The 562,447-nt window shown below is 47.0% G+C and overlaps 6 protein-coding genes and 1 long non-coding RNA gene across 25 annotated transcripts in view; 4 read left to right on the top strand and 3 right to left on the bottom strand.

The window, feature by feature from the left end:
- Positions 1-41,834: 41,834 nt before the first annotated feature.
- LOC120373543 lies at positions 41,835-60,081 on the bottom strand. Of its 2 annotated transcripts, none has more exons than XM_039492121.1 (6): positions 59,879-60,081; positions 49,957-50,169; positions 48,247-49,408; positions 47,747-47,925; positions 46,473-46,607; positions 41,835-43,421 (listed from the first exon to the last, which is right to left on the bottom strand). In XM_039492121.1, exons 3-6 carry the CDS (start codon positions 48,761-48,763, stop codon positions 43,041-43,043), a joined length of 1,212 nt encoding a protein of 403 aa, XP_039348055.1. In that variant the 5' UTR covers positions 48,764-49,408; positions 49,957-50,169; positions 59,879-60,081; the 3' UTR covers positions 41,835-43,040. The 2 variants fall into 2 exon arrangements, with proteins under 2 accessions (XP_039348055.1, XP_039348054.1); XM_039492120.1 differs by having other exon boundaries at positions 59,908-60,081.
- A 1,179-nt stretch (positions 60,082-61,260) lies between these two features.
- Positions 61,261-80,259, top strand: RNPS1 (RNA binding protein with serine rich domain 1). Of its 4 annotated transcripts, none has more exons than XM_039492125.1 (9): positions 61,342-61,393; positions 64,154-64,255; positions 64,399-64,590; positions 64,888-65,043; positions 65,362-65,553; positions 70,497-70,599; positions 71,569-71,722; positions 72,320-72,461; positions 78,628-80,259. In XM_039492125.1, exons 3-9 carry the CDS (start codon positions 64,520-64,522, stop codon positions 78,731-78,733), a joined length of 924 nt encoding a protein of 307 aa, XP_039348059.1. In that variant the 5' UTR covers positions 61,342-61,393; positions 64,154-64,255; positions 64,399-64,519; the 3' UTR covers positions 78,734-80,259. The 4 variants fall into 4 exon arrangements, with proteins under 4 accessions (XP_039348057.1, XP_039348059.1, XP_039348056.1 ...); XM_039492124.1 differs by lacking the exon at positions 61,342-61,393 and adding an exon at positions 61,394-61,512; XM_039492123.1 differs by lacking the exon at positions 64,154-64,255 and having other exon boundaries at positions 61,261-61,393.
- Positions 80,260-81,289: 1,030 nt separating this feature from the next.
- Positions 81,290-137,674, top strand: TELO2 (telomere maintenance 2). 3 transcript variants are annotated; one of them, XM_039492022.1, is made up of 21 exons: positions 81,290-81,407; positions 82,566-82,918; positions 83,847-84,124; positions 84,265-84,333; positions 86,191-86,338; positions 87,937-88,039; positions 89,048-89,116; positions 96,387-96,528; positions 98,802-98,938; positions 99,838-99,926; positions 101,058-101,165; positions 111,960-112,048; positions 119,288-119,379; positions 121,635-121,751; positions 122,474-122,545; positions 123,219-123,389; positions 129,135-129,226; positions 133,090-133,189; positions 133,686-133,750; positions 134,623-134,738; positions 137,512-137,674. In XM_039492022.1, exons 2-21 carry the CDS (start codon positions 82,587-82,589, stop codon positions 137,613-137,615), a joined length of 2,493 nt encoding a protein of 830 aa, XP_039347956.1. In that variant the 5' UTR covers positions 81,290-81,407; positions 82,566-82,586; the 3' UTR covers positions 137,616-137,674. The 3 variants fall into 3 exon arrangements, with proteins under 3 accessions (XP_039347956.1, XP_039347954.1, XP_039347957.1); XM_039492020.1 differs by having other exon boundaries at positions 101,055-101,165; XM_039492023.1 differs by lacking the exon at positions 134,623-134,738 and having other exon boundaries at positions 101,055-101,165.
- A 2,615-nt stretch (positions 137,675-140,289) lies between these two features.
- On the bottom strand, positions 140,290-402,252 carry IFT140 (intraflagellar transport 140). Of its 7 annotated transcripts, none has more exons than XM_039490901.1 (30): positions 402,145-402,252; positions 393,528-393,707; positions 388,846-389,067; positions 371,063-371,184; positions 369,100-369,242; positions 355,643-355,821; positions 334,745-334,836; positions 332,275-332,381; positions 331,590-331,738; positions 314,802-315,005; positions 314,205-314,277; positions 304,629-304,720; positions 260,975-261,102; positions 251,462-251,579; positions 244,839-244,969; positions 234,106-234,262; positions 231,611-231,742; positions 228,331-228,530; positions 154,428-154,605; positions 150,359-150,549; positions 148,796-148,891; positions 148,174-148,306; positions 147,939-148,082; positions 147,266-147,394; positions 145,351-145,533; positions 144,661-144,867; positions 143,963-144,175; positions 143,716-143,882; positions 143,178-143,319; positions 140,290-141,062 (listed from the first exon to the last, which is right to left on the bottom strand). In XM_039490901.1, exons 2-30 carry the CDS (start codon positions 393,672-393,674, stop codon positions 140,856-140,858), a joined length of 4,386 nt encoding a protein of 1,461 aa, XP_039346835.1. In that variant the 5' UTR covers positions 393,675-393,707; positions 402,145-402,252; the 3' UTR covers positions 140,290-140,855. The 7 variants fall into 7 exon arrangements, with proteins under 7 accessions (XP_039346835.1, XP_039346834.1, XP_039346837.1 ...); XM_039490900.1 differs by lacking the exon at positions 402,145-402,252 and adding an exon at positions 401,064-401,302 and having other exon boundaries at positions 140,291-141,062; XM_039490903.1 differs by lacking the exons at positions 393,528-393,707; positions 402,145-402,252 and adding an exon at positions 401,064-401,300 and having other exon boundaries at positions 140,293-141,062.
- Positions 177,678-225,421, top strand: TMEM204 (transmembrane protein 204). The gene is made up of 3 exons (XM_039490908.1): positions 177,678-178,604; positions 199,743-199,898; positions 223,150-225,421. The coding sequence occupies exons 1-3, from the start codon at positions 178,325-178,327 to the stop codon at positions 223,392-223,394; spliced, it is 681 nt and encodes a 226-aa protein (XP_039346842.1). The 5' UTR covers positions 177,678-178,324; the 3' UTR covers positions 223,395-225,421.
- A 47,458-nt stretch (positions 402,253-449,710) lies between the features above and the next one.
- Positions 449,711-562,447, top strand: part of CRAMP1 (cramped chromatin regulator homolog 1) — a 117,702-nt gene continuing 4,965 nt past the window's right edge. For 2 of the 7 annotated variants that reach the window (XR_005585658.1, XM_039492483.1), the window contains exons 1-21: positions 449,711-450,191; positions 452,242-452,313; positions 452,778-453,124; positions 469,089-469,282; positions 470,303-470,456; positions 477,247-477,330; positions 490,595-490,643; positions 508,287-508,372; positions 509,578-509,701; positions 511,270-511,351; positions 515,343-516,605; positions 520,803-520,977; positions 534,650-534,831; positions 539,087-539,161; positions 550,924-551,005; positions 551,837-551,941; positions 553,192-553,370; positions 554,081-554,161; positions 556,358-556,595; positions 559,200-559,364; positions 562,193-562,338. Coding sequence is in view for 6 of the 7 variants with exons in the window: in XM_039492483.1 (XP_039348417.1) it covers positions 452,264-452,313; positions 452,778-453,124; positions 469,089-469,282; positions 470,303-470,456; positions 477,247-477,330; positions 490,595-490,643; positions 508,287-508,372; positions 509,578-509,701; positions 511,270-511,351; positions 515,343-516,605; positions 520,803-520,977; positions 534,650-534,831; positions 539,087-539,161; positions 550,924-551,005; positions 551,837-551,941; positions 553,192-553,370; positions 554,081-554,161; positions 556,358-556,595; positions 559,200-559,364; positions 562,193-562,338 (3,861 nt within the window). In the remaining variant the exon portion in view is untranslated. Of the gene's footprint in view, positions 450,192-452,241; positions 452,314-452,777; positions 453,125-469,088; positions 469,283-470,302; positions 470,457-477,246; positions 477,331-490,594; positions 490,644-508,286; positions 508,373-509,577; positions 509,702-511,269; positions 511,352-515,342; positions 516,606-520,802; positions 520,978-534,649; positions 534,832-539,086; positions 539,162-550,923; positions 551,006-551,836; positions 551,942-553,191; positions 553,371-554,080; positions 554,162-556,357; positions 556,596-558,524; positions 559,163-559,199; positions 559,365-562,192; positions 562,339-562,447 lie in introns of those variants that run through there. The other 5 variants (XM_039492485.1, XM_039492486.1, XM_039492489.1 and 2 more) reach the window with 5 other exon arrangements.
- Positions 547,454-547,907, bottom strand: LOC120373709. The gene is made up of 3 exons (XR_005585659.1): positions 547,820-547,907; positions 547,559-547,734; positions 547,454-547,479 (listed from the first exon to the last, which is right to left on the bottom strand). It is a non-coding gene; the product is annotated as an uncharacterized LOC120373709 (long non-coding RNA).

Genomic DNA, 562,447 nt, shown 5'->3' with positions numbered 1-562,447 from the left:
AGTCACATGAGCAAGTTCACATGTCCATGCATGACTCAGTTTGCAGGTCCACACCATTGTTTACATGTTAGTTTGAACATTCCCAGGAAAGCTCAGATGTGGATTGGTGTCTCCCAAAGTCCATTGTCAGTTAAATGTTTCTTGATTGGGCACTTACTGAGGATAGTCCCCGAATAGAAGCTGACCAAATGCTTCACTGAGGCTACTTGGAATCAAATACATTTAAGATACAAGTACATAGCTCATATTCATAACTTCAAATACAAAAATGATACACACATACAGCTAGCATAATTATAACCAGCAAATCATAATTGTTTCATAGAAACCTCACATGACAACCGTTGTACAATATTTTCTGCAAATATATAACAGTGCGGCAACAATAATCTATATTGTTCATATAAATAACGTCACAGCCCTGTGCCACAGTCCCACTCCACCCCACGGTACGTACTCACCCAGCCCTGTGCCACAGTCCCGCTCCACCCGGTGGTACGTACCCAACGAGCCCCATGCCATAGTGCCGCTCCACCCATTACGTACCCCACAGGCATAGGCGGCAGGTTTGTATAACTTTTGGTGGGGCACAAAATGGTGGTGCCCCCCCCCCCCCCCCGCCCTGTAAGCTGATATAAAATGAAGCTACAACGCGTCAGTGCCACAAGATTACAAGGGTCAATTAAAAGTGGAAAGTCAGAAGCAGCACTTGCCTACTTCAATATACAGTATTATATTTTGTTGCACCTGTTGTGATGAAGTGGGAATGTTCTTAATATTTTCTCTGAATACTGTGTGGGTGCCTCAGTTTCCCCTGCAAGATGCTACCTGAAGGTGTTGGGGACAAAGAGATCAGGTGGCCTCCTTGTCCGGAAGAGACACAGAGGCCAGCGGAGGGAGTGTCAGTTTGGAGCTGGCTGGGGAAATGGGGAGAGACCCAGAACTTGGTTCTGGGCTCCCACCCTGCAAGATGGACCTGACAGAGGGGTTCTGTTTTCTGTACCAACACACTCTGTTTAAACTGTGTTCCCGTCATCTAATAAACCTTCTGTTTTACAGTCTGGCTGAGAGTCACATCTGATTGTGGAGTTGGGGTGCAGGGACCTCTGGCTGCCCCAGGACCCCGCCTGGGTGGACTCACTGTGGAAAGTGCATGGTGTGGAAGGGCATGCTGAATGCTCTGAGGTCAGACCCAGGAAGGTGTAAGCGTCTTGCCCTGGAGAGAGTCTGCTCAGAGAGGAGGCTCCCCCAGAGTCCTGACTGGCTTTGAAGGAGTGGTTCCAGAGCATCCCAGCATCCCCTTCCACCCCGTGCACTTCCCAGAAGTCCGCACAGGCCCTAACACTCCCTCCTCTGGCCTTTGTCAAGAAGGCTAACAGCATTTTGGGCTGTATAAGTAGGGGCATTGCCAGCAGATCGAGGTACATGATCATTCTCCTCTATTCAACATTGGTGAGGCCTCATCTAGAGTACTACGTGCAGTTTTGGGCCCCACATTGCAAGAAGGATGTGGAAAAATTGGAAAATCCAGTAGAGGGCAACAAAAATGATTAGGGGGCTGGAGCACATGACTTCTGAGGAGAGGCTGAGGGAACTGGGATGGTTTAGTCTGCAGAAGAGAAGAATGAGGGAGGATTTGATAGCTGCTTTCAACTACCTGATAGGGGGTTACAAAGAGGATGGATCTAGACTGTTCTCAGTGGTAGCAGAGGACAGAACAAGGAGTAATGGTCTCAAGTTGCAGTGGGGGAGGTTTAGGTTGGATATTAAGAAAAACTTTTTCACTAGGAGGGTGGTGAAACACTGGAATGGGTTACCTAGGGAGGTGGTGGAATCTCCTTCCTTAGAGGTTTTTAAGGCCCAGCTTGACAAAGCCCTGTCTGGGATGATTTAGTTGGGAATTGGTCCTGCTTTGAGCATGAGGTTGGACGAGATGACCTCCTGAGGCCCCTTCCAACCCTGATATTCTATGATACTCTAAACTGACCACCAAATTTAAGTTGCGTGTTTTACCTGTCAGGTGAGGACTCTGGGGCAGGGCTGGGGATAAGGAACTTGGGGTGCAGACAGGCTGCCCCAGGGCTAGGGCTAAAGAGGACTCCCCTCCACCCTCCCTGGCAGCAGCAACCTCCAGGAGAGGGACCCCTCCTCTCCCCCGCAGTTCACTGCACATGCTCCTAGGATCCCTCTCAGGTCCAGAAAGCCCACTCGCCTCCCCTATGGTGGGTACCGAGGGGGGAGGTTGCCAACACGTGTGGCCTCCCCTGCTGCTACCCCTCACCATAGCCTCACTGGGGATGGGGCTGCCCCTTGCCCAGCATGGTACAGGAGTGGGGACTGCAGGGTGGTAGCTGGGGAGGGGCAGAGTATCACAAAATTCACCCAAGCCCCAGCTGCACAGGTCTAGGAAGCTCCCCTCCCCAGTGGTGTAGCCAGGTTCTAACATCAGGGGGAGCAAACACGTAAAAAAAGATGCCAGCCAACATATCCAATTACTAATCAGGTAGTTCTATAACAGGCTGCCCTGGACCCCATCACCCCCTGAAGCACAAGGTAGGGGTAGGCACCACCATGTTGTGCAACAAACACTTGACAAAATTACTGGACTTAGTGATGGACAATGCGGGCAGATGGGTATTATGTCATTCAATCATTCAACCCATAAAATTGCACACATTTTGCCTCAGTGAAATTAAATATCCAGAGAATTACTGGGCCTGTGATGATGATGACCAGGGCTTGCTCACCTGTGGCTCCCCCTTCCTGTGCTGTGGAGGCACAGCCAGGCAGGTCTGCATCTGCAAGCAGGCACCCTGCCTCAGGTGCAGCTCCCATGGGCCCTGCTAGCCAATAGACTGGGAGCCTCCTGGCCAATGGAATGGGCTGGGCTGGGGGGCGGAAGGCAAAGGGGGAGATTGTAGGGAGCTTTGGAGGAGGGGAGGGGAGTGGTCTGGCACAAAGGGGAGGGCTCTCTGGAAAGCAGTGACAGGGACACAGGGGTCATTGGGAGTCTCTCGAGGGGGCAGAGGCTTGTGTGGGTCTCTGTGGGGCAGGGGGCTGTGATGGGCGGAGCCAGCTGCAACCTGGGTCTGCTCTGCAGGGGGTGTTGCTCTAGTCCCCTCAGGAAGCCCCCCCCCCACCCGTCCTGCGTATTTTATACCAGCCCCGGGGTGCCCATTGCTGCTCCTTTCCCCGCCCACGGCTCCATCTGTCTGTCCCCACAACCCCCCAGCTGTGTCCTGGTGTGTGTCTGTCCCACAACCCCCGGCTGTGTCCGTGTGTCTGGCTGCCCCCACCACCCCCGGCTGTGTCTGTCTGTCCCACAACCCCCCGGCTGTGTCCTTGTGTCTGTCTGTCCCACAAGCCCCGGCTGTGTCTGTGTGTCTGTCCCCACCAACCCCTGGTTGTGTCCTTGTGTCTGTCTGTCCCACAACCCCCAGCTGTGTCCGTGTGTCTGGCTGCCCCCACCACCCCCAGCTGTGTGTGTCTGTCCCCTCCCCCCGCTGTGTGTGTCTGTCCCACAACCCCTGGCTGTGTCTGGCTGGCTGCCCCCACCACCCCAGGCTGTGTCTGTCTGTCCCACAACCCTCAGCTGTGTCTGTTTGTCCCCACCAACCCCCCCCCTCCCCAGCTGTGTCTCTGTGTCTGGCTGCCCCCACAGCTCACCGGCTGAGTCTGTCTGACAGGCACAGACCCTGCTGCTCGCTCTGCCCAGGGCTCAGCCGCTGCCTGTGGCTCCCTCCCCCTCCCTGCTGTGGAGGCACGGCCAGGCAGCTCCGGCACCACCCCCGGCAGCTCCCATTGGCTGGGGTTCCTGGCCAATGGGCTGTGAGCCGAGTCGGGGCTGGGGCCTCTCCCGGGAGCTGCCGCTGAGGTGAGAGCGCCTGGCATTGCGACGCGGGGACCCCCAAAGCACAGGGCCTGGGGCCCAAACATTGGTGGAGCTGGGCCCAGCTTCAGGATTATTGGTGGAGCCTGGGCCCCACGGGCCCATAGAACTCGCCGCCTATGCCCACAGGACCCGTGTGACAGTCCTGCTCCACCCCATGTTACATACCATCCCAGCCCCCTGAGGCAGTCCCACTCCAGGCAGCATTGGGTCCCCACCAAACCCCATCCGACAGATCCAATCCACCCCACATTACGTACTTGGCGGGCCCCATCCGACAGACCTGCTCCACACATTACGTACCCGACAAGCCCCATGCGACAGACCCACTCTGTGATGGGTTGGGTTACAGAAACCCCCTTGGGAACTGCCACCTGATATGCTGAGACTACCTCTGAGCCTGTTTTCCCTGCCAGCTTCAGTACCTTGCTTGTTTAAGCCAGATACACTTGCCTGCTGCAAACACAGATCCAAGTCTGAACCACGTCCTCCACAAGCTGTAGGCTGAACTGAAAATAGCTTAAGAAGTGCTCCTGTCTCCAGCACCCAGATACCCAATGGGGTCCAAACCCCAAATAAATCCATTTTACTCTGTATAAAGCTTATACAGGGTAAACTCATAAACTGTTCGTCCTCTATAACACTGATAGAGAGATATGCACAGCTGTTTGCTCCACCCTCCCCCACAGGTACTAATACTTACTCTGGGTTAATTAATAAGTAAAAAGTGATTTTATTAAATACAAAATGTAGGATTTCAGTGGTTCCAAGTAATCACAGACAAAACAAAGTAAATTACCAAGCAAAATAAAACAAAAACACGCAAGTCTAAGCCTAATACAGTAGGAAACTAAATGCAGGTAAATCTCACCCTCAGAGATGTTCCAATAAGCTTGTTTGACAGACTAGCCTCTTTCTAGTCTGAGTCCAGCAATCACTCATACCCCTGTAGTTACTGTCCTTCGTTCCAGTTTCTTTCAGGCATCCTTTGGGGTGGAGAGGCTCTCTCTTGAGCCAGCTGAAGACCCAAGGGAGGGGTTTCCAGGGGCTTAAATAGACTCTGTCTTGTGGGTGGAAACCCCTTCTCTCCCCTGTGTAGAATTACAGCTCAAGATGGAGTTTTGGAGTCACATGGGCAAGTCACATGTCCATGCACGACTCAGTTCTCTACAGGCCAACAACATGTTAACCTAAACCTTCCCAGGAAAGCTCGGATGTGGATTGGCATCCATCAAGACTCCAAATTACTTGAATAACCCCTTCACACTATGTTGACCAAATCTGTTTTAGGTGCTTTCTACAGCAAACACTTTAAATACAAGCATAGAGCCAATGCTCATAACTTCAGATATAAAAATGATACATGCATACGAACCTTTATAAAGATATGTTACATGGCATATCTAGCATAAAACATATTCCAGTTATGTCATATTTACACTCATAAGCATATTTCTATAAAGCTTTATGGGATGTTATGTCACACACGCCATCCCGTGTTACATTCTCGCCCAGCCCCATGCCACAGTCCCGCTCCACCCTCATTACGTACCTGCCCAGCCCTGTACCACAGACCCTTTCCACCCCCCATTACATACTCACCCAGTCCCATCTGACAGACCCGCTCTACCCCTTATTACATACCCGATGAGCCCCAAGCCACAAACCCGCTCCACCCTGTTGCCAGCTCAAAGGGCCCGAGGAGGAGCAACAGCGGGGGTCCGTTGCCCGGTGTGCGTCGCACTAATTAACACACCAGGGTGGAGAAGCAAACCAAGTTTATTTGAGCCCAAATAAGGTGCCAGGGAGAAAAAGCATTCTCAAATCCTGCACACCGCACGCAGGCGGGGTCCCAGCATTTATACCCCTCTTGTTTTTCCCCCTTCCTCCCTCCCCCTTGCAACAGTTACACTTAACACTATAATGTAGCTTGTTAGAACTGTTCTCATTTGCATATTTATCTATGGCCTTCACAGCACAGACGCAGGCAGATTTTCCTCCCCCTTCTCCCCCTCCTCCCCGCCGCTTTTTGCTGTTTCAAACTGTCCTGCAGCTGCAAGCTGAGACAGCTGACAGTTACACATTTTGCTTGCTGTTTGTTAGCATCTTAGGCTGGTTAAAGTTCACAGCATGGAAGAACTTTGGTTCACTCAGGCCTACAGTCACAACTTTGGTTTATTTAGGCCTAGGGACACCGAAAATTCCCTCATTTGAGAATACTCAACAAACTTTTGGCGAGTTTTCTCAAACTTTAAAGACAAAAAGCAATGAAGCTCTACAGAAATATTTACAACTGCTCTTTTGAGCTTAGTCACCCCCAACCCAGGAATGAATGCATGGACAAAAGAGTGGAATGTTCATTTAACAACTAAGGGATCGGGGCACTGACTATAAATCAGGTAGGTATACCAAGTGGTTTAATTTCCCAGATGTCTCGGTGAATAATTCAGTCCCATATGCATCCTCCCCATGGACCCAGCAGGATTCGGTATGTGGGAGCCACACCCACCCTAACCGGTCCATATGCTTGGAAGGAGCACTATGAATGTCCACACTTTCATCCAGAAAGTGTCCAAGTATGTCTTCATGACCACAGATCAGATGGTACTCCTGATGCATCTGTAAGGGCAGTGGGCCAAGTCTGGTGCTCAAGATCACTCGGAATGGCCATCAGCTGGTCATTCAGGAAATCCTGAATTTCTAAACATACTAGATCCCACTGCAATGCCTTTCCAGCCTCAGTGATATTCAACATCATCTCTGTCAGTAACTTCTGGGTCATAGAACTAAGGGTGGAAATGACATGTAACTCACCAACTCCAGCCTGTACTTAAGATAGCTGAGCTTTAAAATAAGGCTAGTGGCCTCTTCTAGTTGGCCCAATTTCTTATCACATTCTTGGCTTTTAAGAATATTCCAAATGGCTGCTGCACTATTGGCCCTAGCCCACAGGGATCTGGTCAATTCTCTTTCTTTCCAGAGGAAATAACCCAGGCTTTTTGTTGTGCTAATCTAATGGCAGCCCCTTGTGAGCAATCTGGGTATGTAGAAGTGCTCTGAAAACCTGATAAGGGCAATGTTATTTAAAGTCCAATTAGGGAGGGCAATACATACTGAAGGATTTATCCAAAACACAGGGCGCAGCCTGTAGAATAAACCCCAAAATCCAATTAATACCACATTCCCAAGCATGGGTCCCACAAATTTCTTCCTGCCAGTGTACAATTCTTTGTTTCTTCACCAGGGTCAGTTCTCAATGTCCTTTTTAGTCAGGAATTCCTGGACTTCGGCAATGTCAGTGGAGTGAGTGTTCTATCTTCTTTCCCGAAACAGTCGTCGTTCAGCATCCTACAGGGGAGATTACCAGGACATCACCCTGTAATGGTTTTGCTTCTTCTAGAAAAGTTTAAAGGCACAGTAGATTTGTCAGTGGACAAGGGAGAGGTTGCTAGCACGTCACCTTGTCCTTTTTCCCTGCTGTCCAGAAAGCACAGTGGAGCTAGAAGGAGAAATAGGCTAATCATCAGTAGGAGAATTCTCCTGAGGTGGAGGGGTCTTTTTGCAGTGAGAATCATGGGTCCAAGCAGTCAGTCTCTGGCACTTCACAGCGGTGTTGGTAGTCAACAGGACTTGGAAAGGGCCTTTCCAGCGTGGAGCCAAGGCAGTCTTTCGTTGATGGATCTTTACATTGATCCAGTCTCCTGGTTCCAAGGAGTGGCAGGGCTGCTAGGATCTTTGGGTAACACTTCTTTACCTGTGAGAAAAGAAATCTAACACATTTCATTAGTGCTTGGCAGATCTCATAGCTGCATGGGCAAATTTAAGTCCCCCCCTTTTCTTGGTTATCAGCCAAGTTTTAACTGTGAGCAGTGTCCTTGAATGGGGCCAGCACCTTATCCTTAGACTGAGCATGTTAACTATTTTTTTCTTTCAGTTAACTCGTTTTTTCTTTTTCCATTTTGGCTTCTTTAACCTATAAAGGAAACTTTTACTTATACACCTTTTGTTAACAATAAACACGTACACATTGCTGTTATACAGTACATTAGTCTTATTATTTAATGTATGCCACATATGCCCTTTCACTAAAATAACCTTATTACAGAGCTTTGGAACAACAAACCAAGACAAGCACACCCACTTTGATGAGTTCATTCAATACAACCTCTAGTCCAATAGCTTTCCACCATCCCCAGCCCTCTGGCTAGAAGTCTGAGGTAGCCAGAAGGATCCCATGTACAATATGGGGAGTGGGTTAACTTTTCATGTCCTTGCTTCCCAAGACTGTTGGTATGCAAATTTTAATAACAATTGTCAATTAAAAGTATTGGCCAATGTAGTTTTTTCTTTTACTTAAGAAAATGTATAAGACTTTAGTATATCACATTTTTCTGATGTATCCAAACACTTTGTATTCTAAGTTGAATAAAACAAGTATCTGCATTTCAATCCAACACTGCTGCTTGATTTCAAACCAGACCTTCCCATGAAAATATTAAACACATCAATTCTGGCCACAAGACAGAACATAGAACACAAAACATAATTTTTACTCTGCCAGTAAATCATGGTACGTTGAATGCTGTTCAGCTGGCATTAGTTTTCTTTGATTATCTGAAAGACAAAAACAGAGGTCTACCCCTTCTGGGCAGTCAATTATTGCTTAAAATATACAAATACTCTTGTTGATTTTAGGCAAAACAGGGGAATTACCCCATATTTTCTTGTATGTGTTTTATAGGCAGCCCAGGTTTCAGTGGCTTCTACCTTATCAGTTAGATAATTTGCATTAATACAGATGCTTTCTGGCTTGCTTTTTGCTTTTAAACACTAAAAGAAAACATCACCACTTACAGTGCCCTTAGAGCCTAATACAATTTCAATTACATAGCACTGTATACATTCTTCAACTAATTCAACAAAATTGTTCATAGCCAAATGATGGCAATCTAATAATTTCTTTGCCTGAATTTATTTACAAACATTTTAAAGACACCAAAAACTTTTCTCTTTAGCATTTTTACAAAGTTCAACTGCTGTTCCCTCCAGCAACTACAGAGTTAACCCTTCACCTTCCCTTAAAAATCACTTGCTTTTCCCTTAAATCACTTGATTGCCTTTCAACAGCCACTTACCAATTCAAATCACCATTCCAAATATCCTCCTGGGTATTTGAAATCCTCATGCTTATACTCACTTACTCCTTCCATTCACTACACCCTCAAAAGTTTCCAACCTGTTCTCCAATCTCTCTGTCTGTTGCCTGCCTGCCTGGGCCCAATCCTGCTTTTCTCGCTGAACCGTCCCTTCCATGGGCACCAACTTGTTCCACTACCAGTTTAGCTAGGAGGGTGGGCTTCTCAACTAGCCCCCACTCTTCTGGTCTTTTCCCTAAAACATTTTTACTCACAAGACTACCCGAGTCCTCCCTTGTGAGGCTTGCCACCTGGGCAAAAATACATGGCCATTGCGTAAAGGCCATTTACTTAACACATAATCCAAACCTCTTTAGGGGGTTTACCCAGAGACCCACCCATTTGTCTGCTGACACTTAAACAGAAAAGAAAATTACACAGAGAGCAGAGGGAATTACAGTCTAAGCCAGATTTTTCTACTTCTATTACATTGTCCGTTACAGGGGGCGGGACAGAAGGATCTCAATACAACCTCAGAGCTTCATCGCACACATGGCTTCCACCCTGAGGAATTACGAACGAGAAGTTCAGTTCCGCTCACACACCTAATGCCCAAATGAACAGAGCAGAAAAACAACAGTAACCGGTTAAACAGAACAGAACCAGAACTAGATAGTGCACCAAAACCAGATAGTGTTTCCTTATTCTATTAGGGCTCACCTTTAATCATACAATTCTTAACACCAACAGTACCAAACAAAGCAAACATAAAATAACAAGGGTAAAACAGATAGATGGTGTAAATTCTGCAGGGCTCCCCCATTCTTAATTGCTCACCAAACTGTGACAAATTTCTGTTACCAATTTATCCCTCATGTCAGGTGATCAGACTGACACTGCAGGACGACGTAGGGGGAGGATAGAGAAAACACACCATATAACCAAATTTTAAAGCTTCATTTAAAATAATAAAACAACAATGGAGAGTGTTGGGAACGCTCCCACATCACTCAGGAAAAATATGAATGCTCCAAGCCTTAAGCCACTTTAATACTCACACATGTCCAGACTGGCCACGTCTGTGTATAACGGTCAGAGAAGGGGGAATAGGTGGACGGGAGATTATCCTGTATACAGCTTGTTCAGAATTTCCAACATACTTCTGCTCTTGGGATGGCTGTTCTTTTACACCCTGGAATCTCCTGCGGTGTCTCTTTCAGAGATTCCAGTTCAGGTCAACTGCCTGTGGCTTTTCCAGTGTCACCAAGCCACACCAGCTACAGGGTCGCAGAAGCACACTGTTGGATCTCACTGGAAAGTTAAGCTTTGCAAATGTAATTTCAATTCTGTAACTTGTATTGCCTTTGGTTTGCCTGTCTCTATTTTCCACAGCCAGCTGGGGCTGAAAGCAGTTTTCTTTGCACTTAGCATAGTCTGCGCTGATTCTTGACCTTGAGCACAAAGCAACTTTCCCTTTATCTCTGGGCCAAGCTAAATTTCAAATTAACCCATTCCTAGACAAATTGCTCACACTGTGTCAGAGGCTCTTCTTTGGTGATTAAAAGCTCCTCTGAGATATATGATCTTATCTAGATTGAAGGTACCTTCTAATGGGCATTGTTTAGATGGATCTTCACGTGTTTGAAGATTCCAATTATCTAAATACCTGCAGGTTTTAGGACCATAATGTACGTACATGTAATATGCTGGGGTACCCTTAGGGGGTGAGGTGGAATGTTTAGACTGTCCCTTACCCATTTTTCACTTACACACACAGAGAGGGTGCCCTGGCCGTGCTAGCGGCTCATAAACTAAGGATCTCTCCCTACAGGGCACTCACACAGGAGAGACTAACGAGGATGACCATGACTCTCCTACACCTCCCTTCAGCAAAGAGCGTCGGCTAGTCTCTGGGAGATGGCGCCGCTTACTCTGATTGCATCCAGTGAGATGATCAGACTGTCAGTAGCCCACACAGAAAGGAAGGGGGGGGAAGATGGGTTCACACGCTCCTAGACCCAGGTAGCTTCCTCGACGGACGATGCCAGGCCGAGTCAGCCCACCGTGGGTCGGATCTCCTAAAGATCCACTAGTTACTGGGCTTGCGTTAGAGTAGTCCTGATCACAAGCTTTCGCTTCACAGGGTACTCTGGGCGTCTTCCGGTAACAGTCACTCACACTGGTGTATACACACACACACACACACACACACACACCAAGACCATTATTTCCTATTACCACGAGCATCTTATCTTGCTGCACAGTCAATAAGTTCAGATGGCATGAGTCCAACAGAGACAGACGTCCCCGCGGACAGTCCTCCTCCCAGTGCAACTCTGGGGCATATGATAGGGGATTTTTTATAAGAGCTCTCCATACAAACAGCTTCAGAAGCTACCCATTCACTGACAAAACAGAAGTAATTGAAGGATCATGTTGTAATTAAGTGATTCTTCTGGTGGCCATCTTTCCTGGCTATCTAGCTGATACTGAGGCCAGTCTACTGTACAGAATCTTTTCAGTTTGCTTTTAGTCAATGGATCTGATTCAAACACTTTCCAATTCGCCAGAATGCATTCTAAGGGTGTACACCGTGCCCTACCTATACTCTGTCCCTGCCCCATACCACGGGCTTGCCCTTGACCCACTATAGGACGCTCTATCGTCTAGTGGGAATTACAACGGCTGGGCATCCCCAGCCTCAGGCAAAAGTCCACACCACTGGACTGTTCCTACCTTATCCACAGGACCGGTTCCTCACCATCACCTGCAACAGCTTCTCCACTATCTGAGTGTGTTGCACCGTTGTGTCCTTCAAGGTCGGCCTGATGCGTCTCTGCCGAGGCCCCCGGTAAAGGCACCGGTGCGCGCTGGGCGTCGGCTGTGACCATCATCCACCGGCCATTGGAGGAGTCCGGGCAAGGCACAACTTTGCCTCGGGCCCACCCAGGGACGCCAAAACTGTTGCCGGCTCAAAGGGCCCGAGGAGGAGCAACAGCGGGGGTTCGTTGCCCGGTGTGCGTCGCACTAATTAACACACCAGAGTGGAGAAGCAAACCAAGTTTATTTGAGCCCAAATAAGGTGCCAGGGAGAAAAAGCATTCTCAAATCCTGCACACCGCACACAGGCGGGGTCCCAGCATTTATACCCCCCTTGTTTTTCCCCCTTCCTCCCTCCCCCTTGCAACAGTTACACTTAACACTATAATGTAGCTTGTTAGAACTGTTCTGATTTGCATATTTATCTATGGCCTTCACAGCACAGACGCAGGCAGATTTTCCTCCCCCTTCTCCCCCTCCTCCCCGCCGCTTTTTGCTGTTTCAAACTATCCTGCAGCTGCAAGCTGAGACAGCTGACAGTTACACATTTTGCTTGCTGTTTGTTAGCATCTTAGGCTGGTTAAAGTTCACAGCATGGAAGAACTTTGGTTCACTCAGGCCTACAGTCACAACTTTGGTTTATTTAGGCCTAGGGACACCAACAACCCCATGTTATGTACCCACGCAGCTCTGTGAAACAGTCCCGCTCCACCCCATGTTACGTATCCACCCCACGTTACGTACCTGACAAGCCCCGTGCCACAGTCCCGGTGCACCCCATGGTACATATCCACCAAGCCCCATGAAACATTCCTTCACCCCTCATTATGTACCAGCCAAGCCCCATCCTACAGACTCACTCCACCCCACATTACATACCCAATGAGCCCCGTGCCACAGACCCGCTCCAAGCGCATTGTGTCCCCACCCAGCCCCATGCGAGAGACCTGCTCCACCCCATATGACATACCCAATGGGCCTCGTGCCACAGTCCCACTCCACCGGTTACATACCCGCCCAGCCCCATCTGACAGACCCACTCCACTCCATGTCACATACCCGATGGGCCCCGTGCCACACTCCCACTCACCCCGCATTACATACCCGCCCAGCTGCGTGCCACAGTTCCGCTCCACCCTACGTTACATACCCGCCCAGTGCCATCAGACTGACCCACTCCAGGTGGCATCGCATCCACACTGACCCCCTGTGATGGAGCGATTCTGGCGGGACACAACTGAGAGTGCCAAATCAGGACCAATTGCTCAAACAGGGCAGTCACAGCCCTAGGCTGGGGTTTTTCCACCTCTAAGGCAAACCAAACCAGCCAGACAAAAAGGACTTTGGTCTCACCCCACTGGCTAACCACAAGTCACACAAGCAATTTCCTGAGACACTCCAGTCTCCCAGCATCACCACCAGTGCACTCGTCCTGGGGATGAATGGTTATGAAAACCAACACCCCAATAAAAGAAAAAGGTTCCCTCGATCCCAAAGGACCAAGCCCCAGACCCAGGTCAATATACACATCAGATCTTACCCACAAATCACGCTGTTGCCAATCCTTTAGAATCTAAAATCTAAAGGTTTATTTACAAAGGGAAAAAGATAGAGATGAGAGGTAAAATTGGTTAAATGGAATCAATTACATACAGTAATGGCAAAGTTCTTAGTTCAGGCTTGCAGTAGTGCTGGAGTAAACTGCAGGTTCAGATTAAGTCTCTGGAATACATCCCCCACTGGGATGGGTCGTTCAGTCCCTTGTGTAAAGCTTCAGTTTGTAGCAAAGTCCCTCCAGAGGTCAGAAGCAGGATTGAAGACAAAATGGAGATGATGCATCAGCCTTATATAGACTTTTCCAGGTGTAAGAATCCCTTTGTCCTCACTGTGGAAAATTACAGCAAAAATGGAGTCTGCAGTCACAAGGACAAGTCTCTGCATACTTCGCTGAGTCACAAGGCGTGTCTGCCTTCTCTCCATGGTTCAATTGTGTAGCTGATGGTCCTTAATGGGCCATCAAGCCAGCTATGCAGGGCTAACATCAGCTTGTCTGGGACACTTCCCAGAGGCAGAGCATAATACAAAATACAGACAGTACAAAGCGAATACTTATAACTTCAACTACAAAATGATATACAGACATACAGACAGCATAATCATAACCAGCAACCCAGAACCTGGTCTTAGACACCTTATATGACCCCCTTTACTTAGGATTTGGTGCCACTACAGGACCTTGGTTGCAACCCATGTTCTATATGGTTCCCATTTATATCAATAACGTCACACCCCCAACGCAAAATTGATGCAGGAAGGGATGACAAAACATCGCTGACTGCATCCCAAGAGCCCCCTTTTCTTGGGTCTGTCTCACTACAGCTAGTGTTGGGCTAGAGGCCGTACCAGTGTATAACCGAAATGGTTTATCAAAGTCATGTTCAATAACATGAATGAATCTCTTTACAAACTTAAGGTATAACTTGGTTAGCTTTTGCAGCATGGTTCCTGTATGTTTCATGTGATCTTGCCAAGAGCTAAAGAAAACAGCTACTTTATCCATACCAGCTTTGGCCAATGTTTTGAACCCAATTAACATTAAACCAATGTAGATATTGATGTTGTTCACAGTACAGGACTCTTGGCATTTAGCCATGAAAGCAATATGGTAGTGTGCCTCAGTTTCCCCTTTCATACAGCACATCAGGTCTGGAATGTATTTTCCCCTGTGAAAAGTTCCAACACTGTTTACAGGCATAAACTGTGAAACATCAGTATAGCAAGGCCCTTTAACATAAAGTGTGTTTTCATGTATTCCTTTCAACATGTTTAAGGGACTTTCCAAAAGATTAGGCACATTGTACATTGTTACAGTTCTTGGCAATAGCAACACATTAGTTACAAAATTTAGCATTAGCAATAACAACAAATTGATTGCAAGTGTCCATCTACAAACATGTTTGTCATGCCACACCCTTGGCTCAATACCATTGGAGTTTGGGCCTTTTAGGGTTAATCTGTAGCTTCCCTTTGCAAAAATCAGTTCTCTCTTTCCTCCTTGTCCTGCAGGATTAAACCCTGATTTCTTTTGCTTAACAGAATTCACTGGCTGATGGGGTGGGCCCTCTGTGCTAACAGCTATTAGCAAGTCTTTCCTCTCCCTGCCAGCCAAGTAATTCGCATCAACACAGACACTAGCTTTTAACTTCTTAGCTGCCATGGATTCTAAGGCTGGACTTTGTCTTACAGAGATACCACACCAATTCAAAGCATCTGAGGGTAAGAGCTGGCTCGCTCTCCCCTGCCTCCTCAAGCATTCAGCCATAAAACTGTTCTGCTTTGAAACACCAGTAACCGAATCTGTCCTCAGATCCTGAAGCACAAACTGCTCACTTACAGATTCAGCATGGAGACATTCCTGTCCCAACACCATTGTCTCCCCAACAAGCTGGCCACACACAGCCAGGTGGTTATAGGGCTGCTCAACTTCCTTATCAGCTTCTACTCCACCTGAGACCTTTTCAAAGCTGCCAACACTGGATCTCTCAAAAGGAAAGTCAGTGGATCCATTCACAACCGAAAATTTCTGGCTGTTAGGAACTGAAACTTTCTTGATTAAATCACTTTTACACCCTTCAGTTGCAGTAAACTGCTTGCACAGGCTACCATGAGGATTCCTTTCCCTAGGAGCTTCTTCAAGCAGCAATTCACCCCTCTCAGAAATTCTGCCCTCACCCTCTCCACCTAGGGCTTGCTCTACAGGAACACTTCCCTGAGCAACCACAGACGCTTTCTGTGTCTCACTTACATTTAGAATCACTTCAGGCCCAACAGGCGGATTTCTACACAATCCCCTTTTAGGCACACCTACAGACTTTCTAGATAACAGGTTAGAAGCAGTCTCCTTCCCTTGGCCATGAACAAGTTCAGGAATCTTTTCCTTCTTGCTACAAGTTGTCAAACTGTCAGTAGGTAACACCATTAAATCACCTTCATGCTCTCCTTGTGCCCTGGCTAGGGTATCACCCTGATCAGACAGAGTTGCTACACCCCTTTCCAACCACACATTAGCAACTGGCCAACTACAAGCACCAGAATTGTCTGTTCTCTGAGATTTTGCTAAGACACTAACTGGATGCAACCTAGTCACAGTGCCATTCTCCCCAGCAGACACAAACTCAGGACCATTCCCTTCCTGGGCTTTAGCTGTATTTACAACCGACTCCGAGACAACTGAATCACCCTCAACCATCATAGGCTGGAAGGCCCCTTCTGTCTGCTCCACAGACACAGAAGAGCCGGAGACACATCCTCCTTCACCAGACACACAGCTTGGGATTTCACTTCCCTTGTCCCAGCACACAGGGCTGTTCACAGACAACTGCTTGGAGACCGAGGTAGCTCCCTTCATAGGCAAGTCAATACCCCTGACCGACATGGGCACATTCCCTCCACTGTCACATTTCTCCACACAGGACACAGGTAAGGGATAGGGACACTCCTCTTCCACTATCCCTGTCTTCCCAAACTGCTGATTAGACAAAGCCATCAGCTCACAAGGCTGCCTAGGCTCCTCCAAACTTTCCCTACCAGGCACATTGCCTCTCCCAACAGATAAGCTGCTGCTTTTTTCACTACACTGAGCTACTTTTAGCAAATCACAGTTACCCATTTCAGGTTTACTTCTACAAGCTGCACTAGCCACCAATCCATTACCCATTACAAATTTACCCTCTCCTTCCTCAGTTAGGGATTTAACCTGACCATCTACTTTAATCTGCTCCTGAGAAACATTTTCCTCCCCAATGAGATCTTTCTGCTCTTGATCTAACTCCAGATTTCCTTCTGAGACATCAGACCGACATTCAGAAACTTCATTCCCAGACACACTGCTTATTTGCACAGACAAACAGCTATTTCCCACCAGGTTAGAATCCCCCTCTCCATAGCCATAGCAAAACGGGTTAAACACAGAGAAATGCCCAGAGTAATACCACATATCAACACAGTTATAAACTGGATTTTCCAGAGGATACAGTCTCTGCCGTTCTTCCACTGCTTTTTTGACTTGGAGCTGGAGTCTAGCAGTTTCTTGTTGCATCTTGTGAGTCTCCCTCTGCATCTTGTGAGTCTCCTCCTCAGCAGCCAGCAGCTCCAGACGTCCCTTACGAGCTTTTTCTTCTCTCTTAGCAGCCTCTTTCTCTCTCTCAGCTGCCTCTCTCTTTCTCTCCGCTGCCTCTTTCTCTCTCTCAGCTGCCTCTCTCTTTCTCTCCGCTGCCTCTTTCTCTCTCTCAGCCGCCTCTTTCTCCAGCTGGGCCAAGACTTGCTTCTCTTCCATTCGAATTTCTGCCAGTTTTTGCTCATATTTAAACCGCAGGCTGTCTCTCAAGGCTTGCAGTTTCCTTGCTTTTCCTGATGCTTTCTGTCTCATGGTCACTGATCTTTAACCAACCAAACTCTCAATCCCAAAGTTAAAATTTGGATAGCGTGGGGTTCTGACCCAAAGCTTAATTGACCTGGTTCTGTGGATCCAAGCATGACTACGCCACTGTGACGGAGCAATTCTGGCGGGACCCAACTGAGAGTGCCAAATCAGGACCAATTGCTCAAACAGGGCAGTCACAGCCCTAGGCTGGGGTTTTTCCACCTCTAAGGCAAACCAAACCAGCCAGACAAAAAGGACTTTGGTCTCACCCCACTGGCTAACCACAAGTCACACAAGCAATTTCCTGAGACACTCCAGTCTCCCAGCATCACCACCAGTGCACTCGTCCTGGGGATGAATGGTTATGAAAACCAACACCCCAGTAAAAGAAAAAGGTTCCCTCGATCCCAAAGGACCAAGCCCCAGACCCAGGTCAATATACACATCAGATCTTACCCACAAATCACGCTGTTGCCAATCCTTTAGAATCTAAAATCTAAAGGTTTATTTACAAAGGGAAAAAGGTAGAGATGAGAGGTAAAATTGGTTAAATGGAATCAATTACATACAGTAATGGCAAAGTTCTTAGTTCAGGCTTGCAGCAGTGCTGGAGTAAACTGCAGGTTCAGATTAAGTCTCTGGAATACATCCCCCACTGGGATGGGTCGTTCAGTCCCTTGTGTAAAGCTTCAGTTTGTAGCAAAGTCCCTCCAGAGGTCAGAAGCAGGATTGAAGACAAAATGGAGATGATGCATCAGCCTTATATAGACTTTTCCAGGTGTAAGAATCCCTTTGTCCTCACTGTGGAAAATTACAGCAAAAATGGAGTCTGCAGTCACAAGGACAAGTCTCTGCATACTTCGCTGAGTCACAAGGCGTGTCTGCCTTCTCTCCATGGGTCAATTGTGTAGCTGATGGTCCTTAATGGGCCATCAAGCCAGCTATGCAGGGCTAACATCAGCTTGTCTGGGACACTTCCCAGAGGCAGAGCATAATACAAAATACAGACAGTACAGAGCGAATACTTATAACTTCAACTACAAAATGATATACAGACATACAGACAGCATAATCATAACCAGCAACCCAGAACCTGGTCTTAGACACCTTATATGACCCCCTTTACTTAGGATTTGGTGCCACTACAGGACCTTGGTTGCAACCCATGTTCTATATGGTTCCCATTTATATCAATAACGTCACACCCCCGTGCGACAGACCTGCTCCACGCAGCATTGCGTCCCCGCCCAGCCCCATGAGACATACTCACTCCACCCCACGTTACGTACCTGCCCAGCCACATCAGACAGACCCGCTCCACCCCTGGTTACATACCTGACGGGCCCCATGCCACAGTCCTGATCCACCCCGCATCAAAAGGTGGAAAAAATGTTGATATTCCCCAAAATATTTCTAGGGTAGGAAAAAGACTCAAAATTAGACGAAGGTTTCTAACCATCAGAGGAGTGAAGTTCTGGAACAGCTTTCCAAGGAGAGCAGTGGGGGCAAAAGACATATCTGACTTTAAGACTAAGCTTGATAAGTTTATGGAAGGCGTGGTATGATGGGATAACCTGATTTTGGCAATTAATTCGTCTTTGACTACTGGCGGTAAATATGCCAATGGTCTGTGATGGGATGTTAGATGGGGTGGGATCTGAGTTACTACAGAGAATTCTTTCCTAGGTGCTGGCTGGTGAGTCTTGCCCACATGCTCAGGGTTTAGCTGATCACCATATTTGGGGTCAGGAAGGAATTTTCCTCCAGGGCAGATTGGCAGAGGCCCTGGAGGTTTTCACCTTCCTCTGCAGCCTTGGGCACGGGTCACTTGCTGGAGGATTCTCTGCACCTTGAGGTATTTAAACCATGATTTGAGGACTTCAGTAACTCAGACATGGGTGAGGGGTTTGTCACAGGAGTGGGTGGGTGAGATTGTGTGGCCTGCATTGTGCAGGAGGTCAGACTAGATGATCATAATGGTCCCTTCTGACCTTAAATTCTATGATTCTATATACCTGACGCACCCCGTCCAACAGACCCGCTTTGTAGGGGAAAAACTTTGGTGCTTAACGTCTTAGGTTCGCCATCTTGAAATGCTCAAATAACTGGGAATCCATCTTGGCTGCCCTTCTTCCCCCCTCCTCAGGTGTAGTTTCCCACCCTTTCTACCGAAAGGCGGGAAACCAAGCAAACCATGTGACCTATGATCTGCCCAGTAACAGCAGGGCATATTAGGGCCTGCACAGCCGAGGGAAGGGGTTGCCTTTCTAAGTGGCAGTCTGGAGGTGCTGCTGCTGCAACTGTTGGGAAGCACATCAGACATCTCAGCTCTCTAGATTGCCTGAAAGGAGTACACTGAGCCGCTGGCAGCCCAGAGCCCTTTCAATCCCCGCCGTGGAAGTCGATGCGGTCCAGCACAGCGTACTGGCTCTTGCTGGTACGCCGGACCGGACTGGTTTACTTTCGCCTCTGGAGCAGCAGAAATACTGTCTCCCCTGTCCCCCCACCCCGCAAAAGAGCACCGGCGCCCTCCCCATGGGATAGTAATACATACTGTATGTGTATGAATGTGTCACAAACAATGCAGCTGCAGCCTGCCACCAACCAGCAGCGACCCCAGCAACCAGCCCCTGCGGGCTGCTGCCTGCAGAGAGCCAGCAGGTGCCGCTGGGCTGGGTCTGCCAAGGAGTAAGTAACCAAGGCAAAAACCACAGCCAGCCAGCCAGGGAGGGAGCTGGGGGGGGAGGGGAGGGGAGAGTCAGGGGTGAATGAAGGACAACTGGAATAGCCTTCATGAAATATACAAGATATTTAGAGAAAGTTTTGTCAATTTCAGCCTCTGCACTCTGCAGGCAGGACAAAACAAAAAGAGATCTGAGATTGCACCCAATGTCCTAAGGACATTTCAGGTGTTTAAATCAATATATAAAGAGGATAGATTGGAATGAAAACTACTATTTCTTTCAAAGGAGTCACAATAATTTCCCTGATACTAAACTACTCAAGATGATACTAAACTGCTCAAGATAGTTAAGACCAAAGCAGATTGTGAAGAACTTCAAAAAGATCTCACAAAACTAAGTGATTGGGCAACAAAATGGCAAATGAAATTTAATGTGGATAAATGTAAAGTAATGCACATTGGAAAAAATAACCCCAGCTATACATACAACATGATGGGGGCTAATTTAGCTACAACGAGTCAGGAAAAAGATCTTGGCGTCATCGTGGATAGTTCTCTGAAGATGTCCACACAGTGTGCAGAGGCGGTCAAAAAAGCAAACAGGATGTTAGGAATCATTAAAAAGGACATAGAGAATAGGACTGAGAATATATTATTGCCCTTATATAAATCCATGGTATGCCCACATCTCGAATACTGTGTACAGATGTGGTCTCCTCACCTCAAAAAAGATATTCTAGCACTAGAAAAGGTTCAGAAAAGGGCAACTAAAATGATTAAGGGTTTAGAGAGGGTCCCATACGAGGAAAGATTAAAGAGGCTAGAACTCTTCAGCTTGGAAAAGAGAAGACTAAGGGGGGACATGATAGAGGTATATAAAATCATGAGTGATGTTGAGAAAGTGGATAAGGAAAAGTTATTTACTTATTCCCATAATACAAGAACTAGGGGTCACCAAATGAAATTAATAGGCAGCAGGTTTAAAACAAATAAAAGGAAGTTCTTCTTCACGCAGCGCACAGTCAACTTGTGGAACTCCTTACCTGAGGAGGTTGTGAAGGCTAGGACTATAACAATGTTTAAAAGGGGACTGGATAAATTCATGGTGGCTAAGTCCATAAATGGCTATTAGCCAGGATGGGTAAGAATGGTGTCCCTAGCCTCTGTTCATCAGAGGATGGAGATGGATGGCAGGAGAGAGATCACTTGATCATTGCCTGTTAGGTTCACTCTCTCTGGGGCACCTGGCATTGGCCACTGTCGGTAGACAGATACTGGGCTAGATGGACCTTTGGTCTGACCCGGTACGGCCTTTCTTATGTATGTTCTTAATATTCAGTTTTCCCCTCCAATCCCTTTGTGGTTTTGTCTATGGGGGCTATTTGCTTTCCCTGTGAATCTTTAGTTGCTTTAGCAAAATTGCTTTGCCCAAAATAAACCCTAATCATCATGACATCTTTCCACCATGTTCTCCGTGTTTTTTGTGTTTTTTTTTTTAAACAGTAACATTTCAAAGAGGATCTGCAAGCAGTTTGGACATCACAACCATGATCCTCTGCCAGGGAGGGAATGGGATAGATTTGAACTTGGAAATGGTTCCTGATTTTGATTGTGTTTAGGAGATCCCCTCATCCCGGGGGCAGAAAAGAACTGCCCCTGCCATGGTCACACACACCCAACAACAACTGGGAGTGAAATTAACAAGGATGCCAGAAACGGCTCCTAACTCTGGGCACTGAACTGCACAGGGAACAGCTGAGTTTAAACTGTTCTTTTGCAGGCAGCAGCAGGCATCTCAGCCAGTCTCCCTACTGCAAGCTAGAGCCTAGAGGAAAACCCCTGCTTGGTGGGGGGAGGGAGGAATGCAGAGCCTTGTCTGCAGCCTGGCTGGAGGAGGGGGAGGGAGGAGACGAGAAACCAATGTGACAGTGAATTTTCCCCTTCCACCTGCTTTTATTAGCTCTGGATTTAAGCTGTGCAGCCAAATGCTTGTATTTATTGTGTATATTAGTATTGGAGAGATCCTCTCATCCCAGGGGCAGAAAAGGACGGCCCCTGCCATGGTCAAACACACCCTCCCCTTGACCCCCTCCCCCCAGCTACTGTGAGTGAAATTAACAAGGATGCCAGAAACCTAGCCCTGGGGGCTGAACCATCAGGGAACAGCTGAGTTTAAACTATTCTTATGCAGGGAGCAGGCTTCTCTCTCCCTCCCTCAGTCAGTCTCTTTTTCTTACCGGTCCTCCGTACTGGCCCATACCAGCTTACTTTCACCTCTGGTTTATTCTGCCAAGACCAGGCAGTAGACGAACAGCTTGAAAGGCTGAGGCTCATGGAACAAGGACTATTCCTGTTGCCACAATGAGTGTGTGGGCCTACGGAAGAAGCAGTTGGATACAGGCACATAATAAAGATTCTTTAGTGTCTTGTGTTCACCTTTTTGGGAAGGGTAAAAATCCCTGGGCTCATGATTTGTTCCAGGGTGCAGAGGCATTAGTAGAGCTTTCTTGCAGCTGGGAAGCCCTTATGGGGAAAAACCTAAGCCCTCTAAAAGGTTGAAGAAGCATGTCTTGGTCTTTCCCCATCACAATCTGATTGGGAGATACTATTCAGAGCAGCAGCATCTGGGGGAATGTCCAGAACACTACTTAAACAGAAAGAAACTTCTGTTTTGGTTGGCAGGGGCACTCTCCTGCGACATGCCGGAGTTTGTTGAGGCAGCCGTGTAGGATTTAAATCCTACTTTAAGGATTGCCCTGGGAATGGTCAACAATTACCTCCCTGAAAGACCTAGACCACTTTCGGATAGCCCATGAGCTGCAACGAAAGGCCTTTTCATTGGCTTCTGAGAAAAGGGGCTCACTGGTGACCAAGTCCAGCAAGCAGGAATATGCCAGGCAGCATCCATCTAGCAACCAGAACAGCCCCCGCAATAGCCCCAAAAGCCCGTGACCTTCCAAAGGCCCACTTCCCACCAAAAGTCCTGCCCTTCCCCACAAGACATCTGGATTGGCAAGCAGCAACTTGGCTAAGGAGGCCAAGTCTTTTCACAACATGATCTGGAAGCAGCTGTGCAAGTTCGAAAAGAAAGAGGACATTGACGGGTTATTGACCGAGGAGCTGTGCAGCACCTGGCTCAAAAGAAAAAGAAAGAGCAGCCTGCAGCAACATCTGTGCCAGTTGTCACCCGACCTGACATGATGGGGCCAAGAATCCCCGCAGCCCCAGAGGAAGGCACCCATCCACCTGGATGCCTGGGGCAGGCCCACGACACTGGCGATCACCAAGGGGAAGTTCGGACAAGTCAGCCTGTCAGGAAAGAGTTAAAATTCAGTGAGCAGAAAAGACAGAAACTGCTGAGAAGCAAGGACATAGTTTCTGTCAATACACGATAACTTAGTTCAGCTTATCGATAAGAAGGAACAAAGCTTGTGCCCATGGAAAGCAAGCGTTTAGTGAGGAAAGTAGGATCAGGCCCAGACAAGCAAGCAGGAATATTTCAGTAGCACAAACGGCACTGACAATTGTAAACAATTGATACGCTTATATGGTTAATGCCAACCCAGTAACTTAGTTCTTAGAACAGAATAAACCCTCCCTTCACAGCCCACCGGATATCTGTAAGCACTCATCCCTACCCCCACTCCCACCCCACCTCCTTTTCCTGCAAGATAGTCATAGATGTCTGATGTAATTAGGATGACCTCTATATGTACTGTGGCAAAGTTCCTCCTCTCCTCTAGTAGGTCCTGCGCTTATTGGCGGATTTCTTCCCCTCAGTGGTTTTCCCCTTGGATGAAACCCATAGTCTGGATCAACTACTCCTATGTCTGATTAGGAGTAGCGGGGCTGGGGGGAACCCAGGCCCGCCCTCTACTCCGGGTTCCAGCCCAGGGCCCTGTGAATTGCAGCAGTCTCTTATAGTGCTACTTGTAACCGCTGCTTGACCGCTACAGCTCCCTGGGCTACTTCCCCATAACCTCCTTCAAACACCTTCTTTATCCTCACCACAGGCTCCTCCTGGTGTCTGATGCTGCTTGATTGTATGGTGTTTTCCTCAATCCTCCAGTAGTACCCCCTCCATCATCAGCCCCCTCCCGTTGGGCTGCAAGGACCCCGCCCTCCGTCACATCCTCTCGTTCCGCCGGCAAGTGCAGCTTCAACTGCCACCGGCAGCGTGTGACGGAGAGGCACTCGAGGGGTCCTTTGTGGTCCCCTACCAGGGAGCCCGCTACCAGGTGCATTATTCAACGGGGGGGGGGGCCCAGTGCTACCTCTGCCGGGCGATGGGGCACGTCCGGAGGGACTGCCCCTTGGCCCAGCACGGAGGAGCGTCCGGGACCCCGGAGCCCCGGCAAAGCGCCAGCCTTGTCACCGCCAGTGCCCCTGGCTGCCCGGCACCTGGAGCTGCCCCTCCTCCTTCTCAGTCCACCGCTGTGGAAGAGGGTGCGGCGGAGATAACGCCGGGCGTGGGAGAGGGCCTGCCCCAGGGAGACGCCTCCCTTGTTCCTGTTGCCCCTCCATTGCTTCCCCGAGTCTCTGAGCCATCGCCCTTGCCCCCAGACCTGACCCCTGTTGGCCAGCCCCCGGATGATGCCATGGAGGGCTGGTCCTTAGTACAGGGGAAGCGGGGCAAGCGGAAGGCTCAGGCCCCGTTACGTTCTTCGGATTCAGAGACCCCCCGGAAGAGCAGGAAGGGGGACACCGATGACGAGCCTTCCGCCTTGCCCCCTGACGACACCCGTTTTGTGGTGCCGGCTGGGGACGACGTGGCAGCACCGGATGGTGACGCTGCCCCTCCTCCGGGGTCCCTTCCCGAGGGAGCCCCCAAGGAAGCCCCTCTTGCCCCCTTGCCATCCGAAGCCCCCGTGAGCGCTGAGGTGGGCGTCGCTTCGGGTGTTGGCGGGAAGAGCCCCGGGGTGGCGGACGGTGATCTCCCCTCCATCTATGAGGAGATCGAGGCCCTGGGTCTGACCCCAGTTACGCAGGGGGAGGACGACCCTTTGCTAGCGGGCCTCGATCTGAGCAACCTCACCTCGGTCCCCCTGTCCCCGGGTTCCCTACCCCTGACTGATGCTTCTGCTCCCGCCTCCGAGAGTCCCCTGGGGTCTTCCATCAGCCCGGCTGCAGGTGGCACCTCACTGATGGCCGCCAAGCCCATTGAGGCGCCGGCCGATGCCCCGCTACCCGGACCCGATTCCCAGGGGGTGTCCCTCTTGGGTGTGGGCCAACTGGCCCCTGGCCCCACCCTTGTCCCCTCCACCTCCTGTGATGCCATTGCCACCCCTGGGGATATTCCCCAGGGCGCGGCCTTAGTTGTTTTTCCCTGCCCTGACCCATCAGGGGCTGCTGTTCTCCTTCCGCCGCCCCCTGTTGAACTGGGGAGCGAGGCGGGCCGCATGGCGTCAGCCCATCGGACGCCACGTCGAGGGTCTGCCCCCTGCCTGCCCGCCTCGGTGGGCCACAGGGCTGTGACGGGGGCCCCGCTGGGGGACGGTCATCGATCCATTACCCCGCCCCCCCATGCACTGAGGGAGGAGCTGCGGGAGTTCCTTGAGGACGTCCGTGGCTCCCGTAACAAAGTCCAACTTGCACTCCAGCGGTGGGGGGATTTCCATCTGATCCTCCGGGCCGCGAGGGCCCTCATGGGGGAGGGTAAGGGGACCGGGAAGCAGGCCGCCGCGGCCTACCGGCAGGTCTGCCTCTTCCGTGACTCTCTACTCACCTACGGGTTTGGTCACGGATTGCTGCGCGGCCCGATGGAGGCCGTGTGCGTGTCTGCCGGCGAGGATCCCCCCCAGCACTCCTCATGGCGCCGATCATCTTTGCCACTTTGAACGCCCGGGGCTGTAGGATGGGTCTCCGCAGGAGCCAGGTGCTCTCCTTCCTTCAGGTCGGGGGGTACTCTGTGGTTTTCCTGCAGGAGACCCATACGGATCCGGCTGCTGAAGCTAGCTGGCAGCTGGAGTGGGGGGACAGGGTCTACTTTAGCCACCTCTCGGTTCGCTCGGCGGGAGTGGCGACCCTGTTCTCCCCCGACCTATGGCCCGAGGTGCTGGGGGTCACTGAGGCTGTGCCGGGCCGCCTGCTGCACCTCCGGGTCCGCATGGAGGGGCTTGTGGTTAATCTCGTCAACGTCTACGCCCCGACATCGGGCCTAGAGAGGTTGCGTTTTTTTCAGCAGGCGTCCGCCTTCCTCGGCTCCCTGGATCCTCGTGAGTGCCTGGTCCTGGGCGGGGACTTTAACACCACCCTCAAGGAACGGGACCGCTCAGGGACCGAGCAGTGCCCGGCCACCGCGGACGTCCTCCAGGAGATCATCGAACGGCACTTCCTGGTGGACGTCTGGCGCGACCACCCCCGGACGACGTCTCGACGTTCACCTTCGTCCGGGTGGAGGCCCATCGGTCGCGCCACTCCCGGCTGGACCGCATTTACCTGTCACGTTTCCACCTTTCACGAGCTCACTCCTCCAGCGTTCGGCCGGCCCCCTTTTCGGATCACCACCTTGCCACCGTGACGGCCTCTCTCTGCGCGGAGAGGCCGGGGCCGGCCTATTGGCACTTTAATAATAGTTTGCTGGAGGATGTGGGCTTCGTAGCGTCCTTCCGGGAGTTCTGGCTGGCCTGGCGAGGGCAGAGGTGCGCCTTTCCCTCGGCGCGGCAGTGGTGGGACCTGGGGAAGGTGCGCGCCCGGCTCTTCTGCCGCGACTACACCCGGGGCGCCAGCCGACGGAGGGATGCGGCGATAGAGCAGTTGGAACGGGAGTCTTGGAGCTGGAGAGGCGTCTGGCCGCCAGCCCCAAGGATCCATCCCTCTGCGGAGCGTGCCAGGAGAAGCGGGAGGAGCTCCGGGCCCTCGAGGATCATCGAGCCCGGGGTGCCTTTGTTCGATCCCACATCCGCCTCCTTCGGGAGATGGATCGCAGCTCCCGCTTCTTCTACACCCTGGAGAAAAGGAGGGGGGCCAAAAAGCACGTCACCTGCCTCCTGGCGGAGGACGGCACCCCCCTCACGGATCCGGTGGAGATATGTGGGAGGGCCAGGGCCTTCTACGCGGCTCTTTTCTCCCCGGATCCGACGGATCCTGACGCTTGCAAAGTGCTCTGGGACGGACTCTCGACGGTCCGCGCGGGCGACCGGGACTGGCTAGAGCTGCCTCTCTCTCTGGCCGAGTTCTCGGAAGCCCTCCGTCGCATGCCCACCAATAAGTCTCCGGGCATGGACGGGCTGACCGTGGAGTTCTACCGCGTGTTCTGGGACGTCCTCGGCCCAGACCTAGTCACTGTCTGGGCCGAGTCTTTGCGGGGCGGGGTCCTCCCTCTCTTGTGCAGGCGAGCCGTGCTCGCCTTATTGCCGAAGAGGGGGGACCTCCGCGATTTACGAAACTGGCGTCCCATCTCGCTCCTCAGCACGGACTACAAAATCATTGCGAAGGCCATCTTGATGCGGCTAGGGTCCGTGCTGGTGGACGTGGTCCACCCAGACCAGACCTACACCGTCCCGGGCCGCACGATCTTTGATAACGTGTATCTGGTCCGGGACCTTCTGGAATTAGGGTGTAGGGATGGTCTGTCGTTCGCCCTCTTGTCCCTGGATCAGGAGAAGGCGTTCGACAGGGTGGATCACGGGTATCTCCTGGGCACTCTGCAAGCGTTTGGCTTCGGACCCCAGTTTGTGGGTTTTCTCCAGGTACTGTACGCTTTCGCGGAGTGTCTGGTCAGGCTCAACTGGACCCTGACGGAGCCGGTCAGCTTCGGGCAAGGAGTACGGCAGGGGTGTCCCCTCTTGGGTCAGCTGTACACTCTGGCGATCGAGCCCTTCCTGTCTCCTCCGTTGGAGGCTGACGGGGTTGGTGCTCTGGGAGACGGAGCTGCGGCTGGTCCTGTCGGCGTACGCCGATGATGTGCTTCTCGTGGTCCAGGACCCGGGCAACTTGGCGCGAGTGGAGGCTTGCCAGGCCATTTATTCGGCGGCCTCCTCTGCCCGGGTCAACTGGGTCAAGAGCTCTGGCCTGGTGGTCGGGGACGGGTGGCAGGCGAGCTCCCTCCCACCCGCGCTTCAGGCCATCCGGTGGAGCGCGGGTCCGCTGCTCTATCTCAGCGTTTACCTTTTTGCCTCGCATCCGTTTCCGCCGGAGAACAGGCATGGTTTAGAGGGCGGGGTGAGGGCGCGGCTCCGGAAATGGACAGGACTACCCCGGTGCCTCTCTCTCCGAGGGAGGGCGCTAGTGCTGAATCAATTAGTCCTGTCCATGCTCTGGTACCGGCTCAACACCCTGGTCCCGGCCCCGGATTTCCTGGCCAACCTCCGGACGGCGGTTCTGGAGTTCTTCGGGCCAGGAACGCACTGGGTCTCTGCAGGGGTCCTCCACCTGCCCCTGGAGGGGGGGCAGGGCCTGAAGTGCCTGCGCACTCAGGCCCACGTCTTCCACCTCCAGGCCCTGCAGAGGTTCCTGTATGGTGCGGGTAGTCCGGCGTGGAGCGTATTGGCGCACGCCTTCCTCCGCCGCTTCTGAGGGCTCCGATACGACCGGCAGCTCTTTTATCTCCATCCAAGAGGTCTTCCGCGAGACCTCTCCGAGCTGCCGGTCTTCTACCAAGACCTCCTCCGGACCTGGAAGCTCTTTTCGACGACCAGGTCCGTGGTGGCCACTGTGGGGGTTGATCTCCTCGCGGAGCCCCTGCTACACAACCCCCAGGTCCGTGTGCAGGTGGCGGAGTCCCGCGCGGTGCGCCAGAGGCTGGTCTTGGCAGGAGTCACCAGGGTCGGAGACCTCCTGGACTACGACCAGGGAGACTGGTTGGATCCCCTGACACTCACTCAGTGCATGGGGCTCTCCAGCCCTTGTACTCCCCAGCGCGTACTTCAGGAGGTGAAGGCCGCTTTCCTGCCCGCTGCTCGGGCCTACCTCGACCGGGTCCTGCAAGGGCACGCCCCGCCCACCTTCCACCCTGGGCCCCGTGGACCTTTTTATCGGGCCCCTGCCCCGTGGACCCAATCAACCCCCTCGCCCTTTCACTGCGAGCCGGCTGCCCGATCTGCAGCCGGTTCTGTTCCAGACCGCGCCAAGGAAACATCTGTACACGCTCGTGCTCCACACACTTCACTACCTCACCCTCGCATCCCGCCCTGATACGAAATGGCGGGACCTCCTGCCACCTATCGAGGGTGAGGAGCCCCAGTGGGCCAGCCTGTATTCTGCCCTAGTCCCGAGGCCCGCCGGGGATGTCAGTTGGCGGCTCCTTCACGGGGCCGTGAGCACGGGCATGTACTTGGCGCTGTTTACCCCTGTCCCCAACACCTGCCCCTTTTGCGGTGTGAAGGAGACCCTGGCGCACGTCTATTTAGAGTGCGCCAGGTTGCAGCCCCTGTTCCGGCTCCTCTTGGCTCTCCTCTTGCGTTTTTGGTTGCACTTTTCCCCTCACCTGTTTATCTATGCACTCCCCATCCGTGGCCCCACAAAGTCGCGGGATCTCCTTGTCAACCTCCTCTTGGCCCTGGCCAAACTTGCCATCTATAAAACCAGGGAGAGGAGGTTGGCTGACGGGATTTCCTGCGACTGTGGAGCCTATTTCTACTCCTCCGTCCGTTCACACATCCAGGCAGAGTTCCTCTGGGCGGCGTCCACTGGCTCCCTTGATGCCTTCGAGGAGCAGTGGGCGTTGTCTGGGGTTCTCTGCTCGGTGTCCCCATCAGGTTCCCTTCGTTTAGCCCTATGACCTCACTCCCGATCCTGTTTTTTATATTGGTTGTCCCATGTACTTAGTTAGTATCCCAGACCTGTGGATCCTCCCCTTAGGCTGGGGGGAGGTCCTTTAGCAGTGGGCTTCGCCCGCCCACTTCCTGGATACTAATAGGACCAGACTCCTGTACCCCACTGGCCTGGGTCTGTCACACCACCTATACGTTACATCCCAGGGATCTTTATATCTTAACAAAAAGCTAAATGCCCCGATCTATCATGGGCCAAGATCCCTACAGAAGGACACCGAAATGGGGTTTGGGCATCTGTTAAATTTGAATCTGAAAATGGTATGACCCTTACTTGCCCTGAGTTTAAGGAGGCTGTCCAAGAAGCCTTGGGAAACAGAGATGGAAATTGGGGACTGATCATGGGCTGCGTACAAGGCAAGGGTGAGCCGGCCTCTCAGTATTGTGAGAGAAAGTGGGAAATGTATTCCAGCAATGCAGGCATTGCAGACCCAAAGAAAACGGATCAGACATTTTTAAAGATGTTAAAGGAAAGTTTTAACTCCCACCTGCAAACAGCTCTTAATTTGGGAGTGAAGCCAGGCTCTGATTATGAATCCATCTGTATGTGGGCCTCTGAATGCGAAGCCAGACAAGCTAAAGAAATAAGGAGCAAAGCTACTCGCATTGCTGTGGTAACAGCAAAAGATAATGTAGCCTGCTATAATTGTGGGTGTCTCAGGCATATCCGAAAAAATGGCAGGCGCAAAACCCAAAAGCCTAGTCAGGGACAAAATCACGGCCAGTTGAATCCCTGCAGTACTTCACTGCCCTTTCAACCTGCTCCTGGTCCTGCCCCTACTGCAGGGGCGGCTCTAGACCCCAGCGCGCCAAGCAGGCGCGTGGGGCGGCCCTTTCCCGGGGGGGGCGGCATTTGGCTCCGGTTGAGCTCCCGCCGGCATGCCTGCGGCAGATCCGGTCGTACCGGGCTCCGGTGGACCTGCCGCAGGCATGCCGGCGGGAGCTCAACCGGAGCCGCGGTAAGAGGGGACCCGCCGCGGGACGGGGGAAGGGCGGCGCAGCGCACCGCGCTGCTTGGGGCAGCCTACTTTCTAGAGCCGCCCCTGCCCTACTGCCTCCCCTACCTCCAGCCTTTTGTGTGCGGAGAGACCGGACATTGGGCAGCTGGGTGTCCAAGCCGAATAACCCTGGGTAACCAACAACAGCCCCACCCAGTGTCTCAACCAACTGCCAACCCTTACTCACACCTGAGTAAAGAGGAAGTGGCCAGGCTTTTAAATTCTATGAGCCGCTAGGTATAAATCCAAGCATGGATAAGGGACCAGCCATGCACAATTCTCATGGACACGGAAGCGTCTGTTTCCATTACTGACCTCCCCCTCCCCACTACTAAACAGTATATTACTATTTCAGGAGTAGGAGGTGCACAACTCACGGCTTACAAAAGCTATCCTGTTCTTGTAGAATCTAATCTATTCTTTTGGACCCATTCCCTTTATGTAGCTCCAAATGCAGAGGGGACTATTCTGGGCATGGACATCCTTTGCGACCTTGCAGCAACTCTCAATCTTGCTCAGAGTACAGTTACTGATAAACTTATGCATACTCATACCATCCCCCTCTACAATGATACATTTCTCTCTTCTTTTGCAATGCCAAATCTGTGGCTTTTCCTTGGGATACATCTAACCCCTTTTTCAAGAATTATGTTCCAGGTTCCCCTCTGTTTGGGCAGAAAATAAGCTGTCTTGCAGTTCGATGCCTGCTTATCTTTGCCCACCCATCCAGGTTACCAGTCAATTTCCTCCACCTACTAAGCAATACCCCCTCAAATCTGAGGCCATGGACATGGTAGGTAATATTATTTACTCTTTACTTCAGCAAGGCATACTGGTTCCTTGTAGCAGTGCACCCTTTTAAGCCAGACCCCCTCTTGGGCGAATGTACAGGGGGGAAATCAGGTCATGGTATTGGCCCCTACAAATACCTCTGTGAACATGCAAGAAATTCCAACATGGGTTCATAAAACCAGAATTAAAATATATAAATAAATTCATTTTGTTTATATTGTATCCTTTTAGGTAACAAATGTGACTCCCCACGTTAATCCTCCTGGCAAACATACCTGATGCAGCCTCCTGGGATCTGCTCTTGGTACATGTTACCCAAGATACCTGTTTCAAAGCTGGCCAGTATGTGCAACTCCCTACAGGAGGCAGCGGTGAATGGGTAAAGAAACCAGACACTTGGCTTGCCCCCAGACCAGACCGCCTGGGACCTATCATGGTTACAGCTTGCCTCCAAAAACATCCAGGCTCCAAGGTCTCAATTCAGCTACCACAGCCTGCATTTCACTAGATCTGGACTGTAACTGGGTATTTAGCTTCAGGGGATGTGGGCACACACATACAGTACCCCCAATTTCGGAATGCAAGATCACAGAATGTTGGGTCAAAGGCCAAACCACCCAAGCCCTTAGACATACTAACACTGGGTTATCTTATGCTCTGACTGCAATTGATGTAGCCATAGAGGATTTTTCAAAATCATTAAGAAAACCTCAGATGCTATAGTCAACTTGTCCAAGTCTCAAGCTAAAGGTCGTGCTTGTGATATGCTGGCTCGTAATCTAACATTGCAAAAGAAGATATGCTAGATGTATGCCTGGGTTTTCCCCCCCATCCCATACCCTTTCCTCCCCCACCCTTGCCCACACTGCAAGCATCTCTACACAACTAATAGTAGCCTCTCTACTTCCTCCAGACTCACCCTCCTCCTTCAATTTCCTTCTTGTGTATCCTTCTGTCGTTTCTACTCATGTGTTTCCTTCTTCTTTCCATTTAAAGTCTATTGAATATGTGGCTAATAATATGGTGTATGAAGTAGGGCTGCCTGGATACCTGCCTGGACACCATCCCCTGACAATGCTACTCTGTGACAACCTCAGACTGTTGCACAAAACCAGACAATTACAACGTGTACTCCTGTTCTACCCTTCGCCCTATGACCTCGTCCTCTTCTGTTGTTGTGGATCTCCTTCCTCTTGCAGATGGTGAAGTTGCTGTACAAGTATGCGCTACCCAGTGGTGTTTCATCACCGCTGCATCTTATTACATGTACGGACCATTACAGTTCCAGGCAAACGCTTCCATGTGCCTGCAGATTACTGACTCATTTACCCTAGGTGATGTGCACCTCCCCAGCCACGTGTTCACTAAAATGACAGCAGCCGCTCGGTGGTATAACAACCTGTACCTAGACAACACACCTGTTCAACTGGCCAAGGAGCTACTACTCAAAGTGGTCCTGGCTGCTGCATCTGCATTTACCACCATTCATAACCACATCACCAAAGGTCGCATTCAAGTCCAGCTCTCCAATCAAACCATCACCCAACTGAAAGATCCTGTTCATAATGCATCTTACAGCCCCATCTCCTGGTGGACAATTGTCCAAATAACAGCTATTGTCCTTCTATATTTGTGTTACTAACCTCTCTTGTCATGTGTGGGTACTTTATACACATGCTTAAAAATCTTACTATGTTTCCTACCTTTACCCACTTCCCCCAATTCCCCTCTCCCTCCCTGCTCCCACCTTCCTCGGGCAACCCTAAAACAGATCATGTATATCAAAGTATTTAAAGTATTGACTTTATCTCACTTAAAAGTTCAATTTGTCAAAAGAAGGGAATTGTCAAGAAGGAGTTAAAATTCAGCCAGCAGAAAAGACAGAAACTGCTGAGAAGCAAGGACATAGTTTCTGTCAATACACGATAACTTAGTTCAGCTTATCGATAAGAAGAAACAAAGCTTGTGCCCATGGAAAGCAAGCGTTTATTGAGGAAAGCAGGATCGGGCCCAAACAAGCAAGCAGGAATATTTCAGTAGCACAAATGGCACCGACAATTGTAAACAATTGATAAGCTTATATGGTTAATGCCCGCTGTAACGGTGCCCTCCTGGCTCCTCCACAAAACTCAGCCATAGACCACCTCAAGTGTTTGCACCAGTGCTCTTTTATTCTTTCATGCTAGTTCCCACCACCAGCTATATACACTTTCTTCTGGCCAACACTCTGGGGGACTGCTAGCTTTCCCTACTAAGCAGGGACCTAGAGCCATACGCTCCTCCCCTTCCGGTGGTGGTGGTGGTGCCGCCACCCTCCCCTTAGTTTCCCCCCGCCAGCTTTATATGGCAGGCTGGCTGATTAGGCCCGCAGGTGACGATGCTCAAGTAATCAGGGCATAATCTCCCCTGCCAGCCCCAACTAATCCCTGTAATTGGAGAGGGGCTAACAGGGACCTGGCCAGGCTCTTCTGGCCAGCACCCTGTTACACTGCCCAGTAACTTAGTTCTTAGAACAGAATAAACCCTCCCTTCACAGCCCATTGGATATCTGTAAGCACTCATCCCTACCCCCAACCCTGCCTCCTTCCCCTGCAAGGTAGTCATAGATGTTTGATGTTATTAGGATGACCTCTATATGTATGTACTGTTCTTATCTTTATCTTTGTTCAGGATTCTTTCTCAACTTGGAACAATGTCTGTCTCTGTATATACAGATAAATGCAAATGAATTGACAAGAAAATGTATATAACTGACCACTACAGCACCATATTTTTGAAGCTGCTTGTCAGTCTTTCTGGTACTGCAAATAACCCCCCTTCAGTATTGTCTGTGCTTGCCTGATTCTTGGGGGAAAGTATCTTTTTGCCTAACAAGCCAAAGGCTGTTAGTGGACACTGGTGCCTTGGTCTCTCTCCTTTGTTCGGAGAGAGACCCTATTGTAAATAGAATCCCCATTCAAGACACTAAGGTATTGGAAGGGTATGCATGGGGCAACAATACTGTCTCCTTTACCATTCCAGTCACCTGCAAGATTAAGGACTCTGTCACTGATATCACCTTTGGTATCCAAAGTTTGGGTGGCCAAGGGATCTTAGGGATCAATCTAATGCGACAACTAAGGGTCATCATGGATCTTCCCAACGGTCAACTCTTCCAAGCAGCAGACTGCGATCAATATGGGGTAATTGAATTGTCTCACCGAGTGGCAGCCCTCAAAGCACCTGAGGATATTGAGAAGCCCCAGTGGGAAGCTGATGTGTCTGCTATAGCTCAGAAGTACTCTGGAGCATTTGCCAGCAACAAGCTCCAGTGCCGCAGGATCAGCGCCGAGGTCCGGGTGGATGGCCCAGATCCAAGGTCATTGAAACAATATCAATACCCTGCTGCAGCTGCAGAAGGCCTGAAGCGAACCTTTGAGGCCCTTTTGCTGCAAGGGGTGCTCATAGAATCGGAGAGTCCGTGCAATTCTCTGATTTGGCCTGTTCTGAAGGCAGACCTGAAGACTTGGTGCTTGACTGTTGACTATTGGGAGTTCAACCGAGTTACACCCATGTTGGCCCTGGTAGTGGCAAAATCCAATGAGATTATGGCAGCGATCTCAGCAGGCGCCAAGTGCTTCTCAGTCCTGGATTTATCCAATGTCTTCTTTAGCATCCCTCTACACCGGTCATCAATGCACAAGTTTGCCTTCATGTATGAAGGCAGACAACTAATTTTTACCAGGGTTCCTCAGGGGCTACTCAACGCTCCTTCCATCGTTTTGTATTGACCATGTGGAAGTCCCTGAGGAAACAGTGTAGCACTCTGAGCTATGTGGACAACATACTGATCGCCACCCCAACCAGGGAAGAGAATCTGGACGCATTGGAAGAGGTCCTGGGGAAGATCCAGGAGATGTGCTTTATTGTAAACCCAGCAAAAGCCCAGATGGCTCCGGACACTATCACTTACCTGGGAATTCATCTAGGTCCAAAGGGACGGAGGCCGGATCAACAGTGCGTGGAGCTGATCCGTAAGCTCTCGGCCCCATGTGATGTATCAGCCCTCCGGTCCTTCCTAGGGCTCACTGGTTTTTCCAGGGAGTTTATTGACAAGTACACAGAGAAAGCTAAGCCACTCTAGCAGTTCCCTTGGAACGGGCAGGAATGGCAATGGGAGGAAAGCCATCATCAGGCTTTTACCATGCTGAAGCAGGCTCTGGCCAAAGCCTTAGCCTACCCTAAACCTGACTGTCCCTACTATTTGCCACTAGGAACATCTGATAGTGGCATCAGCACAGTCCTCTTGCAGGATCAGGGGACTGGGCTGCAGCCGTTGGCTTATGGCTCCAGAGTCATGAGTGAAGTCGAGAGACAGTTCAGTGCCTGCGAGCGGGAGGTACTTGCTTTAGTTTGGGCACTCGGCCACTGGGAGTACCTGGTGGGGATGTCCCCTGTCATCCTCAGGACTTCCCACACCCCAGTAAGGTACGTCCTCTCGGGTCGGATGAACGAGGCAGGGTGTCATCCCCTCGTTTGGACAACTGGACCCTTAACCTCCTGAATAGAGACATCACAGTGCAGAGATCACCCCAGCTGAGCATACTACTGTATGCATTGCTGACTGAAGGTCAGGAACATGAGTGCCCACTTCCAGCACTGGACCCAGTCATTGTGTCACCATTGAACCCAGCTTCAGTAAAGCAAAGGAGCAAGGTTTAACCATCTGGTCCGTGGATGGAAGTAGCTATTACCAGGATGGCCACCCAAGGACTGGGTATGCTGCTTTTCAGCCCTCTTCCCAGCAAGTGCTGCAAGGAACTGTCAAGCCCCATTTGACACAAGCTGTGAAAGTGGTGGCAATAGTAGCAGTACTATATGAGGAGGACAGGAGCAAGCACTTGTGCATCTGTTCCGACTCAGAATGGGTTGCGCAAGCACTTACATCCTGGATGCCCATCTGGATGCAATGGAGCATGAGATCTGCCGACAGAAAGCCAAATAAGTACACAGTGTACTTGAGACATGCATGAGAGCTGGCTACCAACTGCGAGGGAGAGACAGTCCTGTGTAAAATAAAGGCTCACTGTAAAGACTCCACCAAAGCCTCTAGGTTGAACCATCAGGCTGACACTCTGGCTAAAGAAGCGGCACTCCTGGGGGAAGAGCATCTGTGGACCCTAACACTGTCCTTGCCTGTGATGAAAATACAGCAGCCAGGCGTTGATCTAAATGCACAGATAGACATCAAGGAGTTGCAACATGCAGGATCTGGATGCGAAAAGCCTTCTGCAGAAGGAGAACTATAAAGGCTACTCTATATTTAAGGACAGACATCGTCTGATCATGGCCTTAAGCAAGAACTCCGAAGAGGCCCTCCTGGTCTTGGTTCTTCCATTGTGCCTCTGTAAGGAGATGGTGACCCTTGCACGCAACAGGGTCATTTTGGTGCAGACAAGACCGCGGACAGGATCGTCCGTGTGGCCTTAAATAGAGATGTGGCTATGCACATCCAGTCCTGCCTAAGTTGTGCTGAGAACAATGTGGATAGCCGCGTTGTAAAAGGCCCACTACAGCATTACCTGGCCCAGGGCACATGGTGCCAGTTGCAGATAGACTTCATTGGACCTCTTCCTCGCATCGGTCGTGGGAATCGGTACTGTCTAGTGGCTATAGATGTCTTTACTAAATGGGTTGAGGCCTATCCTACCTGGAATTGCACTGCTGCCACCACTGCCAAGGTCCTCTTAAATGAGACCTTCGCCCAGTTCGGTCTCCTTGTAGTCAACTCAGACCAGGGACCATGCTTTGTAGGTGAGATGACCAAGGTTCTTTGCCAGGCTCTTGGGATCAGGCAGAGGTTCCACATAGCCGGTCATCCTCAGAGCTTGGGATCATTGAATACATTAATTGAACCCTTAAGACCGCTCTGAGAAAAAACATTGACCATCAAGGCAAAGAATGGGACATTAAGCTCCCCTTGATCCTCATGGCAGTGAGATCAATGGTAACAAGTCATGGTTTCACACCACATGAAGCCATGACCAGCAGAGCAATGAGGATTCCGGAACTCTGGTGGGTAGGAGGCCAACCCCCAGATGAGTAGCAATCCAGATCAACTCTAGACAAGTATATGAAAAAGATTTTGATAGACATATGCGCTATACAACACCAGGTAGCCATGTGACTAAAATCTAATGCACATGGGATGGATAAGCGGGTAGAGCACATAAAGCTAATAGAGTAGGAGGTTGGGGACTGAGTTATGTATGAATACTACTCAAACCAAGGCCATGCTCTTAGTCCACAGTGGGTGGGTCCGGACCTTACCATCAGTAAGACTAGCCCTTGCGTGTACCAGCTGGAAATGAGGAAAGAAAACTAAATGGTTTCATTCTAGCCAGCTGAAATCCTGGAAAGGTACTGCCAAATCTGATAGACATAATTAGGATGTTGTTTCTCTGTGTTTGTGCATAGGAATCCCACCATCAACATCTCTTCTATCGGCATGCACTTATACTTCTTGTAACCATTGTAAATAATATACAGGGGGTGTTTTTCATTAAAATGGGGGATCACTTTTATTGTGACTAGGGGATGGCATTCTAAATCGGAAAGTCAAAAGTTTATAAGAATTTTCATGGCCATCGTCAGGCTAAGGAGGTGAAGCCACTAAATTGTTTTTGGTTATGTGGACGGCCCCAAAAGCGTTTTGCTGAGGGTCTTGGAGACAGAAGATTTCTACGATTCTATTGTTGGGCAAGCCCCAGGGTCTTATCTTACATCTGTTCAGGATGCAGGGCCATTGGGACAAGTAAATCAGATCCCAAAGGTATGTGTCTGGGAGGTTACCAATCCCTTAGTCAGATGCTCTGGCGGGCCTTTTACCACCAGCCCAGCAAAGTGCATTTTTTTTTCCCTACTAACTTGTCATCCAGCAACCAGGAGGGGCTCCTTACTATTGGTATCTCCTTGAGCGCTCAGTTTGCGCTTCCTAAGTTACAGTTCAGGATGCACACTCCGCTCCATTCATGTAATAGTATTATGGTTAATTGTAGTGGCAGTTTGCCACATTTTTGTAATAACACAAACAATGTTAATGGGTTCTGCTCTGCACGGACCCAAAACGAATTTATAAGCAAGTGCTATGGAAACATCTCAATTACTACCGATTCCACTGAGTCTGGTACTTGGCACATAGTGGGACCTTATGGGGCTGTTCAGACACTCAAGGTGACCATCATACCTCACCCACGGGTCAGTTACATCGGACCCGTAGTGATAAACGAGAATTTAAGACATCTCATCTTCTCAGATCTTCGGTATTCCATTAAAAGAGTCAGTGTTAATCTGCTGGTATTAGGCAGTAGCATAGAACTTAAATGCTTGCCTTTTGTGAGATCTGCAGTGCTAGGCAAGGAAGCGTAGGTGTGAGGTGCAGAGCCCAGGTACTGGGGTCATGGGAGGTGAGACCTTGCCACTAAGGTCATGGGAGGAGTCGGAGCTGGACTTGGGCTCGTAAGCTCCATAGAAAGGGGGTCCCTAGCACTTAGGGTTAGCAATTTAGGTTGGGAAGTGGCCACATTAAACCACCCACTTTCTGAGGCCCTTAATAAGGTTGGTGACCTTGGGTATGACTTGTCCACTGTCATTAAGGACTGGTACCGTGCCCAAAAGCAGGACTCCGCCAAGATGCTGCAGGGTGTCAAAGGTCTGCAGGGTAACCGCTCTTGGGCCCTTGCTTGTACACAGGTACAAGGATGGATACAAACTGTATCCAGCAGTATCCTTAGGGCAGGGGTTCGAGGAACTAAGGAACATCATGTGTAAGGATGTCCCTCCATTCAAGGTTCATCATGCCTGGTGGAAGCTCCTTGACTTTATGTATAACCCGCACACAGAGGTGGCCACAGCTTGAGTCTTAACAATTATGAATGGCACTGTCCAGTGGGCATATCAGCTGCTCCCTCTTGGTATCATAGCAAATGGTACCATTATGATGCCTACAGATCTTCCCCACTGGGTAATCCGAGAAGGGACAGACTATCATGTGATAGATATCTTCCCATAAGCATGAGCTGACAATCAGGGGTACCTGTGCCCATCAGAAGTATTCCTAGGGCAACACATCTGTCTAAGCACAGATGAAGGTAGGTGTCATTACAAGCTGCATCCCAAGACATCAGAACATTCTCAGGTGGTGGTAATCAATGACAATTGTGTGTGTCTTTGCAGTTCCTGCAAGTCTCTAGTGGTAAAACACATTTTATGTCACCAATAATAATGTGTATCCAAATTTGTGCTTATGCTATGTGTTAACAATTAAGGGATGTGATATTGATTTTCAATCAGAGCAAATTACATCCAGAAACATGAGGACTTAATTTTACATGTATGATCATGTTGAACCTGTCACTTTGGGCCTCTATACTTCGTTTATTAGTCAACTAATGGAGCCTCCTGAGCTGATTAAGCATATGGATGAAGTGATGGAACAGGGTAGCTCTATCTTAATCACCATCCACCACTTGTCCAATCAAATAGAAGCAGTCCTAAAAGGATTAAGAAGTTTGCCGCAATCAGTAATTGGTGGAGATCTTTAGTCTCCGATCCAGCAAAATGGCAGATACCTGGCATTTGCTTGCACATCCCTTGTCTGTTTTGTTTGTGTTGCAATGCAGGTGGTCACAACATGAGTTTGGTAAACAGAGGCACAAGTCTAGGTGTGCCAATGTGCCCCATGTAATCCTGTGCCAGCATCGGAAATCCCAATATAGGGTTCCTCGCTGGCAAGGAGGGAAATGTAGGGTAAAATCTTTGGTGCACCATCTTGAATGCCCAAATAACTGGGAATCCATCTTGGTGCCCTTCTTCCCCCCTCAGGTGTAGTTTCCCACCCTTTCTACTGAAAGGCGGGAAACCAAGCAAACCATGTGACCTATGATCTGCCCAGTAACAGCAGGGCATGTAAGGGCCTGCACAGCAGAAGGAAGAGACTTACCCTTCTGAGTGGGAGAGTCTGGAGGTGCTGCTGCAGCCATTGGAAAGCACAGCAGACATATCTCAGCTCTCCAGATTGCCTCAGAGGAGTATGCTGAGTACCGCACTCTTTCATCTGGTTGCAGGAGGCTAATTCTCACTTGCATGCAGAGAATGAGACTGTGACACCAGCTGCCACTCTTTCACTGAGGACAAATACAAACCCACGACATCGCAGGGGGATTACAAGCCAAGTCATCACTGGGGCAGAGCTGTCATTGCCTGCTCCTGAGGTCCACTCCTTACCTGTGGGTTCCATCTACCTGGATGGAGTCCAGAGCTGTCCTGTCATGAGGGTCCTCAAAGCTGCAAGACAGAGTAGTGGTCCACTGATCCTCCATCCTCTTACCCAGGTCCTGTCCTAGGGAGGGAACTTACCCTCAGTCACAGTCAGCATACTGTCAGTCCTTTACTTACCTTATATCACCTGTTGTGGGGGTCCTTGCTTTACATGTGTTCCTATTCATTTGGTTTACCTCTGGTTTACCTTGTTTAGAACTGTTGATGGTTTAATAAATACCTTGGTTATTTTCACCCACACATCCTAGCTGGTTATTTTTTTTAAGGGGCTAACAAACCCCGATGATAGATGTGGCTATAGGGACATTCCTCTAGATTGGTTCAACAGCTCCACCCCGCATTATGTACCCACCAAGCCCCATCCTACAGACCCGCTCCATCCTGTGTTACGTACCTGCCAAGCCCCATCCTACAGACCTGCTCCACTCCACGTCACGTAGCCGACGGGTCCCAGTCCACTGTCCCGGTCCACCCCGTGTTATGTACCAGCCCAGCCATGTCCAACAGACCCACTCCACTCTGTGTTATATACCCACCAAGCCCCATCCAACAGACCCTCTCTACCCCATGTTATGTACCCACCAAGCCCCAAGCCACAGTCCCGCTCCACCCCGTTACGTACCTGATGGACCCTGTACCACAGTCCTGCTCCAGCCCGCATTACGTACCTGTCCAGCCCCATGCGACAGTCCCGCTCCAGGTGGCACTGCATCCTCACTGAGTCCCATGCAACAGACCCGCTCCACCCCGCATTACGTACCCACCCAGCCCCGTCTGACAGACCTGCTCCACCTCCCCACCCCCCCGTTACGTACCTGACAGGCCCCGTGCCACAGTCCCACTCCACCCTGTGTCACGTACCCAACAGGCCCCATGCCACATTCCCAGTCCACCCCGCCTTACGTACCCCTCCCACCCCGTCCAACAGACCTACTCCACCCGGCGTTACGTACCCACCAAGCCCCATGCCACACTCCTGCTCCACTCCGCATTAAGTACTCGCCGAGCCCCATCTGACAGACCCACTCCACCCCGCGTTATGTACCCGATGAGCCCCGTGCCACAGTCCCAGTCCACCCCATATTATGTACCCTGTGTTGTATTCAGATGTTTTTTATTGTACAGCAACCCAAATGCAGCAATGGAAGAATGGGGCTGTTTAAGTTGTGGTCAACTGCCACAGCTATCCTTGGTTTCTCTGGGATCAAGGGGCAGGGAGAGGACTTACTAGCACTTGGCCTCAAGTGCAATGAAGTGAGCAGTTCCTACCTCTGCTCCTTATTCCATAAATTTTGGTCATTGCAGGAGAATCCTCCACCCTCCATCAATCCTGGAGCATGAGTGCAGCTGGTGTAGGGGTACAAGCTTGCCTGGAACACTGGCTCATTATCCCTGCAGCTAGCCTACCCTGCAGCATGCACTGCCCTGGCTTCACTGTTCCAGTACTTTAGCTGTAGATAGGTGTGATTGCAGCTGGTCTCTCATTACCGTGGAGTCACTCTCTTATAGGGAGGTTGGTGTATGAAAAACAACCAGCATGCCACACAGAGTCCAGTCTGTTTCTAGAGCAGTGGGTGTACAGACTTTACTGAGATTATTTTACTCTCCATATACCACTCTGAAAGAAAGGGCAAAAAAACATCCAAAACCCAAGCTCCTGGACATTCTAATGCTCACGCTCCCTTCCCTGTGTAAACATTAAATGCTTGCCCTGCCAAAGAGAGAGTGATGCCTGCCACCATGTTTTCCTTCCAATGTAGCATGGTGCTTGGCTGTAGACAGCCTCTCTAAGCTGCTGGAGTTCCATATCCTTTGGGCCTGGGCCTTGGGAGCTAAACCAGTATTTCATTTGCTGTATATAGTGGCTAGAATTAAGGCTTTCCTTTGGCATGTTTCAGCTTCCCATTGGTACATGCCTCTTCCTGGGGACAGCAGGGCTGGATTAACTAGGCCAAAGCAGACTGAGTCTAGGTGTTATTGGTGGCCTTCCTCCTCCCAGTCTTCTGTTCTTGCAGTAGCAGGGCCTTAGCCAGGCTCTTAGAGCTGCAGTTTATGAAGTGTTAATGCCTGCTTCTCTTCACTCAGCTGCAGCTGCCTGCTTGAGATCCCTTTATATTTCAGCTAGGGTGGCCCATGCCAGCTGCTTTGTCCAGAGCTAGCTCCAGGCCACTCTTATGCCCAGGCCCATGAATGCTGGCATCAGCCTTTCATCAGATTAGCTCCATCCTGAATTGGCTGAAGTTTGGCACAGGGGGCGAAGGATCAGCCATGCTGCTGAAGGGGACACAGGGCTCGTTTCCTGGCACTGTCCCATGGCTCACGGTGGAGCTGAGCTGCTGAAGCGCCATCAGCACCTCTTGCTGGAAACGCTGCTGCTGCTCCTGCTGGCGCTCCATGCGGCACTGCCTCTCTAGCACCGCGTGCACTGCATGTGTCAGTTTCTGCACCTGATTGTGTACAGCATCCAGCTTCTCGGCAATGGCATGGGAGGTGGGTGAGGGGGCCAGCATCTGCCCACCCAACACAGGGATCTGATTGCCTGAAGAACATGCAGAGTTAAGCAAGGCTGTTTGGGTGCTGGCATCTTTGACCTGGAAGAAAGATCAGAAATGCAGTGACAGGCCATTTCCTACAGAACCAACCAGCTTGGCACAGACCTCTGTATTCTGCATTCAGGAGTTAGCAGGTATGCATGTGAGATGAGGCCAGCTAGCATCAGACAGCTGCATCCCTCTGATCTGATCTGACCTCCAATCCTATCTACCATTGTACGTTGTCACTGCTACTCTAGCCCTGCCCACCACCCAGCTGTGCCAGTGCACCTTCAGCTTGGCCCCTCTGTAGTAGTCTTGCAGTGTTCAAAACCAGCTTCTAACGGGACACACTGGAATAGGGCTCATTAGCATAGCCACATGCTCCTCTTTCCCCAATCAGCAGTGTTCACTTCTGAAAGCAAGCCTCCTGGGCAGGGCACAGAGTGGGCTGGCCATCTGAGGGTACGACTATACTACTCGCTGGATCATAGAATCTCAGGGTTGGAAGGGACCTCAGGAGGTCATCTAGTCCAACCCCCTGCTCAAAGCAGGACCAATTCCCAACTAAATCATCCCAGCCAGGGCTTTGTCAAGCCTGACCTTAAAAACCTCTAAGGAAGGAGATTCCACCACCTCCCTAGGTAACCCATTCCAGTTCTTCACCACCCTACTAGTGAAAAAGTTTTTCCTAATGTCCAACCTAAACCTCCCACTCTGCAACTTGAGACCATTACTCCTTGTTCTGTCATCTTCTACCACTGAGAACAGTCTAGATCCATCCTCTTTGGAACCCCCTTTCAGGTAGTTGAAAGCAGCTATCAAATCCCCTCTCATTCTTCTCTTCTGCAAGCTAAACAATCTCAGTTCCCTCAGCCTCTCCTCGTAAGTCATGTGCTCCAGCCCCCTAATCATTTTTGTTGCCCTCTGCTGGACTCTCTCCAATTTAGCCACATCCTTCTTGTAGTGTGGGGCCCAAAACTGGACACAGTACTCCAAATGAGGCCTCACCAGGCCTGAATAGAGGGGAATGATCACATCCCTCGATCTGCTGGAAATGCCCCTACTTATACAACCCAAAATGCCATTAGCCTTCTTGGCAACAAGGGCACACTGTTGACTCATATTCAGCTTTTCGTCCACCGTAACCCCTAGGTCCTTTTCTGCAGAACTGCTGCCCAGCCATTCGGTCCCTAGTCCGTAGCAGTGCATGGGATTCTTCCGTCCTAAGTGCAGGACTCTGCACTTCTCCTTGTTGAACCTCATCATATTTCTTTTGGCCCAATCCTCTAGTTTGTCTAGGTCCCTCTGTATCCTATCCCTACCCTCCAGCGTATCAACCACTCCTCCCAGTTTAGTGTCATCTGCAAACTTGCTAAGGGTGCAGTCCACACCATCCTCCAGATTGTTAATGAAGATATTGAACAAAACTGGCCCCAGCACCGACCCTTGGGGCACTCCACTTGATACTGGCTGCCAACTAGACATGGAACCATTGATCACTACCCGTTGAGCCCGACCATCTAGCCAGTTTTCTATTCACCTTACCGTCCATTCATCCAGCCCATATTTCTTTAACTTGCTGGCAAGAATACTGTGGGAGACTGTATCAAAGGCTTTGCTAAAGTCCAGAAATAGCACATCCACTGCTTTCCCCTCATCCACAGAGCCGATTATCTCATCATAGAAGGCAATTAGGTTAGTCAGGCATGATTTGCCCTTGGTGAATCCATGCTGACTGTTCCTGAACACTTTCCCCCCCTCTAAGTGGTTCAGAATTGATTCCTTGAGGACCTGTTCCATGATTTTTCCAGGGACTGAGGTGAGACTGACTGGCCTGTAGTTCCCTGGATCTTCCTTCTTCCCTTTTTTAAAGATGGGCACTACATTAGCTTTTTTCCAGTCATCGGGGACCTCCCCCGATCGCCATGATTTTTCAAAGATAATGGCCAACGGCTCTGCAGTCTCATCGGCCAACTCCTTTAGCACCCTCGGATGCTGCGCATCCGGCCCCATGGACTTGTGCTTGTCCAGCTTTTCTAAATAGTCCCAAACTACTTCTTTCTCCACAGAGAGCTGGTCACCTCCCTCCCCATACCGTGCTGCAGAGTGCAGCTGTCTGGGAGCTGACCTTGTCTGTGAAGACAGAGGCAAAAAAAGCATTGAGTATACTAGCTTTCTCCACATCCTCTGTCACTAGGTTTCCTCCCTCATTCAGCAAGGGGCCCACACTTTCCTTGACTTTCTTCTTGTTGCTAACATACCTGAAAAAACCCTTCTTGTTACTCCTAACATCTCCGGCTAGCTGCAACTCCAAGTGTGATTTGGCCTTCCTAATTTCACTCCTGCATGCCTGAACAATATTTTTATACTCCTCCCTGGTTATTTGTCCAATCTTCCACTTCTTGTAAGCTGTTTTTTTGTGTTTAAGACGAGCAAGGATCGGCGGGTAGTGTTCGATGTATCGGGGATCGATTTATCGCGTCTCGTCTGGATGTGATAAATCGATCCGCTAATTGACGCCCATACTCCACCTCAGCAGGAGGAGTAAGCGCAGTCGACAGGGGTGCCGCGGCAGTCGATTCGCTGCCGTGAGGATGGCCAGGTAAGTCGAACTAAGATACTTCGACTTCAGCTACGCAAAATAGCATAGCTGAAGTTGCGTATCTTAGTTTGAACACCCCCACCCCCCAGTGTAGACCAGTCCTGAGCAACAGCAGAACGGGGTGGGCCTAGCAGTGGAGCAGATACAGAACACCAGGCTCCTCTCAGATCCAGCTTTGCCTCTGCCTGGCTGTTATTCATAATTCTGCTACTTACCCCAGAAATGCTGCCATCAGGACAGTAAATGTTAAATCAATCTGCCCCCTCAGCCTTGTACGTTTTCCCCATGCTATCTCTGCATCCTGACATTTGAGTCCTGGCAGAGATCAGCGTCCACTCAGAGTCATTAAGAGCAGATGGCCATGCCCTTACAGCTTTGTCCCAAGGAAGCATGACAAGCCAGCCAGAATGCGTAGTGGTGATCCATCCTGGTGGCCATGGCAACTGGATGGTTCATTCACTCGATGGGCTAGTGCCTACAGACTGTGCGCATCTTAGGTTACTTACATGTGCACTGCGGCTCATAGAGGCTGCCACGACAGATGGGTTTGCCCTGGGATGCTGGTTGGCCGGCTGCACTCCCACCAAGAAGGGCAGGACAGTTGTCGAATCAGATGGACTATGCCCGTTATGAATGGCTGCCTGGTCAATGTCGGAGAATTACAAGCATCAGCTATGTACAGGATTCAGTATACCTTATAACACTGCAAGTGAGCCTAGAGCTCACGAGCACCTGTTAGAGCCTCAGTCATGCAGATTAGTGTCCAAGTGTGGCTCAGTCCTGACCTGCAGCTTTGTTCTTGGGTTCTCCCTTCCCCTAAGCTCTGCCAATGCATCTCACTGGCACCCTGCAGGACCTCCTGCAATCCTTGTGTCTCGCCTCCCTGCTCAGCTCTGCTGCTGCCCCTCAGTCCTCCCCTTTCCTCTCGAGCACAGACCTCAGAATGAACAGAAGCTACCGCCTGGGCCAGGGGACCAAACCTGGAGCAATTGGGGATCAAACCTGTTCTTTAGAAGTCCACAGAGGTCTCTGGTCCGGCTGGCAGTGCTCAGCCCAAAAACTCATTTCTCTCCTGCTCTCCTTTTCTAGATGAGGCACAGGTGTTGCCAGTTGCAGTGTAGGATGGGTCTGGGGCCACCAGTAACACAAAGTTCTTGTCACGGTGTCCACAGTGGGGGGAGTGCAGCTGCGGAAGCTTCCACCCACGCTGTGGAAGGGTACCGGTGGAGCCTGCGGGTCGGAGACTACCTAGGACACCTCTTGACAGAAGCCCTCAAAGGACTTTCCCCCGCATGGGGGAGGGCAGCCTTTCCCCCTTTGCTAAGCAGGGATAACTTAGGCACAGAGAAGGGAAATGATTTGTCCAAGGCCACACAGAGCCACAAACAGACCTCAAGGATCCTGAGTGGGCAAAAATCCAACCTGCTGAGGCAAAGGGGGAGGGGAGCCTTGGGCCCGAATCACCAAGTCCATCAGACTGCATGAAGACAGCTGCATTCCCCACAAGCTGACCTCACGTCCCCCCACCTAACTCCACAGAGCAGGACACTTGAGAGGGCACCTCATAGAAGCCCAGGATCTCCTTGTCCCTTCTGCGCACTGGAGCCTGGGTTCCCACAGAGCCTTCTCCAGTTGAGGATGCAGGGAGTGTTACCAGCCCTTTTACGCCAATTTAACTGTAACCTGATGGATCGCTGCCTGAGCGTATCCCCCGTCTTGCTGGGCTGGAGAAGGGGTTTCTAGCCACAGGATGGCCAGTCTGCCTCTTCCAGCCCTGTACCTTTTTCTGGAGGTGGATGGCCCTGTCCACAATCTTCTTCTTCACAATTAAGGCTGGATTCCTGGCAGGCAACAAGAACATCCTGCCCCTGGTGTTCAGCTGCTGCTGCGCCATAGCTGGTGGGAGCGGAGCCGGGTGGTTACCCAAAGCTGAAGTCAGAGTCCCAGAGCAGTCGTCACCTGGATGGATTGACAGAGTAACCAGAAAGAGAAGCACCTTCAAATGAGACCCTTGAACTGAGTGCCAGCCTTTCCCCAGCCCCACAGGGAAGTGAGACCCCTCCATCTATAGGGACTAAGTCCTTCCAGCTCCACCACACACCTTCCCCCCACCTCAGCTATGCTCCAGGGCCTAAGAGTCCTGTCCAGCCTGCCTGGGTTTGGAAAACAGGGATGTGAGCAGAGACCCTTGGTACTGCTTGGCAACTCACCAGGCTGCTTAGAGAAGTGGAGAGGCCTATCCAAGACTAATGGACAACGAATGAGAAAGCCAGGCCTTACTGTTAATAGGGGATAGCTGTGCTGCTGGAGATGGGCCCATGGGCACTGTAGGCACCTTCCCAAACGGCCCACTATCCTTCCACAGTGAGGTCACGCTGACTATTTTGATGCCATCCTTGCAGTCTTGGTTGTCATTGAGGTGTGGCTCCTTGCAGCTCACGGTGGCTCTTCCGGGGAGTGCTGGGGTCCTGGGACCTGGCTGCCTGCTGCCTCTGGGCTCTGCCTGCTTGTTCTGATCAGTCTCATTTTCCTGCAGCAAGTTCCAGAGCTGCTCATCCTCCCAACCAGCCCGGCTGATGGCCATTCTCCTGCTCCCCCGGCCTCCAGCTGGTTGGAAATGGGAGGCTCCTGGAGGCTGTGCTGGCTCCACATTCTTACGCTTGAGGAACAGGTAGACAGCTTGCGGGGTCACCCGGATATTGTCCAGCTCTAGGACTTTCTTGATTTTGCGGAAGCTCAGCCCGGCTTTGCGCAGCTCCACTATCCGCTTCTTGGCATGGTCGTCCAAGCGGCCCATCGCTCACTTGGCAGGACAAAGGGCATGGATCAAAGCCCCTCCCGATTTGCTTTTTTGTGCTAGTGTTCTGTAGCTACATCCTTAGTTGGGACTCCTGCTAGCGCAGCCAGCTGGGCCATGTTCCTCCCACAAGGACCATAGTGACATTACTCCTGTCCCAGAAGCCAGTTAAGGAGACAAGGCACTTGGTGGGTAGTAACAGAGGTAGTATCCGTGGCACAAGAGGGCATGCCGTGCAAGCGAAGAGGTTAAGCCTCTGCTAGTTTTGTGTCCCAGGGCTGCCTATAGTTGCCATGGCCCTTTCTGGAGTCACCACAGCTCCAGACCAATAGTGGCTGCAGGATGCTGTCCTGGTCATCAGAGACATAGAAGGATCCACTCTTTTCAGGCTTGCAGCTCTTTGTGGGAGAGGAACAGGAAGGAAATGGCACAGCAATGGAGTGTCTCCCTTGTCAAAGTGGAAAGAGATTCAACTTCCAGCCTGTTGGAATGAGAGTGGCAGCCCATACATCCTGGGCCGGTCACGCTGAGGGGGTAAGTGGCAGGCTAAATCCAACTTGCTAGTGTCCCAACTGGGGGGTTGGCATATGTCTCACATACCAAACTGTGGATCAACTCTCTTGGGCTCAGCTAGCTGTCTTCAGCCTATATGCAAAAGAAAAAAGGGGTGGAGTGAAGTCAGAACCCTTGTACAGCCTCTTCTTTACAAATAGGAAGGAATGTTTCCCATCTACTAGGAAGCCCTGGTGCTATTTACCAGGTGTCACGTCACTGTTAAAAATTGTTTGTGCTATCCCAGGACCTTAACAAACTCAATTAGCCTGGGCAGCCCGGCCCTATCATATCAGATGGGATTCGGTCACTCTGTTTGGTATTGAGTATGTGAATGCCCTTTTTTGGGGCCAGGGGAGAGAAGACAGTGGGAGACCCCACTAACTGTCAGGATGCCAGCCAGGAGCTGTCATGGCAGAGTTCAGATTTTGGTTCTTGAGTGCACGTGGTACCCTACTTGCTGGAACTGGCCAGTTCAGAAGTCAGTTGAGTTCCAGCCCAACAGCTGTGGCTCAAACCCTAATCAATGTTTTTGCAGCTGCTTACATTAATCACTGGCATGGAACTGCCCTGGCTCAGATGAGCACAGTCAGCAGAACCCCTAGCACCCACTTGCCTGGCTCTCCTCTCATCAGACTCACCAGTAAATCTCAGTACTAGCACTGCCAGCTGACAGGATTCCATATGGAAGGTATGGCAGGGTCATTCAGGCAGGTCACAGCAGGGAGGCAGAGTCACAATGGAGCTCTGTAACCCTTTTCCTTTAAGCCACAAGACACCTTCAGTGAGCAAATCATCACTGTGTGCTGCTTCAGAGCCCTCCCTTTAGGTTACCAAGCTGTTCAGTTCTTCACCTTTGAAAACAAACATACAATTAACTAATTATTGACTGTAGCAGAGAGGATCTCAGATGCATATAAGTTCAAAGGCAAGTGTAGATCTTCCATATACCCATCATAACAGTCTCAGGCAGGGACTCTAGGGGTACTACCTAAAACAGCAGAATAAACCATGACATATGAATGGGAAGAGGAAATACTCTAGCAAGGGGCTCACCTACACAGGCAGTGTGAGGTGAGATTGGGTGCAGAGGAATCCCCAAGTCACCAGTATTGGGTGCCCTCAAATTAAGAGTGCAAGGCTTGGATTTTTATCTGAGCAGGCGTTGATTAAGACTACACTGGACCAATGCACCCCCAAGCTTTGTATGCCCCACCTCAAGCACATCAAGAAAGATACCCCACAATTAAATTGCACTGCCCTACCACCAAGGTAGCCATACAACTCCAGACGCTGCCTATCTCCCCTGCACACCCCTCCTCCAGCTCCCACCTTGGCGAGACCCAGGGTTGTTGTAAGAAGCTCCCTACACCCAGCTTCTCCTCTCAGAATGATTCAAAAGTCCACTATCCTCAATGGACATATTTCTGCTGACTTCAGTGGGCTTTGGCTCAGGCACAGGGTGCTGCTGGGACAGGGGCCAGTTGCACAACATGCTGCTCACTGCTCCGAGAGTCCTCCTCAGATCACAGGGCCCAGATCCTATGAATCTGAGGCTCCCACCTGAATCCTCATCTCCCACACATAGGCCACAAAACCAGACTGCTGAGGCTATGAGGTCAGATGCGCTGGCAGCGGGAAGGGGAGAAAAGGAATGAGGGCGTGCATGCACTCACATGTGCACTGCTATCACAATTAATAGCAGTAGCAGGCACACAGCTTTGCCTTCCCTGCGACCTGGCTATTCTGCCAGTGTTATCTGGGCCCGCTTGTTACCTGCAGGGAATTCTGATAAGATCAACTGCTGTTATTTTGTTTAAAAAGTGTTGTTCTGTAATTTAGCTGCCTGAATGATGGAGAACCCAGGCTCATTATGACAGCCTGGCATCCAGAGCAGGTTGGACACGTGGGAGCAAAGCAAGAAGTGGAGGGGAGAGGGGCAAGGATGGATAAGACCCAGAATTAATGTATTGACACTTTGTTGTTAGCAACACCTAGGGTTGTTTTTTTTTAAGCATTGGTTTCAGAGTCATTTCCATCATCCCTCTTCCCCCCAGCATTTCTGTAGCACTACTCAGCTTAGAGAGCATTCCTGGTTTTCTCCTAGCAAGAGATATTAGCAAGCTACTCCATTATCATGGACATTTCTAAGGCAACCACTTCAAGTGGCAGCCACAAAGCGAACATCAGCTCTTTTCATGAGCTGTTGCCAGACTGGCATGTGTGTTTATTAATGCAGTTCCTTTTGTCTGCCAAGAAGGCACAGTGATTATTGCAAATTATCCAGGGAAAGCCACAGGGAGAAATGGAGTCTCCTTGAATCTAATTTCAGAGCAGTCACCATGTCCCTCTGAGTTTTACTCCCTCCTTTGTGAGACCGAGAGGAATAAACTAGATTCAAGAGATGTAGAATATATTCTGATCCTGAATTGTTTGCAACTAAAAACCATCCATACATTGTTGTGTGCACTAGGTCCTGTTCACTGGAAAGCTGAGGGAGACCAAACGCACCTCTGGGTACAAGGACTTGTTTACATGCTGTTATTAGCTTCAGACCAGAGTCAGCTTTTGCCATACCACAATCCCTCCCCAGTAACTCAGACCGCTCTGCCCTTTAGCAATATGTGAAGAGCAGAATGGCTGCAACCCCCTAACACCAGTTCACACCCCACGGTCAAGAGCCCCTGCTCTAGATGGAGGAACATTTGCTTTGTTCAAGTATCTTCTAACCAACAAGACCTGAACTTCAGTCGCAGAAGTATGCTCTAGCACCATCTAGTTAACTCCCCTTGTTACCGGGCTCACACCTCTTACACTGGCAGATGCCTCTGGACTCCAGTTAATCAGCAAGAGCTCCTCACAGCAGGATAACTCTCAGTCTTGACTAAGCCACTAACAACTCATGCATTGGATTTATCCAGACTCCCTGCATGAACAGGAACAGGGTACAATGAGGAGGGACAGTAGAGTTGGTAATTCCACAGCTTCCTAATTCCTTGGAGAAGCTTCCCACTTTGTACCATCCCTCTCAGGGGCCCATCTCTCCTGTCATTAGTGCATGAGAGCTGCCTTCCTTTACCATTAGTTCCACTCCTATTCAGCCAAATGAACCTGAGTAGGACTCTCTCTCCCTCCCAACACATTATGGAGAATTTACTCTGGGGCTAACTCAAGATGGTTCAGGCATCCATTCTTTGGAGACACCTTTGGACCACTCTTGTTTTACCAACACCTGTAATAAGTAATTACGTCAGCATTTAGATTTCCCATTGACCAGGAATATTCAAGGTCATGATTAGTTGGTTGTAGTTTCAAGTGACTTTCTGCTTGTGAAAGCTGCCAACATGACATGGACACTGGAGTCCTCTCCAGAAAGAGTGCAGCACAGACAACAGCAGTGCAAGCTCTTTCCATACTGCCCTATCAATATTCTTCAGGGATAAGGTGAGTATGCTTCTAAGGATGAGAGGCTATGGCATTCTCCATGGTCCATTTAGACCTTAGCCTTTGTACAAAGATTAACAGAACTACAGTAATTGGTTCTGTGATGGTGGTTTATGAATGTGGGCTCTTGTGCACTAGATACTGGAACGAGCCCCACAGATTCATGTCACAAAAGCCACTGCAAAGCTGTCAGATAGTAACATTTTTTGGTTCCTTACCAAACTGGGCTAAATTCAGACCAACAAACTGGAGGTGAATGGTTGTAGATCCCATTCTATTCTGGCTAATTTTAGATGCCCTATACAAATTGCACAGCAAGACTCTGGCTATTTTACTGCTCCTGCTCAGGAGACGAAAACAGGCTTGCCCAGGAGAGCAACAGGTTCTCTTTCCTGACTAGATAATCATAGAGTCACAGAACTGGAAGGGTCCTCGAGAGGTCATCTAGTCCAGTCCCCTACACTTATGGCAGGACTAAGTATTACCTGGACCATTCCTGACAGATGTTCGTCCAACCTGCTCTCAAAAATCTCCAATGATGGAAATTCCACAACCTCCCTAGGCAATTTATTCTAGTGCTCAACCACCCTGACAGTTAGGAATTTTTTCCTAATGTCCAACCTAAACCTCCCTGGCTGCAATTTAAGCTCATTGCTTCTCGTCCTATCCACACAGGTTAAGAACAAATTTTCTCTCTCCTCCTTTTATGTACTTGAAAACAGTTATGTCCCCTCTCAGTCTTCTCTTTTCTGGACTAAACAAACCCAATTTTTTCAATCTTAGAATTATAGAATATTAGTGTTGGAAGAGACCTCAGGAGGTCATCTAGTCCAATCCCCTGCTCAAAGCAGGACCAACACCAACTAAATCATCCCAGCCAGGGCTTTGTCAAGCCGGGCCTTAAAAACCTCTAAGGCTGGAGGTTCCACCACCTCCCTAGGTAACCCATTCCAGTGCTAGGTATCTCTGGTCTGCACTTTAACAGCTAGGTATTTCCAGCAGCTAATAACCTAGGTATTTCCAGTCTGTACTTTTACAGCTCTGATCTGCCTTGTTTTCTGTTTAGCCTTTGTTTATATTGATCCCTCTGCATGCTTCCAGCTTTCCTTTACCAAACAAGCTACACATTTGTAAGGGCTGAGTTCTCCACATCGTTTTTGCTGACAGAGCTGCAGCTGCTCAGAGCACAAAGGTTATGTAACATAACTGACTGAGTTACACATTTATTAAAGAGACCTTTACATTCCTCCACCATGACCCTTCCAGAGGTTCATTAACTTCTTAGCTTTTCTCTTTTTGGAACAGAGAAAAATCAACTTTTTAAAAAGAAGGTAGCTTCCCTGACCTGCAGTTTTGAATTTGCAGGAGTTTCCATTAGAAATCTCTCCCCAGTTTGGTTTTGTGGCCCCACTATTAGAGACAATGCCACTTATTCATGGAGGCTGGGGAAGCATCGACTGACTAGTGATTGCATTTACTGTTAAATGTAGGACCCCTTGTCTGATGTTAAGCCATGTTTGCATTTGAGTGTTCCGACTCCCCTTGACATCTGAAACTCATGATGGCCAATGACATACACTGTAAGCCAGAAATCAAATATGTTGCTGGAAAACAGGTTAGTATCATATAGAAATATACATGATATTCCCTGAAATGGCAGCTCAGCCCACTCCCTGACCACCACCACACACAAAGAGCAGGGCTGACACAGCTCTCGTTTCCAGAGTAGAACTCCATGCAGTTTACACGGCATGGGTCTTTCAAATCCTACAAAGCAGAGGTCTTGTCTACTTTGCATGGATATTAAAGGTCCCACTGCCCTTTTTAACAGCAGTTTTGGCACAGTGTATTTGACCAAAATACCCCTCTCTTTCACCTACCTGGCTATGTTCCACAGAGTTGAATTTCAGTTGTAAATAGATAAGGCCTGATCATGCAATCAGGCATGTGCAGGCAAAACCCTGTACCCATGCAGAGCCATGTTAACAGGCTTTTATGTGGGAAGTAAGGATCCCCACCACGCACATCCATCTGCAGGACTGGGAGCCATAAGGGCAAATAGAAGGGTGAAAAAAAAAAACTTAAAAAATGAAATATTACCATCAATTTCTAAGTAACTACACACCTGGGAAAGCCTCTTACTAATGGAGGTGAGTGGACTGGTCATGCTTGCATAGAAATGCACCTCAGGACAGCAACTCAGTCTTTGGTAGCACTGGGCAACATTTACAATTATGCCTTTTGGGTTACTTGGTGCTCTGTCCCTATTTCAGAGTCTGCTGGACATAGTCTTTAAGGGGCATTGGGATTTCCTAGCAGCTTACCTGGATGATGTTTTTGTCTACAGTACTGACTGTAGATGAAAGAGTACTGACTGACTGGAAAACATTAAGTACTGTATCTGGAGAAAGAAATCAAAAGGCTCCCGCAAGCTGGGTAGATGGTGTTTCGGGGAAAGGTGCACTGGCTCAGGAAAAGATAAAATATCAGTCTGTTACACTGTCTAAAGTGGCTCACAACTGAGTGCCAATCTCAGGTCAGAGGGTCAGAAAACAGGACAGACACCCCAAACTGGTGGTATATTCTATTAGCAGATTTCACCAAGCCGGTAACAAATGTGCACTCCTGGATCACAATACTGGTCTTACCACGGAGTCACAGTCAGTCCCCTTAGGCACTCCAACCTATCCTGACACCCAGACAAACTGGCCTTAGTGATAATGGTCACATAAACCGAAAATCACATAAGAACAGCCATACTGGGTCAGACCAAAGGTCCATCTAGTCCAGTATCCTGTCTTCCGACAGTGGCCAACAACAAATCAGGTTACTCCCAATCCCAAAGTATCAGTCACTTACCCAGATCAATTGGTACTTTGGATCTCAGACCAAAGATAATGCTGGCAGCCAATTCTCTAGTAAATTAACTAAATATTTATTAGCTAAGAAAAAGAAATGAGAGAGTTAGAGGTTAAAGCAGGTAAAATACTTTACCAGGTGAGTCTAAGTTTGTAAGTCTATTATATCAACTGCTATCATTTAAACTCAGTTTCCCAAAAATCTTTTCAGGGAACCCAGCTGTTTCATGGGATCTCCACTTTGCATTTGGTATCTTCCCTGTAAGAGTCCAAATAGAGATGAACGAGCATTTCTTTGCATCAGTATTTATATCTTATTTCCGCAGATAATCTGACAAGTGTTTTTACTTACTACCTGGCTCTTTGCTTTGAAATTAGCATTTCCTGGTACAGCCATTAAGTCCTTCATTAACATTTCACAAGATTTTTTTGAAGAGTAATTTTAGTTACAGAATTATACATAACTGCAAATGTTTTTAATAGCAAACAATAATCCTTCATTAGTTTTCATGACGTTTATACATCAAATACCTTCTGATGTTCACTAACACACACTTTGATCTAGGATTATCTAATTACAGGATATACCTAGTGTAATTGTAATATGATAGCAAACAACAGGATATAGATAGGCGAAAATAATACAATTAACATCTCCTTTGATCTCAATTAACGTGAGTGAATTAGTCTATACATATTATTACACTTGCATAGTGTCACAATGTCCTAAACCAAATCTTGGTGAAACTATAGATGAAAACAGTCCAAGCTAGTCAAGAACATTTGCAAGTACAGACTCTATAGAACAGACATGAAGTCCTTTCTGGGTTTGGTAGTGTGGCCCTGGCAATTCTTTAGCACAGTTCTCCACTTTGCTGTGCTTTTAGTCAAGTTATACTGTGGAGACAAAGAGCTAACAAAATGGAAACCATCCAAGCCTAAAGAGAAGTCTGTGCAAACATTCTGTGTTACAGAGTCCTGATTTTCTCTGCAAAATTAGTTATTCAGGTAGCTGCTTTAGGAAAAGGCCTAGGAGCAGGTTTGTTACAAGAGAGAAATTGGTTATCACAAGAGCAGTTGGCTGGTTGAATGAAGATGGTGCCGTTATCTGAGCCATGCTGATTCACTCTCTGCTAAAGGAGAGCATCATAACAAACAATATCACTTTTCTGTCAGTCTTCAGTATGTCAGAGGAAGAAGAGACTTCTGGCTAAGACACAATACTTGGAAGAAAGATAGGTTCCATTCCTGACTCTGCCACAGTATCTCTCTCTCTCTCTCTCTAGCCTTTGACAAGTTGTTAGGATTCCCTCCACAATCTTTTCCACTTGGCTTACCCAGAAAGTCACCCAGTTCTGGGAGAATGCTCCGTCCAGTTCTCTGGGATCCAAACACTCAGCTCATCTCCAGATCATCGCTAAGGTAGTAACCTTATTAGGCACGCAACAGCTCTATTCCCTTGCTGAGCAGGGTTAGGTACAGGGTGATGCCACAAATCCAAATTAGACCTCACACTACACAGTTTCTATATGTTTTTCCTAGCTACTAACATCTATACTTTTTAAATCTAATTGGTTTGACATTGTATGGATCATGTAAAGACCAATCACTTTGCACATCATGTAAGGACCAATAACTTATGTTTTTACCTTATTTACATTTCATGTTTATCAATTCACACTGTTCCTACTTATCTCAATTAGCCTGAAAACAATCTCCAGCACACAGCCTGTCACACCCTTATTTACAATCTTGCACTCAGATCAAGCTATATGCAAGTTTACTCGTGCCCAGCAAGATCTATGTCTGCACAAGTCAATCTCTCCGTGCTTCATTTGCACAGTCTGTACAATGGAGGATAGTACTTCCCTATTTCACAGAAGTTTGGCCAAAATGGTTTGGTTTTGAAGCACTAAGATCCTTAAACAGAAGGTGAGAAACATCTTGAGACTACAGAAAAAAGGTGTGTTATGTATTTTTAAGTGTTATGATCTTTACCTTGTATGCTTTTACACAAGTGTGAAAAAAGTTGTTTGTTCAGTAAGAACCACTGATCTTAAAGTTAGGCCATCTAACATCACAGGCCAGAAAGAAAGCAAAATTCCTGCCAAAAGAAGTTGATTTCCTGAGACACAAGAGGTTATAGGCCAAAAGGCCCAGCGATCCAGCATATCCACCATTTCTGTCTGACCAAGGCATACCCAAAAAGTGCCCATGGGGAATTACTACCTACTACTGACCTAGCTTAAAAATGCTACTGTAGCTTTAAGCCTCCTAATTTCCCCCACCTGCATGTGATTCTGAAGCAGCTTGGAGAATTTAAAAACAACACCCCCCCCACACACACACACACCCCTCTGACTTATTGTGTGTCCTGCAAATGTCTAAAGAAAATGTAATTCTTGTTCCTTGTGTTGGGATCAGGAGGTTTAATATTCAGCAAGCGTATTCACAGAGGCCGGGCATGCTTTATAAATGTCACTGAAAAAGCATGCATCGCTGCACATTTTTAAGCCCCCAGATCCTACACACACACAAACTGGTGCTGATGCACTCTCACCCATGTACAGTACTAGAAGTTACAGGTTTGTTTGTTTTTGAACTAGCAGCAAGACTGTGTTGCAAGGATCAGTTTTAAACCATGATGGTGTAGGTGGATCAAAATCCAGAGGATCAGAGTCTACTGTTAAAAATATGCTACAACTTCTAGGTAAATTCTGATTTTTCAACAAGTTGACGTGTCCATGTTATTTTTGGAAGGGTATAATGAAGGGAGAGGGAAACCAAGAAAAAAAACTCTTGTCTACAGTTTCAAACCTATGTGTTTAATGCCCAGATGTGCAGTCATTGCAAATGTCATCTCAATTCCCCCTAGTGACAATTTGGTCTCATTATTACACATGCAATTAAGATGAAAGGTTTCCAGCTTCCAGTGCACATAGGTAAAATCCTTCCCACCTTGCAGTTTGTTTACTGCCAACATGACAGGCGATCACATCCCATAAAGCCAAATGCTCATCTCATCAGCACATGTGGAGAGAGTCACACACCTCTGATCTTAATTTAAACAAAAACAGAGCCTAAAGTGCCCACAATGAATGGAAACCATCAGCAATGAGATGTTGTATGATGAGATGGCACCAGGATGCAATCTTTGTGCAACAGGCATGGTGCTGCATGGTCAAATAGAACAATGCCATGTACTAGGTAAGTGCATCTTTCCACCATCCACTTCGTAATAAAATAAACAACAATCAAACTTGAGTGTTTCAGCATCCTGTGCAATTGAAGCACTAGCTAACTGATCATCTAGGTACTTTATAGTTTTAGGAGACACTTCTCTATAAGCATCTCCATGCCACAGTGATGTGGTACCCTCTAACTAAAAAGACAGACATAGAAACAGAGTTCCTGGTCACATGGCACAGTCATAGTTCACACTTCTATGGCACTCTACAAACATTAAGAACATAAGAACCGCCACACTGGGTCAGATCACTGGTCCATCTAGCCCAGTATCCTGTCTTCTGACAGTGGCCAATACCAGATGCGTCAAAGGGAATGAAGAGAACAGGGCAACTGTCAAGTGACCCATGACAGATGCAGGGAATGGATGGGGGGACACTCAGAGCATAGGGTAGCATCCCTCACTATCTTAGCTAATAGTCATTGATGGACCTATCCTCCATGAACGTATCTAATTCTTTTTTGAATCCAGTTATAGTTTATGCCTTCAGAGCATCCACTGGCAAGGAGTTCCACAGGTTGACTGTGCACTGACAAATCTTAACAGCTCTGTCCACCTCTATGAAGAAGGTAACAGTCAGTATTATGGCTAGGACAAGCAAGCCAGAGAGATGAAGTGATGGGCATGAGCCACAGAAGCCGAATTAGCAAACAGCACCTCCCGCTCCCTCAATCCTCCACACTGCCCCCTCTGAGTTCTCGCCCCGCGGTGACACTGACTCGCTACGTGAATCTGGACAAGTCACGGCTCGCAGAGACCTGACCCTCAGATACCTACAACCAGGGCAGCAACAGGAACCCCCACGTATAGCCACCTAACCGCACTCAGGAGACACCCGGGGCTACAGGGAACGGAGCCAGAGGTCCCAACCAGCGCGCAGGAATACCGCCGTCACATGGCTCAGCCCCAGGCGCGGGCCAGCAAGGCAGGCAGCTCCCTGGCCAGTGCCCGTGACTTGGAGACGCCCCCTCCTTACCCCAGGCGCGCCCCGTTCGACCAGGGAAGCACACGCACCATGAGTCCAACCCCCCGTGTCTACGTACGGCGAGTGGGAACGAGCCAGGCCACGTTGAGCCGCTGCCAGCCCGGCTGGGCTCCACTAGCGAGGCCCCCGCCGGCCCCTCTCCGGTACCCAATTCGGCGTGAGGCTGCAGCAATTTGAAAGCCCCTGCTCTCTTTGTTTGGCTGGGGGAGAGCCAGCAAAGGCTGCTGGGAAGGTCCCCGGAGAGGGTTGTACTGCGAGAGGAGGAGCGCAGCTTTAACGCTTTGAGTGACAGCGCCTCTCCAGGGCTCTTCCACCGTTCCCACGCCAGAAACGCGGGGCTCGTCAGACTGGCTCGGTCCCGAGGGCTCGCTAACCCAGCCGCTGGCCTGTCGCCAGTGCCACATGCAGCAGAGGGAAGTGCAAGAAGCCCTTCAGTGGGCAGCTCTGGGGTAATCTACCCCCGCCCCCATCCTGGTCTCTCATAGTGAGAGATGGGCGTAAAGCACACCTTTCCTTCTGCAGCGCCTGGGGCTTGCTGTCTAATTTGGGGGTAAGTGCTGGGGCGTAGGGCAGGCAACGATACCTTGCCCTTACACAACACCTTCCACCACCTGATGATCTCAGAGCACAGCACTTTACAAGCACCGGCCAGTTCTGACAGCATGCTATTATTACCCCGTTTTGCAGATGTGGAAGCTGAGACCTTAAGCATCTTGCTCCAGGTCATAAAGTGAGTCAGTGGCAGAGAACTAGAACCCAGGAGCCTTGACTACCAGTTTCCCCATCCCACTTTCTTCCAACCTCTAGACAACATTGCTTACCATTGGTTCTGCTAAAAACAACATTCCCTCATCAGTGGACTTAGGACCCTACACCATCAAGAACATAGCTACAAAAGTGAAATGTATAATACACACACTAATTGATGCCACTGTGCCCATGGTATCTCCCATGGCACCCAATCTGATCAGAGTCCCCACCCAGGTAAAAATGAGTGAGTAAGTGAGGGTGGGGGAGAGCGAGCGATAGAGGGAGGGGGGAAGATGAGGTAGGCCAGTCGGGGCCTCAGAGAAGGGGACAGGACAAGGATGTTTGGTTTTGTTCCCTCAGAAAGTTGGCATGGGGTTACGGCAGATGGCAGTTAGATTGCGGAGGGAGCAGACATGGTGTGTGTGTATACACGGGGACAACACACCAGGTGAACTGTGGGAGCCCTGCGGGGAGCTTTTGGGAGAGTGGGGCCGGGAGGCTGTTCTCCACGCAGGACGGCACAGTCGGTGGCGGCTGTGACTTCAGCCCCCATCAGACCTAGGGGGCGGCGACCAGTCTTAACCCTGCCACAGCCCACACTGCCAGCAGCAGCGAGCGACACAGACCAATCTGCCCTTGTCTCTTTAAATGCCTTCCCCGTCTCCCTACCCCTTTGGCGGATGACGCCATCAGCGTGCGCCGTCCGCAGCGCTTCCCGCTCGGCGCGGAGGCGCGTCTATTGAGCGCGACGCGGTCGGGGCTCGGGAGCGGTGGCAGTGGCGGGCGCCGAGGATGTAAGTAGGGGGAGGCCGGGGATCTGGCGCCATCCGGCCTGGGTGAGGCGTCGAGGGGCCCGCTATCGTCTCCTGACCCCGAGAGGAGGGGCCTGGAGCTGCGGAGCAGGATATGGCAGGTGGGGATGGGAAGGCCGGGACCTAACCCGCCCCGGAGGACGGAGCCCTGGGGGAGGGGCCTTTGGAAAGCCTGCCTGGAAGTTTAGGGGTGGGCCGCAGAGGCATCTCTTTCTCCTTCTGCTTTTGGGGATCGCTCTGCACTTGGGCCGGGCCGCCCCGCTGGAGTTTTGTAGCGGGGATGGTGAAGCTGCGTTCCTATGTAGCTGGGGGTCGGGGTGGGCCGCTCTGGAACAGGGCGCAGGCTCCAGTACTGCTCTCCCTCCACATCTCCTGTTTTGCTGCACCTGCTAACCGCTGGGGCAGTTCTGGGGGAAGATCCGCCTCTGTATCGATCCTGTTCGGGGCTGTGTTTTTTCTATCCCTGTTTCTCAGCCGTTATCGTGGCCACGTTCATAGTAAGGCCGCACTTGTTCTGTGGTCACTAACAAACCCATAGTACATCTGGCACTGCAAATTGCAGTACATGTCCCCCCCAAAACGTTGTGCAAACTGAGATACAGACTGAACACAAGCATTTATTTATCTGGGTAATTCTGTGGTCTTTATCGCTGTAATAGCTAAGTGCTCCTTGTATGCAGGGGCGGCTCTACACATTTGGCCGCCCCAAGCAATCATGCCCGGGAGGCGCCCCCGAGCCGCGGGAGCAGCGGAACTGCCGCGGGCATGACTGCGGAGGGTCCGCTGGTCACGCGGCTCAGCTGGACCTCCCGCGGCTGCGGACGGTTCGCAACTGGACATTACTTGCATTTTTAAAAGTGACTGTGCACTGCCAGACTCAAAAAACAGGATACAGAATGCTACTAATGAAAATGAAGCTGGATATTTAGGCACATTACATAAATTAGAGTTAGAAACATTTGGTAATAAGAATAAACTCCATGTAGTTTTCTGGATTTCATATTGTTTTGTCCTTTGACTCTGCAATTCCCTTATACTGATTTTCTGGGGCAGGGCAATTTACCCATTGTCTCCCTTTCCCCCCATGGAAATACATGTACCCCCACTTAATAGAACAAACTCTGTTTTGCTTATTTACAATCAACAAATTCTGATGAGAAAGAACTGAAATCTCAGTGAATGAGACAAGACTATATGACTTTCACCCAGTTAGTGTATTCAGGCTGAGCCTTTGAGGGCAGGGGACTGGACTCGATGACCTCTCAAGGTTCCTTCCAGCCCTAATATCCCAAGCAAACACTCACTGAAAAATAATTCCATCAGGAACAAGTTATGTATATATCTACAGACAAACGTGTACATGCATGGATGGCATTTGCAAGAATATGCTTTTTTCCTACTTATTACCAAGAAAACCTCTCCACTAACACATTCGTTTTTCTGCAACACCGAATATCTAAATGAAAAACAAACACAAGTCATACAGGATGTGTTGGTTTGATACTTCACTCTCTCACTTTTCTTCTCTAAGGAGTTGTGCACTGCAGCTCTGCTCTCATAAAGTCACATTACAGTGATGGGTGAGGCAAACTCAGCTCTGCCAAAGACTCCCTATATGATCTTAGCTATTAAGGCAAGTTATTTAGTCTCAGTCTTTATGTGCTCCAGGTCCCCATTTGGAAAATGGTGATAACCTTGTAACACTTCTATAAGGAAATGTATCCTGTTTTATGGGTCTGGCAGTGCATAGTCACTTTTAAAAATGCAAGTAATGTCCAGTTGCTTTCCAAATGTTTAATGAATTGTCTAGGATAATAGAGGTACTGTATACAGCTTACATTCACCGTAAGGGTGACTGCTAAGTTGGCTTTGTAGCAAGGAGCAACCTACCAATTGCTGTTAATGGCTATTACAGTGGTTCTCAAACTTTTGTACTGGTGACCCCTTTCACATAGCAAGCCTCTGAGTGCGACCCCCCCCCCCTATAAATTAAAAACACTTTTTTAATATATATTTAACACCATTATAAATGTTGGAGGCAAAGCAGGGTTTGGGGTGGAGGCTGACAGCTCCTGACCCCCCACAATAACCTTGTGACCCCTTGAGGGGTCCCGACCCCCAGTTTGAGACCCCCTGGACTATTAGGTCATATACCTCTGGCACTTTTATTAAATGGTAAGCAATCCACCAATTTAGTTAAAACGTGAAGATATATTGGGATACCATATTACATATGGAATAAAAAGACCTCTTATGGATTGCAGCTAAGGTTCCGTTCATGACTAGTATTTTAATATGAATTAATGGTGTTGATTTGTGTCCTTTATTTGTATCAAGAGTACAAAGATATCTGTAGGGGTGGATGAAATCTGAGCCCCATGTAGGCCTTCCACCAAGAGAGATTCAACAGTGCATCAGACTGGTTCCTCAGCTCAGTCCCTTGCTTCCAAGGCTGGCAGAGCAATGGAGGCAGCTTGCTTCCGCTGAAAGTAGGGAGACAGAGTGCCTTATGCAGCTTTTGGGAAACATCCCTTTGCTAACCAACATATGTTGTGGCAGCAATTGGCTCTAGAGGAAGCAGTGCTTAGTCGACTCGCTGAAGGGCGGATGGCTGTAACAAGGCAGGTTAGGCAACACACGTACACCTGGCAGAGGAAAACTCGTGGAAAATCCATGTTTTCCCTGTCTGCCATACATCTCAGCTTGCTAATTTGTACCCTTTGTACTCTTATGAAATGCCAGCTGACACCTTGAGGCATCCATATCAAGTCTTCAGCAAGACGGAAAGTGTGTATCTCTGTGTGAGCAGGCACAGGTGTTTGGCTCTAATAGCAATGTAACAATGTGAGTAACTATTGTGTGTACAACATATTGTCAATATCTCATTAGCTGACCCCCACCTTCTGCTGCCTTTATTGAAAAGTAGGTTTGTTGTTTTTGCCAATACGTTAATTTCTTGTTTCTAAACCCTTTTATCTTGTCACTAGGCCGCTCTTTGGAGTTTATTGCACTCGATTAGGGATCGTTTCTCAGAATCAAGGAGTTAGAAGTGAGATTTGAGATAAGTGAGGCCCATCCAGTGCTGCTTGGGACGCCTCAGAAGGGAAAATGGAATTTTCAGGAATGAAAAAGAAGAGTTTGCTAGGATTCAAAGAAAATAATAAAAAATCCAGCACTAGGTAATAATTCTGTCTGAATTTTCTAGGCTTATCCCCACTGGGGACATGTAGGCTACTAGGGTGTTTCCAGTGAGGATGTGGAATTGGAAATATCTCTCTTCTCACAATGAGAATTTTCTTAAATTACAACTTGACTTTCTTCTTTAAAGTTTCTCTGTAGCATGAACTTTTGTGATCTGTTTTTAAAAAAAAATAAAAATCCTAGTGTTCTGGCTCTGCAATAATGGTTATTCTAAGTTGGCTTTAAAGTTCAGTGTTTTGTTTAAAGTGAAATAATTTCTTTTGACCTTCTTAAAGGGCTCCCTCTCCAACCAAGCGCAAAGATCGGACTGAAGACAAATCCAAGGACAGATCCAAGGACAAAGTGTCCACCAAGGAATCAAGTGAAAAAGATCGTGGTCGGGACAAAACGCGCAAAAGGCGCAGTGCTTCCAGTGGTAGCACCAGTACCAGGTAACCAGAGTTTCTCTGCATCCCAGTGATAGCCCAAATAGTAGTGAGTTGTGCTCCTGTTCAAATGCTACAAATGTGCTTTGTGGTTCCCCATATTAGAAGACTCCTTGGGGGATTATGTTGCTAAAAAGTGACCCTCTTGCTTTATAAATGAGCATGCTTTGCATAGAGTTCAGTCTCTCCCTTGGCCGAAATAATGTTAGCTGTGAGGTTGAGCTCTCATCACTTTAACCACCAATTCTTGTCTTGTATTTACCTGGAGATGATATTCAGCTATCCTTTCCCCTGTGTATTCTGCACTGATTTTTTTCGCAAAAGGTCCCGCTCCAGCTCCACTTCCAGTTCAGGGTCCAGCTCCAGCACTGGTTCCAGCAGTGGGTCCAGTTCCTCCTCTGCATCAAGCCGCTCTGGGAGCTCCAGCACCTCTCGTAGCTCCAGTTCCAGCAGTTCCTCTGGATCCCCAAGCCCATCTCGACGTAGACATGACAACAGGAGACGTTCCCGCTCCAAGTGAGTTTGATTCATCCAATTAAAATTATCAGGTGGTTGGGAAGTTGCCATGGAGTGTGTAGGTTTGTGAACAGAGACGTAATTTATCTGTTTAAAAATAAATTGTCTGCTTTATTCATATCCCAGAGATATAATTTAGCTATTGCTTGAGCATGGATGTAACCTAACTACATGTTCTTCAGGAAGGAGTTTAAAGATCTTATTAATTCATAACTGACTCTCACATATACCACACACACACACACAATCACGTATCTAAAATGTATCCATGCCTGATTATTTGTGATCTATAAGACTGTTTATCTGCATAATCTGGGATTTGTAGCAGATTGAAACTGGTGGAAAAATTGCAAGGAATCATGTTTTTCTTTAAGGTAGAAATTGAACTGAGTAGAATCTGCTTCTTTGTTTCTCTAGAATTCTTCACTTTGGGTATAACATGAAACTGGTGCTGTGAATATAATCACAAAATCATAAGTTGTCTAATCTAGTTCCTTCTGAGTACAGGACTGTTCTCCCCCAAAAAAGAAGTGTCTGTACTGGACAGTTTGGAAACAGTTTGATTTTTTTCCCCCACAAAGGTGCTATACAGGCACAATGTTTCATTTACAATCATAGATGTGGAGGTTAGGAAGGGCTGGAAACAAATCTTAAAAGTATGAAAGTTTGTGGTCTGTAACAAAGGCCTTGTGTATGTCAGGTACTCTACTTCTCCCACTCAGTCTATTGTATTTGGTGCAGTATGCTTTTTGGTGGTTTATTGATGTTTTCCTTAGGCCACGGTCAGAGTTTATTATTTGTATTGCATCCGAGGAAGTGGGTATTCACTCACGAAAGCTCATGCTCCAATACGTCTGTAAGGTGCCACTGGACTCTTTGCTGCTATTATTTGTATTGTTATAGTACAAAAGGCTCCAAACAGGGATTAGAGTCCCATTGTGTTAGACACTGTATGTGCATGTATCAAAAGTTATGGTTCCTGCTTAACATGCTTACAGTCTATGGCTTTGATCCTGCAAATGGTAGTAATTACAATAGTTAAGTTAATCACGTGTGTAAGTGTGTGTTTTGCAGAATTGGGATGTAAGTAATTTTCAGCATGTTTCAGATATTTATAGTGACAGTGAGTAATTGTAGATGTGGAAATAACTGGCTTTCCATATCAACAGGTTAGGGGGATGAGGCTTGGCTTTTGATGCCAAGAAAGGCTGGGGGAGGTGTTCTGAGTTTGATATCCAGGATGCAGTTGAGGCTTTTGCTGGTAGACAGGGAGTGCATCTTTTTCCCTAGTCTCTTCACTTTAAATTCTGGGGGTGGGATGAGATTTGACTTGATAGCAAGTAGGTGCCGGCTACACCCTGCCAGTACCTCTAAAAATGATAGATTTATTAGCCTGATATTTCACTACTGAGCATTTTAGCAGAAATAGCTAGTGTTGATATTTTTAATTTGTCAGACTTCAGAGCCAACATTCCAATGAAATAATTGAACTCTTATCTTCAAGCTTCCCCGCCCCCCCTTAAGATTTAGGCACACATTTCTACAGCATCAATTTACCCTTCACAATGTGAAGTGAATGTATTTTAGCAACTATGAAGATTATAGAATTAACTGTTTCAAATTAAAGCTTTGATTTTTTTTTATTTTTTTTAGTACAATTATGTGCCAATTAAAAAAAATTCCACAAATACACAGCAATTTAAGTGGTTGCATAATCACATGGCACCAGAGTCCCTGTCTAGAGAGCAGGAATCAGAGAGCTCTGAATTGCTAGATCTATAATTTGCCTGTTTACTGTGCCCATGTCACCTCCTGCATCCCTCACTGTTCTTTGACTTCAAAGGGGTAAAGAAATACCGGTAATAGCCTGCTGTCTCTTAGGCTCTGTCTATGCTAGGGAAATTTAGGAGAATTTCTCCCATCAACTAAAGTGATGTTAGCAATGCTAGGAACCATAGTATCATTGGGATTTCAATTGCAGACATAATTTTCAGTACTGTCCTCTAACTCTGCTGGAAGTTACTCTGACCAATATGGTGTCAGCAGCCATAGAATCATAGAATACCAGGGTTGGAAGGTCATCTAGTCCAACCCCCTGCTCAAAGCATGACCAATCCCCAACTAAATAATCCCAGCCAGGGTTTTGTCAAGCCTGACCTTAAAAACCTCTAAGGAAGGAGATTTCAACACCTCCCTAGGTAACCCTAGGGGGGCTTCACCACCCTCCTAGTGAAAATGTTTTTCCTGATATCCAACGTAAACCTCCCCCACTATTAGCAGCCACTAATTTGAGCAGTTTGAGTTAATAAAACTTAGTACTTGCATACAACTTTACCACTTCAAAGCACTGTAAACAGTCTTCACCAATGTGGCCTTGTGAGGTAATATCCCCATTTAACAGATGGGAAAACAGATAAGACCCATTGGTTGATATCTGAAAGCTTGAAAACTCAGTTTTCAAATGGTATGTCTGTATTAACCTAAACCTGTCTGAGGTAGCTGCTAAAATTATATGGAAATGACTGTTGTGAAGGGGTTTCATTGGCAGACCAATATAAATGCCCCTTTTCTCCCTTCTCCCCCAATATAATTGGCTTTGTGCCTGTAACGGGGGTGCAGCTGAGCCTCTCTGGCTTCTGCCCCTGCTGCACCCACAGACCAGCCAGAGACCTCTGCGTTGGTGCAATCACCCATACTCTTTATTTACAGTTTACTTTCCCACCACCTTTTAGCTACAAACAGTTTCAGTATCACAGCTCCAGGAACTGCTAACACCTGCAGCCATCAGAGAAGAGCTCCCGCTCCCTCTAACTCTCTGGCTCCTCCCTTTCCTTCTCCTACTTCAGCTTCCTTCCTGCCAGCCTTTATGGAGCCCCGAAGGCCCCGTCTGCCACTCAGGCCTGGGCTTACTCAGCTAGCTCCAATTCTTCTTTTTTGATCGGAGCTGGTGTGACAGAGGCCTGGCTCAGGGTTCCTGAGCCAGCACCCTGTTACAGTGCCCCTTCATTTATTTGTGATGTATGTAGAGCAGAGGTGGGCAAACTATGGCCCGCGGGACCCTCCTGCCCAGCCTGTGAGCTCCTGTCCCGGGAGGCTAGCCCCTGGCCCCTCCCCCACAGCCTCAGCTCGCTGTGCCGCTGGTGCAATGCTCTGGGCTGCGGGGCTGTGAGCTGCTGGGGCAGCGCAGCTGCAGAGCCCGTCCTGCCCCGGTGCTCTGTGCTGTGCAGTGACGCGCTCCAGGCAGCGCGGTAAGGGAGCAGGGAGCAGGAGGGGTTGGATAGAGGGCAGGGGAGTTCAGAGTGGTGGTCAGGGGGTGGGGGTGTGGATAGGGGTCAGGGTGGTCAGAGGGCGGGGAACAGGGGGGTTGAATGGGGGTAGGAGTCAAGAATGAGGGGGGGGTTGGATGGGGCAGTGGGGGACAGTCGGGGTAGGGGTTCCAGGGGAAGTCAGGGAACAGGGGGGGTTGGATGGGGCAGGAGTCCCGGGGGGCTGTTGGGGCAAGAATCAGGAGGGGTTGGATGGGGTTAGGGCCGGGCCACGCCTGGCTGTTTGGGGAGGCACAGCCTCCGCTAACCGGCCCTCCATACAATTTTGGAAACCCAGTGCAGCCCTCAAGTCAAAAAGTTTGCCTGCCCCTGTTATAGAAGGTCTGAAATATTGTTTCCAAAGTTTATCTGCCTTTTTTTTTTTTTAAGACAAAAATTTAGATCTTATCTACCCTGGCAGACTTTGACTAATGAATCTAGTGCCTTTGGGATAATGAGTCAGAAACTGAAAGCTGAGCAATAGCAAAACATTTTATTTATTGATTTTTTTAAAGTATTTTAAACGCATCTGTTTTTGTGAACACACATGTAACTCCAGTGGCTAATAAACACTTGAGAGAAAGGAAATCTGTTCAATGCTGAACACTTCATCATCATGGCAGATCTCAAAGGGGGGAGGGATAGCTCAGTGGTTTGAGCATTGGCCTGCTAAACCCAGGGTTGTGAGTTCAGCCCTTGAGGGGGCCACCTAGGGATCTGGGGCAAAAATTGGTCCTGCTAGTGAAGGCAGGGGGCTGGACTCGATGACCTTTCAAGGTCCCTTCCAGTTCTAGGAGATTGGTATATCTCCAATTATAAAAAAATATAAAAAGGGATATAGCCTTCTTGCGGATTGAGCACTGCTTGGATCAATTTCTAGCTAGGTCTTTAAGGTGGTCTGCCTGGATATTCGGTTTGTGTCCATTACCGACAATCTTATCTTAAGCTTTTGGCAACAACATGGTTGTGCTATGTAGGAACATTCCTTGGTAAGCTTGCTTCATAATTCATTGGTCTTCCATCCTAATATGTCCATAGCCAGAAAGCTGCCAAAACCCAAACCTGTGCTGATGGAAGTGGTTGCTAGATTTGGCTATGAACCCAGCAAGACCATAGCCCCTCTTCAGTTAATGTATGAGAACTCACAGTACAGATGCTCTAGATCCCAAGAGTTCCTCCAGCAAAATCAGAGAAAAACAGATTTGACATTCAGGATATTTCTTAATTAAAAAGCAAGTAAAAACCTTTTAAACTCTCCACTCCTGCAGATTTTCAGACCCTTATTTATTATAAAGACGCAAAACAAGATACAAGTCAATTTAAAAAAAGATTCTTTGCAAGTCACCTTTGTGTTATGGGTAAGGCTGCGAGACCATCACAGAAGTCACGGATTTGCAAAGCACCAGCAGGGGGCCCGGGCTGTGTGCACGGCGCCCCCCAGAGCACCTGCATCTCCCCCCCCACCCCCACCAAGTTTTAGTTAGGGGTATATAGTAAAAGTCATGGACAGGTCACGGGGTGTGAATTTTTGTTTACTGCCTGTGACCTGTTCATGACTTGACTAAAATGTAGCCTTAGTTATGGGGATTGGCTTGTATGTTACCAGGAGATTTGATAGTTCGGTGATATTCAACTCAGGTCTAAGCCACCCAAGAGAGATGAAAAGGAGCGGAAGAGACGGAGTCCATCGCCCAGACCTACCAAAGTTCATGTTGGGAGACTCACCAGAAATGTGACCAAGGTAATGGCCTGCCCCTCTTTATCCTTGAATTTTCACATCTTTGGGAGAGTTATTTGAGTTTTTAAAATAGTATCTTCAGAAACAGTTTATTACTAGATTGCAATCAGGTGTCACTGTGTTGGAAGTTCTTACATTATCCATACGCAAAGTTGAGGTGCATTGGCAGACGTCTCTGTGGGGAAACTTGCATGGCACCTGATCATATCATACTTGGCTCAAGCCAAGAGCAATTAATCCGTGGCAGGGTATGGTTCTCAGAAGACCTGTATGCCATGTCCCAGATCTAGTGCCCTGTGTTATCAAGCAGGGGACTTGGATTTAAACCCTGTACTTGGTTTCCTGGTTCTCTTGCAGGATGTTGTGTAACTTACATTTGCCTTGGTTGGAAGATGAAGAGTAGCTGACCCCTTTGTTGAAAAATTTACAACTGAAGGCCAGCTGAGAATGTCGGAGGTTGATATACAGGAGTGGTGCTCAGTTCAGTCCTCCTTGCCAGATAATTGTTCTGGTGAGGTGTGAGGCCTTCGTAGAGGGAACATGTAACTATATGATGCTATATAAATGATCCCAAATGTTAAAGAGAGAAAATACATCTGTCGCCTTGAGCATTTGACCTCAGACAGCCCCTCTCCTTGCCATTTCTCACATAAACTTCATGATTTCATTCATTCTTTCACTCCTGAAAAGTTTACCACAGCCTAGATCCTCTGGCTTTTTTTTTTGAGGAGGGTAGTCAGTAGACATTTGTCTAGGGTTTGGGAATTCAGAGGAAGAAACTGAGTAGGCAGCAATAGAGGGCTGGTGGGAATTCAAACTATCCATATCCAGTTAATAAGATTGGTCTACCTTGATGTTGGTATTGGTTTTTGATCTTGTATTGGGTATGCCTCCAATTTAGCTTTCTCTGTCAATAGCACATGATAAAGTGGGAATTGGCACTGTCCTTAATAATAACTATTTTTTATCTAGGATCACATCATGGAAATATTTTCCACTTATGGGAAGATTAAAATGATTGACATGCCAGTTGACCGGTTAAATCCACATCTCTCCAAGGGTTATGCTTATGTGGAGTTTGAGAATCCAGATGATGCCGAAAAGGCGCTGAAGCATATGGATGGAGGTAGGTACCAGATGTACAAAGAGACCAGCAGGACAAATTGAAATCCATGGAGGATATGAGGGTTGATACAAATGAGTTAAAAGGATTACTGGCCCTGAGTTGTCCTACCAACTTTTGTGTTTTTACAATCCCACTTTCTTAATTTTTCCCCCCATGTCTTTCTCTGCTCTATTGCTGGATGACAGACTCTCACAAGCAGCAAAACCGACCATACAGGGGAAACAGCTAAACTGACCTTACATAAAGCACTGTCTCACAAAGTCAGATGATCCAAAAAACCCGAACTCTGTCATCTGAACTGTTGCTTGTCAGAATAGTAGGTTCTAAACGTTTCATAGGTTTTATGCAGAAGTGATTTTTAAGTTGACTGTCTAAATGATTTGCTGAGGGCGGGTCCGTGAGTCAGTGGTAAAGTTGGGGAGAGAGACTAGGCCTCTTGATTTCTTGCTGTAACCACTAGATCACGAATGCTCCAAACGTACCAAAGCAGCAACCTTGTGAGGATGGAAGTCTGTAGCAGAGGTGCAATAATGCTGTGTGTAGCACACTGGTGCTGGAAATTTTTAGCTTATTCTTTGTCTTTTTAACTGTAAACAGGACAGATTGATGGTCAGGAGATCACTGCTACAGCTGTACTGGCACCTCGGCCTAGGCCACCTCCCAGGCGCTTTAGCCCACCAAGGAGGATGCTGCCGCCACCACCAATGTGGCGTAGGTCGCCACCTCGCATGAGGAGAAGGTGAGCCATATTTTATGAAGTTCCGTAGAAGTGTGTAAGCTAAACAGAAGTGTGGTAATGTTTAATTCTTGGCACCAAGCATCTTGTCTGTGGCACAGATTTCATCATTGGTAACTTCACCTCCCTGGGCTTGATTTCAACAAACCTGGAGACTCATCATCTTCGCTCCTGGTTTAATAAACACAGACTCTAAAGATCTGTTAGAAGCTGCTGTAACCACTATGGGACATGATTGGTGATCTTTACTGGGCCCTGCTCAGAACAGCTTCTGAAGTTTTTGAGACACCTATTTCTTTACATACTAGGGCCTAAAACTTAGATTGACCTAGCTATATCACTCAGGGCTGTGAAAAATGTCATGCCCTGTGTGATGTAGCTATGTCGACCTAACTCCCAGTGCAGACACAGCTAGGCTGACAGAAGAACTCTTCTGTCAACCTAGCTACCACTTCTCAGAGAAGTGGTCTACCTACATTGCTGGAAAAACCTCTTGTGTCTACCCTGAAGTGCGTGGTAGCTATGCAGCTGTGTTGTAGACATACCCTAATAGCTGAAACAATGAGGAGTCCTTGTGGCACCTTATGCCCAAATAAATTTGTTAGTCTCTGAGCTTTTGTGGGCTAGAACCCACTTCATGCATGTGCTCCTGTATTTTTCACTTCATGGATCCAATGAAGTGGGTTCTAGCCCACGAAAGCTTATGCCCAAATAAATTTTTTAGTCTCTAAAGTGCCACGAGGACACCTCGTTGTTTTTGCTGATACAGACTAACCCGGCTACCAGTCTGAAACCTAATAGCTGAGTTGACGTGATGTAAGATCTACAGTATATCCAACCACCACCAAACTCTGCTTATTAACATCCCTCAGATGTTAGCTCTTGTATTTTCCCTCCTTCATTTAATCTCTGTCCTTCCTTAATTTTTGTACAGTAGAACCTCAGTTATGATCACCAGAATTACAAACTGACCAGTCAACCCCACACCTCATTTGGAACTTTTGTGTACTTCCAAGTACACAATCAGGCAACAGCAGAGATTGGGGGGTGGGGGGAAGCGCCAGTACAGTACTGTTAAAAGTAAACTACCAAAACAAATAAAGGGAAAGCAGCATTTTTCTTCTTCATAGTGAAGTTTTAAAGCTGTTGTATTAAGTTCATTTTGTAAACTTTTGAAAGAACCATAATGTTTTGTTCAGAGTTACGAACAACCTCCATTCCCGAGGTGTTCATAACTCCTGAGGTTCTACAGTACCAGGTTAGTTCATCTGATTTTTATAACTCTCTTGGGCCCTGTTAAAACTACATTGATAATATGGTTTCAACCCATGTTCTGTTTAAACATGGTGTGGCTACTACACTTAGGACTACAGTGTTCACCAAACTTAGTGTGTGACTATCAGTTTCTTTAGAGGTGGGATTCCTAGAGTGATGTTCTGCAAACCCTTTCCCTGCATTTAAAAACCAGCTTTCTGTTTGTCTTGGCTGTGGGAGCAAAGACCTACTTGGCAGAATAAGGAGAATCTGATGTATGATTAATTTGAGAAGCCCCTTAGTGCACTTAGGATATAAAGTTAGACACTAACTTTCTTCTCTAAATGGTCCCTCACTGTATATATCCTTATATCCGCTGTATATAACAAGAAGGACTGGAGCTCTATAGGAAGTGGTGTACATAACATGATGTTTAAGGGGTGGATAAGAGATGCCAGCTGGGATGTGCAGTCATTCTGCGCTCCAAGCACAGTTGCATTTTGGAATGTCTGATTATTCACTTACCAACAATTAGGATTTTTATCCTTAGGATTCACTAAAAACTTTCTTCTTCTTCTTTGAGTGCTTGCTCATGTTCAGTTCATGTCAGATGTGCATATGCCGTATACATAATTGCTGGAGATTTTTCTCCCAGTGGTAGCCATAGAGTTGGCTCTAGCACCCCCTGGAGGCCCATGCTCATGCACTAGTATAAGGAGTGGCACCGATCCTGTGCCCTTTTGAGTTCCTACTTACCACCAGTGACAGTTGCTGGAACAGTATTCTCCCTTGCTTTGGCATGCCCCCTTCCCTGTCCTTCTTCAAGGATCCTTCTCATGAGCAACTTCTTGTCCAGGAGGTGCAAGCCCTACAAGTAGGAGCTGTGGAGGTAGTTACTATAGAACTGAGAGGGAAAGGATTCTACTCCTGCTATCTCTAGATTCCCAATGCGAAAAGGGGTCTGAGGCCTATCCTAGACCTGCATTGCCTCAACAAGTATCTCAAGAAACTGAGGTTCTGCATGGTTTTCTGGCCTCCATCATTTCCCTCACTAGATCCAGGGGACTGATACACCACCCTCGATTTGAAGGACACATACTTCTGTGTCCCCAAAAGATGGCGATATGGGTGCTTCCTCAGATTCATGGTGGGCCACGGACATTACCAGTTTACAGCACTTGCCTTTGGCTTCTTGGCAGCCCTGCAAGTCTTCACAAAGCGTATGGCAGTAGTCACGGGCCACCTCCAGGTGCCAAGGCATACAAATCTACCCATACCTTGACGACTAGCTGATAAAAGGGTTCTCAAAGAGTTAAGTCCAACACAGCATCTCGGTACGAGCGACTTGCAGAGTGCTGAGCCTCCTAACAAATGAGCAGAAATCAACATTGGACCCAGTGCAAAGATCAGAATTTATAGGAGCTGTACTTGACATGTCTCAGGCCAGGGCCTTCCTGCTGAGGCCAGGTTCAAAGCCATGTCAGACTTCATCACCTGAGTGTCGGTGTGCCTGCTGACGACTGCCCGGTGTTCCTATGTTTACTAGGCCACATGGAGGCATGTAACTACGTTGTGTGGCATGCTCGACTGTACCTCAGACAGCTACAGATGTGGCTCATGCTGGTCTACTTACTGAGCAGGCACCATCTTGACTCTATTCTCACCATGCCTGTGTCAGTCCTCGCTTCCCTGACGTGGTGCTTAGATCGGTTCTATCTGGAATACCCTTAGAGTCCCCATGGCCTCAGTTCCCTCTAAGTTGTGCAGCCACGCAGCAGGGGCTCATGGCTGTGGTGGGGAGAGGCGCCTCTCCCCCAGCACAGAACTGCCGTGGCTGGGAGAGGCGCCTCTTCCCTCCCACCCCCGCTCCAGCCCAGGTGCTGCTGCAGAGCACTGCAGGGGGAGGGGGAAAGGTCCTTTCTCCCTGCTGTAGCCTCTGGGCAGCCTGCACCCCAAACACCTCATCCCTGGCTCCATCACAGAGCTTGCACCCAGAGCAGGAGCCCTCACCCCCTGCACCCCAATCCTGTGCCCCAGCCCTGAGGCCCCCTCCCACACTCCAAATTCCTCGGTCCCACCCCCACCACATGAATTTTGTTATCTGCACCAATATGTTACACATTACCTCCATTTTGGTGCACATAACATTCATGGGAAAAATTAGAGGGAACACTGCCCATGGCCCTCAGTCATGCTGGTATCAGATGCGTCGTACCTGGGAGGTGAGGTCCACCTCGGCAGCCTCAGGATCCAAGGTCTCTGTTCAAGGGATGAGCTGTCATTACACATAAATGTGAAGAAACTCAGGGAAATATGCCTGGCCTGGCCTCAGGCAGAGAAGTGCAAGTACTGATGAAAAAGTGTCAATGTTTTATATCAACACACAGGGAGGGGGACACTCCAAGGTCCTCTGTCAGAAAGCCCTCAGGCTCTGGGATTTCTGTGTGAAGCACTCCATTCACCTGGTGGTGTCACATTTCCTCTTATCACGAGTGATCTCTCCACTCGCAGGTCATCAGCATCATCTCCCAGAGGTGGAGGACTCCTCAGGTGGACCTGTTTGTTTCTGCACAGAACAAGAAATGTTACCACTTTTGCTCTAGGCTTAATCAAAGCAAAGGATCTCTCTCAGATTCCTTCTTACGGTCATGGTCGGACAGCCTAGGTTCTTCTGAAGATCAAAAGGAAGAAGACGACAAAGGTCATCCTGATCACCCTAGCATAGCCTCGCTAGGATTAGTTCAGCATGCTCGTAGATTTCACAGTTGCAGCCCTCTGGACTTCCTCTCAGACTGGACTTGCTTTCGTAGGACCACAGGCGACTGCTTCATCCGAATCTAGTAGGCCTGCACTTGACAGTGTGACTGCTGCTGTGACAGTGGACAAGAGAGCATGCTTGGAGCAGGTCCAGCGAATTTTGCTAGGAAGCAGAAAGCCCTCTACTAGGGCAATCTACCTGGCCAAGTGGAAATATTTCACTTGCTGGGCAGCCGAGCAGAACCTGTGCCCATCACAGATATCCTTGTAGTCCATCTTGGAATATCTCCTTCACCTGAAGCAGCAAGGCCTTTCACTGTCTTCAATTGTGGTCCATCTGGACATCTCGGCGTTCCATCCCCCGATCTGAGGCAGATTGGTCTTCAGCCAGAAGATGACAAGCAGATCCATTAAAGGGTTGGAGAGGCTCTACCCACAGGTCCGTGACCCTATTCCACTTTGGGACTTAAACCTGGTCCTCTTTAGGCTCACAAGGCCTCCATTCGAGTCCTTGGCATCCTGCTTCTTGCTGCTCCTCTCGTGGAAGGTCACTTTCCTGGTGGCAATCACTTTGGCCAGGAGAGTTTCAGAGCTTCAGGCCTTAACCTCGGGGCCTCCTTACACTGTGTATTCTTTAAAGATAAGGTCCAGCTGTGTCTCCACCTAGCCTTTCTACCCAAGCCTTTCTATTGCAGTTCCACGTCAACTAAGTCATTTTTCTGCTGGTCATCTTCCCAAAACTGCATAAGTCAGAGGAAGAAAGATGCCTACACTCTCTGGGTATGAGAAGGGCCTTAGTCTTCTATGTTGACCAGATGAGCCCCTTCTGCAGATCGACACAGCCGTTTGTCGCAGTTGTGGATAGAATGAAAAGTCTCCTGGTGTCCTCCCAATGGATCTTGTCCCAGATTACAGTCTGTATCTGGGTATGCAATGAGCAAGTGAAAGTCCTGCCTCTGGCCATTGTGAAGGCCCATTCTACCAAGAGCACAAGCGTCTTCAGCGGTCTTCCTGGGGCAAATACTGATCCAGGACATCTGAAGGGCTGCAACATGGTCACTGATCCACACGTTCACATCCCATTACACAATCACCCAATAGGCCAGAGACGACTCCAGTTTTGGGAGAGCTGTGTTGCTATTGGCACGCCTGTGAACTCCCAGCCCACCTCCAAGGACGCTACTTGTGATTCACCTGACATGGAATGGACATGAGCAAGCACTCAAAGAAAAAATGGTTGCCTACCTTTTGTAACTGTTCTTCGAGATGTTGTTCATGTCCATTCCATGACTAGCCCACCTACCCTGCCGTCGGAGTTGACAGCAAGAAGGAACTGGAAGGGCGGAGGGCCGATGGCGCCCCTTATACTGGCACATGAGCGTAGGCCTCCAGGGTGTGCTAGAACTGGCCATACTGGTATCATTGGGGGGAAAAATCTCCATTCATGTGTGCGTGCGCACACATCTGCTATGGAATGGACATGAGCAACACATCTCAACAACAGTTATGAAAGGCAGGTAACCATTTTTTCTTGGCTTTAGGTTCATGATATCTTATTTTTGCTTCCCATTAGATGCATATATAGATCCTACAGAGCCTGTTAAGATTATTGGCTTCTGTTTGTAGTCCCCTTTTCTGTCTCTGTCCCCTTTTCTGTTTAAGGGAGAAACTCTCTGAAGTTGCAGTATGCTAACAGTTCTGCAGTATGATAAAGAAAAGCAACACGAGTTTAATGCTCTGAGCCAGAGGGGCTGTACTGCTGGTGGTAGTACTGGCATTGAAGTACCTAGTCTCCCTGGATTCACAGGTTAAATATCAGTAAGATCAACGTAGCTCTTTGTTTTTCTGTGAAGTATAAATAGAGTAGTGCTCTTTACTTGGGTGGTGCAAGGTCTTTCAGGTGAGAATTTAAAAGCCCAAGGTCCAGTTTGTTCTCTGGTGGCTTGCCATAGTATCCTTGGTCAAAATATTCCCTCTTGCTAAGTTGTGTGCTGTTGAGCTGCCTCCTTCCACCCCAGAGATGGCTGCATTTCACTAGAGCTCTTTGTATAAAATGTTTTGGGATCCTTCTGGATAAAAGGTGCTAGATCTGGGTAAAATAATTTAAACCCGTTGTCCTTGTCTCCTAATGAAGCTTTTCTCCTCCTTTCTCTGACAGGTCCAGATCTCCAAGACGCAGGTCCCCTGTTCGCCGACGGTCAAGATCCAGATCTCCAGGCCGAAGACGTCATCGCAGCCGCTCCAGCTCAAACTCTTCACGATAAAGCGAAAAAGACTGGACAGCTTTTTATTTTTTAACTTAAATCCCACCAGACTAAATATTGTACCTTTTTTATAATGGGCCCGGGGAAGGGGAAGTGAGAGAAATTGAAACCTGGCAGTGAAGGCAAACTAAGAGGAGGGGGTTTCCTGGCCAGTAGACAATCTGTGTCTTGCAGCTTCTAGATTCCAGGCATTGAACCTAAATGCTTTAAATATGGCTTTGGGTTGAAGGCTGCAAATGTGGTATATTGTTTTCCACACAAGCTACCAGTAGGAAAGATGATGTAGCCTCTGCTCCTCTAATCAGCAGGCTCCTGCTTCATGATTTCCGAAGGCTTAGCATGCCATGCAGAAAAAACTAAGTACTGACCTATTTTGGGAATCCTAAGGCTGGCTACTACTAAGAGAAGGGGGGTGGTGGTGGCGGCTATATCCATCTCAAGGCACCAGTGCAGACCTACAGAAGGGGTGGTACCCAAACACAGAAATCTGCCTCAAACTTAAATATTCAGTTGTCATTCTGCTCCTATGCCCTGAATAGTGAGAGCATAAATTTTTGTTTGCACAAAGAGGCAGGGTGCTGCAGACTTGCATAACATTAAAGATGATGTTTTTTAGCCAGTCCCACTGTATGTCATCTACTGCATGTTAGAGATAGGCCAGGAATTGAAGGACTGTTTTGTAACTGCCCTCTTTAGTAACTTGCACTTCCTGAAGGGTTTTGGTATAGATTTCACACACAATCCTCTACCAATTGGTGTAAATGTTTCCACCTTTAGAAAACACAATACAAACTGGCAACAACATATCAAAACCCCACTTTACTGTAATGAAAAGGGGGAGGTTTGAGACTGTTTGGATTAATTTGGGTAATCTTGCAAAAGGCAAGTAATTTACCATCTATTGTACAGTCAATCTGCAACGTTTGCTTTTTTTTTTTAACTTTGTAGCATCTTAGGTCAGGTTGTGTTTGTGTAGAATGACCATATTGAATAAACCCATAGGGTTAAGATTAAAGAATATTAATTAGTTCATTCCTGTAGACTATTGGCCTCACCTGTACATTGTGTATAGAGGAAGCAACTCTGACAGCTCCTTTTATTTTAAATGTTAAGATAAAATCTTTCCATTTAATCCTGGAAAGGGTGAGCTTCATGTTACTGGCACTGGCAGCTGGCTGATCAAGAGGAACAGTAATGGAATTAATTTGAGCTAGAGAACAGTGATTGTGTCATGAAGCCAGTGCATTCACACAGTAAAAATAAAGCAAGTGCAGCTTGAACTGCATTTTTCTTCCCTTCTACTCCCCTGCTGCTTCAGCTACAGTCTCGAAGGCTTGATCGGAGATTCCTCCCAGCATAGTTGTACTAGAGAGCATGTCACACTAGTTTCAAAAGAGGCTGATGCTACTCCTGAATTTCTGCTACTATGGGTCAGAGTCTGTAGTGAGACCCATACTCTTCCCTTTGCGTCCTGCCGAGACAGCCAGCGGGGCAGTATGGGAGGGCTTTTTGTGGCTAAAGATCAATTGAGCTGACAAGCCAGTGCCATTCAGTAAAAACCTAAATTTGCAAAAAATAAGCAAAAAAAAAAAAGTATGGTGGACAGTCCCATTCTGTATGTTGTCACATCCCACTAGGCAAATGTGGGAGGGCATCAAATACACCTGATGCTGGGTGACAACCTGCTCCAAGGTGTTGTATTAAGAGGCACGGTGGTGTGGGACAGGAGCCCAGGAAGAAGAGCAGTGTAAAGGGGCAGGAACAGGCAACACAATATCTCCTTTGCAGCTAGGAGATGGAAATCTAAGAACTCCCTGCAGCCCTGACCAAGTGACAACAGGTGTAAGCATGCAGCTGCTGATCCAGATCACATGATACACATGGTGTAGCCCAGCTAATACAACCAATCCACATAAGGCATATACACATATGGGTACTGACCCCTGCAGCAGAGTTGCTAGGAATAAAGAAATCCCAGGGGCCCATTCTGGGCTAGTCTGTATGTTGCTTATTACACCTTCGTCTTCTCCAGTCCTGGGGCCATGATCAGCCTCCTCCCCTCCCGGCCGGGTGCTGTGACATGCCTTGAACAAGCTTCCTAGTAGCGCCGCTGTAAGCTGGGGGGGGGGGGGGCTGGGCAGGAGTGGTGGTGTGCAGGCATTTGTGGGAGGGCCTTGGGGTGGCACTAGGCATAGTGGAGGGGGGTGGGCTCTGGCCATAGGGAATTGGAGGGCTGTTCTGGTGTTAGGTCGGGGCCGGCTCTGTGGCGTGGCATAGGCCTACCCCCGAGGGGAAGGGACATGCTGGCAGCACAGAGCTGGGCAGGACATTGTATGTCAGGTAATGGCTGGTTTGTAAATCGTGCCCTTGCAGCGCGCTGGGCAGAGTGGGGCCGCTCACTCCCCGTGGGGGCCCATCAATGTTTGGCGCTGGGCCCACAAAAGGTTAATCCAGCCCTGCGTGGAGTGGGAACACCTGCAGCCCGGGCGCTGGGAGGAGCAGACGTTCCCTCGTCACGTGTTACTGTCTCTTTAAGACGGGGCATTTCAACCATCGCCTGCGGCGCTGGCTCAGTAGATTCGACAGGCCGAGAGCGGAGGTGGGGTGTGTGGCGAATCTTAGCTGGGTGACAGAGCGAGACGGTGTCGGCGGGAAGAGCGCGCGGGCCGGAAGGGTGAGTCTGTAAAGGGGTTCTGGGAGGGGGAGACACATCGCGGCGCCCTGCCCCCACTCGAGCCTCGCGCTGGGCCTGGGGTTCTGCTGGCCCCGTTCCTGCCTCTGCCCTCCGCGGACCCCGGCCGGCGCCACTGGAGAGCGGGGTAGGCGGGCTGCGAGCGCCTGGGACCGGGACCGGGACCGCCCCTCACGGTGTGCGCGCGCCTGTGCGCATGCAGTACCTAGCGCTGTGGGCCCAGTGTGTGCAGCGCTTAACGCCGGTTCCCCTCCGCCACCCACTCCCGTGTATGTGCGCGCGCGCGCACAGCACCTAGCGCCGCAGGCCCCGTGTCCATGTGTGTGCCCTGTGTATGTGCAGCATATAGTGCCATGGGCCTTGTGTGCGTGCAGTACCGTGGGCCCCAGTGTATGTGTGCAGTCGTGGGCCTGTATGTATGCGTGTGCAATGACACAGGCCCTGTGTGCACACGTGCACAGCATCTGCACCCTTAGGATGTGGGTTGGGGGCAGGAAAAGAGGGGTTCCTTGTGCTTTGAGGTCGTGTGTGTGTATAAAGGCCTAGCACATTGGGGCCCAGATCTCGGTCAGCCCCTGTGTGTGTGCACAGCACCTAGCACCCTGAGACCATGTATGTGCGTGCACTGTGTCTGATGTCCTCAGGCCCTGTGTGTTTGTGTACAGCACCTAGCTCCACAGGACCCTGATCTCAGCTCCTGTGCAAACAACACGTAACATCCTGAGGCTCCATATGTGTGTACAACACCTAGTGCCATGGGGCTCTGATCTCAGTCAAATCATGAGCCCTGGTACATGACAGGGGATCTTAAGTAGAGCCCTGTGCGGATACATGTGCATCCGATCCGCATAAATGGTTTGCGGATATTGAATTTGCAAGGCTCTTCTCTGAAGTGCTACTGCAATACAAATAAATTATAATAATTAACTAATAATCCTCCAGTGCTGAGTAGAGGCCTGCAGGCCTGCCAATTTATGTGGAAGTTTTGTGATGTGGGGAAACACCTACTAGTGGCTCGGCTGAGACTACCAGACTCATCTCGTCTGCAGGCTAAACAGAGTGCCCTTTCAGAGGGATCGCGGTAGCCAGGTGTCGGGGGCACCATCATTCTCTGCTTCATTTTCCCCTTTGTTTGATCAGTTCCAGACGTGACTTTACTGAATGGATCCCGAGCCCTTTGAAGTCGGACATGCGGTCCGAGAAGCTATCAACATCCTTTCCTCTTCCAGGAATGGAGTCCAGATCTCAGAGGTGCTTGGCACAATTAAGTGCTACCTAGGTGGAACTGAAAACCAAGCCCCTCTGAAGGAGAGGGAAGAATTTACCCGTGTGCATTTTTCTGCCTTTCTGCGAGGTCTTGTCAGTAACCTGAGTCCAGATTGGATAGAACTTCTTACCTCTGATCAGCAGAAGGAATTATGGGATAGCTTTTTCTTGGAAGGGCCAGCTGACCAAGTCTTTCTGGTTCTGCTGGACTCCATCATTTCTACGGGGTAAGCCTGGCTTCAGCCCCATATTTTTTAGCACTTAAAGCATGTAAACATGTAATGGCCCCTTCACACTACAATTCCAACCTAGTCTGATGATCTGGTAAACATGGCTTCAGTTTAGTGCAGAAAAGACCTATTTGTAGCCTCGTCCATGCTAACTCTATGGTCATTTTTCATGCTTTAATCTGGGTGTTGAGTATGGGCACTGGCCTGCCTATACTACACATTGCAATAGTTGTAATGATGTGAAAGAATGAGTGATTGTAATCAAATCCCCAGGCTCAGCTGTGAGCATAGAGAGGTCTTTTCACATCAAATCATAAAAGGGGAATGTTTAAGATGGTCCTGATTCCTGGCTTTGGCATCCTGGCCACGATTCAGGGAGCAAGGGTAGAAGGCATATAACTACATTGATAGAAAGATTATAATGTGGTTAAAACACAGGGGAGCCAGGAGACCTGACATCTGTTCCCAGCTCTGCCATTGACTTACTGTGTTGCCTTGAGATGGACATTTCAGCTCTCAGTGCTTCATTTTTCCCTGTTTTTCAAATGGGGAAATTATGCTTCTTCCACACTTCCCATGGGGGTAGTGAGGCTGAATTCGTTAATGCGTGTAAAGTGCAGTGAGAGTCACAGGCAGAAGGAGCTGTAGGGATAGAGTGTTATTTCACTGCTAATCTTAAATTACATTCTGGTGCATTGTGGCACTGTGTGTGATTGATGGGATCACAGCAGAAAGTGGCATGATTGCCACTCCATCATTGGAGATTTTTAAGAGCAGAAATGGTCTAGATAATTTAGTTCTGCCATGAGTGCAGGGGACTGGAGTAGATGACTTCTCAAGGTCCCTTCCAGTTCTATAATTCTCATTTGTGTGTCTTCTTCCTCATTAATTAAAAGGGGGAGGGGGCATTCTTATTTCTTTCCAGTCCCAGCTTTCGCCTGGTGAAGGTCATTAGCATCCTGGAACAGTTTCTGCAGACGGGAGGCATGTCGGCTCTGATGTGGGAGGTCTGTCATCAGCAGGCACAGGCTGGTTTACCCATGTTTCAAGAGACCCTCCTCAACAAGGTTGTGTGTCTGCCTGACCACTTGTGCAACAAGCTCCAGGGGAATAACCTGCCTATATTCTTCCCACAAAACTATTTCCCTCTGCTGGCTACTGAAATCATCCAAGTGTTGCAGAGGATCTCTGACTCATTGAGAGGTGAGATTGCAGACCAACTACTGCTGCACTGAGAGAGTGAAACCGTACAAGGGGAGGTATCCTGATAATCCGCCTCTAGGAAGATGTCAATGGCTGGCAATCTAAGTGTTTCATTAAACATGTGTCTCATTATACCACAGGTGGCTTGGACTGTTCTATCTCCTTCGTGTCTCAAGTGCTGGGGAAGGTATGCGTGCATGGGAGACGAGGTGAGTGCCTTGTAACATGGTTTTGGGCTAAAGGATATGATAGAATTACATCAACAAGGAACCGTGATTGTAATAGGGTGGTCACTAAAAGAGGGAGGTTGAGGGTACATTCATTCGTGGCCTGGGATGTTTCCTACAGTTTGTAGACATGGCCTTCTCTCCTTTCTGAGGTATCCCAGCTGTGTGTCTGTTACCTCTCTTTCTCTCTCTCTCTCTTTCTGTGGCTGATCTGAGTGTGTTCCATTCTCCTTCTCCCAAGAGTCAACGAGAACGCTAGTCTTCCAGGAGCCCTGCTGTCCTGGGCATTATACTTCCCTAGTACCTTCCATCTGAGTTTCTGAAAATGTATTGTAAACACCAATGAGTTAAAAATCGCAGCCCCTAGATAACAGGCTGTGAATGTAATAATCCTTCATTTTGGTTTCACTTAACATTTTGGAGCAGGTGAAGGCTGCTCCTCATGTGCAGTAGCATGTAACAGATGGGGAAGCTAAGGAAGGCATTCCAATCTCCTACTTCAACAAGGGATTCCTGGAAGCTACTGTCAAGCTGTCCTGCAATGGCTCAAGAGTGTGTGGGTACCAACCTCAGGGCAGACTGTTAAGAAGCAGAGTACAAACCCCAAATTAGTTGTGAGTTCTACTTAGATTTCACCAGCCAATTATCAAGTGTAAACTCCTCCAGCACTATAACAGCCTTAACATGGAGCCACAGATAGTCCTCTTGGGTACTGTGATCTATCTTGTCACCCAGGAAAGCCTTCCTTTGTGATAGATGGTTCCTTACACCAAAAATCACAATAATATTCAGGTTACTCCCAGTCCCAAAGATTTCTCCTTAGGTCTCACACCAAAGACAACTCTTAGTTTATTAGAGGATTGACGATATCTAAAAATTAACTAGAAAAAGGAAATAAGAGAGTTTTATTTACAAGGTTTAAAAGAGGTAAATGTATATACATACAAATGAGTTCCAATCTCAAGTTTCAAAAAGTAATAGAAGCTTCTGTCATAAGCAAGATCTATATGTCCTTTTGGGGCTAACCCCAGCCAAGCCCTGGGGATCTTTTGCTTATGCTTAGTAATCCTTGCCCCTCAAAACCCAAGCAGCATAAAAGATACAATTCCTCCTTGTTAGGGCTTTTTATTCCTTCCCCTCCCTTCTGCTTCAAGTTGCAAATTCAGCTGTTGGGAGCAATTCACTTACATGTCTCCTCTTCATGAGGGGTTGGGCAGGGGAGCAATCAACAAAGTATTTTGTCCTCTGATGTTCCACAATAGTTTGTCTGGTGTTGGGAAGAAGATAACATTTCCTGTGGGGAAACTAGTATTTCTCGCTTCTTAATGCTTTTCTTCTGTCTTGTGATTTACAGTTACAGAGCAAACACTTTTACCTTATAATATGGCACATAGATATTATAATATGAGATTAATGCATGCAGCAACTTACAAGCATTTCATAGTCTAAACACTAAACACATTTTTATAATTCTAATACCTATTTGAACAATACTAACACACAGGTGAACCAGACTGGTTCCAGCTATGTATTTATCAGTGTTCAGTGGAGACCTATGTGCCTTGGTATGAGCTGACACCTGGTCTGCCAGTGTCACAGCTACTAGGGCTACAAGTGAAAGCTCAGGTGAACCTGCAGGTAGGGCATACCTGTGAGAAGAATTGTGTGTTGTAGGTGCTGAATCATTGGGCGCAAACTTGTGTTGGAAAAGGCATTGTCTTCATGTTTATCTCTCTATAAGCAGCTTGATTTTGCAAACTATCCACATGGACTATGCAGTGGGCTATTGCCCCAGCTCCCTGTAATCAATGAGCTTCCTTTTGTTCTCTCTCAATATAGAAGAAATTCTGAATGTGTTGGTGCCACGCCTAATGGATCTCACCAAGGTGGACTGCATCTGGCAGAGGATGTGCTGGCGACTGGTTGAGTGTGTGCCAGATCGTTGGATAGAAGCAGTGGTTTGCGGCTTTATTCAGAAAGCACCAGGGTAAGAAATCAAGATTTGGGAGAGAAGGAAGTAGTTGTTCTAGCTACACCTTACTCCTGGGGGAATTCTGTGGGACTGCGTGCCCGCAGAAAACAGCCTCCCTGCAGATTTCCTGCTTTTCCCTGCAGAAACAGCAGGGAAGCAAAAGGAAGCAGGTGATCATGTATGCAGGTTTTTTGTGGGGGGGGATTGCTCCCCAAACAAAGGTGAGGCATGGGGGGCACATGGGGTTACATGCCAGGACACATGGGGTTACATGGCACTGTCCCCACCCCCATTTCTGCAAATGCAGAGCTACCCAGCTCAGCTGCGTCTGGGGCTCCGCTGACTCTGCCGCGGAACACAGCCTGCTGGGTCCTAGTGCCAGTTGTGCTCCCCTTCTGTGTGCTCGGAGCCTTCCTATTTTCTGTGGAACAGTGAGTGCCCACAGTGGGGCTGGGTAAGGGGGGTGGTGGGAAGAGGCAGTGGGGAAGGAAGGGGGGTGGAATAGGGGAGGGGGATGTGGGAGTGAGGAGGGGGATGGAGAAGGGTATAGGGGAAGCACGGGGGGAAGCAGGAGCCTGGCATGTGGTGTCCCCAAGGCAGCAGCTAATGATCCCCCATTAAGCAGGCCCATCGAACCCTCACCCTGACAAGCCCTACCTCCCTACACCTGGACCCGTCCAATAAGCCCCCACCCCACTGAGCCCCCAACCATTTGCACCTGGAAGCCCCCTCCCCAGCACCTGGACATCCCCACTGAGCCCTCACCCCTGCCAGGCCCCATTTTGCCACACCCAGACCACGCCACTGAGCCCAACCACCATCACGTGGATCCCCTGCAGAGTCCTATTGCCCCTGCACCCCCCAGCGAGCCCCAGTGCATCCAGATCTCCCACTGAGCTACCCACACCCAGATTACCCCACACAAAAACCTCTCACCACACACCTGGATCCCTCCACACTTAGATCCTGCTGGGCTGAGCCTGCCCAGCCATACCTGGTGCGCCTGGCACAGAGGGGCAGGGCCCCGAGGTGTTTCTGGGGCAGGCCCAGCACTTGCACTGTGTCAGGGTCAAGTGCAGCCTCACTGCCGAGTGCCTGTACTGGAAGAGGTGGGGGCTTCAGGGTGATCTCCCATCTCAGTGCAGCCAGTGGCCTGTGCTCCCCACTGCCATTCTGGAGCCACATTTAGTTATTGACAAAATTTGCAGAATTGTGCACAATATTTTAAAATTCTGCAAATAATTTTTATTTTTTTTGGCACAGAATTCCCTCAGGTGTATAAACACCAGTACATTATTTCTTGAAGGATCTTGGCCTGTGCACCATCATTTCACCTGGTGCCACTTCCTGGGAAAGGTTGGGACTGGAATAGCTGGGGATTCCTTCACTGGTAATCCTTCAACACCATTTCAAACAGCACTAGATCTTTTTGCTACATTAATCACTTTTGTAGTTGTGTGGTAGCACTGCATGGAAGCTGTTTGAGTGATCTACGACTTTTGATTATATTGCAATTGGGCAGCCACTTACAAAATCGTGATCTGATTGAAATCAGCCTGAAGCAGTTCAGATAAATGGATCTCTGATAGTTTGCTGCTGACCTGTCTTGCTAGGGCGGATGTCTTGTCACGATTACTGGGGAATCTGGTTGTGAAAAACAAGAAAGCTCAGTTTGTGGTGACCCAGAAACTACTACTCCTGCAGTACAGCTATGTGGTAAGGGCTCTGCTGTGTCAATATGGGGAATGTAAGCCCTCCTAGTTGTTAGGAAGGCCAGTGTTTTTCAAAGAGCTGAATTCTTGCCTAGGTAAGCTCCAGGTCTCTGGTCGTGGGCTTTATTCTGAAGCCTTTCCCCAGATTCCATACTCCTCACATATACTTGTGCCTCAGCTGAAGATTGCTATAACTTCTCCCTGTCCAGTAAGGCAGACCAGGTGGTTCCTTTCAAGACACTAGGCTTGTATTCTGCCTTGTAGGTCAATCTGTGGTGATCAGCAGTGTTGTCACCTTTTTCTCCTGAGAACGCCAAGGGAGGATTTGCATATGACATTGGCAGTCTGGGGAGCTAGAGGCTCTGATCCCATCTAGAATCCACGGGGAGAGGCTGGGAGCAAGTGTGACCTTCCCCCAAGAGGACAGGGAGGAGAAGTGCACTGGAGCAGCTCCGAGTTTGATTTGGAATTATCTGTGCTCTCAGAGGTTGGAGAGAAATGATGTGGAAGTGAAACAGGGCAGTGAGTGAGCACTAGAGCCCATGAGAGTGTAGAATGTGAAGATTGTGTTCTGGAGCATCTTGAGCATTAATTAGATTGTGTGTGGGAGAGAGGCACAAGACTTCAGCGAAGGGAAGGACAAGGTTCCCTGACTTCACGTTCCTTTTATTTAATAGTAGGAACAATATTTTAAATAAGACTTGCTGTGCATGGGTTGGTTCAGTGGGGTTTTTACTAGAAGGAACCCTCTCTTGGGTGCCATAGATATCACTGAAACTGTGTGATGTGAAATAATTTGGGCACTGAAATACCCAGGCACAACATGCTCTAACTAATTTTCCTAGGAGCGCTGTGGGTTTGCATAAACTCTGCACAGTCTTTCCCTGAACATTCTGATCAAATCACCCGGAATGGGGGGTGGGATGGAAGGGGAGAGAATGTGAGTGTGTATAGTCCTTGCTGATTGATAACTTTCTGCTCAGTATAAGTAATCCTATTCTTTTCATTGTAGACTGCAGTGCTGCAGAACCTCCTTGGATACCTGGCCCTAGACAGCCTTCGACGTTCCTTATTGATCAAAGTAAGTTGGGTACCTTCAGTGATACATATTTAGGTTTGAATTTTTACTCCTGAACCCTCATTTTGTCTCAGTATCTGTGATGCTTCAGGCTGTTTGATGAAGCTGATAATGAGGGTCACCTGTGTGAATGGGGTGATAAAGAATGCCCCATGGTGGTCCTGGACAGAGCTGCATCGCCTCATTCAAAGTGTAGCAGAGAAGTCCTCCTGTCTCATCTCTAGAAAAGTAGTAAGATGGCCACCAGGGAACACTGAGAGGGTAGGGAGAATAGAAAAGGAAGGAAATGTGGCTCAAAATGAAGGAAGAGTTGCCACGGTCCTCTGAGAGCTTCTAATGATATATTGTACTTCTGTAGCATCTCACATCTGTGGATCCCCAAGCCTCACAACTCCCCTGTGAGGTAGGTTAGTTTTATCAATCCCATTTTATAGATTGGGGGTGGGGGGGAGAAGTGATTTGAAGTGACTTATCCAAAGAGAGCGAGTCAATTACAGTTGGAAGTAGAACCCAGGAGTCCTCAGACCCAGCCCTAGGCTCTAACTGTAAGATCATCCTCATATTTTCCAGGGCACAACAGCAGAGAACTCACTCTGGGGTCTGATTGGGAAGCCACCAAATGAAAGGCTAAAAATAATTTTCTTAGCGTTTCTAATAAGCCCTTCTTATACTAAACTCCTTTTAGCTCTTCTTTTTAGTTCATGTATTAGCAGGAGTATTGTAAGCAAGACATGAGAAGTAATTCTTCTGCTCTACTTCGCATTGATTAGGCCACAGCTGGAGTATTGTGTCTAGTTCTGGGCGCCACATTTCAGAAAAGAAGTGGACAAATTGGAGAAAGTCCAGAGAAGATCAACAAAAATGATTAAAGGTCTAGAAAACATGACCTATGAGGGAAGATTGAAAAAACTGGGTTTGTTTAGTCTGGAGAAGAGAAGACTGAGAGGGGACATACGTTTTCAAGTACATAAAAGGTTGTTTCAAGGAGGAGGGAGAAAAATTGTTCTTAACCTTTGAGGATAGGACAAGAAGCAATGGGCTTAAATTGCAGCAAGGACGGTTTAGGTTGGACATTAGGAAAAACTTCGTAACTGTCAGAGTGGTTAAGCACTGGAATGAATTGCCTAGGGAGGTTATGGAATTTCCATCATTGGGAATTTTTAAGAGCAGGTTGGACAAACACCTGTGTCGGAGAAAAACTCAGTTCTCGCTTTTTGTTTGGGTGCAGCAAAATCAAATACTTTATTATTTCTCCAGTAATTACAATGGAGGGAGAGAGTGCCATAGGACACAGGGTCGCCCCAGTCCCGGACAGGTCTCTCAACTGGTAAACAATTACATCAAGCCTTTATACCTTTGTTACAGACAATTTCTAGCAATCATGGAGACAGTAAAAAGCAACAAATACATTTTGTTTATACATAAGCTTTTCTGCTATCTTATTTGTCTCACTACTAGAAAAAAGCAAGACTGCATATTGCAAGGTCGTAATAACTTTCACACAGTTCACTCTGTCTTACATTATCTTGCTTCTACAAATCTCACGTCATTAGGCTAGCTGTGACCCTAACTCATGCTAACTAACTAACATTCATTAAGATCTCTTCAAATCCTTGTTAATTGCCTTCCACACTCCCCCCTTTTGTACTTCTAGTACAACAAATATTTCAAATCTCAATTTGCATTAAACCATGGATTTCAGATTCTACAGCAGATATGTCAACCTTAGGGGTTTTCATGGGATGTAATGACAATGCATCATTAGCATGAACATGAAAGGTATTATTACTATCATTACGTTTTTTACAACAATAATCCTAAACTAACAACACTACAAACAATAACATTCCCATAGGAGTAAAATAATGGGGTTGTTGTACAGTTTTGGTTACAAAGCACAATACATCATACTTAGTACATAAAGTAGACACTCTATACGCTGTATGAAAGGCATTCTGTTCAGCACGATATATATATTCCGAAGCATATGAATTTGCCCTTGCAATTCAGAGATTCTTCAAACCTCTGGTAACAATGAAAGCAAATTTTGAAACCGATCAGGCACTACTCTAATCCAATTAAAATATACCAGAAATCCAAAAGCTACGTGCAACATTCTATCTGCAGGCCAGTAAATGATATGATTGCCTGCAGCAGCGGTAAGATTAATATGTATATTTTGTAAAGTGGTGGCATCAACGTACACATAGCTATCATTAGCTTGAAAAAGTGGGTGTCCTGTCAGGGTAGTTCCTTGACCTCTACCCTCCCAGCAAATATTGGCATAAACAGTGACAACTTCCCCTGGCTTCAGTTTCTGTACACACAAGCTGTGGTGGTTCTAATGGCCAAAATGTCCATAGATTCCCTAACCCCATCCAAATATCAGCTGTAATCCCAGGAGCACTAACTAAAAATCGATTAGGAGATTCAGGCGGTCTCACTTCCCAGATATCTCGGTGAATCACCCAATCCCACATGCATCCACCCCATGGACCCGGCAGGATTCGGTATTCTGGCCACGAGACAAACACCACAAGACAGAACATAGAACACACAACATAATTTTTTTTTTTTACTGTGCAAGTAAATCATGGTACGTTGAATGCTGTGCAGCTGGCATTAGTTTTCTTTGATTATCTGAAAGACAAAAACAGAGGTTCACCCCTTCTGGGCAGTTAAATACTTAAAATAGACAAATACTCCTATTGATTCTAGGCAAAACAGAGGAATTACCCCATATTTTCTCGTATGTGTTTCATAGGCAGCCCAGGTTTCAGTGGACCCCTTCTACCTTATCAATTAGATAATGTGTATTAACACAGATGCTTTCTGGCTTGCTTTTGCTTGACTTTTAACTCCTGCTTTTAAACACTGAAAGAAAACATCACCACTTATAGTGCCTTTAGAGCCTAATAAAATTTTCATTACATAGCACTGTATACATTCTTCAACTGATTTAACAAAATTGTTCATAGCCAAACGATTGCAATCTAATAATTTCTTTGCCTGAATTTATTTACAAACATTTCAAAGACACCAAAAACTTTTCTCTTTAGCATTTTTACAAAGTTCAACTGCTGTTCCCTCCAGCAACTACAGAGTCAACTTTTCACTTTCGTTAAAAATCACCTGCTTGCCTCCCAACAGTCACTTTTATCAATGCAAATCACCATTCCAAATACTCCCCTGAGTATTTGAAATCCTCATGCTTATATTCACTTACTCCTTCTTTCCACTACACCCTCAAAAGTTTCCAACCTGTTTTCCAATCTCTTTATCTGTTGCCTGCCCGCCTGGGCCCAATCCTTCTTTTCTCGCTGAGCCATCCCTTCCATTGGCACCAATTTTACCAATTCTACTCACAAGACTACCCGAGTCCTCCCTAGTAAGGCTTGCCACCTGGGCAAAAATACATGGCCATTGCGTAAAGGCCAATCCAAACCCCGTTAGGGGGTCTACCCAGAGACCCACCCATTTGTCTGCTGACACTTAAACAGAAAAGAAAATTACACAGAAAGCAGAGAGAATTACAGTCTAAGCCAGAGTTTTCTACTTCTATTACATTGTCCGTTACAGGGGGCGGGACAGAAAGATCTCAATACAACCTCAGAGCTTCATCGCACACATGGCTTCCACTCTGAGGAATTACGAACGAGAAGTTCAGTTCCGCTCACACACCCAACGCCCAAATGAACAGAGCAGAAAAACAACAGTAACCGGTTAAACAGAACAGAACCAAAACTAAATAGTGTTTCCTTATTCTATTAGGGCTCACCTATAATCATGCAATCCTTATCATATAACACCAACAATACCAAACAAAGCAAACATAAAATAACAAGGGTAAAACAGATAGATGGTGTAAATTCTGCAGGGCTCCCCCATTCTTAATTGCTCACCAAACTGTGACAAATTTCTGTTACCAATTTATCCCTCATGTCAGGTGATCAGACAGACTGATACTGCAGAAGGTTGAGGGAAGAAAACACACCATATAACCAAATTTTAAAGCTTCATTAAAAATAATAAAATAACAATGGAGAGTGTTGGGAATGCTCCCACCTCACTCAGGAAAAATATGAATGCCCCAAGCCTTAAGCCACTTTAATACTCACACATGTCTCACTGGAAAGTTAAGTTTTGCAAATATAATTCCAATTCTGTAACTTGTACTGCCTTTGGTTTGCCTCTGTCTCTATTTTCCACAAGCAGCTGGGGCTGAAAGCAGTTTTTCTTTGCACATAGCATAGTCCGCACTGATTCTCGACCTTGAACACAAACTAACTTCTCCTTTATCTCTGGGCTAAGCTGAATTTCAAATTAACCCGTTCCTAGACAAATTGCTCACACTGTGTCAGAGGCTTTTCTTTGGTGATTAAAGCTCCTCTGAGATATATGATCTTATCTAGATTGAAGATACCTTTTAATGGGCACTGATTAGATGGATTTTCACGCGTGTGAAGATTCCAATTCGCTAAATACCTGCAGGTTTTAGGACCATAATGTACGTACATGTAATATGCTGGGGTACCCTTAGGGGGTGAGGTGGAATGTTTAGACTGTCCCTTACCCATTTTCCACTTACACACACAGAGAGGGTGCCCTGTCCGCGCTAGCGGCTCAAAAACTAAGGATCTTTCCCTACAGGGCACTCACACAGGAGAGACTCACAAGGAAGACTACGACTCTCCTACACCTCCCTTCAGCAAAGAGCGTCGGCTAGTCTCTGGGAGACGGCGCCGCTTACTCTAATTGCATCCAGTGAGATGATCAGATTGTCAGTAGCCCACACAGAAGGGAAAGGGGAGGGAAGATGGGTTCACACACTCCTAGACCCAGGCAGTTTCCTCGCCGGACTAAGCCAGGCTGAGTCAGCCCACCGTGGGTCGGATCTCCTAAAGATCCACTAGTTACCGGGCTTGCGTTAGAGCAGTCCTGATCATTAGCTTCCGCTTCACAGGGTACTCTGGGCGTCTTCCGATAACGATCACTCACACTGGTGTACGTACACACACACACACACACACACACACCAAGGCCTCTTTTTTTTTCCTTTTTAACCTTTTTTTTTTCTTTACCTTTTTCTCTACCTTTTTTTTTTTTTTTTAACCACGATGCATCTTTACCTGGTCCGGACCAATACCATGAGGCGGTATGACAACCCCTCTTGAGGCGGTAAAACCCCCTCAGCACCGGTGCATTCTAAAGCATTTACCTATGCATTACCTTATGCATTACCTTATGCATATACCTTGTTGGCCAACTCAGCAGTTCCCTATACTGCTATAAACTAACCTTATTGGGGCCTTTCCCCAATACCACTCTGCATCTGATCTTGCTGCACAGTCAATAAGTTCAGATGGCGTGAGCCCAACAGAGACAGACGTCCTCACGGACAGTCCTCCTCCGATACCCCAATAGAGATTTCAAAAGGTCACATACCTCTCATGTGGCGCCATGGGGTTCGAAGGGGAATGATCCGTAGTAGCCGTCTGTGGGTCCGTGGGCGTTGCCATCCCGGACGAGCCCCCAAATTGTCGGAGAAAAACTCAGTTCTCGCTTTTTGTTTGGGTGCAGCAAAATCAAATACTTATTATTTCTCCAGTAATTACAATGGAGGGAGAGAGTGCCATAGGACACAGGGTCGCCCCAGTCCCGGACAGGTCTCTAAACTGGTAAACAATTACATCAAGCCTTTATACCTTTGTTACAGACAATTTCTAGCAATCATGGAGACAGTAAAAAGCAACAAATACATTTTGTTTATACATAAGCTTTTCTGCTATCTTAACTAGGAGCGGTCTGGGAGAGTGGGTTGTTTGTTTGGGCATCTGTGGCGTGATTTGAATCAGACCTGTCATTCCCTTGGCTTCAGGGCTTTGTTGCAATGCATGTGCATTGCGAGCCTGTTCTGAAAGGTGCTAAGCACCCTGAGATCCCACTGGTCTCAGTGAGAGGAGAAGGCATCTCAGCTCCACACAAAGGAAGTTATAACAGAGAGATGACCCAAGGGGAAGGGGGCGGAATTCAACACCTGTGTCCCAGCCCCTTGCTGTTCTGGGCTGTGACCTGAGGCTGAAAGGTGCTGCCAGCTGCCTTCTGTGAGGTTCAGCGCATGCTCACGGCCAATGTCTCTTAGCCCATCAGTCCCTATGACTTTTGTATTGTATGAAAAAGTTTCAGTGATGTGGCCCTCAGTACTAGTCCTCATGTGGCCCTCATGGTGATTTGAGTTTGAGATCCCTGGTCTAGATAATACTTAGTCCTGTGTTGAGTGCAGGGGACTGGACTAGATGACCTCTTGAGGTCCCTTCCAGTTCTATGATTTAAGTGTTTTTAAAATGTTTTCCTTCAGACGGTAGCAAATCCATTAAAACAATTTTAGCCAACTCAGGCAGTGAGCTACAATTCTGTGGTGAAGGAGTACTCCTTACTGCTTTAAAACATTCTTGATCACCACATGAAGCACTGGTGAATGGTTCCGAAGGGAGCGATGTCTGGTTATTCTCATCCAGAGAGATTCTGCTGTGATGTGGGGGAATTGGTTTTCCCCTCTTGTAACTGCTGTTATCTCTTAGACTGTTTTGTTCCACTTCCTTCTTTTCACTGAGTTGCATAACTGTGATTTTGGTCAGTTAATATATAGCAATGTCCATGACAGCCTGACCTCCATTGGGCTGTGACTGGAATGTTCAGAGGTTGGGCATCAGAGATCAGTCCTGTGTTTTTGATGGAGAATGCGGATAGCAGAGAGGCTGCTGGTTACTAGTTTAGGGAACTAGGTGTTAAAGTTCCTTTCCCTACCAAAAGATTTGTCGCCTCTGCCCTGTACACAAAGGGGAGGGGACGCTTCGCCTCCATACTGCTCAAGTCTCGGCACATTGGAAGTTTTTTTGGGGCAAGCATAAAATAAATAGAATGTAATGTAAAAATCAATAACCCCAGGATTTCTGCACTGACTGCTTTAGTCATTGTCCTATTGAATTTAAAACCACCATTATTTAATTTACCCAGAGCTGACATGGAATTTCCAGCCAGTGGCACCAGTATGTCATGGAATTCAGGACCCTTGCCACAGAAATTCTCTCAGTGAAGAGATGGAGCCCTGCAGCCAGGCAAGAGGCCACCACACTTTACAGGGACTGATTATGCTGAGTGCAGGGTAGAGTAGTCCTTAGGCCACCTGGTTGGTTGAGGGTGTGGCGTGTGTTTGTGAGAGATGTAGCACAGACCCACTCCATCTAGCTAATGCTGTAAACTTATGAACCAGGTGCTGAAAGAACTCCTGGAGACCTGGGGCAGCAGCAGTGCTGTGAAACACTCTCCAGTTGAGCAACAACTGTATGTTAGCAAGGCCATCCTGATCTGCCTCTCCCACCTGAAGGAGCCTGAAATAGAGAGCAACGGACAAGGTGAGGGAGGAGGGAAGGAGCAGAGAGAACAAAGAGGTCTTCTTCCCTCCATTGGATTCTAACTTTTCCCATCTTTAGCCCTCTGTCTTTGAAGCCCCTAATCATAACCATTGGCTCCACATCCCTGCAGGCCTGATCCTACAAACACATACCCAAGCTCTCTGGTCATTTGAGTAGTCCCACTGAATTCAGTGAGGCTGTTCATGTGAGTGACGCTGCTTATGTGTGTAAGTGTCTAGAGGATCAATCCTAAACAATTTCTTCTCCATGCATTTTTCACTTTGGAACCTTATCTTAAACTCCCAGTATCTGAAAGCCACAAATTCTGAAGTCTGGAAAATCATGAGGTGACCTATTCCTGCTGCAATGTGAGTATTTATAGTGCAAAATGATTTTGAAACAAAGCTTTGGATTTGGACTCTGTGGAGGCTAGGAAGTCTGCCTTGCTGAAAACATGAGATGAATTTGTTAACACCAGTATGAAAGTTCAGTGTCAGAGATACTGACTAGCAATAGGAACATCTGTAGCACTTTCTTTTGAAGACCTCATAGTATTTTGAATAATTAATTTTCAGAACATTTCTGCGATGAGGTAGGGTGCATAGATTTTGAGAAGGAGCAGTTGGGCGCGTCAGATCCTCCCTGTCTCTCAAGGTCCTGGAGAGAGGATCTGCGGCAGAGTAGGAAATGGAACTCAGGTCTTTGGACGCCCATTCTTGAGTCTTAGCCAGGACTGTTGTTCTTCTCCTAAACCATAATCTAGTCTAGTTTAATTCAGATATGGGTTATGGGGGTGTGGAAATATAGAACATTATCATAGCATAATATCATAATAGCAAGACAAAAGAGAGCTGTTCTGTTTTAGAGTGGGAAACCTTGATTGTGTGATTCTACTCATTGTGTGATGACTCATGTTCTGTTAAACCCAGTGACTAATGTAGATTAACTCATTCAGCCCGTTAGATGTATGTGTGGCAGAGAAAGAGCTCTTCATTGTGCTGCTCTTCAGCATGCTATGTTCTGTCTGGCTTAGGATAAGGAGTGCTACCTAGTGGTTAGAGCAGACACTGGAGGTTCAGAACCAGGTGCCGAAAGAACTTCTGGGGACCTGTTGGAGCAGTAGTGCTGTCAAACACTCCTGGATTCTGTTCCCAGCCCTTACACTTACTATGTGACTTTGGATAAGTCCTCTCTGATCCCTCTTTGTAAATTACATTAATATTTGTTAAATAAGAAAATTACAATAGACAGTTACTGACAACGGTCAGGCTGCTGGTGTGCTGAGACCACTGCCTATCATGCTGACTGGTCTCTCTCATTGTTTGCTTGTGCACCCTGGCTGTCCGTCTGTCCTTTATCAACCTGTTACATTTTTTCACTCTGTGTCTGAACAGCGCCCAGCACAATGGGGTCTGGGTTCAGGACTGCTACCACAGTACAAATAATAAATGATGATTCACCTACACCCAGGTGGCTCTTGAGAGGGTGAATTAACTTTCATGCAGTGCTTTGAAAACATAAGTGCTATTTATTATTATTTATTAGAAAACAAGTTTATTTCATCCCAGCCAACTCAAGATTCTTCTGTTAAAGCCTGGCCTTGTATAGATACAAACTATGGTGTGTTAATGAATGATCAAATTTCTCACTGGCTGACGTTAGAGAGATGTAAGCTTTTATTAGTGAATAATGGTCAACCTGTCAGCAGTCAGAATCTATTTGGGGAGATGAAAGACAGCTGCCACTCTGAACAATGGGTTCAGAAATGCCACTGGTAATTACCTGTCACAGCTCAGGCACATGGTGAGAAGTATTCCTCCCTGTGTGAGTTCCAGGTTGTTGCACTGAGCAAAATGGATGCAATTTCCATAATAACACAGTCAGCCCATTTCATCTGTCATAGCAGTTTTGAAGCCATTGGATTTATGCCTGGGATTAATTTGGCCTAACACACTTTTTTGGTATTTTGGTAAACTCTTTTATTAAAACAAATGTTCTAGGATGTATGATGTGTTTGTACCATTGTGTTTGGCTTCAAAACCTAGCCCTGTTGCATATCTTCCTGACATGATGGGGAAAGAAAACAGCTCTGCAGAAAGAGAATTGCTGTATAGAATCTGTGTCAGCCTCCACCCCCAGGCCTTTGTCTGTCTTTCTGCCTGTAGTTGGAGTGTGTAGCTAAAGATTTGGGCTCTCAGCTGAGTGTGCTATCTGGGAGCTGCCATAGCCAGGGATGCTGTGCTCACTCTGCCATGTGCTGCTTATCCTTTCAGAGCTTCTCACCAGCATGATGGGAGGGATGAAATGCCACCTGGACAGCAACTTGCCACGGGTTCGGCGTCTGGGAATGATAGTGGCAGAAAGCATCAGTTCCAGAATAACTACAGATGGGCCCTGCCTGAAATTCCAGGCGAGATTACAGTGATGCCTGACTCTGCTGTGCAGGGATGGGGAGAAATGTCCCCTTTAAAGCAGATGGTTGTGTTGCTGCTGTCATTGCTGATCCCTACTCTCTGGAAGGGAAGAGGGGCACCAGTACCCCTCAGAATGAGGGGATATCAATTTGCAAAATGGAATTGCATTGAAAAGATGCAAAAGCAGCATAGAGGATGTGGGCAAGGGCAAGGTGAAGGGTGCATGGGAGGGTGTGGTGAGAGAGCGAGCATATGCCTCAGGAGGACTTGGTCACAGCCAGGCAGAGTCAAGGAGAACTCTGATATGACAACAGGGTGTATGATGGCCAGCTCCAAAATTAAAACTACTGCTCGATTTCTATATCATGCAGCACCTGATCAATGGGAGGTGTCCCACTGAAATCTCCTTCAGCGGGAGTTGATTAGAGTCCTAAAACTGGGGTGAACACCCAGAAGGAGGGTGTGTAAAGTCACTGGTGGTTGTGATTTTCAAGACTGAGTAGGGGATTTAGCCACACAATCACCATTCATTTCAATGGGAATTAAACCCCACAGCTCCTTATTTGCCTTTGAGAACCTTAAGTGTTGTTTGCACAGCATCAGTTGTGCTGCATTGTGACTTCAGACCTGTTAAATGCTTTAAAGATTATAAATAACACTGAGACCAAATCTGACCAAGCAATAACTTGTATATCATGAGCCCAGTGTGAAAGGTGCATATGGCTGAGATTGCAAATCTCCACATGCATTTATCATTAGTTTTTAAAACAGTGAAGGATCAAAGGCCTAATTCTGAGAGGTGCTGAGCTCTCATAACCTTCAACTGCAGATTTATTGTATTTAATCGACGTAAAAGCCTCCTCAGCATACAGTAACTTCTATTTTGCATGTCTAGTATGAAGATGATGATGAGACTAGAGAGCTAAAGTCTCTCCAGCAGACAGCCCGACTACAGCTCCCTGTCACCGACCTGCCAAATGCTGGGTGAGATTGCCACTCATAGCCATATATCTGCCTAGAGCACAGATACCAGGCAAATCATTCTTAGTAAAGGCTATGAAGACAAGGCCTACCTCTGACTATAATCCTTCCACTTTGGTGGATGGTAAACTCCAGACAGACAATCCTAACTCTGAAGGCAGGAAGTCTGTATTTGTTAGAATCCGCTAAGATGTAAATTGCAGTAATCTTCACTGTGCTCTGCATTACAGTTGGCTGTCTCTCTGCAGCCAGCATGTTTTTAGTTCAAAGGTCAAATGGAAGCATGTTTGGAATTGTGTGTCTGATGGCTGCATTTCCTTGGGATTCTTGTAACTCTACGTGCCCCTGAAGTGATCCAAATGGGCTGGGGAATCTTTGGGTATCTCAGGGTAAACCGGAAGCTGTGTGTCCACAGCCTATCCATTGCTAACTGAAATACAGTATTAACTTCTGTCCAAAAGCATTAACTTCTGGCTATACTCTGACTTTCCATGGGATTTGCTGTCTGAAGATCTCAGAGCACTTTACAGAGGTTAGTGAGTGAAGCCTCCCAATGCTACTATGAGATAGAAATAGTGACTGAGAAGTGGAGAGGTGAAAGTGACGTGCCCAAGGCTACATGGCAAATTGCTGTCAGAGCTGTGTGGAGAGATCAGATCTCCTGACTCTGTCTTGTACGTTAACCACTATTGAATGGTGCCTCCTGATTTGTTCATGGTTTTCATAGCTCTGAAGACTACACAGGCCAACACTTCCTTTGCCCTGAGATGACTGTGTGTCTGCTCTTACCCAAAGTGTTTTGGGTTCTCTCCATTAGCACAGTCTTAATCTTTGTTAGGAACTAAAACAAGCTCAGTTGGCAGTCCAGGGAACTAGCTCATGCTGTCTGCCATCTCCACTCTTCCTCCATCATGAGGTCTCCCCACACCTGTACAGCTACTCTAGCTTTTTCTCCTCATAGCTGGACCATTCTAGGTGAACCCACACTGAAATGAGATTCCAGTGCCTACTGTAGATAGAGGGTGTGGATTGGGGGTTTTACCTTGGGAAAAATCTAGTCTCCTGCTTGTGATCATGGATTTTTATGATCCTTGTTACTTTATGCCTTTGACATTTTCTCATTGCCAACAGCAGGAATGACAGTCCATCTGCTACACCAAAAGCTGTGTCAAAACGAAGTGGGAACCCACACCCAGCAGCCTCTGCAGTTCCAGAGGAGGAATCTGACTTGGAACTTGACAGGTACATGCAAGAACTAAACTACTAAGCAAAAAGCTGATTTGAAATAAAAAGTAAATGACAGATCCTTGAAAGCTGACTGTGTGTGAGAGGCTGTACTGCTCAATCTGAACTGGGGAGCAAATCAGGCTGTGTGTAAAGAGTAATTGCAGATACAAGTATGCTCATGCCTAATTTTTATACCCAAATTGGACCCAAGCCCAAGGAGGCCAAGTTGTTTTCCAGCCCAGCCAAACCCAACCCTTCTCCCCAAACCTGTAAGGTTGCCCAAGTGGGAGCTGTGTGCAACAGCTCCATGCAGTGCCATAATGGGCATGTCAGTGACCATGGTGCCCACTCCACGGGCCAGTGAAGGAGAGCTGACCCGAGCCTGAGTGGGCCCGGTTGTTTTCTGACCTGGACCTGACACTTCTAGATGCTCTAGAGCGCTAAGTGCAGATCAACATTCCAGACTTACTTTGTAGTTTTACTGCCTGTGTTGTTGATTTTGCTATTTGTGTTTATTTCACTTAAATTGTTTAGACACCTATTGCCCTGCAGAATGTCCCGATTCCACTGCATCCTTCAGACTTTATATGTTTGTTTATCAGGCTGCCCATTTTATTATTGGACATGCTCTAGTCTTTCATATATGGTGGTAATATATTTGCTACTTGAGTCTCGTAGATTCTTGGGTCAGGGGAGTTGCTCTCTAGCTGAAGCACTTGCATGTTTTGGCTAGTTGAGATCTGTAGCCATTTGCCCTTCTGGCTGTCTCTGTCTAATGGGGCTTGTCTACTTCACAAGGGTGTTGTGAGAGTCAATGACTGTATCTTTGTAATGTGCTTGAGAACCTTCCACGGAAGTGGCTATATTGGTGCTGTATATTTATTATTTTGGCCAGTTCATAATAAGCTGAGGAGCTGAATGGGAGTCTAGAACCTTACTGGATAAAATTGTTCTGACAGTCCCCCCTGAATCAGGGTGCATATGCTTGGTAAGCTTCTATTCAAGTCTCCTCTAAAGGATACACCTTCATTTCCTTTTACTAAGAAGGGGAGGGGGGAATAGTGAGGTGTTGTAACAGGCATGGAATTGGCTCCATTCTGAGTGAGGAGAGTCCATGAACTGCTCTAAGAGGAGGGTCCTGTTAAATTGTGGGCATCAAAGAGGGACTTAATTTCACAGTGACCTCATGCTCCTTAGCCTCTTACTGTAACCATCTCTGCTGCCTGTAGCGCAAGAGTGTGAAAGCCTAGCTCATTGGGGCTTCCAAGTGCCTCTTTTAACCAATCTTATCAAAGCCTTCCCTGAAAAGGCTTCACAGGGGTGTTTAAAAAGGTTTTTTCAGTGAGAAACATTCTCCTGAATGTGATGAGCATAATGCTGGTCTCTGTCACTCAGGGGAACTGGTTTGAGAGCGAGGGGGAAGAGGGGGATCTGAAAGCATGCTATAAATATTAAACAAATTAAACCTCCCAAACACTTGTCTGACATGGGTGACTATTACTATCCCCATTTTATAAATTGGGGGAACTGGTATGTCATTCCCTCAAATTGTGCCTCACAGACTGTGGTCATGCTGCATATAGAATCTTCCCGTATTTGACCGCTAGATCAGGCTTCAGAGTTGGTCTGTCGGATTAGTTGCTTTACTCTGCTACAGAAAAACACCCTCTGTAACATCTGTGTCCAAGAAATAAATCCTGAAATTTTTTTCTAGTTTTGTTTTTCTTAATGGAAAGCACTTCATGTGGGAAATGAAGTTAGAGCCCTGCCTCTTAACAATTCCGACATGCTGCTCGCTCATCACATGAGGCACAGGGTGAGTGCATGCAGTCCAAAGCCCTGTGCATCTCATTCCCTTGTGGGAAAATTCTGTAAGCTGAAGAACACTGTTGTCCTGATCTGTACATTGTGTGAAAAGAGCCTCCATCAGCAGCTTGGGTAGTGGGAGGATAAGGTGTCAACAGCTCTGTTGGTGAGGCATGTCAGTGTCTGATCTGAAACTGGATCAGCAGAGGAAGCATCCTGACTCTCAAAAATATGGAAAGACCACATAGAACATAAAAACATAAAAACGGCCCTACTGGGTCAGACCAAAGGTCCATCTAGCCCAGTATCCTATCCTCCATGAAGTTATCTAGCTCTTTTTTGAATCCTGTTATGGTCTTGGCCTTCACAACATCCTCTGGCAAAGAATTCCACAGGTTGACTGCGTTGTGTGAAGAAATACTTCCTTTTATTTGTTTTAAACCTGCTGCCTATTAATTTCATTTGGTGACCCCTAGTTCCTGTGTTATGAGAAGTAGTAAACAACTACTTTCTCTACACCAGTCATGATTTTATAGATCTCAGTCATATCTCCCCTTAGCCGTCTCTTTTCCAAGCTGAAAAGTCTCAGTCTTATTAATCTCTCCTCATACAGAAGCCGTTCCATACCCCTAATCATTTTTGTTGCCCTTTTCCAATTCCAATATATATTTTTTGAGATAGGGTGACCACATCTGCACACAGTATTCAAGATGTGGGCGTACCATGGATTTATATAGAGACAACATGATATTTTCTGTCCTATTATCTATCCCTTTCTTAATTATTCCCAGCATTCTGTTCACTTTTTTGACTGCCGCTGCACATTGAGTGGATGTTTTCAGAGAACTATCCACAATGACTCCAAGATCTCTTTCTTGAGTGGTAACAGCTAATTTAGACCCCATCAATTTATATGTATAGTTGGGATTATGCTTTCCAATGTGCATTACTTGGCATTTATCAACATTACATTTCATGTGCCATTTTGTTGCCCAGTCACCCAGAAAGATAGAAAGAAGTCTGAGTCCAAGATTGTGATTTGGAAAGACTTTGGGAATTGCACAGCTGGGCTAGACAGTTGTTAGGGAATTACACAGTAGTGTCTGTAACTTGAAAATGTGCCTTTTAAACATGGGAAAATGTGGCGCTGCATGGATCGGAGATAACTTCAGTCTTAAATGGGTATTGAAATTAGCTACTGCCTACGTCAGAGGAGGGAATGTTTTATCAAATAAATTTTAGTCTCTAAAGTGCCACAAGGACTCCTCCTTGTTTTTGCTGATACAGACTAACATGGCTACCACTCTGAAAAAAGTCTTTGGTCCAAAACTGAATCCAGGCTTAAAATCAGATTTCTTTATCCAATAGGCTATATTTTGTGGCTGTGAATGCAATCTCATCCCATTAGCCTGGATGTGAGCACGCTAATGTCATGGGACAAAAAATTGGTCTGAAATAATAATGGTTCTCTGCACAGTAATTTTTATCCATTAAATTACTCTGTATTTAATTCCCCCTCAAGTAATTGTCTGAAATACCTAAAAGGCACCAAGCCCACATTATAGATTGAGCCTCCAAATGTCCAGCTTAATAAAGAATGTTTTTATGGTAACAAAACCAAAGGCACATTATGTGATTTGCACATGCTGTCTCCTGAATTCCGTGGTTAAACACTCCCACATCTCTGGAGCCCTGCGTGGATACAAAAATGTGGATGTGGATCTGCATCTGCCAGGATAAACCCGCGATCCACTAGCAGGTTTTTACCTCTATCTTCAATCCGCACCCACAGCAGCAAGCCGTCTCACAAGGGCTAGGGAGAGGGGGCAGGGAGGGAGCAGAGATGAGCAAGTGGGAGGGGGGAGGGATAGCTCAGTAGTTTGAGCATTGGCCTGCTAAAACCAGGGTTGTGAGGTCAATCCTTGAGGGATTTAGGGATCTGGGGTAAAAAAAAAATAGCTGGGGATTTGTCCTGCTTTGAGCAGGGAGTTGGACTAGATGACCTCCTGAGGTCCCTTCCAACCCTGATATTCTAAGTGAGGGAGCAGGGTCTTGCAGAGAAGAGGCAGTGTGAGGGCAGGGACTGGGGGTAAGGGTGGTGTGGAGGCTGGGCTTTGAGGAGAAGGGGCAGCGCAGGGGGTAGGTGCGGGGGGGGAAAGGGGTGTCACATCACATGCTACTCCCGGGGGCAAGCGAGCAACAGCACCTGGAAGCAGCAGCGTGGGATGGAGGGGTGGGGTGCTGGGGCCAGTGCTGCCTGGCCGGGCCATGGTGGGGATGCTGGCCCTGTCCACAGGGCCTGAGCCACTGGATGGGAAGCGGCATGAGAAATGGGTGCTGGTCAACCCCAACTCTGGCCTGCTGCCCAAGCTGGACACCGCAGGTCAGGCTCCGCTGGACACAGAGGCAGGGCTTCTTCCTGACCAGTTTCTCCCTTGTTACAGTAACATAGTTTCTTCTTCGAGTGATTGCTCCTATGCATTCCAGTTAGGTGTGCGTGCACGGCTCTCCGGAACATTTTTACCCTAGCAACTCCGGCGGGCCGCCTGGGCGCCCCCTGGAGTGGCGCCGCTATGGCGCCTGTTATATACCCTAGCTGGCCTGTCCGCTCCTCAGTTCCTTCTTACCGCCCGTGACGGCCAGTTGGAACAGTGGAGTGCTCTCTCACCTCCACAGCCCTAGCGTTTCTCCGTATCTTTAGTGTATATAGTTGTTTCACTTAGTTTAATAGTTAAGATTAGTTGAATAAGTTAGTTGTTATAGTTGTATATAGTTGTGATAGTAGGGAATTAGAGGGGTTAGCCCCTCTTCTTCCACAACCGGTGCGGGCTCATGCCCAAGGCACCGGGCTTTAAGCCCTGTGCGGCTTGTCAGCAGCCTATGCCCATCGGCGACGCGCACGATTCCTGCCTGCGCTGCCTCGGAGAATCGCACAGGACTGATAAGTGCCCGATTTGCACGGCATTCAAGCCGCGCACAAGAAAGGAGCGGGACTCGCGACTTAAACAGCTCCTTACGGAGGCGGCACTTCAGCCCCCTGCTCCGTCCCCGGCACCACCGAAACCATCCTCGGCGCGCAGCGCACCAGCGGCACCGAGCCATCCCGGTACCGAGGCTCCTAAAGGCACGCAGACGGCACCGAAGTCCCGGCACCGTTCCCTCTCCCCCCAGAGGAAGCGGAAGACGGCGCACCCGGCTCCTAAACCTGCAGCTTCGGGACAGCTTACCCAGCCACCTCCGGCACCGGCTGTGGTAGTGCACAAGCCGTGCACGGTTCCGTTGACTCCGGCACCTCAAGAGCTGTCGAGTCCGGTACCTCCCTGCTCCCCGGCGCCGGCCGCGGTAGAGCTGCATCTCCCGTCCACCCCTGAAACGTTTGTGACGGCGAGAGAGCTTATTCAGCTCGTACAGGCACCGAGCCTCCGGCCCCCGGCACCGCCGGTGTGGGCTGTCAAATCGTTGGGCAAGCCTGCAATGATGCGGCCCCAGACCCCTGACGGAACAGAGGGGCGACGCTCCAAGCCTCGGACCCGGTCCCGGTCCAGGCAACGGTCGCCGTCACGCCGGTCCCGATCCCGGCACCGATCACAGTCTCGGTACCGCACCCCGTCCCGGCACCGGTCGCAGTCCTGGTACCGCTCAGTCTCGCGGTACCGGTCGCACTCCCAGCACCGCTCACGGTCCTGGTCACCGGACCGACGGTACCGTTGGAGATCCAGTTCCCGGTACCGATCTCGACGCCGCGACTCCCGCAGCCGCTCTCGCCACCGCCGATCAAGGTCGCGCTCTGGCTCCCGGTACCGAAGTCACCGACGGTCCAGATCACCGTCCTGGCACCATGACGGCCGGCACCGCTCCTCGGCACCGTCCGGAGATAAGCTGCCTCATTCAGCGGCGCACTCCATCAGCGCCTCGGCACCCCCGTGGCCTTCGCGTCAGCCATCGGTCATCTCCCAGGCGGACAGCGAGACAGATCTCCGGGCTCCCACCCAGAGCCAACATCTTGGACACTAGCAGTGGGGTTTCTGGGTCCCCTGGGCCGGCTATGAGTCCCAAGGGCTCCCCTTGTCCCAGCGCCCAGTGGGTGCTGTACGCAGCATACCAGAGGCCACGGTGAGCCGCCCTCCCCCAAACACCACTGGGGGAGACACTTCCGTCGTCGGACCCCGCAGGGCTTCCGTCAACCTCACAAGCCCCTGAGCAGCCTCCGGCAGAGGAGGTGGTACAGACTCTGTCTTCATCCTCCTCTCCGGATGAGGCAGTGGCGGGCGCCGCTACGGTGGACCCTCCCCCGATCGACCTGCGGGCCCACCAGGACCTGCTCCGCAGGGTGGCAAAGGCCATTGACCTTCCGGTGGCGGAGGTCCTGGAAGATGAAGACCCGGTGACCAACGTCATCGGCGCGGAGGCCCCGACGCGGGTGGCCCTGCCTTTTATTAAAACGATCCAGAAAAATGCCACGACCATCTGGCAGTCGCCGGCGTCCGTCCCCCCTACGGCAAGGGGCGTGGAATGTAAATACTCGGTCCCCCCCGCGGGATACGAATATCTCTACACTCATCCCGCTCCGGACTCACTGGTCGTCCAGTCCGTTAACGACCGTGAGCGGCATGGACAGCCAGCCCCAGCACCCAAGTCAAAGGACGCCAGGCGCATGGACTTGTTGGGCCGCAAGGTGTATTCGGCGGGGGGTCTTCAGCTGCGCATTGCAAACCAGCTGGCCCTCTTAGCCCGGTACGCCTTCGATATTTTCGTGTCCCTCACGAAATACACGGAACTGATCGGCCAGTTCCCGACGAGAGTTTTCGGCTCTGGTCGAAGAGGGCAGGACAGCCTCCCGCTCTTCCATCCAGGCTGCTCTGGATTCGGCGGACTCAGGGGCCAGAACCCTGGCCTCTGGCGTAACTATGCGACGCATATCCTGGCTGAAGTCCTCCACCTTGCCGCCAGAGGTGCAGTATACCCTCCAGGACCTGCCCTTTGAGACTCACGGCCTGTTCTCAGAGAAAACAGACTCGAGGATACAGACCCTGAAGGACGGTCGTGTAGCTATCCGCACTCTGGGTATGCACACGCCAGCTACCCAGAGGCGCTCCTTCCACCAACAGCAGCCCTTCCGGCCTTTTACCCAGGCCAGGTCAAGGCCTTATAACAGTCGGCGCAACGGCCTCAACCGCCGTCGACCTTCAGGCAGCAGGCGCAACCAGGCCCAGGCATCGTCCAAGGCCCCGCAAGGGCCCAAACAGCAATTTTGATGGGACGCCCGAGGACGGCTCATCAGTCTATTCCCAGGATCCAGCCCCTTTATTTTGCAACCGCCTTTCCCACTTCCTCCCGGCGTGGTCCCAAATCACATCGGACAGCTGGGTACTCCGTACTATCCAGTATGGTTACCACCTTCAGTTTATTTCGCCCCCTCCTTCCCACCCACCTTCCCCGTCCCTCTTCAGGGACCCCTCTCACGAGCAGTGCCTCTTGCAAGAGGTCGAGACTCTGTTGAGGTTGGGTGCCATAGAGGAGGTGCCGCAAGACAGGCGGGGCAGGGGATTCTATTCCCGTTATTTTCTCATCCCCAAGGCGAAAGGAGGCCTCAGACCCATACTGGACCTCCGGGAGCTCAACAAGTACATGATCAAGCTCAAATTTCGCATGGTGACCTTGGGGACCATCATTCCCTCCCTGGATCCGGGAGACTGGTTTGCCGCCCTCGACATGAAGGACGCATACTTCCATATTGCTATTTACCCCCACCCCCATCGACGCTACCTGCGTTTTGTGGTCAACGGCGTGCACTACCAGTTTGCGGTGCTACCCTTCGGCCTATCCACCGCTCCGAGGGTCTTCACCAAATGCATGGCAGTGGTGGCTGCAGACCTCCGCCGTCGTCGAGTTCATGTCTACCCTTATCTCGACGACTGGCTGGTTCGCGGGCCATCCCGCCAACTGGTAACAGACCAAGTTGCCGAGATACTCTCCCTATTTTGGGCACTGGGCCTTCTCGTCAATGTGGAGAAGTCCTCACTGACTCCATCTCAGAGGGTGGAGTTTATTGGAGCGGTCCTCGACTCCACGGTGGCCAGGGCCTGTCTCCCTCGCGCCCGGCACCAGACGATGGTCTCCATCATCCGAGACCTGCATGATTTTCCCACTACGATGGTTCGGTCCTGCCTACACCTCCTGGGCCACATGGCGTCGTGCACATTCGTCACCGCCTATGCGAGACTGCACCTTCGCCCATTTCAATCTTGGCTGGCATCGGCGTACCGCCCACACCGCGACTCGATGGACAGAGTAGTCACGGTCACGAAGCCTACCCTCGCTTCGCTCAGTTGGTGGCTGAACCCAGAGGTCGTATGTGCAGGAGTCCCGTTCCGCTCTCCTCATCCGTCCGTGACACTGACGACAGATGCCTCGGCGTTGGGATGGGGAGCACACCTGGGCGACCTACACACCCAGGGCCTCTGGTCGCCCCAGGAGCTCTCCCTCCACATCAACGTCAAGGAGCTGCGCGCAATTCGCTTGGCGTGTCACGCCTTCCACACCCGTCTGCGAGGCCAGTGCGTAGCGGTGTTCACGGACAACACGACAGCGATGTTTTATGTGAACAAACAAGGCGGAGCCCGCTCCTCCCCGCTCTGCAAGGAAGCAATGCTCCTGTGGGACTTCTGCGTGACCCACTCAATTCACCTGGAAGCATCCTTCCGGGAGTGCAGAACACGCTGGCCGACCGTCTCAGCAGGTCGTTCCTCTCCCACGAGTGGTCCCTCCATCCAGATGTCGTCTACACAATCTTCCGGAGGTGGGGGTTTCCCCAGATAGACCTATTCGCCTCCAGAGAGAACAGGAAGTGCCACCTGTTTTGCTCGTTCCAGGGTCGCTCGCCAGGCTCCCTGTCGGACGCCTTCCTTTACCCCTGGACGGATCGTCTCCTCTACGCCTTCCCTCTGTTCCCGCTAGTGCACCGAGTGCTGCTGAAGCTTCGGAGGGACAGAGCCCGCGTCATACTCGTAGCTCTGGCCTGGCCAAGGCAGCATTGATACACCCTGCTGCTCGAGCTCTCCGTTCGGGATCCCATCCCCCTTCCGTTGTGGCCGGACCTCATCACCCAGGACTTCGGCAGACTCCGCCACCCGAACCTGCAGTCCCTCCATCTTACAGCTTGGTACCTGAGTGGTTGACCCACGCAGAGAGGGACTGTTCGGCGGCAGTACAGCAAGTCCTGTTAGAGAGCAGAAAGCCTTCCACTCGTTCCACTTACCTTGCGAAATGGAAGCGATTCGCACTTTGGTGTGATCAACGAGGGCTCAATCCATTCGTAGTCCCGGTCCCTACCATCCTCGACTACCTTTGGTACCTTAAGGAGCAAGGTCTTGTGGTCTCCTCCTTGAGAGTACACCTGGCAGCAGTATCCGCCTTTCGTCCATGTATGGGAGGTCAGTCCATCTTCTCTAACCCGATGGTTTCCCGCTTCCTTAAGGGCCTCAACCGGTTGTACCCGCCGGTACGGCGTCCTGCCCCGACCTGGGATTTGAACCTCGTTCTGGCCAAGCTTATGGGACCGCCCTTCGAGCCTCTAGCCACGTGCTCTCTCCTCTACCTCTCCTGGAAGACGGCCTTCCTCGTCGCAATTACATCAGCGAGACGAGTCTCTGAGCTCCATGCTCTAACGGTTGGACCACCATATACCGTCTTCCACGGGGACAAGGTGCAGCTTCGACCACACCCGGCCTTCCCAAGGTGGTGTCGGCCTTCCACCTCAACCAGGAGATCTTCCTCCCGGTCTTCTTCCCGAAGCCGCACGCCTCCCCTCGGGAACGACAGCTTCACACCCTGGACGTCCGCAGGGCCCTTGCCTTTTACATCGAGCGGACAAAGCCCTTCCGGCGTTCGACCCAGCTGTTTGTGGCAGTCGCCGACCGCATGAAGGGTGAGCCGGTCTCCTCCCAGTGGATTTCCTCCTGGGTAACGGCATGTATTCGGACATGCTACGAGCTTGCTCGCGTGCCACCATGCCGCCTCACTGCCCACTCAACGAGAGCGCACGCCTCGTCGGCCGCCTTCCTGGCCCATGTTCCCATCCAGGACATCTGTAGAGCGGCCACCTGGTCTTCGGTCCACACCTTCGCCTCCCATTACGCGTTGGTGCAGCAATCAAGAGACGATGCAGCCTTCGGCTCCGCAGTCTTACACTCTGCCACGTCTCACTCCGACCCCACCGCCTAGGTAAGGCTTGGGAATCACCTAACTGGAATGCATAGGAGCAATCACTCGAAGAAGAAAAGACGGTTACTCACCGTAGTAACTGTTGTTCTTCGAGATGTGTTGCTCCTATCCATTCCAGACCCGCCCTCCTTCCCCACTGTCGGAGTAGCCGGCAAGAAGGAACTGAGGAGCGGATGGGCCGGCTGGGGTATATAACAGGCGCCATAGCGGCGCCACTCCAGGGGGCGCCCAGCCGGCCCGCTGGAGTTGCTAGGGTAAAAATGTTCCGGAGAGCCGTGCACGCGCGGCGCGCACACCTAACTGGAATGCATAGGAGCAACACATCTCGAAGAACAACAGTTACTACGGTGAGTAACCGTCTTTTCCGCTTTCCATTGGCCTCTGAGCTCCACTCGTTGATGTCTTTAGGGAACTGCAGGAAAGGGTTTATCTATTTTATATGCCTCCCTGTTCATCAGCAGAGCAGTTAAGGAGTAGCAGGTCTTTAGAGCCCTGCATGGTTGTATCCGCATCCACTCCACTATCCACAGTAATGGTCCATGGATATTCATGGATTTGCAGAGCTCTACCCATCTCACCATCCTCAACGCTTGATGACCAATGCTTCCTTTGCCTGCTGGATCCTTGTAGGTTGGGGTACCGAGCAACCTCTGTTTGGTGTAAGGATGGAAAGGTGAGGAGGGGGGAGAATGTGCCCTGTCTGTCCGTTTAGCATAAAGGAGGAGAAGGTGACATGGTCAAATCCACATAGACTAATTCATGCCTACGCTTCTTTCACAGTGATGATGACCTCATTCCTTATGACATGTCAGAGGATAAAGAGCTGAAGAAAATGAAAGCTCCTGTCTATATCCGAGACTGCATTGAAGGTAGGAGATTCTGGGTAGAATCTATAGAGCATTTCCAAGTGAAGATTCATCTCCTACTCTGTTCTGGGGTGGTTCCTGGTACAGGCTAGTTTTTGTTAGTTGACTCAAAGTTGTGGTACTTCGGAAATTGGTGTTCCAGTTTTGAATTGTTAGTTCCTAATGGCATGTCTACACTACAAACTTTTGCTGATGCAAGTTATGTCAGCATAAAGCCACCACACTTGTGCACGTGCATACTTGGCTCCTTGCATCCACGCTGGGCATACTCACCTGGGGTGTTTGTTTCAATGTGCAGTGCACCATGGGAAGGTATGCCACGGTCCAGTGCTCTGTCTTTTGGGAAGTTTTGGCAGTGCACAGTGGGGCAGAAACAAATTGCGCAAGGGTGACTGCTACTGCAGGATCAAGTTCCCATCATGCAACTTTCTCCACCCCATAATGCCATCTCTATCCTATCATTTTCATGCCTATTTTGAAAATCCAAAGAACGTGCCTGGGGCCTGTTGCTGTCCACTATCTCCGACCAAAGCATGTAGCATGCATTATTGTCATAAGCATTGCAAGCACAATATTCATGATACTCGGGTATTTGCAGTCACAAGAAGAGCTCCGAGGAACATGATGATTTGCTGAAGAGCAGATTGCTGTGGGACATAGTGAGAACCATATTCAAGGTTGTTCGTGGCATTCACGGAGCAGGTGCAAATGGTGGAGTGCTGCTTCTGGGTCTGAGATACGAGCACTGACTGGCAGGATCACATCATAATGCAGGCTTGGGATGACAAGCAGTGGCTGCAGAACTTTCAGATGTGCAAAGCCACATTCCTCAATCTGTGTGCCAAGCTTGCCGCAGCCATCCAATGGAGTGACACCAGAACGAGAGCTGCACTGACAGCGGAGAAGTGAGTGGTGATTGCAGTGTGGAAACTGGTCAATGGGAGATCTTTGCAGTTGGAAAATCCACTGTGGTGGCCATTGTCATGCACAAGTGCAGGGCCATTAATCGTCTCCTGCTATGCAGGACTGTTAGACTTAGCAATGTGCAGGATATAATGGTTGGATTTCCAGCAGTGGGGTTCCCGAACTGCGGTGGAGCGATAGGGATGCGTGTGCATCATCTATTTTGGCACCAAACCACCTTGCCACAGAGTAAATCAACAGAAAGGGCTGTTTTTCTAGGGTTATGCATGTGCTGGTGGGTCACCAGGGACACTTCACCGACATTTGGCTTGCCAGGTAAGGTTCATGACGCATGCATCTTTAAGAACACAGGACTGTTTGGAAAGCTACAAGCAAGCACTTTCTTTCCTGACTGGCGGATTACCACTGGTGATCATGAAATGCCAGTGATCCTGGGGGACCCAGCCTATCACTTACTCATAAAGCCGTACACCAGCCACCTCGACAGCACCAAAGAAAGAGTCAACTGATGGCACAGCAGGTGCAGCATGGCAGTTAGGTGTGCTTTTGGAAGATTGAAGGGGTGCTGGCAGAAGAATGGATCTCAGCGAGAAAAATATCCCAATGGATGTAGCTGCCTGCTGTGTCCTGCATAAAATCTGTGAAGCAAAGGGTGTGACGTTACTGCCAGGATGGAGGTGGAGCTTCTGTCTTCTGAATTTGAACAGCCAGACACAAAGTCTATGAGAAGAGCTTAGTGCAGAGCTATATGGTTCATGAAAGCTTTGCAAGAGCACTTTAACAGCGAGCCACAGTAATTCGTTCTGATGTCCTATGCTTTACTTGGCCCTGCTGATTGGGGAGATGTGCTTGGTGTACATCTGTGTACATAACACTGGCAATGAACCTATTAATTTTGTGCTGCTTGCTGTGCATTTATGATGATTACTCTGTGCCACTGATCCTATGAGTTTTGTGCATTGTCACACAATAACTTCTAAGTAGTGCTTTTACTGCTGCCAGGCATTATGTAGCATAGGTTGGGAACTAATAAAGATGGATTATTTTCCAAACAATAGAGTTTTATTGAGTAATTAAAACACTTCAAAAACAATTATGTGCAAGTTAAAAACAAATGCATTAAAACCTTAATTTATGAAACAAAGCCTAAAGAAGGGGAAGGAACATTCATATCTATTTTAGCTACATGTATGTCAACCTTGGTCCTCTCCAGGTCAGTGTACGTGAGGCTCTGGTTGTCTCTAAAGTTCTCTGGCGTGGAGAGGTAGGGATAGGGATGTGGCCCCTGATGCCCTGTGGAATGTTGAGGGGGCATGTAGGGAGGTGCTATACTGGAGTTCTCTATGGACTGCAAAGGGAGTCCAGCCTGGGATTGTTGAACCTGTAGGTCTTCAGGAGTCTGCGGCACCTGTGTTTTGCAGCCAGAGAAATCCCATTATGTCCTGATGCATCTCCCTCTCCTGGGCCTTTCTTCTGTCTGCTCTTTCCTTCTCCATACAGTCTGCAATATTAATCCTCCAGGCCCTGTGCTCACTGTCCAATGCAGCAGTGGCTTGAAGGATCTCGCTGAACATATGATCCCAAGTCCTCTTCTTTCTCCTCCTTGGCTCAGGCGTTCTGCGAGTTTGGAGGGGGAACTCCTCAAAGTTGCAATGGCAGTAGCTACAGATAAAACACACAGAGGTACCATTGTCCATATAGTCACAACAGAAAGTGAAAGTTAAGGTTCAGAATTCCCTTCCATTTCTCCCCTAGAGTTTTAAACAAGACTTGCTTATTGACACTTCTGCTTGGGAGTGCTTGTGCACAGCACCACTCTCAGCACCAGCCATGGTGAGTATGGCATGCCAGGGGTGAGGAAAATGAGGAGGGAATTTCTCGGTTGCATGAAACTGAATCTAGGGCAGTGGCGCTGAATATGGGTGTGAGGGGTTGTCACCCCTGGGGTGCAGTGTGGAAGCTGTGGGAACTGCTGCATCTCTCTAAGACACACAACTAGGTTGGGGACAGCTAGCCTCACGCAGGCCCTGTTATCACCCAACATGACAGCAAATAGCGCCACTCACCCAGACTGGACTGAGTGCAAACAGCAGACCCCAGCCAGTTTCCCCATCTCCTGAGCGCCCCCCCCCCCCCCCCGTAGTATAAACCCAAAATTATGTTGTCTTGTACTGTACAGGGATCTGCACAGTTTAAGCTCATTAATATGTCCTCCCCTCCCTCAATGTGGAGAGGAATATGCACATTTGTGGTAACCAAGCTGAGATTTTTCCCCAGACCCGTCACTTAAAGGCACACTGGTTTAGGTTAAAATATAAACAAGTTTATTAACTACCAAAAGAAAGATTTTAAGGGATAACAAACAGATCAAAGCAGATTATCTAGTAAATAAATAAACTGAAAACTAAGCCTAAAATACTAGGAAGGATATGAATTAGCAAATTCTAACCCTGGCTTATGATACAAGCAGGCTTGCAGATTCTTAAGGGATAAGCTGCATTTGTTCTGCAGCCTGGGATCCCCTCCCCCATTCCAAGTCTTTTTCTTTAGGTGCTTCTCTCAAGTGTTCAGTTGTGGGTAAGTGAAGAACAATAGATGATGTCACTTCCTGCCTTATATAGCCATAGAACATGGTGGGAACCCTTTGTTTCAAAAACAGTTCCCAGCCCAGTTTGTGGAAAAATACATACCCCCAAAATGGAGTCCAAAGTCATGTGGGCTGGTCACATGCCCCTTGCAGAGTCAGAGCAGCCATTACTCACATAGCAGCCATTACTCACATTGTTCAACAAAAAAATCTTCAAAAACAGACTTCAAAGAGAAACTGCAGAGCTACAATTCATTTGCAGATTTAACACCATTAATTTGGACTTGAGTAGGAACTAGGAGTGGCTGGCTCACTACAAAAGCAATTTTCACTCTCTTGGTATTGACACCTCCTCATCAATTATTGGGAGTGGACCACATCCACCCTGACCGAATTGGCCTTGTCTACACTGGTTCTCCACTTTTAAGGTAACTCCCTTCTCTTCATGTGTCAGTATATTTATGCCTGCATCTGTAATTTTCACTTGATGCATCAGAAGAAGTGGGGGTTTTATCCACAAAAGCTTATGCCCAAATAAATCATAGAATCATAGAATTCAAGATCAGAAGGGACCATTATGATCATCTAGTCTGACCTCCTGCAAGATGCAGGCCACATAAGCCGATCCACCCACTCCTTAGCAAGTGACCCCTGCCCCATGCTTCGGAGGAAGGCGAAAAACCTCCAGGGCCATTGCCAATCTTCCCTGGAGGAAAATTCCTTCCCGACCCCAAATATGGCGGTCAGCTGAACCCCGAGCATGCGGGCAAGACTCTCCAGCCAAACCCTCTGGAAAAGGTTACATCATACCAGGCACATAATTGACCTATTGACTAAGCCCGTTATCCTATCATACCATCCCCTCCATAAACTTATCTAGCTTAATCTTAAAATCATGGAGGTCCTTCGCCCCCACTGTTTCCCTCGGTAGACTGTTCCAGTATTGCACTCCCCTGATGGTTAGAAACCTTTGTCTAATTTCAAGCCTGAATTTCCTGACTGACAGTTTATATCCGTTCGTCCTTGTGTCCACATTAGCACTGAGCTGAAATAATTCTTCTCCTTCCCTGGTATTTATCCCTCTGATATATTTAAATCTGTTAGGGCTAGTCTACATGGGCAATGCTAAAGCGCTGCTGTGGTAGCACTTTAATGTGCCTTGTGTGGTCGCTCTTAAAAAATCCCACCTCAGCAAGGGCGTGGCTCCCAGCGCTGGGGTACTGTTTACACTGGTGCTTTACAAAGCTGCAATTTGCTGTGCTCAGGGGGGTGTTTTTTCACACCCCTGACTGAGAAAGTTGCAGCGCTGTTAATTGCCAGTGTAGACGAGCCCTTAGTCTTTAAGGTGCCACCGGACTCCTCGTTGTTTTTGTGGATACAGATTAACATGGCTACCTTTTTGATACTTAATCACAGATTCAGCAGCGGGGAGTTGGAAATAAGAAATTTACAATTCACCTGAAAGACAGTTTGCAGCTCACTTATGCCATGGAACTGCCTGACCCCATAACCCAGCAAAGGCTTTTCCAGTACATAGGGTCAGATTTATAAGGGGGAAAAATGCCTCTAGATACCTCTCTTCCCTCTTGAAAGACCAAAGGACATCTGCTTGAAAGACAAAAGGACATCATTGAACTGGGGGGAGTGGTACTGGCCTGGAGGTTTTCCAGCCAGTACAGACTGTTGTAAACTTTTGGGTGAGAGAAACCTTCTTGCTTTTAAACATACTAGCCTTGTTAAAGCTTAGGTATTAGCTTGCATGTTTATCTTTTTTTTTTTTTCCTTTTGTAACCAATTCTGACTATTATCCCTTATCACTTGTAAATCACGTAATCTATCTTTCTCAAGTTAATGAACTTGTTTTACTCTTTTATCTAATCCGGTGTGTTTGAAGTGTTTGGGAAATCTTAGCTTGGGTCAGCAGGGCTGGTGCATGTTCATTATCCTTTGTTGGAGTGCTAGACTAATTTATGAGCTTGTACCCTCCAGTTGGCTGGTGAACAGTACATTTCTGGGGGGCAAGGCTGGGACTGAGGGATATGTGGGTGTCGCCTTGTATCTATTCATGGATGGCAGGGCATATCATTTATGTATTCAGCTGGGAGTGACTTCGCATGCTGGTGGCTGGGAGTGAACAGAGCCTGTAGGGAGTTGTTGTTTATTAGCAAAGCAATGTAAAAGGCATCCCAGGCTAGAGAGCTAAGAGGACACAACAGTTCAGGTTACACCCTGCGGAATGTCACAGCGTCACAGCTGTGATCCTGATAAGTTGGGGGTGCCATCATTGAAATGGGAAATTAATTTACACACTTACTTGAGGTTCCTTTCCCTGCATCGGGCTTGCGTGTGCTTGACTGCTGGGACTGACTGGACTGTGGTGCAATCTCAAACAGATCCTGGCTCTCAGCATAGCTGGACCACCCCAGTTGCATGTCCCTTTCCTCTCAATGTCCCTTCCAGTCCTATGATGGGGGGGAGGATAGCTCAGTGGTTTGAGCATTGGCCTGCTAAACCCAGGGTTGTGAGTTCAATCCTTGAGGGGGCTATTTAGGGATCTGGAGCAAAATAATCTTGTCAGGGACGGTACTTGGTCCTGCTGTGAAGGCAGGGGACTTGACTCGATGACCTTTCAAGGTCCCTTGCAGTTCTACATTTCTATGATTCTCCTCCTCCTCCTCCTCTCACGCAGTGGCCTATGACTTAGGCTCCTTAGAGGTATCCCCGATGCTGTGCGGGATGGCAGTGGGGTCTTTGCCAAGTATATCATGCAGCTCTTTGTAAAAGCGTCGTGTCTGTGGCTCAGTACCAGATTAACTGACTGACTGGCCTCCCAAGGTTTCTGATATGCCTGCTGCAGTTCCTTCACTTTCATGCAGTGCTGCCGCTGATCCCTGGCGTACCCCTTGTCCTGCATCCCCCGTGCAATGTGTTGATAGATATCCATGTTTCTCTGGCTGGTCCATAGCTGTGATTGCATAGCCTCTTCTCCCCACAGGCCCAGGAGATCCACTCCAGGCCATAGTGCATCTGGAACATATAACCAGCAGGGCAGTTGCACACAACAGTGGAGAGCTGCTAGGTGTGCTCACCAAGATGGACAGTCAGGAAAAGGCATTTCAAAAGTTGCAGGGATTTTAAAGGGTTATGGGACTTCTGGACTCTGTCACCTCTAGGGCAATGGAGTTCACAATTGTGACTGGAGTGGTCAGTGTTGAATATTCTGGGACAACTGCTGGAGGACTGTTAGGGTCATCATAGGTGTCTACATTCATCCTGTGTTGACCTCAGTACACCGACCATGGCTCAACGCCACTTGGAGAGGTGGAGTCACTATGTCGGCATAATGGAGAGCTTACTTTGGTGGGAGACAAATTTTAAGCATAGACACATGCACAACTAAGTGTACACAAGGCAGCTTACGGTGACTTAACGTTGTAGTGTAGACCAGGCCTAAGTAACCTCAGCTTAGTTCCTAGTGTCTGATCTTTCTGCTGAGTTGGTGTTTTCTTCCTGATGGAAGAGACCAATTCTAATGCCCCTGAGTTTCCCCTGCTCTATCTCCCTGTCTATCCAGGTTCTTACACTATATGCTGAATTTCTACATCTGGCCTTGGTTGCAGCTTTCTTTTGAAGTGCAGGAAGGGAGGGGATATCTTTGGGATTCTTGCTAGTAGAAACATTCTCTCAGCTGATCAGCAGAGCTGAAGTGGTTGGTTTTTGTTTATCTTTAGTCCTAACTGGATCTGAAGACATGGACAAGTGGGAAGCTACAATGAAGGTTTTGGAGAGTCTGATTCGAAGGAATTCAGCTACTACAAGAGAGGTAAGGTCACATGGGCTTTAGTCAGAGGGTTGCCATCTTGGCCTCAGAAGGAAGCTAGGCATAACACAGTGCAAAACGGTAACATATAAAGAGCGACAGACCAGGCTGACTTGTCCTGGAGTTGGGACAGACCATGGTGATTGCAGCTGGCTCTTCTTGTCTCTTTTGGACTCCTTTTGCAGTGGGAATGGAGACCAGGAGACAAGTAGAGCCTTCCAGTGAGCTTAGGGTTGAGGAGGGTATTGTAAGCGGCACACTTTGTCCAGGGTGAGCAGAGCTGCCTGTGGAGCAGTTTTGAAGCCTAAGCAGGTGCAGCAATGCAAATCAGAAGACAACAATATGTCTTTATGCTTTTGTCAGACCCATTGTGTTCCACTCTTTCTGGCTCCTCATCAAGAGATGTTTTGGGCAGACTAGTCAAGATGCAGAGCCTGGGAGGGCAGAGAGAAATTAGGACAAGGGGTTGTTGATGCAATGGCTCTTCACCATGGGTCATCTAGAGGGACTGAACTTCTTGCACCTTTTCAGTCGCAAAAGCATGGGCCTCTACCAACTGAACAAGAGATGTAACTGGTAGCAGTTTTAGGCTCTTATTCTGTTCTGTGGGCTGGCCAAGGGCGGCAGGTTTGTAGAAATTTTGGTGGTGCCCAGAATGCTCAGAGCCCAAACTCCGCCTTCCACCTGCCTAAGGCTCTGCAAGGGAATTTGGGTGGGGGGAGGAGGTCTTGGGTGCAGGCCCTGGGTTGGGGCAGGGAATTGGGGTGTAGGACGGTTGAGAGGTTGGGGTCTGGGGTGCAGGCTCTGGGAGGAAGTTTGGGGATGGGAGAGGCTGCGGAGGGAGGAGGGTGCAGGCTCTTGAATGGAGTTTGGTTATAGGTTCTGGGCTGGGGAAAGGGGTGCAGGCTCTGGGAGGGAGTTTGGGTGAAGGAGGGGGGGTGTGGGAAGAGGGTGGGGTGCAGGCTCTGGGATGGAGTTTGGGTGCTGGGTGCAGGCTCTGGGCTAGGGCAGGGCCTAGGGTTGCAGGAGGGGGGTGAGGGGTGCAGGCTCTGGGCAGGAGTTTGGGTGCAGGCTCTGGGACAGAGTTTGGGTGTAGGAGGGGATGTGTGGGAAGGGGGTGGGAGTGCAGGTTCTAGAATGGAGTTTGGGTGCTGGGTGCAGGCTCCGGGCTGGGGCACTGGGTGGGGTGCAGGCTCTGGGATGGAGTGTGAATGGTTGGGTGCAGGCTCTGGGATGGAGTTTGGGTGCTGGGTGCAGACTCTGGGCAGGGACTGGGGGTGTAGGAGGGGGTGAGGGGTGCAGGCTCTAGGCTGGGGGTGCAGATTCTGGGAGGGAGTTTGGATACCAGAGAGGGGGTGTGGGCTCTGGGAGGGGGTGGTGGGTGCTGTGAGGGAGGGGACTGCCATCACATGTGGCTTCCTTCCTCCCTTGCTGCCCCTTGCCATAGCCTCACTGGGAGTGGGGGATGGGGCTTCCCCTTGCCCAGTGTTTGCAGGAGTGGTGGCTGCGGGGGAGAGGGGGCTGGATCACAGGGTCAAACACTCACTGAAGCCTGAGCAACTGCTCAGGTGAGTCACGGAGGTCTGATCCAGATGTCTCCCGCCGGAAGCCTCCTCGGCGTCTGGTGTTGGGGGAGGGGAGGGCTGTCAAGCAGGTGTGTGCCTCCTCCCCTTCCCCCTCCCCCTCCCGAGGTGCAGCAGCAGCTGCCTCAGCCTGCTGCCGGTGTTGCTCTTGTGCTGCGCTGTAGCTTCTGGCAGCGGAGGCCAGGGAGAACCGTGCCACTTTCACTCAGGCGGTGCTCTAGGGGCCGGGGCCAGGGGAGAGACCCAGCTCCAAACGTTTGTGGAGCAGGGCCCCCAGCCCTGAATATTGCTGGAGCCCGAGCACCACAAGAGACTATAACTCGCCGCCCCTTCTGGCCACTAGAGGGATCACTTACTGCACACATGCATGGTAGGTTTTACTGAGGTGTCTTCTCCGTTCCTTGCCACTAAGGTTCTTCCAAAAGCCATGTTTAAAAGGGGCATGGACATCAACCAAGTGGTTAGTCACTGCTTTGAGCAGCCCCATCTCAGTGGCACCCTGGCTTGTCATGTCCTCTGCCGTGTCTAATACTCAGGCCCTTCCTCTTCATGTCCAGTCCTCTCACAGAGGCAGCCAAAATGAAGTTTGTTTTTGCATCTTCCTTTGTAAACCCTCAGGGGAGGGAAGAGCGTGCAGCCCAGCAGGTGGCCTCTCTGCTTTTATATTTTGTGCAGGTGAGCATGGAGCTGGCTAAAGTACTGCTGCACCTGGAGGAAAAGACCTACATAGAAGGCTTTATGGAGCTCCGTAAGAGAGCCCTAGTGGCTGTCACCATCACAGATCCAGTGCCAGTGAGTCTCTGTGCTTCTTCCTCGTAATAAGCACAGGCTTAAGGATTTGAGCAATTGCAGCTGGTGTCTCTTGCTGGCATGGCAGAAGCAGTTTCCATGATGGCAGGCTGGATGACCCTTTAGGGAGCAGGCTGAGTTTGTGTGAAGAGCTGTCCTGCCTCCTCACCAGCTGGGCCATGAACTGGAATGAGTATCTGCATTAGGATGATTGTAGCTAAGGTGTTAGAGGGTTAGTGTCTGAGAGGGAAACTCTGGGTTAGAGATTTAGACAATTGAAATGATTGGATAGGAAGTGTCTAGAGGTGATGGAGAAATGTGAGTGTTTCTCTGGGCAAATTAGCTAGCCTTGGGCAAGTCCCATAGCCTCATTGTGCCTCAGTTTCCGCATCCGTGAAAGGAAACTTCTTTGCTTCTGAGACGAGCTAAGGTTGGATTAGTTACTGATTGCAGAGCACTTGGAGACCCCGGGTGGAAGGTGCTATAGAATGGCAGAGTCATGTTGGTTGGTATTGGCATCCTCTTGGGAGGGTGTGGCAGTGCAAGTCCCCGAATTTCCCCTGCTCGGATGGTGGTTCTCCCCCCATTTGTGGATTTTCCTGGTTTATTACTAACAGGAGTTAGGATTTTCCTCTTTAGAACTCCAGCCCTTGGGGAGGAGTTGGGGGGAGCAGGTTTCTTACCCAATTATTGGTTCATGCTCCTTATTCCCTGGCTTGGTGCAGGTGGTGCAGTATCTGACCTCCCAGTTCTATTCCCTGAACTACAGTCTCTGTCAGCGCATGGACATTCTGGATGTAAGTGACTCACCTCTTCTTTCCTCTTTGTTCTCTAGCTCCTCCCCTTTCTTTTACCTTCCCATCCATGAGTCCCCCTGTTGCACCAGACCTGTCTTTGGGAAATGAGCTGAGGTAATCCCTTGACTCCTGATTAAAAAGGACAATGGGGCGAAGCAGGAGCAGCCTGGGGAAAGCTGTTACATTAACATCAGTTACCACCCTTCACTTCCTGCCCTCAAAGGTTAATGCACTGTACAGTTGTGATGGGAACCAAGGAGGGAAGAGATAGCAATGGAGAGGCCAGGATGGTGACCACTTGTCTGGAAGCAGACAGTGTTTTTTAGGGAGTCTACTAAAATGTCCTGGTGCTTTTTCAGTCTGCTGCCTGATTAACTTCTTAACCAGGCACCCTCCCCATGCTGCCACCTCACTTCACTTACTGTACCTAGAGGAGACACTGTCTGCTTTCCAGGCTGGACAGGAAAGCTCCTCCGCACATCTCGGAGGCACTCGGTTGTCTCAAACTTGTGGGGTCAGCCCTTCCACCCTCACTTGAGCTCTTTTGTGCCTGCCCCTCTCCTCATTCCTGCCCTGCTCCCACAAGCTCAGTGCAGGTGACTGTTGCTCTTAGTATCTTTGTTAGGGAGAAGGAATTATCGTCTTCTAATGGAACCTCTTTCCATTTATCTAGGTCCTAGCTTTGGCTGCTCAGGAACTCTCTCAGCCCCAGGCCTCTGGGAAAAATAAGCCCCGCAGCACCCAGAGTCCCTGCACCCTGACTGTCCCTTGCAGTGACAGCTCCCAGAACTGGAGAAGGATTGTGGATGAGAGGATCAAAAGCAAGACGCGCCGTTTGGCGAAGGTGAGGCCAGGTTGCTCAACAGTGGAAATACAGGAGCACCTCATACCACAAAGCAGAGAGAGCTGCAGTAGGACTAACTATGAGAATTGCCACAATCCTATCCAGGCCAGGGACCATTGCAGCATCATGAAAGGCTGGGGAACTTTGTTTTAAAAAAAGAATTCCAGAGTCTTCTGTGTATGATTACCTGCCCTGTGGGCGGGTGGCGTATGTGTGCAGTCGGTGCAAGGAGCTCCTGGCCCTCAGAGACCATGTACAGACTTTAGAGGCCAGGGTGGCGGAACTGGAGGAGCTAAGAGAGGCAGAGAGGTATGTTGATGAGGCTTTCCGGGACACTGTAGAATTGTCCCACCTCCGCTCAGACAGCTCCTGTGCTGTTGAGGAGGAAGAAAGGCCCAGGGAAGCAGAGCAGTCAATGGGAGCAGAGGGAAACCTTCCCATAGTTGGGACCCTCCTTCCAGATGGTGCTGGGGTTGCCTCTCGCACTGAGGTTGCCTCTCCGGGGGAGGGAACTCCAGTTTCTAGGAAAAGGCAGGTGTTAGTAATGGGAGATTCGATTATTAGAAATGTAGATAGCTGGGTCTGTGATGACCGGGAGAACCGTATGGTGACTTGCCAGCCTGGTGCAAAGGTTGCGGATCTCTCGAGGCATCTAGATAGACTTATGTGTAGTGCTGGGGAGGAGCCGGTGGTCGTGGTACATGTAGGTACTGTGGCAAAGTTCCTCCTCTCCTCTAGTAGGTCCTGCGCTTATTGGCGGATTTCTTCCCCTTAGTGGTTTTCCCCTTGGATGAAACCCATAGTCTGTATCAACTACTCCTATGTCTGATTAGGAGTAGCGGGGCTAGGGGGGAACCCGGGCCCACCCTCTACTCCGGGTTCCAGCCCAGAGCCCTGTGAATTGCAGCAGTCTCTATAGTGCTACGTGTAACCGCTGCTTGACCGCTACAGCTCCCTGGGCTACTTCCCCATAGCCTTCTTCAAACACCTTCTTTATCCTCACCACCGGATCCTCCTGGTGTCTGATGCTGCTTGATTGTATGGTGTTTTCCTCAATCCTCCAGTAGTACCCCCTCTCAGTTCTTAGTTCCTTGTGTCTCTTGCTCCCAGCTCCTCATGCGCACTTCTTTCCTCTGGCTCCTCCTCCCTAGACTGGCGTGAGCTCCCCTTTTTATACCAGGTGCCTTGATTAGCCTGTTCTGATTGGCTGCAGGTGCTCCAATCAATGTAGCTCTCTCCGGTGCCTTCTAGAAAGTTCTTAATTGGCCCCAGGTGCCTTGATTAGCCTGGAGCAACTGCCATTTTGGTTCCCATGGTACTAGGGATTTGCTTAGCCTGGAACTAACATACCTGCTCCTCAGTACTTTCCTGTAGCCATCCGGCCTTGCTCCATCACAGTACCAATGACATAGGGAAGGGTAGGAGAGATGTCCTGGAAGCCAAATTTAGGCTGCTAGGGAAGAGACTGAAGTCCTGGAAGCCAAATTTAGGCTGCTAGGGAAGAGACTGAAATCCAGGACCTCTATGGTGGCATTTTCAGAAATGCTCCCAGTTCCACGCGCAGGGCCAGGTAGGCAGGCAGAGCTTCAGAGTCTCAATGCGTGGATGAGACGATGGTGTAGAGAGGAGGGGTTCACGTTCATTAGGAACTGGGGAAACTTCTGGGATGGGAGGAGCCTATACAAGAGAGATGGGCTCCACCTAAACCAAGGTGGAACCAGACTGCTGGCACTAAACATTAAAAAGGTTGTAGAGCAGTTTTTAAACTAGGAGATGGGGGAAAGCCGACTGCTGCAGAGGAGCGTGTGGATCGGACACAGACTTCTCTTAGGGGAGAGTCTGATGATAGAGAATCTCCAGGTTATAGTCAGGAGCAGAGGACTGAAAAGTATAATGTAAGGGCCGGATCAGATGATAAACAGTCACATAAAAAAGAATCTGGCACATCAGAAAAAGGCAGGCTAATAAACAGGGACAAGTTTTTAAAGTGCTTGTACACAAATGCCAGAAGTCTAAATAATAAGATGGGTGAACTAGAGTGCCTTGTGATAAAGGAGGATATAGATATAATAGGCATCACAGAAACTGGTGGACTGAGAGCAACCAATGGGACACAATCATTCCGGGGTACAAAATATATCGGAAGGACAGAACAGGTCGTGCAGGGGGAGGAGTGGCACTATATGTGAAAGAAAGTGTAGATTCAAATGAAGTAAAAATCGTAAGCGAATCCACATGTTCCATAGAGTCTCTGTGGATAGAAATTTCATGCTCTAGTAAAAATATAACATTAGGGATCTATTATCGACCACCTGACCAGGACAGTAATAGTGATGATGAAATGCTAAGGAAAATTAGAGAGGCTATCAAAATTAAGAACCCAATAATAGTGGGGGATTTCAATTATCCCCATATTGACTGGGAACATATCACTTCAGGACGAAATGCAGAGATAAAATTTCTCGATACTTTAAATGACTGCTTCATGGAGCAGCTGGTACGGGAACCCACAAGGGGAGAGGCAACTCTAGATTTAATCCTGAGTGGAGCGCAGGAGCTGGTCCAAGAGGTAACTATAGCAGGACCGCTTGGAAATAGTGACCATAATACAATAGCATTCAACATCCCTGTGGTGGGAAGAACACAACTGCCCAACACTGTGGCATTTAATTTCAAAAGGGGGAACTATACAAAAATGAGGGGGTTAGTTAGACAAAAGTTAAAAGGTACAGTGACTAAAGTGAAATCCTTGCAAGTTGCATGGGCCCTTTTTAAAGACACCATAATAGAGGCCCAACTTCAATGTATACCCCAAATTAAGAAAAACAGTAAAAGAACTAAAAAAGAGCCACTGTGGCTTAACAACCATGTAAAAGAAGCAGTGAGAGATAAAAAGACTTCCTTTAAAAAGTGGAAGTCAAATCCTAGTGAGGCAAATAGAAAGGAGCACAAACACTGCCAAATTATGTGCAAGAGTGTAATAAGAAAAGCCAAAGAGGAGTTTGAAGAACGGCTAGCCACAAACTCCAAAGGTAATAACAAAATGTTTTTTAAGTACATCAGAAGCAGGAAGCCTGCTAAACAACCAGTGGGGCCCCTTGATGATCAAAATACAAAAGGAGCGCTTAAAGACGATAAAGTCATTGCGGAGAAACTAAATGGATTCTTTGCTTCAGTCTTCACGGCTGAGGATGTTAGGGAGATTCCCAAACCTGAGCTGGCTTTTGTAGGTGACAAATCTGAGGAACTGTCACAGATTGAAGTGTCACTAGAGGAGGTTTTGGAATTAATTGATAAACTCAACATTAACAAGTCACCGGGACCAGATGGCATTCACCCAAGAGTTCTGAAAGAACTCAAATGTGAAGTTGCGGAACTATTAACTAAGGTTTGTAACCTGTCCTTTAAATCGGCTTCGGTACCCAATGACTGGAAGTTAGCTAATGTAACGCCAATATTTAAAAAGGGCTCTAGGGGTGATCCCGGCAATTACAGACCGGTAAGTCTAACGTCGGTACCGGGCAAATTAGTTGAAACAATAGTAAAGAATAAAATTGTCAGACACATAGAAAAACATAAACTCTTGAGCAATAGTCAACATGGTTTCTGTAAAGGGAAATCGTGTCTTACTAATCTATTAGAATTCTTTGAAGGGGTCAACAAACATGTGGACAAGGGGGATCCGGTGGACATAGTGTACTTGGATTTCCAGAAAGCCTTTGACAAGGTCCCTCACCAAAGGCTCTTACGTAAATTAAGCTGTCATGGGATAAAAGGGAAGGTCCTTTCATGGATTGAGAACTGGTTAAAGGACAGGGAACAAAGGGTAGGAATTAATGGTAAATTCTCAGAATGGAGAGGGGTAACTAGTGGTGTTCCCCAAGGGTCAGTCCTCGGACCAATCCTATTCAATTTATTCATAAATGATCTGGAGAAAGGGGTAAACAGTGAGGTGGCCAAGTTTGCAGATGATACTAAACTTCTCAAGATAGTTAAGACCAAAGCAGATTGTGAAGAACTTCAAAAAGATCTCACAAAACTAAGTGATTGGGCAACAAAATGGCAAATGAAATTTAATGTGGATAAATGTAAAGTAATGCACATTGGAAAAAATAACCCCAACTATACATACAACATGATGGGGGCTAATTTAGCTACAACGAGTCAGGAAAAAGATCTTGGCGTCATCGTGGATAGTTCTCTGAAGATGTCCACGCAGTGTGCAGAGGCGGTCAAAAAGGCAAACAGGATGTTAGGAATCATTAAAAAGGGGATAGAGAATAAGACTGAGAATATATTATTGCCCTTATATAAATCCATGGTACGCCCACATCTCGAATACTGTGTACAGATGTGGTCTCCTCACCTCAAAAAGATATTCTAGCACTAGAAAGGTTCAGAAAAGGGCAACTAAAATGATTAGGGGTTTAGAGAGGGTCCCATACGAGGAAAGATTAAAGAGGCTAGGACTCTTCAGCTTGGAAAAGAGAAGACTAAGGGGGGACATGATAGAGGTATATAAAATCATGAGTGATGTTGAGAAAGTGGATAAGGAAAAGTTATTTACTTATTCCCATAATACAAGAACTAGGGGTCACCAAATGAAATTAATAGGCAGCAGGTTTAAAACAAATAAAAGGAAGTTCTTCTTCACGCAGCGCACAGTCAACTTGTGGAACTCCTTACCTGAGGAGGTTGTGAAGGCTAGGACTATAACAATGTTTAAAAGGGGACTGGATAAATTCATGGTGGCTAAGACCATAAATGGCTATTAGCCAGGATGGGTAAGAATGGTGTCCCTAGCCTCTGTTCGTCAGAGGATGGAGATGGATGGCAGGAGAGAGATCACTTGATCATTGCCTGTTAGGTTCACTCTCTCTGGGGCACCTGGCATTGGCCACTGTCGGTAGACAGATACTGGGCTAGATGGACCTTTGGTCTGACCCGGTACGGCCTTTCTTATGTTCTTATGCCTCCTTGGCAGGGGGCTGTATCCAGCTCCTTGAAGCACTCACACCCCTATCTCCACCCCTGCCCCATGTTGGGAGGGAACTGTCTCTATATCTTGAACTCCCTGCCTCACATTGGGAGCTCCCAATCTCCACTCTGTGCTTCCAGTCCACAGAGCTGCCCTCTGCCTACCCCCATGAGGGGGCTGTAGCTCCACCACTCATTTCTCAGCCCCTTCCTCCAGTCCCATCCTGGGAGCCAACCACCTCCATTTTGTATCTCTAACCCCCAGAGCTTCCCTCTGTCTTGCATTGATAGAAGTTGTTGATTAACTCCCAGAGCTCCTTTACCTTCTGTGCTGGGAGGTAAGCCTCATTTCTGAGCCTCACTTATCTTGTGCATGTTGCTTTGCTTCCTCTCAAGTTTCCCCCTCCCATACCACAGGACTGGACCCAGACTGTGTAGAACTCCTCAGAGATGGGGATGAGGAGGAATTGGAAATGGGGAAGCCAAGTCTGGGGAATTTGACTCAAGCATGCAGTGTTGAACCAGTGTAGGCCCAGCTGGGAAATGCCAGTCAGAGGTAATGTCAGGAGCGTAGGAGAGCAGCAGTGGTAGGTCAGGACACTGCAAGTACAAAAGACGCTTCAGTGCTAAAAAAAATGCTACTACAGTGCTTTTCCCTCTCTGCTGCAGCTAGGTCTGACAGCACTGAGGAGTGAGGTCATGTAACCCCTTCAGAGGCACTTACTGCACCTATGTTTCCTCTCTAAACCTCTTTTCTCTTTTGGACAGAGTCCGTCTCTAGTGGAACCGGCTTGTGGCCCAAACAAATTCAGTTCTTTAGCTGGACATTTCTTCTTCCCCCTGATTCAGAACTTTGACAGGTGAGATGGCGAGTGCCTTGGGATCCTAACTTACCAAGGGACTATGGCAATACATGACTGCGAGGGTGAACCTTGACCTTGCTCTGTTAATGTCATCAGTGACTGAACTGAGAGACAGAGAGGTGGTGTGACTTTCTCAAGGCCCCAAAGGGAGTTGGTGCCTGAGTCAGGAATAGAACTCCTGGAGAGCCACATACCAGTCCACAGCTCAAATTCCTAGGCTGTCTCTCTTCCCAAAGTGACCATAATAAAGCAGTGAATTGGGACGAGGGCTTGTGTTTTCAGAAGTAACTAGGGATTTGGGAGCCCAATTGAGACAACTTAAAGGGGCGTCATTTTCAGAAAATGCTGAGAACTTGCCCTCTGAAAACCAGGATGCTCTAAGGTGTCTCAAGTTGGGCATCCTGAAAAGGAGGCACCTAAACAACTGGTCACTCTTGGAAATGTATGCCTAGTTGAGCAAAGAGCTTTGCAGCAAGAAAATGTATGCTAACAAGCAGGGCTAATGGAAATAGCCTTCTTTGCAAGCCTAAGTGTAGTGTTAGTGCTGTTAGCCAACCCTTCCGGAGCTGGATTAGAGCAGACCAGACCTTGCATGAATTACAGGTCCTGTTATCCCATGTTTGGAGTCAGTGAAATTGGATCGTGAGCTATTCCTGGTCTGCTTATTGGAGGATGATAAAATGGAGGCTGGATGCTTGCTAGTCTGCACACACACTGGTGGTTTCTTCCCTCTTCTTAGAGATTTATAGTAGCAGCACTGCTCTGCTGTAATGGTTCATATCAAGGCAGCTTCCTTCCCTTTTAACTACAGTACATTCAGAAATATCATAAATAATACTAGAGTTGTCAGAGTAACTGGACAAGCTTACTTGACTATAATACCCCTGCTTTGTTCATAGTTTCCCTGCTGACTAGTGAATTAGTCAGTGATGTGCAGTAGTTTTCAGGGCCTTATCCTCAGCCCATTGAATTCAGTGGAAAGATTTCTACTGACTTCAGTAGACTATGGATCAGCCTCTGAAGAAGTTCTGCTGGAACAGTTTTCAAAGTCCGTCTGATTATTTTCCTCCAATAAATGTATCAGTGCCCTTAAAAAGGGCCTGTTATACTTAGTGGCTATGCAAAGACAAAGGAGTGTGTGTGCACCGGTGGGGAGAGAAAATGGTAGAGAATCCTACTTCCGTTACAGATTTGAGCAGTGAGCAATTATTAAAATAGGAAATCACTTTGCCGGGGTTTTCTTTAAGTTGCTCTGCAGTCAGGGCCGGCTCCAGGCACCAGCCTACCAAGCAGGTGCTTGGGGCGGCGCCTTGGGAGGGGGCGGCGGCGGGCGGGCCGCGCTGCATGGGAGGGGCTCGGGCCGGGCCGCTCGGGAGGGACGGGGGCTCGGGCCGGGTCGGCCGCGCCGCTCGGGAGGGTGGGGTTAGGGTGGCGCTCCGCGGTTAGGGCGCGCCGCTCGGGAGGGGGTGGGGTTAGCGAGCCCGCTGGTTAGCCGCGCCGCCGGGAGGGTGGGGTTAGGCGGCGCCCGCGGGTTAGGGCCGCGCCGCTCGGGAGGGGGGTGGGGGTTCGGGCGGCGCTCCACGGGTTAGGGCCGCTCGGGGGGGAGGGGTCTCGGGCCGCTCGGGAGGGGGGCGGGGGCTAGGGCGGTGCTCCGCGGGTTAGGGCCGCTGGGACGGGGACGGGGACGGGGTCTCGGGCCGCTCGGGAGGGGGGCGGGGGCTAAGGCGGCTCTGGCCGGGCCGCTCGGGAGGGGGGCGGGGGCTAAGGCAGCTCGGGTCGGGCCGCGCCACTCCGGAGGTGGGGGCTCGGGCCGCAGGCCGGGGCTCGGGGCTCAGGCCGCGCCGCGGGGGGGGGCGGGGGCTCGGGCCGCTGGGCTAGGGCCGCGCTGCTCGGGAGGGGGGCAGGGGCTAGGGCGCCGCTCCGCGCCGCTGGGGGGGGGCGGCGCTTTTCTTTTCTGCCTGGGGTGGCAGAAATCCTAGAGCCGGCCCTGTCTGCAGTGTACTGAGCACAACCAAGCCATGCCGTGGCTGTACTGGGGCTAGGGAACGAACCCAAGATTCAGGAGGCTGAATTTCAGCAGAATCTCCTGTTTTTCTTGGTTTCTATCTGTGGGTAATACTGAAGCCTCATTTATCCCTGGGGAATATGGAGCTCCCAGCATCATAGGGCTGATCTTTTTTAAAAAAAAAAAAAAAAAAAGAAGAAAGAACTCTTCAGATTATGTTCACCTTCTATAACTGACCAGAGAACAGAAGCACTAGACTGTGTTCAGTACTAGTCAGCCCATCTCTAGCAGTGAGGAAGCTCTGGGAGTGTCAATGAAAATGGCTAGCAACCCCTCCCAAATTGGTGTCATTTGCATATTTTATAATCATATACTCCTCTCCAATATCCAAGTCAGTAACAAAAATATTAAATAGTACCAGGCCCAGGAAAGACCCCTGCAGCATCACACTAGATACACCCTCCCAGTTTGGCAGCAAACCATTGATAACTACTTTTAGTACAGCCTTTCAAAAGCTATGCACCCGCATTATAGTAAATTCATGTAGACCACATTTCCCTGATTTGCTTATGAAAATGTCATGTGGGACAAAAGCCTTCCTAAAATCAAGATACATCATGTCTGCACCTTGCGCCCCATCAACTAGCCAGGAACTCTGACAAAAGAAATGTAGGTTGGTTTGGCATGATTTGTTCTTGGCAAATCCATGTTAACTATTACTTATAACCCCTCTGTCCTCTAGGTGCTTATAAATTGAGAATTTAAAACTTTGTTCCAGTTTCTTTACAGGTATTGAAGTTAGGCTGACCAGTCCATAATTCTCTGAGATCCTCTTCCCCCCTCTCCCTCCCTTTTAAAGACAGGTACTATGTTTGCCCTTCTCCAGTCCTCTGGAAAACTCTGATCTACTTTACTTGGGGGGTGTTGAGGATGAATTAACATCTGTAAAGTATTTTGAGATCCTCTTTAAATACACTCAACTGATTGAAACTACAGTAATAAAAATAAGCTGTCAGCAGGACTGTGTAGGCAGGAGGTACAATGGGGGATGCCCGAGAAGCATTTGGATGGCTCTAGAAGCCTACTCCAGGAGTCTGATGGACAGGGCTCTATGTCTGGAAAAGAGGTGGAGCACGGAAAGTGATGCTTTGCTTTTGGAGGATGCTAAGCAGTAGTTCCTTTGAATGGCCACAAGGGGGCTCTGGCACACTAACAGTCCAGACAGTTCATTCAGTAACGGAAGGACATTTATGACTGAAGTTTTGGTGCTATGCTTGGTTATCAGGCAACATTCCTACAAGCTATTACATCTCAACTGTAAGGAGCTGCAGTCTATCGCCCTGGATAGCCCCCACGGCCACAGTGTTGCTTCCTCCACCTTGCCAGGTGCTTGGATTCATAGTTGTCCAAATCTAGGCAGCAGTTTAATGTTAGTCAGGTAAGGATGCTCTAAGGTAATTAAGGGCCTGGGCAAAGTCCTTAGGGAGGCATGTTACAGACAGCATTAATGTGGTCTCAGTTCTGATTGTTTACAACAAGAAAACAGGACCTGGCATTTGCATGCATTACTTCCTAGTTCAGCCAGACTTCACCAGCAAGCCAAGTCAAAAGTTCCCCTGGCCAGACAGTGAGGAGTGTTGTTCTCAGCACACTTTTGGGGGCACATGGGAGCCAGTAGATGTGGTGAGAGGCATTCTCCATTTTACTTTGGTAGCCACTGTCTCCAGGACAGAGATTGCCAGTGACCAGCTGGGCACAGTGTTTCCTGCTGACCTTCTAAGTCATGCTCTGGTAGGTCTGAATAGGCAATAAGAAAACTTGCCAACCCAAATGAACTGTGTCTCTTGCATTGCAGGCCTCTGGTGACCTTTGACCTTTTGGGAGATGATCACCTTGTGCTAGGAAGGCTGGCGCACACTCTTGCAATCTTGATGTACTTTGCCATCCATACTGTGGTAAGGAAGTTGAGGCCCATAATGCAGCACGTGCTGACTGCAGTGGGGGTGAGCCCCGAGATGGCCTCTGAAGTGGCATTGGAGCATGGCGCCTGCTGCACTCCTTGGGGAGTGACCCCAATGTGTAGGGGGATGCCATACCAGTGAGCAGCTGGCAGATGCTGGGGGATGGGCCAGAGAACAGGGCTGGGAGCTAGGAATCCTGCATTCTGCTCCCTGCGTGTACTTGGGCATGTATCTTTACTGCCTGTTTTCCCCATCTGCAAAATGGGGTTAAGAGTTACCTTCCTGCTTCCCAAGAGGTGCCTGAATGGAGGGAAAAGAACCCAATATGTGCTGACTGCTATAAGAGGCATTGAGTTCCCCAGAGACCCATCTGGGTGACTTTTTCCCATTGCATGTGGGACTTTTTCCCATTGCACAAGTCAATATCCCTTGTGGGTCAGTGTGTAAGAAGCTGCCTATTCACTGTGTTCCCCTCAATCCTGTCCTGCAGGCAGCTGCTGCCATGGGAAAGTCACTGCTGGAGTTTGTCTGGGCCCTGCGCTTCCACACAGATTCGTGAGTTGTGTTTCTATGGTTATTTTGGTGATGGGAAGATGATCAGCTCGAGGGCCAGGTGCTCTTACTGGGACTTTTCAATCTCAGGCAGAGAGAGTATTGCCTGATGCCTATGTGGTTAATTTAATGCACCATTCTCTTTGCTCACCTCTGCCCCCTTCCCCACCCTGCTCCATATTAGAGCAAAGCCTGCAGTGCCTCATGCAGGCAGAAGAGATTGATGTAGACAGGAGATGGGGCTGTCCTTGGGAGCCCCATCAGCACTAAACACTCCTTTAATCCTAGTATCACAGCAGCCATGATAGTTTTGGCTAAGGTGGAGCTTTCATTGCCAACTCCTATGTCCTGCCACCTTGCTCACCTTTTGGTCTGAAACCTCTTGCACTGACTGCAGCTCTGGACAGAGAAGACATTCAAGTAGGAAGCATGGCAGAAACCTTTTGGACCCTGAGGTGGCTTCACCATGTAAGATATTTCCCAAGTGCTTTTTTTCTGCAGGAGCTCAGAGTAACTGAATGATTTGGATTTACACCATCACAGCTGGAAGGGTATTGAGCAGATCTAGTAGCCTTTCTGCTCACCCCCAGTCCAGGCTTCCACAGTCTCCCAGCCTCTTCTGGTCCAGGGAGCAAGAGACTGGCCCCAGCTCCGCTGAGTGGCAGCATAGAGCTGAGCAAGGGGACCAGGCCTGCCAATTCTGACTAAATCCCTGCTCACTAGGAGTCTGGCTGTGCTGGCAGTAGCCATCTGTGAGAAACTTGAGGGCACTGCAGTAAAACACACTGTGTGGAGAAGAGCAGCTAATACAGTGTGTAGGTGAAAGGAAGAGAGAGAAGCTGCAGCCTCTCACTGGGTCATTGCTTCTCCATTAGGTATGTGCGTCAGGGCCTCCTGTCCGCAGTCTCCTCCATCCTCCTCAGTATCCCTAGTGAGCGGCTGCTGGAGGACATGACAGATGAGTTCCTGGAGACACAGTCCTGGCTGGCAGGTGAGGGAGATGGTGGTAGTAACAGGGCGTAGTGTCCGTAGGACCGGAAGGCATAAGGGATGTTTTGCTACTTTCTTTATGCTGCTGAATAGAGCCTCATGTTGACATGCATGTCATTTGTATTAAGAAGGGGCCAAATTATCAATCCAGTACAGTCCTTGCTGCAAGAGAGGGTGTGCTGCAGAAGCATCCAAAGTGCAAAGGGTTGGGCCAAATATGGCATATAGTATTCTAACATAGTCACCCTCACCTTCCATAGGGAAATACAGCCTGTGGAGACTACAGGTCCCAAAATGCAGTGCACTTACGCCAAGCACTGTGCCCCTCATATTCCATGGACTTGTAGGCTGGACCTTCATGTTTTAAATTACTTGCAGACCTTGAACTTTTGATAAGCAACCAGTGTCTCCTGGGTTGGTAGAATTTGTACAGCCTGGGTGCACTGGGTGCATGGAGAATGGGGAGCATCCTCATACCAGTTTTCATGGTTGCAAAGGATGAGAGCAGGCGGGCATGGACCTTTCTTCCAAATTTCCTAGTGCTGAGAGAATGAACATCTGGTCTACAAAACAGAGTGAGTGACTCAGCCAGCTTGCACTACAGGAGCGTGGCCTGTAGCACATGGCAGCACGTATCACACAGCACTGCATTTGAGATGACATGCTGGAAACTTGCAAGAGGAAATGGCACTGTATGCTCTCAGCCTCTGGCTAGGTTTGGATACACTTCTGTGTGCTAACTGGTCCCTTTACTATTCTGCCCTCTGTTGGTTTCCTTCACCGTCATGACATTTAGAAAACTGGCTTCCCATGGGGGCTGGGCCGGAATTGACACTGACACAGCCAGTCTCTGATCCCTGCAGGTTATATAGCTCTGTGCCCTTAAAGGGAAAGAGCAGCCACGGGGGCCAGAAACTCCACGTTTCCCATGACATGGTGTGCACTGAAGAATCTGCCTCCCTCTACTGTAATGTTCCTGAGGGCAAGGGGAGTCTTTCCAGGAATGTTGTAAATGTCTGAGGAATTCAGTACAAGGAGCACTGTGGTCTATCTGTCTTTAACTAGCAGATAGTTGTAGCTGTACTTGGCAGGGAGAGGGGCAGGACTGGTATAACAGCACCTCCTTTCTGTGTCTGAAACTAGTCTTGTGGATGCCTCTTCTGGTGCTAGGAAGATAGTGATGCTTGTACAGACACAGTGAGCACAGTTGAGTTCAGGTAGCATGGTGATGAGTGCAGGATAAGAGCATAATAATTGCAGCACAAGCCTGCACAGCCCCCTCATACACACAAGCCTCGGTTCCTGCCCCAAGAACTTTACTTTCTAATTCCATCCCAGATAGAACCAGTCTGACACATGCAGTGCCCTGGATGCCATTAGAAAGTCAGTTGTTTCCATCAGGTACTACAGAATTCCTCTGCACTTGCAATGGGAAACAACTGGGCTGTCTGTCTCTCCCACTGCTGGGGAGCAAATGCTGGCAAATGCTGACTTGATGGCCATCCCTGAATGGGAGAAGCTTCCGTGAGTTGGAGAAGGCATATCATTCTTGCATTGGTCACTTCTGATAAGCTTCAGCTGCAGAGCATTTTGAGGACGAGAGTTCTAAGCAGCATTTAATTTGTCACTTTCCTTGTTCTGCCTCATCACTTTGGGTAGGTTATGCTAGGCCCTGCCCCTAAAAATTCAGTTACTCCATCATCTTGAAAAGACATGATCTCTTCTTTGGCTCAGCTGCAGAGGTCCTTGGAGGGAATCCCCTTCACCCCACATGAGGCCTGGAGCAGTTTGCAGGGAGTGTGTCTTCTCATGTCAGAACTTCACTGAGGTGCAGGGTCATTCCCCTTCCTTTCTCCCTACCCCACCTTTGCAGCATAGTTAGCTCAAGCTCCATGCTCTGGCATCCTCTCCAGTTGCATATCACACACTCTGAGCTAAGAAACTGGGGCTGTACATGCTCATGTGGCTGCTTCCCCCACCTTGAGTATGGAAACACCAGCCTGAAGCTCTCCCTGAGTTTATAAATAACCCTACTCCATCCGTGTGAGTCATATGCTTAGGCTGACACAGTGCTGGGCTCTGAGCACACCCCTTGTGCGTACAGGATATCCTCACACAGACTCTCTGCTCTTCCAGACTCCCTCCTGCTCTGACATCCTGAGTGCATCCTGAGTTTTTACTTTGAGCACATTATGGGCCCTTGAAACAACAGTTTCAGGGATGTTCTGCAAATGCCTTTAATTTACATGGTGCTCACAGCTCCAGGTCTGTGTGAAGGTACCATGATGGCTTGGGCTTACACTTCCATCAGCTGACTGCTAGTGATACTTAAGGGCTATTCTTATTCTTCACTACACCCATTTGTGCACATGGTTATGTGATCTGTTGGTGATTGTGTACAAACAGAATATGTACACACGAGTTAGAAGCTGCCTTAAAAACCTGACCCTTCTTTCCCTGATGTCAGGTTCCTACGCCACCTACATTACCTGCCCCCATGCCAGTCATTTTGGAATTGACAATCTAAGCGTTAGTGTGCACCTGGGTGAGTGAGCATGCAACACAGGCTAAAACTAGTGTTTGGTCTAAGCAATCTGAGTGTAGATATCTCGCTGGAGATAAGTTGAGTATCTTCTGGGCCTAAATCTGGGTAGTGTGAGAAGTAGGTTAGTTTCCTTTCACTGTTATTGGATTTCAGCAGTTCAGGAAAGGACTGTAAAGAGCATCCTTGTTTTCCTCCCAGTGTCAAATAATGGCATTGTCCTCTTTTGCAGATGTAGCAGAGAAGGACCCAGATGGGGACTGCAGGAGGCTGGCCTGGCAGAACCTGCTGCTAATGGAGAACTTGCTAAAAAAACTCAGAAGTGTCCCTTCCTAGTTGTGGGGGGGAATTGAAAACAGAGGTGACCTCCACCTAACACACTTGCCAGCTGGCTGTTCATAGGCACTGCTGGGCTCCTTCACCAATCACCAGGCTGGAGAAGAAAAGGGGCAGGGTGTACAGCTAAAGCCAGGGAGCCCGACTTGACACCTGGACTTTGTAGTGGGGGCCAACTTAGTGAGCTATTTGCTATCCGGTACGGAGCGTACAGATGCAGGAAAATGGACTAGTGTTGCCATCCTCTTTACACCTCCCCCTCTCCAACACACACTGCACCAGCTATTTATAGCCTTGGCAGAGTTGAATGTTCAGCTAAAAATATAATGAAGACCTCACAGCAGACTTCTCTTCAGGAAAACAGGAGGAGTGGATGTGGCCACTTACCTCACGGGGCCAGCTCCATGGTATCCCTGTAGTGAAGGGTTAAGGATCTCCCAGCAGTCAGCCTTTGGCAGACAAGTTACCAGCCTCCTGGTAGGGATCATAGATGAGGGTTGGAAGAGACCTCAGGAGGTCATCTAGTCCAACCCCCTGCTCAAAGCAGGACCAACTCCAACTAAATCATCCCAGCCAGGGTTTTGTCAAGCTGGGCCTTAAAAACCTCTAAGGATGGAGATTCCACCACCTCCCTAGGTAACCCATTCCAGTGCTTCACCACCCTCCTAGAGAAATAGTGTTTCCTAATATCCGTCCTAGACCTCCCCCATTGCAACTTGAAACTATTCTGTCATCTGCCACCACTGAGAACAGCCTAGCTCCATCCTCTTTGGAACCTGCCCCTCCCCCTTCATATAGCTGAAGGCTGCTATCAAATCCCACCCCCTCACTCTTCTGCAGACAAGCCCAGTTCCCTCAGCCTCTCCACGTAAGTCATGTGCCCCAGCCCCCTGATCATTTTTGTTTTTGTTGCCCACCGCTGGACATTTGTCCACATCCTTTCTGTAGTAGGGGGCCCAAAACTGGATGCAGTACTCCATATGTGGCCTCACCAGTACTGAATAGAGGGGAATAATCACTTCCCTCAACCTGCTGACAGTGCTTCTACTAATGTAGCCCAGTATGCCTTTAGCCTTTTTGGCAACAAGGGCACATTGCTGACTCCTATCCAGCTTCTCATCCACTGTAATCTCCAGGTCATTTTCTGCAGAACTGCTGCTTAGCCAGTCGGTTCCCAGCCTATAGCAGTGCATGGGATTCTTCCATCCTACATGCAGGACTCTGCACTTGTCTTTGTTGAACCTCATCAGATTTCTTTTGGCCCAATCCTCCACTTTGTCTAGGTCGCTCTGGACCCTATCCCTACCCTCCAGCATATCTACCCCTCCTCCCCGTTCAGTGTAATCTGCGAACTTGTCATCATTAATAAAGATGTTTGAACAAAACTCCACTTGATACCGGCCGCCAACTAGATATTGAGCTGTTGACCACTACCTGTTGAGCCCAGCAATCTAGCCAGCTTTCTATCCACCTTATAGTCCATTCATCCAATCCATACTTTTTTTTTAACTTGGTAGCAAGAATACTGTGGATTGAGTGGTTCTTTGTAGAGGATGATTCTGGTCAACAGTTGCACATTGTGAACAGCTCCAGTGGACTCCTGCCTACTGAAAATGTGCATAACCTTGGAGCAGAGACACTGTCCATCAGAGATGGTGTGGGGGAGGAAGGGCGCTCTAGTTTCTAGTTACAAGGTGTATTTTTTCCTCAGGTGTGAATAGTCTTAATATGGTTGGAAGCTCTGCAAGCAGAGGAAGGAGACTGAGCACTTCACATGCTGAAGTCTATACTATCATTCTATTAAAGAGAACCTGTTGTTAAAAGCTGGAGTGTCTTGTTCTTAAAGTGGGACTGAAACGAGTTATGCCTTAACACCAAACTGCTCAATATTTGTGAAATCTGACAAAGGAAACCAGCCACTCCAACCCTCCTGTTTATCATGAGGTAGTATGGAATGTGTTTAGGTGGCTGCTGAAAACACATTTGTTTCTCTTACAGATCTCTTGCCAGGGATAACAGCAGGGACTAAGGCCATGCCTATGCTAGCATCCCCTAAATTTTGCCGGCATAAGCGCTTGACAAGCTGGTTTTATTATGTGGCTGGGAGACCTCTCCCGGCAGCATAATGCAACTACATGAGCACTTAGTGGTACAGCTGTGCTTCTGTAAGCTTTTAGTAGCCATTGCTAAGGTGAGATTGAGGGGGAGAGACTGACAGGTCTGATCCTGCCTCCAAGTTTAACCTAGATATTCAGTCATGAGGTAGGGGGGGCTTGTCTTCTCCTTTTAGAACAAAGCCCAGTGAGAATGGTCCTGACATTTCCCTAGGAATATTTTCCCAATTAAAATCAAGCAAAGTGTTTTGAACTTTAGCCACTTTAAATCTAGGGTTTGGTTTAGGAAACAGGCTTCATGTTAAGAAAACTGTGCAGGATAAATTACTCAAACTCCAACCTACACAGGAGTGGAGGAGGTAAAATTTCTTCTTCCATAACTGCAAGTTCTATTCCAAGTGAACCTTTGCTAAATTAAATGCAAGATCTAGAGGACTAGTTAACAAGGAAGAAGTCTCCTACTTCTGCAGAAGGTACTGATTTGAATTTTGATAAGGCTCTGCATGACTCAGGCACTGCTGGACCCATTCTCATAAAATGGAGAAAAAAAAAAAGGGCCTTGCTTCCCTCGAGTTTTGACTCTCAGGGAACAGCTCACTGTGGTGTCCTAGGGGTTGGTCCTTTAACAGACCAGAGCTATCTACTATTTGAGGCCTTCTCATGTCATTGCAAAGTGTGTCTTAACTAAACTGTTTTCTGTATGCATAGACAGAGCTAGACATGCTCAGTTCAGCACTCACTTTACTGCTGCTCCTGTACTCATGGGATTAGGATTAGCTGATGCCTTAATTATGATTGGACATTCATTCTTTTTCCTTAAAAATTTATTGAAGTATTAAAAATCTCTCTAAATTTGGACATTAAAAAAGTAAGATTAATAATAGCTGCCTGAGGCCCAACCTGTCCCTCTGCACTGACTTGGTGCTTGAGCTTTAACAGTTTTGCTTATACATAACAAATGAATCATCTTGGTATGACCCAAGCAGACTACAACAGCAGGCTGTCCATTACTGAAGTATTTGACTTTCTGCCCTTAACAAGCCTAGATCAGGTAGCTGGCTGCTGTAGCAATGGCCAGGCTTCCTCACAGCTATATGTGAATGTTGCCAGTTTACATAGTAAGCCATCAGGGATCCTCGACTTCATCAGCTACATCCTCTTCCACCTCCTTATTGTCTTCCATGCTGTTGTGGCGAATTCGTTCTGGGGCAGGGTTCCGGTTCCAGGGGATGCCCAGCCCTCTGTGAACTGCCTCAATGGTCCGTTCATTCACATAGTAGGTCAGGTTTACACATGGAATTCTTTTCCGCATCTCTTCCAAGTATTTATAGGCCTAGGGGTAATAGATGGTAGGGTATCAGGCATGGGCTGTGTTCTTGTTATTCACATATCACAGCAGCATGGCATAAAGCATCTAGATATGTTGCATTCAGATACAGTTTGCTAGGCTCAGACCTCCCAGCCTATTCAAACTGAGTTACCAGTGCAGGGCTGGCTTACCAGCTCCCTTCAGCTACCTGTGGGGTTTGTCCAATATTGGTATTAGCACAGAGGGTGCTGCAGTCTCAGTTCAGGCATCACACTAAACTGTTCAGTGTTGTTGGGGATTCCTAGGAGGCCTGTGAGATGACCCTCTAGAAGGACTAGAGCCTTCCAGGTTAGATGAGTGATGGATACTCACCAGCTCTTTCCAAGATTAAAAAAAAAATCAAGGAACCAGGGCCTTCACTAACCCCTAAACTTTTAGTAAGCCCTGGAACTTTTGCTTGTTTTTGCAGGAGAGCAATAACATAGAAACCAATCACTAGAATGATGAGTGTTTTGAATAAAAGCTGTGATTAGCACTGAAAACCAAAGGAAGGGATGACACGGATTTTCCAATCCCAGCCCTCTGTCCAATGCCTTGATACCTGAAGCACTGTCAAGGCTACAGATGTCACACTTTGGTTTCAGTTCTTGTGAGGGTACCCAAATTTGTCAGACCCACTTTTTAAAAAAAAATAATAGTGAAATAGAGCATTCCTGAAACAAAATATGTAAAATTGACAAGAATGTCAATTTCATTGCTCCATGGCTGAGCCTGCCAGCCCCAGAGCTCTGGCTGGAAGCAAGGTTCTTGGGGCTGCTAGGGTCCAGGGCAGCCCTGCCATTCAGATTAGTCCAGGGTCAAGGACTTTCAGGCTGCCCTACTTTCGAGCTGGGTGCCAGCTGGCTCCAGGAGGTTGGAAGCCCTAGGATGTCTGGCCCTGGAACAGTCTGCATCATAGAGCTGCCCCAGACTCTGGGAGCCAGTCTTAGGACTTACAGGTTCCAGCTACAGTCAGGGCTGTCAGACTCTCTGCTGCAGAGCTGTCAATTCCAGAACACTAGCAGGTTTCCAGTGGATGGATGTGTAACATTACACATTCCATTACACACAGAAACCTGTTACTGGTTCAGGAGAAGTTTGATCAAATCTGTACTAGACTTGGCAAAATGTTTTGCCCAGCGACTCATCATTTTTCAGCTAAGAACATAAGAATGGCCATACTGGGTCAGACCAAAGGTCAATCTAGCCCAGTATCCTTTCTACCGACTGGCCAGTGCCAGGTGCGCAAGAGGGAATGAACAGACCAGGTAATCATCAAGTGATCCATCCCCTGTCACCCATTTCCAGCTTCTGGCTAAGCTTCATCAGAAAATTTCTGAGTGGCTCTAGTCAAGACAGCTTGTAATAAACAGCATCTGACGAAAGCTCATGCTCCAATACATCTGTTAGTCTATAAGGTGCCACAGGACTCTTTGCTGCTTTTACAGATCCAGACTAACACGGCTACCCCTCTGATACCTGTAATAAAGGGAGAGCATGATGCTCAGCACCTGGCTGGTCCAGAACAGCAGGTTACTTTTAGCCCAAGGCTTGTAATCCTGTGCCATTCTGCATTCTGCTGTTTGGCACTTCCTGCTCTGAACAAATGACTCATCACTTCCCAGATGGCTACAAGTTAATGATTTCCCATTTTTTCTGGGCCAGCCAGGTGGCTGTTGGAGGTGCAGTGGAATTGACCAGAAATGACCTACTGCTCCTCCCTCTCTATTAATGGGAATGGTTACAAGTATCCCAGGAGCCACCTCTGTATATGTTACTCTCCAAGTCTGTAAAGTAAATTTCTCCCACCACAGATTAAAAATGGATTCAGTCTTGCTGTTCCTTCGGCATACCCTACACTGGGATCAAAACTGCAAGCACCACACAGTGATATTTCAGCTATCTTACAGGGCAAAGGTCAACATAAATACTCCAAGGGTAACTATCTACTTTGGCACCTCTACACTTGCAAAGGTTGAGAGTGTACAACAGTGAGCTGCATTCCCTAGGGATGAAAACAGATTGTACGCTCCTTAGGGCTTCCTTTGGCTTCCTCTATACAGTGCCAGGAACATGAATGATGCCCAAATAATAACTTACCATCTGGAATTCCTCGACCTGTAAGTAATGTTCAACCAGAAAGCCCAAGACATCACCTAGGCGGATGGTACTGTCAAGGTCTGGCTCATCTAGGAGAAGCTCACACTGCCTGATTGCCTCTTTGGGGTCCTCAGAGTAAACTCTAGTGAAAGAACAGGTTGAAACTGTAAATATCCCATGGGGGGAGGAGACAGCTTCTCCTTTATTGCATCTGGCTCTCAGCTGAACCACAGTTTGAGACCTGTGTATGCCCCATAGCCTCCCTTCTGTAAGATAGACATCCTCATAGTATCTTAGTTCCAACTGGGGGGGTAGGCAGAGGCTTCATAAATCATCAGATGGGGCACTCGCCTCAAGGCTACCTTTACCTTTTACTCAAAAGTCAACCCTACACCCATATGGTTCCCTGAGGCCAAAAGTCTCATGAGTGCTTTCAGAAGTAAGTCTCCTGCATGGGACTGTGTTGCTGCTAAAGCAGAGAACTTTCCTCGGATACAGATTTTCATATACATTGTGTGCTCTGAGCAATGCAAATTACCTTCGAGCTTGGATGAATCGCTTCACCAAAGCCATCTTGCTTTGAAAAAGTGCCAGTTTGCTCTCCTGCTCTACAGGGCTTCTCGTCTTTGCCTTTGACAGGCACTTGAATGCCTCAGTCAGTGCTCCCTGTGCTTTCTCATAGTTCTGGTATTCGTCGATCTCCACCTACAGAGAGAAAAATAAGAGAAGTGTCCTGTTCCCAGCTGTCACAAACCAAACTCCTCTGAGAATGGACAGGGCCATACCTGAGCACAGGCATCATAAAAGCCAGCTAAGAGGTCAAGGGCCTTTCCCTTGGTATAGAAGCTAATGATGTTCTTCATAATCTCTGGGTCTCTTCGCCAATCCAGTGACTGTAGGTAGTTGGCTGCCATGATATAAATCTCCCTCTGTCTGGAGACTCCAGCAAAAAACACTATTTTCTCCGTGTCGCCAGACTTCAGCAGTGCTCTCATTGCCTGCAAACAGAGGGGAGAACAATCATTACTGTTAGCAATGTAGAAACATGAGGAAGCAAGCAACCAGGCAGAGATGGATAGAAACTCCTTCTGGATACCCTCTCTACAAACTAAGGTACAATTCTGCTGCTTCTACCAAAACACTCTCCCACAGCAGAATCCCAAGGGCGGATGCCAGTCTTCTGAGCACTTATGTCCCTACCTTGGAGAGTGAACAGGGAGATCTCATGCTGACAGCAAACCCTGTGGAAGAGAGGGGACCTGCAGGGTTTGAGCTCTGAGAACAGGCAACTCCGGGTGGGCTGGCAAGTATTATTTAACATGAGTATTTTTGTCTTAAATCAACTCGTGGTATCCCTGACATTAGTCCCTCAAATCAATCATTTTACCTGCAGATTAGAAGTGTATTTTGGAGCTCCACACCTGCCAATGCCAAGGGGTTCAAACGTTAGTACTGTAGTTTCTCCCCACCTATGTAGACTCACCTTCAGCTTGTTTCCTGCTTGAGTGTATTTCTTGGTTGCCATGTGGTAATTGCCTTGCCGCATGCAGCAATCAGCAACCTGTTCCAGCAGTTCTTTCCTAGACTCTTCAGAGAGCTCCTTTGAGTCCTTAGAGACAGTCATCTTCTCAGCCATCTCCTCTGTGATGGTCAGGTTCTGATTCAAGCAAAGCTCCAGGGCTTCATGGTACTGGTGAAGAGTGAGAGAGCAATGAACTGCTGCTAACTAAATGTTCTGCACCAGAAGGACCTCAACCACATTTAGCCGGCTAGAATTCAAGTCTCTGAGCATGCTACAACTTTTTAGCCTTTTCCAACTGTGCGAATGGGTGCATCTGAACTCTGCAAAGGCCAGATGATTAGGACTCAGACAAGCTGTGCTGCAGAATCTTAACTTCAGAGATGGCCCTGAACCAAAACCCTGCAGCTGAAGAGCCTGATCTTTGAGGTGACTCTGAATCTGAAAGACTAGGCTAGGCCATAGCTTTATCAGGGGCTGAGCCAAAACCCTGCATCAGGGAACTCTGAGAATTCAAAATCCAGATAGAAATTCTGCAACTAGGGATTTGTTGCAGTGTGGGGAGAGCCCACAATGCAACCCAGCTCACTCCTGAGCTCTGCTCTTCTACAGTCACATACTGTAGAGTTCCCAGGAACACTGCAAAGGCTTTACCTTTTTGGCTGCTAACAGCAACTCCACGGCCTTCTCGTGCTGGGCATGTTCAATGAAGAAGTCAGAGCAGCGTGCCAGCAGGGCTGGGTCTGACTTCTCATCCAGGTCCTCGGCAATCAGCTGCAGGGCACCAAACTGCTGTGTGGCAAAAGCCAGCTCTAGTGCTTTGGAAAAGTGTCCTGCCTGCAAAACCAGAGACAGCCATTTTAGTTTTTCCCTCTCTTGTACTGATTGCATACAGGTCCCAAGGCAACAAGCCATTAGGAAAGAGACGCCAGATTTCTGCAGCAGAGCTCTGGCAAAATCAGCAGCTGCTGTGCCTCCAGTCCTTTCCTTCTTGATCAGCAGGCTCTGTATGAAGGTCTCCATTAGTTACTAAGACCAATGAACCCAACCTGAGGTGCAGAGAAACAAACAGTAGCCCTTCCCAGCTCCCGTGACCTACGTGCCTGACATTCTGCTGCAGAGCTACCACACTATAAATTCAGAGAGTGGGGACCTACTGGATGTCCAGAGACTCAGAGGATTGTCTGTATTCTGCCTCTAGTACAGCACTTGGTGCAGAACTTGTCTGCTCAATTTCAGCAGGCAGACAGAGGAAAGGAGGCTTGCACAGCTAAGTAGCAACCCCTATTAGTTGATATATAAAATGCCCTGGTTGCCTGTGCTGGGAGTCTCCTGCAGTGATGCAGCGCCTTCCCTACCAATACTGTCTTGTAGTGAATGCGGGCTGATGTATTGGCATTGGACAAATGCAGCTGGAGGCTACAAAGTACAAGAGTGAGTTCATCTCCCAGACATCATCTGAAATGTGATGTATGTCACAACTGAAGTGAAATAGGTGGACTCAATCAAGTCCCCTGGGAACACATATTGATATTACCAAAGCCATCACTCAGTTTGATACTGATTAAAGATTAAATATGATGAAATTTAATAAGGACAAATGCAAAGTACTCCACGTAGGAAGGAACAATCAGTTGCACAATACAAAATGACTACCTAGGAAGGAGTACTGTAGAAATGGATCTGGGGGTCATAGAGGATCACAAGCTAAATATGAGTCAACAATGTAACACCGTTGCCCCTCCATCCCCCCGAAAAAAGCAAACATAATTTTGGCATGTATTAGCAGGAGTGTTGTAAGCAAGACACTGGAAGTCATTCTTCCACTCTACTCCACTCTGATAGGGCCTCAACTGGAGTATTGTGTCCAGTTCTGGGTGCCACATTTCAGGAAAGGTGGACAAATTGGAAAAAGTCAACAGCAACAAAAATGATTAAAGGTCAATAAAGCATAACCTATGAAGGAAGATTGAAAAAACTGGGTTTGTTTAGGATGGAGAAAAGAAGACTGAGGGGGGGCATGATAACAGCTTTCAAGTATATAAAAGGTTGTTACAAGGACGAGGGTGAAAAATTGTTCTTGTTAACCTCTGACGATAGGACAAGAATTAATGGGCTTAAATTGCAACAAGGGAGGTTTAGGGTGGACATTAGGAAAAACTGCCTATGGGGTAGTTAGGCACTGGAATAAATTGTCTAGGGAGGTTGTGAATTTCCATCACTGGAGGTTTTTAAGAAGAGGTTAGACAAACACCTGTCAGGGATGGTCTAGTAAGTTATTAGGTAGTCCTGCCTTGATTGCAGGGGACTGGACTAGATGACCTCTTAAGATCCCTTTCCATCCTACACTTTTATGATTCTATTATTAGAACAGCAAGTACTGCTGCAGGTCAGTTTGAGAGGCACTGGCAGAGCTGTAGAGGGGCCCCAGGAATGGATTAACAAGGGGTGCTGCACATCAGGATTGGATTGACCGGAATGGATACAGATAATCAGCTGATTTGGTAGCTGTCCACTGTAGTGTCTTGGTCTCAACTGAAAGCTTTATACTTTGCTGAGTCAGAGTTACCTTGTGGTACAACATGACTGCTCTGTCCATTTGTTCCCCCTTCTCTTCATAATAGCAGGCTGCCTCTATCATGTCTTCTGGGGAACTCAGCAGAGCCAGATTCATCAGCTGGTCATCCAGATTGTTCTCCTACTCAAAAGTAAAGATCCATCTTCAAGCAAATACTCTATCTATGATTACTTCCAGCACAGCAGACTTCATAGTGTCATTAATTACCTACCCTACAGTTTTATATTGCCACCCATCACCACTGTATCGGACCACCTTCCATATAAAATCTATAGCAACAGCAAAGTCCCTAGTGAACTTCATGGAGTTTCTGGTCTTCCCTGTTGTGGGGTCAAAACTCTGCTTAGGGTAGGATTTTTGGTTTGTTTGTTGTTGATTTGTTTATTTCAGGAGAGGTTTTTTTTGGGGGGGAAGGGGGGTACTTGGGCTTTAAAGGGATGTCAGTATTGTGAGTGTCGCATTACAGACCCCTTCTCTCCTAGAAGGTGTGGGTAGAAACCAATATCATCAACTACACGGTTATATAAGCAAGCTGTATGTCATACTTTACATAAGGAGAAGGCCCACGGTAATCTCACAGGTTGGCTACATTTCCTGATGTACATGGCCTGAGAGATGCCATTGGTAGTGAGCTCTTTGCACTCAGGTGTACATGCTGTCATACCTTACACAAGCGGATGGCATTGTTAAATGCCTGGGCCCTAGTGTAGAAGTGCACAGCCTGCTTGATTTCGTCCTGGCTCTCATACTGGCGGGCCAGGTGATAGGATGCTGCCCAGTTTCCTGTTTCATTCGCTATTTCAGCAGCCTGAAAAGAGAGCCAGACCCTTCACATCATGCCCAGATTAAACACAAGAACGTGGACTCTTCTGGGAGCAGTGGGAAGTAGGCTGTCTTACCTTCTGGATGTTGCCCTGAAAGCAGTAAACACGGACCAGGGAGAAATAATCCTGAGCTAACTCATAGTATCTTAGTGCAGATTCCATATCTGACTGGCTCTCCAGATACTGTGCCCACCATTTCCACAAGCTCCTAGAAAAGAAACAAAATAAGTGATGATGATGGTAATTAATCATTGGAACACACTACCAGGGGAAGTGGTGGATTTTCTCTCTCTTGAAGTCTTCAAATCAAGACTGGCTACCATTCAAGAAGATGTGCAAAGTCAAACACAAGTCATGGAGCTCAATACAGGGGAAACTGGATGAAAGTCTCTGGCCTGTGTTACTCAGCTCTCTCAGTCACAACTCTAGCAGCACTAGCTCGCCAACACAATACAGTGGGGCCCCTTCTAATGAACAAGATTCCTGACCAAAGCAGACAAATGAACAAACTTCCAGCACTGCATGGTATAATGCATTAGCAAAAGTGTTCCCTACTAGCATGTTTCCTCGCTATTGAATTAACCTGGAACGCCTGGCAGGAAAGTGTTAAAACAAATACTTTCAAACCTGAAACTCCCCCTCAGGATACCACTCCTTCACACACTTCAGGTAAGGAAGGATGTAACATGGCACTAACTTATCTTTCATCTTGTTGACATAGATCTCCAAGGCTTGTAAATCTTCAGAGAGCATCCTGGGCACCTCAAACCTATGTGTGTCCGATTTCTCATAGCTGTGTAGAAAAAGGGCACATTAGATGGTGGATATCTGTGCTTTGTGGCAAACCGCTCAACTGCTATGTTAATCCATTTTATTTTAGTTCTTTAGTCTCTAGAATTAACAACAATACTAATAATACTCTGTCCTAATAGAGTACTTTTCATGAACTGCAGGAACAGTGCTGGCCTCCGAGTACGCCAAAGTGCGGCTGAGATACAGGGGCGGCTCCAGGCCCCAGCACGCCAAGCGCGTGCTTGGGGCGGCATGCCACGGGGGGCGCTCTGCCGGTCGCCGGGAGGGCGGCAGGCGGCTCCGGTGGACCTCCCGCAGGCATGCCTGTGGAGGGTCCGCTGGTCCCGCGGCTTCGTTGGAGCATCCGCAGGCGTGCCTGCGGGAGGTCCACCGGAGGCGTGGGACCAGCGGACCCTCCGCAGGCACGTCTGCAGGAGGTCCATCAGAGCCACGGGACTGGCGACCGGCAGAGCGCCCCCTGCGGCGTGCCGCCGTGCTTGGGGCGGCGAAATGGCTAGAGCCACCCCTGCTGAGATAAGACCAAGGTGTGGAGATCACTGAGATAAAAATGGGTGCAGAAAAATAAAAAATCTTATTTGGGCCAAAGAGCCAACATGCACATCGAAGCACCCAAAATACCTATCACAGCTGTACCAGGAATGATTGGGAGGCTGGGTAAGAGATGGTAAAGGATATTCAATACAGATCTTGTCTCCTCACCTCTCCTCACCTCATACACAAGTCTTCATATTGCCTGCTCATCTCCACTGCAATCTCCTCTCTCTAACCCACAGTTGGAAAGTTGCTCCTTTAACTATACTAACCTTTCTCCCCTCCTTCTTCCCCATTAATTGAATCACATCTTCTGCTCACATCGCCTCACACACAAAACTCTTCTTTACTCCTGAGCTAGAGCATGTCGTGACCTTACACAATAAGGGAACCATGCATAAAATAAAATTTAAACCAGTATGATGCATTCTAAAAACAACAACTTCCCCAGGACCTCAGCAGCCACTGAAAATAATTCTAGGTGCCACATAAGCATCAGGTTCATAACTCATGAGAAAATGTATCCCTGGGGTGCCAGGTAGGTAAAGAACTCTCCAACACAAGGGCTTATGCATACAACAAGGTGCAAAAGGGAAGGCTGGTCTAGTGGTTAAAAGCATAGGATTTGGAGACAGGAAATCCAAGTTCTAGTCTTGACTTCACTGTTGACAAGTCAGTTAACCTCTCTGTGTCTCAGTTTCCCCCACTGCCAGGTTTATTTCAATAATAGTTTGAGATCCTCAGATGAAAGGTGGCAGAAAAGGGGAAAAACTGGTTATCTGCCAGTAGCAGGCACCCTCCAGACAGCCCTACCAATTTTGCCTCTGCTGTCCAAAGCAGCGTGCTAAAACTCGGGATTTCTTGTGTTCAGAACTAAGCTCTAGGTGCTCGGCCTTTTCTGCAGGAAGCTGCTTACTAGTTGAGTGCAAGATTGCACTCTGCAGTGGCCTCCAGGTGTTTGGCATAGTTGTAGTATGTGGTGCGCAGGTGAACCCGATCATGAGCCTCAGCTACTTCCATAGCTTTCTGCCACTGGTCAGAAGCCTGGTAGAACATGTTCAGGAGGTCGTAGCGCTTGCAATTCTTGTACAGCCGCTCTGCATCTTCCTGAAAGGAGAGCGAACAAACAGTGAAAAGTTATCTGGATTTGATGAGTACTTTACAGGGATTATAGCTAAGCAGTAATGAGTGATAGCTTTCTGATTGCCTTCTATGATGAGATATCTGGCTCTGTGGATATGGGGAAAGCAGGGGATGTCTTGACTTTAGCAAAGCTTTTGATACGGTCTCCCACAGTATTCTTGCCAGCAAGTTTAAAAAGTATGGATTGGAAGAATCATAGAATATCAGGGTTGGAAGGGATCTCAGGAGGTCATCCAGTCCAACCCCCTGCTCAAAGCAGGACTAATCCCTAACTAAATGGACTATAAGGTGGATAGAAAGCTGGCTAGATCATTGGGCTCAACGGATAGTGATCAACAGCTCAATGTCAAGTTGGCAGCCCCAGGGGTCGGTCCTGGGACCGGTTTTGTTCAACATCTTCATTAATGATCTGAATGATGGGATGGATATCACCTTCAGCAAGTTCACGGATGACACTATGCTGGGGGGGAGAGGTGGATAGGGTCCAGAGTGACCTAGACAAATTGGAGGATTGGGCCAAAAGAAATCTGATGAGGTTAAACAAGGACAAGTGCAGAGTCCTGCACTTAGGATGGAAGAATCCCAGGCACTTCTACAGACTGGGGACTGACTGGCTAAGCAGCAGTTCCACAGAAAAGGACCTGGGGATTATAGTGGATGAGAAGCTGGATATGAGTCAACAGTGAGCTCTTGTTGCCAAGAAGGCTAACGACATACTGGGCTGCATTAGTAGGAGCATTGTCAGCAAATCGAGGGAAGTGATTATTCCCCTCTATTTGGCACTGGAGAGGCCACATCTGGAGCATTTCGTCCAGTTTTGGGCCCCCCATTACAAAAAGGATGTGGACAAATTGGAGAGTCCAACAGAGGGCAACAAAATGATTAGGGGGCTGGGGCACAGGAATTGCAAGGAGAGGCTGAGGCAACTGGGCTTATTTAGTCTGCAGAAGAGAAAAGTGAGGGGGGGATTTGATAGCAGCCTTCAACTACCTGGAGGGAGGTTCCAAAGAGGATGGAGCTAGGCTGTTCTCAGTGGTGGCAGATGACAGAACAAGAAGGAATAGTCTCAAGTTGCAATGGAGGAGGTCTCGGTTGCATATTAGGAAACACTATTTCACTAGGAGGGTGGTGAAGCACTGGAATGGGTTACCTAGGGAGGTGGTGGAATTTCCATCCTTAGAGGTTTTAAAGGCCCAGCTTGACAAAGCCCTGACTGGGATGATTTAGTTGGTGTTGGTCCTGCTTTGAGCAGGGGGTTGGCCTAGATGACCTCCTGAGGTCCCTTCCAACCCTAATATTCTATGATTCTATGATAGGTAGTGCACTTCTGAGCAGTTAATTACTCCAGACCACGGATTGCATTCCATAGTAAAAAGGATTAAGACAGAGGGATTTGGACCTACTAAATATACGTAGCCTGGAATATCAGCATTGTGATTGAGAAACTGGATGTTTATGTGAAAATAAAGAAAGCACTCAGATCACAGCATTTACTGGGTGATATTAACCAGGGGTGGGAGAGTCATAAAACTCTGGTGACACAACACTAATCCATTTGATAATGGAGGTTATCAAATGGCTCATATTGGAGTAACTTGCTGGCATAACCATTCTGGGCTGTGGTAGGAAAGACCCATTACCCCAGTTAAGGAGTTTGGGAGAGCTTTGCTAACTTTGTAGCTGTTTTCTCACCAACAAGGATTCAGCACTTAGAGATCCCTCTCACTCCACATTAGGTCCCTGAGACATGGATTATGTTCTTAGATTATTAATGCAGACCAAAACCTGATGACTCTAATTATGCCAAACTTCCATTTAGAGTTAGAGCCTTAAGATTTGGCCCATAGTGACACAAGCAATAAACAAATTTAAAACTGCTATTTTTAATCTTTGAGATGGACTCCTGTGACAAGGACTTTTCCTGCCCCACCCAACTGCTTTCCAGCTGAGCTCTGTGTACAATAATGGAGATACACTGTGGCAGGACAGAAGGAGAAATTTCTGTTTCCTCCTGATTCCCATTTCTTTTCAGAGAAGAATAAACCCTAGACATGGAAGAGGCCTGTTAGGTCCTACTCTAGACCCTCTCCTTGCTAATGTAGGATTGTTTTCTACAGAACATTTGCTAGTGTTTTTTCCTCCAGACTAATTTTAAATGTCCAAGCAAAGGGGCTTTCCCCACTTCCATTGAGCCTAATAAATCTCACTGTCATGAAGCTTTTTACAAATATCCAGCCTGAATTTTCCTAGTTACGCCTTTATACCACCCAGAACAATTCCTCCACCATTCATACCCTTCAAATATTTGTAGGTTGTTAGCACATTCTGATCTTAGCCAAATTCTATATATTCAACTCTTTCCTCTTGTATATGAATCCATTTCAGGATCCTAACAATTTGAGTTTCTTTTCTCTGAACTTCCTCCTATTAATTCATATTTTTTTGGCAATGAGATGCTTAAATTTGAAAGCAATATTCCAGCTGCAGTTGCACCATGATGTGTAGGCAGACCATGAAATCAAAGCTCCAAGATGTGGTGCCTCTGAAAACCGCGCCCCAAATTGCAATTTCTTATCTAATTTGTGGTCTCCTATGAACCTTGGGTTGTGTTAGCTGTGCTGCTTTCCAGCTTTCTACTCCCCACTGAGTATGATTTTCCTAGATGTATTAACTTGTATTTTTCCAAGATATATCTTCTTTTCATTTTCTACCCATGTTTTTAACCTCTTGGACCCTTTATTATTTCTGCCCTCCCAGGTATTTGCAATGCTTCTCAATTTAGTATCATCTGTGAATTTTGTTAAAACGCTGTTTAGTCCTTCTTATACAGATTGTTAAGGGAGACATTAAATAAGAGCTAACCTGGTACCAGAACATGGCTGCTTATCATTACCCTTACTTTACAGTCCTCCAGCTAGTTTTCAGTCCACATGACAATGTGACTCTCAAAGCCAGTTTAGGTCCCAATTTTACTGGTGGAGTAAAGATACTATTCAAAGGGCTTGTCTAAACTCTCATAAAAGGTGTCCAAAGGGCAAGTTGTATTTTAACATGCCTTAGCTGATGGAGGGTGAACTGTTGGCTACTTGCTAGGTTTCTCCTCTACCACCTAACACATGTTAAAATACAACTTACCTTTTCTACACTCCAGTTTGAAAACATGAGTTAAAATGTTTTAGCTAATCCATTTTAAGAAGACACCATTTATTTTAGCCTAGACAAGTCCAGAGTGATTAAGGACAGCAGAATCAAGCCCTAAAGTTTGTGAGACAGCATATCAAATGTTCCACAACAGTCCAAATATACATTACCTAAATAATATTTTCCTCATCTGGTATTTTTAATGCTATATATGTTTTTTTAAAACAATCATGTTTGCCTGGGAAGATTCATTTGTTATAAACCTATGCTGTTTATGTCTCATTATTCTGTAATCTCTAGAGGTCTAATTCAGCCATTCTCACTCATACTGAGTAGTGCCCATAATGCTGACTGTAGAACAAGGTCCTACTCAAGGTGAGTAAGTGGCAGAACTGGGCCCTATATGTTTAGAAGGTGAACTCCACCCCCATTATGATTTGTTTCAGTATTTCAATAGCGGTAGAAGATTGACTTCCAAGAAAATAACTGTCAGAATTGCCCCTCTTTACTTTTTAGAAAATTAGTATTGCATTTACTTTTCTCCAAGATTTTTGCACCCTGCCCAGGCTTTGCAAAAATACTTGTCATTAGTTACATTGTCTTCACACGCGAGGACACATGCATATCTCCCTCAGATTGCTGACTGAGTCTGGACTTTGCTTATTACTAGAAAATGGGCAAGTTGCCACAGTAAGCCCTACCAGCATGCCCAGCTGAATCGCCAACATGGCCACTCTGGCTTCCACCTCTGGTTCTTGTTCCGCCTCCCTTAATGCCTTAGCTCCTCTGGCATGACCCATGTTTCCGAGGCAAACTTTGGCAACATCCAGCCTCTGCGTCTTCACACACATGCGAGCCATATTCTCCCAGACTGCCTTGCTACAAGAAATGAGAAGGCAAAGGGGATTTGTTATCCTGAAGAACCTCCCCACACGATAGAAACAGGGATGGGATTCGCTGGAGAAAAGCTTTCTCCAGTACAAGGACAGTCCTCAATGTACGCAGAGAATTTGAAAGAGGCAGTGCAGTGAGAGGGGAAAGAAGCAGTCTGTTAGAACTTTTATACTTACTGTATATAGGCAAACAGATACACTATAAGAAGAGCTTGCACACACTTGCTGTGTGGGGACTAAGAGAAATAAAGATGGGCTTCAGACACAAAGATCAGTGCAAGAGCTGAGCTTTCACCAAGTTAAGGGGGGACTGAGAACTAGGATTTTGTTTCAGACTCATCTCTAAACAGAAGCAATTATATTTATACAGACATTTATTATGCAGCCTCTGGGTGGATTTGCATCATTTAAAATGTGAAAATTAATGATAATGGCTACAACTGGTAGCAATAGTCTCCATCCAGGTACTGCCTATCATTTAAAAACAATCTACACAAAAAGGACAGTTACCTGTTCCTTGAGATGTGTTGCTCAGGTGTATTCCACAGTAGGTGTGCGTGCTCACTATGTCACCGGTGCCAGAAGTTTTTCCCTTAGCAGTACCCGTAGTGGGGGGGGGGAGCACCGCTGCGACCCCTAGAGTGGCGCCTCTATATCACTTTATAAGGGGAGCTGCGCACTCCCCCCACCCTCAGTTCCTTCTTGCCAGACAACGCCGACAGAGGGGAAGGAGGGCAGGATGTGGAATACACCTGAGCAACACATCTCGAAGAATGCCAGTTACGGAACAGGTAATTGTCCTTTCTTCTTCGAGTGATTGCTCATGTGTATTCCACAGTAGGTGACTCCAAGCTATATCTGATGGAGGTGGGTAAGAGTTTAAGGGTTTCCAGGACGGAGTACCACCCTACCAAACCCGGCATCATCTCGCATTTGGGAGACGATCGCATAGTGCGAGGAAAAGGTGTGGACAGAGGACCATGTGGCAGCTCTACAAATGTCCTGAATGGGGACGTGAGTTACATAGGCAGCCAACAAGGCCTGAGCTCTCGTAGAATGTGCCTTAACGATAGGCAGCGGGGGAATCCCTGCCAGGTTGTAACATGTGCGTATGCACGAGGTGATCCAGCGGGAAATTCACTGGGTAGAAACCGGTTGCTCCCTCATGCGTTTGGCAGATGCAATGAAAAGTTGCGGGGATTTCTGGAATGGCCTGGTTTGGTCTAGGTAAAAGGCCAGTGCCCTATGTGCATCTAGCGTGTGCAGGTGTCGTTCCTCATTAGAGGAATGGGGCTTGGGATAGAGTATCAGAAGGAAAATGTCCTGATCGATATGAAAAGCCAAGACCACTTTCGGCAAAAAATCCATGTGTGGGCAAAGCTGGACCTTATCCCTGTGGAAGACCAGGATAAGGTGATCGCCACCAGGGCTGAGGTGATCGCCACCAGGTACACTACCGTCCATGATAAGTGGGACCAGGAACACGTGGCCAAGGGTTCAAAAGGGGGAACCATGAGATGGGAGAGCATAGAGGGACCGGAGGCCTGGCATAAGGGAATGTCCGATCCAGTCCTTTCAAAAACCGGGATGTCATGTGATGGGAAAAAAAACGAGTGACCATGCACCGGAGGGTGGAAAGCCGAAATGGCAGCTAAGTGTACCCTGACCGAGGCGGAAGCTAGCCCCGGGGTCCTAAGGGACAAGAGGTAATCTAGAATAAGTTGGAGCGATGTGGATGATGGGGAAGTACCCCTTTCTCTCGCCCACCTAGAGAACCTAGACCATTTGGCCAGGTAGGTCCGTCGTGTGGCCGGCTTTCTGCTTTCCAGCAGAACTTGCCTGACAACCTCTGAACACTTCCCTTCCTCCTCCTCTAACCATGGAGCAGCTAGGCTGTCAGATGAAGCGCAGCCAGGTTGGGATGAAGGAGGCATCCCCACTCCTGGGAGAGAGATACAGCCGAAGCGGCAGCCTGTGGGGGGGGGCCACTAGAAGCTGCAGGAGGGTTCCGTACCAATATTGCCGGGCCCGATCTGGGGCTGAGGATAACCCTCGACTTGTCTGCCTTCACTTTCTGAAGGCCTCGCCTATCAGGGGAAAAGGCAGAAAGGCATAAAACAGGTGGCCTGACCACCGAATCAGGAACACGGAGATCGCCCTGCTGCCCACCCTGGCCCTGGAGCAGAACTGGGGGCAGAGAGGATTCTGGGCGGTAGCAAAGAGATCTACCTGGGGAGCTCCCCACTCTCGGAAGAGCTGCCAGGTGACCTCCCAGTGGAGTGACCACTCGTACTGGTGGGAGAAAACCCTGCTGAGGTGATCGGCTCACGTATTGCGAGTGCTGGGTAGGTGAAAAGCCATAGGTCTAGGGCTTCCTGGCACAAGGCCAAGGAGCACGTGCCCCCCTGCCTGTTGATGTAATACATTGTGGCTGTATTGTCCGTGAGGACTCTGACCATCTTTCCCTGTAGGTGCGGCCTGAAAGCTATGCACGCCAGGTTCCCTGACGTTTATGTGCAGGGACAATTCCGAGGTCTACCATCTGCCCTGGGTTTGGAAGCTCCCCGTATGTGCCAGGGCCAATGCCAACTCCATTAGCAGGGCCTGGAGTCAGATATCTCTTTCACGCTTCGTTCGAGGTTTGAACGATCTGCCGATTTTGCAACGCTCACGTGAGTCTCGCTCAGACAGCGAAGACACTGCAGATTTTGCAGCGCTCACTTACGTGAGTCTCACTCAGACAGCAAAGACACAGAAGACGCTCCTGGGCATAGAACTGCGACAGGAGTCGCACGACTTGAAGCCCGGGGCTCGGGCCATGCCCCAAGCCAGGCAACTAACTAGAAAAGCAATCTACGAAGAAGAGTTGTACTACTAAGGCTAGAAGCACTACAGTAGAGCTGGAGCACGAAGTTCCAACTTCACTGGCGGCAAGAAGGAACTGAGGGTTCGGGGAGTGCACAGCTCCCCTTATAGCGCGATATAGAGGTGCCACTCTAGGGGTTGCAGCGGTGCTCCCCCACTACGGGTACTGCTAAGGGAAAAACTTCCGGCACCGCTGCACGTGGCGAGCACACACACTTACTGTGGAATACACATGAGCAATCACTCGAAGAAGAACTCAAGAAAACTCTTGGGTATGCAGCTAAGCCTTGCCCTGTGCTGTGAAGCTCAGTGAGCTGGGACTCTGGGGAACTGAATGCAGTTCTTGTGCTGAGGTCTTTGCACTGAAAATGCTTAGCTGCCAGTCTTCCACAGTTCAAGCCAGTAGTCGCATATCAGTAGTCGCATCCTCAATAGTCAGGATGATGCATAGGAAATATCTGACCAACTATTGTGTCTTAATTTAAAACTCAGCCAGAAATCCCAAAAATGCACTAACAGCCAGCTCTGGAATGTTTTTCTTTCTTTTGATCCTGTAGTGCATACAGTGAAAATTTCCCAATGCTAACACACTGATCTGAAAAGAGCCATTAGCACTATGAAATCTCTATGAAGCTATAGAAATGACAGTTTTTGCTAGATGCTATCCTCACATCCAGCATTGAAATTAAGGAATAAATACCAGGACACAAACATTTCATGGTAGATCTCATATTACACCTGAGGGTGTTTAAAAAAAAAATCCCAGAGACAAAATTGACTTTTGTTCAGTCTGTACAGCACCTAGCACAATGGGATCCTGGTCAATGAGGGTTGCACCCTACAGCAATACTCTCTGTAAATACATCCAGGGGGAAAACACCAGTGTTAGCCAAAAGGAGGCGCCAGAGCTATTTAAGCTAAAGGACAAAGCTGGCACAAGAACAACTGGATATAAACTGGTCATGAACAAATTCAGGATGAAAATTAGAAGAAGGTGTCTAACCATCTGAAGGGTGAGGTTCAAGAACAGCTTCCCAATAGGAGTTGTGGGGGCAAACAACTTACTAGCTTTAAGAGAGAACTAGACAAATTCATGAGTCTAGTTGTATGGCAGGGTTGGTTGTGATGGTGGGGATGAGGTCCCTTCCAATTTATATTTTATGTTCCTAAAGCTCAAGCTTCAGGGCTTCAGCTGGTCACCAGAAGGGGTCAAAAAAGGATCTCCCCCACAGTGCATTCTGGGTTTTTTAATCATCTTCCTCTGAAGGTCAGTGATGACCATGGTTGGAGATGGGACACAGGACAGAGTGGTCCAGAGCTCTGAGGTGGAACCAAGTAGTCTCTCTCTCATGCTTAGCTGGCTGGTTTTGGCTTACATGCTCAGGGTCAAACTGATCACTATCTGTGGGGTCAAGAAGGAATTCCCCCCAGGTCAGACTGGCAGTGACTTGGTGTTTTTTAACCTTCCTCTGCAGCGTTTGGGTGCACATCACTTGCGGGATTATTTGGGTGTATCTCATTTAATCAATTCCCTGATATTGCAGGGGCCTTGGGCACTAGTGCACCTTAGTCCTTCCTGTTCTCTGCCTGTGGCACAGAACAGTCTAGTCTCCTGCAAACTGTAATACTTTGATCTTGTTTTGGTTGTTGGGTTTAGTGTGTGGGTGCTGGGTGGTGTTGGTGGACCATGGTATGCAGGAAGTTAGACTAGATGATCTGGTGGCCCCTTCTGGCCGTAAACTCTATAACTAATAACAGCAACAACTTAAAGTATAATCAATTTAAAAAAGATGAATTAAATGCAGGATCAAGTCCTGCACCTGCACCTCAGTCTCCTTTGCAGGTTTTGTGATTTTACAATCACATTTTTCTATTTAAAAAAAATGTTTTTCTTTTCCCTCTTGCTGTGGGAAAGACACACACAAACAGGAGGAAATGGCTAAACAGGAAACAGCAAAACAGACTAGAAACAACCTACCCTCAGACACACATAGTGGGAAAAAAAACACAGAAAAATGTTTTTCCCCTAATTTTTCCAATGGGAAGATTGTGTGTTACTTGTAACAACAACAACAGGTACAAAATTTCCAGGCTGATGTCCTTTTAAATACAGAAGATACCTTTAAATCAGGCCTAGGATTTTACAGAGAAAATTAAACAGAAAGAGATCAGAAATAATAAGTCACAGGCGAATTTTCCATGGTTCAGAGGTTTGGTTCAGTTAAAGTGCTAAAATGTTTAGATGCTTATACAAATTTCTTGCACCTGCATTGCCAGGATTGGACATGATGCAAAAACAGCCGCCTCTTCCATTACATTGACATGTCCAGTCCCTGCCAGAAAGCAAAAGGTGCATGAAAAAAAAGAAAATTAATTGGGAGTGGGGGAAGGGGGAGAGAGACGAGTGAAAAGTCTTATAAAAGTTTCAGGGCCAGATCCTCAGTTACTGTAACTCAGAGTATCTCCACTGATTACAGCTATGCTGATTTACATCAGCTGAAGATCTGGCCCTCAATCAAGTTTTGGGAGATTATTTGGGTATTTTACCTGAATGACTGTCAGCAAAAAAAACTAAAACTTGCAACAGCTGAAGAAAATACTTTAAAAAACTAGGCTGCATTTGGGTATCATCTTTGTAACTCATTTGGATAAACAAAAAGAACAAAGCACATAATCAATAAAAAGTAAGCTATCAACACAGGAACTAAACACATGTGCATGAGTGTATTTCATTAAAGGAGAAATATACAAGTTCATGAGATTCATTTTATGAAGGCTGTAGGATGCTAACAGAAGCTGCCAATTGCTGCCTTAATCTGTCTAGTGGAACAGGACTACATGTTGGGGTTTGTCAGTCTGAAGACAGCATCTATCTTTGAAAGGGAATAAAGATATTAAGAGTCTGACTTGTCCATGTCCCACAATGTACTTATATAGTCACTGAATTCAAAAAACAGGAGAGTATTCAAGCAATCCTATTTAGAATCACAGATAGATCATGTTTCTGATTAACTCAGTCACTGCCATACTAACACCCTCCCACCCCTCCACTCCTTCATTTTCAGACCATTTCAAGAATAAATGGATAGACTCCCTAGCAGTATGTCATTAAAGTGACATTAAGTAAGTAAAGTGATATTAAGGAATAGTGACAATAAGGAAAACACCACACTAACTCATGGTTTATATGAAGATATCCAGGATGCCATACATCATCAGGTAATCAGGGGAACCCTTCAGGATCTCCTAAATACTCCCTCCCCCAGCATTGGACAGCTTATCAGGAGGTGGATTGCACACACCAACTTCAGCACTGAAGTCAAATTTGGCTGGACATATCTGACCTTTGGAAATGTGTATTTTGGTTAAGGGGCATTCGGGTAATTGAAGATTGATTCTACTGACACAAGGAAATATTAACACCATTTGGGAAATTCATAACATTGCAATGGAGTGGGCCACAAACACGAGTCTGGATCTGTCTATGGACATAATGCCTACCCCCTTTGATCACAGTGCTCCCTACCCCCCACCCCTCAGAATGACTGAGAGAATGTTTTGTCTAACTTATCTGAACCTCATCCATAAAAAGGAGTTCACATTTTCCTGGCAGAACTAAGACCTCTTTGTATGAACTGGGGTTTAGATTCCATAGCGAAACCCTCTTCCAGCCCTATCCTGGAGTTGCAGCAGAGACTGCTTCTTTCCTGACGGCACCTACCTCTCAACAAGAGCACTCTTCATGCCTGTGCGCCTTCATGCTTCCTTGCTACAGCACTTTGTGGAAAATCAGCTTGCATTTTTATTTCCAGCAGCTAAATTCTGCACTCCATGCACTACACTCTGCCACAGGCCATGAAAACTGCAACTAAGTCCTCACCCTGACATGTTTGTGGGCATCATGTTTTTGGCATATAAGAAAATAAAAGGTTTTACTAACTTCTCTTGTATTTCACAGTTAACATCATCCCACATTTTAACCAGTTATGTTTGCCTAGAGGAACTGATCAACCAAAATACATCCACTCCCAATGCAGGCGATGCACTTGTTTTTTGTTGTTGTTTATTAATGACAAAAGATGGATTTTAAGTGATAGCAAACAGACCAAAGCAGATTATCATGCAAATAAACAAAAACCCAAACTAAGCTTAATATACTAAATAGATTGGTTATGACTAGCAGAGTCTCACCCTAACTCAGGAGTCGGCAACCTTTCAGAAGTGATGTGCCGAGTCTTCATTTATTCACTCTAATTTAAGGTTTCACGTGCCGGTAATACATTTTAATGTTTTTAGAAGGTCTCTGTCTGTAAGTCTATAAACTATGTTGTATGTAAAGTAAACAAGTTTTTTAAAATGTTTAAGAAGCTTCATTTAAAATTAAATTAAAATGCAGCTCTTATCAGTTTAGTGCAGTGGTTCTTAACCTGGGGTGCAAGCACCCCCTGGGGCATGGCCGGTGCAAGGATATTTTGCGCCCTAGGTGAAACTTCCACCTTGCGCCCCCCCTCCCCTTGCACATCAGTTCATTGAGGGGCAAATTCCAACAAGCCTTTATAGACCCCAGGGGCCAGCCTGCCCAGGGGCCAGCCGTGCCCAGGGGCTGTTCCTCAGACCAGGTTTCCCCCCCCCCACCCCCTGAACTGCCCTGGAGGCAGCACAGCCCCCGCCCGCAAGCCCTCCCCACCCTGGTAGCCCCCGCCCTGAGTCCACTCACTGGCTTTGCTGGGCTTGGGCCGCTGTAGCAGCTCTGCAGGGAGGAGCCGCCATCCAGAGGCACCGGAGAGCCAGAACGTCCCACTTCCGGCAGCAGCGAGCCCCAGTCATGGAGGAGCTGGCGTGGTGCAGGGGGGCAGCAGCCCTGCAAAGGCGCCGGTGCTGCTAGCATGGAGCAGCTGCATCCCCCCCGCCCCTCTTGCCCAGGCTGCGGCCCGGCGCCCCCCCTGGGGGCTCCTGCAGGCTGCAGTGGATGTATGTGGGCGCCAGCCCCCATGCGCCCCCCTCCCAGCTCCTCCCTTGCCTAGGGTTACCATATTTCAACAATCAAAAAAGAGGGGAGAGCCCTGCCCTAGCCCCACCTCCATCCACTCCCTCCCACTTCCCACCCCAACTGCCTCCATCAGAACCCCCAACCCCCCCACGCTCCTTGTTCCCTGATTGCCCCCTCCTGGGACCCCTGCCCCTAACTGCCCCCCCCAGAACCCCACCCCCTACCTAATCCTCCCTGCTCCTTGTCACCTGACTACCCCCTCCTGAGACCCCCCCACCCTAACTGCCCCCCAGGACCCTACCCTTATCCCCTGACTGTCCCGACCCTTATCCACACCCTCGCCCCCAGACAGATCTCTGGGACCCCCACGACCCATCCAACCACTCCCCACCCCCTGACAGGACCCCCAGAACTCCCAACCCATCCAACCCTCCCCCTGCTCCCTGACTGGCCCCCGGGACTCCCCTTACAATGCCCATGCCGGTCAGACGCTGGGCTCCATGTGGAGGCAAAACATGCTGCCAGGCAGCTGCGTGCACAGCCCCTCCCCCGCAGAGTGCTGAGGCAGCGGGATGGGGGGAGCTGTGGGAGGGGCAGTGGTGATTCACACTTCCAGGAGCCGCAGAACCCAAGCGTGGTGAGGGGGAAGCCGGAGAGCGTGGTGAGAGGGGAGCCGGGGGGGGGGGGGACAGCACTGGGCCACAGCCCGAGCAGACGCGCCCCCCTCCCCGGGGGGCTTCTGCAGCAGATGCATGCGGGTGGTGGTCCTCATGCACCCCCGGCTCCCCCCTCGCTGCGCTCAGGCTCTGCGGCTCCTGGGAGTGTAAGCCACCGCCACCCCTCCCACAGCAGGCTCAGGGCCCTGCGCCCTGGCAGCTCACCCTGCTGGGAACCCGAGCACGGTGACGGGGGAGCTGGGGGTGCACCCGCGTTGGTCTTGGGCCCCGGCCGCCGGCCCCGCTCAGCCTCCTGCCGGCCTGGGGTTCCATTTACTCAGCCAGCAGCGGGCTGAGCGGGGATGGTGGCTGGGACCCCGGCTGGCAGCCGCATGCCAGGCAAAATTGGCTTGCGTGCCACCTTTGGCACGTGTGCCGTAGGTTGCTGACACCTGCCCTAACTGATGGTATAGTCAGACTGGTAGATTCTTGAGGCACCAGCTACACTTGCTTTGCAGCCTGGAATCCACAGGTGTTTCACACGCAGGCTAGAAATCCCTTTAGCCTGGGTCCAGCATTTCCCCCAGTTCAGTCTTTGTTCCTCAGATGTTTCCAGGTGTCTTCTTGTGTGGGGAATGAAGAACGACAGATGATGTTACTCCCTGCCTTATATAGCTTTTGTATATGGCGGGAACCCTTTGTTCCAAAGCTTGGTTCCCAGACCAGTTTGTGGAAAAATACTGACATCCCATGATAGGATCTTGTGGTCATATGCCCTTGTAGATTCATAGCAGCCATCACTCACAGGGTGTCTGTAGTGTTCTCAGTAAGGCTCTCCGGGTGGGGGATAAGCTTCTCCTATTGTTTTTTCTAATGGCCAGTTACTTTGAATAGGCCCTTCACCACTTACTATCTAGACTGAAAGCATCTTCTCTAGTGGGCATTACACAGGTGTAACTACATTTGAAGTACAGATACATAGGCCTTGTCTACACTACCAAATGTTGTCACCAAAACTGCCCTTTGTCGACCAAAACAGTGAGTGCGTACACAATGTGAGGCAACTTTTGCTGGGAAAAATGCCTGGTTTTGGCATTAAAATACATCCACCCTCAAGAGAAATTTACGTCTTTTTCCTCTCCATTTTTGTCGACAAAGTGCCAATGTAGACACCATGCTTCACTTCATCACTTTAACTGGCCTCCGGGAGGTGTCCCACGATGCCCATCCTGACTGCTCTGGCCAGCAGTTTGAACTCCACTGCCCAGCAGCCAGGTAAACAACCATTCACCTCTCCCCCTTAGAAGCCCTGGGAATTTTTGAAATTCCATTTCCTGCTGGCTCATCGCATCTTCCCAGGTGACCATGGCGGGTTATTGCAGCAAACGCTCTCCCACTTAGACCATTGCAGAGCTGTTGGATCTGCTCAGTATATGGGGAGAGGAGGCTGTGCAGTCGCAGCTGCGCATGAGCCATAGGAATTGGGATATCTATGGGCAGATTTCTCAAGGCTTGTGCAAAAAGGGCTATGATCAGGACATGCTGCAGTGCAGAGTGAAGATAAAGGAGCTGAGGCAGGTGTACCATAAGGCGAGGGAGGCATACCATCACTCAGGTACATCATCTAAGACCTGCTGGTTCTATAAGGAGCTGCATGCTATCCTCTGTGGTGACCCCACCTTCATCGCCAAGAGCCTTGTGGATACTTTGGAGGGCACAGAGGCAGTGGAAAGAGGACCTAACCCAGAGGATGAAGTTACTGATGAAGAGGTGGAGTTATATGAGGATGTGCAGCTCCCAGCGGGGTTGCCCGGTGGGGCAGACAGCCAGGAACTGTTCTCCACTCCAAAGGTGTCTAACCAATCTCAGCAGTTGCTCTCCAGGGAGGAAGAAGTAGGAGATGAGATGCCTGGTAAGTGGCTGTGGCTTGTGTAGTGCGGAGGTGGGTTCAGGGCACAGAAATGTGGGAGGCTGTCTGTGTTTCTGTGAGCTGGACATTTCCCTGTGTACTTAATCGGTACAGTGGAACAGGGTGTTGATGCACACCGACATCTCATGGGAATCTTCCAGAGAGATCTCCAGGAAAGTTTCCTGGAGGTACTCAGTAATCCTCTGCCAAGGTTCCATGGCAGAGCTACTTTGTTCCTTCCCCCATTGTAGGGAACTTTCCTCGCCATTCGGCAATCACTTGTGCAGGGACCAAAGCAGCACATACGCGAGCAGCATAGGGAGCAGGGTGGAAGCCACAATCATGGAGTAGATGTACCCTCATTTCCCTGCTTACCCTTAGCAGTGAGAAGTCTTCTAAAATGACCCTCACCTGTGGAAAAGTGTAGGAGAATTTTAGAATTTGTTCCCTAGAATGCTGCACCAAGACCCTTAGAAAGAGTGTGTGCTCTTTTCCCCATGTGGAGCATTCCTCGTCCACCCCCCACCATGCTTTGGGTGTTCGCAGAGATGTGTGCCTGGCTAGGGTCAGTGACAAAGTGATGACAATGTTGTAAAAGGTGTATTTAATTGAAATGTTTCAATGCTGTGCATGAATTTAACAATCCTGCTTCTGTGCATTGTCCCCTGTGCTTCACCCGCGTGTCTCTGTCGGATAAGAAAGTGCCCAAGATGCAGCAGACATGTTCAGGGAGGTCCTGAAGTGTTCCAGAGCAGAAAAAAGGGAATGCAAGGAGTACTGGGAAGCTGAACAGCAGCACAGAAAACAGAATTCCGCATTTGTTAAGGATGCAACTGAGCAGATGATTAAAGTAATGGAGGAGCAAACATAGATGCTGAAGTCCTTAATAATGCTGCAGACTGAGCAGATCAGTGCTCGACCTCCACTGCAGCACATTCAGAACTCTTTTCCATGCCCCCAAAACTCCGCTTGCACATTCCTTTCCACTTCCTGGGATTTTTTGGTTTCCCCTTCACTCCACCCTCCTGAACAACTTTCACAATGATGGCTGGACCTACACACAGTTGTGAAAGTCTGCCCTTTCCTGGTTCCTCCTTTCCCGCCAAGCATCTGTGTGTTTGTGTGTGCTGTTTCTTGTGCAATAAAAGCAAAGTTTTATAATGGTAAATCATCTTTATTTTTTTTCTACAAGGTGAGATTTCAGGCTGTACCAATATATGAACAGGCATATAACTTACTGGAATATAAGGCCCCAAATGTCACCATTGCCCCCTAGGAAAACTACAGGTAATGTAACACTGAAACACTTCTGACAGAGATATGTTACTGGTGCTCTGGGCTCCTCTGACAGCCCTGGTATCTGGCTGCTCAAAATCAGTGGCCAAGCAATCTGCCTCTGCACTCCACCCCTTTCACTCTTAGCATCACAGGGATTATGCAATTTACAGCACATGGCTATGACCATGGGAATAGTATCCTCAGTGAGGTCTAACCTGCCATAAAGGCATCGCCAGCATGCCTTTAATCTGCCAAAGGTACATTCAGCTGTCATCCAGCACTTACTGAGCCTGTTGAACCGCTCCTTACTGCTGTCCAGGTGTCCCATGTAAGGTTTCATGAGCTACGGATGTAAGGGGTACACAGAGCCCCCCAGGATCACTATGGGCATTTCAACATCCCCCACTGTAATCTTCTGGTTAGAAAAGAAAGTCCCTGCTAGCAGCTTTCTGTACAGGCTTCTGTTCCTGAAGATGCGTGCGCCATGCACCTTCCCAGATCACCCCGCGTTGATGTCAGTGAAACGCCCACATGATCCACAAGTGCCTGCAACATCATGGAGAAGTACCCCTTCCTATTGATGTACTCTGTTGCAAGGTAAGCTGGTGTCAAAATGGGAATGTGTGTGCCATCTATTGCCCCTCCAGCGTTAGGGAAACCCATTTCTGCAAAGTTGTCCATTATTTCACGCACATTTCCCAGAGTCACGGTCCTTCGTTGCAGGATGCAATTTATTGCCCTGCACACTTGCATTAATGCAGCCCCAACAGTCGACTTCCCCACTTCAAATTAATTTGTGACTGACCGGTAGCAGTCTGATATCACCAGCTTCCACACAGCAATTGCCACATGCTTCTCTACCAAGAGGACAGCTTTCATTCTGGTGTCCTTGTGCCACAGGTCGAGCGAGCTCTGCACACAGTTCCAGGAAGGTGGCTTTCCGCATCCGAACATTCTGTAGCCACTGCTCATCATCCCACACCTGCATGACGATACGATCCCACCATTCAGTGCTTGTTTCCCAAGCCCAAAAGTGAGGGTCTACTCTATGCACTTGCTCTGTGAATGCCAAAAGCAATCTAAAGTTGCTCCTATCCATATCATGCAGAATGTCGGGTGCCTGCAAGTCTTCCTCAGTTAGAAACTTCAGGATTAACTGCACTGCCATCTGTGAAGTCTTTGTGACAGTTAACAGAGCACAGGAGAGCAGGGCGGGATCCATCCCCTCTCCCAAAAATGCCAAGGTGCACAGAAAAGAAGGGCCATTGCAAACATGTTGTGAAAGAAAGCCGGAAGACTATGGAGTGCTGGGACAGAAAGCAATGCATCACGAGACATTTAGCCCTGTCCCAAGGGACATTTAGCCCTATCTGCTCTGCTGTCCCACAACACCTAGTGACAGAAGGTGGAGTGAGGGAGCGAGTGTGAACATTAAATTGCGATTTTTATTATGTTGACTTTTGGGTGTCAACATCACTTTTGTCTAGACAAATTGTTAGTGTAGACATGGCCTTTGTCAGTATTTATAACTTCAGATACAAAAATGATACATGCATACAAATAGGATAATCCTCTTCAGCAAATCATAACCTTTTCAATGACACCTTACATGACCCATCTTACATAAAATGCATCAAAATTATGCCATAATCATATCATAATAATATGACTGTGAAGAATATGGGGTGCAGTGTCTCAGCCAGGACCTTAGTTTTACCTCTCATCAGAAAGAGGGTACCTCCAGCAGCAAAATGCTCCTACACCATGGTGACTGAGAGAGAACAGTGACTGAGAGAGAACAGTGAATAACCAATACCATTTCTGACAGCACCAAGCTCTTCATTAAGGTCTCCCTTGCAAGTACTGATTATCTGCTCAGCTTGTGAGGTCTGGTAGGCTCACAGCAAAAGCTGGTATGGCTGCAGGCATATATCAACTAACCATTTTGGATAACACACAATGATCTATAAACTATCAGCAGAAGCACTTCTATGTCTCTCTGCTTTTCAGGGAAATCACTCTGGTCCTAAGAGTGGCAGAATCTCTTGCTTCACTCTTATGAATAAGTAGTGAGAAACTTCCAAGAAGCACAGATACAGATGTCCAGCCATCAATATATAAAACTGTAGCACAAGATGGATGAAGGTAATAAAAGGGAAAGTCTCTGGATAGAATGCACACAATACATCCTCTCAATTCAGTCCAAAGCACAGACACATGCTGTTAATCTCTTGACAAGTATTACTGCAGCATAAAAGACATGAATCTGTCATTAAGGTCTATAAACAGTAGTGACATTTCCAATTCAGTCTTGTGCTTGGTGTCACACACAGAAAATTCCAAGTAATAATCAACCCTTCCCCCATCTTGTATTCTGAGAATTTCCTGTTCCCTGAGTTTTTCTTTGGAAAGCTAACTCACATCTGTAGTTCATCAACCAGAGCTGGGAAACTAATGAAGACCAGATGCAGTGAGAGAGTGATCAGAGCCATAAGAATGTGCTCTCTTCTTTCATTTCAAGGGACACATGCTTATCCATGAAACACATTAATAAATCAGAGATGATCTGTCTCTGTGCTACAGACTGGCCCCAAGACTCAGACCATCTAAACAGTGTATGGATTGTTTAATGACTTTAATCCCCCCTCCCCATGTTACTGGGTACAAGTTTTACTACCCAATTATTGTTTCAATTTTTCTCTTACATACTTGATCCTTTCAGAAGCTATTTTTCAACAGTGCTGTGGTTATGACAGGTTCGTATTAAATTAATGTCATGACATTAATCCTTTTGCTGCTATATATATTTCAACAGCCACTTTATACGAAAGCCCAAATCAAATAAAATGCCAACCGGGAAGTTCTAGAGATGCATATTTGTTAAAATGTACCTCACCACAAAAATCTCTCTGATATCAGGGAACACATCTCTCTGTAATACATGAGAACACAACATTTTTGTTCTTACCACTAATTTCTTTGCCAGCAGAAAATTGACATTTCCCTTCACCTTAGGTCCCTGCATTGGGTCAAATAGGCTACTGAGCATTTTACTTTCAAAGACTCCTTCGTGATCCTAAAGGGGGAGTCCCCTGTCAAGATCACTTGAAGTCTGTAGAACAGCTACACTCCATTTCAGTGATACACACAAATCCAACAAAGGTTCTTCTCTTTATCCCTATCCTGCTCCCACTGAAGTCAACTGCAACCTCCTGTTGACTTCAGGTGCAGGATCATATGTCCTTAATTAACTAACATTTTTAGCTAGGACAGACAACTACCCCAGGCTGGATTTCAGCAATCTTCTGAAGCAGATTCTAGATCATTTTTAAACTGAGACGTTCTCTTTTGACTGGTAGGCAAGCAGAAGAACTTTAGTTGACTTGGAGTGGAGGCAGGGAAGCATCCTTCATGAAGGTGTGACAAAGCAGCTGTGAAAAGCAGTCAAGCTGTGTGATTCTTCTGTAACTAACTGTGACACGATGGAAATTATTCTTAAAACTGCAGCTGAATGAAGACTGGACATATCAGAGAGGACAGATTCTACTTCCACTTGGGGAAGATGACCTCCCTGATAGCACGCCACATTACAGTGTATGAGAGTGGTTGCAGCGGACATTAAAGACACGTGTACCAGTTAAATGTGGAAGTCTAAGGGTATGTCTACACTACGAAATTAGGTCAATTTTATAGAAGTAGAGTTTTAGAAATCGATTTTATACAGTCGATTGCATATGTCCACACTAAGCGCATTAAGTCGGCGAAATGTGTCCTCACTACCATGGCTAGCATCAACCTATGGAGCGGTGCACTGTGGATAGCTATCCCAGAGTTCCCACAGTCTCTGCTGCCCATTGGAATTCTGGGTTAAGCTCCCAATGCCTGATGAGGCAAAAACATTGTTGCAGGTGATTTTGGGTACATGTCGTCAGTCGCCCCTCCCTCCATGAAAGCAACGTCAGACAATCGTTTCGCACCAGACACCAGGGTGATTAGAAGAGCACAGCAAGGCACGCTGCACATTAGAGAGGCTTTGAAAACCATTTTCATGACTGGCCAGGCTTCGGTGTGACAGCTGTGTGTGTTTCTCCTTGATGCAAACCTGCCCCCTTTGTTGATTTTAATTCCCTGTAAGCCAACCACCCTCCCTCCTTCGAAATAAAGTAACATTGTTTTTAAACCATGCATTCTTTCTTTATTAATTAAAAAAAAAAAGAGAGAGATAATGGACAAGGTAGCCCAGGTGGGGTGGGATAGGAGGGAAGGCAAGGCCACATTGCTTATTGTAGCCACACTAAAAATCAAACTGTTTGAATGACAGCCTTCTGTTGCTTGGGCCATCCTCTGGAGTGGAGTGGCTGGGTGCCCGGAGCCTCCCCACCATGCTCTTGGGCGCCTGGGTGAGGCGGCTATGGAACATGGGGAGGAGGGTAGGTGGTTATACAGTGGATGCAGTGGGTCTGTGCTCTTGACTTTCCTGCAGCTCCAGCAGAGGCTTCATCATGTCCGTTTGCTCCCCCAACAGATGCTTCATCGTGTCTGTTTGCTCTCCCATTAGCCTCAGCAGCACGTCCTGCCGCCTCTCTTCACACTCACTTAATTCTTTCCTGGCCTCTGCCTCTGAATGCCTCCATCATTAAGCTGTGCCCTATCAGTGTGGGAGGACTGCATGAGCTCAGAAAACATGTCATTGCAAGTGCGTTTTTTTCACCTCCTAATCTGCGATAACCTGAGGGATGGAGATGATAGGGGGAGCGTAGAAACATTCTACACTCTATGATTCTAGGGGGACTGCATGGTCACCTGTGCTGCTGAGTTCACCAGCAGGGCTTTTTCTGTGTACCTGGCTAGGGCATTGGAGTTCAAAGTGCTGTCCAGAGCGGTCACAATGGAGCACTCTGGGACAGCTCCCGGAGGCCAATACCATCGATTTGCGTCCGCACTACCCCAAATTCGACCCAGCAAAGTCGATTTTAGCGCTACTCTCCTCGCCGGGGAGGAGTACAGAAGTTGATTTTAAGAGCCTTAAATTTGATCTAACCCTGTAGTGTAGACCAGGCCTAGGGAAAGTCAGTTTCATTTATAAACTCGGGAACTAAAAACTCTGAATGAAGGCAATGATTATGCATTCAGTTCCTTTATACCATCTATTCAGGTTCTTATCGGTTCATAACTGTCTAAATCAGCCAGTTGGGAATAGAGTGGATGTACAGTTCTTGTGTTGAAGTGTTTACTATCAAGCTTACCACACTGTAAACAGTGTCTGGGCTTGCTTATACAAACACTGTAAGACACTGAAGCCTCACCCTTTCCTTAAACTCCACCCATTGCCTACGTGCTGCTTTGGGGTGTTTTCATGAAAAGGAAAAGGATGGGATGAAGCAGGTGCTGTTTCCTAAGGAAAATTAAGAACATCTACTGCTATTTTTCAAATGTTAGTTACGTGTGTTTGCCTGGAATTACAGTATTTTAAAACCACACCAAAAAATCAAGCAATGTTAGAATAACATCAATGCTGTGGCTTTAACCCACAGCAGCAGGAAACTCTGATTGGAAGCTGAAATCCATTCTTAATTCTGACTCTCATCTGATAGGGTATGCAAAATCGGCCACTGGACCAAGGATCCCTTTAGGGGCCCAAATCAGCTGCAGTACTTAGACATGACATGCTGAGACAGAGTGAACATTTCAACCTTAAAGTTATGACTCCTATGGATTTAATGCTGATCCTTAAGAGTGATATGTAAATCTTTAAAAAAATGTTAAAAAGTACATTAATATTACCCCCTGTTGTGCAATATTATGGCACAGTCGGTGAGTTTCAGCTGGAAGCGAAGTTAGTCACAACCTTTATATTTTGTGCTTCTTACACCACTCACTACTAGTATAATAGACTTGAAAAATGACACTTATGGGTTTTAAAAAAAGCTCTTTTTAGATTAACTCTGTACAGTAGGACTAAAATGCAACAAGAACCCCAATCCCATAATGTACTTTGAGCATGTGAATAGCCACACTCACTTCAGGGTGACTATTCATGTTTAAAGTTACGTATGTGCTTAAGTGCTTTGCTAGCCTGGAGCCATAGGTACTAGCTTGACAGGAGAAAGCATATGAAAACAGTGCCAATGAAAATGTTTAAAACTCTCTAAATTATTCCTAGAATAGTTTTTCTGTGACAGATACAGACTGTATGGTGGAGTGGTGTACTAATGATCCTATTGGCACGTTTAGGATGACCTGCATAATTCACTCATGGCTCTGCAACTCTTGAAGAATATGTCCATCTCAAACTCATACAAATTAAATCCTTATGCCATACCATCATATATTTCATACTAGAATACATGATATGCAATAAAACTTTCATGTGTTGAGCTGTTGGTATAACAAGTTCTGCAACAGGCAATGGAAACAGTTCGCTCCTGGATTCATACTGGACTCCCCACTCATCCACCCAACCCCTTTAGAGTGGGGTTCCATGTTTGAAGATCTGCTACAGTGTTCTGCCATTGTCCAAGATGCTTCCTATTTCAATCCAAGTTTCAGTTTCTATATAATCTTTCTTATTTGTGGTTCTCATTGCTTCCCACTCTTAAAGGAACTGGCTGGAAGGATCAGGAAAGGCTCTGGCAGTTGGAACACACCTTCCACACATCTACAAAAACTCTAAAGGATCAAAATTCTTAGGAGCTAGGGGGATTCCTGCATGGCCTTGCCCTGTGGAAGCATAAGAGCCACAAGGGCAAATCTTGTGTATATGGAATCTTTCAAGGAGGAATGTTGGTGTGCCAGCAACAGCCAGTTATTATTGCTATTATTTATACACAGTCATAGGTGTTACATACCCTGAGCTACTTTGGTCTGCAAATGCCTAGCAGAACTGAGTGTCTGTGCAAAACTGTTATTTTGCTTCTATGAATGTGCTTGTTTTTTTAATTTTACTAATTTACAGATTTGGATGTTGTGATTATGTGAACAGAACAATCAAAGCACTGACCGCCAAAACCAAATCTTTTAACAGGATTACACTCTAGCTAAATAAATGTAATAGGCTGGTAAGTAATATATTCTGACTGTCCCCAAATTAAGAGGGAGGGGAATTCAGCACATTAATAACTTAGGCTATGTCTACACTACAGCTTATGTTGGTATAATTTATGTTGTTCAGGTGGATGAATACATAAAGCTTAAATTAGAGAGCTTGCAGTGGCTCTGAAAATAAGATTAATATACTAACTTACATTTTCATATTGCTTTCCGTTCAGAAGGATCCCAAAATACTGTATAAACTCAAAGTGATATGCAAACTATAAACAGGGATCATTTAACTCACCTCTGAACTTAAATTATCTCTGGGTAGAACACAACAGCTGTTTGACTGCAGACAGGAACACCACACAACAATTTATGACGGGAAGCGAGGAAATCTTATCTAATTGAAATGCCATGATTAGTGCAAGTTATTAATGTGCTGAATTGCTCCTCATACTGTTATTTGGGGAATATTAGTTGAGTGGTGTGGTGAAACTTACAGTGCTACTGCACTATCCAATCTATGGTTAAATACATATAAATGTATGTCTCCCATCACCATGGTATCTGAATGCCTTACACTCATTTATGAATGTATTCCCATAACCCCTGTGAAGTCAGCTAGTATTATCATTTCTGTTCTGCAGATGGGGAACTGATGCACCACGAGACTAAGTGATTTGACCAAAGTCATACAGGAAACTTGAGGCAAAGCTGAGAACTGAACACAGATCTTGAGTCACAATCTAGTGCCTTAGCTTCAAGATCGTCACCTCTCCTTGGGGACACGCCAAATTCTAGCACCTTTAATGAGCAATGTTCAGTTTTTTAAAACTGTTTTTAATTTAGGAGAGTGATGGGATGTTCTGAAACTAAATAATTTGAGTGAAGAAGAGAAGAAGTGGAGGGATTTAAAATGGTTGGACTGGTTGTTTTCAGCTATTTATAATTAAATGCATTGCTAATATGAGACATGGCTGACAGAGAGCACATTATATACATTCAAATTATAAACTCCTGGAAATATGAGTCTATAAAAACCTGGCTGATCACTTTGGGTATGTCTACATTGCAATGAAAGGCCCATGGCATGGCTGCAGCTGGCCTGGGTCAGCTTACTCAGGCTTGGGGGGATGGGGAGAGGCTCGGGCTGTGGGGCTACAAATTGCAGCATAGCTGTTTGGGCCAGAGCTGAAGCTAGGGCTCTAAGACCCTGCAAGGAGGGAGTCTCCAAGCCCAAACACTGACATTGCAAATTTTGGCCCCACAGCATGAGCCCATGAGCTCAACTTAATTGCAGGCTCTGAGACTCAGTGCCACAAGTTTTTTATTGCAGTGTAGACATACCATTTAAGTCTGATAGACCATGCTTTTTAAAATGTCAGTGGACTCCACTATCAAAGTCAGCCATGAACATACTGCTAACACCTTTAGCTCATTCGTCTTAATCAATCAAGCATTTTTAAGTACCTGTAGCTTGAATTGATAAGCCTTATTTCCTTCTTTCTTAGATATTTATAGGCTCTCAATCACTGTGTATTTAAGGGACAAGTATTTTCATCCTTTCCAAACTTTTTGGCCCGAGGGCCACATCTGAGTATGGAAATTGTATGGTGAGCCATGAATGCTCACAAAATTGGGAGTTGGGGTGGAGGAGAGGGTGAGAGCTCTGGCTGGGGATACGGGCTCCGGGGTGAGGCTGAGAGCTGCGGGGGAGGCACTTGGGGTGGGAGCAGTGTGCAGAGTCCCCTGGCTGCCTGTACGCATAGGAGCCGGAGGAGGGACATGCTGCTGCTTCCAGGAGCCACGCGGAGTGGGGCAAGCCCCGGACCCTGCTCCCCAGCGGGAGCTTGAGGGCCGGACTAAAACATCTGGAGGGCCAGATGCGGCCCCCGGGCCATAGTTTGCCCATCCCTATGCTAGACTGAAGAGCCCTCTATTATCAAATTTCTGTTCCTCATGTAGGTACTTCTAGACAGCGGTCAAAACACCCTTGAACCTTTTCATTGATAAGATAAATAGATTGAGCTCCTTCCTCACATCTTTCACTATAAGGTATCAAGTATCAGAGGGGTAGCCGTGTTAGTCTGGATCTGTAAAAGCAGCTAAGAGTCTTGTGGCACCTTATAGACTAACAGACGTTTTGGAGCACGAGCTTTCGTGGGTGAATACCCACTTCGTCGGATGCATCCGACGAAGTGGGTATTCACCCACGAAAGCTCGTGCTCCAAAACATCTGTTAGTCTATAAGATGCCACAAGACTCTTTGCTACTATAAGGTATGTTTCCCAATAATTAATAATTCTTATGGCTATTCTCTGAATTCTCTCCAATTTTTCTCTCCACTCTGAAACCTCCAATTTTTTGACATCCTTCTTGAAATGTGGACACCAGAACTAGACACGGTATTTCAGTAGCAGTCACACCAGTGCCAAATACAGAAATAATATGAACCGCCCTACTTCTACTTAACATTCCTGTTTATAAATCCAAAGATTACAATAGCCCCTTTAGCTACAGCATTACACTGGAAGCTCACATTCAGCAGATTATCCTCCCAGTCTTTTCAGAATCACTGCTTCCAAGTACTGAGTCCCCCAGCCTCAAAATATGGCCTGCATTCTTGGTTCCAAGATGTAGGACTTTACATTTGGCCGTACTGAAACACATATTGTTTGCTTGCACCCAACTTATCAAGTTATCCAGATTGCTTACTATCAATGACCTATCCTCTTCCTTATTTACCACTGCACCAATTTTTGTGTTATCTGCCAACCTGTTCAGTAATGATTTGTTTTTTTACAGGTTATTGATAAAAAATGTTAAATAGCATAGGGTAAAGAACTTATTGCGGTGGGATCCCACTAGAAACATACCCAACTCAATGATGTTTCTGTTTGCAATTGTGTTTTAAGACCTATCTGTCAACCAGCTTTTAATCCATTTAATTCAGATAGCTCTCCTCAATGCTCACATAGTCCCAAGGCTAGTGTGCACACTTTGCTTGCTATGCTGCAGTTAGTTCTACATTTGTATGTGAAAACTGTCACAACACTAAGGCTATGTCTACACTAGAGGCCTTACAGCAGCACAGCTGTACTGATGCAGCTGCACTGCTGTACAATCTCTCTTGTTGCCGCTCTATGCCAACAGGAGAGCTCTCGCCCATCAACATAATTAAACTACCCCCCAGTGAGCAGCAGTAGCTATGTCAGTGGGAGAAGTGTTCCTGCTGACACAGAGTTGTGCACACTACCACTTATGCCGGAGAAATTCATGTCACTCAGGGATGTGTTTTTTCAGACCCCTGAGCAACATACGTTTTGCTGACATAAGTGGCAGTGTAGTCATGGCCATAACTTCCACAGAGTGAAGTGAGCTGCTTTCCCAGTCTGAAAGGGGTTCACCAGATTTCCCAGCAGAGCTGCAGAGCCACAAGGGGGCAAAGCAAGTCAGGACTGGGGTGTCAGTCCTGCACAGGCAGAATGCATTAGAGCAGTGGTTCTCAACCAGTTCCATACTGCAACATCCCCCGCTTTTTCCTTTCAGAACCATCTCAGAACACCCCTCCTATCTGTCCATGATCTCCCTCTCTTCCACAACAGAGCAAGGGCTGAGTGGTCTCTAACCAACACTTTTTGAGACCCCAGGTGAAGAATCCGGTCTTAGAGTCCTTTTACTCATCTGCTGCATCTCCCCTTAGAATTCCATACAGGAACAAGGCAACATTTGAGCCGTAATATTTTCATGCTATGCAACTGTCACAGCTACCCTGCATACATTTTGCATGTACAATTGTGATACAGTCTGCTTTCAATATAGAACATTAAGAAAGCCCTCAGTGCTCCCCTACATTTGCCTCTGCAGAGTTGACATTGTGGTTGAATTTATGGGTTTGGTTTTCGTTTGGGGTGGTGCTCACAGATTTGTTTCTTGTGATCCCTTCAGATGCACAAATTGATCCAAATCCCTTCTGTCCCGCAGCATCATGCTTCCCTGGCTGACTGGTTGATTGGTTACTATTCTTTCTGTGAGGGAAAGAAAATGAGAAGGAGGGGGGACATTGGAAGGAGGTGAGAGAAGTAGGGGGGACTAGGATTTTAGAAGTCTCCATAACGTTTTCCTTTCAGGAAACACATCCTGGTAACGTCTGACTGCGGTGGCAGTGGCTCTGTTTGTTGCAGTCGGCTACGCCCTGAGGCTCACCAAAAACAGCCACAAAAACAACCATTTCCTTTCTGTTGAGAGACAGAGGGGGAGGGAAAAAAACCCACTTCCTCACAGCAGAGTTTCTCCTCTCCAGTCTCTTTCACTTGCTGCTCTGACAGTGTAAGAGGAACTGGAGAGGAGCAGATTCCTCAGAGCACCTTTGGGATGAAGGCATTCATTTCAAATTTGGCTTGGATTTTAGAATGAAGTTTCCTTCTGTTTGTAGGATGTTCTGATTTTTGTGGCTGAAAAGGCTTTCAGAGGTGGTGCTTCATGACTCGTATGTGAGTCTCTTTCTCCTCTTGCAGCTGCATTCTGAAGAGCTGAGGCATTGTGTCTGCAAGCATTTCAGTCTGTTTTCCCAGGAACAACTCAGGTTTTCCCAATTCAAGACTGGATACTCTCTGGCTTTGCCTTGTCCCACAAGGAATGGACCTCCCTGTTCTTCAGTTCATCACCAGACTGGCTTTGCTCATCCAGGTGCAGGAAGGTGGATAAGGCACAGCTTGGAAGGACAGAGACCTGCAAGCTCTTCTTTGTGCTTGTATTTTATGGAATTCTTCTACCTACCTGACTGTGTTCTTATCTGCTTGGTCAGAAACACCTTAGGAGTTGACTTTGAGAATGAACGGTGATGTTCTCTAGCCCCCCATAACATCATACTGCAGCTGCCTCCTATATCAAGTCCTACTTCAATGTGCTGCAGCTCATCAGGACCTTGGATCTTCTGCAAATAGAGACTGGCAGCAGTCAACAGTCAGATATGACTGTCCAGAAACTGGTAGCCACAGCTGTGTTGGTAGCCCTGGTCTCACTTATTCTTAACAATGCAGCTGCCTTTACTCCCAATTGGGTATACCAGACCCTGGAGGATGGGCGTAAGCGCAGTGTGGGGCTGTGGAAGATGTGCTGGCTGGCAGAGAAGGGAAGAGGAGGTGCAGGCACGGGCACCAGACATGGGCAAGGGGAGGAGCGAGAGTGTGAATCCCTGGGCTGGGGTTCAGAGTCAGCCGGGTTCCAGGAATCTCGTAGCACTGTCAAACGTAAGTCCCATGTTTTGTCTTCTGTGCTTACTTTGGATTATGATTTCTATAGCACCACTGGTGTGGATGGCACTTTTTCCATCAAAGTCCCTGCCGGAGCTTACAGTCTAATGGACTGAAACTGAGAGGTGCTGAGCACCTGCTGAAGTCAATGGGAGTTGTGGGGTTCTCAGCTCATTTCAAGATCAGGCCCCAAATAAACAAGAATAAGGCCAGTTATAAACAAGTCAATAAAAAGTGATGGGTTCTAGAATAAGTATAACATATCTCAAAATCTAACTTATATGAAACTGGGAAAAAAGGCTGTCAAAATGTGCACTAGAAATAATACATCTGGGAACCACAAGTCTAGACCCTTGAGACATCGCCAGTAGCTTCTTTAGTGCTTCTCCCTGTGCCATAACTACTCAACTATAAGGCTCTGCTGCAAGCTCAAACCTTCCTTCTAAAGACAGCAAAACCTTGACCAGGTAGTGGTGGGTTGTTTTTGTTTTAAGTATTTAACTAATAAGAATTCAAAAAGAACTATGCAAAGTCTCCAGACACAGACAATGAATAATACCAGTTTCCATCCTCACTTGTTTTCTGCTGAGGAGAAAAAAAAAGGTCATAAGATCCTGGGTGGATAAAAAAATATAAAATGGAGAAGGGTCATGGTGAAGGAAATATTTATTGTTCTTGATGGAAAAACAGACAGTTAATACTCTGCAAGTGGAACATCCAAATAACTAAATACCACATTTTTGTAAATTCATAGACTCTCCATGGGATGGATTGAATATGTATGGGTTAAACTGTGGTGGGAGCTATTTAAAAGTTTTGGCTAAGACAGAATTTATAAGCCAACTTGCAGAACAGAAACAGCATTATCTGACTAATCAAAAGTGCAGGTCATTAATCATATTTACAACATTAAGATCCTGCTCTCACTTAAGACATAAAAGTAGGACTGGGCTCAATCATCAACATTCAACTCTGCTACAATTAAGCTGCTGACAGAGCTTCACTGCAAACTTCTGTTTTCAGCAGTTCATTTGGCCAGATCATAGAATATCAGGGTTGGAAGGGACCTCAGGAGGTCATCTAGGCCAACCCCCTGCTCAGAGCAGGGCCAATCCCCAGACAGATTTTTGCCCCACATCCCTAAATGGCCCCCCTCAAGGATTGAACTCACAACCCTAGGTTTAGCAGGCCAGTGCTCAAACCACTGTGAGTACTGGGTCTGGAATAAAATTTGATAAACATTCAGAAAAGGGGTGCTTTGGGTCTGTTCATTTTTTAATATAAATTAAACTGTAATTAAATTGCATCCTTTAGTGACAGAAATGAAAAGTGTGAACAGCTGTAAAATTGGTATCACATCGCCTACCTCATAGGATTGTCTACAGGCTTTGTTAATGTTTGATTCATGTTTGTTGAAGTGATTTATGGTCCTTGAAAGGTGTAATTAAGTATAAAGTACTGTTACTACTAAAAGAAGAAAATTAGATGCAGGTGATTTCAGATGAGTTTTTTAATGTTTTAAAATGCATATAGAGTTAATTTTTTAAAATTAAGTTTTGGAGACATCTAGTCCAGAATGTGGACTGTTGCGTTGGCCTTTTCCATGCTTTTTGAGAATTAAAATAAGAAAATGAAGAAGGACTTTTGTTTGTCTTGCAGAACAATGCTTTCCTGTGTACAGACACTAATTTTTTTTTTCAAAAAAATATTCATACTTTTTTAGCACATGTGCCAAGTGTGAGCCTGTACAGACATCACCCACAAATGGAAACCTCCTGAGTTGTTAAAAAAACAGAGACCTGATTTTTTTTTTACATTTTGATCCTTAATGATGTCATAGAACTAATTACAAAAATAATATGCCTATCTGTAATTACATCAGTAGAGTCATTGCACTCCATCAGGTTAACAATCTAAGCTACATCTCCAAAAGAGTAGACACTGTTTATTTAAAAGTGGACATTTTGCACACAAGAGCATGTATAAGCTCTTGGCACGCATGGCATTTTGAAATCACATGCAAATTAGCATGTGAATGTCTTGTTCTGCACCATTTAGAAAATGTGTGACCCTACAAAAGTTTTCATATAAGCATCAGTTCCACTGAGGAATTTTGTAAGCACCAATTTCTCACCTATTAAAGCAAATCTTGACTAAGAATGTCTTGAGTTCAGAAAAGTGCATAAATTATAGCAGGAATAAGTCTAATCATTCATTTTACTTGCAAACAAGCATCCCCAATGGTTTGAATTTAAATAAGGTCCCTTAAGACTCAGGAATCAACTCTTTATCTCACAGGGAACAAGTTTTAGATAAAAAGATCATTTTCAATCTCTATAAAGGGATGTTTTTTAAAAAGGTCATGCAAATCTAATGGTGAAATCTGCCTCATAAGAACTCTTGTAAGCAACAGTCTTACTGAATCATACATTTAAGACAAAGACGCTTTTATGAGGACCTCATTGTCACTATGGGCCTGGTTCTGCATTCATTACATAACAGGCCCTGTATTTGTTTTTATGTTGCTGTAGAGTACAGCTCTAATAGCAATGCATGTATTGTTCTAGTAAGATATATTATTCTCATCTGTTAACTATAGATAAATCACAAACACATACACGCAAACACACTGATCAACCTCTGAATGAGGAAATTCATTCCTTAAAAGTGAAGATGTGGTTTAAAGTTTAATACTTTGGATGATTGAGCATAATTACAATAATCCAAATTAAACTGCATTTCAGTGCCATTTGAAGGCTGACAAATAGAAAACATATGGATCTGTTTAAATAATACAAAAAAGATTACAGCATCTCATATTTATATTGCTTTTTAATATATGCATTATTATTTCATATTTGGAGTTATTTTCCTTGAGAATGAGTGTTTACATATGCTGACAACTTCCATTTCAATACTGTAGTATGTAACTAAGAGCCAAGCGACTAAACTCCTACAAGGTTGTCCAAATCAAACAGGGGAAAGTATGCAGTAATATGTATGTTCACAACACAAGAGCATGGCAAATTCTTCCAAAAACCAGGAGCCATTACAAGACTTTCAAAATATATTCCATTTCACACATCTGGAATTAAAATGTATGTGAATGTGTGTGAGAGAGTCTTTGGGTTAAGTCTAGAAGCAAGAGTAACAAGGGTGATGACGTGGTGGGCATCTGCTATAGACCACCAGACCAGGAGGATGCGGTAGACAAGGCTTTCTTCAGACAACTAACAGAAGTTTCCAGAACACAGGCCCTGGTTCTCATGGGGGACTTCAATCACCCTGACATCTGCTGGGAGAGCAATACAGCAGTGCACAGACAATCCAGGAAGTTTTTGGACAGTGTTGGGGAGAACTTCCTGGTGCAAGTGCTGGAGGAACCAACTAGGGGCTGTGCTCCTCTTGACCTGCTGCTCACAAACAGGGAAGAATTGGTAGGAGAAGTAGAAGTGGGTGGCAATTTGGGCAGCAGTGATTGTGAGATGGTCGAGTTCAGGATCCTAACACAAGGAAGAAAGGAGAGCAGCAGAATATGGACCCTGAACTTCAGAAAAGCAGACTTTGACTCCCTTAGGGAACTGATGGGCAGGATCCCCTGGGAGGCTAATATGAGGGGGAAAGGAGTCCAGGAGAGCCGTCTGTAGTTTAAAGAAGTCTTATTGAGGGTGCAGGAATAAACCATCCCACTGTGCAGAAAGAATAGCAAATATGGCAGGCGACCAGCTTGGTTTAACAGAGAAATCTTTGGTGAGCTTAAACATAAAAAGGAAGCTTGCAAGAAGTGGAAATTTAGACGACTAGGGAGGAGTATAAAAATGTTGCTTGAGCATGCATGGTTGTAATCAGGAAGGCCAAAGCACAATTTTGAATTACAGCTAGCAAGGGATTTGAAGGGTAACAAGAAGGGTTTCTACAGGTATGTTAGCAACAAGAAAGTGGTCAGGGAAAGTGTGGGACCCTTACTGAATGGGGGGGGGGGCAACCTAGTGACAGATGTGGTGGAAAAAGGTGAAGTATTCAATGCTTTTTTTGCCTCAATCTTCACAGACAAGGTCAGCTCCCAGACTGCTGCACTGGGCAGCACAGTATGGGGAGGAGGTGAGCAACCCTCAGTAGTGAAAGAACATGTTAAGGACTACACCTCTACCCCGATATAACGTGACCCGATATAACACGGGTTTGCATACAATGTGGTAAATCTCTGACACGCTGCTCTGAGCAGTGTGTTAAGGGTGCTGGGCCAGGCCGGGGCCGAGGGGTTCAATAAGGGGCAGAGGGTCCTGGGAGCGGTCAGAGGATCCCCCCAGGATCTGGGGAGCAGGAGCTGTGGGAGGGCACTTCTGGGGGCCCTGCAGTCGCAAAGTGGCCCAGGGGATTAGCTGGGGGCCGGGAGTAGCCCGCTCTGCTTCCCTCACCCCAGCCCCAGCTGTGTCACTCGGGGGAGGGGACTTGGGGGAAGGAATCCCCCTGCACTCACCAGCAGTGGTGGAAGCGGTGCAGCCTGGTCCCAGCCCGCTCCACTCCACCAGCTCCCAGCTGCAGCGCTCCGCTTCCCACCGCAGGTGAGTACGGGGGCATCCTTTCCCCAACCTCCCCGCACTCACCTGCGGTGGGAAGTGGAGCGCCGCATCTGGGAGGTGGCAGAGTGGAGCGGGCTGGGGTCGCGTCACTCTGCTTCCTGCCGCTGGTCAGTGCGAAGGGCATCCTTTCCTCAACCTCCCCGCACTCACCGGCGGCGGGAAGCGGAGCACCGCGGCTGGGAGCTGGCGGAGTGGAGTGGACTGGGGCCGGACTGCTCCGCTTCCCGCCACTGCGGGTGAGTGCCTGTCGGGGGGGTGGGGTGGATAGGGGTCAGAGCACTCAGGTGATGGGGGGTTGGGTAGGGGGTGGGGTCCTGGGGATGATTAGGGATGGGGGTCTCTGGAGGGGGCGGTCAGGGAACAAGGAACGGGGGTGGGGCAGAGCAAGTTTGATATAACATAATCTCACCTATAACGCGGTGAGATTTTTTGTTATATTGGGGTGAGGTGTATTTAGAAAAGCTGGAGATGCACAAGTCCATGGGCCAGATGAAATGCATCTGAGGGTGCTGACGGAGGCGGCTGATGTGATTGCAGAGCCATTGGCCATTATCTTTGAAAATTTGTGGCGATCGGGAGAGGTCCCAAATGATTGGAAAAAGGTAAATATAGTGCCTATCTTTATAAAAGGGAACAAGAAGAATCTTTCAGTCCCTAGAAAAATCATTGAGCAGGTCCTCAGGCAATCCATTTTGAAGTACTTGGAAGAGAGGAAAGTGATCAGGAAAAGTCAACATGGATACACTAAGGGCAAGTCATGCCTAACCAACCTGATTGCCTTTTATGATGAGATAACTGGCTTTGTGGATATGGGGAAAGCAGTGGATGTGATATACCTTGACTTTAGCAAAGCTTTTGATATGGTCTCCCACAGTATTCTTGCCAGCAAGTTAAAGAAATATGAATTGGATGAATGGACTATAAGGTGGATAGAAAGCTGGCTAGATTGTTGGGCTCAACGGATAGTGATCAATGGCTTGATGTCTAGTTGGCAGAGTGCCCCAGGGGTCGGTCCTGGGACCGGTTCTGTTCAACATCTTCATTAGTGACCTGGATGATGGGATGGATTGCACCCTCAGCAAGTTTGCGGATGACACTAAGCTGGGGGGAGTGGTAGATACCCTGGAGGGTAGGGATAGGGTCCAGAGTGACCTAGACAAAGTGGAGGATTGGGCCAAAAGAAATCTGATGAGGTTCAACAAGGACAAGTACAGAGTCCTGCACTTAAGACAGAAGAATCGCCTGCCCCAGTCCCAACTCAGCCTGTGGTCCGGACCTGCCACGGCCACGGCAGCACGGCCAGAGGGGCCTGAGCCTTGCTGCGGCCAGATCAGACCCAGCTTGGCCCGGCCCCAGGCACGGCCACAGCAGCCCAGCCCCAGACATGGATGACCTGTGTGGCCTGGACCGACCCCGGAGAGGCTGGGATCCAGCTGTGGTGGTGCTCCCCTGGCCTGGACCCAGGCGCGGCTGGAATGGCCCCCCCGCCCCAGTCCGGACCTGCCGGGGCCAGGGGAGGGGCGCCTATCCTGAAGCCCCAACTCCAGAGCTCCTGTGGTGGGGAGAGGTGCCTCCCGCCCCAGCTTAGGTACTGCTGTGGGGAGAGGGCACTGGGGGGAGTCCTCACTCCCTGAGTAGCCCCAGAGCACCCTCCTGCACTCCAAACCCCTCGTCCCCAGCCCCACCTGAGAGCCCCCACCCCCAGCCAGTGTCCTCATCCCCTGCACCCAGCCCTGAGCCCCTCATCCCTGGCCCCACCTCAGAGCCCACACCCCCAGCTGGAGCCTTCACACCCCTGAACCCTAATCCTCTGACCCAGCCCTGAGCCCCCTCCCACACTCCGAACCCTTTGGCCCCACCCCCACCAGATGAATTTTGTTAACACATCACCTCCATATTGGTGCACATAACAAAATTCATTCCGCATATGGGTGGGAAAAATTAGAGAGAACACTGCTTCTGAGGTTTCTTCCAACCCTAATCTTCTATGATTCTATGAGAGAGAGAAGATCAAGTAAGTTGTGAGTAGGAATGTCAGTGCAGATTAAGTGAAAATAAAATCTTTGTGAATTGGAATGATTCTGAAATGGTGCAACACAACGATAAACCTGGGCAGTGTGGTTTTCTAAGAGAGAGTACGTGGCCATATTCTTTGCCTTGATCTTAACTAAACTCTTTGCTTATGGCCAAGGTTATAAGCACTAGGGTAGGTACACCAGTCTAAAGATCCCTAACATAGACAAGCTTTAGGATTAGTAGTTCAAATTTAAGGGTTTTGCCATAACACTGATCCTATGACTACTGAGAACTCAGATGGCACTTCCCATCTTCAAACCATTTTACAAACAGTGAATTAATCTTCATAACATTACTGTGAGAAAAAGAAGTTAACTGACTTTTCAAAGGTCACAGAGAGATTTAGTGTCAGAGCTGGGATTAGACCTCAAAAGATTCTTCCTCTCAGACCTGTGTTCAGATCACTAAACTTCACCTCAGAAAACAAGTTTTGTGGAGGTGATGTGTTCAGCCACAGGTTGGATGGGGCAGTGAGTGCCTTGCTTGTTCAACAGTTATCGTTGTGGCCATTTAATGATGGGCAGGACAGTTGGATACTGCAGTGATGATGGCCATAAAATAACTGGATGGATAGATATGACTTACTCAGAACGGTAAATCACATTAAATCCTTTCCTGTCCAAAGAATGTTAGCAACATTACGGATCTTCAAGGATAGAGAGGGGTGTAGAGTAGGGTATACTCTGTTTGATTCCTCAGGGCTCCAGAAGACAAAGGAGACCCCAGTGGTGGGAAGCTTTATTTCAAATACAGATGCACATATTAAGAGAGTTCTTTTTTATTGTAGTTCTTACAAGCAAGTATATCCAATGATGGGAAGTGGCACAATATCATGAGTGGCTACATGACATTCATAAGCACTAAATATAAACACCCATCCAGCCTCAATATATGATTTACACAAGCACATTTTCACTATGAAATATGGGGATGATGTCAGGGCACAGCTCAGTGTGGGAATAAGAAACTGAAATCTGTTTACAGAGACAATTCAGACAATGTCACTGTCCATTAGGAATGTCTCTGATGTTTCTGTTTGGACAGTTGCCAGGCATAGACTAGCAGCTGAAGACTATTTTAGACATCTATTACTTGCTCTGCCTACCATTGTATTGCCCCATACAGGCTGAGAGAGGTGGATCACAGTTCTTTGTGAAGTCAGTATGTACCATAAGATCACAAGAAGTCAGGAGCTTCAGATTTATAAAGCTGTCTGAAGACTGACTGAGATATTGTACTTAGACATCATGGGTTCACTGGCTGACAACACCGGAGTGTCAAGGCCCAGATTTAGCTTCTGAGATATAGTCAATATCTAAATAAGGGAAATTATTAATGGAACATCAGGGAGCCAATCTTGCAAACCCTTACACATGCAAATAGTCCTTAATTATGCAAGTTCTGCCACTGAAGTCAGTACAACTCATGTGAGAAAGGATTTGCTAAAGTTGAAAATATAAAAGTCAATATTCATAACGTTAACTCAGGATAACTAAAGTGGTATATCAGAGGGGTAGCCGTGTTAGTCTGGATCGGTAAAAAGCAACAGAGTTCTGTGGCACCTTAAAGTCCAATACATCCGTTAGTCTTTAAGGTGCCACAGGACTCTTTGTTGTTTTTTAAAGTAGTATATGTATTCACATGAGTGCTATGGAGCCAACTTAACATTGCCATTTTAAAAATAGATTTTTCTGACTTTTGTGGATTTAAATTCTCAGTTTAAGGGTGAGATTTCTACAAGAGATTAAGTGATTTAGAAACCTTAGGAAAAATTCCACCCCAAGTGGATTAAAAAAAAAATGCAGAGCATCCTATAAATGCTTAAAACATACAAAACTACTCCAATGAATATATGTTTACACAGTAACCTTGGCATTAGCAGAAGATATACAATTAACTTAAGTTTACTATTAAAACATGCTCACTGCATAAAGGAACATTCTGAGAGTTCAATTCCTGGCATTAAACCGTACACATTTCTCTATGTAGAAACTGATCAGTTTACCCATCCCTCCATTCCAGAAATAACTGGGAGATTTGTTAAAGCTCATACTGCTTCCCTGGTAGGAATGTTGTAAACCTACCAAATTAAATACATAAAGTGTGAAATTGTGACCCCATTGAAGTCAGTGGTAAAATGCCAGTTGACTTTAATAGGGCCAGGATTTCACCCGAACTCTTTATCTTAACATTGCATTAATGTAGTTGCATTGAGCTGCCTTGTTTTCTCTTTCTTTAAAATGAAAAATACAACAGAAGAAAAAGATGTTGGAGAATTTTTTGACTGCATGCAACATTTATTTTACTGCACAACACAGAGCTATCCAAGAGACAAAATAATAAAAATAAAAGATTAATCTTGTGTGTGTAACCTATTCCAGCAAGAAACAGAATCTGAAAGCAGTAGGGCTGTCTGCCTATCTAAAAAATAATCTGATTTTTTCTTTGAGTAGTACACATGTAAGCAACATTCTGGTGCACAAAAGATGCAAAGGTCCTACATACTTCTTTTCATGTGGAAGTCTCCTATCCATGTACTAACCAGAACTAGTTCTACTTGGGTTTTAAAAACAAGAAGAATTAATTAATGTTCAGACCAGTACAGTACAACTCTTTCAAAGCTTCAGCTACTGACTCTTTTGCTGCATCTTTTTATGACTCCAATTATTTAGTTATCCCAGGATGCACTTTTACATAGCCAATATCTGTTTTTGTGTTTCACAATTAGCTTCAAAATATCAGAAACCACTGCCCACTTAATAAGCAGAAAAACTAAGGAGAGTTAATGTGCTGGAAAAGGGAGCCAAGTGTCTGTCAACACTGAAAACCCCCCAGATATCATAGGATCTAATAGCTAGAACAATGGACTGGGAGTTAGGGGTCTAACGGATAGAGTCACAGGTCTAATTCTGGTTCTGCCAATGACTTGCTGTGAACTTGCATAATTAGTCATTTCACCTCTTTGTGTTTCTGTTTCTTACCCTTTGTCTTGTCTATTTAGGCTGTAAACAATTTGGGCAGGGACCACCTCTCACTATGTGTTTGTACAGTGCCCTGCATAATGGGGCCCTGATCTTGTTTAGGGTTACTAGATACTACTATAATATAAATAATTTAATCTAAAAATCTATGTTAAACTAACATTAAAGTTGCAAAGTCAAGCACTCAAAAATTAGGAATTGTCAGAATTAAGGTTGTTCATGCAACCTTAATTTGGCCCACTTGTGATTATGCATTACAATAAAGTCTTTAATTACATGATCATACACTTTTTTTTCCCCCACAGGATCCTTTTTTCATTCAGTGAATAGGTAGTTATTCAGTATTTTTTTTTATCCTTCAGATTAAGTGTGTGGCCCCAGACTTTATTTAATACACACCATACAAACCCTGCACTGAATAAAAAATTAATTTCCTCATGAGTGTTTCATATAGGGGTCTCATCACAGCACTGTAGCTCTTCACAAACATTAATTAATATATCTTCACAACACCTCTGTGAGATGAGGTGATATTACTGTCTCTATTTTACAGGTGGGGAACTGAGACTGAAAGAGATTAAGCCCAAAATTGTAAAAAATGTCCACTAATTTTGGTTGCTCAACTTGGAACACCTAGGGTATGAGTCGTAAGAGTATCTAGCATTTTTATAGGACTTCATATGTTCAGTGCCACTTTCCGCAGCTCCCATTGGCTGGGAACGGCAAATCGTGGCCACAGGGAGCTGAGGGGCTCCATGCCTGCAGATGCTCCAGGTAAACAAAATAACAATGTATTAGATATTCAATTCAATGATTCCACAGAGCTTAAAATCATTAAATTTTGGTGTAGACCTGTTTATAAGCCGACCCCCACTCTTTGATGCGTCACTTTTTAACCAAAAATATTAGGCTTATGAACGAGCATATACGGTACTATTCTGACCTTGATAAGTCAATGTAGAGAACAGGGGAAAAAAACACAAGAAAAAAAATCAGCACAATCTGATTTTTTAATCAGATCATTCTGCCTCATTATTTCAGAACACTGCAAAATTACTGTCTAATATGACTAACCTACATTTGCAGAGCACAAATAGCTCAGGGGATGTCATGTGACATAATCAAACAAAACTGCTGCTCAAGAATAGCAAAATCAAACCAACATTTCTAATCCAGATGGATGTATCTGGTTAGGGAAATGAGGGAGGCGATAAGGAATTTGAGTTTGTTTCATCCTTGGAGTTTGGGTGCTAAACACAGACTGAACTGATCCTGAACTGATCCTTGCAATTGAAATAAAGCAGCTTTGAACATCCCATTGGCTTACTCTGCTCTGGCCTATAGGAGACCCAACTCTGATTTTGTATTAATTCCATTCCTCTCTGATAGTAAATCCAGAGAAATGAGTGGGAACACTTTTCATTGCTCAGCAGTGACCCGCTTATGCTGATTTTGGAGCCATTCAATGCCTATCACGATTGAGTCCTGTTTAGTCCTCAGTGACCAAGCAGACAGGAGAGGAGGGATAGTTCAGTGGTTTGAGCATTGGCCTACTAAACCCAGGGTTGTGAGCTCAATCCTTGAAGGGGCCACTTAGGGAAGCTAGGGCAAAATCAGTACTTGGTCCTGCTAGTGAAGGCAAGGGGCTGGACTCAATGACTTTTCAGGGTCCCTTCCAGCTCTATGAGATAGGTATATTACCATATATATTTATAATTTTTTTCAGGGGGGAGGGATAGCTTAGTGGCTTAAGCATTGGCCTACTAAACCCAGGGTTGTGAGTTCAATCCTTGAGGGGGCCATTTAGGGATTTGGGGCAAAAATCTGTCTGGGGATTGGTCCTGCTTTGAGCAGGGGGTTGGACTAGATGACCTCCTGAGGTCCCTTCCAACCCTAATATTCTATGATTCTGACAGTGGCTGTTAAATGGGATCTTAGAGGATGTAGGAGAGGGGAGGAACAGGAGATTCTCAGGACTCTGCCAGGGATGCACTGGACTGACATAAATCACAACTCACATGCAGAAAGCATATAAAGATGCAATCTTGGTAGCAGAGTAATGAACTCCTTATATGATGTCCAGTCCAATTTCTATTTAGCTTTCAGTCTAGTGTTTGATTAGAACTCCAGATATCATTGGCCCTTAAGTCTGCTCCCCTAACCATTGGAAATTTCCTCAAAACAGTTAACATCAATGGCAGGGTATCAGGGTTCCCTCCCCACTCTCAACTCTGGGGTACAGATGTGGGGACCCGCATCAAGGACCCCCTAAGCTTTTATTTCACCAGCTTAGGTTAAAAACTTCCCCAAGGCACAAATTCCTTTCCTTGTCCTTGGACAGTATTGCTGCCACCACCAAGTGATTTAAACAAACATTCAGGGAGGGGCCACTTGGAGCCCTATCCCCTCCAAAATATTGCCCCAAGCCTCTTGACCTCCTTTCCTGGGGAGGCTTGAGAATAATATATCAAACAATAGGTTAAAGTGAGCACAGACCAAATCCTGCTTTTTAGGACATTGAAAATCAATCAGGTTCTTAAAAGAAGAATTTTATTAAAACAAAAAAGTAAAAGAATCACACCTGCAAAATCAGGATGGAAGATAACTTTACAGGGTAAATAAAAAGATTTAAAATACAGAGGATTCCCCTCTGACTCCGCTTCCGAGTTACAAAACAGGAATAAAATTACCTCTTAGTATAGGGAAAATTCATAAGCTAAAACAAAAGATAATCTAACGCATTTCCTTACGATTACTTACAATTTCTGTAATTTTAGATGTATAGTATCATTTCAGGATCTTGTTAGGAGCTAGTTTACCTGCTTGGTCTCTCTTTTTGTCCCGAGATGGAACCAACAAAGATAGCACAAACAAAACCTCTCCCCTTCCCCCTGATTTGAAAGTATCTTCTTTTCCCATTGGTCCTTCTGGTCAGGTGCCAACTAGGTTAACTGAACTGATTAACCCCTTACAGGTAAGGGGATTCTGTACCTCTGGCCAGGAGGGATTTTATGTTACTGCATACAGTGGGGTTGTTACCCTTCCCTTTATATTTATGACACAGGGCCATAACAGCAGTGAGTTCAGAACAAAAGAAATGGGATGCCCAAAATACCTTTGTCATCCCGATAACCTTAGACAATAGATTTCAGAAGTAAATAGTTATCACAAATGCCACCAGTAATTGTGAGAACATTAAAGTCCTGCGAACCTCATTTTTCAGGAATCATGGCTTATACAAATCCTCCTGAAAAACTGATAATGTGTAGGGGTCACAAAGAGGCTACTTGTAGGATCACAGCTATAGTAAACACATTAGAAAAGACAGAAGAGTTTGTAATAGTCAAAGCAACGAGTTCTAAACTCATGGCTATTATAAAATCCTCCATGCAGAAGTTGTCAGAGTTTACAATTGAAATGAACTATCACTGAGTCATGGCTATTATAAAATTTAAAGGAGAAGCAAAAGTTTATAAAGATCATGAACTGAACATTTCAAGCTTCACAGTTGTTACAAATGCTCAGCATAGAAGCCAAGCTTTATGAAAGATGTGAACTAGTTATTTCTTGGTTGACAGATAGTACACACAGAAAAGAAGCATTATGGCTTGCCCTTCCTCAGTGTTACTGATGGGGGAAGGCATCTTTAAAATCTCCTAACTGAGGCTGTGAGGGGATGCACTGAATTCCATGGTAGCCTACTCAGATTTCTTCTGTGACGTGCCCCACTTTCTGGGGTGTATTGACTATCTCATAGAGTCCAAGAGTCTGAGTCTGGGGTTACACAAGAAGAACAACCCTGGGCAGAATCAAGCCGAATGAAGGTTATAATGACCATTCACCGGAGGAGAAGACAACAGTTTAAAGAGTGGTATTCTACATGGAAAGCAGGGGTGGCTCTAGCTTTTTTGCCACCCCAAGCATGGCAGGCAGGCTGCCTTCGGTGGCTTGCCTGCAGGAGGTCCCCGGTACCGCGGATTTGGCGGCTTGCCTATGGGATGTCTGCCGGTCCCACAGCTTCAGTGTATCCACCGCCGAATTGCCCCCAAATCCGCGGGACTGGCGGAAGTCCCACAAGCAAGCTGCCGAAGGCTACCTGACTGCCGCCTTCGCAGGGACCAGCAGGACGCCCCCTGCGGCTTGCCGCCCCAGGCACGCACTTGGAGCGCTGGTGCCTGGAGCCGCCACTGACGGAAAGCTATTACAAACTCCACAGAGAAGCAACAGAGTTTATAAAGGAGGTTTGCTACTATTTTTGCTTTAGTTATTAGTGAAGAGAGAATCATTATATTTCTAGAAGAATCCTAAAAATCAGGCTACATCATACAATGGAACTATTAGGGGCACAAACAATTGTTTGAGCAGGGGGTTGGACTAGATGACCTCCTGAGGTCCCTTCCAACCCTGACATTCTATGATTCTATGAATTGTATCATAATATGAAATATGGAAAGGTACTGAACTATTGTCACAGCATAGATTTTAAGTCATTGCATTGGCATATTTCATGAAATCATGACAGTTATTTCCTCTTTTATTCTATGATCTCCCTTCATCATCTTACTGGGGTTCCATCGTGAACCACATTTAACCTTCCTTTTAATATACAAACCATTGGTTTTATTTCTATACTTCTTTGTACAGTTTATTATATTGGCTGGATTGGCATTCCTAAACTCAGAGCTATTATAAACTGTGTGAAGAAAACAAGAGCTTGTAATGTCTGCAAAACAGCTATTTTTGTGTTCAAGGCTACTACAAACTCCCCAGCTGTCAAGAGCATATAATAATCATGAACCAATTATTCCTGGGCTCACAGTTACTACAAATTCTGCAGGAAGCTGATGGAGTTAGTCACGGTTGCAAACTCGCTATGTCTGGACTCCTGGATATAATCATTTCTGTGGTGAAGCCAGGGCCGTCCTTACCCATACACAAACTACGCAGCTGCGTAGGGCACCAGGAAATTTGGGGCACCAAACTGCCCCAAATTTCCTGGTGCCCTACACAGCTGCGTGCTGCTCCAGCGGCCAGCCTGATCCCCCAGCCGGCCGAGCCGGCCAGGAAAGCTGCCCCCGCCCCTGCTCTGCCGCCGCCCTGCCTCTTCCCACCCCTGCTCCACCTCAGCTCCGCCCCCACTCCACCCCTTCTCCAAAGTCTCCATTCCTGCTCTGCCCCAGCCCTGCCCCCACTCCACCCCTTCCCCTGAACTACGTCCTGGGGGACTGCAGCCCAGGTCGGGCGCACCCCACACTCAGCTGGCAGCGGGAAGTGGAGCGAACCAGCCCCAGCTTGCTCCACTCTGCTGGCTCCCAGCTGCGCCATCGGTGAGGGCTGGGGGGCAGTTCCTCCCTGTCCCCCAAATCCCAAGGCTGGGAGCCAGGGGAGCAGAGCGGAGCGGGCTGGGGCCGGGTCACTCCAATTCCCGCCACCCTGTGAGTGCGGGGTCGGGCCCGCCCTGCAATCACTGGGCGGCAGGAAGTGGAGCGACCTGGCCCCAACCTGCTCCGCTCCGCCGGCTCGTACTGGGGGGGGGTGGTTTTCCCCCTGCCTCCCAAGCCTCTCCTGCCCCTGCATGGAGGCCTGGGGCCAGCCCCCCCATGGGGGGGCTGCATAGGGCACCAACATGTCTAGGGACAGCCCTGGGTGAAGCCAAAAGAACTTACAATAGACATATAAAACTATGAGCCTAGTAACCGCAAATATAAATGTCATGAATGACAGAGTTCATTAAGACAAAGTTGTGGTGTTTCGATCCTCATGGGTTTTGTGTTTGTCCTTTGTGTTTGTCACAGGGGTTGGTGACTTTCCGTGACCTCTGTGACTTCTGCAGCAGCCACTGTGGCTGATCCCAGGGCTGTGCAAGCAGCTGGCTCCATAGCCAGCTGCTCAGGTGGCCCCAGGGACAGCCACACCAGCCACTGCAACCAGCCGCTCAGGTAGCCCTGCAGCCAGTCACACCAGCCGCTTCTGGAGCAGCCCTGGGGCCAGCCGCACCGGCCACTGCTCAGGCAGCCCTATGCAGCTGGCCCCGGGACTGCTGGAGCAGCGGCAGGTGCGGCTGGCCCCAGGGACTACCTGAGCAGTGGTCCTGGGAGCAGCCAGAAGAGCGGTGGGTGGGCAGCCCCTGGCAGCGGTCCCGGGATGGCCAGAGCAGCCACTGCTCAGCTGCCCCTGGCAGCTGGTGCCCCTGCACCCCCCCCAGTAGACACCCCCCCCCCAATTTAATCAGGGGTATTTATAGTATAAGTCATGAACAGATCACGGGCCATTAATTTTTGTTTACTGTCTGTGACCTGTCCATGACTATTGTAAAATATGCCCGTGACTAAATCATAGCCTTACAAATACCAGGGATGTGCAATAGGAGTTTACAAAATATAGCAATCTGGTATTTCTCAGATTGTGGTTAGTACACATCCCAAGGACAAGCCAGCAGAATTTATTACATGTGAACTAAATATCCTCTGGGTTCAGTGGTATAGTTAGACAAGTAAAAGGATTTTAATAATAATGGTTGTGAATTGGTTGTTTCTAGATTCAGTTATTACAAACTCATCACACAAGCTAAAGGCCGTTATAATATTATAAAAGGCTATTTCTCAGAAAGCCATAGCCTACACTTATGATATAGGTATGACACTTTCAACATTCATCAAGTTTTACTGACGTTTGTAAAGTCTAGCAGGTGTCTGGTGATGGTTTTAGTGTGTCCCAAAGCACTTCTTGACACTTCATGTTCACTGTGGGGAGACTGCTTAGTGCTCCCACTAATAAGGAACTGCACTTTCAAAATTAGCACTGAGTCTTACCATAAAATTTACTCTATGACTGGTCCTTACTTTCAGAAGTAAGTTCCTCTGCTTTCAGAAATGGATTAATCAGGAAAACCAAAACTATGTGTGTTTAGGGCCATATTCTTCTAACCTCCTACTGAACTGGCTCATTTCAATGGTACTCCAAGATGTAAGGTTCTCCAGCGTGAGTAAAGGTGGCAGTGTATAGCTATTAACATCTAACACTAACATGTCAGCAATCAATTGTATATTACTTAATGTACAGGAAGTTAAAGGTGACCTACATGGGAAAAATTGGGTTCATGCATTTTTATAACTCAAAAGAAGACCTAAATGGCTTTATTTTTTTTTAAAAAAAGCTTATTTTTTATTTGTCTTACAAATACCAAAAATATTAAGTCTTGTCTTCCATATTTTGCTGGAAGTCTTCTTGGAGGATCAGGGAACTGGCTGGAAGCTTTCTTAGACTATGACTGAAGTTGTAGGGTGCTGAATCTCTAGCAAAGATGTAAGGCATTTGAGTTAAATAGATGTTAATAAATAATCAAACAAAAACAAATTTTTAAATATTCTGACTAAAATCCCCTTTCCTTCTCAATTGCTTGGCTTTCACTTCCTTAATACTTGTGCTATTAGTTCTCCAATCATTCATGGATTCTTCCAGGAAAAACAAGATAGACGAGATCATAGGTGATGACTCCATGGGTGTTCCAGGGCTGGAGCACCCATGGAAAAAAATTAGTGGGTGCTTTGCACCCACCACCAGCCAGCTCCTCCACCTCCCCCCGCAGCATCTCCCAGCCACCAGCAGCCCCACTGATCAACTCCTCCCCCTCCCTCCCAGTGCCTTCTGCCCACAGCGATCAGCTGTTCTGCGGCATGCAGGAGGCACTGGGGGGAGGGGAAGGAGGAGAGACTGGTCATGCTAAGGGTAGAGGGCGGAACTGGGCGGGAAGAAGTGGGTGTGACAGGTTTGGTCACACAGACCCCCTTGGGACTCTCACCTGATATGATGGAATTACCTCTGAGCCCATTTTCCCTGCCAGCTTGGGACTCCAGAACCCTGCCTTGTTGAGCCAGACATGCTAGCCTACTGCAACACACACTCAGGTCTGCTCCATGCCTCCACAGCTGCAGACTTTAACCAAAAACTGCTCAGCAGGTCTCCTATCTCCAGCACACAGACACCCAGTTCCCAATAGGATCCAAACCCCAAATAAATTAGTTTTACTCAGTGTAAAGCTTATACAGGGTAAACTCAAATTGTCCACCCTCTATAAGACTGATAAAGAGATATGCATAGTTGTTTGCTCCCCCAGGTATTAATCACTTACTTGGGTTAATTAATAAACAAAAGTGATTTTATTAAGTATAAAAAGTAGAATTTAAGTGGTTTCAAGTAATAAAAGGCAGAACAAAGTAAGTTACCAAACAAAATAAAACAAAACATGCAAGTCTAAGCCTAATACATTAATACATTATTTACAGGTAAAATCTCACCCTCAGATATGTTCCAATAAACTTCTTTCACAGACTAGACTCCTTCCTAGTCTGGACCCAATCCTTTCCCCGGTACAGTTCTTGTTAGTTCCAGCTCAGGTGGTAACGAGGGGATTTCTCATGACTGGCAGTCCCTTTGTTCTGTTCCACCCGCTTTTATAGCTTTGGTACAAGGCGGGAATCTTTTGTCTTTCTGGGTCCCCACCCCTCCTTCTAAATGTAAAAGTACCAGATTTAAGATGGATTTCATTACCAGGTGACATTGTCCCATGTCCTGTGAGACCCCAACCTTCATTCTTCCTGGGCTGACACCCAGGAAGGTTTACAAGTAAACAGACCATTTACAACCAATTGTTCTAGTCAATGGGAGCCATCAAGCTTCCAAACCACCATTAATGGCCCACACTTTGCATAATTACAATAGGACCTCAGAGTTATATTTCATATTTCTAGCTTCAGATACAAGAATGATACATGCGTACAAATAGGATGAACGCACTCAGTAGATTATAAGCTTTGTAATGATACCTTACAAGAGACCTTGTAGCAGGGTGGTCCCCCACTCCTGCCCAGAAGGGCTTAAAACAGCCCTGGCAGAGGGCTGGGGCAGGGGAAAAGCTAGGCTGATTGGGGAAGTAAGCACAGCTGGGAGCCACACCCCAAACAGACCACAGCTAGCCCCTATAAAAAGGCTTTGAGCCAGGAGCACAGACAGACTCCCTCTAGCTTCTGAGAGGGAGGGACCTGGCTGTAGGGACTTGAGCAGAGTACCTGAGTAGAGCAGGGCTGGGGAAAGGCAGAGTAGCTGGGAAGCCCCAGCCTGGAAAGCCCCAGGTTGTGGCCTAGCAGAAGGCCAAGGGGTACTGGGGGTTGCAGAGGACAGCCCAGGGGTAGGCAAAGGCAGCAGGTCCAAACCCAACCTTCCCAGTGATGAGTAGGCTGATACTGTAGTCTGCCCCAGGGTGTGGGGGCTAGACAATGACTGGAAGAAGCCTACGACTGAGGTGAGGTAGGGATAGGGGATGGGGAGACCCTGAGACTGCGGGGGTATTGCCAGGGGGCAGCACCCTAAACACAAGGGTCCTGGGAGGGACAGAGGAGCCAAGCGGCAGTGGGACTTTGCAGAGGGCACTTTGGAAGCTAGAAAAGAGCTAATTCCCTGGATGGCCAGCAGGAGGTGCCACAGGGGTGAGTCCTGCATCTTTACAGACCTTTTGCATAAAGCATATTCCAGTTACATCATATTCACACTTACAAGCATATTTCCATAAAACATATGGAGTGCAATGTCACAGTGGGGAAGAGGCAGGGTGAGGGTGGAGGGGGGGGTGGGAAGAGGCAGAGTGGGATAGGGGTTTGGGGGAAGGGGTGGAGTGTGGGTGGGACCTGGGGCAGAGTGGGGGTTGGGCACCCCCAGGGCAAGGAGGAAGCTGGCACCTGTGGACAAGATCTACCTTTCTAATAAAAACAAACTAGTAGGAAAAAAAACTCACACAACCCAAAAAACTACCCCATTTGTGGGTTAAACTCTTTTGTGTCTTCTCTATTTTGTATTAATAAACAAAGAGAGGCACAAACTCACTTTTTCACTGTGCAGGTTACCTTTGTCTTTTGACAGGTTTATTCCCTTTTTGGGCATTCATTTAAGGGTTTCACTATATTTCTTAATAGATTTTGGTATGCACCTGTTTTTTTAAACACAACTTATGCCTTTCACAGAGGTTCATGTTTGAATGGACTCCACTAAGTACTGTTAGCTCTCAACAAATTTCCTAGTTTCATTCCATAGTAATATAGAGTGTTGGCACCAAACATCACAGATACTTGTCAGAACCCAAAAAATAAATGGTGAGACCTGGGAACAAGCCACTGCAAAATCATGGAAGTTTGTTACCAGAAAAGCCTGGAAAAATATAACAGGGTGTAACAATAGCTGAGAATTAACCCTTCCGTGACATTTTCATCATGTAGGAAATCTCAGATCCTAGTATCTCATGCACCCACACTGTCTATCCATAGTCAACTATGTCACCTTTAACAATTCTGGTGAAGATTTGCATTTATTGCCAGTATAAACATTTTCCTTTCCAAAGTGTGGCCATTTACATGGCAAGCCCTTCCTACTTCAGAGTAGCAGTGGCATATTAGGCAAGGGATGTTGTGTTGGCACAATGACATTTATAAAGCCCACCGTTAGCTAGAAAGGAAGGAAAAAGATGAAAACAGGACATCCATCATGTTAACAGGAAAAGAAGAAGAAAAACACCATCAACCTGACTAAAGGTAGTAAACTTCGCAATGAATACAGTCTATTCAGTAACCAGCTAGGAAATGTGTTCATTTCTATTAAGTACCTATCCTGACCTCCAAATATTTATTTCCATGATTAATTCTATATTTGTGCTGTGTGTTGTAATATGTAAATATTACAATACTGCACAGTATAACTGTATATATATATCAATGACTGGATACAACATGTGTACAGGGTATTACAAGAAAACTGCAACAACCCCACAAATAACTGCCCTTTTACCCTCAACTGACTCCCTGCTCAAACATCCAGAAAAAGAGGAGTTTTGCAATGTGCCTGGTAAATTAACAAACCTGGACTCTGAAAGACCAGGACATGGAGCAAATTTTAGTAGTTGAGAATCTCTCCCATAATACCCTACCTGTAGCTCCCACTTAAACAAGGAAGATGCAGGCTTTAGCTCATCAGCTGGTCTCAAATGCAACATTATTATACTGGGAGAAAGACAATGAGTTCAAAGCAGTAGGTTTGCCTGTTATTTGTATTACAGATAAACAGAACAAAAAGATGGTCCCTGCCCCAAAGAGTTTGTGCTTACTATTATGGATAAAGCAACCAGAAGGACAAATGTTTATTCTTTTTTGGAAGGCTATCCCTGAAAACAAGGCTATCTGCTTTATACAAGGGCTGTCTGCACTGAACAGATGATGACAGATTTCTGTGTAACTGAAAGGCAACCTGTTCTTAGATACTCTGATCTACATTCATGATTAGGCTAAGAGTTTGTTATAAATTGGGATAAAATTAGCAGATATGCAGCTCCTGAAGCATGTTTTCAGGGTCTGGCAACTCTGCCATGGCTTCTCGGTGGGGTATTGCTTTTCAACCCCCAAGATTTTATTTTAAGATGATGCTCTTACTCAGTCTTTGTGTGTCCCCAACAGTGCAGTTTGACATGATGCGGGCCTGTAACCTAATCGCTACCGTCGCCTTGACTGCTGGTCAGCTCATTTTCGTCTTGGGCCTACTGGAACTACCTGTTATTTCACAGGATGTCCAGTGGTGGGAGGAAGCCATAGCTGCTGTGTTCCAACTTGCCAGTAAGTACCTCTTTTTGCACATGGAGACCGACCTGGTAAATTCTATCTAGATCAGGACAGGCAGAGTATTCTGCTTTACAAATTCTTTAGAATAAACAGAACAGCAAAAGGGTTTGAATTCCAAAGTAGATTTCTTCAGATGTTTTCTATCCCTCAATAGCTCTCTCTTAATATTAGCCCATTGATTTACGAGCTTCTGCAGAACACGAACAGGAGATTATTTCTGGAATAGATCTGAATAAGTCCTCAGTCAACCAAGAAAACAAGCCACTGTGTAGCTCTCATTAGTAAAGGCGGCAAAACACAAGGAAACACAGTGGAAGCCAAACTTCAAGATTTAATAGGACTAAAAATACCAGAGGGACTACAGAGAAGAGTAAAGATGGGACAGAATGAATTTTTGCAGTCATACTGCAGTATGATTATATGCCTTTACTTGACTGAATTTTAGTCCAGGGAGATCTGCCAGATTGCAATGAGAGGGAATAACTAGTAAATAAAACTACAAACTGCAGAATGAAACACTATGGAAACACTGACAGTTATAAATGAAATTCCCACAGTAATTCTCATGGATAATAACTGTATACAGAATCCAGTGGGGAAAGGAGGAAATGGTTTCATCTCTACTCCACAGTGAAACCACTGGCATCAAATCATAAACATTTTACATGAATCCCTTCCTTTACTACACAAGCCAGTCAAGACATCCATGCAAAGAACAGTCATTGAATAGGAGTTCCATACACAGAGGGCTTGCAGGATTGGGTCCAAAATGTATAATTAAATGGAAAAAAACATGGTGATGTAATATTAATGAATGTTAAGGTCAGAGCCCAATTCTTTACTTCAGTTTAAATCTAACAGCAATAATAATTCAGCTGCCTTTGCAGTGCCACTGGTGAAGGATAGCTGAGACACCCCTTCAAGCCTACTGGGATTCAAAGGCCCAATAAAGAGAAGGGACTGTATGATACACAAAGAGACATATTAGTTTAAGCTGTAATACACTCAGTTTCTGAGTCCAGTGGGACCCCATGCACTGGTGCAACACTGCCAGGATCCAAAACTGCAGCCTTAGCAGAGCAAGATCTGCACACAGCCTCTTCTTGTGAGATCAGCAGCACAACACACTGCTTTTACCTTTGGATGCCTTTTGTCCAGTTCTTTCTTCCCTTTGGTGTGAGGTCTGCCTTTCTCTCCCTCTCTCCCCTCCTCTACAAAGCTCAGCATGCCTGTTTGCCACAGACAGGAAATGCATTCTGGCTCTGTTTAGATTTGTTGTTTCATTGACAAACAGTCCACTGGACAACCATGTGCCTTTCTTCTATCAAGGCTGCTAATTTTAGACTGGGCTTTTTTTTTTCTCTCTTTCCTGTGCTGGAGTCTGTTTTAAATACAGTCAGAGAGAGACTGAAGGGCGCCAGGATATCCCGACACAGGAGAAGGAAATGCCTGCTATTACCTGTTATGCAAGCTGAACCTTGAAATCCCCAGTGCTGGGAGGGGAAAAGGGAGGAAAGCCAGAGTCAGAATGATTAACAAAACGCTAATAAGAACAGTGAAAGAAAAAACAAATGAACTCCTGGACTCAACTGTCTATACTCAAAGGTGTGAAGAGAGGGAATCTGGCAGCTAGTGACACTGTTACAAAGAAAGACCATCAGCTGTTTGAATCAGAAGGCTCCTGTTTGCAGAGGTGATGCAATGAGTCTCATAGGAAGATGGAAAGGGGAGCAAGGTCAGCTGTCAAATATACTGCTCTCCACTAGATGAACCTTCATTGTTAGCTGGATGTTTTCTCTCAGTCTTGCAATGAGTTACAGGAGACCTATTTAAAATCGTATTCGCTTCATGAAGATTTATGTTTAAAATAATTTTCTCCAGGCCATACAATTGATATATTCTCGCAAGAACATGTTTAGATAAAGAAGGAGAGAGATGTAAACTTCCACTACCCCATCCAAGGATCAGCTTTCTACCGGTAGCTCACTCTCTTTCTCAAGGATGATGAGGGAAGGAAGTCAGTCTGACTATCCATGTTAATCTCGCTCCTGGGATGAGGCATTAGGAGTGTGGTATCTGAGGAGGTCGTTTCCTCCTTTGTACCCCTGGCACCTAATGTGTTCCTTCCACTGTCAAGAAACTCAAGTTGACCACAAAAATCTCATCTGCCAAGTCTCCTGGATTAATCCCAGAGTACACAATGTTAAACATCATGACCAACGTGTTATTTCTATTTTTTTATACCAATGTACACATTCATAGTGTGAATGGGACCAAAAGTTCAGCTGATTGGACAAAATACACTGCTAGATCTAGGACATCAGGAGTGTTTTGTTTGTTTTCTGATGGGAGAAGGGATCTTTTTCCCTGGGAAACTACAGGCAATAGTTTGTAGCCAATCCTATGTTCCAGAGTGAGAACCTCCCAGAAGGTTTCAGTATAGTCCATAAAGAAGGGCAGACACATAAGAAGAGAACAGTGGATATGAAACATGTATTTATAAGAACTTTCTACACAAAACATAGTCATATGCGGACTGTAGAGTTTCATTCACACTGTGGAATTCTGCCCCTTCATTTCTAATATGACATTTGTCTTGGTTCAGCATGACATTTTGATTAAAAAACTAGAAAGATTTAAAATTAGCATGGTGCACATTAAATGGTTTAAAAGCTAGTTAGCTAACTGATCGGTCTCAAAATATAATTATAAATGGGGAATCATCATTGAATGGGTGTGTAACTAGTGGGATCCTGCAGGGATCTGTTCTTGGCCTTTATGCGATTTAATCTTTCTATTAATGACCTGGAAGAAAACAAAATCATCACTGATAAAGTTTGCAGATGACACAAAAATTTGGGGAGTGGTAAATAATGAAGGTATCAGTGACTTGTCCTTGTGTGATCTGTATCACTTGCTAAGCTGGGCTCAAGCAAACAATGTGTGTTTTAACACAGCTAAATGTAAATGTATACAAAAATGTAGGCCATACCTACACAATGGGGGCTCTACCCTGGGAAGCAATGATCTGAAAAAGATTTGGGAATTGTGGTGGATAATCAGCTGAACATGAGCTCTCAGTGCGGCGCTGTGGCCAAAATGGCCAATACGATCCTTGGATGCATAAACAGAGGAATCTCAAGGAGTAGAGAGATTATTTTACCTCTGCATTTGGCCCTGGTGCTGGAATACTGCTGCAACACTCTGTCCAGTTCTGGGGCCCACAATTCAAGAAGAATGTTGATAAACTGGAGAGGGTTCAGACACAAGCCACAAGATGGATTAAAAGATCTTTCACAATCTTTCCTCCTGCAGTGCACCAGCAAGGGCTCCACAGACCACTAGTGATCACTGGCAGATTTATGACTTTTATTCATTTTTTTTAACAATAGTCTTCAATCTGTTGGTGATCACCAGTGTTGGTTGTTTTCACTCTGAATACCATCCTAGCAACATAGCATGTGCACTATTTTATGGTTTCCTATTATTATTGTGATCTGAGGAGTCATTTTTATTACAGAAAACTGAGTTTCAAATATTGTCATACTCTATAGGCCCCCAATCACAACTTCTGCCTTGACAACACAACCATCTCTGATCAACATGCACCTCACCAGCACTCATGACGGATCCCAGCCCTGTTTCTTTTTTATTTCTGCCACCTGCATGAGCATTTGACAGTCATTCAAAAGGATGACCCTCTGACAGAAAATAAAGCCCTAGGAAGCAGGGAGGAAGGAAAGGAGAGAGGAAGCAGTACTCCAGTGGCTGTACTAGGATTCACACAGCTCCAAAACTCCACAGCCTCATTACCTCCCAGTTCACAGGAAAGAAAGCTGTTTGCTTTGGAAAAGTTATGTGGTGAAAATGGAACTAGTTTTGTGTATGGAATTTTGTGTCAACCCTCAGAAATTTCTCTCTAGAAGTTTTTTCCAAGAAACTGTTACAGCTGCAACATGCTGAATATAAGGGTGGATTAAAAAAAAAAAGCTTACAGAGTAACAATCCTAATGGGAATTCCTTCAAGTACTAAAATGATAGGTGGCAAAGGGGAATCTACAGAAGATTAACCTACTAGGAACACAAGAACTGCTATATTAGATCAAACCCAAGGTCTGTCTAGCCAAGCATCCTTTCTCTCGCAGTTACTAGTATCTGCTGCTTCAGAGGATGGTGCAAGAACCCCACAATTGGAATGTGTGGGATAATTTGCTCCCCACATTAGGTTTAATTCTGGTCTCCAAGTATATGCCTACACTGCATTGTAAACCCAGATTTGTGGGACACATGCTTGTGGAGTCATGTTTCCATGCATCCACACTGCATTGTAAACTTGAGTTTACAATTCCTGGAGCCGGGGCGCACAACTATGCTAAAGTGTCCATACTGATTCACATCTGCGGCTTGAGCTGCATCCACACCACAAAGTGATAGGGCTTGGACCCCAGTCACAGCAGGACTTAGGCTCAGACCCACCCTCCTGGGTGTGTCCACAGGCCCAGGTCTTGAGGGCTTATTGACCTGACTCCGAAAGCTTTGTACATGGACAGTAGCGCAGGGTTGGGCTTAAATCTGAGGCACAGCCTGGGTTTACAATGCAGCATAGACATACCCCAATAGTAAGATTGGCTTAAACTGTAAACATGAGGTTTAATTTTTTTTCTTATTAAATTATGATCACTCTGGATATTCTTGAGATCCATATAAATGTCCAGCCCCTACACTGAAGACAATAAGAAGCCTTCTCTCTCTGCTTGGCTTGCCATTTATAGCCAAACACCTTATTACACCTTTCCTTTGAATTTCAAGCCTTGAATTCTAACTGTCTACACCTTGTGTCTTTTGGCTGACACCCCTTTAGTGGTAACTGATGGAGACACCCCTGCAGATATACTGTTCACTCTAGTCCCACAATACAGAGTAGGGACGATTGTGCATTGGCAGGGAGATAGAATGGATGAACTAATGGGATTCTCCATTTCTAACTTCTATACCATTAATCTACATGCATCTTAATGCAGTACAGAACAACAAAACAGTCATCATCGAACAAAGATGAAGATATCAATCATGCAACTAACTGGTCACTTCTTGTCCTTCCACTCATCTCCATGCCTTCATCTGTGTCATGCCTTACTCCTGGAACTCTTCCATGACTGATGCACCATGCCCATCCAAGTACTTATATGGCTCTAATCAGCCTAATATCTGCTTCCATTCTCACTTCCTTCAAGTCCATCCTTAAAGCAGACTTCTATCAAGATGCCTATAAACCCAATACTTCGGAGGACTAGGGAACAGAATTAAATGAAACACTGTATATAATTTTTTTAAATCCCAACAAAAAAAAGATGGAACGTAACTTATGCTCAATGCCCTTGTTCCTTCACACTTTTCATTACATCTCTGCCCCAATAAACCTGTCAGGTGTTTTACTGAAACAGTTCTGATCCTCTGTTTATCAGTATGAAAGAAATATCTATTTAAAAAAATGCAAAGATACTACAGTCATTTTAAAGTAGTGGGAATAGTTTTAGTTCCAATTCATTCATTCATTCATGCCCGTCACCCCAGTCGGGGTATGGGCCGCCAACCACAGATCTCCAGAGTCCTCTATCCTGGGCCATTTGCTCTAACTGGTTCCAGGTATAGCCCATTTTTGTGCAATCAGCCTGAAGGTCGCGTCGCCAGGTGTTTCTTGGACGGCCTCTTTTCCGCTTGCCTTGGAGGTTCCACTGCAATGCCTGATTAAATCTGATTAAAAGAGCATTTTCAATAATCCTGATACTGGGTCAGACTTTGTTCTCACACTGGTTTTGCATCAACATATTCCACTGATGACAAGGCTGTTAACTGCAAGCTACACACCACTATAACGGAAGGCAGAATCCCAGCCCCCACTTTTTCTAGAATTCCTTCTAAAGGAAGCTATGAGCGAAACAAAAAATATTCAACAATATTCATCAAAAAAGGTCAATAGACTAGAATATTGCCAAAGGTTTAGTGCTGCTAATAAATACCTTAGTGAAGGCAAAAGCTATTATTAATCAAAGCAGGAGACACTGATACTATGACAATGTTCTATTCCAGTTACTTTATTATACCAAATGATGCATCAAATATGCCTTTCAGTTAAACAAATGGGTGCACTTTACTTCAGCATTAAGGTGCACCAGTATTTTGCCCAGCAGGAAAGCACACAGTATGCATATAACCAGGTAGTCCTCTCGGTCCCATCCTAGAACACCCCTCATGAAATGATTACAGACTAGCCTTTCCCACAGATATGATGCTCTAGTAGAGGCCCAGCAGAATGCAAAGCTGTCCTTCCCCAGCAAAAAAGCCTACCTTCCCGCAAGGGTGAATACCTTCCCCAAGGGCCAGGCTGCTACAAGGTGAGCGTGATGAATTTAGCACTGTGATTTAGTGAATAGACATACCAGATGTTTCAGCCAAATCTTGGCTGGCACACATTCTCATTGGTGTAATAACAAGCAAACAAGAGATATGGAGTGTGCAGGATCAAACTGCTCCAATAAACTATGTGGCTCTTTGCTTCAAGAAATATCTAATCTTTGGAATAGATTGGAATTCACTGCAGTACAAAGAAGTCTTGACTTCTGTACCATGACAATGAAGCCTTCTAGCATGAGCCACAGTGTCTCTCACAGAGTATGATCTTGCTTCACACTTCTGCTGCTGAACTCCCACATTTGTAAGCCTAACATCAGTTTCTGGCTACCTTGGCCACTATTTCTGTTGACTGAGGATGCTGTAAACCCATCCTGTCAAATACTTACCATAAAATTTTGATTTTAAAGCTCTCTCAAATTACTCACCCTAGACTAATTCACAGAGGTTAGAAACAGTGAACTGTAAGATCTCTCTCAAATTAATATTCCTTGTTCTTCCTTCTGCATCACACTTTTCTCTGCTCTTAAATGTCAGTTCCTGTCTAGCCTCTGGTAGACTGTACTGACCAGACAGTTTTTACTCTTCAATAGCTCCTATGACTCACTTATGCTTTCTGCCAAGTAAGAATCATTTTCTGAGCTCCCCATCTCCAGACTCCCTCCCATTCAGAACCTGGCATGAAACTGCAATAAGAGACAAGGCTGTGATGTGATTGGCTGCTGGTCTGAACCAGGGTTCAGGCAAAGGGCCTGTGAAGGGAAACAGTCCTGCTAACCAAAATAGTTTTATTTTAAGCGCTGTGAGGAAGCCTTAGTCTTTTTTCCTGATGAATAATCACTCCACAAAATGGAACAGAGGTGCTCACAAAGACTGCTGGTCTAGCCGAGAGTTGCATACCTATTTAGTATCGTAACTTGTGATCTCAAAGATAGAAAGAAAAAAAAAAGACAGGTAATATAATAACATAAATTTGGGTTTGGAAGTAAGTTTAGATAGTGGGAAATATGCTTAAGGCATTTCTTTACCTTTCTGAGGTTCCATAAAGCAATGTAAACAGACTATTGCCACTTTCCTGTGTGTAACTGATCAAGGCACAGGATGAAGTGTGTGTCTGGGGAATGCAGCACTCACAAATGCCAGTAAACCTGTAGGTTTTTTCCCCAGCAGGTTTGTACCAATGGATCTCATTTTAGGTCAGGAAACTGCAAGTGCTAATCACACAGTATTTCCACACATTAGACATAATAGTACCATTGATACCCGTAAATCTACACTGGCATACTGAAGAAGCCACTATACACAATGCAATGATTGGAAGTTATGCAGCTGCTATACTCAGACTAGAATTATTTATTGTGATATGTTTTATCTAAAGTTACAGTAGAGTTGCTGCCCATATAAGCAATGATCTAAAACCTAGTGAAGTTAATGGAAAGACTACTACTGACTTCAATGGTCCTTGTATCAAGCCCATCATCACCAACTCTGTGCATTATCTATTCAAGGAAAAACTAATTAAGACCAGACAGACAACTCAGTGATTCACTTATTACAAGGCACCAGAACAGCAAGGGAGATAGATGCCAGGATAATTCTGATACTTCCAGGGCACTCATTGTCTTGTGTAGCCCTGATCTGTAATCAGCATTTCAAAATCTATCACACATTCGCTGGGTGAAACTGTTGGTTGGCTTATGAACCTTAACTTGTACAGTATGTCGCCTTGTGACATATTAGCAAAACAGGCAACTCATAATCTATGCATCCTTTGCAAGAAAGGGAAAAAGCTTGCAAGATAGATCTTCTTCTTCTTTCGTATGACTGGTGTAGAGCAGCAACTACAATTTCACCTGAAATTGATCAAGCCAAATGGCTACATCAGGAGTAGAGGAATTTATTGCAATAACGCCTCCTTCATAGTTATAAATTGGGCGAGACAGATGATTCACCATGGTGCACTACTTCCTATTGCAGATGCAAGCATATTTAGAGGAGCTTAGCACAATACAGTTAACTGTGTTTTCTTCTTGATTCACTTTGGAGTAGTGTTTTCAGTCCTACAATGAAGTATTTAAATAGCTGAGAAATAGCTACTGCTACAATGTGTGTAGTACTGTAAACATGCAAGGTTCTACCACAGTTTTAGAAGCCAAAGCCATGTGAGGAGGAGAGAGAATGTAAGAACATAAGAATGGCCATATTGGGTCAGACCAAAGGTCCATCTAGCCTAGTATCCTGTCTTCCGACAGTGGCCAATGCCAGATGCTTCAGAGAGAATGAACAGAACAGGTAATCATCAAATGATCCATCCCCTGTTGCCCATTCCCAGCTTCTGGCAAACAGAGGCTAGGGACACCATCCCTGCCCATCTTGGCTAATAGCCGTTAATGGACATATCCTCCATGAGTTTATCTAGTTCTTTTTTTAATCCTGCTATAGCCTTGGCCTTTTTTTAATCCTGCTATAGCCTTGGCCTTCACAACATCCTTCGGCAAAGAGTTCCACAGGTTGACTATGCGTTGTGTGAAGAAATACTTCCTTTTGTTTGTTTTAAACCTGCTGCCTATTAAAGAGAGCGCATTACAGCAGCGGGCGGGGTATTGCATGACTGGCAGTTCCTGGAAGCATCCAGGGTTACTAAGGGAATCATATGGTGGAACCTTTGAGGAGCCGCATCTAGCATATTGGTGTCAGCACCAATCATCTGCTGGATTGGTTAGACCACGGCCCTGCCTTCTCATGCCCAAGAGCATCTAGGCAAGCATAAGCACCAGGTTCTGGTTAGCCCTGTGCAGGCATGAAAGGAAGGGAAAGGGCTTCCTGAACCAATGTGCCCCCACCCATAGAATCTGGCCTTAAGTATTACAAACATATATAATGGTACTTTTAATTTACTTATAAAGGCACACTATCAAGTAGTTTAGGCCCAATGTTCTTCCTACTTAAAAGGGACACCAACAAACTGAATTCTAGTCTAGCTTACAAACATCAGTTAAAATAATTTCAGGTCTGTAGAAGAGCGAAGTGTCACCATTATTTATGTGTATTACAGTAGCAGGCCCCAACTGAGATGAGAACCCAATTAAGCTAGAACTGTACAAACTCATACTAAGAGACAGTCCCTCCCACCAAAGAGCTTACAGTTTTAATAGACATGACAAACAAAAGGTGGGAAAAAGAAAGAATTATCATCTCCATTTTACAGACAGGTAAATCAATCTCTAAGAGGTCAGTTTAAAAAAAATGAGGCATGCGTTCCACAAATAATAATGGACCTGACTTTCCTTCCTCGCACCAGTATATGTCAGGAGTAACATCACTGAATTCAGAGGAAAATGGGGCTTGTGGTTAAAGCATTAGACTGGGACTAAAGCAATGTGGTTTTAATTTCTGGCTGCCACAACTTTCCTTTGTGCCATTATTATTAACAAAAAATGCCTTTAAATAAAGCCTTAAAGGCAAAGGTAACAATGACCTAACAAACACCAAAGTCAGCAGAGAATCAAAAGCAATCTAAAAGGGTATTACAAAAAGGGGAGATTAAAGCTATTAAGTATCTATTTTTAAAAAATCTGTATTGTAAACCTAGTTGATTACAATTTTAGGGTTCCATGTGGCATTCTGTGCACACCAAACAATTCCCATCAACTTCAGTGGGAGTTTTGAGTGCACAAAGAATACTGGCTGGGGTCTTTGCAAGGTTTTCTTCATAGATCAACTTAGAGGTGAAACAGTTATTCTGATGAAGTCAGCATTCTGAGTGTGCTGATCACTATGCAAAAAGTCCACTGCAGGCTGGGTCTCAAAATCTTTAGGGGAATAAAGCCATCAAGTGATTGTCATTTTGTACCCCAATGAGAGAGAAGACTGGAAATTAAAATAAAGACATAGCTTGAATGATCTTAAAAGACAGTTACTCACCTTTGTAACTGTTGTTCTTCGAGATGTGTTGCTCATATCCATTCCAATTAGGTGTGTGCGCGCCACGTGCACGTTCGTCGGAAGATTTTTACCCTAGCAACACTCGGTGGGTCGGCTAGGCGCCCCCTGGAGTGGCGCCGCTATGGCACCAGATATATACCCCTGCCAACCCATCCGCCCCTCAGTTCCTTCTTGCCGGCTACTCCAACAGTGGGGAAGGAGGGCAGGTTTGGAATGGATATGAGCAACACATCTCGAAGAACAACAGTTACAAAGGTGAGTAACCGTCTTTTCTTCTTCGAGTGCTTGCTCATATCGATTCCAATTAGGTGATTCCCAAGCCTTACCTAGGCGGTGCGGTCGGAGTGAGATGTTGCAGAATGCAAAACTGCTGAGCCAAAGGCTGCATCATCTCTGGACTGTTGGACCAGTGCATAATGTGAGGCAAAGGTGTGGACCGAGGACCAGGTAGCTGCGCGACATATCTCCTGGATTGGAACGTGAGCCAGGAAGGCAGCAGAAGAAGCCTGAGCCCTGGTGGAATGTGCAGTGAGGTGGCTCGATGGAACATGGGCCAAGTCACAGCAGGTGCGGATGCACGACGTCACCCAAGATGAAATCCTCTGGGAGGAGACAGGTAGGCCGTTCGTTCGGTCTGCCACTGAGACGATGAGTTGGGGCGTTTTACGAAAGGGCTTTGTCCGCTCGATATAAAATGCGAGCGCCCTACGGACGACTAGGGAGTGCAATTGTTGCTCCTTTCGCGATGAGTGTGGCTTCGGAAAGAAGACCGGAAGGAAGATATCCTGGTTGATATGAAAGGCCGACACCACCTTAGGGAGGAAGGCCGGATGTGGTAGCAACTGCACCTTGTCCTTGTGAAACACAGTATATGGTGGGTCCACCGTGAGAGCCCGAAGCTCGGAGACTCGTCTGGCTGATGTAATGGCTACGAGGAAAACTGTCTTCCACGACAGGTATAGCAGCGGGCAGTTTGCCAGTGGCTCAAATGGGGCAGTCATAAGTCTGGTTAGAACCAGGTTGAGGTCCCAGGTTTGGGTGGGGCGGCAAACTTGGGGATATAAGCGCTCCAAGCCCTTGAGGAACCTAGAAATCATAGGGTGCGAGAATACGGAGCGGCCACTCTCCCCTGGGTGGAAGGTAGAGATGGCTGCCAAGTGTACCCTCAATGATGACACTGCCAGGCCCTGCTGTTTGAGAGACCAGAGGTAGTCCAAGATGGAATGGATCTGGACCTCGGTGGGAATAACATTGTGCGTTTTGCACCAGCAGGAGAAACGCTTCCACTTGGCCAGATATGTTAACCGAGTGGAAGGTTTCCTACTACCCAGGGGTACCTGTTGTACCAAGGCAGAGCAACGTAACTCGGATCGGTTTAGCCACGCAGCAGCCATGCTGTGAGGTGCAGGAATTGCAGGTCTGGGTGGTGAAGTCTGCCATGATCCTGCGTTATGAGGTCTGGGCAAAGAGGCAGGGGAATCGGGTTGGCTATCGACAGGTCTAGCAACATGGTGTACCAGTGATGCCTGGGCCACGCTGGAGCGATCATGATCAGGTGCGCTCTGTCCCTGCGGAGTTTTAGCAGGACCCTGTGAACCAGCGGGAACAGAAGAAAAGCGTAGAGCAGATGGCTCGTCCACGGCATCAGAAAAGCATCCAAGATCAAGCCCGGGGAGAGGCCTTGGAATGAGCAGAACGTCTGGCAATTCCTGTCCTCGCGAGAAGCGAAGAGGTCTATGCGGGGAAAGCCCCACCTCTGGAAAACGGAATGGATAACGTCCGGACGAATCGACCACTCGTGAGACAGGAAGGATCTGCTGAGGCGATCCGCCAGAGTGTTCCGGACCCCTGGGAGAAAGGACGCTACCAGGTCTATCGATTGGGCTATGCAGAAGTCCCAGAGCTGGATAGCTTCCTAGCAAAGAGGGGAGGACCGTGCTCCTCCCTGCTTGTTTATGTAATACATGGCCGTTGTGTTGTCTGTGAACACTGAGACACAACGGCCTTGTAGGTGCTGCTGAAACGCCTGGCACGCAAGGCGGACTGCTCTCAGCTCTTGGACATTGATGTGCAAGGCCAGCTCTTGAGCTGACCAAAGGCCCCGAGTGTGAAACTGACCAAGGTGAGCACCCCAGCTGAGAGATGAGGCGTCCATCATCAGGGTCACCAAGGGGTGAGGTGAATGGAACGGCATCTCTGCACACACCAGGGAGGGTGTCGACCACCAGTCGAGGGAGCCTAGGATGCTCGGGGGGATTGTGACGATCATGTCTATGCTGTCTCTGCTCGGGTGGTACACCAAGGTGAGCCACGATTGGAGTGGACAGAGGCGAAGCCTGGCATGTTTGGTTACGAACGTGCAGGCAGCCATGTGACCCAGGAGACCTAGGCAAGTGCGAGCCAAAGTTGTCGGGAAGTTCCATAGACCTTGTATAATTGTTACCATCGCCTGAAACCGAGGCTGAGGTAAGCAGGCTCTGGCGAGATTGGAGTCCAGGATGGCCCCAATGAATTCTATTCTCTGTGTGGGAATCAGAGTGGATTTCTCTATATTAATCATCAGGCCTAGACGCAGGAATAGGTCCTTGACGATGCCCACATGACAGATAACTTGGGCCTCAGAGGTCCCTCGAATGAGTCAATCGTCTAGATATGGAAAAACGTGTATCCGACGGCGGCGGAGGGAGGCGGCGACTACAGCCATGCACTTTGTGAATACTCTTGGGGCTGCAGAGAGGCCAAACAGAAGGACCGTAAACTGGAAATGTTGATGGTTGGCCACCAACCGGAGGTACCATCTGTGTGGAGGATAAATGGCGACGTGAAAATACGCGTCCTTCATATCGAGGGTGGCATACCAGTCTCCGGGATCCAAGGATGGGATGATGGTCCCCAGGGATACCATGTGGAACTTCAGCTTTATCATGAACTTGTTGAGTTCCCGCAGGTCTAGGATAGGTCTGAGACCTCCCTTCACCTTGGGGATTAGGAAATAGCGGGAGTAGAACCCCTTGCCCCTTTCATCCTTTGGTACCTCCTCTATAGCTCCGATGGTGAGGAGCATCCGCACCTCTTGCAAGAGGAATTGCTCGTGAGAGGGGTCCCTGAAGAGGGACGAGGATGGAGGGTGGAAGGTGGTGGGCGAAATAAACTGGAGGCGGTAGTAAAAGGGAGGGAACGGATCCTGGGTAATAACTGGTATGCCGTCCTTGGGCGTGCCTTCAAAAGTTTGGCTTTGGCCCCGCTGGTGGTTTAGAGGGACCCTGATTTTGGCCCCCTTGGGGCCCTGACTGATGCCTACGACCACCTCGGCCACGCCTTCCGCCAAAATCCTGTCTTTACCTAGTCGCAGGGTAAGGGCAGTGAAACTGGGGACGGAAAGGCCGGCGCTGAGTCACCGGTGTGTGCATGCCGAGAGAGCGCATAGTGACCCTGCTGTCCTTTAGGCTTTGCAGTCTAGGGTCAGTTTTTTCAGAGAACAGGCCTTTGCCATTGAAGGGCAAGTCCTGTATAGTATTCTGCAGCTCCGGGGGAAGGCCCGACACCTGGAGCCATGAAATGCGCCTAATGGCAACACCCGAAGCCAGAGTCCTGGCAGCAGAGTCAGCTGCATCCAACGAGGCCTGGAGGGAAGTTCTCGCCACTTTCTTCCCTTCTTCCAGGAGGGCAGCAAACTCCTGACAGGAGTCCTGGGGAAGCAACTCTGTAAATTTGCCCACCGCCGCCCAGGTGTCGTAATTGTAGCGGCTAAGCAGGGCTTGCTGGTTTGCTACGTGGAGTTGCAGGGCCCCTGCCGAGTACACCTTACGGCCCAGTAAGTCCATTCGCCTAGCCTCCTTCGATTTAGAGGCTGGTGCCTGCTGGCCATGGTGTTCCCTCTCATTGACGGACTGGACGACAAGGGAGCAAGGGGGAGGATGTACATATAGGTATTTGTACCCCCTGGAGAGTACCATGTACTTGCGTTCGACTCCCCTGGCCGCGGGTTGGATAGAGGCTGGAGACTGCCAGATGGTATCCGCATTGGCTTGGATCATCCGAATGAACGGTAGGGCCGCTCTAGTGGGGGCGTCAGCCGACAGAATGTCTATGACCGGATCCTCTATCTCCGAGACTTCCTCCACTTGGAGGTTCATATTGAATGCCACCCGTCTCAGGAGGTCCTGATGGGCCCTCAAGTCAATTGGAGGAGGGCCCGAGGAGGATGTTCCTGCCACCGCCTCATCTGGGGAGGAGGAAGAAGAAAGGCCGGGGACAAGCGGGTCCTGCGTGGGCTCGCGCTCCTGGACGACCTCCTGTTCCAGTGGGATCTGGGAGTCTGGAGGCTGAACCGGGGCTTCCTCCGTACCAGTCGGAGGGGGACGGCTAACTGTTGCCTCTGGCACCCAGTGCTCTGACGGAACAGAGCGAGATGGGATCACAGGTACGCCTTGGGCCTGGTGGTACGCCCAAGGTGTCCAGAATGACCACTGATGGGGGCCAGGGTCCTGGGCCTGGGGCGCCTGGAAGACTCTGGTGGGCACATCCGAATCACGGTCCTGCGCGTATGAACTGCCTGCGTGGGACGACACTGATGCATGTCTGGATGGCCATGGAGGAGCTGAAAAGCCCCGGGCAGAGTCTCCCTCTCTAGCTGACATCGCTCGACGCGGCACCGGGGATCGGTACCGGAAGGCATACCGGTACCGGGAGCAAGAACGGGACCTGCGACCGGAGCGGTGCCGGGAGGACGACCGAGATCTCGAGGCTCGACATCAGGAGTGGCTACGAGAGTCACGGTGCCTGGAGCGGTGCCGGGAGCTGGAGTGGTGCCAAGTGTACTGGGCCGGCGAACGAGACGCTGACCGGTGCCACGAGTACAACCGGTACCAAAATGGAGAACGGTACCGGGACTGCGAGCGGCGTTGGGACCTGGATCGGCGACGGGACCAAGAACGTCTGCGGGACCGCGATCATGAACGGTGCCACTCTGCGGTGCCAATGGAGGGTGGTCTGATCAAGGCAGGCTTGCCAATCGACTGTATAACCCACACCGGCGGTGCCAGGGGTTGAGGCAGTGCAGACTCCGTCATTGCAATCAACTCCCTCGCCATGGAAAATGTCTCCGGCGTGGAGGGAATAGTGAGCTCAACCACGGCTTGCACCGGGGAGCTTTCAGCCACCGGACTCGACGGCTCTTCCATGGCCGGAATCGACAGTGCCGATGTTGTCGGTGCCATGGCAGGTATCAGTGCCGGGCAGTCCGACTTAGTAGAGCGCGGACGCAGCAGGCGTCTTGTGCCTCTTCGCCCTCGGGGAGAGGGATCGGTGCCGAGCGGACGTCGGTGCCGGCGACGGCCGGTGCCGAGAGGCCTTTGTGGTACCGGCGTGATCCGGTGCCGAGGGAGCGCTTCTTGAAGACTGTCCAGCGCTCGGTGCCGAGGGCGGAGGAGTAAGAGCTGCCTCCATCAGGAGCTGCTTGAGACGAAAGTCCCGTTCCTTTTTTGTTCTCGGCTTAAAGGCCTTACAAATGCGGCACTTATCTGTTAGGTGAGATTCCCCGAGGCACTTAAGACAGGAGTCGGCATCGGCCTGTGGCAGGCCGAGCACGGTTTGAAACCCAGTGAACCGGGCATAGGCCCCGGCACCGGGTGCGGGGAAGGGGATAATCCCCGAACCCCTCTGAACTATATACACTAACTATACTATAAACGAATAAAGTTAACTACAACTATATAAATCTGAACTATATATACAAGAATTAACAAGAGAACTACGAGTAGCTAGGGAAGTGGAGGTCAGCTAAGCCGCTCTCCACTGTTCCAACGACTGACACGGGCAGTAAGAAGGAACTGAGGGGCGGATGGGTCGGCAGGGGTATATATCCGGTGCCATAGTGGCGCCACTCCAGGGGGCGCCCAGCCGACCCACCGAGTGTTGCTAGGGTAAAAATCTTCCGACGAACGTGCACGCGGCGCGCGCACACCTAATTGGAATCGATATGAGCAAGCACTCGAAGAAGAACTATAGGTTTGTCTACATGGCTCCACCATGCAGACTATGGAGGTGTGACCCTAAACTATAACTGCCCTGTGTAGACCCGGCTAGCACAAACTAAAAGATACTTAGTTCACCTTAACACAGTCCCACTTCAACCAGGACTACATTAACTTGATGTAAGTACCTTTCAGTTCACTCTAGCAGGGTAGCTGAAGGGTCTTCTTCTCGGCAAAATAGGGAAACTGCCTTTCTCTAGCATGCAAAGACTGTTCTAGCAGACTGGGCAAAGGAAATTAATTTGTGATTCACTGGCCATTAATGCGGTTCAGCAACATGCTGTGGGGCACGGAGAGCATGACAAGGCATTGAAGATGTCCTGGTCACCCACTGCAGCTAAGGAAGTCCCGGTCACCCACTGAAGCTAAGGAAGTCCCCAGCCAAAAAGATTCTTCGTGCCACTGGAATCTGGCTTCTGTGGCAGAGAGAGTGGGACTGCCCCCGTGCAACGGCTTTCTCACTCAAAAATTTCCTGCACAGGTTTTCTTGCAACTCTCATCCCATTAACATAATTTTATCAAACCTTATAATTAACATTATATCATTAATCCAAGTACTGTGGCGATGGGGGCGTAGCAAAGCGACAGGTGGATATGGCAGTTGTAGCCACAATCCTGCACATAGGTGACCTTGGGACTAGTGGCCATTCAGCTCCGTCCCCGGGACAGCGGAAAAGTTCAGCAGCATCCTAGGCGACTGAGCAGTGCTTTCTAGGATAGTGATTATTGACAAACGTGATTATTGACACAACTAAATCAGTGTTGGGGGCCAAAAAAAAGGGTGCACCAGGATTGGTTTCATGAGAACAATGAGAACATTTCCAAACTCCTAAGTGACATGCATAAAGCATTTGTTGAATGGCAAAATGAATTCACTTCCATCTCAAAGAAAGATTAGTTTAAGTACCTACAGAACAAGGCCCAGTCTGAACTGAGGAGAATGCAGGGTGCGTGGTGGGAGAGGAAAGCTGCAGAAGTTCAGCATTATGCAGATACAAAAGAGAAAAGATGTTCTTTGACTCTCTCAAAGCAGTCTACGGACCATCTAAATCTGGCACAGCCCCCTTGAAGTCGGCAGATGGCACAAAGACAAGGAAATGGGCTGAGCACTTTAATAGTCTACTCAATAGACTGTGCACAGTTGATCAGTGTGTCCTTAATCATTTACCCAAGAAACCCTCAACCTCCCTCCATCAGTTGAAGAAATTGTGAAAGCCATCAAACAACTGAACTCTGGCAAAGCCTCTGGAAAGGATTGTATTCCAGCAGAATTGTATAAAGTAGCTGGCCCCAAGGCCATCACGGTGTTTCATGACATCTTGAGTAGCATCTGGGAGAAAGAAAAAATGCCACAAGACTTTAAAGATGTTGTTATTGTATCACTGTTACAAAAGAAAGGCAGCAAAGCTGACTGTGGAAACCATAGAGGCATTGCTCTCCTCTGTACAGCAGGGAAAATACTAGCTCGCATTCTATTGAACAGACTCATTGCAAATATATCTGAGGAGAATCTGCCAGAAGTGCAGTGTGGTTTCAGACCAGGTTGTAGTACTATGGACATGATCTTTGTCATAAGGCAGGTCCAAGAAAAATGCTTAGAGCAGAACATGGATCTGTATGCAGTTTTCAGTGACTTGACCAAAGCTTTAGATACTGTCAACAGAAAGGTCTATGGGCTATTCTGCATAAACTGGGCTGCCCAAGAAGATTCATATAAATCATCCGTCTGTTCCATGACCACATGATAGTGCAAGTGCTCACCAGTGGTGACTTTTCTGGTGTGTTCGAAATCTTGAATGGAATGAAGTAAGGCTGCATGCTTGCTCCAGTGCTGTTCAACTTGTTCTTTGCTTGTGTTCTCAGCCATGCAACAAGGGACTTGGATCAGCGGATATACATCTGCTACTGACTCGATGGGTCCCTCTTTGATCTTCAAAGACTCAATGCTAAGACCAAGACACTGGAGAGACTTCTTGGCGAGGCACTTTTTGCAGATGACTTTGCCTTGATGGGTCATAGACATGATGACCTTCAGGTCATCGTTGATAGATTTTCTGAAGCATCCCAGATCTTTGGCCTCAGCATCAGTCTCAGGAAGACAGAGGTCTTGTTCAACCCAGCACCTCATTCCAATGCCCCAGTGCCAGCCATCTTCATCCAAGGCACACAGCTGAAAAATATGGATCAATTCAAGTATTTGGACAGTACCATCTCAAGTGATGGTTCCCTTGATAAAGAAATTTCCTCCAGAATTAGTAAAGCCAGCCGGCCCTTGGCAGACTCCGAACAAAAGTCCTTAACCAACACAATATTTGTCCCTCCACCAAATTGAAAATCTATAGTGCAGTGGTTCTAACATCTTTCCTGTATGGATCTGAAACGTGGACTCTTTATACATGTCACATTAAACAGCTTGAGCAATTCACATGCATTCCCTCCACTCAATAATAAACATTTGTTGGCAGGACACACTGACCAATATTAAGGTCCTTGAAAGAGCGCAAACAACCAGTATTGAGGAAATATTACTGAGAGCACAACTTAAGGGGACCGGACACATCATCAGAATGGAAGACCACTGTCTTCCAAAACAGATCTGAGTTAGGGCAAAACAAAGAAGGGTTGTCCATATAAGTGCTTAAAGATTATTCCTGGGGGAGTTCTGCGCTATTGCATGCATGCATAATTAATGAGCTGTGCATATTTTTAAATTTTTGCGCAGAAAAAAAGCTTCTGCTGAAATGTTGCTTCAGTTCTGCCTTTTTCCCCACCAGAGGGCACTGTGGCACAAGAACAGCAGCAGCTCCCAGCAGAAAATAACTTCTGCAGTTCCACCTTTTTCCCACCAGAGGGAGCTGTGGCAACAGAACACAGCAGCAGCTCCCAGCCAGCTAGGGAAGAGAAAGAGCCTTCCGCATTAGCAGCGCCTGTCAGGTCAGGAGATAGGGGCTCTGGGGAGACAGATAGCGTGGGGTGCTGGCGGGGGTGCCATCAGACAGGGGCTTACAACGGCTAGTGAGAGAGGACAGACTTGAGCAGGTGCTGAATTGGAGTGGAGGCACAGGGCCATGAGGGGAGGTGCAGAGCCACATGGTGATGGGGAAGGGGTGCAGAGCTACATAGGGACAGGGGAGTGGCTGGGTGGGGGCACAGAGACACATGGGGATGGGGGAGGGGGTACAGAGCCACATAGGGACAGGGGAAGGGAATGCTGGGCCACATGGGTATGGGGGGAGTGAGTGTCTGAGTGAGGATGGAGACATGTGGAGGGGGTGCAAGGACACATAGGGGCAGGGGCAGATGTGCCTGATTGAAGGGTCAGCCAGGGTCTGCATGGAGGAAACTCCCTAACAATCCCTCCCTACCCCCCAAAATACCTGTTCCATACTTTTTCAATCCATACCCAACAACCCTCCAAGTTCACACCCAGGCTCCTTCCCAGCAATTTACTTCACTCTCCCTCAGCTTCTCCATTACCTCCGACTCCCCCAAGCCTTTGCACTGCTTCTGAAGGGTGCGGGAAATACAGTTCTGTATTGTAGTTTAAATGAATTATTGCTCAGAATCCTGTATTAATATACCTAGTAAGGAATCTATTTGTCAAAAAAAATTCCTGAATCTTTTTTGTTGTCTGTATTGTTACAGACATACTTGCTGACAGGTATTTTGAAATAAATGACCAAAAATAATTGAAACTGGTATGATTATATTGTGTTATTTTGACAAATAAAATATGCTGAATTTTAAAATACTGTGTGCAGAATTTTTAATTTTTGGCACAGAATTCCCCTAAGAGTAAAAGATAATCTGAAGAGCAGTCTCCAGTGGGCTGGCATCAATCCCAAAGAACTTGAGCAAATGGCTCAGAATAGCTGACAAGATCAGCATGTAACAGATTTAAGCAGAATCGACAAATTCATCTCCAGGCTGCATGTGAAAAGTGCCACACAGCTGCATCATCAAATATCATAAATACAGATTTCCCAAGCCCTCAGTGTGGCCAACTCTATGCATCAGGGTTCAGACTTTGGAGTCATATGCATAGCCATAGATGAGAACTGAGACAATATCGTCATAGTCAGTGATGGACTACCAACAGCAGGGTTTACATGAGGTAGTTATAGTGCAACATTGCAATTCACACCCCCATAGTCTGCATGGTGTTGTAAGTTAGAAGTGGAGCTAAGTGAGCGGAGAATTTCATAGAAGCGATTGTGGAAGGACAGAAAACAAGGACAAATTGGGGCTGCCCCACCTAGAAGCAGATCGATTTGAAAGAATACCTTTTTAAAAGCTCTAGAAACATATGGGGCCAAATCCATGCTCCATATAACTCCACTGACTTCAGTGGAGTTGCACCAGAGATAAATTAGTGTCTGAAACTCTTCAATGAAAATTAAACTTATTTGCACAGTGAAAACTAACAGCTGTTGCCCGCTACTTTCTAACACTGGGAGATATACCCCCAACTAGTGCTCCCTGTGAGGGATCTGGATCTAGTGACCGCGTCTCCAATCACTGCTAGGATGACTTTATATACAATAGAAAGGCAGACCTTCTCTGATAACACTGTTTCCAAGCAATGCTGCTAATGCAGAAAGATAGCACACAGACACTGGAAACTTAGGAAAGACTGGCTCATACATGACTTGTCCTTGCCCATGAACTTAGTGAGATGGTATCTGTAGATCCCTCTTTGGCTGTTTATTGACCTTTGTTTATTTCAGTCTTCCTCCATTATGGGGACCTTTTGTCCATATTAATTTCTTCTGTTATGGTGGTGGTTAAGGAAGTGTTTGAGAGAAGAGGAAGCTGTGTTTTACTTAGTAAGCAAGACATATTTGCCTCTTTGTATAAGTTCTTGTCAAACTAATTTGATCTATAAATTACCTCTCTTAAAAGTTGATAACTAGCTTTAAATGGGAGGAGAGGAAGGGAAGCATAGAGGACTGTAAAGCAATTTTGCATTATTGATGCATCCTTCAGGAAGGGCAGTCTTGTTAACACGAGACTGGGAGCCACAGGATTTGAGTCCTATCCTTTACTCTAATACAGATTTCCGGTATGACTAGATAAATCACTTCACCTGTCAGTTTCCTCAGTTTGAAATGGGAAGATTATTATTTACTACTTATGGTGCCTCAGAGGAGGTGTGGTGAGAATTTCTCTTTACTGTTTGTAACGCACTTTGAGATCTTTGAATGAAAAGCACTAGAGAAGTGCAAAGTGTTATTACACTTACATCACCAGTCTTTGAGTGATTTTACCATTGTCTTTTAGGTTATTAGGTGACTACCACTACCAATTATGTTGGCAAAACTTATGTCACTCAAGGGTGTGAACAAAACACTGCCTGACTCATATAAGTTTTGCAAGCATAAGCACTTGTGCACAGCACTATGTTGGCAGGACAGCTTCTCCTGCTGACATAGCTACCACTGCTCATTTAGATGTTTCTTTTATGTCGACAGGAGCACTCTCTCCCGTCGGCATAGAGCAGCTACACGAGTGATCTTACAGCAGTGCAGCTGCATCGGTACAGCTGTGCCACTTTAAGTTTGCTAGTGTAGACATTGTCAAAGACTTTGCTTTGGTTGTCACTGGTGCTGGACCTTGCTCTCCCTCGATATTCCTCCCTCCCGGCTTTTAACCTGAAAACATTTTTTTCAAAAGTTTAATTACCACCATGATGGTGGGGTCCCCCATAGTCTTATATTCTCCATCTCCCTTTCTCTACAGCATATTTTTTATTCTTTCTATTATGTACCTTCTCTACCTACTTATAGTTTATATGGGTGGTTTGTTTTAAATACTTTTAAAAATGTATTTCTGAATTAATGTAGTGTTCTGAATGATGGAAGTTGCTTTATACATATTTTTAATCAATATACCAACTTGCTGCACTGGCAGGAAGAGTAGAAAAGGCAGCATGAAAAATCATAGGCCTTTGTCACCAATAGTGTCAATGAGACACAAGTACTAAAAAGCATACAAAAGAGGATCGGTGGGGCACAGAATATTTTAAATCAGCATGGAAAGAAATAGGCCTGATGTGGAGGGGGCAATCCAGGTACCCACTCTTTTAGTCTAGATATACAATGAGGTTCTGACCATATGGATGTTAAAGAATCTATGGCACACATAGGCACTGACTCCATGGGTGTTCCAGAACTCCAGAAACCTGTTCAAATCAAGCTTGACTATTACATTCCATTTTCCTAAATTTTTCTTGTAGTTTCATCTGGATAATTTATCTTTTTAAGAACATAAGAACATAAGAACATAAGAAAGGCCGTACCGGGTCAGACCAAAGGTCCATCTAGCCCAGTATCTGTCTACCGACAGTGGCCAATGCCAGGTGCCCCTGAGGGAGTGAACCTAACAGGCAATGATCAAATGATCTCTCTCCTGCCATCCATCTCCATCCTCTGACGAACAGAGGCTAGGGACACCATTCTTACCCATCCTGGCTAATAGCCATTTATGGACTTAGCCACCATGAATTTATCCAGTCCCCTTTTAAACATTGTTATAGTCCTAGCCTTCACAACCTCCTCAGGTAAGGAGTTCCACAAGTTGACTGTGCGCTGCGTGAAGAAGAACTTCCTTTTATTTGTTTTAAACCTGCTGCCTATTTTTCTGTCCTTATACTGTCCTAAACTGTTGTATAGTGTTTCTATGCTCTGTTAGAAACCTCCTGGGTTTCACTCCAGAGAGGCTGCATGTTTCTGGGTAAAGTGATCCCTGTGTATAATTTCTGAAGCACTGTGGGATCCTTTGGGATGAAATGTGCTAGAGAAATTCAAGAGAAGTACCCATTTTGAAAAAGTGTCTCTCTCTCACTCTGCTTGCAGGTTTTGTTCTGGTCATTGGATTGGTAACTTTCTACCGTATAGGGCCCTACACCAACCTGTCCTGGTCTTGCTACCTGAACATTGGGGCCTGCCTCCTGGCCACACTGGCAGCCGCCATCCTCATATGGAACATCCTTCACAGGCGGGAGGACTGCATGGCGCCTCGGGTCATTGTCATTAGCCGCACCCTGACTGCTCACTTCCGCCGGGGGCTGGAGAATGACTATGTTGAGTCACCATGCTGAGAGCATGTGCTTGAAAAGGGAGAGTCCTCTGAGGAGACTTGCTTTGGAATTGTTTTCTATAAGTATACACTGTAATTTAAAACTAAGTGTTGAAGGACATCACAAAGCTCACTTCTTTTGAAAAGAGGCCCTCAATTATTATTTGGATGGGCTCCATCTATCTATATATGTATAATACACATAATTATATATATATTATACAGCACCCCTCTTCCTCTACTGTACAGTGGAAATATATTAGGTTGTCAGCACAAGCATCCTGATAGAACTTTACAGCCATTTGCCGGGAGTTTTCAACTGTGGCAGAGACAGAGTGAGTGTGGTCAGGGAAAAGGTGGGAAAGTGGGAAAAGGACAACCTACTACTTTAAATTCTTCCCTTATTTTGAATGAAGTTATCCTGCTCCCTAATAATGCAACAAGCTCAAGGGCTCAGCTGTGTTCACAATCCTCCTTTGGACCCAATAGATAGATAGTCTGACAGAGCAGGAAACTTGTCATGGGTGTCAAAATTTACAACAGCATAGTTTGGGCTTAGGTAATGTTTCCTTTAAGGTAAGCCTGACCTACCCAATTTTTAGGAACATCTAATTTGGCTGTAACATTTATTCCACACTGAAGCATGGAACACAATCTATAACCCCAGAAGCAAGTAATATAATTCTAGCCATTTGTAAATTATAGGAGTGCACAAAAATTAGTGTGTGTGTTTTCAGACACTGTTTTGTCCTTAAAACTCCTCTGGGAGTTTTTAAGTTAATTTTGCAGGAAGCTAGAGGTGCCATTAACATTGAAAGAGAGGTACACAGCTAAAACTCCCTACCCACTGTGCTGAAAGTGCACTCCATTGTTTACACTGTGGGTTAATATCTATGGGAAGAGGTTTTACTGTGACCTCCCCATGCCCCCAAATATACGATTAACTTATTTTGTCAGAAATGGCTACTATGAATGAATATACTAAATTCTTTTCCCACAAAGTGTGCAGACTTGGCATGCAATTTTCAAACTTGGGTGCCTAATTCAGCATGTTCATTCTGCACTTACTGACACATTGGCACCTAAAGCAGATAGTTGGGAGCATAATTGCCTCACAAATGCAAATCAGAGCACCCAAATTTGAGAACTGGGCATTTAAGAATTGATCCTTGCAGGTCAGACCCCTCAGTGCCAAATAAATTGGTGGGACCTGAAGGTATTCAGTACCTTGCAAGATCAGACCTCTAGTGCATAAGTGTGATGCTATACAGTATGACGGCTCATGTCAACAATGTGCATGTAATATCAGGCAGCCAACCAGCAAGCCAAAAACTACACTGCAGAAGTCCCTAAATACAAGAGTTAGAAAAGGACAAGCAGCAATGAGAGATGCTACCTTGATCATACTCACTGATAAGACTGAATGACTATGAGCTGCGAACATTATAAAATCTCTCTCTGAGGCTGTTGTGCTGCTCACAGCTGAATTCTCTGCTTTTCATCTTTGTCACTGTCTCCTTTATATTTTGCTTCACTTTGTTAAAAAGTGATCAAGTGGCTCTTGAGTTCTATTCTGCACCCAAATTCTCACGTAATAAAGAGTGCAGCCCCAGTTGCCACTCTGCACGATGCCCAAAGTCAGTAGCGCTCTACAGAGCTTGATGCTCTAGAACCGAGGACTTCTAGAATTCAGCCCCCCATAATACATTGCTCTAGAGAGCAGAGTTCTATAAAGCTGATAAGTTTTTTCTTACACCAGTTTATAAAAACCAAGAGAAGTTTGTTTCCATTTCCCTGACTTATTTTACAGAAAAGCAAGGTATTTTCTAAAAATAATTCTGCTATAATTACAGTTTTTAAAAATAAAGTATTGGAATATTTAAGACATATTATTTCAGCTAATATTGCAATATCTATATTATAATATGTACATTAAAATTTAAAAGTCACCTATGTGGTCAGTAACATTGTAATACTTAGTATTACTGTGTTTATTTTAAATGTATAAATAAAGTGGTGAATGTTCAATTCCCTTTAGATGATGTACTTTGTATTTGAATGGCAAATAATAAGATCAATCATTATCAATCATGTTTTGTCTGTTTAACAAAAGAGAATCCACATGGTCAGAATGTTTTATTTGCAAATCTGTCCTTGAAAAGCGATGGCTATCCTTCTGCAACATTTGAAAACTAAGTATTTTCATCAGTGGTGCACTGTGATAACAAGTGACAAGGTGTGTGTTTACCCCAGACATCTGAATCCATCAGGTGCACTGAAAGGCCCAAGGCCAGAGGCCAAGTGTTTTCAACAGACCAAGAAGTGTAGATGTTTAGTTAAGTCCTGACTTGTGCAGCTGTACAATATGCCTGAACAACTGCATCTTTCAGCACACATTAATATTTTCATAATGTCCATTTTGTAATGAATCGTGATTCAGGTTAGATGTATTCAATATACCATAATATCATCTATCTGTAGTAGGAAGGGAGCCTGAGACATAAGCCCTTGTATCCAAGACCTGGTGTGAGGCCTGAACAAAAGTAGCGGTCAAACTTTGCTGATATAGAGCATAGTAGCAAAGTTGGCAGAGGTCAGGCTCTGCCTGCTTGCAAGCTCACAGAACCTGGCAAGAACAGGTCTGGTATTGCAAAAAACACATACATTCCTAAAAAAGACTAGGCACAGGACACTCACACAAACACATTCCAGAAGGATGGTACCAGAACAGCCTGACAGCCAATATGGTACAAAAACTCCCCCGCCCCCAAAGATAACAAGAACACATTGATCTCTCTTAAAGATAAGGTCAGGATGACAGTGTGATGAATAGAGATGTTTTGATTGAGCCAACATAGACAAGGTAATGGATGCTAACAGGCCACATGAGGGGGCAGTAACTAGCTATGTCAGAGGGACAATACATAACTTGTTTGTATCAGAGTATAAAATGGAGTCTCAAAGGGTGTGTCTTTGGCTGGTCTAGGGGACAGTGGAAAGTCCTGCCACTAAATATATGGAGATATACCTATCTCAGAGAACTGGAAGGGACCTTGAAAGGTCATTGAGTCCAGTCCCCTGCCTTCACTAGCAGGACCAAGTACTGTCCCTGACAGTTTTTTGTTTGATTTTGCCCCAGAACCCTAAATGGCCCCTCAAGGATTAAACTCACAACCCTGGGTTTAGTAGGCCAATGCTCAAACCACGGAGCTATCCCTCCCCCCTAACTGAGCTAGTCCATTGCAACAGGCATACATGTGTTAGCGTACCATGTGTTTTTGTCACTGAGTGCCTTCATACCTTAACGGTGTGATGGGTTGGGTCACAGAAACCCCATTGGGGCTGCCAACTTATGTGCCAAGTCTACTTCCGCCCCTGCTTTCCCTGCCCTCCCAGTTTGAGACTCCAGCATCCTGTCTTGTTGAGCCAGACACACCAGTCTGCTCCAACACAGACCCAGGGTCTGAACCACATGCCCCAAAGTTGCAGACTTAACTGAAAGCAACTTAAGACGTGTTCCTGTCTTTAACCCTCAGATGCCCAACTCCCAATGGGGTCCAAACCCCAAATAAATCCGTTTTACCCTGTATAAAGATTATACAGGGTAAACTCATAAACTGTTCGCCCTCTATAACACTGACAGAGAGATATGCACAGCTGTTTGCCCCCCCTCCCCAGGTATTAATACATACTCTGGGTTAAGTAAAAAGTGATTTTATTAAATATAGAAAGTAGGATTTAAATGATTCCAAGTAGTAACAGACAGAAGAAAGTGAATTGTGAACAAGTCTATGTTTATGTCTGATACAGTAATAAAACTGAATACAGATAAAATCTCACCCTCAGAGATGTTTCAATAAGTTTCTTTCACAGACTGGACACCTTCTTAGTCTGGGCACAATCCTTTCCCCTGGTACAGCCCTTGTTCCAGCTCAGGTGGTAGCTAGGAAATTTCTCATGATGGCCACCCCCTTTGTTCTGTTCCACCCACTTATATAGCTTTGGCACAAGGTGGGAATCTTTTGACTCTCTGGGTCCCCCACTCCCCTTCTAAATGGAAAGACACCAGGTTAAAGATTGATTCCAGTTCAAGTGACATGTCACTGTAAGACTTCATTACCCACTTGCCAGCACACATGTATACAGGAAGACTTACAAGTAAAACAGAGCCATCTACAGACAATTGTCCTGATTAATGGGAGCCACCAAGATTCCAAACCACCATTAATGGCCCACACTTTGCATAATTACAATAGGCCCTCAGAGTTATATTTCATATTTCTAGTTTCAGATACAAGAGTGATACATTTATACAAGTAGGATGACTACACTCAGTATATTATAAGCTTTGTAATGATACCTTACAAGAGACCTTTTGCATGAAGCATATTCCAGTTACACTATATTCATACTCATTAGCATATTTTCATAAAATCATATAGAGTGCAATGTCACAAATGGATCTTGTGGTCATTAGGCAGTTTGCTTGAGGTCTGCTGTTCCAGCTATCTATGAAGAGCTGGGACAGCACACAGAGACAACACACACGCAGTCAACATCTGACAACACTACCAATTAATAGCGTTAAAAGTAACATGAGCATGGGTACTAAGATGAGATGTCCAATATCATACAGTCATAGAAGTTCATTTGATTGCTGCTGACCATGCCAGGTACATCCCATCTGCTGTATTGCTACATGCACTAGGTATGTCCTGACATTTCATTGTTCTCATTGGATGACACCACCATGACAGGTATAGTACAGGACCAGCAAAGAAAAAGTTAACATAATACCTAAAGGCAAAGGTTTCAGCTTTTTTAGGACGACAGAGTGTGAATGAGGGCAAAGAGAAGGAGGAAAAATTAAAGAAGTCTAAAGGGAACAAAACTTCATATGACACAAGTGAAAATAAATCCCACCACTAAATGAGTCATTACAAATGTTTAGATCCCACCTTTTGATGAGTTTGATGGATTTGAAGGCCTCATCCATGTCCCCAATTGTTAGATAGAAGCTGAAGTTCAGCATAGCTTCACGGGTAGTTTTGTCACACTCTTCCAGACCAATGAAATCTCTCATGGGCCTTTTGGCAACCATTTGTGAGAGTTGTACTGAGCCAGATTCCACTTGTGCTTCTTTCTCAGCTTCTCCTGGCTGAAAGGAAAACTACCATCACTCAGGTGCTAAGCAGACTTCAACACACTCCCTTGACCTACAAATACAGATTTCTACAAGATTTTAAACTATATGACTACTTGAGGTCAATGACAAAACTCCCTTCAACTTAAATGGGAGGAGGGTCAAACTCTTACAGTTGTCAGAATAATTAATACTATACTACTTTTCAAAGTGCCTTTGAATATAGGAAGGAGTGTCTCTAAAGATTACTAAAGCATATAAGTCATGAGGCTCAACATTTGTATTTCATCAGTTACAGATAAGAGGTGTGTACAGTATCCCAGAAGGAGCAGGAGTAACTATTACAGTTAAGGTTGCATTATAGTTTCCATAATAACCCCTACATTTCTGAACCTTTCAGGCTGAAAGTTTCAATGGTGAATTTCTTTTTTAAGTTAACTATCCAGAACCTCTTATTTTTTCCTCCTGTCTTCCCATTATTAGTACTCAGATTCACAACCATATTCTATAAAAATGGCAACTTTGGAGTCCCTGGAGCCTCAGTAAGATCTAAATTACAACTCCACTCAGAGCCATCACAGGGCAATTTAACTATTCTTCTGAACAAAACAAGAGAAATCCCTTTGTTGCGTCACCAGCACCAAATAGTCTCTTTAGACTTTAAGAATTAACTTTTCACAAGCCAAACACAATGAAACATCTTGGTCTGAGCCACCATGGATGCTGAACCATCCTCATTCTAACTAATTTAGGCAGTCTCTTTAAGCCATTTTCATTGCCAGACAAGTATAGGGAAAGCCATATGTTAATATTTAAGGGAGCTAATCTAAAAACTATGCCAGAGCACATTTAAAGCCACATATTAATGAATAAAACATCTGAAGTATTAGCCAGACTAAGTAATGCAAACCACGGTGCAAATGAGTGTTAGATACAATTTGGGGAATTCCTGGTTCAGGAGAGGCAAAGACATTGTTAGGTTGACTTACAGTCACCATAGTAATTACTGTGGTGGTTCATGTCCACACTACTCTCCTTCTGTCAGTGGTCACCAGAAGCACTTCTACTTAAGAGGGGCAGTGTGGGGGGCTGAGAGCCCGGGCTCTCAACTCTGCCCGGCTGAACCCCCATCCCCCACGGGCTCTCCGCGGGGAGCCAGAAGCCTCAGTGCAGCTGGGCTCCCTGCAGAGAACAGGGACCCCGCAGAGTGGGCAGTACCCAGGATCTCTGCAGGGAGTGGGGAGTCGGATGGGCGCAGTCTGGCTCAGAACAGGGAGCCGGGTTGGGACTGCCCTCCCACCAGGAAGCCAGGCAGGCGGAGCCCAGCTCAGAGCAGGGACACTGGTGGGGCAGCCTGGATGGGAGTGAGGAGCTGGGACCCCAGGGGGGCAGCCCAGCTCAGAGCAGGGAGCCTGGGCAGTAGCCCATCTGGGAGTGGCAAGCCAGGAGTCCAGGGGGAAGCTGGGCTTCAGCTGGAGCCCTGCCACTTTCCCCGGGGTGACAGCGCAAGCTGTGATCCGGGCTTTCTTGTGAATTTCACGGCTCCAGCATAGAGTAAGCAAGTAACCTGCAGGGTCTACACAGACAAAGTTGCCCTAACTACACCAACATAAGCCCTATGCCTTTCATAGAGGTGGTGTTATTATGTTGATGTAGTAGGGCACTTATATAGGTGGGAGCAAGACTGTAGTCTGGACCCTGACATAATTTAGTCGATGTAAGCTGCTTTACGTCAACTTAACTCTGTAGTGTAGACCAGATCTAAGACAGGTTTGGTGTGTCAAATGGACTATTCCATGTTTAAAATAGTCACAAGACTATGATATGTTTACTGTGACTGTAAATAAACAACAAGTAATTCAGCCTTTAAAAGAAATGTACTGATTGAAAAAAATATGGAAATGGAGGGGGCAGATGAATGAAGACTGTGGAAGAGGGCAGTTATAGATACTTACAACAGGCTTATAGACACATCCTCTCCGAAACAACAACTAATGGCAGCAAAAAACAATACAGAAGATAAAGAGAGAGGTAAAAATTAAAGTAAAATATAAACAGAGTATGAAGAAAAACATGCATAAGGTGGAATTGGAATGTAGCAGCTCTTTTTTTCATCTTGCAATTTATGGAAAGGGAAACCAAAATTAGATGTAGTCCAGATAAACGTCAGTTCTGCTTGGAAAGGTTATTGTAATTTATTTATTAGAAACAGAATTGGGTTGCAAAGTTCTGGCTCTAAATTCCCCAAAGTTTGAGACAATCCAGATGTAGGTTTCTTCTGTAGTCTCTTTTCTTAAGAGATTAGGAGCTAACCACAAAGTTTGTATCCACATTCAAATTTACCAAAAGTTACAGGGTGGTTGAGTGTAACTTGCACCAATTAGGCATTCAATGGTAGTGGAAGATGAGTGTAACTTATACCCATTTGGTATGTAGTGGGGACTAAATTCAGTCCTGATGCAAGTAGGTTGCAGCTCCTATTGAAGTTAATAGGAACTGCACTCACTTATGCCAGAGTTAAATTTTATGCTCAGGAGTATCAGGGATGGTGCAGGCATAAATTAAAGTAGAAACGGGATTATTTTACATTCTCTTGTTAGTTGGTTTTCCTGATAACTGCTCCATCTCTTTTGCTTGTATATCACTCACCTTTTGCACACCCATGGAATGCCAGATTAGTGCAATTTACATTTCATTGTCAATATATCCATTTTATTACTACCTTTGACTATACTGTGATAAAAGACCCAAGGACTCGGGCTCACAAGGCTAAGGCTGCAGGCTTCAAGAACCTGCAAAGGGCGTGGGTCTCAGAGCCCAGGCTCCAGCCTGAGCCTGAATATCTACAATGCAATCTTTAGTCTTGCAGCCTGAGTCCCATGAGCCTGAGTCAACTAACCTGAGCTCTGAGATTTCAAGTCACAGGTTTTTTTATTGCAGTATAGACATATCCATCCTTTGTCACAACTTTCATTGGCGCTGAACCTGTTTACTCCAAGCTCCATTTGGCTGTATCTGGCCTCAAGTGCAAAGAAAGGTGTCACCATGTGGTTCTGGCAGAAGTAGAAAAGGATGTCCTCTTTGTGATCTCTCACCTTTTTTGCAAAGTAATAATGTGGCACCTCGATGCCCAGAAGAGCCTGGTAGGCTGAAGGCAACGGGAAGCTGTCCTGAAGCAAAAGGCCATGCTCTTCAGTACTGAAGAATGATATAATCAAAACATCCGGCTGGAAGGGGAAATAAAATATTGTTTTGTTTTAATGGTACAATATCTTATTTTAGTTTTGTTTTTATTTTCTATTTTCAATTGGCAGAGTCTTCACTTGAACAAAAACACCACACAAACACCTGCTGGTGAGGGCAGAGCAACAGGCTTCCTCCCTACAGTAAGTGGCCAACAAGTCATTCTACACTTTAAACTATGTTTGCATAGGGCCAGTCATCTCTGCCTCTCAGGAACCAGCATCACCATCACTGAAGAGGGAAGCCCCGGTAGCACACTCCTGCTCTGGAAGTCTCTGTTTTAAAGACCCAACACAGGCATAACTCACAACTACTTTTAAGTTATTTTTAATCCAGCACCATTCCTAGTGCCATTTTAAAAGCTCAAAGTGTTTCACTAGACATTCTTTTCTAAGGGTATGTCTACACAGCCGACATTAAAAAGCTGCCACTTTAATGTGGCTGTGTTGTCACGGCTCCAATTCTCCCAGTGCTGTAATAAAACCACCTTCATAAGGGGAATAGTTACCAGCACCATCTACACTGTCACTTTACAGTGTTGAAACCTGCATTGTTCAGCAGGGTGTTTTTTCAAGTGTAGACAAGTTTTTCAGTGTAGACAAGGCCTAAGGCTTTAGTTGTCATTCAGCAGATGCCTACTATTTAACCTTCTGTCTGCATAAGAATATCCCTGGAGGTCAGTAACCCTCCCTGTAGGTTTGAAGAACAATATTTGTTAGTTTACTATTGCTGCTCAGCAGGAGCTCACAGATTGTTTTGGGTTATTACACCAATATCAGAGTTATTTGCTAATTCAGCAAAGCACTTAAGCACGCACTTAACTTGAAGCATCTAGACCCAACTGAAGTCAGTGGAACCACTGACATGTTTAATATTAAGCACAAGTTTAGTGCTTTACTGAAGAGGGTCTCAAACTAAAAATTATTTGACCCTTTTCTGCTTCTTTATGTTTAAAGACCCAAAATTATTTACAAGACAAACATTTTGTTCTGCTTCTTCTTCATATTAGAAATATCAAGTCTTAATTTCCTTCTCTTTGCTGGAGAACCTCGACAAGGTCTCTAGGGGACCAGAATGTGATGCCACACAAGATTGCAACCTAAACTTCACCTATCACTTCCCCACTGTTCAGATGCTCCAAAGATTTTGCCAAGATCATGCAGCAAATAGAAATGTAATATGTCTAATCTGGAGAGGATTATGGCAGGATTGTGCATGGATCTGGACCCTGGTCTGGAAGGGGCAACATGGACCTATACAGTTTAGATCCAAGGAGCAACTGTAGGGATCCCCACCAGAGAGCAGATGAGGAGGAAGTATTGTTAGGGTAGTGAATTCAGGAGTGCTGCAAGCACATTAGCAAGGAAGAGCCTTTGATTTATTTGACAGGCTCTCTGGTAAAATTAAATCTGGGCAACATTTAGTGTTAATTCACCATTTTAAAAAAAAATTAAAAAACAAGCAGAAAAGAGCCATTTCTGGGAAGTGCAACGAGGAGGTATAAAGCCTGTCTCAAAGAAGCAATATCGAGGAAAGACTTTTTTTTTTTTTGGTACTTTGCAGTTCACCTTTAACTGAAGGGTCTTTATTATTCTAACTAAACATATCTTGTTACTAGAGATGGGCCCAGGAGACAAAATTTGGATCCATATTTCAAAATGGAATGGTGTTTCAGATCTGGGATTTTGGGTTTGATCCACTGATAAACAGACCTCACTTGCACAATTCTAATCCAGAACCAAGCTTGGATTTTGAATATCCCCAAATTTCAGATATTGATTCAGACCCACATCTACCTGCAACACTGAGATTTGGGTTCCTTCATAGAGTTATGTCCCTTCCTCTCTTACTTTGTAACTTGCAGTGTTTTTCATGTTTTTCCTCAGCCATATATACTTATGGGGGGAAAAAACCCACAGACGAGCAATGAAGAGCAGCATTAGAGCCTTCTGCAAACCCTCCAGAAAAGCCCCAATGATCTCATATCTTTCAGTTTCTGTGGGAATAAACAAAACTAAAACACCCTGGGCTGTTTGTTACTGATTTGAGCTTACAAAAACCACAATATGAGTGCTCTAGGAAAAACATTTTGAACTGGCCTTCTGCTCATAAGATTTTCCTATTTTCTTACCACGAGTTCTAATATTTTCAGCATGAAACCCACTGCTAATAACAAAACGTATTATGACCAATAGAAGTCACAAGTACCAGACTCTTAAGTTTGTTTGGCTGCTACCTTCTGTGCACTGGATCACAGTATCTACACAGATAATTTAGTGAAGGCCAGAAACAATAGTTTATTACTGGGATAAAAACAAATCAAAATAGAGCAAGAGAAAAAACATACTGTGCTTTCTGAGCTCTCTGTCTGTCGCTGCTGCTTGTCTGGATACTGCAGGTTTGGTTCAAGGACTGCTTCACATACAAAAAGTCTTGGTTCACCATGGTCCCAAAAGTGGCTAACAGGGATGCGATCTTGCAGTTCTGGATGCTCAGTGACACTCCTGCAAAATCAAATGGAGGACAAACGTGTAAAGACAGGTGGAACATGTCCCGGGCTGCTTATTCAATTCATTAACATAAATAAAGGATGAAACATACCATGGGATAGCCCCAAAACGATCATCATATATATAATATAAATGTTTAAAATTTCCTAAAAAGTGCAGTTAAGGTACAATAAACTATCATAATAAATACAAATATTCATTGTATTAGGTTCAACCTCATAATAGCAATGCAAAGAGTTCCAGGTTTGACACATTACTCAAGTATTTATAGCTTGCCCAATACCTTCATATCACATGTCCTCTTATGTATTTTATTTCACAACACAAAGAGTTGACATTTATTGAATCCCCTGGGAAAGATGTATAATATTCACTCCTAGTGTTTTTTCTTTAGGAGTACTGGGTTATTAGCTGTCAAGGCTGAATCCCCACTCTGTCACGCCGAGTGCAGAAGTGGGGCCCGCAAGGATTAAAAAAATTAATACTTGCCACTCCAGGCTTGTATTAAATTCGCAAGGTTACAGCTTTTCTCTGACCTTGGCTTGGTAAACGCTGCCACCACCCAAATGCAACAAAACCCCCTCTGAACCCAGGAAGGAGCACTTGGGAATACCTCACTGTGGAGTGCCCTCAAGCCCTTTCTCACACACCCCCTTAGGGGAAGAGCTGAAAAAGGAAACAAAGGAAATTAGCTGTGGCTACCAGCTAATCAAACAACATGCACAAACCTCTTAGAACATCAAAAATCCAATCCTGTTCTTAAAAAACGGTAAATTTTACTAAAAACAAAAAGAAAATACTGTGATGGGTTGGATCATAGAAACCCCCTTGGGGCTGCCAACTGATGTGCCAAGACTACTTCCGCCCCTGCTTTCCCTGCCCTCCCAGTTTGAGACTCCAGCACCCTGTCTTGTTGAGCCAGACACACCAGTCTGCTCCAACACAGACCCAGGGTCTGAACCACATGCCCCAAAGCTGCAGACTTAACTGAAAGCAACTTGAGACGTTTTCCTGTCTTTAACTCTCAGATGCCCAACTCCCAATGGGGTCCAAACCCCAAATAAATCCATTTTACCCTGTATAAAGCTTATACAGGGTAAACTCATAAATTGTTCACCCTCTATAACACTGATAGAGAGCTATGCACAGCTGTTTGCCCCCTCCCCAGGTATTAATGCATACTCTGGGTTAATTAATAAGTAAAAAGTGATTTTATTAAATACACAAAGTAGGATTTAAGTGGTTCCAAGTAGTAACAGACAGAACAATGTGAATTACCAAGCAAAATAAAATAAAATGTGCAAGTCTATGTCTAATACGGTAAGAAGACTGAATACAGATAAAAACCTCACCCTCAGAGGAATTCCAGTAAGCTTCCTTTTACAGACTAGTCTCGTCTTAGTCTGGGTCCAGCAGTTACTCACTGTGATGAAGTGAGACTGTTCTTAATGTTTCCTCTGAATACTATGTGGGTGCCTCAGTTTCCCCTATGCATTTCTTAAGTCTCCAATGTCATAAATGTACAACAATCTGTCTCCTAGCAACAAATGGCCAGGGCCCTTCCCCCCTTTGCAAGGGGATAGCTAAAGGTGAACAAAGAGACCAGGTGACCTCCTGGCCCGGGAAAGAGACAAAGGCCAGAAAGGAGGGGCTGGAGGGGGTTTCAGTTTGGAGCTGGCTGGGGACGGGGAGTGAGTGCAGATGGGGTTGTCTGGCTCCCTGGGCCCCAGAATGCACCCAGCTGAGGGGTCCCATTCTCTGTACCTACAAGCTCTGTTTTTAGACCGTGTTCCTGTCATCTGTTTTACTGGCTGGCTAAGAATCATGTCTGACTGCGAAGTGGGGGTGCATGCAGGACCCTCTGGCTTCCCCAGGACCTCGCCTGGGCGGACTCGCTGTGGGAAGTGCACGGAGGGGCATCTGCTGAATGCTCCAAGGAGAGACCCAGGAAGGTGAAGCTGTGTGAGCTTCTTGCCCTGAAGATAGTCTGCTCCAAGGGAGAGGAGGCTCCCCAAAGTCCTGACTGGTTTTGTGGGGAGCAGTTCCAGAGCATTGCCCAGTGACTCCGTGACACTCACACCCCCTGTAGTTACTGTCCTTTGTTCCAGTTTCTTTCAGGTATCCTTGGGGGTGGAGGGGTTCTCTCTTTAGCCAGCTGAAGACAAAATGGAGGGGTCTCCCAGGGGTTTAAATAGACTTTCTCCTCTCTCCCATGCAAAGTCCAGCTCCAAGATGGAGTTTTGGAGTCACATGGGCAAGTCACATGTCCATGCATGACTGAGTTTCTTACCAGTCAAGCCACATTCCTGAGAAAGCTCCGATGTGGACTGGCATCTTCAAGTTCATTGTTGGCTTAAGTGGTTCTTGACTAGGCATTTAATTTGCACATTTCTTTCTCAATAGAAATCAAGCAAGTATACAGCCAAGCCAACTTCAAGTACAAAAATGATACATGCATACAAATAGAAGGAATGTATTCAGTAGATCATAACCTTTACAAAGATATGTTACATGGCATATATAGCATAAAACATATTCCAGTTATATCATATATATATTCATAAGCATATTCCCATGAAGATTTATGGGGTACACCGTCACAATGTCTACACAGCAAATGAAGGTGTAATTGGAGCTAGCATGGGTAAGAATAGAGTAAAGATATGGCTGCACAGGCCGCAGAGCAGACACAGAACCCAAGTATGTGCCCAGGGCCTCCAGTAGCACTCAGGCACCTAGCCCATACCACCATGTCTTTACTATTACTATTCAGGCTAACTAGCTTAAAGCTGGCATGGGTAGACCTATCTGCATTAGAACAACATCTTCACTTGCAGTGTACACATATCCTGAGCGCACCCAACTCAGTGGTCAGCCTTTTGCCTTACCTACCTTTGGCTGGAATCTCACAGTTCTTCCATTCTTAGGTCAGACCTGAGTACATCACCCAAATTATACCAACCACTGAACACCCTGCAGGTCTGGCACCTGTGTTTGCTGCTTTGTTTCAGACCCCAGATGTGAAGCCTCCTGGTGCCTGAGACCTGCTCCACACACAGCTTTTTGTGACAATGTGACTTTTTTGGCTAATTGTGTGTTTGTTTTTTAACTGAAATAGTTATCTGGTCCAACCCAAGTGTGGACACAGTAATATGGGTATAAAGATGTCTATGGGTATGTCCACACTACAGTCACTATAGTGGCATAGCTACATTGGTGCAGCTGTGCCCCTGTAGTGTAGATACTTCCTCATCAAGAGAAGGGTCTTTTAATTCACCTCTCTAAGAGATGGTAGAGGTGGGGGGGTTGTATGACTTTAACTATTTGCGTGTGCAGACAAGGCCTTAGGGCTTCTAACTGATCAGGCTTGAAATTAGACGAAGGTTTCTAACCATCAGGGGAGTGCAATACTGGAACAGCCTACTGAGGGAAACAGTGGGGGCGAAGGACCTCCATGACTTTAAGATTAAGCTAGATAAGTTTATGGAGGAGATGGTATGATAGGATAACGGGCTTAGTCAATAGATCAATTAAGTGCCACACTGGTAAATAGTACAATGGGTCAATGGTATGATATAATCTTTTCCAGAGGGTTTGGCTGGAGAGTCTTGCCCGCATGCTCGGGGTTCAGCTGACCGCCATAATTTTCCTCCAGGGAAGATTGGCAATGGCCCTGGAGGTTTTTCGCCTTCCTCCGAAGCATGGGGCAGGGGTCGCTTGCTAAGGAGTGGGTGGATCGGCTTATGTGGCCTGCATCTTGCAGGAGGTCAGACTAGATGATCATAATGGTCCCTTCTGATCTTGGATTCTATGATTCTATGATCTAGCAACACTAAAAACAGACTGCAGTCACGGCAGTGCGACCAACAGAAGGGGCTGTCCTCCCAGAGCATGTACCTGTCCAAAGCCATAGGCATGTACTCGGGACTGCTAGCTCCATTCGCTGGCTGCGCTGCCATGGCCATACTCTATTTTTACCCCATTAGCTCCATCACAGCTAGCACGAGTATGTCTCCCTGCACTGGGAATCACACTCTCAATTTAAACATCACCATCTTAGAAGTCAAGCACACAAATAACATTTTGAGATACAGACTGAATATGTAATTAATATAGAGACTTATGGTCATATTTCATGAGTCTCGCTTTCTTTCTACTTGCTCCTTGTGCACACGCAGGTCAGGTGGATTAAGCTAGCCAGAAGACAAGGAAGCACAAGGCCAACAAGACTGGGGAGTGAGGTGGTGAAAAGCACCCACTCAGTCAGGGCAGGCTGGAGACAGAATTAGACAATGGACTGGTTACTCCATGTTGAAGCACTTGGAGAAGAGGAAGGTGATCAGGAATAGTCAACATGGATTCACCAAGGGCAAGTCATGCCTGACCAACCTGATTTCTTTCTATGATGAGATAAATGGCTCTGTGGATATGGGGAAAGCGGTGGATGTGATATATCTTGACTTAAGTAAAGCTTTTGATACAGTCTCCCACAATATTCTTGCTGGCAAGTTAAATAATGTGACAGGGTTGGGCCAGATGGCTACAGGAGAGTGATCGAAGGCAGATATATTAGCCCCAGGTTAATCAGGTCCCTTTTCCCTGGGTAAGATAACAGGGGAGTTCCAGAACAATCAGGAACTTGCTGGAACAAATTAAGGCAGGCAGGCTAATTAGGAGACCTGAAAGCCAATTAAGAAGCTGCTAGAATCAATTAAGACAGGCAGGCTAATCAGGGCACCTGGTTTTAAAAGAACTTCACTTCAGTCAGTGAGGAGTGCATGTGAGGAGTTGGGAGTAAGAGGTACAAGAAACTCAGAGTGAGTAGGTGTACTTTTGGAGGACTGTGAAGTACAAGCGTTACTAGACATCAGGAGGAAGGTCCTGTGAAGAGGATAAAGAAGCTGTTGGGAGGAGGCCATGGGGAAGTAGCCCAGGGAATTGTAGCTGTCACACAGCTATTACAAGAGACACTGTAGACCAGTGGTCCCCAACCTTTATGTGGCCAGTAGCACATTCGTGTTTTCAGAAGAGTGTGGCGGGCGCCAACAATTTTTCAAGGCTTATTTTCTGTTTGTACATTAAATAATACGAAAAACATCATATTTAATATTACATAATATATGAATCCATAAGATAAAAAGGGTAATTTTACATGTAAAAGGTATTAATTAAATTATTCGGCAATTACTCTTTCACCTTACCATGTGAATTTGCACTTTTTTTATCTACAAAATATTTTACAAAATAAATATCATAAACAGTTTTCATCTTATTTATTTTTAAAAAAATAAAACATTGTTGAACTGCTGGTCCAAATATATTTATTATTCTTACTTTAACATAGAATGAAGCCTGCAGCCCCAGAGTTCTCTGTCCCCGGCAGGGGCGAAGCTGCAGCTTTTCTATGGCTTCAAAGCCGCAGCCCTGTGCCTGCCAGGGACAGAGACACCGGCGCCCACAGCCTGCAGCCCCGGAGTTCTCTGTCCCCGGCAGGTGTGGGGCTGCAGCTTCTCTCCAGCTTAAGCTGCGGCCCCGTGCCTGCCGGGGACAGAGAACACCGGCGCCCACAGCCTGCAGACCAGGAGAAGCCGAAGAGAAGCTGCAGCCCCACACCGGCCAGGGACAGAGAACACCGGCGCCTGCAGCCTGCAGCCCTGGAGAAGCCAGAGAAAAGGACCTGGAGATTATAGTGCACACGAAGCTGGATATGAGTCAGCAGTGTGCCCTTGTTGCCAAGAAGGCCAATGGCATACTAGGCTGTATTAATAGGAGCACTGCCAGCAGATCGAGGGAAGTGATTATTCCCCTCTATTCGGCACTGGTGAGGCCACACCTGGAGTATTGCGTCCAGTTTTGGGCCCCCCCTACAGAAGAGATGTGGACAAATTGGAGAGAGTCCAGCAGAAGGCAACAGAAATGATTAAGGGGCTGGGGAACATGACTTATGAGGAGAGGCTGAGGGAACTGGGGTTATTTAGTCTGCAGAAGAGAAGAGTGAGGGGGGATTTGATAGCAGCCTTCAACTACCTGAAGGGGGGGTCCAAAGAGGATGGAGCTTGGCTGTTCTCAGTGGTGGCAGATGACAGAACAAGAATCAATGGTCTCAAGTTGCAGTGGGGGAGGGCTAGGTTGGATATTAGGAAACACTATCCCAGTAAGAGGGTGGTGAAGCACTGGAATGGGTTACCCAGGGAGGTGGAGGAATCTCCATCCTTAGAGGTTTTTAAGGCCCGGATTGACAAAGCCTTGGCTGGGATGATTTAGTTGGTACTGGTCCTGCTTTGAGCAGGGGATTGGACTAGATGACCTCCTGAGGTCTCTTCCAACCCTAATATTCTATGATTGTATTGAATAATCCTGCCAGAAGCACAGGAGTTAAACAGCCTCCTCTATCTGCACTTACTCATCAAATACAAAACCTACTGCATTTCAACATCAACTGTACAAATCACAATTTTCAATGCCTCCTAAACAGCATTGCAAGTTTCATTATCACATTATCTATCTGACACTGCACCACTTTTAGTTTGTCCTGTGTGTGTGTGTGCGCGTGTGTGTGTGTATGTGTGTGTATATATATATATATATATATATATATATATATATATATATATATTTTTTTTAAAATACCAGGAACATTAAACATTTCTGTGTATAAAAGCTAACGATACCACAAATGCAGATAAACATTTAGCCAAGCAGCAAACACTAAGGATACATCTACATTGCAGCTGGGAGGTGTAATTCTTCACTCAGATAGACATACATACACCCGCTCATTCAGAGCTAGCATGCTAAAAATAGCAGTGTGGCTGTGGTGGCATGGGCAGTAGCTCAGGCTAGCCACCTGAGTACAAACCCATCAGAGGCTCTAGGTACTTATTCAGGTGATTTGCATGAGCTGCCATGGCCTCTGCTATTTTTAGCACGTTACCTCAGTCAGAGCTAGTGCAGGTATGTCTATGCAAACTGAAAATTACACTTCTCAGCTGCAGTATAGACATACATGAAGTGTCTTACCCATCTAGGTCATGGTTCAAATCCAGCTCAGTAGCAATCAAGAGGTCTGATCTGATGGCTGTTCGATGGCCTATGCAAAATGAGTTGCTGTTCTTGATGGAAAAGAGCCCATATCTCTTGCACAAAACTAAACAAAATGTGTACCATCATTGGGGATCTGAGCCAAGAGATCAAGGAATGAACAAGCCATGAAGACAGATCTGCCCTCTGATCCAGAGAGGTGGTTCCTTTATGTTGAAGTTGAGACACAATGAGGGAGCCAGCACTGCTGCAGCTGCTTACTCAGTAGTCAGGATGCAAATAGGAGACTTCTCTGGGTGTGTCAAAAGTGGCACTTTTCACAAGTACTAAACTCACCATTTTTAAAAAAAACAGCGAGGTGTTGTGGTCTAGTGGACCGAGCACAGAGCAGTAAGCCAGGAACTCCCGCATTTTTATCCTGGCTTTGCCAATGACTTTTTGTGCAGCCTTGGGAAAGTCAATCACTTTCTGTGCTTCACTTCCACCATCTGTAAAATGGGGCTAACACTTACTTGCATACCTCAGGCATTTATATACCACCAAGATCAGGGCAATATAAAATCCTAGGTAGATTCATAATACCTGTGAGGGTTAATTAATGTTTGCATAGTGCTTTGAAAACAAAGCATGACCCTAAATACTAAGTAGCAGTGTAAAGGGAGACAGAAAACAGAGGCCTCAGCAGTAATTATTTTTCTCCTTTACTGGTGCCCCCAGAATGAGAGGGGGAAGGGAAGGATTTAAAACAAAGCAGAAAGACACCTTAACACCTGTCTCCACAATCTAACTCATTACAATTAAGCCCTAGGCTCAAAAACAAGATTATGGTTTATGTGAAAAATTGAGAGTTTTTAGATTTTGCTGCCACAGCCTTTAACTTAATGTATCAGATTTTCCCATTTGAAACATCTGAATTTGGGGGGTGGAGGATTGCAAAGTTTTTAGCACACTAGTCATTCTTACATCTTGCAAAAGAATCCTGGCAAAAAGTTGAAACCTGAATGGCTCCTGCCACACTGGGCTGCATCTGAAAAATTTGCAACAGTGACACTGGAAGAGATTTTGTTGCCTTCAGGAGGAGGGGAAGGGGGAAGCACAGTGGGTTATTTATTTATTTATTATTATTATTGCTTTTTTAATTGTTTGATGCTCTCACTCTCATTTCAGGATGCTACACACCAAAAGCATAAATGTCAGATGATGCCAATGTGATTTCTCTATTTGCATACCAGCTGACACAAATCCCTCAGTTTTACAGTGACCTGTGCCAGGCTGAACAAAATGCTACAGTTTAAAGCTTCCACCATCCTCAAATTTGCCCTGTTGCTGTATTTATCTGGATGACTAACTAAAACCTAAGGGACTGAAAATCTGCCTTCTCCGCATTCACGAATAGAATCATAGAATATCAGGATTGGAAGGGACCTCAGGAGGTCATCTAGTCCAACCCCCTGCTCAAAGCAGGATCAATTCCCAACTAAATCATCCAAGACAAGGCTTTGTCAAGCCTGACCTTAAAAACCTCTAAGGAAGGAGATTCCACCACTTCCCTAGGGAACCCATTCCAGTGCTTTGCCACCCTCTTAGTGAAAAAGTTTTTCCTAATATCCAACCTAAACCTCCCGCACTGCAACTTAAGACCATTACTCCTTGTTCTGACATCAGGTACCACTGAGAACAGTCTAGATCCATCCTTTTGGAACCCCCTTTCAGGTAGTTGAAAGCAGCTATCAAATCCCCCCTCATTCTTCTCTTCTGCAGACTAAACAATCCCAGTTCCCTCAGCCTCTCCTCATAAGTCTTGTGCTCCAGCCCCCTAATCATTTTTGTTGCTCTCCACTGGACTCTTTCCAATTTTTCAACATCCTTCTTGTAGTGTGGGGCCCAGAACTGGACACAGTACTCCAGATGAGGCCTCACCAATGTCGAATAGAGGGGAATGATCACATCCCTCGATCTGCTGGAAATGCCCCTACTTATACAGCCGCAAATACCGTTAGCCTTCTTGGCAACAAGGGCACATTGTTGACTCATATCCAGCTTTTTGTCCACTGTAACCCCTAGGTCCTTTTCTGCAGAACTGCTTCCTAGCCATTTGATCCCTAGTCTGTAACAGTGAATGGGATTCTTTCATCCTAAGTGCAGGACTCTGCACTTGTCCTTGTTGAACCTCATCAGGGTTCTTTTGGCCTAATCCTCTAATTTGTCTAGGTCCCTCTGTATCCTATCCCTACCCTCCAGCATATCTACCACTCCTCCCAGTTTAGTGTCATCTGCAAACTTGCTGGGAGTGCAGTCCACGCCATCCTCCAGATCATTAATGAAGATATTGAACAAAGCCGGCCCCAGGACCGACCCTTGGGGCACTCTGCTTGATACCGGCTGCCAACTAGACATGGCGCCGTTGATCACTACCCGTTGAGCCCGACGATCTAGCCAGCTTTCTATCCACCTTATAGTCCATTCGTCCAGCCCATACTTCTTTAACTTGCTGGCAAGAATACTGTGGGAGACCGTATCAAAAGCTTTGCTAAAGTCAAGGAATAACACATCCACTGCTTTCCCCTCATCCACAGACCCAGTTATCTCCTGTAATAAGCTGGGCACTCCCAGAAACCTCTCATATTTCAGAGCTGATGTCAATAATTGCATGCTTGTTTGTAATACTTACTGGAAGGACTGCTGAAGACAGAAGCCTGTATTTCAAAAGTGGCTTGGCACAACTGAGGAACCACAACATACATTTCTGAAGGGCTAAATAGAAATCTGGACCTATATTATTCCACCAGATTCTGAGCCTCACTCTCGGTTCACTGCATATCGCCGCCTTGTGACCAACATTTCTAACCTATTACTTATAGCTACATGGTGTAGTTTGAAAATCAAAACATTAAATTTAAACAGATGTAAATGCATGCATTTCATTCAAGTTTTTCCCTGAAATGAAAACATTTTGATAAGATCTGGATGTTATGCTTTTCCTTTGTTAGGCTCTTCAGGATGCCCTCCCATTCTCTTCTTACACTCTAGACTCTGCTTGGGGAAGTGGATGGGTCCCCACATACTTTGCATTCTCAGAATAGTTATGCTATGTGTATGGCACAAGTCACTAATATCGCTGTAAGGTCTGAGCATGCAATCTTTACAACACTCCTCACCACTCTAAACTTGGGCAGCAAGAATGTAGAGGTCCAATTGTTCTGTGAAAATAAAATGTGATGTCTCTAGACACTAGTCAGACATAATTCTGTTACTATTTCAAATTTACATATGCAATAACAGGGATAAATGTGGTTATCAACAAAATGTCCCACTAAAAGGCAGAGAAAGCAAGCCCCAACAAGATTTATCTACACACAGTTTTTGCCCCGATTTAAGTAAAATCAGTTAAAAAAATAAATTTAGTTAAATCAGAGCAACTCACTAGTTTGTGCAGAGTTCCTCCAGCATCAAGGAATGGCTTGTGTTGGTAAATTAGATTCCTATCCTAAAGCCACAAACCAGACTTTCCAAAATGAAGTTTTCTTACTTTTCAGGCTCTTTTCCAGAGTAGGAGGGAACGGCTCCACCATCCCCTCGTCCAGCCTTGAAATCAAAGAGTGTGATTGTGTCCATTTCAATATCATAGAAACAGATCTTAGAGTCAAGACTCTCATCAGCCTATGGAAGGGGAAAAGAGAAAGTTAGAGCCGGCAGTAGAAGAGGCCGGCAGTAGAGGAGACCAGCAAGGTAAAATTCAGCTGGTCTATAACAGCAGCCCACAGGCCAGCCAGCAGCACAGGAGCCAAACACACACCTGAAAACAAAGGAGTCTGAATGGGGGATTTAGCAAGGTGTGTGTGTTTTTGGTTGGTTTTTGGGGCTCTTTCTTCCTTCTTCACAGTAGCTTAGCAGGGAAGGCTATGGCAGCTATAGAGGCAGCAGTGGTAGTGACCCAAGGAATGGAAAAGACAGTGAAGATGACTGGATATGGAAGTTGTGAGGATGTACATTATTCTGGAGAGGGTACTGGAAAGGTGCTTTGTGTGTATGAAGTGCTACCTGACAGAGCTGATGGAAGAGAAGATCTGAGATTTGGAATTGTAGCTAGAAACCATGGTTGAATTTCAAAAGAGATTTGAGCAGGTGATGGAGAGAAAGAGAGAGGAGGCTGAAAGGAAATGTCATGAATTGCAGATGCATGCTAGAGCAGGGAACTGTGAGAGTAGACTGCTGGATGAAGAAAGTGGACAATGGAAGCATGTGACTACGAGAATAAGGCAGAGGAAAAGACCAGCTAGTGAAGGAGAAATAGAGCTGAGGAACAGGTTTGCTGAGTTGGAAAATGAAGGGGAGAGGCAGGCAGTAACAGAAAATGGGAGAGCAAGAAAGAAGAGAAGAGTGGCTAGTACTACAAGAAGAGGGGAAGAGACCATGGAGCTAACCAGAGTTCAGAGACCCAGGAGGATAGAGGACAACTCGCAGAAGATTGCAAGTGGGAACAGACAAGAAGTCTTGCAGCCAAAAAGAACAAAAGAGGGAAGGCCGGACAATCATGCCAACAAGAAGAGGCAAGTCTACATCACTGGGGACTCGCTTTAAAGAACAACAGACAGGCCTATAACCAGAGCTGATCTAGAGACCAGGGGAGGGAGGGATAGCTCAGTGGTTTGAGCATTAGCCTGCTAAACCCAGGGTTGTGAGTTCAATCCTTGAGGGCGACACTTAGGGATCTGGGGCAAAAATCAGTACTTGGTCCTACTAGTAAAGGCGGGGGGCTAGACTTGATGACCCTTCAGGGTCCCTTCCAGTTGTAGGAGATAGGTATATCTACATTATTTAAAAAAAATAAAAATAAAGGGTGTGCTGTCTGCCAGGAGCTAAGATATGGGATGTGGCCCTAAGGCAGAAGGGGGGATCCTAATGGGAGCAGGAAAGAATCCATTGACTGTCTTTCATGTGGGAACAAATGATACTGCTAGATTCTTGCTCAGACACATCAAGGAAAACTACACCAGGCTGGGGAAGGTGCTGAAAAAAAATGGATGCTCAGGTGATCTTCAGAGGGATTCTACTTGTCCCTAGTGGAGGACAGTGAAGACAAGACAAGATTATGATGATCAACAGATGGCTCAAGTAATGGTGCTATAAAGAGGGCTTTGGGACATTCCACTATTGGGAGGCATTAACAGACAGAGGACTGTTCTCATGGGACAGAGTCCACCTAAGCAGGAAGGGAAATATCCTTCTAGGATGGATGTTTGCACAACTGGTTAAAAGAGCTTGAAAGTTGGAATTCGGCTGAGACAGTTGGGAGATGCTCATGTAATATCCACACCTGATTCTAATATTGACAGGAAGGAAAATCAAGTAAAAGGGAATACAACAATGGAGAAAGGAACAACAGAGGGTAGGAGAATAGATGACAGAAGGAAAGATAGTGCCAATAACAGTCAAATAGGCAATATTGACAGTAAAATGACTGTACCTAATTGGGTGAGGAATCTGGGTGAAGCCAAGCAGAAACAAGAAAGATGTCTGTAAACCAATGCAAGGGACCTGGGTAACAAAATGGAGGAAGTAGAACTACTGGTGCAGTAAGTGAAATCAGATATTATAGGGATAATGGAAACATGGTAGAAAGTAGTTATGACTGGAGTACATATATTGAAGGATATGCACTGTTAAGAAAAGACAGAAATAAAGGTAGAGGTGGTGAATTAGCATTGTATATTAATTATGATGAAGACTGTAAAGAAATTGGAAGTAATGGAATGGATAAAGTGAAATCTGTTTAGGTCAAAATCACTATGGGAAAAATGGTAACAGACTGGAATAGTGCTTGGGGCTGCTACAAACCCCCAGGATCCAATCTGGATATGAAAAGAGGCTTCTCATATTTTTAATGAAATAAAAGCTACTGGGAATTATGCAATTATGGAAGACTTTAATTTCTCAGATATAGATTGGAGGACAAGTGCTACTAATAAACATAAGACCCAGATATTCCTGGATGTGATACCAAACATTTCTTCACCAAATAGTCACTGAACCAACAAAAGGTGATGCCATTTTAGATTCAGCATTAGTAAGCAGTTAGTCTCTAAGGTGCCACAAGTACTCCTGTTCTTTTTGCGGATACAGACTAACACGGCTGCTACTCTGAAACATGTTCTTTGAGAAGGTAACAGCTTTTTTAGACAAAGGGAAATGCAGTGGATCTAATTTACCTTGATTTCAGTAAGGCATTTGATACGGTTCCTCATGGGGAATTAGCAGCTATATTGGAAAAGATGGGGATCAGTATGAAAATTTAAAGGTGAATAAGGAACTGATTAAAGGGGAGACTACAACAGGTCATACTGAAAGGTGAATTGTCAGGCTGGAGAGAAGTTACTAGTGGAGTTCCTCATGGATCGGGTTTGGGACCAATCTTATTTAATCTTTTTATTACTGATCTTGGCACAAAAAGTGGGAATGTGCTAATAAAGTTTGCAAATGACACAAAGCTGGGAGGTATTGCCAAGACAGAGAAGGACCGGGATATCATACAGGAAGATCTGGATGACCTTGTAAACTGGAGTAATAGTAACAGGATGAAATTTAATAGTGAAAAGTGCAAGGTCATGCATTTAGGGATTAATAACAAGAACTATTGTTATAACCTGGGGACTCATCAGTTGGAAGTAACAGAGGAGGAGAAGGACCTCGGAGTATTGGTTGATCACAGGATGACTATGAGCCGCCAATGTGATATGGCTGTGAAAAAAGCTAATGCCATCTTGGGATGCATCAGGCGAGGTATTTCCAGTAGAGATAAGGAGGTGATAGTACCGTTATACAAGTCACTGGTGAGACCTCATCTGGAATACTGTGTGCAGTTGTGGTCTCCCATGTTTAAGAAGGATGAATTCAAACTGGAACAGGTTCAGAGAAGGGCTACTAGGATGATCTGAGGATTGGAAAACCTGTCATATGAAAACCAACAAAGAGTCCTGTGGCACCTTATAGATTAACAGATGTATTGAAGGATAAGCTTTCGTGGGTGAATACCCACTTCATCAGACGCATGTAATGGAAATTTGAAAGGAGACTCAAAGAGCTTGGCTTGTTTAGCCTAACCAAAAGAAGGCTAAGAGGAGAGATGATTGCTCTCTCTAAATATATCAGAGGAATAGAAACCAGGGAGGGAGAGGAATTATTTAAGCTCAGTACCAATGTGGACACAAGCACAAATGGATATAAACTGGCAATCAGGAAGTTTAGACTTGAAATTAGATGAAGGTTTCTAACCATTAGAGGAGTGAAGTTCTGGAACAGCCTTCCAAGGAGAGTAGAGGGGGCAAAAAACATATCTGGCTTCAAGACTAAGCTTGATAAGTTTATGGAGGGGATGGTATGATGGGATAGCCTAATTTTGGCAATTAATTCGTGTTTGACTACTAGCGGTAAATATGCCGAATGGCCTGTGATGGGATGTTAGATGGGGTGGGATCTGAGTTACTACAGAGAATTCTTTCCTGGGTGTCTGGCTGGTGAGTCTTGCCCATATGCTCAGGGTTTAGCTGATCACCATATTTGGGGTCGGGAAGGAATTTTCCTCCAGGGCAGATTGGCAGAAGCCCTGGGGGGGTTTCGCCTTCCTCTGCACCGTGGGGCACGGGTCACTTGCTGGAAGATTCTCTGCATCTTGAAGTCTTTAAACCATGATTTGAGGACTTCAATGGCTCAGACACAGGTTTGATACAGGAGTGGGTGGGTGAGATTTTGTGGCCTGCATTGTCCAGGAGGTCAGACTAGATGATCATAGTGGTCCCTTCTGACCTTAAAGTCTATGATTCTATGATTCTAGGAGCTTGAGGGAAGTGGCAGGGTGGTTAACAGGAACAAGGATATGGAAGCAGAAATTACCACAAGGCGGAAGCCAAACTCAAACAGCTTAACGGGACCAAATCGGGGAACCTGGGTAATCTCCATCCAAAAACATTAAAGGAACTGGCACAAGAAATTGCAAACCCCAAAGCCAGGATTTTTTATGAAACTGTAAACTCAGGGGTTGTACCCTATGACTGGAGAAATGCAAATATAGTACCTATACTTAAGAAAGGGGGGGGGAATCATGTGGGAAACTACAGGCCTTAACTGTATACAAGGTCTTAGAACAAATTTTGAAAGAGAGAGTAATTAAAGACCTAGAGGCAAACAGTAACTGGGATAAAATACAACACAGTTTTATAAAAGGTAGTTTGTACCAGACCAACTTGATCTCTTTCTCTGTCTAGGAAATAAGTTATCTTCTCAAAGAAAATGTAGTAGATCTTATCTACCTGGATTTCAAGTAAAGCATTTGATATAGTTCCACATGGGAAATTATTAGTTAATTTGGAGAAGATGGGGATTAATACCAGAATCCAAAGGTGGGTAAGGAACTGGTTAAAGGGAAGACTACAACGGGTCATGCTGAAAGGTGAACTGCCAGGCTGGAGAGAGGTTACTAGAGGAGCGCCTCAAGGATCAGTATTGGTAACATCTTATTTAACATTTTCATTAATGGACTTGGCAAAAAAACCAAGAGTGTGCTAATAAAATTTGCAAATGATACAAAGTTGTGAGGTACTGCCTATATGCAGGAGGACCAGAATATCATTCAAGAAGATTTGGATGACCTTGAAAACTAGAGTAATAGAAATGAGATGAAATTTAATAGTGCAGAGTGCAAGGTCATGCATGTAGGGACCAACAACAAGAATTACTGCTATAAAATGGGGAGGTATCAGTTGGAAGTGACAGAGGAGGAGAAAGACCTTGTGTATTGGTCGATCACAGGATGACTATGAGCCACCGATGTGATGCAGCCTTGATAAAGGGTAGTGCTGTGCTAGGATGCATAAGGCAAGATATTTCCAGTAGAGACAGGGAAGGTTTGTTACCATTATACAAGGCACTGATGAGACTTGATCTGGAATACTGTGTGCAATTCTGGTCTCCATGTTTAAGAAAGATGAATTCTAACCAGAACAGGTGCAGACAAAGCTACTAGGAATGGGTGGGAGGGGAGGGATACTAAACCCAGGGTTGTGAGTTCAATCCTTGAGGGGGCCACTTAGGGATCTGGGGCAAAAATCAGTACTTGGTCCTGCTAGTGAAGGCAGGGGACTGGACTCAATGACCTTTTTTGGGGGGGATAGCTCAGTGGTTTGAGCATTGGTCTGCTAAACTCAGGGTTGTGAGTTCAATACTTGAGGGGCCCATTTAGGGATCTGGGGCAAAAATCTGTCTGGGGATTGGTCCTGCTTTGAGCAGGGGGTTGGACTAGATGACCTCTTGAGGTCCCTTCCAACCCTGATATTCTATGATTCTATGATCAGAGCAATGGAGAACCTACCTTACAAAAGGACACTTAGGCTAAACAAACCAAGCTCCTTAACAAAACAAAGGATGAAGAGAGAGAAGATTGCACTCTATAAATATATCAAAGGGATAAATATCAGCGGGGGGGGGGGGGAGAGAGAGATTTAAGTTAAGAGCCAATGTTGGCACAAGAACAAATGGACATAAACTGGCCATCAATAAGTTTAGGCTTGAAATTAGATAAAGGTTTCTCACCATCGGAGGAATTAAGTTCTGGAAAAGCCTTCCAAGGGGAGTAGTGCAGGCAGAAAACCTCACCCATTTTAAGGATGAGCTTGATACATTTATGAAAGGGATATGATGAGATTTCCTATAATGGCATATGGCCAATCCACAACTTCTATTAGCAAATATCTCCAATGGCCAGAGATCGGACACTAGAGCCCTTGGACCTACAAAAACTTTTAGTGCTTCTATCAATGCTTACCCCAGAAATTCTGATTCCTGAAAACAGAGCATAGCCAATGTGGGTTTATATTAGAGAAGTCAACAGGGGAGGGATAGCTCAGTGGTTTGAGCATTGGCCTACTAAACCCAGGGTTGTGAGCTTAATCCTTGAGAGGACCACGTAGGGATATGGGGCAAAAATCAGTACTTGGTCCTGCTAGTGAAGGCAGGGGGCTGGACTTTATGACCTTTCAGGGTCCCTTCCAGCTCTATGAGATATGTATATCTCCATATGAATATCTCTGCATTATAACTAGTCTGGCATTTGGTGTCACATTCAGACCACAGTGTGGTATGTGGGGAGTCCTGTCTCACCTTGTTGACGAGGATGCTGACTTTGTTGCCATTAGCATTGCACTTAACCGATGCAATGCCCCCCAGGCCAGGAAAGAGCTCAGTCAAGTTCTTACTACTGCAGTGCACTTTCGCCTCTCTGTGGGAACAGACAATAGTGATTCATGTGGTGCCAAGTGTCAGTGCTTGAAAAACAGTTTAAAATATTTTTCAAACTTCAGAAAAGACCTTTAATAATCAAATCAATTAGGGCACAAGACCCAAATATTGGAGGTCTTCTCACCTTTTATTCCAGACTCTAGCTTCCTCTTTAGAGGCTTAAACGCAGCAGGAGTAAACTTAAAATGTTCTGCAGTGTTCCAACACCTGCAACAAGAAAATCCTGCCATCCTGTTTCGGGAGAAGTAGGATTTGTCTACACAGGGAAATTGACTGGCATAGCTGAAGTGGAATAACTATCGCGTCCCCATGAGAAAGTTATACTGGCATAACTATAGTGGAATAGTTATTCCACTTTAGCTATGCTAGTCAGATTCTCCACATAGAAAAGTTCTAAGGGCTCGTCTACACTGCCTTGCAGTTTGGACTCCAGGCATATGAACAGCAGTGTGCATCAAAGTGATGCTGTGCTATAAGAGCCCTGTGTGGATAATGCAGGCATGAACTAAAAGGATTCTAGTTCATATTAATGTACTCCTCTCAAAACAGGACTACATTCACATCCCCATAGCCTGAACTGCCGGGTAGTGCAGACATAGCCTAAGCGACTGAATTGTTCACACTTTTGTCCTCCTTCCTCCCTATATCCAATCAATGCTTCCTACTGTAGAAGCCACAGTAACAGCATTCATTCTGTGCCTGAGAGGACACCTCCTATCAGTCACTGGGATACAGCTAGCAAGAGTGACAGTATTTATTTTTAGATTTATAAAATGAAAACAAGGCATGGCCTCTGAATTCGTATGTAAAAATAATATTCTGGGGTTCTATTTATTGTCTCGTGTTAATTCCAGATCAAATATGCTCACTGTACAAGTAAATGAGTTTTTTTACAGCCCTAAAAATTCAGCCTGACATCTGAGAGTTAAGCTAGGTTCTTTCAATCTACAACATCAACACCAATAATAAAAGCCCTGCAAGTCATAGTGATACCCTGCACAAACCCAAGGTTTTCAGATTAGGCCCTCTGTGATACCTGTGCAATGCCAGTGCTGCTAATGGGTTTTCACAGGTCTGACTGACTGGAGTTTTGCAAATTGTTCTGCTGATGATACATAAGAAAGAACAGAATTCAGCTTACCCTCTTGGTTCTGCTGGGTTCTCAAATTTATTTTGTCACTAACTGTCAACAGATAAGGCTCTGAACACACATGACGAACAGAAGTGTGGAGTCAAAATGTACAAGTTTGACAGTCACTTGTCAGAACAGAAGCACACTTCAACATAACAGTATGACTAATATTAAACTCTCACTCATTTCAGAACTTAATTAAGCCCTTCACCTCAGGAAAAGTTCCCCCCCCCCAAAAAGGGGGGGGCGCTTATGCCCTGCCCTGTAGGTCAACAAACTTCGGCTCTTTTGATTCAATAGAGGAAGTTAATTCCAAAGTTGAGGACCCTCTACTCCTCTTATGTTTGTACTTACGGGTTGGCAGTAGAAATATCCAAATTGTTCTCAACTACTAAGTACAAAGGGAAATAGATTGTCTTAAGTATCTAAGATCCAATCCACAAAGTGCTTTATAGACTGAAGTCATCACCTTGAGAAAGTTTTTGTGGACTCCTCCCCCACTGCCCAAAAGTATTGCTTATGTTCTCAGCGAGATCTGCAAAACACCCTGTTCTGTTCCTAAAGCCAGGTTTCCTACATGGGAGAGTATCAAGCTACTCACTGAGCCATCACCAGCCTTACCACAGAAGGCTTTGGCTAGTGAATGACAGTGACAAACCATGATGCTGTTACTCAGTGTCACCCCAGATGGAAATCATTGTGGGGGAAAAGGTAATTATTTCAAGTTTCCCTTCCCTCTAGGAAAAAAATAAAAAAAAGAGATAAGCCATGCAAACTCCACTCCAGTGAAAACATTGTATTTATCCCCAAAGAAATAGTCATTGATTATTGGAGTAATGATGGAAACAAACACTGAAGATCTGGAAGCCCTGAATGCGCTATATGTGCTGCTTACAACAGTGCATGAATTTCTTGCTCTGTGAGATTATGAGTCCAAGTCCACACTGAGAATTCAAACTCATGGAGAAGCAGCAGTGACATCGCTGAAGCCATTACCCTTGAGCCCAAATCTCAGACCTAGAAAAAATGGTTACTCACCTTCTCATAACGATTGTGCTTCGAGATATGCTGTTCATGTCCAGGGCTGCCCAGAGGAGGGGGCAAGTGGGGCAATTTGCCCCAGGCCCTGGGCCCCACAGGGGCCCCCACGAGAGTTTCTCAGGGCCCCTGGAGCGGGGTCCTTCACTCACTCCGGGGGCCCCGGAGCTTCTTCCACTCCGGGTCTTCGGCGGCAATTCGGTGGCGGGGGGTCCTTCTGCTCTGGAAGGACACCCCGCCGCCGAATTACAGCTGAAGTGGGACCTGCCGCCGAAGTGCTGGGTCTTCGGCGGCAATTCGGTGGCGGGAGGCCCCCACCACGGGTCTTCAGGGCACTTCGGTGGCAGGTCCCGGAGCGGAAGCACCCCCTGCCACCAAATTGCTGCCGAAGCGGTGCCCCCCGCCCCCGCTGCCGAAGACCCCAGGCCCCCTGAATCCTCTGGGCGACCCTGTTCATGTCCATTCCAATCAGGTGTGCACACACCGCGTGCACGACAGCTGGAAGATTTTTCCCCTAGCAGTATCCGTAGGGTCAGTCTGGGCACCCCATGGAGTCGCGCCTTCATGACACTCAATATAGGGCCCTGCTGACCCGAACCCCCCTCAGTTCCTTCTTGCCAGCTACTTCAACAGCAGGGTAGGAGGGTGGGTATTGGAATGGACATGAACAACACATCTTGAAGAACAACACTTATGAGAAGGTGAGTAACTTTTTTCTTCTTCGAGTGCTTGTTCATGTCAATTCCAATCAGGTGACTCCCAAGCCTAAGTTCAGGAGGCAGGGTTGGAGTTGTCCACTGATTGGAGCACCGCTCTACCAAAGGCTGCATCATCTCTGGCCTGCTGGGTAATCGTATAATGTGCGGTGAAACTATGTATGGAGGACCGCGTCGCCGCTCTGCATATTTCATGGGGGGGAACCTGCATCAGGAATGCAGCTGAAAAAGCCTGAGCCCTGGTGGAGTGTGCAGTGAGCAGAGGGGCAGGCACCCCTGCCAGGTTAAAGCACTTTTGGATGCTGGATGTGATCCACGATGAAATTAGTTGAGAGAAGACTGGATGACCCTTCATTCTGTCTGCCACAGCCACAAATAGTTGAATGGACTTTCAGAACGGCTTTGTTCTCTCAATGTAAAAGGCTAATGCTCTGTGGACATCCAACGAATGATGCCTCTGCTCCCTGCTACTTGAGTGTGGCTTAGGATAGAACACTGGGAGGAAGATGTCCTGGTTGACGTGAAATTGCTAGACAACTTTTGGGAGAAAGCTGGGTGAGGCCGGAGCTGAACCTTGTCCTTAAAGAACAAGGAGGCTCTGATGTTAGGCTCTTGAGCTCAGACACCCTCCTGGCTGAGGTTATTGCTACCAGAAATGCCACCTTGTACAAGAGGTAGAGCATGGAGCCAGGGCCGCCCAGAGGGTGGGGCAAGTGGGGCAATTTGCCCCGGGCCCCACAGGGGCCCCCACGAGAGTTTTCGGCGGGTCTTCAGCGGCAGGTCCTTCAGTGCCACCAAACAGACCTGGAGCGAGTGAAGGACCTGCTGCTGAAGACCTGGAGCTTCTTCTGCTCCAGGTCTTCGGCGGCAGGTCCTTCACTTGCTCTGGGACCCACTGCCGAAGTGCCCCGAAGACCCGGAGCGGAAGGACCCCCACCGCTGAAGACCCCAGGCCCTCTGAATCCTCTGGGCGGCCCTGCAGGGAGCATGTTGTTAGCGGTTCAAAGGGCGGCATTGTCAGTATAGAAAGGACCAGGTTGAGGTCCCAGGCCGGGACCAGCTGTCGGACTTGCAGATATAGCCTGTGGAGATCTTTGAGGAAACGGCTGACCATAGGGTTGGCAAAGACTGACCGGCCCTCTGTGCCTGGATGGAAGGAAGAAATGGTGGCCAAGTGAACCCGTACTGATGACATGGACAGACCCTGCTGCTTGAGATGGAGAAGGTTGTCCAGTATGAGTGGCATAGAGCCAATCATAAGGGACAAATGATGCTGCGCCGGCCAGATTGAAAATTTCTTCCACTTGGCAAGGTAGGTAGCTCTGGTGGAGGGTCTCCTACTGCCAAGGAGAACTTGTCTAACTGGGTCTGAGCAGGAGAGCTCCATTGGGTTCAGCCATGGAGCTTCCATGCTGTGAGGTTCAACTACTCAAGGTTCAGGCGCTGGAGATGGCCATGATCCTGGATTATCAAGTCCGTGAAGAGCGGCAAGGTGACTGGGGCTTCCACGGACATGTCCAGGAGCAACGTGTACCAGTGCTGGCGGAGCCAGGCTGGAGCTATCAATATCACAACTGCTTGAGCCCTCTGTATCTTGAGAGCACCTCATGAATGAGAGGGACGGGTGGGAACGCGTATAGGAGATGGCCTCTCCAGGGAAGGAGGAACACATCCATTATGGAACCCAGGCTGTGATTCAGGAATCATAGAAGATTAGGGTTGGAAGAGACCTCAGGAGGTCATCTAGTCCAACCCCCTGCTCAAAGGAAGGAGAAGAATTGCTGACACTTCCTGTTGTGTCGCATGGCAAAGAGGTCTACCTGGGGAAAGCTCCACTGCTGGAAAATAGAGTTCGCGATGTCCGGGCACAGGGACCACTTGTGGCCATGGAACAACCTGCTGAGATAATCCGCTAACTCATTCTGTACCCCAGGGAGGTATGATGCTTGCAGGTGTATCGAATGCTCTACGCAGAAGTCCCACACATGAGGGCTTCCTGGCACAGGGGAAAGGAGCGTGCCCCCTCCATGTCTGTTGATATAAAACATCACTGTGGTGTTGTCTGTCATCACTGATACACATCTTCCTCCTTAAATGGGCTTGGAAAAGTTGGCATACCAGGAGTACTGCTCTCAGCTCTCTGACACTGATGTGGAGAGCGAGCTCTGCCTGAGACCAGAGGCCTTGTGTCCTGAGGTCTCCTAAATGTGCTCCCCAGCCCAAGTCTGATGCGTCCGTAACCAATGAGAGAGTTAGCTGGGGGCTGGTGAAGAGGACCCCTGCACACACCACCTGTGGGTCAAGCCTCCACAGAAGGGAGTCAAGGACCAGGTGAGGCAGAGTCACAACCCTGTCAAACTGTCCCGAACTGGTCAATACACCGAGGCTAGCCAGTTGCTCCAGTCGTGGAGTCTGAGCCTGGCATGTTGCACCACATAGATACAAGCGGCCATGTGTCCCAGGAGTTTCAGGCAATTCCTTGCTGTGGTGGTGGGAAACTGCCTGAGACTCCAAATAATGTCGCCCAGGGCCCGGAACCTCGATTCCCATAGGTACGTCCTGGCCTGGGTTGAATCCAGTACCACCCCTATAAATTCTATCTGGTGAACCGGGGACAGTGTTGATTTCCCCACATTCAGAAGGCCCAGTTCATCAAACATCATTCTTATAAAGTCAACTTGTGATTCCACTTGAATCCTGGAGCAGCCCTTGATCAGGCAGTTGCTGAGGTGTGGAAACACCTGTACCTGCCGCCTGTGGAGGAACGCGGCCACCTAAGGTATTTTCTGTGGGACGGTGTGATTGCTATATGAAAGTACACATCCTTCTAGTCAAGGGCAGCATACCAGTCTCCTGGACCCAAGGAAGAGATGATAGAGGCTAAGGAGACCATGCGGAACTTGAGTTTTTTCATAAATTTGTTGAGCTCTTGCAGGTCTAGGATGGGCTTGAACCCGCCCTTGGCTTTCAGTATCAGGAAATACTGGGAATAGAAGCCCTCGCCCTTCTGCTCCTGAGGAACCTCTTCCATTGCTCCCAGCAAAGCAGCGAGAGCACCTCCTGTATGAGTTGCTCATGAGAAGGGTCCCTGAAGAGGGATGGGGAAGCGTGGTGGAAGTGCGGGAGGGCAGAAAATTGAAGTGAATATCCCCTCTCTACCGTGTGAAGCACCCAACGGTCCAATGTAATCTGGCCTACGCAGGGTAGAAAGGGGATAGACGGGATGAAAAGGTAAGGCAGGATGGATCCAGTCTTTGCACTGGTGCATCGCCCCAGGGCGCACCTTCAAAAGGCCTGTTTTTGGCCTCAGGAGGGTTTAGACTGGCCAGAGCCCTGCCCAGAGGAGGGATGAGGTCTCTTCCTCGAGTTCTTACTCTTCCTGCGCGACCCCTCATGCCTACCCTGAAGTTGATAATTCCTCAGTGGGGGCTGAGGTCTAAAGTGTCGCCGTTGGTTGGCAGGGGTGTGGAGGCCCAGAGATTTCAGGGTGGCCCAAGAGTCCTTGAGACTCTGCAGGCGAGAGTCAGTCTTCTCAGAGAACAAAGACTGACCCTCAAAGGGGAGGTCCTGGACTGTCTGCTGTACCTCGTACAGGAGGCTAGAGACCTGAAGCCAGGAACTCCTTCTCATAGCCACCCTGGTAGGTACGCTACCCCCGGTAGCCATGGTGCGAGACGCTGTGTCCACAGTGTCTAAGACTGCCTAAAGGGATGCACGAGAGATCAATTTGCCCTCCTCTACTAGTTCAGAAAATGCTGTGTGAGAGTCCATAGGCAGGAGTTCTGCAAATTTTTCCATGGTCCCACAAGTATTGTAATTGTACCTGCTAACCACCGCCTGATGGCTAGCGATATGGAGCTGCAATACACCCCCCCCCACCAAATTGAATAGATTTTCCTCCAGAAGAGGTCCAGTTTTTGGCCTCTCGATTCTTTGTAGAGGGCCCCTGGTAGCCCTGGTGCTTGCATTGGTTGGACATATTCCCTATCAGAGAGTCCAGCAGGGAGTGCGTATATAAGTGTTCATACCACTTGGAGGAGACTAGATATCTCCACTCATACCTTTTCATGGTAGGTGACAATGAGGATGGGGTCTGCCACAGGGTCTTAGTGGCATCACTGATGGTCTTAATCCAGAGGGGGGGAGGGATAGCTCAGTGGTTTGAGCATTGGCCTGCTAAACCCAGGGTTGTGAGTTCAATCCTTGAAGAGGCCACTTAGGGATTTGGGGCAAAAATTGGTCCTGCTAGTGAAGGCAGGGGGCTGGACTCAATGACCTTTCAAGGTCCCTTCCAGTTCTAGGAGATTGGTATATCTCCAATTATTACCTTTTTATTACCTTTAGCAGCCACACAATATGGGATGGCCCTGGAGGGGAAAGGCTATCGACCATCGGGTTGGCATCCTCCACCACTCCTCCAGTTTGATGTTTAGGTTCTGGGCCACCTGTCTCAGCAGCTGCTGTAGGACCCTGCTGTCCTCTAAGGCTGGAGAGGTTGATAAGCCAGCCATCACTTCATCCAGAGACGAGAAGGATGAGGTGGTGACTGGTACTGCTTCCTGCCCTTGGCCCCATTGGGGTTCCGCGGGGCGAGGATCACCAGTGCTGCTGTTGGTGCTACGGACAGTGCCAGGATCAGTGCTGGGATTGGAGCCACGCTCAGTGCCAAGGATGTGAAGCAACTGGCGCCCCCATCGTCAACACCGCAATCAGTGCCGAGATCATTGATGTCGGTATGGCTGCTGGATGGGCCCCCGCCAGGATCCCTGGTGCGGAAGGCGTGTGCAGCAGAGGCCACTGATGCCCATCTGGAACCCTGGCTCTGCCCCTGGCTTTAGTGATAGGCCCAGGGTGTCCAGAAGGGCCACTGAGGAGTCTGCCACTGTCCTGGCCACAGTGCCAGGTACAGCTGTCTGTTGCAACAGGAGTGAGATCTTCTGCTCCTACTGGAACGCGATGACTCCGCTTCCGACTGAGGTTTGCGACTGTGATGACCACAGAGGAGTGGAGCCCCTTGGTGCTGGAGAGAGATGCCAACTCGGGGACTGGAGCGGGCCACCGGTGCCAGGAGTCGATACGCTGGGGATGATACCCTCATCACCACCATCATCGCCGGCTTACCCACAGAATGTATTGGGCCAGGAATCGGTGCCATCAAGCAGTGCGGGTCCAGACTCAACTGGACCCCTCCTGGGGCAGGAGTCAGCGGAAGCTCCACCGATTGGGTGCCTGGTGGAGACTTGCTGGCCACCTGGTCTTTAGACCTGGTTGGGGAACGCCCTCTATTGGCCTTCGTTTTGTGGGGCACCGGGGAGTGGGGCCTCACAGATGTCTGGGACCTGTGCGCAGAGCTGTGGCAGTGCTGAGGGTCTCTAGAGGAGTCCTTCCTCAGCACTGGCTTGCATATCGACGATGCTGGAGCACTGCGCGCCAAGGAAGCAGCACTTGGGGCTGGGTCCGCCGCACTGGGCTCCAAATGAGGCCCACATGCAGCCTCTATAAGCAAAACTCAGAGGTGTTGTTCTCTGTCTTTAAGGGTCCTGGGGCAAAACCCTCTACAGATCTTACAATGCTCCCTAAGGTGACCCTCACTGAGACAATTCAAGCATGAAGTGTGTGGGTCACTTCTCAGCATAAACCTGCCGCAGTCCGAGCACAGCTTAAAGCCCGGGGACTGAGGCATACCCCAGTGCCAGGGAAAAGCATCAGGGCAGGGGGGAACCCCAAAGGACACTTATGAGAAAAACTAAGTGTAACTACTCTACTACTAAATCTAACTATATATACACAAAGGGTGATACTGTGAAGCACGCGCTTGCTGAGGAAAGAGCAATGGAGTTCCAGCTAGCCGTCACAGGCGGTAAGAAGGAACTGGTGGTGGGGGGGGTCACGTCAGCAGGGCTCTATATTGGGCACCATGAAGATGTGACTCCGGGGGGGCACCCAGACCAACCCTGCAGATACTGCTAGGGGAAAAATCTTCCAGCTGTCATGCACGTAGCGCGCTCACACCTGATTGGAATTGACATGAACAAGCACTCAAAGAAGAGCTTGATAATACAAAAGGGTCAAATTCTCACAAGAGTGATTTGTGAGTGTATAAAACAACATCAGTTTATCAGATACTATTGAACTGGCAATACACTTCACTAGGTAAGGCTGGATCTTCTAACCTCAGCTTCTCCCTGAAAACACTGAAGGTAGAGCAGCAAAATTTGGCAGGAGTCTATAAAGTAAAAAATATATACACTTTTTTTTTAAAAAGAAGCCAAGGACTGAATAGGCAAGATAACCTCTACAGGGCATGCGGCATGAGAAAGCCTGCACTCCCACTGCCTTTGACGTACCTATTCTATGAATTCAGTCTCCATGGTTGTCATTTTAGCATTTTTCACCAGTATAAAATTCCCTTAAGATTAATTAAAAAAAAAAAAAGAAGAAAAGAAACCTGAGCTATAGATTCCAACCCTTGTAAACGCTTAACAATACCTGCGAGAGAGATCAAAGATTTTAAAGTGAGCCAAGTCCGTTCCCACAGCCAGGAAATTCCCGCAGATATCCAACAGGCAGGGATTCCCCTCTGCTTCAGAGAACACCAGCAGCTGTTTGACAGTACCCTGGGGAGGGGAGATAGCAGCAACTTTAAATGTTAACTTTCCGACAGGGAGGTTTTTCTGTCAATTAAGCTTGCACATCAAGCCCACTTCTGTTTTATCCCAACCACCACCACCAATTAATAAGTGCATCATAGCAATTTCTTGATACTATCCTATCTAGGAACAGCTATACAATAGACCGGGGGACAGGGAGGGGGAAGACAGTTACCCACCTTTTTGTAACTGTTGTTCTTCAAGATGTGTTGCTCATGTCCACTCCATTGTAGTTGTGTGTGCACTCACTTGTGCAGCTGTCAGAGACTTTTCCCTTAGCGGTATCCATTGAGCCAGCTGAGGTGCCCTCTGGGGTGCTCCGCTCACACTGCGGTATATCAGGCGCTGCCGGCCCTACGCCCTTTCAATTCCTTCTTGCTGACAACTCCAACAGAGGGGCAGGAGGAATGAACACGAACACCACATCTCAAAGAACAACAGTTATGAAAAGGTGGGTAAACATTTTTTTTTCTTCGAGTGTTTGCTCATGTCGATTCCATTGTAGGTGACTCACAAGCAGAATCCTCCGAGGTGGACTCGGAATTCAGTCTTGCAGATTGAAGCACTGGCTCTGCCGAAACCACGTCATCTTGAGCTTGTCGGGTCAGCGCATAGTGCGAAGCTAATGTGTGGACGGATGACATATTGGAAAAGATGGGGATCAATATGAAAATTGAAAGGTGGATAAGGAACTGGTTAAAGGGGAGACTACAACGGGTCATACTGAAAGCTGAACTGTCAGGCTGGAGGGAGGTTACTAGTGGAGTTCCTCAGGGATCAGTTTTGGGACCAATCTTTTTATTGCTGACCTTGGCACAAAAAGTGGGAGTGTGCTAATAAAGTTTGCGGATGACACAAAGCTGAGAGGTATTGCCAAGACAGAGAAGTACTGGGATATCATACAGGAAGTTCTGGATGACCTTGTAAACTGGAGTAATAGTAATAGGATGAAATTTAATAGTGAAAAGCGCAAGGTCATGCATTTAGGGATTAATAACAAGAACTATTGTTATAACCTGGGGACTCATCAGTTGGAAGTAACAGAGGAGGAGAAGGACCTCGGAGTATTGGTAGATCACAGGATGACTATGAGCCGCCAATGTGATATGGCTGTGAAAAAAGCTAATGCGGTCTTGGGATGCATCAGGAGAGGTATTTCCAGTAGAGATAAGGAGGTGTTAGTACCGTTATACAAGGCACTGGAGAGACCTCATCTGGAATACTGTGTGCAGTTGTGGTCTCCCATGTTTAAGAAGGATGAATTCAAACTGGAACAGGTTCAGAGAAGGGCTACTAGGATGATCCGAGGAATGGAAAACCTATCTTATGAAAGGAGACTGAAAGAGCTTGGCTTGTTTAGCCTAATCAAAAGTAGGCTCAGGGGAGATATGATTGCTCTCTATAAATATATCAGAGGGATAAATACCAGGGAGGGAGAGGAATTATTTAAGCTCAGTACCAATGCAGACACAAGAACAAATGGATATAATTGGCCATCAGGAAGTTTAGACTTGAAATTAGATGAAGGTTTCTAACCATCAGAGAGGTGTGAAGTTCTGGAACAGCCTTCCAAGGGGAGCAATGGGGGCAAAAGACATATCTGGTTTCAAGACTGAGCTTGATAAGTTTATGGAGGGGATGGTATGATGGGATAGCATAATTTTGGCAATTAATTGATCTTTGACTATAAGCGGTAAATTGCCCAATGGCCTGTGATGGGATGTTAGATGGGGTGGGATCTGAGTTACTACAGAGAATTCTTTCCTGGGTGTCTGGCTGGTGAGTCTTGCCCACATGCTCAGGGTTTAGCTGATCGCCATATTTGGGGTCAGGAAGGAATTTTCCTCCAGGGCAGATTGGCAGAAGCCCTGGGGGGGGGTTCGCCTTCCTCTGCACCATGGGGCACGGGTCACTTGCTGGAAGATTCTCTGCATCTTGAAGTCTTTAAACCATGATTTGAGGACTTCAATGGCTCAGACACAGGTTTGATACAGGAGTGGGTGGGTGAGAGTCTGTGGTCTGCGTTGTCCAGGAGGTCAGACTAGATGATCATAATGGTCCCTTCTGACCTTAAAGTCTATGAGTCTATGACCAGCAAATTTCCTGGATCAGCACTTGAGCAAGGAAGACTGCCAATGCGCCCTAGTTGAGTGAGCCGTCACGATTGCGAGTGGGGACACCTTTGCCAGCTCATAATAGTAACAGATGCAGGCCATGATACAAGACTAAATTCTCTGGGCAGACACTGGGTGACCCTTCATCCTGTCTGCGACAGCAACAAACAACTGCGTAGACTTTCGGAACAGCTTTGTTCTATCTAGGTAGAAGGCCAGTGCCCATTTGATGTCCAGGGTATGCAGCTTGCGTTCCTCATCCATTGCATGAGACTTTGGACAAAGGACCAGTAAGAATATGTATTGGCCAGTATGGAACTGGGAGACAACCGTGGGCAGAAATGCCGGGTGTAGACGCAGCTGGACCTTGTCCTTATAGATGATCGTATAAGGTGGTTCCGACATGAGCGCCCTGATCTCGGATACCCTACAGTCCGAAGTTATAGCAACTAAGAAGGAAACCTTCCATGATAGAAGTAGGAGGGAGCAGGAAGCCAAGAGATCGAAGGGGGGTCCCATGAGTCTTGACAGCACAAGCTTCAAGGAGAGAACCGGTCCCGGATATGCGGGCACAGGCGCTCCAGACCTTTCAAAAACTGTGCCGTCATAGGATGGGTGAAGACTGACCTGCCTTGAAACAGAGGGTGGAATGCCGAAATGGCTGCCATTGGCTTGGGCCCTCCACCGTTCCCTGGAGTTGGTGGTGGGTCCTTTCGCGGGGAGGAACTCCTTGGGGCTAAGCCCTTTTGTGGGTCTGGAGTGGGCATAAGGCCCCAACACGGTCTTTTGCCCAGAGCCCCCTGGTCGGGCTTGCTTGGTGCCGACTTCTTTGTTTTCTTCCTTGGCACCGGGGATCGGTGCCGGGAAGAGCCTGATGCCAGGGGTGCACTATGCAACAAAGCTGAAGTGCTGTGTGCCATGTTGGGCCATGCCGGCTCCAAAGCTGGGCACAGGGCAGCCTGCAGCAGGAGGACCCTGAAACTTACGTTGCGCTCTCTCTGTGTCCAAGGACAAAAGTTCTTACAGATGTGACAGCGCTCCTTTATGTGGGATTCCCTGAGGCAGCTTAGACAACTATCTTGCAGGTCACTAACAGGCATAGGCTTGAAATCTGGAAACTGGGGCATGCCCCACCTGGGGCAAAATCCCCACCAGGACACTATCTAACTAGACACTTAACAGCTAACTAACAATGATTAAACTATTTACAGCTAGAAGCACACAGCTGAGATAGGAGAGAACCGCTGACCACTTGTGAAGCAAGGGACAGAGGTGCTCTGACTGACCACCACAGGCAGTAAGAAGGAACTGAGAAGGCATAGGGCTGGAGGTGCATGATATACTACCCCTAAGGAAAAAGTATCTGACAACCGCATACATGGGTGCATGCACATAGGCGCGTGCAAACAGACAATGGAACTGACATGAGCAAGCACGTGAAGAAGAACTGGTCTTCCTGGTGGTCCCTCTGTCAAAGTCTCATGTAGCGGGGTGACCACCCGCTCCAGCCTGGAAGGGGTTAGAAAAGCCCTGCAGAGGGCTGGGGCTGGGCTGATTGGGGGAAGTGGCTGCAGCTGGGGCCACACCCCAAATGGAGCAACAGGGCCTTATAAGAAGGCCAGGGAAGCCAGGAAGAGAAGAGTCTCTCTCTAGCTATAGAGGGAGATGGGCCTGGCTGCGGGGAGCTGGGGAGTTACCTGAGTGACGCAGGGCTGGGGAAAGGCTGAGGAGCTGGGGAGCTCTAGCCTGGAAAGCCCCAGGCTGCAGCCTAGCATTGGGCTAACAGATACTGGGGGTTGCAGGGGGCAGCCCAGGGGTAGGCCCCAGCAGCAGGTCCAAACCCAACCTTGCCAGTGATGAGTAGGCTGATACTGCAGTCTGCTCCAGGGCGCAGGGGCTAAACAATGACTGGCAGCAGACATATACTGAGGCAAGGTGGGGATAGTGGGTGGGGGTTCCCCAGGGAGGGGGAGACCCTAAGACTGAGAGGGTTACTGCCAGGGGGCAGCACCCCATGTAAAAGGGCACTGGGTCCAGGGAGAGACACGGGTGCCAGAGGACAGGCAGATCACCAGCCTGCAGAGGGCGCTCCAGAGCTGAATCGAGCTAATTCCCAGAAGTCACCAGCAGGAGGCGCCGCAGGGGTGAGTCCGCTTGTCTACATCTCCCCACCTGTGAGCTGCATTACAGGTCCAAAGCTTTAACATACATCTTCACAAAGATTCACTTTACAATCCTGCCCAAAAGATAGGATTGTGATTTTCTTCAGCTAAGAGGGATAAATGGATAGCATTCCCTTTAGATCTATCAGTGCTTAACCAATCAGCAAGTCAGAGTTCACAGTACAACATGAGTCTCATCCTGTCTCTAGGAGTCAAACATACCATGCTCACAGCACTTTTAGCCTCCATGACACAAGAAACAAAACACAATTGAATTTGGTTTGCTAGATAGTTTTATTATGTTTGTGGCCATATTTTTTAAAACTCTACATAAGTGAAACACAGTCTATCCTATCTCCTTTGAGTTATATTGAATTTGGTACAGAAATTCTGTATTTATTCTACGTATAACCATACATATTAGGGAACAATCATAGGTTTCTCTTTCTGATTCTCATAGACTAGCACAATGCTGCAATAAAACGGTTACTTACCTTGCGTAAATGTTGTCCTTTGAGATGTGTTGCTCATATCCATTCCATGTCAGGTGTGCAAACGCCATGTGCACTGTTGCTGGAGATTTTCCCTCCAGTGGTATCTGGGTGAGCTGGTTCTAGCACCCCCTGGAGGCCTGCACAAATGCGCCAGTAAAAGGGACACCACTGGCCCTGCACCCTTCAAATTCCTTCTTGCCATCAACTCCGACAGCAGGGTAGGAGGGCAGGTCATGGAATGGACATGAGCAACACATCTTGAAGAACAACAGTTATGAAAGGTAAGTAACCATTTTTTCTTCTTTGAGTGCTTGCTCATGTCTATTCCATGTTAGGTGACTCACATGCATTGTCCTTGGAGGTAGGCTAGGAGTTCATGGGTGTGCCAATAGCAACACAGCATTCCTGAAACTGGAGTCGTCTCTGGCTTGTTGGGTGATTGCATAATGAGACGCAAACCTGTGGATCAACAACCATGTTGCAACCCTGCAGATGTCCTGGATCAGTATTTGCGTCAGGAGGGCCACTGAAGATACTTGTGCCCTTGGTAGAATGGACCTTCACAATGGCCAGAGGCAGAACGTTCACTTGCTCATAGCATGCCCAGATACAGGCCGTAATCCAGGATGAAATCCTCTGTGAGGACACCAGGAGACCTTTCATTCTATCTGCGACTGCAACAAACAGCTGCATTGATCTATGTAAGGGGCTCATCCAGTCAATATAGAATGTAGGCATCTTTCCTCCTGACTTATGGTTTTGGGAATAAGATTGGCAGAAAAATGTCTTGGTTGACATGGAACTGCAATACCATCTTGGGTAGAAAGGTTGGGTGGATACGCAGTTGGACCTTCTCTTTAAAGAACAGTGTAAGGAGGCCCTGAGGTTAAGGATGAAGCTCTGAAACTCTCCTGGCCAGTGATTGCCACCAGGAAAGTGACCTTCCATGAGAGAAGCAGCAAGGATGCCAAGGACTCAAACGGAGGCCTTGTGAGCCTAAAGAGTACCAGGTTGAAGTCCCAAAGCAGAATTGGTCACGGACCTGTGGGTAGAATCTCTCCAACCCTTTAATGAACTTCCTTGTCATCTCCTGTGCGAAGACCAATCTGCCTCAGATTGGGGGACAGAACGCCAAGATGGCCACCAGATGAACCTTGACTGAAGACAGTGAAAGGTCTTGCTGCATCAGGTGAAGAAGATATTCCAAGATGGACTACAACGATGCCTGTGATGGGCACAGGTTCTGCTCGGCTGCCCAGCAAGTGAAGCGTTTCCAATTGGCCAGGTAGGTTGCCCTAGTTCAGAGCTTTCTGCTACCTAACAAAATTCACTAGACCTGCTCCAAGCATGCTCTCTCATCCAGATTTAGCCATGCAGCAGCCAAGACATCAAGTGCAGGCCTACTAGATTTGGATGGAGAATCTGCCCGTGGTTCTGTGACAGCAAGTCTGGTCTAAGAGGGAGCATCCACGGGTCTGCAACTGCGAGATCTAGGGGCATACTGAAGAGAAGGTTACTCACCCTGTGCAGTAACTGAGGTTCTTCAAGGTGACTCCCTGTGAGTGCTCCATTTCAGGTGTTGGTGCATCCCTGCACCTTTGCTCGGAGAGGTTCAGCAGCAGTGCCTGTGTGGGTAGCACGTGCATGATGCCTATCTCGCAGCACCGTTGACACCTTATCTAGTGCATGCGCGACCTGTACCCCTCAGTTCCTTCTCTACTGTAGAGTACTTTTACGGACTCCAAAGTAGAGGGGAGGATGGGTTGTGGAGCACCCATGGGGGGGAACATCTTGAAGAACCTCAGTTACTGCACAAGGTGAGTAACCTGCTCCTCTTCTTTGAGTGATGTCCCTGTGGGTGCTCCACTTCGGGTGACTCTAGAGCAGTGCCCTCATGAGGATGGAAGGAGCTTTGGTTAATAGAGGATAACACCACTAGCACAGCTGTGCATCTGATTCTGGGCTTTGTGTAATTGCATAGTGTCTTGCAAATGTGTGCTTCAGAGGCCAGGTGGGAACTCTCTCTCTCTATATATATATATCTGTGAGTGGGACCTTAAGAAAGGCTATGGATGAAACCACTGATCTGTTAGAATGCGCTCTGGTGCCCGCTGGAGGTTGTATGCCGGTTAGTTGATAGGATAGATGAATACAACCTGAAATCCATTTTGATAGTCTCTGCACTGATATAGCACCTCCTTAGATCATTCTGCCACAGATATGAATAGTTTTGGGGATTTTCTAAACGGTTTGGTTCTATCCAGGTAGAATGCCAGAGTTTGTCAAATGTCTAAGATGTGTAGAGTAGCTTCCTGTGCATTCTCATATGGTTTGGGGGGAAATGCAGGGAGGTGTAGAAGTTGATTAATGTGGAAAGATGAAGAAATTTTGGGCATAAATTTTGGATGTGTCCTCATAGTAACCTTTTCCTTAAAAAATATGGTATATAATGAATATGCCATGAGTGCCCCTATCTCACCCACATGTCTGGCTGATGTGATTGCTATTAAGGAAAAGTGTAGTAAAGAGCAAGTCACCAGGAATTCAAATGGTGATCTAGTAAAATATTTAAAAACAAAATTCAGGTCCCATGGCGGTGTGGGTGCATGCAGTTCAGGGTGGATTGTCTGAATTCTTTTGAGTAAGCGTTTAGTGATTGGATGGGCAAATAGTATTGTGCTATCAATTTTTTGGTAGAAGGTGTTGATAGCAGCTAGGTGTACTTTAGTCAAACTAAGAGACAGTCCAGAGTTTAAGTCGAGTATGTAATCTAATATGAAAGGCAGGAGTGCTGAGACCACAGTGACATGTTTGTCAGTGCACCATGCAGTGAATCTCTTCCACTTCCGCAGGTAAGTTTTACCTTCTACTGTTTAGTAGGGTATGCTTGACCTGTTTCAAGCAGGCTAGTTAATCATGAGTGAACCATGGAGAAACCACACTTTCAGGTGGAGCATCTCTAGGTTCAGGTGGTGAGTCTTTCCTGCGTCTTGTGATAGAGCTATCAGGATGATCCTGGCTTTGTTGGTTCTTCTTTTGTGTATCACTCTCGTTAACGCTGGTATGGGTGGAAACACATATAATAGAGGGGCTTGCCATTTTAGGAGGAATGCATTCCCCCCATCGATTGGGGTCCGAATCCTGCTCTAGAGCAGAATTACAGACATTTGTTGTTTTGATCTGTTGCAAAGGGGCCCCACTGTTGGAATATGTTGTGTAATATCACGTCATTCATCTCCCATTCGTGAATTTTTCTACTGAGTGTGTCCGCAGTAGTGTTCTGGCATCCTGGTAGATAGGAGGCCAAGATGCTGATATTGTCTCGGATGCAACAGTTCCAAAGTTCCATGGCTTCGGTGCAAAGTGAGTGTGATTGGGCTCCTCCTTGTCTATTTACGCAGAACATGCAAGCAATGTTGTTGGTCATTACTTGCATGTTCTGGTTCTTTAGCATAGGCAGGAAGTGGAAGCAAGCACTGAGAACTGTCCAAAGTTCTAACAGATTTATGTGCAGGTTCGTTTCTTTGGGGGACCACCATCCCTGAATTTTGTGTTGTTGCATGTGTGCTTCCCATCCTATGAGGTAGGCGTCTGTTGTGAATCCTGCATGAATGGGATCCCTGAACAGAAATTGCTGGGTTGTGTCCACCTGTAGCAGGGTGGACCCCTGCTCCTGCCCTGAGGGGTTTTAAAAGCGACCTGGCAGGGCTTGAGAGCGGCTGCTCTCAAGGCTGGGTTGATTGAGGAAGTGGCTGCAGGTGAGGCCACGCCCCAAACTGAGCGACAGCTGGCCCCTATAAAAGGCCAGGGAAGCCAGAAGCAAGAGAGTCTCTCTCTGCCTATAGAGAGAGAAGAGCCTAGCTGCAGGGAGCTTGAGACTGGATACCTGAGTGAAGCAGGGCTGGGGAAAGGCTAAGGAGCTGGGGAGCTCCAGCCTGGAAAGCCCCAGGCTGCGGCCTAGCAGGGGGCTAACAGGTACTAGGGGTTGCAGAGGGCGGCCCAGGGGTAGGCCAAGGCAGCAGGCCCAAACCCTCCTTGCCAGTGATGAATTGGCTGATACTGCAGTCTGCCCCAGGACGTGGGGCTAGACAATGACTGGCAGTAGCCATACACTGAGGCAAGGTAGGGATAGCGGGAGGGGGTTCCCTGAGAAGGGGAAGCCCTGAGAGAAAAGGGGTTACTGCCAGGGGGAAGCACCCCCATGTAAAAGGGCACCGGGTCCAGGGAGGCGGATCACCGGCCTGCAGAGGGCGCTCCAGCGCTGGACAGAGCTAATTCCCGGAGTCACCAACAGGAGGCGCCGCAGGGGTGAGTCGGCCCGTCTACACCACCACATGAGCGATGTCTTGATTTTGGCAAATATTGTGAGTCATCTGTTTAAGCAGTGTTTGTGCAGCCTGTAGATGGTTGCTAACCAGCCCTGCAGACAGCACATGTGCAGGCGCACATGTTTTATCACGAATATGCTTGCAGCCATGTGGCCTAAAAGTTGGAAGCAAGTGCGGGCTGTTACATGTGGACTGTTCCTTACCATATCGGTGAGATTGTTCATTGAGTAGAACCTGCTTGTTGGTAGTGACACTTTGGCTTCCACTGAATGGAGGTAAGCCCCAATGAATTCCAGCTGTTGAATAGGGCTTACGGTTGATTTTTTTCTCATTTATTTGTACACCCAGGTATTGAAAGGAAGAAATAGTCTGTCGAGTGATCCAGATGACCTCCTCTCGAGATTGGGTTTCAGTAGGCAGTGTCTAGATAAGGGAAATTATGATTCCTTGTTTTCTTAGGTGTGCCACCACTATTTGCAAGGCTTTGGAAAAGACTCAAGGTGGATAGACCAAAAGATAAGACTTGGTATTGGTAGTGGTCTGTTCCAAGTGTGAATCTCAAGAACCTCCTGTGGACAGGATGTATGGTAATATGAAAATAAGCTTCTTGTAGGTAGAGGCCTGAAAACCAGTCCCGTTGTTCCAGTGCGGGTATGATTGTTGCTAATGTGACCATCCTGAATCTTTGTCTTCTGACAAACTTGTTTTCTGAGATCCAAGATGGGCCGCCACCCCTCATTTTTCTTCTGGGTTAAGACGCAATGGGAATAGAAAACCTTCCCTCTGTGGTGAGTGGGAATTTGTTCCATTGCACCTAGTTGCATCAGATGATTTCTCTCTTAATGCAGTAGATGCTCGTGAGAAGGGTCCCTGAAGAGGGAGGGGAAGGTGGGAATAGAGATAAATGGGATGGAATAGCCCGTATTGATGATTTCTAGGCCCCATTTGTCCATGGTGAGTGAATACCACCTCAGGTAGAAGGGGAAGAGGCGGTCTCCGAATGGGTATATGGATGGTGTCGTCAGCACTGTAATAAGTGGGAGGTCATTCAGACCCTCAACCAATCTTTAAAATTTGCTGCGTTGAACATGAAGAAAGTTGAGATGCTGATGATGGTGGTGGTCTCTGTCTTTGTGGTCTCTGTCTCTGCCTTTGTTGTTCATAAGGGTGATGTTGTTGTTATGGATAAGGTTGATATCTGTTCCACTGGTATGCTCGGAACCTGTTTTGCCTCCGCTTTGTGGCATGTGTATAGATGCCAAGCGTGCAGAGGGTCGCCCGGGGAGTCCTTTATGGTGTGTAACACCTCATTAGTTTTTGCTGCAAAGAGCATCTCACCGTTGAACAGCAGGTCTTCCACTGTGGATTGATTTCACATGGGAAACCTGAGGAGTTCAACCATGAAGCTGAACGCATGACTATAGCAGTGGACGCGGATCTTGCTACTGTGTCTGCTGTATCCAGGGATGCCCATAATGCTGTCCTTGCTATAAGCTGTCCTTTGGAAAACAATTATTTAAATTGGTCTCTTTTTTCCTCCAGAATGTCAATAAAATCCATAAATTTACCGTAGTTCCTGTGATTATATTTGGCCAGCAGTGCAACATAGTTGGCAACTCTGAGTTACTGTAATGTGGAGGAGGAATAGACCTTGCAACCAAACAGGTCTAGGCTTTTACCATCCTTGTTGGAAGGGGTGGGCCTATACCAGGGATCAGCAATCTTTCAGAAGTTGTGTGCCGAATCTTCATTTATTCACTCTAATTTAAGGTTTCGCGTGCCGGTAATACATGTTAACATTTTTAGAAGGTCTCTTTCTATGTCTATAATATATAACTAAACTACTGTTGTGTGTAAAGTAAATAAGGCTTTTAAAAATGTTTAAAAAGCTTCATTTAAAATTAAATTAAAATGCAGAGACCCCCAGACTGGTGGCCAGGACCCAGGCAGTGTGAGTGCCACTGCAAATCAGCTCACGTGCCACTTTCGGCACCCGTGCCATAGGTTGCCTACCCCTGGCCTATACTATTGTTGTCTCCCTCTCTGGTTGGCCACCTCTACAACGAGAGAATTTGGTGTGGGGTGGATAAATAAGAACTCCGTACCTTTTGAGGGGACATAATATTTTGTGTTGGCCCCCTCACACGTAGGTGGTAAGGTGGCAGGAGTCTGTCAGGCTTTCTTAGCAATTTTAGATGTTGAGGATGTCTGTAAAATGTCAAGCAGCTCATGTTGTGCTTCCGGTATCTCTTCAAGAGCTATTTTCAGATAATCTGCTACCCTTTTGAACAACTCCTGAAACTGTTTAAAGTCTTCAGTGGTCATTGGTGGGGGAGGCATAGTTGCTTCACCTGCAGAAGATAAGGAGTTGTTGATATTGGGGAAGATTTCTTGTTCTATACTCTCCGCCAGTTCCTTTATGGGCTTTTCTTCAGGTTTGGACATCGCAGTCACCAAAGATGGCAGCGGGGATCTGCTGCCTTCCCAGTGTGGGCTAGGAGGTCTGATATCTTGCCTTCTATAAGGTCCCAAAGGATCCCATTACTGCCAGTGTGTAGGGAAAGGCATGGGGGGGACTCATCCATGGGTATCCATGATGTCATCTCTATACATTGTTCTTGAGTGTAGAAGTCCAGATGTTATTGATGGTCAGGCAGGAGAAGAATGGCGTGGGGAGATGTGACAGGTGGGTCCGGGGCTCAACCCTCTGAGGGGAGGAGGGGAGCCACACCGGCCCGCTGGTCTCACGGGGGCTCTGTCCTGTCCCTTTAAGGCTAGGCAACAGAGTCAGAGTCTCCGGGGCTCCGGCCTGGGGCCACAAGGCGGGGCCGTAAACTGTAGAAGGAGGGCTGAGCAATAAACAGTACAAGGGAGCTCAGGCCTCTTGCAGCAGGGCTGAGCAATAGACAGTATAAGGAAGGCTCAGGCCTCTTGCAGCAGGGCTGAGCACTAAACAGTACAAGGGAGCTCAGGCCTCTTGCAGCAGGGCTGAGCAATAGACAGTATAAGGAAGGCTCAGGCCTCTTGTAGCAGGGCTGAGCACTAAACAGTACAAGGGAGCTCAGGCCTCTTGCAGCAGGGCTGAGCAATAAACAGTTCAAGGAAGGCTCAGGCCTCTTGCAGCAGGGCTGAGCACTAAACAGTACAAGGGAGCTCAGGCCTCTTGCAGCAGGGCTGAGCAATAAACAGTTCAGGGAAGGCTCAGGCCTCTTGTAGCAGGGCTGAGCACTAAACGTGAGGGGGAAAACTGCCACCCGTGAGTGGGGTGGCAGGGGGGACACAGGCCCACCCACTCCACTGTGTCCCGGCCCGGGGCCCTAAACAGCAGTTGCTACCACTGACGGTCAGTGGGGATCCTGACTGCAACACACTGACATGGGTACGGTCTGGTCAGCAGCCTGGCTGAGGTCGGCTGCCCCCGGGCCACTTCCAATATCCCCCTTGGGGCCTACCTGGTCCGCGGCGTCCAGTCCCGGGAAGTCCCACTGCATGGGTTCCTCACCCCCCAGGCTGGGGGGTAGTTCTGGTAAGTCCTCGGGGAAGTCCGGCCAATTCTGCTCCGGGGGTTCCTCGGGGTAACACCACGGTGGTGGGGAGGTTCCTAGCAGCTCCTCTTCGTAGGTGGCGTGGGGAAGCTCCGGCAGGTCTTCCCAGTAGCGAGTCCGGGGTATCTCCGGCCAGTCCGGGCAAGGGCTCTGGGCTCCAGCGGCTTCCCCATCAGGAGCTCCCTCAGGCAGGTCTGCTCCCCGCAGTGGCTGGAGACTGACTGAGCTGGAGTGGCTGGCTTTTATCTTCCGGGTCACCACCTGACCCTCTGAGGGGCGGACTCACCACTCTGTAGCCCCGCCTCTTCCTGTGTCCGGGGCTCAACCCTCTCCGGGGAGGAGGGGAGCCACACCGGCCCGCTACAGGAGAACACCCCTTTTACCTCTTCATCATCCTCTTTGCTCAAAAATGCAGTGGCCACCGGTGACAATTGATGCTTTGGTACCGCGCGCACCGGGGAGCAGTCTGTGCCGAGTAGTGGAGATTCTGGCATTGAGGCTACCACCAAGTCCTTCTGATGAAGAAAGTGGTCTAGTGCCACAGCTTTGTTGCTGATGATGTTGGTGCTGGTGCTTTCATTGGTTCCATTGTTGCTGGCGCCGTTGTTGTGGGCAGCGGTGCCATTGTTGTTGTACGAGGTGGCATGGTCGTTGGAGCTATTCTCAGTGCTGCCTCCTTCAGTGGCATCAATGGTTCCATGGTGGACATGACAGTAGAATTGGAGCACCGCTCTACCGAAGGCCGCATCGTCTCTGGTGTGCCGGATGATGGCGTAGTGCGAGGTGAAGGTATGCACCGAAAACCAAGTTGCCGCCCTACATATTTCTTGTATAGGCACCTGGGCCAGGAACGCTGCTGACAAGGCCTGGGCCCTAGTGGAGTGTGTGGTGAGAGCTGGGGTTGGCACCCTGGCCAGCTCATAGCAAGCGTGAATGGAGGATGTGATCCAGGAGAATATTCTCTGAGAGGAGACCGGGAGGCCTTTCATCCGGTTCACTACTACCACGAAGATCTGGGTAGATTTTCTGAACAGTTTAGTGCAGTCAATGGAGAAAGCCAGGGCTCTGCGGACATCAAGGGAATGCAGCCGTTGTTCCTGGGAACCGGCATGAGGTTTCGAGTAAAAGACGGGCAGGAAAATGTCCTGGCTGGTGTGAAAGTTCAACACCACCTTAGGGAGAAAGGCTGGGTGCGGTCTGAGTTGCACCTTATCCTTGTGGAAGACTGTGTAAGGCGGCTCTGAGATGAGGGCCTTCAGCTCAGAGACGTGTCTCGCAGACATAATGGCAACCAAGAAAGCTGTCTTCCAGGAAAGATACAGGAGGGGACACGTGGTCAGCAGCTCGAACAGGGGCCCCATGAGCCTTGAGAGGACCAGGTTAAGATCCCAGGCAGGATAGGCTGGCGGACCTGCGAGTATAGATGGTCTAAGCATTTGAGAAAGTGACCAACCATAGGGTTAGCGAAGACAGAGCAGCCAGATGCACCTGGTTGGAAGACCGAGATGGCAACGAGGTGAACCCTTATGGAACATGCTGCCAGGCCTTGCTGTTTCAGGTGCAGGAGGTACTCCAAAATGAGGGTTACCCTCTCCTGGAGGGGGAGGGGAGGTGCGGCGCTGGTCACACCAACACGAAAATCTCTTCCACTTTGCCAGGTATGTGGCTCTGGTGGAGGGCTTCCTGCTACCAAGCACATCCTGTCTTACTTGGTCCAAACGCAGAAGCTCCATGGGTTTCAGCCATGCACCTTCCAAAGGGGAGGGACTGGAGGTCGGGATGGCAAGGCGACCATGGTCCTGAGTGAGTAGGTCGGGGAGGAGAGGCAACATGACCGGTATGTCCACCGAAAGCTCCAGCAGCGTGATGTACCAGTGCTGGTGAGGCCACGCCGGAGCTATCAGAATCACGGTTGCCTCCTCCCTGCGGATTTTGAACAGGACTTTGTGCACAAGAGGGAACAGAGGAAAGGCATAGAGCAGGCAAGGGTAGCAGGAATGTGTCAATGAGGGAGCCCGGGCTGCGACCCTTGAAGGGCACTTCCTGTTGCTTCGGGTAGCAAACAGGTCGACCTGGGGAAAGCCCAAGTTTGGAATATGTGGTGACATCGGCCAGAAAGACCACCCGTGCGAATGGAAGAACCTCTGAGGCGGTCTGACAGTGTGTTCTGGATCCCTGGAAGAAAGGACGCAACCAGGTGAATGGAGTGGGCTATGCAGAACTCCCACAGTCGAATGGCTTCCTGGCAGAGGGGAGAGGAGCGGGCTTCCCCTTGCTTGTTGACGTAAAATGTGGCTGTGGTGTTGCCCGTTAGAACCGCTATGCAGAGACAAAACGGTTACTTACCTTTGTAACTGTTGTTCTTCGAGATGTGTTGCTCATATCCATTCCAGTTAGGTGTGTGCGCGCCGCATGCACGTTCGCCGGAAGACTTTTACCCTAGCAACCCCAGTGGATCGGCTGAGCGCCCCCTGGAGTGGTGCCATAACGGCACCGCATATATACCGCAGCCGACCCACCCGACCCTCAGATCCTTCTTGCCGGCTACTCCGACAGTGGGGAAGGAGGGTGGGTGTGGAATGGATATGAGCAACACATCTCGAAGAACAACAGTTACAAAGGTAAGTAACCGTTTTTTCTTCTTCGAGTGATTGCTCATATCCATTCCAGTTAGGTGATTCCCAAGCCTTACCTAGGCGGTGGGGTCGGAGTGAGACGTGGCGGTATGTAGGACCGCAGAGCCAAAGGCTGCGTCGTCTCTCGACTGTTGGACCAGGGCGTAGTGCGAGGCGAAAGTATGGACGGACGACCAGGTCGCCGCTCGGCATATCTCTTGTATAGGTACTTGCGCCAGAAAGGCAGCAGAGGACGCCTGGGCCCTGGTAGAGTGGACGGTGAGATGGCCCAAGGGGACATTAGCCAAGTTATAGCAGGTGCGTATGCACTCTGTGAGCCACGAGGAGATTCGCTGTGACGAGACAGGAAGACCTCGCATCCGGTCAGCAATCGCCACAAACAGTTGCGGGGATTTGCGGAACGGTCTTGTCCGATCAACATAGAAAGCCAACGCCCTGCAAACATCGAGGGAGTGAAGTCGTTGCTCTCGCGGGGATGCGTGAGGCTTTGGAAAGAAAACTGGAAGGAAGATGTCCTGGTTATTGTGGAACGCGGACACTACCTTCGGGAGAAATGCCAGATGTGGTCATAGCTGCACCTTGTCCTTATGAAAAACGGTGTACGGTGGGTCCACCATGAGCGCCTTGAGCTCAGAGACCCATCTGGCTGATGTGATAGCCACTAGAAAAACCGTTTTCCAAGACAGGTACAGCAAAGAGCAGGTGGCCAGCGGCTCAAATGGCGGGGACATGAGCCTGCTGAGGACGAGATTGAGATCCCAGGTGGGAATTGGGTGGCGCACCTGGGGGTAGAGATGATCAAGGCCCTTCCTGAAACGAGTAGTCAGCGGGTGAGAGAACAGCGTAAACCCTCCCTCACCGGGGTGGAAAGCGGAGATGGCCGCTAAGTGCACCTTGATAGAGGACAGTGCAAGACTTTGCTGTTTCAGCGACCAGAGATAGTCAAGGACCACTGGAAGCGGGAGCGCCGAAGGAATAGCGTCACGCGCTTGAGCCCAGCAAGCGAAGTGCTTCCACTTGGCCAGGGAGGTAGATCGAGTGGAAGGCTTCCTGCTGCTCAATAAAACGTGCTGCACGGGAGCAGAGCAGCGCAATTCCAGCTGGTCTAGCCACTCAGGAGCCACGCCGTGAGGTGGAGGGCCGGCAGGTCTGGGTGACGGAGAGTGCCGTGATCTTGTGTGATAAGATCTGGGTGAAGCGGCAGAGGAATTGGGCTGGCTACCGACAGACAGAGCAGCGTGGTGAACCAGTGTTGCCTGGGCCACGCTGGCGCAATTAAGATGAGACGTGCCTTGTCCCGTCGGAGCTTCAGCAGGACCTTGTGTATGAGGGGAAACGGAGGAAAGGCGTAGAACAGATGACGAGTCCATGGAAGGAGAAACGCGTCCGACAGAGAGCCCGGTGCCAGGCCTTGAAAGGAGCAAAACTCCTGGCATTTGCGGTTCAATCGGGATGCAAACAGGTCTACCTGGGGAAATCACCACTGTTGGAAAATGGCATGAGCGATGTCTGCTCTCAGCGACCACTCGTGGCAGAGAAAGGACCTGCTCAGGCGATCCGCGATGGTGTTCTGGACGCCAGGAAGGAACGACGCCACTAGATGTATCGAGTGGGCTATGCAGAATTCCCACAGTAGCATCGCCTCGTCGCAGAGGGGGGAAGACCGGGTCCCGCCTTGCTTGTTGATATAGTACATGGCCGTTGTGTTGTCTGTAAAGATTGAGACACAACGGCCGTGGAGGCGAGTTCGGAATGCCTGGTATGCCAGGCGCACTGCCCGGAGCTCCCTGACGTTGATGTGCATGTTCAATTCCTGCAGCGACCAAAGGCCTTGAGTACGAAGATCGCCGAGATGGGCTCCCCATCCAAGGGACAAGGCGTCCGTTGTCAGGGACAGCGAAGGTTGAGGAGCCTGGAATGGGACCCCCACACATACGTGGGAAGGGGTCAGCCACCAATCCAGGGATCAAAGGACCCCCGCTGGAATGGTGAGTAGGGTATCCAGAGGGTCCCTGTGTGGGCGGTATCTGGAGTGGAGCCACAGCTGAAGCGGGCGGAGGCGGAGCCTGGCAAATGGAGTGACGTGCGTGCAAGCCGCCATATGACCGAGGGGGCGGAGACAAGCACGGGCCGAGGTCATCCGAGAGGCCTGAAGGGCGCGGATTAGCTGCTTAAGGGCCTGGAACCGGAGGTGCGGAAGATAGGCTCTGGCTACAGATGAGTCCAGGGTCGCGCCAATAAAATCCAACCTCTGAGTTGGAACTAAGGTGGACTTCTCTATGTTGAGAACTAGGCCTAGGCACGTGAATAAGTCCTTGATCTCTGCGACATGTTGCTGGACCGTGGCCTGCGAGTCCCCCCTGATGAGCCAGTCGTCTAGGTAGGGAAAAACGGAGATGCCGCGCCGATGGAGGTGGGCGGCAACAACGGCCATGCATTTTGTGAACACCCTTGGGGCCGTGGAGAGGCCGAAGGGGAGTACCGCAAACTGGAAGTGTAGGTGAGCGATTATGAAGCGGAGGAAGCGTCTGTGTGGTGGGAAGACAGCGATATGAAAATAAACGTCCTTCATATCGAGGGCGGCATACCAGTCTCCCGGATCCAAAGAAGGGATAATGGTCCCGAGGGATACCATGCGGAACTTCACCTTCAGCATGTATGCGTTGAGGTTTCGCAGGTCGAGGATGGGTCGAAGGCCTCCTTTGGACTTGGGGATCAAAAAATAACGGGAATAAAACCCTTTGCCCCGTTCCGCGTCCGGAACCTTCTCAACCGCTCCAATGGCTAGGAGCGAGTGCACCTCTTGTAAGAGGAGTTGCTCGTGAGAGGGGCCCCTGAAGAGGTACTGGGAAGGAGGGTGGGAAGGCGGGGGTGAAATGAATTGGATTTGGTAACCATGTTCCACAGTGCGCAGGACCCAGACATCGGTGGTCAGCCGGGCCCACGCTGGGAAGAAATAGGAAAGGCGGTTGGAAAAAGGCAGGGAGGAGGAATTTGGAGAAAGAGCTGGTATGCCGTCCCCAGGCGTATCTTCAAAAAGATGGTTTAGGCCCCGGTGGTTTCGAGGGGGTTCGCCCTTGGGACGGTTGGTTGCCAGGCTGTCACCTACGTCCCCCGCGACCCCGTCGCCGACCAGAGTCTTGCCTGTAGCGAGGCATATAGTAAGGGCGGTTAAACTGGGGGCGGAACGGACGCCTCTGGGTAGCCGGGGTATGCATCCCCAAAGTACGGATGATAACCCTGTTGTCCTTTAGATTTTGAAGTCTGGAGTCCGTCTTCTCCGAGAAGAGCGCCTTTGAATCAAAAGGAAGGTCCTGAATGGTGTATTGAACCTCAGGAGGGAGCGTCGAACTCTGAAGCCAAGAGATCCGGCGCATGGTAACGCCCGAGGCTACAGTACGCGCCGCCGAGTCAGCTGCGTCTAAGGCGGCCTGTAACGAGGTGCGTGCTACCTTTTTACCTTCCTCTACGAAGGCTGCGAACTCCTGTCAGGAATCCTGAGGCAGGAGCTCTTTGTATTTCTCTACCTCAGCCCAAGTGTCATGCCCATACCGGCTCAGCAAGGCCTGCTGGTTAGCCACTCGGATCTGCAGGGCACCAGCGTCTGGAACCTGCAGTGCATCCCGCTCCAGAGGTTCCTGAACAGGCTGAATACCTTCCTCTGCGCCCAATGGTGCCTCAGTGTCAACCGGGGGGTGGCTTACTGTAGCCTCCGGGATGCGTGACTCGTGTGGCACGGTACGCGCGGTGGGTAGAGGAGCACCCTGGGCTTGGTGGTAGGCCCAAGGGGTCCAATAACCCCATTGATGAGGGTCCTGGTCCACGTAATGGGACTGATGTAAAGCTCCCGAAGGGACCTGAGGGTCATGGTTGTCGACGTAGTAGCTATCGGCGTGTGAAGAGGCCGAGGCGTGTGAAGAGGGCTAGGGTGGGGCAGATAACCCTTGCGCCGAAGTGCCCATGGAGCGCATTTCGCGCCTGTGAGGTGACCGGTGCCGGGAGGCATCTCGATATCGCGAGCAGGAGCAAGAATGGGACCTGCGACCGGGACGGTGCCGGGAGGTCAACTGGGATCTCCATGACCGGTGCCGGGTGCGACTCCGCGAGTAGCGGCGGCCATATCGGTACCGAGAGCTTGAGCGGTTCCGGGAATGACGAGTAGGAGACCTGGAGAATGACCGGTGCCACGAGTCTGACCGGTGCCGCGTAGTGGAGCGGTGCCGGGACTGCGAGCGGCGTTGCGATCGGCGCCCAGATCGAGATCGGCGTCGAGAGCGTGAGCGGTGCTGGGAACGGGAGCGGTGCCGGTCAGAGTCGGTGCCAGCAGGTGGCTTAAACATTGACGGCTTGCCCATGGAGCGGGGCGCCCGCACCGGCGGCGCCAGTGGCGGTGGCACAGCCGGGTCTGTCAAGGCGATAAGGTCCCGTGCCGCCACGAAGGTCTCCGGAGTTGATGGCAGTGGCATCTCTACCGCGGCCGGAGCCGGGGAGGTCACAGGTGCCGGGCTCGATGGCCTTTGAGGGGCCGGAGTCGCCGGTGCCGGCAGAAGCGTCTGCGGCGGAGGAACCGGTGCCGCGGCAGGTTTCGGTGCCGGGCGGTCCGGACGGGGCGCACTCTGGTGCTTCGGAGCCGGCGGTGCCGTAGAGGCAGCGGCCTTTCCCTTCTTCGCCTTCGGCGAGAGAGAGCGTCTTTGGGCCGGTTTCGGTGCCGATGGCGCTTTCGGTGGCACAGCAGAGTGGCCCGGCGCCGTGGTGGCGCTGCGACAGTCCAGAGGGACAGCGGGCAGTGCCACGGCCAGAGGGGTTAAGGCTGCCTCCATTAGGAGCTGTTTCAGCCTAATGTCTCTTTCCCTCTTAGTGCGAGGCTTGAAAGCCTTGCAAATTGGGCACTTAGTAGATAAGTGTGACTCTCCTAAACACTTCAAACAGGAGCTATGAGGATCTCCTGTAGGCATAGGCCTGCGGCAGGCCGAGCACGGCTTGAAACCCGGGGAGCCGGGCATACGCTCCGGTCCCGGGTGCGGGTGGGGCTAACCCCCGAACCCGCTAACTATCTAACACTAAACTGATTTAACTATCAAAAACAAGAAAACCTAAGCTAAGATATTAACTATGTACAAATTTTTACAGAGAAAAACTATGAGGAAGCTAGGGAAGCGGAGGTCAGACAAGCTGCACTCCACTGTTCCAACGACCGACACGGGCGGTAAGAAGGAACTGTGGGTCGGGTGGGTCGGCTGAGGTATATATGCGGTGCCGTTATGGCGCCACTCCAGGGGGCGCTCAGCCGACCCACTGGGGTTGCTAGGGTAAAAGTCTTCCGGCGAACGTGCACGCGGCGCGCACACACCTAACTGGAATGGATATGAGCAATCACTCGAAGAAGAACTTGCAGTTGGGCCTGGAAGGCTTGGCAAGCAAGGCACACCACCATCAGCTCCTGATGTTGATATGGAGGGTCAGCTCGGACTGAGACCACAGGCACTGATTCTAAAGGGTTCTCAGATGTGCGCCCCACCACAGAGCTGATGCATCCGTGACAAAGAAGGCTGGGGGCAGCGGAAGGGGCTCCCCCTGCACACCACTCGGGGGTCGAGCCACCTGTGAAGGGAGGCGAGGACCTGCTCTGGTACCGTGACCACTGAGTTCAAGCTGTTGCGCCCTGGGCAGTAGACTAAGGTGAGCCATGCTTGCAACGGCCTGAGATGGAGCCTGGCAAGTTGGGTCATGTATGTGCACCAAGGCATGTGGCTGAGGAGACTCCTGCATCCTCGTGCTGTCAAGGTCTGGAATTGCTGAAGGCCTTGAATGATGCCCACAATAGCCCAGAAGTGGGAGTCCAGTAGGAGGGCCCGCACTTGAATGGAGTCCAGCACCGCCCCAATGAATTCAACCCTAGAACCGACCCAGAGGACAGATTTCTCCACATTGAGGAGACGACCCAGCCATTCGAACATACATCTGACCAGGTGGAGTTGGGACTGCACCGGCTCTTTGGTGCAGCCCCGCAGTAACCAGTCATCGAGGTAGGGATACACTTGTACCTGCCGTCGATGGAGGAAGGCAGCCACGACCAACATGGTGAACACTTGTGGGGCCGTTGAAAGGCCAAATGGAAGGGCTGTAAACTGGTAATGTTTGCAGTTGACCATGAAGCGCAGGAAGCATCTGTGCGCCGGATGAATTGCTATGTGGAAGTATGCGTCCTTCATGTTGAGGGCAGCATACCAGTCTCCAGGATCCAAGGAGAGGATAATGGTGCCAAGGGAGACCATGCGGAACTTCAGCTTTACCATGAATTTGTTGAGCCTGCGCAGGTCCAGAATGGGCCGGAGGCCCCCTTTGGCCTTGGGGGCTAGGAAATAGCAGGAATAGAACCCCTTGCCTCTTAGGTCCTGTGGAACCTCCTCTATCGCCCCCACGGCGAGGAGTGCCCAAACTTCCTGAATAAGGAGATGCTCGTGAGAGGAGTCCCTGAAGAGGGACAGGGAAGTGGAGTGGGAGGGTGGGTAAGAGCAGAATTGGCAAGAGTATCCTGCTTCCACCGTGCGGAGGACCCAGCGGTCCAAGGTTATTTGGGACCATGTATGGTGGAAGTGGGATAAACTATTCAAAAAGGGTGGGGAAGGATCCGGGAGTAAGTCTGGTACGCCGTCTTCGGGCATCCCTTCAAAAGGCCTGCTTGGAACCTGACGATGGTTTGGTCAGGCCCTGGCCTTGACCAGACAAGGGGTTGGAGGGCTTCCTTTTGCCATTCTGCCCCTGCCGCCTGTAAAAATCCTGCCTTGGCCAAGGAAGGTAGGAGTGCTGTTGCAGCTGCTGGGGCTTGAAGTGTTTCCGCTGGGTTGCTGGGGTATGCATACCCAGGGACTTCATCGTTGCCCTCGAGTCCTTAAGGCTATGCAGCCTAGAGTCAGTTTGCTCCACAAACAGGCCCTCCCCATCAAAGGGCAGATCCTGCAGTGTCTGCTGAACCTCAGGAGGCAGGCCAGAGACTTGCAACCAGCAGGTGCGCCTCATGGCAATCCCAGAAAACAAGGTATGTGCAGTTGAGTCTGCAGCGTCCAAGCAAGGCCTGCAAAGAGGTCCATGCCACCATCTTGCCCTCATCAATAAGAGCCCCAAACTCCTCCCTGGACTCAGGTGGTACAAGCTCCTTGAACTTCAGCATGGCATTCCAGGAGTTAAAGTTGTAGCAGCTCAGGAGTGTCTGCTGATTAGCAATCCTGAGCTGGAACCCCCCTGTGGAGTATACATTGCAGCCAAACAAGTCCAGCCACTTGGCGTCCTTAGACTTAGGTGCCGAGGCCTGCTGCCCGTGCCTCTCCTTCTCATTCGTGGCCGCAACTACCAGCAAGCAGGGCTGCAGGTGCGTGAAGAGGTAGTCGTAGCTCTTTGAGGGTACAAAAGTTTTTGCATTCGACCCCTGTGGCCATAGAGGGAATGGAGGCTGGGATCTGCCAGATGGTTTTGGCATTGGCCTGAATGGTCTTGATGAGGGGCAGGGCCACCCTTGATGGACCTTCCGGGGCCAAAAAGTCCACCACCGGGTCCTCCAATTCCACCACCTCCTTGGCCTGCAGACCCATGTTGCGCGCCACCCTGTGCAGGAGGTTTGGGGGGCGCAGATGTCTATGGCGGGAAGCCTGGAAATAGAGGTGCCTGCCACGGGCTTGTCAGGGGAGAAGGACAAAGAGGCCAGAGGGGGGAGAGGGTCAGCTCAACCTCCCTGTTCTATGGGGGCTTGATGCTCCATGTCACTGACCGTAGGTCCAGGATCGGAAACAGGAGTTGGAAGGGGTCCTGAGGTGGGGAGGGGGCATGATGGTTCCTCCGCATCCCGAGGAGTGGACCAACTGTCCGAGGCTTCCAGAACCCTTGTTTCAGAGGCAGCCAACCAGGAAGCTCCAGACAGCGCACCATGGGCATGGTGGTACGCCCACGGCGTCCAGAATGGCCACTGGGTGGGCCCCTGCCCGTGCAGCAGTCATGGTCCTACCCCCATGTCAGGGGGCTATATTCTGACTGGTGGAAGTCCTGATCCGAAGACAGCGACCCCTTCTCCGAACCCGAGGAATGAGATCGGGACTGCGAGGGCCAGGGTGGCGCCGAGCAGATCTGCGCCTATGAGCCGTGAGAAGGAGGGTGGTGCCGTGACCTGGATCGGTACCGTGGCCAGGAGCTGCACCGAGCCGATGAATGGTGACGGGACTGGCGTCAGGTCTGGGACCTGCTCCATGACTGGCAAGTGGTGTGGTGCCATGATTGGGAGCGCTGATGTGATCCGGAATGGTGCCATGAGTATGACCAGCACTGCGATGGGAAGCAGTGCCAGGACTCTGAGTGGTGGCGGGGCTCACACAACAGAGCCGACGGTGTCAAAGGATGGATCAGTGCTGGCTTGCCTTGAGATAGTGCCATCCGCTGTGGCACCGGAGGCTCGGCATGGAGCGGAGGGGACCCCGGTGCCATCATGGCAATGAGGTCCCTAGCAGATGGAAAGGTATCTGGGGTGGACGGTAGCTGAACTTCCACCACACTGTGGGACGGGAAGTCCAATGGCATCGGACTCAATGACTCCCCCAGCGGCGCCAAAGTCAACAGTGCCACGTCCATGACATTCGCTCCTGGGTGATCCTCCCCTGGACACGGTACAGAGGTCGGCTCCAAGGGGCCGGGTCTCTGCAAAGAAGAGCCACTCTTTTCTGACTTCCAGTGTCACTTCGGTGCCAGGGAGTGTGAACAGTGCCAGGTCGATGTTCCCAGCTTCAGTGCCAGGGAGCGGCAGTGCTGCGGGTCTCAGCCAGAGTCCATCCGCAGTGTCGTGTCCACTGCCACCGCCAGGACGCTGCGCACCGAAGAGTTCGGTGCCAGGTCCTGCCGCACTGAAGGAGGCTGGGGTCTAAGGAGCTGCTTCAGGCAAAAGTCCCGCTCCTTTTCAGTTCGAGGACGAAATCCCTTGCAGATCCTGAACTTCCCGGCTTGGTGAGTCTCCCCCAGACACTTCAGACAAGAGACATAGGGGTCGTCCGTTGGCATGGGCTTGGAGCAGGATTTGCAGGACTTAAATACCAGGAACTTGGGCATGAGAGCCCCGAAGAAAGACAGTTGGGGTCAAACCCAACTGCCACTAACTACAACAAAACAAAACAAAAGAAACTACCAACAAAAATCAGAACTACCACTATTTAAATTAAGCTAGGGACACATGGAGAACTTGCTAAGCAAGATGCCACAGTTCCAATAACCGTCACGGGCAGTAAGAAGGAACTGAGGGGGCACCAGATCGGCAGGGTCATATATTGAGCGCCATGGAGGTGCCAATCCAGGGGGCTCCACAGCCGACCCGATGGATGCTGCTAGGGGAAAAACTTTCCAACGGCCATGCATGCAGCGCGCGCACACCTAATTGGAATCAATATGCGCAATCACTCGAAGAACCTCATCTTCTTGAGATATTTGTTGAGATGACGCAGATCTCAGATAGGCCTCTGTCATAGGTTTATTCCCCACTTTGAACTTTAGCGTTCACAAGATGGGGGCCTGCATGGACTCCTCTAAACTAAAATCCTAGTTTAGATCTGGTTCTCGCTGCCACCAGTCAGTTTTTAAGTGTCTGACCCACTCCCTGTTCCCCCAAAACTTTCCCTGGGAACACAGATTCAAACTTGAATCTCAACACAAAGGGAAACAAACCATTTCCCCCCTCCCCTCTCCTAGTGCTTAGGAGAGATACTTGGATTCAAATTCCTTGAATCAAACCAAAGAGGGATTCACTTTCCCCCCTCCCCTTCCCCTGAAAATCCAAACAAGGGAAGAAATCAATCAAGTTCTAAAAGGAAAAGATTTTATTAAAAGAAAGAAAGTACACTATCTCTGTAATACCAGGATGGAAAAATATCACAGGGTCTGACTTATAAACCTGGAGAGGCTCTCCCCCACCCCCACCCCTCCTTTCTCAGAACAATCAAAGTAACAGCAAACAGAAATAAAGATATTTCTCCAGCAACCACACAATTGCAAATGCAGAAATTAATACTCACTATACTGGATAGTAGGAAATACTTCAGGAGAACTTGGAGACATGTCTGGCCTCTCTTAGATCCAAAGAGAGCACGGCAATTCAAACAAAGGACACAGACAAAGCCTTCCCTCCACAGATATTTGAAATTATCCTGTCCCTTGATTGGTCCTCTGGTCAGGTGTTCATCAGGTTACTGAGCTTGTTAACCCTTTACAGGTAAAATAGACTTTAACCCTTAACTATCTGTTTATGACAGCCTCAGGCTCTCTTTTGCCTTGGGAATCAAGAGATAGTGGGCATAGAATCCTTTCCCTCTCAGTTCTGTAGGAACTACCTCCACAGCCCCTGTCCATAGGAGGGTTTGCACCTCCTGGACTGTAGGAACTTTACACTTCTCAAGCACTAAGGGGGTTGGAAAACTGCCCCCGAATTTAGAGCGGCCGAAGTGGTTCCCACCCCCCCACACACACTCGATCAGGAGACACACAGATTAAGCGCTGACCAGGTGTTTACCACTGGAACACGCAGTGCATAAGGCACCAATCAGGAGAGGGGGCTAGAAGTTGGATTACGTTAGTACATGCACATAATAGAATGATTTATGTAACCATTATAATAAAAGGACGTGGAAAACCCCCGCTTGGGGCGCTCCACTGGACAGACTGACGGACTTGGCTTTATTTATTGCAACATCTGGTGACCCCGACGTGATTCCCCCTGCTCACCGGCTGGAATAGCCTTCGATGCATCGACCCTCGCTGAAAAGCCCCGTTTCGTGAGTATGGGGGGGAAACTGTCAGCTCGGCAGAAAGTTCATGCGAAAGAACTGCAGGCTATCATAAAACAGGCTGGCAGGCCAGTCTCCCTGGGTCAGTTAGAACAGCTACTTGTTGAAATCGATCGCCAATGTCCCTGGTACCCGGATCACGGGTCACTGTCAGTAGATGATTGGATAAAGATAGGGGTGACGCTGCACGCGGAGCCTCGAGCCGCGGTGCAGTGGCTCCTGCTTTGGCAGCGATGTACGGAGGCTCTGGAGACAATCGGGGTTGGAGCGTCATCCAGGGCTATCCTTCTCGCCCCCGCGCCTTGGCCCCCCCCTCCTTACCCTCGGATCTTGCCCCCTAAGCCGCCTGAGGCGGTACCCGAATGCCATGATGCATGTCCGGGTACGGATGGCTCTTCACGGCCGAATTTTCGGCTGTCCCCTTTTCAGGCAATGATACAGAGGGAACAGGAGGAGGGAGGACTGAGCTCTGAGGAGATAAGGGAGTTATTGGCTGCGTTCCCAGTGACACATCACCCTGGCAACGCAGAGGGGGAGGCTGAAGTGGAGATCACAGCCCTCCCCTATTCCGTTCTCCGAGAGGCGAGACGAGCGGTTACTGAGTCTGGATTGAAATCCACCTTTACCCGAGGCATGTTAGAAGGGATTGCAAATGGATATAGTATGCTCCCCCAAGATTGGAAGGATTTTTGTAGGATGCTTTTAAGCCCCGCGCAGTATGTTATTTGGGATAGTGAATTTCAACAGGAAGCATTACAACAGGGGCGGGCATCGGGGGGGGCCTATACTCCCGAGCAGCTGTATGGAGCGGGTCAGTTTGCCAGCATACGGGAGCAGGCTGTGAATATCCCTCTCACAACGCTTCAAGTTGTGGGGCGTTGTGCTTTAAGAGCCCTGTTTAAAGTACCGGTGACGGGGAAACCCTCCCGGTCCTTTACCGTCACCCGCCAGAGCCCTCAAGAGTCGTATGTGGAATTTATTAATAGATTACAGGAGGCTATTCAGAGGCAGGTAGATAATCCTGAAGCCCGGTGGGAATTAATGAGGAAACTCGCTTATCGGTATCCCCCTTGAGTTGCCTGGCCCCATAGGCTCATAGGGCTGGTGGATACTGGAGCTGACGTTACAGTCATCTCCGCTCGGCAGTGGCCGTCCACCTGGGACAAATCCGAAGTGCCAGCCATTTGGGGAGTGGGCGGATTGCAGGCTGCTCAACAAAGCACCCGATGGATTGCTATAACTCCGCGACAAGGGGGAAAGGAGATTCTCCTTAACCCCTATATCATGGATATTGCTGTATCACTATGGGGAAGAGATTTGTTAAGCAAATTTGGATCACATCTTACCATTCATGACTGAGTTTACTGCCCTTCCCCTTTTAGCCAACACATTCCGTTAGTGCCTGGCCGAGTTTTGCAGCTCTCATAGCTTTTGGGCCCTACCAAGCCCCTCTTTCTTGGCTGTCCGCCAAGTTTTAGCTGTGCGCGGTGTCCTTGACTGTGGCCAGTTTTTTTCTTTAACTTTTTCAGTTAACTCATTCTGTTCTTTTCAGATCCCATTGATAGTCATGCATTTTTTCATTAAAATGCTAAATTTTTAGTGAAGCATTTTAAGATCCCCCTAATTCAGGCCCAACGTATTGTTCAAACCTGTAATCATTGTGCAAGTCTTCATCATTATCCCGAACTGGGTGTTAATCCCCGCGGCCTTCAATCCAACCAAATTTGGCAAATGGATGTCACGCTTTATCCCCCTTTTTTCTCCTTGGAAATATTTACATGTTACCATTGATACCTACTCTCATTATATTTGGGCCACCCCCCAACGGGGCGAATAGGCCAAACACATGATTAATCATGTTCTTGTTGCGGTGGCCGTTATGGGCCGCCCCCGACAGATAAAAACCGATAATGGCCCCGCCTACATTTCTTATAGGTTTGCGGATTTTTGCACGCAGTGGCAAATTAACCACGTCTTTGGTATTCCGTACAATTCCACTGGTCAAGCCATTGTGGAACGAACCAATCGTACACTTAAAGAGTACCTGAAAAAGCAAAACAAAACAGTGGGGGATGATGGGCCAACCCTGGGCGCCAAGCAAAACCAATTAGCGATAGTATTGTTTACCCTAAATACTTTAAATATTTTTCAAAATTTTACAGCCACTGAACGACATTTTAAGACAGAAACCCCGCTCCCACGCCCATCTGTCAAATATAGGCAGAGCCCGGACCCGGTATGGCCCCGTTCCATTGATAACCTGGGGACGAGGGCATGCCGCTGTGCTTACTCCCACAGGTCCGTTGTGGGTCCCTGCCAAAAATGTGCGACCGTGGCACGATGATGTGGCATCAAAGCCTCAAGAACCCGATACCCAACTTCAATCTGAACCTAATTGAGACCTTTCCAGCGTGCCGAGCCACAAAGACGGCACCAAAGGTTACCTGGGGGCAGGTGAAGCAACTGGCGCAGCAGGCTCAGCAGACGTTGGAGAATAACAAGGCCAAGCCTACCCCCGAAAGTTTTACTGCTGCCATTTTTGCCTGTTTGACCGCTAATTCTTTTATTATATTGTTGTGTTGTTTTTGTGTGTTACCGGCTAGGGCTGAACCCGAATTGCATAACCGCATGTGTTATAATATATGGGCTCGATTTGCAATCCTTGCCAATCAATCCTCCTTTTGTTTACAGCAGGCCCCTGAGATGCATGGCCTGTTGGGCACCTGCCTGGTCCCAGTATGTAAGGCAGTGCTGCACATGCAACGGGGATGTTTAATTTTATAAATGCCACCGAGATTCAATATTCTTCTATGAGCCTATGGGGCCAGGCAACTTATGTGAAACCCGCAAGTGCCTTCTCCCTCTTTACCCCACGGGTAGCCAATCACGCCAATTTGACCTGTGCACGGATGGTTAATTGCACACGTCACAGGCCCCCAAAAGGATGTTTGCGGGTGGGTACCCCGAAATGGAATTGTACGCGCTTTCAAAATGTGTCCAGCAACTACGGGCACATCATGTTACCAGAGGGTTGGTTTTTTACGTGTGGTCAGAGGACCTTTAATTATATTCCGGCCAATATTTCAGAAGCTCAATGCTGCCTAAGCAGGCTCACATTGATACTCCCCACAAGGTCAATGTTGACTGGCTCCCGAACTACTGAGGCCCGCACCCGACGCCGGCGAAACTCAACCCCCATGAGGTCAGAATGTAACGCCAATGTCAATCTCTTTAGTCGGGCTGAGTACATCTCTCTGGCTGTTTCCTTGGTAGGTCTCCCTGCGTTGGGAGTGGCCAATCACCAACAGCTTAGTCGATTGGCATGTGCCTTAGCGAAAAATATTAATCCTATGTTTGCCACCTTGGCCTTGCTGAATTAAGAATAGGAGGAGATTTGCAATGCTATATTAGATAATCGAGCGGCAATTGATTATCTGCTATTGCTCAGCCATGTGGGTTGTGAGGAGGTATATGGCATGTGTTGTTTTAATCTAACGGACAATTCTAAACGGATTCAAGCACGCATAGATAACCTCCAAGAACTGGCACAACACATTCAGCAGGACAGGAACCCATCATGGTGGGATGACCTCTGGGTGTGGCTGCCATCCATGGGATGGGTCCGAACTGTTTTGCAATATGCTTTGATTGTTATCGCCTGCTTGATTGGGTTTTTTTGCTTTGCTCGGTGTATTCCTAATATAATTAGGATGTGTTTTACACCCTGTCGGCGCAAACCCCTGCCTACACCCCAAGCCGTCGTGTATGCATATAAAATCATGAAACATGCGGACCAGGCACGGGTCGACAAAACAGAAAAGGAGGGGATGTAGGAACTTTACACTTCTCAAGCACTAAGGGGGTTGGAAAACCGCCCCCGAATTTAGAGCGGCCGAAGTGGTTCCCACCCCCCCACACTCGATCAGGAGACACACAGATTAAGCGCTGACCACGTGTTTACCACTGGAACACGCAGTGCATAAGGCACCAATCAGGAGAGGGGGCGAGAAGTTGGATTACGTTAGTACATGCGCATAATAGAATGATTTATGTAACCATTATAATAAAAGGACGTGGAAAACCCCCGCTTGGGGCGCTCCACTGGAACAGACTGACGGACTTGGCTTTATTTATTGCAACACTGGACAAGAAGTTGTTTGCGAGAAGGGTCCTTGAAGAGGGACGGGGAATGGGGGTCCGATGTAGGGACTGAAATAAACTGGCGGGTGTAGCCCACTGCAATAGTACTGAACACCCAGTGGTCTGGTGTTTTTGATGCCCAAGCAGAAAGGTATGGTAAAATGTGGTTCAAAAACAAAAGGGGGGTGTGCTGATCCCAGGGGGAGACTGGTAATCCATCCCTGAGCGTGCCTTCAAAAGAACATCTATTCCTGCTTGGGAAACAGCTAGTGCCCAGTTGGGCAGTGGCAGAGGCCAGCTGACTCTGGAGTCCTTGAGGCCATGTAGTTTTGAGTCCATCTGGTCCAAAAATAGTGAGGATCCTTCAAACGGAAGATCCTGCACTAGCTGCTGCACCTCTTGTGACAGTCCGAAGACTGCAGATATGAACCTGGCTGCCAAATCTACTGCATCTAAGGCAGCTTGGAGGGAACTTCTGGCCACTGCCTTTCCTTCCTCCAAAATGACCAAGAATTCCTGCCTTGATTTTTGCAGCAGATAGTCCTTAAATTTGGTCATGGAGTCCCAAACACTGAAGTCATATCACCCCAGCAGTGCCTCCTGGTTTGCGATACAGAGTTGGCAAATTGCAGTAGAATAAACCTTTCTACCAAAAAGGTGCAAGTGTTTTGACTCCTTATTTTTTGGGGGTAGCACGGGACTGGCCCTGCCTATCCCTCTCATTGGCTGCAGCAACCACCAGAGAATCCAGGGACAGGCGAGAGTATATATACTTGAACCCTTTTGTGGGCACATAGTACTTCTTTTCCACCCATTTAGAAATTGGGGGCAGAGATAAAGTCTGCCATAGTGCTTTTACCCCCTCATGCACAGGCAGAGCCACCTTGGCAGGAGCTGCAAGAATATCAAAAAGGGCGTCCATTGGCTCTTTGAGCTCCTCTGCCTCCAAGCCCAAGTTGGCAGCCACCCTCTCAAGGAGCTCTTGGTGGGCTCGCAAATCATCAGAAGGCAGGTTGTTAACAGGACCCACGAGTGCCTCATCTGGGGAAGATGAGGAGGATGCCAGTGTGGACAAGTGGCCAGATCCTCTACCTCTTCTGGGGCCATCTCAACTGGGGATACTGATGGGGTTTTGGTACCGGGTCTAAGTTTGAACCTGGCTTCAGTACCGACCACCACAGATGGGTACAGATGGGAGGTACGAGAACTGTCCCAGTGCCGCTGGGAACCCACAGGGGTTCCAGTACTGCCACTGGACTGGCCGCTCCCTGGAGGCCACAGGCCCATAGATGGTATGCCAAGTGATGGCGCCTCTTTTGAGGGGACACTTCCTCCCTCAGAGTCTGATGAGGGCTTCTCATATGAAGACTAGGGCAGTGTCATTGATGTACCCTCTTGCCGGCTATGATGGGGAGCTGGAGAACAATGCCTCTGTACCAGAGACCAGCTACAGGAGGCCAGTGATCAGTGCTGGGATTCTGGTGAGTGGCACCAGGACTCCAGTAACTGGTGCTTGGTCTCAGGGGATCAGTGCCACATGACCAATGCTTGAGATCGGGTGATCGGTGCCAATACTCGGGCAACCAGCACCTGGGCATTGGCGACCGGTTCCGGCCCGCTGGAGACAGACGTCGGGATAGTGATGGAGACTGGTGTTGGGCTGGGGACCACGTTGGAGGGCATAGGCACTGACTCTGTGGGTGCTCCAGGGGGAAAAATGGTGGGTGCTGAGCACCCACCGGCAGCCCCCCATTAGCTCCCCCCCACCAGTGCCTCCCGCTCACCAGCAGGCCCTGTAGATCAGCGCCCCCCACCCACAGCCTCCTGCATGCTGCAAAACAGCTGTTTCGCGGTGTGCAGGAGGCTGGGAAGGAGTGGGGAGGAGAGAGGATGCAGCACGGTCAGGGGAGGGAGTGGAACCAGGTGGGAAGAGGCAGTGCGGGAGCGGAGAGAGCGCAGGAGGAGGTGGGGGCGGGGCCTTGGGTGGGGGTGGGGCCTTGGGGGAAGGAGTGGAGTGGGGATGGGGCCTGGGGTAGAGCCAGGGGTCAAGCACCGCCCGGCACTTTGGAAAGTCAGTGCCTGTGATGGAGGGCCCAGTGCAGGCTTCCCCCGCAATACAACTGCCCTCGATGATTCCCTGGTAGTAGGCAAGCAGTTCCTAGGTGTAAGAGGAACTGGCAGGGCCATCAGGTCACTGACCACCTGAAAGGCTTCCGGCATGGAGGGCATCCTCAGGTGGGCTGTGCGAGTGGTCCGGCACAGGTCACGTCTCACTTCCCAAGTCTCTCTGGTGTCCTTTGGGCACTGGGGAGCACTCTCTTGGGGCATGCTTCTTGTGCCACTTTCTCGGCACTGGGGATGTAGGGGTGCATGGTGCTGAGGGGTGCATGGTGCCGGAGTCCAACCAGCTTGGAGCCCAATCTAAGCACGGCTTCCATCAGCAGAGCTTTCAACCTGATGTCCCAGTCTTTTTAAGTGTGGGGTCTAAAGCCCTGGCAGATCCTGCGCTTCTCTTACATGAGCCTCCCCCAGGCACTTTAAGCAGCTGGCGTGGGGATCACTCTTGGGCATGAGTTTAGTGCAGGCAGCACATGGCTTTGACACCCAGAGACTAGGGCATGCCCCATCCCGGGAACAACGTCCCTAACTAAAACTAATTAACTAATGACTAGAAAAAACGAACACCTAAAACTAACTATTTACAACAAAACAATTCAGTGAACCACTAGTAAAGGTATGCCAAAGCAAGGAAGTATACTGTTCCAGCAACTGTCATTCGCGGGAAGAAGGAACTGGAAGGGTGCAGGGCTGGCAGTGCCCCTTATATCAGCACATAAGCGTGGGCATCCAGGGGGTGCTAGAGCTGGACATGAGAATGGACGTGAGAAATTACTTGAAGTAGTCTGAGTTACAAACTCTGCAAGGGAGCACTTAAATCTAAACCAAAAACCTTTTTCACTGGAATTTAAATATAATTTCATGGAAACATCTCTATTGGACTTTACAAATCCTAAAATTATTTTTATAAAACCTAAATTCTGGGCAAAAATTGACTAGACAGTATCTCTTTAAGTATTCACCTTATTTAAGTAAATTAAATAACTAGTTACTGAGTCCAGGAAACCAAGACCTGTTTTGTACAGGTACTTTATTAAACCAGTTTAAGTCTCTCTTGGATCTTTTATCTTTGCTGATTTTTAAACACCGTAGATTTTAGAATGAACGTTTCCAAAAGAGATGTATAAATTGTGCCCACAAAATCTACTTGGGGATACAAACATGTACATGTTTGCACAAAGAATGCAGTTACATACACAGAAATAAACTCCACCAGAGAGGTCCTTTGGGGCCATCTGCCTGTCCCAAGTCAGGGTAAAAGAGGAGGGTTGGGCATGGGGCTAGCAACTCCACCCCGTAAAAAATCAACTTGCTACAGAAACGCCAACAATAGAGATAACAGAGACTTTTAGCCTGGAAAAAGAAGGGTCTTCAACTCGAAGACGCATGACGCTGGGTGGTGAAAGCCGCGAGGAAGCCACTAAGCCGATTACCCTTCTTGCAACCAGGAGGATTACCATCGGCACATGGAACGTGAGGACCATGTATGAGTCAGGAAAGACGGCGCAGGTTGCATCAGAGATGAGGAGCAACAACCTGACCCTACTAGGCTTTAGCGAGACAAGATGGACACAAGCTGGACAGAGACGACTGTTGACAGGAGAGCTGTTGCTGTATTCAGGGCTTGAAGAGAGCGACGCACCCTACACACAGGGAGTAGGCTTCATGTTGTCCAAGCAGGTACAGAGAGCACTGATTGGTTGGGAGGCACATGGTCCCAAGATCATCACAGCATCCTTCAGAACTAAAATGAAGAGGATTAAGATGAATGTTGTTCAGTGCTACGCTCCAACTAATGACAGTGAAGAGGAGGATAAAGACTACTTTTACAACAGACTCCAGAAAATATTAGAGATTCTCCCAGACAAAAACATCACCATCCTTATGGGAGACTTTAATGCCAAAATTGGACCTGACAACACAGGATACAAACAAGTCATGGGGACCCACGTTCTGGGAGAGATGAGTGAGAATGGAGAGAGATTTGTGGATCTGTGTGCACTTAACAACCTGGTCACAGGAGGTAGCATCTTTCCTCACAAGCGGATCCACAAGAGTACCTGGGTATCGCCAGCAGGCACGACAGAAAACCAGATCGACCATGTCTGCATTAGCAAGAAGTTCAGAAGATCCTTGCAGGACGTTAGAGTTAGAAGAGGAGCAGACGCGGCGTCCGACCATCACTTAATGGTGGCCAGATTGAAGCTGAAGCTGAAGAAGAACTGGATAGACGCATCAGACAGAAGCGTGAAGTACAACGTCAGCCTTCTGAAGGACCATAAGACCAAGGAAGATTTTGGACTGACGCTGAAGAATAAGTTTTCAGTACTACAGGATTGGTCTGAGGAAGAGGAAGACAGTGTACTCAACAGATGGCAGAAAGTGAGAGAGACACTTAGGTCAGTATGCCAGGAAGTGCTTGGAATTAAGAAACACCAGCAGAAAGAGTGGATCACAGCAGAGACCTTGACTAAGATAGAAGACAGAAAGAAGAAGAAGGCAGCAGTCAACAACAGCAGGACTAGAGCAGCAAAGGCCAAAGCTCAAAAAGAGTATGCTGAATCCCACAGCGCAGTGAAGAGGAATATTAGGAAGGATAAGAGAGATTATGTGGATGGATTGGCAGCAGAAGCGGAGCAGGCAGCATACAGTGGCAACATGAAACAGCTGTACGATACTACCAAGCGACTGTCTGGAAAGTTCAGCAAGCCAGAACGTCCCGTTAAAGACAAGCAGGGAAAGTCTATAACAGGAATAGAACAACAGATGAACAGATGGGCAGAGCACTTTGAGGAACTCCTGAACAGACCAGCACCACCAAATCCACCAGACATCTACCCAGCCAACGAGGACCTCCCAATCAATTGCGATAAACCAACCAGAGATAAGATCAGAAAAGCCATCACCATGATGAAGAACAGGAAGGCGGCTGGACCTGATGACATCCCAGCAGAGGCCCTGAAAGTAGACCTGGATGCTTCAGTGGAAATGCTGTACCCCCTCTTTGAGAAGATACGGGAAGAAGAAGTGATTCCGGCAGACTGGAAAGAGGGATACCTCATCAAAATCCCCAAGAAAGGAGACCTCAGCAATTGTGCCAACTATAGAGGAATCACACTCCTGTCGGTGCCAGGGAAGGTTTTCAACCGAGTCCTCTTAGAGAGAATGAAGGATGCCGTCGATCCACAGCTACGAGATGAAAAGACGGTTACTCACCATTGTAACTGTTGTTCTTTGAGATGTGTTGCTCATATCCATTCCATGTAGGTGTACGCACGCCGCGTGCACATTTGTCGGAAGACTTTTACCCTAGCAACACAGTGGGTCAGCTGGGCGCCCCCTGGAGTGGCGCCACCATGGCCGCGGATATATACCCCAGCCGACCCACCCACTCCTCAGTTCCTTCTTGCCGGCTACTCCGACAGTGGGGAAGGAGGGTGGGTGTGGAATGGATATGAGCAACACATCTCGAAGAACAACAGTTACAACGGTGAGTAACCGTCTTTTCTTCTTCGAGCGATTGCTCATATCCATTCCATGTAGGTGATTCCCAAGCCTTACCTAGGCGGTGGGGTCGGAGTGAGACGTGGCGGAATGCAAAACTGCCGAGCCAAAGGCCGCATCGTCTCTAGACTGCTGCACCAGAGCGTAGTGCGAAGCAAACGTATGAAACGTATGAGCTGCACGGCATATCTCCTGAGTACGTGTGCCAGGAAGGCGGCTGAAGAAACCTGAGTCCTAGTAGAATGGGCAGTGAGGTGGCCCGCTGGAGCATGGGCCAAGTCATAGCACATGCGGATGCATGCTGTCAGCCACGAGGAGATCCTTTGAGTGGAGATGGGAAGGCCTTTCATGCGGTCCGCTATGGCCACAAAGAGCTGGGGCGACTTACGAAAGGGCCTTGTGCGGTCAATATAAAATGCAAGCGCCCTGCGGACATCCAGCGAGTGTAATCGCTGCTCCCATGGACATGAATGAGGTTTGGGGTAGAAAACCGGGAGGAAGATGTCCTGACTGGTGTGGAAGGCCGAGACCACCTTAGGGAGAAAAGCGGGATGTGGCCGCAATTGAACTTTGTCCTTGTGAAAGACAGTGTAAGGAGGGTCTACAGTGAGAGCTCGGATCTCAGAGACCCTCCGAGCCAAAGTAATGGCCACCAGAAAAACTGTCTTCCATGACAGGTATAGGAGAGAACAGGTTGCCATCGGCTCAAAAGGTGGACCCATGAGCTTGTTGAGCACTAGGTTCAGGTCCCAGGTAGGGGCGGGGTGACGGATCTGAGGGTAGAGACGTTCCAGCCCTTTACGGAACCTAGCGACCACCGGGTGAGAAAACACCGAGTGTCCACCTTCGCCAGGATGAAAAGCGGATATGGCCGCTAAGTGGACCTTCAGGGAAGATAAGGCCAGGCCCTGCTGTTTAAGGTGCCATAGGTAATCCAGGATGACTGGCACGGGAGCCGCCGTGGGCGCAAGGGCCCGTGAGACACACCAGAGCGAGAAACGTTTCCACTTGGCCAAGTATGCGGAGCGAGTGGAAGGTTTCCTGCTGCTGAGCGGGATGTGTTGCACAGGGGTGGAGCAGCGTAGCTCTGAGGCGTCTAGCCACGCAGGAGCCACGCCGTGAGGTGGAGAGCCGGGAGGTCCGGGTGGCGGAGATTGCCGTGCTCCTGAGTTATAAGGTCCGGGCAGAGGGGGGAGGGTGATCGGCGGGGACACAGAGAGGCTTAGCAGCGTGGTGTACCAGGGTTGCCTGGGCCATGCCGGAGCAATCAGGATTAGAGGAGTGCTGTCCTGACGGAGCTTCAGCAGAACCTTGTGGACTAGTGGGAATGGGGGAAACACATAGCACAGTTGGTGCATCCATTGAATGAGAAATGTGTCCGAGATCGACCCTGGTGAGTGCCCCCGGAACGAGCAGAAAGTTTGGCACTTCCTGTTCACACGCGTCGCGAAGAGGTCCACCTGGGGAAAGCCCCACTTGCGGAAAATGGTGTGGATAATGTCTGGTCTTATGGACCACTCATGGCACAGGAAGGATCTGCTCAACCGATCCGCGAGAGTGTTCTGAACTCCCGGGAGAAAGGATGCCACCAGGTCGATCATATGTGCTATGCAGAAGTCCCATAACTCGATGGCTTCTCAGCAAAGGGGGAAAGAGCAGGCCCCGCCCTGTTTGTTGATGTAGTACATGGCCGTTGTGTTGTCCGTGAAGACAGAGACACAACGGCCGGACAGAAGCCTGCGGAACGCCTGGCATGCAAGGCGGACCGCTCTGAATTCCTGAACATTTATGTGGAGCGAGAGCTCCTCTGATGACTACAGGCCCTGTGTGCACAGGTGGCCCAGGTGGGCTCCCCAGCCGAGGGAAGACGCGTCTGTCGTCAGAGACAACGTGGGCTGGGGCGGGTGAAAGGGCAACCCTGCACACACCACAGAGGGGTTCAGCCACCAATCGAGGGAGTGAAGCACATTCGGCGGCACGGTGACCAAGGTGTCTATTGAGTCTCTGGCCGGACGGTACACCGAGTGGAGCCACATCTGAAAGGGGTGGAGCTGGAGCCTGGCGTACTTGGTGACGTACGTACACGCCACCATGTGCCCCAGCACAGCGAGGCCAGTGCGGACCGAGGTCGTGGGGAAGGCCTGAAGGCTGCGGATGACGGTCGTCAACGCCAGGAACCTTGGCTGAGGAAGACAGGCCTTGGCTAGAGAGGAATCCAAGGTTGCTCCTATAAAGTCCAGCCTCTTCATGGGGACCAGGGTGGATTTGTCCACGTTGAGCAGCAGGCCGAGGCTCATGAACAGGTCCTGTGCGACTCGCACATGCTCCCTGACTTGTTCCCTGGAGGCCCCTTTCAGGAGCCAGTCGTCCAGGTAGGGGAACATGTGGAGCCCTTGGCGATGGAGGTGGGCGGCTACCACTGCCATGCACTTCGTGAATACTCGAGGTGCTGTGGAGAGGCCGAAGGGAAGGACCGCGAACTGGAAGTGTCGACGGCCCGCCACAAAGTGTAGGAATTGTCTGTGCGGAGGGAATATGACTATATGAAAGTAAGCATCTTTCATGTCGAGGGCAGCATACCAGTCCCCGGGGTCCAAGGAGGGGATAATGGTCCCTAGGGAGACCATCTGGAACTTTAACTTCAATAGGAATTTGTTGAGGCCGCGTAGGTCTAGGATCGGCCTGAGACCTCCTTTTGACTTCGAAATCAGGAAGTAACGGGAGTAAAAACCCCTGCCCCAATCCTTCTTTGGTACCTCTTCTACTGCTCTGACGTTGAGGAGCGTCTGTACCTCTTGTAAGAGGAATTGCTCGTGAAGGGGTCCCTGAAGAGGGACTGGGAGGGAGGACGGTAAGGCGGGGTCGAAGCAAACTGGAGGTGGTATTCGTGCTTCACAACGCGCAGGACCCAGACATCTGAGGTCAGGAGGGACCACGCAGGGAAAAAATAAGAGAGGCGGTTGGAGAACAGGGGGAAAGGATCCCGAACTGAGAAAGGTATGCTGCCCCCGGGCATGCCTTCAAAAGGACGACTTCGGGTCCGGCTGCGGCTTAGAGGCGCCACGATTTGGGCCTGATTGAGGGCTGGAATAGCGCCTGCAGCCTCCTCCGCCTCGGCGTCTGTTAAAGTCTTGTCCATGTCTAGGGACAGAGTAGGGACGGAAGTGTTGAGGGCGGTAAGTGCGGCGCTGGGTTACAGGTGTATGCATACCGAGGTTGCGCATAGTAACCCGATTGTCCTTTAGGCTCTGAAGCCTAGAGTCAGTCTTCTCCGAAAATAGGTCTTTGCCCTCGAAGGGCAAGTCCTGTATGGTGTACTGGAGTTCAGGCGGAAGGTTGGAAGCCTGTAACCAGGAGATGCGCCTCATAGTAACACCTGCTGCCAAGGTTCGGGCTGCGGAGTCAGCCACATCTAGGGAGGCCTGCAAAGACGTTCTAGCCACCTTCTTTCCTCCTCCAGGAAGGCCTTGTACTCCTGGCGGGAATCTGGGGGAAGCAACTCCCGGAACTTCACCATCTCCGTCCAGGTGTTGTAGTCATAGCGACTCAGCAGAGAATGCTGATTCGCTACGCGGAGTTGCAAGGCACCCGCCGAGTATACTTTGCGGCCCAGGAGGTCCATCCTGGACTTTGGCGCGGGGGCCGGTTGACCATGGTGCTCTTTGTCATTAACAGACTGGACGACGAGGGAGGAGGATGCATGTAAAGATACTCATACCCCCTGGATGGCACCATATATTTTCGCTCGACCCCCTTAGCCGTCGGTGGAATTGAAGCCGGCGATTGCCAAAGGGTATCTGCCTTGGCCTGGATCGTCTTAATGAACGGCAGAGCCACTCTCGTGGGTGCGTCCGCCGCCAGGATGCTGCACACAGGGTCTTCGACCTCTGGGACCTCCTCCACCTGCAGGTTGATATTCAGGGCAATCCGCCTAAGGAGGTCCTGATGGGAAGCAAGGTCGACTGGAGGTGAACTCGAGGATGACGCGCCCGCCACTGCCTCATCCGGTGAAGAGGAGGAGGAGACCCCGGGGGCCAGGACATCCGGCATCTGCTCCTTGAGCTGAGGTTCCTGCTCCGGAGGCACCGGGGAGGCGACTGGAGGAGGTAACTGGGCGTCCACGCCCGCTGGTGGAGGACGACTAATTGTGGCCTCCGGGGCCCGATGACACAAAGAGGCGGCCCGTGACGGAGCAAGGGGAACACCTTGGGCCTGATGGTACGCCCAAGGTGTCCAAAAAGGCCACTGCTGGTTACCCTGCGTTTCAGGATGCAGTTCCTGAAACAGGCCCTCTGGGACGTCCGCTTCCGGGTCTTGGGAGTAGTAGCTTCCCATGTGCGAGGAGGCCGATGGATGCCTGGAAAGCCATGGTGGAGCGGATAGGCCTTGAGCCGACGTCCCCACCGATCTGGTACTCTTCCGCACCGGGGAATGGTGCCGCGAGAAACTGCGGTGCTGAGAACGGGACCGGGACCTGCGACCGGCTCGGTGCCGGGAGGTCGACCTGGACCTGGTGTATCGGCGTCGGGAGCGGCTTCTAGAAGAACGGTGCCGAGACCGGTGCCGAGACCTCGAGCGGTGCTGGGAGAAGTACGACGGCGACCGGGATCTAGAGCGGTGCCGCGAGTCCGACCGGCGCCGTGCCGAGGAGTGGTGCTGGGACTGCGAGCGACGGGAGGAGCGAGAACGGTGCCGGGACCTGGAACGTCGGTAGGACCGTGACCGGGAGCGGTGCCGGGCGGAAGCGCTGGCGGAAGCAGGATGGATCAATGCTGGCTTCCCCATCGATTGGATAGCCTGCACCGGCGGTGCCGGGGGCGGCGGCGGTGCTGCATCCGAGAGCGCTATCAGGTCCTTTGCCACCTCGCAGACCTCCGGCGTAGAAGGCACCATCAACTCAACCACGGCAGGTGCCGGGGAGACAGGAGCCGGACTCAACGGGCCTTGGGGAGCCGGAGTTGACGGCAACGGCTCAGGCGGTAGCATGGTGGCTGCAGTGGAGTCATGCCCTCATGCCGCACCGCAGGTGGTGCCGGGGCGGCAGGGGTCTTAGAAATCTTTGCTCTGGGAGAGAGCGAGCGCCTCTGGCTTGACTTAGGCACCGACGACGTTCGGTGCCAAGAAGGAGCGGGTGCACCGGTGCGGCCCGGTGCCAAAGACGAACTCTTCGCGTCCGACAAAGGTGCACTCAGTGCCGAGGACGGAGGGGTTAGAGCCGCCTCCATGAGGAGCTGTTTCAGTCTAATGTCCCTCTCCTTCTTTGTGCGAGGCTTGAAAGACTTGCAAATCGCGCACTTAGAGGATAAGTGCGACTCCCCGAGGCATTTTAAACAGGAGTCATGCGGATCTCCTGTAGGCATCGGGCGATGGCAAGCCGAACACGGCTTGAATCCCGGGGAACCGGGCATGAGCGCCGGCCCCGGTGCGGGGAGGGCCAGAGCCCCAAACCCGACTAAACTTACTAAACTCTAATTTAACTACTTAAGAAACAACTACTACTAACTTTAAACTGATTTTTGAACTATATACACGAAAGCTATGAGAATGCTAGGGAGGTGAAGGTCAGCTAAGCTGCACTCCACTGTTCCAACGACTGACACGGGCGGTAAGAAGGAACTGAGGAGTGGGTGGGTCGGCTGGGGTATATATCCGCGGCCATGGTGGCGCCACTCCAGGGGGCGCCCAGCCGATCCACTGAGTTGCTAGGGTAAAAGTCTTCCGATGAACGTGCACACGGCGCGCGTACACCTACATGGAATGGATATGAGCAATCACTCGAAGAAGAACAGGCAGGTTTCCGGCAGAACAGACCATGCACGGACCAGATAGCAATGCTCCGCATCATAGTCGAGCAGTCTATGGAGTGGAACTCCTCGTTGAACATTAACTTTGTTGACTATGAGAAAGCGTTCGATAGCGTGGATCGAGAGACCCTCTGGAAGCTCCTTCGGCACTATGGCATCCCAGCAAAGGTGGTCAACCTGATCAAGAACTCATACGACGGTATACACTGTAGAGTGATCCATGGAGGGCAGCTCACAAACAGCTTCCAGGTGCGAACTGGAGTCAGACAAAGATGCTTGTTGTCACCACTTCTCTTTCTCCTCGTCATCGATTGGATTATGAAGACATCCACTTACGAGCGTAGGAACGGAATCCAGTGGACGTTGTGGACCCAGCTTGATGATCTGGACTTTGCCGATGACCTTGCACTCCTTTCGCACAGTAAACCGCAGATGCAAGAGAAGACCAACGTAGTGGCAGCCACGTCATCACAGGTTGGCCTCAACATCCACAAGACCAAGATCCTTAGGATTAACTCCATCAGCAACGACCCAGTCACACTGAATGGAAGCCCCCTGGAAGAAGTGCAGTCCTTCACCTACCTAGGTAGCATCATCGACCAGCAGGGTGGCACAGACGCAGATATCAAAGTAAGGATTGGTAAGGCAAGAGCAGCCTTCTTACAGCTCAAGAACATCTGGAGCTCCAGAGAGTTGTCTTTGGCAATAAAAATTCGACTGTTCAACTCCAACGTGAAATCAGTCCTACTGTATGGAGCTGAAACCTGGAGGACAACCAAAACAACCATCAGGAAGATCCAGACCTTCATTAATAGCTGCCTCAGAAGGATTCTCCAGATCCGCTGGCCAGACACCATCAGTAACATCCACCTCTTGGAGAGGACCCGTCAACTCCCAGCAGAGGAAGAAATCAGAAGGAGAAGGTGGGGCTGGATAGGACATACACTACGCAAGCAGCCAACTAACATCACTAGACAGGCACTACGGTGGAACCCCCAAGGCAAGTGGAAAAGAGGCCGTCCAAGAAAACACCTGGCGACGCAACCTTCAGGCTGATAGCAAAAAAATGGGCTATACCTGGAACCAGCTAGAGCGAATGGCCCAGGATAAAGGACTCTGGAGATCTGTGGTTGGCGGCCCATACCCCGATTGGGGTGACGGGCATGAGTGAGTGACACAGAAATACTGACTGTAGAAGCACACACCATTTGCATGCATATTTATCCATTCTAGGCATGCAACTATATTTTACACATGCATTTACCTGCTTGTGCCCACATACTTTGATACATTTTAAAAACTCTGGCCCTTACAAAGTCCCTTTGTCTACTGTTGTTGTTTGTTATTATTTAGATTGTAGTAGTGCCCAAATATGCTAGGTGTTTTATAATATAGAAAATGACACAGGTCCTTCAGCCAAAACTTTTAATAGCACATTTTCCTTCCTATGCCAAGGGTAGAGGTGCTACATTTACTGAACCCCAATCTGTATTTTTTCAGCCATAAACACAGCACCTGACCTCTGAGGGATGAGAGATGACTGGGTAGTTTCAACCCTATATGTCACTGCCCTTGTCTGGCGAGTAAGAAAGGGGTTCTTGAATAATCAGTGGGGCCAGCACGCTATACCACAAGAACATATGCACCCCTATCTGGGTTTGGTTTGCCTCAGGCACTGATCTGAGGAGAAACTAAGCAAGAAAAAACAGTGTGGGTTAACTACATGCAGCAGGGTAAACCCACTAAATAAGCTTCCTAGGCACTTTGAACCCAGCACTTCAGTAATGTATTATTAACTGTCCCATTGCTCCACCAGCCCTGGACCAGCAGTACTCACCTGCCAGGTGCGGACCTGAACCCGATTTGGCTCAACTGTGTAAATGCTTTCTTCATGCATAGCCAGCACTGGAGAATCACAGAGGAAAGAGCCTGGAACATTCACAAGAATACCATGATTAGAATAAACGGCTACATGCTATTAATCAAAGTAAAGCATTTTGTCCAGAAAGCATGCTCTTTCAGTCTAATTCATGAAGTGACTAGTCCCTACAGTGGTCTCAATAAAGCAGTGTGCATTGACAGCAGGTCATTTCCAACTCACAACAAATCTGTTCTTCAATCATTCTGTAGCACTTCCCAAAATCCCGCCCCTCCTTCTCCACCATCATTTGTCCCTTATGCTGGTTTCTCATCAGGAAGTACATCCAGAATATGAAATTATAACTCTAACAGAAGGCACCCCATAGGCTCTGTTCATATGTGAGGGGTGGAAGAGTAGGGGGAGGCAGAGAGAAGGAAATTGACCGGCCCCAGTTTTATGATCAGATGAGATGATTCACCCTTCCATGATTTTGCTACAATTGAGAAGTTGTAAATGAGGGTGTGACAGAATTGGAGGTGCTCTGGAACAATCTGTGAATATTGCATGTTGACTTGGCTATTTGGACAGTTACTGGAATATGTTGATTTAGTAATAGAGAGGATTGTAAGGACAAAACAAACAAGAAGGGAAGAAGAAGAATAGCTCACAATAAGTCACTTCTCAGCAAACATCTGAAGGTTCTTTAGAGAAAATGCTTGAACTATTGGCCTTGAAGAGTCTACCCCCTGGCTCCAGTCAACTAACACCTGGTCTACACTACGATTTTAGGTCAAATTTAGCAGCATTACCTTGATTTAAGCCTGGACCCGTCCAAACGACAAAGCCCTTTTTTTCGACTTAAAGGGCTCTTTAAATCGATTTCTTTACTCCACCTCTGACAAGGGGATTAGTGCTGAAATCGGCCTTGCCAGGTTGAATTTGGGATAGTGTGGATGCAATTTGATGGTACTGGCCTTCGGGAGCTATCCCGGAGTGCTCCATTGTGACCGCTCTGGACAGCGCTCTCAACTCAGATGAACTGGCCAGGCAGACAGGAAAAGCCCGCGAACTTCTGAATCTCACTTCCTGTTTGGCCAGCGTGGCAAGGTGTAGGTGAGTGCAGATCTCATCAGCAGAGGTGACCATGATGGAGTCCCAGGATCTCAAAAGAGCTCCAGCATGGAGCTAACGGGAGGTACGGGATCTGCTCGCCATATGGGGAGACAAATCCATGCTAGCTGAACTCCGTTCCAGTAAACAAAATGCCAAAACATTAGAAAAACTCTCAAAGGGCATGAAGGACAGAGGCTATAACAGGGATGCACAGCAGTGATGCATGAAAATTAAGGAGATAAGGCGAGCCTACCAAAAAACCAGAGAGGCAAACGTCTGCTCCAGATCAGAGCCCCGAACATGCCGCTTCTATGAGGAGCTGCATGCCATGCTAGGGGGCGCAGCCACCACTATCCCAACCCTGTGCTTTGACTGCGTCAATGGAGAATCACGCAACATGGAAGTGGGTTTTGGGGACGAGGAAGATGATGAAGAGATTGAAGACAACTCACAGCAAGGAAGCAGAGAAACCGGTTTCCCCAAGAGCCAAGGTTTCTCACCCTGGACCTGGAGCCAGTAACCCCCGGACCCACCCAAGGCATGCTCCCGGACCCTGAAGGCGGAGAAGGGACCTCTGGTGAGTGTACCTTTGTAAATATTACACATGGTTTAAAAGCAAGCATGTTTAATGATTAATTTGCCCTGACATTCGCGGCCAGTACTGTTACTGGAAAAGTCTGTTAACATGTATGGGGATGGAGCAGAAATCCTCCAGGGACATCTCCATAAAGCTCTCCTGGATGTACTCCCAAAGCCTTTGCAAAAGGTTTCTGGGGAGGGCATCCTTATTCCATCTGCCATGGTAGGACACTTTACCACGCCAGGCCAGTAGCACGTAGTCGGGAATCATTACATAACAAAGTATGGCAGCGTATGGTCCCGGTGTTTGCTGGCATTCAAACAACATCCATTCTTTATCTTGCTGTGTTATCCTCAGGAGAGTGATATCATTCATGGTCACCTGGTTAAAACAGGGTGCTTTTATTAAGGGGACATTCAGAGGTGCCCGTTCCTGCTCGGCTGTTTGGCTGTGGCTGAACAGAAATGTTCCCTGCTGTTAGCCACGCGGTGGGGGAGGAGGGGTGAAGCGTGAGTGATCTCTCACACCAAACCGGCAGGTCCTCAATACAAGAGGCAAAATGCAACCTTGTAACGAAAGCACATGTGCTGTGTAATGTGAACAGCAAGGTTTAATGGGAAAGAGTGTACCTTTTGTTCTCTAAAATGTGTCTCCCTTTTCCTCCACCAGCTACAAATGTTTCTCCTTCGCAGAGGTTAGCGAAGATTAGAAGGTGGAAAAAAACACACTCGGGATGAAATGTTCTCTGAGCTCCTGCTGTCCTCCCACACTGACAGAGCACAGCAGAATGCATGGAGGCAGACAATGTCAGAATGCAGGAAAGCACAATAGGCAAGAGTCGATGCTCAGGCTGCTGGAAGATCAAACTCATATGATCCAGCGTATGGTTGAGCTGCAGGAAAGGCAGCAGGAGCAGAGACTGCCGCTACAGCCCCTGTGTAACCAACCGCCCTCCTCCCCAAATTCCATAGCCTCCTCACACAGACACCCAAGAACACGGTAGGGGGGCTCCGGCCACCCAGCCACTCCACCCCAGAGGATTGCCCAAGCAACAGAAGACTGGCCTTCAATAAGTTTTAAAGTTTTTAAGTTTCAAGGTTTTAAAGTGAAGTGTGGCCTTGTCCTTCCATCTTTCCCCACCCCACCCTGCGCTTCCCTCCTTCCCCACCCCTCTCGGGCTACCTTGGCAGTTAGCCCCCTATTTGTGTGATGAATTAATAAAGAATGCATGATTGTGAAGCAAGAATGACTTTATTGCCTCTGCACGCTGTGATCGAGGGGGGAGGGGAGGGCGGCTAGCTTACAGGGAAGTAGAGTGAACCAAGGGGGTAGGGGTTCATCAAGGAAAAACAAACAAGAACTTTCACACCGTAGCCTGGCCAGTCATGAAACTGGTTTTCAAAACTTCTCTGATGCGCACTGCATCCTGCTGTACTCTTCTAACTGCCGTGGTGTCTGGCTGTGCGTAATCAGCGGCCAGGTGATTTGCCTCAACCTCCCACCACACCATAAACGTCTCCCCCTTACTCTCACAGATATTGTGGAGCACACAGTAAGCAGTAATAATAATGGGAATATTGGTTTCGCTGAGGTCTATCCGAGTCAGTAAACTGTGCCAGTGCGCTTCTAAACATCCAAATGCACATTCTACCACCATTCTGCACTTGCTCAGCCTATAGTTGAACAGCTCCTGACTACTATCCAGGCTGCCTGTGTACGGCTTCATGAGCCATGGCATTAAGGGAGAGGCTGGGTCCCCAAGGATAACTATAGGCATTTCAACAACCCCAACAGTTATTTTCTGGTCTGGGAAGAAAGTCCCTTCCTGCAGCTGTTGAAACAGACTAGAGTTCCTGAAGACGCGAGCATCATGTACCTTTCCCGGCCATCCCACGTTGATGTTGGTGAAACATCCCTTGTGATCCACCAGTGTTTGCAGCACCATTGAAAAGTACCCTTTGCAGTTCATGTACTCACTGGCTTGGTGCTCCGGTGCAAAGATAGGGATATGGGTTCCGTCTATCGCCCCACCAAAGTTAGGGAATCCCATTGCAGCAAAGCCATCCAATATGACCTGCACATTTCCCAGAGTCACTACCCTTGATATCAACGCGCTTTGATTGCGTTGGCCACTTGGATCACAGCAGCCCGCACAGTAGATTGCCCACTGCAAATTGATGCCCGACTGACCGGTAGCTGTCTGGCGTTGCAAGCTTCCACAGGGCTATCGCCACTTGCTTCTCAACTGTGAGGGTTGCTCTCATCTTGGTATTCTGATGCTTCAGGCCAGGGAAAAGCAAGTCACAAAGTTCCATGAAAGTGCCCTTACACATGCGAAAGTTTCGCAGCCACTGGGAATCGTCCCAGACCTGCAACACTATGCGGTCCCACCAGTCTGTGCTTGTTTCCTGGGCCCAGAATTGGCATTCCACAGCATGAGCCTGCCCCATTAACACCATGATGTGCACATTGCCGGTGCCCGCGCTTTGTGAGAAGTCTATGTCCATGTCTATGTCCTCATCACTCTCGTCATCGCACTGCTGTCGCCTCCTCGCCTGGTTTTGCTTTGGCAGGTTCTGGTTCTGCATATACTCCAGGATAATGCGCGTGGTGTTTACAGTGCTCATAATTGCCACGGTGATCTGAGCGGGCTCCATGATCCCAGTGCTATGGCTTCTGGGCTGAAAAAAGGCATGAAACGGTTGTCTGCTCTGATGGAGGGAGGGGCGACTGACGACACGGCTTTATTAATTAAAGTCCACAAAGGGGGTGGCTACTCTAGCTCTCTTGTAGTTTCCATGCTATCAAGACCCCAAAGGGACTGGAAGTGTACATCATTTCTACTACAGGTCAGTTCCCCCCTTAGTACTACTCATGATACATATATAAGAATGTAGAGAGATTCAGGTATCAAACTGCACACTATATCCAGGGGTTTCAGCTAATGATTAGAGCAAAGGTCTGGGAGCCAGGATTTGAGTTCTGTTCTTGTCATTGACTCAGATGATCAAGGATCTGTCCACCTCTTTTATGCCTTATTTTCCTATTCTGTAAAATTGGAATACCAACCTGATCGCAGCGGCCCAGGAGCCGGCCAACAGGGCTGCTAACAGGGGAGTTTGAGTGGGAGTTTACAGGGGGAGGCGGAAGGGGGCGGCGCCGTGTCCCCCGAGTTCCCCAGGTAGGAATGCCGAGCGAGGCTGAGACAGCAGCAGCCATGAGCCAAGCAGTGGAAGATACACCGAGGATGAGAGCATGCAGCAGCTGCGGTATGTACATGGTTCTAGCGGGGGACCCAGAACAGTACTATGTATGCATGAAGTGCCGCCTAATAGAGCCGCTGGAGGAAAAGATCCAAGGTCTGGAGCTGCAGGTAGAAACCCTGGTAGAGCATAGAAGGGGGTTCGAGCAGCTGATGGAGCAATGGCAAGCAGTGACCGAAGGGGAATGCCCAGGGGTACAGGGGGAAGCAGGGGCTAAGGCCAGTGAGGGGGGACCGCCGGATGAGGAAGATGGGCGGTGGAAGCATGTGACCGTGAGAAGCAAGCCGAGAAAAAGGAGAGCCAGTGAGGGAGAAATAGAGCTAAGGAACAGGTTCGAAGGTCTAGAGAATGAGGAAGGGGTAAAGCAGGTGGTAGCTGACGGTGGGAGGCCAAGGAAAAAGAGAAGAGCGGCTAGTCCGATAGAAAGAGGGGAGGAGTCTATGGAGGCAGCACCAAGTGTGGGCCAAGGGAGGATACAGGATGGCTTAACGGGAACCACAAGGAATGATAGGAATGGAAGGAGCTTGCAACCAGGGGGGACGGAGGATAGGTTAGAGGACCGCACTGTCCCCAGGCAAAGGCAGGTCTACGTGATTGGGGATTCCATACTGAGAAGGTTGGACAGGCCTGTGACCAGGGCCGATCCGGAGAACAGAAGGGTGTGCTGTCTACCGGGCGCTAAAATACGGGATGTGGACCTGAGGTTGAAAAGGATCCTAAGAGGAGCAGGTAAGAACCCTTTGATCATCCTTCATGTAGGAACGAATGACACGGCTAGATTCTCACTAGAGAGGATCAAGGGAGACTATGCCAGGTTGGGTAAGACGCTCAAGGAAATTGAGGCTCAGGTGATCTTCAGTGGGATCCTACCTGTCCCTAGGGAAGGGCGCCAAAGGGGTGACAGGATCGTGACGATTAATAGTTGGCTGAGGGAGTGGTGTTACAAGGAGGGCTTTGGGATGTATGGGCACTGGGAGGCTTTTGGGGACAGACAACTGTTCTCACGGGATGGGCTCCACCTAAGTAGGGAAGGAAGTAGACTTCTAGGAGGGAGGCTGGCTCATCTGATTAAAAGAGCTTTAAACTAGACACTGGGGGGAGACGGTTGGGAGAGGTCCAGGTGCTCTCCACGCCAAATTTATACATTGGGAGTGAGAACAACAGGATAACAACAGATATAGCCAGAGGGGGACGGTTAGGTGTAAGGAAGAGGGGGGGGGGGACAGATACTAGATCGACAGGTCATACTGGTAGTACTGTGTCCCTACCAAGTTGGGTGAAAAGGGTGAGAGGAGCCAAACAGCAAAAATTAGGATGTTTGTTCACCAATGCGAGAAGCTTAGGTAACAAAATGGAGGAACTGGAGCTCCTTGTCCGGGAATTGAAACCGGATATCGTAGGAATAACCGAAACATGGTGGAACGGTAACCATGACTGGAGTACAGGTATGGAAGGGTATGTGCTGTTTAGGAAAGACCGATGCAAAGGTAAAGGTGGGGGAGTAGCATTGTATATCAATAATGAGGTGAAATGTAACGAAATAACTAGCAATGCAATGGATAATACGGAGTCTGTTTGGGCAATGGTCACATTGGGGAAGAAAACTACTAGAGCCTCCCCTGGGATAGTGATTGGGGTGTGCTATAGACCACCGGGATCTAGCCTGGATATGGATAGAGAGCTCTTTAATGTTTTTAAGGAGGTAAATACTAATAGGAACTGTTTGATCATGGGGGACTTTAACTTCCCAGATATAGATTGGGAAACAAATGCTAGTAATAATAATAGGGCTCAGCTTTTCCTAGACGTGATAGCTGATGAATTCCTTCATCAAGTAGTTGCTGAACCGACGAGGGGGGATGCCATTTTAGATCTGATTTTGGTGAGTAACGAGGACCTTGTTGAGGAAATAGTTGTAGGGAACAACCTTGGCTCAAGTGATCATGAGCTAATTCGTTTCAAAATAAATGGGAGGATAATCAAAATTGCATCTGAGACTAAGGTATACAATTTCAAAAGGGCTAACTTTACTAAATTAAGGCGACTAGTTAGGGAAGTGGATTGGACTAACATATTTAGGGATCTAAAGGCAGATGACGCCTGGGGTTACTTCAGGTTGAAGTTGCAGGAGTTGTCAGAGGCATGTATCCCGAGAAAGGGAAAACGGCTCGTAGGTAGCAGTTTTAGACCGAGCTGGATGAGCAAGTGTCTTAGAGGGGTGATTAAGAAAAAACAGAAAGCGTACAAGGAGTGGAAAATGGGAGGGATCAGCAAAGAAACCTACCTTATTGAGGTCAGAGGGTGTAGGGAAGCAGTGAGAAAGGCAAAGAGCCGGGTGGAGATGGACCTAGCGAAGGGGATTAAAACCAATAGCAAAAGTTTTTTTAGCCATATAAATAGGAAGAAAACCAAGAAGGAAGAAGTGGGACCGCTTAAAACTTTAAACGGAGTGGAGATTAGGGATAATCTTGGAATGGCACAATATCTGAACGAATATTTTGCCTCGGTCTTTAATGAGGCTAATGAAGGGCTAAGGAATAGTGATAGAGGGACTGATGGGAATGAAGATATGGGGGTAGACATTACGGTATCTGAGGTAGAAGCCAAACTTGAACAGCTAAACGGAAGTAAATCGGGGGGCCCGGATAATCTTCATCCTAGAATATTAAGGGAATTGGCGAGTGAAATTGCAAGCCCGTTAGCGATGATTTTTAATAAATCTCTAAACTCGGGGGTTGTACCGTTTGACTGGAGATTAGCTAATATAGTTCCTATATTCAAGAAGGGGAAAAAAAGTGACCTGGGTAACTACAGGCCTGTTAGTTTAACATCTGTAGTATGCAAAGTCATGGAAAAATTTTTAAAGGAGAGAGTGGTTACGGAGCATGAGGCCGATGGCAACTGGGACAAATTACAGCATGGATTTACGAAAGGTAGATCATGCCAAACCAACCTGATCTCCTTCTTTGAGAAAGTAACAGATTTTTTAGACAAGGGAAATGTGGTGGATCTAATATATCTTGATTTCAGTAAGGCGTTTGATACGGTACCACATGAGGAATTACTGGTTAAATTGGAAAAGATGGGGATCGAAATGAAAATCCAGAGGTGGATAAAGAGCTGGTTAAAGGGGAGACTGCAGAGGGTCATACTGAAGAGGGAACTGTCGGGTTGGAGGGGGGTTACCAGTGGAGTTCCTCAAGGTTAGGTTTTGGGTCCGATTTTATTCAATCTATTTATCGCTGACCTCGGAACCAAGAGTAGGAGTGGGCTGATAAAGTTTGCGGATGACACCAAGTTGGGAGGTATTGCAAATTCGGAAAAGGATCGGGATATCCTCCAGGGAGATTTGGATGACCTTGTAAACTGGAGTATTAGTAACAGGATGAAATTCAATAGTGAGAAGTGTAAGGTTATGCATTTAGGGATGACTAACAAGAACTTTAGTTATAAGCTGGGGACGCACCAGTTGGAAGTAACGGAGGAGGAGAAGGACCTAGGAGTCCTGGTTGATCGTAGGATGACTATGAGTAGGCAATGTGATGTGGCCGTTAAAAAAGCTAATGCAGTCTTGGGATGCATTAGGCGAGGTATTTCTAGTAGGGATAAGGAGGTGCTAGTCCCGTTATATAAGGCATTGGTAAGACCTCATTTGGCGTATTGTGTGCAGTTTTGGTCTCCCATGTTTAAGAAGGATGAATTCAAACTGGAACGGGTACAAAGAAGGGCCACTAGAATGATCCGAGGAATGGAAAGCCTGTCGTATGAAAGGAGACTTGAGGAGCTCGGTTTGTTTTCCTTAACCAAAAGAAGGATAAGAGGAGATATGATTGCACTCTTTAAATATATCAGAGGGATAAATACCAGGGAAGGAGAGGAATTATTTCAGCTCAGTGCTAATGTGGACACGAGGACAAACGGATATAAATTGTCAGTCAGGAAATTTAGGCTTGAAATTAGACGAAGGTTTCTAACCATCAGAGGAGTGCAATTCTGGAACAGCCTTCCGAAGGAAACAGTGGGGGCGAAGGACCTCCATGACTTTAAGATTAAGCTAGATAAGTTTATGGAGGAGATGGTATGATAGGATAACGGGCTTAGTCAATAGGTCAATTAAGTGCCACACTGGTAATTAGTACAATGGGTCAATGATAGGATATTGTTAGCCCTTTTCCAGAGGGTATGGCTGGAGAGTCTTGCCCGCATGCTCGGGGTTCAGCTGACCGCCATATTTGGGGTCGGGAAGGAATTTTCCTCCAGGGTAGATTGGCAGTGGCCCTGGAGGTTTTTCACCTTCCTCCGAAGCATGGGGCAGGGGTCGCTTGCTTAAGGAGTGGGTGGATCGGCTTATGTGGCCTGCATCTTGCAGGAGGTCAGACTAGATGATCATAATGGTCTCTTCTGATCTTGAATTCTATGATTTCTATGATTTCACAGGAGTGTTGTGAGGGCTAATTAGTGCTTGTAAAGTTCTGAAATGCAAAGTATGATTATTAAAGCTTAAGAGTTATCAGGAGTTCAGTGAACATATAATTTTTTGGGGATTCACCACCCTCATACATGTTCTCCTGTGGGCTACCTCTTGTGAAGTCCTACCTGCATTTCGTAAAGTGGCTCCTGAGCATTCAAAGACAGTGACTTGCTTCCCATTCCAGAATACTACAGCATCCTGAAATAGCCACAGAGAAGTTACAAAGCAGTTACGTTTCTGCTGGAAACATGCATGAAATCCCTCAACGATTTGTAACTCATCTTAGTGTCAATCTACTAATTCTGCTAAAATCCTTTTCATACAAAATCCCATGTAAAGTCTATGCTATATTTATTTCTGGGCATGAACAAACAACAATGGAATAAACTTTCCATCACAGCCATCACCTTATACCTTCCTCTATATATTTACTGGGTTGTCCAATGCCCAGAGGTCACTAATCAGAGAGCTATTAATGAATAATTATGCTGCCTGGAAATCAGCTCCATTGGAATGCGCCTGTTGTAATAGTGATGCTATTTTCCATCAACAAACATGTACTGCATAAGCAACTAAAATATAAGGAAGGGAGAATCTGAGAAGAGTTAGATAAATTATGGTGGAAAGCTTGGATTTCATCTCTGAAATAATTAAACCATATTAAGTGAGTGAATCTTCGGCAAGAAAAGAAACTGCTCACAACAGCTGAGGTGGTGAGTTACCTTAGTGGCAAATACTCCATTAATGTGCATATCAATGCGGAGGCTGTGCGTGGCTCCTGTACCAAAGAAGGTCACATTAAGCAGATTTGGGGACACTTGCACTACTGCCACCTGCTGGTGGAAATGAGATGACATAGCCTGCTCGCTGAGGATCACCACAGAGCTCATGTTGTTCACTGCCAGTAGGTTTTTCCTGGAGCCCCACTATACACAACAGAGAGGGAGAGAAAAATCCAGAACACTTTAATCAGCAATTTTTGAAACACTGTAATTCAGAGGGGCCTCAGTTACAGATAGTATCTCAGGGTGGGGGGCATGTATAGCATACATATGAATATTATCTCAAAATGAAATCCTAGTTTCTGAACTCAGGCATAGTCAAGAGGTTGCATATCCACCTGTACTTCTTCAGGGTATGCTATAACCATATTTTCACCCATACTCTTTCAGTACATGGAGGGGGGTATGGATCAGCGTTCATGTTGCACTCCCTGTCAGTACCCAGCCCCAGCTGGAGAAGCTAATGATCCAACCAGCAGACCAAATTCTGGTCATGTGCCACTTGAGGCATGTTGCACACACACTAAGAAGGGTACATGGAAGAGCCTGTTTTAAACTATTACCTCTTTTCATCCCACTCCCTTGCCACTATTACACCATCTTGCATTCAGTACTGTTAGAGAAAGATAAGGTACTCAACAAGATAGCTAATACTTTTTCCTATAAAATCAAGATGTGCATGTGAAGTTCTTTCCCATGACAAATTGTTTCTTCTTTGATTACCCACAGTGCTATCTGTAGTTTTCTTAAGATTTCACCTAGAGCTGGTTCAAATATTTTAGATGACAAATGCAGTTTCAACCAAAAAACATTTCCCCCCAAGACTTAGATTGTAGGCAGCAGCAGTGGAGGATAAAGTAGCAGCAGCCGCCCTACTACACTTTAGCCCAGTGGTCAGGGAACTCACCTGAGATGTGGAAGATCTGAGTTCACTTTCCCCTGTAGTGATGTGTAGAACAGATCGGAAAATTGCAGGAGAGTACAATGGACTATGGGATATTCTGGGGAAGGTCTTGCTCAATCTCTCCCATTGAAGTTTTTCCATTTTTTATAAACAGTCACTGGAGCAGGAATATGAACTTGGGTCTCCGATATTCTACCTGAGTGCCCCAACCACCAGGCTATAGAGTCACCCTCTCACTCACTCAGTCTTGTCTAATGACTATTCACAGTCATAATGAATGACTTTGAATTGCCATTATGAATATCTAGTCCTAATTTCACCTTCCTTTGCCAGCCATCTCAATCAATAGTGTATTTCAATTTCCCAAGCCATACAATACCCATCATGTGCACAAATGAAGAGATCTGAGAGCATTTTTCCCTATTGAGTCCCACTCTACTCCAACTAAATATTATTATTTAATATGGATTATCCCCCTCCCCCTTAAAAATATTAAGACCAGTCACACAAAAAAGTCTTTCATAAGCAATAACTGGGGAGAGTTCTATTGAATTTAATAGGGAAATCAGTTTCTACAAATAATCAACAGAATTTTATCAGAATTACTCCAAAAGTCTACATAATAAATAGGAAGGCTCTCCTTCTCTATTTTAAGCCACCATGTAGTGGGAATATAATTCTCTGCTGAGTTCTATAGACTGTCTCCAAAAAAACAAAAACAAAACAACAACAAAAAGCCATAGGAAGCATACGTAACTGGCTTTGACCAAAACACAGCATAATGTTTTAAGTCTATTGCTAAACGGATTCCCAGAGGGGAGAACACTGTCTTGTAGTCTTCTTTGAGGCCTCTTTGACCAATTTCATTTTGGATAGACAGAGAATTTTCAAGGAAGCACTCAAGTCCAAGATTGGACTGCTGAAGATAATACCCTTCAGCAGATCTCACAGCCAGTAAAGCCAGGAGTCTTCCCAAGGTAGAAGAGTCATTTGTTCACACTTGTCCATCACTGACACCTTCCGAATACTTCAGGCAGTTCTTTATACCAGTCAAATACAACACAAGAGCTTTGATGGTAAAATGTCTCAAGTGCCCAGTTCTGGGACCTTACTGCTTCACTATGGCCTTCATTTGTACTTTATTAACAGATAACCAAACTAGTTGACTGTATGGCTCACTTGGACCAGTTATTTAAATACCATTTAAGTTTTTGCAGGGTATAGTATCCCAGATAAGTTCAATGGGTTTGCTGTACATTAATAAACTATTATTTACATTAGGGTAGCCCCCAAGGGCCCCATCCCCATTGTGCTAGGCATGTTATAAATCTGTAACAAAGAGATCATCCTGCCCTCAAGAACTAACAATATAAATAATAAATAAAGCCACTTGTGCAATGTTAGTACACAGAGCTTCCTGCAGCAGTAAATTGCTACAACTCTACTTTATCCTGCCAAACTTTGCAGCAGAAAATGATGATAAATTGTATACCATCTGGGACCATTAAACTGTCTCTAATTTGCGGTTACAGCAATATAAATACGATGATGATGATCAGGAAAGAAAACAAAGCTGTGGCGGCCATGTTAGGGACTCCAAAATCTGAGTGAATAGGACTTTTGTAGGATATGCAAGACCTGACTCTGGGATGACTTGTGTAGTTATTCATTTTAATGAACAGATGGTAGCCTGTATATATATAGTTAAGACAGTAACTTGCTTGATGCCATATGCCCCTTTTTTCTAACTTTAGAGCCTGAAGTTTCTTATGTTTAGTCCCATCACATGAGACTTTTTTCCAGAAAGTTTGGGATGGCATTATCAAATTTGCATCAGCTTTCCATTACAAAAGATTTTTCTTACTTTCTTTGAAAAGTCATTTCTCAAAAACAGCTTAGCTCACAGGTTCCAGATTTGGTTTATTCTATGATCTCAATAAGACTTGATGTCTGACTATTCTTGGAAAGTCTGGTGGACTTATTGTGGAGTTATTAACTACATTTCTTTGAAATGTATGATAATTCCATGAATGCTCCACAGATATTACAGAGCTCCCAGGTTCCTTGTATGGGATCTGTCGAAGAAAAACTCAGTTCTGGGCTTAAATTGCAGCAAGGACGGTTTAGGTTGGACATTAGGAAAAACTTCGTAACTGTCAGAGTGGTTAAGCACTGGAATGAATTGCCTAGGGAGGTTATGGAATTTCCATCATTGGGAATTTTTAAGAGCAGGTTGGACAAACACCTGTGTCGGAGAAAAACTCAGTTCTCGCTTTTTGTTTGGGTGCAGCAAAATCAAATACTTTATTATTTCTCCAGTAATTACCATGGAGGGAGAGAGTGCCATAGGACACAGGGTCCTGGACAGGTCTCTCAACTGGTAAACAATCACAGCAAGCCTTTATACCTTTTACAGACAATTTCTAGCAATAATACAGACAGTAAAAAACAACAAATACATTTTGTTTATACATAAGCTTTCCTGCTATCTCACTAGAAAAACAAGACTGCAAGACTGCACATTGCAAGGTCGTAATAACTTTCACACAATTCACTCTGTCTTACATTATCTTGCTTCCTCACGTCACCAGGGTCACAGTTAACCTAACTCATGCTAACTAACATTCATTAAGATCTCTTCAAAACCTTGTTAATTATTTACTGGCTTCCACAGATCCATGTGGGGCTTAGAAACTCTGTCAGAGTAGACACACCAAATGTATTAGGATAAATTGCAGAATTTATAAGTGCTGCAGAAGCAGAAGGTACTCTTGGGCTCCAGAAACTCTCTATCCTGCAGAACTTGTTACCTGAGACATGGTGAGTCTCCAAGACTCCTGCATTTTACTGAGATTTTTGAGCTACTGGTAGAACATTTTAATTTTCAGATTTTCATGTTTGTTTTTAACCATAACACTGAATTCAAAACATTTGAGATGTTTCTATGACTACACCATTCTAATAACATTGATTTAAATAGATCACAGATTTGGTTATAGTACAATTATAACCAAATCTGTGATCTGGAAAATAAGGCTAAATTATAGCTTTATTATTTTTCATTTTTATTTCTGAAGGTACTTGATTAACAGCACTGATTGACAGCTATCATACTATTATACTCCAACATAAATGAACTAGAGCAGTGGTTCTCAAACTGGGGTCTGCGAGGGTACTCCAGGGGGTCCACAAGTCATGTCCGGGCAGGGCTGGCACTTCCATTAGGCGACCCTAGGCTGTTGCCTAGGGCGCCAGGATTCGGGGGGGGGGGGGACATTTTGTGCACTCTCCACGGGGCGCACGGGAGCGTCCGGTTCCGCTCCTGTTGCGCCGCCGAAGAAGGACCTTCTGCTGACGTGCCGCGGAAAACAGCGGCAGGCAATTGAGCAGCTCAATGACTGCCGCTGTTGCCTGCGGCATTTCGGCGGAGGGTCCTTCTTCGGCGGCGCAATGGGAGTGAACCAGAAGCTCCTGCGCGCCCCGTGGGGAGCGCACAAAATGCCGCCCCCCGAATTCTGCCTAGGGTGCCAGAAATCCTGGCGCCGCTCCTGTGTCCGGGGCCACCAGCCCCGCTGATCAACCCCTCCCTCTCTCTCCCAGCGCCTCCTCCACGTTGCAGAACAGCTGTTCAGCAGTGTGCAGGAGGTGCTGGGAAGGAGGGGGAGGAGTGGGGGGCACTCAGAGGAGGGAGTGGAAAGAGGCGGGGAAGATGAGAGGCAGAGGTGGAGTGGGGGTGAGCATGGGGTCTTGGGGGAAAGGGGTGGAGGGGGGGCAGGGCCTGGGGCTGAGTGGGAATTGAGCATCACTGGGGAAAATTAGAACCCAGTTTATGGGGGGGGGCGGTAAAAATGTTTAAATCAAAATGGGGGTCCTTGGGTTGCTAAAGTTTGAGAACCTCTGAACTAGAGAGCATTTCCCATCTACCTCTCTTCACAAACCATTGGGCTAGATTGTAACAAACTGAAAGATTAATCTGGCCAGGAGTCAAACGCAGCTAATACTGGCCTGTGGCCTCAATATATTATGGTGGCTTTCTGCCTCGCTGGGGGTTTTCCCATGGAAAAGTGGGTAAAAACCTTTTAGAGGAATTATCTGAGGATTCCAAGAGGAGAAGGTTACTCACCATGTGCAGTTAACTGAGGTTCTTCAAAATGGTTGTCCCTGTGGGTGCTGCACCTTGTGCCCTGAGCTTGTAATCAGAGATCTGTAGCAGCAGTGCCTAGTTGGGTCACGCATGTGCCGTTGCCGTTACACGGCACCCCAGGTGGTTACATAGCATTGTGCAACCAGCTGTCTCTTGGTTCGTTCTCTTCCACAGAGAATCTAGCATGAAACTCCAAAGTAGAGGGGAAGAGGGAATGTAGTGGAGCACACACAGGGACAACCATCTTGAAGAATCTCAGTTGGGGGAGGCAGGGGGGAGAATAGCTCTGTGGTTTGAGCACTGGCCTGCTAAACCCAGGGTTGTGAGTTCAACCCTTGAGGGGGCCATTTGGGGGAACTGGGGTAAAAATCTGGGGATTGGTCCTGCTTTGAGCAGGGGGGTTGAACTAAATGACCTCCTGAGGTCCCTTCCAATTCTATGATTCTATGCTGCATAAGGTGAGTAAGCCTCTCTTCTTCGACGAGCATCCCTGTGGGTGCTCCACTTTAGGTGACTGTGAAGCAGTGCCCCTCAGTGGAAGGTACAGGCTTCAGAGTTGCATTAGTGATGGTTGATAAAACAGAGTCTAAACAGAGCATCTGATGATGACTGTTGCTCTATACAGCATAGTGCTTTGAGAATGTGTGGGCAGATGCCCAAGTTGCTGCTCCGCAAATGTCAATAATGGGGACATTGATGAGAAAGGCTATGGATGCTGGAAGCGTGTGGGCATAGACGCCAACTTCCCCTCTTCCCCATGAGTGCTCAACCCCACCCCGGCTCCTGGCCCCATCTCTGTACCACCCTTGCCCTGCCCTAATTCCACTCCCAAGTCCCTGCCCCTGCCCCAACTCTTTACTGCCTCCTTCCCCGAGCATGCCACTCCTCCCCCCTTCCTCCCAGAAAGTCCTAAGCGCCACCAAACAGCTCTTAGGCAGTGGGCAGGAAGTGCTGGGAGGGTGAGGAGCGGGGACGCTAATTTTTCCCCATGGGTGTTCCAGCCCTGCAGCACCCACGGAGTCAGCACCTATGTGTGTGCAGGTTCCCATTGGGGCTTGTAATTGATGCTTTTGATAACAAAGGTGGATGCATCCTGATATCCACTTGCATAGTCTGCTTTGTGATGGTTTTCCCTTTTGATTGTTCTGTTATAGAGATGAATAGTCTGATTTTCTAAATGTTTTTGTTCTTTCCATGTAGAAAGCTAACGTTCTTTGAATGTCCAGTGTGTGGAGTGATGCCGCTCTCTTTTGTCTGCATGCAGTTTTGGAAAAAACACAGGTAAGTAAAATGGGTTTGTTCAAATGAAAGGGGGAAGCAACTTTGGCTAGGAATTTAGGGTGTGGTTTTACGATAACTTTATCTTAAAAGAAAGTGGTGTATGGGGGTGTGTGCCATTAGGGCAACTTGTTGGGTGGGCGAATATGGTGACACCATCCACCTTATTGTGGAAAACTGTCATAGCTGCCAAACGTACCCTGATGCAGCTTGTAGAGAGACCCGGGTTTTTAGTTCTAATATGTAATCCAGTACCCTTGGTAAAGGGGAGGATGTTGGTATGATTTGTTTGTCCTGGCACCATATGTTGAAACATTTCCATTTATGAATACGTGTCTTTCATATATTTGGTCTATGGCTGTGCAGTAATGTGTCTTTTACTTCCTCCCAACAGGTCGGCCATGGAGTAGCCAGGCCCTGAGGTGAAGTACTGTGAGGTTCGGATGGTGGATGAGTCCTGCATCTTAGGAGAGAAGATGAGGTATTACTGGAAGATTTTGAAGTGGGCACACCACCACCTGGGTGCTATTAAGATGAATTTGGATTTGTCCCTCTTGATATTGTTTCTGACCCAAGTTAAGAGTAGGGTCAGGGGAAATGCATATTGTGATAGACCCAGGCCAGTTGGGAACAGCAGAGTAGTAGAAGGGAGATATACTGGCCACTGGATAAGCAGTTTTCTGTTCCCTGAGTGACCAGAGGAGGGGCTGCTCCAGGCAAATGAGAACACCTGACTCCAATTAACCTGCTAAGAGTCAGGTGAGGCTAAGTACCTGACTCTAATTAGGGCCCCTCTGATGCTATAAAAGGGCTCACTCCAGTCAGGCCAAAGGGAGTCAGGGAGCCAGAGGAGAGGAAATGCGTGCAAGGAACAGGGAGCAAGAGACATGCAAGAAGCTGAGAGTGGGTAGGCATACTGCTGGAGGACTGAGAAGAACAAGCATTATCAGACATCAGGAGGAAGGTCCAGTATGAGGACAAAGAAGGTGTTGAGAGAAGGCCATGGGGAAGTAGCCCGAGGAGTTGTAGCTGTTGTGCTACTGTACCAGGAGGCACTCTAGACAGCTGCAGTCCACAGGGCCCTGGGCTGAGAACCCGGAGTAGAGGGCGGGCTCGGGTTCCCCCCAAACCTCCCAACTCCTGATCACACACAGGAGGAATTGACCTAGACAGTGTCTTCTGCCAGAGGGGAAGGTCTCTGGGCTGTTTCCCGACCCACAGGGTGAATCTGTGAGGCGAGCAAATCCGCCAATAAGCACAGGACCCACCAAGGTAGAGGAGGAACTTTGTCACAATACATTAACAGGGCATCCAATTTGATGAGGAGAGCGTCACTTAGGGAATGGGGTCCCAGTCTGGCTCTAAAGCAATATTGCGGGCACTTGGTGTTCTGTGCTGTTGCAAAGAGGTCTATGGCAGGGAATCCCCGTAGTTTGAATATCATATGTAGAACTCCAGGGTCCATTTCCCATTCAGGATTCTGTGAGAACTCTCCACGTAGTGCATCTGCTGCTGTGTTTTGACATCCTGGAAGATAGGATGCTGATATGTCAATGTTGTGGCTGATGCACCAATTCCAGAGCAGTATTGCCTCTGTGCATAGGGAGTGTGATCACGCCCTCCCCCCACCACCTTGGCGGTTTATGTAAAACATGCATGCTACATTGTCCGTGAGGGTCCTGATGGCTTTGTCTTTGTTTAGAGGTAGAAAGTGGTCGCATGCATTGTGGACTGCCCTTAGCTCCAGCAAGTTTATGTGCCTGTTGGACTCTGATGGGGACCTTTGGCCTTGGACTGCGTTGTTGAGTAGATGCACTCCCCAGCCTATTAGGAAGACATCCATGGTACTTGTCACTGTTGGAGTCCTTTGTAGAAATGAGACTCCTGTACAGACGTTCTTCGATTGTGTCTACCATTTTAAGGAATCCTTTAACTTATCTGGCATTAAAAGACATCTGCTTAGGCAGTGCCTGTGTACACTGTTCAAAGCCAGGCCTGCAGGCATCTCCTGTGTAGTCTGGCATGTTTGATGACAAACATCATTGCTGACATATGTCCCAGAAGTTGTCAGCATGTTCTGTCAGATGTTTGTGCGTCATCAGTCACTGTCCAAATTAAGTGGACAAGTGTGATGATGCATTGATGAAGTAGGGCTGCTGTCGCTGTTGAACAGTTGGGACAAACTCTGATGAATTCCAGTTTCTGGACAGGTATGTGTTGACTTTTGCGTGTTTATTTGTAACCCTAAGTTTGTGAAAAGGGTTATTGTACTCTGAGTGGTGTTCATTGCTTCGTGTTGTGTTGGTGCCTTTATGAGGTAGTCATCCAGATATGAAACATGATGACACTGTCTGCGGAGGTGTGCCGCCACCACTGCTAAATCTTTGGAGAAAACCCTTGGGGCAGTTCACAAGCTGAAGGGTAGTACTTTCTATTGGAAGTGTTGTTTTCCCAGGGTGAACCTTAGGAATCTTCTGTGTGATGGATGGATTGTAATATGGAAATATGTGTCCTGTAGGTCAAGGTCTGAGAGCCAGTCCCCTCCTTTTCTAATGCTGGAATTATAGTTGTTAGTGTCACCATTTTGAAAAGCTGGGTTTTTGTTGAGTTTTCTTAGGTCCAGAATGGGTGTCCACCTGCCTGTCTTTTTCTGGGTTAGAAAATAGTGAGTAAAATCCTTTCCCTCTATGCTGTGCTGGTACTGGTTTAACTGTGCCTAGTTGTAGAAGGTGGTTTACTTCCTGTTGCTGCAGGTACTTGTGAGAGTGGTCCCTGAAGAGGAATGGAAAGGAAGGAAGGGTGGGATGGCGATAAAGGGGATGGAATTACCAGTTTGGATAAATTTCCAAAACCAATTTGTCTGCAGTGATGGTGCACCAGACTTGGTAAAAATGGTGACAAGCGATCTCCGAATGGTCGGGAGATAGTCTCTGTTTCCAGCGTTAGAATGTGTGGTTGTCTCATGCCCTCAACCACACCTTCAAAATTGAGGTGGACTGTTGGGACGTCAAAGGTTGGTTTTGTTGACATGTGGTCTGTCTTTGTTTGTGGCTCTGGTCATATTGCCTGTGTGGTTGAGCGTACAGTGGCGATCGGAATCTCTGGGTGTAATACCTGCCCTGTTTCTTTTTATTTGCAGGTGTATAAATGCCAGGGGATTTTAATGTTGCCTTTGAGTCCTTCAGTATATGGAGGGACTCGTCCGTTTTGGCTGCTAATAGTTTTGGGCCTTCTAAGAGGAGGTCCTCAACTGTTGACTGCACTTCTCTCGGGAACCCCTAAAGATGGAGCCATGATGCACGACACATCATCACTGATGTTGCAATTGAGTGTGTCGCTGTGTCTGTGGAGTCAAGTGAGGCCTGCAACGCTGTCCTGGCAATGAGATGGCCTTCAGCGATGTTAGATTTGAATTGTTCTTTTTTCTCTTCCAGTAAGCGGTCAATAAATTCCAACATTTTTGGAAAAAATTGCATGTGTATATTTTGACAGTAGGGCTTCATAAAACTGCTATATGAAACTTCAGTTTTGCAGATGAATACAACTTGTGACGACTGAAGAGATCCAACTGTGATGGGTTCTGTCACAGAAATCTCCTTGGGACTATCACCTGATGTGCTGAAATTACCTCTGAGCCCATTTTCCCTGCCAGTTCGGGACTCCAGAACCCTGATTTGTTGAGCCAAACACGCCAACCTGCTGCAACACAGACCCAGGGTCTGGTCCATGCCACCAAAGCTGCAGACTTAACTGAAAACAAGCAGGTTACCTGTCTCCAGCATCCAGTTCCCAATGGGATCCAAACCCCAAATAAATCCCTTTTACTCTTATACAGGGTAAATTCATAAATTGTCCGCCCTCTATAACACTGATAGAGAGATATGAACAGCTGTTTGCTCTCCCATGTATTAATCACTTACTCTGGGTTTATTAATAAACAAAAGTGATTTTATTAAGTATAAAAAGTAAGATTTAAGTGGTTTCAAGTAATAACAACCAAAGTAAGTCACCAAGCAAAATAAAGCAAAAACACACAAGTCTAAGCCTAATACATTAAGAAACTGATTACACGTAATCTCTCATCCTCAGAGATGTTCCAATGAGCTTCTTTCACAGACTAGACTTCTTCCTAGTCTGGGCCCAATCCTTTCCCCTGGTACAGTCTTTGTTAGTTCCAGCAAGACATCTCAGGTGGTAAGCAGGGGTTTTCTCATGACTGGCTGCCCCTTTTGTCCTGCTCCACCCTCTTTTATAGCTTTGGCACAAGCCGAGAATCTTTTGTCTGTGCTTGTCCCCACCCCCAACTCATCAATAGAAAAGTACAAGGATTAAGATGGATTCCAGTATCATGTGACTTGGTCACATGTCACTGTAAGACCCCTAGTCTCCATTCTTCCTGGGTTGGCCCACATGTACACAGGAAGGAGTGCAGGTAAATAAACCACTTACAACCAATTGTCCTAGTCAATGGGAGCCATCAAGATTCTAAACCACCATTAGTGGCCCATACTTTGCATAATTACAATAGGACCTCAGAGTTATACTTCATATTTCTATCTTCAGATACAAGAATAATACATGAATACAAATAGGAGGAACATGTTCAGTAGCTTATAACCTGTTATCAGGGCCGGCTCTACAGTTTTCGCCGCCCCAAGCAGCGCACCGAATTGCTGCCGGCGGCGGCGGGGACAGTCCCTGCGCCCTTAGGGCGGCAGGTGCGTTTCCGCGGTGGCAGCAATTCGCCGGCAGCTTCTATGTTTAGCTGAAGCCGCCATGGACAGCTAAACATAGAAGCTGCTGCCGAATTGCCGCCACCGCGGAAATGCGCCTGCCGCCCTAATGGCGCACGGACTGCCTCAGTCCTCCGCGGCAGCAATTCGGTGCGCTGCTTTGGGGCAAAACCACAGGGACTGCAGCCCCTTGCAGAATGCCGCCCCAAGCACCAGCTTGGAATGCTGGTGCCTGGAGCCGGCCCTGCCTGTTATGATACCTTACAAGAGACCTTTTGCATAAAGCATATTCCAGTTACATCATATTCACACTCATAAGCATATTTCCATAGAACATATGGAGTGCAATGTCACACTAACCTCTTCCATTCTCTGTCATACAGGGTTGTTCTAGTATAGCATTGCTTTCCCCTCTCATTTACTGCTTCCACCACTAGTGAGTTTGGTGTGGGGTGTGTGAACAAGAACTCCACTCCTTTAGATGGCACTTAGTATTTCTTGTCTGATCTTTTGCATGAGGGAGGTGCTGTTGCTTGTGTCTGTGAGATGGTTTTGGCGGGTTCCATAATAGCACCATTAATCAGACATCTTCCTAGGCAAAGATAGTGTTACTGAAGTATGTCTAGTAGTTTATGCTGCGATTCAGGTACCTCTTCTAGGGGTACGTCCAGGGACTCTGCCAATCTTTTGAAAAGTTCCTGGAATTGTTTGAAGTCATCGCCTGTGGGGAGGTGGCAGCATTATAGTTTCATCTGGTGATGAAGATGACAGGTTCACCGGTGGTAAGGCTTCCTGGTCTGAGATTTCTTCAGTTTCCTCAGTCATCTCCTTCTGTGTTTCTGAGGGTCCTGGTATAGGTGATGAAGAAGATTGTGGTGCTCTAGATCTTGGTGGGCTGGGGGGCTTGAGATGTTGTGCCCTATATACTGCCAACGGGTCCCAGTAGGCCAATTTGGTGGGAATGGCATGGGAAGCGGTGCCCATGGGTGCACATACCAGCTATATGCATTTAAACATGAGTGGTATTCTGTCTGGTGGGATGGTTCTGGTTTGGGTGAAGAGTGATGAGGTGCATATATTTCCCCTTTGCCTTATCATCATCACTGGAGAAAGGGGGAACCGATCTAGGTGGTGTGGTCAGGGGCCTTGGTACCAACCAATTTGGAGTGCCGTCGATACCAAGGAGTGGGAACTTCAGTGTTGAAGAGACCAGTATGTCTTGGGAATTGGTACAGTACCGTGAATGCTGGTACCGATGTCAGTGCTGTGGTGATATGGGGGTGTGAGTAGTAGCCACCGGTGCCAAGGATTTTGTGTTATGCTGTATAGGTACCACAGGTGACATCATTGCGCCCCCTGGTGCAGAGTGTCTTTTTGGCTCTGTGGGTACCGAGGTGAAGGGTTTTACTTTGCCCTATGTGCCTCCATCTGAGCTTGCCCGCTTAGGGTCTTTCACTCTCTGGGAACACGTGGTACTGGAAAGTCCCAGTGTCTCAGAGTCCAACGTGCCTGGTGATATCGGCACCAGGGTAGTCTTGGGGGTCAGAGACTTGCTTTTTCTTAACCAATTCCCATTGCAGTGAAATCTGAGCCTGCTTTTTTGTAGCCTTCTTGAATAGTCTCTTTTGTAGGGGCTGTTGAGACACGACCTCTGTCAGAGGCTGCCAATGGCGACCGTTGGTGGGTCCTTGACTCAGGGTCCAAGGCAGGTCTCAGAGAGGTTTCTCCATCATAAGGAACTTAAGTTGAAGGTCCTTTGCTTTCCTTGTTCTGGTCCTTAGATTACGGTAGTGTGGACATGTAATGGTCCTCACTTGGGGTCTTGTTGAGGAGAGTGGCCTAGTAGTCACGGCTGCAGCTCGTAACTGCAAAGGGGATTGTCAGGAGGGGAGCCCGGGCCCTCTCACTCCACCAGACTCTGACCCAGGGCCCTTTGGGCTACCAATAGTCTGTCAACCAAGGCTACTTAAGGCTGTCCTACCTGGGCCTCTTCCTCTTGTCCCCCCTGCCCCCGGGACAGCTTAGTCCAAGACTTTCCCCTGGTGGGGAATCCAAACCACAAGAAATAAGAGGGGGATACCAATGTTCAAGGTCCACAGGATACTTCCCTCTCTGGTTGTCTCTGGGGTGGGTCCTCCCTTCCCTCAGAGAGGGCCCCTTTAGACAGCTATGTCAGAGTCTTAGGCTTCCCTCTGCTCTGTGCTGCTGGAGCTGTGGGCTGCATGTCTGCTCACCTCCAGCTCTACCCCCAACTGAGCTAATGGCCTGCCTTTTATTTCCTCCAGCAGATGGAGCATTTGCTGCAGGTGTGGCGGGGCAGGTTGGCTGAGCCCAAAATAATCCCTTAAACCCTTATTGCCCAGTGTGGTGTTTGTACATCCCATCACAGTAAACTTTTGACAGATGTGTGTCTCACTGAGACAGTGGACACACTGCGCATGTTCGTCAGAGATAGGGATTTGACAGTCTGCAACTCAAGGCAACATTTAAATCCTGGCGATCTGGGCATGCCAAAAAGGTTCTGTCCCAAATTAAGAAGGGAAGCAGTAGCTCTATAGAAGCCTAGCCTTATCTTCCTAATAAGGTGGATAAAGAAAGAAAAAAAATTTAATAAAATAAAGTAAGAATGATTATCTAACTACTAAGTTGACTATTAACTATAAGCTATCTTATTTAAAAGCAAGAAAGAGGTGCTACTAATCTCTCCGACTCAAGCAAAAGACAAGACAGAAGGAACTGAGGGACAGTTGGTCGCACAGTGCAATGTAACTGCCTGGGGCAGCATGAGACAGCGACCCAGCTAGGCATTGCTACTACAAATCTCCAATTACAAGCCCAGGGCATATGGACACTGAAAGGGGAGCACCCACAGGGACACTCCTGGAAGAAGAACAACAATTTTTAAAAGCACCTATAAGATATTTTCATTCTGCAAGGTAGGGATTAATATAGAAAACTGGAATGTCTGTAAATAAAGTTGTTTTTTTACAAACTGAGATGGAAATACTTTGATTGTTGATAATAGAACAAACAATACATTGCCAAATACCAAATGTTGGGAACAAGAAAGCTATTTCTGGACAATGGTCCATATCCTGCTATCTGAAAAGTATCTGAACTATGAGGCAGACGTAAACATCTGTAATATGCAACACTCTTCCATTCCCTCACTTATTAGCAGATGGCTGACATGTTAACGGCACTGATAACTTCCTGTATCCTGGACCTTCTGTTACTATAATGTCTTAACAAAAGATTTGCATTCTTGACTTCTCTGCTGTTTTACAGCTCTATGTTTGTATATGGAGAACATAGCTGGGGCATGCTACCGACCTATACAATGATGGGGTCTAAATTAGCGGTTACCACTCAAGAAAGAGATCTTGGAGTCATTGTGGACAGTTCTCTGAAAACATCCACTCACCCAATAAGTCAAAAAAGGTAACAAAGTTGGGAATCATCAAGAAAGGGATAGATAAGACAGAAAATATCATATTGCTTCTATATAAATCCATGGTACACCCACATCTGAATACTGTGTGGAGATCTGGTCACCCCATCTCAAAAAAGATATATTGGAATTGGAAAAGGTACAGAAAAGGGCAACAAAAATGATTAGGGGTATGGAACATCTTCCATATGAGGAGAGATTAATAAGACGGCAACTTTTCAGCTTGGAAAAGAGACAACTAAAGGAGGATATGATAGAGGTTTATAAAATCATGATTGGTGTGGAGAAAGTAAATAAGGAAGTGTTATTTATTCCTTCTCATAACACAAGAACTAGGGGTCACCCAATGAAATTAATAGGCAGCAGGTTTAAAACAAACAAAAGAAAGTATTTCTTCATACAATGCACAGTCAAACTGTGAAACTCTTTGCCAGAGGATGTTGCGAATGCCAAGACTATAACATGGTTAAAAAAAGAACTAGATAAACTCATGGAGGATAGGTCCATCAATGGCCATTAGCCAGGATGGGCACGGGTGGTGTCCCTAGCCTCAGTTTTGCCAGAAGCTGGGAATGGGCAACAGGGGATGGATCACTTGATGATTACTTGTTCTGTTCATTCCCTCTGGGGCACCTGGCATTGGCCACTGTTGGAAGACACGATACTGGGCTAAATGAACCTTTGGTCTGACCCAGAATGGCTGTTCTTATGACTTGATTCTTACCTAGAGCATGCAACTGCCATTGCTATTTATGTTATATACTTTCCATTCTAAAAAGTGAAACAAGAAATCTCAGACCTCCTTCCCCTGCAAAGAGGCAGATACATTCATGACTGACTCCCTCCTTCCTAAACAAACAAACAAACAAACAAAGAGAGCGTGGGGGCCTGTTCCTCAAGTTAAAACAGGGCAACAAAATAATATTATATATTAAAGTTGTTATAAATTTAAAAAAAAAAAGGCACAAATTTGAAAATGGAAGACTGAAAAAAAATATCACAGAAGGATCTGAAAGCAACGCTTTCCTGTTTTCCTGGGCCAGAAAGCCAGATCAGAATGCTGAATCAAATGGATTTCCTGATCAATAAGATATTAAAATAGAGATGTTTGGGTTGAGGACAATGATGATTGTTTAGTCCCACCAGTAGATCAACTCCCTCTTTACTAGATGGCACATGCCTAACTGCTCTCAAGAGTGTTACACTAGAAGCATCCCAACCTTGCCAAGTACTGGAGGAAAAAAAAACAAACAAGTGAGGAATATCCAGCTGAATACTCCGCTTTTTTTGAGAAATGTATTTATCCCAGGGTACGTCCACACCTGAAAATTTACAAAAATAGCTGTTCCAAAATCATTAATTCCAGAACAGTTATTTTGGTATAAATGCCCATGTGGACATTCTCGTTCCAGAATAAGAACGTTCGCACGGGATTTTATACTGAAATAAAAATTCTGTAATACCAATTTTGGCAAATTTGCAAGTGTATGTTCCAACATGTGTTTTAGGATGAAGTAATTTCAAGGCATTGCAATATGAGAAATTATACACATTAGGAGGAAAAATCTCTGGAGTCCTCATTTGAGCTCTTTGTCTCCAATTTGGAGGGGAAGAATGGTTCTGTGGTCAAATCACACCGCTGGGAGTCAGCATCCCAAATTCTAATCCTAGATCTGTCAGTGATTTACTGTATGACTTTGGGCACGTAACCTATCCCCAGATTTTTAAAAGGTATTTAGATATTATGGTGCTCGGTTAACTGATTTAGGAGTTTAACACATTTTCAAAAGGGATCTAGGAAATTAGGAGCCAAAATCCCATTGACAGTCAGGGATTAAGCCTCCTAAATGCTTAGATCCATTTGTAAAATTACATTTTGGCTTCTAAATAAATTAGGCATTGCAACACTGAACACAGCAATGCCAAATTACCTTTAAAAAACTGGGCCTTAGTCTCTGCAAGTTGACACACCTTTATAAAAAGAGAATAATAGTTCACACAGATATCTATTTCACAAATAGATAGCGTTAACTTATTATTTGTTAAGTGCTGTAAGAGCCTCAGATGGAATTTGTCTGACACTCTTCTCTTCCCAGTTCTAATATTTGGAAACCAGAGGATACAGGGAATATGCAAAGTATTAGAAAGATTTATCAACACCTTCCTCTGACAACAAACAATCCTAAAGGGGAAATGGGTCAACTCAACCCAGCTTTACCTTTATCTGAGTGATATTCCCCTCCAGTTCTGTAGGGGTCTGAAGCTTCCATCTGTCCTTGCCCTCCAATGCCCGTGTGCTCTGATTGGACATGGATGCTTTCCTCCACATAGCTATTCTCCCTTTATTGGTACCAGCTGCTAGGAGACCTGCCATTAATAAAGTTGTTCTATATTTTAAATCAAGTTCAGAAAAAACAAACATTAAATGAGGTAAAAAATAACCGAAGTCTGGTTTTATTTGTAATCCAACAGTCAGAATTGTGCTCATGAAAATAAAAAAGACTTGCAACATTATACACAGGCAGTATGCAGGCATCCCCATACAGCTCTGCCAATGTTTCTCCATACTGACTAGATACCAACAATCCAGTCCTGAACCTCCCTTGAGAAGAAACTGCAAGAAATATCACATGGCTGTAAGTGGGTTAAGGTCCCTTCTGTGCTACAAGATGGAACCGTGCTTTAACTATGTCATGAGAGAACCTTAGTTTAAACAGCTACACATTTGTGTTCGCAGAGTAGATAAGGACCCCACAGCAGATTTGTTACTACTGAAAAGTATCCTGCTGGACACAGTAATATGAGAACTCTAACTATACTAAAATTGCTACAGAGCACTGAAGGCAAACATTTCACAACAAGGTTTATGAGCTAAGGATCACAGTTCTCACAGGGTTTCTTACCTTTAGCAGTGCAATAAGACACAGAGTTTACACATTCCCCTGCTTCAAAGCCAAGCTGCACATCTGGAAAGAGCACATAATTCTCACTCCGCTCTAAATCCCAGAACCTAAGTTCACAGAAAACAAGGGGCTTTTAAAGAGTGATATCCTTCCAGATGTTTGACTGAAGAGATTCAATGGGATACAATGCAGGGCACACATTTTCTATTCCTGGAATGCCCAGATCATTTTCATTTTAAAATGAAACTGCCAGCAGCTGTCTATGGCAGTGGTCACCAACCGGTAAATCGCGATCAACAGGTTGATCGTGGAGCCTCTGACAGTCAATCTGTCTCAGTCTAGGGTTGCCAACCCTCCTGCAGCCAAACCAGGAGATTGGCCACTAAGTCCAGCAGCAGAGTGAGGCTAAGGCAGGCTCCCTTCCTGCCCTCACCCGCATTGCTCCTGGAAGCATCTGGCACGTTGCTGCGGCCCCTGGGGGAGGAAGTAGGAGGTCTCCACACACTGCCCTTGCCTGCAGGCACCGCAGCTTCCATTGGCCGGAAACAGGGAACCATGGCCAATAGGAGCTGCAGGAGTGGTGCCTGTGGACGGGGCAGCGCACGGCGTCACCTGCCCCTCCCACTCCAGGACCCACTGCCAGACATACTGTCTGCTTCTGGGAGCAGCGCAGGGACAAGGCAGACAAAGAGCCTAACTTAGCCCCACTGCGCCACTGCCCAGGAGCCACCTGAGGTAAGCGGTGCCCGGCTGGAGCCCACACCCAACCCCCTCCTACACCCTAACCCCCAGCCCTGGCCCCCTCCCAGAGCCTGCATCCTGCACCCCAACCCACTGTCCAAGCCCTGAGCCCTCTCCTGAAACCAGCATTCCGCATCCCCTCCTGCATCCCAAGCTCTTGCCCCAACCCTGAGCCCCCTCCTACACCCAAATTCCCTGCTCCCGCCCAGAGCCTGCACCCCTTTCCACACCCCAACCCACTGTCCCTGCCCGGTGAGAATGAGTGAGAGTGGAAGAAAGCGAGCGATGGAGGGAGAGAAGATGGTGTTAGCAGGGCGGGGCCTCGGAGAAGAGGCTGGGCAGGGGGCAAGGCACAGGTGTTTGGGTTTGTGTGATTACTGTTATTTCTACATTTTCTTTGAGGTAGATCCTGGGTTGCACTTAAATTCAAAAGGTAATCTTTGCTTAAAAGGTTGGAGACCACTAGTCTATGGTATTTGCAGAAACCACTTATTAACTTTAAATCATTTTTTAACTTTTTTCCTTTAACTTATTATTTACTCTGTTTTCTAATATCACGTATGAAAAAAGATTTGGAAACAAACTGCATCATTTATACAGAGGGGACTGGATATCCCTTTACTTCCCATCTGATGGTTCTCCATCTTTTTTAAAATGCTCCCCATTACCATTAACTGCTAACAGCCCTTTGAATTCAAGGGGGATTTTCTGGAAAAAAAGCCAAATGCCTTCCCTGCCAATTAGAAAATGGTGCTGGGTCTTTACTACCATTCTCCCAAAATTAACCAGGTGACTGCAGCTGATCATACTAGCAAGCCTATGTTCAAGAAAAGCGTACCTCTTATGCTGCTGAACATACATGCCCCATTTTGGCATTTCATTGATATCAATGAAATGCAAATATAAAGAAGTAATACAGATGTTAAAGGATGACCCAGTTGCAATGAGGTTAGAAATCCAAAAGGAAAGAGAACATATTCTTAAAATACAAAAGAAATAAAAGCACGCAGAATATTTCAACACAGTAGTAAAGCAAAGCACCACCCCTGTTTGAAAGAATAGAGTACACCTCTACAACGCTGTCCTCGGGAGCCAAAAAAATCTTACCGCGTCATATCAAACTTGCTTTGATCCGCAAGAGTGCGCTGCCCCCCCCCCCCCCGAGTACTGCTTTACCACATTATATCTGAATTCGTGTTATATCTGGTTGCGTTATATCAGGGTAGAGGTGTATATAAGCATCACAGCACTTCTCCTGTTATCCTAGACAGGAAGAGAGAATTCCTGACAGGAGGGCACACAAGTCCTTTTTTCCACTGTTGATGCAAATGCTGCCGAAAGAATCAGTCAACAAGTTGGAAAGAACAACGAAGTGGCCATTCTCTCCCTGCACAAAATCAAAGGACTCTACTTTTCCAGAGAAAGAAATAGACAAAGGCAAAGTGAAGCCTGGAGTTTGAGAGGAAAGAGATCAGAAGATAAAATATGGATTCCATGGGAGAAAGGAAAGCATGTGAAAACTTTTAGGGATTCAACAATATTAGACAGGCTTCAACTCATTATTTTGAAGAATGTTACTCATCGTTTCTCAAACAGAAAATATTAATTTTCTATTTTAGATGAATAATCTGAAAACAAAGGCACTCTAGAGTTAACTGAATCTTTGGTCCACCATTGAACAAGATTCTTCCAGCTGGCAAGTCTCTTGTGTCTCAAGTCAAATTCTTACCTGAGGACTGTTTCACCTATTGCTGTAACAAGGAGGCTATGGTCGATTAAAATAATGTCTGCAGAGTGACCTATCTTTCCACTCAACTTCACCTGTTAACAAAAAACAAAACAAAAACCCATCAGTTAGAAGGGACATAATTGAAAAACAGCAGGTGTCAACACTGCATACCTGGGTTGCAAAGCAGGAACACGGGAATTACCATACTGGACGATGGCCATAGACCATCAAGTCCAGTATCGTGTCTCTGACAGTGTCCAGCACCAGATGCTTCAGAGAAAAATGAAAGAAATCTTGCATTAGGCAGAAGTAGATCTCCTCCTAATCCCTAACAGTTAAAGGGTGGTTTAAATTCTAAAGCACAAGATTTAATATCTATTCCAAAATTTGTTAGGATTAACTATTATATATTCTAGTTATAGAAATAAATGTCCAATCCCTTTTCTGAATCTTGCTAAAAAAAAATTTAAATAACTTTTTAAAAGCAATAGTCTCTAATGATTCAATCCACTGCAACAATGTGCATTTGTTTCCATTGAATAGCAACTTTAGGATCATGACTGTGGCAGTGACGTAGGATACAAAAAACAGGGTTATTTAAATAATAATAATAATGGGAGATATACCAATCTCCTAGAACTGGAAGGGACCTTGAAAGGTCATTGAGTCCAGCCCCCTGCCTTCACTAGCAGGACCAATTTTTGCCCCAGATCCCTAGGTGGCCTCCTCAAGGATTGAACTCACAACCCTGGGTTTAGCAGGCCAATGCTCAAACCACTGAGCTATCCCTCCCCCCCATACTCCAAAAGCATTTATTTCTGCATAAGACCAGGCTTGCTAAACAGCCAAGTGTGCTGTGATAAACAGTACATGCTACAGGTATTCACGATACAGAATCATTTACAACAAAGACCCCAAAATCATCTCTTATTGAGTAAGAACAGATAGTATTAGTTTTGGACTCTCCCACCACAAGCCTTATTAAAACAGCCTAGCGTACATTTTTAATGGTTCTAGTTTTGTAATATTCAGAGCAGTTATGTCACAATTCTACTATAGCTACTGCAGAATTAATGGTGTAATACAGAAAACAAAGGGTTGTCTACTATTATTGTGACAGCATTCCCCCAGGGTGCAGCCTGAGACCATGGGACTGCTGTGCCCCCTGAACTCTCTCCAGCTTGGGATGTGTCTCACAATGCCTTGCTAGTGACCAGCGCAACCCCTCCAGGTGCTGTTATCACTCAGCACAACCACATGTGGAGACCCCACACCCAGCTAGATTGCATGAATGCTCCCAGAGCCATCCATGAATCACACAGAGAGGCACCAGAGCCACATCCCCCCAGCTCCCAGCATGGTACCTCAGGAATATACCATTGACTATCTCTTGGCATCCAGCCATCAAGGCCATGAGTCAGCGTGCCTCAGTTTCCCCTTTCACACACAGAGCAAACCAGGTTTGTTATGGTTTCTCTGCTGTGATAAGTTTTAAATCTGTTTACATGTACTAACTGAGAAAGAATGGTTACTTACCTTTCGTAACTGTTGTTCTTCGAGATGTGTTGTTCACGCCCATTCCACATTAGGTGTGCACGCATCACATGCACGAGCATCGGAAACTTTTTCCCTGAGCGGCTCCCGTTGGGCCAGCGGGGCCCCCGCCAGAGTGGTGCCACTGCGCTGTGCATATATAACCCCGCTGGCCCGAACTCCTCCAGTTCCTTCTTGCCGGCGACTCTGACAGAGAGGTAGGAGGGTGGGTGGTGGAATGGACGTGACCAACACATCTCGAAGAACAACAGTTACAAAAGGTAAGTAACCGTTCTTTCTTCTTCAAGTGCTTGTTTACGTCCATTCCACATTAAGTGAATCACAAGCTTACCTTTGGAGGAGGGTAAGAATCACGAAACAATTGACCGGAGGACCGCCCTGTCAACTGCCGCATCCTCCCATGCCTGCTGGTTGACCGCGTAGTGGGTCGTAAAGGTGTGCACCAATGACCAGGTGGCTGCCCTGCAGATCTCCTGGACTGGGACCCATGCCCGGAAGGCCATGGAAGCTGCCTGCGCTCTGGTCGAGTGGGCCATGACCACCGGAGCTGGGACACCAGCGAAGTCATAACAAGCCCAAATGCAGTCCACGACGAGATTCGCTGTGTTGATACCAGACTGCCCCTCATCCTCTCAGCCACAGCTACGAATAGCTGCGTAGACTTATGAAAAGCTTTGGTGTGCTCCAGGTAGAATGCCAACGCTCGGCGGACATCTAGGGTGTGCAGGCTGTGGTGACTTGGGTCCGTATGGGGTTTTGGAAAAAACACCGGCAGGCAAATGTCCTGACCCAGATGGAATTGTGAGACCACCTTTGGGAGGAATTTAGGGTGTGGGCAGAGCTGCACCTTATCTCTGTGAAACATAGTATATGATGGTTCCAAGGTGAGAGCCCTCAGCTCCGATACCCTTCTGGCCGAGGTGATCGCCACCAGGAATTCCACTTTCCAGGAAAGGTGGAGAAGGGAGCAGGTAGCTGCGGGCTCAAACGGGGGCCCCATGAGCTTAGAAAGGACTAAATTGAGATTCCATGGGGGAACAGGGGGGCATGAATAAGGGAACACCCATTCCAGACCTTTGAGGAATCGTCCCACCGTTGGGTGGGAGAAAACTGAGCTACCTAAAAACCCTGGGTGAAAGGCGGAAATAGCCGCCAGGTGCACCTTAATCGAGGATGGGGCTAGCTTAAGGTGCAGAAGGTATTCCAGAATGGTCGGGACTGGGGCCTGGAGCGGTTGCACCTGTTGTGACCCGCACCAGCACGAGAACCTCTTCCACTTAGCCAAGTAAGTCGGCCTGGTAGAGGGTTTCCTACTTCCAAGTAGAACCTGCTGCACAGGAAGGGAGCACTTTCTGTCCAAGGCACTTAACCACGTAGCTTCCATGCCGTCAGATGCAGCGATTGCAGGTCGGGGTGGAGAAGCCATCCTCCATCCTGCGTAATGAGGTCCTGGTGTAGGGGCAGGGATATCGGGGCCTCCACCAACAGCTCCAGGAGCATGGTGAACCAATGCTGGCAGGCCCATGCCGGGGCGATGAGAATGAACAAAGCCCTGTCCCTGTGCACCTTGAGCAGTACCTTGTGTACTAGGGGGATGGGGGAAAAGCGTATTTCGGTTCCCTTCCCCACCGGATCGCGAATGCGTCAGCTATTGAGCCCAGGCTGCGACCCTGGAATGAGCAGAAATGTGGGCACTGGGTGTTGTCCTTGGTAGCCAACAGGTCCACCTGGGGAAACCCCCACCTCCAGAAGAGCGAAAGCACGATGTCAGTTTTGAGCGTCCACTCGTGCATGCAGTAGGACCTGCTGAAGTGGTCTGCCAGCTCGTTTTGCTCCCCCGGGAGATACACCACCTCAAGATGAATGGCATGGGCTATGCAGAAGTTCCAGAGAAGGAGAGCTTTGTGGCAAAGCAGGGAGGAACAGGCTTCGCCCTGCTTGTTTATATAAAACATGGCAGTCGTGTTGTCTGTCAGAACTGTCACGTTGTGACCACTCAGAGTGGCGTGAAAGGTCTGGCATGCTAAAAGAATTGCCCTGAGCTCCTTCACGTTGATATGGAGCGATTGCTCCATCCCCGACCACAAGCCCTGAGTTCTTAGGTTCCCCAGGTGAACTCCCCATCCGAGGTCTGATGTGTCTGTTGTGCGGCAAAGGGGATGCCCTCGCAAACTTCTGTCTGGGACTGCCACCACCTCAATGAGTCCAGCATGTCCCCTGGGGCTGTTACTATCAAATCCAGAGGGTCCCTGCCAGGGCGGTATACACGGGCGAGCCAAGCCTGCAGAGTTCTGAGTCTCAGTCTGGCATGCTTGACCACATGCATGCAAACTGCCATGTGGCCTAACAGTCGCAGGCAACATCTGGCCATCGTAGTGGGGAACTGGCACAGGGAGCTCACTGCCTGCTGGATGGTCAGGAATCGTGATTCCGGGAGGCTTGCTCTTGCCTGTACCGCGTCTATGACCGCCCCTATGAACTCCACTCTCTGTGCTGGGACGAGAGTGGACTTGGGAACATTGACCAGGAGCCCCAGCCTGTGGAATAGACTCAATGCCGTTTGTACGTGAGTCTGAACCTCTTCTTCGGACCGACCTGCCAGGAGCCAGTCGTCGAGGTAGGGGTAAACTTGAATCCTCTGTCTCCGCAAGCATGCTCCCACCACCACCATGCATTTTGTGAATACTTGTGGGGCCGCAGCAAGGCCAAACGGTAAAACCGCGAACTGCTAGTGTTCCTGGAAGCGCAGAAATCCGCGATACGCTGGGTGGATGGCGATATGAAAGTATGCGTCCTTCATGTCAAGGGCAGCGTACCAGTCTCCCGGATCCAGGAAGGGGATGATGGTATCCAGAGAGACCATGCAGAACTGGGTCTTGACCAGGAACTTGTTGAGCTCGCGCAGGTCTAGGATGGGACGAAGACCCCCCTTGGCCTTGCGGATGAGGAAGTAGCGGGAGTAGAACCCATTCCTTCTTAGGCCTAAGGGCACTATCTGTACCGTCCCCACCTCTAGGAGCAAGTGAATCTCCTTTTCTAGGAGATGCTTGTGAGAAGAGTCCCTGAAGAGGGACGGGGAAGGGGGGCGTGGGGTAGGCAGGGAGGAAAACTGTAGCATGTACCCACTTCGCACCATGTGTAACACCCAACGGTCCGACGTAATGCTGGACCACGCACAGGAGAAGCGGGACAGGCGGTTGAGGAAGCACAGGGATGGATCCGGTGGATGACCTGGTACACTGTCTTCGAGCGTGCCTTCAAAAGCCTGGCTTAGAGCCCGGCTGAGACTTATGTTGGCCTTGGTTCTGGCCCAGCCTATTGGAATTGATGTTATTCTAGCGCCGCCTCCTATTGTCTCCGCCTCGCCTGCAGTAAGGCTCCTGCTGAGAACGAGGCTGGTACTGGTGCTGAGGAGGGGGCTATGGCTTAAAGGGCTTCCTCTGAGTTGCTGGGGTATGCATACCCAGTGACTTGAGTGTGGCTCTAGAGTCCTTAAGGCTATGTAGCTTCGAATCAGTTTGGTCCAAGAAAAGTCTGAACCCTTCGAATGGGAGGCCCTGGATTGAATTCCGGACCTCAGGCAGCAAACCTGACTCCTGAAGCCACGCTGAGTGTCGCACGACCACGCCTGATGCTATTGTCCTGGCCACCGCGTCCGCCGAGTCCAGGGGCGCTTGGAGGGAGGTTTTTGCTATGGCCTTGCCGTCCTCCACTAGGGCCATGAACTCCTGTTGGGAGCCCTGCGGAAGGTTGTCCTTAAACTTCCCCACTGCCACCCAGGAGTTGAAGTTACGCCTGTTGAAGATGGCCTGTTGGTTAGCAATCCTCATCTGGAGGCCCCCTGACGAATACACCTTCCTGCCGAACAGATCTAGGCGTTTTGCTTCCTTGGTCTTAGAGCACCATGGGCAACAAGCCCTGGCCCCCTTCTCGTTCACCGCCGAGACAACCAGTGAACATGGGCTCGGATGACAGAACAAGAAGTCGTAACCTTTTGATGGGGCAAAGTACTTGCGCTCCACGCCTTTGGTTGTTGGTGCGCTGGATGCCGGGGTCTGCCATATAGTCGTGTAATTAGACTGAATGGTCTTAATGAGCGGGAGCACTATTCTGGAAGGACCTTCTGGGCTCAAAATGTCCACCGTGAGGTCTTCCTGCTCAACCGTCTCCTCGGCTTGCAACCCCAAGTTATGGGCCACCTTATGAAGCAGTTCTTGGTGGGCCTTGTGGTCTAATGGCAGAGGTCCTAACACTGCCGTGCCTGCTACTGCTTCATCCGGGGATGACGAAGAGGTTAGCAGCTGCTCAGCTTCCTCCTGCTGGTCCCCCCGGTCCTCCTCCCTCAGTGAAGGGGCTTCCGGCTCAAGGCGGGGCCAGTGGTCCTGGGACGGCACCAGGTACGGTGCCGGGCTTTCCTCTCTCTCGCTTGGCGAGGCTGCAGACAGCTTGGACACCATACCTTCCCTTACAGGGGAGCATCGGTGCAGGGACCAAGATCTCTGTACCGAATAGCTGGCCCTAGAGGGAGCACCTTGACGCTGGTGGTAGGCCCACGGGGTCCAAAAGGGCCAGTGTAGACAGCCAGTTTGTTGTTCCCTGCTATCCGGGGCCTGTTGTGGGTAGCTATATTGGCCCAAATCGGCGCCAGACTCCGGTGACGCCGACCGTGAGGGCCACAGCGGTGCCGTCGATCTGTGCCGGCAAGAGGCTGATGATCGGCTTCTGGCTGACCGGTACCGCTCCTTTCTGGACTGGTACTGGTGCCTTCTGGGCACCTTCAGCGACTCCTGGCTCGAGTCCTGCTGGTGCCAGTCTTGGGGGGGCACCGGGGAGCGCCATATGTCCTGCACTGACCTCGTGAGTTGACTCATCTCCGGTACCGAGACTTCCATCTGAGTCCAGGGTACCTGGGAGTCCTCGGACTCAGAGCTCGACCGGGACCAGTGCCGGGAGAGATGCCATAACGGTGACCTCGAACGGCTCACCATTGCCGGCACCTAATCTATTAAGAGTTCAGCAACAATGAAACGCTAACTAACTGATAACAACGCCATCGCGGACGGTAAGAAGAAACTGGAGGGGGGTTAGGCCAGCGGGGGTATATATAGTGGCGCCACTATGGCGGGGGCCCCGCCGGCCCGACGGGAGCCGCTAAGGGAAAAAGTTTTCGACGCTCGTGCACACAACGCATGCACACCTAATGTGGAATGGACATGAACAAGTACTCGAAGAAGAACTAGCATTGCCATAAGATTTAACATCCATGTCAAAATTCTTATCCCCAAAACTTAACATTTATTACCAAAATTATTATCACAGATGTGCATTTACAAGTATCTTTATCTGAACAGAGGGTGTGGTATCATAGTCTGGTTTGAGGTTGGTTTGTTCATTACCCATGGTGTCCTTTGACTCTCTCCCATGTAATCAGTCACTGGCTTTTCTATTCCTCCAGTGTTCCCCTCTGCCTGGGTTCTTATTTTAACTATGTTTCTGGGATTTGGGTACCTCAGGGTCTGGCAAGATAGGAATTTAGGGGGATCCTGCATATTGACTGGCCCTTTGGGGAGCTATCTCCCCCCACAGGACTGTACATATACAAAAAAATCCAGCTCCCTTTTTGGAGTTACCCTGTGTTTCCCCCTCTCAGCACTGAGTCACTCTCTGCCCCCCTAGAGGGCTATGCTCTGTACTCTCTAGACAAGGTGCGTTTACCCTTTGATCAGATGCACCTTTTCCCAGCAGCTTTCCCATAACTGCTCTCTGTGTCTCACCAGCCTGGGGGAAAACACCCCCCTCTCTGACCGTTGGGTCATTTGCATTCTTACAAACCACCACCTGGCAATTTTCTTATCTGAACTCCTCTGTTATCACAGGTGTTGGAGCTGCAACTTGATGTAAAGAGACAGTTACTTTCCAAAAACTTATCAGAAATAGCATCCTGAAAAACTGGGACCTTGATTGGGGTACCCTCCACCAAGGCCAGCTTTAGGCAGATTCCCCCGACTCCCTGGAATCGGGCCCCACGCCTTAGGCGCCTTTTTAATTTTTAATTATTTTTTTTACATACTGGGTGGCGGTCCGGGTCTTTGGCAGCAGTTTGGTGGCGGAGGGTCCAGAGCGAGTGAAGGACCCCCACCCAAGTGCCGCCGAAAACCCGGACTGCCGCCGGGTATTCAAATCAGGCCCTGCAGTTCCTAAAGCCAGCCCTGCCCTCCACCACCTCTTTCTCTGTTCCCAAGAAGTCAGCTGTGTGACTGCTCCCCTCCAGAAGGTCAGTTACACAGTTCTTTCTCAAAACATGAGTCACAGGCTGAGTGCAAAGATGCTGACTCAGCCATCCGGTCCTGGGCATCCTCTCCTTCATGACCAGTGTGGAGACATTCCTGTCTTCCCACTATTCCTTTCCCAGTTTCCTCCCCTGGGCCCCCTTTTAAGACATATTTCTCTGTGCTCCTTAGGAAGGTTCCTCTCCCTTGTTCAGCTGCAAAACTCTGCCAGCTAACAACTGGGACAGTTTCCTTAATCACTGACAACCCCTCTCCTGCCCCTGCACCTGAGGGTATGTTGCCAGCCCCTCCCAGATTTGGAAGCACACTGCTTCCCCATGTGACAGTCACAGGACTCCTCACCCAACTCAGTGGTTTCTGAGATTCCTTTCTGCTTCTCTGGGCTTCCCTCTAGGATACATTTCCCTATGCTCCCTAGAGCGAGGTCTGTCTCTGGTTCAGCTGCAACTTGCTGGCAGCTAACAACCTGGACAATTCTCTCCCTGGCAGGCATTACACCCCCCTCCTTTCCTGAGATGGTGCAGGAGTTGGTCTCAACCACCCTCCCAACTGGAAGCATGTGGCTTCCCCCTGCTGCAGAAGAACCAAGGAGACTCTCTTCCATACTCTCAGCAGTTCCTGAGACATTACCATTTCCCTCGGGGGTCCCAGCATAAAACTCCCTCCTGCTGCAAACAATACTTGAATCTAAGCTACACGGAAAAAATTGTTACCAAGAAGTAGGTAATGGAACTAGGAGGTGTTCCATTACCCCCACAGTTAAAACATTTTCCAAACCTTCCCAAAATCACATGGATTTTAGCTAGTGGTAAAAGGAATCTGCTTTTGTTCACCCCCACAATCTCTGCCATTTGGCTATGTAACATACTGGCCTTTGGAACCACACTCTGCTTAACGAGAGAGATCTGAGCCCCTTTATCCCTCTGCCTCAAGCGTTCCCCACCATTAATTTGGACTACCTCAACATGCTCCATGTCTGGTTCTGCAGAGGCTAATCTCACAAAACCAATATGATAGATTTTGATTGCCTGGGGGGTTTCTGTGTTGAGGATAGCAAAACTAACATGAGCTATTGGTTGCCTGCTTCCTCCTCGCACAAGGCATTTATTCCTCAGGCCATCAGTGGAACTACACTGATAGCACCTTTTGAGCTCTTCTGCTTTTACAAGAGATTTGGATGAGGGTTAGAGGAATGGTTTTGGGGAGGTGAGTATCCAGCCTACCAGCTACCCTCCCTCCTGCTAGGGATAAAATGGTATCGTCCCGTCCCACCAGCTTCAAAGACCTCTTTCAGTGGTTTGTTTTCAATAGATGCCTGGGTCTGTTCAAAGGCATCAGCAAGAGACTCTCTCATACACAGACTTTACATCTTTGTCCCATAGACACTGCTTTACATCAGTCTTACATATGCCTAGGAAATGCTCTTGAGCTATGAGATAAGACGGTTACTCACCGTAGTAACTGTTGTTCTTCGAGATGTGTTGCTCCTATCCATTCCAGTTAGGTGTGCGCGCCGCGCGTGCACGGCTCTTCGGAACATTTTTACCCTAGCAACTCCAGCGGGCCAGCTGGGCGCCCCCTGGAGTGGCGCCGCTATGGCGCTGGATATATACCCCAGCCGGCCCGTCCGCTCCTCAGTTCCTTCTTGCCAGCTACTCCGACAGTGGGGAAGGAGGGCGGGTCTGGAATGGATAGGAGCAACACATCTCGAAGAACAACAGTTACAACGGTGAGTAACCATCTTTTCTTCTTCGAGTGATTGCTCCTATGCATTCCAATTAGGTGATTCCCAAGCCTTACCTAGGCGGTGGGGTCGGAGTGAGACGTAGCAGAGTGTAAGACTGCTGAGCCGAAGGCTGCATCGTCTCTGGATTGCTGCACCAACGCGTAGTGGGAAGCAAAGGTGTGGACAGAAGACCAGGTGGCCGCTCTACAGATGTCCTGGATGGGAACATGGGCTAGGAAGGCGGCCGACGAGGCTTGCGCTCTCGTCGAGTGAGCGGTGAGGCGGCATGGTGGCACGCGAGCAAGCTCGTAGCATGTCCGGATACATGCCGTTACCCAGGAGGAAATCCGCTGCGAGGAGACCGGCTCGCCTCTCATGCGATCGGCAACCGCTACAAACAGTTGGGTCAAACGCCGGAAGAGCTTCGTCCGCTCTATATAAAAAGCGAGGGCCCTGTGGACGTCCAGGGTATGAAGCTGTTGCTCACGAGGTGAGGCGTGCGGCTTCGGGAAGAAGACCAGAAGGAAGATCTCCTGATTAAGGTGAAAGGCCGACACCACCTTAGGGAGGAAGGCCGGGTGTGGTCAAAGCTACACCCTTGTCTCCGTGGAAGACGGTGTATGGTGGACTAACCATTAGGGCACGGAGCTCAGAGACTCGTCTTGCTGATGTAATTGCGACGAGGAAGGCTGTTTTCCACGAGAGATAAAGTAGAGAGCACGTGGCCAGGGGCTCGAAGGGCGGTCCCATAAGCCTGGCCAGAACGAGATTCAAGTCCCAGGTCGGGGTAGGACGCCGAACCGGCGGGTACAAGCGGTCCAGGCCTTTAAGGAAGCGGGAAACCATCTGGTTAGAGAAGATGGACCGACCTCCCATGGGTGGATGAAAGGCAGACACGGCCGCCAGGTGCACCTTCAAGGAGGAGACCGCGAGTCCTTGTTCTTTAAGGTACCAGAGGTAGTCCAGGATTGTAGGGATAGGGACTAGGAAGGGATTAAGGCCGCGCTGATCGCACCAGAGCGCGAAACGCTTCCATTTCGCGAGGTAGGTGGAGCGAGTGGAAGGTTTCCTGCTTTCAAGTAGGACTTGCTGTACCGCCGCCGAACAGTCCCTCTCTGTGTGGGTCAACCACGCAGGTACCAAGCTGTAAGATGGAGGGACTGAAGGTTCGGGTGGCGGAGTCTGCCGAAGTCCTGCATGATGAGGTCTGGCCATAACGGAAGGGGAATGGGATCCCGAACGGAGAGCTCGAGCAGCAGTGCTGTCTCGGCCAGGCCGGAGCGACGAGTATGACGTGGGCCCTGTCCCTCCGAAGCTTCAGTAGCACTCGGTGTACGAGCGGGAACGGAGGGAAGGCGTAGAGGAGGTGATCCGTCCAGGAGCAGAGGAATGCGTCCGACAGGGAGCCTGGGGAGCGACCCTGGTATGAACAAAACAGATGGCACTTCCTGTTCTCCTTGGAGGCAAACAGGTCTATCTGGGGAAACCCCCACCTCCGGAAAATTGTGTGCACCACATCCGGACGAAGAGACCACTCGTGGGAGAGGAACGATCTGCTGAGATGGTCGGCCAGCGTGTTCTGCACTCCTGGAAGAAAAAACGCTCCCAGGCGAATCGAGTGGGTTACGCAGAAGTCCCACAGGAGCATGGCTTCTTTGCAGAGCAGGGAGGAGCGGGCTCCACCCTGCTTGTTCACGTAGAACATCGCCGTCGTGTTGTCTGTGAACACCGCGATGCAGCGGTCTTGCAGACGGGCGCGGAAGGTGAGACACACCAAGCGGATCGCTTGCAGCTCCCGGACGTTGATGTGGAGGGAGAGTTCTTGGGGCGACCAGAGACCCTGTGTGTGAAGGTCGCCCAAGTGAGCCCCCCATCCCAACGCTGAGGCATCCGTGGTCAGTGTGACGGATGGGCGAGGAGGGCAGAACGGGACTCCTGCACACACTACCTCTGGGTCCAGCCACCAGCTGAGCGAATCGAGGGTAGGCTTCGTGACCGTGACCACCATGTCTATGGGGTCGCGATGCGGGTGGTACACCGACGCCAGCCAAGATTGAAATGGGCGAAGGCGCAGCCTGGCGTGCGTTGTCACGAATGTGCAGGACGCCATGTGGCCCAGGAGGCGTAGGCAGGACCGCACCGTCGTCGTGGGAAAGGTGTGTATGTCCCGGATGATGGAGACCATTGTCTGGTGCCGAGATCGAGGGAGGCAGGCCCTGGCTAAACTGGAGTCGAGGACCGCTCCGATGAACTCCACTCGTTGCGATGGAGTTAAGGTGGACTTCTTGGTATTGATGAGAAGGCCCAGGAACCGAAATAGGGATAGTATTTCTGTCATCTGGTCCACTACCAGCTGCCGGGATGTCCCGCGAACCAGCCAGTCGTCGAGATACGGGTAGACATGTATGCGACAACGGCGGAGGGCTGCGGCAACCACTGCCATGCACTTGGTACAGACCCTTGGCGCGGTTGACAGGCCGAAGGGTAGCACCACAAACTGGTAGTGCGCGCTGTTGACCACGAAGCACAGGTAGCGTCAATGGGGAGGGTAGATCGCGACATGGAAGTAGGCGTCCTTCATATCGAGGGCGGCAAACCAGTCTCCCGGATCCAGGGAGGGAATGATGGTCCCCAGAGTGACCATGCGAAACTTGAGCTTGAGCAGGTACCTGTTGAGCTCCCGGAGGTCCAGTATGGGTCGGAGACCTCCTTTCGCCTTGGGGATGAGGAAATATCGGGAATAAAATCCCCTGCCGCGCATGTCGTGCGGCACCTCCTCTATGGCCCCCAAGCTCAGAGTCTCGACCTCTCGTAGGAGGAATTGCTCGTGAGAGGGGTCCCTGAAGAGGGACGGGGAAGGCGGGTGGGAAGGAGGGGGCGAAATAAACTGAAGGCGGTAACCATACTGGATAGTACGAAGGACCCAGTTGTCCGATGTTATTTGGGACCATGCCGGAAGGAAGTGGGAAAGGCGGTTGTAAAATAACGGGGCAGGATCCGTGAAAGAGACTGATGGGCCGTCCTTGGGCGTCCCATCAAAAGGCCTGTTTGGGCCCTTGAGGGGCCTTGGAAGGGGCCTGGCCCTGGTTGCGTCTGTTGCCTGATGGTCTACGGCAGTTTAAGTTCGCACGCCGACTATTATATGGCCGTGACCTGGCCTGGGTAAAGGGCCGGTAGGGCTGCTGTCGGAATGACCTCCTCTGGGTAGCAGGTGTGTGCATCCCCAAGGTGCGGATGGCAATTCGACCATCCTTGAGAGTCTGAATTCTGGAGTCCGTTTTCTCCGAGAAGAGACCCTGCGTGTCGAACAGGAGGTCTTGAAGGGTATACTGCACCTCCGGCGGCAAGGTGGAGGACTGAAGCCAGGAGATACACCTCATGGTCACACCTGAGGCCAGGGTTCTGGCTCCTGAGTCCGCCGAGTCCAGAGCGGCCTGGATGGAGGACCGGGAGGCTTTTCTGCCTTCTTCCAAGAGGGCAGAGAACTCTTGACGTGAGGCCGTTGGGATCAGCTCCGAAAATTTCGCCAGGGACACCAAGATGTCAAAGGTGTACCAAGTGAGAAGAGCCATCTGGTTGGCAATCCGGAGCTGGAGGCCACCCGCCGAATAGACCTTCCGGCCCAACAGATCCATGCGCCGTGCGTCTTTGGATTTTGGCGCCGGAGCGGGCTGTCCGTGCCTCTTCCGGTCATTTACGGACTGTACCACGAGAGAGTCCGGAGTCGGGTGTGTGTAAAGGTACTCATATCCAGTGGGCGGGACCGAGTACTTGCGCTCCACGCCACGCGCGGTAGGCGGGACGGACGCCGGTGACTGCCAGATGGTAGTGGCATTCCGCTGTATAGTGCGGATGAAGGGCAGGGCCACCCGCAGCGGGGCCTCAGCTCCAATGACGTTGGTCACCGGGTCGTCATCCTCAGGGACCTCCGCCACGGGGAGGTCGATAGCCTTTGCCACACGGCGAAGAAGGTCTTGGTGGGCCCGCAAGTCAATAGGAGCGGGGTCCGCCGTAGACGCCCCCGCCACCGCCTCATCCGGCGAGGATGATGAGGACAGAGCTTGGATCACCGCTTCTGGAGATGGTTCCTTCAGGGGGTGTGAAGCCGCCTCGGATCCTGTGCGGGACCAAGTGGTGACGGGGCCTCACCCGTTGGTGATGGGGGAGGTCTGCTCACCGTGGCTTCGGGCACCCTTTGTTCGGCGCCCACTTGCCGCGGGGGAAAGGGGAGTCCTTGAGGCTCGTGGTATGCCCAAGGTACCCAAAAACCCCACTGCTGTGGTCCGTGGTCCTGGCCTTGGGGGTCGGCCCGGAGATCTCTCCCGCTGCCCGCCTGCGAGGCGACCGAGGGCTGGCGAGAAGGCCAAGGCGAGACAGAGGCGCTGAAAGATTGTGCCGCGGACGCCGGCAGTAGGTCCCTGGGCGGTGCCGAGGATCGGTGCCGGTCATCGCGGTGCCGAGATGGAGAGCGGGCCCAGCGACTGTTACGGTGCCGGGAGCTCGACCGGTGCTGGGAGCTCGACCGTGACCTCGACCGACGGCGTCGAGAGCGGCTTCGGGAGTCGCGGTGCCAGGAACGAAACCGGGATCTGGACCTCCCTCGGTATCGACGGTCGGGTGACCGGGACCGGGAGCGTCTCCGGGAGTGCAACCGGTACCGCGATGTAGAGCGGTACCGGGACTGCAACCGGTGCCGAGACGGGGAGCGGTACCGCGATGGAGAACGGTGCCGAGATCTGGATCGGCGTGGCAGTGACCTTCTGCGGGACCGGGACTGGGACTGACGTCCATCTCGTGCAGCAGGGGGAGGCGGCCGTATCATCATCGCCGGCTTGCCTGCTGACTGAACGGCCCGCACCGGCAGTGCCGGGGGCTCGGTGCCTCTGTGAGCTCGATGAGCTCTCTCGCCGTTGAGAATGTCTCGGGCGTGGATGGGAGCTGCAGCTCAACTGCGGTTGGCACCGGGGAGCAGGGTGGTACCGGACTCAACAGCTCTTGCGGCGCCGGTGTCGACGGTACCGTGCACGGTTTGTGCACCGCCGCACCCGGTACCGGAGGCGCCGGTGGTGGCTGGGCAAGCGGTCCCGTAGGATGCAGCTTAGAGGCCGCCTGCGCTGTCTTCCTTTTCCTCGATGGAGAGAGGGAACGGTGCCGGGGCACCGGTGCCGGCTGCGGAGCTCAAGCAGTCTCGGTACTGGAGCGGCTCGGGGCCACCGGTGTGCTGCGCGCCGATGACAATTTCGGTGCCGCCGGAGTCGGTGCGGGAGGTTGAAGTGTCGCCTCCATAAGGAGCTGCTTCAGGCGAGTGTCCCGCTCCTTCCTAGTTCTCGGCTTAAATGCTGTGCAAATGGGACACTTATCTGGCCGATGGGTCTCCCCGAGGCAGCGCAGGCAGGAGTCGTGCGGGTCCCCGACAGGCATGTGCCGCTGGCAAGCCGCACAGGGCTTAAACCCCGGTGCCTTGGGCATGAGCCCGCAACGGTTGTGGAAGAAGAGGGGCTAAAACCCCCTAATTCCCTTACTAAACTATATCTAACTAAACTTATTCAACTAATCTAACATCTAAACTGAGTTAACCAACTATGTACACTGAAGAAATGGAGAAACGCTAGTGGAGGTAAAGGAGCACTCCACTGTTCCAACTGGCCGTCACGGGCGGTAAGAAGGAACTGAGGAGCGGACGGGCCGGCTGGGGTATATATCCAGCGCCATAGCGGCGCCACTCCAGGGGGCGCCCAGCCGGCCCGCCGGAGTTGCTAGGGTAAAAATGTTCCGAAGAGCCGTGCACGCACGGCGCGCACACCTAACTGGAATGCATAGGAGCAATCACTCGAAGAAGAACAAACATTCCCTCAAAACACCTTTACCCCTCACCCATTTTCCAAACAAATCTTTCATTCTGTTCACATATTCCCCAATTACTCATACCAATATCCCTCTTAAGATTCCTAAATTTAACTACATGTTTCAGGGGTAATCTGAAACCTTTGCAAAACATCTCGGCCCACCAACAGCTTATCCTGATGGCCCAGGAGCCAAAGTTTACTGACCCCTGAATTATAGGGTTGGCTTATGAACGGTTTATAAAAAATTATATAAAGAGCTGGAAGGCTAATGTCACTAGTGTGGCAAAGTCCGGTCTCAGTCTCCCCAGCCTCTGCTGTTTTTAGCTCTGGTGAGACCGGCTAGGGTAATGCAGTCCCCCTTAGGACTCAGGGGAAGTCTGTCCCCTGTCTTCTCACTAGTCTTAATTAAAGTATTTTTACTCTGCCTGGGGAGGCTTGCTGCTTCAATACTCCTGGTAGCCAGGCTCCTTCTCTCTCTGCTTTCGCGCCCCCTTCCTTCCTCCCAGGAAGGGGTTTAAAAAGGTCTCAGGCAGCTCCAAGTTGTAACCAGCTGATCCTAATTACCCTCAGGTAGCTCCCCTCAGCTGATTCTAATTTGCTACCTTGGTAACCCTTTCTCAGCTGAACCTGCTTGACCTGTAGTTGCCTCTCAGTTGATAAGGAGGAGGGCCTCTTAACCCTCTGGGACTGACTCCTCCCCCCCTCCCCCCGGCAACTGTCTGTCCTGAGTTTATCACACATCTCCCCCCCCCCCGCTCAACACTACAGGGTTGGGCTACTTGGGTCGGCAAAACAGTGTACCCTTGAAAGGGCATCCGCGTTGCCATGCTTGATTCCAGACCTATGTTGTACTCTGAAGTGGAAGGGTTGTAGCGACAGGAACCACCTGGTCACTCTCGCATTTTTCTCTTTGTTTTGGTGCATCCACTTCAGGGGAGCATGGTCCGTGATAAGGGTAAACTTCCGTCCGAGTAGGTAATAGCGAAAACTTTCAATGGCCCACTTTACGGCCAGGCATTCCTTTTCAACTACGGCATATTTCCGTTCCCTGGGCAGGAGTTTCCTACTGAGGAACAGGAAGGGGTGTTCTTCCGCTCCAACCAGTTGTGAAAGCACCGCTCCCAACCCAACTTCTGAGGCATCCGTTTGCAAGATAAACTCCTTCTCCCAGTATGGAGTTACCAGCACTGGGTCAGTGCAGAGCGTAGTCCGCAGATCTGCAAATGCCTCCTCAGCCGCGCTAGACCATTTCACTATATCTGGGCCACGGGCTTTCGTTAGGTCAGTTAGCGGGCATGCCCTGGTGGCGAAGTGGGGGATGAACCGCCTGTAGTACCCCACCAGCCCCAGGAATGCTCTGATCTGTTTCTTCCGGACAGGTCGGGGCCAATTCTGTATTGCCTCTAACTTGTTGAGTTGGGGCTTTACCACACCTCTCCCCACTATATATCCAAGGTATTTGGCTTCTGCTAGCCCAATTGCGCATTTGGAGGGATTTGCAGTCAGCCCTGCCTTCCTCAAGGTGTCCAGGACTGCTTCCACCTTCCCCAAGTGCGTCTCCCAATCCGGACTATGTATAATGACGTCATCAAGATAGGCGGCCGCATACCTGCCATGTGGGTGTAACAGTTTGTCCATGAGTCGTTGGAAGGTGGCAGGAGCCCCATGTAAACCGAACGGGAGGACAGTGTATTGATACAGTCCCTCTGGAGTTGAAAAGGCCGTCTTCTCTTTGTCGGCCCTGGCCAAGGGAATTTGCCAATAACCCTTAGTCAGGTCAAGGGTGGACAAAAATCGTGCTTTCCCCAGTCGGTCAATTAGCTCATCTATCCGGGGTATAGGGTACGCATCAAATTGGGACACCTCATTCAGTTTAGGTACTAGGACCACTGGGCTTGACCATTGGCTATGAGACTCTTCAATGACCCCTAGCTTCAACATTTTCCTGACTTCTGACTTGATCTCTTCTCTTTTCGCCTCCGGGATCCGGTATGGCTTTACATTCACCTTAGTGGGGTTTCCTTGGACCTCTATTTTCACTCGGATGGTCGGATAGTAATTTACATCCCCATGGACACAGGATATCCCTGTGCGCTTGGCCTGGGATAGTTGATCATACCCGACCAGCTTTCCCGAGACCAGCGTGACTGCACTTCCTGAATCTACTAACGCGGTGGTCTTTATACCATTCATTTTAACTTGCCTAGTATATCTATGAGGGACCATCGCTACTCCTACTAGGCTTATCAGGTCACATGACTCTTCTAGATTTCCCAGGTCGCATTGCATGGGCTCCTCTAGGTTTGGGCATTGGGCAGCTATATGCCCTATCTCTCCACATGCATAGCATCGGTACCCTCCTCGGGGCAGCCCCTTAATTTTTGGGCTGTGGGGCCTTACCCCGAGTCTCTCTCCCAGTCCCCAGGTCCCTCCGAGTACTTTGGCTGCTCTTCGTTCTCCTTCTTCCCTGCCATAGTTCGGCCTGGAGCTATGGCAACTCGGGCCCTTGGTACGTAGCCTTGCCGCCTATCCTGGCGCCTCCCTTCCCCAGTGGTCCGAGAGAGTTCCTGTGCTGCTAGATGTCTCTCTACAAGGGCAACTAGCTCATCATAGGAGGAGGGATCATTTTGACTGACCCATCCTCGTATGTCCGGCGGTAGCCCTCTCATGTACCTGTCCACAACTATGGTTTCCACGACTTCCTCTGGCCGGCGGGTCTCGGGGCACATCCACTTCCGGGCCAGATGGATCAGGTCAAACAGCTGGGACCTCGGGGCTTTGTTGGCTCGGTATTTCCACTCATGGAACCTCTGCGCCCTTATAGCTGTCGTCACGCCAGACCTTGCCAGGATCTCCGCCTTTAGCTGGGAGTAATCGGAAGCTGCTTCTGTTGCCATATCAAAATACGCTTTCTGTGCCTCCCCACACAGAAAAGGTGCCAGGATACTGGCCCACTGGTCTTGGGGCCAGGCCTCCCGCCGGGCCGTCCTCTCAAACGCAAGGAGATACGCCTCCACGTCATCATCCACTGTCATCTTCTGTAAGTAGCGGCTGGCGTGCAGGGGCCGAGTCCCATGGGGGCCGTGCGTTAGGGTGGTCAGGGCCTTTAGCTGGTTCACAACCTCATGCAAGGTGGCTCGATCCTGAGCCGCTTGGCTCATCAGGAGTTGATTTGTCTCCTGCTGCATTCGTACCGCCTCCTGCTGGGCAGCCATCTGCACCCTGGTAGCTTCTTGCTGGGCCGCAGTGGCCTGCACCAATGCCTTCACTACATCTTCCTTTTTTTGGGGGGGGGGGGTGCTTTTACCCTGCCCCGAGACGGTTTGCCGCAAAGTCTCACTCACATCCCCCCCCTGACACCACGTGTGGCAAAGTCCTGTCTCAGTCTCCCCAGCCTCTGCTGTTTTTAGCTCTGGTGAGACCGGCTAGGGTAATGCAGTCCCCCTTAGGACTCAGGGGAAGTCTGTCCCCTGTCTTCTCACCAGTCTTAATTAAAGTATTTTTACCCTGCCTTGTAGGAGAGCATCCTGCTGCTCTGCCTGGGGAGGCTTGCTGCTTCAATACTCCTGGTAGCCAGGCTCCTTCTCTCTCTGCTTTCGCCCCCCCTTCCTTCCTCCCAGGAAGGGGTTTAAAAAGGTCTCAGGCAGCTCCAAGTTGTAACCAGCTGATCCTAATTACCCTCAGGTAGCTCCCCTCAGCTGATTCTAATTTGCTACCTTGGTAACCCTTTCTCAGCTGAACCTGCTTGACCTGTAGTTGCCTCTCAGTTGATAAGGAGGAGGGCCTTTTAACCCTCTGGGACTGACTCCTCCCCCCCCCCCCGGCAACTGTCTGTCCTGAGTTTATCACACTAGACAGAAGACACAAAAAAGCAAAGAGAGGAAGCAGACAAAGATCACTCTTGCCTGCTTGTCTCAGGAACTGAGGGCTCCCTAAGACTGTAGGTGTAAGGCTGAACAGTGTACAAGGGTGGTGGGAACCAGCACTGTAAATAAATGGCACTGGGTGTTTTACCAGCATAAAGGTCGCTGAGATATTTGTGGACTTGAGAAGGGACAGGAGGGAGAAGGTTAGAACAGAGAAACCAGGAATGCAAGAGAAAACCCATGCTTTTGAAATAACCACCACAATTCTTGGCTCCACCTTGTACTCCTGACAGAATTCTGGGTCCCTGCGGAGGTGCAGAATTCATATAGTCTGCATATTTCTGTGCCACCTGCACAGAAAAATGCAAAAGAAACCTGCGGGGGGGACATGCACCTCTTTCCTGGCAGCCCGTCTGTTCCAGCATGCCTGGAGCAGCCTCAGAGACACAAATCACTGCGGGGGGAAGAGGGCTAGGTGTGCATGCCTGCCAGAGAGATGCTGATCACCATTAGGGGGCCAACAAGTGAGAGAGATTCAGTCCCTCTCGATTGCTACTGCGGCTCATAGGACATGGGGGGGGTCTTTTTATTATGCACGAGGAAGGCTCTGTCCCCGAGGCAGAAATGTAGCAGCCTGCCTGCCTAGTAACATGTCTGTAACTTTCTGAGAATCAAAACAAAAATTAAATATTAGTATCATGTTACTGAAAAATTGTTTTCAAATTAAAGAAAATAGCTTTTGTAAAAAAAACCAAAACCGTATTTTGTTAATGTAGCTGTCGATGGTTAATGTATTTCATTCCCTGAGGCAGAAATGTAGCAGCCTGCCTGCATAGTAACATTGTTAATGTTCCTATGGTTAGTTAGCTGTTCCCATTCTCAATAAATTCCCCCAGGAGCATAAAATCTGTAAAACTTTTAAGGCCCTTATATTGCAAAAGTGATGTAAAGCCTTATAAATGATAGTAAGGAAATAGCTAGGAAGATCTATGTGCTTGGCACAGGAAAAAAGTGAGAAAAGTGGCACAATGGGGTTAGATTACAATTTAGGAGTTATTTTACTTACTCATTTAAAAAAAAATTAAAAAAAAAAAAGACTTTGCGGGCAAATAAAACATTTCCCAAAGTACCCAGCCAGGTCCAGGACAATGATTAGCAAAATTGTACGACTTTCATGTGTGAAAGTCTGAGTAATTTAAAATGATGTTCTACTTTTTTTTTTTTGTGCCATTTGGTGTTCTGTAATATAATTTAAATGAAAATCCAGGATTATAACTGGAATGCAGGGTATTAGTTACCAGTGACTTTTTTTCTGTCTTGTAGTTTAAATACATTACCAAAACAACTGAAACTGGTATGATTATATTGCATTATTTTGACAAACAAAATTCACAGAATTTTTAATTTTGAGGCACAGAATCCCTGCAGGACTAACCTTAGGAGGAACATGCATTTCCTTAAAGGGTGGGGTTTTCTCCAAGAAATAAAGGTGGGCCTTAATGAATTTGTCATGCAACAGAAAATTGGCAAAAGTAAAAGTGGAACTATACATCTATAGAAACTGATATTGTACCTCAGCAGTACCTAATCTTTACCCCTCAGCCTACCTCACCTACCTTCATGATTTCCTCTGCTTCTCCCTCAAGAGTGATTGTGTACATGGACAACAGAAGGTTCTCTGTTATTACCACCAAAACATCCCTCTTCTCCATGATCAGGAGCTTTTGGATTGGACTGTCTGTTGTGCTCAATGCATGGCTTGTCTTTCCTTTTTCATTCACGTAATGCACAGACCCTGCAGTAAACACAAGCCAGTTACATACTGTTCTGTTCCAAGACACCTGTAAACCACAAAAATGAATGATCAGTAATGTTAATGGTCTGACAACCCCACAAACATAAGTTATTTAGAGGCAAGGCTACACAGAAAAAAAGCCTTGCTTAAACTTGGTTAAGGTTATTCTGTTCTACTTTAATAACAACATATTCCTCAAATGCTGAAAAGCTAGCAAATACACAGTTAAGGTCAACAACCACATTTTTATTTCTCTTCTTATACACTGTTGGAGTTAAAATAGTATAGCAGTTTATACAAGAAGGACACGTATAAAAAGTTATTCTCTTTTCTTCAAAGAAATCCAGAACTAAAAGCGTATCTTAAAAGAAATCCAGAACTTAAAGCGCATCTACCTTTAAACATGTTTGTCCTTCTTGTCTGTGTGGTCCTACTTAAGAGATGCATGATAGTTTCTGAAACCTTGGATGTTAGCAATGTGTTGTGAAAAGACAATAGTAAAAAGGTAAATGTTTTATACTGGTGTAGTTAGAGAAAAAGTTTGGTTTTTTACCGTAACTGTGTATTTGTAGGAGGACAATGTTATTAAATTAGAACAGACATTATCTTACATTAAAACAGTTTTTTCCAATGTGACTTTCCTCAGTTTTTAAAGAAACAATATAAATTGGAAATTAAAAATGAAAAGCAAATACAGTGCCTTACAAAAAATAATGACAGCAAATAACACAGCAGCTGCAGCAAACTTTCAACTATGGAGAAATGTCAACCTTAGATTAAATGAGGCCCTGACAACTTGTTTAATCTGCTGTCATGTGTGAAACTCATATGACACTACCTAGAAAAGAAAGTTCCCATTAGTTAATGCAGCGCTTTCAGAATGGCAGTGCTGAAGTTAATACTGAAATATTAAATGACACATTGGAATCTGACAAATCTGCTCCCATGTATAGACACAGATCACTGCCTAGCAAACACTATCATATCATTAATGTAGCACTTTCATATTGGGGCAGATCAAATCAATAAGAAAAATTTTCCCAAAAATTCTAAAACAGAAAACTATAGAAGTGTTTTTTGTGTAAACTACTGATATACATAAGTTTAGTGTAGAATCTCCATGTGTGCTCTTTGCAAAGGGGTTCTTAAAAAAAAGTAAGACAGTAGAGACCCAATTACAAAAGCCATTTGTTTTTATTTCCATTTTGTTTCATTTTTAAATACACTACACCCTCCACATTCCAACTGCACAGAAAATTAAAAGCCCTGCTACACTCTTAGTTTTATTCCAGAAAAAAAACTGAAACAAAAACACTTAGTAGATATTCTCTTTCTTCTCTCTTCTTAAATACCGTTCTTTAATGCAACCTTTATTATGGCTTCACTACCACCCCACCATAATATTTTTTATTTATCTACCACTTTCCACAGGAGGATCTCAACGCATTTTCAAGCAGCAAGCTTCACAATACCCCTGCGAGAAGGCATATATAGGGAACGTTGCAACTACCTCTAGTGTTCAACATGGCAGCTGTCAGTGCACAGCAACACTAGATAACAGTTCAGGATCAGAGTCTAAAATGAGTTCCATGTAGGCAGACCCCTGCACATAAAGTCCTATTAACCTAAATGGAGTATGTTTGCACAGAGCTCGTTCAGGTTCAGGGCTTTAGCAATGAAATGGAGAATACCGTATAAAATTGAAATGGCAAGGGGAATTTAGTTAGGCAGCATATAATTATCCCAGTTGTAATTTGGCCAGGATACTGGGGTTAGTGACATTATTCTTTTGAAAGTTCCATAGGATCTTTATTGACAATAAATGGTCAGTTTTTAGATCTCATCTTGAATTGTGTACTTAAGTTATTCTGTTGCACTTGACTACTGCAACACAAAGCACCAACTTTCACTTAAGACCACCCACTCTTTCAAAGGTCCTCTTCAGTAGCAAGAGAAAGAGTTAGTTAAGCTTTTTAATTGAATTTTAAGGAAGCTTTTCACTATAGTGTCACACAAAAACACTATTCTAAAAAAAGTTATCAAGTGATCAGCTAATTGAGTGGATAAAGGAACTGGGTGAGACTCTAAAGACAAAGAGTAGCGGAGAGTAGATACTGTTCTGGGGGGAGGTATATTAGGATTAATACTGTTCTCTTCTCTATTAACAGCCTGGAAGAGACAAAAAGGTAAAATAAATTAATGATGTCTTCAAAGAATACACAACAAGGGTGCATTCAGTACAGCTCAGGATACCTTAAACACAGACTAGAGCCTGGATCTAAAACATTTTGGAAATCTCATGTCAGACATCTACATTAGTGCACCAATCACCTGTAGCATGCAGCCATGACAACAATTCTGTGTAAAACATCATTATGAAAGAGAGATTTGTTGGTAAATTTCAAGTGTTAAAATATCTTTGCTTTAGACAAACTTTCTCATATAAGCAGAGGCGGCTCTAGGATTTGCGCCACCCCAAGCAGATGATCCACCGGAGCCGCGGGACCAGCGGACCCTCCGCAGGCACGTCTGCGGGAGGTCCAGCGGAGCTGCCTGCCGCCCTCCCGCGGGACGCCGCCCCAAGCGCGCGTTTCGCGCGCTGGGGTCTGGAGCCGGCCCTGCATATAAGGTCTGATAACTGAATTTTGTATATTGTTTTACTATGGTGATGAGCGCTTTAGAAATGTTTGTAATACATCTATTCCAGGCAAATAAAAAAAGCACAAAAATAACATTTCAAATGTTGTTAATTTGTCATTTATTTTAATTACAAAAGGCACTCCATAGTCTACACTAACATCTGACTGCATTTTTTTTTAAATAGAGCCATTATGGATTAATGAATGCAAAAAAGCATCAAAAAAGGGAGGGTTACTCTCCTTATGCAGTAACTGAGGTTCTTTGAGATGTGTGTCCCTGTGGGTGCTCCACTTCAACAGCGTCAGGACACATTGACACCTGATCAGAGATTTTTGGTAGTAGTGCCTGGTCAGGGCACACGTGCACAGTAGCTGTCTTGCAATGCCAGTGGCACCTCATCTAGCACGCGCACAACTCAACCCCGTCAGTTCTTTCTCTACCATGGAGTCTTTAATATGAACTCCAAAGTAGAGGGGGGGAGGGGGGGTAGTGGAGCACCTACAGGAACACACATCTCGAAGAACCTCAGATAAGATGTACCCTCTCTTCTTCAAGTGCTGTCCCTATGGGTGCTCCACTTCAGGTGATCGTGGAGTAGTGCCCTACTGAGGACAGATGGGCTTCAGAGTTGTATGCATAGTTGAAGTTAGCACTGTTAGGCCTAGCATTGCACCTGAGCCTGAGCTTTGTGTTACTGTATAGTGATTCGTGAATGTGTGTTGTGAAGCCCAAGTGGCAGCTCAAAATATTTCTGTGATTGGTACGTTATTCAAAAAGGCTGTTGAGGTCAATACTTATCTCGTCAAATGGGCTCTGATCCCTGTCGGGGTTCTATTTTTTTGTTGATAGCATAGATGGATGCAATTGGAGATCCATTTTGAAAGTCTTTGTTTTGATATTGCGGATCCCTTTGATCATCCAGTTGTGGAGACGAAAAGTCTTGGTGATTTTCGGAATGGTTTCATTCTATCTAGGTAGGATGCTAAAGCACGTCTAACATCTAGAGTGTGGAGGACTGTCTTGTGTAGTCCTGTGTGGTTTAGGTTAAAACAAAGGTAAGTGAATTGGCTGGTTGAAATGAAAGGATGTTATCTTAGGGACAAATTTTGGGTATGGTCATAGTGTCACTGTCTTTGAAGAATATGGTGTGTGGAATATGTGTTGTGTGATGTTGTTGTTCAGTTCCCACTTGTGTTCTTGGGAAAACTGTCTGCTTAATGTATCCACCATCATGTTCTGTTGACCTGGGAGGTATGATGCTGTAATGGTGATGTTGTGCTTTATGCACCAGTTCCATAGTTTTATGGCTTCTGTTCATAGGGAATGAGATCATGCTCCACCCTGTCCGTTTATGTAGAACATATATGCCATGTTGTCCATCATGATTCTTATTGTTTTGTTCCTTATTATTGGGAGGAAATGGATACACGCGTTGCAAACCACACGTAATTCGAGAAGGTTGATGTGTAAATGTGTTTCTGTGGGCAACCACTTCCCTCAGATTGTATGTTAGGTCAAGGAAGCACCCCAGCTGATCAGTGAGACATCTGTTGTGATCAGTATGGATGGTGGATCCTGCTGAAATGGGATCCCTTTGCATACGTTTCTTGGACTTGTCCACCATTTTAAGAAGTGTTGGACTTTTGATATTAGTGTTAAGCTTTTGTTCAGGCTGTGCTCTCATGGTCTGTATACCGAGCTCAGCCATCCCTGTAGGCAGCACATATGTAGTCAAGCATATCTTACTACAAAGGTAGTGGCTGCCATATGTCCTAATACTTGTAGGCCGGCCCGGTACATGCTGATACCCATGGGCTGTTTGTGACCACTGATATGAGTGTGGTCAGTGCTGAGAATCTGGTCATTGGTAGTGATGCTTTGGCCTCTATTGAGTCCAGATGTGCTACGATGAAGTCCAATTGTTGTACTGGGGTTAGAGTAGATTTCTGCTAGTTTATTTGTAACCCTAGGGTGTGAAAGAGGGAGATAGTCCAGGTATTTGTGAGCCAAGAATGTATGTCCCTGGTAAGCTGTTCTCTTGATCTTGTGGGACATTGGTGGTCTGATGCCTGATGATGAGGACTGATCTGATGAGAAGACTTCCTCTTCAAGGTCATCCACATCTTCACTTGAAAATGGTGGAGCAGTGGGGGATTCCGGCTGGTCCAGTGCCATTGGTACTCGCGAGCCGTCAGTGCCGAACAGCGGAGATATGGGGGTAGACACTACTTCCATGTCTACTTTACGTGTAAAAGGATGTGGTGCTGCTGTTTTCGATGTTGTGCCTTTCTGTGCTGACACATTAGGTGGTAGCTTGGTCAGTGCTGTTCATTTGTATGTGGCTCTAGTCAGTGCCAGTGGTACCATTCTTGAATTCTCTGTTGACGGTTCCAATGAAGTTGGTGCGGGCAGAGGGGGCATCGCCAATGGCAACGGTTGTGGTACTGTGTCCTTCATAGGAATAGTTGGTGCCGTGGAGGACGAGGCTGGTTTGTGCCTACCACTCGACTCCTTTCCCCTGCTGGCAGAAGTCCCAGTACGGAGGGTGCCAGAAGTGCCTGGTGCCTCAAAGATACTCACACTGCCTGAGGTTGGCACCGAGGATAGAGATCTCACCAGAGACCTTTTTTTTTAAAAAAAATGGTTCTCTGTTTGGGGAGGACATGGCCATTTTCTCAGTTTTGTGGAGGAAAGGGTACTAGCTCTGTCCACAGAGGATGTGCCCTTAGGCCTGGTCTACACTAAGGGAGGGGGGGGGTCGAACTAAGGTACACAAGTTCAGCTACGCGAATAGCGTAGCTGAACTCGAACTACCTTAGTTTGAAGTACTCACCCATCCAGACGCCGCGGGATCGAAGTCCGCGGCTCCCCCATCGACTCCGCCATATATCGAACTCCGAGAAGTCGAACGCTAGCCGCCGACCCGGACGGTAAGTATAGACGTACCCCTAGAGTCCCTTGTCGAGGGTTATCTGGGGTCAGAAGTAGGCGTAAGAAACTCATTTTAAATGGAGAAATTCAAGTCGGAGATCTCCGTCTCTCCTCACTCGAGTTTTGCAAATGCTGCCATGAGCGAACTTTTGTGATATGTGCGACTCACCTAAGCAGTGAATGCATAGTGAGTGCCCATCCGAAATAGGTATTGATTCCTTGTACAAAGTGCATCTTTAAAAACCTGAGGAGCCATGCATATTTTTAACAGCCCTCATAGCGCTAACTTGGGATGGGCAGAGGAATGAATTGTCTAACTAAGACTACTTGAAACTTAACACTAAGTGAACCAACTAATTACAACAAACTGAGGCTTACCTAAACAATCTAATGTTATCTACTTCTTTTCTAGGTTTTCTTCAACACCACTACAGAGCTCCATCTCAGGCTGAGGATGATTGAGAAGAAAATGAAGAAGTTGGGTCGTGTGTGCTACATGAGGCACCAATGGTGCTGTGAGACAGCTATTGTACACACGCGCCCCAACCAGGCACTGCTACTGAAGATCTCTGATCAACAGCGCCGGGACAAACCAACACTTGAAGTGGAGCACCCACAGGGACAGCACTCAAAGAAGAAACATTTCTCTTAAAGGACATGTCTACACTGAAATTGTGGGATGTAATTGCAGCTGGTATAGACATACCTAAACCTAGTTTTAATCTAGCTATTTTGGGTACCAAAGCAATGAAGCTGTGGCTAGATTAAAGCTAGAGTAGGTATGTCTACTCAAGATGCAGTCACACCCCATGATTACAGCATAAATATACCCAAAGTGGCCAAATTATTTTAATTTCTTCTTTTTTGAAAAGATAGCTTCTCAGACCAAGAGCTGTTTGCTGTCAGCCTAGATAGGATTTAAAGCTAGACTTCAACAATTATCAAAACACTATCTTATAATGGAAACAGTAAGAGATCACTACCTAGAATGGCACATGTATATTCCTGAAACAAACTATTTAAATGAGTTGGGCAAGCAGAATTTGTCTCCTAATTTGGAGCTTAGATGACATACCAAAGAAACAACGGGAAAATGTGAGAAAACACACACACACTTGCACAATGAGGAGTTTGTCACTAGGTGGCGCTGTGTATCATTGTAATGGTTGCTCTAAAGACAATTCTCAGTGTAAAGCTAAATTCCCCTGCAAATAGAATTTAAAACACATCACTGTTCAAAGATGTTTCTTCTCCACTAAAAGGATGTCACCATTTTGATCTATTAAGGAACTGCTGTCAGTGTCATTTACTGTTTCACTTTCTTAGAATTCACTGTGGTGTTGCCTATTCAAATAATAAATAAATAATAAAACAGACACGGAGAGAGCTCAAAAACACATTACAAAGGAGTTCAGTATCATTAGCCCCATTTTACAGCTAGTGAAACCGAGGCACAGAGAGGGAAGTTAGTTGCCCACGGTCACCCAGCAAAGCAGTATCAGATATTGAACCCAGGACTCCAGAATCCCTATCCACTAGGTCATACTGCCTCCCCAGTATTGCTAATCAATGCTATTCTCAAGTAATCCATCTAAATGAATTAAATAATGCCATATTATATCAACAAATCCAATTACATGATGGTCAAAATGCCTGAGCCCAGTCTCCAGTATAGTTTCCACCATTGCTACCACCACTTGTGGTGAACCAGTGTTGAATTAGGAGCCCCATTTTTGCCAGTGTAGATGCAGCCTTGCAGACAGAACCACGACTCTATTGGGAGATTAGCATAAATTAACTAGATCCCCAGAGTTGTCAGTTAATCTGCTTTTGGAGGGCAGCACTCATATTTACTGGTCACCAGCCTTCAAAACACTCTTCAACTGTATATGGAGGATCTGTTCTGGTCCTGGGCCAGTAGGCAGGAGATTTAGAGAGAGGGGAGCAACTGGGCTAGAGAAAGAAAAAGATGAGGAAAAAAATCCACTAGAAATTAAAATAGAGAAGAAAGATGTCAAAGCAAAGATTTGGGGGGAGGGGATGGGGGACATCACATGAAGCAAATTAGTCTAAAGCCTGGTCTACACTAGGACTTTAAATCGAATTTAGCAGCGTTAATTCGAACTAACCGCTCAACCGTCCACACCAGGAAGCCATTAAATTCGAACTAGAGGGCTCTTTAGTTCGAATTTGGTACTCCACCCCGGCAGGTGGAGTAACGCTAAATTCGACATGGCTAGTTCGAATTAAGCTAGGTGTGGATGGAAATTGAACTTAGTAGCTCCGGGAGCTATCCCACAGTGCACCACTCTGTTGACGCTCTGGACAGCAGTCCAAGCTTTGATTCTCTGACCAGCCACACAGGAAACGACCCGGGAAAATTTGAATTCCTTTTCCTTTCTGGACAGTTAGAATCTCATTTTGTGGTTGGACATCGGGGCGAGCTCAGCAGCACCGGCAGCAATGCAGAGCTCTCCAGCAGAGGAGTTCATGTAATCTCTGAATAGAAAGAGGGACCCGGCATAGACTGACTGGGAACTCTTCGATCTGATCGGTGTGGGGGGGCGAGGAGTCTGTGCTTTCGGAGCTGCGCTCCAACAAACGGAATGCAAAGACCTACGAGAAGGTCTCCAAAGCCATGATACAGACAGAGGATACAGCCGTCATGCAACGCAGTGCCACATGAAAATCAAGGACCCCAGACAAGCCTACCAAAAAATCAAAGCGGCCAACGGATGCTACGGAGCCTGCCACCACTGCCCCACCAGTGACCATGGACTCTGATGATGGGACAGTGTCGACGGACAGTTCCTCGACAATGTTCACGGACGGGGAAGATGAGGAAGGGTTTGTGGAGGACGAGGCAGGCGACAGCGCTTACAATACTGCTTTCCCCGACAGCCAGGATCTCTTCATCACCGTCACGGAGATCCCCTACCAACCCTCCCCAGCCAGGAACCCGGATCCTGAATCAGGGGTAGGAGCAGTCGGTAAGTGCTTTAACCATGTTAACTTTTATTCTTAACAGGAATCTGAAGTGTGTGAAAAGGAGGTCTCTGTATATATGGTGATAGAACAGAAATCCTCCTGGGAGAACTCCACGAAGCTCTCCTGCCCTTAATCGATAAGCATCAGCAGGAGGTTCCTGGGGAGAGCTGCCTTATTGGGTGCTCCGTGATAGCACACTTTTCCGCGCGAGGCTTTCATGCGGTATTCAGGGAGCACTGCCTCCCAGAGCACGGCTGCATAGGTCCGTGGTTCATGCTAGATTTCACGCAGCATGCGCTCTCTATCTCCTTCAGTGCCCGTCCTCACGGTTATCTCGCTCGGAGACTCCTGCATCTAAGTAGGGGAAGAACTGTTACGTTACGCCTGGTCCAAAGTATTTGTAATAAATAAACGGACAGACGGCATAGCACAGACTCAGCACGCAGCTGCGTGATGAGCGTAACGGAAAGCCAAAGAATCAAATGGACGCTCATGGAGGGAGGGGGGAACGAGGACGCAAGGTATCCCACAGTTCCTGCTGTCTCCGAAAAGCATTTGCATTCTTGGCTGATCTCCAAATGCTTCTAGGGTCAAACACAGTGTCCGGTGGGTCGGGGCATAGCTCGGCAATTTACGCACCCCCGACCCCAGAAGTTAAAGGAAAACAATCCTCTGTTGACTCTTTTACATGTCACCGTATCTGTACTGAATGCTGCAGATAGGCGCTGCTGCAGCACTCAACAACAACATCCTTCCTCCCACCCCGCCATGGGTGGCTGATGGTACAATAGGACTGCTACCCGTCCTCATCATCAGCCTATTGGCACATGGGGCAGTGCAAAAGGACTGGTAACCATAACAACCATACCAACTTGCTTGGGACAGGTCGATCAAGGTCGCCTGGTCCTAATTTTTCATGGTAGATGGTGCAGTATGGCTGGTAACCGTCCATCATTGCAACAGGGGGCTGAGCTCCATCAGCCCCCACCCTTCATTGTAAAGAAAAGATTCAATTGCCCCTGGACTAGCAGAGGGATGATTGGCTCCCTCCTCCACACCCCTTAATGTCATCTCTGGACTATCATTGCAGCTGGAGGCTTCCTTCCACCCATTTCTCACAAACGAGTGGAAGGAAGACTGTGTCTTAGTCGTGCATTCTATATTACTTCATCACACAAGTGGGGGGACAATGGTATTGGAACCCAGGAAGGCTGGGGGAAGAACGGGATGAACAGCTGGGGTTGTTTCAGGAGCACACCCTGTGAATAGCATTCAGCTCAAAATTTATGCATGATTGGACAGAGAGCAGCTGTGCTCTCTGGTTCTATGATACAGTGGTTCTCTAGTCCAGTTGCCCATATTCTAGGCAGGACTGATTCTATTTTTAGATACCCAAAAAGGAGGGATTGACTCGGGGAGTCATTCCCAAATTTTGCTTTTGCGCCCCTGGCTGATCGGCCAGGGGCACTTATGACAGCACCAAATGGCGCAGTGCAAAAGGACAGGTAACCATGACCATCTTATTACCGTCTTCTTACCAGTTCATGGTATGGTAGACGGTGCAGTATGCCTGGTAACCATCGCTGCTGTCATGCAAAAGCAAAAGCATGCTGCTGTGTAGCGCTGCTGGTCCGCCTCTGTCAGCGGCATCTAGTACACATACGGTGACATACACAAAAGGCAAAATAGGGTCCATTGTTGCCACGCTATGGCGTATGCCAGGGCATTTCATGGAAAACGTGCTCTAAATGATTGTCTGCCGTTGCTTTCCCGGAGGAAGGAATGACTGGCGACATTTACCCAGAATCCACCGCGCAAATGATTTGTGCAACAGCAGGCACAGGGGTCTCAACCAAAAATTCACAGAGACAGCCTAGACTCAGTTAATTGTTCGCAAAAAAGTATCTTTGCAAGGAATTCACTAACTGTTTCCCATCTCACAGCTTCCACTGTCTCCAGACCTTCCACAGCATCCCCCTCGCAGAGGCTGGCGAAGATTAGGCAGCGAAAGAAAAAGACAAGGGACACGATTTTCGATGAATGTGTGGGCTGCTACCTAGCCAAGGCGGACCAGCAGAGGCAGTGGAGGGAGAAAGTCTCTCTGTACCAGCGCTCACACAGCGAATGGGAGGAGAGGTGGCATGAGGAACACAAGCAGGCGACTCAAGCAATGCTTGTACTAGTGAGGGAGCAAACGGACACGCTCCGGCGACTTGTGTATGTTCTGCAGGACCGCTGCAGGACAGAGCCCCCGGCAGTATCTCTGCAACCGCCCTCCCCCGCCACAAAGTCACATACCCCCCTCACCCTAAATAACCAGGAGGATGCCTGCCCTGGGCCGTGAATACTGTCACTGCACCCCAGCAGAGTGCTCAAGTAACCAAAAGCTCTCATACCCTACGTTTGCATAAGTCCTTCCCTTCCGGACTCAAACAAGTCCCAATCCCAGTCCCATCCCATCACTGTGTACTTAAGTAATAAAAATACTTTGCTGTTAAGTACTGTTTCCGTCATATTTTTTCACTGAAGACTGTGTTTGAATGGGGTGCGTGGGGAAGTGCGTTGCTAATTGCATAGGACAGGCACCTTTCCCAGGGTACAGACACGGGGGCCGGATCAGCAGCGGGTCACACACACAGTGCAGTCAGTAGGCAATCTGGTCGGTATGGGAGGTGGTTTCCAGGTTCTGTGTGGGCGGTGGGGATGTGACTTTTTAGCAGGGGAGGGCGGTTACAGATCTTATACAGCGGTCCTTGTCCTGGACCGCTGAGTCACGCAGCAGAGGAATCTGTATCCGTCCTCCTCCGCCACAAGGCCACATAGCACCCCGCACACAGAATCCCAAAAAGGAGGGATGGCTGGCTCCGTTGAAACAAGCAGTCCGGCAATGCGGACCGCTGTAGGAGCAGGAGCCTGTCATTCCTTGAGTTTAGAGGCGGTCTTTACATCAGCGCACACCCTACCCACCACAGTCTGCGTTCCAGTTTCAACCCATTTAAGGAAAAGTCATGAATAAAGAAACCTCTCCTCAGTAACAGTGTGACATGTATTTTATTTTTACACGTGTCTTGGAAGTGGGGGAAACGGGGAGAAAGGGGTATTTAACCGAAGAGGAGAGTCAACAGTAACTGGGTAAAGAAACAGGGGCAGGTTCAGCTTCTCTGTAAAGAAACTGAACAGTCACAGGTCACGCTGCTCGCTGGTATTTAAAGAGTTCCTTGTCGCTGTCCCAGGCGCCTGTATAGGGCTTCATGAGCAAGTGCATTAGCGGGCAGGCTGGGTCACCGAGGATCACTATAGGCAAATGCACATCCACAACAGTTATTTCGTGGTACGGGAAGAAACTACCTTCCAGCAGGCGTCTGAGCAGCCCACAGTTCCTGAGAACACACGCATCAGGAACCTTGCCCGGCCATCCGACGTTCATGTTGGTAAAACGTCCCCTATGGTCCCCCAGTGCTTGCAGAACCATTGAAAAGTAGCCCAATTTCTCAGCAGCTGAATGTGGAAGAGGTGGACGATAAAGTGCGAGAAGGAGAAAACGGCGAGGATCGCAGCGAGCTCCATGCTTGCAGTGCTGTGGCGTCCACGCTGTCACTGACCAGAAAAGTGCATGAACAGATTGCCCGCAGGCGCTTTCAGGGAGGGAGGGAGTGAGGGCGTGATTGACGGTTCAATGACGACAGTTACCCAAAACCACCCTCGACACATTTTTTCCCCCAGCAGGCATTGGGGGCTCTACCCAGCATTCCAATGGGCAGCGGGGACTGCGGGAACTGTGGGATAGCTTCCCACAGTGCACCGCTTCCAAAGTCGACGCTGGCCCCGTGAATGTGGACTCAGAAATTCGAATTAGTGTATTTAGTATGGATACACAAATTCGACTTCATAAGGTCGAATCCACAAATTCGAACTAAGTTGATTCGAAATAGTCTTGTAGTGTAGACAAGGCCTAAGGGAAAATACAGATACTAAAAAAAGTCTGAATAGATGCATCATGCTATAGAAGGAAAAGTGAAAGAAGAAGAAAAAAGGGAGATATTAAGATTTATAATTTTTATAGAAAATATGCTTTTGACATCATTTAGCATTGGTTCTAGCAACAACATAAAATATTAATTATTTTCTATCTTTGGAAAGGAAGGCGACAAATAGCTTCTCTCTAGTTCTGACCTCTTTTGGAAGGTACAGATTACCCTCATTTTCTTTCTGAAAAGCAAAACAGGCATATGCCAGGCTGTGATTAATCAAGTCCACTCAAAGGGGTAGAGTATATTCCTTCAATGGAATAACCAGTGAATTTACAGCAGTGCTTGAGGCTACCAGCTCTATTCAAACAGGAAAATCCCTCATGCAAAATAGGAAAATAACTTCCGATACCTCTTTCTGACATTACTAGGAATCAGCTATTTCCACTTCTGAAGTCATCACAGCCACTACCCTTCCAAACATTTATCCTGCTCCCAAAACTTCCAATCCCAACAGGACTGGTCCAGAAGAAGGATGTTGTACAAAGAACTCACTCTGAAGATGTTAGGATTTTCATGACTTTATACACTTCATCTTACTAGGTGTTTTATTTCTCCCCTAAGAATAATCTGTGCAACAGCTCAAGTGAAAACAAGACCACCTTACACTGAAGAGTTTTGAAAACATTAAAGAGACTACATTTCCCAACAGAATGCAGCGTTTGTTTTTTGGGGGGTTTGTTTTTCTTACCATCAATCACACTGATGAAAAAGGACAACCCCTCCTGAGGTCCCACTTTCAGAGGCACTCCGATTCCAGCTTTTCTCCAGTTAAACATATCCAGGGCTTTTTCATCACCACTCACTGCTGCTTTGGCTAGCTGTACCAGGTCCCTGCAGGCAACCAAAAGGCATTTCATTTCTAGCTCCCAATTTGGCACATAACTTTTTAATCCAGAAAAAAAATGGATGGGGATTCCCACTACCAAAATGTGGCAACTATTCATGATGGAGAGATCTTTCACACTCACCTCAGCAGAGAGATTGGAATCCTCAAATGTATTCAATCTCTATCATGACTTAGTATTATTTCCTGCTTATAGAAGGATAGTCAGGGGGTTCCCAGTATACATCTCCCTCTTATCCGTTGTTTTGCATAACATCACTCATCAATAGGAGAATGTGTTCTGATTCACGTCAGTCGTAGTTTGCACTACTGTGCTATAAGTTGCAAATGATAGATATGCGGATCGGGAGCAACCTGAATCGGAACACATTTCCCTATTGATGAGCAACATATGTGACAGATAGCCACGGGTGGGCTGCGGCCCACTCACTTAACATCCAGCCCCCCCCAATCCCAGCTCTGCTCCCACCACAGCGCTTGCCCCACACTGCCTGCCTGGCACTCCGGCCGGAGAGCATGGTAGGAGCGCGGAGGCTTGCCAAGCTCTGGAGCGCCAGCCATGGAGTGGGGTCAGGGGCTTGCCTTGCTCCACTTACTTGGCCCTCCTGACAGGGAGTGGGGTCGGAGCACAGGGGCTTCCAAGCCCCCGACCCCAATTCCCTGGCCAGAGTGGGGCAAGCCCCCGCGCCCCAACCCTGCTCCCCGGCAGGAGTGCTAGGTGAGCGTAGCGGGGCAAGCCCTGAGCACCAGGGGAGCGGGTGGGGTTGCGCACATTTTTACAGGAGCCCCTGGCCAGAGTGTTTATTCCCCCCACCCCTGCAAGGCCGGCTGGAGGAGAAAGAAAGGCAGCCAGATCGCTCCTACCCCTCCACTCCCCTGTCGTTTCATGCCCACCCAAGTGTCCCCTCCTGTCTACGCCACTGGTGTACAAGCGGGTCCGCAATACAAGTCATGTAGGTATACATCACCCTTTTCAAGAACACAACCCCAATCTATACCGGGGACCCACTGCACATTTAAAATCATTGTATTTAGTATAAATCACATCTGTTAACATGATCACAGGCAGTCGTGCTGCCAGACCTCTGAAATATCAACATTATTATTTGCTGGAATTGTGAGAGCTAGCAGCAACGGGGAAGAGAGGAAGGGGACCTGGATCCATGCAGAGGAAAGGGAGTCAGCAGCAGGAGTTGGAAGAAGGACCTGGAACCAAAGGAAAGGCACAGAAATAGCAATGGGAAAAAGAGCTTAGAGTGCTGATTGGTGGGGGGCGGAGAAATGGGGGGAGGGAGAAGAGAGATGATAGTTGGAATAAAAGAAAAGGAGAAAAGCCTGGAACCATACATGTATAAGAAAGCTGGCAGGGGAATGGGTTCAAAGGAGTGTCTGAATCTGGGGAGGAGGAAGATCTCGGACCAGAGGATGAGAAGGAGTCACCAGGGAAGGGTGTTGGAAACAAGCCAGAAGGTGTGTGCAGTGGGATGGCAGTCAGGGGAGAAACTAGGGACTAGGCAGAAGAAGTGTGGTCTGAGAGCTAGGTTGGGAGATAGGAGGATCTGGTTGTAGGAGAGAGAGTAAGGAGCACTCATAGTGAGGTGATATAGGAGGCAGCAGGTAATTGTGCTTTGCATCTAAGGCAGATAAGCACTAGTGATGGCTGGAGCAGTTAGGAGGAGCCACTACAAGGTGTGTGTGTTTGGATTTCAATGGGAACTCTGTGCAACAAACCTAATAATAAGAAATCCCCAGCCCTAAAGAGAGAGACATAGTCTAGAAGAGTTCCGACTGGGGCATTTTCACTTACTCGCCAGGAGATGGAGGCCGAAAGATACAATGAGAAAGATACTTTCCATACTCATGTTTCAATAAAGGGGGGCCTTGCACTCGACCCCGCTGGTCCAGTCTCCATAGAACCATGACTCCAAGCTAGAAGAATTGAAAAAAAGAGATAGACCTGCCTCACAAACTGATAATAATAGGAGACGAACTAGTCAATGGACATTAAATAATCACTTCAGGCAATATATTTTTTCTGATAACATGGTATTTTTCTCTTATTTAGTACCTTTCATCTTTATTTTTTAATATGTAGGTCAGATTATCCCCCTTTCACAGGTGGCAAAGACTTCAAATGACTTTTTAAATAATGGCATTTCATTATTTATTTAAAATGACGCTGTCTGGAAAAGTGCCTAAATTACTTCCATTCTTAATGAAAAGGACATTGCTAAAGCTGGCAGGCCTAAAATTGGACCAACCTTGTTTTGTTCTGCACATATGCACCAAGTCACATGCACTTGCACGTACTCATCATACCCTGTACCCCTTTTTTCTTCCTTGTGAGCAGTCAAGTTACTCAAACTAACAAGAATCCAGCTCTAGAACTCTTGTTAGTTTCAATCCACTGCCTATTTTCAAGGCCAAGCAGGCAAGCAAAGCAAAAGCACACATGATCAGAGAAACGCAGAGTCATTATTTATGGATTTCCCAGCACAGAAGAGGGAATATTAGAAATGTTGCAACACTTTATACACTCACCCTGATTTTTTATTATTTTTTTTAAGTGAGGACTGATTCATTTTTAGGATCAGAAAGAAATTTTAAAATGACATTCTTAGAAGTTGAGAGAACCATAAGAGAAGTTAAAGAAGAAAAACACTCATTAGGTCATTTGTTATGTAGTCCATGTAATAGGAGTCAATGCAAAATTGTTCCTCAGAGCCCATTTTCTAGCATTTCATCCAGTCTAGTTTTAAGTGTCTCAACCAATGGGCCTTCATTATTTCTCTTGAGAGACTGTTCCAGCGTCTAATTGAGCTCACTGTCAAGAAGTTTTTTTTTCTGATATTCAGCCTAAACTTTCCCTTTAATTCCCATTATACCTGCTTGCTCCACACAAAACCATATTACACTCTTTTTGGGATTTTTCAGCTCGTCAAATATTTGAAGACTGCTAGCATGTTTTATTATGAGAAGTTATAAGCTTGTGAAGCTTAAAATCTCCCATTCTGAAACCAGTTTCCTTCCAACATTATGTAGTCATTTGAAATACAGAGCTTTTATTTACTCTCTTCTCTGTCCAAACATACAACTGCTTCTACCTCTCCCCATTGCCCCCAGGCCATTCATATCAAATAAGTAACACCACTTATGGCTCTCCTTCCTTCTAGGAAAGAAGTGTCCAAAAGTGAATGCATGTTCACAAGCACTATACATGTGTGTATGATAACAAAACAGTGATCCAATTGCGCAAGCTGCATGAACTCAGTAGCATGCTGCCCACAGCACCTCTCCAGTCCCTTAAATGTTTAAATCACAGGAACATCAAAATCTAATTAACTGATTTAAATCAAATGCTTGCCATTGCAAGATTTAATGATGACAAAGTTGTTGGGCCCTAATTCTGACACAGCTTTCTCAAGATATGCATTTTAACAAAGCATACCCCTTTATCAGAGAAAATATATTAGTTTCGAAACAAGAGAGCCAACAGTTGATAAACAAAATAAGTCTGAGTTGCTGGTTCTGTTTTGACCAAGAATACAGGCAGACATAATGATTCAAGTACAGGTATTGTGCTGAACCTCAGACCCTGGCCCAGTTTTTGCAAATTGGCAGAGTTGAAATTGAGAAGAATTCTGCAGTCTGAAGCACTCCAGTTTTGGATACCTATCAGTTTCAACCCTCTGCTGAGTGGAAAAATGGAGCAAAGAGAGAAGCAGAGGAATCACATTCACAATCCCAAAAAGCTGACTTATGATACCAGCTTTGCAGGTGGAATTTTAAGATTTATTATTTGTAGTACCTGGAGTGCCCAGTTACAATTGGGGGCCCACTCTGCTAGGCAATGAACAAAAACAGAATAAAAATGTATAATTTAAACTGCAATCTCATTTCATTAAGACAAATTACAGTGAAGAGCTATAACAATGCTTGTTCTGGTGGGACCCAACTGAGAGTACCAATTCAGGACAAATTGCTTAAAGCAGGGCAGTTACAGCCCAAAAATGGAGTTCCTTTACTATTAAGGCAAATCAAACCAGCCAAATAGAGAGGACTTTGGTTTTACCCCACTGGCTAACCATAAGTCATACAAGCAATTCCCATTGACCAGGGGTCGGCAACCTTTCAGAAGTGGTGTGCTGAGTCTTCATTTATTCACTCTAATTTAAGGTTTCATGTGCCAGTAATACATTTTAATGTTTTTATAAGGTCTGTTTCTATAAGTCTAATATATAACTAAACTATTGTTGTACGTAAAGTGAATAAGGTTTTTAAAATGTTTAAGAAAGCTTCATGTAAAATTAAGTTAAAATGTAGAGCCCCCTGGACCAGTGGCCAGAACCTGGGCAGCGAGAGTGCCATTGAAAAATCAGCTCGTGTGCCGCCTTCGGCACGCATGCCATAGGTTGCCTACCCCTGCCGTAGACACTCCAATTTCCCAATATCACCACCAGTGCCACTCGTTACTGAGTTGAACGGCTATGAAAACCAATATCCCAGTGAACGAAAAAAAGGTTCTCACGATCCCAAAGAACCGGGCCCCAGACCCAGGTCAATATACAAATTAGACCTTACCCACAAATCACGCTGTTGCCAATTCTTTAGAATCTAAAAATCTAAAGGTTTAATCACAAAAGAAAAAAGATATAGATGAGAACTAGAATTGGTTAAATGGAATCAATTACATACAGTAGCAAAGTTTTTGATTCAGGTTTGTAGCAGTGATAGAATAAACTGCAGGTTCAAATCAAATCTCTGGAGTACATCCACAGCTGGGATGGGTCATTCAGTTCTTTGTTCGGAGCTTCAGTTTGTAGCAAAGTCTCTCCAAAAGTAAGAAGCAGGATTGAAGACAAGATGGAGATGAGGCATCAGCCTTTTAGTGTCCTCCTACAGTAAGAACACCTCTTTCATAGAATATCAGGGTTGTCATCTAGTCCAACCCCCTGCTCAAAGCAGGGCCAATCCCCAGACAGATTTCTGCCCCAGATCCCTACATGGCCCCTCTCAAGGATTGAACTCACAACCCTGGGTTTAGCAGGCCAATACTCAAACCACTGAGTTATCCCTCCTCTTACTGTAGAAAGTTACAGCAAAAATGGAATTTGGGGTCCCATGAACAAGTCACATGTCCATGCATTACTTTTTTTTTACAGGCGGCAGCCATTGCTATCTTGACCATCCCCAGGTAGACTTTTTATGTGGATTGGAGTCTTCCAAGATCCGTTGTCAATTACTAAGGCCTGGTCTACACTACGATTTTAGGTCAAATTTAGCAGCATTACCTCAATTTAAGCCTGGACCTGTCCAAACGACAAAGCCCTTTTTTTCAACTTAAAGGGCTCTTTAAATCGATTTCTTTACTCCACCTCCAACGAGGGGATTAGCGCTGAAATTGGCTTTGTCGGGTCGAATTTGGGGTAGTGTGGACGCAATTCGACGGTATTGGCCTCCAGGAGCTATCCCAGAGTGCTCCATTGTGACCGCTCTGGACAACGCTCTCAACTCAGATGCACAAGCCAGGCAGACAGGAAAAGGCCCGTGAACTTTTGAATTTAATTTTCTGTTTGGCCAGGGTAGCAAGGTGCAGGTGAGTGCAGATCTCATCAGCACAGGTAACAATGATGGAGTCCCAGGATCACAAAAGAGCTCCAGCATGGACCGAACAGGAGGTACGGGATCTGCTCGCCATACGGAGAGACGAATCCGTGCTAGCTGAACTCTGTTGCAGTAAACGAAATGCCAAAAGTCTCAAAGGGCATGAAGGACAGAGGCCATAACAGTGCGTGAAAATTAAGGAGCTAAGGCAAGCCTACCACAAAAACAGAGAAGCAAACAGAAGGTTCGGGGCAGAGCCACAGACATGCTGCTTCTACGTTGAGCTGCATGCCATGCTAGGGGGTGCAGCCACCACTACCCCAATCCTGTGCTTTGACTCTGTTAATGGAGAATCACACAACAAGGAAGTGGGTTTTCGGGATGAGCAAGACGATGACGAAGAGATTGAAGATAGCTCACAGCAAGGAAGCGGAGAAACCAGTTTCCCCAACAGCCAAGGTATGTTTCTCATCCTGGACCTGGAGCCAGTACCCCCTGAACCAACCCAAAGCATGCTCACGGACCCTGTAGGCGGAGAAGGGACCTCTAGTGAGTGTACTTTTCTAAAATATTACACATGGTTTAAAAGCAAGCATGTTTAATGATTAATCTGCCCTGGCATTCACGGCCAGTACAACTACTGCAAAAGTCTGTTAACGTGTATGGGGATGGAGCGCAAATCCCGGTGTTTGCTGGCATTCAGACAACATCCGTTCCTTATCTCTCATAGATTCAAGGACTGGAAGGGACCTTGGGAAGTCATTGAGTCCAGTCCCCTGCCCTCATGGCAGGACCAAATATTGTTTAGACCATCCTTGAAAGACATTTATCTAACCTACTCTTAAATATCTCTAGAGATGGAGATTCCACAACCTCCCTAGGCAATTTATTCCAGTGTTTAACCATCCTGACAGTTAGGAACTTTTTCCTAATGTCCAACCTAAACCTCCCTTGCTGCAGTTTAAGCCCATTGCTTCTTGTTCTATCCTTAGAGGCTAAGATGAACAAGTTTTCTCCCACCTCCTTATGACACCCTTTTAGATACCTGGAAACTGCTATCATGTCCCCTCTCAGTCTTCTCTTTTCCAAACTAAACAAACCCAAAACTTGTTTTGATAAAGTTATTTTTTTTTCTTATGCATCCACCATATTTATGGCAGTTTTATTTAGCTAATAACTTTTTTCAAAATGCTGCTTTAGTGCCTTTTTAATTGAATTCCAATTTCCATCCAAATGCAGTTAGACACAAATCACGAGTAAAAGATTAATCATCATCTAGTAAACAAGGAATGTGTCGTTCACATTTTCTAACAAAATAAAAATGTAAGAATTAAGAATCTGAATAAATGTATTTTAAGCTATATGACTGCTCCTCAGGAGAGTGATATCATTCATGGTCACCTGGTTGAAATAGGGTGCTTTTATTAAGGGGACATTCAGAGGTGCCCGTATCTGCTTTGCTGTTTGGCTGTGGCTGAACAGAAATGTTCCCCGCTGTTAGCCACGTGGTGGGGGGAGGGGTGAAATGATCATCCCAGAGAATAGCATGGCAGGGTGGGGGGTATTTGGGTTTGTGCTGCATGTTAACCTGCAAACTGCAGTCCCTCCTTTTAAACTGCAAACCCATTTTAAATGGCCAAGCCAACAGCTGCTTGGTATGGGAAATGAGGGTGCTGCTATTTGAAACCATTCCCACATGTTATGAAGGTTAAAGAAGCCAAAAGACTGTGGCTTACCATGGCTGCCTGCAAGCCAAATTCTGTTGCCTGGCACTGCATGAGTGATCTCTTACACCAGACCAGCAGGCTCTCAATATAAGAGGCAAAATGCTACCTTGTAACGAAAGCACATGTGCTGTGTAATGTGAACAGCAAGGTTTAACAGGAAAGAGTGATCTTATTGTTCTCTAAAATGTGTATTGTCCCCCAGCAGCTGCAAAAATGTCTCCATCGCAGAGGCTAGCGAAGATTAGAAGGTGAAAAAAACCACACTTGGGCTGAGATGTTCTCAGAGCTACTGCTGTCCTCCCACACTGACAGAGCACAGCAGAATGTGTGGAGGCAGACGATGTCAGAATGCAGGAAAGTACAACAGGAACGTGAGGAGAGGGGGAGGGCTGAAGAGGATAGGTGGCGTCAGCTTGTGGACAGAAACCAAGAGTCGATGCTCTGACTGCTGGAGCATCAAACGGATATGCTCCAGCGTATGGTTGAGCTGCAGGAAAGCCAGCAGGAGCACAGACCGCCGCCACAGCCCCTGTGTAACCAACTGCCCTCCTCCCCAAGTTCCATAGCCTCCTTACCCAGATGCCCAAGAATGCAGTGGGGGGGCCTCTGGCCACCCAGCCTCTCCACCCCAGAGGATTGCCCAAGCAACAGAAGGCTGGCATTCAATACGTTTTAAAGTTTTAAATGTTTTAGAGTGCAGTGTGGCCTTGTCCTTCCATCCTACCCCACCCCACCCTGCGCTTCCCTCCTCCTCCACCCCTCCCGGGCTACCTTGGCAGTTAGCCCCCCTATTTGTGTGATGAATTAATAAAGAATGCATGAATGTGAAGCAACAATGACTTTATTGCCTCTGCAAGTGGTGATCGAAGGGGGAAAGGGAGGGTGTTTAGCTTACAAGGAAGTACAGTGAACCAAGGGGTGAGGGTGGGGAGGGATGTTCATCAAGGAGAAACAAACAGAACTTTCACACCATAGCCTGGGCAGTCATGAAACTGGTTTTCAAAGATTCTCTGATGCACAGCGCGTCCTGCTGTGCTCTTCTAACCACACTGGTGTCTGGCTGCACATAATCAGTGGCCAGGTGATTTGCCTCAACCTCTCACCCCGCCATAAATGTCTCTCCCTTACTCTGATAGAGATTGTGGAGCGCACAGCAAGCAGTAATAACAATGGGAATATTGGTTTTGCTGAGGTCTAGCTGAGTCAGTAAACTGCGCCAGCACGCTTATAAACATCCAAATGCACATTCTACCACCATTCTGCACTTGCTCAGCCTATAGTTGAACAGCTCCTGACTACTGTCCAGGGTATGGCTTCATGAGCCATGGCATTAAGGGGTAGGCTGGGTCCCCAAGGATAACTATAGGCATTTGAACATCCCCAATGGTTATTTTCTGGTCTGGGAAGAAAGTCCCTCCCTGCAGCTTTTGAAACAGACCAGAGTTCCTGAAGACACGAGCATCATGTACGTTTCCCGGCCATCCCACGTTGATGTTGGTGAAACATCCCTTGTGATCCACCAGTGTTTGCAGCACCATTGAAAAGTATCCCTTTTGGTTTATATACTCGCTGGCTTGGTGCTCCAGTGCCAAGATAGGGATATGGGTTCCGTCGATTGCCCCACCACAGTTAGGGAATCCCATTGCAGCAAAGCCATCCAATATGACCTGTACATTTCCCAGAGTCACTATCCTTGGTATCAGCAGCTCTTTGATTGCATGGGCTACTTGGATCACAGCAGCCCCCACAGTAGATTTACCCACTGCAAATTGATGCCCGACTGACCGGTAGCTGTCTGGCGTTGCAAGCTTCTACAGGGCTATCGCCACTTGCTTCTCAACTGTGAGGGCTGCTCTCATCTTGGTATTCTGACACTTCAGGCCAGGGGAAAGCAAATCAAAGTTCCATGAAAGTGCCCTTACACATGCGAAAGTTTCACAGCCACTGGGAATCATCTCAGACTTGCAACACTATGCGGTCCCACCAGTCTGTGCTTGTTTCCCGGGCCCAGAATCGGCGTTCCACAGCATGAACCTGCCCCATTAACACCATGATGTGCACATTGCCGGGGCCCGTACTTTGCGAGAAGTCTATGTCCATATCTATGTCCTCATCAGTTTTGTCAGCGTGCTGCCATCGCCTCCTCGTCTGGTTTTGCTTTGGCAGGTTCTGCATATACTCCAGGATACTGCGCATGGTGTTTACAGTGCTCATAACTGCCGTGGTGATCTCAGCGGGCTCTATGATCCCAGTGCTATGGCGTCTGGGCTGAAAAAAGGCGTGAAACGATTGTCTGCTCTGACAGAAGGAGGGGTGACTGACAACATGGCTTACAGGGAATTACAGTCCACAAAGGGGGTGGCTTTGCATCAAGGAGAAACACAAAACAACTGTCACACAGAATGGCCCCCTCAAGGATCAAACTCAAAACCCTGGGTTTAGCAGGCCATTGATTTCACAGAGGGCGGGAGGAAGCAAATGAATACAAAACAAATCAGGTCTATTTCTTGTTTTGATCCACTCCATCTATCTTTTACATCTTTAGGGTGGCTGCAGACGGTGCATTATGACTGCGAGCCATTGTCAGCTGCTGGGTGCTCGGCAGAAGGAGTCTGCACAGGCGCCCATGACTGACCTCACCAAGGTCGGTTAAAAGAGCACCCAGGAATATGACGACAACGACTACCAGTCGTAACGCACCATCTGCTACCAAAAGGCAAGGAGCTGCTGCTGTGTAGCAATGCAGTCCCTTGTCTGCCAGTTGCCCAAGCGCCCCTCACCAAGATCGGTTAAAAGAGCACCCAGGAATATGACGACAACGGCTACCAGTTGTAACGCACCATCTGCTACCAAAAGGCAAGGAGCTGCTGCTCTGTAACAATGCAGTCCCATGTCTGCCAGCACGCAGGAGACTTACGGTGACGGTCAGCTGTGCAGGTTCTATGCTTGCAGTGGTATGGTGTCTGCACAGGTAACCCAGGAAAAAAGGAACGAAACAATTGTCTACCATTACTTTCACGGAGGGAGGGAGAGGGGGGCCTGACAACATTTACCCAGAACCACCTGCGACACTGTTTTTGCCCCATCAGGCATTGAGATCTCAATCCAGAATCCCAATGAGCAGCAGAGACCACGGGAACTGTGGGATAGCTACTCACAGCTACCCACAGTGCAACGCTCCGGAAGTCGATGCTAGCCTTGGTACTGTGGACGCAGTCCGCCGACTTAATGCACTTAGAGCATTTTTTGTGGGGACACACACAATCAACTGCATAAAAACTATTTCTAAAGAATCGACTTCTATAAATTCAACCTAATTTCATAGCGTAGACATACCCTAAGGCTACTTTAGAATCAAAACACATTGATATACAAGTACATAGCCAATATTCATAACTTCAACTACAAAAGTGATATACACATACAGATAGCATAATTATAATCAACAAATCATAATCTTTCCATAGACACCTTACACAACAACCTTTGTACAATATTTGCTGCAAATATATAACAGTGGCTGCAACAATGATCTATACGGTCACAGGTTATGTCAGTAACGTAATGTAACAAGGGTTATTAAGATTTGTCATAGGTTTATTCCCCACTTTGAACTTTAGCATTCACAAGATGGGGACCTGCATGGACTCCTCTAAACTAAAATCCTAGTTTAGATCTGGTAAAGCTGCCACCAACCAAAAATTATAGTGTTTTGGTACACTTTCCATTCCTCCCAAACCTTCCCTGGGAACACAGATCCAAGCTCCTTGAATCTTAACACAAAGGGAAATAATCCATTCCCCCCTCCTCTCTCCAAGTCCTTAGGAGAGATACCTGGATTCAAATTCCTTGAATCAAACAAAGAGGGATTCACTTTTCCCCTCCCCTGAAAATCCAAACAAGGGAAGAAATCAATCAAGTTCTAAAAAGAAAAGATTTTATTAAAAGAAAGAAAGTACACTATCTCTGTAATACCATGATGGAAAAAAATTAAGGGTCTAACTTATAAAAACTGGAGAGACTTCCCCTCCCTCCTCCTCAGAATAATCAAAGTAACAGCAAACAGAAATAAAGATATTTCTCCAGCAAACACACAATTGCAAATGCAGAAATTAAATTATAAGACTAATTCGCCTTTCTAATACTCACTATACTGAATAGAAGAAAATACTTCAGGAAACTTTGGAGAACTTGAAGAATATGTCTGGCCTCCCTTAAATCCAAGGGAGAACACCTCAAAACAAAGAACACAGACAAAGGCTTCCCTCCACAGAGATTTGAAATTATCTTGTCCCTTGATTGGTCCTCTGGTCAGGTGTTCATCGGGTTACTGAGCTTGTTAACCCTTTACAGGTAAAAGAGACTTTAACCCTTAACTATCTGTTTATGACAAGATTTATTCTTTTTTCTTTAATATATTGTAAGTGAATTTAGTCCCCACGAAAATGAAAGATTAGTAGTACTTGTATGAAGCATAGCACAGCACTTCCACATAGCTCTTCCAACGCATCTCACCTAAAGTCCGGCATATAGCATGGTACTGAAGCCACACAAGTGACCATATAATTCTCCTCTTATCTTTAAGTTATCTGAATCTAAGCTTTAAAAATTAAAAACAAAATCAATACATTTTCCATTCTTTTGGTTGCAAATATTATCCAAATGTTTACCAGCGCAGTGGCGTCTGTTCAAGTGTGCAGAGAACCCAAAACAGTAGCTGTAAGACTATGCCTTTCAAATGGTGGTCTGTGGACCACTGGTGGTTCAGAGTTCTGGCTGGTGGCTCTGCTAAGTGAAAAGTCACATTTTGCTGGTTCTACTTTCTTTTTTCCGCCCCCAACTGCTTCCATAAGCAACCAAGTGCCTCGTTATAAAGAGGAGCCTGGATGCCCATAAAAACTGCTGGAAATTACTCCCATATATATATATCCTGAGTTGAGGTCATCTTTCTGCTTAACAACTAAACACACCTTACTTTCAAGTCAGATTGCTCCTTCCACCCCTAAAAAAAGCTCACTACACCTTCAATATTTTAGTAACATCAAGGAGGAAATGGGGAAGTGTAATGGGCATAAAATTGCATAAGATTCATGACTCTAACTTCATGACCAGATTTTTATCCTTCAAAGCACACATTTTCCCCCTTTCCTTTATGCCACCCAATAAATTGGGTTTATTACAGTGGATAAACCTGACTCCATTCATGTTCTATTGATTCAGGTCTCCTCATGTACCTGATCGTGCCCCGATGGTTTACTTCAAAGCTCCACATGAGAATAAAAGAGAGCCCAAAATGGCTAAAAATATTTTTTTCTCCAAACGTTTATTAGGGAGAGAATTTTTTTCTTTTCATAGTGTAATGTCAAGTTAATCTTTGCTCCAACTACTAGCAAAGCCTGGAATCTGAAAATAAATTGTCTTATTAGCATCTGCCTGGGGGGAAATATTTGTGGAAGAGAATTAGAAGACAAGATTGGAGTTCTTGAATAAAAGTATTTACTCAGCCAAGGCCAAGCTAGTCTTCAATTTGCTTCCAAGCCAGCTTTCATCATGGCAACTGGAGATGACACAGTGACATTTGTATTAATGAGATTTATTTGTTAAGACATCTTGGTATCCTTTGAACCATTCTAATAGCCCAAAGCTTTTGCCTTTTGCTGTAAAAGCCATTTGTTTCATAAAGACACTTTCACTCAAGATACTTATACAAAACACCTGGACCCTTCCAATACTATTGAGCCATCAAAAGCTGGAAGTTATGCAAGGTATTATGTACTTAGAATGTAAATAAAGAGCTCCTGATCCTCACTGGTTGCTGCTCAAATTTTAAGAAGTATTTTCAGTGGTTCTTGGAGCCTAAATCTGAATTACTAGGGGCTGGGAATTCCCAGATGAGGACACTAGGCTACAAAGCTCCTTAAAGGAGATTAGGCGGAGGCCAAGTCTCACGATCTTCAAGACGTACCACTCACCTCTTTCTGCAGGCATTCTCTTATGGTCCTGTAATTGAGCAGCTTTGATATCCATAGGGAAAGAAAGCCATTTTGTTTCCTTTTCTTGAAGGATTTTATGTAAATAACAACAATAAATGGATATAGCCAGATAGGGGAGTACAAGTAAACAATGAGACAATATTGGTCTGCTTGATAGGCAGTGATCTCTGCATGCCAGCAATTTCAATCTCACCATTGTTGCCCAGTTTTCCTATAAGCAAGTGGACAATTCGACTGTGGCTTTTATCTGTCAATTTCCTTGTCAAGACCTCCAAACGTAATAGAAGTTTTACAGTCAATAATTAGATCTACACTTTTTCATTGATTCATACTGACAGTAAAAGCTGAAATCTCTGGAGAAGCTGTGTCTGATCCTAGGGAGTGTCAAAAAAGCTCACAGAAAATAGACAAAAGGAACAGCATTTTTTTTTGGGGGGGGGGGCTCAGGAATTGGCAAAAACAGAATCCAGTATTGAATATTTAGTGGTCAACACTGAATATCAATAGATAATTCCCCGTTTCGCTACATAAAAGAGCAACCAACTCATCAAGAAATTAAGATTAATGTATTTAAAATATATTTCCACAACACATTTTCCCCCCCACTAGAGTCTTTTTGCTCTTTGCTCCAACTAAAAATACACTGATACTAGGAAGACTCAAGCATTTTTGCTGTGTTTGAGGGAGGGTCACTATACAAAAATGGGGGAAGGATGTGGGAGGGCTCGTCGTAAAGACACTGGACTGAGACTAAGGAGATCTGGGTTCTATTGCCAGCTATACCACAAACTTCCTAGGTGGCCTCAGGCAAGTTACGCCACTGCTGTGTGCCTCTGTTTCCACATCTGCAAAATGGTGATAATACTACCACAAAATATGTTGTAAAGTTAAATTAATTAATATTTAAAGATGCTTAGATACAATAGTAATGAACACTATAGAAAAGCCAATAAATAAAGTTGGGGAAATCCTGATACAAACCCATTCCATTCCAGAAGCATGCAAAAAAATGGTTACCTAACTCTCGTAACTGTTGTTCTTCGAGATGTGTTGCTCATGTCCATTCCAAATCCCACCCACCTCCTCTCTGTTCGAGTATTCCAGCAAGAAGTAACTGAGCAGGCGGCGGGTCGGCAGGGACCTATATACACTGCCATAAAGGTGCCACTTCAGGGCTCTCCACAGCTGACCCAACAGGTTTTACCGCTAGAGGAAAAACCTTCGGACCATCGTGCACACAGCGCGCGCACACACCTATTGGAATGGACATGAGCAACACATCTCTAAGAACAACAGTTACCTACCTCTCGTACCCATTTTTTCTTCTTCGAATGATTGTTCATGTGCATTCGAATAGGTGACTTCAAAGCAGTTTCCCTGGGGGAGGGGTCGGAGTTCACCTGGTTGCTGAGTACAGGACTGCCCGGACAATGGCTGCATCATCCCTCGCCTCTTAGGTAATGGTGTAGGGTGACGTGAAAGTGTGGATGGAAGACCATGCTGCTGCCTTGCATATGTCCTGGATAGGGACGTGCGCCAGGAATACTGCAGACGATGCCTGCACTCTCATGGAGTGTGCCGTAAGCCAAGGGGCTGAAATTTTTGCCAGGTCATAGCAAGTCCTGATACAGGACATGATCCATGATGAAATGAGCTGGGATGAGATTGGGAGCCCCCTCATCATTTCTGTGATTGCAATAAAGAGCTATGGTGACTTACGCAATGGCTTTGTGCGCTCAATATCGAATGCTAGGGCATGCCTAACATCCAGGGAATGGAATATGAGTTCTTAGTTACTGGTATGGGGCTTAGGGAAGAACACAGGTAAAAATAAGTCTTGGTTCACATGAAACTGGGAGACTACCTTTGGCAGAAATGCAGGGTGAGGGCATAGTTGCACCTTGTCTTTATAAGAGACCATATAGGGGGGCTCAGAAGCCAGCGCTCTGAGCTCAGATACACTTCTAGCCGAGGTATGGCCACCAGAAAGGCCACCTTCCAGGAAAGGCAGGTTGCTATAGGCTCAAAAGGGGGTCCCCCCCATGAGTGCAGACAGGACCACATTGAGGTCCCACTGGGGAACGGGCCGTCATACCTGGGGATAAAGTCTGTCCAAGCCCTTGAGAAACCTGCCCACCATGGGATTACTAAAGATTGACCTACCCGCTGCCCCCGGGTGAAAGGGCAAAATGGCAGCCAGGTATACCCTGAGAGATGCTATTGCCAACCCCTGCTGCTTAAGTTATAATAGGTAATCCAAAATAAGGGGAATTGGCACTAGCTGCGGTTCGATTCCCCTCTGCAGAGACCAGATGGAAAAACGCTTCCACTTTGCCAGGTACATGGCACGAGTGGAGGGTTTCCTACTTCCCAGCAGGACCTCCCTCACTGGGTCCAAACACTGAAGCTCAAGGAGGGTTCAGCCATAGAGTTTCCATGCCATGAGGTGGAGGGACTCCAGATTGGGGTGTTGCAGACAGCCATGGTCCTGTGTGATTAGGGTCAGGCACACAGGAAGCACTACTGATCTGTCCACTGAGAGGTTCAACAACATGGTGAACCGGTGCAGGCGGGGCCACACTGGTGCTATGAGGATCATCCCGGCGAGTCTTGAGGAGGACTTTGTTTATGAGAGGGAAGGGCACAAATGCGTACAGCAGGTGACTCATCTATGGCAGGTGAAGGTGGGGGAATAGCTCAGTGGTTCAAGAATTGGCCTGCTAAACCCAGGGTTGTGAGTTCAAATCCTTGGAGGAGGCCATTTAGGGAACTGGGGTTAAGGAAAACAAACAAACAAACAAAAAAAAACACCAACACCCACCTGTCTGGGGATTTGTCCTGCTTTGAGCAGGGGATTTGACTAGATGATCTCCTGAGGCCCCTCCAACCCTGATATTCTATGATTCTATGATCCACAATGGAGCCTGGGCTGTGGTTCAGGGAAGAGCAGAACCACTGTCACTTCCTGTTGCTCTGTGTCATGCACGGGTCTATGTGGGGAGAGCCCCACCTCTGGAAAAAAATCAAGTGCATGATGTCCAGCCTGAGGGACCATTCATGACCATGAAATGATCGGCTGGCTCATTTTGCACTCCTGGAAGGTGCAACGCCTCTAGGTGTATCAAGTGGACAATGCAAAAATCCCATAGCTCAAGGCCTTCCTAGCACAGGGGAGAGGAGGAAGCACCACCCTGTTTGCTTATATAGAACATTGCTGCAGTGTTGTCTGTCAGCACCAACGCACATGCACCCTGCAGGCAGGCCTGGAACACTTGGCATGCCAGACAAACCGCCCTCAGCTCCCTTATGTTGATATGCAGTGATAGTTCTGTGTGGGACCATAGGCCTTGGGCTCTGATATTGCCCATGCACTCCCCAACCAAGCACCGAGGCAGCCGTGATTAGGGATACCATAGGTTGGGGTTTGGCAGAGGGTACTCCCACACAACTTGTGGTTGCAGCCACCAGTGGAGAGACTCGAGGATGCAAGGGTGGAGGGTAACTATTGCATCAAGCAGGTCCCTGCCCAGTCTGTGCACCTACACCAACCATGCCTGGAGGGGCCGAAGGCGTAATCTGGCGTGCTAGACCACATATGTGCAGGCCACCATATGCCTAGATAGTTTCATGCAATTTCCAGCCATGGTTGTGGGAAATTGGCAAAGAATTTCAATAGTGTCCATGAGTGCTTGGAAGCACACCTCAGGCAGGAACGCTTTGGCCTGCGTGGAGTCCAAGACAGCCCTATGAATTCTATTCTCTGCGTCGGGGCCAGTGTGGATTTGGGCACATTCAATACGAGTCCCAGCTTGCGGAATGTGGCCCGCGCCAGATACACATGCTCTGTGGCCCGTGCTTGCAACTTGGCCTTGATGAGCCAGTCATCTAGGTACGGGAATACTTGCACCTGACATTTCTGGAGGAAGGCTACTACAACCACCATACACTTGATGAATAACCCGGGGGCCGCCGAGAGCCCAAATGGGAGCACCCTGAACTTATAGTGCTGGCCACTGACCACAAATCTCAGGAATAGTCTGTGGGCCAGAATAATGGAAGTATGCATCTTTCAATTCAAGGGCAGCGTACCAGTCCCCTGGATCCAGGGAAGGAATGATGGTAGCCAGAGAGATCATGTGCAACTTCACTCGCCTTATGAATGTGTTGAGGTCTCACAGATCCAGAGGAAATAGCAGGAGTAGAACCCCTTGCCCCTGAACTCCTGAGGAATCTCCTCTGTTGCCCCAGAGAGAGAAGTGATTGCACCTCCTGCAAGAGGGTTGTTAATGAGAAGGGTCCCTGAAGAGCGCTGGGGAAGGAGGGTGGGAGGGAATAGAATTGGATAGAATATCCCACCCCTACTGTGCTGTGGGCCCAGCAATCTGATGTGATCTGGAACAATCATGTATGGTGATCTAGAAGGAACCTCTGGGGCAAGGATGTCCACCATTGGGTCAGACTCCTCCATCATCTCTTCTGTCTGGTGGCCATTGCTGGTAGGGTGGTCGTGGTGCCTGCCACCGCCTCGTTTGGTGAGAAGGAGACTCATAGGACAGGGTCTTCCTGCCTTTCTGGCTCTCTGGAAGGTACCTTAGAGCCTCCCGTGACTGGAGGTGGTTCTAGTGTCACTGATGGCACTGTTTCCGGTGCTGCGCCTCAGCGTGACAGCCCAGAGTCCCTGTCTTTTGTGGGGTCCTCAGGAGCCCTGGGGAGTGTGGCAAGCCACCAACGTTGCCGGGGGGGGGGGGGGGGAGGGGCGGAGCGCACAGGATGCAGATGTCACCGATGCCTGCCTGAAGCCCTGACCCTGATGGAAGGCCCAAGGGGTCCAAAAGGGCCATTGGACTGTGCCCTGCCACTGGGGCGGCCAGGCAACTGCTGGTGCCAATGATTCCACTGATCTGTGGTGCCGGGAGTGATAGTGGCTGCATAGAGAGACAGAAGACTCAGTGTCTGACCTGGACGAGTAGTCTGTGCCCAACCACGGGGGGTGGAGCCCGACGGTGCTGGGGAGCAGTACCAGGGAGATGGTGAGCAGCGCCATAAAAATCACAGGCTTGCTACAATGATGAACCAGATGCAGTGCTGCTATCAGTACTGCAAAGGGTGCCAGAGCCACAAACGGTGCCAGGATAGATGCTGCAGCTGGTGCCGCGGACAGTACCGGGGCTTGTGATGCCGGGGCCTGTGCTGTCATGGCAATGAGGTCTCGTGCTGCCTTGTAGGTATCCAGCGTGGATGGAAGATTGAGCTCTTCCTCTAAATCCTCCCAAGTCGAGGAGGCCACCAGCACTAGACTCGATGGACCTCCTGTTGGGGCCAGAGTCAGGAGTGCCGGGTCTTGAGGCCCAGACCATGGGTGTCCCACCAGAGGATGCACCCCGTTGGAGTCCCCTCATGGCTTCTTGATGGGGGAAATGAGCCTTGTCCACCTTCTTTTTCTTATGCAGCACCAGGGACTGTGAGCAGTGCTGCCTGGTGGCACTGGCCTTATGAGTCGGGGAGTGGCGCCAGTGCTCCTTGGAGGAGTCCTTCCTCAGTGCCGTGACATCCCGCATCGAGGCCCGGGCACTGCGCACCGATGATGCTGGTACCACTTTCGTTGCTGGCTGTGGGCGGAGGGCCAACTCCATCAGGAGGAGCTTCAAATGATAGTCCCACTGTCTCTCTCAGTCCTGAGTCTAAAAGTCCTGGATACTTATCTGTCTGATGGCCCTCTCCTGAACACTTGAGACAGGCAGCATGCAGATCGCCTGTGGGCATAGGTTTTGCACAGCTCTCGCACGTCTTAAACCCCTGCGACCAAGGCATGCCCCAGTGCCTGGTGAAATTAGGGCGGGGGGGAAACCCACCGAAGTAAGACCAAACTACTATGTACAACAAAGAAAAAGGGAACCACTAGGTAGGCACTTGTGAATGCAAGAGACTGAGCTGTTCCAACGACCATCACTGGCAGTAGGAAGGAACTGAGCAGGCAGCCATAAAAGGTGACACTCCAAGGGTCTCCACAGCCGACTTGATGGGTACCGCTAGGGGAAAAACTTCTGATGATCATGCATGCGGCATGCGCATACATCTATTGGAATGCACATGAGCAATCACTCAAAGAAGAACTAAAACTTACTATGATGAAATTAGACTCATCTTTTCCTTGAAATCCCCTCCCATTAATCCATTACTGTTAAAAATCCAATTCTTGTTCTCCATGTCCGGGATTCATTATACAGCATAAAGCACAGTGATGGCATGTCAGTTTCACTACTTACCCTATCACCAGACACAAGGCGGGTACCATTAGTACTCCACTTTAGAACAGTAATTTCAGCATTATGGTTGGGGGGTACTGTGTGGTGCTCTTTGTCCTGTTTGTTAAGCACCACCACTTCCCCTGTCTCCCAGCCCACTGCAAGGATCAGTCGGGATGGGTGCCAGCTAAGGGATGTGGCCCGAAAACTCCTTTCAATGTGTGAATCAGGCACATGCTCTCCCTGCAAATGGAAACAAACAGACCTCATTACAGCGATTTGGGATAAACTCTCTTCTAATTCAACACACATCTGCCCTCCACCAAGTAAGGTATTTTCTGCCATAGAGGCAAGATAAGCATAGACCACACTGCAGTAACACCTGAAGTGGGGACACACAAGACATTTCTTTCCTATGTTGTTCACAAGTACTTCATGTGTATAAATATTTGTTTTAAAAAAGTGATAGGGCAATTATTTATGAACACACACAATATTGTTATTAAAAGTCTCCAACACTAAAGAAACTTTCATTCATGTACTGGGGATTGAGAAGGTTTCTAGGACTGAAGGTACAAGAGGATACTTTTGACAGTCAAGGTGGGTGATGGAATATTTTTCTATAGGCCAACTTCTGTTGTTAAAAGAGACAAGCTTTCAAGCTACACAGAGCTCTTCTTCGGGTCTGGGAAAGGTACTCAGAGTGTCACAGCCAAATATAAGGTGGAACAGATTGTTCAGCATAAGTAGTTAACGCATATTCTCAGAGACTGTTCAAGGTGAAGTGGTTCATTAACACACCTCAGTCATATGACAAAAGAGGAGGTTTAGTGGGTTTAAAAGACTGCCTGTCTTCTTTCTGGACTATTCTCGAATTCTCATGTTTGAGCAAAAAAATATATTTGTTACTCTATGGTACTATTATTTTAGATGCAGTTGTGATAAAAAAAATAAAGAACTGAAATAGGCAGATCTTCCTTTTACAAGTTCACCTTTAAAGTATTACTGAGTGTCAGTGAATGCAATGAGTAATACTAAATGAGCAGTATGGTAATACTTAAATAACTTCATTGACTTATTTTGTCTAAAGACTATCCACCTTCAAGATCACCATCATTTTCTATACTTTCCGAGTTATCTGCCAATGATAGTGTTTCAGTCACATCAGGTATGTCACATAGCCATAGTATATCACCTTTAGCAAAAAGAAAAAAGAAAAAAAATCTCCATCATCCAGAAACAACCATACATAAGTTTGTGGTAAGAACCAGCAGATTACAAAAAAAAGAGGTAACTGATGAAAAAATTGCCTGGTTTGTTTATGCAACAAACTCTCCTTTCCATATAATTGAGAACCCACACTTCATTAACATGGTTCAGTCATTAAGATCAGGATACAGTTCACTTAACAGAGTAGATGTTGCAGGCAAATTGCTGGATAAAGTGTATGAAAGAGAAATTGAGCAAAAGGTCTAGAGGGTAAAGTTGTTAACCTGAGTCTTGATAGGTGGAGCAAAGTCCACAATGATCCTGTTGTATGTGCCTGTGAGACAACAGAAGGAGGGAATGTTTTCCTTACAGAAACAATTGATACATCAGGAAATGTACACACAGCAGAATACTTACAAGAAGTAGCAGTAAAAGCTATAACAAACTGTGGGGAAAAAAATTCAAACGTCTAGTACGCAGCTTGGTCACAGACAATACTGCAAATTTATCCAAGATGAGAAGAAATTATTTAGAAGAGAGTCCTAAGCTAATAACATATGGTTGCAGTGCTCATTTGATCTACCTCCTAGCCGAAGACTTCAGTGTTCCAGAAATAAAGCCTAATAGGGAAGTATTTTGCAATTGCAACAACAACCGCTTTGCAGCAGCTGCTCTGAAAAAAAGTGAGAGGAACCAAGCTAACTCTCCCACAAGACATGCGATGGAACTCAGTAGTGGACTGTTTTGAGCACTATATCAAGAACTGGCCTAATCTGATGACAGTTTGTGAACAAAATCGTGAAAAAATAGATGGCACCGTGACAGCCAAAGTTCTCAACATTGGGCTTAAGAGAAATGTTGAACACATGCTGAATACCCTGAAGCCTATTTCTGTAGCCTTGAACAAAATGCAGGGAAATAGCTGTTTCATTGCTGACGCTATTGAAATTTGGAAGGAACTGAGTGAGATCTTAAAAAGAGAAATATGCACTGACAGAGTTAAATTACAAGCATTTTAAAAAAAAACTAATGGGACAAGAACTATCTCCAGCTCAATATTCTCAATACTCGGTACCAGGGTCAAACCTTAACTGCTGAAGAAGAGGAGTTGGCTATGACATGGACATCCAGCAATCATCCCTCCATAATTCCAACTATAATAAACTTCAGAGGATGAACCATTCACAACATATTTGTTCGCTGATGATGTTTTAAAGAAAGTCACACCAGTGAACTGGTAGAAGTCACTTAAGTACTTGGATTCAGAGACTGTTGAAGTGATAATCTCACTTAACAGCAGTAACTTCTTCTGCCGGTGTAGAAAGAATTTTTTCCTTTGGACTAATTCATTCCAAACTGAGAAAATGTTTGGAACCTGAAAAGGCCAAGGAGAAACCTTGTTTTTCTTTTCCAGATTATGAACAAACAGGAAAATGAAGGTGAAGACGACCGAGTTAGCTGCAGAAGCCAATATTTTAAGTTTCTCATATTGACCTGGCTGACATAGTTGATTAAATTTTTGGTTTGTTTTTTTTTTAAATATTTAACTGTTTTAGTTAAAAACAATTTTAACAAAAACAAACCTGATTTTAAAAATCTTGAATGTTTAAATTCAAAAATTCATATGCTTGTTTTGTTAAAATATTTTATGTTTGCTGTTGAAGAAAAAAAATCCAGAATACATAACATTTTTGTTTTAGTTAAATAAAACAATTTAAATGTCTGTCTGGTGATGTTCTCCTCCTAATACAGCATGGCAAGAAAATCCACCAAATATTAATGATTAACCTATTGAATTGGAGATATTTATGAAGTCATTGGGATGTCAACTATCTGCTTCAATTACCTTTGGTAAATGAAATAGCCAATCATTCATTTTCGAATATAGCTATAAAACTAATCTGAATAGTTTTCAAAATAAATCACTTAAAAATGTATAGTGTGTACCTTCTAAAAATGAAACCTACATCTATCTCTGAGTTGTGAAGAATATGTATTAAGGTTATAACAACCAACAAAAATGCACTTTTATGTAGTAATCTATGATTAAAGTGAGTCTTCCTGACTAGTGATTTAAATCAAATTCACCCTGCTTGAGAAGTCTATAAATAGTTCTTGGGGGGGGAGTCACTGTCCACACTAGGGAAATCATGCTAGAACTGCAGTAAACAATAACCATAACACGGACAGATCCTATATGATAAAGTAATCTGACTAGCAAACTGGCTCATCCTCTGGGTGGAGAAATTATTCTGTTTTTTACATTCCCTGATACAGAGAACACAGATTCAAGCTGAAGCCTCAATAAATATTTCCTTGGTGCTGAATATCCCAGGGCTGCCCGGGGGGGGGGGGGGGTGGGCAAGAGGGGCAATTTGCCCCAGGCCCCACAGGGGCCCCCCCACGAGAATATAGTATTCTATGGTATTGCAACTTTTTTTATGGAAGGGGCCCCTGAAATTGCTTTGCCCCAGGCCCCAGGCGTCTGGGTGACCGTGGAATATCCCAAGATAAATTTTGGCTTGGTGTTCACAAGAACTAAGCAGGCATCCATTTCACTGTCATTTTTTTCCCCTTAAATCAAACTAATGACTTCTCAAGCTACATTCTTCTTGCTTTGCCTATTATAAATTTCAAATATTGCCAATGGAAATATTTTTCCTTGGTTTGCGTGTACACGGGGAACAAACCAACATTTAGTGATAAAAATCCAATTCTTCCAAGCTTAATTAAGCCTAACAGCTTTAAACCTAATAGAGGCTAAATCATAATATACTGATTGTCATCTTGGGACATTATTATTCTATGATTCTATCAAGTTGCAGTGGGGGAGGTTTAGGTTGGATATTAGGAAAAACTTTTTCACTAGGAGGGTGGTGAAGCACTGGAATGGGTTACCTAGGGAGGTGGAGGAATCTCCATCCTTAGAGGTTTTTAAGGTCAGGCTTGACAAAGCCCTGGCTGGGATGATTTAGTTGGGAATTGGTACTGCTTTGAGCAGGGGCTTGGACTAGAGGACCTCCTGCGCTCCTTCCAACCCTGACATGAAGTAATGTTTAATCCATGGTATGTTGCTGTATATTTGGCAGGTACAGTTGTATTTCTCATTCTATGACCACTAGGTAGCCCCTAGATCAACAGTATGCTGGCAATCAGCCCAAAGAAAAATAAAAAAAAAAGCTAGTAGTCTGTAAAACTCAAGGTGGTGTTTCTGTTGTATAGATACAATTAATTCATGAGGAACTCACTGCTGACTTCAGGAAAGTCTAAAATTAAATTAGGGCAATTTGATTAGTCATCAATATCACTGAACATTATGAGCAACCAAAATTGATAGAGAAGGATTCCAGGAATATAAACTAGCCTACAAAATATATGTTTTTAAAAAAAAACCTGCTAAACTTCATAATTCTGTTCCACCACAGATATAACAGCAATCAAGAGATCACAGCAAAGTAACATCAAGACCAAAGTAGAAGTTCCTGGATGCTTACCTGTTCCAAATAGATATCCACACTGCCTCCAGATGTTGGGCTAACGGAAGCAACAGCCAGAAGTGGATGAAAAGGGTGCCAAGTTATGTGGCAAGGGGACCCAACTGAATCAGGGACTTCTATTCTGTGATCAACATACACAGCCATAGTGACATACACAGTCCTAGGTAGAGTCCAGATCTGTGCAAGGAAAGAAAAAAAAACATTTCTAACAGATTAAATTAAGAACTGGGCAAGATTAAAAAAAATCATGTCTTCTTCCACTGTACTATGGTGAAAATAAAAAGGGTGAAAATGACGTTTTGGTACAACCTTTAAAAGCACAAATTTCCATACTGAAATAGTCCAATGGTCCACAAGCCAGTATCTTGCCTCTAGCAGTGGCCTGAACTGGATTATTTCAAAGGAAAGTGAAGGAATCCGGAATTTCCCTGCCAAATGTACAGCAACATACCATGGATTAAACATTACTTCATGTCCCAAGATGACCATCAGTATAATAGCTTTAAACCTAATAGAGGCTAAATCATGTTAGGCTTAGAAGAATTGGATTTTTATCACTCACTGTTGATAAACGTCCATTTCCCTGTATACACACAGAGACAGCAAAATAGGCAGCACAGACAAACTCTTCCCACCCCCCACCCCCCACCCCCCACCCAGTACAGTACTGTGTTAAATATAAACTACTAAAATATAAAGGGAAAGTTTAAAAGAAATTGACATGGTAAGGAAACTGTTTCTGTCCTTGATTCATTTAAATGAAGATAGTTAAAAGCAACATTTTTCTTCTGCATAGTAAAGTTTCAAAGCTGTATTAAGTCAATGTTCAGTTGTAAGATTTTGAAAGAACATAATGTTTAGTCCACAGTCACAAACATTTCAGAGTTATGAACAACCTCCATTCCTGAGGTGTTCATAACTCTGAAGTTTTACTGGAATGTGTGAAAGAGTGTACAGTAGAATAGGATGGACACTGCATCATCTACTGCAGGAATTTCCAATATCCATAGCTGTGGAATTGGAGTCTCAAGGGATTAAGGCTTAAAAACATATTCACAGTAACCAGTCAAACAGAATACAGAACACACAGTGTTTGCTTCTCCAAGTTTCTGTTGTTATAATTGTATAAATTAGCAACCACTTCGCAACTTCTATTAGTTAAAACATAAAAAGTAATAATAAAAATAAACTAAAAAAGACATGGCATAAGGGTATACATTTTGGACTTGGACATACATTGTCTGCTATTAAGCAGTCTTTACAAAAATTATAATTTGATTAGGCTAATCAATATTGCAAAATTTGATTCTAGTGTTTATTCTGAAGAAATTATCTTTATTAGGAATTAATTTGTAGTGATATTCCTCCTGGGCAAACCTATACATTCTAGGTTTAACAGCAATACACATCTGCAATGTCTGTCTCAGAATCAGCAAGAAAACATGCTCGCTCTCTCTCTCACACACACAACACATGCTATATATAAACAACAGGAGTCTGTATCCTGAAGTAAAATCACATATGCCAAAGACTGTATGGTAGAACACCGAATCATTCTTTATTCTTCATGGCAGCAGCAAAACATTAAAATGTTTGCAGACAAATCAACACAAATGTACTGTTCCTCCAAAACTCTGAACTGCTGAGCTACAGCAGAAGCTGGGGACAGATCCTGGAACCTTCATGAGTTCAACAAGTGTATGAATAAGGACTCCTTGCAGAGTAAAGGTTTCAGGATAAAATCTTTGGCTCCTGCTCATAGGTTTCTGCATGCTCTCAAGAATAAAATTAAGAGGAAAGAACCCAGGCAGATAGAGGAGGAGATGGACCCATCTTGTGCTAGGGAAGAGAAGCTGAGAAATGGTAGTCACTGACAAAATTCAATGTGATTTCAGGCATCTAATCTGAGATGTATGCCTGAAATTATTTGTAAAATACACAACAAATAACCCCTTCTCTCCTAATCCCTCCTGTGCCCCCTCCTCCCCAACCCGCTTCTGCAGCCCCTTCTTCCCTAACCCATGTACTCCCCTTCTGTGCCCCTTCTCCTCTAATCCCTCCTGATCCCTAAACCCTGTACTCCCTTCTCTCCAATCCCTCCTGCACCCTTCTTAACTAACCCCTGCACTGTTCCAACTTTGCCCCTAACCTCTGCACCCCCTCCTGCACCCACATGGGGAAAGTGACCTGGATGCATGGAGTGGCTAGCATTGCTGTTCGGGTACACCTCCAATGCTGCTCCTCCATGGCCCCTCCTCCCTGGGAGGGAGGGAGCAAGCAGCAATATCCAGCACTCCCTGCATCCAGGTCACTTTCCCCACCTGGGCTGTGTAAGGGGAGAGCAGCAGCTCTTAACACAGCACCGGTGAGCAAAGGACCTGGATGTAGGGAGCCATACTGTTTCTCCTCACACACACCCTCACAACCCCCAGAGGGGGGTACGGAGAAACTTTGTGGGGGGGAACAATTTGTATAGTGGGGGGTGCAGAGAGCCATTGAACAAAACTGTAAACCCTGTATATAATGGAAACCACTCCAAGCCAGGGGGTGCAGCAGCATCTCCAGCATCCCTAGTTGCAGCACCTATGCTGCTCGCCCCCGCCTCCCTGTTCCTCTGCTGGGAGGAAGCAGGGAGAAATCTGGGCACTCTCCTGCCAGCGTTCACCTCTGTGCTGCCACACAGCGCCCTCCTGACCATGACATCCACACAGCCCACCCCTAAGGTTGGCGCTGCCCATATGGGTTTCAGTGTGGGGCGAAAGGTGACAGCTAGGGGTGTGCAGTCAGTATTTGGGTGGCCTGTACCATGATGCAATCTACTTATCCGGTGGACCATCCTTGTTTGGTAAAGGCCTCATATAGGGTATGTCTACACTTAAAACGCTACAGCGTAGACACTACCTACATCAACAGAAGGGATTCCCATTGGTGTAGGTAAGCCACCTCCCCAAGAGGCAGTAGCTAGGTCAACGGAAGACTTCTGTAGCGCTGTCTACACCAAGAGTTAGGTTGGTAGAGGAACCAGTGATGTAGATTTTTCACATCCTTGAGAGATGTAACTATACCAACGTAAATTCCTAGCATGGACCAGGCCTAACTGTGTTAAGGTATATATCCCTGACTTTCTCCTCGGATTACGTTCTGTGGTATCTGAGTGCGTGGTTGTAGAGAACAGATTTATTGGTGTGTTTGGGGTGGTTACTGGCTCTTTGAAGGTAGGTGGGCTGATCCATGGGTTTCTTGTATACTGCTGCATGTAGAGCTCCATTGTTGAAGCTGATCATGGTGTACAGGAAGTTTATGCTAGTGCTGTGTTGTGGAGCGAATTTAATGGATGTAGGGGGGAGTTGTAGTGGAAATATGAGGGAGTTTAGGTCATCTGTGCAGAGAATGAAAATGTCATCAATACAGCTCAGGTAAGTCATTAGTTTTGTGATGCATTTGTCCAGAAATTCTTCTTCAAGGTGGCCCATGAAGAGGTTAGCGTTTTAGGGAGCCATCTTAGTACCCATTGCTGTTCCTAGGGTATGGGCAAAGTGTTTTGTTGTTCAATGTAAAATTGTTACGCAGGAGGATTAAATACATGAGTTTGATGATGTGTTTGGGCTGGATATCAGAGGGTTGTCCATTGTCTTGTAGATATTTGAGGCAGGCCGTGACCCTATTATTGTGAGGTATGTTGGTGTATAGGGAGAGGACATGCTTGGTGGCAAGGATGGTGTTCTGAGGGAGGTTGTTAATGTTGCAGAGTTTTTGGAAAAGTCAGTTGTATCACAGAGGAAGCTGGCCCTTTGCGTGGTGAGTGGTTTGAGGATGGTTTCTAGAAGTCTCTGTAGTCCTTCAATAAGAGTGCCATGGCCAGATATGATGGGTCTGCCTGGTTCCATTGTTTGCATATCTTGGGAAGCTTGTAGAAGTCCCCGGGGTGAGTAAGTGGGGGATGAGGTTGTAGAGATTCTCTTGTAGTTATTTGGGGAAGGATTTGAGGATATCCTTAAATTCCTGGGTAAATTGTGGTGTAGGATGTTCTTTGAGTTATTTATAGTAGATGCATTTAGCTTTTACTCAGTGTCACAGCTAAATACATTTCCCAGACCTGAAGAAGAGCTCTGAAAAGCTCAAAAGCTTGTATCTCTCACCAACAGAAGTTGGTCCAATAAAAGATATCACTTCATCCACCTTGTCTCTCTACTATCCTGAGACCGACATGGCTACAAAAATACTACATATATTCCAAAAGGCATAGACTGTAGTTAAAATCTAGTTAAACATAAATGTGAAATCCTTGCAGATTTGGTAGTATTACCATGTAATTTTAGAGTCAACCCCCAACAGAGGTCACTCCTAGTTTCTCTCTGAATACCTACATGAAATTGCCATAATAACCTTACTTATATATTTAAATAACTAGACGACGGTACTGAGTCAAAGCTCTAAAACCACACCAGTGATGCTTGCTGTAACCTGGTAAATGAAATATCCACACATTCACTGAAGCATCAAACTTCTGATTTTGTAGCTTTGCCTCTGAAGATCCAGAAGTGTTTAACCCCTTCAAACTTACCACACCTAAGAAATGTTTTCAAACATAAGACCAGGATTGTCTTTCATTGCTGTAAGTTCCATAACTTTTTTTTTTTTTTTTACAAAATCGCAAACAAGAGAGCCTCTCCTTGGAAAGTTAGAGACTTCAGTCACATGGGTGATTAAATCCATCATGAAATACAACATCTACAAATATGCCAGTCTTTATCTCCTTAATAATCTCCCAAACCCAGGCTACACTAGCTCCAATGCATTTTCTTAAATATGTTTTAAGTGACTAGCAGCCAAATAGTATTTTAATCGTTGCCGCAGAGCTCTGATCTAAGTATCAACCCCAAATATACAAGGGATACTTCTGAAATACCACCAAGGTGCCCCAAACATGTTTTGAGAACTTGGAGTTGAAGTACTCTTTTGGGACTTTGGCTCTCAATGGGTCTCCATTCAGGCACAGCAGTCCATAAGTGTATATATGCTCTTTCAACACCCTTAATCGTTAGAATCTGCATGCCTACTAGTAGTTCATTAAGCAATGTGAGTAACATTTTTCACATGAGATTTGTTCTCTCTCATATCCAAGAGATAATTGTGTGTGCAGTGGAACGTTTTATTTTGGTAGGGTTTTGTTTTGGAACTTTAAATAGTAACATGTCTTTCAAACTAAAAATCAAACTTCTTAAGAGAGAGGGAGAATTTTTTTATTTTTTTTGAGATCCAGATTAGCAAATTTAAGGTTGAGGTTGTTGCAATGCATAAAAACAAACCAGCACACCATTTGAACAGTCCTCATCCACAGCTGCACCATTTAGATTCAGGCAAACAAATTATGATTACAGTTCTTCTGTCCTGATCTCCACAACTCCTAAAGATGTTTATATTCCATGTGTGATACTACCAGCTGAGCTACCCCAGATTCCAAATCAACTTCTTCAACAAAGGTTTCCCCTCTTGCTCAGTTACATACCTGTCAGTGAATCCAGCAGCAAATACAATAAACAAACAAAAAGAACAGGAGTACTCGTGGCACCTTAGAGACTAACAAAAACACTAACCCAGGGACCTATCCTTGCAACAAAGCCGATGTCAACTCTGTCCACATATCTATTCAAGTGACACCATCATAGGACCTAATCACATCAGCCACACTATCAGGGGCTCGTTCACCTGCACATCTACCAATGTGATATATGCCATCATGTGCCAGCAATGTCCCTCTGCCATGTACATTGGCCAAACCGGACAGTCTCTACACAAAAGAATAAACGGACACAAATCTGACATCAGGAATCATAACATTCAAAACCCAGTAGGAGAACACTCCAACCTCTCTAATCACTCAGTGACAGATGTTAAGGTGGCAATTTTGCAACAGAAAAGCTTCAACAGACTCCAACAAGAAGCTGCTGAACTTGAATTAATATGCAAACTAGATACCATTAACTTAGGTTTGAACAGAGACTGGGAATGGCAGGTCATTACACTAATTGAATCTATTTCCTCATGTTAAAGTATCCTCACACCTTCGTGTCAACTGTCCGAAATGGGCCATCTGGATTATCACTTCAAAAGTTTTTCTCCCCTGCTGATAATAGCTTCTCTTAATTAATTAGCCTCTTACAGTTGGCATGGGTACTTCCACCTTTTCATGTTCTCCGTATGTATAAATATCTTCTCATGCATCCGACAAAGTGGGTATTCACCCACGAAAGCTCATTGTCAAAAACGTCTGTTAGTCTATAAGGTGCCACAGGACTCTTTGCTGCTTTTACAGATCCAGACTAAGACGGCTACCCCTCTGATACTATCTTCTTACTGTGTGTTCCATTCTATGCATCCGATTAAGTGGGCTGTAGCCCATGAAAGCTCATGCTCAAATAAATTTGTTAGTCTCTAAGGTGCCATAAGTACTCCTGTTCTTTTTGCTGATACAGACTAACACGGCTGCTACTCTTAAATCTGTGCCCTTTATCTGCAGTTTTCAAAGCCAGGTTTCACAGGACATTGTCCATATAAATTCAGTTTTAAAAAATGCTGTTACCCATTTAAGAATCTAAAGTAGTAAATTTTTAAGTGAAAAGGACTGTAAAAGTCTAATTTAGACCCTGAACCAACAATGAACTCCATGTGGGCAGAATCCATTCATCTTTACCAAAAGACACTGGCCAATTACTCTCCCTCTCCCCACACCCTCATCCCCCCAGTTTATTTATTAGTTCGCATTTTTGTATTCAAGTTATTTATTAAAATGTACATCAACAAAGAAGCAGTACATCAGTAAACAAATCAAATGGACTGTTAAACAGAAAAATAAAATATTTTACAAACTGGAAAAATAATATAAAAAAACCCTTTTTCTAATCATGATTAAGCATAAGATTTGATTCTACAACAGGCATCTTCAAGATCACTCCCTTCCACTACAATAAAAGATCTGACCCTTAACTGCAAGTTTCTTAAACTCTTTCAATAGCCGCCTTCTCCAATGTGTAGCTCATATTCATTACGTTGGTGGTTCGTGAGTTCCTCTTACAACCCGAGGAGACTCTCAAAAAATTTCAAGCGTATGTTTATTATGTTGACATTAAATTCCAGAGGGTAAGAAGCTGGGTACAAATGCATTCGGTCGGTGCTTACAGACTCGGAGAGCGCTGTAACGCAGGCAGTATGTAGTGTAACAAACTGCTACTGGCAGCAAATTACGTCAGATAGTTTTTCACACTTCGCCGGACTGGAGGCCAAGAGACCCCCGCGCACACACAGATTCCGAAGGCTAAATTGGGCCCATAACCAGACCCCGAGCTCCCACTCCTCCCGAACAGGCCAGACGCCCGCAGGACGAGCCCGACCCCCCGCACCAGGCCGGACAGGCCCGGCGCCCGAATAGCTTCTCGCAGAGGTGGGGGCAAAGCAACCGCACGCCCGGCCGTTCTCTGAGGCCTGCGGCCCGGGACCCCTCTGTCCGCGCCCCGCAGTTCCACGCACTCTTACCCGCCGCTAGCAACAGCGCAGATGGCCCAGTGCGTGGGGACAAGGACCCGCAGAGGCCTGCGTGGCGGCCTCCAGACCTCCACTCGCACCGAGATGCTTAGCGTTACCCCTGACAACGGCAGAGCCCATGCCACGGAAACCGCCGAACCCTCCCACCGGAGAAGCCGAACGGCCACGGAAACCGCCGAACCCGCCCGCCGGAGAAGCCGAACGGCCACGGAAAGCGCGAACCCAAACGCCGAAGAACGGTCTCACAACTGCAGAAATGGGGCTGGCCCTTTAAATGAGGAGGTGAGAGGAGGGGCTGCTTCGCCCCCACCACAGTCCCGAGCAGCGTGAGCCGCCTGTCCGGCCTGCCCTTGGCTGCTCCCCTTGGTGGGAGGAGATCACACAAGCTCTCTTTTTATAGGAGCTTTTTCACCAGTAGCTCTAAAAGCACTTCACAAAGGCAGGCAGTCTCATAACCCCCCTTTTACAGGTTGGGAAACCGAACCACAGAGCAGGGAGGTGACATGCCAGGGTCACCCAGCAGGCCAGTGACAGAGCTAGGAATAGAAGAGAAGGTTACTCACCCTGTGCAGTAACTAAGGTTATGTCTCTATGGGTGCTCCATGGTGAATACAGCAGCGCCCTATGTGACAGGTTGGGTCACAGAAACCCACTTGGAAACTGAAAACTGATGTGACAAGACTACTTCTGCCCCTGCTTTCCCTGCCCGCTTGAGACTCCAGCACCCTGTCTTGTTAAGCCAGTCTGCTCCAACACAAACCGAAGGTCTGAACCACATGCCCCAAATAAATCCATTTTACCCTGTATAAAGCTTATACAGGGTAAACTCATAAAATGTTCGCCCGCTATAACACTGATAGATATGCACAGCTGTTCTCCTCCCCCCACACCCAGGTATTAATGCATACTCTGGGTTAATTAATAAGTAAAAAGTGATTTTATTAAATACAGAAAGTAGGATTTAAGTGGTTCCAAGTAGTAAAAGACAGAACAAAGTGAATTACCAAGCAAAACAAAACACACAAGTCTATGTCTAACACAGTAATAAAACTGAATACAGATAAAATCTCACCCTCAGAGATGTTTCAATAAGTTCCTTTCACAGACAGGACCCCTTCCAAGTCTGGGCACAATCCTTTCCCCTGGTACAACTCTTGTTCCAGCTCAGGTGGTAGCTAGGGGATTTCTCATGATGGCTGCCACCTTTGTTCTGTTCCACCCACTTATATATCTTTTGCATAAGGCGGGAATCCTTTGTCCCTCTCTGGGTTTGCACCCCCTCCTTCTCAATGGAAAAGCACCAGGTTAAAGATGGATTCCAGTTCAGGTGACATGATCACATATCACTGTAAGACTTCATTGCCCACTTGCCAGCACACACATATACAGGAAAACTTACAAGTAAAATAGAGCCACCTACAGTCAATTGTCCTGGTTGATGGGAGCCATCAAGATTCCAAACCACCAGCCCACACTTTGCATAATTACAATAGGCCCTCAGAGTTATATTTCATATTTCTAGTTTCAGATACAAGAGTAATACATTTATACAGATAGGATGACCACACTCAGTAGATTATAAGCTTTCTTATACCTTACAAGAGACCTTTTGCATGAAGCATATTTCAGTTATATGAAATTAGCATATTCAAACTCATTAGCATATTTTCATAAAATCATTTAGAGTACAATGTCAAACCCCCCGCCTGTGATTGGAGATCTTCATGAGCAGTGCCTGTCAGACTGCACATGTGCACTGTGTGTCTGACAGGCCCTAGTTCCTTCTCTACCACAGAGCTAACATTGCAGCTCTAACGCAAAGTGAAGAGGGCAGGTAGAGGAGCACCCATAGGGACACATATCTCAAAGAACATCAGTTACCGCACAGGGTGAGTAACCTTCTCTTCTTCTTCAAGTGACATCTCGCTGGGTGCTCCACTGTGAGTGACTAGAGAGAAGTGCCCCTAATTGGAAGGCTGGGGCTTTGGAGCAGCATTTACTATAGCTGATACCTCTTCTCATAGGAGGGGTTCGTGCAAAGGGTCCCTGAAGAGGGATGAGGAGGGAGGGTGGCGGGATGGGATAGATGGGAAAGGGATGACATAGCCTTCCCTGATGACCTCCAAAAACCATTTGTCTGAGGTAATTAGCCTCCATAACGGGAAGAAAGGGGCTAGGCTGTTGCCAAATTGATGTGATGTCGAAAATAGTTGACATGACTGGAACAGTGGAAGGCTTCTTGGGACCTCAACCACAACTCCAGCCAAACAATTGGCTGGAGATGTATGTCTGCATTTGGTACATGGCTTCTGTCAATGTTGGGTATCGCATTGCCACTGTAGAGTATAATGCAGAGGTCAGAATCTGGAGAAAGTTGATACTGCCCTGGGTGTCTCTGGTCCTGGAGTATAAATACTGAGAGAGGGGACAGTTGCTCAGGAATCCTTAAGGGAGTCATCCATATGCTCCATGAATAATCTGGGACCTTCAAAGAGTAGGTCCTCTACCGTGATTTGTACTTCTTAGGAAAGCCCAAGAGGTGCAGTCATGACGCCCACCTCATAACAATGGCAGTTGAGATACTTGTTCTTTAACCCAAAGGCCCAAATACACATGCTGGGAAACAGGACAGCCATGTGCTAGCACCCCTTCACCCTATGGTGGAAGGTAACTTTCTGCAATTGGCTTTTAAAAGTGTGTGTGTTTTAAAAAAAAATTTTAATTAGCTTTAATGGTAAAATTGTGAGATAGGGGTCTGTGCAAGACACAGGTGCGGTTTTTTTTTAAGTATATGGTTGCAAACTGTTGGTTTGGTTTGTTTCAAACTAACAGGGTTTTTTACTCTGCAAAATGTGATATATTTTAAAAAATGGGTGGTCTGTCTTGTTTACATTAGTTTTAATGTTTAAATTGTTGTTAGTGATTGGGGGGCTATGCTAAAGATAAGTATGGGTTTTTTAAAAGTATTTGGTTGCAAACTGTTTTGGTGTATTTAAAGCTCCTGGGTTTGTTTTTGTGTGTGTGTGTGAGAGATAGGGTATTCTTTGGTTTTGTTTACAAAAGGGTACTACAGGCTGGTAAAATCATAATAGTGGATTTCTTCACCAGAGTTAAGTTTGTAATATAGGCGGATAGCATTAGTCATCCCTGCAAAAAGAGCATCCCTAGGCATGGAGGCTGAGGCAGCTGGGCTTAGTTTAAGAAATCTGCAAGCTTCCTGTCTGTTTCGATCATCACCCCCCATGTTACCAGAGTTGCCTGTTACCTTGGGATATGCTCATTTATTCGGGTTACTCTTCGGGGGGGAGTGGGGGTCCTGTAATTCTATCAATGTACTGCTTACATAAGAACAGCTGTACTGGGTCAGACCAAAGATCCATCTAGCCCAGTATCCTGTCTACCGACAGTGGCCAATGCCAGGTGCGCCACAGGGAGTGAACCTAACAGGTAATGATCAAGTGATCTCTCTCCTGCCATTCATCTCCACCCTCTGACAAACAGAGTCTAGGGACAACATTCCTTACCCCATCCCGGCTAATAGCCATTAATGGACTTAACCTCCATGAATTTATCCAGTTCTCTTTTAAACGCTGTTATAGTCCTAGCCTTCACAACCTCCTCAGGTAAGGAGTTCCACAAGTTGACTGTGTGCTGTGTGAAGAAGAACTTCCTTTTATTTGTTTTAAATCTGCTGCCTATTAATTTCATTTGGTGACCCCTAGTTCTTATATTATGGGAATAAGTAAATAACTTTTCCTTATCTACTTTCTCCACATCACTCATGATTTTATATACCTCTATCATATCCCCCCCTTAGTCTCCTCTTTTCCAAGCTGAAAAGTCCAAGCCTCTTTAATCTCTCCTCATATGGGACCCGTTCCAACCCCCTAATCATTTTAGTTACCCTTCTCTGAACCTTTTCTAATGCCAGTATATCTTTTTTGAGATGAGGAGACCACATCTGTACACAGTATTCAAGATGTGGGTGTACCATCGATTTATATAAGGGCAATAATATATTCTCCTTCTTATTCTCTATCTCCTTTTTTATGATTCCTAACATCCTGTTTGCTTTTTTGACCGCCTCTGCACACTGCGTGGACATCTTCAGAGAACTATCCACGATGACTCCAAGATTCCTGATTTGTTGTAGCTAAATTAGCCCCCATCATATTGTATGTATAGTTGGGGTTATTTTTTCCAAAGTGCTTGTGTCACTTGTGTTTTCATATGGAGCTCTGCTTCTCCCTTCTGCAAGTCCCCTCCCAGTGGAGCTATCCTGCAAGACCTAGGTTCCCTAGAGCTGGGTTTCTCCAACCCCAGGACCGGATGAACACACCCACACCCACACATACATTAACAGAGCAAATCTGAGCAGACTGGGTCAATCAGTACTGTCAAGGTGACCCCTTATTTGTCCTTGGACTCACTGGGCTGGAGGAAACAGAACTTTCAAGCTGCCTCTCCTTATATGCCCCTGGGCTCCATGGACTGGGTCAAGCAGCACTTTAAAGCTGTTACCCTTATGCGTCCCAGATTCAGCACATCTCTATCCCCACTCTCACATCACAATTGTACTGGCAGTAACCTACTTGATGAGCAAACCCCACAGTATTTTGGGCACTGCAGGGATCTTTAGCTTAGGTAAAAGAAGCGTTGCTATAGAGTGAATGGGGGAAGCTAAAAAACACAAAAGAGTAAAGTTCAGCGAGAGAGAGAGAAGCAACCAACTTAACCATAAAAGTTATTTATTGAATAATACTGATAACAACACAAGGAGGGCGAAACCAACATAACCTACATTATTAAAGGGTAATACCTAAGGTAGAAAGGAAAACGAAGAGAGAGAGAGAGAGAGAGAGAGAAGGGGATCTCACTGCTCCCTGAAGCTTGAACTGGTTGGGGTTCCCAGGTGATGGTGGTAGCTGAGGGTCCTGAGGGCAGGAGACAGGCAGAGTCCCCAGCACGATCAGTCAGGAGGATATGGAGTCCCAGTGGAACTGATGCATAGTTTGGATCTAAGCATCAGAACCCTGACTAGAGGGTGAGTAGGGATTTTTGTAGAGAAAATACAATGGTTCAAGGGAGAACACTAGATTTGTTTATAGGTAAGCTGATGATTCAAAGATTTTCTTTAGGCTAGACAATAGGAGATGATCTAGGGTGACCAGATCACCCAGGTCAAATATCAGGACATGGGGTGGGGGGGGGGACAGGGACAGAGGGGGGAAAAATTGCGGCAGAGCAAAAAAAAAAAAAAATCCCCCACACCCAATTCCTCCTCCCTCCGCAAGCGCTGGAGGGAGGCCCGGGAGACTCAGGGGAGCGCGGGGCTGGGGTGAGTGTGAGTCTGGCCTGGCCCCAAGCAGGCAGGACTCGGGCGCGGTACCTGGAGGGAGAGTAGGGGGCGGCCTGCAGGGCCAGGCGGCGGTTGTTCTCCCCACCTGGGCAGCGGGACTTGGGAGCAGCCGCTGCTGCAGCTCCCACTGCCGCGGGGGGAGGAAGCGGCCGCTGGCCAAGCTTGGCGGCTGCGGCTCTAGCACCCATTAACCCCCCGAGCCCGGGCCTGCTGCGGGGACCCAGCGCGCACCCAGCCCCTGGCCAGTCGCGTCTGGGCTGGCTGCCCAGCTGGTGCAATCCCGCGGGCGGCCCCGGAGTGGGGGCAGCAGGCCCCAGCCCCCCCATCCCGCTTGGGTCCCGCAGGAGAACGAATGGGGCTGGGCTGCCGATGCCTCCGCTGCGGGATTGCACCAGCCGGGCAGCCAGCCCAGACACGACTGGCCAGGGGCTGGGCGCAGCGTGCGCGCTGCTGGGTCCCTGCAGCAGGCCCGGGCTCGGGGGGTTCTGGCCCGGGCGCCAAAGCCGCAGCCGCTGAGCGCCACGTGCTTGGCCGCTTCCTCCCCCCGCGGCAGTGGGAGCTGCAGCAGCGGCTGCTCCCGAGTCCTGCTGCCCAGGTGGGGAGAACAGCCGCCGCCTGGCCCCGCGGGCCGCCCCCCTACTCTCCCTTCAGGTACCGAGTCCTGCCTGCTCGGGGCCAGGCCAGACTCACACTCACCCCGGCCCCGCACTCCCCTGCGTCTCCTGGGCATGGCATGCTTGGCAAGAGGCGGGGATTTGGGGAGGGAGCCAATGGGGGAAGGAGGGGGCAGAGTCAGGGCAGGGGAGGGCGCGAGCCCTTCTGGGCTCCGGAGCCTTTGCTTGTTTGTCCAGTGTCCCAACCTAACATTGGTCGGGACGCGGGACAAACAAGCAAATATCGGGACAGTCCCGATAAAATCGGGACGTCTGGTCACCCTAAGCTGATCACTCTTGGCTTTGGGCGGTGTTTTCTTTCAGGGAGCTCACTATGCAACTAGGCTGCTTTCAGTATTTTGGATATCAGTCAAGGATTCATTACTAGAATTGGTCTGATAATTGCTGAGCTGGGTGTATGCAGGCATAGGTTCATTAGCATCAGGTGCAGAGATTCCCATGATGCAGTGCTTCCCTGGTTTTTATGGTCCCAGAGTTCAGTGCAGTTCTGTTCTCCATTCTGTATGCAAATTGAGATGTCTCCCTGTCCCATCTCTCATGCAGATGAGGCTAGAGGAGTTATCTCTGTTCTTCATTCTGTATGCTTAATCTTGTCACCCTTGTCAGGAGGGGTCTAGGTGTGTCTCCCAATGCCCTTCACTGCTCTCTGCAAGTTTTTTTTTTTTTTATCCTCTGATGGGTTTTGGTTTAAGCAGAGGCTGGAGGGGGGGCGGGTGTCTTTCGTGAGTCAGGCTGCATACTGCACCCTGGTTCCCCAAGAACACATAGCTGACTGGTATCACCTACTCCTCACTATGTAACCAAGTATTTTCAAATTGTCGGTCTTGAGCTGCGTCTTGTAATAAAGAAACCCAAAAGTTGTCCCTGTCATAGGGTTCTGTGCTTTTTCACAAAAACAGGTCATACCACTGTGGAAAAGACGCCTGTTAAACACAAAGGTTGTGTGTACCCCATCAAGGACAGCGTAACCGTTTAGAAAATAGGGCCCTACCTGTAATTCCCCACCCTGTAAAACATGCTGTATCTTTATATTTTCTTTGTGAGCATATACAACAGCCACTGAATAGAGGGGGTCGAATCTATCTTTTTCTGCCTGTGATAGTTGTCTGGGGGGAGAAGAGCTACTGGGTTTATCTGCAAAAACATAAACCTGTACATACCGATGCAGACAGATGCTAGCTTTATGTATTGGAAAGGACCTATACACAATTTTACCTCTGTGAATTTACCAGGGCCTCTCTACAATATCTCCTGTCTCTGTCATTTTCATGATCTTTTCTCTGTACAGGAAACAGGCCCGTCTCAAAATGTTGACATCCTGCTGACAATAATACGTGAGCTCTTTCTGCAAGTGAAAAGTCTCATATCTGTTGTCCCGATACCAGTCAAGAAATTCTGCTTTCTCCCCGGCCATCATGCTGTCTACGCCACCCCAGGCATAGGCCCCATGTAATTTTGGTTTCTTAAAGGGTTGGTTTTTTTAAAATGTGGGAAATACCCTTTCCAACCTTCAAACCCCATTGCCTGTGGGAGCTTGCTAAGCTTCATGGGCAAGAAGTTTAAAAAGTCTATAAAACAAATGTCCAGGGCCTTAACTTCCACACACATTAGTTTACTACCCTGAGTTATCAGTTCTATGCACATTTTTTCCTTCAGTAACTAATGACGAAGTATGCATCATAACCTTTGGAATTGTGCGCTAGGAACATGTAGTCCCAGAACTTTTTAGCAATAAAGGTCTCTACAAAGGTAGAAAGACACTCACCGCCCTTCAATTCCCAGGATTTTTCTGGCTTTAGGGACATAGCAAAAATGTAATTGGGCACATGCAACCCCATCTCCTACGTGCATTCAAAATAATAAAAAATATACTTTTTTGGGCTTTCTAATGCTATTCATAAAACACAGGTAGCTGTCTACATCACCAGTGATCAAATCCTGACACTGCTTACAACACCTCCCTTTATACCTGTGCCCCTTGTAAGACTGACACTGATCACATAGTTTTAGACAGGCATTTGACTTGTTTTTTCGATGTGCAGTCAATGTATCTGTCTAAAAACTCTTTGGAGCGACAATACAGTCTACAGCTAGGACACCTCAGCTGCACGCCTACACTCTCTGAGCACATCACATTCAAGCAGAGGCGGCAACAATACCTGCAAGATTGGTTGTGACTGTACACCGTGTGGCAAAACTCACAATTTTTTTCACCGAACAACTTTTTCACATCCAGAACCCCATAATAATGCTCATCATGCAACAGGATCAAAAAAGTCTTGAGGTACACTGGGCCCCCCATTTAAAAAAAAACACCCACCTGCCTTTTGTCACATAAAGTACCACCTGTATGTTGACTCCTAAATGCTGTTCAAATGCTGCTACATCGCTTAGCATAATCCTTTTTTAATCTCACCACCCAAGTTTTTCATGCAACTGTCTCACCCCATCTAACAATTTGGGTTGCAGTTGGACACGACAGCCAAGAGCCTGCCCACAAAACACAGATTGGTACATGTGTAAGTCAGGTCTACTAAACACTATCTCTTTTTATGGATAATTTGACTACTGAGGATAGAATTTAAAACTCTATGGCCACCCCCACCTATGTTTTTTATAACTGTAACAATGAGGCGCAATGTCCCATCGGCATGCATCTCTCTCTTACTGTGTAACAGCTTTGAGGTCTGATTTAAGAAGTCTTCAGCAGATGGCTCATCCCTAGTTCTTCTCAACCAAAGGGTTGGTTAAATTACAACTCTCTAAACGTAACTGAACGTAATAGTCAGGGGCTACCCTACTGTTAACGTCATTAAGAACTAACTGTATCCCCCTGTGTATGGCTTCGACAACGTGCTGAGCTGAATTTATTCGCTCAAGATTGACAAAACAAAATTCCTCACAATACACAGAAACCCCAAATCTAGGTAATTTCCGTTGCCAACATCTCACTCACTCCATATACACATCTGTTTGGGGGTCTGCATCTGCATTTTCAGCGTTACTTGAGGGTTCCTCAATGGGACCATCAGCTGCATCTTCTACGTCAGATGCTATTTGAGAGTCAAACTCCGAGGGGCCACCACAAGGATCATCAGGAGTAGACAGGGACCTGTCTAGAGAGCCTTCTGGGGCATTTTCTAAATCAGACTCTGTTTGAGAGTCACCACCACCCCGCAGGTCAGTTGGAGAGCCTCCAACAGGGGGCATCTTTTTGTTTTTTTCTCCTCATCACCTCTTTAGCCTTTTAAAAACATTTTACAACAACCCTAGCTTATAACTTTTGGGCAGCCATCCATTTATCCCCCAAATGCTGTCCCACCTTTTGTTTACCCCTTAGCAGATGTATACCCTTGAGGATGCCCCTTTTACCCAGACCCCTTTCCACAACTAATCACGCCTGCTCAGATCCACCTCTCTGGAAAACTAAAGTATTTTTCAAAGTCAGCTGCAAGAGTTTTTGCATTTTTGATGTAGTTTCCAGTCCTCCTTCCTTTTAGAACCCCTGAGAATACAGCGCCCACCAGCTTTCTGAACGAAGAGCCATATTTTTCCCAAATCTTTTTAGAATACCGAAGAGTTGTGCTGAGCTTATGGAGCTGGGAGAATACTTTGTAACAATTGTTGGATACTTCATAAGGAGCTACCCCTGCATTACAGGAGCTTTCAGTCCTTGTTTTATTATTCACAACCCTAAAACGTGTGCTCCGGGTTTGTGAACGTGTGTGTTTTCATTCACAATTTTCTCAGAGTTTGGTGTGGTGTTGACTGCTGAGGAACTGGAGTTGTTTGCGTGTTTGCTTTTTATCAGAGTTGTTTTGTTTTGTCCTTGGGGTTGACGTATATGAGCTTTGGACTGCTCTGATGCTTCGTCTGCGCTCTTGTGCTGTTTTGCGTTGTTGTTAAAGGTCTCAGAGCAGATTTCTGGTTCTTTGGTGGAGGTGTGACTAAAACATTGTCTGGAGAGCTGTCCATGGCTGATTAAGAAAAACAGATGTTCCAATTTAGCATCAAATAAACATTTTACAAGAATTAACTTTACCATCTTTCTCACCCACACCTATGTATTTGCTTAAAATACAAAGCCTCATAAAATAACCAAACCAATAAGCAAAACATATATACTGGGCTTCAGCCATCCATCAGCCACTGATGCTGGTGAATTTTCCTTTTCAGCTGTCTATTTCCTCTTTCTTTTGAGCTTGTTTACCCTCTGGTCTAAGGATCTCTCATGCTTTGACCGTACTGTGGAGCAGACATTATTATAAAACACATGAAACTGTCTTATAAACTTAAAAAATAGAAAAACACCCTAATGAGTATTTATTTAAAAAGTCATAACTTTAAAACAAAATCCATTTCAAGCTGTACAACAAACATAGGTTTTGGTTTATTTCTACAACTGGTGTTTCTCTAAAACCTAGACTTTTTTTTTTAATTAATACAAGCACGTTTCCGCCATGCACGCAAAAACAAATTGGGCAATAAAATACTTTTAAAATCACTCCACCATAACTATGTCTTGCATAGGTCCCTTAAATCACCAATAACAATGTAAACACTAAATAAACCAAACCAACAGTTTGCAGCAGTATACTTTATTAAAAAAAAACAAAAAACCCAACACTATATCATGCACAGACCCCGTCTCACAATTTTATCATTAAAACTAATTAAAAATAAAAAAACATTTAAAACACACACGTTTTAAAAAGCCAGTTGCAGAAAGTTATCTTCCGCCACAGGGTAAAGGGGTGCTGGCACATGGCTGTTCTGTTTCCACCCCCATGTGTATTTGGGCCTTTGGGTTAAAGAACAAGCAAAATTTTTAGTTAGTATTATTCCCCAAATGCATCAAACCCCTATACAACTTGTTTAATACCTGGGTTTTTTTATTAAACCGTATTAAGCACAACTATAGTTAAAAATATGGTTTTACCTTGCCCTGGTGAAATACAGCTTGAAGTTGCTGTTTCCATGCTAAACAGATCACATTGCAATACAGACGTCCCCCAGATTACGCAAACCTGATTTATGGAAAAAGTTCCGTAAGCTAGAAATAGGAGGTTTGTTTGTTTGTTTTGTGTGTGTGTATATATATAATGGTCAGGTATATGTTTCTGACTTACGCAAAAAACTCGGGGAGTGTCTGTAAAGACATGTATCATTATTAGTAAGGACAGCATATTTTCAGAGTTAAAAAACAAGCAGCATACCTAGTCTTGCAGTCCAGCAGCTGTTATGTTCAAGGTTTAAAAAAATAAAATAAAAAGGACAGTCTCCAAAAAGCTGAGTTTTTTTAAACCATTCTAACTCTGTTTCAAACAAACTTCAAAGTCTGTAGTTAGCAGGTTGATTTGATCACTACAGCTCTTAATAGATACTTAAGGAAATTAGGCACCCCTCCCCAAAGTTCTCTTTTGTGATCTGAGGGGCGGGGGAATTAAGGGTATGGCTACACTGGCGATTTGCAGCGCTGGAAAGCCTCCACCAGCGCTGCAATTAGTAAGTGGCCACACCTGCAAGGCACTTCCAGCGCTGCAACTCCCTGGCTGCAGCGCTGGCCGAACACCCATCTCGGCATGGGGAATAAGGATTCCAGCGCTGGTGCTGCAGCGCTGGTCATCAAGTGTGGCCACACACCAGCGCTGTGATTGGCCTCCAGGGAATAAGATGTATCCCAGAATGCCTGTTCAGCCACTCTGCTCATCAGGTCAGACTCTACTTCCCTGGCCTCAGGTGACCCGCCCTTTAAATGCCCCGGGAATTTTAAAAATCCCCTTCCTGTTTGCTCAGCCAGGTATGGAATGCAATCAGTGAATCTTTACAGGTGACCATGCCTCCACGTGGCAAACGAGCCCAGCATGGAGCAATGGCGAGCTGATAGACCTCATCAGTGTTTGGGGGGAGGAATCTGTGCAGGCACAGCTGCGCTCTAGCCGTAAGAATTATGATACCTTTGCCCAGGTATCGAGAGCCATGATGGAAAGGGGCCATGAGCGTGACGCGGTGCAGTGCAGGGTAAAAATAAAGGAGCTGCGGAGTGCCTATTGCAAAGCACGCGAGGGAAACCGCAGATCCGGCGCAGCCCCCACGACCTGCCGGTTTTACAATGAGATGGATGCGATTTATGGGGGTGACCCCTCTGTAAATCCAAGGACCACAATGGACAGTTCAGAGCCGGTAGAGGAGGGGGAGGGGGAGGCAGACAGTGAAGCTACTGTGGTGGGGGAAGCCAGCCCGGAGGAGGCATGCAGTCAGGAGCTCTTCTCAAGCCAGGAGGAAGCTAGCCAGTCGCAGCCCCTGGAACTTGCTGCAGAAGAATCACAGGAGCAGGTCCCAGGTAAGCAGCTTTTTATTGCAATGCAAAGGTTTTGGGAGAGGAGGGGGATGGTATGGCTGCATGCCTAGACATGGAATATCCCATTGATGTGGTCTATCACGTCGCAGTAATCTGCCTCTGTAATCTCTTCAAAAGTTTCTGCAAGAGCATAGGCAATTCGCGTGACCAAGTTTAAAGGGAGAGCCATTGTGGTCCCTGTCCCATTCAGGCTAACGCGTCCGCGCCACTGTTCCAGGAGGGGTGGGGGAACCATGCTTGCACAGAGGCACGCTGCATACGGACCCGGGCGGAATCTGCATTGTTGTAGGAGACCCTCCCTTGCTTCTTTGGTAACCCGCAGAAGGGAGATATTTTCCAGTATTAACTCCTGTGGGAAATGGAGGGAGTGTTTCAGTGCTGCTTTCCCCAAGTGCTGCTTGCTGCCTGCCTTTAACAAAGCCCCAAAACAGGCACTGTTCCCATGAAGCAAAAAGCACCCTGCCCAGGCAAACCGCGGCAGGAACCCCAGGGGTAATTCCTGAGGGACATGGCAGTGCTGCTTTCCCCAAGTACTGCTTGCTGCCTGCCTTTAACAAAGCCCCAAAACAGGCACTGTTCCCATGAAGCAAAAAGCACCCTGCCCAGGCAAACCGCGGCAGGAACCCCAGGGGTAATTCCTGAGGGACATGGCAGTGCTGCTTTCCCCAAGTACTGCTTGCTGCCTGCCTTTAACAAAGCCCCAAAACAGGCACTGTTCCCATGAAGCAAAAAGCACCCTGCCCAGGCAAACCGCGGCAGGAACCCCAGGGGTAATTCCTGAGGGACATGGCAGTGCTGCTTTCCCCAAGTACTGCTTGCTGCCTGCCTTTAACAAAGCCCCAAAACAGGCACTGTTCCCATGAAGCAAAAAGCACCCTGCCCAGGCAAACCGCGGCAGGAACCCCAGGGGTAATTCCTGAGGGACATGGCAGTGCTGCTTTCCCCAAGTACTGCTTGCTGCCTGCCTTTAACAAAGCCCCAAAACAGGCACTGTTCCCATGAAGCAAAAAGCACCCTGCCCAGGCAAACCGCGGCAGGAACCCCAGGGGTAATTCCTGAGGGACATGGCAGTGCTGCTTTCCCCAACTGCATAGCGCGGCAGGCAGTAACCCCTGAAGGAGAAAACCCCAGGGTTAATTACCATTACCATTTCTGGGAGGCTGTGAATTCTCTAGCAGTTGCTGAAATGTGTGAGGAATGCTTGTGAGACTTTAAAATAACTTCAGATTATACACAATGGAAGCTCTCTTAAAATGTATCGTTTGCTGCATTTTTACAGTGACCTTGAGTAGTCCTGGGCCAGTCTTATCAGTGACTGAAAGAAAGCTGCAAAACCTGAGGAGGAAACCTAACAAGAGCAAAGAAGAACTGTTGAAGTCAGTAATGAACCAGTGTGCAACAGAGAATAAAAATGCGCAGGAATGGAGAGAAAAGATGCATCACTGGAGGCAAACAGAAAGCAGGAGAAAGGCGTTGACGCTGAAGAAAACCACGAGGCAGCTTATAAACCTCATTGCGTGCCAAACAGATTGTATGCAGTCAATGGTAGCAATGCAGGCAGAGCACTACCGTGCCAAACCCCCAACCTCCCAAACCTCTTTCCCCTATGCACCAATGTCAGCTCCAAGTCCCGTTCCCCAGCATCCAGGTTCTTACCTACACCATCACCAGCTGCCCCTGACACCTGTACGGTCACCTATGAGCCCAGAGAACTACGACCCTTACCCTCTGCACTCAACCCCCATCACCATGCAACAGTACAATCCTGAGTTGCACAGCACTCCTGGCAGTACATATGAAAAACTATGAATGTACAGTTCAACAACCAACCCCCCTGCCCGTGTACTTCCTTTTTTTTAAATAAATGATTTCTTTGATTATGAATCAGTTTTTATTATTGCATAAAGTGAAAGATAACAAACCCCAATGAAAACACAGGTAACAAACATCAAGGAAAACACAGCCACTTAAAAGCACTGTAACCAGTGCACGTCACTCCTGGTCAAGGCAAAAACATTACTGTTGGCTTTCAGCCTCAAATTTCTCCCTCAAGGCATCCCTAATCCTTGTTGCCCTGTGGTGGGCGTCTCTAGTAGCCCTGCTGTCTGGCTGTGCAAATTCAGCCTCCAGGAGTTGCACCTCGTTGGTCCATGCCTGGCTGAATGCTTCACCCTTCCCTTCACAAATATTATGGAGGGTACAGCACGCGGATAGAACCGCAGGGATGCTGCTTTCCCCCAAATCTAGCTTCCCATACAAACATCTCCAGCGAGCTTTTAAACGGCCAAAGCACACTCCACAGTCATTCGGCATCGGCTCAGCCTGTAGTTGAAACGGTCCTGGCTCCTGTTCAGCTTCCTGTATATGGTTTCATGAGCCAAGGCATTAATGGGTAAGCGGGGTCCCCAAGGATCACAATGGGCATTTCAACGTCCCTTACTGTTATCTTTCGGTCTGGGAAAAATGTACCTTCCTGCATCTTCCTGAACAGGCCACTGTTCCGAAAGATGCGTGCATCATGCACTTTTCCAGGCCAGCCTGTGTAAATATCAATGAAACGCCCACGGTGATCCACAAGCGCCTGGAGAACCATAGAGAAATACCCCTTGCGATTAATGTACTCGTAGGCTAGGTGGGGTGGTGCCAGAATAGGAATATGCGTCCCATCTATTGCCCCTCCACAGTTAGGGAAACCCATTTCTGAAAAGCCATCCACAATGTCCTGCACGTTCCCCACAGTCACGGTTCTCCTCAGCAGGATGCGATTAATGGCCCTGCAAACTTGCATCAACACGATTCCAACGGTCGACTTTCCCACCCCAAACTGGTTCCCGACAGACCGGTAGCTGTCTGGAGTTGCCAGCTTCCAGATTGCAATAGCCACCCGCTTTTCCACCGTCAGGGCAGCTCTCAATCTTGTGTCCTTGCGCCGCAGAGTGGGGCGAGCTCAGCACACAGTCCCATGAAAGTGGCTTTTCATACGAAAGTTCTGCAGCCACTGCTCGTCATCCCAGACTTCCATGACAATGTGATCCCACCACTCACTGCTTGTCTCACGAGCCCAAAAGCGGCGTTCCACGGTGCTGAGCATTTCCGTTACCGCCACAAGCATTTTCATGTCACCCGCTTTAGGAAAATCCATATCATCATCAGACTCCTCACTGTCACTTTGGAGCTGAAGGAGGAATAGCTCAACTGCCAAACGTGATGTGCTGGCGACAGTCAGCAGCAAATTCCTCAGCAGCTCAGGCTCCATTTCACAGCATGCTGAACTGACAATGGCAAGAAACGTGGACGGCGAAACTGAGACTGCTGGGAAGTGAAGCGATGCACCACGGGGCGTTGGAACAGGAAGCGGAATGACCCACACACTTCCTTCCCCTTCCCACAATACTCAGCGCCAAAACGGCGCCAAAACGGGATGAGGTGCTCTGTGGGATAGCTGCCCACAATGCACCTCTCAGTACAGCGCTGGAAATGCTGCCAATGTGGCCACACTGCAGCGCTGGTAGCTGTCAGTGTGGCCACACTGCAGCGCTGGCCCCTACACAGCTGCATGACCAGCGCTGTAACTCCCAGCGCTGCAACTTGTAAGTGTAGCCATACCCTAAGTTGTCTGCACCACTAGGGTGCCTATTCTCCATCCCTCACCCCCCCCCTTCCGCTTTCCCCAGTTAAAATACACTTTCCTGTTTCAATAGAAAAAAAAGGGACTACTATAGTGCCTTCTTACAGTATTAAACAGTAAGTCACCATACACAACAATCCTTAATGTTTCTGTACCCTCTCCTGACTGGGGGGACCTTGCAGATATTAATGAATGTCTTAGGGTTGTTGTTGTTTTTAAATCAGGTTTCTTTCATCCTTAAAGTTTTGGTTTGTTTTGAAATAAAATGGATGTAGCACAACCATAGTAAACACTCTCCAAATATCCATAGCTTTTAAATGTTTGATTCTTAGGGTTTTTTCATAGCGTTTAAATGTTTGATTGTTTTACAGCAAATGCTTATTTTATAAAAGTATGGTGGAGGTTTGTGAACCCTTGAAACATTTCAGTTTTGGGTTAGACCCATGTTTATTTATGTAAATATATTATATTAAACTTTTAATAACTTTGAGTTGCTAGAAAGACTGACCCACAGCAGTCAATGAACTCCTGGGATTATATTTAAACTGTCCAACAGAAACTATGAACTCCTGAGGTTTTATTTCATTTAATATTAATCAGAGTTCACAATCCCCCTATGTTTAACCCTGATGACAACAAGGGTGAGTAATCAGACCTAGACATACAGACTCAATAGAGCAGGGGTAGGCAACCTATGGCACATGTGCCGAAGGCGACACGCGAGCTGATTTTCAGTGGCACTCACACTGCTCGGCTCCTGGCCACAGGTCTGGGGGTCTCTGCATTTTAATTTAATTTTAAATGAAGCTTTTAAAACATTTTAAAAACCTTATTTACTTTACATACAACAATAGTTTAGTTTTATATTATAGACTTATAGAAAGAGACCTTCTAAAAATGTTAAACGCGAAACCTTAAATTAGAGTGAATAAATGAAGACTCGGCACACCACTTCTGAAAGGTTGCTGACCCTGCAATAGAGTCAGGGGCGGCTCTACAAATTTGGCCGCCCCAAGCAGTCATTCCCGGGAGGCGCCCCCGAGCCGCGGGAGCAGCGGACCTCCCGCGGGCACTGCGGAGGGTCCGCTGGTCGCGCGGCTCCGGTTGAGCTGCCGCAGTCATGCCTGCGGGAGGTCCAGCCGAGCCGCGGGACCAGCGAACCGTCCGCAGTCATGCCTGCGGCAGGTCCGGTTGTCCCGGGGCTCCGGTGGACCTCCCGCAGGCATGACTGCGGCAGGTCCGCCGGCCCAGCCTGCCGCCCCCTGGGAAATGGCCGCCCCAGGCGGGTGCTTGCCCCGCTGGGCTCTAGAGCCGCCCCTGAATAGAGTCACCTGGTTATTCAGTGGGGGTGTGGTTAAACCATCAGCTCAACAGGGTGTCAGCTCTATTGTATTCAAACTCATGTCTCAAACATCCCTGTTTTATATAGAAGCCTTATTTTTTTTGCTTTATTTTAAACACATTTTTGGAGAGGGTTCCCCACAAGATTCTACTACGCACACTTCAGCTTTTTTGCTGTCAATGGGTCTCTCTCACACAAAGACACAAGAAGCTAGTTTCTCAAACTATTTTTTATTTAAAACACACACAATCCCTTGAAAACAAACCAAGGGGCTCCATCAAAACTTTTATCTTACTTAAGAGTCACACAGATCTTCTAACAGAAACATAGATAGTTACAAAGCCCTTTTCAATAGATATTTTTATTTACAGCAAGAATTTTTATATTGCATGTTTGTCCCCTCACCATTCTCTAACTTAATCCTTTTAGATTTCATACTAATAGTCTTTTTCTTAAGCAGGGTTCTATAACTTTTTGTGTGGACCAGATGGTCAATATAATGCTGTAAGAAGGCATCTTCCGGTTCGGTCATTTTCTTTAAAACACTGTCAGGGTCTCGCCTGAATTGTACAGCATTTACCAAGGTCACCCCTTGTGCTAAATTTTCTTGGGTTAGGCACAGACTTTGCAAAGCATAATCTATGGCAATAACAGTGTTTAATAAGCTTTCCAAACACATGTCAGCGCACAGGTCCCGGAGCTTGCAGTTTATATCCTCTGAAGTCCAACTCATGCAGTTGGGCTGGCGTGTCTGTGACACAGCCCTCACAATCTTTGAAGAGCTTTTCCCTAAGACAGTGATTAAGGACAGCATAAACAGCAACACATACAATAGAACACATGACTTTTTTACACTCATGACGTGGCACTGGCTCAGTTAGTTCCATGCCAAGCCTCCTCCTTAAATCCATATAGCCATCATCCTCAGCATCCTGGTCAATGATTTGTACCGGCATTGAGTAAAAACAAGGCAGGCCCGGTTAGTCTTTGCAGTCTGATGCAATGTTGTCCAGAGCCTCCGGGTCCTCTAAAAAGGCATCATTGAGCTCTTGAGAGATTTTCAGAAAAGAAACAGTGTAAGCCCCCCCACCGCTTGCTTTTTAGATTTACACAACCCCGGGTCGGTTCCTAACCCCATTACAACCCATCTTCAACCGTCACTTATTAATAGTTCATTTACCTGAGTGATGTCTTTTCTGTTCACCTTGTCCACCAGTGATTCCCATGAGCCACAGTTGCCTTCCTCCTCTAGTGGGGTGGACAATGAGAGGGCGTCATGCTCGTCAGTCTTCCTCATGTGTGGTTGGGTTCCAGCATATCCATCAAGGGCTGGGACAAATGGTTCCCCATGGCTGCTGCCTTCTCCTCCTCAGAACTGTTGCTGATGCAGCATTTCCTCCACGGGTAGTTGAAGGCCCTTGGAGCTAATACAAAGTCTGAAGATCTCACAGGGGTGGTGAAGGAGTCCATGTTTCCTCTCAGCCTTTCCACGATTTCTAAAACACGTGTTCTTGGAACAAAATGGTGTCTTCCGTGCAGTGCTGGGACTTCCCGGGACAGTGCTGTGCTCTGATTGGTAGAGGGCAGTAGGGGGAGATCTTAGAGGGGTCACATGACCCTCTTCTGGGCAGGTCACCCTGCCCCGGAACTCCTCCTCCCTCCCGACTGGTCAAATCCACTCTCCAGAAGGTCCTCTGCAGCTGGAACCCATCATGATTGGTAAAGGGCAGTGGAAGGAGTTCTTAGAGGGGGTCACATGACACCCTTTTATTCTGGTCATGTGTCCATCTTGACCCCAGAAGTAATACCCCCAGGGCGGGGGCCTGAGGGATCAGGGGGTGGGGGCCTACATTTGATTGATGGTAGGGCCATTATACTACTGGGCTGAAGCCCCAAGCCGTGCTGGAGCCATGTCCTGAGGTGGGCTGAAGCCCGGACATCCATACCCTGAGCCTATATTTGAAAATATAGAAAACTTCCAAAATATTTAAATAAATGGTATTCTATTATTGTTTAACAGTATGATTTACATTTTTTAATTCTCTTGACAGCCCTAGTCCAAAGAGGTCTAATCATTTCCAGTTTTATCATGGTGAATAGGTAGAGATACGTATTTATGTCAATGCCATGCAAGAAAAAGGACAACTAGGGAATTCGGGGTGGGGTGAGTAAAAAGTAATTCCAAGTCTTTTATGGGAACATGATATTTTTGGTCCTCCCGCTTGCAAGCTGGTGGAAAGGACGCTGGGATCTGCCAGACTATTTTTGCAGAATCAAGCAGGGCCTCGTTGATAGGGAGGGCTATTTTAGAAGAGGAGGATGTGTGCAGGATGTCGAGCAGCTTATGTTGTTGGTCCATTATCTCTTCTAATGAAATCTGAAAAGTGTCTGCAATCCTCTGAAATAATTCCTGAAAATGTCTAAAGTCTAGGTTGACTCTAGGTCCTGTTTTGGCCAGGACAGTCCCCCTTTTTAAGTACTGTCCTGGCTGTCCTTACTTTTTTGGCAAAAATGGTCCTTGTCCCATTTGCGCTTGCCAATTGCAAATTGCTCTCATCAGTTGTCAAGAGCAAATGGGACAAGGACCATTTTTGCCAAAAAAGTGGGTTGTGCCTCCTTACGGGGGGGGCATGGAGGAACATTTGGGGAGGCCAGTGCCAACACAAAGCGGTGGGGCTCAGGCTGTGAGCCCTGGGCAGTACAGGCCCTGGGCGGTGCAGGGCTCAGGCAGTCAGCCCAGGGTGGCATGGGGCTCAGGCTGTCAGCCCCAACCACAGTCCCAGGTGGCATGCCAGGTGGCTTGGGACAGCCCCGTGCAACAAAGGTTGGGGGTGTTGTCAGACGCCACCGGTATGGTGCTCTGCTCTGTTGTGTAAGGATTTTTCTTTTTCAGGCCTATCTGATCAGAAGACTTCGGGGAGCCTTACAGTTTACCTCCCCATTGAGTTCCCCCTTTAGCCCATCTGTCAGAGCTGGTTCCAATAAACACCACATACGAATGAACCACAACACTTTATTTGCTAAAGGGAAGGGAAAGAAGGGAAGAGGGATGGATTAATGACTCTGAAGATTTGGAATAGAATACATACACATGCACACATACACTTAATGATACAAAGATGTTCTTGTACCTTTTCCAGGGGCTGCCGATGGAGAGGCTTCAGGATCCGGATCACCGAGATCAGCCACGGACACCAACGGTGGATGGCAGATAGAACAGACTGGTACGTAGCCCTATCTTAATCCCCACCCTATCCTGCTTTGCGTCGTCTATGAGTGTGAGTTTAAACTAACTAATCGGACCAGGTCCATGTGTGTGAGTTTGCTTTCCCAAAATAAAATAACCAGTTAACCCATAACACTTACTGAGTGACTACTGCAGGCCAGTAGTCAGTGTGAAAAAGTATACCACACCGCCAAGAGAGAGTCTGGGACCTTTTTAGCTCCAACCACTTCAAACTTCCAGGAACTCAAAAGGAACCCCTGGCTCCTCTCCTCATCCACCTATATAGGGGTTTGTTGCCTAGTAACAGCAGGTTCCCGCTCTCCCGGTTTCCCGCCTTTTCTTGGCATGGGGGAACAAGAACCTGATACAAAATGGAGGTTACCTTGTTCTTTTGCCAAATCAAGATGGCCTTTCAATTTACAAACCTTAATTTTATATATAGATAGATAAATAGATCGATCAATAATTTGGCTAAACTAAACAGGGTTTAAACTGAAACTAACAGTTCAATGTTGATAACAGTTTGCTGCGTGTGTGTGTTCCCTCTGTGTGCTGCCCCGGCTCTGCAGATCGCTGGCACAGCAGACCCCAAGAGAACCCCCAATGACCACAGACTCTGATAAGGTATGAAGGCACCCGGCTGGGATTATTATCAAACGAAGCACAGTAATAGTTTCCAGCAGACTCTACAGGACATACTGTGAATATGTGCCCCCAGCAATGGACATAGCTCTGTCAGTGGCGGGACACTCCACTGCCCCCTAGGCCGGACAGAGACATCGCCCCAGGGATGTATTCTTATATCAGGTACAAACAAGTTACACATCACTCCTGACATATTGAGGTGCAATCCCTCTACATAGCAAGGTGCCACCTCTCACCTTGTACATGTTGGTTCGAACAAACAACTCTATCCATCCCTTGTAAGTATTCTCACACTTCTTATCAAACTGTCTGTACTGGGCTATCTTGATTATCACTTCAAAAGTTTTTTTCCTACTTAATTGGCCTCTCAGAGTTGGTAAGACAACTCCAACCTTTTCATGCTCTCTGTATGTGTATATATATCTCCTCAATGTATGTTTCATTCTATGCATCCGAAGAAGTAGGCTGTAGCCCATGAAAGCTTATGCTCAAATAAATTTGTTAGTCTCTAAGGTGCCACAAGTACTCCTGTTCTTTTTGTGGATACAGACTAACACGGCTGCTACTCTGAAATCTATCCATCATATTACCCTTTTGTCCATCGTTAGGATGGGTCAACCTGTTCCTTGTTATCTGTATGGAATGCGCAAGTATCCGAGTGTTCTGGTACTTTTTAGGTATGTGTATTTTTGCAACATCACCCCTTACCTTGCAAGCTTCTGTGAGCAGGGCCTGCCTCTGGCTCACAGTTTAACTTCGCTTTATGTTAGCAAAGTCTTGACCATTACTTTAGTTCAGGCCTTAGGCCTCATACCAGGCCTCTGATACAAAGGTTTATGTTTCAGGGCCTCATCTTACTACAGGGCGGGAGGGGGCTCAGGTGAGTGGTGAAGCCAGGCAACTCAGGCCAGCCCGCATGGTATCCCAATTTTACTTTGGTAAATATGGTCACCCTACTGAAGTAGTCAGCTGCAGTAGGAAGTGGAGGCATGATAGCTTCATCAGAACAGAAAGAGGAAAAGTGAAGTGGTGGTGGAATATCCTCCTCCTGCTCTTCTTCCTACGGTAGGGGCAGAGGTTTAACCTGCAGTGGACAAGAGGCTGATGAAGAAGGTGAAGGCCTTCAGCTCCAGTCCATGGGAGGTTTCCCAAACTGTGGTCTATGCATGGCCCAAGGATCCCAGTATGGCCAGTACTGAGGGAACAGCACATGGGCTTGCATCCATCGTGGGTCATACCATGGACCTGGTGGAGTGGTGGATTGCATGTAATGTGTAAGGCCTTGTGAGGTTCTCTCACGTGTGAGTGTAGAATTGAGTACTCCACATCCTCCTCCTCTTCCACGTCACTAGGGAAAGGAGAAGAGTTATGTGATTTCGGTGATGAGGATGACAGTGGAGGTAGGTCATGTCCGAGGAGTGGGGATGCAGACACCTCAGAGACAGACAGGTCAGTGCCGGCATATGGATCAGTGCTGAAGGAGGGGTGCATTCTTCTGAGTAGCCAGCAGATGGGATTGTAAGCATAGGTGTTCGAACTAGGGGTGCTGCACCCTCTTGTTTGGAGTGGTTTCCATCATATATAGGGTTTACAGTTTGGTTCAATCGCTCTCAGCACCCCCACTATAAAAATTGTTCCAGCACGCCTGGTTGTAAGACTTGCCCAGTGCCAAGGACGTCATCAGTGCTGATGTCTTACTCAGTGCCAAGGACATAGTTGGTGCTGAGGATCCACTCGGTGCCAAAAAGGACGTTGGTGCCAGCAGTTTTGTCAGTGCCATGATGCCTGAAGTAGGTCTGGTTGGCACAGCTGGCGCTGGTTTCAGAGGTCTTGCATTTCAGTCTTTAGTGCCAAGAGACAGTTGCAAAGACATCAGAGAAACTCCCCATTACTGCCAAATGCTCCTGCCTGGGTTAAGAGACAGATTTAGGACCTGAAGGAGGCTGTGTCTTCACAGCAAAAAGGGTTTGTTTTTACATGAAGATAGCTAATGATGTCAAACATCTTTTTAAGTAAAGACAAGGCCCTTTCCCTCAGGGACAGCAGGCAGGTCTGGGAATTGGGGTCTGCTCCAGACCTCCAAGCCATGCCTTCCTTTCTGCTTAAAGAAAAAAAAAGCTTCCAGTCCAAAGCCTGATAGCTCTAGTAAGGAATGGATCACACTGCATGAGTTGCTTCCAAAGGAAATGAACCGGAACATCATTTGTTCTAAATAGCACGTATCTTCCACATTTACCAACCATTCTCATTCCATGGAAGAAAGGGTAGTTAAGGAGAGAAAAGTGCAGTGGTGGAGAGTGAATATGTAACACCTTGTTTTCTAGGGATTCATACATTAAATAGAAATAGCTCTTTATCTTCCTTCTGGAAAAATATGACATCTTAGACTGATGGAAATTGCTGGACATACATGAAGCTGTTTGGTGAGAATCTGGAAATAAGCACTGTGCTGGATACCTTCTTACCAGGAATCAAAGATTGTTTCTTTACATGCATGTCTCAGACAGAAGTATCCTGCTTCAGGTAACATCCTGAGGCAAGTCAAGGGAAGCTGAATTAGCATTCAAAAGGACTATAAAAAGAACAGGAGTACTTGTGGCACCTTAGAGACTAACGAGTTTATAACAAAGGACTATAGTTAGGAAAGACAGACATCTAATTTACACAAGGAAAGAGGGCCAATGTAATTCTGAATAAAACTAGAGGCATATCATAGTTAGTGTTAGGCAGTAATATCACCAAGAGAGGCCCTAAGCAAATATTAGTTTTCCTAATAATAATTAAATCCCTTTTGTCTCTAGATCTTAAAGCACTTGACTTTACAAAGGGAGGCAAGTATCTTAACCCAGAGATGAAGTGACTTGCTGAAGGTTACACAGCAGGTTAGCTAGTCTTATGATTCCTAGTCCAGTGCTCTATCCATTGGACAACACTATCTTTTTGCTGAGAGAAACAAGGGAAGTGGTAGAGTGTGTTAATTAACTCTCACTTCAAAGGGTTCAATTACTATAAGGCCTGGAAGTCCTATCATGTGTCTCTGATACCAGCATCCATTTTCAGAATTCATAAAGAATTGCTTGCCAAAGTGTCTTATGAGTTACAGATGAGGCTGTGACACTCCTCAGGACACTGAGAACCATAAGCCACTGTGTTACCCCCCTGCATCAGCCAAGGGAGAGCTTTGCTGGGGCTTAAGCTGTGTGTCAACTCCCTGACACACCTGTTTGTCTGCCTCATCAGCAAACTCCTTGAGACCCAACCTTAACCTTGCCTTGCGGGTAAACATCAGTGAATCCACTTCCCAAGGTTTACAGAGACATCTCTCTACAGTGAGAGGAACTGGACACAACACTCACAGAAATTAAGTTCACTGCCTCCAAAGGAACACTGCACACACCAGCCTGTTAGGCTAGCTGAGGACTCACTGTTTACTTCAAAGTAACAGCACTGCGATGGTTTATAGTAAAAGAAAGAATAAGTTTAATTATGAACAGAGATTTAAGTGATACCAAGCAAGAAAAAAAAAGACAGGTGTGATTACAAACAAAATAAAATAAAACATGCTTTATAGTGTCCAAGACTTACCTGCTTAGGCAAAGATTGTAGTTTGCTAAAGTTTTCTCGCTTACACCAAGCTAACAGCATCTCTAGCCTTTTCGGTAGGAGGATCCACTGCTCACAGAATCAAAGGCTTCTGTTGCCTTTTTTCCTCTTCAAGTGATGGATATGCAGCACATCTTTTTGCTCCCTTTATATTTCCCAAAGCCCATTGTCCTTGTCTCAAGAGCCAGGAACACCTGCGGGTGGGGGTGTGGTTCAGACTTCAGTGTGTTCACTAAACCATTTCCTCTGACGCTTGTTAGCTTGAAGGCATTTCTTACTTTGTAATTTCATTGTCCCCTGCCTGTAATTAAGCCAGGCAGACAGGTAAATCCACGTTTCTTTGTCTTGGACAGGTTTGTTTTATTCACTGCCTCCAAAGCAAACATATTTCGAGCACACATACATAACTCTTTATACAGAACCCATACATACATCATGCAATGATATTCATGACCAGCATATTACCAGTTTTCATGAGATACCTTACAAGGCACTATATGGCTAAATATTCTGACAATGTGTTGTGTGTCAGGCCTGATATGAGTTACAGTATAGTGGGCCCTCCACCAGTTTGCACTGAGGGGCTCTTCGGGTCACAGATGTCAAATATTGACTGGCCTAGGTTTTGAAGATGCTGTGCAAATGCAGCTCCCATTCACTTAAAAGTGAGCTGGAGGTGCTCAGCTCTTGTGGAATTGAGGCCTGTAATGGGATCAACTCACCACTCTGGCACCTCCTCAGCCAGTTTTGGGAATTAGCTCTGCAGTTGAGTGCACCCCCTTCAGGTGGTGTATTGCTGCTGTGACTGTATTGTGACTGTATATTGCTCTTGGACCCATGTCTCTCCAAGGACCATGGCATCCTCTTCAGCGACACAGCCCTCTGGCCATGCCACACACTGTACTTCCCCATTCCGGAGGACCTGCAGTCCACGGTCTAGCTACTTCCCACGTGGCTCCGGCACCCTCTTTACCTTTGTATCAGGGCCTCAGTCTGCAACCCCACCCTCCAGCAGCCAACCAGGAGCTGTCTCTGGCTTCCTCGGCCCCTGTTTGCAACATGGTGCTAGCAGCTCTCTTGGCCCTTCAGGGACACAGTCCTTCCTCCCTAGGTTCCCAGCAGAGAACTGCCTTCCTCTGCCTTGCAGCATCTTCCTTTTTACATGGCCTACTTGGCCTTGATTGGCCACTCCCTTCAACCCTCCTCTGATAGGCTGCCTCTGACACAGTTTCCCTAGGGCTGCTTTTAACCCTTTGTCCTCCAGTGAGGGGCAGCAGCCCCATCACACACCCTCCACCTTAAAACTACAACCCTCTGGGGTAGCGGGGTCTCACACTCTGCGCTAATCTGAGATGCCCCTTTAGGTTATCCTGCTGTTTCTCGGTTTCCCTCAACCAGAAACACACATCTTCCTTCTCCTTTATAGCATCCCTAAACTCTTCCCACAGGCATGCCAGGTCTCCTTCTGCCCTTAGGCTGGTCTGCTCTGCCACTGCTAATTGGGCTTGTAGTTCAGACTCTCCCAATCCCTTTTCTCTCAGGGTCTTGGTCCCCACAGTAGCCTGTTCCACTGCTGTATTCATTCCTACCTCTTCCTGGGTCCTCCCTATCCCCGTCATTTTGTCTGTGACCTCCTTACCACCTCCTACTGGGTGCGGGAGATGACTCCCTGGCAGGTCACTGATGAATCCACCTTGACAGTCTCTGACCCAGCCTGGCTCCCAGGAACCTTTCCTATCCCGCCTTCTCCTAAGGGGGCAGTGCCTTTTTATATGGCTACCCTCATGGCATCAAAAGCAAGCTCCTTGCCTCTTCTTGGCCCTTGACCCTGCAACTTATTTAAGGGCACTCCCTCTGTAGATGTACCTGTGGACAACAGGCTCAACATGCCCATCCCCTCCTTCTCCTCACAGGAGGGGAACTCTTGGGCTCTTGCTCCTTCCCACTCTCTGGTTGAGGCTTCAGTCCCCCATCCCAGAAGGGGCAATCTCTTTTCCAGTGTCCTTGCCACCCACAGGCATAACAATCAGCAGGACCAGCTCTAGGTTTTTTGCTGCCCCAAGCAAAAAAATTTTTGCCCCCCCATGCATTTTTTTTGGCTTTTACACGTTTGCACTTTGCACTTTTGTTTTGACTGTTTAAAATTTTAAAAAATGAAAACAGAGAATCTGTAGTTAGTGAAATAAAACAATTTCCTACTAGTATAATTCTAACATTTAATTTTAACAAAAAAACAAACACAATTACAAACAATTTGAGTTCAACTATACACTGTAATGAAAAACATTAGTGTCTTCCAGTTTCTTATAAATTAAAAGAATTTATATGAACTTAATTTTTCTGGTTTTTATACTTGTGTAGTCTTTTAATAAGTCAGTGAAATCTAAATTTTTTGCAATAGTACTTTCAATTGAAATTAATGTGAGTCCTGACAACCGATTTTGAGACATGATGGACCTCAAATAATTTTTTAGTAATTTCAGTTTTGAGAAACTGCGCTCACCAGAAGCCACTGATACTGGTAATGTTAAAAGAATGCATAATGCTATAGCAGTGTTTGGAGTGAAAAAATCATTTCTTGCTATAAATTCTAATAGTTTTAGAGGAGAAGTTTTAGGACTTATTAGCTCAGATAAAGCTATTAATTCATCATACAATTCTACTGCATCAATGTCAGCAGCATTATCAGTACTGAGTGCTAAATGTAGCTCTTGGCAGTGCTTCATGAGGTCTTCTTTGGAAAACTGATTTTTAATATTTCCAATATCGTATAAAAATTCAAAAGTTTCACAATGACCATGCAACTGACAAAATCTTTTTTCAATGGAAGTTATAGCTACATCCAAAATACAATAGAAACATTCAACTTTAAACCTTTCGTTTGGATTGAGAATAGGATCATCATGAGCCTCATAACAAAACTGTCTTGTTTTTTCCAAGGATGAATGAATTGTTGAGGTGCAAATGTCGGTTCAAAATCAAGATCTTCTGCTATTGTTGTTGCTTCTTTGACAGTTTCTTCAAATCCTTCATCTGAATGGTATTTTTTTTTAAATATCCCAGCGTTTTATTCAAAATCATCTTTGCCTCGGATATGTCTATGGTTATGTTCTACATAACTTTGCTGGTCAAATTAATTTGATTTAGAATATTATGCCAAATAACCGTGCAACATGAAAATTGAAACTGCATCATTTTCTGAGCCAATGTTTCAGCTTCATGTCCAAATGAAGGATCATATGACAAGTCTTGGCTTATTTCGAACAGTGCATCATAAATCTCTCCTGATGAATATTGGAATAGTCTAATAGCATCTATCCTGCTTTCCCATCTAGTTTGACTTAGAGGTTTAAGTGTGAATTTTTGTTCAAGATACTTCTTCAAGACTGCCCAACGGTGTGTGAAAGCACTAAAAGAGTTATAAATTGCTTGCACTGTGGTAAAATATGAAACGGCATCTTTAGATGATTTGGCAGCATCACTGACAACCAGACTGAGCAAATGAGCATGGCAAGGAATGAAAAAAGCTTGAATGTTTAAATTCAGTATTCTTTGCTGTAAACCTGCATGTTGTCCACGCATGTTTGAGCCATTATCATACCCTTGGGCGCGCATATTTTCTAAAGGTATTCCACAGTGTTCCCATCTCTGTAGAATTACATCTGTGGGTGCTTTCCCAGTAGTTTCATTCACTGGTATAAATTCTAGAAAGTGTTCATCAATTTTCAGAAATCGTAAAACTATTGACATTTGCTCGGTTTTGCTCAGATCTTGAGTACAATCAACTATAATTGAGTAATATTTGGCATGTTTCAAATTCAATACAATTTCATTACGCACTCCATTAGAAATTAATTCTATTATCTCATTTTGTGTATTTTTACCCAAATAATGGATGTGAATCTCTCCATCTTACACTCTTCGTACATGCTCAGCCATAACATTATCAAATTTTGCCAATAACTCAACCAATTTTAAGAAATTTCCAATGTTATTCTCATATAAAATATCCAAGGATCCACAGAATGCGAGGCACTGTTCGGCTAGGAAATTAATGATTGCCAGTAAATGTTCCAACACCGCTTGCCAATGTAGAATTTCTGAATTTAGTTGACGTTGCTGTACCGCATCGATTGTTGTACTGGAACGTAATATGTTTGACAGCTCAATCCAATTTGTCAATGAGCATAAATGATTTTTTGATGTTTCATGTTCTTTCAAATGCTGATGCAAATTTTGCCAGTCATTAAAACCTGCAGTTGCCAGAAGACTGTCCGAGTTACAGAACAGTTTGCAGCAAAAACAAAAAACTACATCTTTGGTCCGTGAATACATCTTTGGTCCACGATCTATTAATTTGTTTCCTATTTTTCATTTTTTTCTTCATACTGGATGGCATAAATCGACGATTCGACTCATTAAATGGATATTCAAATGTAGGATCTAGTTTTGAAGGACCTTTTTTGACAATAATCATTCACATTGCATCAGTAATTATTGTCGGCCATGTACTTGGATCCGATCCTATGTCAGTCTCTCCACCTTCCAATACTTGTTCTTCAGTTTTAGATTTGGATAACAGTCCTTCATTTCTGGACTCTTCAGTAGTAAATCTTTGGATGGATTGTGATTGTACATCTTTATCAGTTAGCGAAGATAATCTTTGGTCAGATTGTTGTTCATCTTTATCAGTTGATAAAGGTAATCCTTGGTTTGATTGGTCTTCATTAGTTGATGAATAATCACCTTCAATGCATCGCTTAGAGCTTTCTCCTTGATTGTCGACTTTTGTAAAATACTTTTTTGAAGTACGAGATAGTTTTTCTAATTCTTTTTGCCGTTTCTCTCTTTGTTGCCAGTAGGCAGCACTGGACAGTCATTTTCATTTTTGTCCTGGCATTTTAGCCCTATAACCACTGGCACTGATGTGAAATGGAAATTAGCGCGAATGGCGCTGATAGAGCAGCACAGTACATACACATAATCATGATTTGAGTAACCATGTCACAACATGACACAATATTTTTCATGTCACGCTCCTATTGCACTACTGTACTTGCTGTAGGTAAGGCGCTAGTCATTGGGGTGAGAGAGCTCCCCATGAGCTCGGATACACACTGGACCCAGCCCTGCTGGCGTTTTGCCAGCACTGAGGCCGCCCAGCTGGGAGCCCAAGGGGCATGCAATGGAGAGAGCTCTGGAGCTGGAAGAGGTGCTTGGCTTGCTGGACAGATGCTGCCCCTCTCTGCCAGGTAACTCATCCCCTGCAGGGGGGGAGGTGCCCTCCAGGCACCGGCATGCTGTGCGAGGCTGGGGAGGGAGACAGCAGCCTCTGGGGCTCCAGCAGGCAGAAGCTCCCCAGGGGTCCTGGGGACCTTCCTGCCCGGCCCGACTCTTACCTTACTGTGGATCTGGCCCAAGGTGGATTCATCTCCCATTGCCACCGCTCCCGTGGCTGGGGGTTGGAGCTGCTGATGGATCCCAGCCCCGCTCATCCTCAGTCTTCGCCTTGGCCCTAGCATGAGTTTGGCTCAGCCCAGGCTGTCACTCCACTCCCCTCTCCCCTCCCCTGGCAGAAGGTGGTGTAGAGAGGAGGAGGAGGAGGAGGCAGGGGCGGGGACAAGCCGAGGAGGAACGGCCCGCCTGGGCGCCATGTTCCACCCGTCCTTTGCAGCTGGGGCAGGGCCGTGCTACCGGCTCCCACCTGGGGGATGGTCACTGACCGCGGGAGAGTGTCAGGGACAAGCTGAGGAGGAGTGGCCCATCCTCTGCAGCCAGGGCAGGGCCGCACTACCGGCTCCCGCCGCTCTCCCGCGGTCAGCAGCCGCCCCCCCACTCTTGGGCGGGAGCCAGTAGCGTGGCCCTGCCCCGGCTGCAGAGGATGGCCGCTCCTCCTCGGCTTTTCCCTGCTGCTCTCCCGTGGTCAGCGGCCACCCCCCCCCAGGCGGGAGCCGGTAGAACAGCCCTGCCCTGGCTGCAGAGGACGGGCCGCTCCTCCTCAGCTTGCAGCGGTGGGGACAAGCCATTTACTGTTTACAAGCTGTTTACTGCCTCCCCCCCAGGGCAGTCAGGATCCAGCCCAGGATGCTGCCTCAGGTTTGAGCTGGAGCCCCAGCATTATGCCGACCCATATATTTGCCACTCCAAGAACCTGCTTGTTTAGCTAGAGCTGCCCCTGACAATCAGCCCAGCCACCAGCCTCCTGGCCCTGGTGCCTGGTTTCTCCTCACGCTCTCTGCAGCTTCTATTAACCTCCCTCCACAGGAACTTTACCAGGGCCTGTTGTTCTTTAACCAGCTGCCCCAGACAAGTCCGGAGGTACCACTGTGCCTCCCATTGCTTCTGTTGGTTCTCCAGGATTTCCTGCAGCACAGTCTTCAGCTTTACATGCTTTCTGTCAGTCCCTTTCTGCTGGGGTACTGACCCCAGTGTCCAGCCTGGGGTGGCAAAATAACCCTCTGAAAGGACGACCTCCGCATACTCCAGATCCATCATCCCCACCTTAACTATTTTCTTTAGTCTCTCAATCGCCCTTGTACTTGGACAATCATCCCCACAGGCTGCTGTCCTCCCCTGATCAGGGTGACCATGCTGCCTGCATTCTCCACCACTCATAATAGAGTCCACTCACCACTCTGGTGTCTCCTCAGCCTGTCTTGGGAATTAGCTCTGCAGTTGAGTGCATCCCCTTCAGGTGGTGCATTGCCACCATGACTCCGGCTCTTGGACCCATATCTCTCCAAGGACCACAGCATCCTATTCAGCAACACAGCCCTCCAGCCATGCCACACACTATGCTTCCCCATTTTGGGGGAACTGCAGCCCACTGTTCAGCCACTTCTCGCCAGTGGCAAACTGCAGTCCACAGTCTAGCCACTTCCCACATAGCTCCAGCACTCTCTTTACCCTTGTATTGGGGCCTCAGTCTGAACCCCACTCCCACCCCACAGCCAACTAGGAGCTGTCTCTGACTTCCTCAGCCCCTGTTTGCAGCACAGCTCTGTCCAGGGTGCTGGCAGCTTTCTTGGCCCTTCAGGGACACAGTCCTTCCTCCCTGGGCTCCCAGCAGAGAACTGCCTTCCTCTGCCTTGAAACCCCTTTTTATATGGGCCTACTTGGCCCTGATTGGCTGCTCCCTTCAGACCTCCTCTGATTTGCTGCCTCCAGCGCAGCCTCCCTAGGGCAGCTTTTAACCCCTTGTCCTCCAGTGAGGGGCTACCGCCCCATCACAAGGCCATTCGTTTGTATGCACTTGAGAACAGGAAGTGTCTGACTCTGTGTTTGTACAGTGCCTAACAAAGTGGGGCCTGATTTGATTGAGGCTTCTGACCACTACTGTAATACAAATAATTAAAAATATTTCATAGTGAAATAGCAGTGTTTCACTACCTTTTGTTTGTGACCCCCTAAAAGGTCTCCTTTTTTTGGTGGGGGAAAGGAGTTGATATGAAATATTTTTACAGCACCAAAGTTTTTGTGATAAAAATCCAAATAGCTGCCATAATTATGTTTATTGAAAATATAACAGGGGAAGTGTGCAATTCATCAAGATCACAGTCCTAAAATTGTTCCGTTTGAGCAGACCCCCATGACCGTCTAGCCCCAGTGAAGTCGAATTAAACCCATGCATACAAGATTGAAGTATTAGGGTCTAAATTTGCACAGAGAACATAGTTATAGCATTATAGCTATAATTTAAAATAAGAAATTATCAAATTTATATGCACTGAATGTAAGTGCCACCTTTGGCCATACATAATAATGTAATGTAAATGATATATTAGAGTATTCCCTTTATGGCAGAAACAGTTAAAGGGATTCTGGGATTATGTGGTCACAGTTTAAAAAGACAGTTTGTTATCAAGAAGGAAAGACTTGATGATTTGGGGGTACAGGTGGAAAAAAAGTTAATGACTCCACACCATAAGTAAACCAAAAATGCAAGGGGAGGGTGAAAAAGGGTAGGTGGTTGAAATCAGACATAAAACTCAGGGTGCACAAACATCCAGAACTCAAGAAGATGTTTTAGATTGTTCAGCACTTCCTTTAAAATAGCATTATTTCTATGTCAGCAGGACCTAGAATCCCCCAACCTAGGGGCCCCAACATGATAGGCACTGTGCAAACACATAGTAAGAGGCAGTTACTGCCATAAACAATTTACAGTCTGAGTATACAAGACAGATTAATTAATTCCCAGTCCAATGCCTTAATCACAAGACCATCCTTCCTCCCAAATTATTGTTATTATTTTTTGTTATTGATCTTGTGTTATTGTACTTGTGAAAGGTGCCAGATTAACAGCCCAGAAAATTTGAAGTCCCCTGGTTAATGACAGGAGAGGTACAGAGAAAAGGTGGGTGAGGTAATATCTTTAATTGGTCCAACTTCTGTTGGGGAGAGAGACAAGCTTTCAAGCTTCACAGAGCTCTTCTTCAGGTCTGGGAAAGATATTCAGAGTGTCACAGTGAAAGCTTGTCTCTCTTCCGAACAGAAGTTGGACCAATTAAAGATATTACCTCACTTACCTTATCTCTCTAATATCCTGGGACTGACACAGCTACAAGAGTAATACATACAAGGATAGGTACAGGACAGGCTTCAGGAGTGTACAAGCCCTAGCAATACCCACTATGCTTCATCCTGTTCTGAATGCATGACACTGAGCACTGAAAGACTAGTTAAGTCCATATGACCAGGTGCTTTCTATTTAATACATTGTAAGGATTCATAACAGTGGAGATTTGACCACTTGTTTAAATCCTCTCACCTGAATAGGAAAGGACAGGGACCACCTCTTTTATAAAAGGACAGTCCATTGTCATCTGTCACATTAAACAACTGAAAATATTTGAAGAGGAAAGAATGAGCCATGAATGAGATTTCACGGCATCAAACATAAGGCAATCGAAAAGAAAAAATATAGAAGGATGTTTACTATGCTGGTGGCTCTCTTTTATAGCTAAGAAAGGGCTTACGATGATATTGTATTGGCCAAATATTATAACATTTTATAAACGGAATTTAAAAAAACCTGATGCAACATTGAGGTTGCATGGTTAAGTTAGAGTTAGGACATATAAGAGTTTAAGTTCCTACAGCAATGCTATACACGTTCAATGCGGCAAAGATATTCTATTCCTGTTTTTCTTGTTAAATGTGCAACTTAATATATTTTTCTATTTAATTTATACCATAAAATATACAGGATGTGAAACAAACCAAAATTACACTGCTGCCATAACAATGGAACTATGTTAATATAACATTAAAGTTGAATTGCATTTTGTTTTGTGCTGATGTAAAAGCTTACCACGATCATGTCCTCTTGGACGCTGTGTGCTATAAAAAGGAATGCAAAAATGTTCAGCCGTCTTCAAAACCCACCACCATCCTGCCTTATCTCAGCTTTTGCCCAGTGTCTTTTTTATTGGGCTGCACTTCTGCAAACATTTCTCACATGAGTAACTTCACACGTTACTAGTCCCACTCAGGGGCGGCTCTAGGCACCAGTAAAACAAGCTGGTGCCTAGGGCGGCCAAATCTAGGGGGCGGCAGGCTGCGCCGGCGGACCTGCCGCAGTCATGCCCGCGGGAGGTCCACCGGAGCCCCGGGACGACCGGACCTGCCGCAGGCATGACTGCGGAGGGGGCGCGTCCCGCGGCTCGGCTGGACCTCCCGCAGGCATGACTGCGGCAGCTCAAGCGGAGCCGCGGGATCCGCGAACCGTCCGCAGCCGTGGGGGGTCCAGCCGAGCCACGCGGGACCAGCGGACCCTCTGCAGTCATGCCCGCGGGAGGTCCGCTGCTCCCGCGGCTCCGGGGCGCCTCCCGCGCATGACTGCTTGGGGCGGCCAAAACGGTAGAGCCGCCCCTGGTCCCACTGGAGTCAATGGGACTACTCAAGTGTCCAAACTTACTTATGTGCATGTGTGCAGGATCAGAGCCATAGACCCTAAGCTCCTTGGGGAAATGAATGTGTCTTCTTATAGGTTTGTAAAGCACCATGTAAGTTTATGGCACTGTAAAAATAACAAATGTAGAAAGCAACATTTCCTGTGACAATTGTTAAATTTGGTTGCAGTCAAGCTAAGTTTCAAGACTGTTTGGTGTGACCTACATGGCCAGAATCAAGCCAGGTTATAACCAGAATAGAATACAGGGTAGAAATAAAGACTGCAGGTAGAAATAAAGATTGCAGGTAGAAATAAAGACTGCAGTATTTTTATTTATTGTAAACCTTAAACTGTACACTGAACTATACTATAATCCGATTCAACCATAGAGTTTACTAATTTAATTACATAATCTAGGCTTAACAACCCACATTTTCAATGTTTCTTTGGTAGCTAAATCCCTTTTTAATTGGCATATCAGGTTACAGTTATTGCCATTGATATGGTATTTTTTAGGACTTTTACAAAAGGGGATGTAAAACACCAAGTAATATTTAATTTTAGAACAAATCTAAAATTCTCAATCTGCAAAGTGGAGCTAATGCTTACCCACCTTTTTAAAGCACTGCACATGAAAAATTCTATAGCACAACACTTATGTGGTAAGTACCAGTAGGAGTACCATTTCAGATTTGGGTAGTGGGCAACTTAAACTGTAATTTCAGGGGTTACTTAGGCACCTGAAAACTCTAGGGTTTTTTTTGTTTTTTTTTTAGAGATAACTTAGTAATTAGCTGACAGGAACACTGTATCTAATTCCTATATAAAGAAAGAAAATTAAATAACTATTAGACCCAGTCAGCTCTAATACTAACATGTTCTGACATCTTGTGCCAAGTCACTTAAGGGACACTGGTTAGGTATACAATTTTAATGTATATTCTTACTTTGTTACTAACTCTTGAATACAACAATTTCAATAACTGAAACAATTATAGAAAAAATTAGATTACTTTGTATTACTTTTTTGCAGTTCACCAAGCTTGGAATAGATCATTTAACTTTTGGAAACAACCTACTAGGCACTGTAAGTTTATACTGCACCTGCCTGGGGTTCTCAGGGTATTACACCATTACAAATAATAGACTAGAAACTGAGGGTAAACAGGAGTGAAACTGACACTTTCAAGTCACTTTCACAGTATTGACAACCCCAAATGTTCAAAAATCATGAATCAGGCTCACCAAAAATCATGAGATTGGCTTTAAAATATAGAAATTATGTAAAAATAATAGATTTGGTGTTCTTTTTATTTGTCTTCTGCTTTTTGAGCCTTTAGAGTGCACAGGGTCAATTTTTAAAGCTTTATCCACAGCCAGGAGGGCTAGAAACATATTTTTTTCTTTAAGAATGAAGACTGAAATCATCATATCCACTTGACTCAAGGAGCTGGGGCTTTAAGGAAAACAATAATTATCATGAGACTCATGACAAAATCATGAGAATTAGCAACACTGGTCCCTGACCACTGTGTATAAGATGTGTAGCCCTGGATAAGATGGCCCAGATATTTAAGTATGAAGTGTTTAGTTATTGAGCATGTTATCACATGTTCACTGTGATGTTAATATCTATAAGTGGAGGTGCTGATGGCAATAGAAGTTTTACTTGCTTAAGAACTAGAGGATTTGACCCTCCAACTATCTTTCAAGGGGAAGAGCTGCCCAGAGCTCCTATGCCTATTTATGTTCCTTTTCTGCCAGAATTTTTTTTTCTCAACTTTAAAATATGGGATTTTCTTGGTGTTTGGTTTTAAATATTCTCCTATGAAAACTGCAACTCACTCACTGTAATGTTGTGTTTAAGAGCCTTCTGGAAAGTAACTAGTCTTTAAACAGAAGTCCTTCCCAGTTGCCTGGAACTGATTGCTGGAGTCTCAGAGAAGTGACCTTTGTGGTTTTGCTACCATCTATTAGAGTCTTCTTTTTTTGCAGTATGCAGCAGAGAGATAGTCTGGTCCAGTGCATAGGGAACTAGCCCTGAAAGACCTAGGTTCTATTCCCCTCCGTGGACTTCCTGTATGACCACAGGCCAATGCCTTAAGGATGGAGTTTCAAAGGTTTTTGGGCACCTAAAGATGCAGCTAGGCCTCTTGTGGGGTTTACAAAGCACCTAATCTTCTTAATGTTTTTGAAAATCCCACTAGGTGCCTAAATACCTTTGAAAATCTGGCCTTTAGTATCTCTGTGCCTCAGTGCCTTATCTGTACAATGGGGATAATAATACTGCTCTACCTCAGATGGACTGTGAGGAGAAATAGTTTAGACAGTGTGATGTGCTCAGATACTATGGTGATGGGTCTGCATAAGTACCACAGATAGAGTGGGAACTTCCTCTATTTTCACCGCTATCCCTTCCCTTGGTTTTGACCCCTTCTTTTCATGTACACTCCTCAAATTTATCTCTTTTCTGAATGTAAACTTGGCTCATAGGGCTTGGCTATATTTCTTCTGAGTCCACTGCAGATGCGGCGGGGGAGGTGTTCTTCAACACTCCCCACCCCCTGCAGAGGGATTCCTGTTTTACAGGCTCATCTAAGGACTTTCTAATCCTTAATTTAATTACCAGCCCTTTGTTATGTTAATCATAGTATCATAGAAGATTAAGGTTGGAAGAGACCTCAGGAGATCTTCTAGTCCAGGGGTCGGCAACCTTTCAGAAGTGGTGCCGAGTCTTCATTTATTCACTCTGATTTAAGGTTTTGCATCCCAGTAATACATTTTAACATTTTTAGAAGGTCTCTTTCTATAAGTCTATAATATAACTAAACTATTGTGTGTAAAGTAAATAAGGTTTTTTAAATGTTTAAGATGCTTCATTTAAAATTAAATTAAAATGAAGAGCCCCCCCGGACTGGTGGCCAGGACCCGGGCAGTGTGAGTGCCACTGAAAATCAGCTCGTGTGCCACCTTTGGCACATGTGCCATAGGTTGCCTACCCCTGTTCTAGTCCAACCCCCTGCTCAAAGCAGGACCAACCCCAACTAAATCATCCCAGCCAGGACTTTGTCAAGTTGGGCCTTAAAAGCCTCTAAGAATGGAGATTCCACCACCTCCCTAGGTAACCCATTCCAATGCTTCACCATCCTCCTAGTGAAATAATGTTTCCTAATATCCAACTGTAACAGAGTGCTTCGCTGCTTGTCCCAAAAATCAGTTGGAGACTGCTTGATATGCAAGCACCAGTGCCCTTTTATTCCTTGTCAGTTCCTACCACTGTTTATATACAGTCCATTCCAGCCAGCTCCCTGGGAGCCAGCTAGCTTCTTCAGCCAGCTGGGACCTACCTTTCCTGCTTTCTCCCCTCCCTGCTACCTTTATATAGCCTCCTGGCTAACAAGGCCTGCAGATGTTTTTCCTTAAGCCCTTTTGCGAGCTACACCCAGACAGTACCAAATAATACCCCTTAACTGGAGTTGTGCTAACAGAGGCCTGGCCAGAACCTTTTTGGCCAGCACCCTGTTACACCAAACTAGGCCTCCCACACTGCAGCTTCAGACCACTGTTCTTTGTTCTGTCATCTGCCACCACTGAGAACAGCCTAAATCCATCCTCTTTGGAACCCCCCTTCAGGTAGTTGAAGGCTGCTATCAAATCCCCCCTTACTCTTCCTTTCTCCAGACTAAATAAGCCCAGTTCCCTCACCCTCTCCTCATAAGGTATGTGTCCCAGCCCTCTAATAATTTTTGTTGCCCTCTCCTGGACTCTCTCCAATTTATCCACATCCTTTCTGTAGTGGGGGGTGTACCTATTGGGTTCCGGGAAGTGGGTGGGCAGAAGCCTGCCCACTGCTAAAGGATCCCCTCCAGCCTAAGGGAAGGATCTACAGGACCTCAGAACCCCACAGATTTCGGGGGACAACTAATAAAAGAACAGGGACAGGAGTGCGGTCAAAGGGTCATAAGAAGGGAGCCTGACGGAGACACCGAGCAGAGAACCCCGGATAGCGCCCACTGCTCCTCGAAGGCGTCAAGGGTGTAGTGGGGGGTGTAGCAGGGCAGTTTCCCTGTTCCTGAGAGAAAAGGTTAGGCTGACTGGGGAAGCAGCCACAGCTGGGGCCATGTCCCAGTCAGGCCACAGCTGGCCTTATAAAAGGGCTGTGAGCCAGGGGCTAGGTCAGTCTCTCTCTAGGTGTGGAGGGAGAAGGACCTGGCTGCCTGAGAGAAAAGGGTACCTGAATTGGAGCAGTACTGGGGAATAGGGCAAGGGAGCTGGGGAGCTCCAGCCTGGTAAACCCCCAGGCTGCAGGCCTTATGCAAGGCCTAAAGAAAGATACTGGGGTTAAGCAGAGGCAGCTGGTCCAAACCCCCCTTGCCAATGATGAGTGGCCTTTTACAGACTGCAGTTTGCCCCAGTGAGCGGGGGCTAGATGATGACTGGCAATAGTCACTGAGACAAGGTGCAGATAGAGGGTTGGGGGTTCCCCTGGGAGGGGAGACCTAGATGGTGGGTAACTGCTGGGGTAGAGGGGTACTGGGGTCTGGGAGGGACACGGGGGCCAGCGGCAGGCAAGACACTGGCCAGGAGGAGGTGCTCTGTATGCTGGAGAGCTAATTCCCAAGATGACCAGCAGGAGGTGCTGTGCCAGTGAGTCCTTTGCCTTGCTATAGGGTGTTCAAAACTGGATGCAGTACTCCAGATGTGGCCTCACCAGTGCCAAATAGAGGGGAATAATAATTTCCCTTGATCTGCTGGCAATGCTCCTACTAGTGCAGCCCAATATGCTGTTGTATGAAGCTCAATATGCCATTAATCACACTGCCTCTGTTTGTAAACAAAATACTGACTCTCTGCCCCAGGGGCACAAACTGGGAGCAGCTCCTCTCTTCTGTGAACTCTGATTCAACACTAATGCTGTGCAGTTAAGAGCTCCCCTGGAGAGCACACCTCCTGTACAAAATTTGCTGTGTGTGTGTGTGGGGGGGGGGAACAGGAGCCCCCCAACCCATCTAAATGGTTCCCCTGAGTACCAGAAATTGTCTCTTGGGCTAGTGATTGCCCTTTTCTTTCTTTCTTTCAGCACCAATCCTGTAACAAGCTCCATGTGAGCCTAGATTCCCTACACTTTTCACTGAAGTCAGGGTGTGCCAAAACAGATCCAGTTGTGGGATCCAGCCCTAAATCTTTAATATTGTTTTGGAATTTTGAGCAAAAATGACCTATGTAGTACTATAACCCTATTTCCCTGTTTTTTTTATTAAGACATACCATTTTGGAGGTAAGACTTAAAGAACTTTAAAAAAAAATCAACATTGAGGAAGTCAAAGCATACAAAATATTATGCAGTAGTAACAATCTGAGAATTGTCCAGAATGGTGTAGAATAGTGTAATGAGTCTCAAGCCTTAACAGAATTCTTGTTCCTTCTTGGGCAAAAACTTGTCAGGTTTTTTTTTTTTTCCGTCTCTGTTTCTTAGCCATGGAAGCCACTTAGATTAAATAGAGGTTTCCTAAAAGTACAGAAAGGAAACAACTAATATCCCTACTTTAATGTATAGCATCTTTCCAATTTGCACATGGAAGAGAATGTGGAAACATGGTAATGCAAAAGGTTCATAACAATTTTTTATTTCAAGCTTGTGATTTACTACAAGCCGCTTCTGTTCATCTGGAAATGATCCCCTTTGAGACTGGTCATATGTTTGATTTAAACCTATTGTTGAACATCCACAAGGGGAATCCTTAGTGGCAGCTCATACCTTATTGATCACCCAGTTTCCTCACAGGCTTAGGATAATATAGAAGTACATTTACATACCAGTTTGATATGCTCATCAATCAACAACTTATTAAAACAGCCCCTATTGCCGATATGCAACTACATAATTCCTGTATTAGAAATTTTAAAACATGGTTGGTCGATTTACCTACTGAGGTCTGATGTCCAGTTTGTGATTTCTATGCAATAAAAAGTGAATGTTCCTAAGTTGAAGGTCTGATTACATAATACAATTATAGTGTATTTCCACAGTCCTTGAAGGACAATACAGTGCAGGAAGTACATGCATTCTGAGATCTTACTTGCTTAAGACTAAGGTACACAGTATAGAAGAAACAAGAGGCATCTGGTGCCGAACCCAGTTAAATTGATACGTAACTATAGTAGCAAGAGTATTTACATCATAACCTCAGTGGAGGAAGAATTCTATTGAAAAGGAGTCTATGCCTCTGGAATTTGGTGATTAGAAATTAATTAGCTATACAAAAAACTCTCCTCAGTAGAGTGATCATATTTCCCTATACTGAATACAGGACAAGTTGACTGAACCCCTGTTAAAAAGAAATACTGTGTAGTTGGATTATATTTATTTACCTTCTTATCTTTAAGGCTTTAGTGTTAACATGGGGAGAGGTGACACACACACACAATCCCATACATCTCTCTCATGGGGAGGGCGAAGTGATAAAACAGGGAGAGGACAGCAAGAGGTGGAGCACGTTAAAGGGCCGATGGATGGGCAGGAGAGACAACGTGTAACCAGCTGCTGCCTGACACCTGCCTGCACTCACCAGCCTTCATGGCTTGCAGCGCACAGCCAGTGCTGTCTGGAAATGGGAGAGGGGGCCGAGAGCTGGCATGTAGCAGAGGCTGCGCTGACAGACTGGCAGGGGGTGTGGCTGGCCCCACGGACTACATCTTTGCCCCACCACCAGCCTTGCATACCCACCATCGATAGCCACTGGATTCCCCCACTCACCACTGGTGGGCAGGCAGCTGGCAAGGAGGGATCCAACCAGCAGCAGGAACTGCCAGTACTGATGGGGGTGGGGGGGACACACAGAAAATATGGGACAATTTGCCTGTTTTTAAGAAAAAATAGGGACACCTGTAGTAGGGCTTAAATACGGGACTGTCCCTTTAAAAACGGGATGTCCGGTCACCCTACTCCTCAAGAACAGAAGATGACCAGATCTAGATGCGTGGTAAAGCCAGTGACTTGTCCAGATCTAAAATGTGTTGTTAAAAATTTAAACTTCAAGTGGATGAGGTGTTCAGGGGCAGACAGAAAAGATATAGAGATATGCTCTTTTAAGAAGTCTGTGTCAGCCAGTAGCTTTACAATGAAGCACAGAAAGCAAGAGTGTCATGTACTCCTTGTACGTTTTCTACTAGCAGGTCAGGCTTCTGTACTAGATTTGGACTGGATACAGATCATGGAAAGAAATACAAAAGATGTGTTCTCCTTAAGATAGTTTAATGCACTGCCAGATATGGCTGTTACCAGTTCAGGTAAGGATGGCGCCATCTAATGGTGGAACATTATAATATAGTTTTAGCATTCCATCACATCTCCTTTCCGTTTTACACTCCTACCATTTACAACATTTACAGTATCACACTATCTTTAAAGTTCAGTATGTATCAGTCTGTTAGGTGTCTCAATCATACTGATTTTCTAATTACATGATCCAAACATCTAACAGCTCGGTCATCTAGCTATCTATTAGTTGCAATGACTGGCTGAGGTCAGTTTGGAATCGTTGAGTCTTCTTGTTCCGCATTCACCACCTGCAGAGTTTGCTCTGTTGGTTGTTCCTTTGAGGAACAAACTCAAGATGTCAGCGGTTTCTATTGAACTCTCCACTGTCAGTCTCAATCACATATGATCTTGGGTGATTACTTTTCTTTATGACAGCTGGAGTTCTTCCTTTTTCTTCATCCAGTTTAACACAAAGACAGTCATCAGGTTCTAGATCTGGCAGTTCTCTGAGTGACATCTCTCAAGATCACCTTTTGTAGATGATGTAGTAGTCTCTTTTCTGACACTACTCTGTATGAGTCCCCAGCATCAACGTACACCTTTATGTCATCTTCAAGCTCATGAGTAGTTGAGTGCAATGCTTGGCTCTGTGACCGCATATCTGCTACTACCAGACTTTTCCCCATGAGCATATTTAGGTTAAAACTGCATTAACCTTATCACAGGACATTGGCATCTCAGCACTGCTTGCTCCAGGTCTTCTCTGTTGAGTGTTACAAGTGGTTTATGATCTGTTATCAGTGAAAAATAATCCAATCCACATAGATATAAGTAAAAGTTCTCACGTGCCCCTATGCTGTACTCATTTTCAATCTATTCATGTAGTTTTTCTGCTTCTGTGAAGGTGAGAGGGAAAAATACACTGGATTTCCACACAGATTCATGTTGTTGCAACAATGCACCACCTAGGCCATAGCTGTTTGCATCCACACAGACCATTGTTTTTTTCACATCATAGTACTTGAGAACTGGTGCTATTGAAATCATTTATTTTATACTTTTAAAGGCAATTTATTGATGTGGCCACCATAGCCAAGATGTTTTGGTACATTCATTGGTGAATTCATTCTCAAATTGCTTTTACTTTCTCAGGGCTAGGACTGATTCCATCTTTGTTAATTGTCTGTCCCAAAAACTTGATCTGATGTATGTGGAAAATGGATTTTTCCTTATTTAGCTTCTGTCGAGACTGACTGATTAAGCTGAGAACTTCATTGAGGGTTTTGTCAAGTTCTTACATCAATGACCCATATATCAAAATATCACCCACAAAAACTACAACTCCATCTGTGTTTATTAACAGTTTTGCCATCTTTCTTTGAAAAATTTGAGATGCACTGGTAATCCCAAAAATAATCTTTGAAAGCAAAATCTCCCAGAGGGTGTGATAAATGTAGGCTGATTCGCATTCTCTTAAACTAAAGGAATTTGCCAGATTCCACTAAAGAATCCATCTTGGAAAATACAGTAGCTCCTTTCACTTTGGGGAAGAAGTCATCCAGTGTTGAGAAGATATATTTTTCTGACAACTGCTACATTATATCTTTTAAGATCCTCACAGATTTGTATTTTTCCACGTTTTTGTAATCAGTACCACTGGGGCTCACCATGCTGTTGGCTCAGAGATTTTCTCAATTATGCCAATCCATTCCAATCTCTTTAACTCAGTTTCCACTTTATGAAGCAATTGGATAGGAATCCTGTGAGGTGTATGTACACTAGATGGTTCAGGATTATCTCTTAAGATCATTTGTACTGTATCTCCTTTCAAAAGTCCAATATCACCAAATACTCAGTGAAGTTCTAACACCTTTCTCACTAGGCCCATTATGGCTGCCACACTGTGGCTGAGAAGGTTGTTGGTCTTTGATCCTTTGATCACATGCACACTGAATGCGAAGCTTTCATCTTTGAAAGTTGTTTCTGTGGTGAACTAGCGCGTGCTGTTCAAAATACCTTCAGGGCTAGTCAGGACTGTATCAGTGATTTCAACTCTGGGAGGGGTTGAAGGTGGTTATATGTCCCTTGTGATACGTCTGTCACATCTGCTCCTAGTAAATGTTAAAGTCAATAGTTTTTCCATAAATATTTAGTTTCACTCTCCATTCAGGCTCTGTCTCATCACATGATCAATTCCAAAACAACAGCTCTTAACTGTCAGTTCTCTGACTGTCTTAGTGCAGCAAAGAGCTGCAAAATGTCCATATTGTGTACAAAACTGTGTCTTGTAGCTTTGGCTGGACATATCTTTCTCTGGTTATGAATTTTTTCACATCTTGTACATTTAGTCTGAAAGATTTGTAGTTTGCCTGGGACTTTTCCCTCCTTGCCTCAGGGGTTTAAAAATTATTTTTAGCAGTCATGCTGTCTCTCTACAGTTTCTTAGCTATTTTCTAGTTTTGCAAGTTGTACTTGCATTTTGTTTTGCTGCTGCATTTGCTCAGTCTGCTTTGTGATCTAGACAGCTGTTTGTAGAGTTAAATCTGTCTTTAGTTGTAGCTAAGTGAGAGCTTTTATTGGTAAGCCCCATGACCTATCTCTGATATTTTCATGTTTTACAGTCCCAAAATTGCAGTTTTCCACAAAGGCATGCACAGCTCTTATAAGAGATTCAGCAGATTCCCATGGTTCTTGAATTCTCTGCTGACAACATACCCTTTCAGAAACCACATTTCTCTGGGGTACAAAGTATGCATCAAACACAGACAGAACTCTTTAATGGTCATCTTTGTGACTATCATCAGCAAATCACAGAATTTTAAGATACACTCTCCCTGCTTCCCCACAGCATAATTTAAAGACAATATCTGGATGGCTCCAATTTCCTGGTGGAATTTACTAGCAATGTGGAATTTTGGCAAAGCTCTGCTTCTACTCTCTCCATTTACAAAGTCTGTCAAAGCTGAAGTTTTCTAGGGCATCAAGGAGTGGCAAGTTGATGGGATTGATCCTGCAGCATTTGTTGCTTTTTTCTTCTTCTTTGCTGTTTTCTTTCCATTTCTGTTCTCCTCTGGCACTAGTTAGGTTACCTTTACTTCTGACACATCACATACCCCTTGTGCATGGTAGGTTGCAGAGTACCTAGCAGGCTTCTGTACCAGATTTGGAGTGGCTACAGAACTCCCTCCCCTCATGCAGCAACACAAGAGCTGCAGTTTCTTTGACTGTGACCACCTCAGAGTCAGTACCTTAAGCACAGTATAGCCAAGTGGCAGAACACCCCAACACAGTGGTTCTCAACCAGGGGTACACAGAGGTCTTCTAGGGGGTACCTCAATTCATCTAGATATTTGCCTAGTTTTACAACAGGCTACATAAAAAGCACTAGCAAAGTCATTACAAACTAAAATTTCATTCAGACCATGACTTGTTTATACTGCTCTATAGACTATACCAGGGGTTGGCAACCTTTCAGCAGTGGTTTGCAGAGTCTCCATGTATACACTCTAATTTAAGGCTTTGTGTGCCGGTAATACATTTTAACGTTTTTTGGAAGGTCTCTCTAAGTCTATAATATATAACCAAACTACTGTTATATGTAAAGTAAACAAGGTTTTCAAAATATTTCAGAAGCTTTATTTAAAATTAAATTAAAATCCAGATTTTAGTTTTCCAGTGTCTGGTGGCACATATTTAGATACTTTAAGCTGCACACAGGCTTCTGAGTTATAAGTGGATAACCAGCTGGCAGGAAGTCAGCAGCTGGAACCCCAGATCAGCAGCTGAGGTGAGTGGAGCTGGCAACTGGTAGGGCTGAAAGCCTGGACCCTGTCTGGCAGGGGGCCTGCGTTGGAACTCCAACCAGAAGCAAGGTGAGTGGGGCTGCGTCAGGACCCCGGCTGGCAAGGGCACAGCAGCGGGAACCCCAGAGGGGGTTTCAGCTGCCGGCTCCTGCAAGCTGAGGTCTCAGCCTGCTGCTAGCCTGAGGTTCCTTCTCCCAGGTCAGCAGTGGGTGCTGAGTGGGGCTGCGGCAGGGGGGACCCCGGCTAGCAAGGGGCCAGCAACAGGAACCCCAGCGCAGCGGCTCCTGCCAGCTGGGGTCTCAGCCTGCTGCCAGCCTGGGAGAAGGAAGCCCAGGCCAGCAGCGGGCGCTGAGTGGGACCGGCGGTGGGAGCCCAGCTGGCAGGAGCTGGCGGTGGAAACCCCAGAGCGGTGGCGGGCTGAGCGGCTCAGCCCGCCACCGCTCTGGGGTTTCGGCTGCCAGCTCCTGCCTCAGCTCGCCGCCAGCCTGGGGTTCCTTCCCTCAGGCCAGCAGTGGGTGCTGAGTGGGACCAGCGGCGGGACCCTGGCTGGTAAAGGGCCAGCAGCAGGAACCGCAGAGCGGCGGTGGGCTGAGCAGCTCAGCCTGCCCCGGGTGCCATCAAAAATCGGCTGCTGACCCCTGGACTATACACTGAAATGTAAGTACAATATTTATATTCTAATTGATTTATTTTATAAGTATATGGTAAAATTGAGAAAGTAAGCAATTTTTCAGTAATAATGTGCTGTGACACTTTGCCAGTTTTATGGCTGATTTTTTAAGAAAGTACTTTTTAAGTAAGGTGAAACTTAGGAGCATGCAAGACAAATCTGCCTCCTGAAAAGGGTTCAGTGTCTGGAAAGGTTAAGAGATACTGCAGTAACACAGGTTTCAGTGGTAGCCGTGTTAGTCTGTATCAGCAAACCCCCCACAAAATGAAGTCATTGTGGCACCTTAGAGACTAACAAATTTATTTGGGCATAAACTTTTGTGGGCTAGAACCCACTTCATCAGATGTATGAAGTAAAAGATAGAGGAGCAGGTATAAGTACATAAAAGGATGTGGGGTGCTTTACCAAGAGTTAAGTCAGTCTAACAAGATAAATCAATTAACAGCAGGATACCAAGGGAGGGGAAATAATTTTTGAAGTGGTAAGAGAGTGGCCCATTGCAGACAGTTGACAAGAAGGTGTGAGTAACATTAGGGAGAAATTAGCATTGGGGAAATTACAAAATTTAAATTTTGTAATGACCCAACCACTCCCAGTCTTTATTCAAGCCTAATCTGATGGTCTCTAGTTTGCAAATTACTTCCAGTTCTGCAGCCACAACACCCGACAGAGTGGAGATAATATTTAATACAGCTCCCTGTAATGATGCTGGTTCTGGCAGGACCCAACTGAGAGTGCCAATTCAGGACAAATTGCTTAAAACAGGGCAGTTACAGCCCAAGGCTGGGGTTTTTCCACCTCTAAGGCAAACCAAACCAGCCAGCCAAAAAGGACTTTGGTCTCACTTCACTGGCTAACCACAGGTCACACAAGCAATTCCTTTAGATACTCCAGTTTTCCAGTATCACCACCAGTGCCACTCGTCATCGGGATGAATGGTTATGAAAACCAATACCCCAGTAAAAGAAAAAAAAGGTTCTCTCGCTCCCAAAGAACTAAGCCCCAGACCCAGATCAATATACAAATCACATCTGACCCACAAATCACGCTGTTGCCAATCCTTTAGAATCTAAAATCTAAAGGTTTATTCATAAAAAGAAAAAGATCTAGATGAGAGCTAGAATTGGTTAAATGGAATCAATTACATACAGTAATGACAAAATTCTTGGTTCAGGCTTGCAGCAGTGATAGAATAAACTGCAGGTTCAAATCAAGTCTCTGGAGTACATCCACATCTGGGATGGGTCATCAGTCCTTTGTGTAAAGCTTCCGTAGCAAAGTCCCTCCAGAGGTATGAGGCAGGATTGAAGACCTGATGGAGATGAGGCATCAGCCTTTTATAGTCTTTTCCAGGGATAAGAACCTCTTTGTTCTTTCTGTGGAAAATTACTGTAAAATGGAGTCTGAAGTCACATGGGCAAGTTCCTGCAAACTTTGCTGAGTCTCAAGGCATATCTACCATTCTCTCAATGGGTCAATTGTGTAGCTGATGGTCCTTAATGGGCCATCAAGCAGGCTAGGCAGAGCTAATACCAACTTGTCTGGGGTGTCACCCAGAAGCAGAGCATAAATTTGAAATACAGACAGTATAGCACCAATATTCATAACTTCAACTACAAAAATGACACATGAATACAGACAGGTCTTAGACACCTCATTGACTCCCTTTATACAAGACTTGATGCACCTACAGGACTTTGGTTGCAGCCATGTTCTGTATTGTCCCAGTTCAAAGCAATAAGGTGACACTCCCTCTGCCCCCTGCTATGTTTCTTGTTCAGTTCCGAAAGACAATCGCGCTTCCCCGATTTGTTACCATTGTCACGTGACAAGCCCTCGGGATCCGCCCCGGATCTAAGACACTGTCTCCAGAGTGCTGGCAGCAGCCCAGTCAGCCTGCATGCTGGGAAATGCCAATCTCACAGACCATACCCCTTCCTGGACGCTTCTGAAGGGAATTCTATACTCAGACCCCGCCCTCGAGTATCGCCATTGGCCCTCACTCCGCCAATCAATGCGTCTTGATTGGGCCCGCTCCGCCCCAGCCTAGGCAGGCCAGATCCTGCCTCTCCCCTTGCGTTGAGGTTGCGTCACCGTCCGCGCGCCGCTCTCTGATTGGTCAGCGGTGTGGCTGCGGCCCCGCCCTTGCCTTTTGCCCGTTCGCCGTCGGCCAATGGGGCGGTTTGTTTGGGGTTTGGAGGGGGTATCGACGCGCGCTCAGCTGGGCCCGCATCTCTCCGCTGTGCTCCCCCCGCTGCCGCCGGCCTCAGGGTGACGAGGAAGCGGAACCGCGTCCAGCGTCCAGGCCCCTGTACGCTGCCCGCTGCAGGGTCGAGATCGAGGGGTGGGGGCTGCTGCTCCGGTCGGTGGGGCCGGAGGGCCCTCGGAGAACGGCCTGCTGTGCCGGCCGGGGGCAGAGGCCGTGGTTGAGGGAGCCTGGGGCGCAGGCTTCGCCTCTCCGGCCGAGCACGCACTGCTGCAGAAACAACGGATGTGGGGGGACAGCTGGAACCGAAGGATATTGGCGTGCTGAGGCAGCTGCACGAGCTGGCGGATTAGGGGTGTAACTGGGGGGACCTGGGGCTGCCGGAGCCAGAAAATCAACCGGAGAACCTGGGGCGCAAAGGCTGTAGCGGGGTATTGATGCATCAGGTAACCCTTCATTAGAAGATGGGGCCTCTAGTATCTGGGGAAGGGGGGGCGTCTGCATCAAGAAAAAGAGGAGCAATTTTAGGAAGCCAAACTTGGTATCTATATTTTGTGTGTGGAACGGTATTTTGCCCGTGGGCCCTGAAGACTCTGCCGCTGTCTTCCCTCTCATGTGTTTTTGGGTCTAAAGAAGGACAGGCGAACCATAGATCAATTCCTTATTAAAACACATTTTTCTAGCCTTAATACATTTTTGGGAAGAAGAGAAGTGCCTATAGAGGAGAGTGTGGGTTTTACCAGAGGAAGGGGTAGCAGAGCATGAAGATATGGAAAAGCAAAGGCTATAAAGGTGTCAAGATTTTTCCGTTTTAGAGGAAAAGGAAAAACAGGTGTAATGTGGAGAAGAGAGTTACGCGACAACAGCTGGGTGGGTGAATTGGGAGGAGAGTTGCCACTGTGATAAGCATGAGAGGTTTTAGCCAGAAGAGTTTATAGAAGAAACTGTTGGAAAGTAGGGTTACACTGAGACTTGCTTTTTCTGCTACTTCAGTAGCCATTACACCGCCTTTCATTATACAGATTTTGTTCTGATAGGGAGAGTACATTTTCTTCCCTGTTGCCTTGGTTGTTGGGAGGATGTATTCCTTTAATTTGTGGCCATGAAACAAACGGTGGGCTTGTAACCACCCTCATTCAACCAAAGGGATTGAACCCCCCTTAAATATCATACACCCCTAGTCTTATTAGTAGGTAAAAATAAAAAAAACACAACAACAACAACAACAACAATTTTTTTTTTGGAACAAGTTGTAAATTGCCTTGTGTGTAGTTGGGGTGATTTGTCAGATGTATCGCTTACCACGTTTTAATGTGTATTAAGGGTTGTGTACGCTGTTGACAGAACATTTCCCAAAATAATTCTACAGTTGTAAATATAATGGCTTAATTTAAAGCATAGGGAGAAAAACATGTACTTTTAACGTCATCCCTTTTAATCAAAATCACTGTACTATGCAATGGTTGTGCAGCCACCACACTCCTTTTAAAATGCATTATAGTCTTGTCTGCTTTTTCTGTATTCACTTCAGTGTGTAGTAAATGTTTTAGTTTTGTTGTTACTTGGAATTTTATTAATTTGTTGGCAGTTGGTTTTTCTTATTTGAATTTGGACTATGGATTCTGGTTTTGTGATAAGGCGATCGCATTACTGTTGCTAGATCGTTCTATTTTATTTTAGTATGGCGTCTTTCTTGAAAGGTGTAGTCTTGTTGTTTTTAGATATAGTGTCTGTAATATTTTCCCCTTCTGTAAAAATTAAATCTGCTAAAAGTCTGTGTCTAAAACCTTTCGTGTGTAGTGTGAGATTTTCCACTGAATTAAAAATAATAATTGAGCAGATTTATGAACCAGAGCAAAGCAAGTGGTCAGGCTATCGGCTACAGTGGGTCCAAATGTCAATTTTGGAATTAAAGATGATGTATAATGCATTTCAGTGGCAGCAGAGCCCAGTTAAGTGGACTTCTAACAAATAATGTGCTTAAACTTTTTACTTGGCAAAGTGATTGCAGAATCTCTTTGAGCAGAACGGTTTTCTTTAGGGTTCAAAAAACGACAGCAAATGTTTGGATCTGAGCGTTTTGTGGCTTTTTTAAAAAAATTGGGGTGGGGGCTTACAATAAGTATAAAAATGATGGAAGTTGATGACGTAGCAAGCAAAGTTCATGGCTTTGGAAAGCCAAATCCTTTCCCGGTGTGCCGTTTTTAAAATGCAAACGTTGACAGGCGATCAGCCCCCAAAGCGATGCTCCTTTGCAAAGACACCAGAGCTTTTGGGCTCATTGTATACTTGACGGTCTGCCACCTTCCTGGGGAAAAAGTTCCAGCTTAGGCTAAAGCAGAAGGGTGCCTGGTAATTTGAAAGGGGGTGGTGGTGGTTGGAAATCTTCATAGCCTTGGCCAGTCCCAGCCCCAGAGAGAGAGAGAGAGAGAGACAGACAGAGAGAAGGAGAAGCTGCTGCTGCTGCATCTAGGAATATGAATTTCCCCCCCTCAGCAGGTCGGATCACCTCGGCTCCATGGTGAGGAGAAAGAAGAGCCCCCCTGGGCCAGAGGAACAGCACAATGGGTAGGATGGGGTGGGGGCGAGTCACTTTTAGGAGCCCCTGTCCATGCTCTGCGCTCCCCCTGTTCCGCTGGGGTTTTTTTGGTGGCTGTTTTTCTCTGTGTGTGTGTGTGTGTGCTTGTCGAGCGCTTCCAAACGCCTGAGTTTGGCTTGGCAATTTCCTTGCCAAAGGCGCTTCTAATCCCTTCAGGAAGGTGCCAGGGGTCTGCCGGGGACGCCTGGCTCCCTTTTGGGGTGGTTTAGGGGGTTTCCTATGGGGCTTTTCCCCTCCCACCCTTCGGCACAGGTTGTTGGGTCGGGACAGCAAACGAAAGGGGATTTAGTAACAAACAACGGCGGCCATGTTGAGAGGAATTTCTGCAGCTAAACTTCTCCCCTCTCAGCCCAGGGATTTTCTTCCCTCTCTAGTGGGGGGTCTGTGGCTTGACTTTGTGCCCCCCCTCTTTTCTTTCTCTCCTCCCCAACAGGATGACAGTGAAGCTGGGAGACAGCAGCGGGGAGGAAGGGGTGAAAAAGCTAGGCAAGCGAGCAGGAGGAGATGAGTCCCTGGAAGAAGGGGCAGGAAGAGGAGGAGAGGCAGCTCCAGGCAGGAGCAGCACAAAGAAAGAAGAGAAGATTATTAACAACAACACTAATAACCCCTCATCCAGCTCCAATATCCCCCAAGCCCCATCTTCTCTCCAGCCCTCCCACAGCCAGGACCAGCATCATTTTCTCAGGTCCAGTGTCAGACCTCAGAGCAAGAGGTTAAGGAAGGATTCTCAGGCATCCTGCTCAGTTGGCAATAGCAGCAACACTACTGCAAAAGGAAAAGGTACTGTATTCTGTCACCCCTAAAACACACACAAGGGGCAAGGGTGGAGGTGGGGGTCAAGTGCATTTTCAGAGGCTGACAGTTTTGTCCTTCAGATGCTATCTTTTGTGATGTTTTTTTGTTTTGTTTTGTTTCTTGTAGTAGCTGAATTCCTCTGTGTCCCCCAAGGTTTGAGCTTGAATGCTGCCCACTCTCATGTTTCAGTTGCAAAAATGGGCACTTTGGATGTGTGCATGGATATTTTCCCCCTCTCCATTTAATATCAATGAGGATATTTAACACCTGCATTTACTCTGTAAATTCCTTTATTTTGGCTAGTAAATTAGAATGTGGCAAAATGGGTTGGGTTAGGTTAGGTGATTACGCACAGAATTATTAGCATTGGGCTATAACAGAATATTTATTGAGTGTGCAGGATAATATCTGAAAGAGAGGTTGCTGTCTGTCCCCCACACGATAATTTGAGACTATTGCAACAAAGAACTCTGGCTTTGGGAACATGTCTGAAATTTACATTCTATAAACATGCCTAACCATGTTGCCTTAGGTTCCCTGCAGCATCCTTTGTTAGTGTGTTACTAGTTCAGAAATGTCCAGGGCACTTGTATGTTATTTCACTTTAGTTCCATGGATGACTTCTTCAGAGCTGTTGCTTCTTTAGATAGAAGGAACAGGGGAAAGGATATTTGAGAGACTTGGTACTATTATGTGCACACTGTGCTTTCTGGTTGACACCTGGCTCTATAATTGGTTATACTTGGTTATAATTTTAGTTACTTTGGGCACCAATACTTAAGTGTATTTTCATTATTTTAAGGATAAGTAATGCTTTGTTGTTCTTAACCTTTTTATCTAAGTAAGCAATTTTTACCTCCACCTGCCCTTAAAAATAACGCAGTACTTCTTAAATATGTTTCAGAGGTGACCTTACCTCTTCTTTCCCAAGTACTGAATCTTCACATAGTATACAGAAGGTAAAAATACTGAGAACCAATATTAGCTTTGCGTTAAAAATAAATAAAATATAACTTTGCAAGGTACCATGTTCCATTAGATGTATTTAAACAAAACTTTTAATTATGTTGTGTGGCAAATATTTTTGTAAAGTTTACAAAAGTACTTTTTTATAGGTTTAGTAAATTCTACTTAATATTTTAAAGCCTCAGAAAAATCTTCAATGTGGGGTGTCTAGTACTGAGAAGTCTAGATAATTCTCTCCCCAATGCACTTAAACAAAATAAACAGAAGAATAGTTGAGATGCAGCTAATTATTTTAAGGATTGTAAGTAGTAGTACTCTTATCTCTCTGGGATGTATATATTCCATAATCAGCATGGTAAATGTGTATGTATTTGTATATATTATATATTAAATGTATACACATATTTTCAAAACAGTGGAATGGCTTGAAATGGCCTTGCTTACACTAAATCAGCAACCAAGCTCCATTTATTTTAAGATTCATATACTGAAATTAACAAAAGAAAGTTATGCACAATACAGTCTGACTAGAATCTTTTCGGTAATTAGAGAAACAGATCACTGTACCTGATTATATTTTGTCCATGTTTTGGGGAATTTTATTAAATCATTGAGGACAGTCGATAACACATTTCAAATTGAGAACAGCTAGAAACTCCACTTGGCTAGTTTTGCTGAGAAGGCATTGGAAGTGGTTCCTCTGATATGGCTGTCGTTGTATCTGTCAGAATCTTAGAGAATGGAACTGTGGAGTGTGGGGATGCTTCTGAATTTGAATTCTTTATGTCCAAACATGTAGGCTCTGAAACATTTTACTGTTTTGTCTAAATTCTCTCTGTGACAGTGACATGTCTTGTGATGAAAACTTAAAGGTGTTTAGATTCCAAGTGAAGTACCACACAGTGTGAGCTTCCTGCAGGAAACAAATTGAAGGAAGGAGGCTTTTAGCAGCGATTTTTAATTCAGTTTTCTTTATCTCATTTCCCATCCCATACTCAAACCCTTCCTCTCCACCCCCACAAAAAATTATGCATTTGAGCAGGTTACTGTCATCAGCTTGTGCTTTGCTGCAGTACTCATGTGGGATTCCCCAACCCTTTAGATCTGCTATCAGAGCTCAAGCCTTTCCATTGGCATGTTGCTGCCAGATGACAACTGCAAGGGCCATGTTAACACTGGCCATTCAGCAGCTACATTTGGACCATATCAGAAATCCACCTTGTGATATGGTCGTCCAATATAATACACTCTAGAGATGTAAATAACATTTAAAAACAGTAACCGTGTAACAGATTACAATTCTATCGGTTACAGGGTTAAACGTTTACCTGGGGAACTAGGAGTACGGGGGCGGTGCTGCAGCACTCCTACATTTTACGAGGGGCTCCCTGCTGCTGGCCCCCTGGCAACCCGGAGGGAACACGGGCGCGCTGGGATGCTGGGCGGCAGCAGAGCAGCAGCCGGGCATTCGGGTGTGAGACCGGCAACCGGGATGGACCTCGGGCGTGCTGGGATGCTGGGCAGCAGCAGGGTGACAGCTGGGACCTCGGGCGCAGGACCGCCAACCGTGATGGACCCTGGTAGCCTGGAGGGATCCCAGACACGGGGCCTGCAGCCCGGAGGGACCCCGGGCATGCGGGGCGGCAGCTGGGACTCCTGGTGCATGGCTGCTGGGACCCTGGGTGGAGTTTAACCGTTAACAGGAACCAATAAGCATCAACCTTATCGGTTAACCTACATCCCTAATATACTGATGATTACCTTTCCAAATATTCTTAAAGAATTCTTTCAGAATCTTTGGAACTCTCGCTTGGGAATGTGTGGAGAGGTTGTCAGGAGGGAAATTAGCGAAGGTACAGTCATTAAACATAGCATTTAATTTCTTTTAAATAGTAGCTCGTCACAGGGCATTGGTTGGGCCTCATCATTTGTTATGATTTACCTGTAAGTGATGTTTGGTTTAAAAAAAAAAAAGAGTTTTATTTGTAGCAATTTGTGCTGTTTGGGCATATCATTTTAGTAAACCAATTATATAAATAATAAACTTATTTAGGATATAATTAAAAGTGATGGGGGGGGAAATAGTTTGACTATAATTTGAAGAGGAATCAGTGGAGTTTAGGGAACTTTTTATCCATTCTCTTTCTCAGATTCTGTTCAGCAGAGGGAAATCTCTTGGGAACTTTGACTTTAAAATAAGTAGGAATGTATTTCCAGCTGGATTCTAGGGTTGCAGCTCTTGCTCCATTAGCACACTGAGTTGTTGCATTTTGCAGTTTAGGGAAAAGGGACATAAGCAGCATCTTGAAGTGAAACATCAATGCTGTTTTTCTCTGTCCTGCACATTTTTTCACTTGCTGAGTGATTTATCTAGTGCGTTGTGTGTATCAGATAAGCCTAGCTCCATCCTCTTTGGACCTCCCTGTTCAGGTAGTTGAAGACTGTTATCAAATCCCCCCTCACTCTTCTCTTCTGCAGACTAAATAACCCCAGTTCTCTCAGCTTCTCCTCGTAAGTCATGTGCCCCAGCCCACTAATAATTTTTGTTGCCCTCTGCTGGACGCGCTCCAATTTGTTCACATCCCTTCGATAGTGGCGGGGGGACGGGGACCAAAACTGGATGCAATACTCCAGGTTTGGACTCACCAGTGCCGAATATTGGGGAATAATCACTTCCCTCAATCTGCTGGCAATGCTCCTAATACAGCCCAATATGCCGTTGGCCTTCTTGGCAACAAGGGCACACTGCTGACTCATATCCAGCTTCTTGTCCACTGGTCCTTTTCTGCAGAGCTGCTGCATAGCCATTCGGTCCCCAGCCTGTAGCAGTGCATGGGATTCTTCTTTCCTAAGTGCAGGACTCTGCACTTGTCCTTGCTGAACCTGATCAGATTTCTTTTGTCCCAATCCTTCCAATTTGTCTAGGTCACTCTGGGCCCTATCCCTACCCTCCAGCATACCTACCTCTCCCCCCGAGCTTAGTGTCATCTGCGAACTTGCTAAGGGTGCAATTCATCCCATCATCCAGATCATTAATAAAGATGTTGAACAAAACCAGCCCAGGACCAACCTCTGGGGCACTCTGCTTGATACCGGCTGCCAACTAGACATCAAGCCATTGATCACTACCTGTTGAGCCCAACAATCTAGCCAGCTTTCTTTTCACCTTATAGTCCATTCATCCACTCCATACTTCTTTAACTTCCTGGCAAGAATACTGTGGGAGACCGTATCAAAAGCTTTGCTAAAGTCAAGATATATCACATCCACCGCTTTCCCCATATCCACAGAGCCATTAATCTCATCATAGAAGGCAATCAGGTTGGTCAGGCATGACTTACCCTTGGTGAATCCATGTTGACTGTTCCTGATCACCTTCCTCTCCTCCATGTGCTTCAAAATAGATTGATTTTTCCAGGGACTGAAGTGAGGCTCACCAGTCTGTAATTCCCCAGGTTCTCTTTCTTCCCTTTTTTAGAGATGGGTAATATATTCGCCTTTTTCCAATTGTCCGGGACCACCTCCGATCGCCACAAATTTTCAAAGGTAATGGCCAATGTCTCTGCAATCACATCAGCCAACTCCCTCAGCACCCTTGGATGCAGTAGATCTGGACCCATAGACTTGTGCATGTCCAGCTTTTCTAAATAGACCGTAACCTGTTCTTTCACCACTGAGGACTGCTTACTTCCTCCCCATACTGTGGTGCCCAGTGCATCAGTCTGGGAGCTGACCTTGTCTGTGAAGACCGAGGCAAAAAAAAGCATTGAGTACTTCAGCTTTTCCCACATCATCTGTGACTAGGTTGCCTGCCCCATTCAGTAAGGGTCTCACACTTTCCTGACCACCTTCTTGTTTCTAACATACCTGTAGAAACTCTTCTTGTTACCCTTCACATCCCTTGCTAAATATTCTTCTGTATCTGGCCCTGTAAAATTCACTAGGAAGAGGAACCCCAAATTGATTCTTGGGCCTCCATGTGTTGCGTGTGCTATAGGACATGTATTAGGGCACTGGTTAACTGCAAATTATACTCATGCAAACAGGAAACCTTTTTGAGATACTTGATTTTTTTTTACCCTTGAGCTTTGAAAATTGGTTTAATCTCTGTGCACAGCCCCAGCTTCTGCCACAGCTGCGAGGGGAATCCATGACTAAATCATATCCTTAATTATAACAAATTAATAAGGAAAGCTGTCTAATGATACTCTTTTAAATAAACTATGCCCAAGGTGGGTTGACACAAAATATGTCCGTAAATTTCAACTTTGTGTATGTACAACTTAGCTAAATTCTGTGTTAAATTTTGTCATTTAAAAAAAACCTCTTGCTTGCTGAAGCACTGTATGCTAATTATTTTTTGTCTGATTGCATTTCCCCCCAGCTATATTATAAAATCCTGTAAGGGGGGTGTGTAAGTGAAAGATTATAGTTGAAGTGCTCACATATACGATAGAGATACCGTTAAGTTTCTTAAGCTTGCTAAGTAATTTTGCAAGGTGGAAATACAAATGAGCACTCAGTTGTATGCCTAGTGCTGGTGTCTAAAATGCACACCTCTTTTTAGCCCTTTCTTTTAATGTGAGAGCAAGTGAACACTGATTTACTATGGGTGGGAGCCTCATGCCATGTTTATTTAAAATGGTGTACAATGTGTGCAGATGTACCATACCCATACTAGCCATGTCTATCTCTGCACTTGTTAAAGTATGTATTGTGTAGAGCAGTGGTTTTCAAACTTTTTTTTTTCTGGTGACCCATTTGAAGAAAATTGTTGATACCTGTGACCCAACAGGGCTGGGGATGAGGAGTTTGGGGTGTGGGAGGAGTTCAGGGCTGGGGCAGAGGGTTGGCATGAGGGCCCTGGAGTGGGGTCATGAATGAGGGGTTCAGGGTGTGGGAGAGGGCTCTGGGCTGGGGCAGGGGTTTGGGGTGTGGGAGGGGGTCAGGGCTTGGGGCTGGGGTTGAGGGGTTTGGGGTGCAAGAGGGGGCTCTGGGCTGGGGCAGGGGATTGGGGCCTGGGGTTACCTCACATGGTTCCCGATCAGCAGTGCAGTAGGGGTGCTAAGGCAGGCTTCCTGCCTGTCCTGGCACCGTGGACTGCGCTATGCCCCGGAAGTGACTGGCAGCAGGTCTGCCTCCTAAGTGGAGGTGTGCAAGTGGTTCCGCGCAGCTCTTGTCTGCAGGCACTGGCCCCCAGCTCCTATTGGCTGGCAATCAGCCAATGGGAATGCGGAGCTGGTGCTCAGGATGGGGGCAGCAGGCGAAGCCCCATTGCCCCCCTGCCTGGGAGCTGGACCTGCTGCTGGCCGCTTCCAGGGCACAGTGCAGTGTCAGAAGAGGTAGGGACTAACCTGCTTCAGCTGTGCAGCACTGCTGACAGGTTTTTTAATGGCCTGGTCGCTGGTGCTGACCAGAGCCGCCACAACCCAGTACTGGGTCACGACCCACAGTTTGAAAACCACTGGTGAAGCGAATGCTTCTAAAGATGTTTTTTGCGTATAGGTCCCTGACAGCAATTAGAATGAAACAAGTTTAGCTATACTTCAGCTGTCTGATTTGTGTATGTAGTGTAGGGGAGATGGAAGAAGCGTGCTATTAGGCTTCATCTTTATTGGCCATTTAACTGCCTTGTTTGAATCATCAGGTGTCAGTAGTAAAACAGCGTGTGAACATATCCAGAGGCTAGTGCTGTCCTAGACTTATACTTGTGAGAGGCCCCATGCCCTTTGCTGTAAAAGGCAAACAGGCTATGAACTAGCTTTCCCATTACAGGGCAGATACTCAAACGGAAGCATCAGCCATGCCTGCTTTTTATCCTATTCCTAGCTGGAGCTGCCTTTCCCTCTCTGGGCAGAAAACAAATCAGATCCAGGCTTCAGCTTTGGAGGGTTGCCCCACAGGTCAAGATGCTTTGCTGAATTCCTGAAGTACATGCTTTTTGTGGGGTTGACTGATTAATTTTTTCACTGCAATATGTTGTGTTGTATCTGGCCAATGAAAGGATGCTGACTGCGGTTTAACAATGGGACTTATTTGTTTGGAGAGCAGTGAGGAAAAGGTTTCAACACGTGTCTTGTATTTGGTTGCTTTTTCAACAAGAAAGATATCGCTATGCACATAGCAGGGTGCTTTTGTAACCTTTCTGAAACCTAATCTGTTACATCTTACACACGTGCACCTTGGCCGTAGGGATAAGTATTTTGCTATTTAACTGTGCTGGACTGTTCAACTAATTCAAAGGCTCACATAAAATCCTAGAGCCAAGAAGGAATATTCTACCATAGTCTTTCTAATGCAATCCTTCAGCTAAGAAGTACTTCTGAAGAAGTTGTATGCAGTCCTAGTGTTACTGATTGCTATAATGAAAGGCCAAAACATCTAAAAAGGTTGTTCAAAAAGAATCTTTCCACATGCCTTTAAAAGATGGTATTCAATAGATATGCTTTAAGAAATGGAGACAAAAGCATATTTAACTCTTAATTTTGCCCTTGTTCTATGCAAATAACTGTAAAAGCCACATTCTTTTCCAACAGATATACCTGGTAGATGGTCAGCAGGCAGCTGACAAGTGACCCTTGAAAATGGCGTTTTGCATACTGTACTCCATTTTAATATTGGCCTGTAGGATGTGGATAAGGGGAGCCTAATCTAATGTATGTTCAGTTAGGCTGGTACAGGGGAAATTAACTCTCTATTGGAGAGTGACCCTTTGTATGCAGGACCCATCAGGTGAAGCTGTGAATTTTCTGACTTCTAAAAGGGGTGTGGGAGACCAAACATTAAGCTGCTGCCTAGAGCCTGGATGAAAGAACTCCTCATGGCTAGCCTTTATGAGACACAAGTGTTGTCTCTGACTCATCTACTGTATCTGATGTATGCAGTATTCCATTGTTTCTAACGTGCATGTTAGGTTTTTGCATTTCAATCCTTAAATTTGTTTAGTGCAATTTTTTAGCAAATTTCCTGTCTTTGCACTTCTAAGTGGAACATCTGGGTTCTCACAGTCAGAACACGACAATCATGAAGATAAAACTCAAGCCACACAAGAAGGAAACTAGCTCAGTTTTCTGAAGGCCAGATGGAATACTAATAGAGTCCTGTTCAGCCTAATGTGATTTCTGACCTCTTCATGTATGTGTACTTGTTTACTAGGCTAAGTACTAGATTTTACCAACAGTCCAGAATTTACAGAGGTTTAAACTTGCACAATTGATTGAGAGGCAGGCCAAGAGACCCAGCACAGAGGGACATGGTGAAGCTAGGCAGTGAGACCCAAAAACACCAGTCACAGAGGTCTGATGTACCAGTACTACCAGGCTTATAATTGTGTAGGGACCACTGCACTAACAAAATGAGTAAACGGAGCCAAAACACCAGTGTTGTAGGGTTCATACGTGTAGTTATATTTGGACTTGTTCCTCACAGGTCATTGCAAAATCAGCATGTACAGAAACTTCTGCCTTTACAATTGATAGCACAAGAACCAAATGCTAAGAACTCTTGCTTCCAAACTCAGTGCTTTCTACCATGTGCAGGGGTAGTGGAAAGAATTGTCAGAGGTATGATCATGTGGGATGACCAGTCTTGGGACTCATGTAACTTGATGTCAGTAGATAGATCAAGAAAAGCCTCTGTGTCTCATCTGCAGCGAGGCCCTTTTATAAATGTTTTTTTTAGAATAGGCACTTAACTGAGATCCTTGAAATATTCCTCTTCCAGTATCCAACAACTTTGTAACGGATGGCGAGCTTCAGTGGAACTTTTTGATTTAATTCTTTGTTTGGGTTTCAAATTATTCATTAATGACAACGTGTGTGCACGTAAAATATATATGTAGTATAGTGAGAAATTAAATCCTGGATTTCCGGAGGCAAAAGATAACGGGGCAAGAATACCTTCATTTTCTTCAGTCCCTTTCATCCAAAATACTTATATAGTTATGTGATAGGGATAATCCACACTGCCCCACTGAAATGCAGCCACACTAGGGTAGATCGTGGCAACCAGCTGGTGAACAGCATTGTGCACAATAGTGAGGGAGGAGGATTTTGCAAAAGACTCTGTTGAAAACTTCTGTTCCTAGGAAGAGTTTAAAGGATTCTAATGCCTTTGTAGAGTTGATAGAACATTGGGTTTTAAGGTCTTGCCCAAAAGAATCATGCATGATATACTGCATGAAATTTAATGTATCTATTTTAAGAAGATAAAGGGCTGAGCTGACCTTTCTAGGTCTGGAACCTGTATTTTCCGAGAGCGTAGTTATTCCAAACATGAGATGAGAAAGGAAGGGTGAAGCATCTTTGAACTAAATAGCATAATATTTAGAAGCTAAATGAATGAAGTTTCTAAAACCTGCATGGGGAAGAAAATCTCAATAGAATCATCACTTTCATGTTCTGTTTCATGCAAGTGAGAAGTATTTTAAAAAAGCTGATTTAATTTCTGAAAAATAGTTTTAATTTTTATTGGAATTTTTAGATGGTTAGACATCATTAAGTTTGCTTTTCATGTTTTAGGATGAAAGTTTTAGATACCAAACATACTGTATGGCCCGTAGAAAACCCTTGATTAAATCTGTGCCTGGCCATCGACTTTCGGGCTGTGGAGATTAATCGAGATTGGCTCGTCACCTTAGCAGTTACTGGAGCACTTGATGCCACAGCTTGACCAATTTGATGGACACCTAAAAACCATTCATTCAGAAAGTAAAAAGAGGACTGCATTCAAAAGAATACTTCCCTGCTTTGAGTCTCACCTCCTCTTTACTCTAATGGAAGAGTTCACTCTGACAGCCATAAGCAGGAGAGACTGTATCCAAAAAGAGGATAGATTTGAATTCCCCTTGTTGGCTAGAGATTTCAAGACTAGGATCTTGATTTCCAGGGATAGATTTTCTACAGGATCTCCCCCTAAGTCTAGAGCCCTGTGCGGATACAAAATTTGTATCCACATCCGGTCCGCAAACATGGTCCATGGACATCTGTGGATATAAAGCGAATAGCTCAGATTTGCAGGGCTCTACCTATGTCTTTGAGAGAAATCTTTATAGTAATGATAGATTGAAATGTCATTTTTCAAATAACATATTAGAAAAAACATTTCAGATCTATCTCTTTTGATAAGCAGTTCTTGGTTTTAAACCAGTTTTTTTCTTTTTCTTCTCAGCCACCTATTAGCAGCGTTGAATGGTTTTACTCTAAAAAGCTATCACGTCTTAATGTCAAAATACTAGTCTTTTGGGGATTTTATTTATTTAAAAGTTTCTGTATCTTTCAAACTTTTCTATAAATGTGTGAGATTGGGGTCGGGGATAGAGAAGTTGTTTATTTGCAAAGTATTTTAAAAATTAAATTGATTTTTCTCTACTTCTGGTAAACTGAACCTCCTTTTGGTTCACACACCTCCCCAAGGTAGTACAGGTCTGTCGCATCTTATGCGCATTTAACATGCGCGATTTCAGCTTTGCGCGGTCAGGAGAAAAAAAACTGGGCGATTCCACCAGCGTGAGACGCGAATCTGCTGTTCCCACTAAAATATTTTTTGGGGGGGGGACTTGACAGCAACAGCATGTCTTTAGGCCTGTGATAAGGGTCTCCTCTATAGTAACCCTGGAGGGTTGGCCAAAAAAAATTTAAATAGCGTGTCTGCCCCGGAGTGAGTGTAAGATGGGAGAAGTGAATCTGCTGTTCCCATTACAGTACTCAGTCCCCCTGTGCCTCTCATACTGTGTGCATCTCGCCGTGCTGAATGAGATTCTGCTGTGCCTGTACTGTTTAAAAAGACAGGGCCCTAAACGCAAGTCACCTACTTCATCTGGTGCTCAACCGAAGAAACAGCGATGTGTTCCAACGCTGGAGGAAAAACTGGCCGTGTTGGACTTATTGAGAGATGTTATGTCCATCGCAAACATAGTGCGTAAATACGGCCACAATGAATCTAGCATCTGTGCCATCAAGATTCAAGAGACAGAAATTGGTCAAGCTGTGGCATCAAGTGCTCCAGTAATTGCTAAGGTGACGAGCCAAGTGTGTGACTTTAGTGAAGACTGAAAAAGACTGAAAAGACTGAAAAGGCATTAAACTTATGGCTGGAAGACATGAACCGTAAATGTGTGCCTATCGATGGCAACATGTTGCGAGAAAAGGCTCTTAGCATCTATGCGCTGTTCAAACCTCCTGCCGAAGAGGGACAGCCTTCTCATAAGAAGGAATTCAAAGCCAGCCAAGGTTGGCTTAACAGTTTTAGGAACCGCTTCAACCTCAAAAACATGCAGACTACTGGTGAAGCTGCATCTGCCAATGAGGACGCAGCAAAAGCCTACCCCGAACAATTAAAGAAAATCATAGAGGAAAGGGGCTATTTTCCAGAACAGGTTTTTAATGCTGATGAGACTAGGCTCTTCTGGGGAAAAAAATGCCCACCCGCACTTACATTTCAAAATCAGAAAGACAAGCCCCTGGCTTCAAAGCATCTAAAGACCATGTGACTGTGTTGCTTTGTGGCAATGCGGCTGGGCATTTAATAAAGCCGGGCTTGCTCTACAGGGCTGCAAATCCCTGTGCACTAAAAGGCAAGAACAAAAATCTCCTGCCTGTGTTCTGGCAATCAAATAAAAAGGCTCAGGTGACGGCAGCATTATTTCTGGATTGGTTCCACAAGTGTTTCATTCTGGAGGTCAAGCAGTACCTTGAAGAAAAAGGACTTGACTTTAAAGTGTTGCTGATCGTAGACCATGCTCCTGGCCATCCTGCGACACTCCGGTTTGCGCATAATGATGTTGAAGTCATCTTTCTCCCCCCCAATACCACCTCCAACCTCTCGACCAAGGCGTCATTAGCTGTTTCAAGGCCACGTACACGAGGCTTACATTCTCACGGATCCTTACCACTATGGATGCTGATCCCAATATTAATGTGATGGAGTGTTGGAAGTCCTTCAACGTTGCTGATTGCATCACTTATATTAAACAGGCAATGGATGCAATCAGTCCTGAAACAGTCAATGCATGTTGGCGAAACCTATGGGACGACTGTGTGAGTGATTTTTAAGGGTTTCCCGCCCATTGATAAAGAAGTGCAACTCATTGTTCAGTTGGCCAGGCAAGTGGGTGGTGATGGCTTCGTCGACATCCTCGAGGAAGGAATTGAGGAATTAATTGAGGGCCATAGAGAAACATTGACTAACGAAGAGTTAGAGGAACTGATAAAATTGTCTACAGAAGACGAAGATGATGACGAACCGGAAGAGCCAGCAACTTGGAATCTTCATAAATTTTCTGAAGTGTTCCAAGCAGCGAAACACTTGAATGATTTAATTTCTGAATAGGATCCCTCTATGGAACAAAGCCTCAAAATCACACGTAGTATTATGGATGATTTGAGACCATACCAAGAAATGTTTGAGGAGCTCAAGAAACTACAGCGACAGTTGCCAATCACTGTGGTTTTTAAAGAAAAAACAACCAGCGGCAGCAGAGCCTACACAATCAACTTCTCGAGCTGAACCAGAGCCAATCACTTCGTCTACAACTCGCTCTCCATCACCCAAGCCTGGCCCATCGTCTCCTGGATTGACATCAAGCCCTGATGACTCAATAATAGTGTTGTCAGGGGAAGAGGAAGACTAATCATTGAAGTGTGTACAGTACAAGACTGGTGACTGTTCAGGTTTACAATACTGCACTGTACTGTACTGTTTTCATTTTTTATTCTTTCATTCTTCTGTCATGTTATTAAAAATACTGTAAAATTATATTTTGCATATGTAGTCTTTATAATATACTGTACATTGCCGTATAATACATAGTACTTTATGGGTGATTTAAGGGATTTTCAAGGGTCATTTTGACTATACGCGGTTTTCGCTTTACGCGCTGACCGCGGAACATAACCCCAGCGTAAGATGCGACAGACCTGTAGTAATTTTCTGCTGAAAGATCAAGTCTAAACTAGGAGATCGTAAGAAACAGTCTTAAAATTGTTGCTGTGTTAACTATGCACTTCATATGAAATATTGTATAGTTACACTCAAAAGAAAAATATGTAATTGCAAGTTTTCTTACAAAATGTTTTTAAACAATTTAGTTTGGAATATTCTGTGTTACATTTGAATCAAAATTACCTTATTTAAAATATAAAGCAAAACTATTTTTAGCACCACAAATCAGTAACCATTAGTCTTTTGAAACAAAAGTAATTACACTTTCCTCTAAGTTTTGCATTCAGGTTTCTCTTTCCCTTGCACAACGTAATAAACCTAGAACAGTTCAGTTCCCTGCACTCTGTTGCAATGCTATTGGGATCTGATGTCCCCAGCTCTTATATGGGGAACACAGAATCTTGAACTCCAGAGTTGGTAGGTAAATGGAAAAGCTGCTTTCAAATATTTAACTTCAATCGTTCTTTTTAAACCTAAGCATATATAATAGAACCTTGCTAATTCACACAAAGAACTTGGAAATTTTACTGTAGACTTGCTTACTCATCAGTTCACAAAATTTCACAAAAAATAATAATAAAAATAAATTGAGGCAACATATTCGCCTTAAAATAACAGGAAAGTAGGGCATACAAAATGACACAAAAGTAAATACTATGTATGAGGAAAGTATGAGTATCCAAAATATCAACCAAATGTGATAGCTAGCTAGAGTAATGGTAATAAGTGTAATGTTTTATGATATATTAAACTCAGGTTTGATATTAAAATAGAGGCTGTTGTGCGACAAAATGTATCTCTATTTTGACAGTTGTAGTCTAATTTTAAAATGTTAGTGCTTCATAGCATGTTATTGAAGATGGTAGTGTGTTTTTTAAATGTAATGTGGTAAGTAAACATTCTAAAATCTTTATAGAGAAGTGGGGTGGGGCAAATTTTTTTTTTGGGTGAGAACTGTCAGATTTGTAAATTAGCATTATGCTGTATTCTAGGCGTCGGCAACCTATGGTACGTGTGCCAAAGACAGCACACGAGCTGATTTTTAATGGCACGCTGCTGCCTGCTGGGACTCCGACAGGCAGCAGCGTGCCATTTAAAAATCCTGCCTGGCCTGGCCCACTCTTCTCCGCCCTCCGCCCCCCCCCCCTCCCGTGGGGGCAGGCGGCAGAAGCTTGGTCCTGCCGGCTCCCCTGCATCTTCCTAAAGAGTGCTGGGTTTCTGCCCCTTCTCCTCCTCTCCATCCCTCCCTGCCAGCTGATCAGCTGATAGCCCTTGTGAGGGAGGGGGTTGGGGAGGAGTGGAGCTTGCTGCTCCCAGTGGAGGCAGAAAAGAAGCGGGGGCAGGGCCTTGGGGAAGGGTGGTGGTGAAATAGGGGCATATCCCCTCCAGCCCCCTGCCGTGAGCACCCCATGACCCCAGCCCACACACCCAGCCCTCTGCCCTGAGCCCTGCAGCCCCCCCCGGCCCCTACCCTGAGCCCTGTACCTCCCTCACACACACCCTGCCCTCTGCTTGACTCCTTCACTCTCTCCCCCCCATGACCCCAGCCCTGACACCTGGCACCCCCACACATACCGAGGCCCCCCAGGCCCTGACACCTGCATCTCCCTCACATGCCCCCAGCCCTCTGCCCTGACTCTTGTGCCCCCACACATAACCAGCCCCCCCATGCACCCCCCACATCCTGACTCTTGCACCCCCACATCCCCACCCCCACCGTGAGCACCAAATGGGAGCTTCTGCGTGCGCACACACACACACACATTCCCACCTGCACCCCTTGCACCAAATGGGAGCTGCCCAGGTAAGCGCTCCACACCCAAACCTCCTGCCCCAACACTGAGCCCCCTCCTTCATTCTAGCTCCTGGCCAGACCCTACACCCCAAGCCCCAGCCTGCTCCTTCACCCCCAGCCCTGTGCTCAGTGCACTCCCACCTTCAGCTCCATGCAGAGAGAGAGGAAGAGAATAGGCCAGAACCAGGGAGAAGGTGGGTACCCACTGTATGTGGGCAGGGCCGAGACCCCAGACCGGCAGCAGGCTGAGTGGGTCCAGCAGCCGGGATCCCGGCTGGCAGGAGCCAGTGGATGGAACCCCTGAACGGCAGCAGGCTGAGCTGTTCAGCCCACTGCTGGTCTGGGGTCCCGGCCGCCGGCCCCGCACAGGCCACTGCAATAAAGTGTGTCTGTGCTGCCCACGTCACAGTGCTGCCGTGGCACTTAGTATAGCCCTTTTCATCTTCCCTATCATTTCCTTTTTATTTTTCTTTAAGTTACCTCTTTTTCCATCTGGCTTTATCATCCTGTTTTCACTGTTCCTATGATGCTACTCTTTGAATCTTGCCTTTTGGAGTTCTGACAAATTGATAAGGGTGCTGCTTCCAGACAGGCAGTTGTGTTTATGGAGAGCAGTCAGACCAACATGGGACTGGGTGTTGAGGATGAGCCTTGTTCATCTTTGAGATACAGCTCACAACTTCAGAGTCGTCACACTCCAAAGATGCTGCTTTATGTACAGAAGATGGGATTACTGAGAACACTGCTCCACTGAATGATGTGATAATTTATTAGTGTTTCTTTTTTAATCAGTTGAGATATTGCAGTTTGAATTTTAAAGCCAGATCTTGCAGCCCTCAGTTCAGTGGATTACTCATGTGAACATCAGTATTCAAAATTGTATTTAGGTTCTTTTCAGCTGTGCCAGGGCATATGTACTTCTATTATAGACCAGTGTAGGGACTGCAGCTTGCATCATCGTTCTGGCACTTCTGAAGAGAGATACTTTCGCCTATCTTCCATAGCTCTGGAGATGTATAATTGACTCACTCCAACTTTCCTTGTGTTTGCCTGCTAACCCTCCCATTGAGGCATACTGCTGCTTTTCATTGCTTTCAGCAACTCACCATCTGCCTACTGTGTTTGAGGTGAAAATTCTGGAAAACATGGTATAGTCAAGAAACCAGACATTTTTTTTTAATTCTCTAGGATTTTTCCCCTTTATATGTGACCTCTCTCAATGCTTCTAAATATACTTGTTGTCTAAAGGGACAGATAATGGAGGGACCTCATCTGGTAGCACATCAGGAATTCCTCCCAGCGCTCCTGCTGGGAGTTCTAAGACTGCCGCAAGGAACCTGGGGACCTCAAGTGGAGAGAAGGAGGAAGGAAAGAAAGTCAGACGTCAGTGGGAATCATGGAGCACAGAGGATAAGAATACCTTCTTCGAGGGACTTTATGAGGTGTGTGTGTGTGTGTGTGTATATGGAAGAAGAAAGGCAGGCAGCTGGCCTGGTGCTTCTTATGGAGCCCGTGCTTGGCTGGCTTGGTTTTATGTTTAAATGAAAACTTGATTTGGGAGTTTGTAGAGGATGACATTTCAAATTAGTTTAAGTGCACATATCCTGTATACAAGTGAGCACAACTGGCTGCACAATGCATGTGAACCATAGAAGGTAGGGCTGGAAGGGACCTTGAGAAGTCAAGTCCATCTTCTTGCGCTGAGGCAGAACCAAAGCTATCTGCTTAAAAATATCAGGCACTGTGAAGCTAGAAGAAGAAGAAGAAATCAGTTTACTATATGCATGCAACCCCCAAACTTCATATTTTCTTACCTTGTCCATAGAATTTGTGCATGTTTGAGGTTGTCTATTAAAATAAAGTGCCTGTCTCCAGATGTAATGGACAAGGTTGCATCATTCCTGTGCATTGCTAGGGCCATTTCTCTATTTTATTCCATCTGCTTGAATAAGCAAAATGTTAAATCCTCAGCAAGAACTTCTTAATAGATGTGAGCATTCCATAATGAACACAGAAGCCCCAACAATGAAATCATGTGATGATTAGTATTTTATTTTCATTTACAAAATGTCTGTAATAAAAGCACAGTTTAAAAGTAGTGTCAGTTGTTTCCACTGGGGGAAAATACAGATGGTGCCCCCATCCCAACCTTCAGAAATAAAATGTATACAATTGTGCTGCATTATTTTTTTTTTATATGGCAGCATAACCTCAGCTCTTTATTATAGAGTTTTATAGAAGTTAGACATGGATAACATCTTTGGCAGAGAACAGCCCTCACACAGTCTTAAACTCCTAAACAGGATCTGGCCAGGTCTATAACTGGATAGGAGAAATGGAAAAGCCCTAGCTAGATCATAAAGTCCAGAAGATGATAGTCTGTCATTAGATGGGATTCCTCATCCTTTTTATCCTCTGCACTTTTTGTTCTTTAATTGGTTTTGAATCTTGTACTGTTTCAGCACGGGAAGGACTTTGAAGCTATTCAGAACAACATTGCTCTAAAGTACAAGAAGAAAGGCAAACCAGCAAGCATGGTGAAGAATAAAGAGCAGGTCCGGCACTTCTACTACCGCACCTGGCACAAGATCTCTAAATATATTGATTTTGATAATGGTGAGTTTGCAGTGGGAGTGGATTCCATGACCAGCTCAGAGTCTGGGATAAGTATTTGTTTTGGTGGGAATTGGATTCCTGTCTTTTAATATGGTCTCAGAGCACAGGAATGGTGAAGATAAGAAAAATAAATATTGGATACTATTAAGATATCGCTGAATACCTTGTACTGTACCTGTCATGGCCACAAGTAGGTTTACTTTTACAAATTTAAAACAAAGTATTTTCCAACAGACAGTTACAAAACAAGACCATTCCTCTGTTATTAACCAAACACACCTATAATAAATATTCATCTAACTATTGACCTAATCAGCAAAAAGCCAGATTAAAGAGATGTCTCTTCCAAAATTTCCTGGATGTCACCGCTCCAAGGGTTTCGACTTCGTTGATAGACAGCCAGAGTATTGTAGCTAATCATGACTTCAGTGATCCCAACTTCTTGGGTCAAGCAAAATACAGTAAAAAAAGCAAAGTGTCTGCATAATATAAGCTAGCATTAATATTACCGATTTAATAAATGCTAAATAATAATCCCTATATCGAGGAATAAATAAGAATAAAAAAAAAATGGGTGAAAAGAAGGAAAAAAAAGTAAAAAAATCCTGTTATAAAAATTATCATAAGAAAAGTAAAAAAAAAAAAAAAAAAAAAAAAGTGGAGCTGAGATGAGGGGTCATGGGAACATGGGTCATGGTGGCAAGGATTGAGCAAAGCATCTGGAGAAAACTAATGAGCCAAACCAAGATTTTTTATTTAAGTACAAAGATTTGGATTAGAATTTATCTGGATTTCATATCTAGATTTTCTGGAAGGGAAATGAGTGATTACATTTGGAAAATGATGAAGAATATTTGGATAAAAATGAAAAAAAAGGAAAATGGAAAAATGAAGAAGGATGAGGTTAAAGGGGAAGAGACAGGGAGGTATTGGAGGGGGAAGGGTTGGAGGAGAGGTCCAGTGGGGGGAGTGGGTCAGAGTTGGTTGGGGGGATTTTATCATCTATTTATTATTTGACCTATCTATTTGAAAGAGACCTGGGGTGAGTGAGGGATGATACAGTTGACATTAGGAGGAAGTTTGGGATTATATTGGAGGAGAGGGAGATGGTAATCCAGGAGATTTTAATGTTTATGGATTGGATTAGAGGATGAAATTCAATGATGAATAGTAAGAAGAGTAGGTTTATGCAGATTAGATAAGAGAACTTTTTTTAGTTATAAGCTGGGAGTTGGACAGAGGAAGGAAGAGACGGAGGAGGAGAAGGAGGTTGGTATGAGGATGAGGATGATGATGGATGAGGAAATGTGATGTGTGCGGTTAAAAGCTAATGCAGCGGTCTTGGTATGGAGTATAGTTATTTCTAGTAGGGAGATAAGGGAGGTGCTAGTCCCATTATAGCCTCATTGTTGGAATTTGTATTGTTTGTGCAGTTTTTGGTCTCCCAATATGTTTAAAAGATGAATTCAAACTAGGACAGGTACAAGGCCACCAGAATGATCCATTGGAATGAATGGAATTTTAGAAAAAGGAGAGAAGAGGAGGAGACTTGTTTTTTTCCTTAACCAAAAGAAGGATAAGAGGAGATAGAGGATATAATTATAATATATAAGGATATATACCAGGGAGGGAAGGAGAAGATGCTCAGTTCTAATGTGCTAACGAGGACAAGGACAAGCGGATATAAACTGTCAGTCAGGAAATTCAGGCTTGAAATGAGACGAAGGGTTTCTTTCTAACCATCAGTGGAGTGAGGAAACTAGCAGGAAACGAGGAGGGAGGAAGGGACCTGACTGTGATTAAAATTAAAAGAAAGAGATAGATGGATGATGGGATGGAGGGGATGGGATAATAGGTCAAGTCAATTAAATAGGTCAACCACAAATAGTACAAGTACAATGGGTCAATGGTGATATAACCTTTTTTTTTGTTTGGGTTTGGCTGGAGAGCTTTGCATGCTCGCTCGGCAGGCCGCTGACCCGCATATTTTGGGTCGAGGAAGATTTTTCCTCCAGGCTGGCTGCAATGGCCCTTTAGGTTTTCCCTTCCTCCATGGGGGGGGGGGGGGTCGTGGAGTGTGGGTGGATCTTATATGTGGCCTGCATCTTGCAGGAGGTCAGACTAGATGATCATAATGGTCCCTTCTGATCTTGAATTCTATGATTCTATGATTCTATGATAAGAACATAAGAAAGACCGTACCGGGTCAGACCAAAGGTCCATCTAGCCCAGTATCTGTCTACCAACAGTGGCCAATGCCAGGTGCCCCTGAGGGAGTGAACCTAACAGGCAATGATCAAGTGATCTCTCTCCTGCCATCCATCTCCATCCTCTGACGAACAGAGGCTAGGGACACCATTCTTACCCATCCTGGTTAATAGCCATTTATGGACTTAGCCACCATGAATTTATCCAGTCCCCTTTTAAACATTGTTATAGTCCTAGCCTTCACAACCTCCTCAGGTAAGGAGTTCCACAAGTTGACTGTGCGCTGCGTGAAGAACTTCCTTTTATTTGTTTTAAACCTGCTGCCTATTAATTTCATTTGGTGACCCCTAGTTCTTGTATTATGGGAATAAGTAAATAACTTTTCCTTATCCACTTTCTCAACATCACTGCAGCTAGCATATGGCTGAAATGTTGAACTTTTCTTGCACTTGTCCATTCAATAAACATCTAAGTTACTTTATTTCACTGAATGGACAATCCAAGAATCCTAAGCAAAGTATGCTTTTTCCCCTTGTTGGACAGTGGTGGGGAAACCAGATAGCCAAGTAACTGGCAATGGTGATTTATACCTGTAATAGTAATTCGTGCAAACTGAATTCCGAATTTACTTGAATTGTATGTACAGTAACTCCTTACTTAATGTTGTAGTTATGTTCCTGAAAAATGCGACTTTAAGCTAATCCAATTTCCCCATAAGAATTAATGTAAATGGGGGGTGGGGGGAGGGGTTAGGTTCCAGGGAAACTTTTTTTTTTTTTGCCAGACAAAAGGCATTACATACATTTTAAACTATTTTAAGCAAGCAATTTAATACAGGTATTAAACAGGCTGCCAGCCCCCCCTATCAGTTCCCCTACGCTCACTCCTCCCCCAGCGCCTCCTGCCCACTGGCGGACCCCGCGGATCAGCGCCTGTTCCCCCCACCTTCTGCCTGCAGCAATCATCTGGCGCATAGCTTCCTCCCTCCCTCCTCTGCCTCCTGAATGCCACAAACCAGCTGATTGCCGCGGGCAGGAGGCAGGCGCTGATCTGCAGGCTCTGCCAGCGGGCAGGACATGCTGGGAGGGGGGTGTAAGGGGGCTGCCAGCCATGGACAAAGCAGGCGGCCAAACAACGTTATAGCTGAGTGTAGCAGGGTGGACCCTGCTCCTGCCCGGAGGGGTTTAAAAGCAGCCTGGCAGGGCTTGAGAGCTGTTGCTCTAAAAGCTAGGCTGATTGGGGGAGTGGCTGCAGCTGGGCCACACCCCAATCAGGCCACAGCTGGCGCCTATAAAAGGCTGGAAGCCAGAACTACAGACAGTCTCTCTCTGCCTTCAGAGAGAGAAGGGCCTGGCTGCAGGGGCTATAGACAAGGTACCTAGGGTGAAGCAGGGCTGGGGAAAGGCTGGGGAGCTCCAGCCTAGAAAGCCCCAGGCTGCGGTCTAGCAAAGGGCCAACTGGTACTGGGGGTTGCAGAGGGCAGCCCAGGGGTAGGCCAAGGCAGCAGGCCCAAACCCCTTTGCCTGTGATGAGTAGGCTGATACTGCAGTCTGCCCCAGAGTGTGGGGCTAGACAATGACTGGCAGTAGCCAATAATGAGGCAAGGTGGGGATAGAGGGTGAGGGTTCCCTGAGGAGGGGAGACCCTAAGAGAAAGGGGTTACTGCTAGGGGGCAGCACCCCATGTGAAAGGGCACCGGGTCCAGGAAGGGACACGGGGGCCAGAGGACAGGTGGATCACCGGCCTGCAGAGGGCGCCCCATTGCCTGGAACGAGCTAATTCCCAGAGTCACCAGCAGGAGGCACCGCGGGGGTGAGTCCGACCCGTCTACACTGAGCATTGCACAACTTTAAATAAGCATGTTCTATAATGAAGAGGGATGTAACATCGAAACAACGTTAAGCGAGAGGATGTTAAGTGGGGAGTTACTGTACTTGGTAAAGATGGAAACTAGGGTCCAGGACTGTTTGCTGGTAATCTTGTCTAGATGATGGACTTAAAAAAAATCTATCTAGCAAAGTGTGTGAATTCCTAACGTAATATCTTTTAACATTCAAAAGAACTAATCAGGAGTGCCTCTTATGTTGGTAAGTTGAGCAGCAAATACAGGTCCCCTTAGTTTTAATATTTTACTGATCCTGTATTCTAGCTGTACATTGTACACCTGGGGGAATTCTGCGCCAAAAAATAAAAAAAAAATTCTGCCCACAGTATTTTAAAATTCAGCATATTTTATTTGTCAAAATAACACAGTATAATTACACCAGTTTCAATTATTTTTGGTCATTTATTTCAAAATACCTGTCAGCCAGTATGTTTTAACAATACAGACAACAAAAAAGATTCAGGAAATATTTTTTGACAAATAGATTCTTTACTAGGCATATTAATACAGAACTCAGAGTAATAATTCATTTAAACTACAATACAGAACCTTATTTCCCGCACCCCTCAGAAGCAGTGCAAAGGCTTGCGGGAGTCAGGGGTAACAGAGGAGCTGAGTGAGTGGGAAGTAAATTGCTGGGAAGGAGCCTGGGTGTGAACATGGAGGGTTTTTGGATACGGGTGGGAAAAGTATGGAATGGATTTTTTGAGGGGCGGGAGGGGGAGATTGCTAGGGAGCTTCCCCCATGCAGACCCTGGCTGACCCCTAGTCTTTCCCATTCAGTCAGGCACATCTGCTCCTGTCCCTAGGTGTTCCTGCACCCCCAGGTGTCCTTGAACCCCCCTGTCCACATGTCCCCCCTCCACTCCCACTCACGCCCCCTCCCTTTGTCCCCATGTGTCCCTGTGCCCCGATCTAGCCACTCCCCAGTCCCAGTCTGTCCTCCCCTACTAGCCCTGCACTTCCCTCCCCACTGTGGTCCTGTGCCTCCACTCCCATTCAGCCCCTGCCCCAGTCTGTCCTCCCCCACTAGCCCTTATGAGCCCCTGTCTGACTGCCCATCACCCCACCCTGTCTGTCTCCTCATAGCCCTGGTCTGATCTGGCAAGACAGGTCCTGCAAAGAAGGCAGGCTCTTTCTTTCCCCTTGCTGGCTGGGAGCTGCTGCTGGTCTGTTGCCACAGCCCCCTCTGGTGGGCAAAAGGCAGAACTGCAGCAACATTTCAACAGAAGCTTTTTTTTCTGCACAAAAAATAAAAAATATGCGAGGCTCATTAATTGTGCATGTGCAGTAACGCAGAATTCCCTCAGGAGTTTATATTATTGCATCTAGATGGTGGTTAAGTACATTTGCCCTTAAACAGTTCTTTAACTTTTGCCATAGTTCCCACAATCGGTTCATCCCATTAATTTTTACAGGTACAGCCACTCTTGTTTTAAAAAAAAAAAGTGCTTGTCTGAGAGAGACATAAGATTTTCAGTGCTGATGACTAGTTGCAAATGAAAGTTGTTCTGGAGCATGTGTTACAACATGCTTCTAGGAAAAGCAGAAGCATGTAAAGGCTCTACAGTAAAATCTCTCTTAAAAATTGATTGGTCTTGTCCCTAAGATTAGGATGTTTAAGAAGATTTCCATTTGTAAAGTACAGTTAGCACAGGTATTCTTCTAGTGTTCTCGCTATACTCAGAAGATGGTCACAGTTTGTGAGATCAAACAAGTCTTAGTTTTCAATTTAAAAATAAATGACCCTGCAAATCCAGCATTGGAAGAAACCTATCTGCATATAAGTTAAGAAGGCCTTCCAAAGTAAATCGTCAGTTGTGGTCTGGATAAGCAGAAATGAATAAATTAAGGTAAAATACCTAAATCTGCAAGGTGTGAAAGCTGCTTAGCTGTCAGTGTAGAGGTTTAAGAATATGAGGCTCATGTGGCTAAACTTGAGTACTTGTGAAAATGCATATGGCTGAATTTTGGACTTATTGGTAGCCTGCAAATCAAAGAGAATTGCGATTGTCACCGCAGCATCAGGTATAAGTATTTCTTGGTCTGATTTGTATGCGAAAGGATTTTTTTACCACTAGCCATGGATATAAGCTGTAATATGCTACCATAATACAAATAAAATGCCCACACCAATATATTTGACCCAAGAATTAGAAAAAAAAATACATATATAAAATTTCAAAATGTACTGATATCGTCTAGAAAACTCAAGTGTGTGTATGTCACTCAACACATAGATGTATGTATGTTTGAGTTTTCCAGAAGGCATCAATGTGTCTTGAAACTTAATTTGATTATAGTTATAGACAGCTAACTTAAGTGGTGATGGAGTTGAGGTAATAGCAAATTGTCACCACTAACTTGAGTTTATTTTACTGAAACATTGTTTGTTAAAATTCTGTGAAATCTCTTCTTGGTTTTTGAGCCTATATAAAATTGTTGCATTTCACAGATATAAAGTCATAGCTGTGAAATACATGCACTCCTCTTATTTAGCATTACTGTGAAATAGGACTTAGGGCTATCTGCAGTGAGATCTTTGTGTATTGATTAAATATGTGGATTTTTGTCCCTTTCACTGAGGGTGTTTTTGTTGGAAAGTTACTTGATCTGTTGCGGCTCATGGCATATCTGCAGTGAGGGTCTCTCTCTCTCTGTCTCATATCTCACCTGATACCTATTTTTGTTTTGCAGTGTTTTCTCAAGGGCTGAAAAAATCCTCCTTGGAGCTTTATGGCTTAGTGTGTTATGGGGAACTAAGGAAGAAGATTGGGGGCTGTGAGTATGAATTTCCTCAAGTGGTGGAAATTTGTTTTTTGTACTGTAGAATCATGGAGTTCTACCTTGAGGGCTGGGCTTGCCTTGTACTGTTGTGCTTTGGTGGCTTTCAAAATGTCTGCCCATTGTATTCTGGTGCAGTTCTGTGTTGTGTTGTAGCTTTCTTAAGGGATTTTTTTTTTCCTATAAGAATTTTTTTTGGCCAGTCACATGGGATTCCCATTTTTCTTTTAACATAATATTCATTTAGCTTTCTTTATGCAGATAATACAGAAAACACAGGCTTGGTTTTATTTTATTCTTCTTCGAGTGCTTGTTCACGTTGATTCCAATCAGGTGTGTGCATGCCGCGTGCGTGGTCATTGGAAACTTTTCCGCTCAGCAGCTCCTGTCGGGTTGGTTAGGGAGCCCGCTGGAGTGGTGCCCTCATGGTGCTAAATATATGACCCAGCCAACCTGATTTCCCCCCCCCCCCTCAGTTCTTTCCAGTGCTGCTACAGATGGTAAGAACTGCGTTTTGCTTGCTTGCAAGTGTTCCCTTAGCCTATTACCTAGTCCTACCCTGTTTTGGTTTTGTAGTTTTAATATATTATTTGTAGTTAGTACAGACTTGATGATCGTTCTCCCCTCACCCTGCCTTGGGCTTCAGGGCATGCCTCAAGGCCAAGGATTTAAATCTTGCTGTGTATGCAGAAAGCCTATGCCCAATAGCGATCCCCACGACTCGCGCCTGAGGTGTCTAGGGAAGGCGCATCAGTCTGAGCGCTGCAAGATTTGTAAGGCTTTCAAGCCCAGAACTAGAAAGGAATGCAACTTCCATTTGAAGCAGTTGTTAATGGAAGCCACACTCCGTCCAGCGGCACCTGACCGCCAAGGCCCAACCTCAAGCTCGGTCTATGAATCGGTACTGAGGAAGGACTATGGTGCGAGAGACCCTCGGTACTAAAGATCCCCTACACCACAGCAAGGAACAGCGCCCCAGCATCAGTCAACATCTCCAGTGCCCCATAAGTACCATAAGAAGGTGGACAGAGGGCACTCTCCTCAGAGTGAGACCAGCAGGGGAGACTTTGCTGCCCCAGAAGAAGGCGTCGACTTCCAAGCAGCAAGATCTCGTCCCGTTGACTCCGGCACCCCAGGTGGCACTGTTGAGCCTGGCACTCAGTGAGTTTCCAGCGGGGCAGTGCCTGGTGGAGGCATTGGAGCTTCCCTTGATCCTGGACACTATTGAGGCTGCCAAGGAGCTTATAAAAATTACTGCGCCTCAGCCCCATGCTGTTAGAGAAGCTTCTGGCACCGCCTAGACGGATGTCATCAAGCCCACGATGATGAGGGTCTCCTCATTGCCAGACCGGCACTGTTCCCGGTCTCCATTGCTGCAATAGTGCCCGGCACCAGTCTTGGTACAAGATTGTGGCACTCCTGGCGCCAGGCAATCTGTCTCTCCGGCACTGAGGGGTCGGCACCAATCGTGAACACCCTTGCTGGGCCGGCACCGAGACACAGCACCGGAGCACAGCAGCCGTTCTCTGGCACCAGACACGTGGCACCGGTCTCGATCATGGGACAGCCAATGCCAATCCTGAACATGATCATCGCAGCACCGATCCCCGACTTCGTCTTCTCAGCACCGACCGCCGGCTCAGGGTACATCTATACTACTCATCTGCATGCGATAAATCGATCCGCTAATCAACGCCCGTACTCCACCTCGGCAGGAGGAGTAAGTGGAGTCGATGGGGGAGCTGCGGCAGTTGACTCATGGCTGTGAGAACGGCCAGGTAAGTCGAACTAAGATACTTTGACTTCAGCTACGCTATTCGCGTAGCTGAAGTAGCGTATCTTAGTTCGAACCCCCCACCTAGTGTAGCCCAGGCCTCAGGGATGGTTGCCATCACCGTGGTCATCGCCCTTGGGATCCTCAGACTCTGAGGCTGACTCCTATTACTCGTGGTGCAGTAGACATAGGTCGGATAAGCACCAGAGACGCACTCAGTCGGCCTGGCAGCCACAGTGGCCACTTGCCACGCAATGGCCCTTCTGGGCCCCCTGGGCTTACCATCAGGTCCAGGGTATCCCTTCGAGGGTTTCTAAGTTTGTGGCGTCGGGACGTCATCCTTCCTGGTTACCGATGGATAGACCTGCTCCTTGGGTTACAGAGGTGACACTATTCAGACTGCCCCCTCATACTATAGAGGAGACAGCGGAGACCCACCCATAGCCCAGGTCACATCTGACTGTGTTGAACCACTGGACAAGTCCAATGAAACCCAGAGGCAATCTGGGCACATAGAGGACCTTGGGTACCCTGTACTCCCACTTGCTTCCTCATCACCCTCACCTGATGAGGCGGTAGCAGGAGCATCAGCTTCAGGTCATCCGCCCATTGACCACAGGGCGCACCAGGACCTGCTCCGCCGCATTGCCCGTAACATGGACCTACAGGTGGAGGAAATCATTGAGTCAGAGGATGCAATGGTGGACGTTCTCGCCCCAGAAGGTCCTTCTAGCGAAGTTCACAGCTCTGATTGAGGAGGGGAAGGCAGTGGCCAGAACATCTCTGCAGGCCTCCCTCGACTGGGCTGACTCTGCGGCATGTACCATCTCCTCTGGGGTGGTCGTGAGGAGAACTGCATGGCTCCAAGCTTCCGGGCTTCCCCTGGAAGTTCAGAAGACCCTGCAGGACCTTCCCTTTGAGGATGCAGGGCTGTTTTTGGACCAGACGGACTCGAGGTTTCACAGCCTAAAAGACCTCGAGGGCAACTATGAAATCTCTGGGGATGCACACTCCTGCTACTTAGAGAAACCCTTTCAAGCCTCAACCCCAACAGTAGCAGAGGCAATACCAGCCCCATCCGAGACAAGATACTTACTGCTGTAAGGGCAGGAACAATAGGGCATAGACCTTCTAACCCTCCCTCAGGCCAGGGGCAGGGCTCGACCAAGCCATTGTCAGGATCCAAGCAAGGATTTTGAAGGGACCCCTGAGGATGGCATACCAGCCACTATCCCGGATCCTTCCCCCTAATTTCTGATCTATCCCACGTATACTGTGCGTGGTCCCATATAACATCGGACTGTTGGATTCTTCACACAGTAGAAATGGGATATTCTCTCCAGTTCTGGTCCTCCCCTCCCTCCCGTCCCTCTTCAGGGACCCCTCTCAAGAGCAACTCCTTATCCAGGAGGTGCAATTGCTCCTCGCCATAGGGGCAGTGGAGTAAGGGGCAAGGGATTCTACTCTCGTTATTTCCTAATCCCCAAGTCAAAGGGGGGTCTCAGACCCATCTTAAATCTGCGAGGACTCAACCAGTTCATGGTAAAGTTGAAGTTCCACTCGGTCTCCCTGAGCATAGTTATCCCTTCCCTGGATCCAGGGGACTGGTACGCTGTCCTTGACATGAAAAAGACATACTTTCATAGAGCCATTTGGCCAGCCCACAGACGTTTCTTGAGGTTGTTGTCAACCGCATAGAATATCAGGGTTGGAAGGGACCTCAGGAGGTCATCTAATCCAACCCCCTGCTCAAAGCAGGACCAATTCCCAAGTTATCAGTTCACGGTGCTCCCATTCAGGTTATAATTGGCCCCTAGGGTTTTCACCAAGTGTATGTCTGTGGTCATGGCCTTTCTCTGCAAGAGGCAGGTGCAGAAGTATCCCTACCTCAACGACTGGCTACTGTGGTGGTGCTCCAGGGAGCAGGTGGAGTCCCAGGTCTGGTTAGTCAGAGAGACCTTCCAGAGACTAGGTCTCCTCTTCAATGTGGACAAGTCGACGTTGTCACCCACCCAACAAATAGAGTTCATTGGGGTGGTGCTGGACTCGGTTCAGGCAAGAGCCATACTACCAGAGTCCAGATTCCAAACACTCAGACATCATTCAGACTCTCAGATGATACCTCACCACAATCATGAGGACATGCCTCATGAGGACACAATCATGAGGACACATGGCGACATGTACCTATGTAGTCAGGCATGCCAGGCTGAGGCTCAGATCGCTCCAAGCATGGCTCGCCTCATCTTATCACCGAGGTTAAGTCAGTTTAGACTCGGTAGTAACAGTACCGGCATGAGTCTTAAATACCCTAGGCTGGTGGTTTGACCCTCGCATGGTCTGCAAAGGAGTCCCATTCCGCACCCCTCAACTGTCCATGACCTTAGTAATAGACACGTCAGATCTGGGTTGGTGGGCCCACTTAGGAGACCTATAGACTCAGGGCAGGTGGTCGCAGTCCGAGATCCCGCTCCACATAGGATCATAGAATCTCAGGGTTGGAAGGGACCTCAGGAGGTCATCTAGTCCAACCCCCTGCTCAAAGCAGGACCAAACCCAACTAAATCATCCCAGCCAGGGCTTTGTCAAGCCTGACCTTAAAAACCTCTAAGGAAGGAGATTCCACTACCTCCCTAGGTAACCCATTCCAGTTCTTCACCACCCTACTAGTGAAAAAGTTTTTCCTAATATCCAACCTAAACCTCCCCCTCTGCAACTTGAGACCATTACTCCTTGTTCTGTCATCTTCTACCACTGAGAACAGTCTAGATCCATCCTCTTTGGAATCCCCTTTCAGGTAGTTGAAAGCAGCTATCAAATCCCCCCTCATTCTTCTCTTCTGCAGACTAAACAATCCCAGTTCCCTCAGCCTCTCCTCATAAGTCATGTGCTCCAGCCCCCTAATCATTTTTGTTGCCCTCCGCTGGACTCTCTCCAATTTATCCACATCCTTCTTGTAGTGTGGGGCCCAAAACTGGACACAGTACTCCAAATGAGGCCTCACCAGTGCTGAGTAAAGGGGAATGATCACATCCCACGATCTGCTGGAAATGCCCCTACTTATACAACCCAAAATGCCATTAGCCTTCTTGGCAACAAGGGCACACTGTTGACTCATATTCAGCTTTTCATCCACCGTAACCCCTAGTGGTGAGACTAGAGTGCTAGACCTTCCATACCAGATTACAAGGTCAGTGCATGGCGGTGCTGACCAACAACACCATGACCATGTTTTGCATAAACAAGCAGGGCGGAGCCCGCTCCTTCCCTCTCTGTTGAGAGGCTCTCCAGGTATGGGATTTATGTATAGCCAGCTCCATCCTATCTCCCGGGAGTACGAAACAAGCTTACAGACCATCTCAGCAGGTCGTTCCGGAACCACTAGTGGTCCATCCGGCCAGAAGTCATACATTCCATCTTCCAAAGGTGGGAGTTTCCCTGGGTAGACCTATTTGCCACCAGGAGCAACAAGAAGTGTCCAACATTTCGCTCTTTCCAAAAGCACAGTCCGGGCTCTATCTCGGATGTGTTTATGCTACCCTAGGGGAATAGTCTACTGTATGCCTTCCCTCCAATACCACTCATCTACAATATACTCCTCAAGATCCGCAGAGACAAGGCAGACCTCTGCTGGCCCCTTCGTGGCCACGCCAGCATTCATAGAATATCAGGGTTGGAAGGGACCTCAGGAGGTCATCTAGTTCAACCCCCTGCTCAAAGCAGGACCAATTCCCAACTAAATCATCCCAGACAGGGCTTTGTCAAGCCTGACCTTAAAAACCTCTAAGGAAGGAGATTCCACTACCTCCCTAGGTAACCCAATCCAGTGCTTCACAACTCTGAGTGAAAAAGTTTTTCCTAATATCCAACCTAAACTGCCCCCACTGCAACTTGAGACCATTACTCCTTGTTCTGTCATCAGGTACCACTGAGAACAGTCTAGATCCATCCTCTTTGGAATCCCCTTTCAGGTAGTTGAAAGCAGCTATCAAATCCCCCCTCATTCTTCTCTTCTGCAGACTAAACAATCCCAGTTCCCTCAGCCTCTCCTCATAAGTCATGTGCTCCAGCCCCCTAATCATTTTTGTTGCTCTCCGCTGGACTCTTTCCAATTTTTCCACATCCTTCTTGTAGTGTGGGGCCCAGAACTGGACACAGTACTCCAAATGAGGCCTCACCAATGTCGAATAGAGGGGAATGATCACATCCCTCGATCTGCTGGAAATGCCCCTACTTATACAACCCAAAATGCCATTAGCCTTCTTGGCAACAAGGGCACACTGTTGACTCATATTCAGCTTCTCATCCACTGTAACCCCTAGGTCCTTTTCTGCAGAACTGCTTCCTAGTCATCGGTCCCTAGTCTGTAACAATGAACGGGATTCTTCTGTCCTAAGTGCAGGACTCTGCACTTGTCCTTGCTGAACCTCATCAGGTTTCTTTTGGCCCAGTCCTCTAATTTGTCTAGGTCCCTCTGTATCCTATCCCTACCCTCCAGCGTATCTATCACTCGTCCAAGTTTAGTGTCATCTGCAAACTTGCTGAGAGTGCAGTCCACGCCATCCTCCAGATCATTAATGAAGATTGAACAAAACCGGCCCCAGGACCGACCTTTGGGGCACTCCACTTGAAACCGGCTTCCAACTAGACATGGAGCCATTGATCACTACCCGTTGAGCCCGATGATCTAGCCAGCTTTCTATCCACCTTATAGTCCAATCATCCAGCCCATACTTCTTTAACTTGCTGGCAAGAATACTGTGGGAGACGGTATCAAAAGCTTTGCTAAAGTCAAGGAATAACATATCCACTGCCTTCCCCTCATCCACAGACCCAGTTATCTCCCCATAGATGGCAATTAGGTTAGTCAGGCACGACTTGCCCTTGGTGAATCCATGCTGACTGTTCCTGATCACTTTCCCCTCCTTTAAGTGGTTCAGAATTGATTCCTTGAGGACCTGTTCCATGATTTTTCCAGGGACAGAGGTGAGTCTGACTGGCCTTTAGTTCCCCGGATCCTCCTTCTTCCCTCTTCTAAAGATGGGCACTACAGTAGCCTTTTTCCAGTCATCTGGGACCTTCACCATGAGTTTTCAAAGATAATGGCCAATGGCTCTGCAATCACATCCGCCAGCTCCTTTAGCACCCTTGGATGCAGCGCATCTGGCCCCATGGACTTGTGCTTGTCCAGCTTTTCTAAATAGTCCCGAACCACTTCTTTCTCCACAGAGGGCTGGTCACCTTCTCCCCATACTGTGCTGCCCAGTGCAGCAGTCTGGGAGCTGACCTTGTTTGTGAAGACAGAAGCAAAAAAAATCATTGAGTACATTAGCTTTTTCCACATCCTCTGTCACTAGGTTGCCTCCCTCATTCAGTAAGGGGCCCACACTTTCCTTGACTTTCTTCTTGTTGCTACCATACCTGAAGAAACCCTTCTTGTTACGCTTAACATCTCTTGCTAGCTGCAACTCCAAGTGTGATTTGGCCTTCCTGATTTCACTCCTGTATGCCTGAGCAATATGTTTATACTCCTCCCTGGTTATTTGTCCAGTCTTCCACTTCTTGTAAGCTTCTTTTTTGCGTTTAAAATCAGCAAGGATTTCTCTGTTAAGCCAAGCTGGTCGCCTGCCATATTTACTATTCTTCCTACACACCGGGATGTTTTTTTCCTGCAACCTCAATAAGGTTTCTTTAAAATACAGCCAGCTCTCGTGGACTCCTTTCCCCCTCGTTATTTTCCCAGGAGATCCTGTCCTTCGACTCCCTCAGGGAGTCGAAGTCTGCTTTTCTGAAGTCCCAGGGTCTGTATTCTGCTGCTCTCCTTTCTTCCTTGTGTCACGATCCTGAACTTGACCATTTCATGGTCACTGCCTCCCAGGTTCCCATCCAGTTTTGCTTCCCCTACTCTTCTCTGTTTGTGAGTAGCAGTTCAAGAAGAGCTCTGCCCCTGGTTGGTTCCTCCAGGAAATTGTCCCCCTACGCTTTCCAAAAACTTCCTGGATTATCTGTGCACCGCTGTATTGCTCTCCCAGCAGTTATCAGGGTGATTAAAGTCTCCCATGAGAACCAGGGCGTGCCATCTAGTACCTTCTGCTAGTTGCCAGAAGAAAGCCTCGTCCACCTCATCTCCCTGGTCTGGTGGTCTATAGCAGATTCCCACCACGACATCACCCTTGTTGCTCACACTTCTAAACTTAATCCAGAGACTCTCAGGTTTTTCTGCAGTTTCATACCGGAGCTCTGAGCAGTCATACTGCTCTCTTACATACAATGCAACTCCCCCACCTTTTCTGCCCTCCCTGTCCTTCCTGAACAGTTTATAACCATCCATGACAGTACTCCAGTCATGTGAGTTATCCCACCAAGTCTCTGTTATTCCAAACACATCATAATTCCTTGACTGTGCCAGGACTTCCAGTTCTCCCTGCTTGTTTCCCATGCTTCTTGCATTTGTGTATAGGCACTTAAGATAACACGCTGATTGTCCCGCTTTCTCAGTCCGAGACAGGAGTCCTCCCCTCTTGCACTCTCCTGCTCGTGCTGCCTCCCGGTATCCCATTTCCCCACTTACCTCAGGGCTTTGGTCTCCTTCCCCCGGTGAACCTAGTTTAAAGCCCTCCTCACTAGGTTAGCCAGCCTAGATACACCACACTTCTGGAGCTGTCAGTGGACATCCCGATCGCACTGCCACTCCTTTCTGATCTGATCACAAAGGACCACGGCCGCCTGCTTCAACTGGACCTCCAGTCCCTCCATTTCATGGCTTGGAAGCTTCAAGGCTAAACCCAATGGAGCGCCAATGCACGGAATCGGTGAGGGAGGTGCTGCTTGGTAGCAGGAAACCTTCCACCAGGGCCACTTATCTAGCTGTGTGGAAAAGGTTCTTGTGCTGGTGTGAGCGCAGTCACGTACCTCCACTTCAGGCATCTATACCATTCATCCTGGACTATCTACTGCATCGGACGCAGCAAGGTTTGGCCGGATCATCCATCAAAGTACACCTCGTGGCCATCTCAGCGTTCCACCTGGGAGAGTTAGGTTGTTTGGTATTCGCCAACCCTGTGGTGGGCTGTTTCCTTAAGGGCATGGAATGGCTATATCCACAGTCGCGTCCACCTGCTTGGGACCTCAATCTAGTCCTAGCTAGGCTAAAGGGGGGGGTCCTCTTTGAGCCACTGGCTACATGCTCCCTTCTGTATCTCTCATGGAAGGTGGCATTTCTGGTTGCCATCACATCAGCCAGGAGGGTGTCAGAGTTGAAAGCGCTAACCTCTGCCGCCTCCTCCCCCACTCCCATCCCCTCAAGGACAAAGTACAGCTCAGGCTGCACTCCACCTTCCTGCCCAAGGTGGTATCCCAATTCCACATTGGCCAAGCCATTTTTCTACCAGTTTTCTTTCCCAAGCCACATGCTAATGCACAGGAGCAGATGCTTCATTTGCTGTGCAGAGAGTGCTAGCATTCTACACTGAGTGCATGAAGCCTTTCAGGAAGTCAAACCAACTCTTTTTAGCAGTGGCAGGCTGCATGAAAGGCTTCTGGTCTCCTCACAATGCATTTCTTCCTGGATCATGGACTGCATTCGTCCCTGTTATGACCGTGCCAAGTTCCCAGCTCTGGCTATTACGGCCCACTCGATACAAGCTCAAACCTTGTCTGCTGCTTTCCTGGCCCAGGTGCCTATCCAGGAAATCTGCAGAGCGGCAACCTGGTCCTCGGTGCACACATTTACCACCCACTATGCCATCACGCAGCATTCTAGAGATGGCTCAGCTTTCGGCAGAGCAGGTCTCCAATTAGTGATTCCTTAACTCCGACCCCATCCCCATGGGAGAGCTTGGGAGTCACCTAATTGGAATCAACACGAACAAACACTCGAAGAAGAAAAGACGGTTACTCACCTTCTTGTAACTGCTGTTCTTTGAAATGTGGTGGTCTTGTCAATTCCAATACCCACCCTCTTTCCCCTCTGTCGGAGTAGCCGGCAAGAAGGAACTGAAGGGGGGTCGGGTCGGCAGGGTCATATATTGAGCGCCATGAGGGCGCCACTCCAGGGGTTCCCTAGCCGACCCGATGGGTGCTGCTGAGGGAAGAAGTTGCCGACGACTGTGCACATGGCATGCACACACCTGTTTGGATTGGATGTGAACAACGCATCGAACAACAATTATTAAAAGGTGAGTAATTGTCCTTTTCTTTTTTTTTATTTTTATTTTTATTTTTTTAAAGAACTATCCACAGTTTTGCAAGTGAAATACATTTTTAATTTATGTATCTGGCTACCTGGTTGTTCCTGAAAATCAAGCAATTAAATGTATAAACTATATCACTTGCATCTGCCATTATTTGTGCCTGCAAAATCACAGTCTGGGATGATGCTGTTCTGCAAATCAGGCTTTAAATCTTTATATAACAATAAATACTTTAAGACTGATTAAGTTTTTATTGCTGATAAAATGAATAAACATGACCTGTTCGGTAAGATGCATTCTAAATAAATCAACTTCTTTAGCCCTGTCCGCACTAGTTTGTCCTATGTGTTTCATTCAGTCTAGACCCAAGCGTTTTTGGTGGGACCAGTGCCCTAGCAGTGATGGTGTAGCATCTATGTGTATGGCTTTGCCAGCGGGATGTGGGAACTAAATGTAGAATGTTCTAAACTTTTTTATTTCCTTTTAAAGACTGCATTATTTATAAAATAACAAAAAAGAAGGCATAATTGGTGGGTCATTTGAATTCCCTACTGTATAGTAGTGCCCCTGGGGACTTTTTACTACATTCTCTCCTCACTAGGGGATTTTACTTTGTCTCATGAATTGAACTGTTCAGACTGTTCACATTCACTTTATTTTGTTAGTTCAAAGATCTCCAGTGTGCTCACCCATCTTGGAGAAGCAATTTTGATTTGCTTCATGACAAAGTCAGGGCAGGTTGCATTGTCAATAGAAGACACCAGCAGTGTATCTCCCACTTCTCCACACCTTGTCTTAGGCCTGATCTACCATACGGGGTAGGTCAAATTTAGCCGCATTAGGTCGATTTAAAAATGAATGCATCCACACAACCAGCCCCATTCTGTTGACCTAAAGGGCTCTAAAATCGACTTCTGTACTCTTCCCCGGCTAGGGGAATAGCACTAAAATCGACTTTGCTGGGTTGAATTTGGGGTAGTGCAAACGCAAATCGACTGTATTGGCCTCCAGGAGCTATCCCAGAGTGCTTCATTGTGACAGCTCTGGACAGTACTTCGAACTCTGATGCACTAGCCAGGTACACTAGCCCCGGGAACTTTTGAATTTCATTTCCTGTTTGGTTAGCATGGCAAACTCAGCAGCACAGGTGACCATGCAGTCCCCCCAGAATCGTAGAGCGTAGAATGTTTCTACACTCCCCCTATCATCTCTGTCCCTGAGGTTATCGCAGATTAGAAGGTGAAAAAAAACGCACTCACGATGACATGTTTTCCGAATTCATGCAGTCCTCTCACACTGATAGGGCACAGCTTAATGCATGGAGGCATTCAGTGGCAGAGGCCAGGAAAGAATTAAGTGAACGCGAAGAGCGGAAGCAGAATCAGAGATTATTAGGGTTGGAAGGGACCTCAGAGATCATCTAGTCCAACCCCCTGCTCAAAGCAGGACCAAATCCCTAAATGGCCCCCTCAAGGATTGAACCTACAACCTTGGGTTTAGCAGGCCAATGTTCAAACCACTGAGCTATCCCTCTCCCCCATGCGATGCTGAGGCTAATGGGGGAGCAAACGGACATGATGAAGCGTCTGTTAGAGCTGCAGGAAAGCCAACAAGAGCACAGACCCCCTGCTGCATCCACTGTATAACCCCCTACCCTCCTCCCCATGTTCCATAGCCTCCTCACCCAGATGCCCAAGAACGTGGGGCGGGGGGCCTCCGGGCACCCAGCCACTCCACTGCAGAGGATGGCCCAAGCAACAGAAGGCTGTCATTCAAACCAGTTTGATTTTTAGTGTGGCTACAATAAGCAATGTGGCCTTGTCCATTATCTCATTTTTTTTGATTAATAAAGAAAAAATGCATGGTTTCAAAACAATGTTACTTTATTTTGAAGGGAGGAGGGGCGGTTGGCTTACAGGGAATTAAAATCAACAAAAGGGTTGGGTTTGCATCAAGGAGAAACACACAACTGTCACACCAAAGCCTGGTCAGTCAGCCTCTCTGATGTGCAGCGTGCCTTCCTATGCTCTTCTAATCGCCCTCATGTCTGGCACGAAACGATTGTCTGCCATTGCTTTCATGAAGGGAGGGGCAAGTACCCCAAACCACCCGCGACAATGTTTTTGCCCCATCAGGCATTGAGAGCTTAACCCAGAATTCCAATGGGCAGTGGAGACTGCAGGAAATGTGGGATAGCTACCCACAGTGCACCGCTCTAAGTCGATGCTAGCCAAGGTAGTGAGGATGCACTCTGCCGACTTAATACGCTTAGTGTGGACATACGCAATCGACTGTATAAAATCAATTTCTAAAAATCGACTTCTATAGAATCTACCTAATTTCGTAGTGTAGACATACCCTTAGAATGACCAGGAGCATCAACTGACCCCACCTTGACTGTGACGGGAAATCATCAAGTCATGCCCAGTTATCTTGGTAATGCATTCATGTTGCCTGTGCATCTGCAGTATTATCTAATAATTTGCATCCTCTTATGTACCATATTCACCGTCACCTTGAAAATTCTCTTTCTGTTTCTATTTTCCCAATAGACTTGAGCAGCAGCCTCCCTCCTAGGTATTATTTATTGCAGGTCTGCCCTGCTGCTTGCCGGAATCAGCTTATTTCCCTTTCCTTTGGAAAGCAGGCAGTCATCTGCATTCCCTGAAATTGCAGATGGCATGGAAGGATGAAAGCATGTCAGGAATGACTTCCAGCATTGCTGGGGAAAGGTCAATTCCTCTGCAAGTAGATCCAGGCTTTGTTACCTTGGAGGATATAAATCAAGTTATCATAATGTGTGTTTCAAAATGTGCAGTACATTGCATAGGATGTGGGGGTGTATGTGTGTTTTATTTTTTCTTGTATGGCATCCAAACTTGTGAGGGCTTCAGGCTTCTCCATAGCGCTATGCTGCCTTAGCAACAGAGATTCAGAGCATGAAGAGCAGGTATCTTTTCAGTCAATACTGCAATGTCTGATCCACGCTGAGAAACCTAGGGCCTTTGCAGAACTGATGAACTTTTGTCTTTTAATCTGTGACTGAAATGTAATTAACACAGCAGGGTGTGTATAAACCCTCCTTGTCTTGCTTAAACTGAATTGTACTGTACGGAGGCATATGAATAGAATATGTTCAGGAACTTTGTTGTAGCCCTGGTATTTTTATGCTAATCAAAAGCATCTTCCCATTGTAATACAACATCATAAACTATAAGGCAAGCAGACATGATTATAATTTGTCCTGTTATTTAATTCCTAATATAGTGTTATATTTGTTTTCTTTTTCATTTAGGTATGGATGATAAAAATGCAACAAAACTTAATGAGCTCATTCAAATTGGGTAAGTAAGAATTTTTTTCGCAACTAATAAAATCATAAAGCAGCTTGATTGCTGAGTTGATGGCCCAGTGCAGAGAGCATTTATTACTTTGTAAGGGCTGTAATTTAATTTAATATGCTGAAAAATATGAAATAACTTTGTTTCATATTTTTCCCCATACCTTTTCCTGAGAGGCAAACTTATTTAAATAGTAAATACACCAGGGGTAAAGTTTAAGACATTCCCTGATAGTGTGAAATGCTTTGTAGAAGATGTCTTCAAAAAAATAAATAAAGTTGATTGAATGTACAGAATATGACTTTCAGCACCGACATTACTGTGGTTTTAGGCCTTCACACTACTGTGGTTCTAGGCCTTTAGGCCAATCCTGTTAACACTTATGGATGTACTTAACTGTAAGCACGAGTAGTCTCCTTGACTTCAAGCAGGATTGGGGCCTCACTCCTGAACTGCACTATCCTCTGGATTATATAAGCGGTAGGAAGTTCTACTACTTTTTAGAAATGAATGCATGAAATACTTCTTGCGGGGTGGAGGGAGGGTTAAATAATTGAATTTTTCTGCTTTTCTAAATAGCTCATTACTCTAACACCTAGACTTTAGGACATAGGTATATGTGGTGGATTGGGGATCTCTTATAAAGTCAGTGTCATCCAAGCACTCTGACCAGCACAACATGATGACAAGAACATGCTCATTTTTCGCAAATTTAGGCCCCAGTCCTGTAGTGTGGTATTTACAGGCTCAGGGGTTTTCTTGACAGTGTCACTTTGCTGAATTGGGGCCTTAGTTTTCTTTAATGTCATCTGTTCTAACCAAATGGTGATTGTCTGGGAGAAAGTTAGATATTTATCTTACAAAGATTGTCTCATATCCAAGCATTTCAGAAATGTGGATTCTTGCACTTAAATATATTAAAACTCAATCTCTTAATATGACCTGGAGTGTAAATAGGTTTTACTTTTCTTATTGGGAAATCCAGAATTATTCACTCTTTGGCAGATGAAATAGTGCAGATTGACTGACTCTGCTCTTATCAGGCAGAAGAGGGACATCCTCTTTCTGCCCAAAAAGTTTCCTGTCATTCCAATGAGCAAACTGCACAACAGCAGTGTGTAAAATTGTATTTCCATTACCCAAATGGCAGTCTGTGTACATTAATCCAGGGAAGATGGATAGAGAGACAGCCCCCAACTCTACATGCACAGTCAAATACAATATGGACTAAAACCTTCCTTCTCCAGCTCACTGTGCTGCTGAAGTTACCCGACGTGGTGCTAGAAAGCCATAATCACACTTAGTTGCAGGCGATCTTTCTCTTCCCCCTTCCCAAACACAACAGGAAACATATGAAAATAGATTATCCTCACAGTCCCCTCATGAGATAGGTATAACTATTAGCCTTATTTGACAAGTGCGGAAACTTTGAGATGCAGAGGAACTGTGAGGAGCTACCCAGCATGTTACTGGCATAGCTGGGACTTGAACTTAGAGTCTTGACCTCTTTCATTCTACTTAGACCATGCAGCATCTCTGACTTTCTACAAGATCCTCACTCATTTATTTATCAAAACTAAATGACTAGATATATTGGTCAGAACCTTCGCAGCTGAGCTGAAAACCCAGGCTGCAAATGCCAAGTATTGATTGGAAACTTAATCTGCTGATTACACTGCTCTACAGCCAAAATGCTTCTGAAATAAATGTAGTCCAACTTTACTAATTCTGGGTCACTGAGAACGAAAATGATGCTTAAAATTGTTGATTGGCTCTAGTTTTCAAGTTATGCTATTGGGTCAGTATATACGACCCTTGACTTGGGAATAGCGGAGGATAAGTGAGTTATAAAGGGAAGGGATCTCAATTTAAACCAGAAATGACTAAAATACATCTTTGACTGGATCTATGAATAAATCTATGACTGGGTTTGGACAGTACTTGCTTTTTAGGCAAAACAATGAATGATGCAATCTGAAGCTGGTATTGTGTCATACATGATATGAATTGTATCATGTTATTCCTAGAAGTCATGGATGATGCACTCATAACAAAGCTTACATCACTCTGCTGAACAAATTGCCCTATATCAGCTCTAGAAATCATACAGTGTCGTGCTCTTCTTTGTCAGTGTTTGATTTTGCAAAGGGAGCAAAGTCTGTTTGCCAAAGTGAGCAGAGATGCCTCGTACTTATGTGAACAGTGCAGATAGCAGAAGTTATGTTTGGTGAAGTGACTTTTGCATCACAAAAGCGCAGTATAACCACTATGGTTAAGAAAGCCTATCACCTTTATTTTGGCTGCAAAATTGGAGATCAGGACAAGAGGTGGGCCCCACACATATGCTGCAATACTTGTGCAACAAATCTTCGCCAGTGGTTGAACCGGAATAGGAAATCTATGCCTTTTGCAGTGCCAGTGATTTGGAGAGAGCCAACAGATCATACCAGCAATTGTTACTTCTGCATGGTGCCTCCAGTTGGGAAAGGTGTGTCAAAGAAGAAAAAGTGGACTGTGCTTTATCCAAACATTCCATCAGCTATACGCCCAGTACCCCACGGAGAAGGACTGCCGGTTCCTGATGCACCAGAATCCATTCTCACTTGAGTCAGACGAGGAAGAGGATGAAACTTCTGGCCCTGAACCATCAATGTCACAGGACCCACATTTTCTCCCATCCTCCTCCTCTGAACCACACCTCATAACACAAGGTGAACTGAATGACCTTGTCAGGGATTTGGAACTACCCAAGAGTAAAGCAGAGCTGTTGGGCTCCAGACTACACCAGTGGAATCTCCTGGCAGGTGATAGGGTTTCCATGTTCCGTGACCGTCAAAAGGATCTTGTCCCATTCTTCTTCAGGGGAGGTGATCTTGTAGCCTACAACAACATCGATGGTGTGATGGCAGCCCTCCACATCGTTCACGATCCAGATGAGTGGAGACTGTTCATTGATTCATCGAAGACGAGTCTTAAAGCTGTTTTACTGCATAATGGCAATGTTTTGCCATCTATTCCAGTTGGTCATGCAGTCCATATGAAGGAAACCTATGACAACATGAAACAACTTTTGAGGTGCATAAACTATGACCAACATCAGTGGCAGCTTTGTGGCGATTTGAAGGTTGTTGCTCTCTTGCTTGGTCTGCAGACTGGATACACAAAGTACTGCTGTTTTCTCTGCGAATGGGATAGTCGTGCAAGAGATTCCCACTACATCAAGAAAGATTGGCCACTCCGACAGTCATTGGAGCCTGGGAGGAAAAGTGTTCAGCATCCACCACTTGTTGAATCAAGGAAGATTTTGTTACCACCCTTACACATCAAGCTGGGTCTGATGAAGAACTTTGTCAAAGCCATTGACAAAACACAAGCAGCTTTCAAGTACCTCCGTGGAAAATTTCCAAGGTTAAGTGAAGCTAAGATAAAGGAAGGTGTCTTTGTTGGTCCTCAGTTTCGTGAACAACTTCGAGATGATGCATTTGACCATGCACTGCGTGGCAAGGAAAAGAAGGCATGGAAAGCCTTCCAGTTAGTGGCAATAAATTTTGTTGGAAACAACAAGGCAGACAACTACAGGTTGTTGGTGGAAAACCTCCTCGAGGCATACAAAAGCCTTGGTTGCAACATGTCACTAAAGATACATTTTTTTGCACTCTCATCTAGATTTTTTTCCACCAAACTCTGGAGCAGTGAGCGGCGAGCGATTTCACCAGGACATTGCAACCATGGAGAAAAGCTATCAGGGCAAATAAGCTGGCTGTATTTTAAAGAATCCTTATTGAGGTTGCAGGAACAAACCATCCCGATGTGTAGGAAGAAAGGTAAATATGGCAGGCGACCAGCTTGGCTTAACAGTGAAATCCTTGCTCGTCTTAAACACAAAAAAACAGCTTACAAGAAGTGGAAGATTGGACAAATAACCAGGGAGGAGTATAAAAGTATTGCTCAGGCATGCAGGAGTGAAATTAGGAAGGCCAAATAACACTTGGAGTTGCAGCTAGCCGGAGATGTTAGGAGTAACAAGAAGGGTTTCTTCAGGTATGTTAGCAACAAGAAGAAAGTCAAGGAAAGTGTGGGCCCCTTGCTGAATGAGGGAGGGAACCTAGTGACAGAGGATGTGGAGAAAGCTAGTGTACTTAATGCTTTTTTTGCCTCTGTCTTCACAGACAAGGTCAGCTCCCAGACAGCTGCACTCTGCAGCACGGTATGGGGAGGAGGTGACCAGCTCTCTGTAGAGAAAGAAGTAGTTCCGGACTATTTAGAAAAGCTGGACGAGCACAAGTCTATGGGGCCGGATGCGCTGCATCTGAGGGTGCTAAAGGAGTTGGCCGATGAGATTGCAGAGCCATTGGCCATTATCTTTGAAAAATCATGGCGATCGGGGGAGGTCCCGGATGACTGGAAAAAAGCTAATGTAGTGCCCATCTTTAAAAAAGGGAAGAAGGAAGATCCAGGGAACTACAGGTCAGTCAGTCTCACCTCAGTCCCTGGAAAAATCATGGAACAGGTCCTCAAGGAATCAATTCTGAACCACTTAAAGGAGGGGAAAGTGATCAGGAACAGTCAGCATGGATTCACCAAGGGCAAGTCATGCCTGACTAACCTAATTGCCTTCTATGATGAGATAACCGGCTCTGTGGATGAGGGGAAAGCAGTGGATGTGCTATTTCTGGACTTTAGCAAAGCTTTTGATACAGTCTCCCACAGTATTCTTGCCAGCAAGTTAAAGAAGTCTGGGCTGGATGAATGGACGGTAAGGTGGATAGAAAACTGGCTAGATGGTCAGGCTCAACGGGTAGTGATCAATGGTTCCATGTCTAGTTGGCAGCCGGTATCAAGTGGAGTGCCCCAAGGGTCAGTGCTGGGGACGGTTTTATTCAATATCTTCATTAACGATCTGGAGGATGGTGTGGACTGCACCCTTAGCAAGTTTGCAGATGACATTAAACTGGGAGGAGTGGTTGATACGCTGGAGGGTAGGGATAGAATACAGAGGGACCTATACAAATTAGAGGATTGGGCCAAAAGAAATATGATGAGGTTCAACAAGGACAAGTGCAGAGTCCTGCACTTAGGACGGAAGAATCCCATGCACTGCTATAGACTAGGGACCGAATGGCTGGGCGGCAGTTCTGCAGAAAGGGACCTAGGGGTTACGGTGGACGAAAAGCTGAATATGAGTCAACAGTGTGCCCTTGTTGCCAAGAAGGCTAATGGCATTTTGGGTTGTATAAGTAGGGGCATTTCCAGCAGATCGAGGGATGTGATCATTCCCATCTATTCAGCACTGGTGAGCCTCATTTGGAGTACTGTGTCCAGTTTTGGGCCCCACACTACAAGAAGCATGTGGAAAAATTGGAAAGAGTCCAGTGGAGGGCAACAAAAATGATTAGGGGGCTGGAGCACATGACTTAGGAGGAGAGGCTGAGGGAACTGGGACTGTTTAGTCTGCAGAAGAGAAGAATGAGGGGGGATTTGATAGCTGCTTTCAACTACCTGAAAGGGGGTTCCAAAGAGGATGGATCTAGACTGTTCTCAGTGGTAGAAGATGACAGAACAAGGAGTAATGGTCTCAAGTTGCAGAGGGGGAGGTTTAGGTTGGACATTAGGAAAAACTTTTTCACTAGTCGGGTGGTGAAGCACTGGAGTGGGTTACCTAGGGAGGTTGTGGAATCTCCTTCCTTAGAGGTTTTTAAGGTCAGGCTTGACAAAGCCCTGGCTGGGATGATTTAGTTGGGTTTGGTCCTGCTTTGAGCAGGGGGTTGGACTAGATGACCTCCTGAGGTCGCTTCCAACCCTGAAATTCTATGATCAATGCTTGCAGACTATTGCTGGACAGTGACAAGAGATGCTCCATTTAATGAATACAAAAGACAAGCCAAGAAGCTCTGAGTAGACACTGAATAGGACTAAACTATATACATAATAGTTTTTTGCCTTTTGTTTCATAATAAATTTTAGTTAATAAAGTTAACCCTTTTGCTGATTTTTAAAGTGTTACATAAACAGGACAGGTGAAATATTACCATGTAAAGCAACCATAAACACATGAAAAGACCTAGGCCTGGTCTACACTAGGCGTTTAAACCGGTTTTAGGAGCGTAAAACCGATTTAACGCCACACCCGTCCACACTGAGAGGCCCTTTATATCGGTATAAAGGGCTCTTTAAACCGGTTTCTGTACTCCTCCCTAATGAGAGGAGTAGCGCTAGTATCGGAATTACCATATCGGATTAGGGTTAGTGTGGCCGCAGATCGACGGTATTGGCCTCCGGCCGGTATCCCACAGTGCACCACTGACCGCTCTGGACAGCAATCTGAACTCGGATGCAGTCGCCAGGTAGACAGGAAAAGCCCCGCGAACTTTTGAATATTTCCTGTTTGCCTAGCGTGGAGCTCAGATCAGCACGTGTGGCGATGCAGTTGAAAATCAAAATAAAGAAAGAGCTCCAGCATGGACCATGCGGATGTGATCGCTGTAAGGGCAGGCAAATCTGTTCTATCAGCGCTCCGTTACAGAAGACGAAATTCAAAATCATTTTTAAAAAATCTTCAGACAGACGCCATAGCAGGGGCTCAGCCCACTGCTGCGTGACAAACGTAACGGAAAGCCCAAGAATCAAATGGACGCTCATGGACTGGAGGACTCAAGCTATCCCACAGTTCCTGCAGTCTCCGAAAAGTATTTGCATTCTTGGCTGAGCTCCAAATGCTTCTAGGGTCAAACACAGTGTCCACGGTGGGTCAGGGCATAGCTCGGCAATTTACGCACCCCCCCACCCACCCCCAGAAGTGAAAGGGAAAACAATCCTCTCTTGACTCTTTAACATGTCACCCTATCTTTACTGAATGCTGCAGATAGACCCGATGGTGCAGCACTCAACACCAACATCCTTGCTCCCCCCCCCCGCCATGGGTGGCTGTTGGTGCAATACGACTGGTATCCGTCCTCGTCATCAGCCTATTGGCACATGGGGCAGTGCAAAAGGACTGGTAACCATGCAGACTAGCATCGGTGAGGTCTATCAAGGGTGCCTGGCCCTAATTTTTCCTGGTAGATGGTACAGTATGGCTGATAACCATCGTCGTCATAGCAACAGGGGGCTGAGCTCTGTCAGCCCCCACCCTTCATGTGTAAAAAAAAGATTCAATTGCCCCTGGACTAGCAGAGGGATGCTGGGCTCCTCTGCTCCACACTCCTTACTGTCCTGTCTGGACTATCATAGCAGCTGGAGGCTGCCTTCCACTCATTTCTCACTAACAAGTCAGTGTGTCTTATTCCTGCATTCTTTATTACTTCATCACACAAGTGGGGGGACAATGCTACAGTAGCCCAGGAAGGCTGGGGGAAGAACGGAATCAACAGGTGGGGTTGTTGCAGGAGCACCCCCTGTGAATAGCATACAGCTCATAATTTCTGCAGGATCTGACACAGAGCAGCTGTGCTCTCTGATACAGTGGTTCTCTTGTACACTTGCACATATTCTAGGCAGGACTGATTCTATTTTTAGATACCAAAAAGGAGGGATTGAGTCTGGGAGTCATTCCCAATTTTGGCTTTTGCGCCCCTGGCTAAGAGCAGCCAGGGGCAGTTATGACAGCAGCAAATGGTGCAAAACGACTGGTAGCCATGCTCATCTTTTTACCAATTTATGGATTGGTAGATGGTGCAGTATGGCTGATAACCATCTCTGCTGTCATGCAAAAGCAAAAGCATGCTGCTGTGTAGCGCTGCTGAATCGCCTCTGTCAGCGGCATCTAGTACACATACCGTGACAGTCACGAAAGGCAAAACAGGCTCCATGATTGCCATGCTATGGCATCTGCCAGGGCAATCCAGGGAAAAAAGGCGCAAAATGCTTGTCTGCCGTTGCTTTCCCAGAGGAAGGAGTGACTGACGACATTTACCCAGAACCACCCGCGACAATGATTTTTGCCCCATCAGGCACTGGGATCTCAACCCGGAAATTCCAAGGGGCGGGGGAGGCTGCGGGAACTATGGGATAGCTACGGAATAGCTACCCACAGTGCAACGCTCCAGAAGTCGATGCTAGCCTCGGACCGTGGACGCACACCACCGATTTAATGTGTTTAGTGTGGCCGCGCGCACTCGATTTTATACAATCTGTTTTGCTAAACCGGTTTATGCAAATTCAGAATAGTTCCGTAGTGTAGACGTACCCCTAGGTTTACAATTTATGATTAAAACTCTATCTACACAATATACATAGACATAAAATGTAAAAACTTAAATGTCTTAGAAACAGTAGCCAATCAGTTGTTTTAATTGTCATATTTGAATTCAGCACATCAAAATACATAATAAATAGCACATTTTATCTCTGAAGCAGAGAACTTCTCAAAAATTGTGGACCAGTGTTATTTCTGACAATTAAGAATTCTTGGCACAAAATGTCACACTTGATTTAGTTACCTTAAAAATCCCAGGTTCATCTAGAATTGAGCAAATGTGAAGCTTTTTGCGCTGCTGTCAGCAGTTATCTGAAGCCATGGGGTTCTAGAAAATAGGCCAAAATAGAGCTAAATATGACTTATTTCGGAATGTTGGAATTGCTATACCAGTTCAGACCAGTGGTCTATCTAGTCTTTGGATGCTGGCCACTGTTGGAACAGAGTTGCTAGAATTTCTATACTGGGCAACTATGGAACAAAGTATTGTTAAACATTCTTGGGACTCTTCATAGAATCTCAGGGTTGGAAGGGACCTCAGGAGGTCATCTAGTCCAACCCCCTGCTCAAAGCAGGACCAAACCCAACTAAATCATCCCAGCCAGGGCTTTGTCAAGCCTGACCTTAAAAACCTCTAAGGAAGGAGATTCCACTACCTCCCTAGGTAACCCATTCCAGTTCTTCACCACCCAACTAGTGAAAAAGTTTTTCCTAATGTCCAACCTAAACCTCCCCCTCTGCAACTTGAGACCATTACTCCTTGTTCTGTCATCTTCTACCACTGAGAACAGTCTAGATCCATCCTCGTTGAAAGCAGCTATCAAATCCCCCCTCATTCTTCTCTTCTGCAGACTAAACAATCCCAGTTCCCTCAGCCTCTCCTCGTAAGTCATGTGCCCCAGCTCCCTAATCATTTTCATTGCCCTCTTCTGGACTCTCTCCAACTTGCCCACATCCTTTCTGTAGTGGAGGGCCCAAAACTGGACTCAGAACTCCAGATGTGGCCTCACCAGTGCTTAATAGAAGGGAATAACAACTTCCCTCAACATGCTGGCAGTGCTCCTACTAATGCAGCCCAATATACTGTGAGCCTTCGTGGCGACAAGGGCACACTGACACGTATCAAGCTTCTCATCCAATGTAATCCCCAGGTCCTTTTCTGCAGAACTGCTGCTTAGCCAGTCGGTCCCCAGCCTGTAGCAGTGCATGGGATTCTTACTTCCTAAGTGCAGGACTCTGCACTTGTCCTTGTTGAACCTCATGAGATTTCTTTTAGCCCAATCCTCCAATTTGTCTGTACCCTATCCGTACCCTCCAGTGTATCTACCTCTCCCCCAGCTTAGTGTCGTCTGCGAACTTGCTGAGGGTGTAATTCATCCCATCATCCAGATCATTAATAAAGATGTTGAACAAAACCAGCCCGAGGACCAACCCCTGGGGCACTCAGCTTGATACCGGCTACCAACTAGACATCGAGCCGTTGATCACTACCCATTGAGCCCGACGATCTAGCCAGCTTTCTATTCACCTTATAGTCCATTCATCTAATCCATATTTCTTTAACTTGCTGGCAAGAATACTGGAGACAGTATGAAAAGCTTTGCTAAAATCAAGGTATATCACATCCACCGCTTTCCCCATATCCACAGAGCCAGTTATCTCATCATAGAAGGCAATCAGGTTAGTCAAGCATTACTTAACCTTGGTAAATCCATGTTGACTGTTCCTGATCACCTTCCTCTCCTCCAGGTGCTTCAAAATGAATTCCTTGAGGACCTGCTTCATGATTTTTTCCAGGGACTGAAGTACCGGTCTGTAGTTCCCTGGATTCTCCTTCTTCCCTTTTTTAAAGATGGGCACTGTTTGCCTTTTTCCAATTTTCCATGACCTTCCCCGATTGCCACAAAATTTCAGAGATAATGGCCAATGGCTCTACAGTCACATCAGCCAACTCCCTCAGTACTCTCGGATGCATTGCATCCAGCCCCATGGACTTGTATGTCCAGCTTTTCTAAACAGTCCTTAACCTGTTCTTTCACCGCTGAGGGCTGCTCACTTCCTCCCCATATTGTGCAGCCCAGTGCAGCAGTCTGGGAGCTGACCTTGTCTGTGAAGACAGACACAAAAAAAACATTGAGTGTACTTCAGCTTTTTCCACATCATCTGTGACTAGGCTGCCTCCCCCATTCATTAAGGGTCCCCACTTTCCCTGATCACCTTCTTGTTGCAAACATACCTGTAGAAACCCTTCTAGTTACCCTTCATATCCCTTGGTAGCTGCATCTCCAATTGTGCTTTGGTCTTCCTGATTACACCCCTGCATGCTCGAGCAATATATTTATACTCCTCTTTAGTCATCTGTACAAGTTTCCACTTCTTGTAATCTTCCTTTTTGTGCTTAAGCTCACTGAAGATTTCACGGTTAAGCCAAGCTGGTCGCCTGCCATATTTGCTGTTCTTTCTGCACATCAGGATGATTTGTTCCTGCATCCTCAATAAGGCTTCTTTAAAATACAGCCAGCTGTCTTGGACTTGTTTTCCCCCTCATATTAGCCTCCCAGGGGATCCTGCCCATCAGTTCCCTGAGGGAATCAAAGTTTGCTTTTTTGAAGTTCAGGGTCCCTATTCTGCTGCTCTCCTTTTTTCCTTTGATCAGGATCCTGAACTTGACCATCTCATGGTCACTGCTACCCAGGTTGCCACCCACTTCTACTTCTACAAATTCTTCCTGTTTGTGAGCAGGAATCATAGATTATTAGGGTTGGAAGGGACCTCAGGAGATCATCTAGTCCAACCCCCTGCTCAAAGCAGGACCAATCCCCACTTCCCTAAATGGCCCCCCTCAAGGATTGAACTCACAACCCTGGGTTTAGCAGGCCAATGCTCAAACCACTGAACTATCCCTCCCCCCCACGGCCCCTAGTTTGTTCCTCCAGCACTTGCACCAGGAAGTTGTGCCCAACACACCAAAAACTTCCTGGATTGTCTGTGCACTGCTGTATTGCTCTCCCAGCAGATATCAGGGTGATTGAAGTCCCCAATAGGAACCAGGGCCTGTGATCTGAAAATTTCTGTTAGTTTTCTGAAGAAAGCCTCATCTACCTCATCCTCCTGGTCTGGTGGTCTATAGCAGATGCCCACCACATCACCTTTGTTGCTTTCGGCTCTAAACTTACCCCAAAGATACTCAACAGGCTTTTCTCCAGTTTTATACTGGAGCTCTGAGCAATCATGCTGCTATCTTATATACAGTGCAATTTGTCAACTTATTCTCCCCTGCCCGTGCTTCCAGTTTATACCCATCCATGATAGTGCTCCAGTCATGTGAGTTACCCCACCAAGTCCTTGTCATTCCAATCACATCATATCGTATTAGAGTTGTTAAAAGTGACGCTGGTGGATTTAGGCCCAGATTTTATATTTTGTGTAGTAAACAAAAGTTTTACAAAGCCTAGGCTCAAGAGAAATGTTTCTGTGGATTTTTTAAATTCACTGAAGACATATGTGGGTGATTTAAACCTACTCTGGCTGTGTTTTAGTTGTGTGCTAGTTCATAAGGACTAGACAGGGAAACCAAGTAATCTGTTAGAGGAAGGATGAACCAGTGGGCAGGACACTAGCCTAGCATGTGGGAGGTTTAGGTTCAAGTCCCTCCTCTGCCACAAACATCCTGGGTGAACTTGAGTAAATCCCTTAATCTCTGTGTGCCTCAAGTGCCCACACAGGGTGGTATGCTAATGTTAAATGTATTAGAGATTGTGTGATGCTTGGATACTGTGGTAATAGGGGCTGTGCATGTGGGTAGATGGATGTTCTATTCTAAACAGAGAAATTCAAAACAAAATAAACACCACCAATGGTAATGTGTACAGCATCTCTGACAAATCAAAGAATTCAAATAATTAGATGATGATGATAATAGCACAACTAAAGAAATTTTTAATATTGTGTCCATTTGAATGATTGCATTCTCGGTTAAACTCAGAGGGTTGCTTTGTTTGGTGTAGGAATGGTATTGCAAAGTGCTGTGGTTCAGTTCCCTTTGATTTCGCTGGGAGTTGAGTGCTTGGGCATACTGTAGGATTAAAATTGATATATTTGACATTCATGTTTGATAACTCTCAATCTCTCAATACCTAAATCAAATTGGAATGTATACTGCAGAAAGCCCCCAAACATCACAAGCTCTATTTCAGCAGTTAGGAAATTCTGAGGATGTGAACTATACTAAAGATTCTTAATCATGTTTTGTGTAATCTGTTTTTGAATATTCAGCACTTTGTTAGGTTTGGAAACATCCCAGGTTAAAAGAAACCAAGATCTAAGCAGGAAGAACATGTTTTTAAGATAACTACTTTTGTTGCAGGCTGTTTCTGTTTTGATACTCATTAATCTGTCATGTTCTTTTAAATTAATTAAACTACTCCTCCCCCTATCCCTGCTGTGCCATGTGCTTGCATTAGGAATGTACCTCCTTCAGCCATATTTAATTTTACACTAGTTTAAAGTTGCAATAACTGATTATTGGACTCCTTTCTAGATTATTTAAAAACATCATGCCCTACTGAAAAGGGAGTAAGAGAAATCATTCCACCACAGCAGGACATGTAAACTTGGAGGGGAGCTCTTTTCTTTCATTTTAAAGGAGGGTAAAGAGTAGAAATTTTGAGTGCTAATGTCATGAAATAATATCCACGGGCAGACATGGTGAATTTCCATGTGAATATATTGATGTTGCATTCTTCATCTCTCTCTCATCCTTTTAGATTAGCTACCTGCTAATAGTTTGTGTATAATAATTTGGTGGAGCACAATTTGATTGCTTGCTTCTAAACTGTGGTAGCCCATAGAATACACAGGGTAGCGTGATGTGGTCCTCCAGCAGTAGTGCTGCCGGCATTTTTGCCTTTATCTTACTTCCTCTATCCTTGGTTTTATTTTATTTTCCTTTATTTGCCCTTTCTCTGCTGTCTCTGCAGTTCTTACATCTGATGTATTGCAGAGAAAATCATGCCTAGGATCACATGGTAACGGTCAGCTGCCGTTATTTTTGTAGCCAGATACAGGGGTACAGTGCCAGAGTGATGTTTCAGTAATGGTTACTGCTGGTGAGTTACTGCTGCCCAAAGTGTGTCTGAGCAGGTGGCAGACAGCTGAGCAGGAGGCATGGCAGGTAGCCCATTATACGTGGCAGGTGCAACATGCATAAATGTTTTGTGGGCAGTGCTGTCAGAATTCATAATGCCACAAAAAATACAAACAATGACCAATGCTTTTTTCTTTTGCTTGGATCAGTTACGTTACATTACATAAGAGATGCAATAAATTGGCAAAAAGTGGTAACATTTTAAATGGATAGGGAGACAGGAAATGAAAAATGAAGATATCTATGGAGGAGGGAGGGTTCAAAAATCTGATTTTTTTTTTTTTAAATTGACAAAAAAATGTTAACCTTATTTTAGAATTTCCTAGTGTTTGGGTTTTTTTGGTAAAACTATAGTGATCTGTTAGGGTGGTTGTTGCATTTTTACAACCCTAGCTCCAGTTACTACCTTGAAATTATTACCCTATTTGTGTAGAGTCAATAATGTACCCTTATCTGGACATGGATCAGGCACTTAAACTGAGCTGATGGCTTGTGTGATACAGTTGTACAGCACCAGTGAATTTATATGTGATACTACATTGAAGACACTTGTGTGAGAAATTTTGGTTTAATTAAAATCTAGTTACAGGAGCTGATCCTCAGCTGTTTTAAATTGTCATGGCAGTTGATGGTGCTATGATAATTTACACCACCTATCGGGCTTCTCCACATTTTTTCAGATTTGTACCTAAAAGGCCTGATCCATAACTAAGGCTAAGATTTTGTCTCAGATATTTTTAGTAAAAGTCACAGATGGGTCATGGATGATAAACAAAAATTTATGGAAGCCTGTGACCTATCCCTGACTTTCACTAAAAATAACTGAGACAAAATGGGGAGGGAGGAGGGTCCAGCACCTACTGCTGCTGGGGCTCCAGGGGGCCACCCATTGTGGCTGAGAGTGCTGGGGTCCCCCTGCCACTTGTGGCTACTCGGAGCTGTGGGCCCAGAGCTGGGAGTTCCAAGGTTTGTCCATGGCATCTGGCCAGCTGTGGGGGCCCTGTGCTGCACTGGGGCTGAAGTGGAAAATGTCATGGAGGTCTCTGGAAGTCTCGGATTCTGTGACAAAATCTTAGCTTTATCCATAACCCATTAAATTCAGTGGGAGACTTTCCACCGTCTTCAGTGGGCTTTGGATCAGGTCATAAGTGCAAGTTTGATTACACCGATGGTTTCCCCTCTTACTACAGTAGAAAACTGAGTTTGTCCACTGAGCAAAAAAAAAAAATAGTTACAGGCGTGCTGATTGTGTGAATCCATTGTTGTCCCACTTGTCTACATAATGATTTGACATGTCCACGTAGCAGCAATGTGTCAGCTAGAACCATTCTGATGCATCCAGGCATAACACCCCTTACAACCATGATGTGTGTTCTTGCACCTTATCCTATCCAACATGGGTTTCATAAAAGGCTTCTCCCATAATGCCCAGAACTGTTGGTGGGAATCAGGGCCGGCTCCAGACCCCAGCGCGCCAAGCGCGCACTTGGGGCGGCATGCCGTGGGGGGGCTCTGCCTGTCACTGGGAGGGCGGCAGGCAGCTCCGGTGGACCTCCCGCAGGCGTGCCTGCGGATGCTCCACCGGAAGCCGCGGGACCAGTGGACCCTCCGCAGGCACTTCTGCAGGAGGTCCACCGGAGCCGCGGGACCGGCGACCGCCAGAGCGCCCCCCACGGCGTGCCGCCGTGCTTGGGGCGGCGAAATTGCTAGAGCCGCCCCTGGTGGGAATGGGGATTTTTTTATGATTACCAAACATGAGGCACTGCATTCTAGGAGGGAGCTGCAGCAGTGTACTGTATGTCTAATTCTTTTACCTTCATGCCCTCATTGGGGAGGCTGTACTGATGCAACAGAACCTGATCCAGACCTTGTTTTGCAACCAATACTAATAAAACAGCTGTCCCACCTGTTGTATAGATGGAGAGTTCCAAGCAGCGGTTTGTTGTGATACCTTTTTGCCTAACACAGACAGAACTTTGGGGTATTCCTGTTGCTGGAAGCATTGTGAATTTCTGGTAAATATTGCTTTAGAATGTCACAAAGTATCAGAATTCAAGGACATTTGTAAAAGTTACAGAAAAGTAGACAACCGTGCAGTTCATTTAAGTTTTTGTAGTTACTATTTTGGGGGAAGGAGAAACAATAATAAATATTGATGATAATATATATCCAGAGCTTTTTGTCGACTGCAGACTCACTAGATCTTTCTAGCTCATTTCCCATTCCAGACAGCATGGCCTAGAGCAGAATCCTCAGTGCTGTTATCCCCAGTATCACTCTTGAGATGGTGGCACTGTGACTAGCACAGACACCTGCAAACCACTTAGGTCCCCAAACTCCAATGGAAATGGAAACTTGGGCCTCTGATGAAAAGTGAGTGCTTGACATCATACATCTGGTGAGTCAGACACAAGGAGGAAGTTCTATGCTTGCCCAAAGCAAAACTCAAACGTTTGCCAGCTAAACTCAGGCAAAACAGTCTGATTAGAGGCATTCTCAACTGGGTTTGTTGCCTTCTCACACTGTGCGCCCACTAGGAAGATAGATTTCAGTCCTTGTGAATGAGGTTCATTCATACCAGTTCTGTCCTTGTTTGTATTTAACTAGGGGTGTTAAATCACATGCTAGTTTCATGTAAATCTACTTGCTTGCAGGAGGTTGATTTTTCAAAAGGACACTGACTTCATGATCAGTAATATTTGTAGCTAGGATAAGGGGATCAAAACTCATGTTTTGGGGCATAAGATCTCTGCTGTTCTGGTCAGGAAGGAATCCCACCCTTCAACTGTTGCATTGCATAGACAGGCAGGTGTGTATTGTGCCCTCCTCTGAGGATCAAGGAATTGGTCACTGCCAGAGACCAGGTGTTAGACTTGATGGACCTCAGGGACTAATAGATGGCTTCAAACAATCCCAAGTTTTGGTTAGATTTAAAAGAAGGCAGCAATGCTACACTTATAGCAGTTACAATATATTGCATCAGTGTGAAGAAATATCAGTCCTTGTGTACTGTTGGGAAGGTCCCATGGCTGACAGGTCTGCAGCAGACTGAGGGTAGGTAGCACTGTTTCACAGCTTAGCAAGTAGCTTTTGTTTCAAGCAACAAAGGTGGGTTTTTGTTTTTTTTTTTACTTGAGCTTTTTAATTAAAAAAAATTTTTTTTTAAGGAATCAGTCATCACCTCTTGTGTATCACAAAAGTTCATCAAATGATGCCAGTACAAAAGAGCTCTCCTTGCTTCTGACAGCTCAGTGCAAATTAAAATCTACTCTGACAGCTCTGGGAGTTTCTGAATCTGCTGACACCCACAGCTTAATGGTTCACACATCTCGGCCTACTTCGTTAATTGACCTGTTGCATCTCCCCTGGCCTGCTTAGTTTCCACAGCACCCCTGTTAGCAGCTTCCCCACTTAGCAGCCTAGGTTAGAAACCCGTTACCAGTCCATCTTTCTTCCCTCCATCAAACAAAGAAAGTGGCCCTGCTGTAGGGGCAGCCTCCAGCACTCCTTTGCTTCCTCTCACACTCTGCAGGATCTCCTCTGCACAGTCTAGATTCCCCTTCTGGTTACCACCATCAGCAGCTCAGGGCTGTCAGCCCCTGCATCATGGGCCTGTAACTAGAGAGAAGGATAGTCTAAGGGGGGTGGAGGTGGGGAAAGAGGTTTAAAAGTAATACTTTTCCCATAAGGAAAACAAAAATTATCTTCTCAGGAGACTTATGATTATTGATGTGGTGTTGGAGCCAAAAGAAGTCTAACCATACTGTAAATGTTTAGTACACACAGACCCCAGCACAAACAGCTGGGCTTCATTTCGGCTAGAGGGAAGCTCGGTGATGGCCTTTGAGAGGATTCTTTGCATGCTCTCAAATCTAAAGACCCTTCGGAATCTTCAGACAGGCCCTGTGGTGCAATCGTGGGGGGAAAGTAAGACAAAACAATGGTCTTTTATGGCCACCCCAAAATGAAAAGGCTGGCTTTGAGGATCATCTCCTCCTGCCAAGGTGACAAAGAATTCAAGCCTGTTTTTCATATAGGGTCTCTTATTCAATGGGCAGCCTCTTGTATAGTGCTTCCTGTGAGTCTAGCAGTGCAGAGGTACAAGAGTCACTTCTGTTTCATTTTCAGGAGCCTAAAAGATGGCAAAGGCCTCAACATGCCCCTGTAAATCTGGATTCCTGCCCAGCAACCCCTTGCATTCCTGCCCAGTCATGTAGGATTCTTTGTATCCAACTTTTTCACTGAACTATGTATATGTTGCTTTAGTCATAGTGCCTATAAATATTTCTCTTTCAAATATACTTAGGGCCACGACTGTTCGCTACAAAGGGAGAAACCTTCGGATCAAAGCTCCAATGTGCAGGGCACTGAAGAAACTTTGTGACCCAGATGGTACGTAAGAGAAGCTGAAATGGGAAAGTTGTAACAGATGATCAGGAGAGCGTGAGTGGCAGTAGGGATTTTTTGGTGTATGCCTCTCTGGCAAGGGAATTCATGCTATCTCAGGTTCTTTTGGGGCACTGGATGTTCCTGTTCTCTAGTTGCCCCATTCATTTGCATCACCAGTGATACAGCTTTGAGAAAAATCCACTTCTGTAGAACTTGAGATCTGATGCTGGCTGCTAAAGTACCATGCAAATAGAGAAATTGGAAAAGAAGTTGCTACGTTGGAGAAAATCCTTTTTGCTTTGCATCTCGGGCTTAGAGCCCTGCAATCCGACTTGAACCTGACAGGACCAGACTACGTGCCAGGTTTTAGTCGGGTCAGAAAACAACCCGACCTACTCAGGGTCAGGTTGCCCATGGGGTCAGTGCAGTGGCTTGCATGTCCTGCTCTTGCCAGCTGCCACCACCTCACTGTACTAGGTGTGCTGTAGAGCGTGTGCGCCAAGGAGTTGCAGTGCCTCTCACTCTGCAGTGTGCGCGCAGCACAGTGGGCATGGTGGCTGATAGGAGTAGGACATGCAGTCACTGCATGCAGCTGCCAACGTGTTGACCCCACAGGCAGGAGGCGTCGGCACTGACTCAGGTTGGGGGAAGGGTCAGTTAATGACTCTCTTACAGTTGGGTCGGGTGGGCTTGGGTCCAGTTCAAAACCAGTTCAGGCTTAAAAATTAGGCACAAGCAGACCTTTACTCAATTCTGTACTTGTGGATGGCTGTCTTCATCCTAGTGCCAGCAAATGAACAGCTGTATGTTGCTTAGCATTGAACATTTCAGGTCTTCTTTACTCTTTCCACCTCAATACAAAGCACGCTTTCATCAGCGAGCAATGTTAAATGCAATTTAAAGATCTGAACAATTACACTTGTCAGTTCCTAGCCATCTGTGTTTTGACATAGCACTGCTTAATCAACTGTCCGCTGTAGTGCAATTGCAGTGTCCAAAGATAACATTGGTGCATCAGAACTGGAGGTAATCTGAGGAAGTAGGCTCCACTGGTGAATTTTTACTGCCCAAATGCTCTAATGATGTTTTCCCCACTTTCAATTTTTAGTTCATCTGACTGAACATTTATCTCCATTTCTGACTGAGTTGCATGTGTCAGGAACACCTGTCTGCTTTGACCCATTGTTTTGCTCTCCTTCTTCCTTTAGGCATTAGTGATGAGGAGGATCAGAAGCCAGTACGTCTTCCTCTGAGGGTCCCTGTGGAGTTACAGCCACGAAATAATCATGCATGGGCTCGGGTGCAGAGCCTTGCCCAGAACCCACGGCTCAGGTAACCAAGGGCAAGATGGATCTTATATGTTGAGAATGAAGGGAGGAAATGCACAGGTGTGGTACAGGGCACCTGTCCAACTTCATTGCCTCTCATTTGAGGATTTGTCCTCTCCTGGTGCCATTGGCATTCTGTCTGCAAATAGGATTGCAAAGAGTTAAATCAAAATACTTTCTAATCACCAGTCCAGGACCAGCATGTTTAAATTTGCTGATCCTGAAAGCATTTGTGCTTCTCTGACAAAATGCTTGACTCTAGTGCAGTGGTTCTCAACCTTTCCAGACTACTGTGCCCTTTCTGGAGTCTGATTTGTCTTGTGTATCCCCAAGTCTCACCACACTTAACTACTTGCTTATAAAATCAGACATAGAAATACAAGTGTCACAACACACTATTACTGAAAAATTGCTTACTTTCTCATTTTGTCTGTATGAAATTTTAGTTTGTACTGATTTTGCTAGTGCTTTTTATGTAGCCTGTTGTAAAATAAGACAAATATCTAGATGAATTGATGTACCCCCTGGAAGACCTCTGCGTATCCCCAGGGGTATACATACCCCTGGTTGAGAACCACCTCTCTAGTGGGTCATGTGATATCAGACTTTAAATTTCATTCTGATTACCGTTCTGCTTTAAATCTTCTTATTTTGGTTCACATATGACTTTACCAGTTTCTCTCCTGAACTACTGAAGTTAGATAGCATAGATGACACAAAGAATCAACAAGTGTTGAGGGGATCCAGGTGGATCAATGGCTTGTGGCACTAGCTCTAGTTAAGATGTATTGGATTTAGTGTATTGAGAGGGAGGACGAAGCAAAATAGCAGTTGAAATGATTCTGGACATGGCAATTGCTACATACTGATGAAAAGCAAAGATTTCTAGATTTCCAGAGATATACAACATTCTTTTGGGAGTTCATGATATCACTCTAACGCTGTCCAGCACTTTCTTAGCACTAGTCCAGGACTGAGTATAACAAGTCCTGGACCTTGGTCAGTGTAACTTTCATTTCCTCAATGAAGAATTCAGAAATAATAACCAAATGCCATAAGGTGGTGGTGGGGGGAGAGTTAGTATTTTAGGGTAGGATTTATCCTCCTACCATGTGATAGAGGCCAGACGTTTTGAGGACAAGGGGAGAAAACAAACATTTTATCCCAATTTTATCTTCCTTACCACCCTTGGTATTGTAGTTTCGTGTTCTACTTGCTAAGAGTCATAGCTAACGTTCCCCTCCTCTTCTCTTTCCTCCAGGAGAAACTGAGAGCCCAAGTCACCTCTGCAATATATATCTGAGAGAATTTTGAGGTTACTCACAAATCATGAGTTACCTTCATGTTAATGTTGTGCATTATAACTACCTCCTGTTTCTCATGGGGGTTACAGTAAGACAGGGTAGGTGCATGTATAACTCTGCATAGTGTGTACATTGCTGCAGTCTCTTCTCCTAGTTTACACTGTGCCAGTCCAATTTCTCTCCTTGATTCTGTTTTGGGGGCAGATTGTGCTTTGAGTTTCTGCTGACTGAGTTCTCAGTTCTCTTGCATTGTTTATCTTCTGTGCAGAATGATAGTGGAGTTACATCGGAAGGTCTCCAGCCTCATTGAGTTCCTGAAACAGAAGTGGGCTCTCCAGGAAATGCGCATTGTATCCTTTTCCTGTTTAGAGCAAAACAGTTAGTCTGCTTTGTGTACCATGTTCAGGGCAATTCCCTCGCTATTCTAACCTCACTGTTTTCTCTCTCACACAAATCTCTATTAAAGGAACACCAGTCCCCTGTTTACTAAAGGTAAGATGCCAATATCTCAGCCGGTGAAGTGAATAACTCTCTAGCAGGGAATCTAGAAGCATTCTCCCTTTTCTTCAGCTCTTCTATCCTGAATTCTCTGGAAAAATATATTTGATTTCAAATGAAGCTCATCATTTTTTTTATTTTTTTTATTTTTTTTCCCCAGTGGGCTCAGTCCAATTGCTCATAGATGGATGTTCACATTACAAAATCCATCATGATGATTGGCCCTTGGGTTGGCTGCCTCAGCAAAGAGGCCAAGGAGGACTGATCTAGCACCTTGCTCTTAGAGATATTCCTTAATCATGGTCTTGTGAGACTGTTAGTTGGACAGTAGGATGGAACTGCTGCTGCTTGTGGCATATCTGTATATTCTTTTTCGAGTAGTGTCCCTATGGGTGCTCCACTGTAGGTGTGTCTGAGCCCCTAATCAGAGATTTTTAGGTAGCAGTATCTGTTCAGCCCGCACATGCGTTCTTCCTCCTTCGTGGTCTGCCTCAAGTCTATCTAGCACTGTGCAGGCAAACTGCCCCCAGTTCCTTCTCGACTGCCTTTGGTCTCAGAGTTGAGCAGTTGTCTCTTCTTTCTCTGTGTCATAAGCATAAGTAGTAGTAGTTTTAGTCCTTTTGTTTCCCTTAATAGCTACAGTTTCTGTTTACTCCATTGAGATTTAAAAAAAAACACACGTTTATTTCATGTTTCCCGCCTTTTCTCGGGGTATTCCCCCCTCCCAGGGCGTTTAATAGTTTAAACTTTCTAACCTCTCCATTTTAAAAAAAAAAAAAGGGGGGGGGGAGGGAGGGAGAAGAGGAACCAACTTTCTTCTGCATTCCTCACTTTTTCAGGGTGATAGACCCACCCCCCTGGGGCATGCCCGGCTCCCCCAGTTTCAAGAGGTTTCTCTCCTGCAAGGAAGCAATCCTAGTAACATATGGGCACTCTTACTGTTTAAAGTGTCAGAAAAATCGCACATCCCATAAAAGTGCATCCTCTGTCAGCAGCTCAAGGTGAGATTTTGAGGAGGGGAAAAAAAAAAGGAGCTGAAGTTAAAACTCCTCCTGATGGAGAGTGAATTTCAGGTGCCAGACCTTCCCCAGGACAGATTGTCCCTGGAACCTTCAACTTCCAAGGGGGTAGAATTGTGTTAAAAATCAGCAGATTTCCCCCCATTAAAGCATGAGAAAAAGAGCTCCAAGCCCCAAAGCAGAGTCTTTGGCCAGCCGGAGGGGTTCACCAGTGCATTCAGCCACCTCAGTACCAGTGGCTGTGAACTGCAGTACCTATAAGCATCAGGGTGCATCTGCTATGAGATTAGCCACACCACCTAGAGATGCCGGGGCTCAAGCTCTGGGGCAGCATACCACCCCCTAAGAAGAAGAAAAAAGTCTGCACTGCTTCTAAGTGAGTAGCACTGAGTAAAGCACCAGTACCGAGTGTGGCAAAAGTCCCATCCCTAGAGTATTCTGCACATAGGCAACCATCGGTACTGACAACATATCACCGACACTCCTACACAGTACCAAGTGAGTCAACAGTACCACAAGAGTTCTGGTACCCTAGAGACCTGGAGGTCACAGAAGAACCGCAATCCCCATTACTTGGTACCAGGACCCTGGTACAAAGCAGATATTTGTGCCTGGAATCACCCATAGCACCTCACCATTTACTGCCAACACCCTAGTCAGATATACGTATCTCCTAGAACTGGAAGGGACCCCGAAGGGTCATCGAGTCCAGCCCTCTGTCGTCACTAGCAGGACCAAGTACTGATTTTTGCCCCAGATCCCTAAGTTGCCCCCTCAAGGATTGAACTCACAACCCTGGGTTTAGTGGGCCAATGCTCAAACCACTGAGCTATCCCTCCCCCACACCTTTACACAGTAATGAGTCTGCCAGTGACCAAGAGGATGTTATTTCTCTGTTCTCTCACTATGGCACACCGTCACAGTACTAGGGTCCTCCTCAGCCTCATGCCAACCTGTAATTTTGGTACAGGCCTCCTTGGGCATCCCCAGTGGCCATATTGGGATTCTTCATGGGTGTCCAATGTCTCCCAGTGAGAGTCAGCCGGATGGTTTCTGATACCTTTGCTATCCAGAGCCCCTGAACTGGAGGAGTTGGAAACTTTTGAAGGACAGGAGGAAAGGCTCGAAAGGGAGGCTGCCTCTCCAGCAAACTTCTCATCTTCACCAGATGAGGCTGTGATGTCTCCCCTCCATCACTAGCTGATGATTTTAAGAATTTTCAAGATCTTACTAAGTGGGTGGTGGATGAGGTGCAAATTCCCCTACATGAGGTAGCAGATACACATCACAAGCTGGTGGATATTCTGCACACTTCCTCCTCCAGAATTGCTCTCCCAATTAATGAGGTACTTTTGGCTCCTGCTAAAGTAATCTGGCAGACACCAGCCTCCATGGCCCCAACCTGCAAGAGAGCCAACAAAAAATATTATGTTCCTCCCAAAGAGGCAGACTTTGTTTCAAATCCTCAACCCAATTCAATCATTGTAGATCCAGTTAATGTATGCAGCAGGCAACATCACCCCAAGTCAACCCCATATGATTGAGATTGGAAAAGGCTAGCTGTCTTTGGATGGAAGGCGTATGTATCAGTGACATTGCAGTTCAAGGTCATGAATTACCAAGCTGTCTTACACTGCTCAAGACTCCCTTGAACAGTGCAAGCTCATTAATTAGTTTGCCACTCCAACAAAGGGTGGTGGACATGCAACAACCCTTGTTAACCTGAGCTGAGATTTCCCAAGCACTTCAAACACATAAATTTAGTAACTATAGAAAAATAGATTTTAAGTAGCAGGCATAGAGCTCAAAGTTAGTTACATAAGAAATAAAAATAAAATTGCAGTCTAAATTCTATGGACTAAGCAAGATTTGAATCAAGCCATTTTTCCACCCCACTGGATGTTTCAGGCAGTTTTCAGTTCTTATTACACAGGCAGAATTTCTTTCTTAGCCTGGGACCAATCTCCCAGTTCAAAGTCTTTAACTCGTAAGCCTTGCAGCAGCTGCAGATTAGCACCTTACATGTGGAGACAGATACCATGGTGAAAATATATAACATGGGGCTACTGTACTGACTTTGTAGTCCATTTTTATACCAAAATCAGTGAAAACTTCCCTTTTTAATTTAAACAAAGTTGCCATGGAATTTCTAGTCTGCTGCACAAGAGTGTTGGTAAATCGGGGAGGGTTCAGAGAAGAGCCACAAGAATGATTAAAGGATTGGAAAAACATGCCTTATAGTGATAGTTAAGGAGCCCAATATATTTTACTTATCAAAGAGAAGGTTAAGGGTTGATTTGATCAGTCTGTAACTACCTATATGAAGAACAGAAATTTGATGATAGATGGCTCTTCAGTCTAACGGACAAGGGTATAACAAGATCCAATGGGTTCTCAATCACTGGCAATTTTTAAATCAAGGTTGGATGTTTTTCTACAAGATGTGCTCTAATTCAAGCAGGAATTAATTCAGGTAAATCCTATAGTCTGTGTTATCAAGGTCAGACTAAATCAGATTTGTCCCTTCTGACCTTAAACTATAAATCTGTAAGTGAAGCTGAGGCCAGTGACCTTGTCCTAGAATGTAGGATCAGCTTGCTGTTCATGGAAAAATTGTGATATTGGGTATATTTCCTTCTCAACATGTAAAGGCATAATTCCTGATTACAGAACATATACATCTATCCTGAATGGAGAGCTGCTTATTAATCTCTTAATCTACAAATTGGGCAGCCAGATGTTCTTTTTAGGGGTATCTGTGGCTGATGCTGCAGCTAATCTGCATAATGTAAGATGGTTGTAATCTTTGACAAAGTATATTTAGCGTCAAACGCTAGAGGAACGGCAGCTTCAGGACTCCAGAGATTCAGAAGCAAGAGGCAACCTCTCAGAGGAGAAAGTGATGCTTCATCTCTTCCCAGGAGAGAACTGTACTCTCATCCCTCTCCCTGAGGTGGCCAGAGTAGTCCACTCCAAGGCTTTCTGCACAGTGCATTGGCAGGAAACTGGCAAATGCAAACAGAACACAAAGGACTCTCACTTATTGCCTCCTGCCCAAATCTTGGGAATACAGAGTGGTCAGGGGACAGCCAGAGGGCAGCTGAAGTACCCTCGGGGATCAGAGGGTAAGAGTGGCGGAAGGACAGAGAGCACTATAGAGCCAGGCAGAACCTCTCAGCCCATAGCGGAAGTCTCTGCAAGCCCTGGAGATGTCTCCCCAGAGAGTGGCCTGACAGAAGGACCCCCTGATCTCAGCATCAAACAAACTCTCGAAAAACCACCTTCTGGACTTCAGGACCCTGGAGGGAGTCTGGAGAAGCCGATCCTCGTGGCTTTCTGCACCGAGAGTGAGGAGGCCCTGGCCAGTGACCAAGCAACCAAGCTGCCATCATGCAACACAGCTTGTGTTTGCAGCAAGATCCCTGACCTGGAGGAACTCTCTCTGCTCGATCCATTCCCTCGGTATATGAAGTCCTGTCATGATCTGATTGTCCCAGAGAAATGTTTTTGCACAGACAAACTGCAAGGGAAAGATCCTTGTCCCTCAGCTGGGAGTGTCTCTCCTGTGGCTCTTCCAGCTGAGAGTACAGAGGCAGCTGATCCCTGTTCTGCACAGATGGCAAGAGGTGGGATAGCATCGCCTGGCAGTGGCCTATCCAGATCTGAAACTCAAGCTAGCCACAGCCAGGGACCACAGCCTGATGCTTTTACTAAGGGTTTACAAGATGCAGTAGTGGAGGAGACTCAAGAGAAGCTGAGCTCTTCATTTCTGCATTCAACTCAGGGACAACCTTCTGCAAAGCCTCTCAAGGATGACCCAAGCCGACTTGCTCAACAAATCAGAGAGGAGGGATGGAGTCTACGAAACTCTGAGAGCCTTACGTTGGCTGAGGTTTACCTCATGATGGGCAAGCCAAACAAGCTGCAGCTGGAATATGACTGGCTAGCTGTGTTAGGGCCAGAAACCCAGGATTCCAGGGAGGAAACATCCGAACCCAGTGCTGTCCCCACATCTTCCATCTTTCACAAGCAAAGACTCCTCAACTGCCTCTTAAAACTCATCTCCACTGAAGTCAACCCCAAACCAGTAAGTAACTAGCTCTGATGTCCTATGCATGACACTTGATTTTTGGAGACAATTGCTTGTTCCTGTTTCCATGGTAAGCCCTATGGAGACCTTTAGAGATTTTTATCTGAAAACCATCCCAGGCAGCTTGCAGAAGAGTTAGACTCCTTCCACTATTTGCTGCACCTCCTAGTTTTTATCCCATTTTAACTTTTAACAGAATATTCCATGTGTCTTCAGCTTCAGTAGCTGTTATGATTAAGGCTACTCGAGTTCCGCTGGAGATCAGTTTTGTCAGCTGTGCCTGATCTTTCTGCCACATGAAGCATGTGATCAGAGGTTACTCTCTTGCTGCAATGTCTCCAGGTGTGCCCTGGAAATAGCTTCTTAATAATAGCAGGTTAGATGTGAATTCCAGGGGCAGCTGAGCCATCACTGATTCAGACTGTAATTCAGCATTGCCTGTCTGGATAATCCATGCTGTTGAGGTGAAAGATAAAAATCTGTTTTAACAAAAGATGCATTGATTGACTCTTTTCACAAGACTGTATGTAACCCGGGGGGAAGGATAGTTCAGTGGTTTGAGCATTGGCCTGCTAAACCCAGGGTTGTTAGCTCAATCCTTGAGGGGGCTATGTAGGGATCTGGGGCAAAAAATTGTCTGGGGATTGGTCCTGCTTTGAGCAGGGGGTTGGACTAGATAACCTCCTGAGGTCCCTTCCAACCCTGATATTCTAATGATTCTAACTAAGCCAGAATGGCTAACCGTGCTGTGATTCTTTTCTTTAAATGAAGATTATCAGCATAAAACAAACTGTAGCAAATTGCATTGCAATTAAGTGTGGGAGATAATTTTATGCCTGTGGTTACATACAGATTCTTTTAAAAGACAGCCTTTGTTAGAAAACATCATAAACAACTTTTGTAGTGAAATTAACTGTGTATGCCTGGAACATTAGCAAAGAGCCTCACCATGTGGCTCTGACTTTAAATGCTATGATATAATCTGAAACAGGAAAATGGCAGCATTTCAGAACAGATCACCTTTGATGCGAAGTCAGAATAGCTCATTTTACAACCAGACTTTGTTGTCCACATATCTTTGCAACAAAAGAAAGCAACTGGATGCAGGGCCGGCTCCAGCTTTTTTGCCGCCCCAAGCGGCGAAGTGGAGAGAGAAAAAATAATAAAGTCGATCGGCAGCGGGTCCTTCACTCCCTCTCTCCCTTTTTGGCGGTACTTTGGCGGCAGCTCAAAGAGGGACTGAGGGACCCGCTGCCGAATTGCCACCGAAGACCCGGACGTGCCGCCCCTTTCCGTCAGCCGCCCCAAGCACCTGCTTCTTTTGCTGGTGCCTGGAGCCGGCCCTGACTGGATGGTTTTTATTGAGTATGTGATAGTTGTCAGTTTTGCTACTGAACCTAAAAGCAGACCTTATTGTAGCTTAAAGTCTTAATCCTCCCTCCATTATGGCTTTTTCTGATAAGATCCCAAACCACTGGCAGTATAAGGCCTATTAAATGCCAACTTGATTCTAACAAAATAATAAAGTTTCACATATGTAGGGTGACCGGATGTCCCGTTTTTAAAGATTTAAGCCCTCCTGCAGGTGTCCTGACTTTTTCTTAAAAATGGGCAAAATGTCCTGTATTTTCTGTCTCCCCCCATCAGTAATGGCGGGTCCTGCTGCTGGCCAGATCTCTTCTCGCCAGCTGCCCATCCACCAGCGGTGAGTGGGAGGGTCCAGTTGTCCAGGATGGGGGTGGGTGTGCAAGGCTGGTGGCGAAACTACAGTGCACGGGGCCAGCCGCTCCCCCTGCTGCTCCGTCAGCACAGCCCCCTGTTGCATGCTGTCTCTTGGCCAACAGGGCCCTGCCACCCCCGTCCTGTTTCCAGCTGACACTGGCTGCGCACTGCGAGCTGCGGTGACTGGTAAGTGCAGGCAGGCACCAGGCGGCGGCCGCTATGTATCACCTCTGCTGCCCACCCCCCTACCTTTACGTACTCCCCTTCTCACTGTCCTCTCCCTGCTGTGCCCCTTCACATCCCTTCCCCAGCCCCACTTGTCCTCCATATTGTCCCAGGCAGAGTGCATCCCACTCCCAGCACTGCACGGAGAACCAGCTCCTGGTCAGAGTGCTCAGCTCACCAACAGCCTGGCTGCCAGGCTCCTTCCTTCTCCCACTGCCTCTGGCTGCGTTGGTGCCCTGGGAAAGCCCAAGATCCTCCGGCCCAGGGCACTGGCCAGGAGGAGCTGAGTCCTGCATGTACCAAAGCCCCACACAGCGCTGGCACGGGGAAGCCTCTCTGCTTGTCAGCTAAGCTCTGAAGTGGTGATGGAAAGCAATTTTCAGCCTGTTCGTGCCCTGACCTTGAAGGCTCCACAGCAGGCCCCCAGGCAGGGGCTTAACACCCTCTTCGCCTGCCCACCCCCTTGGGTCCTACCCACAGGGAGTGCGGGGCTGCTCCATCCCCTAGGCACCCTCTGCTGAGCCGGGTTCGCTGAAGCCCTGCAGTCAGGTTCTCTGGGCCCTGGTGCACAATGCATCCTTAGGGCTTAACCCCTTCCTGCCCGTGCTGTAGCTGAGTGATAGGAGGCAGCTGGGTTATGTCGGTGGACAGCAGCAGCCTGGAGGTGTTAGCTGCCTTTCAACACTTTGTAGGCAATAAGGGACAAACTGCTTCCAGCCACTGGGGACTGTGGGAGGTAAGGAGAAGAGATGAGCTCTGCAAAGATATGGGCCAAGTCAACCCTTCTCCCCTCCCCCGCAACTGGAAGCAACTCCCATCCCTTCCCTCTCACACAGTGCTGAAAGGCTGCTGCAGGCCACATTCTAGTGTGAACCCTGGCAGAAATCTGGGGAGGAGGGCCATGTGACTCTGTGTGCCTCCCCTGTGCGTTGCCTTGGAAGATGTGGTACCAGGAGAGGCGCGTCCATCCTGGGGCCCAGACAGGCATGGAGGGTGGAGAATGCCGGGCAGGGATGGTTGGGTTGGTCATTCACCCCCAATCCCACCCATATAAGAGAGGTGTACAGGAGTGTGTGTGTGAGACTTCTCCCCGTGTGTTTGTGGGGGGTAGGGTTATATGTATCACTCCTCTTGGTGTGAACCCTAAAGCCTTAAAGATAAGAAGATAAATAAAAAGAATCCAACTACAGTAACTCCTTGCTTAATGTTGTAGTTATGTTCCTGAAAAATGCTACTTTAAGTGAAACGATGTTAAGCTAATCCAATTTCCCCATAAGAATAAATGTAAATAGGGGAGGTTAGGTTCCAGGGAAAAAAATTTCACCAGACAAAAGTCATTATATACATATACAGTATACATTTTAAATAATTTTAAACATTTTAATACAGTACTCACCAATGATGATTGTGAAGCTTGGTTGAGGCAGGGGCATAGCAAGGTTGGGGCGTGGGGGCTTTCCCCATTCCGCCCGCCTGGTGTTCCATCCAGGGAGTGGGGTCAGGGCACGGGGACTTGCCCCATTCTGCCTACCTAGCATTCCTGCCAGGGAGCAGGGTTGGAGGCTTGCCCGCTCCCCGACTGAAATGCCGGGTGAGCATAGCGGGGCAAGCCAAACAACCTTGTAATGGAACATTGTGCGACTTTAAGCGAGTATGTTCTCTAATGGATCAGCAATGGGGGGAGGGATAGCTCAGTGGTTTGAGCATTGGCCTGCTAAACCCAGGGTTGTGAGTTCAATCCTTGAGGGGGCCACTTAGGGATCTGGGGCAAAAATTGGTCCTGCTAGTGAAGGCAGGGGGCTGGACTCAATGACCTTTCAAGGTCCCTTCCAGTTCTAGGAGATTGGTATATCTCCAATTATTACCTTTACCTAGCAACCTAATAACGAAACAATGTTATTGTTAACCAGGACGACTTTAAGTGCTGAGTTAATGTATGTAGTATTTCTTTTTAATGGGCTTAGTCAACTTGATGTTAATTTGAACATGTGTACTGCATAGTTCTGATTGATTGCCGTTGAACTTGTTTGAATATGAGTAATTTTACCAGTGTCCCATATTCAACGTAAGGAAATATGGTAACCTTACACATACGGCATTTCATTAACGAAATGCAGGAACATGCTGATCAGTCCACTATAATGGATAAGTTCTTAGTGACTTTTTAAGTTTCCTGGGAGGGCATTTGTTAAATAATTTATTGTGATATTCTGGCAGCATTTTGAACAATTGTGCTTGGTTTTTCAGACCCCTGAGATGAACTCTGTTGCCACATCCCCTATAAAACCTACTCAAGAAGAGCAATCTCTGACTCCTCCTGGGAAGGTGATTGCCATCAGCACCAGGAGTCCAGGCTGTGCACGAAACCAATCTGCTCTTCGTAACAAGACCTTTTCTCCCAATGTTAGTTCCAGCTCCTCAGGTGAGCACCCATGGGAATGACTTCAGTGGATCATACCATTGGTCCACCAAGTCACTACCCCACTGTTCCATCCTTCAGAGGAAACCCTTCCCATAATTAAGGCTAAGATTACATCACGGAAGTCATGGATTCCGTGACTTCTAGAGACCTCTGTGACATTTTCAGCTTCAGCTGCTGCAGGGGGTGGGGGGGCCCTGCAGCTCTCAGCTGCTGCGGGTAGTGGGTGCTGGACCCTCCCACCCCTCCTTCCATCCCTCAGCAGGGCTTGGGCTCTCACCCCACTGTCAGCCCCATTTTTGTCAGTTTTTTTAATGAAAGTCAGGGACAGGTCATGGATTTCTGTGCATTTTTGTTTATTGCCTCTGACTTTTACTAAAAATAACCGACAAAAATCTTTCTTACCCATAATGCACCTGATCTGTTCTGCAATTTTATTTCTGTGGCTGGTTGGGAAGGGATGATAATTCATTCTTGACAGTTGAAGACACACATCCCTGGTAACTTATCTAGAGTCACTACAAGTTACTCGTATACAGGTTTATTTTTTTGAATCCTACAAACTACCCACCTCAGTAATGAATTTACATGTGGGAATGCTGTAGGTTAACATTATGTGACTTTAAAACATTTTCCAATCAAGGAAGCCGCTCACTAGTCAGTCTTCCTGGGGAAGCTTGCTTCTGTGAGATAATGACTGATGTTGGATTGTACAGTGTCATAAGGATGTGGGGATAAAAGACGGTTACTCACCGTTGTAACTGTTGTTCTTCGAGATGTGTTGCTCCTATCCATTCCAGTTGGGTGTGTGCGCGCGCCGCGTGCACGCTCGTCGGAAGATTTTTACCCTAGCAACACTCGGTGGGTCAACTGGGCGCCCCCTGGAGTGGCGCCGCTATAGCGCTAGATATATACCCCAGCCGACCTGTCCGCTCCTCAGTTCCTTCTTGCCGGCTACTCCGACAGTGGGGAAGGAGGGCGGGTCTGGAATGGATAGGAGTAACACATCTCAAAGAACAGTTACAATGGTGAGTAACCGTCTTTTCTTCTTCGAGTGATTGCTCCTATGCATTCCAGTTAGGTGATTCCCAAGCCTTACCTAGGCGGTGGGGTCGGAGTGAGACGTGGCAGAGTGTAAGACTGCTGAGCCAAAGGCTGCATCGTCTCTGGACTGTTGCACCAGTGCGTAGTGGGAAGCAAAGGTGTGAATTGACTACCAGGTCGCCGCTTGACAGATGTCCTGAATGGGGACATGGGCCAGGAAGGCGGCAGAAGAGGCTTGCGCTCTTGTAGAGTGAGCGGAGAGATGACCAGCCGGAACCTGAGCGAGCTCGTAGCATGTCTTGATACATGACGTCACCCAGACCGAAATCCGCTGAGAAGAGACCGGCATGCCCTTCATGCGATCTGCTACCGCGACAAAGAGCTGGGACGAACGGTGGAAAGGCTTCGTCCGGTCTATGTAAAAGGCGAGGGCCCTATGCACGTCAAGGCTGTGAAGCTGTTGTTCCCTATGGGATGCGTGCGGCTTCGGGAAGAAGACCGGGAGGAATATGTCCTGGTTCACATGGAAAGCCGACACTACCTTAGGCAGGAAGGCAGGGTGTGGCCGAAGCTGCACTTTGTCCTTATGGAAGATAGTGTATGGCGGGTTGGCCGTTAGGGCACGAAGCTCTGAGACTCGTCTCGATGAAGTAATCGCGACGAGGAAGGCCGTTTTCCAGGACAAGTAGAGAAGGGAACACGTGGCCAAGGGCTCAAAGGGGGCTCCCATAAGCTTGGCTAAGACCAAGTTCAAATCCCAGGTAGGAGTTGGGCGCCGTACTGGAGGGTATAAGCATTCTAGCCCCTTAAGAAAATGGGAAACCATATGATTGGAGAAGACGGAACGTTCCCCAATGCTGGGCCTAAAGGCGGAAATTGCCGCCAGGTGCACCTTCAAGGAGGAGATAGCAAGGCCTTGCTCCTTGAGGGACCAGAGAGAGTCCAGGATCTTGGGAATAGGTATGAGGAGAGGGTTGAGACCTTTCTGATTACACCAGAGTGCGAAACACTTCCACTTGGTGAGGTAAGTCGACCGAGTGGAAGGCTTCCTGGTCTCCAGCAGCACCTGCTGCACTGCAGCGGAACAGTCCCGCTCCGCTCGGGTTAGCCACGCAGGAGCCAAGCCGTCAGGTGGAGGGACTGCAGGTCTGGGTGGCGAAGCCTGCCGAAGTCCTGTGTTATGAGGTCCGGCCATAACGGGAGGGGAATAGGATCCGCTACTGAGAGATCGAACAGCAGGGTGTACCAGTGCTGTCTCGGCCACGCCGGAGCAATGAGAATGAGGCGGGCTCTGTCCCTCTGGAGCTTGAGCAGGACCCGATGCACAAGGGGGAACAGAGGGAAGGCATATACTGTATGTGATCCGTCCACGGGAGGAGGAATGCGTCCGAGAGGGAGCCGTGGGAGCTGCCCTGGTAAGAGCAGAACAGATGGCATTTCCTGTTCTCTCTGGAGGCAAAAAGGTCTATTCGGGGAAAACCCCACCTCTGGAAAATTGTGTGGACCACATCTGGATGAATCGACCACTCGTGGGAAAGGAAAGACCTGCTGAGACGGTCTGCCAGCGTGTTCTGCACTCCCGGGAGAAATGATGCTACTATGTGTATAGAGTGGGCTATGCAAAAGTCCCACAGTTGCATCGCTTCCGTGCAAAGCAGGGAGGAACGTGCTCCGCCCTGCTTGTTGATGTAGAACATCGCTGTCGTGTTGTCTGTGAAGACGGACACGCGGCGACCTTGGAGGTGGGAGCGAAAAGTCTGACACACCAAGCGAACCGCTCGCAGTTCCCTGACGTTGATGTGGAGGGTCAGCTCGCGGGGTGACCAGAGGCCCTGGGTGTGTAGGCCGCCGAGGTGCGCACCCCACCCCATGGCCGAGGGGTCCGTAGTCAGAGTGATGGAGGGGTGAGGGGGGCGGAACGGGACTCCAGCGCACACCACCCCTGGGTCCAACCACCAGTTGAGCGACTCGAGGGCCGACTTCGGGATCGTGACCACCGTGTCTATAGAATCCCTGTGCGGGCGGTAAACCGACGCCAACCAAGATTGAAAGGTGCGAAGGCGGAGCTTCGCGTATAGGGTCACGAAAGTGCACACCGCCATGTGGCCTAGGAGGCTGAGGCAGGTGCGCACCGTTGTCGTCGGGAAGGACTGCATGCTGTGGATGATGGCAGTCATGGACTGGTGCTGAGGCAGAGGGAGGCAGGCCCCTGGCTAGATTGGAGTCCAGGACCGCGCCGATGAAGTCTATCCTCTGCGTTGGAGCCAAGGTAGACTTCTCGGCGTTGATCATAAGGCCTAGGTGTTGAAATAGGCCTATGACCTCGGCCATTTGTTGCGCTACGAGCTTCTGGGACGTTCCGTGGAACAGCCAGTCGTCGAGATACGGGTACACATGTATTCGGCGACGGCGAAGGGCCGCGGCAACCACCGCCATGCACTTGGTGAAGACCCTCGGTGCCGTGGAAAGGCCGAAGGGGAGCACCGTAAACTGGTAGTGCTGGCGGTTGACGACAAAGTGCAGGTAGCGTCGATGAGGAGAGTAAATCGTGATATGGAAATACACGTCCTTCATGTCGAGGGCGGCAAACCAGTCTCCCGGATCCAGGGAGGGGATAATGGTCCCCAGGGTGACCATGCGGAACTTGAGCTTGACCAGAAATCTGTTGAGCTCTCAGAGGTCGAGGATTGGTCGCAGACCTCCCTTCGCCTTGGGGATTAGGAAATATCGGGAATAAAACCCCCTGCCCCGCATGCCTTCCGGCACCTCCTCTATGGCACCCAAACTCAACAGAGTCTCGACCTCTTGCAAGAGGAATTGCTCGTGAGAGGGGTCCCTGAAGAGGGTCGGGTAGGGTGGGTGGGAGGGAGGGGGCGAAACAAACTGGAGGTGGTAACCAAACTCCACCGTGCGAAGTACCCGGCTGTTGGATGTTATCTGGGACCAAGCCGGTAGGAACTGGGAGAGACGGTTGGAAAACAACGGGGAAGGATCCGGTAAAGAAACTGGTGGGCCGTCCTCGGGCGTCCCATCAAAAGTTCTGTTTGGGCCCTGAAGTAGGCTTCAAGGGCAGTTGGAACTGGTTTCCCTGATTACCCGACTGTCTGCGCCAGTTCACTCTGCCCCGGCGCCTGTTATCCGGCCGCAGTCTGGGCTGGTTGAATGGGCGGTACGGCTGTGGCCGGAAGGACCTCCTCTGGGTAACCGGCGTATGCATGCCCAGGGAGCGAATCGTGATTCGACCATCTTTAAGGGTCTGCAGCCTTGAGTCTGTCTTTTCAGAAAAGAGACCCTGGCCATCAAATGGCAAGTTCTGGATGGTGTGTTGGACCTCCGGTGGCAACGTGGAGGCCTGAAGCCACGAAATTCTCCTCATGGTCACTCCAGAGGCCAAAGTCCTGGCTCTCGAATCTGCAGAGTCCAGAGAGGCTTGGAGGACCAATCGGGACGCTTTCTTACCCTCCTCAACCAGGGCCGTGAACTCAGGTCGGGAGTCGGATGGCACAAGCTCAGAGAACTTCGAGAGGGACACCAAGGTGTTATAGGTGTACCTGCTGAGGAGAGCCAGTTGGTTGCCAACTCTTAACTGGAGGCCACTGGCCGAATAGACCTTACGGCCCAAAAGGTCCATGCGCCGCGCTTCTTTGGATTTAGGCACTGGCGCTTGTTGGCCATGTCGCTCACGGTCGTTAACCGACTGGACCACCAAGGAGCATGGAGCTGGGTGTGTGTATAGGTACTCGTATCCCTTGGACGGGACCGAGTATTTTCTTTCCACCCCCCGAGCGGTCGGAGGGATGGAAGCTGGTGACTGCCAAACAGTGTCCGCATTCCGCTGGATAGTGCGGATAAAGGGCAGGGCTACACGAAGAGGCGCATCCGCTCCGATTATGTTGACGACAGGGTTGTCGTCTTCTGCCACCTCCTCAACTGGCAGATTTATGTTTTGGGCCACCCGTTGCAACAAGTCCTGATGGGCCCGAAGGTCGATCGGGGGAGGGCCCGAGGCGGACGCCACTGCCACCGCCTCATCCGGGGAGGAAGAGGATGACAGGCCCAGGACCAGAGTATCCTGTGGGGGTTCAGCAAGCTGCTGCGGGGCCTCCTCGACGGGGGGATGCTCCGCATCTACGGATGTCAGCGGCCCCTCTACCACGGCTGTGGGAGTAGGTCTGCTGACCGTAGCCTCAGGCACCCTGTGGTCGGATGTCCTGGAGCGCTGAGTGGAAAAGGGCACTCCTTGAGTCTCATGGTAGGCCCATGGAGTCCAGAAGCCCCATTGAGGAGGTCCCTGGTCTTGCCCTTGAGGCTCGGTGCGCTGATCAGCTGCGCTGTCGGCCTGAGAAGAGACAGATGGCTGTCTCGAAGGCCATGGCGGTGCAGAGAGGCTGTGTGACTGTGTCGTCGACGCCGCCGGTCTGTCCCTGGACGGTGCCGGGGAATGGTGCCGGCCTTCGTGGTGCCGGGAATGAGACCGGGACCATCGACAGTGCCGGTGCCGGGAGGTCGACCGGGATCTCGAGTCCCGACGGTGGGATCGGCTGTGGGAGGACCGGTACCGGGAACGGTACCGAGAGCCGGATCGGTGCCGATAGCGCCTGTCAGGGGACCGGGATCGTCTCCGCGAGTACGACCGGTACCGTGATGGAGAGCGGTACCGGGACTGCGAGCGGTGCCGAGATCTGGAGCGGCGGGAACGTGAACGTCTCCGGGACAGGGACCTGGAGTACCGTCTGTCCTGCCTGTCAGGGGAAGGAGTCCTCATTACAGCTGGCTTGCCCGCTGACTTAACAACCCGCACCGGCGGTGCCGGGGGTTGAGGATGCGTTGGTTCCGTCAACTCTATCAGCTCTCTCGCCGTCGAGAAGGTTTCAGGTGTCGATGGGAGAGCGAGCTCGACCGCGGTATGCACCGGGGAGCAAGGAGGTACCGGACTCGATGGCCCTTGCGGTGCCGGAGTCAACGGTACAGCGCCCGGTAGATGCGCTGTCGGAGTCGGTGCCAGAGGTCGGGCGAGAGGTCCTGAAGCAGAGACCTTGGAGGACGTCTGTGCAGCCTTACGTTTCCTTGAGGGAGAGAGGGAACAGTGCCGGGGGGCCGGTGCTGGCTGCTGCTTCGTCGTGGCCTCGGTACCGGAACGGCCAGGAACCGCTGGAGAGCTCCGCACCGAAGAGGTCTGTGGAGCGGCCGGTGTCGGCACCACAGGGCTAAGTGCCGACTCCATCAGGAGCTGCTTCAAACGAAAGTCCCACTTCTTTTTTGTCCTTGGCTTAAAGGACTTGCAAATGTGGCACTTATCTGCTAGATGAGACTTTCCTAAGCACCGCAGGCAGGAATCGTGGGGGTCTCCAATCGGCATCGGCTGCTGGCAGGCCGAGCACGGCTTAAATCCCGGTGCCTTGGGCATGAGCCCGCACCGGGTTGAGAAAAAGAAGGGCTTAGCCCCTCGATTTCCCCTAACTAACTAACACTAAGTACAACAAACTTTTTAAACTAATCTAACTATATTTTAAGAACTATATACAACAAGTATGAGAAAGAAAACAGTGAGAAGCTAGGGCTGTGGAGGACAACTATGCACTCCACTGTTCCAATGACCGTCACGGGCGGTAAGAAAGAACTGAGGAGCGGACGGGTCGGCTGGGGTATATATCTAGCGCTATAGCAGTGCCACTCCAGGGGGCGCCCAGCCAACCCACCGAGTGTTGCTAGGGTAAAAATCTTCCAACGAGCGTGCACGCAGCGCGCGCACACACCTAACTGGAATGCATAGGAGCAATCACTCGAAGAAGAATAAGAAGTAGTATGTTGGTTAAGATCAGGTAAAACAACATTTAAAATGAGACATTCCTGTGTCATTCTACTGAGTTGGAATATTGAATGAGCATGAATTACCTTCTTATCCCACTAGAGGGGATAGTTAGTCACTTGTCAGCCACAACTGTGTGGACAGAGAATTTTAATGTCATTGTTCTCAGTCTAGTTGCTTTTGTCATCACGCAGAACAGGCCATGAAGGTGTCAAGGTTACTGGAACAAACAGCATTTTTATATCATTATTGTAATGCCAGTGCCGTATGAGCAATTTAATTAATGCTATAAAACACAGTACTTAAGGCTCTGTGTGTTTCTCATTATAGAGTAATATGTAGCAATTTCATCTTAGTTTAAATCTTCATTGCATTTGTTTGCAGACGTGTATTTTAATATTCAGGAAACAGCCCAGCAATTTTATAGGTCTAACTCTATACCTTTTTGTTAGTGAAAAGAGAAATGGGGGCAGTGGGGTGGGAAAGGGGAGTCAATCACCAGGGGAAAGGAGAGATGAGAGCATAGGACTCATCTTCCACTACTATGGCTGCTGTACTATGGCTGCTGTAGTTGTTGATGCTGTACCCATGGCAGGCCCTGAGGGAGGGGGTGAGCAGTGAGTGTGGGAGGAGCAGCTGAGGGGAAACGGTCTCTGGGGCAAGGATCCTGAGGGAGGGGGAGCTGAAGAAGAGTGGGGGTCAGTTTGCTCTCAGAGTAGCAGGGAGCACCCTCACCTCTCCCTGGCTCTCCCTGGGAGGAGACTGCGGACAGACCCTTCTGGTCCACAGCCATCTTGACCACTGGCAGTTGCAGCTTCAAGGACAGGTGTGTGTCCATGCAATGCTGAAAATTCTGCCAGCAGTGCTGAGCTCGTGGGGGATGAAGGCTGCACTGCTGGCCAACACAGAGATTGACCTGTCCTCCACCGACATCCTGCTCACCAGATAAGAACTACCAACTGTTTTTGAGGATGCCTGCCTTCCTGGTGTCCACCAGAAAGAATCTCCTTATATAAAAGTCCTTGTTCTTCAACAAACCGGTTTTGGTTAGAGGAGTTGAGAGGTGGTGGGTTGCTCCGTGCCGCCGCCCAAGCTTTTTTAAGGCTGTCATCGGCTTCCTGCTCAGTCTGGAACTGTTCCCTTGAGGCCGGAGACACCAGTTCCTCCGTAGACTGTGGACTTTGGCTGGGTCCCTCTGGAAGCGATGTAGGTGATGAGGTTGTTTCCGTTGACTGCGGACCGCTCTCCGCTGGTGCACTAGGTGATATTTCAGGCTCTGGCTGAGCCTCTTGGGTAGAGTTGTCTACTGCTTCTGCCAGTTCAGGCCCGCTGGCGCCCTCTGGCGATGGGGTTGGCGACGGGTTTGCAAGCGCTGGCGTCAGTGCCGGCAATGGTTCTGCCGCTGGTTGCTCTTCCAGTTCCGGTTCTGGGACTGGATGTACTATGGCTGCTGTAGTTGTTGGCATGGGCTCCGGTTCCACCACCTCTGTCTGGGTCTCTGGTAACACAGATGGGGCCCCGGTGGACGGCTCAGGAACAGGGATGGGAGTGGAAGCTTGTTTGGCCTGACTGCGGGTGACCACTCCCCCCCTCTTGGCCAGCTCCACATGGTTGGCCAAGTCTTCCCCCAGTAGCATGGGGATGGAATAATTGTCATAGACAGCAAAAGTCCACTTTCCTGACCAGTGCTTGTACTGGTCTTCAGGGATGCTGTACCCATGGCAGGTCCTTTTAAAATTTTTCAAGAAGGCCTCAGTGTCCTCACCTGCCATGTAGGTGGGAAATTTCTTGGGATGGGGAACAGTGCCTGGAGAAGGATTGTTAGGGTTGGCTGGAACATGTGGGTTAGCTCTTGCTAATTCCAGGGCCTGCTGGTGGGCCTCCCTCTGGAGCTCCAATGCCCTCCTGTGGTCAGCCTCTTGCTTCTCCAGCTCTCTCTTGTGGTCACCCTCTTTGGCTTTTTGTTTCTCCATCTCTCTCTTTTGGGCAGCTTCCTCCCTGGCCATTTCTGCATTAATTAGTTCTATCTGCATCCTAGCAAGTTCTAGTTTGTCAACTGTGTCACTGCTACTCATGTTTGTGCCTTCTGGTGCTGGCCACACCCCTCTGCAGTCAGTGAACTGTGTTGCTTGGTTCAGTTGCTTGGTTTACAAATTCCTACCCTTTCTATTCACGACTGAATAAAAAGAAACAAAACTTTTCATTTGCAAATGGTGTTTTACTGACTGTTTGCTGGCTCACAAGAAACTAGAAAATCTGGTTTGGTAACTTGTCTCTAGCAATCTGCTAATGCCCTCTCAGTGGGGGTCCTTCCTAACAAGCCTGCTAGAAAACCTTACACTTCCTTTCTCCCAAGCTGCTTTTTCAAGCAACCAGAAAGAAAAAGAAAAAAAAATCTCTCTCTAACAAAGCCTGTTAGAAAACTTTTACCTCCAACTTAGCCCAGCTGGAAACTCCTTCTAACAATACCTCGTTAGAAACTGAATACCTCTACCCTCCCCTCTTCTCAGGCTGCCTCCCTGCTCTAGAGGGAAAGAATAGCTCTCAATGGCTCCTGGTTCTTAATACCACCCCACCACTGCCTACCATGTCATAGGTTTATTCCCCACTTTGAACTTTAGCGTTCACAAGATGGGGACCTGCATGGACTTCTCTAAACTAAAATTCTAGTTTAGATCTGGTTCTTGCTGCCACCAGTCAAGTTTTAAGTGTCTGACACACTCCCTGTTCCCCCAAAAACTTTTCCTGGGGAACACAGATCCAAACACCTTGAATCTCAGCACAAAGGGAAATAATCCATTTCCCCCACCTTCTTCCCCCTCCCCTTGTCCTTGGGAGAGATACCTTGATTCAAACTCCTTGAATCAAACAAAGAGGGATTCACTTTTCCCCCTCCCCTTCCCTTAGTCCTTGGGAAAAATACCTTGATTCAAACTCCTTGAATCAAACAAAGAGGGATTCACTTTTCCCCCCTCTCCTTCCCCTGAAAATCCAAACAAGGGAAGAAATCAATCAAGTTCTAAAAAAGAAAAGATTTTATTAAAGAAAGAAAGAAAGTACACTATCTCTGTAATACCAGGATGGAAAATATCACAGGGTCTGACTTATAAATCTGGAGAGACTTCCCCCTCCCTCCTCCTCAGAATAATCAAAGTAACAAACAGGAATAAAGAATTTATCCAGCAAACACACAATTGCAAATACAGAAAGCAACTCAAAAGACTAATCCGCCTTTTTAACTAATACTCACTATATTGAATAGAAGAGACTATTTCAGGAAACTTGGAGAACTTGAAGGATATGACTGGCCTCTCTTAAATCCAAAAAGAGACTACAAGCCAAACAAAGGACACAGACAAAGACTTCCCTCCACAGAGATTTGAAATTATCCTGTCCCTTGATTGGTCCTCTGGTCAGGTATCCATCAGGTTACTGAGCTTGTTAACCCTTTACAGGTAAAAGAGACTTTAACCCTTAACTATCTGTTTATGACAAGCGGACTAATGTTACAGTAGTGCCCAAAGACCTTAATCAGTAGGAGTCCCTCATTGTGCTAAGCACCATGCAGACCATTAAGAAGGCCCAGTTCCTGTCCCACAGATCTCTCTAATAATCTTCCTTACAATTCGATACGGCAGACACGCAAGTATTATTATTCCCATGTTACAGTAATGGGAACTGAGGCACAGCTTCCAAACAAAGAGGTACTTAAAAATATATATATATATAAATACGCACACACAAACTCTCTAAATAATAAGGCTCAATTTTTTTCCTCAAATTTAAAAGGTGGAATTCTCTTGGTGTTTGATTTTAAATATTCTCCTGTGAGAACTGCAACTCAATCACTGTAGTGCTGTGTTTTAAGAGCCTTCTGGAAAATAACTAGCCTTTAAACCAAAGTGAAAGTGACAAAAGTGTCAGTTTCACTCCTGTTTATAGTCAATTTGTAGCCTATTTTTATTTGTAGTTGGAGTATGTCTGTACTACTGGCCGGGGCGGGGGGGAGGGGGGGGCAGTGATTGATCCAACAGGGGTTGATTTATTGCGTCTAGTCTAGATGCGATAAATTGACCCCCGAACGCTTTCCTGTCAACTCTTGTACTCCGCTGCCGCGAGATGTGCAGGCAGAGTCGACAGGGGAGTGGCAGCAGTCGACTCACCGCAGTGAAGACACCACGGTGAGTAGATCTAAGACTTCAGCTACATTATTAACATAGCTGAAGTTGCATAACTTGGATCGATCTCTTCTCCTCCCCGCCCCCCGCCCCAGTATAGACCAGGCCTTTGGTAACACCCCTAGAGCCCCATGCAGCTGCAGTATAAAATCACCAGGCCTTCTAGTAGGATGTTTCCAAAAGTGAAATGATCTATTCCAATGTTAAGCAGTGTCCCTTAAGTGACTAGCCACAAGATGTCAGATATTTATTTAATTTTCTTTCTTTATATAGGAGTTAACTTAGAAATTAGCTGACAGGAGCACTATACCTATCATCTGCAAAGTAAGTTTTCAGGTGCCTAAGTAGCCCCTGGAATCATGGTTAAAGTTGCGCCTCCTACCAAAATCTGAAATGGTGTTCCTGCCAGTGAAACAGAAAATCCAGTATTCACACAGCTCTAATTGAGATATTACATTGTATATCTGTTCCTTAGAAATAAAAAAAAAAGGTGCCTGCTTCTATGTAGCTTCATGTTCACATGAATAGTAAGAGATAATTGTATGTTAGCCTGCATCATTCACACCTGTTAATCACAACATATAGAGATATAGTGCCACTCTTATGTTACAGGATTTTACTCACTAAGGTGAAAATAATGTAAAATCATAACTTGAATTTAAGTAGTTTTTCACACTATCAGTATGGTTCTTAGTAGCATTGATCTGGGTGCTGAATTTGGAAATTACTCCCAGATAGTAAATCTAAGATGTATTTTCAGTGGTCTGGATCATAACTTTGTTAATACACAGTAACAAACTCCATCTCATCCGTGCATAAAGTGCTATTAAAAGTCTGCAGTAGAATGGCTGCCAGAAAATAAATGGTCAGGTTTTTAGAAATGAACCTTCTAGCTGTGGTTTCTCACAGTGCTTTTTATCCTGAGCCTTTCTGACTTCTAACTTCTTACAGCTAAATTGAGTTAGCTTTTCCAACAGACAGTAACAGTTTAAAAGCCAGCTTGTGCACACGCTAAGGGGAATTGAAAGCCTCGACTAACAGACAGCTTCAGAGCAGCAGCAAAGGAGGCCAGGATGAGGAAAAAGGGGATTGTACACTGCTGGGGAAAAACAGGCAGAACAGTAGGAGAGATACAGTGTGAACTAGAAAGTTTAAACAAAATTAAATTTGATCCCAAAAACTATATTGCATCCACTGAATAGTGTCTGTCTTTGTACATTTGATACCGCTTTTTACTGCTTTATATAAGAAAATACCTTCTGCTGTCAATTTTGTTTAACTCTTTTTACCAAATAAAAATTGGTAACTACTAGCATCGCAAACCATGTGGGCTTTGCTCTCCTGGTTTGTAACCAGAACCTCTAGGTGATTTTTAGAAAGGATGGTGTGGCCTAGTTAACTGAACACAGTCCCACCACTGCCACTGATTTGTGTGGCCTTAACCAAATTACTATGAATTGTTGGAGTTTTTTGGGTTTTTTTAAACTGTCTCGTTGACGTCAATGGGAATTGTGTTGCTCAGTAGCTCTTCAAAATCTTGAAATAGATTTCTCAGGAGAGTTCAGCATCCACGATTGTAGTTATTGTTTCAAAAGGGCTAGAGCACCTGGGTGCTGAGCTCATTTGAAATATGGCCCTATGCATTTATCTCATATGTATCTGAGTGTCCGCATCTGTAAAATGGGGAAAACATATCCACTGCAAACTAGATAAGTCAGGGTTAATGTTCTTCAAAGCACTCTTTAAGTAAAGTATTATGCATTATAATAAACTGTTATATAGAAACCCAATTTTATATGCACAATGTAAATTTCACACACTTTCCAGCTGTCGCCATAGCATATTAGCAATATTGGATTTCAGCCAGTGTGTTTTCAAAATTGATTGGCTGCTTGGAGTGTGACATTGCATTGTTGTCCAAACCAAGATATTTTCCACTTAATTTTCAAAAAATGAAGTTCTCACTAAACCATCATAACCTTATTTAATTATGCAAAAATCTATTGCCTCGTACCTCTGGGAATAGTGGCAGGATGTTTCTAGTGAACTGAGCAATGGTCTCTCAATTTACTGTAATCAGAAACTTACATAGGGATTGTACCTTTGTATTTACCTTGTTGTTCAACTATATTTCATACTTTAGTTTTTTCAAATACAGTATCAATCTGAACCAGAAATAAACAATACAGAGTCTTTGGACACTGCGCCCATATTTGCATTACACTCCTTTTGCTAGTGAAAGTGTCAGTCATGTACATCTACCATTTGGGAAACCCACCCTCAACTGTTTCAGCAAATATAAAAGATACACTTCTCAGTATAGTCGTGTGAAACTCTGAATCAGATCCATAGATGTCAGTGTCTGTATTAATGTGTTGCTTTTTGTTAATGCCTTTCATCCAAAGATCTCAAAGCAAATGAATGAGTCACAATATCACTGTGAAGTAGAGAAGTGTATCCTCATTGTATAGATGCGGAGACTGAAGCACGAAGACTGTGAGTTGTCCAACGTCTCACAGTGAGTCAGTCAGTAGCAGAGCCAGGAATATAATCCAGGAGTCCTGACTCCCAGTCCTATTTTCCATCTACTAAATAGAATTCCCTTAGTTTTTATTTTGCTAAATGGCTGATTAAAATCTTCCAGGTTTGAGGAACCCCCCTAGACCTCTCTTGGCGGCTGATCCCTCAAGTTCTGGAGGAGCTGATGCAGACGGTGGGCTCTTTGCAGTTCCCACGACTCTACCACCCAATAGCCGACATGGAAAGCTGTTCTTGCCTAGCAAGGAAGCAGAACTGACCTTCCGACAGCACTTGGACACGATTAGTGTAAGTGAAACTGTTGCAGGGTGATTGGCACCTTTAAGAGGGAGCAGGGTCCAGTACACCTCTGACTGATTACCTGCTGCCCAATTGGGTTTAAGGGATGGCACCTGGGCCTTATAAGGGGAGACAGCAGCAGGGGAAGATGGGCTACCCACAGATGTGTCTCAACCCAGAGAGGTAAGGGTGCAGCTAGAGGAAGAAGATGTGGCAGAGGCTGTGGAGAACAGGAGGCTCCCACAGGAGACCCAGAGTAACCAGGGAAGGGCCAAGAGAGCCCAAAGAGGGGTTGCCTGCTGATTTTTCTGATCCAGAGAAAAAGAGAATTGAAGAAGGCTGAGCTCCAGCTAGGAAGGGCAGGGAGTGGCTGTTTGGTGGAGACCAGACTGGAACAGAAGAGCTCCGGAACTGGCTGAATATGAACTTAAGTGTTGTGGTGATGGACTTTATTGTGGGACTTTGAGAATTTCTGTGAACTGTTTTGTTATTCAACCAGTCTGAAGCAAGGTCGGTGTTAGCCATGAGAGAGCCTGTGTGGAGTTTGAGTCCTGAAAGAAGGGGAAATTGAGACAGGCCTCTACAGAGCCACACTTGGCCAGCAGGGGGCACTACAGGCAGGCACGCCCTCTTACAGAGACCAGTGAACAAAAAATGTAGCATGCTGGAGCCTGACCCAGCTGGTGGGGATTGAAATCCTACTGATCCAAGAACTACTGATTTGAATATTAAAAAGCATAGTCTTCCTTATGAAGAAATGCCTCCAGCAGTGTTCAGACCTGACCTTACACTGGAAGAAGCTTGTCAGGTGCTTGAGCGTACAGCTAAGCTTCAAAGCTACACCAGCTTGAAAGCCAGAATGCCATCTTACTGGCACTTTGCTAATTAAAGTTCACCAGTTGAAGCCAAAGTTCTGTCTTAGTTACACATGTAGAAAAACTAATTGATATCTCTCTTTGTTTATCAAAGTTTGAAATATCCCATCAAGCTTTGTTGACTCAATAACTACTTGTTCTTCTTCGAGTGATGGTCCCTGTTGTATTCCACTGTGGGTTACACATGCACCCACAGTCGGAGAATTTGAAAGAAGTGTCCGTTGATCTACACATGCACGCTGATTCACCTTGTGCTTCTGTTTGAGGTGATAAAAGTCACGGCAGACTGACCGCATCTCCAGTTCTTTCTGACCACCACGTGGTCTGGGTTGGAACCTCCAGTGTTGTCATCTCTGATGCAGCTCTAATACCTTTAATTGTACATAGTTTTCAGTTTTAGTTGTAGTTTTAACAGTTCAGAATAGAGGTCAGCAACTTCCCCCAGCCCCACGCCCCCTATACCTCATTTAGCATTTCAAACTGCACCTCCTGCCTGCAATCCTTCTTCTCAGTCAGCGATGACCGCCAATGCTGTCTCTACAGCCTGGAAGAAGCTCTCATTGCAGCTAGGTGCAGTGTTTGTCAGTCTTTTTCCCAGCTATAGCAGAGAAGATCAAGCATTTTTGTCTCCAGAAGTATCTCCTGGAGAAGGCCATGAGACCCAGGCTGGAGAATCCCCCATACATCTGCCAGAATCAGTAAGGAGTGCGCCTCCTGCTGCTACTACATCTAACTCCGGTAATGGCGGAGCCACCCCCACAGAGCTTATGTCAGGGGCCTATACAGGAGATTAGGAAGCACTCCCATAAGCATGGGATTAAATTTTCCTCCAAATCTTACCTTAAAGAAACATTCCTTCTACCAGATCAGCCCAAGGGGACAACATATGTTCTATATTCCACAGGCACAAGAAGACCTGTAAACAGTGAGAACACTGGTTCCAGGCAGTGGACCACTTGGTATCACCATCTCTAGCACCTCACAAAACATGAGACCCTCCGGCACCAGTAAAGCACCAGTACTGGCAGCCAAAAATGAGTGTAGTGTCCCTTCTGCCAGGGAGATCCTGATCTGTGGCTGCACCCCAAAATGTCTTTGCTTTACTGGACCCAGCGTCTCCTCCTCCATCAGGTCCTTCCACCTCCAGGGAACTCAGATCTCTGCCATAAGACATGCCTGTGGTACAGGGGCTGTCGCCCCCTCACATGTATGCTATACACTTCTGGAATGGTACTGCCTTTGGAACCAGTCCTCTTTTTTTCTTTTTTGGATGAATCTGAATTTGCGGAAGAATCGCCTTTCCCATACCACTCCTATGCACCACCATGGTAGCAACTGTCTTCTCACCTTCCCTGGAGCCGATGGTGCCCCATGCCATGGGAACCCCACAACGTCCCACAGCATAAAGGTGTGATTCTAGAAGCTGCAGGGATTTCCCTAATCCTGGACTACATTCTGTCCCTAAAGATACCGGGTCTCACTCTCAGCTGCTTGCAAGTCTATCTAGTGGCAATTAGTGTGTTCCATCCTCCAACAGAGGGTTACTCAGTTTTTACATACCCACTAACTGATAGATTTTAGAAAGGCCTCATCAGAACCTTCCCACTCTACAAATGATCACACCTCAGTGGGACCTGAATCTAGTATTTTCAGTATTAACAAAATCCCCCTTTGAGCCAGTGCCGTCCTGCTCCATGTTCCTCCTCTCCATGAAGGTCACCTGCCTTGTTGCCATCACTTAACCGAGAAGGGTTCGTGAACTAAGGACTATGATGGTGGACCTGCCATTTATAATATTCTTCAAGGATAAAGTCTCTGCACCTACTCCTGAAATTTTATTTTTTACCAAAGGTGGTCTCCCAGTTTCGTATTAACCAATCCATTCACCTACCTGTTTTCTTCCCACACACCCATAGACTCTACGTCTCCCCTCAGTGTCTGACAGGCTTTGACCTTTTACCTACAGAGAACAAAAACAATCAGGAAGTCCCCTTGACTGTTTGTTGTGGTAGCAGAGAGAATTAGGGGACAGGCCATCTCCACCCAGAGAATCTCCAAATGGATTTCTGCTGCCAGCTGTCAAATCTGCCTCCCCCCCCCCCCCCCAAGAGGATACAAACTCACTCCACTAGAGCTGAAGGAACGACCACGGCATCCCTTCAAGATATGCCTCTCATAGACATATGTAGAGCAGCCACATGGAGTGTTCTGTCCACACGTTTGCCACACACTACACCTTGGTGCAGGACTTGGTGGCAGATGACTCCTTTCACATGGTGGTTCTCCACACGACCCTTCTGACCTCATCCTCACACCCTCCTCCTACATAGGTACTGCTTGTCAGTCACCCACAGTGGAATACAATAGGGACCATCACTTGAAGAAGAGGAGGAGGTTACTTACCTCTAACTGGAGGTTCTTTGAGATGGGTGGTCACCATCTGTATTCCACTTCATCTCCAGGAACCTCCAGTAACAGGTAGGTAACCTCATACCAAACCATGATAGATGAATAGTTAGTAAAACATTTCCTTTGGGAGTGAGCTTCCTCCCCATAAAGCTGGTAAAAGAATGAGTATTCCTGACACAAAACATTATTGGAGTAGTTCCTAGAGGCTCTAAAAGAGATCAGGGCCCCATTGTGCTAGACCTTCTACAAACACGCAGTGAGATTAGGCCTGCCACAAACTGCCTAAGTGTAGATAGACATTCCAAGTATGGGGGAGTAGGGAAAGCAGAAGCATGTAGAGGTGAGGTGACTTGCCCAGAGTCTCACAGCAGGTCGGTAGCAGATTCAGGAATAGAACCCAGGTCTCCTGATTCCGAGTCTAATGCCCTGTCAGTTGGACCAAGCTGCTTCAATGCTGCGGAGACCTGGAAGATGACCTTAAAGTATTAATTTCTAGTTTAGGGAAATTAAACATAGTGTACATAGTTCGGTGGAGCTTTTCCCTCATTGAAGTCTAACTTTAAGCTGCCTGCATTTAGAATAATATACATTTTCAATACATTGTATATACACCAAAGATGAGGGAGGTATATATGGTTTGCAGGTAGTTTTGGCATGAAGAACTTTAGACTGATTTGAAACTTAAGAATGGTCATACTGGGTCAGACCAAAGGTCCATCTAGTCCAGTATCCTGTCTTCCGACAGTGGCCAATGCCAGGTGCTTCAGAGGGAATGAACAAAACAGGTAATCAAGTGATCCATCCCATTGCACATTCCCAGCTTCTTGCTGCGGTGTTTTGGTAAAGAGCTGTTGTTTTGTTTCTGGTGTCTTTAATAGATACATTATTCATCAACAGAGCTTAGGGAGAAATTTTTCATGACTGGGTGGTCAAAATACTATGTAACACGTTTCCTTTCTCTTCCCCTCTCCCCCCTCCAGATGCAGTCAGACTACTTCTTGCCAAAACCAAGGAGATTGCGGAACAGGCACCTGCGGAAGCCATTGGTGGTACAGGTCAGAGAAATTGACTGAGTCTGGAGTTTGTTTGCTGAGTAGACAGTCAGTGAGGTTTTCCTAAAAATAATAAGAACGAGAAGTACTTGTGGCACCTTAGAGACTAACAAAGTTATTTGAGCATAAGCTTTTATGGGCTAAAACCCACTTCATTGGATGCATTCAGTGGAAAATACAGTAGGAAGATATATACACACTGTAACAAGAGTAATTAATTAAGGTGAGCTATTAGGTGAGCTATTATCATTGGCCAAACCGGACAGTCTCTATTGCAAAAGAATAAATGGACACAAATCAGGTATCAAGAATTATAACATTCAAAAACCAGTGAGAGAACACTTCAACCTCTCTGGTCACTCAGTTACAGATCTCAAAGTCGCAATACTCCAACAAAAAAAACTTCAAAAACAGACTCCAGCAAGAAACTGCAGAATTGGAATTAATTTGCAAACTAGACACCATTAAATTAGGCTTGAATAAAGACTGGGAGTGGATGGGTCATTATACAAATTAAAAACTGTTTCCCCATGCTAATTTTTCCCCTACTGTTACTCGCACCTTCTTGTCAACTGTTGGAAATGGGTCATCCTAATTATCACTACAAATGTTTTTTTTCTGCTGCTGCTAATAGCTCACCTTAATTAATTACTCTCCTTACAGTTGGTATAGCAACACCCATTTTTTTCATGTTCTCTCTGCGTATATATATATGTTCCTACTGTATTTTCCACTGAATGCATCCAATGAAGTGGGTTTTAGCCCATAAAAGCTTATGCTCAAATAACTTTGTTAGTCTCTAAGGTGCCACAAGTACTCCTCGTTCTTTTTGCTGATACAGACTAACATGGCTACCACTCTGAAACCTTAAAAATAAGAGTTTAGCTTCCTCTGTCATGTCCTCTGGGGACATAAAACTGAAGAATCATAGGGAACAAGGATTCTTCTTTGAATAGTGTCCCTCTGGGTGCTCCACCGTAGATGTGTATGCGTCCCTGTGTTTCTGATTGGAGATCTTCGGTAGTAGTATCCGTTTGGCCCACACATGCGCTCTCTCCTCGTGCTCTGCCTCTAGGCTAATTAATGATGAGCGGCGAGCTGCCTTTACTTCCTTCTCAACCACCCCTGGCTAGAGAGAGCACGATTAGCAGTCCGTTCACAGATACTTTAGATCTTTAGAAATCCTTTATCTTAGTCATTCTTAAACTGTCTACACTGCGTACCTTACAGTGGCTAAGGTACCCAGGGTACGTCTACAATACGGGATTATTCTGATTTTACATAAACCGGTTTAGTAAAACAGATTGTATAAAATCGAGTGCACGTGGCCACACTAAGCACATTAATTCGGTGGTGTGCGTCCACAGTCTGAGGCTAGCATCGATTTCTGGAGCGTTGCACTGTGGGTAGCTATTCCGTAGCTATCCCATAGTTCCCGCAGTCTCCCCCGCCCCTTGGAATTCTGGGTTGAGATCCCAGTGTCTGATGGGGCAAAAATCATTGTCGCGGGTGGTTCTGGGTAAATGTCGTCAGTCACTCTTTCCTCCGGGAAAGCAACGGCAGGCAATCATTTTGTGCCCTTTTTCCCTGGATTGCCCTGGCAGACGCCATAGCATGGCAACCATGGAGCCTGTTTTGCCTTTTGTCACTGTCACCGTATGTGTACTAGATGCTGCTGACAGAGGCGATTCAGCAGCGCTACACAGCAGCATTAATTTGCTTTTGCATGATAGCAGAGATGGTTATCAGCCGTTCTGTACCATCCTGCTTCCATTGTAAATTGACAATGAGATGATGGTTACCAGTCCTTCTGTACTGTACTTTCTGCTGCTATCATGGGTGCCCCGTGTCAGATCCCGCAGAAATGATGAGCTGCATGCCATTCACAGGGGGTGCCCCTGCAACAACCCCACCTGTTGCTTCCCTCCTCCCCCAGCCTTCCTGGGCTACTGTTGCAGTGTCCCCCCATTTGTGTGATGAAGTAATAAAGAATGCAGGAATAAGAAACAGTGACTTGTTAGTGAGATAAAATGAGGGGAAGGCAGCCTCCAGCTGCTATGATAGTCCAGGCAGAACAGAATCTTTTCTTTATACATGAAGGGCGGGGGCTGATGGAGCTCAGCCCCCTGTTGCTATGATGAAGACGGTTACCAGCCGTTCTGTACCATCTACTGGGAAGTAGTAGCACTCATGGGCTGATGATGAGGACGGATACTAGTCCTTCTGTACTGTACCATCTGCCACAAGGCTGATGATGACGATGGATATCAGTCATATTGTACCATCAGCCACCAAGGAGGGGGGGCGAGGATGCTACAGTTCACTGCCGCAGCATTGCGTCTACCAGCAGCATTCAGTACACATAGGGTGACATTTAAAAGAGTCAAGAGACTATTATTTTCCCTTTTCCTTCTGGGGGTGGGAGTGGGGGGTAAATTGACGAGCTATGCCCTGAACCACCCCAGACAATGTGTTTGACCCTACTGGCATTAGGAGCTCAGCAAAGAATGCAAATGCTTTTCAGAGACTGCAGGAACTGTGGGATAGCTTGAGTCCTCAGTCCCCCCCTCCCTCCCTCCCTCCATGAGCGTCCATTTGATTCTTTGGCTTTCCGTTACGCTTGTCACGCAGCAGTGTGCTGAGTCCCTGCTGTGGCCTCTATCTGGAGATTTTTAAAAAATGCTTTGGAATTTCGTCTTCTGTAACGGAGCTCTGATAGAACAGATTTGTCTGCCCATACAGTGATCACATCCGTACGGTCCATGCTGGAGCTCTTTTTGGATTTGGGACTGCATTGCCACCCGTGCTGATCGGAGCTCCACGCTGGGCAAACAGGAAGTGATATTCAAAAGTTCGCGGGGCTTTTCCTGTCTACCTGGCCACTGCATCCGAGTTCAGATTGCTGTCCAGAGCGGTCACAGTGGTGCACTGTGGGATACCGCCCAGAGGCCAATACCGTCAATTTGCGGCCACACTAACCCTAATCCGATATGGTAATACCGATATTAGCACTACTCCCCTCGTTGGGGAGGAGTACAGAAACCGGTTTAAAGAGCCCTTTATATCGATATAATGGGCCTCTTAGTGTGGACGGGTGCAGCGTTAAATCAGTTTAATGCTCCTAAAATCGGTTTAAACGCGTAGTGTAGACCAGGCCACAGTGTAGCTGCTCTTTGCCAGTAGATCTCTCCTGCCAGCAAAATAAAGCCACCCCCCATGAGAAGCAGAAGCGCTTTTTGTCAGTTGGGGATGGGGGGGGGGGTTGTTTTTTTGGTTTTTTTTCACACCCGAACCAACAGAAGTGTAACGACAAAAGTGCAGCATAGACATAGCGTTAGTGTTTTTGTGTGCGTTTTCTTCTTAGGTGATAGGGTCCATTGCTATTCTTTTACCTTCCACCCCCCCCCAAAGTTTTTACTTTATTTTTCCCCCCTTTCTGGGGATTGCCCCATCAAGGGGCATGCCCAGCTCCCTGAGGTTGAAGCGGTGCCTCTCCTGTAAGGAGTCCATACTTGTAACAGATGGATAGTCCCACTGCATATGGTGAGTCAGGGAGGCCCATATTCCCCAAAAGTGTGCTTTGTGCCAGCAACTGAAAGCCAGATCCTGGAAAAACTGGGAAATAAAGCTAAAACTACTTCTGATGGAGGGAGCTCTGCAACCAGCAGTTGACCTGGGTCCTGAGTCTCCTCAGCAATGAGAGCCATCACTGCAGCCTTCTACCTCCAAAGTGGGTGAACTGAGGAAGAAACCTTCAGATTCCCTGTGAAACATCTCCAAAAAGAGAGCCACAAGCCCTCTCACAGTAAGTCCCTAACCAGCTAGAGGAGATCCCCATCACATTCGGTCACTTTGGTACCGATGGCTCCTAAACATGATACCCACAAGTCGTGTGGGTCATCCAGTGAGGACACCTGGAGTAAGCCTAAGGACACCTGGAGTAAGCCTAAGGACCCTCTGGGCACAGGTGCTGAGGTAGTGGTACTGCCTGTCAGACAGAAGCACAGACCGTACTGCCTGTGGGAAGTCGGCACCGATATGGAAACCCTCAGTACCAAAACCAACTAAACCTCATTGGACCGCTCATCTTGGTCAAGATTGCCAATTGCTTCGGTACTGACAAGTCAGCACTGGCAAGCCCTGACAGTACTGATGATCATGGCACTGCAGGAGTTCAGATTTTCTAAGAACCTTGTGATATCTGAAACCCCAGAGTTTCCTTTACTCGGTACTGGATGCATCTCAAACCCTGAATCACCACCAGTACTGAGCAGTTTGCCTCCAGTCTTCTTATCTGTGCCTCCAATTGATAGCGGTTCTCTCACTCAGATTATGCTCCCTCCCACCATCAGCTCAGACCTTCCCAGGCACATTTTCACTCTGGATCCCAATCCCATGATATGACCAGCCATGGGCTCTGCCACCCATGCCCTTTCTACTGCCACAGTGGCCACACCAGGCCTCCCAGGCATCCAGGGTCACTGTAGAACTCTGTACCTCAAAGTAGTGCCCTGTTATCCCCATATTCATCATTCATATATGATGTTGATGTTTCATACAAGCATGCCATATAATATATCATAGAAAAAATCATGATCTGATGAAAATATGTATATCAGTGTGTATGATCTTTTGAGATTTTGCTGTATAGTGGTTATTGAAATATGTTGCAAATTTGGGTAAATTAGTTCTCCAGTGGCAACAAAGGAGGTGATCCAAACCCACACGGGTGTTAAAAGACCATTAATCAGCAGGGGAGTTGTAAACAAGGGATTTAAAATTGTATGAGAGAAGCATCACACAATGGGGATTGCTCAACCCTGTAACTCAGCAAGGCCCATCAGACATGCCTGGGCTAGTATTTTTTCCAGGGGTCCTTGTGATGCCACTGTTCACCTTTTTCTTCTCCCACCTATGCTGAAGGGAAGAAGAATGCTGGGAAGACAAAGACTTGAACTGAGGAAACTGGTCCAAGGCTTAAAGGGAAAGCCTGTGTATTAAGGACTGTAACATACTTGCAACATCCAGTGGGGTGAGAGAAACTGTTTGATCCAAATATTGCTCAGGATTTAGACTGTGCTACTCCAACCTGCTTACTTTTTATTTTCTTTAGTAACTATCTCTGAACTTTTAACCCTACCACTTATAATCACTTAATCTATCTTTCTGTAGTTAATAAATCTGTTTTATATTTTACCTAAAACAGTGTTTTTTGGTTGAATGTCTGGGAAATCTTCACTCAGGTTACGAAGGCTAGTGTGAGCCCTCTCCACACAGAGAGGGTGGACTGGGTAATGAACTTATACTGGTCAGACTTCTGACCAGGGCAAGACAATATAGTTCTGGGGGCAAGGCTGGGGGCTTGGCAGATTTGCTGGTGCCTTTCTCTGTGATATTCATGAGTGGCTCAGGGAACATTCATGCAATTCATCTGGGTGTGGGGCTCCACATGCTGTTGTACTGAGTGATAACCTCACCTGGAGGGGTTTGCTGCTTGTCACTAGCAAAGCATTGTGAGAGACAGCCCAGGCTGGAGAGTTCAGGGGGCACAGCAGTACCCAGTTCCAGATTATACCCTGGGATCCCATCACAGTCACCCACTGGGAATCCGTGAGGTGCTCTCCTTTTGTCTCTGCAGTTAGAGCCTCAGCACCTCCTGAGGAAATATCCGAACAACAGGAGATTGAGCTAAAAGAGGAGACCACACCATCAACTTCCTCCTCTCCAGATGAGGCAGTGATGTCGCCTCCTCCTTCCTTGGCAGACAATTTTAGGTGCTTTCAGGATCTTACAAAGAGGGTGCAGATACATTACATATCCCTCTCAAGAAGGTGAGACACACCCACCATAAGCTGCTGAACATTTTACATACACCCTCCTCCTCAAAGATCTCCCTCCTGGTTGACGAGGCACTTTTGGATCCAGACAAACTCATGTGGCAAACACCAGCATCGGCCAAACAAATGTGCAAATGGGCCAACAAGAAGTATTATGTCCTCTTCTCCCACCCGCCACCTAATTGCATCATGGTGAATTCGGTGAACTCCCATGGCCACTAGCACTACTCAAAACCCACCCCTTATGATAGGGATCGGAAGAGACTTGACTGGTTTGGGAGGAAGGCCTATTCTTCTGCAACTTTGCAATCTTGAGTTGCAAACTACCAAGCCTTAGCGGCCACATATGACTGCACAAGTTACGCAAAGCTTAACGCCTTTATCAATCACCTGACGGAGTCACACAGAGACCTGTTTCAGGCCATCATACAGAAACATCACTCCAGACCGCATTAGATTCTGTGGAAACTGCAGCCTGTTCGATCTTGACGGTAGTCGTGATGCAACAAGTGTCGTGGCTGCATCTTTTGAGACTGCTGAAAGAGATTCAGATGATGGTCGAGGACCTCCCCTTCAAAGGCCTGAAATTGTTTGTTTGTGGACAAGACCAGTGCCACACTCCACACTCTGAAATACTCCACAGTCACACTTCAGTTGCTGGGGATCTATATGCCCAGACAAAAAAGGAAACTTAGTCCTCAGCCATCACAGAAGTCACGTCCGCCCAATTACCCATCACAGTGCTACAGCCACAAACCATCAGGTGCAAACCATCAGGCCTCCATGTCACAGCCTTCCACCTCAAAACACCAATTTTGATGCCACACTCTACAACACCAGTTCTTTCGACCTCTCACATCCCTTTGGATGCTGTCTGGCTCTGTTCCATCAGAACTGGGAACACAACATTCAACAGATGGGTTTTGGAAATTATCTCCCATGGGTATTCTGTCCACTTCACCTTCCTCCATCCTCTCTACTCTTCCTCTCTGTCTCTCTTCAGGGATCCTTCTCACAAGAGACTATTAAGACAGGAAATAAATCACCCATCTCTAAGAGCCATAGAACCTGTTCACGCACATCTCTGAGGCAAAGGATTTTATTCCTGATATTTCCTGATCCCCAAGAAAAAGGGAGGTTGGGGACCCATACTGGACCTTAGAGCATTGAAGAAATATGTGAAGGCTAAAAAAATTCTAGATGGTCACACTACCAGTGATTATTCCATCTGTGGAATAAGGAGATTGGTTCTCAGCTCTCAACCTTCAGGATGCCTATTTCCACATATCGATTCTATCATCTCCCAGACAATTCCTCTGGCTTACCCTAGGTCAGGATCATTACCAGTATAGAGTACCCCTTTTGGCCTCTGTTGGGTCCCAGAGTATTCTTCACAGAAGCGGCTCACCTATGCACCTTGGGGATCATGATCTACCCATACTTGGATGACTGTCTCTTCAGGGCCCGCTCCTTCAGGACACCCTATGGCCCACCCACAGGACAATGGGGTTATTCATGAAGCTAGGACTACAAATCAACATCAAAAAGTCAACCTTAACTCTGGTACAGTACTTGGAGTTTATAGGGGCCGATCTCAGTGCACTGCATGTGAGTGCGCTCCTCTCACAACATGGATTTCACAGCCTGTCAACGCTCATAGAGACAGTTCAAACTAGTCCACAAACATCAGCCAGACATTGCCTCCAGCTTCTAGGACACATGGCAGCTGGCATGTTTGTAATATATCATGCCAGACTTCACATGTGATGTCTGTAGACAGGGTTTAGTTCGGTTTACAGGTGAAACAGACAGAAAGGTTAGACAAACCTCTCTCGATGCCTTCCACGGTCAAACACTCCCTGGATTGGGGGAAAGACCCAACAAATGTTTGCATTGGTGTTCATGCAAAGTTCACACAACTTTCAATCCCGACATTACTTCTCACTGCAGCTGCATCCCTCATATGTTGGGGTGCAAATCTCAACAACCTCACAACTCGGCAAGTGGTCGTCCACGGAGGCGACTCTCCACATCAACCTCCGAACACTTGCTTTCACTGATCAGAGGTACAGACATGAAGGTTATGACAGACAACATCGTGTGCATATACTACCTAAATCGTCAGGGTGGTGCCAGATTGGCTTCCCTGTGTGCGGAAGCTCTGGAACTGGTGCATCTGCCACAATGTTCTAATATCAGCAGCCTGCCTACCTCCCAGGAATGCAGAATGCAACAGCGGACACTCTGAGTCACAAGTTCTCACATGACCACAAATGGGAACTGAACCTAGCAGTACTCCACAGCATATTCTATCAATGGGAGACACCGACAATAGACTTGTTTGCTACTTAACTGAACAGGAAGTGCCCACACTGCTGCTTCAGGATTGGCCTTAGAAAGCACTTGTTATGGGATGCTCTCCTTCTTCCATGGGACAAGGACCTTCTATATGCCTTTTCTCCATTCCCTCTGCTGTTGAAAGTCCTGTTAAAAATAAAAAGGGGAAAAAGCAAATGTCGTCCTGATTGCTCCCACCTGAGTGAGACAAACATGATACCTGTACCTGTCACAGCTTGCAGTGTGTCCACCAGTCTCTCTTCAACCCACTCCTTATCTCCTCTCACAGAACGAAGGATACATTCTCCATCCCAACATGCAGATATCCTAGCTCAAGGCTTGGCTTCTTCATGGTACCAACACACACAATGCGGCTGCTCCATGGCGGTACAGGAAGTGCTGCTACACAGTAGAAAATCAACTACCTATCATACTTACCTGCAGAAGCAAACTAGGTTTCAGGTTTGGGCAATTCCAGACAAATTACCCTGGCATCTTCTACCCTTCCCATGGTGTGTGTTGACCTCAAGAGGTCAGGCCAGTCGGTCCCTGAGTTCACTCAAAGTACACCTGGTGGCCACAGTGATTTTCTGTTAACAAGTAGAGGGATATTCAGTTTTCTCCCACCCAACTACAAAAAGATTACTCAAGGACATAGTGAACCTCATTCCCCAACCCAGGCATCCCACTGCAATGTGGGACATAAATCTAGTTTTAAAGAGTCTCACTAGATCGTGCTTTTGAGCCTATGGTCACTTGTTCACTCACATACCTGTCAATGAAGACAGCATTTCTGGTAGCCTTCACCTCAGCAAGGAGAACAGGGGAAATAGTGGCACTAATGGTGCACCACTCTTTTTTTATAATATTCTTTAAAAATGAGGTTACTCTTTGGCCCTATCCAAAGTTCATCCTCTGGGTGACCTTGTCTTTTTTCACATGAACCAACTGATTCACCTTCTGACCTTTTATATGCCACAGTGAGGCTATACTGCACATGCTAGATGTTAGGAGAGCTCTGGCCTTTTATCTGGACAGGATGAAGGCCTTTTGGAAATCTCCTAAGCTTTTCCTTTCCATTGCATAAAGGTCTAAAGACACAGCAATATCAGCCCAAAGACTCTCTCCAAATGGGTCTCAAACTTGTATTAAACACTCCTGTAATGTTTGCGATGTGGTACCTCCATCTGGAATCCACACACACTCCACAAGATTGGTTTCCTCCTTGGTTGCCTTCCTGTCCCTATCTTGGAAATCTGCAGAGCAGTGACTTGGGCATCTTCTCATACATTCGCAGAACACTGCGATTACTGTAGACTGTTTCTGACACCATCTTCAGCTTCGTAAGACTATCATCCATAACAAACTAGACTCCAAAGCCCCAACCTCCCATTGGGGATACTGCTCAGGAGCCACCTACAGTGCAGCACCCATAGAACACTACTCAAGAAGAGAAAGTTACTCACCTTGTGCAGTAACGATGGTTCTTCAAGATGTGTGTCCATATGGGTGCTGAACAACCTCCCTCCTCCTCTCTACTTGAGAATAGAGAAGGACCTGAGGGTTCACCCGTGCAGCGCTAATTAGCCTTGAGGCAGAGCACAGAGGGAGGGGGATAGAGAATATGCGCAGTCTGAACAGAGACTGGTACCAAAGGTTTCTGATTAGAAGTACAGGGACACATACACCCCTATAATGGAGCACCCATAGTGGGGATGGGACATCTCGAAGAACCCATCGTTACTGCACAAGGTAAGTAACTTTCTCTTTTGGCCTCTTTAATAACTAACCTGGTTAGATTCCTGCCTCAGCAACAGCAGCTGCAGTAACAGTGTAGTGTAGCCACATGGCAGGGAGGTTGGGAAAGCAAAAACATACTTGGTCTGGAAGAATGGAACAAATGGAATATTCTAACTGGGATTCTGCTTTATACCTCAGTCCTGCAGACTTTTATCTTTTGTGTCATTTGGAATCCTGCTGTCTCATTCCTTTATTGCAACAAGATCTTCAGTTTGTCTTTCCACTGACTGTTTTTGAAATGTCTACAGAATGCGGGGGAGGCAGATATACCAGAAAAAACAAACGCAATTCAAAGGGGCACTAATTTAAAAATGAAGGCTGGGAATTTCAGTGGGGTTGAAGGGAGCAAGGTGTCCAGTTCCTTCTGAATTTCACTGGTAGGTGGTTATCATTGGCTTCTCTAAAGCTCCCTGCAAATCCCAGCCAAAAAGGAAAATGTGATTATAAAAGCATAGATGGTGGGGGGAGGGGGAGACTCAGGGCTGATGTAACTGGCAGGAACAACAAAGTATAAGAAAATGGAAAAAATATTTGACATTTGTTTGAAAAAGTCTTATGAAATGCTAGCATGCGACCAGGGGCTCTTTAGTCCCCTTAGCTATATGTAAGGGACAAGAAGAGAGAGTCCATGCTCTGCCTTAGAGGTCTCCTGTGCCTAAGAAATTGCATTTGACGGGCCTCAGTGAGATGTTCTCTTCCATACAATTCCATCTTTTAAAATTTCTGAATGTAGTTTCCTTCATCATTCATTATCATTTAGTTAATAACCATGACAGAGGATCAAATCCCACACAAAAGCTTGTGCCCATGCTCAAAGCTGACACTACAGTGTAATACTCTAGGGTAGAGGTTCTCAAATTGTGGTCCATGAGTTCCATTCAGGTGGTCCGCCGATAATTCCCTCTAAGGCGCATTCCTGGGCGGCCTCACACAAGAGAATGAAGGGCCACCCACCTAATTAGTGGAGCTGTGCAGGCATGGTTCCACTAATTAGATGCCTGAACCCTGGAGAAGATGCACGTGTAAGGTGAGGTGGTGGCCTTGGGGGGAATAAGGGGTAGGTGGGAGGGAGCAGTGGGGTGAGAAGAGGGGATGAGAGGAATTTGGGATGTGCAGGGCTGCAGCGGGCAGAGAAAGAGGCGACTTTCCCCAGTTCCAGGGCTGCAGCTGCTGGGGAGAGATGGCCCTTCTTCCCAACCTCAGCTCTGTGGCTGCTATGGTGGGGGAGAGAGGGAAAGACCCCCTTCCTACGCAGCCTCAGCTCTGTGGCTGCCGTGGCGGAGGAGAGAGGGCACATCCATTGCATTAGAAAGGTATTTGTAGAACAAAAAAAAGCACTTTTATCCAAAGCACTTTACAATAGTTAGCTACCGGTACAAACAACATTTGGAAAGATGATTAAGTGGTCCGCCGAGACCCTAAGCAATTTTCAAGTGGTCCGTGAAAAAAGAAGTTTGAGAACCCCTGCTCTAGGGGACTTGGAGACTGCTGTACTAACAGTAAGACAGGAGCTGAGTTTGACTTCACATCTATCTCTGGATGGTAGTCTAGATGGAAGTTCAATGCCCTGGTACTTTGCAGAGAAAGAAGAGGCATGTAGCTTACATTTCCTCTCAGACAGAAGCAGAAAGGGTTCTTGCTGTGTCTGACTGGTGTGTGCACACAGTCTCAGCTGTACTGATTTCAACTCCTTATTCCATAAGGCATCACAACTGCAAAGGGCACTATATGAAACCAACTCACTTTGTGCTGTTTTTAAATTTGTTTTGGTCTGTTATCTCCCCCACACAGAGAACACTGCTCCCCAGGCCATCGGGAAATCCGTCCCAGCATGTCTGCTCCTTCTCCATTTTATCCAACTCTTCCATAACAGGTGCGTCTGCCCTTTCTGCGGTACAGAATGAAGATCCATAGTGGGGAAATATTAAGTTCTGAGCTGATGCTGCATTGGGATGAATCAGAAAGGCTCTCTTACCACTGTATGTGGTGAGGAGTAAGGGAATAATCTTTAAAAGGGCGGAGGGGGGAGTCCTTTCAAAACCACAACCATTCACCAGTTTAGTTGAGTCATGTCCCATGGGGTGACAAGCTTCTGCTTCTTGATGATTTTTACATAGCTTGTAAAAATTTCTCCTCAGTTTCTCTCCTTCTTTCCTAACCCCAGTTCCATGGAATTCTATATAAAGAAACAGAATTTGTGGGTGAAAATACTGAGCCAGGAATTCTTTTCCTTAGAGAGTAGTCATACTCAACTTTACGCTAGGCTTTGTCTAGCGTCAGAATGTTATGTGAATTTCATATGGTGAAATAGATTCACTGACCAATATTTTGTCTGCCATTTGGCCTTTCCCTCTGGCCTTTTCATGAATATAGCACTGACACCAGTTAATTTGCATCCCACCATGGATCTCAAAATTAGCATTAGAACCTCAAGGTTATTTTAATTGGAAATAATGGCATGCAGCTGTGGTTACATGCAATATTGCCATTGCCTTGCCTGGCAGTGAACTGCTGATTAGCTTGTGCTGCTACTATTTGAAGTCTTAATTTCATCACTGTTTTCAGTGTCAGCTTAGTTTGGAAGCTGTGTAGAATTCCCTCTGCCTCTTGATTGTTAATGTTACTCCAATTTAACTGTTGTGTTTTGGTTTAAGGAAGATGTTCAGTTTTGGCTCCTTCTGAGACTTAATTCTTCACTCTTTAGGGAGAGGTTCATTTCGGCCAATCCAGTCTTCACTGACTAAAACTGCAGTTTCTCGACCCATTGTGCCCAAGGTTCTTCCAACACAAGCTACCAATCACCTGTCCAGTAAGTCTCTCCTCATAAAAGTGGCATATTTTGATTTCCTGCATCCAGGTACAAATCCTTGGTGCCTTTAAAAATGTGTTGCTTGCTTTTATATATACTTTGCTGTACATAAAAACAGTTTGCACCACAATAGGTGTGGAGAGATTTGCTGTAGGGAAGGAGAGTGGGCAATGATGACAAACTCCAAACTAGTATCACATACCATGCTCGTATCCTCACACTTGGCATATGGATGAATGGATGTATCTATGGGTCTGCACCAGACCCAGCATCATGGATGCCCTGATCTCTGGGGAAAGTTAGAATACAGACTTTGTGGCTCAGGTTCAGCTCTGCATATGTATATTACATTTTGTTCTAAGCCCTAATAGTTTATCCACCAAGACAAGATTTGGAATACTGGGTATGGAGGGGACCTCACCAATCCCTCCTTTTCTACCCTGCCCCATAACAAAAGAACATGTCCCTTAATTAAATGAACTGGTAGTGAGAACATGTAACCAGGAATCCTGTTTCATATTGTGTGCAGTTGGCCTGGGGAATTCTCTGCCACAGGAAGAGACAGTTAAATGTTGCAAGTAAGGAGTTGTGAAAGAGCTGCATAAGCTTAAGTTTCCTAAACGCTGTGTCCTGTGCAAGTTAAAATGCAGAGCACAACTTTATGCCTCAGAGAATAAGCTGATCAGCTAATATGGAGAAATCTTCCTCCCTCATGCAGAATAACACAGCTGACCAAGTTCATTATGGGTTTTTGCTCCAACAAATATCAAGCCTAGGCTACAGCCAGAAGCAAGGTACTAGATGAGACTGTTATGTTGGTTTTATAGCACCTCTTTCAAACTATAGGCACTTCCCAGAAATTACACAACCAACTGCATTACAGTACATCAACATTTAAAACCAGGTGGACAAACAGCATATCTGACATGTAAATACTACTAGGAACATTTGTGGAGAAAAATAGGGATACCTCTTTTAAACTCCACTGAAATGCAGTACAATGGGAGTGCCTTAAGGGGACAGAGTGGAAAAATGATAAATATTTTGCTAAAAATGCTGCACCTCCTAAATATGGACAACCAGCATGTCTGCAGGATCTGAACTAATATGACCACTTCTGCATCTCTATGCTTATGTTAAGATTTAGCTACATGGCCTGATTCAATTCCTCCACAAAGATATTTATAGGAGAGATGGCCAGTCAATGAAAGAAAAGATCTCTAATATCTTTTCTCTCTATTTTACTAAAGGTGCTATTGACTTGGCAGCTAAAAGTGCTGGTATTATCCCTGGCAGCCCCTTGCCTGTCCTGGATTCTGAGGGCTTGTCAGGTGTGTCTCCGCTGTCACCAGACAGTGTGACTGCAGTGATCACGGGGCAGGAGTTGGCCGAGGCAGATCAGAACGGAGGCTCCATCGGCACAGTAGGGGTCAGTATCTCTTGAATAGGCTTGTCAAAGCATTCATCATCTCCTTTGTTTTGTGCAAAAAGCCAGCCCCTGTATTAATTGCGACTCTGTGGTCAGCTTCCTCTTGAGGCTTGTTGGATGGATGCATTTTTCAGAGCAAGCCTAGCCCAGGACGGAGTGGATTGGTGGGTGTGTGGTGTTCAGGACCTGGTGGGGAGAATCTAGGGAAACGGGCACTGCTGTGTTGGAAAATAGGTTTCCATCCTGTAGGCAGTCTTACAGCCATGCAGTTTCAATCTGCACTTCAGAAATCTGAAACCAAAAGGCAAGGCACCATTTGAGAAAGATGCATTGAGTAAGGAATTGTGGGCACAACAAGAGAGTGCTAGTAGTGAGCAGCTTTCTCCTACCGTGACTGCATATTCACAGGGGTCTCCAAGTGCCTGCGTTCTGGTTCCAGCTGCATCCTCTTTCAGGAGATCACTTTATAAGTGGGAGCTGTGATAGCCCTTACTGTTTCCCTTATCCATACCTAGAACAGGTGTCAGTGTTTGCCACATCCCAGGGAGGTAGTGGAGAGAGCAGTATCCCTGAGATCCCATCTTAGAAAAGAGGATAAGGGGGGAAATTATGATCATCCTTGCCACATGTGCTTGTCTCTTGTAGCTCCTGCTCAGTTTGCTATAGTTGGTGTAGAAGTGTGACTCATGTAGTCCCTTTTGCACTTCTAGGGTTCGAACAGTAGGTGTCGGGTTCCTTTCATTAACCTACCCACGCAGCAAGAGCAGGAAACAGTCCCTGATGGATTCCAGGTACAGTATGAGCTGATCAAACAGCAGCTGCATGAAGTTTATAGTAGTGATGTTCTTCACACAAGCATTATTTAGGGACTCATATTCCAGGGCCCCCTTTTCACCATGCCCCCATTTTCTAACCATTCTTGTAGAAATAGTCTGCAGATCATATGGCTCTTCCTACAGCCATCAGGGTAATTGTTCTCTGTGACTGTTACTGTGCTGGAAGGGAAGTCTCTCACCTTGCTGTGCACAGCTGCTTATGTTGTGATTTTATACTACTCAGAGCAGAAGAGCAGAGTGAAACTAACAAGTTCTGATCTCTGAAACCGATCTTGTTTAATGCTGCACTTGTGCATTGACTGGTACAGTGGAGGTGTTTAGCAAAGCAAACAAGTACCTTTATACTGCACCATTCTATTTTAAACATTGTCTGAAGGGAAAGTAGACCCCAGGAACTGAAATAAGTATTACTCCTGGGGGACTTCTGTGCCAAAAAATTAAAAATTCCGTGCACGATAAAAAAAATTCTGCATATTTTATTTGCCAAAATAACATAATATAATCAAACTAGTTTCAGTTATTTTGGTAATTTATTTCAAAATACCTGTCAGCAAGTATGACTGTAACAAAACAAAACAAAAATTCCCCCAACGAGTAGAGAGTTAAAGAAACCCCTACAACAACTTAGTTCCTGTTTCTCTGTTATGTTTTCGTTGTGTGCCTCAATGTGAGTGTGTCACATGTACCAAGTGGGCACATCTGGGGTGGGGGGGGGACTTTGCCCCTCTGGTCTCAGGCACCCACACCCCCTACTCCCAGAGCCCAGCCACGGGTCACCCCCTACCTACCAGAGCCTACCAGAAACAGCCTGAGGCTGGATCTCAGGCTCGTATGGATTTCCTGCATGCTGCCTCCTCCTTTTAGGACATGCTGGCTGTCCTGTATTTGTGAGCTGGAGAGACAGGTTCTGCCGGGTCCAGCAGCCACTAGTGACAGCCAGCAGCTCTGCAGCATCAATTCTGTGGAGGGCGGGGAATGAAATTCTGCACAGAACATTAATTCTGTGCAAATTCTGCATTGTGCAGTGATACAGAATTCCCCCAGGAGTAAAGTATGCATTCTGGCAGTGCTGTCACTGTATCACTGCAGGAGGAACATTATCCAATAGGTAATCTTGATGACAGTAATAGTTGCATAACCAATATCTTCTTAAGAGAAACACTTTGCTTTGTGTCTAGCTCATGGCTAATTATAGAAGCAAGGATTGTTCGATGGGTGTTAATTTTATAACCTCAGACCAGTCTGGTGGCTAATGCAACTTCAAATGTGATGTTGAGGCACTCTTCAAGGACATATATGGGAGCACTTAATGGTGAAACTCCAGTTATTTTAGTGGAAGAAGGTGTAGGGATAACTTTGTTGGAGTGGAACCTGCTGGCTACAGAAGTCCTCCAGATGTATATACTGGTGGTGGGGTGTAAAGGGATTGTAAACTGGGAAAAATTTCTACTTGAAATTCAAGGAGTGTGGTCTTTATTTTCCCACTTGTTAGGCCATGCAGTATTCCACATGCTTATAGTACTGAAGTGATCATCCCCTGTGGGTGTAGCGTTACTAAGGGGAAAGCCATTCTGGGACACTGGGTCTAGTCAAGAAAAATAAGTCTTATTAAATCAGAGGTGATTTCCAAGCAGCTGCATATTTCTCAGCTGACAAAAGCTTGATTCAATATTCAGCTGTTAAGAATGGTCTTGTAGTATAATGGAACTCCTACAACTGAAACCAGTGAGAGAGTTAATAAGAGAAGGTTTTGGAAATGCTCTAGTTTAAATCAGTTGCATTTGGGTGTGATGCAAAACCCAACTTTTGTCAAACTATTGAGGAGGGTATGGGCTGAGTAGTGGGATGAGTATGCTTGTGGGCTGTCCTTTTGTATGGTTTTATGTTTTTGATAGGTGTCCAGAGCATAGAACCTATAGATCTCTTATTCTTGGTATGAAAAAAATATTTCATCAGGTAGTTGGACTGGTGGAATGAGTATGCTAGGAGTCTGTTCTGCTTGATTTTTATTCTGCTTCTGTTGCATCCAGCTTTTCTTCTTTCAACCCAATGCTCAGGATCTTCGCAACACATAATCTGCCTGTTGTAACTTTTAGAAGTGTCCAAGTTCTATGCAAACTAGTGACTCATTTCATTCTGTGACTCTTACAGCAGGACACATCAGTCCTTTCTCTGTCAGAACTGTCCAAGACCCCTCTCCAGAATGGTCTCTCCACTCCTCCGCTTCCTCCATCACAGGCCTCCAGTACCCATCTGTGTCCTCCCAACGTCTCTGCTTTGCTGGATATCTCTCTTCCTGGACCACCTGAAGATGTGCTTTCTCAGGGAGAACCTGCCACTCAAATAAGCGACTCTATCATCGAAATCGCTATCAGCTCTGGTCAATACAGTAAGACTAGTAATGAGAATGCCTTATCTTGACTTAAAGTTAGAAAAATGCTATTCACTGCAGCATGTTCTAAATATCAGAAAAACCCTTATTAGGCGGCATCGTCATAGATTTAATGATATCCTTTGAGAAGTTAAATTGTGTAGTTCCCCTTTTTCTTAACAAGTCTGACTGTGCATTTTAAATTAATGTACATTTAAGTTGTTGCTGGCCTAGCAGAGAGCTTTGGTAGCTCTCTGAACTTACTGAACAGCTCAGCAGCAGTGTCCTCCATAGCTTACTAAAATAGTAAGGACCAAAATCTTCTCTCTGATCTCCCTGTGGGTTACCTATTGATTTCAGTGGTAACCCTGTAGACACACATGAGGAGGGAATATGGCTCCTTACATATTCCTTAAGTGAATTAGACAGCCCCTTTTGACCAGTGATACCATGGGTCTTCATAAGAAATTATTTTTTTTTTTAACTTAGGCCATGTCTACACTTACAAGCTTACAGCGGCACAGATACAGCTGTGCCATTGTAAGAGCACTACTGTAGCTGCGTTATGCTGACGGGAGAGAGCTCTCCAATCAACATAATAAAACCAGCTTAATGAGCAGCGGTAGCTATGTTGGCAGGAGAGCATCTCCCGCCAACAGAGTGTTGTGCACAAACGCGCTTATGCCGGCAAAACTTATGACATTCTGAGATGTGTTTTTTCACACCCCTGAGCAACAAAAGTTTTGCCAACATAGGTGCTAGTTTAGACATGGCCTAAGTATTGTCATCCTGTCCGTCATTTAACCCTGCAGAGACATGGCCTTGGTGGTCTTATACCGTGACTTTCAGATGTAAGCGATTTCTTAAAGTAATAAATATGCAAGCGACTGGAACATTTATCCCCATTTCACAGATAGGAAAAACTGAGACAGAGGTTAAAGTGAACTTCTGCTCTAAAATATTACTCTGTAAAAATACAGAGTATTGAAACAGTGTTTTATGTTAGACAAACACCTGTCGGGAATGGTCTAGTTATTACTAGCCCTGACTTGAGAGCAGGGGACTGGATTTGATAACCTCTCGAGGTCCCTTTCATCGTGCATGTCTATAATTCTATGTTTGTGTGTCAGTATTTCCAGGTAAAATTTGCTCAGTTTACCAGGAAAAATGTGTTTTAAATTCAAGTCTGCAAATTCACTTTGAGAGCTGAGACTCAAAGTGGGTTCTTTACTTCTACTGCATCTTCATCGGTAATAAAGGTCAATGGGGTTGCATAGTTTGACCTACATCATCTTTAGTATCTTTGAGGTTACAGAAGAAGGAAAGAGCCATTTCCAGGGTGACTTTGTAGGACTGACATTTAAAACATTCTTTTACTGGTCAGCTGAGTAAAGTTGATGTAGAAATGTTGATGTAAACGAACACAGAGCCCCATCACATCACTTTTTGTCATTTAAAATGCCATACTAATTTGAGTTGCCCAAGACGCCACAAAAAGTCAGTGTCAGAGCCGGAAACTCAAATTTTGGATATCGCGGATACCAGAAGTATTATGAGTTGGGTTGTAAGGAGCTGGATAGCGTAACTGATCTAGTAAATTATCTATGAAGTTGCAGCATGTACTGAGAAGTGGGGGATGCAGTTTTAAAACAATTCAGTCAAAACCTCCCACAGGACTAAGCACCCACCAATACTTAGCATACAAATCTGGGATTAACTCTGCTTGTTCAGATTTGCAGTTCACCTTTAAAGTGTTGCATTAGATTGAATAATTGTATTGTTTCTCATTTGTGAACATGCTTTACGATGTAATGGTGTATGCTTCTAAAAACAATATTCTTTACACACAAAAATGTTGACATCAATTTTTAAAAATTTACATCTTGGGGAATTTTTCAAAAAAGAATTGTGGATCTGAATTCTGAGCAATTTGGTGTTCTTTTCCAGATGTCAGGCTGTTCCAGTTGCACATCAGAACCCTTCCCTGTTGGGTATGCAGGAGTGGTCAGGTCTCATTTACCTGGCAGTCAATAAGGGCCTAAACCTCTTCACCTACTAGCAGAGAACCTATAGAGAGACCCAACACCCAATGGATACAGCATCAAATGATCTTTCACACTATGGTGATTTTGTGCCACTTACCTAGTTGACCAACTGTCCTCTAAAGGTTCTATATTTTCAGTTTGCTTATAGTTTCTTTAAATGAGTGTGGACAGTAGCTTACATCTTATTTCCTTTTCCCACAGAAATCTTGACACACCTACTCCAATTAGGACTGAGCTAAACTGGGCCTTTCAGATCCCCACCTTCCACTATCACACTCCTTCCTCGGGAAATTTCACTGCACCATAGCTAAATTATTTCATCAACCAGTCAATATCCTTAAGATGAGTTGGTTTAGGACTAAATCCAGTTCCCCTTATTCCACTGAGTAGTGCCATTGTAGTTCAGAATAGCTTGGTCTTGGTTGATTCTCTGTACAATGGCACTACTACTAAGAGTATTATGTAGTGCCTTGCTTCCAGTTGCCTGAAAATGTGTTGAACACCCCAAAGTACTTGAAGTTGTCCTGGTAGCTTTACGGAATTGACTCAGTCATTGATTCTTTGCATTGGCTTACAGATGAAGGTGTTTCCCTCTCCCCTGCAAAACTGAATGGCAGTGACAGCTCCAAAAGTCTTCCATCCCCCTCCAGCAGTCCTCAGCAGAACTGGATTGCCTCTCCGAGCCATGATCCACAGTGGTACCCCAATGACTCTACTGATTCATCTCTCAGCAGCCTATTTTGTGAGTGTCAGTACACAGAGAACTATGATGGAGGAATGGTCCTATTTTTTCTAAAGAGCTTCTCTTCACCCAGCCCCAGTCCCTTGACTTGGAGGGAGTCCCTGGAAGAGAGTAAACTCAGTAGGACATTGGAAGACTTTTTCCCTTCCTCTCTAACTGGAATTGTTACTCCCTAGATGGACTTAATTTCATTCAGCCCAGATTTGGAAGTCTGCTCCTGAAATAGAAGTTGCTCAGCAGGCAATGGGGCAACAGCGTATACCTTGGAGCGAGTAACTGAGACCTTTTTGTAGTCTGCCAGGTTTTGCAAGTCAGACTCATCTTTTAGGTTGAAACATTTTGAGTGTTCTGCTAAAACAGCAAAATGATGCCACCAGCTCTTCTGTTTGGAACTTGTAGGTTTCATTGTATGCATGGTGCATAATTCTAAGGAGGTGAGAGAATTGTTTTTTCTGAGTTAGCTCAAAAAATGAATAGCTGTATGGCTAGAGTCTCCAGTGTAATGTGTGTTTATCTCCTTTGGGCAAAGGTGATTAGTTGATCCATTTGGCAGCCTGCTGGTAGTGCTCATGCTAGTAATTTCTTATTCTGAGGAGGTAGAGGAGAGAGATGGCTTTAGATCTCCTTTGTGCTAGGTTTCCATGTACCTCTCCTCCTCCTCCTCCTTCAAATGTACAAGTTCAATACACTGACTTGCTGCTAAACAACAAAGTAAAAGAAGCAGTGAGAGGCAAAGAGGCATCCTTTAAAAAGTGGAAGTTAAATACTAGTGAGGAAAATAGAAAGGAGCATAAACACTGGCAAATGAAGTGTAAAAATACAATTAGGAAGGCCAAAAAAGAATTTGAGGAACAGTTAGCCAAAGACTCAAAGTAATAATAATAATAATAAAAAATTTTTAAGTACATCAGAAGCAGGAAGCCTGCAAAACAAGCAGTGGGGCCACTGGACAGTTGAGGTGCTAAAAGAGCACTAAAGGGGGATAAGGCCATTGCGGAGAAACTAAATGAATTCTTTGCATCGGTCTTCACGGCTGAGGATGTGAGGGAGATTCCCAAACCTGAGCTATTCTTTTTAGGTGACAGATCTGAGGAACTGTCCCACATTGAGGTATCATTAGAGGAGGTTTTGGAACAAATTGATAAAATTAAACAGCAATATGTCACCAGGACCAGATGGTATTCACCCAAGAGTTCTGAAGGAACTCAAATGTGAAATTGCAGAACTACTAACTATAGTCTGTAACCTATCATTTAAATCAGCTTCTGTACCAGATGACTGGAGGATAGCTAATGTGACGCCAATTTTTAAAAAGGGCTTCAGAGGTGATCCCAGCAATTACAGACTTCAGTACCGGGCAAACTGGTTGAAACTCTAATAAAGAACAATATTGTCAGACATATAGATCAAAATAATTTGTTGAGGAAGAGTCAACATGGTTTTAGTAAATGGAAATCATGCCTCACCAATCTACAGAATTCTTTGAGGGGGTCAACAAGCATGTGGACCAAGGGGATCCAGTGGATATAGTGTACTTACATTTTCAGAAAGCCTTTGACAAGGTCCTTCACCAAACGTTCTCACGCAAAGTAAGCTGCCACGGTATAAGAGGGAAGGTTCTCTTTTAGATTGGTAACTGGTTGAAAGATAAGAAATAGAGTAGGTATAAATGGTCAGTTTTCAGAATGGAGAGAGGTAAATAGTGGTGTCCCCCAGGGGTCTGTTCTGGACCAGTCCTATTCAACATGTTCATAAATGATCTGGAAGAAGGGGTAAACAGTGAGGTGGCAAAATTTGCAGATGATACAAAATTACTAAAGATAGTTAAAACCCAGGCAGACTGCAAAGAGCTACAAAAGGATCTCTCCAAACTGGGTGACTGGGCAACAAAATAGCAGATGAAGTTTAATGTTGATAAATGCAAAGTAATGCACATTGGAAAGCATAATCCCAACTATACACATAAAATGATGGGGTCTAAATTAGCTGTTACCACTCAAGAAAGAGATCTTGGAGTCATTGAATGGATGTTTTCAGAGAACTATCCACAATGTGCAGCAGCAGTCAAAAAAGCAAACAGAATGCTGGGAATAATTAAGAAAGGGATAGATAATAGGACAGAAAATATCACATTGCATCTAAATAAATCCATGGTACGCCCATATCTTGAATACTGTGTGCAGATGTGGTCGCCCCATCTCAAAAAAGATGTATTGGAATTGGAAAAGGTTCAGAAAAGGGCAACAAAAACTATTATGGGTATGGAATGGCTTCCATATGAGGAGAGATTAATAAGACTTGGACTTTTTAGCTTGGAAAAGAGATGGCTAAGAGGAGATATAATTGTGAGGTCTATAAAATCATGACTGGTATAGAGAAAGTAGATGAGGAAGTGTTGTTTACTACTTCTCATAACACAAGAACTAGGGGTCACCAAACAAAATTAATAGGCAGCAGGTTTAAAACAAATAAAAGGAAGTGTTTCTTCACATAATGCATAGTCAACCTGTGGAATTCCTTGCCAGTGGATGTTGTGAAGGCCAAGACTATAACAGGGTTCAAAAAAGAGCTAGATAAGTTTATGGAGGATAGGTCCATCAATGGCTATTAGCCAGGATGGGCAGGAATGGTGTCCCTAGCCTCTGTTTGCCAGAAGCTGGGAATGAGCAACAGGGGATGGATCACTTGATGATTACCTTTTTCTGTTCATTCCCTCTGGGGCACCTGGCACTGGCCACTGTTGGAAGACAGGATAGTGGGCTAGATGGACCCTTGGTCTGACCCAGCAGGGCCATTCTTATGTTCTTATGCTTTTCCTCTCTATACAGCAAGTTTAATCTCTCCCGAGAAGGGCCGGAAAATGTTGCCGACTCCTGTTGGAACTGCCAGTGGCACCTCCTTATTGGGACCCAGCCTACTGGATGGAAACTCACGGGACTCTTTTGTGTCTCGATCTCTGGCAGATGTGGCAGAGGTAAGTGGTCAAATCACATCAGGCTGTATTTGCACTTGAAATAATTACCATTGAATGGGACTGCTTGCTTCCCTTTTTAATAGTATTGTTCATGTTACTCATTATATCT

Source organism: Mauremys reevesii, linkage group 10 (genome assembly GCF_016161935.1).
Source record: "Mauremys reevesii isolate NIE-2019 linkage group 10, ASM1616193v1, whole genome shotgun sequence".
Taxonomy (NCBI): Eukaryota; Metazoa; Chordata; order Testudines; family Geoemydidae; genus Mauremys; species Mauremys reevesii.
Note: the sequence above shows the minus strand (reverse complement) of the source record. Positions and strands in the feature narration are given on the sequence as shown.

Coding starts and splice junctions, on each gene's coding strand:
- IFT140 (XM_039490901.1), bottom strand. CDS start 393,674: ATGGCTGTGTATGTTGATCACAGAATAGAAGTCCCTGATTCAGTTGGG. Junction 315,006..331,589: donor GGAATATCACTCAGATAAAG/GTAAAGCTGGGT, acceptor TGTTGTGTATAG/TGGGGCTCCAGGAAAAACCT. Junction 148,083..148,173: donor TTCAGGGCAACATCCAGAAG/GTAAGACAGCCT, acceptor CTCTCTTTTCAG/GCTGCTGAAATAGCGAATGA.
- TELO2 (XM_039492020.1), top strand. CDS start 82,587: ATGGATCCCGAGCCCTTTGAAGTCGGACATGCGGTCCGAGAAGCTATC. Junction 89,117..96,386: donor GACGTTCCTTATTGATCAAA/GTAAGTTGGGTA, acceptor CTTATGAACCAG/GTGCTGAAAGAACTCCTGGA. Junction 96,529..98,801: donor AATAGAGAGCAACGGACAAG/GTGAGGGAGGAG, acceptor TTATCCTTTCAG/AGCTTCTCACCAGCATGATG.
- TMEM204 (XM_039490908.1), top strand. CDS start 178,325: ATGACTGTCCAGAAACTGGTAGCCACAGCTGTGTTGGTAGCCCTGGTC. Junction 178,605..199,742: donor ATCTCGTAGCACTGTCAAAC/GTAAGTCCCATG, acceptor TGTCCCCAACAG/TGCAGTTTGACATGATGCGG. Junction 199,899..223,149: donor TGCTGTGTTCCAACTTGCCA/GTAAGTACCTCT, acceptor CTCTGCTTGCAG/GTTTTGTTCTGGTCATTGGA.
- RNPS1 (XM_039492123.1), top strand. CDS start 64,520: ATGGAATTTTCAGGAATGAAAAAGAAGAGTTTGCTAGGATTCAAAGAA. Junction 70,600..71,568: donor TCACCAGAAATGTGACCAAG/GTAATGGCCTGC, acceptor TTTTTTATCTAG/GATCACATCATGGAAATATT. Junction 71,723..72,319: donor GCTGAAGCATATGGATGGAG/GTAGGTACCAGA, acceptor AACTGTAAACAG/GACAGATTGATGGTCAGGAG.
- LOC120373543 (XM_039492121.1), bottom strand. CDS start 48,763: ATGGGCCGCTTGGACGACCATGCCAAGAAGCGGATAGTGGAGCTGCGC. Junction 47,926..48,246: donor ACAGCTATCCCCTATTAACA/GTAAGGCCTGGC, acceptor CAATCCATCCAG/GTGACGACTGCTCTGGGACT. Junction 46,608..47,746: donor CCATCCACCTCCAGAAAAAG/GTACAGGGCTGG, acceptor GACATTGACCAG/GCAGCCATTCATAACGGGCA.